Genomic DNA, 519394 nt, shown 5'->3' with positions numbered 1-519394 from the left:
AATCATAATGTAAATCCAAGATGTATCTGCTAAGAGCCCCTGGAGGGAAACACGTTGATATATGTTTACAAGGAAACGTATTGAGAGAAACAAAAGGATAGTCTTTGTCTAGAGAACCAAATCTATCAGTGTGCCATTTAGGATATGCAAAATAAAGACTCTAGCTATATAAACCTCAGGCCTCGTCTACACTATAAAGTCAACCTAACACAGTCATTACTGTGGTTTCCATGTCCACACTACACTCCTGCTGCTGGTGGGTGTCCTCACCTGGAACACTTACACCCACTTACATGGAGCAGTGTGGGGTACTGACAATCCTATCTACATCGACCTAAGTGCTACCCCTCTTGTGGAGGGGGGTGCTTATTGGGTCAGTGTAATGGGGAACTGACATTGGTGGGAGCAATGCTGTAGTGTAGACACTTACAGTGTGAAGTTGTCGTAAGCTGTCTTAGGTTGAACTAACTCTGTAGTGTAGACCTGGCCTCTGCAGCTATCTGGATGAGACATCTGCCCCTAATAATAGGTGAAGTGGTCATAGTTTAAACTTCAGGTACATTTATAGAGGATTAAAAAAATCAACGCGTTTCCCGGCAACATGTCAATTTCAATACAACTGCATTTTCCCATGGAAAACTGTTCCATCGAAAAATTGTCCATCAGCTCTACTTGTTACATATTTGTACAGTGGAAACTCTCTCTCAGTTAGGACTTCTAAGTATTACTGTATTATATATATAAATAGCCATTTGTACCATGCTTATCTAGTTTTAAAGCTGCCGGTTGGCTTGCACCTTGGCCAATAAGCAATGAGTACAGTGCACAAATCCAGACTAGCACAATTACACGAAACAGTTTAAAACAACCTATCGAAATAATATTGTTTTCTGTACACTAAGGTGAGGCTTTTATTAGGTTTGGAACTGCATTAAAAGTTCATTAGTTATAAAAATCCATCTAACTGGGGGAGGATGTGGGGGGAGGTTGGCCTTAAGTGTTCTTAAAGCTGGAAGAGGTCTGTAAGCACCACAAACATTAAAGCATATTAAACAGTGGGAGCCCAAGAGCCCTCTGCAGTTTTCTTCGAGTGTATTACTTTTAAATTAGAGACAGGAAATTTTCCCTGTTGAAGCTGGACAGAAAACAGCTGTGCTCATTAAAAAAGGAGGAACTGCTAAGCAGTTATATAATCAACACTGTGTAATTAACACAAAATTATAATGGTAGATCTAACACAGAGCACGAGCCGTGTGATGCGCAGAATGCTAAGTGCTTTGTAATTGACTGCCCTTTATGTTGACTTCATTGTTCTGCCCACACTGTGAGTCCAAACATTGCTCCGGTCCATAGACTTCTTTGCAACTCAGAGATAGCCTTCAAGCCGGTTTGGTAAGAAAACCTTGCTTAGAGGGGTTGTTCAGCTCAGCATTTTCTCACTGATAAGAGAGAAGAACAAATGTTGACTCTCTTTCTGAAAGCAGAATCTGTGCCTGATTTAAGATATAGTTCCACACAGTGGGAGGAGAGAGATGGGATGTGAAAATAGAATTGAGTGCCAGAAATCCTGTGTTCTCACCCCAGATCTGCCACTCTGGGTGCCCTCAACCAGCTGGCAGGTGCACAAGGAGACATGGGGTAAACTTCATGGACCCATACAAAAATTAGCAATGAAGGGAAATTTTTCCAAAAAAAATAAAATAGGGTTCACATAGCCCTAATGCTTGGAGATAGAGACCTTGCCACACCTATAATCTAGATGCAGCTTCTGTTGAAGCTCTGTCGTGAGTGCTCATTAGCTTCCATCTCTTCATCAATAGAGTCATTGGTCCAGTGAAACATAGCTGTCATTGGAAGTCATAGTCTATAAAAGACACGATTCCTCCTGTAGATGGACCAAGCCCACCATGGGTTCAGCTCTATCAAGAGATCTAGAACTGGACCTTTCTGGAGAGGAAGGAGGATCCTAGGTTAGCCTAGGGACACCTGCAATCCGACACTTGGGACACCTGCACAATTACCTATCTGTGCTAGTTATATCGAAATGACCTGCACAGTGAATTGAGCCTGGAGGTCACAAATTGAGCTGGTCGGATTTTTTCAAAATTTGATTTTTGGATTGAACTGCGGTCATGAACATTTTACAAAAGGCAAATGTTCCCAATTTTCCCCCTCTGTAATCTTCTTCTTTTTAGCCTGTTACAAAAGAATGGGTCGCTGTGGCCTGATCTGTGTGCAACAGGACAAGTCTAATCTATTAGCTTGCCAGAGACAGAAGTGCGTCTTTTCATGCAATCCTGGCGTCCAATAGCACTGAGAAGTCCATGGGGACCCAACACTGCAAGCTCCCTTATCTGAAAGAAAGGAATGAGTTCTTCATGTGGTTTCCCTTTTCCCACCTGCATCACCCCTAGTCTTTCCTGGGTTAGCTTTATCACGCAGTATTTCATCCAGGAGCTGATCTCAGCTAAATATTTAAAAAAGCTGGGAGATGTTGCTGACTACAGTTGATGTAAAGGAGATGCAGAGTTGGGTGTCATCCATAGACTGCCAGCACTACAAGTGGTCACTAATGATGAATTGTACCATCCCCAAAGAGCAACAAATTTAATTTGAGCCACTTACTGGTGAATATATTTGTCCATCTACACGTGCATGCGTGCGCACACCCACAATGTCCAACCAGCTCTAACAAAAATATGTTTGTTACTCTAGGCCTGGAATTGGAACTGCATGGGATATAAAGCTGCCAAGTCCACGGCTATTTTGGTGACATTTATATACAAATGCACAAGAGATGTCCTCCCTTTGTTTTGATAAATGGATTTAAGTTGCTTCAAATGCTCTTGAACAAAGGAGTTCTGCTGCCTGCACACGTTTTCTAGATTTAGCATTTTGCTTTTTGACTGAGCAGCCAATTGGGCCAAAGCTGCCTAAGCTCCCTAGAGCACTGGGATATTTAGTGTCTCAGTGCTTGTATTACACAGTGAGTCAGTGGCAGACTCAGAAATGGAACCTAGGAGTCCTGACTTCCAGTCTCTTTCCTTAACCACTAAATGACACTACTACCTGTATAAAGGACCTCATTTTCCAAGGTTGCTGAGCACATACGTTTCCCATTGACTCCAGCTGGAGTTTTGGGTGCTCAGCACTTCTGAATCTTGAGTCCCAGATTTTGTGACAGAGATGTATAATGATTAATGGACTACAAGATAAAAAGCTTATCTAAGTTAAAACGTTTATTTTCTAGCTTGGTTTTCCTTCTCTGTTGTTTTTTTAAGCCATCACTTGATACAATATCTTTCTTCTTCCACACTTGACAGAACCAATGTCTCCAGTTGTCTCCCTAATGTATGTGGTCAACATCCTTCTCCAAAGCAACCCAGTAAAATACAATCTGGCCAGCTGGTTTGTTGTTGTTCTTCTTCGGTTCATCCCCTCAGAGGTATGCACCCTAATCTGGATCCAAAAATCCATCATATATTTTCCAACACTAGTATATGTATATCCACATCTTTTTCAAGTTATGGGGCCTGATTCATTACTGCATTCCTCCAGATATATGCTGGTGTCATTCTGTTAATTTTTATGGTATTACACTGACATAAAAATGGACTACCACAATGATAAACAAACCCAAGGTCTTCAAGAGATACAGCCACTTTCTTTCCATTCTGATGTACTCCATTGCCTACTGGACTGTAAGCTCTTCAGAGCAGGGAACTTGCCTTACTTTGCCAGTGGAGGACCACATGTGCACAAGATGTTATGTAAGAAGTAATAGTAATCAGAATACAGAAATATGATTTCTGTGTATAGCAAAAGTAAACACTGGATTAGTAGTAATTGGCACTAATTGCCAATCTCTACAAATGGTCAAAGACCATGGGCAGTGAGTTACATTGGATGTACAATGACAAAGTCAGAGCTGGGGTAAATATTTCTGAAGCACAGTGGTGAATTTATGTTAACCGTGCTATATTTTACTTTGCAGAGAGACTGGGCACTTCAGCCTGCAAATTTGTCAGTCGGGTAGTAAATCCTTTCAAAGTAATAAAAGGGGTGTCAAGCACTTAATTTTTCCATGTGCATCCCATGCACACATCTGCCATTTATGACTGTGGTGGAAGATTATTCTTGGCAAACAGCCCTTACTGATCACAGCAATAGCTTCGGGCATGTCCTAAACATGATGGTTGATTTTAAGATGTTTACCAAATGTTGCTGGATTTTCACATGCAGCCGTGTCAGACTTGTCTTTTTCCACCTCCATTCAGGAGATCTTTTTCCAGCTTAGGAAATTTACTAATCACCTGCAACTCCTTGTTATGAGAATAAGCTGTGAAAACGGTTCTGCGTGTCTTGCAAAGCATTCTCTTGAACCGTTTGGATCATGTCAGAGTTGTAACCGTGTGGCTCACCACACTGTAGGGTACGTTTACACGGAGGATAAAAGCCTTTCAGCCTGGCTGTGGCAGGCCCAGCGGGGCTAAAGATTGCTGTGTAGATGTTCAGGCTCAGGGTGAAGCAGGAGCTCTGGGACACTCTGCCCTCGCGGAGTCCTGAATATCTACACAGTAATTTTTCAGCCCCGCAGCTCCAGTCGGTTGTTCAGGGCCAGCTGCAGGTTTTTTATACCTGTGTGGATATACCCTTAGGGGCTGTAGCTAGCCAACTCTGATTACAGAATGAGTCACACCTGGGAGAGGTCAGGGTGTTGCCCTGCAAAGAGTGCAGGAGGATGCAATGAAGGGGGGAGGAAACTGGAGGGAGTGAGAAGGGCTCCTGCAGCAAAGACACTGAGACACATCAAGGAAGATGTGGCAAAGAGAAGACCAGGGAGCAGGAGGCACTTGTGGGAAACCCAGATGGAGTTTGGGCCTAGAGGCCAGTGCCAGAAGGCTCAGCTCCAGCTAGGAAGAGCAGGGAGGATGGGTCGTAAGAACAGATTGGGATAGAAGGGCTCCTGCTGTGAGAGATGACATCAGAGCCAAGTACGGGCTGTTGTGTGGTGATAGACTTTATTTTGGGACCCTGTGGACTGTTAAAAACTATTTCTGTTATTAAACCAGCCTGAGGCAGGGGTGTTATTATCCACATGAAAGCCTGTGTGCAGTTCTTAAGGGACCTGCGAAGAGCTAAGAGACAAGATACCTGCAACGCAACTGCTGCTCATGAGGGGGCACTCAGTAAATAGCCAAGTTACTACTGTCATTTTGAACAGACCAAGGGTAAAATTTTCAACAGCACCTAAGTGAGTTAAGAGTCTAACCCCCATTTCAGAAGTGACTTAGGAGTCTCAGGCTTATTGACAGTCTTAGGCTCCTACATGCCTGAGGCCACTTTTGAAAACGGGAATTAGGCACTTTTGAAAAATTTGCCCTGAGTTTCTCCCATCTGTTCAGAAACTTGTAATGATCACTTTGGAGCCTGAAAAAAAGCATGCGACTGATAACAGTGTTGCCAGCCCCAGGGATTCAAAGGTACAGCTGGTCAAAACATTTCTGATGCAACAGCTTTCTACTGGGAAATATTGATTCAACAAAATGAATGTTTTGTAGGGATGCCCTCAGGTTGTCACAGTGCGTCTCCAGAAAGGTCTGAGGAACTGAGCACAAGGACCCAGTAATCCTATTGGGGCCTAAAAGTAGTAATAAATACCACTCCAAATGAACAGTTTGTCTGTCTTTAGCAACTACTCAATAACTCAAGTCAATCCTGCACTCACACTCTTGGAATGACACTTTAGAATGTGCTATATCCATTTTTTTTTAAATTGATTAGGACCCAACTTCCAAAATTAAAACTGAAGCTTGTACATTGGTTTACACTTCAAAAAATACTCGTTTCCTCCAGGGATCTCTCAATTGCCTCTTGAAGAACACAAATATTGCAGCAACGTCCTCCCCCACTCCCTTCCCTCCACAGACAGTATTCTCACATGAAGTTGAACAGAGTTACAGCAAAAGGGAATTTATTAAAATTGAAACAATGTGGGTAATCATGATCTAATGTTTGTTTATCTCTGGTTACTCCATTCACTTTTAATATTTACTCAACTTTCAGTCTACATTCTCTAGTCCAGGGAATATGGATTTTCTTCACTGAGAATAGTCATCCAATTGGAAAACCCATGGAATGTCTTGCATGAAGTATGCAGAATACAATGATACAGCTCTTGAGAAGAGGACCATCAATCAAGTTGGTTTAAAGGGCCCTAATTCTCAAAGTTCTGAACATTCTTGTTTGCTTTTAACATTCTATGTAATAAAAGAACATGTGTGGCTTTGCATAAACACACCCAGCAAAACCTTAGCATGGTGATGGTGATTTCTATTACAGCTATATATGCAGCCAAGATCTGGATCCATTGCATTAGGCTCTGTACATACACATAGAAAGAGACAGTCCTTGCCCCCAGAGAACTTAGAGTCTCAGGCTTTAACCCTGAAAAGATGCTTAACTTTGAGTATCACTAACTTACACCCTTCCATACCATGCCTACCCCCAATGCAATAATGAAGTAACTGAGAATCAGATACTATCATTCTAGGATGCAAGGATCAATACTGCAGGATAAGACTAAATATGACTAAACTAACTATTTTTTTTCACTATTATTCTAGGTAGGATGAGAAAACGTTGCTGCTGTTGGCGCTCCGTCTCGGACCGTGGACGATTGAGAAGGAACTGAGGGGGTTGGGTCGCGCGCGCACCAGAAGACGCACCAATGGTGCCATGAGATGGGAGCTGCACACGTGCGACCCTGACAAGCACTGCTAAAAGATCTCTGATCAAGGACGTGGGATTTGACGACATTAAAAGTGGAGCATCCACAGGGACATCACTTATAGAAGATATAGCACATTCACACATTTTGTTTTTTGAACAATGCTATAATCAATTACATATCTTGGATACCACCCATATAGGAAAATTCTCAGTTCCAATAACAGATTGAAAGGAAATAAAATAGGACTACACTAAATATATGCCAAAGCACAATCAACACTTGATCTCCACTAGCTCTAATGAAAAGCTATGTTGGTTTTCATTGGGAACCATTTCACTGCTTTTCATTCTTTGTTTGGGAATTTTTCTACAAAAGAGTTTTTCGTTGAAACCAGCATGTTTAGCAGGAATGTACCCGATTCAACACACACACACACAAAAAAATCATTAGGAAGCATTTCTCAGGTCAAGATGGAATTTCTAATAAAAATGAGAGACAGATCTATCCCCAGTAACACCTAATGATTTGAGCACTTAACTGGGAGATGCAACACCCACCTTCAAGTCCCTGCTCTACCTCATTTGGAGTAGGGACTTGAGCCTGGGCTGTGCCATAACCACTAGACCATGGAGTCAGTCAATCTCTCCTGTTGAGCTGTTTGTTTATTTGTATAAATAAATAAATATTCATTCAGCCAATATTCTTGGTTTCATCCCAGTGTGGAACAGGAAAATATTTTTTTAAATCTTGAAAATTTTTGCAGCACACCATTTTCCAACAAGCTCTATCTGTGTAATTGTTTCCCTTCTAAATCTATGGATTCAGGATGGAATGTTCAAAGAACCCTATGGGAGTTATGCACTGAAATCTATTGGCTTTCAAAGGGAGCTAGTAGCCTACCTCTTGGATTTAAAAAAGTTACCCTAATGCCAAGTCACTAACCTCCTTCACCCTCACTTTACCTATCTGTAAAATTAATACTTCCTCCTACTTCACAGGGATTGAGTGTCTTAATTCTTTAACATTTGGGAGGTGCTTTGATACCAGAATGATGAAGACAATAGAAATACCTATAAATAAACCTAATGAATTAATATACTATAGCACTCTTCAAAGCTTTTTGTATTAAGGCATTCCCATGTGTTGATCATGCCTTTATTGTGCAATGTAACATGAAAGAGGACAATACAGTTTATTAGGGCTGAAGATTTTTGTGTGTGTCCCAAAATTTAGAAAGGTCAATGAAAATTTGTCAGAATTTGGATAGAAAAAGAGAAAATATTTTGCCAAAATTGCTGCTTAACTATTTTCCTATTTCTGAAACAGCTCTACAACCTAGAGAAGTGTTTCTCAATGACCGGTCCATGTCCTGGCACCAGTCCCTGAGATCTCCCTGACGCAGTATAGGAAGCCAGTCCCTGGTATCAAAAAGATTGAGAAACACTGGCCTAGAGGATATTGTGACATGGCCTGCCTCTGTAATGCCCCCTGCAGCCCAACAGATCTCTACCCACCTAGTTGCAGGGTCTCGAAGGGTCAGTTGCTGCCTCTCATGGGCCCAGTGCAACGGTGCTTTCGCCCTCTAGCTAGAGGCATGCTTGAGTTCCACCCCTTCTGCAGTACAGAAGTCCAAAAATAAAGGAATACTATGACCTCAAAAACCAGAGCCATCAGAGGAGTCTTCAGCAGGACCCTGCCCTTCCATTCAGGGCGTGTCTTCAGACAGCCAGTCCTTTTAGTCAGTCTTCCTAAGACTGTCCCATCCACCTAGAGACTTGTCCAGGCATTAAGCTTTCTCCGACTCTGGCCTGAAACCAGGCTTTCCTCACCAAGACAGAGACACAGCTCTGCATTCCTACCTAGTTAGCTCTCAACCAAACTGGGTCAACTCCTCGCTTCACTCCTGATATCTTCCACAGATGTAGCGGGTTGGGGTAGGGCCAGCTGGGTCTATAGGCCTTTATTAACCCTTCTCCTTATTAGTGTGGGGCCTACACGCCCCACCACATGTTCCTTTGGATATCAGCTCAAGTTATCACTCAACTCTGTTTTAAAATCAGAGACCTGAACTCCTAGACCAGGATTTTCAACAAAGCCCAAATCACATTGAAATTCTATGGTAATTGGGTACCTACCTCTTCGAAAATTTCAACCTGTTAAGAGCTGGAGTAAAATTAAACAGACACATTCAAATGTGCCTGAAATGTACACGAGTGACAATAAATACATGATTTGAAAAGAAACATATCCAGAAACACGCTTTGCAAGTGAAATATTAGTTACATATGTGGGGAGGAGGAAGGAATGACTAATTTTCAGAACTCCATCAAGGTTGAATTCCCTATCAGCTAAATTGCATCTTGTCAATGAAAAAAAAGATAAAAATGGACCAGACCCAGATCTTTAATCTATGATTAATAAACACATTTTCCCCCTAGGGATAAGCAGGTCTGGTGATATTTGTGCTGTTTGTGGCGGTGAGCGGGGGGAGAGGGGATTCAGTTCATAACATTTTCCACTCTATATTGAACCAAAAAGAGAAGTAATTCAATGTAGTTTAATGACCTTGTCATCTACAGAGGCAAAACTCTAGATACAGGCTGCATCCTGTTTGTCAAACAGTTCTCCAGGCCTTGAGTTATCTGACACTGATATTAATGCAATTTTTTATTTCATTCATCAAGAAATATAAGAAAAGGTTGTTTTTCTGTAAAAATGAAACAACCCATAGGAGATAATAAACAACTATCTGGCAACTGAATCCAATGAAGAAGAACAGAATTATTCAGGGATAATGTCAATACAATTCATAATTCTGTATCTGATCCTCAGATTATATGTTTGCAGTGTTGTAGCTGTGTTGGTCCCAGAATATTAGAGCGACAAGGTGGGTGAGGTAATATCTTTTATTGGACCCAGTTCTGTTGGTGAAAGAGACAAGTTTTGAGTTACACAGAGCTCTTCTTCAGACCTTTTCCCAGATATGATGAGTTCTGTGTAACTGTAAATCTTGTCTTTCACCAACAGAACTGGGTCCAACGGAAGATATTACCTCACCCACCTTGTCTCACTTTTAAATATATCCTTATGTTCATTATATACATACAAGAACTCCTATTCATTGAAAGCCAACATTTCATAGAAATATGTCTATTTTGAATTTTATTGGAATGAAATGTTTCAATGAACCTGAAACTATTTTTTTTTTTAATTTCTGAACAGGGAATTGTGAATTTTTTCAGAGCAGAAAAAAATTCAAGAATCACAATTTCCTATGAAACAGAAAATCTGGTCCCCTCCTAGCTCTAGTATATAGAGAAAAAGAGAGAATGAATTTGGACAGGATTCACAGAAGAGTGATAAGAATGAGCTGAGGACTAGAAGGTCTCTATTTCAATGACAGACTTAAGGAGATTAATGTGTTTTGTTGATCATAGAGAAGGTTAAGATGTGACTTGATCACAGCCTATGATTACATACACAGGGAGAATACATCCAATGAAAGGCCTCTTGAATTTAGCAAAGGCATAACAAAGTCCAATGACTCATAGTAGCAATTTAGAAACTTGATGAATTAAGCAACTCTTTAGCTGTTAGGGTAATTAGCCAGTGAAAGAACTTGCTGTGTGATGTGGTGGGTTCTCCACCACTTAAAGTCTCTAAATCAAGATGAGAAGTCTTTCTAGAACACATGTTTTAGGTCCTTGATGCAGAAATCACTGGGTAAAATCTACACCTTGTGTAATGCAGGGGGTCACAGGAGGAACAGATGATGATAACGGTCCCCTCTGGCCTTAAAATCTATTGATATACAAAAGGGAAAGACCATAAAATCCAAAACAAAACATTACCAGTACTAATAATACTTTACGATGAGATAATAGCGTTATTGCTAGGATGTCAAAGCATTTTATGCCACTGCTTGTCACATTCATCAACATTGTGTCTTTCTGCTGCCCAGTCTGTTTGCACCTTACATAGAGTACGTCTACACTGCAGACTGAGGTGTGACTGCAGCTCAGGGAGGCATGCCGGCATTAGCACGGTGAAAAATGACAACGTCGATGTGGCGGCATGGGCTGCCGTGGGAGCTGGCTCTACATATAGTGCACAGGTCCCTGGCATGCTTGTGCTGCCAATGCTGAAGTCCATGCTGCCATATCTACACGGGTATTGCTAGCTATGCTAGTGCAGGTAAAGCTAGCCCATGTGTGGCTGCTCAGCTGTCATCAAGCATGAGTGTGAAGTGTGGATATGCCCTTAGGTTGTGAGCTCTCTGGAAGAGCAGCTGTCTTTTTGTTTTGTATTTGCACAGCACTTAGCACACTGGGAGCCTGGCATGTAACTGGGTGTTCTCAGGCACCATGATAATACAAACAATAATTATTAACAGCACTGATAACTGGGTGAGTCTCAGAATACTCTAGTGATGTTTATAGATTTGTGGATTTTTAAGGCCAGAAGGGACCACTATAAACATCTCATCTGACCTGCTTCATGACCCTGACCAGAAAACTGCAGGCAGGGATTTTGTTCAGTGTCAAATGAGGCACAACAGAGCTTAGGGCCCAATTTCCAGAAGTGATGAGAACCCAAACCTGAAAGTGAAGTCAAAGGGGAGCTGCAGGTCCCACCACACATCTGGGTGGAGATGGGAATCAATGCTGTCCTGATCCAGAGCCTTAAGCATCAGACTATCTTTCCTATGATTCCAAACTAGAATAGCGAATCCAACTCTTTCAAACCCTGGTCAAATTTGGATACTTTATTTCAGGCCTTTTCCAACAAGATGGACCAAACAGGAGCACTGGAGAAGAATCTCTGATATTTTGGGAAGCTAGATTTCACTCCAGATGCAAACCTTGTTCATGATCATATCAATACTAAGACAGAAGTGCAGGCCCATTGGGTGGAGTCCCCCCTGTGCAAAAGGTCAGCGCAGTGCCTCCACACCGCCAGCTTAAGTCTGAGTTAAATGGTACATAGGCTTTTCGCTGGACCTCTGCACGGGGTGTAGTTCACCCATTGGACTTCATGGAACTACTTATATGTTGCAGGATTGGGATCTCACGGTGCCCAGTGCGTATTTCCTCTCCTCCATTTTAAGAAATGTTTGTATTACAATTGCCAACATTTGGAATCTGGGGTGCATCCCAATTGCTACGCTTCAGATGCTACTAAGTAATTATTGATTAGGACATTTGTAAACAAGGTTTATTATGCATGGCAAACATGTCTCATTACATAATTGATCATCTTTGTTCCTGAAGGAACAGGCACATATACATATAAAATGTCCTTTAAAAACAAATTTTCCCCTTACTTCCTTTGCCGCAATCCCTGCTGAGAGGATGGTGTGTTCATACACATTGTAAGAGACAAGGGCATATAGGTGAAACTGCAGCTGTTGGTAGCTTTCATCCCAAAGTAATTTGCATTTATTTCCCTTGGAAGCTAATTCAGCACAGTCCTCCCCTCCTCCCAAGGTGACATAACATTGTAAACAGCAATCATCTGCTGCTGATTTTAGGGTGAAATTCATCCCTGTGAAAACAGGGTCTTAAGGGTTTAAGGGGGACTTCAGGGGTTTATAGATCTTGGGCTAGCCCTCTCTCTGGTGTGAATCTGACCCACCATGAGCCAGAACACAAACTTCTAGTCTATTGTAATGCACAGATAACCAAAAAGTCCTATCCTCTTTGATCTTTGATTCATGCAGCAAACACTTTAGAACTATGATGCGTATCATTTTTCTGCTGTTTATTAATAGTGCTCTGATTGCACTGGCCTTACCGAACTACCCCCGCAGTTCCAACTGGATGCATTCTTTTTCATTTTCTTTCCTGAATGGCTCTGCACTCTTTCTAGAACCCCTGATCCTACTGTAAAGTTCTGAGAGCTGCCTGACATCAATAGAAGATGAGAGTGCTCAGTGCCTTTCAAGATAAGACTTGCTATATTTCATCCCAGAAATGACCGCATTTCAGTGATGGTTGAAAAATTATTCTAAATAGTGCAGATGACAATTTCCCAACCCAAAAAGTGTTGCATCCTGGGATAATCAGGGTCCAGACGTCAGAAGGGGGGAAACAGAAGGTCTGAACCCCACAGAGTAAGCAATTGAATCAACTGGTTGCATACAATGTTAGTGTATAAAATACATCAAGTAAAGGTCTTTCATGACAGCTTGTAATGTTCTGAATCTGATTGTCATTATGAGATATGTATACGGACTGTGGCTCTGAATCTATGCATATAGAATACTGTGCTCATGACCTGTATTACAATTTCAAATATACCTCACAGCAGGGAGGGGCTCCTCCCAAGCCTGGTGTTTACAAAGAACAAAACAGAAGTAACCATCCGTAGTATAGGCCAGGAAAAAAGACAAATGATGGACCATTACAGTTAATGGGAAGACACAGACAGGGAATTTCCCCTCTGCTCTGAATAACCATGAGATACCATAGTCTGAGAGAAAGAAACAAAAAAAAAAAAACTGTTAAAAGGGAAGGGGTTTGAAATGAAAGGTATCCAAAAGCTGAGGTCAGCCTCTCAGTGGGAAGCTGTCTGTGAAACACTGGATTCCCTCTATGACACAGGGTATTCTGGGAAACCGTTCCAAGACAACAGGTAAGTTATATTTATCTAATACAGAAGTGTAAAGCCTGAAGCTGCATCTTTATGTTTATTTTCTGTGTAACTTGTATGTGTTTGCTTTCTCTTACTATTTCATCTTTGAATCTGTCATTTTTCTATTAAAACAAACTTTTTGTTTATTTTCACCCCAAGCAGGTCTGTGTGGAGTGTATATCCGAAAGTGAACTGATAACTGAGGGCTGTTTTCACACCTTCAGGGGGTGAGGAAACCAGAGGGGAAAAGCCCGAGTGTCTGTTGGTTAAGAATGGTAGACAGATTGAGGGCGGGGGGCAGGAGAGGACTCATGACCAAAAGGGCAGTTGGGGGTCACTCTGCAAGGAATAACTAGACTGGTGGAAGTCAAAGTGTGACCTTTCTGCTTGTTATCTGTCTACTGGAGACAGAGCTCTGCGCCACGGCAGTAGAGAATTAAGGCACCCAAAGTTACAAGGCAGGTGGTGACAGAGCCCCTTGCTGGTCTGGATGATCCCCAAAATGTCACAGATCCAACACAAAGGAGTTCTGTATTAGACCTTTGGCTGTGATAGATCACATCACGGAACTATAAGTTAAGGGTTGCTTGGGTACAAATGATCATGACTTGACCATGCTTACAATGTGCAAATAGAATAAAGTCCAAGAACATATATGTAGTACTTTAAAAGACCCAGTTTTACAAAGCTGAAACCAATTATGAGCCGTATCAGCTGACAGGAATAATTAATCAGAAAAATGTAATGGATAATTGGGGATGTTTAAGAACACTTTACTGGATGCCCAAAAAGCCACAATTGAGGAAGAAGGCTGTATTGGTTAAAAAAAGATCTGGTTTAGAGGGGAAGTTAAAGCAGCTATACAAAATAAAAACATAATACATTACAAATGGAAAAAAGGGGAAGTTGATAGTAATTAATATAAATCAGAGGCTAGGAATTATACAAAATCAATAAGGGAAACTAAGCAATGCAAAGAGAAATCTGTGGCAAGCAGAGTTAAGGACAATAAGGAGTTTTTTAAGTATACTGGGAACAAAAACAATTCTAACACCTGTATCGGCCCATTAGTAGATGGAAATGGTGGAATTATCAATAATAATGCAGAAAAATGTTCAACAAATATTTCTGTTCTATATTGGAGGGGAGAGAGAGATAATACAGTTATATTTGAGAACACTCTCCCTTCCACTAGTATCTCAGAAGCATGTTAAACAGCAACTACTAAATTTAGACTTTTTAAATCAGCAGGCCTGGATAATTTGCATCCAAGAGCTTTAAAAGAGCAGGGTGAGGAGCTTACTGGACTATTAATATTGATTTTCAATATGTCTTGGAACACTGGGGAAGTCCCAGAAGACTGGAAGAAAACTAATGTTGTGCCACTATTTAAAAAGGGTAAATGGGATGATTTTAGGCCTGCCGGTCTGACATTGATTCTAGCCAAGATAATGGAGCTGCTGATATAGGACTCAATTAATAAAGAATGAAAGAAAGGTAATATGCCAGTCAACACAGGTTGGTGGAAGAGAGATCCTGTCAAACTAACGATGTCATTTTTGATGAGATTACAGGTTTGGTTGGTGTAATACATGAAGACTTCTTTAAGGTATTTGGCTTGGTATCACACAACATTTTGATAAAAAACTTGAATTATATAAAATGAATTTGGCACACATTAAATGGATTAAAAGTTGGCTAACTGATAAGTCTCAAAATATAAATAAATAAAGGGGGACTCAAATTGGTGTGTTTCAAGTGGGGTCTAGTAGGAATCAATCAGTTCTTGGTTCTCTGCTATTTAACATTTTTATCAATGACCTGGAAGAAAATGAAGTCATCACAGATAAAGTTTGCAGGTGACAAAACTGGGGGAGTTGTAAATAATGAAGAGGCGAGATAAATGATTAAGAGTGGTCTGGATCTCTTGATAAGTTGGGTGCAACAAACAATCTCTTTTAATACGGCTTTTTGTAAATAAGATGTTATTTCAATTACATTTGAGTTTAGCCTATTGGCCTGTCCTTCCTAACCTTTTCTTGTATTCTGAGAATTTCTCTAAATGTTTAATAAACCTATTTCTCTCAATAAATAAAAATTAGGTCAAGTTTCCTATAGCTCCCAGAGTATAGATTTCTTAGAAAAACTCTGTCATTTTTGACAAATACAATCTCTTTGCTTTGCAGTGTAATCCTACTGTAGGCCCAGCAATCAAAAAACTAATAGGCCCTTCAAAGATTGTATCTGAACTGGAATTACTTCTTTATAGTCTATGAACATTTCTCATATTAAAGCAGCGATGTCCATTTCCAATAAACTGCTTGTCATTTTTAAGTGACTTTAAGTCTTTCTATCTTGCAAATTCAATTGAATTTACTCCTGATACTTTAACGTGCAGAGAGAAAGCAATATATCAGTTATTAAAAGTTCCATTTCGTTGAAAAAATAAAGCCGATGTTCAAGCCTGGAGCTACAGAACTGGCTGACGGATATTTTCCTAATTCCCCTCTAGTTGTAGAATTAGAACTTATAGGTTTACAACTATTCACATGGATTTATGTAATTTGGTTAGGTGCTTAGATGACTCTGAGATAAGTGCAGGATGGATGGATATGGGGACTGGACGGCTTAGTGGAAGCATAAGAGGATACAAAAATGTTTGATTTTGTTCCTGAAGTCATATATTTGTATTCTTCTTCTTTGAAGTAATTACAATAATATGATATTAAAACGGGGGGAAGTGGGGTATTTAAAAAAGACCAACAACCTTGGAAAAACATTTCAAAATGTATTCTTTTCTTTGGGATAACTCTATGAAGTGAGAGACAGGTTTTCGGGTTGGTAAAAGAGGTCATGACTCAAATTATCTTTTGCCCTGAGTTCTATTGAGTGTAGAAGAGTGAGGAGGGGCTGTCGGGGAGCTTGGTTCTCTGAGCCGAACTGCACTGGCCCGAGCATAGATCACAGCAGGTCTAACCCAAGGAGCCATATACTACCTGGGCATTGCCAGAGCACCTCTTCCAACCCCTTTCTGCTACGCCCCAGCACTGTGGCAGTAAGTAGAGACCTAATGCTTCAACAACCCTCACAGACCTAGTGCAGAAGAGGATGCAGCCAGACCTTTTTGTAGCAAGTGTCAGCAGTCATATTTGGCAGCTGATGATATATTATTTATCCAAGTGCCCTGCCATCCCTGAGCAGCAGCTCTGTGACTTCTAATCATTGAATAACTGCAGAACCCATGCACATCTTCTGCACTGGGTCTACCATCATAATGATCTCCCAGGCTAGTGTACAGCTGGACTATTCACCAAAAGGAGGCTTTCCTGTCCCTTCCAGCCACATACATTAAGAGCTCCCCCATCAGCATAGGTTATCAACTGGGATAGTACCTGACCTTCAGCATCAAGGCACAAGCCTCTACCACTAGAGCTAAAGATGCAAGTCTGTTAACTTGCCACAGTAAAAACAACGAGAGTCCTGTAGCACTTTAAAGACTAACAAATTTAATTTCTGCAGGCATAAGCTTTCGTGGGCTGCAACCCACTTCATCAGATGCAAGAAACAGAAATCACACAGGGGGTATATATATACACATCCAAGGGTAAGGAACAACAATGGGGAGGGTAGGTGTTAGCAAAGTCCATTCAGTTACAGTAGATGAGGCCTATTAACAACCATTGATTAGAAGGTGAGAATGTGTGAACAGTGACAAATACAAAAATTAGATGTGTTAGTCTTTAAAGTGCTACAGGACTCTCGTTGTTTTTGCTGTATACAGACTAACACAGCTACCCTTCTGGAACTTGTCACAGTAACAGGCTCAACCTTTGTGTAACCCAGTCCCTAAACAGGGACATGACACACCTACAGAAGTGCCAGAATTTCATCATCAGACTGACATGAGCACTTCTCTGCCAATCAGCCGTGTTACCTTTATGCCTCTGTTGTAGTTTCACTTCATTCACGAAGACACTGTGCTGTTCCTAGAAATGAAGCACAGGTCTCCTGCTGCCAACAGAGCTGCCTATCTCAGCATCTGCCAGTATTCAGAAAGGGACTGCATGCGATACAAGCAGGCTTGTTTTATAACACATTCATATTTCCACCCACTTGACTTCAGAAATATGTACGGTATGCAAAAAAGTGATTGTCTCGAGTTGATCGTGTGTGTCGTTTTTACATATCAAAGTCATTTAAATTCATTGTTCACAGTCTGTAGTTTTATCAGACAGACCTGATCCAACAAACACTGAATTCAATAGAAAGATTCCCATAGACTTCAGGAGGGGTTGGATCAGGCAATGGTAAGTGCTATCACATTAGAACACCCACAGGTGTGGTCAGAAAACACATGGGACACTAAAGTCATTTCACAATCCCAGAGCAGTACAAAGGAGACTTGATTTAAATAAAAAACAAGTCCCTGCCCAGAAGAACTTACCATCTAATCAATGATTTACAATATAAGAACCCGATACTGCCACCCTTACACATATTGAGTAGTCTGGTGCTCCACAAATAAATTCCTTACTCACCTTGAGTAATCTCTTCTACAGGAAATTTTAATGAACTCCATCTAAGAATTAGTGCTAGTTGGAAAATGAGTTTTGTCCCAAAAAAAAAAAAAAAAACCACACACACAAAAAGCCCCAGAAGTGTCATATTTTTGTTTTTCAGTTTTCCAATGAAATACTGAAAATTGTCAAGGAAAATATACATTTTCTGGGAGGAAAAAGTCAAAAACTGAAATTTTCAGTTGAAAAAAAAAAGCGCTGATGGAAAATTCTTAACTAGTCCTACTAAGTATATTATTGTGCCTGGTGATGGCACATTTGGAGAGGTTAAATTCTGGCAAGTAAAATGTAAGAGTGTAATAAGGCAGGCCATGAAAGAATTTGGGAAGCAAAATTAAAGATGCAAAAAATAACAGTAAAATATGTTTTAAGTACATCAGAAGCAGGAAGCCTGCCAAACAGGCAGTGGGGCCACTAAAGAAAGGGGTTAAAAGAGCACTCAAGGAAGACAAGGCCATTGCAAAGAAGTTAAATACATTCTTTGCATTGGTTTTCATAGCAGAGGATATGGGGGAAATACCCAAATCAGAGCTATTCTTTTGGGCGACAAATCTGAAGCATTGTCCTAAATTGGTGTGTCAGTATAAAAGGTTTTACAACAAATTGATAAACTAAACTGTAATAAGTCTCCAAGATCAGATGGTGTTCACCCAAGAGTTCTGAAGCAACTCAAATATAAGATTGCAGGACTAACTGTAATATGTAGTCTATCACTGAAAATCAGCCTCTGTATCAGATGCCTGGAAGATAACTAATGTAATGTGATTTTTAAAAAGGTCTCGAGAAGTGATCCTGGTAAATACAGGCCAGTAAGCCTAACTTCAGTACCAGTCAAACTGGTAGAAACGAAAGTCAAGAACAGCATTATCAGACACATAGATAAACACAATGTGTCAGAGAAGAGGCAATATGGCTTTTGTAAAGAGAAACCATTCTCACCAGTCTATTAGAATTCTTTGAGGGAGTCAACAAGTATGTGGACAAGGGTGATCAGTCAATTAAGCATACTTGGATTTTCAGAAAGCCTTTGGCAAGGTCCCTCAGCAAAGGCCTAAGCAAACTAAGTAGCCATGGGATAAGAAAGAACATCCTCTCATGGTTCAGTAGCTGGTTGAAGGATAGGAAATGAAGGGCAGGAATAAATGGTCAGTTTTCACAATGGAGAGAGGTGACAGCACATTCCCAAGGATCTGTACTGGGACCTGTGCTGTTCCACATATTCATTAATGATTTGGAAAATGGGGTGAACAGTGAGGTAGCAGAATTTGTATATGTTACAACATTATTCAAGATAGTTAACTTCAAAGCTGACCGCAAGGAGTTACAGAGGGATCTCCAGAAACTAGATGACTGGGCAACAAAATGGCAGATGAAATTCAACATTAGTAAGTACCAAGTAATGAGCATTTGAAAACAATCCCAACTATCCAAAAAGGCTAACAGTGTGTTAGGAACTATCAGCAAAGTGACAGAAGATAAGAAAGAAAATATTATTATGACACTATATAAATCCATGATACATTCACACCTGGAATAGAATCATAGGATAGGAAGGGACCTCAAGAGGTCTTCTAGTCTAGTCCCCTGAACTCAAGACAGGAGCAAGCATTATCTGGATTACAATTCTGATGAAATTAACAGGCAGCAGGTTAAACACAAAAAAGAGGAAGTACTTCTTCACAGAATGCACAACTAACCTGTGGAACTCATTGCCATAGGACGTTGTGAGAGCCAAAGGTATAATGGGGGTTCAAAAAAGAACTGGTAAGTATGGAAGATAGGTCCATCAGTGGTTATTGGAATAGATGGGCAGAGATGCAACGCCCGTGCTCAGGATGACTTGAAATCTCAGACTTCCAGAATCCAGGAGAGGAAGACAAGGATTGCGCCATAATTGCCCTGTACTTCCCTGAAGTTCTGGTACATGCCACTGTCAGAGACAGGATACTGGGCAAGATGGACCATGACCTGACTCGCTATGGTAGTTCAACTAAATGGCAGCCACCTCTGGGCTGAAACCTGTCTGTGTTCAATGTTTCACAACAATTTAGTACAGGAATGAAAGAACGGTAATGTATCCAGTTATAACATAATATGTTTGTATTCTTTTTAAAAGCTCTAATGTGTAAAACTTAGAAAACTCAATATTCTCACTTCTTTTATGTAACAAAAATACATAGAACTTTTTTCCATATTAGGAAGCCAGATTCTGACCTCATCTACCCTGGTGTAAATATAGTGACTTCAATGGAGTCAGTCCACATTTACATCAGCATGGTGGAAATTAAATCAAAGGTTATATCACAGAATCTAAATATATATTAACATTTGAAGCATAAAGAAAAACCTTGATGCATGTTCCACTGCTATTCTTGGCATAACTATTAATGGATCTGTTATTGCTTTTCATGTGATTAGGCATTGAAATCATAAACCAAATGAGAAAAAGCCTGCAATGCCAGCTAACCTGCAGTTCAATTTATGACTGAATTTTCCCTTAGACTCATGGGGAAGCTATGATCCCATGGCTGAATGCACTGCCAGGTTACAAAGAGCAGACTCCCAGGTGAGACTCTATGAAGGCTAAATTAGGAACTGTGTCTTGATATGATAGCGTGGTGCAAATCTGACAGTAATTGAAAACTGCAGGGCTCCTAGATATTAAAAGGCAGGGATTTTCTGTATCTTTCTGCTACACACAGAAAAAAAAATCTGTCTGCACTTTCAAATGAAACCTGCGAGCTTTCACTGAGTGTATCCAACCAGGACACAAGACTGACTGGTGTGTCACTGGGGTGCTTTGCAGGTGTGAGGGTTCATAATGAAATAGTTAATTACAGCTATTAAGCCAGTGATTTTACTAAAATAAACAGGCTTACACGATTAGTGCTCTCCGACACAGAAAATGCACCAATGACTTTTAGAAAGCAAAGCAAAGCTGGCTGCACCGACCATCTGCAATATCGGCATTTATTTTTATTACACGCATGAAATAGATGGAAATAAAGTTAGCTGTTCCTATATAACCTGATGCCAGGGCAGAGCCAGAGGAGAGCTAGAATATCTGTTATGCGGAGATTCTATGTCCTGTGAATGGCATTTTGATCGTGCTAAGCCCCTGATCCTAAGAAGTGCTGAGAACCCTACACTGAGCCCAGAAGGGTGGTCAGCATGATGGGTGAAAACGTGGGTCTATTGAAGTCAATGACAGAACTCCAAAAGAGTTCAGTGAGGCCAGAATTTCACCCCACAATATGAATCGCATATCAAAGGGGTGGGATGTGATCTTATAGTTAGGGTACACAGCTGGGACAGAAGAGATCTGGATTCAGTTCCTGCTGCTGCCACAGACACTCTGTATGACAATCTCCCTGTGCTTCAATTCCCCATCTATAAAGTGGAACTAACCCTTCCTTTGCCTGCCTTGTCTTTTGGATCTATGGCTTTGTCTTCAGTCCATGGACTGTCTTTCACTGTATACTCGCAGAGTTGTACAGTGCATAGTATAATGGCTGTCTGATTTCAGCTGGGACCTTCAGGCACTAATATAGTACAGATAAATAATCAGATACTAAGGGCTTTGATATCATGGTAATGAGCACAGTATAGACAGTTAACAGATGAGGATGGATAAAAATGAAAGGATTGCAAAAATGTATTTTAATTAGCACTGTGTGGATTACTTGTGAATATTATTATGTAATTATTACAAATGGGGTAATTATAATGCTCTGGAAAGCAAACAAGAGCACTGAGAACTCAAGCTTTAATTCCTTTCTAATGATTTCAAAGCAGAAAGGTAGTGAGATCTAGTGCATAGGTCACTGGAGTGTGATTCTGGAGAGCTGGCTTCTGTTCCCAGATCTGCAGATGATGATTTATGGTGATACTGATATTGTTTAATCTCTCTCTCTCTGTTTCCCTTTCCACCTATTGTCTATTTAGATTTATAAGCTCTTTGGAGCAGTGACTGCCTTCCATTATGTGTTTAATGCCTAGCACAATGAGGCCCCACTTTCAGATGGTTCCTCCAGGTACTACTATAAAATAACAATATATTATTACTTTATTGTTATTTTCAACACTTACATTGTTTCTGCCTTACAACTCATTTTTCATTAGTTAGAGAAAAATAAATGCCACATCATCATGCCACATATGTCAAACCATTTGCACTTTTCTTTGTGTGTGGGTTGACTGTTAGTTGTCTCCCTTTCTCTATCTCAAGTTAGATTTTAAAGTGAGATTTAATAAGGAATTCTGTGTTGAGTTAAAGGACATAAACACAGCTGCCAAGTCTGAAATCCCACAAACGCTTCTGCAACACAAAACATGTTTCGTTAACATTTTGGAAATGGTTAAAACAGGGAGGGAATGGATGGTTTTGGAGGGTTTAATGCGCAGTCAAGACTTCCATGCCTAGGGCCTCAACTCAGGAAAGAGTTTATCCATGTGCTCAAGCACCTTCCTGAATAAGGTTACCTTCCTGAATTGCGGACTAAGGTCACCATTTTAAATGATAGATCTGTTTGTTCCCACTGAAATCAATAGCAAAACTGACTTGTGTGGCACATGATCGGGCCCCAAAAGAGCATCTTCCATCTAGTCAGCATCATTTATCGTACCTAGATACCAAAACGTTTTAAAATAATTTAGCTGTTACATAAATTATACTCCAGAATCGCTTCAACAGCACTGAAACAGAGCTGCTTCTGAGGTGTGCTGAAACGTAGCAGCTGTTCAACCCTGTAGGACAGAAAATGAACGATCTCCACTCAGGGCTTGATTACACTCAGGACGGTGAAGATGAATCAACAAAAAGTGTGAACTGAGTGTACATAAGGCCTGGTTTACACTAAAAAATTTGGTAGGTTTAACTATGAGGTCAGGAATATGAAAAATCCACACCCCTGAGCAGTGTACTTAAGCTGACCTAAATCCTCGGGTAGACAGTGGAAGACCATGAACCTAGCTACTGCCTCTCCAGGAGGTGGATTTCCTACGTCAATAGAAAAACTCTTCCATTGGTGTAGGCAGTGTCTATATTAAAGCACTGTAGCAGCGCAGCTGTAGCATTTTAAGTGTAGACAAGCCATAAATTAAAGCACATTAACTCTCCCATACAGATGGATGCTCTCATTCAGGAGAAACATGGCCTTAATCCCCTTTAATTTAACCCTCTTCTAAGGAGGAAATTTGAGAATTGTTTGGATGCTATGTACAAAAGTTACCTCATTACAGATAGAAATGCTATCAAGTTGAGTGTAGGTCCTCACTTGGCTTGAACAACAAGTAATACCACCTAGATGTTACACAGCGCCTTTCCTCACTAGATCTCAAAGCACTTCATAAAGGAGGAGAGTATCATTATCTCTATTTTACAGATGGGAAAACTGATGCACAGGGCGGTGAAGTGACTTGCCCAAGTTCACCCAGCAGGGCAGTGGTGGAGCTGGGAATAGGACCCACATCTCCTGAGCCCCGGTGCTATCAGTGCTAGGCAACACTGCCTTCCCTTGTACCATCCATTCCAAACATTCAACTAACATGCCCTAACTCTGAGCCTTTGTCCATCTCTAACAACAGGCACAGGTTTAATTTTGCTAACAAGTCCCTGATAAAGTGCAATGCAACTTTACCATTACAATCTCGTAGGAGCTATTTTGTCCCACAATACTATTCAGTCTCAAAGCTCAAGAACACTTTTATTACTAGTTTATTTTTGGTAGTACATATGAATGCATAATAGACAACTACATCAATAATCCATTTTTCTTTCATTCTCTGTAACACAACATAGCACACATTCAAGAGAGCTCAAACAGACCTTAATGGGGTTTGAATGATTAGATTCTCTAATTGTATTTACTGTGTAAATCAATAACATTTAATTTCTTTAAAAATGCTGGCAATGCCAGTTTAAAATTGAAGAGACAAGCTAGCTAAATTATTGATCAGATTTTAAGAAACAAGGAGCCAATTAATTTTTTCTGCCTCTTTTTTTTTTTGCATGTTGAAATTGAATGAAAAACCCCATCAAGTAATTTATGACTGATACTGAATAACTATTTTACATAACACAGAAGGGCTGTTTTATTAGGATCCAGATCATATAAGATGATTAAACTCAATATTTCATATTCCCAGCTAATATTTCACCACCACATAGTTTTTGATCCAACATAGTGAAAAGTACAATATTTCTTGTGTCTGAATCTCACCACAGAACAAGGTGTAAACTGGCATCTATTGAGTTCAATGGAATTTTACCAGCTGAGGATTTACCCTTCCGTTTTTGCTTCCCTTACTGTGTACCCAAACATGAAGGACTATTGTATCTGCAGTTTAAGATATTACCTTTGGTTATTTATATGGCCCCTATTGCCACAGATTCAGAGTTCAAAACCAGAAGGGACCATTAGAATATCTAGTCTAATCCCCTGTATGTCATAGGCCTTTCAATTTCACCCTTACCCCCATAGTGAGCCCAATAACTTCTGTTTGACTAAAGCATATCTTCAAGAAAGGCATCCAATGTTGACATGAAGACATCGAGAAATGGAGAATCTACCGCTTCCCATGATAGTTTGTCCCAATAGGTAATCACCCTTGTTGTTAAAAATGTGTGCCTTATTTGTCATTTAAATACCTGGCTTCAGCTTCCAGCCACTGGTTCTAGTTCTGCCTTTGCCCACTAAATTAAACAGCTCTTTAATATCTGAGCAACTGACAATCTTTAATGAATTTATCCTCACAACAACCCTCTGATAGGAATAGGGAACCTGGCTCACTGTGTAAGCTGTAGAGGATAGAAATGTGAATGATTTTTTTTCCAGCTGGGCTGTTTAATACAATTACTTCAATGCACAATAACTTTTTCCCCAATTATTAAAAGCATAGTGAGGATTTGCAAGCTCTTGCACTATAACTACATGCTAATAAATTGAAGTTTGTACCGATCCACATGATTTTTCACTTTTAATCTAAAAAACCCAGAGGCAAGTGGCTAAACAAAAACAAATAAGTATATATATATTGGTGACTTGTAGCACTCCAGCTTTTGTGAGTATATGTCATAAATTACACCATCTGTCTTGCCTCCATAGGTGTCAAACAGTGCCTGCTCCCATCTGAAAATAATTATCATCCCTTAACAATACTGTAGTCAAGCTGATTAGCATTTATAGCACCCCTTCTGGCTGATTCACAGAGAAGCACAGATGTTTCCTTTAGAGGGAGAGCACTTCATCTACCTCTCTGGTTCAAGGGAAGGGATTTCCTGTGGCTAAAAAAAGACAGTTGTAAATGGCTGCTTCCAAAATAGGGAGAGACAAGGGGAAGCATATTAAGTACCCAAAACTTAGAAGCTTTATGTGTTCTCCTTACATGGCAACACTTCCCAAAAGGTGCCTCCAAGCTTATCAACGCAGCTTCAGCTCAGGTGTTGCCTACAGACATTTGGGTAAAACAATTCATTAATTCCATCCAGTTTCATGACTCTGTGCATCACAGCAAGGCAAGCAGGACTTATTCCTCAGTGTTCAGAGACAAATATACTCTAGTCTCAAACAGAGAGTTCAGAACCTGACTTATTGACCCTATTGCCAGACTTTGGGTCCATTCCTCATATTCAACGTTCTGGCCCCTCCCGCACATTAGAGGTTTATTTGTCCCAGTGGGGATTTATTTTTTCCCCATTGACTTCAGGGGGCATTGTATTAAGCCCATAATGGACTCCAGCCATGGGTGCTGGGGAAACTGTCCAGAGTTCTGACTACTACTAATCAATGTCAGTCTGGATCGTGATCCGGACACAGCATGGAGAATGCTTTCCTATAGCGTGCACAGTTAACCACCTCTTCCTTAATGCAGATGCTCTTTGGGAGGAAGTGTAGCACAGTGGACAGATCAGGGCACAGACACACAGTACACCTGGGTTCTATTCCCTGCTTTTCCACTCATCTGGCTGCTGTGTGATCTTGGGCAAGTCACTTCCCTTCTTTGTGCCTCAGTTTCCTCCATTTAAGACAGTAATAATGATGCTGACCTACTTTGTAAAGCACTGAGATGCACTGGTGAAAAATGCTATATAAAAATTATGTTTTATTATTATTTCCAACATCTCTTTGGACTGCCTTTTAAACTTATACAGAAGTCTTTACTTGATTGGTCCCCAGATTTATGGTTTCTGAGCTCTATACAAAACCCAAAGATACACAGACTGGTGTCTGCTAAAAAAACACCATCTACTGACAGCTCAGAATATAGAACAATGTTCATAAATTAGTAGATTCAATAAAGTTGTTGTTGCTACACCCTGCAAGTGGCTTCTTAAGTCTAGTTCTTAAACAATGAACATCTCCATCTCCATCTGATGCCAAAGAACTTCAGTACTACAGCTAGTCAGAACAAGGGGGTGGGTTCTCGGGGAAAAAAATTGTTTGGAAACATCACGGTGCTCCTGGGAGTTGTAGTTTGCATGCCTCTGCTCCCATTCTTCTGTTAGTGGGGGGAGGTGTTGCCTCATGGAAGTCCCTGACCTCCTGGGCGGGATTCCATGTGCTTTGGAGGCTAGCATTAACATTTAGAATGATCTGGACAAACTGGAGAACTGGTCTGATGTAAATAGGTTGAAATTCAATAAGGACAAATGCAAAGTAATCCACTTGAAAGGAACAATCAGTTGCACCCATACAAAATGGGAAATGACTGACTAGGAAGAAGTATTGCAGAAAATGATCGGAGGGTCATAGTGGATCACAAGCCAAATGAGAGTCAACGGTGTCAGACTGTTGCAAAAAAGCAAACATCTTTCTTGGATGTATTAGCTGGAGTATTGTAAGCAAGACATGAGAAGTAATTCTTCCATTCTACTCTGTGCTGATTAGGCCTCAGCTGGAATACTGTGTCCAGTTTTGGGCGCCACATTTCAGGAAAGATGTGAACAAATTAAAGAAGGACCAGAGAGGAGCACCAAAAAATTATTAAATGTCTAGAAAGCATGACACATGAGGGAAGATTGAAAAAGAAATGGGTTTAAGTACATTAAAAGTTGTTACAAGGAGGAGGGAGAAAAATCGTTCTCCTTAACCTCTAAGGATGGGACAAAAGGCAATGGGCTTAATTTGCAGCAAGGGCAGTTTAGGTTGGACATTAGGAAAAACTTCCTGTCAGACTAGTTAAACACTGAAATGAATTACCTCAGGAGGTGGGGGAATCTCCATCAATGGAGATTTTTAAGAGCAGGTTGGACAAACACCTCTCAGGGATGGTCTAGATAATGCATGGTCCTGCTTTGAGCGCAGGGGACTGGACTAGAAGACCTACAATTCTATGATGTATCAGGGAGATGTAGACTGGCCATGGTGGCCCACTCAATAGAGGAGAATAGGACCATGAGGAAGCTGCAGTGGCATATCCAAATGGAAAGACTTCAGCTTTCGGCTGGAATATTTTGGTTTTCATCTGAAAATCAAAAACTTATTAGTTCTGGAGTATTCAGTTTTTTAGACAAAAAAAGTGAAATTTTTCAGATTTTTTTTTAAAGTTTCTATTTAGTCAAAAACTCAATTTCCCACTGAAAAACCGTTTTGATGGAAAATGTTTAACTAGCCCTACTTAACACCTCTGAAAAACTAGGTGCCAACGCTTTTTCAAAATGATACAGTGAAACTGTTTTGCTCTTATATTTGGAACATAAGGCAAATTACACATCGCGTGAGCCAAAGCAGACATAATGATATTTAGAAGTCAGACAATTTTTAGGTTATTACAGTTTCAGTATATTATATTCCACAGCAGATAAAAACATCTCAAAGGATGTTTAATTACTCTCGTCAAATGCTGTATGTATAGGATTTACTGGGATTTAATTATGTATGCAGTCTGTCCTCCGCTACTTTTCATCTATTCCTTTTATTTTCTCCTTGGGAGGTAATTGTTTCCTGAACCGTAAAGGGCCTTTTAAAAAAAAGTTTATTTAAAAACCAAATGGAATACTCGCATAGCCATTATGCCACATTCTATGGTCTGACCCAATAGGTGCTTGGAACTTAATGCGATGTAGAACCCTACACAACACATATACTTGCTCCATTCATTTCCCTTGATGCACAAAAGGCAGCTTTTACCTTTATCCTTCTGCCATCCCTCGTTTTAATTGCTGCTCACTGTCACACACTGTGCTTTCTAATTTCCAGAAAAGTACAACTCTACTGGAACTGTGCAAAGTGCCGAAATGATCTAGGCTGACGAGCAATTTAGTAGGTGGCAGGAATGTATAATAAATCCTCAGGGAGGAAAAAAAGGAGCATTTTTTAGTGTTAGAACTGTATTCATAAATTGCTTTGACCTACTTTCATTTGAATTGTATAAATCATTGCTAATTGATTTAAAATCAGCACAGGACATTGTACTAAAGCTTTGATTGCATTACTCCAAATCAGATTGAATACAACAGGCCTAAGCATTCCTAATTTAATTGCTATAATTTTATTTATATAGGGCCAGATTCTACCCAGTTGTTGCACTGGGTAGACATGGGAAAGGAAGACACGAGCCATGTTCATAGATTCATAAGCCAAGATTCTCAGGGAGGACTAGTTATTTTTGGTGCTCAAGTTAAGACACCTTAAAAAGTGGTCTGATCTTCAGAAGAGCGAGCACTCAACACTTTCTGAAAGTCAGGCCCCTCAACAGTGTCTCAAATCGGGTACCTGAAAATCCTTAGTCATGTTTGGAAAAATTGTAAGGCCAGAAGGAAAAGTTATGATCATCTATCCTGATCTAGTACCAGAGAGAATTGCACCCATTGATAAGAAGCCACCTTCTGCAGGCCAAGAGAGACAGCTCAGCTTGGCATTCAGAACCTCACATTGATAATATTGATCTCTCTCTCTATTTATATGAGCTGGTGGGAATACAGAATATAATAATTACTGGGGGGGAAAAATGAAAAATGTGCTAAAGAAGCTAAGAAGATAAACATGTAGAGCATGCAAAGATGACTCAAAAACACACAATGCCAGCCTCCCTTTGCTAATACTTGGTTCAATCAGATTATTTCTGAACCAAAGCAGATTATCCCAATGTAATTAAAACATTAAAGGAAAGGGGATAAGAGGAGAACAGATGATAGCAAAAGTTCTCATCTGTTAATTTCTTGGGTTGATCACAACACGTCCAAGATTTATGGACAATTTTATCAAGGGTTAGTCCAGCTTTAAAGGTTGTAAAAAGAAACGTGAATTCCTGAATTTTCATTTTATCTAACATCATTCCTTGCTGTGATTGCATTCTCTCTCTAAACTATGCACAGATGTCAAATCCAATAAGAGTATTAATTATGTCTGATTCCTTTGATGGTCTAGTTTTATTAAACCCTTGGCAGGCATAACCATGGTACAATGTACACTAGCAATGAACTCTGAGTTTGGAAATGCCAAAAAAACAAAAAACAAACAAAAAACAAACAAAAAAACAACCCGACTCACCCCTCCCACATACATACACACATCATTACACAAACATAATTACCCAACGCCTGTGTAGGTTATCAATGAAATGGGCAGCATAGGTTTTCAATTATGTGGGATACTACAGTCAGGGGCCAAGATTTTCAGAAGTAGATTTTGGAAGTTTCTTTTTCTTTCTTTTCTTTTTTTTTTTTTTCTTTTTAAAAAGAAGTCTCCACCATGAAAACAGAGCCTGATTTGTATGGAGTGTTTGTGAGAATACACACATTGAAGATTGTAAGGTGCTCAAATATTTCAAAAAGGGGAGCCCTATAAAGTATCTTAGATAGCACATGAAGAACCTATACCTATACCTTGTTATTACCCCTCTGCCTTTTTGTAGGTTCTTGTTTCCTCCTCCATACTGACCTAATGTTTTACTGCTGAGGTTCTTGCACATTAAAAAAGAGGCTACATGGATAACATGAAATATATGAATTGTTTTGGAGCTGGGTAAGCTCTGTATGGGTCATTAAGTAAAATACATGATGACAGCAATCATCCTTTTATCTCCACTGTTAGAGTAGCAAGTGACATTACTAGTCTTTTCTTTTGTTCCATCTTCTTGATGCAGTTTCTTTTTCTACATGTCAGATTGATTCAAGAGTTAAAAAAAAGTCCCAGAATACATGGAATGACTTCTAGCAGTCTAAATCATCAAGAGCGAGTGACAGGAAAATAACATTGTTACCTACTACACATGTGGGACTGTACGCAACCAACACTGTCAAACGGGGAGCAATCTTTCCTGATCTGCTCCTGAAACACACTGTGGGATGATATGCAACTGATGCAGGCAATGCTCAAAACAGTGACCCTGAGGCTAACCGAGTGAGGAACGCAACTCCCACTGAAATGAAATGGGAGTTTGGGCACTTATGCCTCTTGGAATCCTTTGGAAAATCCCATCTGTAAACAATAATGTTGGCACAGCATTTAATTGGTGTGTGTAATTTAAAATTATATATATAATACATAAATACTGATCATATTAATCCAATATTAATATATGTAATAAAACATAGCTCTTATCTGGCACTTTTCATCAGAGGACCTCAAAGTGCTTTACAAGAGATCAGTATATCATTATCCCCATTTCACATGTAGGGAAACTGAGGCACAGAGAGGGGAATTGACTTACCCCAGGTCAACAAGTAGACCAATGGCAGATCTAGGAATAGCACCCACTTCTCCGATGTCACAGGCTAGTGCTCTATCCACCAGTCCACATTGCCTAACATATGTATAAATGAGAACATATTTTGCAGGAAGTTTTTCCCCATTAAGTTTCACGTGAAACAAAAGCGTTTTCATTTTGTTTTTCACAATGAAAACCCAAAACATTTTGATGGAAGTGGACATTTTCCGAGACAGTTGACATTTAATTGAAAACAACTAGTTTTCCATAAGAAAAAACTTTGATGGAAGACTTTGAACCAACTCTCCTATTAACATGCACATACACACAATACTATTGGCTTATGTATGTGCTTGTTTCTCTTAGTGCCTCTCAGTATTGCTGGTATAAGCAATAAGCCTTTTTCTGGCTCTTGTAACTTTCCTCCTTTGAAAACACCACTGAGTAATCCCATAGCAGTCTCTAAAGAGGCATTTTCTGTTCCTTTCAGAACTCACCATTCATTTTTGAAAAATAATTTAGAATCTCTCTCAAAAACTAGACGCATCTGCTGAACTGGGGGAAAAGTTGTTCCTGGGACTTAGTACAGTATATTACTTGAAAGACTTAAGAAATTGCTGTAGATTTCTTGTTTTGGGGTCAAGGTATCAAGTTCAGACTATAATGACAACTAAGCATGAGCCATCCATGATTTTATCAGACTAATGTAACAGTTGCCATCCAATCAATTGCATAACGTTTATTGTTATTGCTGATTATTAGCTTTGAGAAGCCCCAGCTGAGATCAGAGCTCCACCATGCTAGATATTGGAGTAAGGAACAATCCTTGGCAAACAAACCGTGGCACTTACAATATAAATACATGAGGTAGATGAAGAATGGGAAGGAAAAATTACCACCACACATATGTGTTTTTCAGGGCCGGCACTTGAGTTTTTCTGAAGGGAAAAAAATAAAAAAAAAATCTCTTGAATGCTGGAGGTTTTGAAGACACTTGAAATGATAACAGAAACTCAGCCTCGTTTTGGAATATCCTGCAAAATGGAGACGTGGATCATTTTTGCTCAGCAGATCACTTAGGCTCTGTTCCAAGTGAACTTCGGTCAGTTTTAAGTCAATCTTAAACTAGTTTATGGGTATGCCTGGAAGCTATGAGAGAAATCTGTTTTCCCTGGTTTGTACACAAAGACAGGTGAGGCTCAGGAAAAAAAAAATCTTCTCACATACCCCTGGACAAATAAAATCACCAAGTCGTGCAAGGCTTTACTCTGAAGCTTTTTATTGTCTCTATCAAATTTGATCATATCTTCCTTGGTTGCTAAGATAGAAGACAGTCAATGTAATGGAAACAATGACGTTCACCTTAGTGTAAAGGGCTAGCAGAGGACTTACGTTTCACTTAAGTCTTCAAAACAAGGGTTTAAGTGGTCCGCAGGGCATGTGTTGGCACTTTGCACAGGGATAAATTTCACCATCAGTAACTAAATCCCCTTTTCTCCAAAGGGTTTTATAACACAGCCTCTTAATCCAGATATTTTTCAAAACGTAGGGATAGGGTATTTGTTTTTAAAATTAATTTACGAGCAAACAAAAATCTATATTAAAAAAAGAAAGAGATGTAGGCCATTGTGAGGAGAGCAGTGATACTAAAAGAGCATAAACAACTTTTCCAAAAGGCAGATTTGGAATACGAATAATTTTCTTTGTATTTAACACTTTCTTTTTGAATCCAGTATTGTTTCACTGACTGATTCCTTTTAGGAGGGACAGTTCGGGTGCAGGTACCTGGCTGCTGGGAATCGTAATTTCCAGTTTGGGTATACACACGTGCACTAGCTCGGTCAAGCTAGTGTGCTAAAAACAGCAGCGTGGCCACAGTTGCATGGGCGATGGCAGAGACTAGCCACCCGATACGTATCTGGGGTCTTGGATAAAACGGTACTCAGTCCGCGAGGCTGGACTGCTACAGCTACACTGCTAGCTCAATCAGCACTAGCACAGGTACATCTACGCAAGCTGGAAATGATCCCTCTAGCTGCAGTGTAGACACACCCTTAGTCAACACTTGCATTGCTTTGGTTGTTCTTTCTGTTATGAAACATTTCAGTCTTCTTCCATCTTAGGAGAACATGCATTTGGTAAGCAAGTTGCTCCTTGTTTTCTGTAATCTGAATGTAAAAACCCTGCCTGGTTCACTGAGAAGGATGTCCCGGGTCTTTCTGTTTGCTCACGTAGCTCAGCCAACAGCTGCAAAATTAGCTGCGAGCTGGAAGAATGGTTTCAGATAATGGCCTGCAGCACTGCAGACCTGTTTTTGTAGTTGGTTATATGAGTGAGTTTATCATTATCTGTGCCTACAAAGTGCATACCTAAGCAGGTCATAGCATTGCTCTGTGCAAGTCCTTTGTGTAGATGGGACATTGAATTCTTGTTTCATCATTCCATCTGTCACTCTCATGGTACCTTTCCCCTTCTTGCCCCTGGATACTCAACTTCCACCACTCTTCTGGTCAGGGAAGTTTTTGTGCCAGGGTCTCCTTGAAACAATAGGGGAGGATGCCAACAGGGAAACTTCTGTGAAGGCCCTTAGACTTTGTCATTCACCATCGCTCCACCTATGTTCAAAACACCCTTCATCCGTTGACCTTCCCAGAATCAGTGGGACTTCAGCAGTGCACAGGCATTATGCCGGCCCTCAACACAGGGATGAATTTCACCCGGAATCAATTATTGGCTGTAATTTATTTGCCAAGCTTAAGCAACAAGCTTTGGTTCCATTTAAATCAGCAAGAGGAAGGACCGCCCTCAGGTTAGAACACTTATTTGGGAAACCAGATACAATTCCCTGTTCTGCCACAGACTCCCTGTGTGACGTAGGGCAAGTCATGCAGCTTCTCAGTTTCTGTGAAACGGGGATGGTAGGGCAGCGCTATCTCACAGGGTGCTGGGTGGATAAATACATTAAGGTTTCAGAGGAGCTGAGATATTAAGGTGATGGAGGATGTTACCAAGATAATATTTTATTTAGTCAAGTCAGGGAGAGCACAATTGCAGAAGTCCCTCAAAACATCTGAAACTATAAGGGATTCTTAAGTCAATCTAAAAATATATTACCAGGGAAGGAGGGCAGTGTGTCTGAATGTAAAACAGCTTTGTTCTTCAGAAAAAAAATGACATTTTTATTATTCATCCTCTTTTTTATCCTCCATTTTTTATCCTTGTGCTCATTTCCACCCAATATACTACTGGAAGTCAACAGTATAACTCAAAGCTTTGTGAAGATATGTTTGTTCAGTAAACAAGTTAAATGTGTTTGTATAATTCTTACTGAAGAAAGATTTAGTCTTTACTGAATGGCTACACGCTGTGTATTTCTCTCTGCAGATACATACTAAAAAAGAGGATTTAAAATAAACAAACACACAGGCCACAAAAAGTTTCCAGCCATGAATCTTATTATGAAGGAGAGTGAAAGTAAAGGAGGGTGACTGAGCATCTTTCAAAGGATGTGTAATACGTTTCCATGACAACTGTGCATGTACTGAATACAAGGATAAATGAAAAAACAATAGAAGTATGATACAAATATTTCAGAATGAAGAACTGCATTAAAAATGTTAAAGAGAAGGATTCTACTGTTGATGTTAATGGCAAGGCGGGGAGGGGAGAAGGATACACTTTTCCGGGGCCCAGCCCAGGCTGGAGCCTCCATGAGGAAAAAAATTTTCATGGCTCATGAGATTGCATGTATGGAATGAGAGGGATTGTGGTATATGTGTGGGAGGGGACCCGTGTTACATGTTTGTACCTGGGCCTGAAAAAATTACGCTTGGGCCCTGGTTGATGGAACTCTTCACAATAAGGTACTGAGAAAGGTTGGCAGAATTTGACCCAGAAGTATGAAAACAAACCAGTAAAATGATTTTCACGAGTGTTTAGCATTGGTCTAATACCACGCCCACTGAGGCAGTCGATGGAAACTAAGTTAGGGCAACACTGAATGCTTTTGGAAATCCCATGTACATACTCCCCAGATTTTCAACTCCTAGAAGATGATTTTTGCAGATACTCCCCTCTCCCCCAAACGTTTGCCAAGTTAATCTATCCTCCTCCAAACCAGAAAGTTCTAGCGAGATAGCCCGTCCCATCAGACATTGGCAATAAAAATTCAGGGATAAAAAATGGTGAAATGTTGGGTAAAAGGAGATGAAGGAAAAGTCTCTCGATGGGTCAAATTCATCCCTGTACAGAAAGCCAGTTCAAGGTCTGTGCATTACTTGAAGCCCACTCAAGTCATCAAAATAGGGCTTTGAGCAGTATGTGGCACCTTGTATTCGATGTCTGCACAGGTATAAAATGTATCCAATATTTGACTGCAAATACTTCCCGATCAGAAACGGACAGTTATACAAGACAGATACGCTATAAAACCCAAACTGGTCCTAGTTGTTTCTTTAGCAAAAAGTGATGCAGCCGGCAGAGTTTTCATCTTTACTGGGCATGCACAGAGGCCAGGGCTAAAGACCGAGAGGTTTTTGTTTGTCAGTAGCAGCCTGGCCACAGCTTGCATTCCAGGGCACCTGGTGTCATATCAGTTAGGTCCTTCCTCTTTCTCCACTTCCATTCATTGTACCACTAGCCATAGATGTTTAAAGTGTTGATTTTGGCTGCATGATGCCAGGTCAATAAGATTACCTTTGGCACATTGTCTACTTTGATCACATGCCTCTTCAACACACCATGCATTGCAGTACAAATGTCCATGACAACAGAACCCACTGTGGCTTTGTGACCCCCGCCCAAATGGCATCCATCTGACTACTGACTTTGCCAGGCTACCCAGAACGGCAGGGCTGTCAAAGGGGCACTTTCAATCAGGCCTCCTATTTGAGAAGGCTCCCAAACCTAGTGGCATTGAGACCCAGTGTGCAAAGAGGCAGCGCCACTTCCTGAAGTTTGCCCTCCACTTCCTTCGCAATAATTTCCTTGGAAAGATGGGGGAATTCAGTTTCAGATTTTGCCCTGTCTCTTCCCCTTCCCTGCCCCTCCTCCCGCAAAAAACCAACCAAAAACAAAAAACCTCTGGGCAGCCCTGATCATTTAGGGAAGCTATTTTCCACAGCACAATCACTACGCTCTTTCTGCAGTTAGCAAAGTTCTTGTCCTGTTTATTTGATGCTGCAGACCTGGGGTGAGAGGTACAGAAAAGTCACCTTCTCTACTCAGGAGTTCTGTACTTACTGCTGCCTCCTGTGATGGTCCAGATGCAAAAGTGGGCTCCACTAACCCAACATCCTCCTCTTTTCCTGGGAGGAGGCATGACTATTGCAGCAAAAGGGATCATAATTTAATAGTCTTGGTCTCCAGCTCAGTTATTACCAGAACAACCTCCACCATCTTGCCATAGATCCCTCACAACTGCTCTTCTTGGAGAGCAAGGAGTGAGATGAACATTTAACCTGGCCTCCAGCTGGAGAAAGTGACCAGGGTAAGGTCATGCACTTGGTGGCATACGGGAATTACCTGGGGAATCATCAGAGTTACCTAGAGAATAAATACATTTGACATCTTCTCTCTCAATTCTCCTGGGCTTGCCTAAATCTTTTGAAAAGGTCCCGCTAATCTCCCAGAAGCCACTGCTTCAGGCAGCTGAACCAGTCACTGTGACGTGGGTCTACAGAGATCAATGCATATATAACAGTACAGCCACCTGTGGACCAATTCAAGCTGTGGACACAGGTCAAACTGCATCTGAAACAGCCTGGCTCAAGATTGGTGCACTGCACCACTGCTGTTTCACAACAGTGCTATGCCATAGGTCCAATTGCCAGTAGTCAAATTTGCAGGCGTGGCTTTTGATGCACAGTAGCCAATATGCACCAAGTGTGATGCACAGTGTACAATATAATCTGAACTATACATACAAAATAAATGGGGTCTAAATTAGCTGTTAGCACTCACTGGCTATTAGCCAAGATGATCAGGGATGCAAGCCCGTGGGTGTCCCTGAACCTTTGACAGCCAGATGTTGGGACTGGATGACTGGAGATGGATAACTCAATAACTACTCTGTTCTATTCATTCCATCTGAGGCATCTGGCACCAGACACTGTCAGAAGACAGAATACTGGGCTAGAGGGACCATTGGTCTGACCCCGTATGGCCATGCATACTGACGTTCTTGGGAGATTTGCCCTTCACTAGGGGTTGTATTTAGAGGCCGTTAGCTTAAGTGAATATTGTTCATGTGCTATTACTGGAAGCATTTAGCTCTCCAACAGCTAGTGCATACATATTACTTGCTTAAAGGCAATTCTTTGAAGTTTGCAATCACTTCTCTTTTTTGTGTATTTGTTTCCCCCCCCTTCCCCAAATGTGTGTGTTAATGCCTTACCAGAGTGAATTGTACCTTGGCATTGTCTTTGATACTGTCTTGGTGTATATTATAAAGATAATAAGAATTGTAGCTATTGGGAATCTCAATGAGTCCCCAGATGCATTTTTCTTTTCATCTTTGTTTTACCAACAACTGATGGTATAGTGTGTTAACGTGGAGCATTATTAGTATTACAGCTTGTATTACCTTTGCAAGAGGAGATATTTTTTCTACCATTCCCAGAGGACTGTTGTTTAAAAGCAAAGTAGCAGGCTTCCTGCTAAATAAGGGCTGGATTCTTTTACTGTTATTCACATTCAGAGGTGCTTTACTTAGGGAGTACTCTCACTCATTTTAAAGGGACCACTTGAGGAGTAATGAACAGCTGAATGCTACAGTGGAAAAAAGGAACCTTAAGTTTGTATGACCCAGGGAAACTGGTAGTCAGAATTGTAAAGGTGGGCAATTGTTGGAGGAATATTTGGAGTATTTGGAAGTGGGTAGTACTAAGAACTTGTATGGAGAGGTGCCCTTTTTATTTTCCTAGCATTTTTATAAAGCTAAATAAATAATTAAGAAACAATTTGAACCATCAAACTTAGTTCAATGTGAAGACAAACCAAAAGTTTATGCACTCAGTGTGTTCAGATATATCATTAATTCCTAATAGAGAAAGTCCAAAAAAAACAAAAAACCCCAACATTCACAAAAAGCCTTGTCAAAAGATATTTCCATTTTCTGGTCAAAATTTGACTTTGACATTTTTAATCAACATTTAAAAAAATTAAAAAACATCAACCAGCTCAAAATTCAATAATAATGAGGAGGGCAGAATCTATACGCTCACGTCAGGTTTATGTTATCTAAAGTCCCAGGAACCACATGTTTAAATCCCTACTGGGTCAGCTCAGTCTTCTTAAAGTAGATAAATAAAGGAGTCATAAAAGAATGAATATGACTGAGTACAACTCTTTTGGATGACACTTCATCTAAGTAACTCTGATCCCCAATGAGTGTTCATGGAACTTGCAAACCTCATGGTACAAGATTCCCCTTAGTGGGCTGTAAGGACACAAATTCACATTAGAGGAGTTCACTGATTCCCTGTTCCCCCTCCTTCTTCTTCATAGCCTTAATTATACCTGTACTACCTCCTGCCCGGTACTACCCCTTCCAATATATGGTCATGTTCCATGTTGGGGAGGGTCTGGGGGCTTTGGTAAATCCCTTTTGTACCCCATGGGAGGGACAGGGAGTGGTGTCACATCTTGGCCATGGTCAGTTTACGGCCCTATGTTTATGGTGTTTTTTTAACACCTTCCTTCACCTCCCTTGCTTGGCATCTGTTTTGAAGAGGAGTCAGAGCTTTCCCTCATCTGTGCATTTATGTATTACACATTTACTATGCCTTAAAACATTTTAACTGCAAGCCTTATTTATTTTTTTTTTTTTACAGTAATATAGAAAAACCCATCTAATTGCAGACAGGCAAGAGGAACACACTAGGTCTTTGTTCTTTGCTAACGTGTAGCTCAGAGACTTTGACTTTTAGGTAGGCCCAGAATCCCATCTCAGGCAAATACACAGGCCTAAACACTTATATGAATGTACATTAACTCTAACAAACTTGCCTTTTCAGTGCTTTCAAAGTCAGGCTTGAAAAATGCACCTCTGAGAGTGCGGTTCCACTTGTTTTTCACCATAAGATAAAGACAGTTTTCACTAGCATAACTCTCTAATTACTGCATGTAACACCGTGTTTCAATATATACATTTTGTTGATAGATTGTCACTTCAATTAGTTCACTAGTTGATTTTGCGTAATTACAATAGTTTGTCATTTAGTTGTTCTCACTAATTTGTAGTCTCAATTATATGCATTAGATTGATTGATAGGCGTGTTCATGTGGGTTACCTTGTATACAGAAACTGCAACTGGAGTTCTTCTGAGTTTGCTTGACCATTTCACTGCATTGCATACTTCCTGCTGGTGTTTTTTAATTCCTGGGTGATAAAGAGAGAGAGCATTGATAAGAAAAGAGTGCTAGTATTCCTGAGACTAAATGATCTTTCCTTGTTGCCTGGGCATTTTTGATAGGCTGAATTTTGGAGCAGGCAAGTGATACAACCCTATTTAAAAAAGAGTGATTATTATTGCATTGAAAAAATGGTTAGAAAATGACAGTGAGAGTCAAGACTCCTGTGTTTTATTCTCAGCTCTGCCAGTGGCTTGGAGTGACACCTTGGGCAATTCACTTAACCTCTTTGCACCTCAATTAACTCAAGTGTAAAATAATTCATTCAGATTTATAATCACACAGCAGCTTTGATCAGGGGATCACAACTGACTCACAAGTTATTAGTCATAATAGTTCCAAACACCAAAGTTCAAGGCAGTGTTATTAGTCTGCTCCAAGAAATCACTGTGGTAGTCTGCAATATATACACACATGCAGGCGTGTGTGGAGGTGTGAGTGGGGAGTGCGTGCACATGCACCTCCTTCCCCCCCCCCACACACACCTCTATGTTGTAAATGTCATATTATATAGCATTTATAACATCGGTAGCTACTTAAAAGCAGAATCTTTTCTTTCTTTTTTCTTTTTTGGGGGGATGTGTGAAGATTTCTAGACAAAGTCCAGATCAGCCAAGACTCAGGACTTAGATATTAGCACTGTATAAATGCCCCATCTGTGTACTATTACTGTAAAATTGTTCATACTACACATTATTTCACTTTCTGAAAAGCCACGGAAACATTTCTAATCAGACTAGGTTTTGCAAAAGTAGAGTTGCCAGAAAAACAGAATTTCTGTCCTGCTGAAAACTGAGGTTTGAGAAAAAATTTCATCCTGAATCAGTCCAAGTAAAAACAACATTTACATTTTTTATGGCACCGAAATTCTGAAAACCAAAAACCGCTCTTTGCAAAACACTTGGTTGGTAACCAAAATAGAATGCCGTGACTATGGGGCTAGATTGTGGCTTTGCTGCTGACCTTGGAAAAGGGGCAGTGCACGGTTCTGTGCTGTCCCAGGAGCAACACAAGAAGAGAACTACACCCTGCTACTCCCTTGGCCGGGAAGTAACTGTAGTCTGCTTGCTGACACGCACCATCACCAAGTTATTTCTCACCCTTGGTGCCTACTCAACTTCACTGGCTGATGTGTTGAGGGGCAGAGTCCAGGTTCTCCCTATCCTTTCACTGTCCACCTGCTTAGGGAGGAGAAAGGCGTAGAACCAAGATCTAGTAGCCCCACAGGTTTGGGGTAGTTTTTTTTTTAAATCCGCTCTTATATCTCTGCACAGGCACATAACCGTGCCCAAAACTGGCAGTGTAGGGAAGTCAGCAAATAATGTGTCACAGGGGCATTGTGATGATAAATATATTGAAAATGGAGCTGTGCAGGCAACACAACTTCCATTCCTCGGGAAACTCTACAGTTTCCACATTTGTTTTTGTGAACTTTTAAAATTCATTTCAGCAGGGGGAAGTGTCGACTGAAACATCGTGGTTTTATTTCAAAACGATTTTATGTTTATTATAACATAACATGGTATAAAATAGATTTCAAATCAAAACATCATCTCATAATGACAAATATCAGAATGTTCCATTCTGAAAGCATCAAAAGGTTCCTCCCCCACCCACCCCTGCAACAAAGTTTGTCAAAACTGAAACTTTCCAGGGGAACGTGTCTATTTGGACTTAGCAGCATTTTCCAATGGAAAAAAATGTTCCATCCAAAAGGTTTTGACCATCTCTAATTTACGGATTGTGAAGTGCAGAGATACTACAATAATGACAAACAATTATGACAGACAGATCCCTACACCAAAAATTATAGGAATAAAATGGCACCTTAAATCTTCTCAGGCAGAAATGAGTTAGGTAGATTGTTAAGAGAGAATTTTTTTTTAAAAAACCCAAAACAAATCCCACAAATCATCAACTTTTTTTAAAGCTTACCCTATAGTATGCAAAGAAATGCAACCCCAAAACACATAAGAAGTGGCAAGAGATTGCTGCCAAATCCAAAGCCTTCTCTATACCCTGCAGCTTTACTAGAATAAGGTGTTCTTTTTTTAAAGAACTCTACAAGATGGAGGCCTCATAGTCCCCTTGCTCATTGCAGTATAAATCAGGAGTGACTCCAGTGAGAGCAATGGAGTTATGCCAGAGTGGATGAGAGGAAATCAGGGCAAAGGTTCCATAAAACCAGATCAGACTCAGGATGTCCTAACTTGGGTTTCATCAGACAACAGGAGAGAAGAAACCACGTTCAGGAAACTATAATTTCATTGCAGAGTTCTGATGATATCAGACCAAAGGTGAAGTGATTTAGTATTTGGTAGTTAAAGACTGAATTACTGCTTGGGCAAAGAGATCACTGCAGCACTCTAGCTCTATCTATTATATTAGATATACATTACTTGCTGACAACATCTCACTAGTTTAGCAGGTTGCTTACTCAGTATGTTGTTTGGATGTGTGCCCTAGGGCATCGGTGCCAGGCAAACAGGCTTTTACTAATAACATCTGAAATAACATAGCAACTGTCAGTTCATTAGCTGTCAGTCTCATCCCTGCAACAGAAGAATGCATGTGTTACTGCCACATGCTGTCTTACATCTCATCATATCCCTTTGACTTGAGGATCACAAAGGTCCAAACCACAGGATTTTTGTTACTCGTCGTTGTGCTTTTCAACTATGACTGTTGGGCAGTGACGCAGATAACCTCTTGGATTTAATGCAGACTGTGCCTTTACTTTCACATTATATGTACAAAGCGGGTGTAGCTACAGGCTAGGTTTTGTCTTTATTTCCCCCCTCTTCTCTTTGTACAGAGTACTGAAGCTATGTACAAAACCAAAACTCATATGTCCCTGCCCTTTTAGAGGAAAGTTCTATAAAATAGACCAGGATTCCTATACAAGTTACATTTCTTCTCTGCAAGACAGATGTCACTTTAAGTTGCTAGGTCTGCATATATCAACTGTAATGGAAATGGACCAGATTCTCAGGTAGCATAAGTCACTGTAGTTCATTAATTTCAGCGACAGTGATTTACATCAGCTGAGAAGCTGGCCCAATGATCTTAACATTTATGTAGGATTTTTCCATGCTCTCCACATACTTGGCAAACTTGTTTATCATTTAGTTCTCTGGATAGTGTAGAGTGGGATTACAATTTTCAAGGGTGCTTATGTGATCTATGAGCCTGAATCCCTTTGAAAGTCAATGGACATCAAAATTCACACAGCTGGGAAAAGCTTCTGGGACTAATCCATTTCCCCCCCCCCATACAGAACCCAAACCCCCCACTTTTAAGGCAAGGGTTCTCAGACTCGTCCATCGTTTCCTCTCCTTTTTATTTATATATATATATATATATCATACTTGTAAACAACAATACAAACTGGATTCCCAAACAGCTTTACCGTTCCACCTGGCTAACAGAGTCCCTTCTTCCTCTGTCTCCAGAAGCACACCTCTCTCCAGCTACCCTGGTGTCCTCTGCAGGGGCTGCTTTTATAGGAGCTGTAATCATTACACCTGCAGCATATCTGACTTTCTAGTCTCCACCTTAACCTCTACCTTACTGCTTGTAAGCCTATGGCCCATCATGGAAATAGAATACATATATGGCCAACTGTCGCCTCCAGCAGCTAATGTAGGAAATAATAAGCATAACCAGTTCCCCAATGGAGTTAAATAAACACAGTCAAAACAAACAAACAAAAACATGAAGACAGAGAATCCAATGGTGTAAAGAACCACAAGTGGGCTTACATGTTTCAGATGCACAACTGAGCACACGTGCTCTGTATTCATATATCTGAGCAAAATACATACACGGCGCGGCTTTCTCCTCCTTCCCTCTCCCTTCTGTTTTCAAAATCAGTAATACTTTGGAAAACAAGCTGGGTCCCTAATTCACCCATTGTCTAAATTGTTCCTAAATATCAGATGCTGCTTTGAAGCAATCTTGCCAATGCACAGACATATTTTGCCTGAGCACCTGTTGGGTGTTATTAATAGCTTGTGTCCTGTATATTCACATTTCTCCCAGATGAACAGATATATTTTGTTCCACGAATCAGAGAAATTAGATGAAAGACGCAGATTAGATTACCTACTGGTGCTGAAAAGCCATGTTAGCTGGCAGGGGGTTGTGTGAACTGTTTTCTGATGATAGTGTACTCTGCTCAACCTTTTCAAACGTGATTCACAATGGCAGGGTCCTACTTTGAGACCTGATTTTCAGAAAGTGATTACTCAGCACTTTTTGAGTATCAGACTCCTTTAAGGTGTCTCAAGTTCCCAGAATCACTAGTCATTTTTTAAATGTTAATCCCTTGTGTTTTGTTTCAGTTTGCAGGTTTGGCTGAACCCTAAAATTTAAATGGACTTAGCACTGAAATACATTTAAGTTTCACCAAACATGAGATCTACACCACATCATTTCATCTAGCAGAACTGCATGGAGCTCAACATTTTGCAGATTAGTTTCGCAAGGCTAACAATTAGCTTGAGTTCACAAACCCTTTTCTCCAGGTAACTTAAATCAATGGTTTCTCCTTTTCTCAAGAAGTACCACATTTTATATACAGGGGTTTCTAACTGAAGAGAATCCTGTGATATTGATTTGGGAAATTGAAGTAGGTTCTCAACTTGGCAACTCAGGTCTAGCTCTACAACTGAGTTTTACCCAGGATTTTGCAAAAGCACTGTTAAAATGACCACAAATTGGTTTTACACAGAAGCAGCCATGAACCAATTAAAATCTGGTTACTACAGAGCAGGAGAAACAATGAGCATCTGCTGTAATTTCTACAGGATATCAATAAAAGCACACACTTGGGTTTATGCTAACTGGAGCCTGATTAGCACTACTTCACACACACATTGATGTAGTTGTGTTTAGTTCGCTGTTTCATGCTACAGGAGTGAGAATGTGATTCAGGTGCCTTGCCAGCTCAAGAATATACAGACACTTCACCTGTCTGCTTCACACAGGCCTGCCAGAAATTTAATTGAATCAGAAACTCTCTGAATGTACAAAATTTCTAAATAAGCAGTTCCATATTAGTGTTTAGCCTTGATGCTGACCTTTCTTGTGTTCATTCCTCCATGGTAATGTAGGATTATGAAGAATAATATCTCCATATACATAGCAAGAGAGAGAGAGAATATTTCTACAGTGTATACAGTGTATATGTAAAGATATACATTCTTAAGTGGTACCTGCGTGCTTGGCGCTCTAGCCTAGCACTTGGAATGTGTAGGTTCAAATCCCTTGTGCTGCCACAGACTTGCCATGTGATCTTGGACAAGCCACTGAATCTCTCTGCTCCTCAGTTCCCCATCTGTAAAATGGGGGTGATAGCGTTGCCCTGACTCACAGAGGTGGCGGGAAGACAAATACACTAAAGCTGTAAAGCACGCACCTACTGTGCTAATGGGGGCTGTGTAAGTGCTTAGATTGATTGAAGCACTTCAGGGCAGCAAACTGGTCCTCATACACAGAGATAAGTGTAGTCAGAAAGGATAGCCTTGTGGTTAGACCACTGCCCTGAGATTCAGAAGGGCTGGGTTCAAATTCCAATTCTCTATGGGTGACTTTAGGCAACCCGTTTCCTCTCTCCATCTGGAAAGGGGGATAATGATATATCCTTCCATCTGCCTGGTCTATTTAGGTTATACAAGCTCTTTGGGGCAGGGACTGTCTTTATGTGTACACTCCGTAGCATGATGAGGCCATGAAGTGCTACTCTGGTATGCATAACCACAAGAGGAGATTGGGGTGAAAAGAAAAGAGGGAGCATCATGAGCCCACTGAAGGGAAGGAAGGAGAAGAGATTGCAGACATCACAAGAAAGCTAATAATAGTGCCCAAAACTAGTGAGGAGAAGATAAAGGTAACATACTTGATGAAGTTTGACTGGAGGAGTCTGTCCAGCCATTTATTCTCTGTGAATGACTGAATAGACTCATTACAGATTCTGCCTTTGTTGCTCTTTAAAAATAAAAATGCTAATTGCTTTACTTGAAGTTTAATTGAAAATTAATAGAATTTCACTGGAGATTTGTTGACTAGGACTCAAGCTACAATGGCATTTGATTTAAGTCATACTAAAATCTGCTCAAGGACAGAAATTTAAGTACAGAAATTTTGACGATAGTAGCTTGTTTAACAGTTGCATAAGTATTTGCAGGACTGTGGCCTATGCGATCTGGTTTTAATTTTGCATTTTGAATTATCAACTCAATTTTTGTGGCCCTAGCTCAATTCTGGTTACATAGATAAATCCCTGGTTTGCACAGAATAATAAGCTGATATTCCATTTTATAGAGCATGGATATGATCCCTTGCATGCTTTAAATAACAAAATCCCAGGCCAGTTTCTACCCCGCACTCTCCTTGATTTCAAATGAGTGAAAAGAGGGAAAAAGTTGTCCCTTGGTGTTTAAAGAAGGGACAGAAATTAACAACAAAAACCCCCACACATGGCTCTTATCCTGCAAGAAGCTCTGCACAGGCAAAGGTCTTTTCTAGATCCCCTCTGACTTCTGCACAAAGCTCAGTGCAAGGTTGGGGCCTAGATCATCGATTGTATCTTGGACTATGTTACCATTCTAGGGTTGGGGGAGATTTACTATCATGCTTGGAGGAAGCAGGTGTAGCAACCAGCATGGAACTCAGAGTGAGGAGGTGAGGTTACAGGAGGAACAAGTTTGAAGGATGCACCAGGCAGTCAGTCTATGTGCATTTGGCTTGTGTGCTAGCTGTAGCATCTCTGTACAAAGTTCTCTTACTGAAGTGCCATTTTAGTTTTAGAAACATGGAGTCCTCTCATGTTGTTAGCCAGCATGCAGTCTATAAAATAGCAGGGATCTTAGACACTGTCCTTTCCCCGCCTGCTCCCTCCCAGTGCACAGGTTCATAGATTTTAAAACTAAAAGGGACCCTTATGATAATCTAGTCTGACCTCCTATACAGCACAGGCCACAGAGCTACCCCAACGTCGTTCCTAGAACAGATCATTTAGAAATCCTGTGTTGATTTAAAGATGGTCAGTGATGGAGAACTCTTGGTAATTGTTCCAATGGTTAATTACTCTCACCATTAAAAAGATACACCTCATTGTCAATCTGAATTGGTCTTGCTTCTTCTTCCAGGCTTTGGATTGTGTTAGACCTTTCTCTGCTAGACGGAAGAGCCCATTATCAAATAGTTGGTCCCCATGTAGGTATTTACAGACTGTAATCAAGTCACCCCTTTACTTTCTCTTTGTTCAGCTAAATAGATTGAGCTCCTTGAGTCTGTCAAGGATGCAGGTATTGGAAGGCCAACATCTTGGATATGGATGATACCCCTTTCCCAGCCCACATGGAAGGAGGTAGAACCAGGTTTTGCTCTAGTGTATGTGGCATGTGTGACAAAATCTAGACCTCACTCATCTCTCTTTATTTGTATTCTTATGCTGAAAGTTGTTAACAGCTGCCTTCAACAGATTCTTGGATCCAAAGACAATCACAGATCTCATTAAAGCCAGTGGCTGTGCCAAATGTGCTCTAGCCAGAAATAGCAGTCAAACCCCTGTATGCAGTAAAACGGTGGGGGCTGGGGGTGCTGCTGCCCAAGACACTAGGCTGCACAGCAGCTGAGACCTAAGACTGCAGGGTTTCTCTGGCTGCAAACACAGGGGCCAAGATATGCATTTGCAACCTGTGTGGTTCGGGGGCAGAGAAAGCCAAAATAAGGAGCTGTGAGCACAACCCAGAGAGGAGGCAGAGAGACAGAGCTTCTTGGGTAGAGAGTTTACTTGAGGGAAAGACTTGGGGACTTTTGAACAAGGAAACTGTTTGGTGTTTTTCGTTCCTACTGTGGTCAGGGGAACAGAACTTTGTGTACAGTCTTTATAAACAAACAAGATTATACCAAAAATACACCTGACTCATATCATCAGTTTCTCAGCCTAGCAGAAAAATCTTGCAAAGTTCTGATTTTTGGCTAACCACAGAGGACAAAGAAGTGAAAGAGTATAAATTCTTACATTCCTTCCCCTCTATTAGTAAGAATCCTCTGTTGAAGGGAAACATTTATCTCTCCTTGCTAAAAAAGTGTGTTGCGTTGTGGGATCGGTGCCTCCTGAGGTTGTTTTCTTGCTTTACAGCTCTGTATGATGCTAAATCTAAAAAAAGTGTTGAATCAAAGCCAGTTCCTAGTACTGTCTTCTATTTGTTATCACCTGAAAGCAAGTCAAGGTGGAAGGTTAATGCCTGAAGCTCCAAAGTGCTGGATACCCTATTACACAAGCTGGAAAAGCAATACTTTTCATTCACGCTATAACTTCAGGAATTACTTAGTCTGGGACAGCTGTTCTGCTAATACCAAGATTGTTTGTGTTCCTCTCTAACAGTGCACATAGACTATCCACTCTGATTCTGATGCAAAGCCCATTGAGTCTTTTCATTTTCTTTCACTGGGCTTTGAATCATGTCATCTTTGAGGACTGAGGGCACAGTGTTGAACCAGTATAGCCAACAGTAGTTTTTACACAGACATCGATGACAGGAGAATGGTATTACCTGGAACTATGCTCAATGACACCAGCTCAAGACCTGATTTGGCTGTAGGAGGTTAATAGGTATATTCAACTTACACAACGTCTTATCTAACTATCCAGTGACATTAGCAAGTCTGATGAACACACAGGACATTAAAAAGCCACAAGAACATTATGCAATATTTTTCAACAATCATCTTGAAAATAGTGCCCCCCTTCATATTTCTGAAATAAACATTTAATTGACCATATTTTCTGCCTATGCAGAATGAGGAAGATATCTGTAATAAGCTTGTGACTATCGCATGCACATTGGTTTACCTGCATCATGTTACCCTGTCTTCCTGAATAGAACTCCAAGGATGTTGTTAGAGGGTAAAAGAAACAGACAAAACAATTGCAGAGATAATACACTTGGGGTGAACAACTTCAAAGGAATTCAGATAACAATGGCTGGGCCAGCAATTAGGAAGATGCTGTTTTCCCCGTGCCAAGCAGAAAGACACAGCTGGTTTGCCAAGGCTGAAAGCCTACTGATCAAAAAAAGAGCATAAACAGTTAGAAAGAGCTTCCTGGAATCAGGAATCTGTCAGCTGTGTGAGAGTGAGTTGTCAGTAGCTGCCCAGGGTAATCTGCTTCTCTTAGCCCACAGATGGAGGTACCTGTGCTGAATGGAATTTACCAAAGCTTGCAAGGAAAGGTTAAGGTTTAGGTAAGAGGAAATATACTTACAGGCCTGTATTGTTTTAACCTCTGTCTCTGATTTAGACTCAGACTTTAAGGCCAGAAGGGACCATCATGATTATCTAGTCTGGGTGAATAAATACATGTTTTGTTTTGAAGAAGCTATTTCTGAGTCACTTTAACCAGCCACTTGTCGCTGGTCCCAGAGGAAAAGAGCTTTCTGGTGCCAACCACAGTTGGGCCTGTCGTATTAACATAACTGAGAAACAGGGGGGTGCCATCCTGAGATCCAGTTCCAATGTATTTGAATCGCGGGGTCCACCCTTGAGAGTTAAAGGAAGCCATGTCGGTCACTTGAGGGGTGCACTCCAGAGGGAGAAAAACAGGATTCTAAAAGCACAACTCGCCCTGTCACACTTCCAATTTGGTAATTTGTTTTTCTTTTTAAATCAGTTTATTTTAACCATGTGAATTTAGTGATGGTGAAAGGGGCTCAGTTGATAATCCTGGAGCTTGAAATCCTCCAATGAGCACAAAAAACAGAGCACAGACATATCAGGGGTCACTCCCCATCCCCCCTCCCTCCACAATGACCTGGCGGGCACTGCTTGTACTGAAGAAGAAAGTCTTTGGTATGGAACATAAGAATTGCCAGTTTGGATCAGACAAGTGTCTAGTGTTCCATCTCCAACAGGGACCAGCTCAATATGCTTCAGAGGATGGTCCAAAGCTCCAAAATAAGCAGATCTGCCTCTCAGAGGATGTTCTTGTCCTAATCCCCAGGGTGATCGGTGTAAGTCCTAAAATATGATTACGGGTCTTATTGAGAGAAAGGATGTTAAGTAATAGCCTTGGACTTGGGAAATGCATATTTAATTCCCTGTTCCACCGCAGACTTCCTGTGTGACCTTGGGCAAGTCACTTGGCTTGTCTGTGTCCAAGTTCCCCATATGAAAGATGGAGCCACTAGCATTCCCCTCTCTCACAGACATGTCATGAGGATAAATACATTGAAGGTTGTCAGATGCTCAGACACTACAGTAATGGAGAGGCTATATAATTTCCTTAAATAGATAGTAGTGTCTCAGGGAGAGAGGTATCTGCAACATCCCTTAGCCTGTCTGCTGAATTTAGGTGACAAGTCGTACCTGGGGGCTGGTCAAAAAATGATGAAACTTTTAAAATTACTTTGTTAAAGCATTTTGTCCAAAATTCTAGTTCTTGAAAAAATGTTGACCAGGTATGATGAAAGAAGCCCTTTGGGAAGCGCAGGTAATGGTATCAAGTAGGGCCACAATAGACTTGTGGAAATGAATTGGATCCACTGAATAGCTATTTATCTAATTGGAAATCACCTCCTTTAAGCATTACTATGACGACCATTAGGATGACATTTGATATTTGCATGCACCACATTACAATTTCAATACAATAACGTAGGAATGGGTCATGTAAGTCCAGTCTCAATTAACATACATGGACACTTACATTTTCCTCATGGCTGACTTGATTGCTTCCTTTCCACTCATGAGGGTAATTCTGCACTAATAGAAAATTTCTATTGATCTGAACCACAGAGCTATCTAGTCTGAACACTTTCAATATTAGCCAACTACAAAAATAAAAGGACATCTTAAATTACCCACTGTTAATTTTTTGCTATAAAATTCCTTCATCAGTTTTTGTAGGAGATCAAAAAGATGGTAGAATTCAAGATGTATTAGTTGAAATGTAATCTGTCTTCGTTGTTTATTTCAATCATGCTCTATTTAACATACATGGTAATTATATCAAGGCCAGGGTTTCAATAGCTCCCATTCAGGGACCTAATGAAACATCCAAGTTTTCCCCAAGTGTTCAGCAAGTTGTAGCACCCATTATTCTTAAACATGCCAAGTACATTTTTTTCACTTTGATTTGGAAAAACCTGACCAATTATTTGATTTACCTTCCGACCCAACGTATGAACCCATGCAATTTGTAAGGGATCTGTGGCATTTTTATATTCTAAGGTCCCAATCATGCAAATACTCATGTATGTGCTTAATTTCAAGTACATACATCGATCCACTGAGTTAACAAAGTTCAATATGAGCATAAGTCTTTGCAGAATCAGGGATGAAATCTCAGATTTGATTGTAGCGCAGATGGTTCATCTCTGAAAGCTGTTACTATCCATTGGCTGTTCAGTGGCTTATATGAAATCAGTTCCTAGTCTCAGACTAGTGGAGCATATCATAAAAAAATGCAACCAGAACCACACTTAGCATCCTTGTTTTAAATCTCAGAAGAGAAGGAAAAGACTTTGCCATGAAGACTTAATTATCATCTCTCCACAACAGGGGATCCATCCACAAAAGCACTGAGCCAGGAAGATGAAGTTTGCACCGATTGATGCTGCTCATGCTGACACTTTGGATTAAAAAAGAGGAATTCATACTCCAGAGCTATCAATCTTGCATCTTTCCCCATCAATAAATTCACCCAGGGAAAAAAAAAGTCTAAGGAGGTGGATGGAAAAAATTCCAATATATCCTATAAAGTGAAGTATAAACTAAAGAGAGACAAATCTTAAGCTTCTTAATGTATAGTAGAGCATTTACAGGCAAGATGATACCCAAAAAGAAAAAATGTAATCTCTCCATTTAATTTTGTTGACTCTTTACTAGAGCTGATAATTTATTTTTATTTTTTCAGTTTTGTGGCCAAAATCCATCCAATTTCTGTTCTGGCCTTTTAAAAAAAATTGTTTACATCACAATGAAAAAAAAAACCCAAATCAATTGTAGTTCAGGTAGTTAAAGGCTGCTATCAAATCCCCCCTCATTCTTCTCTTCTGCAGACTAGACAAGCCTAGTTCCCTCAGTCTCTCCTCATAAGTCTTGTGCTCTTGTCTTGTGTCTAATTTATTTAATATCATTCACCTCCCACAAAGGCCCATTTCTGCTCACTCCTCAGGTTTAGGGTCTCTCAGTCGTCACTGTGGCTTTAATTGCTTGCCTCCTCAACCCTCAAGTCTAGTGGTCACACAACCCTTCCTCCTGGAGCAGTGTGTTGGCTGACTTCTTTCCCACAGCAGTCACCTACTTTGCTCCAGGCCTGGAATGAGTTTCTTACATGACAAATCATTTCCCCACCTGGGGAGCAATGTTCAACTTGTGACAGGTGGACTGGGACCCATCTCCCTTGAGCAGGCCAGCCACCCTGTTACAGACCAAGTTGTAGGCCTGGACTGTGTATGTGGATAAACAGGGGCTAATACTCCTGTTCTATAGATAAGGATATTCAGGATACATTGATTGCTTATTTACCCCACCTCAGGCTCCACAAACAAGTAATTGATGACTAAAAGGTATGGGAACCTCCTGCCTAACATGGTGGTTTAGCACATGATGACACATTGGGGCCCTGTTTGTTAGGACCCATGGATGAATGTTTGGGGACACCCTGAAACTTTGTTGTAATTTGTAAGTGTCTAATGTGTACCAGGAATGTGGTTGATATGTAAATCATGAGGCAGTAATGGTAAATAAGGTTCATGGTAAAAGTGTTAGTGGAATTAAGATTTGTATTAATGTTGTTATATTGGTATAAGGATTTTCCTGGGATATACGTATTAATTTTACCATGTATTAGTTAAATGAAATAAAAATGTAATTGTTTTAAAAGAAGTTAGTTTGTGTGATTGAGGAGCAGTTTTAGTCTGCCAGAGATAAGAATAGGTGGTGGCAGTGGCTCTCAATCTCCAAGAGCAGGAGGGAAAGAAGGTGCTTTGTTTAAAGAACTTTTACAACCCAGATGGCCAAAGATCAAGATAACCCCGCAGCACAGAGAAGTTAACACACAAGGACAGGAACAAGACAAAGTGTGAGACAGGAATGAAAGAATAATAGAAAGCTGTCACACTTGCAACATCAAACCTGCACCTCAGCACACAGGTAAGTGGCGGGAGGAGCTCTGCAAGAGCAAGCCTCCACATCAGGTCCAAAGTCAGTGGTGAAATATAAAGCTACCAGGCAGCAGTTTTACCTTGGGTTTGGGCTGGAGCCCAAACTCAGCTCCCCATCCCGCAAGCTACAAGAGAAAATCTAGCCCCATGAGTCAGTAGCAGAGTTCAGGAAAACAATCATTTATGTAAATTAAAGTGCCACTGAAAACATCCCCCAACAAAGTATTAAAATATAAATCCCCAAGTCCCAAATCAGAAGCCTGATCCAACTCCTGTTGTAGTCAGTGTCAAACGGACTAAAATAGGAGCTGGATCAAGTCACTTAATCCTTTAGCACCCTGGGCCAAATCCCAGGATGGCATAAATGGATGTGCTCTTCTGCAAGTCACTTAACCTCCCCGTCGTCCGTGTTGCCCTTCAGAATAGAAGGTCTTTTGCGTAGGACTCTCTCTGTTGTGTTTGTGCAGTGTGATCTCCGTTAGGACCTCTAAGTGTTAACATCTTACAAACAATTATAATAATACTGAGAATGTTTAAGCAGTCCCTAAAGTTAACGGTGTAGTTAGATTGCATTTGGGGTTATATTTGGCACCCATCTTTCTCTGCTTTTGCTATGGGTCATAAATGTTATTCCAAACTGGATTGCAGTAACTAGTTATTGTCAGCATATACCAGATCTAAAACATTTTGCTCCTTAAATATTTCATAAATCCTGTCACTGAGAAGCTATCAATGGATTACTAATATGCAGAACATGTTTTAGAGACTGAGTGTTAAATGGGTGTAAACTTAGGTTGTCCCTAAAGGCACCTGCTGATCAGTTGATTGCTAAATAGAATAACCTCAGAGTTGTACAAGTCTTTGATCAAACATGAAGAGCAGATGTTAAACAGTTGTAAAGAAAGAAAAGAGAAAGAAAACTAATTAACAATGGATCAGTCTCTACTAGTTAGGCTCTTAGCCTTCAGTTTTCAGTTGCCTGGGGGGAAAAAAACAGAAATGCATAATTGGAGATTAATTGATTAAAAGAAAATTGCTGGGGGGGTGGTGGGTTTGGATAAACATTCTCTCCCTAGTTCATAATAAAGTGCAATGCCCCTATTTTTTATAATAAGTGCAGCAATCAGACAGATGCAACATTGCATAAGCAAGGAGAATTCTGTGAATAAGATCTTCCATCTGTGGCTGTGCTGATCAACTCACAACTTGAGTGCGTATTTTAGTATTTATACACACCCACCGATCCTTGTAAGCAAGCATTGTGTATACAATGGATGAACTGTCCAAATAAGGATCAACTCCCTTCCGCAAGAAGCTTGAGATGGGAAATTAGGAGTGGACATATTGTAGTCCAACACAGTTCTAAATTCAGATCAATAATAGTATTAAAATGGACAACTATATTGGCTAATGGCAGCTCTGAGCTGTGTCTACCGTACCCATTATTAGTCATTCAGTTAAGAACAACTTAACAACAAACACCCTCATATTAATATGCCCATGCAAGGTCAGACAAAAATAGTTGGTGGCGGAGGGGGAAATTTTTAAACTGAGCTCTCAGGAAAACAATCATTTATGTAGCAACCTTAAAGTGCTTCACTGAAAACATCGGGTCCCCAACAAAGTATTAAAATATAAATTGGTCATGCCAGGAACATTTGAAACCAATTACCTCTTTCCCTTGCAATCGTAATGGAACGATTATGCAGCGGATGGAGAGAAGAGAATTAAATGCATCGGAGGATGCGTGGGAGGACAGGAGCTTACTCAGTGAAAAGATGCACTCTGTTCTTTTAATAAATATCAACCAATTGCATGTATTCAGTGAAAGTCAGGCAGTGAGGCAATCTCTTGATTTCCTAAACGGGGTCCCAAAACAATTCTCATCCTTGCTACCATTTGAAAACAAAATTTCAGGGAGCAGGATTATGCCAGGGCATCTCCCTTTATCCGGCATACCACGACAAGGTCCTGTTGTCAGTTCCCAAAATTAAGTTGTCAGAGAGGAAGTGACTGGCTTAAAACACTTCTTTTCCCAATAGCTGCTGTGCAAATGGATGTGGTAGTGCTGCTGGTTTTAATACCCGTTAGAGCTGGAATTTACTTTTCTAACTAACTCATCACAGCCTGGCAGTGAGCTTTCAATTCAGACAACCAGGACTTCTCATGAAATTCAGCAGTATGAAGGATTGCGGTGTTTGGAGTTTGTTTTTGTTTTGTTTCTTTTTTTAAATGCATAACCTTTTCACTAAATCTGAAATGTAACAATTCTGACAGGTTTATTAAAACCTTTTTGTTATTACACTTGACATTTGTGAAGGGTAGATGCCAAATAAGTGTCAGGATAAGTCATTTGCCAGAGATTCACACTCTGGTGAGAAAACCTTCCCTCCAGGCTTTTGTTTAGAAACTGTGGGTCTCCCATTCACTCATGTCTGACTAGGGGGAAAAAAAAGAAGAGAGAGAGCACTTGATCCAACTTCTCTAAGCTTCAAAAACTAGTTTGGTTCCAGCTTTGGGTGAAGGTTTATTTGGGTCCTACTATCCATCCCTACACATTTCTAGCTATTCTTTAGTTACCTCATCATTTTTAAAGGGCCAATCTTGTAAAGTGATGAGGTACTGTAAGCTCTCATTGAATTCAACCGGGGCTGAGAAGGCTCAAAATCTTGCAGGAGACCATGAGCATTTTGAAGAAACAGGTCACAAGATAGCAGATATTGTCTGGAGTACTTAGACTATAGGGTTAAATAGGTTTATTAGACACACAAGTCACAAATCATGGAAATGGGATAAGTCTTGAGATGGGATTTGGACAAAACCAGGGAATTATTTGCATGATCGTGTTTTGAACGTATGAATTATCTGTTGAGAGTGATACCTCATTCTGGTATATCACATGAGTGGAGCTTAGTTTATGGATGGAGCTTGGAAGCGTATCATGGCTGTTTCTCTTCCCCCCATACACATTTTATTGAGTAAGGGCTTACCCCTTACTGAGGGTTGAAGAACTGAGCCTTCATTTCTTAACCCATAAGTATAAAACTAAGTTCAACTCTATTTAGGCAACAAGACAACTAGCAGTACTTTTCATAGTGATATTGATATTATATTACAAGTAGTAATAAAATCTAACATGTTTACTGTGCCTTTTCTCCCCAAGCTTTACTAGTTTCAGCTACATCTTGCACATCAAGAGCTAAAGACATTCACCTCTTGCACGCACTCCCTTCTAGTCAGGTGCGAGCCTGCTTCTTTCTTTGGTCCTACAATGGGGCGGCACCCACCTCTCGCAGACACCCGCCCCCCACCTCCAGCCGATGACTCTCTCTTCTGGCCCCCAAATGGTCACTCCAGCAGCCCCTCTGATTGGCTACTCCCCTGCACCTACTCTAAACAGCCTGGAGGACTTTGGGGCGGGATGAGGCAGGGCTGCGAAGCCTCCGGGCCTGCGGACCTAAGTCCACCCTATCACAAGCACATATAATCATCTTTATGAACCTCTCTTGCTTCAGTGGAGGACACTAAGAGAACGTAAATTGTTCTATGATTAACAGTTTAATAATGCAAAAAAAAAAAAAAGAGGCTTGGTTTTTTTCAGTAAGCTGCACACTGTCTCCTTTTTTTTAAAACTTACTCCTACATTCCATCTCTGATTCTTCTCCTTAAATATGTTTTCTGGAGAGCACAGAGTAAACTATATTGAGCAGCATGATCTGGTGGCTAGGGCAATGGGTTGGGGTCAGGAGATTTCGGTTATGTTCCTGGTTCTGCCACTGACCTGCTGTGTGAACCTGGGCAAAACACTGCCCCTCTGTGACCCTCTCTTTGTCCACTTCCCCTTTGTTTGTCTGTTGAGACTGTAAGCTCTGCAGGACAGGGACTGTCTCTCTGTATGTGTTTGTACAGTGCCCAACCCACCAAGTTTGGTTGGCTTCTAGGCACCACACTAAGATACACAAAAGCAGAGAATGGGTCTAAAAGGAAAATCTGAACCTGGTCTTAGAAACTACTTGGAGTCAGGGACCTTCTTCTTTCTATCTGTGTGTACAGCACCTAGTACAATCAAGAATCAACCTCTCTCAAATATCTTAATCACTGTTCCTTAGACATGCTGGCATATGAATCTGCATGCAGGCTTGTTGAAATGTTTGAAAAGTTAGGAACACACGGATTGCTGTACTGGATCAGAGCTGTGGGACACCTAGTCCAGCACTCTGCCTCTAGTCTCAGCTCCTTCACAGGAAGATGCAGGAAATCCTGCAGTAGACTATTATGGGAGAGTCTGGCCACGGGAAAAGTTTTTTCCCCAATGCTCCTGTTGAAGGCAGAGGTTACAATTGGGTTTACAGGGTAAAAATCTGCTTCACCCTCAAAATACTGAGATACTAATAATGTGTCTTCATAAATCAAGAGCTGTTTCAATGGAGGTTATGTACAGATGCTATTGCTGGCCAGACCTCAAAAGGTTTACCAGACTGATCTCCGGGGATACAGGTACGAGGTTGGTGGATTCGCTGCCTTAAACTGACACATCTGCTGACAAAACAGTCATTTCTCAGTGTTCCGATCAAGTCAATAGAAAGGAAATAACCTTCAGTTGGGGCCTCTTGATGTTTTTTCTACAATAGCACATCTGTTAATTGAAAAGGTGAGCTGAATAAACAGCACCACAGAGCACTCAGTTGTGACTAAGGCTTCCCTTTGAGTCTCGGCACGTACACAGTTTTACAAGAGTAACTGCTGAAAGGAACTAAAATGATAAATGGATGAGAATGTGACATCCAATAAAACGAACCAACATTACAAAGAATCTACAATAACTATACAATTCTGTATTCATTCCTGTTTTCTTATAGGATCATGAAGGGGAGTGGGGGGGCTTGACCACCACTGCACACTAGTTGTTCTCAGTTTGCTGCTCTAAATCATGCCTGGTCTGGCAAAGAAATGGTCCCAGAAACAGGGAGCAACAGACTATTTTGCACATATCAGTCTGTGTCTCTGGAGCTGGGATGGTAATTTTATGAAGTGATCCATTTGTTCAAATCTTGAGCAGAGAGATTATACAAAGATTTCAAAAGCGGTGGTGCAAACTGAACATGCAAACCACAAGGGGAAAAAACACAAAGAAATAGAACAGATATAGATGGCTAGAGACAGAGAAGACAGCACAGTTTCTGTGGTGCATCATCTGGCTGGGAAGATAGTTAACTTTAGACGTGCCAGGAAACAGTTTAGAAGAGAGGAAATTTCCGTGGCTTCCCCTTAAATTTATCAGGCACTGATTGCATAACTGCCACATAGGTCACAACAGTGGGGGGAAGTCTATCCAATGAGGAATCTAAAAGGGAATGCTAAGTTGGGGGATCCTGGGAGCTGGGAAGAGAGAGAAGCTTGTAGCCGCCACTGGTGGAATTGTGTTGTGCCAAGGGCTATGCCCATCAAATACTGTGATTATTCATAAACCCAGGACTGTACTTTATCTTATAGCCGGTGCCAAACTCAGTGGGACTATTCACGTGAGTAACATTACATGCGTAACAATTTGCAAGAACATCTTCATTTCTGTGGTTTGTTTTTGTTTTAGCAAAAAAAAGTCGGTTGTAACTTAATTAAAACTAATTGCAGAACTCATAAAACTGTGGGTGACCAAGTATGGACTTTTTCAGACTTAAGTGTCTGAAAAATTAATTCTGCTTCTCTTGCTAACAATATCATCATGCCATGGGGTCAAATTAAATGAAAAATGAAGTGCTAATTAGAAAACAAAATAGTAAAAACCCTGTTTAAAAAGTAAATGTACTGCCAAGCAGTAAAACAGTTATGTTCATCCCAAGAAGGGAAATGTAATGCAATGCAAATTAATAGACATAATAAGGTAAACAGATGCAATTGTCAAATCTAATTTAGTGAATCCAAATTAGTACCTATTTGAATTTCACTTAAAGAAATTTAAATCAGTTAACCTTAAATTAAGCAAATTTTACTATTCAATTAGCCAGTGCAATGCACAACAACAACAAAAAAAAAATTAGGGCAATAAAGGGCAATGACATGCAACAAACAAGGTGAACATTTCTTCCCCTTTTCGTTTACTTTATTCTAAGACAAATTGTGCTAATAAAACAAATGTAGTGAATTAGGAATTGACATACTAGACTAGACCAAGGATCTCTATAGTATGGTATTACATCGCTGACAGTGGCCAATATAGAATGCTTCAGAGGCATATGCTACACTAACGCTACACTATGGAAGGAATTTTTTCCTCCTGATTCCAGGAGCTTATGTATTGCTTTTCAATGGGAGTTAGGCACTTAACCTGTCTAGGCACTTTTGAAGATCCCAGTAGGTAACTTTCTTCATTGTTAAGTGCCTAAATGTCTTTGTAAATCTGGATTTAGTCATTTGTGAAAAGTTTACCCTCTGAGTGAGACTCAGGCTCCCAAGTATCCAACAGACTTTTGAAAATGGGACTTCTTGCACTTTAGAAAATTCTATCCATGGTCCCTTGAAGTGGGAGGATTGAGGGGCCATATACTTGCGTTCTAGCCAGTTTAACTACGGGTACTCATTTATAATCCACCGCAAATCCGCCTCTCAATGTTACATTACAAAGCTGTTCGCTTTTACTGTGTGGTAATGAGTTCCACAGGTTAATAATGAAACATTAATGGAATGGTGTACATGCAATGCATGGAAGATAACTGGTATTTCCTTGTTCACTTCATTTTTTATCAGAGTCTCATTGCTGACGCATACTACAATGCATTATGGATAGACACGGTGACAGAGTGCAGAGAGTTAACAGGTGAGCCTCCACTCTGATCACAAAGAGGTCTGATTGGGGAATAAAGTGTAGTTAGCTAATCAGGATAGCAGGCTGGGTGAGCTAAAGGGTTCTAGCATTTGGATAAAAGAATCCAAATGCTGGAACCCTTATTTATATCAATTGCTCCTACTCATGTAAGTCCTATTGGCTTCAGTGGAATCTTTTTTCATGAGTAAAGGTTGTGGGCTTCTCCTAGCTCTATCTGAGTTGTCTTCATGAATATGACCTTTCCCTTACCAATTCATCATGCTGAAATATCAATCTAAACCGTACTGTATTTGCAGAGGAGGCAGTTCCCCAAATATTAATCATGCCAAGGGATGTCACATCAGCCCTAGAGTTAAACTGGGTGATTTAGGGTTAATACTCTGCAACCTCTGATGTGGCAGGAAAACACACAGTCATAAAGATCTCAGTGTTTACAGAGCTGCTGAATGTATTTTGTATATGTGAGCCTGATGCTTAGTCAATGATATAAATCAGCCTGGTCTATGTAATTGCAAGGTCAATACTCCTTTGAAATCTATGCATATTATAACAAAGCTGGAGCTGTGCAGGAACTAGAATTCCCATTTAATGGGTAATTCTGTGATTTCAACATTAGTTTCATTCCAAGTCAGAACTGAAATAAAGGATTTTGAAATTTCTCTCAGAATAAAGTTTCAGAAAAATCCCATATTGGGTCACTTAAAAATGTTTTATTACAATACACTTGAAATTCTTCAATGAGGTGAGGTAGCACCTTTTACTGGACCAACTTCTGTTGGTGAAAGGGACAAGCTTTCGAGTTCCACAGAGCTCTTCTTCATGTCTGGAGAAGGTAACCAGAGCATCCAGGCTAAATACAGTTGCAGTTTTTGGCCATTTGCTGTTATCCATCCTGATTGCAGGCATCATTTAGATGCTTAACTTAGCTCATCCCACCTTAACTCAGCTGTCACCAGAGCCTTAAAGCTAAGTGGGTCAGGCTAGATCGCTACTTGGATGGGAAGGTGGTGACACTCCTCTCCCAAGGAGTCACTAGTACTAAGCTATGGAGAGCTGTACAGGAGATAACAGAATACGTTTTGCTCCCTAAGTGTCAACGAAAAGGAGTCTGCTCCTCATGCTTAATAAGGTAAAAAAATTGCTACTTTTAAGCTTTCCTTTACTCAACCACTAAAAGTTATTCAACCAAAAAAAACCTTGAGCTGAAAGGATATGCACAATGTTTTGATGTTAATCAGGCTGAACTTCTCATACAAAGAACAGTTCTGCAACGAAGATCATTCTCCCCAGCCAATGGGTTTCTATAGTTTCTTCTCAACACTTCTGATGCTCACAAAATGTTGGGGCCTGGTACCCCACTGCCTTGTACCTTTTGCAGTCATTTACACTAGTCTAACGTGCTACCTGATCAGACTGATAGAATTGTACACCTTTGTAAAAAGCTAAAGATGGTGCAGAGCCAAGGAAGACACTACATTAGAAATAAAGTGGACTGAAAGCTGGCCAAACCAGCCATCTTTATTAGTCGGCATATTAAGATACTTTGAAGAATTCTGTTAATTTGGCACACTATTCATTGCTCGGTTAATTGATGTGGCTGCTCAGAAGAACAAAATTGAAAATATGACACCCTCAACAAGCTAGCCTAGAAGGGGATAAATAGCTCAGGAATTTTTTTTTTTACGTCTCATAACTAGATTGTTCAGTTTCATTGGCAGTTTCAAAAAGTAAAAAATAAAACAGTTCTAGGTCAAACTGAAAACAACTTTTTAAAAAAGAAATTTCTAGTGAATTGAAAAGTCAAAATTAATTTCAGGATAAATAAAATCAGTCACTTGGACCAAAAAAAGTTTCAATTTTGACCATTTAATATTTTTTATTTCATTTTTCCTCCAAAACAATCCTGCAAAACTGACAAGAATTTGAAAAACTTTTTGGTGTTTTCAATCTAAGTTTTTCACCATAAAACATTTTGGCCAAGAAATTTTGCCCCGTTCTATTCATAACCCAAGAACAGTTGAGCCTGAGTTTTATGTAGATGGGAACCCCTACACCCCAAAAAACCAACCAACCAAAACCAAAAAAAAAAGCAGCCCAGGATGCTATAGAAGATGGCACTGCTGAAACAATACCTAAGGTGCTCCAGGGTCTCTATCATCTCGGTGGTCATATACAACCAATGTCCTGGTTGCTGGTGGTGATTAAAGATCACATGTCCTTTTTGTGTAAAAAGAACAGGTATTGCTATCAGTCTTAGTTAAGGTGCAATTGGTAGTTCCATGGTTTCTGCAACTCCCCTTGTATCTTGCAATGAATAGGCTGTTTTTCACTTCCTCACTGTAACTATTCCACCCCCCAAGACAAATTCATTTCACTACTGGGTGTAATAGTCCCTATTTGCAGGGCTAATCAAGTACTTTGCAATTTTTGAATGAAAGGTGACCTAATAAACGCCTATTATGAATAGAAATGTCTCAGTCCTCAGGACACTGTGCAACATGCTCAAACGCAGTAAAAGCATCATCATTAAAAAACACACTCAAATGTTAAAGAAATAAAGCTTAAAATCATTTTAGTTAAGAACGCGGAGGTGGCGACATCTATCAAGGAAACTCAGAATGAGGAGGATGAGCACTAACAGCATAGAAGAGCTTTGACTAAAGGCAGTCAAAATGTTTTCATCAAGAATAATCCTTGTGTGCTGTAAATCGCAGTTTGCAAACACACCCAGGAAAGCAACACAAAAGTCTTTTCCATATATTTGCATTTTCTTCCTATGGTTTTAGCGTTGTTTTTAACCCCCTCACCTCTAACAATATTTTACAGACAATTCTATGTCTCTGATTCCTGTCACCACAACAGAAGGATATTTTTCCCTAGTCAATCAGCTATGGAAAGACTATGCAATGAAAATTACCTGCCTTCTTAATTCCACCATTTCTTGCCTGCAGAGATGCCTTTCCACTACATGGTCTAGACACCGACAGATGTTTAACCTATTGTGTAGTGGCACAAAAGGGGACAAAAATTTACAAGTTCTGTGCTGTGCCTTTGACTCCCTTCTTCCACTATTGTGTGAAAAATCCAACGCTTGAGAAATGCAATAAGTGCCCCAAATGGACAACTCCCACCTGAATCTTCGGGTTATATGGTGCGTCTAGGAACAGGCCTGAGAAGGAGCAGCCCCTGGAGGCCTGTGCCCCCATGGTACCTCTTTAAAGGAGCAACAAACTTAATTTCTGTGACTGTTCCAGGAGGGGGCGGGACACTGCAGGGAGACATCTCTGGGTAGGTCGGGAGTTGGGGCTCATTGTTTGTTACCTGTAAGGCAAGGTTTGGACTGGCAGGCTCCTAAAGGGTTTGCTCGCAAGGCAGACAAGCTCGTGTGTCAGGGAGTTGTCACCCAGCTTAGCAGTAGCAAAGCTCTCACTTACTAAGGCTCAGAGGGGTAAAACAGTAACTCACAATTCTGGGAACCCCAGCAGATTGTCAGCCTCCCTCCCACCCATCCCCCCCAAAAACAAACAGAAAAAGGATAGAGAAATTAATCTGCCAGCTTTGAGTTCTGTGATGTAGAAAATTAAACCATACTGAAAAACATGGGAAGCCATTGGCTGGGAAAGTGCACCCAGACAGCCTCTGCATAGCTTATGAGAACCATTTCACGCGCTGCTAAGCCACTCTGCATCTGTGGAAGCAGATGGAGAAATTTAGAGAAAGAAAGCGAACAATCTTGCAATCCTTATTTTTATCACTTCGGGGGAAAAAAGGATTCTCAGATCTCACAAATGGATGATTTTGAAAGCTAAAATGCAGTCTTTAGCTGAAGGGGGAGATGCAAAGATTTGTAAATCCATCTTCTACACAAAACATTTCATCATTGTAACTCAATATTTTTCCTGAAGACTATGCTATTATTATTTCTGCCACAGTAGCATCAAAGAGAATTAGCGGCCATAGATTTCTCTACTGCTATTGATTCTATATGGAAGTAACTCAAATGCTAAAGTGATAGGTGGCAATATGAAAGCTCTTCAATGATCTGCAAATAAAAAGGAATCCCACAAAATGTGCTAATATGGACAAATCGCTAAAGAGGAGTATAAAAGAATAGCACAAACACGTAGAGACAAAAATCAGAAATGCTAAGGCACAACGTGAGTTACATCTAGCCAGAGACATAAAAGGCAATAAGATATTCTATACATTTAATAGGAGGAAGAAGGAAAGTGTAGGTCCTCTATTTGGTGGAATGAGAGCTAACGATGGATGACATCAAGAAGGCTGAGGTATTTAGTGCCTCTTTTCCTTCAATTTTCACTAAAAAAGGTAAATTGCACCCAGATACACAGCACAATTAACATGAACAACAAGGAGGAAGGAACACAAGTCAAAATAGGGAAAGACCAGGTTAAAGAATATTTAGATAAAATAGATGTATTTAATTCAGCAGGGCCTCATCAAATTTACTGTGACCTATCTAAGAAACTAACTGAAGCAATCTCAGAATGGTTAGTGATTATTTTTGAGAACTCATGAGGTCCCAGAAGACTGGAGAAGGGCAAACATATTACCTATTCTTAAAATGGGGAACAAAGAGGATCTGAGGAACAATAGGCCAATCTAACTTCAATACCTGGAAAGATACAGAAAAATTATTGAACAATCAATTTGTAAGCACCTAGAGGATAATAAGGTTACAAGGAATAGTTAGCATGGATTTGTCAAGAACAAATTATGCCAAACCAATCTAATTTCCTTCTTTGACAGGGTTATTGGCCTGATGGCTAGGGAGGAAGTAGTAAATGGGATGGATCACTTGATCATTACCTGTTCTATTCATTCCCTTTGAATCACTTGGCATTGGCCACTGTTGGAAGACAGGATACTGGGCTTCATGGACCATTGGTCTGACCCAGTATGGCTGTTCTTATGTTCTTATGAAATCAACAAGAAGAAATTCAATAAAGAGAAGTGCAATGTAGCATGCTTAGAAATGAAAAAATCAAATGCACAGCTACAATTTGGGGAATAACTGTCTAGATGATAGTACTGTTGAAAAGGATCTGGGGTAGATGGTGGATCACAAATTGAGTATCAGTTAACCATGTGATGCAGTTGCAGAAAAGGCTAATATTCTGGGGTGTGTTAACAGGAGTGCCAAATATAAGACACGGGAGATAACTGTCCCACTCTATTCAGCACTGGTGAGGCCTCAACTGGAGTATTGTGTCCAGTTCTGGGTGCCGCACTTCAAGACAGCAGTGGACAAACTGGAGAGTCCAAGGGAGAGTAACAAAAGTTATAAAAGGTTTAGAAAATCTAAACTATGAGGAAAGGTTAAAAAAATGGGTATGTTTAGTCTTGAGAGAACATGACTGAGAAGGGACCTGATAGCCCTTAACATATTTGAAGACTATTATAAGAAGGACACTGATCAATTATTCTCCATGTCCACTGAAGTTAGGACAAGAAGTAATGGGCTTCATCTGCAGCAGGGGAAAGGAGTTTTAGGTTAGGTATTAGGAACACTTTTTAACTATAAGGGTAGTTAACCACTGGAATAGATGCCCAGGGAGGTGGTGGAATCCCCTTCACTAGAGGTTTTTCAGACAGGTTGGACAAACACCTGACAGGGGTAGTCTATGTATACTTGAACCTGCCTCATCATGGGAGGCTCAGTAAGAGGACTTCTGGGGTTCCTTCCAGCCCTACATTTCTATGACTGTAAAGCCCAGAATTTTGCTTGTTTTTTTCCAATTTCATTAGTTTCACATCACAACTCTGCTGCCTTTGTTTTATTTTTTTTAAAGTCGTCCCCCCCCCCCCATAAAAGACCACATGTATGACAGCTTACAGTAGTGTTGCTAAAAGGCCAGTGTGAAAAGGTGTAAAGGCACTTCAGCATGTTCCAGGCTCCCCTTTATCATATGGCTGATGCAGGCAAGGTTATAAAAGGAAGGGGGAAGCTAGAGTGTATGAGTCTTCTCTAGGAAAAAGGTGTGTCCTTTTCTCCTCCCAGTTGACTGAAGCTGGAGAAGCCTGGGATGGTTATTACCAAGTATCTTGAGTTGATTTGTTCAGGCTTTTGGAAATAAAGCAGACCTTGAGGAAAAAGACGTGAAGACAGCTGTAGCTGACACTCTATTTTTCCACTGCCGGCTGGTGAGTCGGAATGCTGGCTTACAGCAAGATTCTGCCACCCTTATTCATGGTGAATAATCTATTACTTGTGTGTAGTTCTATTGATTCCAATTGAGTTACTCACGGAGTAGCGTAGTACTCAACATAAACATGGGGTGTCAGAAACTGGCCCAAAGGCTTTCATACTTTACTGTAGCGTTCAGAAGAATATGTATTCCTCTCTACTTGTGAGAGGAGTCTTATTTTTAACCGCGCACGTTTTAATGAATCACTTTATAAAAGGGAAAATACACATCTAAAAAGACTAGGATACATCAAAGTCAAAAGATACATCAAAGTCAAAAGACAAAGCCATTATGCAAGCATTTCCCTATTCACAATTAAATAAGTGTATACATGAGACAGAACATTTCTGCAATCAAGTCTGCTTTTTTTTTTAAACTGAGACCTAACCAACTGGTTCCTAAACTCTAGCAATCATTCCACACTTTTTACATGCTTGTGTTTTCGGGTGTAGTCACCATACTGTATTTAAATGTCATTAGCATTTATATGATAACATTGACTTTTTACTATAAGATTAATTTACTGTCCTTGCCTAGGAAATAGCAATATATATGGAAGAGAGTTGAAATGTATTTTAAAGTTCCAGTTCAATTTTATGTTCTAATTACTCTGGAGTATTATGGAATAACTCTAACATCAGATCATATAGGCTTGTCATCCCATAGCCAGCTTTAATAGTAACATAACAAAAGTATATTGAACTCATTATATGGGAGCATAATTGAAATGATACAAAGAATTGCTAGGTGATAATAAATATAATACAAAAAGCAACACAGCTCGTTCATCTTTCCACAGTTCTCCAGAATTAATCGGGATTGTGAAAGAAAACAGTGCATAAAAGAAAAGGACGTATTTCTGATTTCCTCCTTCCCTGTTAAAAAGGATAATGGCTCAGAACCCTAGCTGGGGTAACTGACATAGTTCCATGGACTTCTGATACAGCCATGCCAACCTACACCAGCTGAGAAGTGGACACAAAATAGATTTTCAGTGAACTTTTGTTAGAGTACCCAATGCAACTGCAGTCAGACTCAACCGAGCATGAACCAAATACTTGCCTAAGACAAGGCTCAGATGTTTCTATAGTGCAGCAATCATGTCACCTGTTCCACTGCCTTAATGCTTCTGCACAAACAGTTATATGAATTTGTGCTGGGACATTTGAGATGCTCAATATTTTTTAACATCTGTTGTATACACCATGCATGTATCTTCCTGTCACATACTTTTATAAGATCCTGCACTTATATGGTGATAAGACTACACTAGTCATTAAAAAAAAAATATATATAAGTGACAGTCTGTTCAAGTGCATCCACTGAAGTACAGGCATGATTCATATCCGAGTCATGAGTAACCCCCAAGAGCACAAAACCAGTCTTGTTATGCAATTCTAAGTAGGTGATGTCCCACGCAAGCCACCATAAGCCAGGCTGGAAATGCTTTCATTTACTACACGTCCAGAAGAAGTGTATAATCAACCCAGAAGAGCAATATCTTCTCCCGCATCAGTCACTTCCACAGAAATTAGACATGCATTAGAACCTATTGGCCATCCCCTGACAATGCAGTATTGTTCTGCATACAGTGGTAGTTTGCATTTTGCCCAGTCCGATTTTAAATCATTCAAAAGATGGGGGGTTTAATCACACTTCGGATTAATCAAACGTAACCGGTAATAGAGAAAGAATGCCACACTGCAGCTCAGCCAAAGGGGATGGGGGGTGGGTGGGAAAGAGGACTGTTATGCAGCCTTTAGCACCAAATCATCTTATTTCTTTGTATCCAGCTTGTGTGATTTCTCCCGCTCTATCCCAGGTGACATATTACTGCATTAGTAGGTGTCATGCCACAGCTGTACATTTCTTTAAATGTTCATTCTATAGCATGTACAGACAGTATATAAGGTTCCACAAAAGATTTCTGCTGTCATTACATTCATTTAGGTTATCTGCTGCTATTTTTTTCCTCTTGTCTAGAGCCTTTGCTTTGAAAGGACGCTCAGTTGTATATTCTGCCCTTCTCTCCCTTCCTCCCTATCCTCCTACCTCCCTTCAGGAAAGCACTTCTGCCTATTCAGGATAGCACTGAAGTACATGCTTAAGTCACACTGAAGTCAATTTAATCATGTGCTTCCCAAATCAGGTCATCTATTACTGCTCCTCACCATCCCTTGATAATCTTGCATGCAATTTCACATTGTTTAATAAGGGCTAGATTTTGCATCTCTTACATCGGGCTCAACAGGTAGTGATCAACGGCTCAATGTCTAGTTGGCAGCCGGTCACAAGCGGAGTACCCCAGAGGCTGGTGCTAAGGCTGGTTTTGTTCAACATCTTAATGATCTGGAGGATGGGGTGCATTGCACTCAGCAAGTCTGCAGATGACACTAAGCTGGGGGGAATGGTAGATACTTTGGAGGGCAGGAATAGGATACAGAGTGACTTAGACAAATTAGAGAATTGGGCCAAAAGAAACCTGAGGAGGTTCAACAAGGATAAGTGCAGAGGAAGAATCCCATGCACTGCTACAGACGGAACCGACCAGCTAAGCAGTAGTTCTGCAGAAAAGGACCTGGGGGTTACAGTGGATAAGAAGCTGGATGTGAGTCAGCAGTGTGCCCTGGTTGCCAAAAAGGCTAATAGCATATTGGGCTGCATTAGTAGGAGCATTGCCAGCAGATCGAGGGAAGTGATTCTTCCCCTCTATTCATCATTGGTGAGGCCACATTTGGAGTATTGTGTCCAGTTTTGGGCCCCCCACTATAAAAAGGATGTGGACAAGTTGGAGAGAGTCCAGCGGAGGGCAACAAAAATGATTAGGGGGCTGAGGTACATGACTGATGAGGAGAGGCTAAGGAAACTGGGCTTGTTTAGTTTGCACAAGAGAAAAGTGAGGGGGGATTTGATAGCAACCTTTAACTACCTGAAAGGAGATTCCAGATAAAGATGGAGCTAGGCTGTTCTCCATGGTAATAGATGACAGAACAAGGAGCAATGGTCTCAAGTTGCAGTGGAGGAGGTCTAGGTTGGTTATTAGGAAAATCTTTTTCACTAGGAGGGTCGTGAAGCACTGGAATGGGTTACCTAGGGAAGTGGTGGAGTCTCCATCTTTAGAGGTTTTTAAGGCCTGGTTTGACAAAGCCCTGGTTGGGATGATTTAGTTGGGGTTGGTCCTGCTTTGAGCAGGGGTTGGACTAGATGACCTCCTGAGGTCCCTTCCAACCCCCAACTTCTATGATTCTATGATACTCATGTTGGTGAGCAAACCTTCATAGCAGGGGCTTTCTACCTTTCCAGACTAGTGTACCCCTTTCAGGAGTCTGACTTGTCTCGCGCACCCCCAAGTTTCACCTCATTTAAAAATTACTTACTTACAATATCAGACATAAAAATACAAAATTGTGTCACAGCACCCTTACTGAAAAATTGCTGACTTACTCATTTTTACCATATAATTAGGAAATAAATCAATTGGAATATAAATATTGCACTTACATTTCAGTGTATAGAGCAGTATAAACAAGCCATTGTCTGTATGAAATTTTAGTCTGTACTTACTTTCCTAATGCTTTCTATGTAGCCTGATGTAAAACTAGGCAAATATCTAGATGAGTTGATGAACTCCTGGGAAGACCTCTGCGTCTCCCCAAAGGTACATGTGTCCCTGTTTGAGAACCACTGCCTCCTAAGATTTGTCCCATTGAAATCCTGGGCCAGGCTGTAGAGCAAAGCAAAAAATGGAAAATGGTCAGCGAATCAATATAGAAGAAGACACCTAGAGCAACCATCCTGCTCTCCTGCCCCTAGGACCAGCCCTGACTCCATTGATTTCAACTGAACTATTACAGTTTACAAAAAAATTGAGCATCTAGCTTCTCAGTTCTGTTTCCAGCTCTGGCACTGACCTGCTGGGTAACCTTGGGCAAGTCATGTCACCTCTCTGTGACTCTTACCTCTTCTACACTTTTCAATCTAAATAAATAAGACAAAAACTCCAGGGTATGGATTGTCTCTCTCTGTTTGTACAGCACCTCGCACTACAGGGTTTGGATCATGGCTGGGATGTTGAGGCACTGCTGCAATGTAAGTGATCGTTTTAAAATATTCAAAAGTGTCTTTTATTTTCAAGGCTTCAATAAGGTCAGTGATTTTTGTGTCTTTGTCTCTAGCTAATAGCTTTAGCTGAGTGAGAGTTTCCCCTGTCCCCCTCCCCATCAAACCCAAATCCACAGGCATGGGGCAGACACCTTTCCAAGTGCCTGAGCTCCTCAATGAAGAGAGTCATAGTAATAAATCATCTTTAGAAGCATCTGCTGCAAGCCAACCTTTTTCACGTTTCATGATGACAGCAACTGAATCTTTAATAAAGGGCCTCAACATATAAATAATCAAAATAAGTACCCATTAATGTAACTCCTATTTTGGGGGAGGAGGGAGGAAAGAGAACATGTTGTACTTAAAGATGAATGATTTCTGCTTGGGTCAGTAAGATTTCATTAGAAAAGTCCGGGCCTTGAAATAACCTTACAGAACCTGAAGACGACATGAGACGGAGAAGCCACTTTTGTAAAGTGAATGTGCTACTCTGCCTGAGTTTCCAGGGAACCTGCACAGTTGTTCTTAGCGTGAACTGCCTCATCTATTTCAGTGGTGGCTAACTCAGATGCCAATAATGACATTTAAAAGTCAACATTAGCTATTTCACTGCTCACCTATGAAAGCCTGGATCATATGAAAATCTATACCAGCATTCCCCAAAGTCTATGTGAGGGGGAAATGCAAAATAAGTGGGGGCTGGTTTTGTGGACGAAGTATAAATTTAGATGCATAGGCCTTTAACAACACAGCATCATCATCCAGAACATATAGGACAAACAATCACTTTTTTTAATAGATTAGATATACAGAATTTTTCTGATATTTCAAAATTGTATGGCAATTTGAAATTGGCACAAAACTGGCCTTTTTATATCTTGTGGATGGGATGATTAGTAGGCATTTTGCAGAGAAAATGCTTCAACTGTTTGCTGCTCATTAAAAGTCACAGCTTTTTGATGAATAAATGGATGTGTTTTAAATAAACTGGTAAAATCTGGTTGAAGTTTTTCTTGGAACTTTTTGAATAGCAGCTGGCTTTTATAGAATACTTTTCATCTGTGGATCTCAAAGAGCTTTACAAAGGATGCCAGTATCATTATGCCCATTTCACCGACGGGTAAACTGAGGCACAGAGCGATGAAGTGATTTGCCCAAGGTCACCCAGCAGGCTGGTGACAGAGTTGGCAATAAACCACACTTCCTCTTAGTCCCAGTATAGTGCTCTATCCACGTAGCCACACTGCCTCCCCTACACTCTACAATGATGGAGTTAAATCTCAATGGTTTCTCAACTGAAAGCACAAAAGTATTTATGATCAATATGCTTTTTTCAGGCCTTATTTAAACATTGCGGATAATCATTATTAAACAGAGTTTTGATTAGTTTGCCCTTTAAAAAAAAATCAATAGAGCTGGTTGAAGAAAACAAAGTGCAACATTTTGATGACATTTTTCTAAAATTCGATACTTTTCAAAAAAAATTTAAAAAAAATTGCAACCTGCTTCCTCACTGGTTAAAAAAAAACACCACATCCTGCCCCACCCCTCACCCCAAAACAAAAAGTTGGGAACATTTTTAAATCAAAATTGGATTTCCCATTAAAAAACTGAACCAGATTTAGCCACAGCGTATTAAAAAGGTCTGGGATGAAGTCCTGGCCTTACTGCACTCAATGGCAAAACTCCCTTTAGCTTCAGTGGGACTAAGATCACACCCTATACAAAAGGATACTTTATGGACAGGTAAACATAAGCCCTGCTCCTGCAAGGATACCTTGTAAGGTTATACTCTTCCACCTGTCAGCAAATAAAAGGGATTCCATGCAGACACAAGGGTCCACAAGCATGGTGTTCATTGCCGGGCTGGGATCAGACACATTACAGATAGATCTCAGCTGCCACATCATGACTCTCATATAGTTTTCCCCCTGTACAGGCAAAATACATCCTCATTGCATCACCTGAAATTCTTCACCTTTTTTATTCATCTTAGAGATGAGATGCTCACATGGAAATTTGTTCCATGCCACTGCAGCAATCATTTAAACTAGAACACAAGAGCCATTCCATCATGCTAGGAACAATCTTTCCAGGGCAGATGCAAATAATTTATAAATACTTCATAGTCCCATGTATCAATGAAATATATAGCCAATATAATTCTGATTCCAAGTGTAATTTATACACCCATACCACTCATGTAATATGCAACACTTAGGCAAAATTTTCTAATAGAATTGTTGTTTATGTAAAGCCAAAATAAGCACTGCATGCTTTATAGTCATCTATTAAGATAGGGCTGTGCCCTGAAGAGCTTACAGTCTAAACAGACAACCTCGCAAACTGATAGAAGAGTGAAAGAGAGGACATATGCCTAGAAAAGCAGCCACCAGGGGGTTTTCCTGCGGCCGAGACAGCCTCCTGGGCAGAGATGGCGGAGGGGGCAAAGCTGTGGCACTCCAGGAGCAGATTTAACCTTCCTCCCCTCACCTTCAGCCATGGGGCTTTGGCTCTTGGATTCAGCAGGACTGGCCTTACTGGGCACCAAGGTCAGGAGACGAGGAGTGGGGTGAGCCTGAAGTGCGAGGCTGTGGAAAGGAGCTTGGGGCAATAGGGGTGGAGCAAGATGCAGGGCTGGGGTGGGGAGGAGACAGCAGGGGCCAGAGGCAATGGATGGGGGGGCAGGAGAGGCAGCGAGGGCCAAGGGCACCAAAATAAAACTGTACATTGAGTCTGCAATAAAACCTCTACATCAATAAATGACAATGATTTGGCTATGTCTATGTGCATATTTAATTTGTTTTTCTCAAAATTCAATAAGTATTTCAGGAAAATTTGTCGCAGTGGCCAGCCACCAAAAAATGTGTTGTGAGAACCCCTGGCCTAGACAGGGACTGCCTTAATAATGGGTTACCTACATGGGGAAGAGATTTCTGAGAGTAGACTTTTCTTTAATATAACAGAGAACAGGCATAAAGAGGTCCAATGCTTGGAAGATGAAACTCGACAAATTCAGACTAGAAATAAGGCACACATTTTTAAGAGTGAAGATAATAAACCATTATAACAACTTATCTAGGGATGTGGTGGATTCTCCCTTACTTAAAGTCTTTAAACTAAGAATGAATATCTTTCTGAAAGAGAGGCTGTATTTCAAACAGAATTTATGGGCTTGATGCATAAGTTACTGCGTGAAGTTTTTTGGCTTGTGTTTTACAGGAGGTCACATGAGAGAACCATAATGGTGCTTTTTGGCCTTAAAAGCTATGAACCTATGAATATTTATATTCTGTTTCTCTGTGTTAGCGATATAGAATCCATCATATATGTTTATGTGCCTCAGTAGGCAGTGTCCCTGCATTATGTATTATATATTATAGGAAGTGAGTATCCCAATCACTTAACTGATTTTGAAACCTCAGCCATAAAATGTTCTAATAATATACATTCTAGTGTTACATTGTCTTCCCCACTCCTCCGTCCGTTTGGTATCCATGTAGTTAAAGAGATTTATAATTTGGGTACCAAGAGATTTCACAACAGCACAATAACTTCATGCTCCATTTAAGATACCTGCGGCAACCTACAGTAGCCATTGATTTTCTCTGAACATCATGCAGTTTTCATTATTATTTAGGCGTTCTGGGTACCTGTGGGCATGTATGACCTGCAATCACTGAATTCCACAACACCAATCCCAACGTAATTATGTAATTTAATTCAATACATAGAAGGCTTTTGCTCACTTTCATGGATTTTACACCAGGCAATTCCATTTGCTTCTAGAGTTTTGCCTTTACATCAGATTTAGGCCCACAGAGTATGCCAACATAAATGTCTGAAAATTGTATCATTCCAAGCAGCAGCTTTGAAAGCCAGCATGCCAGCTGTACTGCAGATGACATTCTGATAGCCTTTCCAACAGGGTGGCAGACAGTCTCGCATGCTGTAACTGGCAAGTATCATCAACATTGTGAAAAATGAATGCATTACTTGGAGATTAAGTGGTGAACTTCCACTAAAGCAAGCAGAAGTTCTTGCAACTTTATAGTATGATCAATTAAACCTGGGAGAAGCTCAGAATCTACCAGGAAGGATCAGAAATGGGTATCATAGGCATCCGGGAAGGGAATTACAGAGGATGGAATGCTGGCTTGGAACTCAGGGGACAGTTCTGGCCTTTGCTCTGTGACCATGAGAACTCCTTGAGAAGTCACTTCCATCCCTCTGTGCCTGTTTTCCCCTGCGCCCTTTGTCTTGTCTATTTACCCTGTTGGTTTAAGTGGGCCAGCCTCCTCAGAAAGTCATCTGAATTTATACCCACTGAAAATAAGGCACCTTGAATGAGCTCTAGCCCCAAGCATACGTTTGAGCTATTCCCATTCAACAAAGTACTTCAATCAGCATGCTGCTGAACTGGGTTAGACTGCTGAATCAGGGCCAAAATTCACACACAGGCAGAATAAATATTAAAGAGAGGGATGGTTAATAGAATATGATGTGAGGAATAAAAGCAGAAGAAGAAAATTATTTCAGATGTTGCATTATTGCCATTAAATTACTGGTGCCTGACATTTGAGAGAGACTTCTACTGTACAAGTTGAGAGAAACAGTGAATCATTTAAAAAGAGCATGGGTTTTATGTTTTAAAGACAATCTATTTAACCTAAACAAGAGAAAATTAAGAAGTCACTTGATTACAGTCTCTAAGTACCTACATGGGCAACAAATATTTGATGATGGGCTCTTCAGCCTAGCAGAGAAAGGTATAACAAGATCCAATGTCTGGAAGTTGAAACTAGACAAATCAAGGCCTGGGCTTCAGTACAGAGTTTTACTGAGGAAAAAATCAGCTTTTGTCGACAGAAGAGTGGAGGCGTACACACTGAAATGCTTCTCCCGCTGATGTAACTCCCCTCCTTTGCCAAGATAGTAAAACCACCCCAACAAGAGGCATAGGGCTTATGTCGGTGCAGTTAGGGCGAGGCAGTGTCAGTGCCTTCTTTACAATGGCTGTCGACTCTCATTCTTCTCAATTTCACGGCTCCACTGCAGTCGTGAAATTGACAAGAAAGCCAGGCAGTTGGAGCCCAACTGCCACCTGCTCCCCTGGAGAGCTGGGCAGCTGGACCCCGCTTCCGGCTGGGAGCTGGGGTGAGAAGCCCGGACCACTGGACCCTGCTCCTCAGGGAGGGGCGGCAAGGTGAGAGGGATTGGAGGCAGCTTGCCAGGAGCCCAGGAGCCTGGGGAGCAGCTAGCCACCTGGCAGGGAGCTGCCAACGAGCTGAGAGACTCGACTTTCAGCTCACCGCACTGCCCCTCTTAGGTCGATAGAAGCGCTCCTGATGAGGATGTGCACCACCGACCCAAGGAGGGTAGTGTGGAAATCAGCCCTGCAGTAATTAGTGCAGTGGCTGTAAGTTGACCTAACATAAGTAGACTTATCCCTGTATGTAGACATAGCCTAAGACTGGAACTAAGGGTAATTAGCCATTGGAACAGTTTACCGAGTGTCATGATGGATCATGATGTCATCACTGGCAATTTTTAAATCAAGACTAGACTTTTTTTTAAAAAAAGTTCTGCTCTAGGAATTTTTTCAGGAAAGTTCTATAGGCCAGATTTACAGGAGGTCAGATTATGATCACAATGGTCCCTTAATGGCCTTAGCATCTGAATGAGATCCCAAAAACTAAACAAAAAGGGTGCTGAGTACAGTATTTAAATAGTAATTGCACAGTGCTCAATATTTCTTCTTTTTCATGACTTTAATAAAGAGATAGATTCCAAAAGACCTTAGTTTTATGCATCATCCAAAGGATGATACCACCAATACATCTATGCTGCAGAGCAGTGACTCAGAAAAAAGTACTAGCTAGTGACTCATTAATGCTGATTCCTTCTGAGGTTTTCTATCCAGTTATTGATCCAGTCCGACCCTGCTTAGCTTTTTTGAGATGTGACAAGACCACAGCCTAAGGAAATACAGTTACTGATCATAAAGACTTTGATCCTATAATTTTTTGTATTGTATTAAAAAAAAATTACTACTAAGAACCATGGTTTCTAGGATATTTTTATAAACTGGGTCACAGTAACTGTCTGTGTCTGACAATCAGTGAAAAACATGGAGTCAAAAAACTCTGGAAACATGTTTTTAACTTTTCACAAGAAAAGGGTGGGAGGGGAAATGTCAGCTTGAATGTCAAATAAGAATTTTAAATTGGTAACCTGTGTTTCTTCTGACCCTAAAAAAAGGGGGTCATGCATAGTCTTATAAATAGAACTGCTCAACAATTTTTGATCAGTACTTTTTCACTGAAAAAACACCCTTCTCCAAAAATGAAACATTTTGTGGAAAAACTGACAACTTCTTTGGATTTTGTAAAATTTCACAACGTATTTAAAATTTATATAAAAATTTTAACTGAAAATATTTTTGAAACAGTAGTCAATTTTTACTTCTTGAAAAATCAGCTTTCGGTTCAACAAAAAGTGTCAATGTTAAAAAAGGGTCGGTTTCAAGCCCTGCAAAATGGATACAACTTCAAATGGTTTTCATAACTCTCCCACCACCAGCTCTTTAATCTGCTGTACTCATGAACTATTCCAAAACTCCCAAGTTACTGCATCTCCATTGAATGATGAACTAACTATAAATGGCTCAGTTTAGATAAGTAATACAGTGAACTTCTATGGCATCTTTTCCATCTAGACCTTTTCAAGTGCTTTGCAAATGTGAGGGAAGTCATCCCTTAACTCCCCCTTCCACAGATGGGGAAAATAAGGTAGATGGATTTTGCCCAAAGCTACTTATATCTGTGGCGCAGCCCGGAACAGAAGCCAGCTCCTCTGATTCCCAGTCCTGTGCCTTGGAGCTATAACCCACTAAAACGACTGAAATTTTCCATCAAGATCTTGTGAGGTCATAGAATAATAGAGCTGGAAGGGACCTCGGGAACTCATCTAGTCCAACCCCCTGCTCAAAGCAGGACCAACCCCAACTAAATCAGCCCAGCCAGGGCTTTGTCAAGCCGCAGCTTCAAAACCTTTAAAGATGGAAATTCCACCACCTCCCTAGGTAACCCATTCCAGTGCTTCACCACCCTCCTGATGAAATACTTTTTCCTAATGTCCAACCTAGACCTCCCCCACTGCAACTTGAGACCATTGCTCCTTGTTCTGTCTCCTACTACCATTGAGAACAGCCTAGCTCCATCCTCCCTGGAACCCACTTTCAGGTAGTTAAAGGTTGCTATCCAATCTCCCCTCATTTTTCTCTTTTACAGACTAAACAAGCCTAGTTCCCTCAGCCTCTCCTCATAAGTCTTGTGCTCCAGGCCCCTAATCATTTTTGTTGCCCTCCACTGGACTCTCTCCAACTTCTCCACATCCTTTTTGTAATGGGGGGCCCAAAACTGGACACAATACTCCAAATGCTGACTCATATCCAGCTCCTCATACACTGTAACCCCCAGGTCCTTTCTGCAGAGCCACTGCCTAGCCCATCAGTCCCCAGTCCGTAGCTATGCATGGGATTCTTCCGTCTTAAGTGCAGGACTCTGCACTTGTCCTTGTTGAACCTCATCAGATTTCTTTTGGCCCAATCCTCCAATTTGTCTAGGTCCTATACATACCTTCCAGGGTATCTACCACTCCCCCCAGCTTAGTGCCATCTGCAAACTTGCTAAGGGTGCTATCTACCCCATCCTCCAGATCATTAATGAAGATGTTGAACAAATCCCACCACAGGACCGACTCCTGGGGCACTCCGCTTGTGACCGGCTGCCAGCTAGACATGGAGCCATTGATCACTAACCGTTGAGACTGATTATCTAGGCAGCTCTCTATCCATTTTATAATCCATTCATCCAACCCATACTTCTTTATCTTGCTGATAAGAATACTGTGGGAGACTGTATCAAAAGCTTTGCTTAAGTCAAGGTATATCACGTCCACCGCTTTCCCCACATCCACAGAGCCAGTCATCTCTTCATAGAAGGCAATCAGGTTGGTCAGGCATGACTTGCCCTTGGTGAATCCGTGTTGACTGTTCCTGATCACCTGTGTCTCTTCCAAGTGCTTAAAAATGGATTCCTTGAGGAGCTGCTCCATGATTTTTCCAGGGATTGAGGTGAGGCTGTCCTGTCTGTAGTTCCCTGGATCCTCTTTCTTCCTTTTCTTGAAGACGGGCACTCTATTTGCCTTTTTCCAATCATCAGGAACCTCCCCAAATTGCCACAAGCTTTCAAAGATAATAGTCAATGTCTCTAGTTTCCGAGTCCGGACAGCAGATGGATTTTCAAAGCTAGGTTGCTCATCTAAGGACTTTCTGGTGGCCTATGTCAAATAGTTCTTCGGGTCCCCTTTCAGTTCCCAACGGACAAGTGTCCACAATACAGAAGTCACTTACACAATTGGCACAAATAGCCCCTCTTGTTGGCTACCAGTCCAGAAAAACCAACGACTAAATGGGCCAGACACGCTGAATTCCATCTCATGAACGTAGAGGGTCCCAGCAGATCAGGGCTAAGTCCCACTGGTGGGGGGAAGCTTGCATGTCATTGCCCACAGAATACATCTGCACAGAACAAAAGACTTCAGTCTCAAGAGCTGTTGAGCCAGCTTTTTTAAGAAAAACTATATTTGCACACAAAATGCAATGCTTTTAAAAGTGTCTGTATGAGGGTGGGTGGAGATGAAGAAGCTAAAGAGGCTTCTGCAGAGGGGCAGACTAGAGAAGAAACTCCTTAATCCAACTGAACTAGACTTTATGAGTGTTGCATTTATTGAACAATTGTTACTTTGCCTGTACCAGTTCCTCCAACGTGAATCACAATGGGGGGTGAAATTCAGTGCTGTGCAGAGCTCCCACACAAGGCCCGTGGCAGCACTTAAATCCTCAAAATATGGTTTAAGTGGGACAGAAGTAATATATGCCTTGTTCTGGCCCCCTGCACAGGGAAGAATCTCACCCAATGTAATTTTACACAGCAGTCAAAGTATACAATGCATTAAAATAACATTAATAGTTTGACTAAAAGTCAAGAAAATCCAAAGTTAAAGCTGTAACTCCATCCTGTGGTACCTAGGTATTACAGCACATATTTTAATTTCAGTGACACATAGTTTTCAGTGATATGCTTAGATACCTAGGCACATTGGGGAGCTTATCAGCCTTTATTTTGAACATCCTGATTTCTATGTATTGCGTAAATTAGATAAGCCCTGGAAAATTCTATTCATTTAGAGCATTAGTCTTGCACCCTCATCAGCATTAGGACGAGCAAGTCAATTTTGTGCCTGGACTTAGCTAGACGGTTTTTCCTATTGCAGTGTTGTGGGCTAACTGAATTTCTTTTGGCTTATATTTTTCAGGGGTGTTTATCTTTTTCTGAGTGGGACCATTTCTCTTTGTGGTGTGTGTGTGTGTGTGTGTGTGTGTGTGTGTGTGTGTGTGTGTGTGTGTGTGTGTGTGTGTGTGTGTGTGTGTGTGTGTGTGTGTGTGTGTGTGTGTGTGTGTGTGTGTGTGTGTGTAAGAAAGAAAGAAAGAAAGAAAGAGCTGGAATCAGCTCTGAAAACCTCAGTATACCATTTTGTTCTTTGGCTGCAATACAATCAAATCCTTCAGTGTCAATTCCATCTTACTGGAAGTGTAACAGAAATCTAATGCAGTACTGGATCTCTATATAATCTCAAAGTGGAATTTGCAGAGAAACCCAGGAAGTTTTAGAAAATTGAAATTGGGGTATTTTCCCCCCATATTTAAAAAAAATTGTTTGTCATTTAGAGAAAAAAAAATCTGATTTCACCTTCTATGACTTCTCATCTTTGGAGTCAAGACTCATCCACCATGACACGGGAAAAGTTTACGTACAATTGATTTAATAATTAATCTTGCCTTTGAATAGCCTCACCTGACTCAAGGTAATACCAAATCAGGTTGTTTTCTATCAATTTTATTTCTAAACAAAACCTTGCAGAAGTAAATTGACCTGACATTTGCCACTTGTTTAAAGGTCTTGCAGTTCTTTAATTCACAAGTGATTGAATTGAGAAGAACAGCCTTGTCATTTCATGAGATGCTTATTCCTTCAGTTTCCTTAATCTCTCTCTCACACACCCACACTAGAAAGTCAGCATTTGCCAGCAGCTCCCAAACACTTGCTATTATTTATATTTTAGTAGCACCTTGAGGCCTTTACCATGATCAAGGACCCATTGGGCTAAATGCTGCATATACACATGGTAAGAGAAAGATCCTAACAAAAAGGTTTTGCCATCAACATAGACAAACTATGTGAGAAACTGTCTCCATTTACTAGTGGGGAGACTGAGGCAGTGAACAATCAAATGACTCACCCAAGGTCTCACAGGAAGCCCGTGGCAAAAACAGGAATTGAATACAGATTTCCTGAGGCCTGGTCCACTGCCTTTGTAATCCACAGGAATGGGCAGCATTTTGCGTGTAGGTATCTTGGATCCCCCCCTGTGCCTGATCCACAGAGGATGAAAGTCTGTTACAGCTGAACTAGAGAAACTGTCATTTTAACTCAAATCTGTAGAGACTGATGAGGATTTACCTCGGGAGATCCCCAGTTCAGTCCTTGACATTGGCCAAGACAGTGGCTGTCACACCTCAACCACAAAGCCTTCCTTCTTCACTGTTATTTGATGTTTCAAGTATAAATCCAGCAGGGAGACAAAATTACCTCTCTTTATTTCAGATGGCATGAACCATTACTGAGTATTAGGTGGGATGGAAACCTATTGCTGGTTTACGGTGCTAAGATCCATAGACATCATCATGGACTTTGGTAACAGCTTCCCAGCCTGTACAGCTGCCAGTGGCAAAGATATTTTTGCCATATCTCACTATTTTGTCATCAGTCTCATGGTATTTGGGATTATTAAAATCTCATCTCCTGGAATCATGCAATTATGTGAGAATGTCATCTTTCATTAAAAGTAATATCTAGCTTTCCTGTTAACAGTGTAAAGCTTAAAAACCACAACCCCAGTGTACCCTAAAGGCTCAAACTTAAAGATAAATTAATTGAACCCAATATTTTTTAATCATGATTTTGGGGGAGTCTGACTCGTTTTTTTTTAACGGATTGGGGTTGGTCATACTGCTAAAGGCCCATTTCAAAATTACTTGCAAGTCAATGGGATTCTTTCCATTGACTTCAACAGCTTCATAACCTGAGTGCAACGTGAATCTGCCCAGACCTTCCGACCATGCTCCAGAGAGCTCCAAGAGTGAATCTACTGTTGAAGAAAAAAGAAAAAACGAAAACAAAAAACACTACATTTCTTTCCCCACCCTGTATATTTTATCCAGTTGCATGCGCTTTTTCTTAGTCATGATATGCTAGCAATCAAATGGAGTTAAAGAACAAAAACAAGAAAACATACATAGCACAAAGAAATGAATAAAAACATTACACACTAGTTACGTTCTATCTCAATGTTTTCTTAAGTCAATTTCCTTAGCATCATGGTTTTTAAACCCAAGACAAAACTCCTGCTAACTGCAGCATCTACAAGTGACAAGTGGGAAGAAGTGGAGTTAATCACAGAGGAGGATTCCCAGTGGAACTTATATTTTGAAAAAAACATGCAAAAAGAAAGGCATTCAATATATACCAAAATGAAGCAGTACATCTTGATAGGTAACATCAAAGCAAACTGAATAATTTCATTCACACTAGTAAAAAAAAAGTTATATTTGCAGCTCAGAAAAAAAACATCCAAACATATCCAGGCAGTCTTGATAACAGGTACCCAGTACATATTTAGAGACATTGTCAATTTGGTGCAAGACAGAAATGGTCCTTTCATGGTCAGTTTTCAAAATGGAGAGGTAAACAGTGGTGTCCCCCAAGGGTCTGTACTGGGACCAAAGCTTTTCAACATATTCATAAATAATCTGGAAAAAGAGGCAAATAGTGAGGTGGCAAAATCTGAAGATGCTACAAAACTACTCAAGATAGTTAAGTCCAAAAGCAGACTGCGAAGAATTACGAAGGGATCTCACAAAACTGGGTGACTGGGCAACAAAATGGCAGATGAAATTCAGTGTTGATAAACACAAAGTAATGCACATTGAAAAACATAATTCCATCTATACATATAAAATGATGGGGTCTAAAATAGCAGTTACCACTCAAGACAGATCTGGAGTCTTTGGATAGCTCTCTGAAAACATCCACTCAAAAAAGCCAACAGAAGACTGGGAATGAGTAGGAAAGGGAAAGACAAGACAGAAAATATCATATTGACTCTATATAAATTCATGGTATGCCCACATCTTGAATACTGCGTGAAGATCTGGTTGCCCCATATCAAAAAAGATATTCAAATTGGCAAAGGTACAGGTAGGGCAACAAAAATGATTAGGGGTATGGAACAGCTTCCATATGAGGAGAGATTAATAAAATGGACTTTTCAATTTGGAAAAGAGATGACTAAGGGGGAATATGACAGAGGACTATACATTCATGACTGGTGTGGAGAAAGTAAATAAGGAAGTGTTATTTATTCCTTCTCATAACACAAAATCTAGGGGCCACCAAATGAAGTCAATAGGGAGCAGGTTTAAAATTAACCCAAGGAAGTATTTCTTCACACAAAGCACAGTCAGCCTGTGGAAAACTCCTTGTCAGAGGATGTTGTGAAGGCCAACACTATAACAGGTTTTTATTAATAAAAAAAAAAAAAAAAAAAAAAAAAAAAAGGTAAATTCATGGAGGATGGGCCCAATGGCTATTAGCCACGGCAAGCAGGGATGCAAAACCATGCTCAAAAGTGTCCGTAGCCTCTGTTTCCCAGAAGGTGGGAATTGATGACAGGCTGGATCACTTGATGATTACCTGTTCTGTTCATCCCCTCTGAAGCACTTGGCATTGGCTGCTGTCAGAAGGCGGAATACTGGGTTAGAAGGACCATTGGTCGGACCCAATATGGCCTTTCTGATGTAAATTCCAGGCTGCTCTGTTTAAAAAACAAGCCCAGTAACAAGCAGTTACTGAGCAAACGCTTTACAATGTAACATTCTGGAGTAATTTTCCTTCCTTCTAAGGCCTGTGAATAATCCAATTAAGCATGAAAACATTAAAGCCCAATTCTTCACTGCTTAACACTTTGGGCAGTCATTTCTACCAGTGCAAGCAAGTGTAACACACATTCCCTACCTTGTAGTAGCATTTCACAGCCACTTCGCACTGGCGTCAATGACAGAAGGTGCAAAGAGTGGAATACGAGGCACTGAAATTATACGTTTCAGCGAAACCACAATACCTTGATTATTGATCATTTTGCTGCAAGAGGAAATGAGTTAAGAGCGGCACTCTCATATCAAAATGGTCATTACTTTGCACTAAATATCATGGTTATTCAACTCATATAAAAGCCTTTCTAGTCAGGGAAATACATGACAGAATCCTTCTTAGGTTTCCAGCTGGCCCAATTTTTAAATCTTGTCTCAAATTCCCAGTTTCCAAATACATGAAACATGCACCTACACTGGGGCAAGACTCAAGATCATTTCCAAAGCTTCCTGTCTATGCATTTCTTGTAGGCAAACTGTTTATGCCACCACATTAACATTTACAGCTGTTGCCTGCCATAGATTCTCTCTCTCCAAACAGGTAAGCAAATGTGGGCATTTACTTTAACACTGTCTGCAGCTTCTCCTTCTCACAGGCAACTAGGTTTTATGGATTCTCTTCTGTTTCACCAAGAAATCTTCTGAACAACAATTCTCCGAACCAACTAACCCCTGCTGTAGTCTGTCAGCCATCCCGAAACTCCCATAGCAGGCCCTTAGCAGCTAGAATGGTGAATCACTGGGATGGATCCACGCTGGAGATGCCATTCTGTAGCCTAGTCTGGCTACAGTGTATTGTATGGTACCCCAACACAAAGGTACTGAAGACTTAATTTAAATCAGGTGTCAGCTACCTGCCACATTTCCACTGGAGATGCTTACAGAAAATAATGCAATTTACCCAGGTTAACGAACATTTACTGAGTTCTTCAAAAGACATTAATACAGCAAAATGTTATGGATCATTCATGTGTACAATTATAAATAACTACTTTGGATTGGGTGCAAATTATACATCACATAATCACCGACTCCCAAGTCACTGCTTACTTGACTCAATCCTGCATGACAGTATCCTAAGCAAGCTAGAGAAATGTGGGCTCAGTGGGACTACCATTAAATGCATACATAATTGGTTAAACAACGGCAAACAAAGAATAATTGATAATGGAATGATATCGGTTTGGAAGGAGGTTTCAAGTAGGGTTCCACAGGGATCTGTTCTGGGTCAGGTGTTGTTTAAGATCTTTATTAATGACCTGGAGGATAGAGCTAAAATTCCAAGGCATCTTGATCAATTGGAGAACTGGGCTATAGACAACAAAAATGAAATTAAATGAAGACAAATGTAAGATGTTACACCTAGGGAAGAAAAAACAAATGCACAAATACACAATGAGGGATAACTGGCATGGCAGCAGCATTGTTGAGAAGGAACTGAGAGTTGCAGTGGGTCACAACCTCAACACAAGTCAACAATGTGATGCTGTTTCAAAAAAAGCAAGTCACGGGAGGTGATAGTGCCACTCTACTTGGCACTGGTTAGGCCTCAGCTGTGTCCAGTTTTGGTCACCAATGTACAGAAAGGATGTAGAGAAACTAGAAAGGATCTAGAGGCGAGTAACAAAGAGGATCAAAGGGCTGGAATGGAAGCCATAAGAGCAAAGGCTGAAGGAACTGGGTGTGTTTTGTTTGGAAAAGAGGAAATTAAGTGGGGATAGGATAGCTGGTGAGATTGTATCAAGGTGCTTAACTTTACCATTTCTGCCACCCTGACCTGGGGTGGGGAGGGGAAGGAGCGAAAGCCAAGGGACTCAGGCCTCAGTGGTGAGGCTCAGGTTACAATGCCCCAGTCCAGGGCTGAAGGCCTCAGACTTCAGCTTCGGCCTCCTTGCCTGGAGCGGCAGAGCTCGGGTTTCTCTCCCCCCTCCCGGGGTCATGTAGTAACTTGTGTCGACTGAAGGTGGCTGCAGTGCAATGAGGTTTGAGAACTGCTGTGCTAGGTGACGTATAAACACAGAACAGAAAAATGGTTCCCACTCCCAAGGGCTTAGAACTGAAGTGTCAGTGGAGAGATCAGGGAGTGCAAGGAAATAATGAGACAACATTGTCAGCATGATAGGCAGTGGTCTCTGCACACCAGCAGTCTAATTGTTGTCAAGACTTTTGCAGGCATATCTGCAAAGGAAAGTTTTGAAGTTGGATTTCAAGGTGGAAAATCAGGCCACTTTGCAGATGTTTACAGGGATCCCTTCCCAAGAATCTAGTCTCACTGATACCCATGTTCCCCCAGTCCTGGCTACATGAAATCCTCCTCCCAAACAACCATTTTCTTTGCCTGTTGTTTTGAACATATCCTCCTCCCACTGGTTTCCCCCCCAGCACCACATCAAGTTCCAACTTCTTGGTGTCACCTTCAAAAGCCACACCCATCTCTGCCCTGTCCTGTGCTCCCCCTGCTTCCCCAGTGACTCTAGTCTTTTCCATTTACTTGTTTGTGTGTGAAACCGACATTTGAGTCTTCATCCAACTGCCCTCAACTCTTGGATTTCAACAGGAAGTCCCTGATCCTCTCCTCATTCAAGTCCCTCCTTTGCCAGAGGCCTGCAGGCTTTGAGACTGACTTACTCTGAGGCATAGAACAGGTCATTTAATGCCTCTGAAGTGGCGATAGTAATTCCCTAGTTCAGAGGAGTGCTTCAAAGATCAATTAGTTAAGGACTGTCCCTGCTTTCAGTTCCTAATTATGATGGTCACTGGGTTTGCTTTCAGTCTCCGCTGGAACCCAAAATTACAGAGGCATCCAGGAACTAAAAAATGTTAAATTTTGAGTCTCAAAAACATTTGGCTTGAATTTGGGGGAAGAACTGTGGCAGGGCTCTGAATTTATCCATACTATATTGCTTGTCTCTACACCCACAGGATGAAGAACCTAAGGAAACACATATCCAACCCAAATTCAGCACTCCCAATCCCGAGCATTCAAAAATCATGAGTTATCCCCCCTCCTCACCGCAAATAATGAAATTGTCCTTAAAAGAATGAGATTTTTTTTAAAAAGCAGGGAATCTCTCTCTTTTGGTTTAAGACTGCAGATTACACTCAAGTCATGCTTTCAAGCTTTTCACTGCAATCACGAGATCCAGAAACGTTCATTTAAAAACACAAATTAAGTTAAGAATCAAATCATATTTTTCCAAGCTTGCTCCCCAGTTTCATGAGACAGTCAAACTGCAAGACTAGCCAACAATGTAACGAATGCATTGATCCTGTAAGCCTATTTGCATCTGCTCAACTTAATGCTCTTGAGTAGCCCAGTTAAAATTCTGCATCAAGTACAGTACACATGCATAAGCTTTTGCAGGATCCAGGCTTTCCTCTGGCAGCTTTGAATGTTTAGGAACATCCTGGCCTTTTTAATGTTTACACTGGGCTTCCCTCTGCTCAAAGACCCTGCCTGCAGTGGAATTGTGTGTCATCTACTGCTATAAAGATTTATAAGCATCCACGAGAAAAAAATCCCTTCTGAATACCATTTTTCAAATGACCAGATGGCACTATGTGGAGACTGCTACTCCCAGACTGGGACCAGTTCTTTGCCTTTGAAGATATATCTTCACATGGACCGAATAAGTGAATCATCATGAAAGAATAGTTTGTTTTTGGAAAGAAACTTCCTTTTGCCCTTTGGATAAGGGGTTCTTTAAGAATGGCTCATGAGTAAAAGAAAACATTTCATAGGGTTCCTCCACGCATTTAAAAAAAAAAAAAAAAGACATTAGTTGAAACAGAAACCCTTCAAGGATATTTAACCCTCCTGCTTCCTCTGAACAAAAATAACTTTGTTGAAACATGGTTGAGGCTAAACATAGTGTAACAGGGGTTTCTTGCCTCTCTGAACAAGGGAAACATGCTAGGGTCTTGTTTTAGAACTAGGTTTTAATGCTGGTAGCTGGATTTATAGGTTAAGACACTATTAGGTACTTATATGGCCCCTCATCACTTCATTATTGGAGAACCTCACAATTTTTAATGATAGAATCATAGGGCTTGAAGGGAATCTCAAGAGATTCTCTAGTCTAGGCTTCTGTGCTGAAGCAGGATTCAGTATACCTAGACTACCCGTGACAGATATTGGTCTAACCTGTTCTAAAAAGACTCCAGTGAGAGGGATTCCTTAATGTATCTATCCTCACCTCTGTGAGGTAGGGGTGTGGTATTATCCCTATTTTACAGATGGGGAACAGAGGCACAGAGAGGCCATGTGACTTCCTTGAGGTCACAAGAAATCTATGGTGGGGCAAGTAATTGAACCTCCATGTCCCTGAGTCCGAAGCTGCCACCCTAACCACTGGACCTTCATTCTTCTCTAGTCTGATTGGTAGTTTCTAGGCACTACTGTAACACAAATTAATCATGGTCTAAAATGGCGAGCACATGATTTTTTTCTATCCACACACACAAGAATGAACCATGCTAGCAGATGATTTGAGCAGAACTTCTAACCACAACAAGAATAAAATGTGATTGCAAGTATGTAAGTCCAACGTGCTACTTAGGTGCAGTGATCTGGCGTGTGGGCCGACAGACACAGTATCCTGAAAATGCTTTGCCCACGGCTCCCATGTTGCTATTTCTTGCAGTAAAATCTGACATTTTCCAACCTTTTAAGTGTGATTAATATGTAACTTTGGAGTTGTTCTTTTCTTGCTTCCCTGACAGTTTGAGTCCAGCTACTTGAAAATTAAGCTGAGCCCCATGGTGTGCATAGCACAGATAAGTAACTTCCAGACAGCTTGATGCCTGTAGAAAGTACAGCAGAGAGGCTATTTAAGCAGTGTGTTTTGGGACAATTGTAAGAGGACTATTTACAAAGTTGGGGCTATTATACCTGTAATTCCTGACACTTCGCTGGTAGAGACTGGTGCAGTGGGATAGCCACTAGCGGTTAGCCTTTGCTTTAAGAAAGTCTTAATCCAAAATAAGATTGTAATGGCAGTGTGGCATTAGGAGCACTTGTGTGTGAACTCAAAGTGTGATACATGTCCTGGGGGACCAAGTGGTGGTTAGCAAGCTACAGTTCTCTTGTATAAACAAAGCCAACGTGGTTAAGGGCAAAATCCTGCTCACTTGGATGTCAACTGGAGCACAATCGTGTTAACATGAGGTCCCCCAGCAGCAAAGATGGAGCTAGTGTCCAAATGTCCTGACTCGCAGTCCCGCATATGCCTGCTAGACAACATGTCCTTCCCCAGCACCTGCACTGATAGGTACTTATTAAATTCACATAGAAAAGACAAGTGTGAATTGTTCCAGGCAGGAACCGGCAAGGACTGTGACAAGTGAATTTGGTTACTATTCAGACTGAGCATAATAATGAAGCTAGGGCTGAGAAAGGTCCACAGCTAATTTCCCTCTACAGGAATGGTACTGTCGAGTTAGAATTAGGTCTCAATTCACAATGAAGTCATCTGAGGTCATCCGGATATTGTTCAGTTTGGAAGACAGCATCTAGGTTGGAGACGTCTAATCACTAATTTATAACAGTAAGAAATAATGGATCATTCATAGGGGATAATTGTGCCTTCTCTCCTAGCATATTTAAAACTACGGGCTTCTTCTCCTGATAAATGAGAACAATGTTATCTAAAAGGAATAAAATGAAATAATTCATATGCACAGTTGCATAGTAATTAAATGTGTTTTATATGGATGGATTGCAGGGGGAGTCCTCTTGATAACAGTGCAGAGCAGATGGCTCTTAAAATAATAAACACATCTCTGATACAAAGAGTCTATAAGTTTAGCTTAGAAGAACAATGGAGAGAAATCATTTAGCAATTACCTCTGATGTAGAGGTGTGTCCTTTAAAACTATTATATACCTGTGAACTGAAAACCTAATAGGATCAGAAAAATCAGTATTACTAGTGAGCTAGTTGGAAATCTTGAACAACCATTTTCCATCAGAAAACGCAGTTCTGTCAAAGTCTCAATACTTTTCAACAAAATCAACACAATTTTGCAATTGCAATTCAGAGGAAAAAAAAAAAAGTTCCAGCTATGGTTTCTCAGACCATGTTCTGTGCTACCCTTTACCTAACGCTGCATAGGGAATTAGCTGGGAACACATTCCAGAACACAGAATATTCTCATTTCAATTTAAAAAAGAAAATGTATAGCATTACCATAACAAACAAAGTCAAAACTGAAAAGGAGTGTTTCAATTTTGTCAAACATTTTTACTGATAGATCAGAACTTAAATCTTTTCAGAATGTTTTTCACTTGAGAAATTCAAAAATTTCTGGTTTTGTTCTGAATTGGAATGAAATCCAACATTAAGATCTCAAAGTCCTTTTCAAAATGGAATTACCATCCTCCACACAAGCTCTATTATTATTTGGCGCTATACAAACAGAACTTCCACAGAGTGTCGCTGGTTACAGGGTACTGGATCCTCCTCCATGTTTCCATTTGCTAAATCAAGTTAAATAATTGCTTAATGCTACTCCCCCAGAGAAACAACTTCTGTCATGGTGAAAGGGATGCTCTGTGATCATGAAATGGAGGGGAGGTGGTCAATTTAGGTGTAACTGGGAGGGGAAATGTTCACCCAATAAACTTTTTGTTAGATGTCAAGCCAATCAAACATTTGGAAAAACCTGCTGTAGAAGAGAATCATCAGGACTGTCCCTGACCCTTAGACTTTACAATATACAAGAGAAATGAAGAAAAGTAAGATGCACTTGGAAGCCCATGGAAAAAAATCCATGCTAGAGAAAGGATGGTCTTGCAATTAAGACAGTGGAGAGATATAGGTTCAGCTCCTGACTGTGCCAGATTCCCTTTGTGATCTGGGGGCAGTTCCATACATAAGGAGATGCAAATGGAATAAATTCTGCATACTAAGATGATGGATGCCTTAAAAATAAAAATAAATAAATAAAAAATAGAAAAATATTTGTGTGGTGGGGGATTGTTCCTGTTTGTAGCAGTAGTAGTATGGCAAGGGGGCAGCAATCGTGTGGACCTTCTAGGCCTCCAAAACAGCCACTCATCTCCACAGGGAAGAGAAGGAGTCTCTCTGCTTCTCATTGCAGCAAAGGCTCCAGCCCACCAGCTAGTTGTCCCTTCAGTCTTATCCCACCCGGACGCAGGGGGACAGGACAGTGTGGAGGGGCTCAGCTCTGAAACATTTCCAGCATACCCAACTCAATACTGGGTTGTCCTCCACTCTTCCAAGGGACATCCCTGTTCTTCCCTTCAGGCTTAGCTCCCAAGCAGTCTCTTGCCCTTGTGCCACTCACTCATGGGGTCTAACTGCTCCTCCCCGGGGGCTGCTCTGGCCAGCAGGCCCATCCCTCTGCAAGCTAAGTTCTCTTCAGGCAGAGAGAGGCATAACTCCGTTTTCTTTTCTGGCCAGCCAGCCCTGAACTGAACCAGACTCTTTCCTTTTATTCCCGTTCTAGGCTGGGCATGGGTTGCCAGCAGAGAGGGCAGGGCTAGCTGGGGCCATGGGTTTTCTTTATCTCCTTCTCTGCTCTGCCCCATCAGAGCACGTGTGTGCCTGTATCTACTGAGCATCATGAGTCACGGCACAGTAGCCAACTTACTCTTGGGTTGAGATAACATGCGAAGACATGGCTTGAATTTCAAGTTTAAGTGATGGGGTTGTAAAAATGCCCACAACTGGTCTATGCAGCATTCCCATCACTGCTACCATGGGCAAAGTGGAAAGGGAGATTCCAACTATGGGAATTTTTACCATTAAGGTTTCGGAGAGTTCCCTCCCCGGCCTTGATACGACCGACTCTGATCTCACACCAGTTTTACACTGCTGCAGCTTAGTTCATCTTAATGCAGATGCTCCTGATTTACTCTGTTATGGGAAACAGAATGAGGCATGACATTGTTTAATCCATTCCAGTTAACTGAAATGTTCTCATTGTCTTACATCAACTACATGCAATTGCTTTAGGAATCCCTAGTGCAGTCTCTGGCATGGTGCTCTGTTGCACAGTTTCAGAGATACTTCCATTTGGAATTCCCTTCTGTTCACTATACAAGTGTAGCAAGTCGTATGGGATTTAAACGCCCATTGGCTGGAGAATTGAAAGTGATGTAGGATTGATTTTGAAACTTTATTTGCTGTGGGATTGTGATAATGGTGAAAGTATGCACTGTTGCCTTCTCTTGTCAGACCCAGGTCCTGCTTCGCAATAAGATATTTCATCTCTGTGGAAACTTCCTGGTTAAATATTTAAAAGGAGTACAAAAGGGCTGATTACTTTACTACAAGAGAAACTGATAGTTTGAAACATGTAGTATGCAATTACCCATGCTGTAGAAGTGTAACTCCAATGTAATATATATTATACACGCATACACACATTCCTTACAGCCAAGACTGGCTCAGTGGCTGTGGGGAAAGCCGTGGATGTGATATACCTTGACTTTACCAAAGCTTTTGATAGTGTCTTCCACAGTATTCTTATCAGCAAATTTAAGTAGTATGGGTTCGATGAATGGTCTATAAAATGGAGAGAGAGCTGGCTAGATCATCGGGGTCAACGGGTAGCGATCAATGGCTCCATGTCTAGCTGGCAACCGGTCACAAGCAGAGTGCCCCAGGAGTCGGCCCTGTGGTCGGTTTTGTTCAATGTCTTCATTAATGATCTGGAGGATGGGGTAGATTGCGCCCTCAGCAAGTTTGCAGATGACACTAAGCTGGAGGGAGTGGTAGATACGCTGGAAGATAGGGATAGGATACAGAGGGACCTAGACAAATTGGAGGATTGGGCCACAAGAAACCTGATGAGGTTCAACAAGGTCAAGTGCAGAGTCCTACACTTAGGACAGAGGAATCCCATGCACAGCTACAGACTGGGGACGGACGAGCTAGGCAGCAGTTCTGTAGAAAAGGACCTGGGGGTTACAGTGGATAAGAAGCTGGATATGAGTCAGCAGTGTGCCCTGGTTGCCAAGAAGGCTAATAACATATTGGGCTGCATTAGTAGGAGCATTGCCAGCAGATGGAGGGAAGTGATGGAGGGAGAGACTGAAGGAACTAGGCTTGTTTAGTCTGCAAAGAGAAGAATCAGGGGGATTTGATAGCAGCCTTTAACTACCTGAAAGTGGGTTCCAGGGAGGATGGAGCTAGGCTGTTCTCAATGGTAGTAGATGACAGAACAAGGAGCAATGGTCTCAAGTTGAAGTGGGGGAGGTCTAGATTGGATATTAGGAAAACGTTTTTCACTAGGAAGATGGTGAAGCACTGGAATGGGTTACCTAGGGAGGTGGTGGAATCTCCATCTTTAGAGGTTTTTAAGCCACGACTTGACAAAGCCCTGGCTGGGATGATTTAGCTGACGTTAATCCTGTTTTGAGTAGGGGTTGGATTAGATGACCTCCTGAGGTACCTTCCCACTCTAATATTTTATTATTCTAAGTCCCTTAACACCAAATTAAACAAAACAGCTAATAAAGATGCTTAAAATTCTGAACTTTTGATTTCAAAATTTAAGAGTTAAAAAGGACAAAAATGATTTTGTACAAAAAACTGTGGCAAACGATCAAGTTTCATCAAAAATGAATGTTCTCATAACAGATTCTCAATTAAAATAGGCAGGTACTCATTGAAAAACTAAACCCAAAACCTGAATATTTGTCTTTATAAAGGTCTGGGAGCAGATGGAGGCCAATATCAGGACTCAGCAGACCAGATCAAAAGCGCTGGCTGCCCCTACTAGAGCAAATTCTGAGTGAAGTCAGGATAGGAAAAGCTTTCCCTATAACTCAAGTAACCTGGGTTAGTCAGGGGCTTAAGCCTGACAGAATTTGCCTTCGATCTCTGTGAAGGGCGGTTTATGTTACGGAGTTGAGTGCCTAGTTGATTATTTTGACTTGAGTGATAATTGGTGCTCTGTGAAACTTGATGTGAGCCTGCTCTGTGGGATGCCTGGCTCAAGAAACCCTTGACACTTCCCTTGAAGCTGCACTCAAAGTGGCCAACCTGGTGCATAAAAACCCACACTGTCCTTAATATCATCATTTCACTTTGCTAACCAAGTTTTCCAAACCACATAAACGCCTCTCCCAAAGTAAGAGCAGGCTGCAAAGATCACACTATGAAATATATTTGCTTCTGCTGCATACTCCTTAGTGCTTTGCAGTTAGTTTTTTAAGATTCTTTTAATTAAGTTGAGTGTGAAATAGTTCTGGTGTAATAGGCTACTTTGTGCTATAATTCCCCCCCCACCCTTTTGCCCATTCTCTTGTGAAACGTTACTGAGTGTTATAAACTGTGTGGATTTTTGGTTTTGTTTTAATCTTTCAAGCCTTACAAATGTTTAGATGAAAATTTGTTCATTTTTTTTAAGGTTGCTCTGCTTATCAAAGTGAAGGTAATATTTTCATTTTTATTTAATACTCAGCCTCCTCCTTTCTTTACCCTACAAAGACTGACCCTCAATTATTCCCACAAATATGATTAGACTTGTTAACTTCAGTCATTTCAATAATTAAGAAGGTGAATGAAGAAACAAGTCAATTCTAAGCAGAATGTCCTCTGAGCGCCAATAATCACCAGTTCTAATACATTTTGGCAGGAGAGAGAGTTTTCACTGCATGTATTTTAAGGCACACAAAGCTGAATTAAGCTTGGCAGACTTTCAATAAATCCTCAAGGAACTCTGAAGTGGAAGTTTACCTTAGATTTGACTTTATTTCTGTGGTGCAATACAATAGATTACCTGACGATTATGCAAAACATAATAGAAAACCCTACATTGCTTTAAATCTCTTTTCTGGGCACCCCAAAGAAATACAGTGTGTGCAATTACAAATTCGCAATGTAGAAGTATTTACTGTGTGAAGAATATTTTGTTTATACGTTTGAGGTTCAACATACATTAGAAAAACCAACTTCCCATGAAGGCACAATAAAGAGGCAGGAGAAACTAATTTTCATCTCTGAATACACAGGTTCAGATTCTCAGCTGGTATAAATTGATATAACTATTGACTTTCAATAAAACTATGTTGATTTCTACCAGTTGATCATCTGACGTACTGGTTAAAATTTGGAATGAACTAAAATATTAAAAAATTGAATCATTTTCATCCCCCCTGCCCTTTTTTTTTAAAAAAGGAACAAAACATTTTTTTTAAGTCTGTGAAATGTTCTGAGGTCTTTTCAACCGCTGACTTCTGATTCTGATCTCACTTATAGCAGTGTAATTTACTTCACTTCAATGGACTCCTGATTTACACCAGTGTGAGTAGAAAACGTCACCTGATTTCTAGCCCAGCATCAGAAATGGAAACAAGTTAAACATTGTTTTCTTCAAATGTAAATGAACCACATTCTGGGTCAGATTCTACAGCCACTCACACCGCTGCAAAGCGGATGTAAAATGTTAGCACATCAGAGTGCTGGCAGTCTATACGGGTTTGCCGTGGTGTAAATGACAGCACGAAGTGCAATGCAACACATAACTAGGACTCAACTCAATTAGGGCAACTAGTTATGACTTGTCACACAACGCTAGCTATGGCACGGTGGTCACTGAGGCTGCAGCAGCACTGAGGAACCTGCAGGCTTGATTTCTGTTGGGGATCACTGATGCTTGGGTGGCAATGGCTGGGTCGATGAGACAACTGGCTCAGTAACTGGGAGGAACTGGAAGTAAAGGGGAGCTCAGAGGGAGATCTTGGGAGAAGAGAGAAAGCTGTAAGTCTCCTCCTGCCATGTATCTGTGATACCGTCCGTGCTGGTTCGGAACTGATGAATAAATCCACACATGGTGAAAGGGAAACAATCTCTGTGTGGGGGTGGGGGAGGTTAGGATACCATGAGTACACGCCAGGCAGTGGTACAGGATTCATACAGCAACGCAAAGGCAGGAATAGATTGCACACTACCTTGTGCGGTTACACTGGTGTAAAGTGAATGCAAGAAACTACCCGTCTAAGGTGGTTGTTTATATCTATTTTGCAGTAAGGATTCAGGCTCTTGGAGTCGATAGTAAGGCTATGAAAACACGCTTAGTTTTATTGTCGAACTTCAAAGAAATAAGGACCTCAAAAGTGGAAGGAAGAGCAAAGTACACCAATACTTCAAATCCCTCTTTTACTGCAGCATAAAATGGCCGTCCAGTGCAGCACTATCATAAAATTAAATCATTCTCACTTGTCATTTTGTATGGTCTATACCCCAGATTAAAAACTACATGGCAAAATGTAATTTCCTAAACTGAGAGTATAAGAGGAATTTGAAATATCTTCCTTTGCAGTGTCTGCTCAGTCTTATGTCCTCATAGTAATAAAGCAACAGTCACAGTTGGGTAGAATTTAGCACTGCTGTCCGCCTTGAGGGTACAAGCTACACTCGTTCTAACAGTGCTGAGGGAAACAGCAGTAAGTGACAATTACAGTAAAGCACCAAGGTTATTTTTTTTCCTTCAGAGAACTGGAAAAGCTGCTGTTTTGAAGATGAAAACTTTCTAATTTTAAGTCAAGAAAAATGAGAATCATTTCTCCCCATTCCAGCCCCTGTGTCCTGACTAAGAACATAAATCTTATTGTGCTCATTCAAGATGTATGGCATGGACTATAAGAATCAAAGGCCATCTGATCCCCCAAAGCGTGTCAGAATGGCAAAACATAGGTCATCGCCCTTGACTCATGTCACTAAGCCTTTCTTCTTAATACAATACTGACCATTTTAACCAGGCTAAATGTTGTTCCTGTGAAATTCACCCTTGTGCAGGGGTCTAGCATGAAGTTTAACCATGACTTAGGTCCTATCTAAGCCCTATTCTGATGGTGCCATATGAATACACAGAGAAATAGACAGCAGTCTGAATTAGCTGGTTTTTCCCCAAAGTGTCGTATTTGAATGTTCTTACTATGGGGCATGGGCAGCAAGTGATTCTTCTATAATGCACAGAACTCTGAGGAGTTATATGTTTACAGCCAGCAAAACTAGGGTTTGTTCCTGGGTAACTGGATGTTGCAAGTCTCCTTTTACATGTAAGCAACAGCAGGACTAGGCAGGGTGCCAGAATTGTCACAGCAGCAGGTATGGAAGCTCTGCTGATAGAAAGCCAGATTCAAAGCCCCCTGAAGTCAGTGGAAAGACTCCCATCGACATCAATGGGCTTTGCGTCAGGCTCATAGTAACTGAATGGCAGTGTAAAATTATTTAGTGCTCTCATACTGGTATGGGATGATTTAGCTGAGGTTAGTCCTTCTTCGAGCATGGGGTTGGACTAGATGACCTCCTCTGGTCCCTTCCAACTCTCATCTTCTATGATTCATACTACTAATCTGTGTCGAAAATGACCATGTTGGTACTCTGAAATGTCATGAAAATGACCCATAAAATATAATTTGATAAGTCTAAAAACATGCCTCGTATAGGGTGAAATATATATAATCAGCAAGTACAATAACTCCAAAGGCCTGATTCTCATTTCCAATAAAACCCCACTACACCGTTGTGGCAGTGTAAAAGGGCTTTAAACTGAGAGCGAATGTAATTTATACTCACTTTAAATCTCTCTTTGCCAGAGTGGTATAAAGGGCCTTAGTGGAAACGAGAACCAGGGCCACAATGTTTATGTCACAGTTCAGGGCAACTGTGCTTGTATTTCAGCTCAGTGTTGGTGTCCAGCATGGATACCCACTCACAAGCTGCCAACTCCCCTGCCTTTGCCTTTTTGGGTGGAGACCTCTGGCTCTCTCGCTTCTCACCAGAGAATTTCCAGGCTGCACAGTTCCCTGCCTTCACAGTGTTATTCCCAGCAGAGAGAAATTGATAACAGAGTGATTGTTGACACTTATGAGTTACGTCACAGTTCTGTTTATGCATGCCTATTTTGTTCTTAAGGTAAAAAGCACCACAGAGAAAACATTAAAAACCTGTACACCTACTAAAAAACTTACCAGGGTTCACCTGATATTACCTCTCTTGGGTGGAGATATGCGTCTCTCCCTTCTGACCCAAATATTTCCAGGTTGAACAATTCCCTGCCTACACTGTATTACAGCACAAGATAGCCTGCCTTAGCAGGCCTGCTTCGTTTTTCTCATCAGAGATGGCACACCATCTAATTGCCTCAGTTAAGCTTCCACACGGCTGTTTCTAAGCAAGCTCATTTATTCCTAAAATAAAAGCATTACACACAAAACATATTAAGACAACAAAAGAACCCATATGCTTGCTACTAATCTTATCAGAGATTACCCGCTCATTCTTACCAGGGTCCTGGTGAGTGATTAGTCCTTCAAAACCCACACAGAGGTTTTTCTGTACTCACAAGTTCATCACAGCTTCAGCTCAGAACAAGCCCCTAAGACTCACGAGACCTCAGACGGTCCAAGACATTCCAACACTTCCCTAAGAATTGGGGGGGGCCCCTTGGACCAGAGGTCCTGTCCATTTGCTGGATCAGAAAGAAGGCCCAGAGTCAGTTTAAACTCAGGCTATTTATCCAAAAGACCTTTCTGTGTCTGTTGGGCCCTGGAGAACCCGATTTAAACCAGTATATACAAGCCTCTCCAGAAGTGTGGTAGCTTTCTGGAGGTGTTACACCCTGCGAGAGTTTGCATAACCACTTATCATGGGGTGCACTACTTACCGCTAGGGTGGCACCTTCTTCTGGTGATTTCGGGGATCAGCTCCGCCAAGCTCAGAGCCCATTTTGTGGTCTTCCAGCATGGAGCTCTCCTCCCACTCATGAAGTCACATACAGCTGCTTCATGACTTGGCCCTCCAACCAAGTCACACCATGATTTCCCCATCCTGGGGGATTGGGGGGGTCTTTCAAAAAAAAACCAGCAGCATCAAGCAGTCCTCATGCCCACTGCCTCGACTATAACATTCCAGCAGGCTTCCTATTTACTGCACCTAGCAACACCACTCTGCAGTGGTTGGCAGGGGACCCCAGCCCTGCCCTGCCCTTTACTCTGGGTTCCAGGTCAAGGCCCTACAGCAAGCAGTTAAGGTCTGAGGGTACATCGACCTTACTGTGCTCACTCCTCAGGGCTGCAACCAGGGTGGGGTGAGTGAGGCAGCTGCCCAGGGCACAAAGCCACGGGGGCAGGAAAATGATACATATGCTTGTTTACCTCAGATGCCAAAATTCCTACTTATGACTCTGTCTCTGCTGAACTACTTCCTACCATGCTTCTCCTCCATTTTCATTCTCCTACCTTCCTAGTCAGACCTCTCTCTTAGGTCTACAGATAAACCTTTCCTCCTACATTCCTTTCCCTTTTCTCAGTGGTTGCTATCTCCCCTTCCTTCTCCCTCAGTTACCTCAGGGAGAGAGACTGCAGGCTTCTGTTACCAGGCTTCCGGCTCACCTCCCTCACAGGTGAGCTTACTTCTAATTAGCAGCCTCCACACAGTCTGCAGCCCCTTCCCCCGCTTTGCAGCTTAATTTGCTGATTGGGCCCACCTGGCCTAATTGAGCTCTCTTATAGCCTATATGGGAAGCCCACCCAGTCACCCCAACCCCACTCTGTTCTTAGTTCCTGGAGGGCAGTGGTCCCTCTCCCTCAAGGAAACATATACAATCCCTTAATAGTACAGAAACATTTGATATGATGAACTCCTAAAATACTTAAATTGAATTCAATAAGGTTTGTCCAGGATATTGTAGGTTATTGTCAGATCCGTCCACAGCAGAATCACATAGAAAGAAAATTCACACAATGTTAGCTAAAAACATGAAATGATAAACTTGCTCCACCACAGAACTTAGTAATTTCTCAACTCACACTCAACATAGTGAACTGATTTAATATGCCACATACGTAAGCTAACACAAAGTACTAAATGCTTCTTTCACAACTGATTTGCTTCTCTAATTTCTCTTGGAATTATTCTTAATGCAGCAAATTTAGTTTATCCAACAGCATCTTTTAGCAACAATGTACATTTGTAGAAAATTGCATACTGCAAGTGCTTTGTAAAAAAAATCCATACAGTTTTGTGAATGAAATAACCTCTACCCAAAGTCAAACATCTTATTTCTTTCCTTGATATTGTCTATTCAGAAGCATTAATAAAGGTCATTTCACTAAGAAGGCATCTAAATTAGTAATGTAGGTTTTGTGAATGAATGTACATAGCAGTCAGATTCTCAGGATCTGCCGAACTGATTCCTTCTGCAAGCACAATTTAGTACTTGCAGTCAACTCCATCTGTATTCTTGTGACCACAGTGAACTGTGGGCAGACACTACCATGCTGAAATTTAAGCACCTGATTTTTAGGCACACCCAAAACAGCTGGGGTCCAAAATGGTAGCTTTTGTGCCTGAAATTTATTCAGTTGCAAAAATACAGGCACTTCCTAGTGCTAAACCTCTGGGGCCAAATGGCCAAAAACCAAATCTTACTGCCAGTGCCATGGCTTTAATGGTGACCCTGCGCAGCACTTTTCATTCAATTATCTCAAATTACTTTACAAATATTAAGCTAGCTAAGGTATTTAGCTGCACCCCTTTCCCACAGTAGCTGTGCACCTCGTCATCTTTAATGGATTTATTCTCACAACACCCCCGTGGGGGCACAGAAGGGCTATTATCCACATTTTACAGATGGGGAAGAGAGGCACAAACTAAGAGACTTGCCTTGAAAATGCAGGAAATTGAACCCAGGTCTCTCAGATCCCAGTCAGCACCCTTTCCAGTGGACCATTCCTGTCCCCAGCCTTATGCCTCAGGTAAGCACAATATTATGCTCCCATTCTGGTGGGCAAACAGCCACAAAGAGGTTAAGGGCCTGATGCTCATAAGTGTGGAGCACCCGCAGCTCTCTGAAAATTAAGCCTAAGGGAGCACAGAGAGAAAGTGAAAGATCCAGAAAGTGAACCTAGGGACCCAGTTCAGCTCCCATTCATGTCAACAGGCATTTTTCCATTTATCACAATAGAGCTGGATCAGGCCCTAGGCACCTCTGCTTGTAGGCCTGTGTGTCAAGTAACAGGAAACACACCGTTCTTCTTACAAATGTGTACATAACACATCCCACAGATTGGGAAAGGAGGGGAAAATCTCAGGACATTTATCAGCTTAATTATGACACTTCAAGGGAAGATTAAGCCAGAAACCCTGACAAAATAGGCCTTCAACAGAGAAAGGAACCAAATTCAATTCTGATGTAGCTGCACAGGCTTCATGGGAGAAATGGAAATAGTCTGATGCTCAACATGTGGATTTAAAAAAAAAAGAAATAATGTAAAATACTGATAATACCATTACATTCATTGAAATATAGTACTGAAGGGAATTATGCAAGGTGATAAGCGTAACATTTTCATTAATATCAGTCTGGCCTTTTTGTGATTACAATAAAAATGGGTTTGTGTAAGTTTCTTGTTGGGTGGGCACAGCCTGGGCATTAATCCTCTCAATGTTATGTTCTCCGTAGCCATCAATCTCAGTGGTAGAGCAGCTAAAATAGAGTGCACTAGTAAGTTCTGGCTCACTCGGGTGCTAGTAGGTTGCATGAGGCAGCCTACAGGAAAATTTGTGTTTGATCTCATCGTTATTCGTAACTATTCGTTCATTATTCATAGCTACTAGAAGCTCCAACTGAAAACAGGGCTCCATTGTGCTAGGCACTGTACAAAAGCTGAGTAAGAGACAGTCCATGCCCTGAGAAACAGACAAAGGAAAGCATCCAATGGGGAAATAAGGCACAGAGATTATAAGGGACTTGCCTATAGCAAGTTTGTGACAGAGCCAGGAACAAAACCCAGCTCTTTTGAGTCTTAGGCCAGTTCCTCAACCACTAGTCCAGCCTTCTCACTCCATCTTTCTTAACTTGATTCTTTTGGAACAATTCAACAGGACCTTCCCTCTCTCTGACCCACATCTGTATAACAATCATGAGACCCAGTACGCTGGTCATGCTTAAACATTTGCAGCTGTTTTGGAGAGATGTCACTGGGCTGGAAATTCGGAGGTTTATAACCATCAGAGGAGTGCAGCTCTGGCACTGCTTCCCAGTAGGAGTAGTAGGGGCACACAACCTAACTAGTTTGAAGCTGCAGCTTGATACATTTATGAAGGGGATTACATGCAGGGTTGCTGGATGACCTGAAAATCCCTTCCAACCCCATGTACTGCTTCCAGAAGATTTAAAAATAAGAATCCTCCCTCAAAAGGACAGAATCCTTCACAGCTGAAATGTACTTTTACAACTGAGCACCATGCAAAGCTGGTGCCAACCCCAATGCGAGAATAAGTTATGTCCATTTACCTACACAGATTAGGGGAGGTTGGGAAGGTATCCCTCCTTCCCTTCTCTCCGCCTACCTCTGCTGTTTACAATTTCTATGGATAAGTATGCACATTTACTGTCTATCCTTTCTGTGTGTGCACTTCCTTTTCATTTTGTGGGGGAGGGGAGGGTTGGAAAAAAAACAGAAAGGGAAGATGGCGCGCGTCAATATTTGCATCGACAGATTGCTGCTATAGAGAAATCCTGTCGGGACCACCCCCATGGCAAGGAGCGTGGGAATAGCAGATGTATTCGCAGCTGCAGTAGTCCACTAGAACATTCAGTACAGTGGCATTTGGCAAGTTGGGAGGAACGTAAGGGACTAGATTGGCACTGTTTTCTGTTTATATTTTCCTTTTCCTCATCTAATAAGGCAAGAAGACAGATGCACCCTCCCCGCCAGCAGTGAGGAGGTCCTTTCGCAATCTAAGTATTAAGGAGTTAGTTTTTAATATACAGTTTCTCTTCTTGCAGTTAATTGATTGCCTATGGCTTTAACCCTACAACTGCCAATGGGTAAATCACAGAACAGTAGAGTTTTCCCCGGCTAAATATTTACTATTTCCTTAGCTTTCAACTAAAAAAAAACATAAAAAATGCCCTCATAAAAATCTCTATGCACCATAACTCATCAGATTTACGGTTCAAAATTATGACCACCTGTCACAAGGTCCACTCACCACATGTGGTGCTTCCTCCTGGTGACTCTGGGAATTAGCTCTCACCAGGTGCTGCCCTCCTCTGGCTGTGTCTCTACCAGTCGTTTCATTCACCCTGCAGTCCTTCTCACAGCAGGAGCTGCAACTTCCTGTTCATAGCTTGGTCCTCCGCCAGGTCACTAAGGTCCTCCCCTTCCAGGGAAGTCAAAGTCCTTCCAGACCAGCTGGTGTCTCTAGTGCCCTGTGCCACTTCCCAGTGGCTGGTAGGGGAATCCAGGCCTGCCCCCTCCACTGGCTTCTAACCCAGGGACCCCATAACATGCAACCAAGATCAGTACGCTCCTACCCCTTGCTGCTGTTTTCCTGGGCTTCTTTCTACCTTTCTGGATTCCTCCTCATTGTGGGTTTGCTAGCCTAAGCTCCCTCCTCCCAGGGAGTGACTCTCTGGGAGTATGCATGATGGTGTTGCAGAAGTACCTGTGCTTTATGGCTGGTGTGCGTTTGAAGTCTGTGGCATCCAACCTCTCCATCCATTGTTGTCATCTTGTAGACTCCAATGATTCCAGGAGAGCAGTGACTAAATCCAGGTCAGAGTAGCTTCATACTCCCTTAGGAGCATTTCATTATCTGAGCTCCAGCAAAGATGCTCGTGTAGCTGGGGGATATTCTTCTTGGCAAATTTAATAAGCAGCTTTATGAAGGAGTTGAAGTTTTCAGGCTTTGGTAGTATGCTACTACAACAACATGTTGACAGCAACAAAGAAACCCAGCCAGTCCACCTGTCTCAGGTTCCAGCATGGAACTGGTATGCTGATCATGATGGGGAGTTCGAGGGCAAGGTGTACCATCAATGCCTGGAAGAATGAGCTGGAAGAAGTCCACGACAATCTGAGATGCAACGAGTGATGATCTGCTGGAGTCCATGGACACAGAACATAATTCGGGTGTGTATTCTTTCTCCCGCTGGGCTGAGCTGGACGTATCCTTTTGTTTTGCATCAAACAGCAGGTACTGATCCCGTGCTGATGCCCACTCAGTGAGCTGCTCACCTTCAGTGTTGTTAGTCCATGCTGTGTGATGGCTGCTAACATCACCAGCGTACACAGATGGGTGATGTTATTTTGGTAGGGCTGGTAAGAGCCCCTGCCATTTGGGCAGCTTGTACATACTATATATTGTCAGCTCACCAACTCAGACACCAATCACGAAACCATCATCTGTTTCTGGCAGTGCTTTGGCTGTCTTTTAGTTGCAGCCTGATGTAGGGCAGCCATTCCAAGTTTTGGATGGGTTTGTTTGGAGAGAAGGACATATCCTGGCATCTTGAGACACGCTGAGTCGTTTTCTGCAATGTGTGTTTCTTGCAACACCAGGATATTGATGTTATTGTCCATCAGTCTTTGAATGAGATTATGCCAATTTAATGTTGAGGACCTGACGAATCAACAGGTCTGTTAGCAGATTAGTGTGCTTTGAAAAGAGCCTTTCTCGGAAAAGTGGCTATTTTGACTGGGAGGTCAATGAATGATCTTCAAAGCAGTGGCATTAGTTCGTACACATAGATTGAAGTGTACTTAACAGGGAGGACCACGTGAAGGTTGCCACCATCGCTCCCCATTGCATTAGATGTCAGGCATCTGAGACCGGTATCTTGAGTTATCAACTGATCCATTTGTAAAGATCCTTTCCCAATTCACCTTCAAGGCTATGTCTACACTTATGTTGCTGCACATCACAGTGAAAGTCAGGCTACATCCATACTTGTCACTGTGTTGTATAACCACATACTGCAATGAAAGGCATCGGGGAAAGGCTCCAGCAGAGCAACAGACAAAGCCTTTCCCCAACTGCCTCTCCCCTACCAGAGCCTTTCCATGCTGCCAGAGCCTTCCACTGTGGTGGGGAAAGGGTCTGGTGGCATGACACTAAACTGCTAAAAATAGCAGGGGAGGCACTGCTCCTGTGTAGGTTATATACCTTGGGGGTTCAGGTGTGTAGGGCACTCTACGGTATTCACCTAAACTGTGCCACACCGACTACACTGCTATTTATACCCATGCTAGCTGGGTGTGCAGTGTCTGTACTCTACACATCACCATAAAATGCAGACGTACCTCAAGGGGGAATTTTCCCCCTTTGTGGACTCTTGTTGTTTATACACAGGAAACAGGTTACCAGCCTTGTTCCAAGCCCAGCCCGCACAAAACATAGTGGATTACACACTGCCTTTCAAAATTCATGTCTACAGCACCAGAGAAACTGAGAAGGACTTGCCAGTAGCTCATAATGGATGGATAAAGTTTGCTTCTATGTAGATTTGTGCGTTAAGTAAATCCCACTCATGCCCCATTTTGAAGGCTTAGGTAGTGCCTACACATGGGGGAGAATTGGGCCGGGCTCTGAGCAGAGGTGAATTCCACCCCATGAAATTACTAGAATAAGAAGCAGAGACTGATGTTAGCTTTTGGGGGCAGGCACCATCTTTTCATTCTGGGTTTGTATAGTGTCTTCCACAATGGGGTCCTGGTCCATTAGTGGAGTTCCTATACGCTGCCACAGTACTAAATACATAAATAAATAATAGGTCAAATTCATCCCTGGCATAACTCTACCGAACCACTTGGATTAATGCCTGAGTTGCATTTGGCTCAAAGTCTTCATTAACAAAAGGTAATGCAGATGCTCTCCGGCAATTAACTTGTTTCTCTCTCAACCTTTTTCACTTCACATTTTTCTTTCCCCTGGGCTAATTTTGTACCTTGGCACATAGAAAATCCATTATTGATCTGCAACTGGGGTGAACAACATGTTCAGTCACTGATCACCCAGCTAAAATCACAAGGTGTTAGCAGCCACGTTCGCTCCAGCATGTTTAACCAATGCTAAATACTATCAACTACAAAAGCTAGTTTTATACAGGGAGCAGAAATATGAGAATACCATCACAGGCAATAGAACAAGCCATGTCTGGTGAGTCATGAGATGCAAGCGTGTCTCAGGGGCTTTGGATCAGCATACGTTGCATCAATACTTTCTTGCATGGTCATTCAAAGATATGCTTTAATCCCAGAGCACTACTCAGGATATTATTTTCTTACAAGCAATTTCATAAGGAGTGATTACCACTAACCTGCTGCAGTAAATAGGGAAAAATAAACAGTTTTCATTTCCTTGTGACAGAAGAAGAAGAAAAAACAATGCTTTATGCTTACTTATGCAATAATGATCCATTCTGAGGTTTCTCACTAAACTGACTCTCACCCTCAAGCATCTATGATTCATCACTGGGGTAGGAATCACTCTCAAAGCAGGACTGGAGTTGAAGGGGAAATAATTTAAAGCAATAAGTGACTTTAATTAAAGGCAAAACTAAAAGGTTTTTTTCCTTTTACCTTTGAGGACAGAGCATAGGTGTCTGCATTTCTCCTGGTGACACATTCATTCTGATTTTGCAGATCACAAAGCTGAGGCAGCGCATGGGAGCTGAAGACAAAGCATTCTCAGTCAAGGGAATCCTGCTGTTCAACAGACTTCCAGAGGAGATCAGGCCAATCCAGAGTGTGACTGTTTTTAGAAAATACTATAAAACCTTCCTCTAGGTTAAAGGCCTTTTCACCAGAAGAACAACACTCACTATATTGACACCCCCTTTTGCTCTTTTGCTTTAGGTTGAAACAATTCACCCTAAAAAACCCCACAAAACAATAAAGAATAAAAATAAAATAAATACCCTAAACAAAGATTTTATCCCGCGTAGAAAGTAGTGACTGTGATGTCACAAGGAACTTTCCTATGGCTATCAATTTAACGTGGAAGGTGCTCAGATCCTATGGTGGTGGGCAGCAATATAAAACCCCAAGATAGATATTAAATTATTTCTAATGTCTTGATTTTCTACAAAGTCCTCTGAATTCCCTTTCGGTTTCCCTTAGGGTAGGTGAATTTGGTGAACTTTTTGAGAAGAGAGCTTGGGCTGACTGCAGTTCTGCTACCTTTTTCTAAGATAACGGGTGAGGGGATGTTTCTAGTGGTTGGAATAAGGGACTGGGATTTGCGATTCTTGTGGGCAGATTTTCACAAGAACTCAGAAACCAGCAGCTCCTGTTTGTCCACAAAAGATATGTATGTCTACACTGCAGTGTAAGCCCATGCTTGAACCCGGGCTCAAAGCTAATTCAACCTTGTGTCTATACAGCAGTTGCGCTAACCCAGGGCTCAGACCCAGGGTCCCAGCACCCTGCAGGGCTGGAAGGTCCAAGTTAGAATCAAGTTGGGACCCAAGGTCCAAGCCTTATTGTTTTGCAGTGTAGCCACAAGCCCTGCCGTTCTGATCACCGATCTGCAAACACACTATCACAGAGCCTCCTGGGACTGCAAAGCAAGCTGCTTCCTCGTAACATGCAGGGTGGGCAGTAAAGTTTTCCCACAGTCTACCACGTTCCTAGGATTAGGGCAGCCACATTTCAAGGGAGGGGGCACTAGGGCCTGTGGGATATAGTTACTTTGACTCAGGGCTGTGCACTTCAATGCGGATGCCAGAGACCTAGGTTCAAGCACAAGTCAGCAAATTCTTAACCTGAGATAAAAATACAGTGCAGACACTCAAACCCAGCGTTCCATAATATGGGTCAGCTGACTCAAGTCCCACTAACTCTGGGCTTACATTGCAGGGTACACACACCATAAAGAGTCCTTATTCCCACATATGAAAAGTGGGAGCAGCTAAGTACTGTGTACTTTTGAAAATACAGCCAATTCAGTGAGGTGCCTAAATGCGAACTGAACGCTTTTGAAAATCAGGACCTTGGTTTCTACTGATTTGTGTGACCTTCAGAAAGTGACCTTGGGTTTATGTGCCCTAATTGACACACTTGTAAAATACGCATAGTAATATCTTCCGGGTATAGTGAGGCTTAAGTAATTATTTCATTAGGGTGGAATTTTCAAAAATGACTAAGGGGTTACATGTCCTTTGCAAATCAATGCAGGTGCTTTTGAAAATTCTACCCTTGTTTATTGCAAAGTATTTTGCAAAGCACTATGATATTGCTATGCTGGAAAGTGCTAATGACAGCCATCAGTCGCAGACCTAGTAGAAGTCGATGGGTATACTAAAAGCATCCTTCATTCAAGCTAAATGGGGGCACAATTAAACACCCCTTTATTTAGGGATGTCTGAAACAATAAAAGCCACCACCCAAAGCACAGACCAATGTGGAAAGCCTGAATATCAGCTAGGGTTTCTCTGGAGACTGATTGTCAACATGAGGGGTGAAGTATTTATTTGGTTGCAGCTCTACATGCGAACCGAACCAGAAAGCAGAGATAAAGTGAACAGACAGGAGAAGTCAGTGTGAATGTGGATCTGAGAGGGAGCCAAGAGAGCGCTTTGTTTGGGCAGATTTCTCACCATGAAGGCAGGCTTGGAATTTTGAACACAGAAACTGTCTACTGTCATTTGTTTCTAGTGTGTTCAGGAAACAGGCCTTTGTTTACATTCTTTGTAAACGAGGATTGCACCAAAGAAATATCTGACTGCTACCATCAATTTCTCCTCCTAATGGAGACAACCCAGCAAGATCATGAATATCGGCTAACCCCTCAGGCTAAAAGGGGCAATGATATTATTTATACAAATGCCCTTTGATGGCTCTATGTTTCATTTTTATAGAAACTTGACTGCTATGATCACAGCACATCAGCTGGACCAAGGATGTTCAGAAAATATAGCTAATAAACTGCTATTTACTGTAAGAAAGACATTTCACACCGAGAATGCCTGACATGCCCTCATTTCTCTCAAACTCTGCTCTTCATAGATAACAACATAATCAGAAGAAGCTCAACAGAGCCCTTCCCTGAACATAAAGAGAAATTACAGTATCATATTCATGGGATAAAAACTCGGTGTTTTAGCAGCTTAGGATAATTTGAATCTTCTTGCCAGATCATGTAGTGGGATGCTTTAGAAATGCCAGCTTACTCTAATCACTCTGACATTTTCAATCATTACAGTGCATTGTACCTGAGTAATGCGAAATCCATTTATATAAAGATTGGAAGGAAGTGGTGCTTCTGCATCCCACTGAGGGGGAAAAATACCATCTCACTCTTTTTTCTCTTTATATAACAGCAATGACAAAAGACCATCTCTTATATAATTTGGCTTCTCCAGTTAAACTGAGCCATTTACCCGCAGTGATAAATGGACAGCTATGGGTTTTGATGGATTGTCCTAGAGACATGTTAGCAAGAGTTGGCTAATACCTCATTTGTTGCACAGCACCCATTACCCTGGGATGTGCAGAATTTGGTATCTTTACAACAGAAGCTGAATCTCTGCAACTGTAGTAGCAGCCAAGTGGAATAACACAAACACAAAAGAAAGTAAGACATGACAATAGATTTCTGCATATTGCTGCCTGCTACCTTCTGTGCCACTCACATGGTTGTTTTCTTGGCTGTAATGATGTGTATGTCTTTTGGGGCATGTGCTCTAGAGGTTAAACCAGGAAGCTGGGATTGGGGAGGCCTAGGTGCTATTCCTCACTCTGCCACTGTTTTCCAGTGTGACTGTGAACAACCCATTCAGACCTTGATGCAGCAAACCTATGTGCTTAACTAAGCCAGTGTATCAGTCTAATGAGCAAAATATTTAAGCATATGCTCAATTTAAACTCAAGGGGATTTAAGCACACCGGAGCTTCTGCTGGCATAGGGATGAATGTAAGCGCGTGCTGAAGTGCTTTCCTGAAGTGGAGTCTTAACTTCCCTATAGGGGAAGATCCAGAAAGGAGAGAAGTCAATGGAGTGATGGCTATTTGTACTAGCTGAGGAACTGGTTTCTGGGACTTTACATAACCTTGCACTGTAACACCAGGGTAAATAGCACCTAACTTCACAGGGATGGTGAGGCATAATGGAATTTGTAAAGTGCTTTGAGATCTTCAGATGAAAAACGCTTAAACAACTTATCTACAGGTGTGGTGGATTCTCCATCTCTTCAAGTCTTTAAATCAGGACTGCGTGTCTTTCTAAGAGACAAACGAGAGCTCAGAAGTTATGATGCAGAAATTACGGAGTGAAATTCTCTGGTCTGTGCTCTGGAGGAGGTCAGATTAGATTATCATAATGGTCCCTTTGGGCCTTACAGTGGTATCTGAAGAAGTGCAGCATATTATGATTCGTATTGCACATCACATATTCCATGTCACTCCACAGGCTAATGGAAGCCACTTTTTTCCATGGGTCACAATGCCTGAGAGAGCACTGCAAGACAGATGTACTTATCCATTTCCACTTACACTAGGATACAAAATTACCATGCCCAGTGAAAGAATCTCCCTCTCTCTCCATCCTCTAACAAGAACACTTTAGAAGCTGCCTGGAAGGAGCCAAGGGAATAAAATGCCTCTTATTTTGAAAGCAAATCTCCAATATATTTGATTCAAGATCCTTCCCTGACCAGAGGGAGTAACCTATAGTCATCATTTTAAGCCAGATTCATGAATAGTTTATGGAGTTAAACTTGTTGTTATACATGTTCTACATCTGAGAGTCAGGACCATCCCACCCTTCTAGCATTGCTAAATGGGAAGGAGTCAGGGGTAAGATCCTGCTAGATCTCAGCTAGATGGGAGAGGTGGATGAGAATGGGGCTCCTGGTGTGGAAAATTTGAGAACTGCTGAGCTAGTACTTTAAGGCTACGGTCCTTTTATTTGTCTAGCACAACCTCTTGCCACAGTGCATCTAGCTAAAGTGCTAGATAAATAATGACAATAATCATACCTACCTCTAATACAGCACCTTTCATCCATACAGCTCAAAAAGCTTTACAAAGGGAGGTCAGTATCATTTAGTCCCAATTTAAAAATGGGGAAACTGAGGCACCGGTAAGGCAGTGACTTGCCCAAGGTCACCCAGCAAAGCTGTGGCAGAGCCAGTAATTTAACCCACGTCTCCTGAGCCCCAGTCCAGTGCTCTCCCCACTAGGCAATATAGTTATATAATATAATATGAAGTTATCATACAGTAGAGTAATATTTCTGAAACAGTGGGTCGTAACCACCTTGAGACTCAAAAAGGGCAATCATGGGTGTTATGAGGAGCTAGATTTTTTTCCCAATCTAAAGCAGAGAAAATCTCATTCCCTCACCACCCACACATGCTTACCTTTCAATATCAAGTATTCTGTCCAATTCCCAAAACACACAATTATATGGGATTATTGTTGTTATAATTGATAACAGGTTTTTACTCTCATTTTTATATTAAATGTAAGGGGATTATGAAAACTTTTGACTTCAAATAAGGGTGTTGACAACCTGAATAGGTTGAGAAACACTGCCTGACAGCACCCATTTGCTGTTTTGATTTCCCTGTGAGTGCTCTCCCTCTCCCAGGAGTGTACAGCGAGTAACACTATTAGGCCCAGTGGGTGATGGAAAAACTGCTAAAAGAGGATCCAGGGGAAAAGGCTGCAAGAAGGCAGTGCAATGCAAGTGACATTTCTGCTAATTATGAGATTACAAGCAGCTAATCATGCCACCTGTCAATCATTTAACCAAAAATCTCCCCAAATGCCAAGGGTATAAATTAGTCCTTGGAACATTTACAATTTTTAAAGATGTGCTTTTGCCCAAAAGGGTAAACAGTCAGTATTGCTGGAAAGTTACTTTGAGGGCCCAATCCTGTCAGACAATCCCTTTTTAATTGGGAGGGGGAAATTAAATCCCAATCCCTTTTTAATTGGGAGGGGGAAAAAAGTGGGGATTTTACTCTAATTCTGTTCTCTCTCTGTGTATTTAAAAGGGACATTAATGACATTTCAAATAGTTTCCAGCAAATCCTCTAAGTTTCTAATATTATCATGGAAATTAATCCTCAACTATTTGTCTGGCTTAAGGTTAATTGATATATGACTAAATTCTCACTAAGAAAAAAAGTAGCTATGCTGTAGCGACCTGTAGCAAATTTCTATTCTCACACTTATATAAACAATTATGTTTTCTCATTTGCATGGTTTATTTCCCCCTAAGACTTCTATTGTCAACCCTCATATCTTCAAGATTCACATGATTTCACATACATATTCCTGCAACCCTCTTCTGGCAAAGGCAACACAGGAGGAGGGCCATAGGCTGTCAAAAGGAATTTGTTGCAAGGCTTGGCTGTGAAAGGATTTTATTGTGTCACAAGCACGTGTGCCAACAGTTTACCTGTCCCCTCAGATGCTAGTTACAAGCAGTTTAAGTGTGCCTATAAATAAATACATAGCTCTCTGGGGATTGCCAAAAATGTATGGTATATCTACAATATGGAGGCTATACTGGGATAGCTATGTCACTGTAGCTATGCCAACATAATCTCATAGCGTAGACAAAGCCTACATGGACCGAAGGGGTTTTTCCATCAGTGTAGGAACACCACCTCCCTGAACCAAGGGTGCTATGTCACTGTTTATTCAAGGTAGATTAATAATTAGAATAAAATAGCAATTTCCAGCTAACCTGCTTTATACTTGAGAGTACTTCTCATTCCATCACCTCGCCTCAGATTTAAACCTCCAGGGGCTGGCCCAATTTAGGCTCTCTTTATTCTGCAAGAGCTATAGCTGCAGCTATGCCGCTATAGTGTAGATGCTTCCTACATTGACGGAAAGAGTGTTTCTGTCAGTGTAGATAATCCACCACTCTGAGAGGCAATAGCTAAGTCAACGGAAGCATTCCTCCATTGACCTAGCCCCATCTAGAGTGGGGGTTAGGTTGATGTAACTATGGTCTCGGGACACAAGATTTTCACAGCTCTGAGTGATGTATCTAGGTTGATCTAAGTTTTAAATGTAGAGCAGGCCTTAGTTCCCTGTCGTCGTCTTAGTTTATTCTTTGTATTTCGGTTATGCCTGAAGGCTTCAGCCAAGATTAGAGCCTCAGAGTGCTAGAGGCTTTACAAATACCTAGTGAGAGACAGTAGCTGCCCTGAAGAGTTCAGTCTAAACAAAGGAAGTGGTAATACCCTCATTTAACATATAGGGAACTGAGATGAAATGTCCTGTATAGAGTCACACAGGAAATCCATGGCAGATTTAGGAATCAAACCCAGATCTTCTGAGTTCCAATCTAGTGTCTTAAACACAAGAGACCTTCCTGTTGGGATCTATGTTGTATAAACCAAATCAGAGAGGGGGAAAAGAGACAAGGTGACTTCCCTATGTCATGCAGGAGGTCAGTGGCAGATTCAGGAACAGAATTGTTGCCTCCTGTGTGCTAATTAAGTGCCCTACTCACTAGCCCTCAGTGCTCACAGTGGCCTTTTTCTTCCTTTCCCTACCTCCAGGGACTCTCTTCTTTGCAATGGGATTTGATTTTACATGGTGCCTTTTGTAGACCAGAGCTCAGTCTGCAAAAACCAGGGGCTCAAGTTATTCCTTCTAATCAAAGAAGATGTCTGCTTGTCAGTTTACAGAGTAATATCTCATTTCCTTCTCATTAGCTCAGAACTGCGGCACATCTTCCTTTTTACTCTGGGCCATTCGTTCTCCTCTTTTCCCACCCCCTATAGAAGGATAAGATCATATCATGCAACTTGCACAGATGGAACGGACTTTGAAACTTTGTCATTTGCTTTTAGACGCTCCCCTCTTGTGAGGTTTAAATAAATTAAAAGCAAAAGCAGGCTCTGTTCTAACAAGCTCCATTACTCAGGCTGGCAAAACTCTAAAAATCTTCTTTGCTTTGTCTGTATAAAGCACAGACTTGTGATGCTAAGCAAAAGATCAAACGGGTTGGCAATTTGGACTCTGGACTTTTTGGTCTGGAAATAAGCAGGAAAATCTTTTGCCAACTATAGAATGTAATAGGAATGAAGCCCAATTATTATAAGGTATTATTTGTATTACAGCAGTTCCTATGGCCCCCAAATGAGATTGTGACCCCATTGTACTAAGTGTCAAGCATATATTACTGGAGACAGTCTCTCCCCTGCAGAGTATAAACTCTAAACAGACAAGGAAGACAGAAGGTGGGAGAATATAAGCATTTATATCCCCATTTTAGCAATGGGGGAAAAAGCACTGAAGGTACGTTGACACAACATGCTAAGCCTGGGCTCTGACTCAGGTTGGATCCCAAACCCTTCTACTGTCCACACACAAATCAGTCTGACTCGGGTCAGCAAGCACTTCGGACTGAGGACCTGCTAGGAGGATGGGCCAGAGCCTAAGTCCCACTGGGCCTCGGGTCCAAGCCCTGTCATTTTGCAGCATGGATGGAGCTCCAGCTGCAGACCACAGTCAGAAAGTCTGTGCAGCGCAGTGTGGACATGTTAGCATGGCTGTGAGACCTGGGTCCAGCAACTGTAAACCCAGGCTTACAATGAAGTGTGGATGCTCAAGCATGGGCTTGGAAATACGACATCCAGGTCCCAAAGTCCTGGGCTTAAAAGAGCCCAGGGGCCTGATCTTTCAAAGGTACCTAGGTGTCAAGAGATAGGTGCCTCGTGGTGTTTCCAAAAGTACCTTAACAGGTTAGGGGCCTAATTGCCAGTGATTTCAAAAGGAGTTGGGCACCCAGCTGTCAGGCTCTGGGTTCTAGGTGGTCAGGCCTCCTGACCAGGCCATGGGCAGCACTGAAAGTGGGGTGTAGGGACAGGCTGTGGGTCAAAACCAGGGTCAGAGTCTATGGCCAAGCCAAATCAGGATTGTAGTCTGAGTCAGGAAACAGGCCAAAGGTCGAAGCCAGGTTGGAGTCAATCCAAGGGCCTGGGGGTCAAGAGGCAGGTGCAGGGCTGGAGCAGGCTCAGGGTAGGACATAGATAAGGCTGAAGTGGGCTGGAACAAGGCTCAGGCAAAGCTGGGAATGAGGGCAGGAATAAGAACCATGTCAAGAGCAGGCTGGAAGCCTAGGGAGTCTGTAACACTGCAAGGCACCGGGACGGCTCCTGGCTGAGGAGTGCTGTTGCACAAAGGGTGCGTCTACACCACAGTTAAACACCCATGGCTGGCCCATGTTAGCTGACTCAGGCTCATGGGGCTCGGGCGACAGGGCTGTGAAATACCTGAACTTGGGGGTCATGGGGCCCAGGTCCTGCTCAGATATAGGCTGTTGCCGTGTGCCTGAGTGAAGAGTTCTGCAGGCTCTGTTGGAAGGGTGAGTCATGGCAACTGAGTGAGCCTCCCATTAGGTGCCTCTGTGCCTCTTGGGTGCTAAATACCTCTGACAATCTGGCCTCAAGTGACTTGTCCAAGGTTACCCAGGAAGGCTGTAGTGGGGTCGTTGACTTGGAATCTCCATTCCAGGTCTTAATCACGAGGCTACCCTTCCTCTCTAACCCATAAGGTTCAACAGAAATTCCTCTGCCAATCTACAGAATTCAAAAGTGGATGGCCTATCTTTTTCTTTTTTAATGTCTGTATCAAAAAGGGTAAGCAAAACTTGCTGGGGTAGACCAAAGTCTCCTACACACTGAGCTCCCTTTGTCCATTTACTATCTTGTATAGGAGAATGAAGTTATCGCAGTTTAGAATGATTTACCTGCTGAAAATACTCTTCCTCTTAATCAAACGCGTCAAAACTTCTCAAAACTTTTGAATGCATTCTTTCAGCCTGCTTACCTCTGTCAGCTGGTATAAAGCAAAGCAGACAGCACTGAGCAGAAATTTCTGAGATGGAGAGGGAGTAATTTGGAAGACAGAGCTAAGAAGAATGGTGACTGGAAGGAACTATGCTACTAATTATGCTAACGAAAAGCTGCTAAGTTTTTGCTAGCTTCTCTGGAGCACAGCTTTATTTCTTATTCCTTGGGCTGTGGCAATATTTTTTTGCAGCACTTTGAATTTAATCACGTCAAAAAATGCCACTGAAGAAAAAATAAAATATTTATAGGACATTTTTTCTCAGCTTGATACTCAGCCAAAAGAAAGGGGAGACAACCTTAAAGAGCTGGGTACTTTGGGAGATCTCCCACGCCTAAACTCCCACTGGGCCCAGTTCTGATCTCATGTACACAGACATAAATCAGAAGTAGTTTTACTGAAGCCAACTCACCAGATTCACAGCTGCGCCTTTTGCAGGAATTTATACCAAGTGCAAAGTGGGTGTTAAATGATATTGTTCAACAGACTCCAGTTGAGCTTCAAACTGGCATGGGGATCCATCTGACTGGAATAATTCACAGGATTGGGCCAAAATATAGTTACTTACCTAACAACATCTTGGCTCATGTCTGGCTGAGATCATGCGGTCAACATCACTTACACTTAGAACAAAGCTGACTCACCCTATGACATATGCAAATGAGAAGATCTTGTAGCTGGCTTCACTGACAACTCAGAAGGTGAATAATAGTTCTTTGGCATTCTTTAAACTTAACCTACCCACTATCACACCTATATGGATCAACTTTCAGGATAGGGGCCTATGTTATTTAACATCCAACAATGAATATGCATACCTTTACACCAAACAAAGGTTTAGTAATCCTAGACAACAACAGGCAAATTTGACACAAAGAGATAGATCTAAATGGAAAACAATCAGTCAAGAAAAACGTACAGCATATCTCAGCCCTCTTTAAAATACCTTATATATAGCTAGTGGCATATATATTCTCACTCAGTATAGCTCATCTACATTTAATCACAATATTAACCTATACCACTGCTATTTAATGTGCTGCAGCAGTCTACTTAATACCTACTTAGAAAAACAGGTGGGATTAAGTGCAATTTCTTCAACCAGAAATGTAATTAAAGCGAATTTATATTAATCCAGGAGAGCTCAAGGAAAGGACAATGATTTATGAGCAATATTGCTGGCATTTTCTAAAGGCATAAAGTTATTAAAAATGAATATCTAAAAACTATGAGTTAGGAAGCAGCCATAATTGAATAAGCAATCCGATATGTCTTTAGGGCAATTGCTTTCTAGGGAAAAGTCAGATGTTCATGCAGGAAAATAGCAAAAATGTTTTCAACCTTAAGTTTCAACTGAAGAGAAGTTTAATTTCTTTCAAGCAAAATTTAGCCTAGTTACTCTTATTTGTGAAATACATGTAGTGATAGAAGGAAAGCTAAGACAATAATTTAAATTGTCATGTCTGGGAGAAAATTTGGTAATTTTGCTGGATTCACTGGTTAGAAAAAGTTCCAGAGGGGTAGCTGCGTTAGTCTGTATACAGCAAAAACAACGAGAGTTCTGTGGCACTTTAAAGACTAACAAATTTAATTTTTGTAGGCATAAGCTTTCGTGAGATTCAGCTCACTTAGTCAGATGCAGAGGTAGAACGATACAGTAAATAGGAAACATAGATATACAAGTGCATAGAGAACAATGGGGGAGGTGGACGAAAGCCGAGATGAGGGCTAATGACAGTCATTGAGTAGGAGGTGAGAATGGGTGAGCAAAGCAATTACCTCTTGTAAATGTTCCCGTCGATGCAGCGCTATGCCACTTGAGAAGGTGGTCTTAATATGTCCATTTCTGGATTGACTGAGCGGGTCTTCACTGACCGCTCAGTCGATCCCGAGAAGTCGATCTGACGGCAGCGAATTTGCCGCCGTCAGTGAAGACATAGCCTCTGTGTAAGCTCTCACCAAGAGAAGTTGGTCCAATAAAAGATATTACTTCACCCACTTTGTCTTTCTAATATCCTAGGACTGACATGGGTACACCACCACATACTGGAAATTTATCATTTTACTATGATATTCTATATGATTTTTCTCCATATGGGAATTGGCCAAGAGGGACAGTAATTACAGAATGACAATAATGAAAGCCATATGCAGGGTGATTATATATGGAAAAGTCTCATCCCAGTTATATTTATTAGAGCTATTAGAAAAATCTCTCATAAAGGAAGCAGCTATTTGATATCATTGCATGAATCAAAGAAAAATGTAAGCTAAAAAAACTGAAGCCTCTTGTGGTTACATAATAATAATAATTTTAATTATTGCCCTATCACTACTACTATTAATAATAATAATACTAGTAATAATACCTAGCTCTTATATAGCATCTTTCATCAGTAGATGTCAAAACACTTTAACCCCATTTTACAAATGGGGAAATTGAGGCACATAGAGGTGAAGTGACTTGCCCAAGGTCCCCCAACAAGCCAGTTGCAAAGCATGGAAGGAACCCAGATCTCCAAAGTCCCAGTCCAGTTCTCTATCCACTAGGCCACATTGTCTCTACCTCACTCTTAGCAAAAGGTATGAACCTCAGCTGATGTAAACTGGTGCAACTGGCCCAAAATTTCTAAGGGAAACAGAGTCTTCCCCTGGAACTACATCTTATGGAGGTAAATGTTACAGTAATACTTTAAAATTGAATTATATCTTTTATCCAAGGGCCATACAGCACTTTGAGGAAAGATATTTGTAAAGAACTGTCCAACGAGGTAAGGATCTTTATACCCGTTACAGATAACTTGCTCAGGATAACAGACCCAGTCATTTGCGGAGTTGGGACAGTGGGGATCCCAGTCCTTTTCTCTAACTACACCAAAGCAAACTATTCCCTTGGGGAGAAGTTCACGTACGGGGGGTAGCACAGCGTCTACATGCATCACGGAAGCCTTGTTTTGAGGACTTGGGGTTTGTGTACATGCAACTGGGAGATGTGACTGCAGTGCAGGCAGATCCAAACTAACTTGAATAGCAATAGTAGAGAAGATGCGGCAGAACGGGTAGTGACCCGGCCTCGGACTGCCCACCCAGGCCCCTGGGAAGATATTTGAAGAGTTAGCCTCTGTCACCATCTGCTGTGGCTTCACTGCTATTATTACTTGAGCTATCTTTGATCTAGCTATACGGGGCAAATCTACATGTGCTGCAATCACACCTCCCCCCATTTGCAGTGTAGACATATCCATCGTGATGAATTTTGTTTTCTGCTGCCCCCTCCACACAGTGGTGAATTTCCCCCTTGCAAACTACCCTAGAACACTGCACAGATGAAATAGAATAGAGAACCATCCACTTTGCCTAATATTTCTTCTTTCATCATTACACCTGTCTTGATGGCTCATATAATTAAAGGTGAATCTTCTTTGACTTTGCCTTTAAATGAATGTGCACACTTATGCAGCAATCAATATGTCCTATACACATATTTAATGGTCCCTATTCCCTGCAATTAAACTCATCAAGAGCAATAACAAAACTTCTTGCATTCAGCCTTTCAAGATGTCCTCTAGTTGCTTTAGTTTGCCTGAACAGATGGAGTCTGGCACAATCACCTTGCAAACTTTTTCCTTACCTGTTAAATTATGAACTATGTTTAACTGTGTTTCATTTGAGTAACAACATAATTTTAAAAACAATATTTTTGCAATAACATATTGCTTATGTAAGTACAAACATTGTATTGTAAAAGTTTTATGCCAGTGGGTAAAGCACAGTCATATGGGGCTTGTTCCAAAAGACTGGCAGAGTAACTGGTGAATAATCAATACCTGTTCTCCTCCATTTGGAAATTATAAACCAACTAAGGTAATTTGTTGGAAATACCACAGGCATTAAAGCACCAATTCTAACTCACTAGTAAACCATAGATGAGCTACAGTACAAAGAATCTCAGATGTTCCTCATTTCTGTTAGATTATAAAGGAAGCAGCTGATCCTGCAATGCATTCATTTTTCTAGTCTCTTTATTCTTCTCTAAAACTTTTCTTTCATATCCAGGACACTTTCCCATAGGACACAAATCTTAGAACTTTTCAGATGAACCTCCTTCTGATGTTATCAAACCCAAAAACCACTAAGGGCTAAGACTGCTGAACTGTTAACGTTGGAGAGCACCTCCTCACAATAGTCATCCTGCAGAATTTAACAGGAGACCTCTCATGTAAGTAAGCCCTCACCAACATAAGGGTTCCACAATCTACTTCAAGTGAATATTTAAGATAGGACACAACTTAGAGTGCAAATGTCCATGAAGTTATCCACTGCTGTCAAATCCATTTTTATTCATATAACATCCATTGAACCCACTGGAGTTACACCAGTGTAAACAAGTTTAACTAAGGGCGGATTCACAGCACTTTGTCTTGCCCTTCTTTATGGGCCAGATCAAAAGCCTACTGAAATCAAAGGAAACCTGAAATCTCATGGATCTGGGCTCAATATGACATTTCAGTGTTTAGTCACAAATTTCACATTAATGATGGGGTTACTTTCATGTCCTAAAAACTCAACAAAGCAAGAAGAAGGGTCCAGATTGTCACTTGATGTCATTTGGTGTAACTCCAGTGGAAACAATTTACACCAGCCAAACATTTGGCCTCTGAGCAGTTTTTCTGTACAGTGATGTGCCATTGACTTTAGGGGAATTATTCTGACATATGACTTGGTGAAAAGTAGTGCAAGACTATCTGGCCAAACTCCATCCTCCTCCTTGTCTATGGAAGAATATTTCTGTGACCAAAGACATCAGGGAAAGCTGTTGTAACCAGCACTGACAATAAATTGGTTATCTCTGCTGGTTTGACCCTGCGCCCCTTGAAGTCACTTGCAAAATGCCCATCTGCTTCAATGGCAGCAGAAATGAATGCTGACTGAGCTACCCAACAGCAAGTCATACACTGAGAACGTATTCTCAGCACTCCCAGGGGCATCATTAAGGTCAGAAGGGCTCTGCTAAATTCTGCCACTGATGAGCGCCTCCCTCTTCAAGACAGGAATCTTGGATGCCTTCCCAGGATACACAACATATTTGCCCCTCTAATTTTAAACTCAGAAGATGAGTCTGTACAGGGAAGCAGCAGAGACAAGAAAATACATTCACAGTGGGTGGTCAACTTTTTCTCTCACTCTGAAATCCTTTTGGATGAACTCCAAGCCACAACAAAAATTCTCTCTACTGACTGAGTAGCTAGGAAATCCAAACCAACACAACAATCAGATGTTAGTTACTGAAGATCCACCTGCAGAACACATGGATTGGGAGTGAATACGGGGGAAATCTCAGAAAGCTCAGGGGTTCGGTCTGGCTGGATAAGCATCCCAGAAAGTTGGATGCATGTCTAAACCTCGCCTGAACTAAAGACTTCATCCAAAAGCCACTTAAGTCAATGGGAGTCTTACCTAACTGGGTAACTTAATACCCATAGCATCAGTGGCCCTTAAAAGAGAGTATACTCCTTCACAGGGAGGTGAAGGTGTGCTGTATTTTTCAGTGGTTGCGACACCTTATAGGATGACGCCCTGGTGCTCAGAATTTCACTCAAACAGGTCCTGCCATTGACTTATTCTGTGCCCTTCAGTGCATTCTTGACCTCTATATAACTCAGTCACCTCCATCTGTAAAATGGGGCTAAAGATAACTCCCTTATAGGGATGCTGTGATGCTTAATTAGTTTGTGTTTGTAAACTGCTCTGAATTCCTTTCTGAAAGATGCTGTAGAACTGCGAAGTATCTTGTAGATAAATGGAATTCCAAAGAACCCAATGGCCCTGGTTTTAGCACTTAAAGTTAAGATGAAGGAGATGGATGGATTCCTTGCACAGTATGTGTTAGCATAATCCGTGAAGGATGTTCTATTGAAACAGAGGGGAATCAGACTTTTATGTTCTACAGATCAGGAGTTCTTTATGTTTGCTATTCCTATAAATATAATTTATATTGCTAAAGAGATCCTGGAGAGGAGGAGTGGGGGAATCACAGGAATCAATGCGTCAGCTGGTGATTTATTATTTCTTGTTCCATGCACTGATACAGAGTAGTGTTTATCTTTTATACAGTCAGGGCAAAATCCCTCCCTTTAATCCACAATGAGAAGCCTATTATAGATTAGGCACTTGCTGATTGTTGAAGGTATTGAACAGCCTCAGCATTAAGAGCTCCATATAAAGAGCTGCACAGGGGAAGCCATTTGCAACACAGAACAAGTTTGTTTGGTCCTTCAGGACCCAGGATGGGGAGGTTACTTACCTTGGACACTAACTGGGGTTCTTTGAGATGTGTGTCCCTCTGGTTGCTCCATTTGAGGTATGCGTGCGCCCCATGCACATTCAGTTGGAGATTTTTGACAGCAGTGCCTGTTCAGCTCATGCACGCACGCTATACTTCCTCCTGCCCCATGCTGAGGATATATAAGGATGCACAGATGCATCGCCCTCAGTTTCTTCTCTACTGCAAAGCCCCAATAAGCTGAGACTCCAAAGCAGAGGGGAAGGAGGGAGGGCAGTGGAACACCCAAAGGGGGATACATCTTGAAGAACTCCAGTTACTATACAAAGTATATAGCTTCTCCTCCTACTTCAAGTAGCGTCCCTATGGGTGCTCTTCTTGAAGTGACTCCCTAGCGGTACCTCTGAAAGAGGGTGGGAGCTGCAGAAATCAGTTAAAGGCTGCCTGAAGGACTGCAGAGCCTAAGGCACCATCTCCCTGGGAAGCATCAGCTAAGGCACAGCGTCTAGAGAAAGTGGGGATTGGAACCCATATATAGCAGCCTTGCATATTTCCATAGTAGATGCATCCATTAGCAGGGCCACAGACATGGACTACAATCTCATAGAATAAGCAATGACCTTAGGGGTTCGGTACATTAGCAGCCTCCTAATAAGTGAGTATGCAACCAGAAACCCATTTAGAGCTAAAGAGGTTACAGTGACTAGCAAGAGGTTTTCTGTCTGCAATAGAAACAATCTCAGAGAAGTCCTGCTTTCTTCACAGTAAATAAGTAGTCTAACACCTCAGAGATGGGAGAGTCAACAGAAGACAAACAACAGTAAGCACACCAGTGGTAAAACCTTTTCCATTTCTGAAGATAAGTCTTTCTAGTAGAATCTTTTCTATTGTTTAGCAGGAACTCCTAAGCCTCTATGAGAGCTTTGAGAACCATCTAGATACCAGGCCTTGAGCCACAGTGTGTTCAGTTTGGGGTGAAGGAGGACATTTCCTGGAACCTGTGCGAGAAAACTGGGCATCAGTGGGAGACTGATAGCCAGTTGACAGGAGAGGCGAAGAAGATAAGCCCAGGAAACCAAACCTGTCTGGGTCTGATCGGTGCAGTCAATATGACCGTGGCTTTGACCTGCCTGATTTTTTTGTCGGACCCTGACGATCAGTGGAGGAAATGCATACAGAAGATTCTCTGTGCAGGAGAGGAGAAAGGCCAAAGAGTGGAGACCCAAGCCTCCCCTTGAACAGACCTGTGCATGTCCCCAACTGGCTGCAGCACCTCTCAGAATCAGTCCCTCTGGGGGTGGTCATCAGTGAGAGTTCTGTGTTGGAAATTCTGGCAAATCATACAGCACAGATTCATTTTGTGGATGAGACAAAGAGATTAAACTCCAACATCCTACAGTGAAACGTTGCAGACTTTAGAAAGATCCTTAAATCTCTGCATTAAAGAAGTTTTCCCCAAGGATGTTAAAAGTGTCCCAAAAAAAAAGTGACAATGGCTTGATCCTCCTCCTACTGAAATAACTAACAAAACTTCAGTGGGAATTGGAGCACCAGACCTCTTGTCTATAAATCATCTCGGGAAATTCTCCTTCACAATTATTTCTACCGACATTGGAGTATGCAATATATTTAGATAATTCATCCTATAAACTTTTTCCCTGTATTGCAAATGTTGACTTGCATAGCCACTAACATAGGTGAATCATTAATTAAGGGTCAAGTATAAGAGTGTTGAATATGTACATGGGTCACAAACTGCAATGTTGATTATTGGGGGCTACAGTGATTGCCCACTGCCTTGCACTTTCTATGTTCATTTTTGTGCACCAAGGTTTTGTGCTCATTTGCCCAGTGAGGACAAGGTGGTTGTAAAAAAAAAAAAAAAGTGACAGATCCAAATGGCAGCAGATTTACAGCTAATTTGCACTAGTGCCAATTACTACACTAGTTGCAAAGTGATGGAGAATCAGGCTCTTAATCCAGGATTTAAAATGTCTCCAGTTACTCTGACCTCTTCTACAATTGATGGATCCTATTGATCCAATGGCCATTAGCCAAGATAGTCAGGGATGCCACCACATGCACTGGGTTCCGTAAGTCTCTGACTGCCAGCCAATGGGACTGGACAACAGGGTATGGATTACTCAAAATTGCCCTGTTCTATTCATTCCCTCTGAAGCATCTGGCATTGGCCACTGCTGAAAGACAGGATACTGGGCTAGATGGACCACTGGTCTGACCCAATATGGCCATTCTTACGTTTTTATGGTTTTCAAAGCTTGCTTCTGTAAAAAAAAGCCAAGACTCAGTCTTGGCAATAAGATGGTAGCATACAGGGCTCCCCCCCTCCCCGAGTGAAACTCCTGTTACTGACTTTTATTCAACAGTACATGCCAGCTCAGTGATACTGCACAAGGTCACACCAACATGTCACTTCTGTTATCCTTGCTTCTTGCCGAGTTACCATTTGAGTAAGGAGCATTTTGCCAGTACTGGAATCCTTTGGTGATCTATCCTTTTAGGCTTCATGCACAGCATCCCTTTGCCTACAGTAAGTGCTCATATAATCTCGCTGTTATTTCCCATTGAGGTAAAATTTGCTGAAAAAACATCCAGCCGAGACACTTAAAAATAGAACATAAAGGGTATCATTGGCACTCTACAATGCTGTTGACAAAATTAAGACATTGCTTACAATTAAACTCCCAGTAATTTATGAAACCAGTAGATTATGCCAGCACAGACAACGCCAGCTCAGCTAATGAAACTGAGATCAATTTGACAGCAGAATGATGGTGGATTTTGAAAACAAGTACTAACAGTTTGCAGGTGGTTTAGGCAGCTATAAAATCTGATTTACTGGTTCTTTTTAATCCTTATTTTAATTCACCTTGTGGGAAATGCACCATAATAAAACATTCTGCAGTGTTACAGCTGCCAAGCTGTTCAAGTTCCAGTGGGGCTCAGTACAGTAAAATTCTATACATTTGGGTGGATTTCTCATTAGTTTACTCTTTCCCTGCCTCAGGAATGTCTCAGATGTAAGCTTTGCTTCCTGTCATACATATTAAAGAAGGATGAAAGGAGAGATGCAGCTAAGTTTTAGCTGAAATTTAGATATTCCTTACAATTAAGTGACTGTAATTGATGTTGCTAACATTCTATAGCAGGATACGTGACAGCCATCAATCTCATTGTAACTCTATGTCAACTCCAGAGTTACAGGCAATCCAATGCTCTTTAGCGTCCCCTCTACATAAAACCAGATAGACCAATGGAGGCCTGAGTACAGGGGTTTAGTTTTCTCCCCTGTACTCATGTAACTCCCGCTGTGTAGCTGCATTATGAGAATCCTGTGCGGTTTTAAAATTTGTATTCTTTCCATCTACTGCAATCAATTCAGATGAGATGCCAATTCTGCTGTTCTCCTTTGAAAGCTCTCTCAATAGAATTTAACTTTTGGGATTAGATTTTGGTCTAGTCTATGGCCCTTATTGTCTGTTGGGAATTAGTGTATTAGATGCAGTAGCAAAGAGCAGGCAGGATCAGGATTCTTCAGAGAAGCAATGGAAGAAAAGGACTTTTACATGGTCACAAGGTATGCTGGCTCTTTTAGGGGGGCAACACATTCCTGTTCCGAGGCCCAGCCTAAGATCAAGAGGATTCTGGGGCTTGTCGTATAGACACTGGTAGAACTGTAGATTAGGAGCAAAGCCTCATGGGGAGGGAAGAAGTGGAATAAAAGCCAAGCACTTTCTCAGTCCAGAGAGAGCCTGTGGGGAAAGCAGAGCGTCTCCAGTGGATTTTTATTAGGACACTTGAGTTAACAACCCTTCTCTTGCAAAAACTGCTGGCCACAAATGGTCAGCATATTGGCTAATGTCTCATCCAAAAAACAACTCCAGCAGCAGCAGGGAACATGTTAGCACTGTGCTGGGTCATTGATTCACTAATGACTCAGAAGGAAGAGTCATACCAGCTCAACCACCAGCAGTGCTGCCTACAGCATCTTCAGAGTCACTTGCAGGACTCCAGTCCACAACACTGATTCAGCTTGACTTATGAGATCTGACATGTTCACAGCACAGGTTGGCATTTACCTGGAAGGGCATATTAAATGTGACATAAGCAGGGTAAAGCAAGCGTCCAGTGAAGCGACCCGACAACGTGGAATGGAAGTTGGGGAAGATCAGGACTGAGTGCAGTTACAATCACAAGTAGATAATAACCATCACAAAGCATCTCCACATGAAGAACTAATACAGAACATAGGCAGGGAAGCACCTTTAAAGCGCTGCAGTATCCTGAGAGTTTACAAAAGAGAAAAGAAAGAAACAGCATGAAGATACAGCTGAAAAGCGTAAAACCTGCCATCAGGAGAGCAAATGTGACCCTAAAATAAGCCTAGGAGCGTATAGAAAGGTTTCATTCTTTGTCAGAATAATAGCTGTGAGAAATGAAGGAGAAGAACGTTTTGATTAAAATACAGTGATGACACTTAAAATGGCTGATTCCCAATTTACTCTAAGAGCACTTTACTTAGTGTGTAAGAGCCTTAAGATGGGTATAGTTTATTTCCTGTTTAAAGCCCCTTACACCGCCAGAGCAGCATGAAGTGGTCTTAAGGAAAACAAGAATCAGGCTGAAAATGCTTTTACTGTTCTGAGAGATATTTCCTAAAGGGCAGAACCAGTAAGAACTTTTTGAGATGCTGATTCAACCCCCATTGAAGTGAATGGAAAGTTTCTCGCTGACTTCCGTGGGGCTGGATCAGATCCTAAGTGATCCCACTGTGTGTTATTGTGGTGTATTTGGGTTACAGCAGCACTCAGAGACCCTGAATGAGGATTGGGACCCCATTGTACTAGATATTGAGCACAGACACATAAATAAAAAAAAAAAGACAGTCCCCACCCAAAGAGTGTGCACTCTAGTGCAACGGAAACTGTTCTAGCACAATGGGATCTCCTTTCATCCCAAAGAGATTTTCAAAACATATGTCCGGATTGTACAGACTTCCTACTATATAGAGGAATCAGTTTGCTCTCCAAAGAAGTTCAGATACCTCTGGCATGCAGCATAGCGTCTGTTTAAAAGAGCATAGCAACACCAAATCAGATTATGGGACAGGAAACTGAAATGTCCAATTGAACTGATGGGGGAGAGGGGGGATTTAAGAAGGCTGAATATATGTTACGTCCAAGATGGAATGTGGCAAAGACACTTGAGTTACTCTTGAAAACAATGCCATTAGACACCTACGAGTGATCATGACCTAGGTTTTCATTCGGATCTAGAATACAGCACCACACTGTTTCACACCATGCTGGGGGCATTGACTCAGTACCAATACAGATGAACAGGCACCAACTACTGAGTCATCAAACATTACATTCTAGAGCAACTGGTTTCCCCTAGAAATTTCCCATCCCAGTGCTAATCTAGCCAAAGCCTAATTAGTTTATGATCTTTGACAAGCACACAGCTTGATGTGGTACAGCTGCAAATGACCACTCTCTCTCTCTCTTTTTTTTTTTATTTTAAGTGTTTTGTATGTCACCTTAGTTTATAAGCCATTAAGTAATTATTTCCTCTTTTCTATTTTTCAAAATTTATTACATTTTTACCTGCTGTGCTTCACAGCCCACATTGTGCTTTTGCCATCAGTTAGATCATATGGAACATCGTCAGTGTAAATCTACTAACAAATATATCACAATCAAATTGTTGCCTGGCTCTCAGTGGAGGTGACTAGTGTGCCTTTAACAATTATATCCTCACAGCAAATTAAATGCATGATGAGAGGTTCAGATGCTCAGAATGGCCACTTCGTACTTTATCGCTAACAAGCGGAAAAGAATGATGGTGAAGAAGCGTGGAAGAAAACGAATCACTTCTAGTTGAACATTTCCTAAATCCCTGTAGGTAGCAATGGGTTGATTTCATCTCAGTCAGCGTAACTACTTCTTACGGGCTTGTACACACAAGTTGTACCACTTTAACTATACCAAAAAGATACAATCCCCGTACTGTGGACTCAATTACACCAGAATAAATATGCTTCTATTGGTATAGCTTATTCCCATATGGGAAAGGAGAATACATTATACAGGTATAAGGCACGTTTCTGCTAATATAACCGTATCCACTCTAGGAATTGTACCAGTGTAACTATTATGATAAAAACAAAAATCTTACCTCTAGCCGACATAGTTATACCGGTATAAAAACAGTGTGTAGACCAGGCCTAAATGTGACGTTTACTTCTGCATGGAAGCCCAGTGCGAGTCATACATATCATTAACCCTTATTTCCAAACCAATCTGGCAAATGTAATAGCTGTTCAGAAAAGAACCCACAATTTTGGATTCTAACTGAGACACATTTGTTCCTTAAATGAGATGCAAACAGCATTGATTTTTGATGAGACAATGTGAAAAGACTTACCATTTCTGGATGATCATCCTCAATACTTGCTTAATTCTTCAAAAGGAAGTACACTGCCAAAAACAATCGAAAATACTTTATGGTATCAACTCAACATTTTAAAGGCTGCCGCTTACCAAAAGACTGAAAAGCTTTCTGGCCAAGAACTGGTACAACGTTGACAATGACAATTAATGATATGCCAATGCAATTGCAAGGAAAGCGTTTAATGGTAATCACTTCTTTCGCTGTGTCAGATACGATGTCGGTCCTTTCAAGAATGCCATCCGTCAACTGTGGCGATGGAAGTAAAGCTAACAAAGTTTGATATATATTTTGGAGGTGAAATTCAAGTAACAATGTGAAGCATCAAATAGAAGCTGTTGATCACAGGATTTGCTTTAGTGCTTGATATAATGCACACATTTACCATACAAGATGGACGATATTGCTCACACACTTCAAGGGACAGGATTCACAGCCTCACTGGAAATGCTTTATTTACAGCAAAATAACGAGCTGGAAGAGTAGATGCTATGGCAATAGGTGCGCTAGAAAAAGACAGGAGTGGTCAAATGAACAACATGGTTGCACTGTGGCTGAGGCAATGAACTGGGAGATGTGTTCAATTCCCAGCTTTACCACAGACTTCCAGTGTGATCTTGAACAAGCTGCACAGGGTAAAATTTTCAAAAGTGTCAGGTGAGTTAGGAGGCTAAATTACATTTCCAGAAGTGACTTAACACCCTCAAAAGTATTTAGTTGCCTAACTCCCATAGCCCCAGCTCCTCCCAGCAGTTAGGTGCCTAAACGACTTTGAGGACCTGGGGCTTAGGCACTCAGGGAGCCTGTGTCTCACGGAAAGTCAGTGGAATGTAGGCATTTAGGAGCCTAAGGCTCCTTTGAAAATGAGATTTAGGCTCCCAAATCCCTTAGGTGTTTTTGAAAATTTTACCCATAATCTCTCAGCCTCAGTTCCTTATCTGTAAAATGGGGATGTTGATGCTTCCTTTTTCTCTTATCTTTGCAGGCTGTTAGTTCTTAAGAGCACGGACTGTCACTTATTACATGTATATACACCACCTAACATAATGAGGCCCTGACTGGATTTGGGGCCCTATGAATTCATTCAATTACTAATGAAATGATGACTACCAGTAACACAACTGGTTTTAGTGTGAGCCTCCCAGTTTGCCCAGTGGCTGGGGCATTAGCCTAAGACTTGGACAGCTGGGTACAGACCCCTGTTCTGCCTCTGACTTCCTGTGTGACCTTGGGCAGGTCAATTAGCCTCCAGTTCCCCATCTGTTCAATGGAACCCCACAGGGGTGTTGTGAGGATAAACACATTAACGAATGCGAGGTGCTCAGCCACTACAGGAATAGGGGCCATATAAGTACCAGAGATAGGTACTTCCTCCGTGGAGCAAGTTGGGACTAAAATATGCCAGTCCTTTCCTGGCACACCCTACTTCCTCCTCCACGCCAACTCAGCTGTGCTGCTGGAGGGACTGGGGCAAGGTTCTCTCCCACCCTGCCCTGTTACCCAAAATATAGGTGTGCATGCAGGAAACCACAAGGGCTGCTTACGCCCTGGTGCCAGAGAGTAGCCAGGATCACTATCCAGCTCATAAGAGATGTCCATCCAGCATCACATTCTGCCAGCCTCCTGGATGTGGATCAGTAGCTGGCTGCCTGAATAATCCCATCAGTAGGTCACTCCTCTCGTTGGGCGAAAGTCCAATACCCTTAGCCACACGGAGCTCCACCCTATTGCACAAACAGCTCCATGGACTTCGAGGGCATTAATCACAGAGCAATTTGCTACTCACCACGAGCAAGGGGAGCAGAACCTGGCCCCACATGACGACTAAAAATAAAAGGTCCCTTGTTTGTTACACTGTTTCAGTCTATGCAAAAACTGAAGTGGAGCACACTGTCTATTTTCCACATTTCCATAGCTGTAGTTCCAGGAGAGCGGGGGGGAATCTATTATGGATGCTCCGCTCAAGTAGAATAGAATTATAGGTCACTTCAATTAGAGATAATTAAACTTCAGTGATTAATCTGACTTCTAGATATGCTTCTATCAACGCCACCTTTCCGCTGAAAGGCTTGGGGGTTTCAATCATGCTGTTGTTATGTTTACTCCTTGCCTTGATTTCATTCAACATGTGAACTCTGACCTAGCTGGCATACGGTGAAATGAAAAGCATGTATTCCTCTAGCAAAACAGCAGGGAATAACTTGAGGCCATGGCAATGGCTGAGCCTCTCAATTGTTTAGACTATAATGGGGTCTGGTCTACGTGTCAGCTGTGTCTTTCCCATTTCTTTGAGCCAACTGAACAACAAATAAAGAAACTCTTACAAGAGGAAGCAGAGGGAGAGAAACAAGGTAAATCCAAGGCCCCTTCTTGTGCAAAAACCCACAGCAAGGCCTGGGAGGGGTGGGAAATCTCTCCACGGAAGAACCCAGGACCTATCACAGTTGGATGGACATCGGTGCAAGGGCATAGTGCATTGCCCCTCCATCGCTCTGTCCTAGCTCTCTGACAGCACACAGCACCAACAAACTGAGGTTGCCCCCTCTGCTGCTTGCTGCAGGCACTACAGAGGGTAGAGGCCATAGGCAGTCCTATCCTCTGGGCAAACAGCTCTATATTTTGCATCTGTAGGACTAGCACCACCAAAGCCAGTGTTCCCTGCTCTGCGCCTCCTCCTTCTACTACTTGCAAGTCTACGTGCTGTAGGGCCAAGCCCTGCTGGTAGCTAGAGGTATTGCAGCCTCTGGATCACAGTACAGCCCATTGTAGTACGCCCAGACAGCACAGCTGTGACATTACTGGTGGGGCTTAGCCCCATTAACCTCTAAAAGAATCCCACATTCCTGCAGGATTCAGCTGCCAAACAATGCAGCTCTCAGGTTATTCCATCGCAGGCACAGTGGGGCTGTGCGGAGGGGTGCTGTGTGTTTGCGCTGACCGCTGGCTTCTTGACGGCACAGCTGCAACAAATTGAAGTGTATGCTGTGGGAACGCTGGTCTGTGTAGGTGAAGCACAAGTCAAGGTAGAGGCATGGAGCTTGCTCACTCCTGCATATTACTACATAGGGGCTGATTGGACTATTTCTAGAATGTTTTTTTTCTTATAAATTATTTTGTGGGACACATCTTCTTTCCTGCTGTGATTCTTCCATTTCAAAACAAAGAGAAACAGCACTGCAGGGTACAACATGCCGTATCCATGCAGTTTTTCCTACCACACTCCCTCAGGTTCAGAATAAAGGCAATGTGGGGCCACCAAGAGGTTATAATCTCCGGGCGTTAAGGCTGAGGTGAGAAGAGACTTAACGTTAGGGTACTGAAAAGTTTCGAAACATGAAGAACATAGGTCATGGGAGTCACCAGAAAATTGTATCTTTTCAGTTTCTTGTCGATTCAAGGCACAAATGTGCAGAACAAAGTACTTTAATACAGGATACCGGAAATAAAAGCAAAAAGTCATGACCTTATAAGTGTTGTCCTGGAACAAGCCATTCTCGAGATCTGACCAAAGCAATTGCTCATGAAGTGTGTAGGCACACAGACACACAGTTACACCAAATATATACACTCCCAATTACCCAAATGGCATGGGGAGGGGGAACACAGATTTTATTCAGATAATTGGGAGTTTGGATAATCAAGAGAGCAGGAGCCATTCAGCAGAGGGCTGGGCCTCTCCCCTGAAGCCAGGGTCTCAGCCTCCTTCTACTCTTCACAGTCCTAGCCAGAGGGCTCTGCTCTGCCATACCAGGCCCTTGTGGCTGCAGAGTCTGGGTGACACCAGTTCTGTGAGAGCACAGGGAGCCTTCAGCAGCACCTTGGTCCTGGGTGTGATTGTGCGGGCCCATGACAGCAGTCCCCCAACAGGCTTCAGAGGGCATCTAGTTCATGCTGGGGGACACGGATGGGATTCAAATAATGCTGAGGCTTGCACAACAGGGTTTTGGCTAAATGAGAGAGAGAATAACCATACCTCAGCGACTTTCCCCTTGTCGTTTCCATGAGCTTGCCTCCATTTTCCCAACACTTCAGCACGATCATCTGTTAAAGAAAATGAAGGACTGTCTCTTTCTGCAAGTTTCATGAATCTTTTCAGTTTCACAAAACACACACACAAACACACACACACACCCTATGGCAGAAGCATGTGTATTTCACACATACTTCCACAAAACTGAAGGTCAGTAATATCCATCTTCTAAACAACCTAGATCATCCAGGCTGATGCCACAGTTTAAATTAATGGGAGAATATCACTTAGTTCAGGATTGAAAACCCTAACTGAGCAAACAATTTAAGCATATGTTCTTTATTCAGCAATGCACTTCTGCTGAATCTGGACCTATAAGCTCTTTTGCAAAACCTAATATGAATGAAAGTAGTTTAATGATTGATTATTTTTAAACTGTCCTAACAGGTATAGGAATAGAACCCAGATTGCTTAATTCCAAGCCCTGTGCTTTAACCATAAAATAATCCATGAGGAAGGAAGCAACTTTTATGCTTATGCACATTATGTTTATGAATGAGAACTGAAAAATGAAACTGAATACAAAGAGAAAGTGAAATTGACCCATCTAGTTTCACTGATCAAATATAATGAACAATCAATAAACGGTGGAAAGAAAACGGAATTGTTAAAATTCCTTTTGATTGAATCATCCAAAATCTTACTAAGAAGATTTATTTTAACTATCCTGTGTTGTCAAGCCTCACCGTTTTATCATGTCTCACAATATTCGATATTTTTCTTTAAGCCCCAGCTCTTAGAGTAATGTTATTATGGGATAATCTGGGTTTTCATTTGAAAAAAGGGTTTCTAGCCACCATGGTTGCAGAGAAGAGCTGGAAAACATCAACTATACAGGTTCAGAAACACAGACAGCAAATTAGAGGACCAAAAAAATCTTGTTATCTTGTGATTTTTAAGACAATCTCATGATTTGTGGAGGCCTGACATAATATTTGAATGTTTAGAACTGACAATGCTATGTGGGGGCATTGTCAAACGTGGATGCCTAAAGATAGTGTCTGAAATAAAAGTGATGTGATTACCAGATGTGCTGAGGATTAGCAGCACCCTTTGAAGTCAATCCAATTGTATTTAAGAGCCTAAATATAGATTTAGGAATGTCATTTTCAGTATCCTCATAAGAACATTTTGCCCCATTTTTTTTAATTGACAGTGTCACTTTAAGATCCACTCTGCTACTACTTTATTTAGCATGGGGATTTGTATATTTTACTTCCACATTTAAGGAATATGAAAGAGCTAAAAAAAATACTCACTTTCCTTTTCTTACTCGGCTAAGTAGTATTAATCATAGGGTTCAAATGTTTTCCAATGTTAATTTTCCTTATTTGACATAATCTTCTCTCCCCTATAATTTTTAATAATCAGGTAGAAGGATTCTTTAGTGAACTTAATGATCAGTTAAAGAATTCTGCATGGAATATAATGTTTTCCAGCACAGGGCTCTCTGCCGCAATTACTTGTCAGCTGCATCTTAACAGAACCCATAGTTTGAGCAGAGAGACTGTTCCATTGCCTGCACATGTTGAAAACTTACTCTGCATGATGTGAAATGTCTCTGTACCAAGAGAAGAAACAGGCAAGCAATGTGACAGCCTGGGGATGTTCTAATATGTCCATCATTGCCTGCATTAGGGTATGAACAGTATGCCCCGTTGCCCCATTTCTTGCTGTGTTTCCATATAAAGCTGCAGTCAGGTATGCTTCACTGAATTGCTCAAATAAATGTCAAGCCCTTCTGATATACATTGCAGGAAATTGTCTGTGGCAGCTTCCCCAGACACACCATAAGAAAGTGAACTTTTGTTGTTCTTGTTCGGTGGTAGGTGGCATCCACGAAAATAACCTCCAGTTACTACTTCTCAACATCAACCGCAGTCACATCCCCTACCTCCGCTGATCATTTCTGTGTTTGCCTGTACAATGCGCACACGCATTTGGTTCTTTGTTACACTCAGTCAAAAACGATCACTCGTAAATTATATGAGAAATCTTCATGTCCCACCAATATATTTTGTTGTTAATTAATGTTACTTTTATCTTACAACAGCTCGTTCCATCAATAGATCCCAAATTGCTTTACAAAGGTGGTTAAACAGAATTATTTCTATTGTACAGAGGGGAAACTAAGGCACAGAAAAGGACATGACTTGCACATAGCAAGTTAGTGTCAGAGCCAGCAACAGAATCTAGGTCTCCTGCCTCCCAGTAGAGTGCTCTATCAAATGTAGTTCGTACGAGTCATTGGGTCCCTATGGCTATTGTAAACTTTGTGACAATAGCAAATGCTCATGCTCCAGTCGTACAAGCCCCTCCCCTTGAGTTAAAAGAGAATCTCATTAGTTCTTAGCAATATAGGACCCATGAAACACAACTAAGTAGTTCTCATTTCAGAGACAAGAGAAAGGGTACATACATACAACACACACTTGGAGTAACCAATTCATTACAGCAGTTGGGATCATACATCATGCCTTTTATTTGAGTATCTGAGCAAAATACTGAAAACTGTTGTTGTCCTACCAGAGACCTGCTTTTAAAGACAGAGCCTGCCACCACCTAAAGAATGTCACTCAGATCTCCCCTTACAACTTTAGTGTATAATAACCATGTAGGTGTATAAATACCTTCACAGGGAGAAAATACTAGGTATTAAAGGGCTCTTCAATCTAGCATAGAAAGGCATAACAAGAACCAAAGGCTAGAAGTTCAAGCCAGACAAATTCAAATAAAAAATAAGGCACATTGTTCAAACTATGAGAGTGATTAACTCCTGGAACAAACTACAAAGGGAGGTGCTGGAGTTTTCATCCTGTGAAGTCTTCAGATCAAAATTAGATGCCTTTCAGTAAAATGTGCTTTTCTCAAACACAAATTTTTGGACTCAATACAGGAATATCTGAAATTCTATGACCTGTTATGCAAGAGTCAGATTCAATGCTCTATAGTCTGGCCTTAAAATCTATGAAGCTATTGTATTAACCATATGGAAATTCTTCACTAATATCAGACTAAATGGGTTTCTTTACTGGACATGTTTGTTCCATTACGTAAATTGTCATTGACTGACTTCTTAACAAAGTCTCTTGGGAATTTACATTACAGCCTGATGTAAACGTGCAGAGCTAGTCAAGTGTTAAAATTCCATTTTCAGCATTATCTCCATGTTTACAGAACACAAGGACACAGAACTGTCAGATCTGACTCCATGCAAGAATGAATGCCTTGATTTTATGTAAATTTAAGCCCAGATTTGACAAGTCAGTACAATCTTTTCTTGTTATCACACTCCGCATCCTCTTAGATAGGTTGTTCCATGTTTGTTTCCTTTGTTACTCTTCTCCCAGGTTTTATGGGATCATCATGGAGCCAAGCTCCAGGAACCCACACACCCTTGTCTTCACTAGGAAAAAAGATGCGTTCTTAACTTGTGTTAGCAAACACAAGGTAAAATCCTAATGAAAACAACGCAGGTTGTAGCTTTAATGTGCGTTATCAGGTCAGGGTGAACTCTAGGCCACCCCACAGTCTTTCCCTCAACTACTAACTTGTGTTAAAAGTGTATATTGCCTTGACCTCACTTTTATTTCATTTCATGTTAGTCAACATGAGTTAAGAACCTAGCATTTTTCCCTAATGAAGATGCACCCACATGTAACACTTCCTTGGTCAAAGTGGGGATCAGATTGGGTTATACAAACAATGTTTGTAGCCTATAACGGACATGGGGCAGTGTCTAACTGGCTTTACCAAGGTGTTAAAATACCTTGACTTAATTGGCATTCATTTAACTCGAGGGTTAGAAGTGCTGCATAGACAAAGGCAGGGTTTCTTTCTAATGGCCCAATTCTGCAACACCTACTCAAGTTAGTAGCACTCACTCAGGGTATGGCTTCATGGGAGGGAGGAGAGGAGAGGAGAGTGCATTCTTAACTAGGATTAGCTACCAACTCAGGTTAAAATAGCAGTGAAAACATGGCAATTTGGTTTTGAACTTGGATTAGCAGCACAGATTCAACTCCAAGCTCTGTTCTAGGTGCAGATTAACCTGAGTTAAAAACCTAGTAGATGTGTCTTCACTGCTATTTTAACCCAAATACTTAACATACATTAGCTAACCCAAGTTAAGAACACACTTCATTTTTTTTGCAGTCAAGACATACCCACACGTGGGTAAATCTACAAATTGAGTTTAGGGACTACTTGTGTAAGTGTCGCTTGACGTGAATAAGGGTTGCAGAACTCATCACTAGGAACCAAACTGTGGTCGACAGACACTGCCTGTTCTAAGGGACAGTGCCGCTCTCTTTCCCCATCAGGTGTGTTAGGAAACATGATGTGTGTAGCATGATGAGTGAAAGTGAGAAGTAGAGTCAGTTGCAGGAGGGACCTAGTTTGGTGTGAAACCAGGGGCTGGGCGAGGTTGCTTCTCTCCAAGGCAAAACTTAGTTGATGGTGCCACTCTGATTCTTTCATCACTTCTTTCACAGCATGACTGATTGTCTCCCTGCCAGCGTCAGTATCATCATCTTGTTGCTGTGGCCTGTGCGCACTGACCTGATTGCCCCTAATTTATCCAGCTCGCTCCTCTGCCCTTCACGTACTAGTTCAGCCTCCTCAGCTCAGCCATCTAAGACTCTTTAATCATCAACACTGAAAACACAAATAGATGAAATGTGACGGATTCGGCACAGCTGTGATCCAATTTAGTGTCCTTGGAACTGTATATATAACAAAGGCCTCCAACAAACCAGTGCCAGCTTTGTTTTACTCACTGCCTCACAATAGACCCTTTTAACAGATACGGGTCAGATGATACAACCTCAATTCCGGAGAGTTCACGGTCTCTCTGTAATTCAGGAGCACGGCTATAGCCCCATTGGCTGCTCACCTGAGGAAAAGCTCACCAACATGAAGAATTGAACCATTAGGCCTGATTCAACTGAGGTATAGAAAAATGTGTTGACCTTTTGCACATCTGCAGCAGACTCAGGTGTGGAACCCAGAACGCCTCTGGCTTGTGCTGTCTGCTACCCAACACACGCACATGCACACATATGTAAGGGAGGAAAGACACTACACTTCGTAGACCAACTTTCAACCTTCAAAAGGTGTTTCTGTTTATTCATACATCTGCTACAATTGCCTCTGCACCCTTGATGTATAACCTCATGGTCAGATCCCCTTGAGAGATTTGGTTTATGGGCAGGGAAGGGAGTGAAGAAGGGATAGACTGCAGTTAGGGACTGTCACCTCAAAGATGGGAGCACGCCTGGCTAACTGTATCCCCAGAGTGACATATTTCTAGCACACTCAGCCCCATCTTTCCCTCTCTCTTGCTTTTAAAGTAAAAATTAAGTTGCAAAGGCACCCATAGGCATTTGCTACTCAGAGGGATAAATCAAAAAGGGTGCATAGAGGGATGTTTGATGGGAAACCTAGCAGGTCTCTATAGCACAGAGTACAGCATTAGTAACCAGACTGGCATCATCTGTGGAATCCTAGAGTTGATCAGAGTGTCACTAGACCCAGAAAGGGTAATGACTAGATTGCCAGAAGTGCTAAACATCCAGTTAAGAGTAAAGATGGTCTTGTGGTTAAGGCAGTGAATGTAAAGCCAAGAGAATATACATTCAGTTCCTAGGTCTATCACAGATATTCTGCATGACCTTGGGTAAGCCACTTAATCTCTCTGTGCCTGAGTTTCCCATCTGTAAAATGGAGACACAGATCATTCCTGTGCCTGTTTTCTCTATTTGTATAGCAAGCTCTTTGGGGCAGCAAATGTACCTATGTATGTACAGGCCCCAGCACATTGTCCCTGTTAGCAACTGGAGCCTCTCGGTGCTACTGTAAAACCAATAAATAACAGTAGCTGAAACCTGTAGGATCTATAAGTGTTAGCACCAGAGCGTGGCAACATTTTTCAGATAAATGGTTTATTCAATGAAAAATGTAGTTTTGGTTGGCCCGAAACTATTTGCAAATTTGACACAAATAATTTTGGCTATTTACAAACTAGCTAGAAGAAGAAGAGGTAGAGGTGCTGCTGCTGTTGCCCACCACCCTCACCCCAGTCCTCTCTTTTTTTTTAACCCTTACCCCCCATGATTAGGGCACCCAACAGGCATGTGGGAGACCCTGGTTCAAATCCCCTCTCAGGAAGAGAGAGAAAATGGACTTTTTCAATTCAACAAGTATTCCAAAAGAATTCAGATTTGGTTCGACCCAAACCCAATTTTTCCAGAACTGCCACAAAAAAGAAAAAAAAAAAAAGTTTTTGGCCCTGTTATTCAGGATCTAAAGATCAGATTTTGAAAAGAGCTCTGTGTGAGATTTTTCAATGGTCAACACACATGGGTTCAGATTTTCTAAAGTACTCTCCAGCACCTTCCACATATTCACAGATTTTCAAATAAATTTGGCACTAGGCTGGTCAGGAGTTTTTTAATGAAAGATTTTGCCTGTGTGCATGCACAAGAGATAGGAAGAGAGAAATGCAGATTAGTAAAAACAAACTTTTGGGGGAAAAGGGTTGGTTTTGACAAATTTCTCGACTTGAAAAATTGTTGCGTTAAAAAATTGTGAAATTATCAAGATGTTTCATTTAGACATTTTCCAAATGAAAAATGTCCAGTTCAAAACCACTTTGTGTTTTAAAATGTAAGTTAATTATAGTAAAAAACAAACAAACAAACAAACAAAAACAAGAATTTTTAAATCAAAATAAAACATTTTTAAATCACCAAAGTTCAACATTTTGGTTGACATGGTGTGATTTTTTTTTTTTAAATTATCAGTTTGAGATTTCAAATTTTTGTCCCCACTCGATATGGGCAAACTTTTCAATATCTTGACATTTTTTTACGGGGCGGGAAAACTCAGAATTCTCTTGATGAACACCCTGGAAAAATGTGGATACGCATCTAGGCATCTAAAGAAACATTCATGGTGTATTTATACATGTTCACATGTATGCATAGCCTAAATAACATAATTTGGTGAGCCAGCCAAAGATCACACAGGAGGGTTTCAAGAAAAATCCAGGAATAAGTCCTAGATCTCCTATCTCCCAGTCTGTGCTAACAGAAGAAAAGTATTTCTTATTACATGGAAATTACTATATGAGATTCTGTGAGTGCACAAAATCCTCCACGCTGACCAGCAGACCTTTGCTGCAGGTATTTTCTATATTTTGTTTCCATCTCTATGACCCCATTAAGACTTAAACTTTTTAAAATGTATTGATTGTTAAAGTTATCTTATTTTATTAATGAATAAGACTGCAGGAAACATCTAAGCATCACAGATTGAAAATTAAACAGCTACATTGTGATCTGTATTTTAAAAAGCTACTCTTCCTACTACAGCCCTAAGGCTGAACACCTTCAAGAGGAAGCTCCCTGGAAACCCCATTCAATTCCACACACGTTTTATTTGCGGGTGATGAATATCTAATTCCATGTCAGCTCATACATAAAGAACAAGGGAACGTCTGAAAACTATGAACCTCCAACACAACCGCTCAGAGACAGAATCCTTTTTCTACACTGGTCTCCTGTCTGATCAAATACACGTTGAGAATTAGAAATCATTGAAATCCGTGGAGCAATGGTAATTTACACCAGCTGAAGACTTTGCTATTTGTTTTCAATTTGACTGCAGAATGGGATAATAAACAAAAGAAGCAAAACCAGACATTATGACACGACTGACTGACTATTACTTCCATTAGTGCAACAGTAATACTCGAGAGAACTTGAACAGTTAATGACAATGATAATTAATTACTTCCACTTGTATAAAAGATCTTCAGCAATACACCTCACTATCCATTTTCTACCCTTACTATCCGTCTATTTGCATCTACAACAACAACAAGAAGCTACTTCTAGAACGGATTATAATTAATCCTCCAGTTCTCCCTAGCCTACATACAAATATAATTCCTATACCCTGCAGCCATAACCATCTTTGGATGCAATCCTATGAGCTCCAATAAGCTCAGTGCAGTTGGGCCCGATAGGAGCCCAATGATAATTAAAAACTTAACAACCACCATGCTGTCCAGTATTGTCTCCTTGTTTCCTTGTACCCCCATCTGGGTGACTGTCTCCGCCTGTTGTCTCTTGTCTTATACTTTAAGTGCAAGCTCTTTGGGGCAAGGACTCTCTTTTTTGTTCTGTGTTTGTACAACACCTAGCCCAATTGGGATCCTCTTCCATGGCTGGGGCTCTTAGGTGCTGTAGCAATACAAATAAATGGATAATGAATAAAAAAAATGGTATTGGTTATTTCAGGAGGTGTTGCCCATCTTTCTGAGGCAATACAGCAACATCCCAGCATAGTGGTAGGGCATACTGTGATTCTGGAAGTAAAACTGAAGCACTGATCACTTGTCATTATCAAAGATCCCATGTGTCAGGGTTCTCAGCTGGAATTTTGTGTTTGCATTGTGCCTACTACAGAGGTTCATGACTAGGACTTCTGGCTATGGCAACACAAATACAATAATAATAATAAATTGGCTTAGCTCCGCTGAAGTAATGGAGCTAGGCTGATTTACACCAGCTGAGAATCAGGCCCCATAACTCTCTGCTTGTTAATTCAGAGACTGTGAATAAATTTCATTGCATGTAATTACCTTTTATCAAACATCTTCTTGCAGTTTTAGCTGGATATGGTGTCTTTCACTCCTAAAAGGTTATGTAGCATTAATGTGCAATTCAAACTGCAACATTTCACCCCAAAATGGGATTTCTGTGCTGGGTAGTTCATATGTCCATTCAGATTTGAAATGAAAAATATACAAGTGCAACATATTATGACACACAGCTGACCGACTATTACTTTCATTAGTGCAACGATCACACTGGAGAGATCTTGAATGATCATGATAATTAATTATTTCCACTTGTATCAAAGACCTTCATCTATTAGAGCATAAATGGAACTTCTGTTGCTACCAGTAGGCATTCAGTGGTATAAAGCTACCTTAAGTCAGAGAAAGACAACAAGATGAGATCCAATGGTCAATTACATTTCGGAAGGGAAAAAAAAAAGTAGTTAATAAAGACAAACATACGCAGAAATGATCCCATTTTTCTGAGTATTTTTAACTCTGATTAAAACTAATGATGTTTAACAAAGTTTGCAAAATTAGCAACTTCAGCTACAGGAATAGGAAACTATATAAATCTTGCAGTCCTATTAGTTTGGAATTCATATTTAATTTCATTAATAGCAAGCCATTAGCTCTATTCAATACTATAATTTCCACCGTGGTCTATGGCACTTTTTACGTTTCCATTTCTGTTAATGTTGATAAAGTGGCTATGGATTTCATTGGTGTATTAAAAGTGTATATGAAAATTCTAAGAGGAAAAAAAGTTTAATTTTTTTAATTACAATTACTTTAGTAAATACAATATTGTATTTATGAGCTTTTTAAAAAATCCAAGTGCTAATTATAAGAGCTCAAAGGCTTCTAAATGCTGAAGTAGAGAGCTTTAAAAAAAATAGGCAAAATCTTCAGTCAATGTAAATCATCATAGCTAGTTTGGTTGAGCGATGGAAATTTATACCAGCTAAGGATTTACCACCCCAGGTTTGAACTCAGCCTAATATTTCCTCCTATTACGTTTTGCCATGTAAAGTATGAGACTCTCCTCTATTAATTTCAGTCTTTGAAACTTTATTCAGTGGCAAAGCATGCACAGTACCCAGGGACGTGTATTCCCCAAACTGCTCTTGGGCAGCACAATGCCATTGCACTGATTTATTCCATGTGCAGAAATTCTAATTCTACACAAAGATCTTATATCATCTTTTCGTTCTGTGTTTGTACAGCACCTAGCACAATGGGATATTGGTCTATGACTAGGGCTCGTAGGTGCTACTGCAATACACACAAATACGTGTATGTGAAGGCTGCATTGTATGCAGACTATGTACATATGTTTAGGTATGTTAATGAATGATGTTATATACGTGCATCATATTATGGCCTAGATGATGGAGGTGGTGGCAGCCATCAGAGTGGATATTCAGCTATTCCAGGAGGTTGGAGCACAAACAGTTTATTTGCAGTTGCTAAAGCTTTAGGCGCCATGGCATTCCTTATGAACATTGCTTGGCACACATTTATTATGCCAGGGTGCGCCTCTACACTGGACACTGGTCATCCTTAGAGGACTGGAGAGTCACGTATCATTTCATGTTCAGAAGTAAGGTATCCAGCACCATCTAGATTCCCAGGACATCCCGAGTCACATCATTTGTCACTTACTGGCATTCATATACAAAATTCAACCTGACTGTTAGTGTTGGCCCCTCCCACTGACTTCACTGGGAGTATATAGTCTGTATTACATACTGTAGTGAGAAAGATAAAGGAGCAGCAGCGCCACCATGATGCCCTGTACCACTCCGGGAGCGATTGGAGGGCAATGGTTTAACCATGCAGCGTCTTCCCTACATCCTGGCGATACATGGCTGCTGTGTCAACCCCTTCAGGCTGCTTTAAATTGCATCCTGGGACCAGTGCAGCAAACAACAGTGCCCAGAGCAAGAGAGCACAAGGGCTTTTTGTTTTTATTTTGTTGGCTTCTGCAAAATTTTCATGGGCTGTCAAATTTGTAGGCCATGAGCTGCAGCTACAGCCACAGAGCTCAGGAGTCCCTCCTCCTGGGACAGCTTTATGCTAGGCAGAATCTGTCATAACACTAAGGGGGCTGATATGGCAGCCAGGGATCACCCAGGTTTAGGTGAAGATTTCACATGAGGCAACAAATGGTGTCTGTGTCATCCCCCTGGCTGGGGCACATGAGGAGGTTTAGAGTCTGCCACTGATCAAACTAGGTAGAAAAGTCCAGCCAAGAGGGGAATGGGCATCATTTGAACATAGTGATAATCAGAGGCTTCCCCTTGGCATGTAATGCCCTGCAGCAGGGTGTCTGGGAAGCTACTGCAAAATGAAAGAGAAAAGAGGCTGTGTGGGGGAAACTTTGGTTTGGTTGATCACCCTGGACAAGCTAATGTTTGTTTCCCATTTTCAATCCCTTGCGGCTTGGACTTCCTCCTCTTGGTGACTTTGCTGCTGCTGTACGACACATCTTGTACAGTGCTCCAGGAGGCAAACTACTGTATAATGTAAGTTAATTTAACAGTCGACATCAAGTGAAGATTTGTAGGAAGCCTAAAATAATCCCTCTGCGATTTTACTGTCTGTGTTCTGCCGCTATAATGAAAGCAGTATCAGGGAGCGCATAAACAATTAAAGACTGTGGAGCACCGGCTGTCTAATGCAGGCAACTGTGATAGGGCTAACACCACTGCAGATCACTGACAGCCAGTATTTTAAAGTAATACAGTGCTTGCAGTGGAAGAACAGAAGAGGTGGCCTATCAGTGAAACCACCTTATTTTAAAGGAGAAGACTATAGTATATTATAATGGCTTAGTCTGGAGGCAGTACATCTTAGTGGCTAAAGCACTGGGCTGAGATTCAGGACAACTTGGTTCTATTCCCAGCTTGGCCACTGGCCTACTGGGTGATCTTGGGCAAGTCACTGCCCTTCTGTGCCTCAGTTTCCCTATCTGTCAAATAGCGATAATGCCTGTCCTCCTTTGTAAAGCACTCGGACTTACAGATGAAAATTGCTATTTAAAAGCTAGGTGGAGTTATTATTAAAGAATGTGGTGGGGGAGGGGTTATTTGAAAGAATGGATGGTCTTGTTAAGGTGCTGGTCTGAGGCTCCTTTCCTAGCCCTGCCATAGATTCCTCCGGAGTGACAGTGGGAGAGTCATTTACTCTCTCTGCGATTCAATGACCTACCTGTAAAATTGGGATGATAATAATGGTTTCCTCCCATCCTTTGCCTGACATGTCTGTTAAAACTGCAAGCTCCTTGGAGCAGAGACTCTCTCTTCATGTCTATCTATAGCACCAAGCACACTGACGTCCCATCTTAGCTAGGACCACGATAACATACTGTATTAAAAAAAAACCCAAACAAACTGTGGACTCACGGCTAACTAACTAGTCCATGGACAGTGATTCAAAATTGTAACGTGTGAAACTAGTAGTTAAGCTGTGGGGAATTTCAATGCTCAGGTTCCTGCAAATATTTGACAAATTTCAAAGCACAGCAGGTTAGTTGGGGTGGGGATGGTGTGGACATTTAATTTTTTTGTTAATATATATGGATCCTTTTCTTAGGTGTCTTTCCAGATTTCACTTTGAAAGGAAATGGTTACAAAAGCACCATGAGCATCTTTGGAGCATCCAAAGATAAGTCAGTAAAGCTAGAACTTAAATTTCTAGGAGTGTGGCCTGGCTCTCTAGGTTACCAGTGCACGTGTGGGTGGCAGACATTTACTTCACATCAGCAGAAATTCTTCTTATTTAGTTTCTAATGATGGGCCCACCTGCATAGCAGGTGACTGCTTAGCACTTCAAACACAAGCCAGTCACAGAGAATGAGAGGACAGCCCAGGAAACTGTCTTCTCTTCTGACATTGCCACATTCCAAGCAAAGTCATTCTTCTCTCATCAGGCATCTTAAACACCATCTGTCCATGTTGAGAATCCATTTCTAAAACTGACTGAGCATTATGATGCATGTCTCTTGCTACAAGTAAAAACGCTGCATGGAAAATGATAAATTGGACAATATGCTCACTTCGAAGCGTCAGACTGCCTTTTAGAGTGTATAGAAATGCCAGGCAATTATTGTGCACCTCTGTAATTCTTACACAGTGATGTTTCTCATTTTTCTCTCTTTTCTTTGGAAGAAGAGAGTATTTATTCTTTGTCCTGGTTACATAGATTTTCACATTTCAATATGCAGGGTAGAAAGAAGAAAAATTATTTCCCCTTTCTTTCGATCTCATGCTCATAGGTGTTTTCTTCTCTTGAACCTCCTAACAACGGAAATTTTAGGAACACAGAAACTGCCAGACTGGATCGGACTCATGGTCCATCTAGTTCAGTATTCTGTCCCCAAAAGAGCACCGGATGCTTCAGAGGAAGGTCCAAGAACCATCCCCCCCATAGGCAGATAATTTGCTTCCTGGTCAAGTCTCCTCCTCAGCTCTAATAGTTGCAAATCAGCTTAAACTCTGTTGCCTGTGGTTTTATATTCCTCCAAAACAATTTTTGTGCGGTTTATTATTTTACCTCTGGATATTGCTGTCCACATAAATATCCAATCCTTCTGTGAGTCTTGCTGAATTCTTGGTGTTCCTCAAGAGTCTAATCTTCAACTCTCTAAATGCAAACATAATCAATACAAGATTGTTCTCTCCAGCATATTTTCCATTGCCCAAGAACCTTGCGCAGTGACTTACACTAGTGCAAACTGGATGTAAAATGCTGCCCTACCAAAATGGAAGTGTTGTACACTCACATGGCACCAGTATAAACGACTGCATAAGGGGTGAAACGCTAGCCATATTGGAGTCGATGGCAAAACACCCATTCACTTCAACAGAGCCAGGATTTCACGCAATATGTATAGTAATGGAGAATCAGGCTTCAAATTTCCAAGCAGCCCTGCAGAGTGTCTATGACAACCAAACTTTATATGCTTTTCCCACCCCTAGTTCTGCCCTTACTGTCTAATGGGAATAAAGCTATTCATATTTATATGGAGCCTCTGCCAGCGTAGGCCGCTTGGGTAGGCACAGCCCACTCCAACTGAAGTTCTTTTGCTGGTGTAGGAACACACCTGCAGAGAAGCATAGAGAAAGCTGTTTCTTTCAGTAACATACACACACGTGGGGCACAATTCAATGTATTGAGGTAATCTGAAAGGACAGACCCACTCTATTGTGAGAACTTAGTCATTTGCACGACCGTAGAACTCTTTGGTACTCAACAGTCAATTGTATGCCTTTATCTAATCTTAGTGTCAAAATTCAAAAAGTCTTGTAAGCGCCTTTAAAGAAATGACACTAATGACACACCAGTATTCAGCACAGGATGCAGCTCTTCAGGTAAACACTAAAAGGGAAAAAAAAATCCTTCCAACAACCTGAGATTCATACCCCCAAAATAAAAATCCATTCAGAAAGTGATTTTTTGGCCCACAAGGTATAATTTTAGAAGACACTATGTGAACAACCTAAATTCTTACTCTAGACTAATAACAGTCTGTTGCTGACACTTTAAAAGTACTTTTACAATGACTACAACAGACTTTTTATTTATTTATTTTTTTTAAAGAATTTATCGAGTCTTAAAAAAGACAACTTTTTCTAGAGGAAAAGGAATGAGAGTCCATGTAGCCATAGCAGGCATAAATCCTATGTTAATGCTCAGGTTCTTTTGAAAATCTTACCCTCACTGACTTAGGATCCAAATCCAACTTTAAAAAATTTCTTGGGATCTTATTTTCTACTGGTTTTCAACAGGATTTAGGCTCCCAAACGCCAGATTTTCGACGTATTTAGGCACCTAGAGATGCAGATTGGAGATGTTTAGTGGGATCTTTAGGTGCCTGAATACCTTGAAAATATGGCACTAAGTCACTTCTGAAAATGGACTTAGGCACTTTTGAAAGTTTCACACCTAGTCTCAGTTGTCTCATCACATCTTCCAGTAGAATCTAGATTATGGTCAATGCAAAATTCACGCCTCCTTAGTGCACATCATGTAATGGCATAACCCAGTTCAGTGCATAAGCTAAACGTGGCTCCGATCTACATACATGCGATCATATGTACATCAGCAGTGGGTCACTGCAAAGCAAAGCATTGCAGCACAGTCTTACCTTTAAGCACATAGACACAGACTAATAGACTCTAAGGGAAGAAGGGACCAATATGATCATCCAGTCTGACCTCCTGCTCTACGCAGGCCACAGACCTCACCCATCCATTTCTGTAATAGACCCCTGACCTATGATTGAGTTATTAAAGTCCTCAAATCATGGTTTAAAGACTGTAATGTACAGAGAATCCACCAGCAAGTGAGCCGTGCCCCATGCTGCAGAGGAAGGCGAAACCCCCCCCAGAGCCTTTCCCAATCTGCCCTGAGGGAAAGTATGGTGATCCGCTAAACCCTGAGCATGTGGGCAAGACTCACCAGCCAGACACCCAAGAAAGAATTCCCTGTAATAACTCAGAATCCAGCCCATCTAACACCCCTTTGCAGGCCATAGGCATATCTACCACCAGTAATCAAAGATCAGTCAATTGCCAAACGAGGCTGTCTCATCATACCATCCCCGCCATAAATGTATCAAGCTCAGTTTTGAAGCCAGCTAGGCTTTTTGCCCCCACTGCTCCCCTAGGAAGGCTATTCTAGAACTTCACTCCTCAGACGGTTAGAAACCTGCATCAAATTTCAAGTCTAAACTTCCCGATGGCCAGTTTATATCCATTAGTTCTTGTGTTCATGCTTAAATGCCATTGAAATCAACAATGCAAGCATGGGGTTAAAACTTAAGCAGGTGCCTAACTGCCGTCCTGCATACAAATGGATTTAAGTGTGTGCTGACGTATTTTCCTGAATTAGGCCCTATGGTTGTTCAGTCAGAGCCAGGAACAAAATTCAAGCGTCCTGAGTTTCCACAATCTCCTGCTCCAAGCACTAGAACATAGACACTGAACAACATAACCATGCTGATTTAAGACTGTTAAATTCAAACCTCCTCAAAGATTTGGGTTGTATTTAATCCAAGCCTCTAAAGCAAACCACCATGAGTTTGATTCTACAAAATCCAAGTTTGATTAAAATAACGTGCTTCTAAAATAAACATATGCTTTAAAGACTTACTTGTCACTGGAAGAAAAAGAAAAATGCCTAGCAGTGAAAACATTATATATCATTGGGACTCTGACCCAAAACCCATCGAAATCAACATGAATTGGATCCTTTTGGATCAGGCTTTAGGTACTTGAAATATCAACCCCTCATAATTCAGTCTTTGATTTAATAATAACTATCTGCACAGTCTGACACTGTTTGTTTGTTTGTTTTTAAGTTTTATACATTATGCTACTGTCTCCATTTTTAAAAAAGGGCATCTCCCACTTTTTTGGTCTTTAATAATTTGAAGGCTGGAGTTCAGTAATAGCTCTTCACTGAGAGGGGAAAAAAAAGCAAAAAGTATTTGATTTTAATTAAAAATGTTATTTCATACTTGATTTAAGTGCTAAAGTGTAAAGAGCCATTTGGATTTGTTGGGGTTCTCTGGTCCTATGACACTAAAGTATTTTTTCAAGTGTGTAATTGAAATATTCAAATAAGCACTGATAAGACACTTGCAAATATGCTGCAGTGCAGCAAAGGTGACTAGAAAAAAAGACCCCCTGAGTCTCTATTTTCAATAGCACCTGCTAGATGCTGTGAGTAAGTCACCTTTGAACCACTTCAGCACAAGATTCTTTCTATCGCTAATTGAAATAGTTCAGCGCAGTTATGTTGCTTGTACAATGTGAACTTTCAGAGGACATTTTCAACGTGGTATTTCTCATTACCTAATATGGGAGTGGCCCAGCTACACGCCTAATGATAGGAAAGAAAATATTTCCTTTGGAAGCGCGTGCGCGCGCGTGTGTGTGTGTGTGTGTGTGTGTGTGTGTGTGTGTAAAAACAGTGCTAGCTTTTGGCACATCCACAAAAAACTTATTTATATGTGATACGAGTAAACCAAAAAGGTTCTCTAGGCAACCATTGTGCTCATGAATTTGTGGTTTTTCAATCAATCAGTTACCTCTTACGGGAAAAACCTTATAGGCTTGAAGAGAAAATGACCGACTTCTATAGTGTTTTTCAGACCCAACAAAGAATTATATAGCAGGGATATCATTTTATCTTAGAGTGTGGAGTAATTTCTACATGAGACCCTTATATCTCCATTGAAACTGACTGGTTTAATCCCTTTTATATTCTGTAAAAGATGAAGACAGAGAAAGATTAAAATGAAACCAGGCTGTGGTTGTCTACAATTTGAGCCGCAGAACAGTGTGAAACGGATGAAAACTGTGTTAAAATTATAAACTAACTATTAAAGACTAAGCAGTTTCCTATCCTGCTAGCAGGCTAGGAGGCTCTAAAAGGAACCGGCCAATCAAAGTCACTCTGCAGACAGCCAACCTAGACTAAGGTGGGGGTGAGTTATGCTGCTCTGTTTTAGTGAGCAGTCTGCTTTGTCTCTCTCTGAATTTGAATTCTTGTGTGTTATTCTGAATTCTAAGAAATAAAGTAGGGTTACATCGCAACTTTCCTCCAACATTATTTTTGTGTTATGTCATTTGTTTGTATGCCCCAAATAGTTCAAAATACCTCTTTAGCTCTCACTTGATTGACTCACTGCTCTTAGGAGTTAACTCTCACGAGGGCTGTGATTCCCGCAGAGCTACCCAGACACCTTCCAACAACCTTCAAATGGGCAGGGCTAACCCCTCTGCTCATTCTCACAGTTGCAACTTATACTCAGTAATGCCCCAATTCTGCAAAGAATCATATGGGTGGATGTTCTGCATCTGCAAGGAACATGGACTACAGTAGAGGTCCAGGATGCAGGATCAGGGCTTAAGTATTTGCCTAGCAATTCTGAATACTGAACACATTCATACAAAATTGTGATCTGTTCATGGACAGTCTGCAAGCGGAAGAGAAATGGCTTAATTCAGCAGGTAAACAGTTTGAAATAGATGAATAATTTCATCAGTGTTAGTTGTGCAGGCTACAGTCTTTGTAGGAATGTGAACAATTCAGGAGGTCTTGGTTCACAAAGTTACATTTATTCTTCCTATACGTGAAGGGCTGTTATAAAGAGGATGGGGTCAGCGGTTCTCCATGTCCATTGAAAGTAGGACAAGAAGTAACAAGCTTAATCTGCAGCCAGGGAGAGGAGATGTATGTTAGATATTAGGAAAAGCTTTTAACTATAAGGATAGTTACGCACAGGAACTGGTTACCAAGGGAGGTTGTGGAATCCCCACCACTTGACCAACCTGTTCTTAAAATCCTCCAAACACCTGTCAGGGATAGTATATTTGGCAGTGCCTCAGTGTGGTAGGATGGACTAAATGACCTACTGAGGTCCCTTCCCTACAGTTCTATGATTATGGTTTAGGAAAGAAATTTGTTTGGTGCTATGCTCATTCAGGGTCTGATCCAGCTCCCGTTCAAGTCAATGGAAAGATGCTTTTGGCTACACTATTGTGTCTATGCATCATTTGATTTTCTATATTTTTATATAACTAGCCTTGAAACTCCAATGCTGCTGTGCACCATTAATGGAAGATATTTGCTGCAGACACTCCAAAACTGAGGAGCCATCCAACAGAAGGGATGGAGTTTTGGAGTTGGGTTTTTTTTTTTTTTTTTTGGTTGGTCAGTTTGTTTTTAGCTGGCATAGGTTCTTAGCCATTGACCATTGAAAACAATGAGAAGGCTCATGTTGACTTCAAGGGTCATTGTGTTAGAACTTTAGGATGAAATTTTGAAGCTACATCCAGTTTCCACTAAAATGAATGAGAATTGCGTACCTAGATTTCCTAGATGGTTTGACAATCCCATCCTCAACCTTTACAATTTCGATTTAGCATAGCGCTTAAGCATCTGCTGAATGTTAAGCATGTGCTTAAGTCCATCCCTTTTCAGCCAAGCACATTCTTAAAGCAGAGCACTGGCACAAGCGCTGTGGTATATCAGCAACTATGTTTCTTAAAATGTTCAAACACAATACAATTGACAGGTGAAAAGGAAAAAAAAAAAAGATATTGGTTGACATTTTCAAAAGAGCGTAGAGGATTTAGACACATTTACATTAAATTTTAAACCCTTCTGTGTCTCAATTCCCCATGTTTAAAACAGCAATAATAATAATAATATTTCCCTAACTTACAGGTGTAAACATATTTATATCTGCATTCCTCACAAATATTCAGTGATGGAAGCCATGTAAACACATTTAATATAAGACAGATCACACATGCGCACACACAGCACACTGCAAGGAATTCTTGTTCAGGATAGAATCAGTGGAATGTTATTGGCCTAAACACATCATTCAGTTCCAACACATTACTATATTCCATTTTATTAAAATTGAATGACCGGTACATAATTAATGGTTGAAACTCTGTTTAACGAACTGAAATACTTTGGATAGTAACTTGCCCTATGTAAAGCTCATAAGTATTAATGAAGTGTTCTGAAATGTTCCATTTATTTTTCATGGATAGTTGTGAGTGATGGAAGAAAATTATTAATTGAAAATAAGCCTTATGGGTGGATTTTCAAAAAGCACTTAAATGATTTAGGATTTGTTTTTCTGAAATATCAGATTTTTAAAGGTATTCAGGGGCCTGTAGCTCTGAGGCTACTGCCTCCCAAGCACCCCCTTCTGGCTAGAGTTGCCTCTGTGACTGTTCAATCTCTTATTTCCCCTTCAACCAGAACTCACTCAGTAGTCTCCAGTGCCCTTCTCTTCTCAAATCCTTTAATTCACACTTTACCAGTTCGCCTCACACGGGCAACAGAGTATGTGGAAAAAACAGAACTCAGAAATCCAAAACAAACACACCATTTTTCAGCTCATCCTCCCATCTTGAACTCACATTTTATCTGGCTAGGACTCTGCGGCACCCACACTTGCTCTTTATAGCTGCTTCTTCCACCAGCTCCACACAACCTCTGGTTTCCTGAGCTTCCTCCACTCAGCTTCCTGCTGCCTTTTATATTGGGATCACCTGATTCCTCTCAGGTGCGGGGTCGTTTTGTACTCAGGGCTGGTTCATCCCCAGGCTGTTCAGCCCATGAGCTAGCCACCCTGTAGCAGTGCCTGAAGATGCAAACAGACACCTAACAGGATTTTAAAATGTGCTTATGTGCCTAACTCCCATTGAAATCAATGAGAGTTAGTGCTTAGATGCTTTTTAAAAACCCCGCTAGGTGCCTAACGGCATCTTTAATACCTTTCAAAGTCTGGCCTATAGGAGTTTATGTGGCACACAGAGTTTCAATGAGACTTAAGCACCTAAGTCTCTTTTGAAAATGGGAATTCTGAAAATTTGGGAGGCAGAGAGTTAGGGTGCTTATTCAACACTTTACATAAGTAAACACCAGAGAAGTCAACTAAGATTTTGTGAATTACCTGAGCAACAACTAAAGTGAATTATTCCGCAGTGCTTTAGACTGACTTTTCAAAAGTGCATTAACACCAGTGTGGCATAAAGTAACTGCCAGGGGAGACTATGATTTTTATTTATTTTACTCTTTTTCATCTCTTTTATTAGACTAAATTCCAACAAGTCCAGGACGAGAGAAACATGAGTCATTAAATTATTCGAAGGTGCTTTCTCCTGTATGAGGTAATAACCATTTCCCTGGGTTAATATATCCCGTAGGTTTAAGGCTGAGGCATTTACTAGTCCAAGAGGTGGTTATTACCAAGTTAATAGGAAGTTCCCGAAAGTGATTATTATAATTAAACGTTTAATGATTAAATATTGGGGAGGAAAGTAATTGGTTTTAAGACATTTCATTTTTTAATGAGAGGAAAAACTGAGGAGTTTGCATTAGAAATTACAGGTGTTAGGATCTACTGTAGAACAAAAGTTCTCATATTCCGTGTATGCCCTATGGATACTGAATTCCGAGACTATTAGCATAAGTTATTGAGAATAAGAGGCAGTATTGTGTTTCAGTGGGTAGGCTCTGGTCTAAGATTCAGGGCATTGTTGTTCTAGTCCCAGCTTTGCCACTGTCTTGCTCTGTGCTCTTGGAAAATCACTTCACATTTCCATACCTCTCTTTTACCTCCTGTTCTGAAAGTGTCATTTAGGGTATTTTTACACTGAAGACGTGTTGTAACATAGGTAAGCTAGCTAGCACAGGTAACAATAATGCTGTAGCCATGACAGGATGGGCTAGCCACCAGAGCACAAACCCACTGGGGACCCTAGGCACATATTCAAACTGTTAGCCCATGCTAAAACTGTTACCTGTGCTAGCTAGATTGAAACTAGCAGAGGTATATCTAAAATCTGTTCTTAGGGAGAGTGGTTGTAGTTGTTGCCTAGAGCATGCCAAGAGAGAAATTGTACCCCTTAGCTCTTGAAACATAGATGACATAAAATGTCAACTCAACCCTTAATCTGTCCAAAGCAAACACACGGGGAGAACTCATGGCCCCACTGAAGTTTTCAATGGGCCAGGAGTTCACTCACTGAGTTCAGTGCCTGGAGGTTTTCTCAATTACATGTTATAAACTGGGGGCCTCTTTGACTTGTGTAGACACTAAGGGACCAGTTATGGCATTACACTAGACAGCCACATTGGAAGCACCATAATCCCTCTGGGAGAGCTAATCAAGTGCAGCATCACTGCCCCTCAGGAGTATGCAGCATACACGGTGCTGAATGGCTGGTTAGCTTTATTAGGCAATGCAGAGATGAGGGGTGGGGGCCACAGGCCCATCCATTTGTGCTGAATGCCACTCTAAGCAATGCTATCAGGAAGCAGTCAGGAGGACAACTATGATCAGCCTCTGTACAGGGGGCTCAAGGAGATAAAGGTTCCTTTCGCCTTTCTTTCTTTACATAGCCAGGCAAGGGCCGGCCAGAATATAGCATGACAACAAGACACCATGAACTTGGAACCCTCATTATTCTACTTGTGAGGGTGGAGCTGCACGTTACAAACTGACTTAAGGGAGTTTAAAGGGAGTAAAAAACAGATTAGCGAAACTCACCCTTCAATAGCAAGACTTCATTAAATCGCAGCAGCTTGCTCCAGCCTGACTTGGGCTGTTTCGTCCCCCAAAGGATTTGTGAATCTCTTGATACTATCATTCCTCTAACCTTTTTCTTGTACACTGTCACTTGGAGAGATGGAAAGACTCAGAGCTTCACTCCAAACTTTCACTCCCATGGTTTAGGTGAAAAAAACCGTACAGGGCCAGATCCTCAGCTGGTGTAAACTGGTGTAACTCATTGACTCCTGGACAGCTACACTGATTCATGCCAGCTGAGAAATTGGCCCTACAATTTGCAAAAGTGTGAATCCTGTTGAGAAATGCAATGACAATTTCTTCCCAGGGGTCATTGACTTTTTCTCAGCCCTTTATTTCCTATCATTCATACGGTGGTTTCCCACTCAAGTTCACTTTAAAGGAATCTGTTATAGACTATGGCACAATAATAATGAGTTTGTCAAGTAGGCAGAATGAGTTTTAAATTGTTAGTGGCCAGGATTCAATGATCAAAGAACAATTCACAACAGGAGAAACAGTCGCAGTAGAGGAGAAAAGAGTTCAGATGCTGTCAGAAGAACCAGCAGACATAAAAAGCCTGAGCAGGCATTTTGTGAGTATAGGCAAGTTTCTGGCTTTGGAAACTTTGAACTCACTCCCAAGGAATTAAGAGTCTGTTTCAAAAACCTTTGAAGCCAATAGGACTCTTTCCACTGACTTCAATACATTTTGGATCGGACCCTAAGTGATCAGGCTAAAATGAATGTAAATGCAGCTGCTATTTTGAAAGTCACAAATGCACTTGATTTACCAGTCGGCACTTTTAATTAATCTGCCTTACTGCTGTACCTTTGGCAAAGCAAGCATTCCACTAGAAGATTCACTTCCTGATACAGTATCAAAGTAGCTCTTTGAAGTAACCTTAGCGGTACTTACCACTAGGTGCATATAAAAACACCCACTGATGTTTTGTTGTGTGACCATGTGAACCTCCAGGAACATCAGGCTTTTTCAAACCTCTCTAACTAGTATTTAGTTTCACAATCCTAGTACCAGTTCACCAAATCCATCTCTTCACACATACACCCAATTTAACCTTTGATTTTATCTTCTGTCATTAAACCAGAAAGTTCATGCTAAAAGAAAACCCTGAACTTGGATCACAAGACACAATTGCTAACGTCAAAGCTAGATGGATTACCCTATATATGATATACATCCTGTATTTATTTTTTCATCAGCATGTTCTTCTTCCTCCCTTATACTGCTTCTCCTTCTCACAGTCTCAGCTAAATATAACCTAGTAACAAGCAAGTCTGACTCAAACTTTCCAAGCCATGATATTCGAGTGGGTTTTGATCTAGGTAAAATAAATAAGTTCAGCCTTAAGAGCTAGTTTCCCTCTGCTTCCCGTATTTACAATATAGTCTAGTTATTTTGTTGCAAAAAATAATACAGTTCTATCAAAAGACAGAGGGCAATGCCATTCAATATATTGCTTATGACTAATTCCTTTGTTCATTAGCTCCACTGTGCTGCCATCATCCATTAATATCTCCATAAAATCAATGGGGTTCTAGGATTTAATCTGTGCTATTCAGCAGTACAGCTGATAGGTTCTACCTGGACCTAACTGGAATGTTCAATGGCAGCTGTTGATTTCTTTTCTTGGGCTTGGATGGCATGGTTCATAGAAAGTGCAACTAAAATGAGAACAACAGTCTAAAGGCGGGGTTTCAAGCTAAGCATTGACAAAAAGGTGCTGCTTGTGCTGGAAAGTGTGGAAGGTTGTCAGAATGACCTTGTCTATACTAGCAAAATCACCAGTAATGGGTTTTGTTGAACTGGCACAGAGCACAATTTCGCTGCAAATGTAGCTCAAGATAATCCATATTTAGCACCATTTCGAAATCTATGCAAGGTTACAGTTCCAGCTAGAACATGCTGACAGCTCATTTGCATCCATTGCTGGGAACAGGTAATTTTGCTAGAGCCGGCAAAGCTACAGTGAGCCAGATTTATATAATTATTGATTGATTGTTTGTATTCCAATAGTGCCTACAGTCTCCAAGCTATATCAGGTGCTACATGTTGTACATACAGAGAGCTAATAGATAGATAGACAAGACAGATGAAGGAAGTAGTATTTTTAGAGCTGGGTGAGAAATGGATTTTTCAGTTGCCTGTCAATTCCAAAGGGAAAATAATTACTTTCTGGTCAAACCAAAACCATTTTTCCCCAAATTCTTGGTGAATTGAAAAAATAAAATAATAATTTTGAGTCAAACAAAACATTTTCTTTTAATTTTGACCATTTTACAACGTTTTTGCTTTTATAAAATAAATACTTAAGGGACATTTTGAAACAAGAAGTGGTTTAGAACTGAAAAATCAAAATCTTGCATTTAAAAATGTTGAAACAACATTTAAATTTGTTTGGAATTTTTTATTTTGTTTTTTTAAACCAAAACAATTCAGTGTAATGGACATGAATTTGTGAAACGGTTCAGTGTCACCGAATGTGTATTTTTGGCTAAAAAAAGTTTCAGTTAAAAAATTTCACCTCACTCTAACTATTAGCCCCATTTTATGGAAAATGGCAAAGATTTTCAGAAGTGACTGGACACTTTTTGTTACCCAGCTCCATAAAGGAGCTTGGTTTTCAGAGGGTGGATGCTCAGCACTTTCAGAAAATCAGACCCCCATAAGAAGTGAACTTGGGCACCCAAAAATGGAGGCTCCCAAAAATCACTGGTCCCTTTGAAAACTCTTGGACAATAAAATAATAAAATAAAATAATAAAAAATAATAATAAATAATCATAGGTATTTCAGGACTCTGACTGCTTAATGCAAACAGTTTTTGTACAGCAGTGAGTGTTAACCAGCACAACAGATCTACATCTTTAATACACTTTTTTCTCTTTAAAATTTTGGAAAATAACATAAAGCAGCTTAACCTTGAAAACATTGCTTAGCTCACAGAAAAAAAATATAGTTTATTCAGAAAGCAGTAATTAATTTTCTGCTGAGACTGAAATCACTCTGCCTAAAGCAAAATCCTTCTGACATTATTAAATGTCACAGTGCAGTTAAAGCACAATTATAAACTAATTCTCAGAATAAATCTCATTAGTTTCCTGAGGCCTGATGAATAAAGTGAAAGAAAATAATGTTACCAGATTTGACTTTCATCTTTGCTTTCCTAAATAGTTATACAATCAAAAAACATAGCATTTTAATAATTACAAATGATTAAAAATAGATAGATTGGGGAAACTGCTAGGGAAATAGGCTGGCTATGTATATTCTGCACGAGTTTCAGAGGAGGGTTGTATCTTTCATCCACTACTGGGTCACTCATACAAGCTGATCTAGAAAACAAAAATAAGCAAAGGAATGGAAACATGATAAGAAAGTCAGAGCAGTCTAGTGGACAGGGCCTGGGATTGGCTCTCAGGAGGAGAGGTGTACGAATAATGTATTCTTTGGTTTCCTGACAATTCCAAAAATAATTTTAAAAGAAAAAAATTGCTTTGGATTGAGCCAAAAATTATTTTTTCAAAATTTTCAGTGACTCAAAAAAAACCCCCATTTTAGGTCAGTCATTTTTCAACATTTTTTACTTTTTTAAAATAAAATGATAGGAAATGTATAAATGAAAAGTTGTTTCAAATTTAAAAATTGATATGTTTCAGTTTGGAAATATTTTTTTTTTTTCTAGAATTTAGGGTTTGTTTAGGGGTTTTTTTTTTTTCCCAGACAAACTATTTGGTGAAACCAATATGAATTTGCAAAATGTTTTGGCATTGGGGGGAGGGAGGGGGGGGGACGGGTTGGCCAGAAATTCTACCCAGCTTTACTCAGGAGACGTGGATTTGATTCTCAGTTCTGCTGCAGTGTGACCTTTAAGTCACTTCACCTACTCTGTGCCTTTTGGTCTTGTCTATTTAGTTTGTAAACTCTAGTAGAGAGACTCTTTCTCTTACCATGTGTTCATACAGCACTTAGTTCAGCTACGCTTTGGATAAGCTGTTTAACCTTTGAAAACTTTTCTGAATCAAAGCCAAACTTTCAACCTTGAAAGGCTCATCCCTGTCTAAACACAGGGAGGAGGATGTTCCAGTTGTAAATGTGCATGAATAAGGTGGGGAAAGAAAATGACCCATAGGTTTCCTGCGTTACTGCTAAATAAAATACTTTTAAACTAGCTCTGTGGTTACAAGATATAGTATTAGGCAACAAAGCTCAGAACACAATCAAAGTTTGGGAAGGTGTGAAGGTTGAATCCACAACTTTGGTTCAAACCCACTATAAAGATGAAGGCCCATCTCTGAAATCTTACGCTGATTGGCTTTCTTGAAAAGGATTTCTTGAGCCATTTCTGAACTTCCTGATTCAGTACTGGCTGGAATTAAGATTTTCAATGCTGCCTGAAAGCGGCGGTGGAGTAACAGTGATGGGGGTCACGAACTGCAGGGCCCTTGAGAAAACAAGCCTCTTCCCATTTGAGTTAAAGGAGAATCTCCATGATGAGGGAGGGTAGAAGGAATGACCTTTTGATTACAGCAGTAGAGTAGGACTTGAAAGATAGGAGATTGATTCCTGGTTGTATCATAGACTCCCTGGATCGCTATAGCTAAATCACTTAATATCTCTGGGCCTCAGTTCCTTCTATGAAATAGGGATAATACCAAACTCAGAGGCATTCTGGGAGGATAAATTCACCAATATTTATAGATACCAAGGCCATAAGGGACCATTGGGATCATTTAGACTGACCTCCTATATAACACAGGCCATAGAACTTCCCAAAATAATTCTTAGAGCAGATGTTTTAGCAAAACATCCAATCTTGCTCTGAAAATTGTCGGTGATGGAGAATCCACCACAAACCTTGGCAAACAGCAGTATAGGGGCTAAGGCAAAATACACTGAGCTCTTCTGATTTCATCCTATAGAGGGCAGTGGTACACTCATACTACCTAGATCACTACAAAGTAATTTGTAACCATGGGCCAAATGCTCCATGCTTATAAATTAGTGTTGTAAATTCAATTGACTTTAAATGGAGCTGCACCAATTTACACCAGAAGGGAATTTGGCTCATTGTATTAACAGTAATTATGGAGCAGTCTTATGTAGTTCTGTAGCTGAAGTTACAATTCAATTTGTAATTATAGTGGGGGATTATAAACAATCAGCCATTCAAAAATAGCTCATAACAAATAAGGAATTGTTTGTTTATTTGCTCACGTAAGTGGGAAATACTCAGGTTATAAGAACGTAAGCAGACAGAACTTGAAATGCTGCATAAAGATGATAATTCATAACACTGGGTTGTTAACTCAGGAAGTGTGGCATATTTAGTTTTTCTACCATACATTGCTTCCCTTAAAGCATCATTGATGTTACAATGGTAGTAAGGGGTTTTGGGTTGTTTTTTGTTGTTCTTGTTTTTGTTTTTTCTGATGATGCCGCTATGATCAATCCAATGACAGAATTAAATCTATTGGACCGTGAAGCTGAAAAATGTTATGTGCTATGGAAACTAATTGCAGCATTTGCTCAGATCACACTTGATTTGAGAGGAGCGGATGGGAAGAAAGAAACCCCAAATAAACCTTGCTTATGTTGGGACTAAAATCTTGGATGGTCTCCCATTTACAAGATTATTCCTATAGGGTCAAATGCTTGGATGCCTTCAGGGGGAGAAGAGGGGAGGGGTGTGAAATAAGACCGAGAAACTGTCGGCTACACAACTTTATTTAATTTTTTAGTTATTTATAATTAAGGAAAATAATAATGAATAATGTGGAAATCAAGCAAATTGTGAGAACTTAATATGTGGGGAAATAGCCATACCCTGAGCATATCTAAAACACGTAAAGTAAGGTAACCATCATTAAGTTGCAAAAGATATAGCAAGAGGATGAATCCAAGTATCCCAAGTTGAATCGTCATAGAAAATAGAGGGATTCTGTGCAATGTTAGGAAGATGCTAGGCATAATTGAAAGCACCACACACACTTGATACTAATTGGTACATGTGTCAGCTTGAGCAGAGAAGCCAGGGACTGAATGGGCCATGAAGACAATCTTCTCACTACAGCTGCGTGAATAATTGGTTGGGCCTTTTTGAAACGGCTTACCAAGGGTTGTGGCGGTTTCTCCATCACTAGCAATTTTTTTTATCAAGAATGGATGCTTTTTTTCTAAAATATATGCTCTAGTTGAAACAGGAATTGTTTCAGGCAAGTCCTATGGTCTGTGTTATACAGGAGGTCAAACTAGATGGTGACAGTGCTCACTTCTGACCTTGGCATCTATGAATGGAAAAAGAAAATATTTACAAGTTCAAAGGATGGGTAAAGGCATCCTAGAAATGGCTAGAAAAAGAGAAGGTCAAAACTGGTTCAGATTAATTCAGCTGCCACCAAACAGGAGGTCACAGTAGCCATTTCCAATGGGTGACACTTAACTTTTCTAAGGCGATCATTTACCAAGGCTTAACTTTATCATTAAAATATACAAATGCCAACTTCACAAATTGACTGGCAGTCACTGAGCTGTAAACCCCTGCTGAAATACTGCAGTCTTCTGGCAATCATAATCAATGAGAAGTAGTATTTAATGCATTCCCCTTTGATGCAGCATAATTCTAGCCTGCAGCCTGACCTGCTCTGCAGTGCCATGGGAAAAGGCTGCAAACAACATTTCTAGTGACATAAATAAAGAAATCTGAAGCATGCAGAGAAGCTGGGAGTAGCAGAGACAAAATTAAAAAGAAAAAGACAAACTTCTTATCTGATAAATACCCACATTCGCCCCTGGCAAGGGCAAACCTGATCACAGGGGAACAGAGGAACTGCCAGACTGGATCAGAACTGGTGTCCCTCTGGTCCAGTGTCCCATCTCGGACACAGGCAAGTACCAACTGTTTCAGTGGAAGTACAAAAATCCTGCAATAGACAGTTACGTAATAACCTGCCCCCAGGGAATGTACCTCCTAATCCCCAATAGTTAGATGCTGGTTTGTGCCTTGAGCAGTGCATTATTTTAGGTTGTGTGCCCAAGTCTGTTCTTGATTATGCCTGTTTTACAGCAGCGTAATCCATTTGCCTTCAACCCCAAATGACTCTGGCTTTACCATGATGGAAAAGTGAGACCAGAAAAGCAAAATACATTCTAGTCCCTGCCTGGGTCTGATCGCTGTTACCTCCTTGCTAGGCTATGGATGATGACCCAGGAACTTTAAGTGACATTTACATTCTGTGGGACAGTTCCTGAGAAGACCTGACCCCTTGGCAGATCTCAATGACGCCAACTGTACAGAAGGGGTCTAACTGTATTATATAGGATGGTACCAAAAACCACCTATAGGAGGGTGATAATCGTCTATACATTTTTATAGGACTTTCCGAAGAAGTGGTAATGACAGTGTCCACATAATTACCTAATTCTTTACAGCTGCTAACTGTTTACCAGCAGCAAGTGAAATTAAAACAGTGACTTGGAAGCAATTACAGCAGCAGCATTAAAAGCTGACACTTTGGTGGTAGCGGTGCTGTTGTCTTTTAGCACTGGGGCTGTGTGGTGGCAGAACTCACCATGGAAATGAGGTCAGCATGATGTCCTTGTTCCCAAATTGTCCACCGTCAAAGGGATTTTTAAGATTAGTCCATGGCACTAGCAGCTTTAATTCCCCCCCCCCCTGTAATAGGTCTTTTCAGCACTGTTCTAGATTCAGAATATGCCATCTGTAGAATGTGACGCTTCTATGGATATAAAACCAATGGGTTTTGGCTTCAACTAAGGAAGGTCCCAATCCTGCACCATTTCAATCAATGGGGATTTTGTCACTGACATCATTGGAAGCAGAATCCGACATGAAGGGCCTGATCCTGAGAGGTGCTGAGCTCCCAAAATTCCTTCTCTTGTCCATGGAAATGGTGAGTGAACACCTGGAAGGATCAGCGCTTAAAGCCCTGATCCAGCAAAGCACTTAAGCATACATGCAGAGTCCAATTGGCTTCAATGATTAAAGTACATGATTTTTTTTACTATTTAATATTTATATCAGTAAAACACCTCAGAGCCCTAACCATGGACCAAGACCCTATCGTGCTAGGCGCTGTACAAACACAGACCAAAAGGACAGCATATGCCCTCAAGAACTTACAATCGCATGCTTTAATATTTTGCTCGATTGGGTCAGAAACGATGAGATCTAGAGGGTCAGATTTCCCTCTTGCTTACACCAGTGCAGCCTTGTTGTTTTCCCTGGAGTTACTCCACAGGTGTGACGGAAAAAAGAATCAGGCCCTGCCTATCGAAAGGCCACCTGCTTTGACTGTATTTCACTCACACTCCCATTTTCACCATCTCTTCTAGCAACTGACTCATGTTTCTCCATTTTGCAGCATATCAAAAACATACCCGCCCACACAGTATGTATATGGCCTTGGTACTGCAACACCATCTGTGTGGAGTCACGGGTCTATTAATTGCAGGGTGGGTGCCCAAATCTCTGCCCGTTGCAGAAATTTGGGTTTTATTTAAATATTATTAAACACATAAAAATACAAGGTGCTATTGTTGAGTCCTCCCTGTCCTTAAAACTTCCCTGGGAAAATGTTGGCTGAGTGAGAGACACGCCAAACAGCCATTTGCATTGTTGCTGCAGGGAAAACAGTCCCAGGAAATCAACAGAGGAGGATGCAATCTGAGCACACACACAGTGATATTGATTCCATTTTTTGAGGGTGCTTTGAAAATACCAGTCTGGCCTACAGGCATCCCCAGGAGCCTCAACTGCCAGCCTACTCTGCTCTCACTATGTTCAATGTTAGTGTTCAGATGTCTCTTATTGAATATTTCTGTGCGGATTCTCTCAGGCAAGCCGCAGACCCTGGCAGCTTTTACCCGTTGCTGGCTGGGTGGAAGAGAGAAATTTTCCAGCTCACCTATATCATAAGTACACTTTGCCTGTTTGATTGCTTTGTTTGGGCCCAATATTTGAGGGGCTGTATAGTGCTGAGTGAATAACTGATTTTTTTCTTTTTTTTTTAGTTAGGCCACCAAGCCACCCACCCCTCCCTTCCCCCGAAATGCAGGAGACAGTGGTAAAAAATAATTTTAGGCCAACAAAACACTTTTCTCGACCGGAAACTATTTTTTTTCTATTTTTGCATTTAGTTTCATTTTTTGGGTGGTTTTTACCCATATTTTTATTTATTTTAAACACATTTATTCTACATTTTGAAATGAAGCATTATTTTGAAATGAAAAGCTAAAACCTTTCATTTCGGGGAAAAAAAAGGCAAAATGAACCATTCCATATTTGCCTAATTTTTTTCATTTAGATAAAAACTATTAGCCAAATTTGACCTGAATTCTCAAATAATTTTGTTTGCTCCCAAACAGCATTAGGCAAATTTACTAGTCAATTGAAATTTTTTCTGCAATATTTTCTTGTGCTGAGCACCCTCAACTCCTGTTGAATTCACTTGCAGATAAGGGATTCAGGAAGTCAATAACATTTTCTTTTCCTCTCTACCACAATTCCCACTCCATTCTCGGCAGCCATGTTTTGGATCAACTGGCACATGGGAGAAAGAAAGAGCTACCCAGACTCAGAGGCAATGAAGTCCTTCCAAGTCCAGGCTTAAGGCACACAGACAATGCAGTGTGATGGAGACTTATGGTGCAACTGCCCATGCTGCACTTGTTTTTATGGAAAAACAAAGAGCTTTGCTTTCTAGGGCAGTCAATCCAGCACCTTTCAGAAGCAAACAATTAACATTAGAAAAACTAAAAAGCCCCCAAAATGCTTCAGCGCAAAATGTGCCATGCAGTTGTCTAAGGCAACCATAGTAGGATCCAAAGATTCCCAACACGCAGCAGACAGATGTGCATTTCAGCACATGGCAGATTGCATGTTTACAAGCTGCTGGCTTTCATCTGATTTAATATTCAAATTCTTTGGCACATATCAGTAGCTGAAAGCTCAGGCCTTCCAGAAACTCGACTTCTAAACTCTTCATATAATAGCTTGTGTGCAACAAAACAGAAAAGCTTATGGGTGATGCATACTTATCGTTATCATTGCCATTTGGGTAATCCCTCTCTTCACATTTTGAAGCCTCAGAAGCAATTGGAAAACAGATCTAAATCTAATGTTATACAGGAATATATTTTCCTACCAAGGCATTAACTCATGTTTTTTATTTCCCTCTGTTGAAATGCAGAACAATGCCATTGCAAATGAGCCGAGCTTTTAAAAACCCAAATGGTACCAGACGTCAGTGTTTGCAATAAGTCATTTTGTCATCAATTACTTATGTCATGCAATGCAGTGGGTGTTGCTGAAGTATTTAACACAGAGAAGACAAAGGTGCTGCTGTGTTTGTGGCATTCCCATTCTGAGTTTTAGCAAAATACAGTAACCAACACAATGAAAGTAAGTTATACACTGTGGTGCATATCAACGTTTTGTGTGTTACTATTGACTTCAATGGGAGAAGAATTAGGTAAATACAAAGCACATCTACCAACCTACTTATGGTAGATATATGGGCCCCATTACTTTTGTAGTTGACAGCCTCACAATCTTTAATCTTTCACTTCTGAAAATCCCACCCGCTGTACATAGACAAATCTATAGAGGGCGACCCTTTGATTGAAAAGACTGTTCCAAAGTATCCAGCAGTGGGACTGATGGACTTCTGATGTATTTGCTTAAATTCATAGGCAATCCAGGGCCTTTCCTGGTCAGACAAGCACAGTGGTATTTGGACCCATCTGAGTTAGCAGCCAATGAAAAAAGTTTATTGCCATAAAGATTAGTTAGATGAATTCGAAGAGATTTGGATCCCTATTCTAGATACAGATGGATAAAAATAACTGAAAATGCCTCAAGAATGTGAGGCCTCCATTCCCGCTCACCCCTCCTCCTCTAGTTCTCGCCTTCCCTCCTCTTCTATTTTATTACTGTAACTCCCACCCTAAGTGTGTTATGGCTATGTAATACTGTCTGGTCTTGCAAGCTTTGATTACATGTAAAACTGCATCACTCCATTGAAGCATGAGGCATGCTGTATGCAGGAACATTTACAAGCTTTTTACCTTTTACATTTACCTTTTGATAATTTTCATTGTCTGTTTTTTCCATGAAAATCAATAAAATTCAACAAAAAAGAAAAAAAAAACACAAAGAAAAGAAAAGCACTACACCACGCGGTATGCAGTAACAAGTTGGCAGTTTCTAAGAGCATGTCTAAATGGTGCTTTAGCCTGCACTAGTGTGTCACACACTAATTGGCCTGTGTGGATCTCGCTGAAGTCCCACAACAGTTCCCTAGTGCACATAACATAGTACTGTTTGAAATGGGACTACCTTAATGTGCACCAGGACCTTTTAGCACATGCCAGCAGGGTTCACCTGGGCCATTTAGTGAGAGACCTGCTAGTGTGGACTAAACGTACATCCCTCTGGTGCAGATTAAAGCACCACATCGACAAGCCTTAAGCATAGCAATACAGGGTTCCTCTGCCAAGCCTCTCTAAGCTTAGGTGCTGGAATCCTGCGTGAAGATGCAGGCTAATTATTGCTAAGCCACAGGCACATCTTGCTAAATCCAAGTTGGACATAAGAGGAATTGGATCTTGTTTCTTAGCTACAGAAGCTACTGGGGTGAGGCATAGATATGTCCTGCAGGGAAAACCTTAAAAACAGCTGATTTGGGGGGGACAAAAGCTTAAGTTGAGATTTATATTTGTTTGTTATTCAAGATTATAACAAAGCCATATTCTAGGAAGGGGGTAATTTGAACTTCTTACTTTGTTTCTGTATTACGTTCATAGTAAGTACTTGCCCAAACTTCTCTAAAACCTTAAATCAAGCCTGAGTTGAGTTTAGAATCCAGAGGACATTCAGAACGTAGCCATATTCCACATTAATGTTGGTTGAAATTTACCCTGAGCATATTTGATGGTGTAATTTTTATTCAGGGTGACATTTTCCATTGCACTTCAGTACATAGCTGAGTTTAGAATACAGCTATCTATCTCACGCAATTGCAACTTCTCTCCACGCCATCATTTCCAGGAAAAACTCCTCCACATCTATCGTGCAGTCCTTCATGTTAGCAATTTGAATAAATAATACTCCCAAACTTCCTTTCAACTGCAGGCAAAGTGATTTGAAAATTATCACTCTGATCATGCAAAGTCTCTTCTGATGCTCAATGTGCTGTCAAGATTTTGACGCTGATAATGCATGTGAGGCCAGTCACATGGGGGCGGAGAGCTTACATCATGGAGAGGATTCTCAAGCCAGCAAGATGAAGAGAAAGTCAGAAATTCTCTCTGTTGCTTCTCCATGCTGTGGGAAGAAGTTGCTTCAATTGATTACAGAAGGTGCCCCTAAAATACTGCATCTTGGGAAGGATGGAAAGTGAAGGATTTAAAGGGACAGAACCCTTCTGGATTCAACCCTAAAGTTTAAAATTTGTAACAATAAAAGCCTTCTCCAAAACCTGTTGGAAACAATACACCCTGATCAAATTTTTTGAATATGGCTACATAACGTTTAGTGCCCAAATCCACATTCAGCACATCCACACATAAGTAGTGTCAGTAAAGGGATGTTTTGGGCCCAATAAGACACAAAATGTTAAAACCCTTTTTCACGGTTACGACATTAAATGAGGGTTTTATTAACATCTTATCCTGTGTTAGGCTGGAGACACCCCTCCTTATCCTCACATGGAGCTTGGTTTTCAAAGGTGCTGAGCACCTGCAGATATCTTTGAAGCGTGTACCCAGGATGGGCTTAAGATGCTTTGTTTTAGGCACTTGGGTTTGGAAAACTTGGCCACTAATTCAAAGAGCCTTCTCAAATCCTTCTGCATCAGCCAAATTAGGGAGTCGCGGCAGGGCTCTTCAGGGGAACCTCTGCCCAATTACATTCCATGCAGAGGATCTCTGCATTGGTCCAGCACCGGCTGGTGAGCAAGGTGCCTATGATCACTTGCGCCTGTGATGTGCAGGGGCTGCAGTGCGGACACTGTTCCTGCCTTGCACACTGGCATCCAAGCTGCGGGTGTTTTATTCTCCAATATACTGATTTTGATTCTGGGCTCGTTACTGCAGTAGCCAAGTTCATAGATGCAGAATAAATTAGAGTGTCAGGGACAGAAAGGTCCTGCAGAGAAAAGCTTAATGGATGGATTTCACCTCTCCAGCCTCCATGCACTTCATCCACATCGACTCCTCATTGCTCAAAAATATTGACAGACGAGATGCAAAAAGAGATGGAGAGTCGGGGAAATGGAAAGCTGCATCCAAAGGCAGGAGCTGCAGAGATGTTCCTTGACCCAATGTTCAGAGGACAAGAGAAGAGAGTGGTGCTAGGTGAACAGATGGATTAGGGTGGTCTTGTGGGTAAGGCACTGGATGAGGAATCAGGGGGCCTACCACAGCCTCCCTGTGTGTCTCTGGGCATGATATTTAGTCTCTCTGTGCCTTGCTTTCACATCTGCAAATCGTGACGAATAGTATGTGTGATGTCCTGTCCCTTTAAATGTTTTGGAGGCTCTGTGACCCAACCACCCATAAACACCTCACTAATCATCTTTATTCCTGTGGGGATTCCATAGCTCGGCCAGCCTTGCCCCACAGGCTGAGGAAATTCAGCACTTCTTTCCTGGACCAGGCAGTAGCATGAGGTTTAGCTGGAGTTCTACTAGGAGTCAACTTGTGTGGTCACCAAGGTGGGCTAGGAGGGAAAGAGGCATTTCCAAATCATGCTAGGGATTTATGGGGAATGAGCATCCTGTCACCATGACCGCCAGGCAGCAGAGTTCAATGTGTGTCTAGCGTGCTGTGGGGACAGGTCCAGCGTGGGATCTTGGTAGAGGACAGCGTGTAGCAGTACAGGTATGTCACTGTCCACAAAGGCATTGTGCAGTAGACCTGTAGCAACAGAGTGCTTGCATCGTTCAGAAAACTGGTTTAACTTCACCATCAAAAGTGCCAGGTTCCTGGGTGGTCGGCAGGACTCAAAACTGAGCATGGCTGTGCTGACAGAACGAAAGCTTTGCCAATAAATCTTTGTAGCATGGACCAGGCCTAACTGACTCACCCAAGGTCACGCAGAAAGACCATGGTAAAAACAGGGACTTAAACCTAGTTCTCCTGAGTCCCGACTAGCACCCTAACCACTGGACCGTCCTTCTTCTCCTAATACAAAATGAGCCTGGCTGTGGATGGCTTTACAAATATATTCGTGGCTTCATCTGTTGAGAGTTTCCTCCATCAGTAAATTCTGACTTTGAATATTTTAACCTTACACGCGGCAGAGCCTCCCTGACAGCTTTATAAAGTGCAAAGACAACAGCTGCCGTGTTGTGCTTTCCATGGTGCCCTATAATGAAAGACTTTCACCCTGACAGCGAGCCCAGCAATGTTATATTACTGGGTGCAGCCAACGTCGCAGATATAAAGCATCTTTGGAACGATATTATAAATAAATAAATTGCCTTTGACATTCCCTGTTCCTTTTATATTTCAAAAGACAAGCTGCATGCTGGGGAGCATTATGAATTTTCCCACAGATGCTCAAGCCAATTTAATAGGAATAATCTGTTTATTATAATAAATATAGTCCCATCCCATCAATTCTATAGTAGCTGCGAAACACGCATGCTCCCATGGGTACTGTAACTGCTGAGCTGCAGTGCCTGCTTCACACACCCACTTGTTGACTAATAAATTATGGACCATATCTCAGCAAGAAACCATGTTCCCACAGGAGTCTTGGGAGCTAAAACATAGGAAGAGAGTTCATATTTTAAATGTATGAAACAAAATATTTGTTACAGGAAGAGAGTGTGATAAACTGGAACAAGGGTAGAGAAAACTGTGTTTGTATCAAAAGGGCCAAAGAAAGATTTTGGCACCTCCAATCCAATGCGTTGTAATCTTTTCATTGGGTTACACACCTGGAAGTTCGGGGTAAAATCTTGGCCCCATCTGGTGTCAATGGCAAAACTCCCATTCACTTCAACAGGTTTCACTCTAGATGTTTACTCAAGCTAGAGATGAGCTCCAGTTCCTGAGCTTGGATGTGGATCCAACTTCCCAATGTTTGAGGTTATTCTGGATCATGGGTTTGCTTTGGCCCATTGGAGAGACATGGGCTATCTGTGACATTCGGGTAATGGTCCAAACTTTCCCTAAGTTTGGACAGGAGGGAGTTTCAGATATGGGGGTTGAGATCAGGCTTCAAGCTCAGATTCAAATAACGGCCAAACATGTTGAGCCTGATTCTCATTTGCATTAAGGTGCTTTTATACTGCTCTGCCAATGTAAATGTCAATTACATCCACATTAAGAATGGAGCAGGCTACAGGACCGTTAGCATGAATGAGAATCAAGCATTACCCTGAGATTCAGCAAGAGGAAGAGCATTGAAATCTGTCTCAAAGTGATTTAACAAAGTTGGGAAATAAAAACAGCGCATTTTGTATATGGGGAAACTGAGAGCCAGTGGGATTAAGGATCTTGCCCAATATCATAGAGCCAGGAAAAAAACGCCACTATCAAATCCCTAGCATAACCTTTTTCTGCCCCGTTCTAGATCTAACTCTGGCTTGGGTTGCACCTAAATTCTCTTTTGTCTCATTTATTTGAAAAATGGCTAATTCCCATGAATGTTAAAACCACTTCTTATCTATGCTGGAAAAAGAACAAGATCCACAATGCTAGTAAAAATAAAAAGCCCAACATTCAGGATTTTCAAAAACCTTTCAGTTTCAGACAGATATAATAACTTCTCTAAGGTTGGACATCCCCGTGAGTAATGCCTGGGTATTTTCTTTTCCATTCTCTCTCACACGGTCAATTTTGTTCTTTCAAGAATTTTCTCTGTGATTGGGGACCAAAGGCCATATTCTGATCTCAGTTACAATGGGGTAAAGCCACAGCAACTGAAGTTACTCCAACTTTACACCCTGGTCTCTAAGATGTGAATCAGGTGACAAATGCCAGTGTGTCTGAATTCGTAATTGCTATTATTTCCTTAATTCTGCTATCAAATGGGTCTTAAAGCACACTTTTTTTTTTAAGCTACATTGCATGCAAAGGAAATTAAGGTTCACCACATTGCTATGCGTTGCATTTTAATGGCCTCATTCCACTGGAGAAGGATTATTTTGCAAGCCTGCCTTCCCTCTCAAAGCCTGGGGGAAGCATGTGAGTTCTAAGGTCAGTTGCATTGGTTTAATAAAATGAAAAATAAAAGGGAAAAAAAGTCAACACTTCTACACCATCTGGTTACTTAGGACAACCATTAAAAAGTGCAGAATGCAGCATCATATGGTAGGGATTTAACTACTGTTCCTTGCCAATATTTTCCAGAAAGTTAGCTTACTCTCTTTGCAGAGATGAAAATGTGTAATAAGCTTATATTTGACAATTGAAAATGTTGCAACCATACCCATGTGTGGTTTGCCTTTTGGAATGAGACCATATTAAGTCACTTCTACTTTGTTAACAGCTGGCCTCTTCCCAAGAACAGTGCATTGGGTGTCTCCCCACCTGCCTTCCTTAAGGGTGCATATCAGTATTTACCATCATCCTGTCCGTTTGTAGCATGACAAAAGAGTAGCAAGATGTTGCAAGTGACATTCCTACCAGGTGCTGGCATAAATTACTGTACCATCAAGAAAAATGACTGTATTGACCATATGCTCACAGAACAGCAAGCCAGTTAGGTGTGATGTGGCTAGTTCTCGGTGAATGATAAGCAGCATTTGTGATATGTTAGTGTAACTCCCAAAGAAGTGGGAAACCTGGTAGTAACAGAAGAATCTATTACTATTCATTGCACAAACTGGAGTTCAAATATAGCCCCAAACAGCTTTTCATGATGCATGTTACAGTGTCAAGTGGGTGCAGAGCTAATACTAGAAACACTGGGATTTGCTATACTGTTTTGCAAGCATAGCATGTTAGGACTGTTATTTTCAAGGGGACACGTTCTGATTCCTCAATTCCCTAGGGATGCCAGAGTCTGCCATTTGTGTTCTCCCACTATTCATTCCAATCATCTGACATGGAAAACACCATGTGTTGTGTCACCTTCAAGACGCGGGATCAGGTCCTTTGGATTTGTACTGGGGTGTCCAAGAGGAAAAACCAAGCTCATGGATTTTACCTTTTGGTACAGCTCATTTCATTTCCTAGGGTAACTGGATGTAGAGCATTTTTATTCCATTCCCTATAACTGCTACCTAATTCGTTTTAATAAACTCTTTTTTGTCAGTCAATATGTCCTCGACATTAACTAAGTTGCTTTAACTAAATCGCCCATCTATGCATATATGCACATCCATAGACACACAAACACAATGGATCTTTGTCACCCAAATTCCTTTTCCGGGACACCCTTTTCTGGGGCCCTATCCAGAGCCTGTCACCCAAGCAGCTGCTCTGCAATGACTGGGTAGTTTTCTCATTCTAGTTCCAGTCCTAAGGGAGTCAGACCTTCAGCTGGGCCCTGGATAGTCTGCCTTCCCTGGGGTTGTCCATGAACCGAATAAAAGGGGTAATTAACATATAGGAATCATCCCAAAGCTGGGTTAAGGCTCTCTTCCTTCAAAGGGCACTTATTGGGCTGTGACCCTTGACTGAGTTCACAAGGAAATAGAGAGGAACGGTCCCCTCTCATGGTGAGTCATTATCAGGCCCTGCCTTCCTTCAAGGAAGGGCCATTGGGTAGAGGTCACTCAAGGACCTTCTACCTTGAGCCTCTCTCCAGGAGCTGAGGACTGGAGACCTGTTCTCCCTAGTCTGCCTTCAACCGAGCTGGGTTTCTCCCTTTTAAGATTCTCTCTCCAAATTTGACATCTCCCAGGTGTAATGGGGAAGGGTTACCTCAGTGCATATTAGCTTGTTAACCCTGTGTTGTCCAGTGAAGGGTTTGTATACTCTCGTTCACTCTTCCACCCTCACTCTCTCACACACACAGACACACACACACAATCCTACCTGTCCTTTTCTTCCTAGTAGCCATTAGTAAATTAGCATTGTTACAAGAGATAGCATTGCCTTGTGAATTAAGACTGAGGCTAGAAGCAGAGAACTCTTGAATTCTTAATCCCAGTTCTGCCACTGGCTTGTGTGGTTTTGAGGACAGTATTTTGAATGGACTGGAGAAGGAAGGCCAAGTTCTAGGAGGCCTCTAATTTGTTAAGACACATGGAGCTTAGGAATGCAAACTGGTGGACAACTGCTACCAGACAAACACAGATTTCTCTTTATGTAGCCCTGGGCTCTTTGCATGTTCAGCAAAGACCTCTTTCCTACAACTCTGCCTGCATCACTTACTGCTAATGAAATATCAAACAACTCAGCTGCAGTTTTCCTAACAGCAACATGTGAACAACACACACAGGACGACAAGGATTAATTAGTTAATCTACTGGAAAATATAAACTGCTAAGAATAATTCATGTACATTTGATATAACACGGAGCTATACTGCTTTACGCCAGCTGAGAATCTGTACCACTGTTTCTTATGCATAGTATAATACATTTCAGCATTTTCTGAAAAATGTGTAGAAGACATTTTTACTGACAGAACAGTTCCATTAAACTCCCCTGTCACAGCGTGCCCATGAATGTGTTGTATCTTCTATATGACAACTCATCCTTTGATATTCAAATCAGCAGGAACACAGACTGTGAGAAGAAGCGGAGAGATGTATTGGCTGGTGTGAGGGGAAATGAGAATACTGAGAACCATAAGAAAAGCTCAGGACATGATGGTCTTGTGGTTAAGGCACAAGTCATGGAGTCAAGACAGACTTCCTGTGTGAACATGGGCAAGTCACTTACCTTCTCTAAGTGAAATCCTGGTCCCATTGTAGTCAATGAGTTTGCTATTGACTTCAATAGAGCCAGGATTTCACTCTGTGTGCCACAGATAATAGATTCCTCCACCATAAGAAAGCTTTGATGTCCAGCACAGGAATGCCACTAACTTTATATATATGGGAAAAACAAACACCTTTCCATCATTACAATTACAATTACAATGACAACATAAGCAACCTCTTCTTACCTAACACCAAAAACAGAGGACCAACCAATCAAAACAAAATACTCTACCCCAAGCAGAATTTTCACCCAGAAAGGTCAGAAGGGACAGAGAGTCCATAAAGCCCAATAGAAAGTGCTCAGATACCAAAATGATGGATACCCATATAAAACCCAAGATAGACTGATAAACTGGATTGAAACATTGGGTGTTACTGTATGTGTGTTTTATGAGCCTGACTAGCATAAGCACACACCTGGATCAAGGAGTCCACTAACAGGGAAAGGGGCGGTGGATTGAGTGAAATGTCACTAGAGTCTTCCATGGCCATATTGTACACATCAGCATGTAACCCCTTCGTGTTCACAAAAGTTGATTAAAACATAAGATGGCTGGATATTAAAAAGGACCAGTCCCTAAGGCTAACAGCAGCAGTGAAGAACTGTATTGGAAGTTTAAAATGACTCCAGTTTCTGCAGGGGAAGGGATATTAAAAGATGCTGGGAGAATAAATGGGATTGTGTGGCACCATAAATGTAAGGTTTCATAAGAATATTTAAATAGCTCTCAGGTAAACAGTTTTTAGATGTATGGGCACATTGAGAATCATGCAGTTTAATTCCCTTTTAAATTATATTGGCCCTGTAAACAAGATTCTGTACATTTAATCTTTTTTTGTTAGAGGGTAATAAACTGGAATGGATAGTTAAGAGAAGACGAATTAGCAGGAGTGCTTTTACAGTTAATTGGCAAGACTTATTTTACTATGCACAATGCCAGGTGCTATTTCAAGTACTCATCCTGTCGGGCACTTCATTCAGGCACTGTGCAGACACATATGGATGATTCATGGCCAGCAGACCAGCAAAGGGAAGTTCAGACAGAAAGGAAACAGAAAACTTATTTAAGCAAGACCAACAATGTAATCAGATAGACATCTCTCATACTGGGAAAGCTGGCAACTCCACTTTAGAGACAAAAGGACCAATTCTGATCTTGGTTACACCAGGGGAAATCAGAAGCAATTCCAATAAACTCAGTGTAAGACTCATATGAAGAAGAACAGAATATGAGCCATAAAAACTTCAGCACTAAGTAGCATTTCTAGCTATAAGCATAGAGCCTGATCCAGCAAAGACTCCTGCAAGTAACTTTCAGGCCTGGTCTACACTGGCAACAGAGGTTGACCTAACGTCGCTTACATCAAACTCCTAAAGTATGCATCTATACCGGCACGTTAGTTCCAGTGATTCAAAGTGCGGTAAAAGTTGACCTAATAAAACCACCCCCTCAAGTGGCGTAGCATGTAATTCGAATTTCATGGATCGAATTTGGATCAGTGTAGACAGAGAGTAATGTAAGTTGACTTTAATGGTCTCCAGGAGCTATCCCATAGTGCCCCGTTGTGACCACTCTGGACATTCGTGCTCTGCTGTTATGTAGCCACGCAAACAGGAAATAGCTCCTCCCCTCAAGCCCTGGGAAAATTTTGATTTTTCATTTCCTGTGTAGCCAGTGTGGAGAGAGCTTTGTAGCTGAACTCGTCATGGTGACCGCATGGTCCAAACACGCTCCAGCATAGAGTCAACCGGAGGTCTTGGATCTCATGGGTCTGCGGGGCGAAGAGTCTGTCCTGGCTCAGCTCAGAGCCAGCAAAAGAAATGTGGACATATACGAGAAGATATCTCAGGGCATGTTGGAGAAGGGGCACAAGAGGGATGCCCAGCAGTGCCACGTGAAGATCAAAGAGCTATGGCAGGCATATCAGAAAGCTAGGGAAGCTAACAGCCATTCTGCCACTTTTACGAGGAGCTGCATGCAATTCTCGGCAGTGACCCCACCACGGTGCCACCATGTAGCATCGATACCTCCTCTGAATCCCAGACCAGGGAGAATGATGAGGACTCTGTGGATGATGAGGAGAGCAGGGTGCATGAAAACGGGGTATCCATTATCCCAGAGAGCCACAACCTTTTCCTGACTCCTGAGCAGTCCAGCAACATACAGGACAGCAGTAACGATTGTGATCCCGGTGAAGGCACATCTGGTGAGCTCAAAGAAAGTGGCCTTTCGCATATGAAAGTGCTGCAGCCACTGGTCATCATCCCACAGCTTCATAATGATGAGGTCTCACCAGTCTGTGCTTGCTTCATGGGACCAGAACCGGCGCTCCACTGCCTGAAGATGATGCGTGACAGCCTGCAGCAATCAGGAATTGTTCTGCTCTATGGCTTGTAGCAGGGCGGCCTCGATGACATCGCTGTTGTCTGTGCTTTGGCTCCTCTCTCACCTTTGAAAATACTCCAGGATAAGTTGTGAGGTATTTGTGATGCTCACAATGATAGTACAGAGCTGAGCGGACTCCATGTCTCTGCAGCAATGTCAAGCCTGCGGCATACAAAAACGGAGCAAAAATCCGTTTCCTGTTTGTTTGGGGCAGGAAGGGGGGGGAAGGAGCATTGCATCATGGGACGATGACAATCTTTCCAACAGCCTCCAGTGCTAGTTGCACTGTGGGATAGCTGACCACACTGCATTACTTTGAATGTCGACTCAATTGCGGTGAGTGGGGATGCAAGAGCCTGGCACAAGGAGCGTGCTGTGATCACACGCCTGCGACTTCTAAAAATGGGCAAGTGAAAGTCGATTTAAAGTAAATCGACTTCACCCTGCCGTGTAGACATACCCTCAGTAGTGCTATTGCTCTAAATGGGATTACTTACATATAAAAGTAGTCACAGGATCAAGATCAGAAACATCACTAACATTTTGAGGGCTGATACTCCACTGCCCTGAAACTTGTGGAGTCATTTATGTCAGTGACACGTGGATATAATAAAACATCATCATTCTGATCTGGTAGCATTTTAAACCCATCTTGTGGAAGTCTAAATGATACACAAGGTGCAAGGCATTAAGGATCAGGTCCCCTTTGCACCTCTTTTCATATGATTTTTTTTTTTACAGACTGATTCTCAACGTCATTCTATCCAGTGGTGGCTAATTTATCACTGATCCATGATCTCACGTAGCTTCCTTTGAGCAAAAGAATTATTAGCAAATATTCAGAGAGAGCCAGATTCTGCAGCATTAGTTTTGTTTCAACCAAGGCTTAAAGGTGTATCGTTAGAACACGTTAGCTGACAAGTATTAACTAACACATTTTAAAGAACTATTGAACACAAGGCAGCGTATGCGTTAACATGTGCTAAATTGGTCGAGTTAAAGCCTAGGATTCCATTGTAAGCTTAAAGGTAATCATCTTAGCTTGTGTTAAAGTATACGCTGACTACCCTTGATTTTTAGAATGTGTAGCTACTGTTTTCTAACAACACATCTTTAAATCCTAGTCAAGACACTTTTCCACTGCCAATAGATCAGTCACCAAAGAATTAGGATGTCTGATACGCAATCTGATTCAAATTATTATCATTTTTGTTACCTTTAATGAAGATGTTTTCCTTCCCTCGCACCCTCCCTTCACCCTTTCTGCTGTCAATTACTTTCAGTAAACACTTTGCCGTGGCACTTTTTATTACCTTCAGCACAATGCAGAGGGAATGGGCTCCCACGGCATGTCATGCAAGAAAGTTGTTGCTTAATTACCTGCCAGTTTTATCAGATATCTGAAATCATCATTCGTAATATAAATCAACTTCTATGTGGAAAATTAACATTTCATTTAAAATATCATCTGTATATTCAAACCACATCAGCGCCCACTCAATTACTTCAAATATGGGAGGATATTTAATTGCAATTTGCAACTCAAATGGCTGAGTTTTGTTTTGTTTTCTAATTTAGTTTCTATTTATTTTAAGGCGTTATGGTTTAATTTGTTTTTAATGAGTAAAAGCTATTCTTGGGTGAAATCAAGGAAAAAACACCAAAATAAATCATAACCTTGCTGTAAGAAACTTGCTTCCAAGAAGCTGGTTCATAGATTTGTAGATTTTAAGGCCAGAAGGAATCGTTGTGGTCATTTAGTCTGACCTCCTGTATATCAAAAGTCATAGGACTTCCCTGAATTAGTTCTTGTTCAAACTAGAGTATATATCTTGTAGAAAAATATCCAACCTTGATTAAAAAATTGTCAAGCAAAGAGATTCCAGCACAACCATTGGTAAATTGTTCCAATGGTTAATTACCCTCACTGTTAAAAATCTGTACCTTATTTCCAGTGTGAATTTGTCTAGCTTTAACTTCAAGCTATTGGATCTTGTTATACCTTTGTTTGCCAGATTGAAAAGCCCCTAATTATTATATTGGTTTCCAGTTTTATCCTGATGTAAGACAAAAAATACTTTCCTGTCCTACTTCAATATCATGTTCATTTTATCAAAGCTAATAGTATCTCTCTGTTAAATGACTATTAATGGAGTTAAGTTGGGGAAAATGGGAGGAGGGCTGTGTTCTGTTTTTGGTTGTTTTTTGTTTTGTTTTTTAAAGTTTCCTTTCTTTTCCCAATTTTGAAATGTGAGGTTTTGACATTCAAAAAAGTGTTTGACTAGCTCTATACTTGGTTCAAAATAAATAAATAAAATAAAAACTGCAAACCAAAAAAAAAAGAAATAGAAAAGTGAACATTTCTGTCAAGTATTTTTCCATTCCCCCCCACCCCATTTCAGAATTTGAAGTTTTGTCAACATTTTGAAATTTGAAAACTGTTGACCAGCTGTAATTAAAGACTATTTCCCAATCTACATTCATTTAGGGAAACTAGTAAGTCAGAGGTGTAAGAATATTCAGAGAGACTCCCAAGTATGCATCTGCATGGGGCGCTAATCCCACATCCACCCCTTCCTGCCACCAACTCCATCTTCTAACATCAAACCTATTCCATCACTATTGTTAATCATCATCATCATCATTATTATTTTTGTTTGCATTGTGGTAGCAGCTAGGAGCTCAAGCCATGGCCAGGACATTGATACTGCAGTAGTACCTAGAGGCCTCAACAGGTCAGCAGTCGTGCTAGGTGCTGCACAAACCCAGAACAAAAAAAGACTGCCTCAAATTGCTTATCTTTTTTCACTTGCTAGTCCCTAATGAATTTCCCCTTCTCTTCCCTATCAGCCCCTCTAAGTGCCAAATATAGCTCTGCCGCTCTCCTCAGCCCTTTTTGGCGTTTCTACCTGCCTTTACTGGGGGCTGCCAAAAGAGAACACCACTGCCTGCCACTCCCCTTCAGCTCATTACGTTGTGTCGCTGCCTGAGCCAAAACCCACTGAAATCAATGGGAGTCTTTCAGGGTAAGCACTGGGGGGGAAGAGTCTGTCATTTTCTGTGTTTGTACAGCATCTTGACAATGGTGTCTGACTTGGTTGGGGCCGCTAGGCTCTACTGCACCATAAATGTTAGCTAATAATCATCATCATAATTCCCTGGGAGGAAAGCTGATCATCCACTGCTCCAGTGGAGTCACTGGGAGCTGCAGATGCTCAGCCCTTGCGAAAATCAAGCCCTGAATGTTTACACGGCCCTTCAAAGACTGCATTAAACTCTCTCAATGCCGTGTTTCATTTCTGGGAGGCTGGGGAACATCCACAGACCTTTTCCGTAAAGAAATATGATTTGTCTCATTGTGTTTGGGGTGCAGCATCTACACATACTGCACACTGGCCCCACAGACTAGCCATTGATTCCTCCCCCCCATCCCACACACACATGTTCTTCTTCTCTCTTTTCTGGGTCCTATTGCCAACCTTTCCCCCACTCTCCCCCCTCCCCAATGACACACAATAATTTCAGGGGGTAGGGTCAATTGGCTAGTGAATTCCTCAGCTAGGAGATTAGTGCATGATTGCCTGATGATCAGACAGATTCAAAGATCATTAACCCTTTTCACCACCTCATATTGATCTTGGCCACACTTAACGATGTAGAAACTATTCTATTACAATGCTACATTAGTGAAAGGGACATTGTCAAATGATTTTTTTTTTAATTCCATTTTCAGATACAGTGTCCTTTCAATACTACGGTCTGATTCTTCTTTACATCGAAAGTTATTGTAAGGATTCTTCAACTCCCCCATTTATGTTTAGAAGGTGATTGATGCCTGAGAGCATCACAAAACATGCTCAGCTCACCTCTTGCCCCCCACCTCTTTCGCTCTATGCATACACCTGCCTGCTTCCGGCTAATTCTTCTTTGTCCATCTCAGCTGTGTTGCTGCTATTACTGGAAATCACCCTCTTGCAGGACCTGGGGGAACTGTGGACACCATCAACAAATCACTGCCACTGGGAGGCAGGTGATTTAATGGAGACGGCACTGGACTGAAAGTCAGGAGACCTGGGTCACTGTCCTGCAGCATGACTTTGAGCAAGTCACTTCCCCTTTCTCTGCCTCTATCACTGCTCAGAACATTTGTCTGTCTTGTCTGTTTGGATTGTAAGCTCTTCAGGACAGTCTCTTTCATCACGTGTTTATAGAGCATTAATATAATGGGTTCTAACTTTAGAGTCGAGTGTCATATAAACAAATAATAATGGTTGTACTCAATGTGCTTCCAAATGCTCAAAGTCAACAAATGAGGGGAGAGGATACAAGATTCACAAATCTCTTTCAGTTTATAGTCATTCTAGGTTTCACTTGTAACAATGGTGGGTGGAAATGTTTCCAAGGGAAATAGGATTTTCAAGGTGCTGGGGAGATTTAAAAACCTCTGTGGCCAAAACTGGCAATATTGCTGTTTTCAGTGTTGTGTGTGTGTGATCCTTTGCAGTGTGACCTAGGCCTGATCTATATCCCATTGACATCAATCGGAGTCTTTGCAATGATTTCAATAGGGCTTATATCAAGCTCTGTATTTTATTTTTGCCTGCCATGAGGTCAAGCCTAAAAGCATGAACTCTGGTAGATATTATGTGAGAAATAGTATTAGGATAATTGCCATAGCAGTACTAGGAAAATCACCATCACTTGGAGTTTTTAGAATAAGATTTTCTCTCTTTCTGAAGGATATGCTTTAATCTAGCTTCAGGAAAGACTTCTACAGCTTGTGTATGCAGGAGGTCTGACTGGATGATCATAGTGATGATCATGGTCTCACCTTAGAGCCTATGAAAAAAACTGGGTTGACCAAGAGGTCTCCTGTTTTACTTCTTTTAATACTCTTGTAAAGAGTTACACTTATCAGTGTCTTTACTCATAAGAGCAATCCCAGTGACTTCTACGTGTAAATATTTACAAGGTCATCTTGGGGGTGGGGGGATACAGTTTGAGGTGAGTCACGGCAGTCATCCGCACTCTGGTAGCTTCTCGCAAAATCAATGCTTAATCTTTTATGTAAGTAAAGCAATATTTTATATGTTAGGGACAAGAAGTTCTCCTAATATACATTTGCTTCCCTTCCTACGCTTCTTTTATTCCACTTTTCATTTCTCAGAATACTCTGCATGCAGCTGATCACAGTAAATAGCTCTTGGCAGATTCATGCTGGTAATAACAATATAACTGTATCAAGGGTGATTTCATATCAAAGAAGAAGAACGACTTTTAAACCCCCAGGGCACACTTGATTTTAACCCAATCTGACAGACTGACAGTTACCTTCGTAACCTTCCCATGCTGTACAACCACCTATATTTCTGCAAGAATTCACAAAAGAAAGTTGTATGCATATAAAAATGCAGCAGGTGTATGTGGATGTACATGGAACGATCCTCTGCTGATGTCAATCATTCCAACTCCAGTGCAGTCAGTGCAGCAATTATGATTTACACTCGTTGAGGTTCATGGCCCATACTTCGTAAGCTCTTTTGGGCGGGGCCTGTCTTTTTATTGTCTGTACGGTGCCAAGCTGTAATGGGATTCTAATCCTCAAATCAGGGCTTCTTCATGCTACCGGAACACAAAGAAGAAATAATAAACGGGTAACGCTGTGGGTAAATTATTATTCATTAGTAGCCATTTCTGATAGGCCCCTTTCCAAGAAGAAAAGGCAGCATAATGACTGTCCCAAGCAGCTCATGAACTATTCAAAGCCACGCGGGCTATGATTTTTAAAGAAGGCTGTGGGAGTTCAGGGCCCAGCTCCCACTGAATAGGGCATCTAATTCCCTTTGGTTTGAAAATCCCATTCACAGGAAGCTGAGGGAAAGGATACAATATATTAGCAAGGTGATCACAGTTGTGATCGGTCACATCTTAGTAATGAGGAAGTGGGGAGAGGGAAGAGAGGATGGGAGAAGGCTCAGAGAAATTTGATCCTGATGAAAGAGATGGTCAGGGCCAGAGTCCTGCTGTGACTCAGGTCCAAGCCCTGTCATTTTGCAGTGTGGATGCAGCGCAAGGAGCAGACCCAAATCAGAAGGTCAGAGTAGTGCAGTATACTGCAGTATAATGCAGTTTACTGCATTAGCATAGTTGTGAACCTGGGTCCAGCAATCCTAAGTCTAGGTTTACAATGCAATGGGGACACTCAAGCATGGGTGTGGAAACACCAAGTCCACAAACACAGGTCCCACAGACGTGGATTTACAATACAAGGTAGACATACCTTGTGAGGTAAACCTGCTTTATAGTGAAATGTTCCAGGGGGTAGCTGTGTTAGTCTGTATACAGCAAAAACAAATAGTCCTGTAGCACCTTAAAGACTAACAAATTTCTGCGGGCAAAAATTTTGCTGCTTTATAGTGAAAGACTTAAGCAGCTCAGTCTATTTAGCTGATCAAAGAGAATGTTAACAGGTGACTTGGTCACATCGATGGGCCTTCTATGAGGGGAAGATTTTTGAGAGCAGATGTCTCTGTAGTCTATCAGATGACATTAATCAGGCAAGACTAACTCAAACTGGGAAATAAGGAGCAAATGTATAAGACTATGGGTTATTAACCAGGAGAAACACATTGCAAGGGACTTGGTGGATTCTCCATCACTAGAAGCCTTTCTGAATGATAAGCTCTAGTTTGGTCAGAGTTTATTGAGCTTGATACAGGAATTACTGGGTGAAATTCTATAGCTAATATTATGCAGAAAATTAGACTAGATGATCATAATGGTTTCTTCTGGCCCTAAAATCTATTAACTTCATGCATGTGAGAGTACTCTCATTAATGTCAATGGGTTTGCTCATGTAAATAAAGTGACACGTCTAATGTTTGCAGGATTGGGCCCCAAGACGATATGTGGTAGCTAAACATCTCCAGTCTAAATCCTGGCACCTGCTTGAAGGCAATGGAGGAGACTGCCTCGAACGGGAACAAAATTTAGCTCGCAGTGCCATTCCAGAAAGTCTTGTAATAATTAAAGCACTTGGTTCTTAATGGAAAGCATCCTCCCTAAAGAGTAATGTGCCAAAGACTCTTTTGCTCATTTACATTTAGATGGCAAGTACAAAATATTTTCTTTGTGGCATAGTCATCTCCTCGTTCTTCTCCATTTGAATATTTGTACCCTAATTAATGTCACTTAATGTGAAATATTATTCCGTATTCCATACTGCAGTTATAAATTATGTACTTGTAAAACATGTTGACTTTTCATGAGTTGTTTGTACAGTAAGCATTGCACCATCTAAACTGTAGGGGGAGAGAAAAATCAATCATTTATAATAATACTCAATAGGAGGTTTACCACATACATTATATCAATTTTTATGTCTTACACAAATAGCTGAAGCCATTACTTTGGATTTTTATTTTCTGAAGGGAATTAGAAATTCTCTAGTAGCTCCTGCTTCTCTTACTCTGCCTTAGAACTAACACAATTCAAAGGTGTTTGGAGCTTGTTTTTTAAGTTGCTAATTACACAGCAATACATTAATAACATACCATTTTATATCAATATTAATTGAGTGCTACTTATATGAAGTAAAAATCTAATTTGAATGTAATTTAATGTGTCCTGTCTAAGCAACAACATAGCATCTAGCTACTCAAATAGTAAGCATATTTAAACTTATGGTATATTTCACCTGCCTTACAGGTTTTACATTACTTACAGTGCGTGTTAAAAAAATACAAAATTCAGCTAATTTTCAATAAACTGAAACTAATTTACTTTGTTGTTTAAGGATGTACACATTTCCCCATCTAGCAAAGGCTATGCACACTTGTATATTAATTATTCTCTTCATAAACAACACGTGAATTATACATTCAAAAACATACTTATAGCATTTGTCTTAGTCAGCTGTTATGTTTTTGAGGGTTTACATTCCTTCACTATTTCTGCACCTACTGTAAAAAGGATATCACAAATAGGACAAGGGTATCTCTGTCACTATAACGCCATGAATTAAGGCTTTCCCACAATGCTGGGAAGGTGTTATTCTGTGTGATGGATGATCTGCGTTCGGTGATGGATCTGAGGCAGTTCTCCATACTAATGCTAGGTCTGCCAGTGGCTCTGAGATATCTAAAAGATTGTCTAAAGCTTCAGGGTGAAGACTGTGGTCAACAACTCTGCTCCTCAAGCACAGTGAGTCTTTTGACCACAAGGGTAAAGCTAGTCTATGCAGGAGACAGAGCTTGGGGGAGGAAGGGGGAGACGAGTCCAAGTCTGTGAAACCAGCTCCTCTGTACTCGAGACCACTGAAGTAATTGGGAGCCTTTACATCAAGGAAATGGGCTATGGATCAGACCTTAGCTACCAATCATGTAGTCTGCTGCTGCAGTGCAAACCAGAAGACAAGAAAAAAATGAATTTAGACAAGAATCTTGAGTTATGATTGGGGTTTTTTTATCCTATTAAAAATTATTTGAAAATTATAAAGAAAGATTAGGGGAGACAAAGATTTTTGTTTTCCTCCTCCCAAATAGGATGATTACTTTTCTTGTCAGAAGTAATTGTACTGTCAGGAAAGCCAAAGATGTTTCAGCCACTTAACTGGCTTTGTAGAGAAAGATAACAACCATCAGTAGTTGTTCTGGAATCATTCTAAAAATGGTAATATCTGGTACAAAGAGAAAAGGAAATTCCACACAACATCAGGTTTTAATTAAAGAACCTCTAGGGGCTAAGTAAAATATTTACTTAATTTTGAAGGTTACATTGCTATCAAATGAGACACAAGGTGGGTGAAGTAATATCTTTTACTGGACCAACTTCGGTTGGCCAAACAAGCCTTTTCACTCACACAGAGTTCTTCATATCTTCAAAATGTACTAAGGGTCACAACAAAATACAAGGTGGAGCAGATTGTTTAGTATAGGTAGTTAACTCATATTTCAAGGGAGACACCGTGACACTGCTATTTATACCCATGCTGGTTGGACATATAGTGACTGTACAGTACACACCATCAAGGTGGATGTCCTCTCAGATTAAAATATATACAATTTCTATAGTTTACGAGAGAGATTTGCAGACCTCCAAATAGTATGGCTCTGAAGCTAGGAATAGCAAAGCCTGCTTTCCAAAAGTCTGAACTCTCACTCTCTCACGAAAGGGTTTCATGATCATCAGAAACTGCAATCTTTCACAGGTTTCCTTTTCCCCCTCTTGGTTTCCAGAATGGCCTGGATTGTGATGCTGTTACTGAAGCGTGTGGTATTAGTTTGCATTCAGGAGAAAGGGAGAATAAAGGAAGGTTTGGAGCTTCCCTTTTTTGATGCTGAATGATAAACTAACATTAAACTCAGCCAAACAAAACCTTGCTTTGGGAATTTCAGACACACAGTGTGGGCTCTGCTTGCCCTCCTTGTTCACCCATGTAAACCCACTAAAGACATTGAGATTACTTGCCTGTGTCTGGATTCGTCGGAGGATTGGGTCCTAAAACGGGCACACACAGGAGAAATATGCTATTGTATAAGAGCAGTTTAAATTAATCTCCCATCTAGACTTCAGTCAGGAGACTGCTGAGGTGTGTCAGGGGATGGATTTGTAGAGGGTAACAAAGCTATTAGAGAGAAGCTGTTAGAGAAGGCTTTGGGGGAGTTTACAGGAAATTAGCAAAATCCTTAATTATCCACTGTAGAGTTGTTTGCATCTCCCTCTTACGCATCTGATGCTGGCCGCTGTCAGATACAAGATACTGGGCTAGATGGACCACTGGTTTGACCCAGTCTGGCAATTCCCATGTCTCCTCAAATGACAGCCTGCAGTATAGAACTAAATCTGAATTTTCAGTGGCCATCACTGCACCGATTTACAAAAAGGCACTGGGACAGTTATGCTCCCTACAATCCATCTGACTGATTCCCAAACAGCCTGTTTCCTGACCAGACTCACAACATAAGAGAACAAAGATTCTGTAGAAGTCCTTATTCAGTCCTCACCACCATAGTTTCTGAGCACTTTTCAGAAGTGCATTAAGTGACATGACTAGTAAGAAAAATGCTTTTACTCTGGTGGCTTGATTGTGCTATTGAGCACTGGCCTGTAAATACACCAATCCTCCCTGAAATATCAGAATTTCTACCCCAGAACTCAACAGAAGAACCTGCTCTCCTGGGCTCACCTTCTCTCAGCTGGAGGAAAACACCAGCCCTGAATATTTTATCTCCCAAGATCAGCAGCTGTGGAGGAGAATTTAGCTTGGGTAAATCTCAAAGTGAAGCTAAGCCAAGTAGGAAAACTTACTGTCCCATCTTTTCTACGAGAGCCCTGTGCACGCGGAATCAGTCCCAAAGGGACTTCACGGAGATTAAAATGGCCAAATCCTGCAAACTGGATGCTGGTAGAACTTCTACTGAGCTCATGGACGGAGTGAGGATGTTACTCTACATCGGACTCCACCTGGGTAGAGGGATGATACAGTACACAGACACTGGAGATACAGTACACAGATATTTGACTGGGGAGTTGCACATGCCTGACAGATCCTTAATCACAGAAATGCTAGTGGATGCCTCAGTAGTAGCTGCCAATTTTTTCCTATTAATACATTGAGACAAACTCTGAGGTACTTTCTTACTCAAGCAAAATCCTAATGAAGTGGGGAAAAAGTGTGGAAGTGCCAGATTCTTCACTCCTTCCAAGTGATGCTTACCACAGAAATGGAGGGTCTTTAAGCTGCCTTTGCAACTCCCCAATCCTCTCTGCCCAGCTCCCAGGAGAAGTTAGAATAGTCCTGCAGCTGCTCTAATTTATGCTCTGCTGCAATAGCCTTTTAGGGGCTGTTTCACAACTGAGAACAACCAAATCGTTGTGTGTTCTGGTCATGCTTCTTGCCTCCTTGACACACATCCTCAGATGCTTCTTATTCAGTCTGTGAAGGAGGGTGGAGAAAAGCCATTCCACTTTCTCTATGCCACCTGGACATTCCCCTTATACAGAAGGACTGGCTCCCACTGGCTATGTGGTCTCTTTAGTCTGACAGAGGGGCATAAATGAATGCAACACTGCACAGAACCCAAGAGTGCAATATTCTGAGGCCCGATCTCTGCTACATTTCACCTGAATTCTGAGTAGTTAGGAGACACACAGTGGTTAATAAACACACAGCAGCCTAACTAACCTAAACTTTGCAACCATTGATATCACTGATGAATCACCCCCTAGCATTTTATCATGTGTCCCATTGTCACAAGTATCTACAAGACCAGCAAAGAGACAGATTTTGGCCCATTTTGCCCAGCTACTTTTGTAACGGAATTATGAATAAACACATGAGTTATGTCACACAGAAGTTTATGGCATTCAGCATATGGAAAAGCCATTTGATATTTACTATTCAATTCAACCACTCTGTGTCAAAACGTTTATTTTAAAACTTTAACAGAAGACACAAATATGGAACCTGTGGCCCCAGATGAATCACCAATACTTTTAGTATTTTCATCAATACATCTGTCTCCATGAAATATGATGGCAACAAAATCTGTGTTGTCTTGATATAATCAACACTACGGTTCAGATATAAGCTTTCCATTGACTTGGAGTTTTTTAGAAATGCCTTTGAATTCATGCTATAAGTTAACCTATTTTCTCTGTCACAGTTGGTATACATTTAAAACAGCTATATCTCCATTGAGATTTAAGACACCATTTGATCTAATTCTGCCTGACATTTACCCCTCACCCAGAAAGGGGTTTAGAGGACCTAAGTGGCTGAAGTGTAATTAGCACTGAACCAAGAATTTCAGTCTGGTGAATAACAGTTAAGATTCAGGGGTCTTAAAAATTAATGAACAATGTCCCTATGAATATACAAAATTCATTCAGAATGACACTGGATGGTGATATTCATATTCTTATCCTGCATGTTCCTGCACTAATCTAAATGACATGTTCAATGATTTAGAAATCAATTTCAGCTACAGTATGTCCAGTTTACAATTTACATATAAACAACATTACAGGTACTTGAGTTTCTTATTATAGCCCAGTTGATTTATCACAGGACAGAGTAACGCATTAACCTATTAAATGTCACAGAATTTTGATCTATTGTAGGTATTAGAAGGTAATGGCATGTCAGAGGATAGTAGGACTATGAACTAGAAAGAAAATAGACAGAAAAAAGTTATTGCCTTTTGCAAGTGGAAAGTAAATATTTGAGATAATGGAAACTGGTCAAGCGGGGGGGAGAAAGATCCTATTCATAAACTACACGAAATAGAAAACAAAAAGAAGGAATATTTGTCTTGTGGTAAAGGCTGTTCATTGGGACTCTTGGGATCTGGCTTGCATTCAGGGCTCTGCCACAGAGTTCCCATGTGACCCTGGGCAAGTCACTTAACCTTTCTGTGCCTAGTTTCCCCCTCCCCCATTTGTAAAACTGGGATAATATTCCTTCCTTTTCCCATTTTTTGTTTTTCTTTATCTATTTAGATAGTAAGCTGTTCAAGGAAACTATGGGGTTGCTCACTGCCTAGAGCAATGAGGCCCTGATCTTGGCTGGAGCCTGTATGTGCTAAAACAAATAGTAATGATGCCTTGGTCTCTGGGGGAAGGGACATGCATAATCCATGCTCCGTAAAGTACGGATTAAATCTTTATAACAATAAAAAAAAAATATCCCAAATTCTCAATCCCTTTGCTGGGTTTGTTTGTTTTGTTTCATTCTAAAATGTTTTTCAGAAGACCCTTATATGGGAGACGGTTTATATACAGGGCCTCTGTACTGCAGAAGTGACATCTCAGACACCTATGTTCAAACCTGGTATAGCATGGGTTCACTGAAAGAACAAATCTGGTGGTGTACAGCCAAGCCCCACTATGCAATGAGTTCACCACACACCCAGCTGCAGTCAGTGGGCTGTGAACATTCCCAGGATTCTGCCCAGGTGGATTCCATTGCAGATTTGGGGTCCTACTTGGCAGTGTACTATTTTACACATTGTCCATTTCTTCCTAGGCTTCAATTTCAGCCTCTTTGCTAACTTTACTTCTCACACCAACACCACACAGGATATGTCTACACTGCAATCAGAGGTGAATCTGCAGCATGCGTGGACATACCAGGCTGGATTTTGTCTAGCTAGCTCAAAAAACAATAGCAGTGCAGCCATAGCAGCACAGGTGGCAAAGGGTCCTGGACATGCTTCTACAGCCTCTTCTGCATCCCAGGCTGCTGTGGTTTCACTGCTATTGTTTTTTGAGCTAGCTAGATCAAAGCCAGCTTGAGTATATCTACTCATACTGCAATCACACCTCTGACTGTACAGTAGACATACCCAGAGTTCGTTGAATGGGTCTTGTCCTTGGTCACAGGCTTTCAGACAGTCAGAATAAATTACGTCTTCCAGGTCTTGTCTAGCCACTATTATGTAGACTTGCTCCAAAGACTTACACTGGATTAGAGAGAAAGGATTCTTCTCTGAAGAAGCCATTTAGCATGGGTTGTCCCCAGAGGTGCTGGAACAATTTGTATAGTGGGAGTGCTGAGAGCCATTGAACCGAACTGTAAACCCTGTGTATGAAGGAAACCACTTCAAGCCATTGCACCCGCAGCACCCCTAGGGTCCAGCACCTATGGGTGTCCCTATAGATTCATAGATTCCAAGGTGAGAAGGGACCATTGTGATCATCCTGTATGACCTCCTATGTAACACAAGCCACAGAACTTCCTCAAAATAATTCCTACATTGTATCTTTTATTTTTTAAAAAAAAATCCAATCTTGATTTAAATCTATTTTATCATACTCTTCATGATGCCAAGTTGAATATAAGATGGTGTTAAACAAGCACAAATTATTAGGCTCTTCTCAATGACTGGGAATTTACACAAGTCACAATCAAACAAGGCTGTGCAGGAGTCAGGGTCACCAAACTGTCTAGGGTCTAGGATAAGCACCCAGATGTCTTTGCATGTCCTATTCATCACTTATTTTTTATGTAGACCACTGAAACCCTGTATTTTACTTGCCTTCTTCCTTTAATGAGTTATCTAGTTACTTCAATAGTTTGGTCTTCAGCTGACACTTTGCCTTACAGGCCTCCAAAAAAGGACAGCTTCTTTTATATGTCATCCAATAAAATCCAGCAATTTACAAGTTACTAAAAGTAATATTTCAATCAAACCGGAAGAAAAGATCAGTACCAACAGCTGCGGCAGTGAAGGGAAGTTGAAAGCCATTATATGATTTACCAGGCATCAGTGAGCAAGTTTCAACCCTCAATTATTCCATTCAAGCAGATGATTTTTTTCTGTTAAAAAAAGTCACTGCTTCATCGCTAATGACCCAAAAATGGCATTTTTGCTTTTACTCCGTTACTGAATATTTACAAGCCAAAAATGAGATGGGGGTAAAAAGTCAAAGACCATGTCTAAACCTCCGAGAATAGTACAGCTACTGTAGGATTAAGTGAGCATCCAGTGGGTCTATTCTAGTTAATGGCTGGTTGCCATTTCCGTCCTGAGCCCTGTTATTGCTCTGCTGTTTTACCTGGAATTGGACAGAAATTTGGCAGATGAGTTTCCAAATGCAGGTAGATTTTGTATTCTAAAGTAACCAGTTGATTCTATCATGGCCTGATCCTGCAAAGACTTACAGATGAGCTTAACTTTTAGTATGGAATTAGTCCTGCTGTAGTCACATTTAAAGCTGTGTGCACATCAGTATTTGCAGAACTGTGGGGGTTTAATAGGGTTATATTTTAATATTTTGGTCATTTTTAATTGTGGTTTTCTAGAAAACACTTCACAGTCAGGGCTCCATTATATTAGGCACAGTTTCTGTCCTGAAGAGCTTACAAATTACAGTCTAAACAGAAAAGACAAAGAGTAGGCAAAAAAGAAGTATTACTATTTCCCTTTTAGAGGTGGAGGAACAGAGACATACAGAGATTACGTGACTTATCCAAGGTCAACCAGTAAGTCTGTGGCAGAGCTCAGATCCTGAGAGTAGAGCCTTGTGTTTTTCACAAAACTCAAAATAACATGAAATAAAACAACCTATAAAATGAAAAAAAACTTACCACAGTGGTGGATCCTGCAGCTCCTGTCCCAGAGGGCTGGGCTGGGCTCTCTGTTTTGGTGATTCAACTGTGGTGCATGTGGTCACAGCAACACTAAGGTTTGTCATGATAGGGAGGCAACCAAGCCAAATCTGAGTGAGTGGCATTGCGACTTGGCTCATGCATTTAGATCCAGAAGTCCCAAATTGCCAGTGACCCACTCATTGGCCTGATGCTAGATTGCTTTCCTGAGTAGGGATATTTTCCCGAATTGGAGTGATTCTTACAAAGCTACATATTGATTTATCTCAACTGTTACCTATTGCAAGTTGCAATCTGCAAAGTGCTGGAACATTAATGTCAGATATTAATTCTGATAAGCTGAGGTTAGTTTCTTCCTTGCAAAAAATCCAAAGATCAATATATAAAAAATTATGTATGTAATACTGCTTGGCTCAGGAGACCAATTTTATTTCTCTACCTTTCATTTAAGACAACATACCCCCCTAATGATGCTGATGCCAATATGTGAATTGCTAGAACTTGGACCCTTTTCTAGTCCACTGAAAATAATTCAGTCAATATCTTGTTTTCTTACAAATGGCAATTTTCCGGAGTAGGCAGGAAAATTAACCTAGAGCAAAATGCCATCCTGTAATTGTTTACATAATTATAAAATACCAATTTATTTTGTTTGCTCTTTGTAGTCAAGCTAATCTTATTAATGTAGTTTGGACATCTAGCATATGGGCAAAAGTAAAGGATCTGACCATATACCGTTTTTTCCATTCCAAGTGGCCTTGCTTTATTTTCACCACTGACAAGTAATATATATATTTTTAGAAAGATGGAATAATAAACACTGTTAATAAAACTGATCTTAGTTCAGAATATCAGAGCAGAATATCAGAGCAGAATAGAGGATGTGACATTACAGGTGGTTTCATTGTTAGTTCGATACTTTGTAATATGAATAACCTACCAAATCTACCAAGCCCTCTTGATTCAAAGCCCTTTTTGCAGTTAAGCAACACAACTCGAAGTTTAAATTTTAAACAGCATCTCACAGAGCATGAGTGAGTCATAAAAAATATTTTTTTAAGAATATAGTTTTAAGGGAATCATGATCTGTTTATGGAAATTCCATGAAAAGACAGAGAAGTGAATTATTTCCTCTTGTGTAAAATGCAGCTTGGGAGATTGCTCAGATGGAATAATGCCTGGGATGCATGTTAAATTATTCAAATACTTTGTCACTGCCACTTGAAATAAGTCTCTCTCTCCAGCAGATTCTTTTCTTATCAACACAAAAAGTCTTGCATCTTGCCTTCCAGAAGGAGAAAAATGTTCCCAGGCCCATACAAAGAAACCAAGTTTAGTTGTTTGACTCTCCTACTATGCAAATCACCATGATCCCAACACATCCAGGACATATACTGACAGAGAAGAAAGTGAAACTCACTGCTGGTGCAGATGTATGGAGTTCCATTGATTCCATGGAGTTTGGCCCAATTACACCAATAAACAATGTGTTTCTTAGCCTGATTGGGTGGGGAGGGATGACTACAGTGCATTCAGCCAAAGATGAGCCAGCGTATCTTTTTTGAACAATACGGATCTCTATTCACCAGAGTACTGGACCTCAGTGGATTTCCTCTGAATTTGAAGTGGTGGAACTGAGATCACAATCTCTTCTATCTAGAAAGTGGCTTTTGTTGTTACCCTCCTGGACTCTTAAGCTGAACCTTTACCATGTAGCATACACAGGAAAGTCACCATCTCACACCACTTATATGTAAATATAAGATTCAGTTCCTGTCCTAATGACACATTCAAAAGAAGGAAAGATTCACTCACTACCCTGAGTACACATTTCCTGCCATTTCTTCAGGGCTGAATGAGCAGCAGCAAATTCAACAGCACTCTGTAATATGCAGCACCCACCCTGATATTTGGGATGTGTACTGCATCAAATGACCTATTCTGTAAATTTAATTATTGTACTTAGCACAGGAAATTAATTACCTGTTGGACTATCCTATCCAGAATCCTTAACAAGAAGTAGAGTGTATCTGTGAAAGTTATGAAATAAGGACAGGAACATGTAACATTTTGAAGATGGCACAAAATCATGAATTACTTCTTACCTATTCTATAAGTAGACTGGAAAAACAGGGAGCTGAAATATATTGTAACCGACACCTCTCCAATAATACATCTATCAAGACATATATCCTAAGAGTTTTTCTGCAAGCATTTATAGGATTAATCACAACTATGATTGTATAAGACCACATAAAACATCAATCAATTGCATCAGCCAATAGAGAGTTTATTGTTTTAGCAGAACAGAGAATCCATCAATGCTGAGAAATGGATGATCATTGGGTTTCAGTGTCTTAGGACCCAGTGAACTTGATTCATCACGCATGTCTGGAAATCTAAACCTTCTGTGGAAAGGGTAAAATAGTCTCAATCCAGCTCCCACTGAACAGGTTTCTCTATGTCAAAAATTACCACCATGTTTTTGACGCTTTCAGTGGACAAATCCTCTCACCTTCAGAAAGAGAAAGGATTGAAGCACTGGCAGGACAGTGCTTATTGATACATGTCCTATGGATAAATAATGGCGGACTCCAGACTCTAGTACTGTCTGTCCATACCAGATCGTGTCTGATCTTGGAAGCTAAGTAATCCCAGGCCAAGCCAATATTTGGTTGCGAGACCACCTGGGACTCTTGGGGACCTGGTCCTGGAGAACTAAGTTTAAAGAATGAAAGAAAATGTAAATCTTCCACATTTTACTTTGTTTTCTGTCTCATTCTCCCCTACCCGTGTCTTAGGTTTTCTGTTGGCTTTGTCTTTCAGTCATATTGACATTGGAAAGCAAACTTCAATAAATTCTCTGAATTGGCTCGGATGACCTCACACAAATTAGGCTGTTTCCATAAACAGATCTCCCCTGTGTCTGAGCTACACCAGAATCTAGCCACTTTTTACCTCTTAAGCAGTGGAAAATAGACTATAAGGGAGAATTCACCCCCCTTGAGATTACCAAAACTGGTTTTGGAAGTGAGGTCATAGCACGAAACCTCACATCATCGCCAGATCGTGGGCACAGACTGAACTGCTCAGTATTGGGGCCAGCCAGATGAAAACAATGAAGTCAGAGTCCGTTACCAAACTGAGAGCAGGAGGTGAGAATCGGGGTCAGGCTGGGCCAGAGTCTTTCAGTAACATTCTTAAGCCAGAGACAGTAAACCAGATTCAAGGTCAGGAGCCAAGCAGAAGTCAAGAGCCAGGAGTCTAGGATGAGTCACAGTGAGGAGAACCAAAGGTAGGATAGGAGGTCTAAAATAGAAGCACACCAGAGGTCTGTGTTGCTCAAACAACTGCCAGATATGCATTCCTGGTTTATATGGGGAGAGCCAGCCAAACAGAGAATCAGAGAAAGCTGTCACTCATGCCCCTTAAGGCAGGACTTCCTGCAGAGATTAGCCTCTTAGTGGGAATCCTGCCTGGGACCCTGGTGGCAATGAGGTAGAAGCGCCTGTCTTGAACCCCGCAAACCTTAGTTCTAGGCCAGTAGGTTTTTACATTTCACAAGCTTTCTGCTATCACCTTCTCTCACAGAAAGATTGGAAATAGTATGAGACTAACCTTCACTGTGAAATCTAAACAACTTCTCCCCCCCCTTCCCTAGAGTCAAGACATGACATCTGAAATTTAGCATTACAGATAGTGGTTGGTTTTACCTTTCGCAAACCTCTAACTCCCAACAGAAAAACTTGAAGCTATAACTGTTTAACATGTGGACGAGAATTTTTTTCTAATTGGATGAGAAAGATAGATCATTCATCCCACTTCTTCACTTCCTGCCCCTGCTCCATGCCCACAAGATCCTATTCCATCGACAGATAGATCCTATGGTGGGGTGGACCATGCAGTCTTCTGCTTTGTGTGGTTCTGACACTTCTTGACTCCTCCCGATTCAAGTAAGATGTTTTGTGGAATTCAGACAAAGCTGAATTGGACCGTTTTACCCAGCCTCTCTTTGCAAAGTCAAAACCTCACATGGACCTATGAAATGAAAGACCATCCGCATCAGGATTATGATAACTGGCAGACTTGATGGCAGTCTCAGGAGATGGGCCAGGAACTGAATGGTACACAGAGGTGGAGAGACATACCTTCTTCCTCCTAGAGATGGTTCTTCACGTCGGACCAGGTTGTCATTGTCAACACAGTGCAGAGCTAAGCTACTGGACTAGAAGCCAGGACATCTGGGTTCCAGAGTTCTAGCCCCAAAGCATTTAAACAGGTGCTTAACTCCAGCACTTAAGCACAGGCTTTTAACATCAGCACATGCTTATGTCCAATTGAAATGACTCAAGCATGTACTTCCTTATTGTTCTGAACTGGAGCCTCTATTTCCAACTCTGCTATTAGCTCCCTGTGTCAATTTCCCAATCTCCAAAATTGAGACAATGTTGTTTACCTTCGTATAGTGAGCATTTTGAGATCTAAGGCTGACTAGTTTAATAATCAGTAGTAATTATTACAGTATCTGTAAAATACAGATCTAGAGAGAGAATTTCATATTACAGGGCTCACCAACTGACGCCTTTCACTACCAGCTGAAGTCCCTTAAATTCATTTTCTGTAATTTTAAGAAAAAAAGTAAATTCAAGAAATCTGGAAGACTTTGTTTGCCAGATTCTGAATCGACAGAAAAAATTTACTCAGCAGCAGCAAGCAGCTGCTTCACTTATGGCTTCCGATTGAGATAATATCACACATTGATCTTAACTCAGACAAGTAAACACGAGTAGACAAGTTTGCATCAAAAGCAATGAATTGTATGTACTTCTCAAAACATAGAACCTGAAAGAAAGCTTGGCTTCTCAGAAAGGAAAACTAAATTTATCATGCTATTAACTTAAGGTAGAAAAATCGTCTTATTGCTAAGTTGCCAACTTTAATCTATTTCTGAATTGGTCTGAAATACATTTTTCAAAGCAAAATTAAATATGTATTTTGTGTGTACATGCTTGCTTTTAGGCAGGCTTTTTTATTTCAAAACGAATTCTGCCAAGCCTATTTATAACCATACCACCCTGTGTTGGTACTCCAAACATACACAGGTGGGAGTGACTAAACAAGTCACTGGAGAATCAGAAATTATTAGAAAAAATGCATGTAAAAAGAAAGTTTCCCATTGCACTTAGTCTGGGTGGTCAATGGAAGTCAAAAAGAATTCAAAGACCAAAAGCAATATACAAAGACGAACTTAAAGAAGCTCATGCATCTGAAATGTATTGTCAGCGCAACAGTGCACTGGTCCAGGGGTGAATCTTTTAAAGGATGAATCCCTTTAAGAGAGTTGAATCCTTGATGGTCAGTCAAGTGACAGGATTATAAAGGAGACATGAGTAGCTAAGGTAGAAGAAGAGAGATCAGAGTGAAGTTGACTCTCTGTAAGTCTTGGGTAGAGGGCATAGGGAAAGAAATCTAAAAGGAGCAGGAACTTGCTCAGGAAGACACTGTAGCTGGGGAGGAGTCTAAAAGGATTGAGAATGGAGCCATGCGAATAACTGATTTTTCGGTTTGCTGGCTGATCCAAAAAATTTGGGGGGAAAAAATCTTACTTGAATCGGGAGGATTCCAAAAAAAGAAACATTCCATTCAACCTAAAAGGTTCCTTTTAGTTTGAGGGTTTTTTTATTTTATTTTTTGAAAATAATATCAAAGCAAAATTCTACAAGAGAAGTCACTTCAAATTGAAAAATCAAAACATTTTGTTCTGGAAATGTCAAAAGTTAAATGTTTTGATTTTTTTCAGAATTGTTCTTTGCAACCGATTTGGCGAATGACAAATTTGCTAAATGTTTCAATTAATGCAATTCTGCATTTTTTGGTGAAAAAAAAAGTTTTGTCAGGAAAAATTTCAATGCATTCTAACTGGGAAGACCCTCGAATCAGGGCTCTGAGGAGTGTGAAGCCTGATTAAAAGACTTTTGAGTGGGATAAAGGGTTAGACAGACTTATCGACCGTAGTGAAAGGGAAGGGTAGTTTTGCGTGAGTGTTACTCTGTGTGAATATATGAGACCCCCTAGGAGGGAAAAGTTAATGCAACTGTGCCAATAGTTTAATAACTTGATTGCAAAGAAGATATATCAATGCCATATTGGGCAAGCCTCTGTCACAGGTAGTGTAAATCCAACACGGTTACACCTTGTCCATTTCTGCATCATTTTCAAACTGCTGTTTATTCCAGCAGCCTGCATGTGTCACCTTGACTTTTCATGTACTGCAAATATTTTCTATTGATATATATAAAAGGAATCAATTCTTCATGTCTCAGTGGGTTCAGCCAGCCCCTCTAAATACATTCTTTCATCTACTATTATTGAGGATTATATATTTTTGATCAGCTGTGACTTTATTCAATATGCTTCGATTTGCTAATCTGTCAGCCAAAACGACTGTAGACAGAAATATCCTCTCCCAACCACCACGTGCACACACAAGTAACGGAGCTTTTCTTTCTTTTCTCTCCTCCACAAATAATTTATATGGATGCCTGCTACTGCCAGTGAGAAATCCTCTTTCCTGGTGAACATTCACCTCTAGTAAAGATGGAATAGCACTACTTTACTGGTCAATACAGCCACTCTGTTGGCCAACAGTATTAAACCACTTGCAGGTAACATCAAAATACCCACCAATGATCAGGTAATATAGCTTGCCTGGGAACCCAGAAATTATAAGCAGATTCTTTGTAAGACGGTGATACAGGTTCAAATGATGTCTAAGAATACCAAGGATTCAAGGCCTACAATCCTACATACCATCTTATTAGCAGTGATAAAAAGAAAGGAAAGCAGTAACTGGCCACATCTCCAAAATGGTTCAATTCTCTAATATAGTGAAACAACAGCCACTAAGCCAAGCTTTGCATGTAAGTGAGAAAGAGGAACTACAGTATTTGGCCAATAGAGCTGGCTTTGATTAAGTGTTTTTGTTATTTGTTTTTTTATTTTAAAATAACTGTTTTGATGCTCACCCTCTACATATTCAACTTGTTCTATTTATCGGGCTATGTTAATTACATCACGAGGGAAGCTACTCAACAGCTTCTTTCTGGACATGTTTAAAAGTTATTTCACTGGAAACATTTCAGATGGGAAAAAAATGCTTAACAAAAAAGTATAGATAAAGCCTATTGACAATCTAGTGACTATGCTGCATGCTAAGCTACTGGCTATTTCCCCAATTTTTATTTTATTTTTAAAAGAAAAGAAAATTAAAGTCAAGGATTAGTGTTTAAAATATTCTCAAGTACTAAAAGGTGGTTTAAAATTAATTTTGCCTGAAGCCTGCATCTTATTGATATTTGGAAATGTCATTCAAGATTTGCAGAACACTCATGAAAATATGTGAGCAGCAACTTTGCCATACTGGAGAAAGTTACCTTAAATAAAACATTAGGGCATGACTTTGATTAGATGGGGAAAAAAAATCCCTACAGAATAATTAAGGTCAGGGCATTTCTTTAGTTCTAATAAGCACATGTAATAAGATTATTTTACTTCTAAACTGTGTGGCCCAATTCTCCCTCAGCAATGTGGAAAGCTGCTGCTACTCTTATGCAAGGATGTGGGGGATGTAGCTAGCTGCAGAGACCAAGGGCCATCCTCCAGTTTGGGAGACAGGGGCTCTAGACAGCAGGGAGCAGAACAGTCTTTGGCATACTGCAGCTTATCGCACCTCTCATTGCTGTTACGTTAAATACAAACAAATTAATTGTTAAATCTAAGTTCTTCTTGTCTTAATAAAAAGAACACTACACACAGGGTGCAAGTAACCACCAGTGAAGTATCTTGCATGGGGAAAAATCAGATCTCTGAATTTATCAGCCTCATGGGCAGCATGATATTTAAAACTGTCATGGAGCTTGCACCGATACATTCTTACAATTACGTTATTCAGATACTAGATGTCTCTGTGTGCTGTGTACACTGCTTCAGAGAGGGTATATTGCCTGGAAGACAAGGGAGACAAAGCTGGAACACGAGCTGTGTGGAAGCCTGTTTGTTTGTGTCTGTAGGGTGCAGCTTTCCTGTATAATAGATTACTCCTGTTTAAGATGGACTGTAAATCCATATATCAATACATGGCCTATGTTTTGGAAACTGAGAAATGTGGCACTCGATCCAGATCATTCCTTATTGGTTGCTTACTGCTTGCCAACTATGATAACATCCTCCCTTGATCTACTTATGAGACACTGCAACTTAATCCTCTCATCATCGCTAAAGAAAGTGGTATTAGTATGCTCATTCTGCACATTGGAAAACAGAGGCACAGAGACTAGGGGTGGATTTGTCTACACTCAGAGATAGCACCACATAAACCAGATTCCATTCCAGAATTAGCATTCAAAATTTCCTGGATTTAGAGCTGGTTGGGAATTTTTTTTTCTCAAATTATGTCCCCCCAATATCAATATAATATCCCAGAATAGCCAATACCATGGTGGTTAAGATACCTACCTGAGATTTGGGAAAATCAGGTTCAAGTCTAGTGCCCTAACCACCAGGCCAGTTTGGTTGGTTGGTCAGTTGGTCTCTCTCTCTATCTAGAAAAGTCTTTGTTTCATTTTTATATGGAAATAAATTTGAAACCTCAATTTTTTTCCACGAAACAGAATTCTTTTTTCCCCAGCCAGTCCTACCTCCTTGCCTGGGGGAGAGAGAGCTGAACACAAGAAAGTCCTGAAATCTAGTCCCATCTCTGACACTGGCTACCTATAGCTTTGGACAAGTCCTTGTGTCTCATTTTTTGCATCTCCCTAATGAAGAAAAGGGCATCAACCAAAATCCCAGATACAAACACCTCCAAATCTTGTGGGGAAGCCTGGATCCAGATGTCCGCTTGAGCGCATCTCTACTACTGATAATACTTATCTACTCCAAAGGTAGATCTCTATGTGGATCATTAGACTGTTTACTTACCAATAATACTTTCATTCAAGCAACCCAAAGTGCTTTCTAAACACTAAATGATTATTATTAAACTGAAGAAGAAATATGCTAGACCAGAAGAATTCCTGGCATCCCCTCCGATGTTAGAGTATTGGGATGCTGAGATTCTACTGTTTTACTTCAGCAAAGCTTCCCTATTTTGTTCCGTCTTTACTGCTGTGCTTAATGCAAGTTGCTATGGTGATATACATCTCAATGGCAATATGACACATCAGAAGTAAATGTCAACTCAGAACACAAAATGTGGTCCATTGGAATTGGTGAAGAACAAGCTACACATATTAATTTTTTTTAAAAAACAGATCACGGTATTATCATAGAATCATAGAATATTAGAGTTGGAAGGGATCTCATGAGGTCATCTAGTCCAACCCCCTGCTCAAAGCAGGACTAACCTCAGCTAAATCATCCCAGCCAGGGTTTTGTAAAGCCGCAGCTTCAAAACCTCTAAAGATGGAGATTCCACCACCTCCCTAGGTAACCCATTCCAGTGCTTCACCACCCTCCTAGTGAAAAACGTTTTCCTAATATCCAACCTAGACCTCCCCCACTGCAACTTGAGACCATTGCTCCTCATTCTGTCATCTGCCGCCACTAAGTACAGCCTAGCTCCATCCTCCCTGGAACCCCCTTTCAGGTAGTTAAAGGCCGCTATCAAATCCCCCCTTAACTGGACTCTCACTTAGAGATAAGTTTGGCAGAAGAAGTAGGCTAAAATAAACTAGCAATTGAAAGACAGAAAAATTAGAAAGGGCTAAGGGGAAAAGAAAGTAAAGAAACAGTTACGACTTTTTAAAAAGAGTTGTTCTAGAATATGTTCAATATTAATAAAGCCAGTTTAAAATATGGTTCTATCTTGAAAAGTGATTGCATACTTTTTAACAAACCTGATTCTTATTGATACCACTCTGGCATTGTAAAGGCATCTTACTTTAACAACTTCCTACTCACTGGCTGAAAAGAATGAATAATTTATACAACTAATTTTGCCTAATTCTAAAATGAATTGCCCAGTTATCTGCAAGTGGCATACAATTTCCTCAGCCTTATTCATCAAATAGTTTCCATGAATCACTCTTGGTCTGTACTTTGAGCTCAAGCAGTTTGTTGAAAGTATATGAAATTTGAGCTGTGCCAGTTAATTTCTACTGGAGACGTAGGTCACATGGCATGATTCTGCTTCCTCCTTAGGGAAAATAATTGTAACACCCGCTCGCTTGGAATAGTGCTTTGTCCCCCTCTAGTGGTGGTGAGACATCCCCCCCCCCCCCCCCCGAGAATAATGAGCCTGCTGCAACCTTGGCTAATGGGCCGTGTCTTTAAGCTCACGCAGTGGAAACTCATGCATTCAGCTCCAGCGGCCCCAGGTTTGATCCCTGCTGCTGACGCCCGTGTGCGCATTGGCGTTACATAATGTACACGAGATTAGAATTTTATGGAATTAAGATAATATGCTTCTGCTGCACAGCAGCAGCTCTAAGAATGAGGCCCTTTTGTTTAGCAGTGGGGTGTTCAAAAGCACTGAGTAGTGCAGCCTAATTGCTGACACTGAAATCAATAGTGTACTCCTAATGAAGTGAATGGGAACAGAGTTAAACCACTGCTGAAGGCCCTTGAAAATCCCACAATAGGTGCCTCAGTATAAAGGTAGGTGCCTAACTTTAGGCTCTGAAGTTTGAACGAGAGCAGCCTCACTGAAGATATGAAGGAGGAGCATTTTAATCTATAAACACAGTTGAGGTATGCACCATTTGAAGTTTGTCAGGCTAGGGATTTAAGATCTGATCCCATCGATTTCAGGCCTTTAGTTCAAACCCTGAAACATTAAATCGTCCAATAAGAGAAAGTGTAAAACAAAAGAGCAATATCAAACAAAGGAGAAGATTTAAATTCTTAATAATCAAAATATGCCTATTCTAACCTTCTGCCTACCTTCTCTATATAATTTCCCCTTGGAATTGTATTACTTGGCCAGATATTATTCAGTTCAGTATAAATTTGTACCACTGTAAGGCACAGAATGATGGAAAGGATGATTTATCAGCATTACATAGTTAAAATAAGGGCAATGGCTCACGTTAATAGTTGAGGTTTTCAATAATAAATCCAGCCGCTAGGACCTGTAAAATATATATATATATATTTGTAATACTGATTGCTAGATCTACTAGTTGTCTTGAGTTGATGAAGTTTTCATTTTACTTTAACAGAATTAACTTATCTTAATGAATGGCAGAATAAGCAGATATTTTATATATAGCGGCCAAAATAACAAACAGGAGAGTAGAAAATGCCATTTAAGGGATCCATGTCCAAAGATTTCATGATGCCAGTTCTGAGACCTTTAAGTGGTCATAATGGTACTTTACAAGTGGTTCCACTGAAGTCACTAGTAGTTCAAGTCTATAGTCTGTCTCCTACATCACCTAACCACCAATTTAAGTTTTTGATGTGTAACATAAATACAGGAGTGGGGAAAGATACACCCAAATTCCACAATTCAGCCATCGAGCAGGGATTTGAGAAATTCCTGGAATTAAGGAAACTGCACGACAGTGCAGAAACTGAACAATTAGGTTAATGGCATATCATAATATAGGCCTTGATTCAGCAAAGCACTTGAGCACATGCTACAGTCATTTCCTGTTCAAGAAAGCTCTTAAGCATGTGCAAAAAAGTTAAAGCTAAATGCTTTTGCAAAACTGGTGCCCTATTTAGTAAGTTATAAAACTGCAGACCGATGGAAACTATGTAGAAGAAGAAAAATCAAGTTTAAAGCTAGGAAATAGGTAGATTAGAATAGGGGATGTTTCAATGCTCCCACACCCCATTTCATACCTAAATCACTGACACCTGATTTAAATAAATGGCTTTCAAGAACTACAGCTGCATTGTAAAGCCACTGAAACCATAACCCTCCAGTGATTCCTCACACAGGACGAATCTCTTGTGTAAATTTTTTTTCTGTCAATGGTAGCTCTTAGATCCTGGAGAATAAAAAATATTCATGTGAGGATCTCCTAGGATAACTCTGTCCAGAAATATATTAAAAAAACCTACTCTCCCTCTGATATGATTTCTCTCCCTAGTCAAGGGCAACATTTACTTGATCAAATATCCTCTCATCTATCACTCATTCACTGGATAAACTTAGTAAAGTAAGGAGCCAGGATATAAACAACCTACATAAATAATAACATGTAACCACCAATAAATCTACCATTCACTTAGGACTGAAAGTCGTTCAGCAGGCTTTTTTTTCCTGGACACATTGGACGTCTGCTGAAATAAAGATGGCAGGAATCAAAGGGAGCGATAGCAGCTGAAACTGTGGACAAACCAACTGCAGTCAGGGACTGCTGGAGCACAGAGGCTATGTTTGCTGTGATGAAGACTGCAGGAGGGGGGAGAAATGATTGCCATACAGCTACTCCAATAGCTTTACCCCACATAGGGACAGCCAGCCACTTTTTGTGATAGGGGAGCAAAGCAGAAGAGTCTGGTCTCCTTGGTGTTTATACAAGCTGAATGCTTGCAGAAAGCAGGGAGGACATGCAAACAGTTTCACTTCTGAAGAATCCCCAAAGCAAACCCCAGCTAAGGCTGATGAGAATTTGCTTGGAGTTGGTTTCAGCCTCATGGACCAGTGAATTATTAGAATTTGTGTTGCCATCACAACAAGGGGGCCAATTAGTGTGGAATAGGATGGTGGGCTTCATGACTTGGACAATTGTCCACTAGGAACTGGGCCGGGACAGACAGCCCTGATCAACTAAAATAATCAAGTCCACAAACTTCATTAAAATGTAGTCCTTGCAGTCAGCTTAATTACCTTAGCAATAAGCATCCACTGCTGAAAGAATTTAAGATCCCATTTGACATTTCATAGATAGGAGGACAAACACATACATAATTGTTCAGGCATAACCATGTATACAGAGTGACCAATCAAGTTTTATTATTTGTTCCAATTAAATGTCATATGACTCCAGCCCCCATCTGACTCCATTAACTTTCACAAGTTACACGAATGATGGACCTGACCTATTATGGCTGTTTTTTCCTAGATTAGCACTGAAAATAATAGGGATCAGTGTACTTTTTATTATTGCTGTTATGTGAATGCATTACCTGTGGAAAAGGCAAATGAATTGCACTGGCTAGAACCAAGCGCAGTGCACTGAAAGATTCCCCAAAGGACTCTTCTAATGAACCCTCTTACTAATTTGTGATTCCAGCTATTCCAGTCAAGGTGCCTGTAAAGTGATGTGGGCAAATAAAGATTGTGATAAGATGGTCAGAGTCAGTACTGCTCTCAGGTACCATACCGACAACCCCAAACAGTCAAAGCATCATGAGTCAACCCCTCTCCGCCCTCAGTCATGAGACTGGCTTAGTAAGCATGAGATTTTAAAGATAATATTTTATGTTCATGTTTTCCAGCTTCTCTGCCCAGGCAAGAAGTCTAGAAACGTAACTTTGTTTTTAAACAAAAGTTGAGATTCTGCTAGAGCTTTAACATAAAAATAGTGTGAGGCTTGTGATAAAATTGGGAGACTTGGCTGCACAGGTACCAGTCTGAAGAAAGTCCATGGACTACAGACGTCTTGCTCCAGCCTGCCAGCAATGCACCTGAGCAAACTGTTAAGTTTCAAGAAAGAGCAGCATTACATGGCAAATGATGGAGCGAGAATAATTAAATGAAGGCTTGGATTTTCAGAAAGGGCCAACTCCCACTGACATTCAGTGGGTACTAGGTGCCTAACTCCCTTAAACACTTTGAAAAATCCCAGCATTCAAAAGACAAAAGAAAAATGTGAGAGAATTTTTAAATGATAAAAGAGACCTTGACATTTAAAAAGATGTTCTTTGAAAGCATTCCTTATATATAATATCACCACCAAAGCAACCAGCTTATGTAGCAATGTCACACAGCATATGACAACATCTCCATGGGTAATTTGAGAACAATGACGCTGCTTTTGTGGAATAACCTCTTAATCATTTGCATAGAGAGCTGTGCAATGTCTATGGCTGGGCTATAGTAAATAAAGAGAAGGACCTGGTTTGGAATCTTAATACAGCATGATACATGAAGAGTACACATATGAGGAAGCTGGTAATAGCTGTGGCAGTTCTTCAGCTTGATCCTCCTGTTGTTATATAGTCAAGATGCCCAATGGGAATCTGGGGTAAAACTGAGCCTTGTGCATTCAAAATAAGGCTTAAGTGGTGCATAGATTTTTATGCTACTCTTCTCATAGTGAGTAGTTATCCTCCTCATTTAAAATCAGCAGAGATGACCTACAATGAAGATGACTTTACAAACATCCAAAAGTAACTAAACAAGACCAGGTCCCACGGATATTCCCATACAGTCCCCCCGTCCCACAACAGTTAAGAATCTTAAGTGATGAAAGGAATAGAACAACGACATTCAACATGGATCAATGGAATTATTTTTTAATGCAGAGCACACAGTCTATTGAACTCACTGCCAAATGATATCATTCAGGACAAGAGATTAACAGGATTTTTTTTTAAAGTGGGGCATTTAGACGGCTAATGAGACTATCCTGAGATATAATCATTAATATTGAGAAAGTAAACAAGCCTTTTGAAAGGGAGCTGTAACAAGGACATGCAGCAGGAACTCCCCCACCCAATATCGGACCTTGGCTCTACTTCAGCTTCCCCACTCTTGTGTAAGCTGACAGACCAACTCACCGGCTCATTCATCAACCAGTGTCTGTATTTCAGTTCCTTTTCCCAGGAATGCATTTATTGTTCTAACACAATCCCAGTTCAGAATCAGCCAATACACGTAAACCAGGTCCTATCACCTGGCCCCTCCGAAGGTGGCTGCCTTAAGGTATGTCTACCCTGCAGAACTGTGACTGCAGCACACGTATGCAGACATAACCCACGTCAGCTTTGATCTAGCTAATTCAAACAACAATAGCAGTGAACAATAGCTAGATCAAAGCTAGCTTGGGTTATATGTACGTACGTGTGCTGCAGTGACACCTCTGATTGCAATGTAGACATAGTTTAGAAGGCTTCTACTGCTGTCTAGCACAGATATCCCCAGTCTCCCCTTCTGGGTCCTTTCAAAACCTAGGCTCTCCTGCAAAAACTTCCCTACAATTCTTCCCCATAAGTGGGTCACTTCTTGGCCTTTTGGCTAACCGATGGGAGGCAGCTGATTAGTCATAGGTCACAGCTAAACACAACACCCTTAAAAGGTTCATCCCGCCATGTGACAGGAGTCGATCTGTCACTACTGGGGATTAAGGAAGCTTTCCCTGGAGGTAAATTATCCCAAAATTGCCTACAACAAGGTTCCTCAGTCAGTGACTGGACATTGGACCGAATGGACCACGGGGTTGGATCCAGCATAGGAATTGCTATGTTCTTATGTCTTGAGCTTGTTCCTACATTTTATTTCTTCCTAGATGTCCTCTGTTTATCTCCTTATTTATAAACTCTACCCTCAATATTTCACACAACACTTAAATGGTGGCTACAGCGTTTACAACTTTTTCTTATATTTCTAGGGACACTGATTGATTGGAAAGCTTTCAGCTCAAATTGTGGCTGTGCCAAAAAGATGGAAAATTATAAATACTGAGAGACTAACTCTATTTTTCATGTCTGAAGTAGTCAGTCCTTTGATACAATTTTTGAAGCCTCATACTTTAAATTGCGAATGTAGAGGTTGAAAATCTATAACTGAAAGATCTAATAATGAAACATCATAAGCAAATGGGTGAAATTGAAATGGTGCCATTAAACTTCACTGTGCCCTGGGTGTTTTGTGACTCAAATGGATTTTGATTGAGTGTCACATATTTACAGGACATGTCAGATATTTATTATACTTTGTCACTCGACCTCTGCCAGGTGCCACTTACACACTTTTATGCATAACATATTTATTGCTAGTTGTTTGGCTTCATTTCCATAATCCATTCAGTTAGCAAGTCTGCTGCAAATGTCAGAAGGTAACAAATACAAAACCAGACAGTTTTTTTCTCCCCCCATCCCCCTCCCCCCTCCCCCCCGGCCCCTGGCAACACCTACAAGGGTCCCTGAAAGACAAATATTTTAGCAGTGGAAATCGTTTCCATTCCTCCAACTGTGAACACTGTAACTATGATTTAGTATGAAAAAAACCCTGATTTTGATCAAATTACAGGCAATTATTCATTTTGCTCCATATAGCTCTTGCAGATAACTAAGAAAAGGGGGGAGGGAGACCAGGGAAAGAGAAAGAAAGAACAGTGCAACTATATTTCAATTAGATATGCAATATTTTCCTTTACTTCCTGTCCTAAACTGTTGAGTAACATTGCTGTATGCAGAAAGATTTACTGAAGAGCCAAAAGTCGACAAATTCTGATCTTAGTTACACCAGAGAACTTGACTTGAATTACTCTGGGTTTACAATGGAGCTGATACAAATTAAATTTTTACATTTAAAAACACAGACTCCACCCTTTTATGAGGTAATATACGTGGTAGTATATAAAGGTCACTAACATAAAGTAACTGATATATAGTAGTATGTAACATTTTTCGTAAGTTGGTTGGCTCAATAGTTATTGTAGTGCAGTGTTTCCAGATTATACAGCTCTCAACACCACTTCTTTACATTTCTAGCCTCTGACAAACTTCAGCTGCACACTCTGATTAAACTCAGTTTGTAAGACAGGACTCAAATTTTTTTTTTTTTTTTTGCTTCTTAATGTTTTTGCTGCCTGAGGAATACAATACAATATCCAGCAATGAATTACTAAGGAGCAGTCCCATATTGAACCCAAAGGCTTAAAATATAAACTAAAGAAAAGGATTTACCAGCCTTGATTAAAAATAGGGATCTTGAAATCAATAGCATAACACACATTCTGAGTGCTGGTTCTGGCCATATCACACAGCATACTGAAGTTTAGAAACAAGACAACAAATCCCTGATAAATTATTTTGCATGAGCTTTAACTATTTTCATAACCCTCCTCCCCCTTACATTCTCTATAGAAAAAAGAGTAAAAAATCTAGCATTGATAACCCTGTAAAATTTATTTGTGTGTGTTTCGAGAGATGGACAGAATATAATGACTTGGTCACAGTTTACAAATACCTACATGATGAACAAAATTTTATTATTGGGCTCTTCAGTCTAGCAGACAAAGATATAACACATTCCAATGGCTGGAAATGGAAGCTAGACAAATTCAGACTAGAAATACAGTGAAGGTAATTAATACAGTCTCCCTAGACCACATTGCCTAGAAGGAAAAAAAACCTACTGTCAAAATAAGGAGTAACTCACCGAAGAGCATCGAGTTACACTGGTGTAAATAGAGGTGAATCCAGCCCAATATTTGTAAAACTCATACACAGTGCACTGCTCCCTGTGCCGATGCAAGAGCTGGTAGTGAAAATGCACTTCACTGACACAAGGAGCATAGTGAGGACATGCAACAATGGTATAATCACAGCAGCGGCTGTACGCTGGCATATCTTGTTTCGACAAAACTGTAGTGTAGATAAGGCCTAAGTCAGTGTAGCAGGAGAATTACATCATCAGGAGCAAAATTTTAGTGTAGTGTAGTAAGGTTGACATAAGTTGCCTTGTTTCGATCTAACTCTGAAGTGTAGACCAGGGTTCAGCAATAAGGCCTGTCAGAGAAGTGGGCTATATCAAGAGATAACGACTCTCCCTGAATCTGTTGTTCTCCAGGAATGTAACTGAGGGTGTGTCTTCACTCACGGCAACACTGTTGACGCTGCCGGATCGATTTTGCGCGATCGATTGAGCGGCAGTGGAGACCCGCTCAATTGATCAGGAAATCGACTGAATAAATCCACGCCCACAAAAAGATTAGCGTTGTGTCGATGGGAGGGTATTTCCCATCCCACAGTGTAGTGGGGACGCTGCACTAATTAGAATTTAGGAAGTTGAATTTCGCAGCGAGTGTAGACCAGGCCTGAGCTATCCTGACCAGTAAGTTTCTTCTATGCTAGGCTGAGCAGAGTGTCACTTCATTGCTTGTTAACCCTGAAAACTGCAGCATTTCCTTAGAGTTCAGAAGCTGGCGGCTGCTAATTGTCTCCCCTTCTGATGTGCTGAGAGCAGCGTCCTGCAACTAAAAAAGGAGTGCTGGCTATGACAATTAAATTATAACAAAGAGGCGACAGATACTTTTGAAATTTACATTTTTATTTCAAAGATGACATTTGATAGCGACAATTCAAATGCCTCAGAATCTGTCTTCTCAGCACTAATGATCCCACGCAGTGATAAATACCTTGTGCTATGACCCTTGCTCACCCCTTCAGGAAGTTGTGGGGCTGTTTATCACCATATACAAAGCCCATTCCATTCACATTATTGCTTAAAAGAACCAGGCTCCTTAGGTTCTTTTGGTGAATTTATTCAAATTTTCTTCATTTATGTCTTTTTGGTGGAAGAAGAATTTGCATGAAAACGTTTCTATGCTATAGTTAAACGTGCCGCTCAGGAAAAGAGGTCTCTTGAAATGTTTGCGTCTATGGAACATACAGGGTAAAATCCCCATGGATTCCATACTGACTTCTATGTTGTTGTTATTTGCATTACACTAGTGCCTAGATGCTCAAACCAAGGTCAGAGTCCTTTATATATACACATATACGTACAAGACCAGATTTCATAGATTCCAAAGCCAGAAGGGACCACTCTGAACACAGGCTATAGGACTTCACAAAATAATTCCTTTTGAATTAGAGCATATTTTTTAGAAAAACATCCAACTCTGATTTTAAAATCGCCATGACCTTTAGGAAGTTGTTCCAATCCTCACCGTTAAAGATTAACACCTTACTCATCTTACATAGACATTGTAAGAGACAGACCCTGTCTGGAATTGTTCACAATACAACTACACAGTTAACGGGGAAACAGAGGCACAAAGAGTTGGAATGACTTGTCCAACGTCACAGTGCAGATCTGAGTAAAGAACCCATACATATCTCCTCCACTGTACTATGGTTGGGCTATTAGACGAGGTATAGATCTGCTTGAAATTTTTTCTGATTTCAACAACAACAGAAAATAGAGATGAAATTCAGGAAAATTATGACAAAACCTGGCAAAGTGAGAGGGTAGGGAAAAGTTGTAGTTTATCAGCTTTTAATCAAACTTACGTGGAGCAGCCTTTCAGCATCTCTCCACCTCTCTCGTGCTCTGCTTCTTAGCCCAAAATCACCACAAATCTCATCTTAAACTATTTTATAAAAGTGTGTGTGTGGGAGAATGAGCATGAAAGGAAAGGTATAATGGAAATGTACTGAAAGACAAAAGTGTGGAGGAGGAATGGGAGGTTGGAGCTAATGAACCTTCATAAGGAAACTGTCAATGGGGAGAGCAAGAAAGAAAGAAATAGAAAAGCATCCAAAGAGCCTAGAAAAAATGAAACAGAGAACATGTCAAGAATATTACTGAAAACTGTGAAATATGTAATGTCAGTAAAAGGGAGAGAAGGCAGAGTCATTGTAACTGAGCCTTTATTAGTGCCGCTAGGAAAAACAAAAAATTCCACATCAATAGCAGGAGATGTTATTTTTTCATTGACCTTGATAACGCATGTGTAAGCTATTAGCAAATTCTGCTACAAGGGCTCATTGAGTGAAGGAGACATGCTGTAAAAAAAGTTTGGGCATCCAGGTGTTAACATATATATGTTTGGAGGAGAGCCACTTTTCTGCAAAGTGATGAAAATAGAAGATGTCAAAACAAGAGGAGGCTGGGGAGATGACAAATATGAGAAACAGGAAAGCAGAGGGATAATGCTGAAATCCATGTTTTCATCCTTTCACTACCCTTGTCACCTCCTTCTAGGTGATCCCAGATTTTCCCACCCTCAGCCGACACCTGGACATGGGGAATGAAATGAAGAATAGTAATACTGGTTGCTTGGTGATCCACTACTACTGACTAGAGCAGGGTGGTTTTTCAGACAAAAAATAAATAGAAAGAGGCTCACTGGTTTTAAGGGCTTTGGATCATGGCCTGTGTCATCTCTAATGGAAGAGCATCGGTGTATTAAATCTGATTCCCTTTGGATGGTAAGCTGGGCACAAGGTGTCCATCTCAATACAGTACAAACATAGAGTGCATACACATATACATGCCAGGGAGGTATTAGGAAGTAGGTACTTACTATAGAAATGTGAAGCAGGGCTAGATTGCACCAGTAGGACAGGAGGTGCTGTGTAAACTGCACCATCGTAATGCACCGCCCCACCCCCATATCTACGATATCATTTGCATATCTAAGATATCATTTATCAAGTGGGCATTCAGGGTCCACAGTTGGAGTAAAAAGGCTGCCAGCGGCTATGAACAGCAATGCAGCTTAAGGGATGTGAGTCAGGACATGGGAGTTCTGTTACTGGGTTGGCTACTGATCTACTGTGTGACCTTGGTCACATCACTTCAACTCTCTATTTCCACTTCTACCCTTTTTGGTTTTTATTATTTGTATCACCGGTACCTAGGTACCCTAGTCATGGACCAAGACCCGATCGTGCTAGGTGCTATACAAAACACACAACAAAAAGATGGTCCTTGCCCTACAGAGTTTACAATCTAAGTACAAGACAAAAGATAGCTACAGACAGTGAGATGGCGGAGTACAAAAAACCAAATATTGGTCAGTGGTCTCAGTCTTGTCCATCAGTGTCTGTCTTGTCTATTTATAATGTAAATTCTTCAAGGCAGGGACACTCTCAATGTGTTTGCACAGTGTCCAGTGCAACAGGGCCTCTAGGTGCTTCTGTAATATACATAGATAATAATGATAATAATAAGTGTCCAATCATAATATCCTCTTAGTGTAGGAAGGAATAAAATAGCCAAGTTACAATCATTGTTAATTTCAGCCACACTCCTCTCATTCCTCTGAGCTTAAAAACAAATAGTTCTGGGCACAAATCAATAAAGTCAAATGCAAACCAATCAAGAAGTCTGATGAACAGCTGTATTTCATACACTCAGTGTCTCGTTTACCTAGCATACAGCTAAAGCTTTTCTTCCAGATGAAAATCAAATGGTGGGACATTCCACATGGGAAATGAATTTTAACTGCATATACAGTGAGATACATTGTTTACAATTACACAGAGAGGCATTTCTCAGTGTTACTGTTATTGACACCAATTAGTCCTTTATTACATTTTCTGAGAGTCATTATGTGCAGTAAATTAATATGCCAGGCTAACATATTCAAATCAGCATCTGTTTAACATTTAAGTGTGAGGTATATTCAACATAAGAACATCAGAATATCCATATGAGGTCAGACCAATGGTCCATCTAGCCCAGTATCCTGTCTTCTAACAGTGGCCAACGCGTGCTTCAGAGGGAATAAACAGCACAGGTAATCATCAAGCGATCCATCCCATGCCCAGCTTCTGGCAAACAGCAATCCCTGCCTATCCATCTAATAGCCATTGATGGACCTATCCTCCATGAATGTATCTAGTTCATTTTTTAACCTCATTATTGTCTTGGCCTTCACAACATCCTCTGACAAGGAGTTCCACAGGATAAGTGTGCATTGTGTGAAGAAATACTTCCTTTTGTTCGTTTTGAACCTGTCTCCTATCTATTGCAGTTGGTGACCCCTAGCTTTTTTGTTATGATGAGCAAATAAGACTTCCTTCTTTACTTTCTCCACACCAGTAATGATTTTCAAGACCTATATCATATCCCCCTTAACCATCTCTTTTCCAATCTGAAAAGCTCCTGTCTTATTAATCTCTCCTCATATGGAAGCTTTTTCATACCCCTAATCATCTTTGTTGCCCTTTTCTGTACCTTTTCCAATTCTGATAAATCTTTTTTGAGATGGGATGACTAGATCTGCACACAGTATTCAAGATGTGGGAAAACCATGGATTTATAAAGAGGACATAAAGAGACATTGAGGAAGCCCAAACCAATCCCGTCAGTCAGAGGAGAATGAGACACAGAACAGAAGCACCCATGAGCAACCCCACCCACACTCACCAGTACCCACAGACAAGTTAACAAAGCTTTATGGTCACTGGAATGAAAGGCTGTTGACAGACTGAAGAGAATCAGCAAAAACACCAGTGTCATGCCTAGACTGAAAGCAAGGACCATGAAATCAGAGGACTCTAGGTGGCACCAAAAGTTTTTTAAGCAACCTTCCCCGAAATGAGTGATAGTAAGATAAGAGGTGATAATTTGTGAGATTCTCCATCTTAAAAGATGACTCCTTAAAGAAGGGTCAAAGGACCATTCTATGAGGGCAGCCGGCACTCTCCTCTCCCCCATGGCGGCAGTCACACTTTACCAACCATGGACGCAATAGTCCAAGCAGAGCATTAGCCATTTGATAACCATGTTCAGAGGAGAATGCTTGTGTTTAAGGCACAAGCTTAGGGTTCAGTTCTTGGCTCTACCACACATTTCCTCTGCGACCTTAGGCCAGTCACTTCATTGCTCTGTGCCTTGGCTCCTAGCCTACTATCAGGGAGCAGCAAGAGAACGATTTAATGTTTGTGGGGTTTTCAGATATTATTGTCATACAGGACACGCAAGTATGGAGACAGAACAGGGTCATGGGCCAGTTTATAAACCAAACTCCTCACAGTTACTTCAGCAGCTAAGTGAAACCTGTCAGAATTTATCCACAAAGGATATTGCATTTGCCCCTGCAGGATTGGCTCTGCCCATGCAAAGGCAGCTGGTAAACGGGGGTTTGTTTGCTCTTTGAGAACGTGAGGGAGGCTGGCTTCTCCCAGAAGCAGCTCATATTTTAGACTAAAAGAATGAGACGGCTAAATGTACATATTTGCAGTATACTGTATGTGACAGATTATAATGGTAGAGTGTCACAATATCAGCCACAGCGAGTGTTAGATGTTCTCTGCAAAACAACATGATCGAAATTCCAGAACTCGACAGACACGTGCACGAGTTTGGATAAGTGACTTCAGTAAGATTTTGTTTTTATAGTGGAGGCTGGCACATCCACTTTCGGGCAGCTATTAAAAATACAACAGAGAGATGGGCTGTGTACTCAGTCCACACTTAGGAACTTGTCACAATTACCCCACTAGTTTCACATTTTCATATTACGAATCTGTAAACACCTTTAATGAAACTCCTCGTTATTCATACAGCATTGTATGAAGTCTCCACTGACGCATGCTTGGCTGGTTGATTGAGGATGCCTGTGCTACACATTAGAAACAGCTTCCCATAGCAGGCTCAGCTTGCTGACCCATAGCTGTTTTCATAGCTTGCCAAAGGAGGAAGTTCCTTTTGATTGGAGAAATACCCAACAACAGACATGTGAGTATGACTACATTTGTGTTGTTATATTAGAAATGGGCCTGAGTTGCACGGTTCAGATACAGATCTGGATCAGAGCTTTCCCAAAATTCAGAGATATATGGTGACTCATGCTGTCTGTCCCCTTCCCCTCTGTCTACCTAAGGTACTTTTATGTTCCTAGTTACCATAGTACCTGAGCAACACATAACTGTGTGAGGTAGGGAATTACTATCATCACCATTTTACAGAAGGTTGGTGCAGAAATTGCAAAGAGTCCAGAGGACAGCAATAAAATTGATAAAAGGGTTAGAAAACCTGACCTATGAGGAAAGGTTTAAAACATTGGGCATGTTTAGTCTTCAGAAAAGGAGCCTGAGGAGGGACCCAATAACAGTCTTCAAATATGTTAAGGACTGTTCTAAAGAGGACTGTGATCAATTGTTCTCCATGCCCACTGAAGAAAAGATAAGAAGCAATGGGGCTTAATCTTCAGCAAGGGAGATTTAGGTTAGATATTAGGAAAAACTTTCTAACTATGAGGATAGTTAAGCACTGGAATGGGTTTTCAAGGGAGGTTGTGGAATCCCCATCACTGGAAGTTTTTAAAAACAGGTTAGATAAACACCTGCAAGAATGGTCTAGGTGAGTGTGATACTATTTGAGTGGATACTATTCAAAGGGCCTAAGAATTGTAGAATTCTCCCCAAAGAAAGTATGTTTTTGCTTGTAGTAAGACACCACTCAAGGTGTGTGAGTGTGGCAGAACTGATGCAACAGTTTTTACTCAATCCTTACCCAAACACACACCTCTGTGACATTAGAGTTTTGCCTGAGCAAGGTCCTTAGGTTGTTTATAAATAATAAAACTATTTAAAAACATAATTAATTGTTGGAAACACCAAATGTGTTAACACTTCATCTAAGTCTATTTAATTGACACTATTTCAAAAGACAACTTTCCTATCTAGTCTCTGGTAAAATGTCCAGGACTGCAGTCTAATTACAAATCACAAGACAATTTGCCTGCATTTTTTTTTTTACCTTGAGGGAAACATGACTGATCAAAGGCATAAAAGACTACTTTCTTTTGTGTGTGACTGATTTAAGAAATCAAGGTTTAAATTAGAGAGAGACTATATTAATTTGTAGTAAATAACCATGGCGCACAGGACCCAAAGCTCCCAACACTTACCATCTGGCATAATACCATTGATTTCCATGGGAGTACACCTGGTAGTATGTTTGGAGGATTAAACCCAATGTTATCAATTTGTATTGAAACAGAATGTGAATAATACTTAATCTGGTGCTATTTGTTAGTCATTGCTCCTATGTTGCACCCCGGTTCTTTTGGCTGCAACTCCAGGCTACTCTTTAAAGGAGTAGTACACCCCACCAAAAACATCTTTCCTCAAGGATCCCATCACAGAGCTGGGGATTGAACCTTGATCTCCTCAGTTCTCAGCCAGGACCTTACTCCCAAAATCCCTTGGGACTTGGATGTTCACCTCCTGGGGTAAAATCTTTTGCAAACATATCCAAATATCAGTAGTAACCTGTCACCTGAGCTAATATCATTGTTCCACCCATCCCCATTGTTCTTAGCATGGCATCTGGTAATTGAGCTTTTCTGTTTAGGCTACTGGGAGGAAGGATTCATAAACTGTGAATAGAGAAGCCCCAGGTTTTTAGTACGAGATAAACCAGCTGAAATGAAGGGTTATGATTTTTTAATAAACTGAGACCTTCAGAGATAAACACAGCACCTGCAGAAAGCAAACCTCAGCCCTTACAATTTCTAGATATGGGAGATATACAATGAAGCATTAGGCTCAATCATTAATTGATGAGTCAACCTGCACTTTTAATGGTATCTGCACAAATGTTGCAATTCTATGGGCAAACTGCAGCTGCCACAGTATGATGGGAGCTTTGCCAAGCCTATGTCATTGCTGTTTGAGTCTACTAGTGCCTTTCACCAAAGGAAGAATTAGACTGAACACTGACTACAGTGAGGTAGTTACTAGATATGTGATGCTGTGACACACTGAGTAACTTTCCTAGACCTGAAGAAGAGATCAGAATATGCTCAAAGCATGTCTCTTTCACCAACAGAAGTTGGTTCAATAAATGACATTCCCTCACCCATATTGTCTCCCAACATAGAGACATATTTGTATTGCTGTAGTTCCTAGGTGACCCAGTCATGGCACAGGGGACCCAATTGTGCTAGATACTGTACAAACATTGCAACCTGACTCACATTTTGATCCCCAATCTGCACCTGGGACAGAGCAGAGAAGCTATACATTACCCCTTGCTTAGATCTCACTGGAATTCCACATTTTATCCCTTAATATATTCCATTATTTCTTAGTCAACACATTACATGCTCTTCACATTTCCTCAAACGTTTTTTTCTTCCCACATCTGGCATAATAATCACGTTTACTCATATTTCCTTTCTGAAAGATGCAATTCTTGCCAATTCTTTTTATCTGTGCTTAAAAAGTTCAAATTTGATAAGGGTCTAGATTCAAACGCCTATATGTGATAGAAAATTACAGCGGTTAGTGTTTGCAAGGAGGGGATAAGTAATAGAAAGTTAAAATGCACTCAGAACAGCTACCCGAAGGAATGGCACATTAACTGGGGTATTCACCCCCCACCGAGCATGCTCATGTATTGGTTCTACAACACTAACTGCAATGACTTCAATTAAGTTGCTCTTGATTTACGCCCGGGTTAGTGAGAGACAAACCAGGGCAAAGAGAGAACCCTTCCTGATGGTACCTGAATTTCTTAAGAGGAAGGGAAATGAGAGTCAGGACACCTGGGTCCTACACCTATTTCTGCTACTGACTCACTGCGTGGCCCTGGTAAAGTCATTTAATTCTTTGTGCCTTGATTCACAACTACCATTACGCACTTATACAAGGGCATATCACTATTATAACTGGAAGAGAGAGTCTTTGGTTTGGAGTCTGCTCTTACTGTATACTGATCCTCCTAATTCACATTGGCTTTATACTGGTGTAACCCCATGGACTTCAGTGGAGTTATTGAAATTCTCTGGCCTGTGTTATGCCGGGCATCAGACTAGATGATCGCTTCAGGCCTTGTAATCTATTAATCTAATTTATGCCAGTGTAAATGAAAGGGGAATTGAGCTCATCTCCTATAAACTTCAATATCAGGCCAGATGCTCAGCTGGTGTAACCACTCCATTCACTCAAAGGGAGTAGGATGTTCTTGTGGTTAAGGCACTAAACTGAATGTGGAGTTCAGTTCCCAGCTCTGCCACAGACTCCCCGTGTGACCTTGAGCAAGTCCTCTCTTCCCTCTGGGCTCCAGCTCTCTGCCTGTAAAAGGGAAATAATAATCCTTCATGAGTCCCTCTTGTCCACTCAGCTCCATTGACTCAAAGAGAAGGACAGGGCAGGACATTGGTATGGGCACTAGCCTGGAACTCAGAAAACATGAATTTAATTCCTTCCTTCCTCTGCCCTAAAATTCCTGTATGACCTTGGAAAATAATTAAGTTTGTGTGCCTGTGATTCCCATCTGTAAATTGGGGATAACAGCATTTCCCAATCTTGCAGGGATGTTGTGAGATTAGCTACATTAAAGATTGTAAGGGTCTCATCAACTACAGTAATTGGGGCCATAGAGAGAAAGGAACGCTGCTGATTCACACCAGCTAGAGATCTAATCCATTGCTAGAAAGTTTAACTGGCGGAGCTAAGTCATGCAAAGTAATGACGATCCTTTTTGCAAGGCTGTTAAATGCAGTTATCTTTTTAAAAAAATAAAAAAACCGATGTTGAGAAAAATGGATTTTACTACTAGGTTTACTTGAATATAGCTAACTCTGTATGATCTTAAATTAGATGTTCATTTTAATTACATCATCCTATTGTGCTGAGCTGCCCATTTTCAATTTGCATGCTGAAGAACAATCCACCATAATAATAGGCACTGGAAAACTCAGATCTGCATGTATACATAAAGGGCTTTTATAAGAGCTAAGGATTATTATTATTATTTTGTTCAGGACAGAAAGTTAAGTGAAGTATATTCAATTAGAACTGCAAGGAGAATTTAGGTATGCAGAGTATATTCCCTAGTTAGAAGGCAGCCAGTATACTGAAGCTACACACCCAATCTGATTCCCATTAAATTCAAAGGGATTTGATCAATCTTTAAACACCCCTGCTCTGCTTATTATTATTCATTTATTTATATTGCAGTAGCACCTTGAAATAGAGCTAATCAGGACTGTTTCGACTAAATTATTTTTTTTCTGAAAATACTAATTTTTTGGGGGGGAAGGTTCCTCAGATCCAGGATGAAATTTTGGGTCAAATCCAGAGAGCGAGAAAGACCCCAAAATAGCCAATAACCTAGTGTACTTACCTGGGATGTGGGAGACCTATGCTTATGTTTGGTCTGACTTAAGCAGAGAGGGACTTTAACCTGAGTCTCTCACATGAGTACCCTAACCACTGAGATATTGCCTAGTTTGAGGTAGGGGTGAGTAGGTGTGTGTGTCTCTCTCTCTCTCTGAAATTTTTTTGAAAGTTCTTGATTTCATTCTGCATTGGAATGGGAACAAGTGTCAAAACTTCAAAAGTTTTGCAAAACAGAATTCTTGTTTTCTAGCCATCCCTACCTAAAAATCTCCATTATGAACCAGGCCCCCATTGTGCTAGGTGCTGTATGCTTTCTATTCACTTGATCCATGTTCACTTCTCCCTCTGACACAACTTCTAGGGACTTTGCGTTAGAGAAGGTATGATTTTTTTTCTTTTTAGTATCCTGTCTTGCCAGCTTTAACTTGAAGAATGTACTACCATTTCTCATCTGTATGTTGGGATTCTCTCCAAGACCTCTTTCCACTTGACTTCCCAAGAACTCAGTTCAACTCCAAACTTCATCACTCAGGTATCTTTATTTGGCATACAGCAGTGCTACACTGAGTTGACCAAACTCAAATGCAGGGGAGATGGATGCAGGTACATCAAAGCTCCAAAATACACATAAACCCTCTCCCTTTATTTACATTACATATCTCATTGCATTTACTATGCATTGCACCATGCATTTTTGTATTGGCTTGCTTCCTTTACAGGAACCAATCCCTGTGCCACATGCGCTGTCCATACACTGTCCATGGCTCCACTTCCTCTTTACCCCATCTCTACATTCCTAACTTATTTTGTCCTTTGTTATCTAGTTCATAGCAAAGAGTCACATGTGTGTTCTCCCTCTCAGTTGGCTCAAACATTCTGTCTTTTTAAGCTACTTTTTAGGCTATTTATTTATTTTATTTAGTATAAAAGTTCTGTTTTCAGACTGTTTTCTTGCAAGATAGAATTAGGGAGGTAATGAGGCCTCCCTCCATGTGTTAATTACTCATGTCAGGCCAGGCCTCAGCTAGTATTATGCCCATTTTACAGATGGAGAAACTACATAAGAGAGAGAGAAAGGGCATGTTCCAGTCAAACTCCTGTTGACAAATGACTGTCAGATCAGACTTAAATGACTTGCTGAAAGTCATACAGGAAGTCCGTGGTGAAGCCTGGAATTAAAAACGGGTTTTCCTGAGGCCCAATGCAATGCCATAGCTCCATCTCTCTCTGATTTGATTAACAGAGTATTCACCCTATGTGAATATTTTCCTAGCTGTAGCTGGCACTATGGATAGTGTCACTGTTTGTTTAAACATGAAAAGAAATTTGCTAGTAGTTATTCTGATTTCTCAAATCTGATTTGAGATCAGAGCTGTCATGAGACAAAACAGGCTGATACACACTATGGGCTGACCCTGTGGGAAAATTGATATCCTTATGTTGAACATAGGTCCTATCCACTCCATAATACAAAATTATTCTCATACTTCCTGATAAAGAGTTCAATTTCTTCAGTTCATCAAAACGATGACTGAGAGGTGACTTGGTTAGTGTGTTTAAGTACAACAGTGGGGAGAAAATACCACATACTAAATGGCTCTTTAATCTATCAAAGAAAGGCATAATAAGAACCTATGGCTGGAAGTTGAAGCCAGACAAATTCAAATTAGAAATAAGGCTCACATATTTAACAGTGAGGTTGATTAACCATTGGAAAAAACATCCAAGGAAGTGGTGGATTCCCCATATCTTGATGTATTCAAGTCAAGAGTGCATGCCTTTCTGGAAGATATGCTTTAACCACATACAAGTTATTGGACTCAGTGCAGGCATAATGGGTGAAATTCTATGTCCTGCGATATACAGGAGATTCAGACTAGATGATCTAAGGATCCCTTTAAACCTTAAAAAAAAGTTAATACAGCCAAAATGCACCTAGCCAGACTTGTAGAAAATGAAGGAACTGCATTATGATATCTTGTATTGGAGTATAGGATAATCTCCTAATGGAAATCTCTTGGAGGGGGAGTGGGAGGGGGAGAGACAGTGAGAGAGAAAGATATAGTGATTTTCCTTCTATCTAACTGCTATTTCAGAAATATGAACAAGATAGAGGGGAAAAGAAACAAGACCTGGGAAGTAGAGAAATGTTATTTACAGTAGAACATTTGGTGTAATCTAATAATTTATGGAATTACTACTCTTGAGGAATGTTAATTTTCTGTTTCTTTATCAACTCTTGTTTCAAACATTACCACAAAGCTGAAATAAATTGTACCTGCTCAATGGCTAAAGAAATAGAAAGAACAACAAAGAAATTTGCAATCCATGTCACCAATGTCTAAACAAATTTTGATTAGATCACTTATAGCTGTTTGGAGTTCAGCATCCATCAGCCCTTTTTACAGTCTTCCAATTGGCTCTCTCCAAGGTGCTGATTTCCTCCTTGTCTCTTTCTTCAGTTCTCTATTCTCCAGAAAGGCATGATTTACCAAAAGGAAACATGGCTTTATGTGGACTCATATAGTCTGTTCCCTTCCCCTCTGTCTATCTAAGGTTCTTTTATGTTCCTAGTTACCACATTCCTAAACACCTCACAGCAACCGTGTGAGGTAGGGAATTACTATCATCACCATTTTACAGATTGTTAGTGCAGAAGGAGTAAGGGCCAGATTTTCAATGGTGTTTGGTGCTCAAAGATGCAGATAAGCTTAGCAGGCTTTCAAAAGTTTTGGCACCTAACTCCCATTTATTTTATTTTTTTCAACCAGCTCTAATTGAGAATTAAAATGGAATATTCCAAATGCTGTCAAGCGGTAAATGTATATGGGGCTTTATACTGCCATCTATTACCATAGTATCTGAGAGCTTTCCACAAACTCAATAGCAACAGCTAAGTCCCTAGGGAACTTTATGAAGTCTCTGGAACATCTCCCTTTTCAGGATCAAGTACTAAGGTGTGCATAACTGACAAGTTTTCTCAAGGCCACAACGATACTTAAAGCAAGTGGGGAGGCTCTGACCACACCTAAGCTATCTACGGTCTTGATCTAAATCCCATTGGAAGCAATGGAAAGCCTCTCACTGAGATCTACGAAAGCAGGAACAGGCACTCAAAACAGCCATTACGTACGTAACCCATTCAGAGACTGTATGGTTCTTGGTCCCCCTCTAGTGGCTCCCTCGTCCACATAAACAAGTTTTCTGCTACAGCTTTCAACAGAACATAGACTCTGCAGGAGAGCTGGGCTAAAGTTTTCAAACAAAAATTTGGGGGGCAAAAAAAATTGCGGATTCAGTGACACTAACATTTTACTTATTTGTGTCGATTTTGTTAAATTGTTTCAGTAAAAAAACCTCAGAAAAATCCAAACATTTTGTTTCGATGTTTTCTATTGAAAATGACTTTTGTTTTGGCATTTCCTTTCATTAAAAACAAAATTTTCAGAATCTAAATGAATTTTTTTTATTTCTTGATTTGCTGCTAATTTAAAAAAAATTGTTTTCAATTAGACCAAACAACTTCCCCCGCCTCTCGCGGCTGGAAGGGACCTTGAGAGGTCAACAAGTCATTGGAGCAGGAAGACCAGCTCCACATGAGTGCTCTAATCACCAGCTCTAATCACAGAGTTATTCTTAACACACACACACACACACACACACACACACACACACACACACACACACACACACACACACACACACACACACACACACACACACACACACACACACACACACACACACACACACAATAGATTTGTAGGCTACAAGAACGTTTGTCCCCTCTAGTCTTCATGAAACATTTAAACACCCCTGAGACTCAATTTTCAAGACCAACATACCACTTCCATTATGATACTTTTTTAAAAAAATATCTCTGAAATAAGACATTCGCTCACCAGAATCAGAAATTTAAACAGGTATCAATTTCCTGTAAATTATTTTTAAAAATAAGTTAATCCTCCAAAGTTTTATGTCTGCCTTTCTTCTGGGAAAACAGATTCATGCAATATTAATTACCCCTGAGTTCATTTGCAGAGGTTTGACTGGTTAAAGAATATAAAATGTCACTTAAAAAACCCTACTTTGCCAACAAGATATGAAGGGAGATAAGTAGTTGCAAGTTTGTTTAAAAATGACTTTGAAAATATTCACTATTTAAAAATAAAAGCATGTTCCTCTGAAATGAATCTTTATTCATAATCTCACCCTCCCTTTGTGTAATCCTTTATCCATTTATTTCTTTATTAGATGGCACTTGCAGTCAATTATGATTCAGAACACCCTAGATGTGCATTTCAATTAACAATCCATTAGGTCTGGTAAATTGAATCATGAGGGAAACAGATGTTTAAAACACCTATAAATACATAACAAGGGATCAGACTTTGATCCTTAGAGAGAAAGAGATTGGAAATGATAAAGTGCTAAATATCTCCTGGCCAATAACACACACACACACACACAAAACTGAGGTTTGCTAAGTGGGAGAACATTTTCATTTTCAGCCTTTAACATTCTTGTTCTCTTGGAGTGCAATTCACCCCCTGTGCAGAGGGCCAACCCAGGTCTTATGCACCACTTAAATTTTATTAACAATAGGGCATAAGTGGGACTTGAGTGGCGCATAGGCCTCAGCATATGGGTTTATTTCACACTTTATTGCCGCTAAATCCTGAGAAGTGCTAAGCACCCATCAACAACATTGGCTCCAACGGGAGTTGCAGATGCAGAGCACCTAAATAACTGTGGTCAGATCCTCAGCTAGTGTCATTTGGCTTATTTAGTATTATTATATTATTATTATTATTATAGTAATACCTAGAGATCCACTGAAATACATGGAGTTAAACTGATTAATATAAGCAGAGGATCTGGCAATGAATTTATTCCAAGGCATACTCATCCTGTCTTGGAGGGCAAACTCATTTTGAAATAGATTTTCTTTTAGTTCCCATTAAAATTATTTTGAACTGAGAACTCTCAATAGTAATTATTAGTGTAGAAAATCCAGTTAGAAGAGCTTGAGTGTAGGTGAATTTTAAGTTTTGATCCAAAATTATTTCCTAGGTCTTTTTAATTATATAATTTTTACTAAAAAAAATGCCACCCTCTTTCTTGGTATAGTTGCCGGCACCATGATCCAGTGGATAGGGCACTGCTGTGGGACTCTGGAGATGTGGGTTTTATTTCTGGCTCTGCCCCTGTCCTGCTGGGTGACCTTGAACAAGTTAATTCAGCTCTGATCCCATCTACAGAATGGGGATAATGATACTCACCTCCTTGGAAAAGCACTTTGAAATCTACAAATGAAAAGCGCTATATAAAAGCTACTTATTGCTAAACTTTTTTTAAATGCCAGCTGAAGTTACAGCATATATGTTCATATAGGCACCCATCCAGCAAAGCGCTTACGCATGTTTAAATTTAAACAGGGAAGTTGTCCCTTTGACTCTAATGAGACTATGTGAAGCAGTGCCATCTTGTGACACCTGCAATAACAAAATAAGAAGTTCAAAGTACTACAAATAATAATAGCAGTTTAGCAAATTAACCACTGTATATATCTATGGCACCGTCTCTCCAAGGATGCTAAAGAGCCTTAAAAACCATTAGTGCCATATTTTACTTGGCTACAGCACAGATGCACAGAGGAAATAGAAGGCGAAGAGCCTAGCCCATTTCCCCTTGTACACCCTGTGCAAGGGCAAGACACAGCAAGGTCATCCCTGTACTCAGAGGATCTGAGACAATCTAGCTCTGGTGAATTGTAAAGTGTCCCCACAGTTGTATTTATGTGCTAATATAGTCATATTGCATTTAAAGTGAAGATCACTGGACTTTCCTCAACTGCTACACCCTTTGCAGCAAGCTTTTGTCATTTAGTATTAGCTTCCTCCAGTATCTGTAGATGATGCTGGCGTTCAGTGGGCTGCCATTTTACAGTTTTAGCAAAGTAGCAATGAAAAGCACATGCCAGAAAATGAACTGTTTCCCCTTTGCATATTTACATGCCTGTCATTGCTTCCTTGCTGGGATCATCATGAGTGGAAATCTACACCAGGCTGAGCTGCCAACACTTCTCATGGCACCATGTATAGGAACCAAAATGAGTGGCTGTAGCTGCAAGATAACATTCAGGAAAGGATTGCTTTGGCTATTTCAAAATGGGATTTGTTTCTCTACATGCCTGGCGAGGATCAAACTAATGCTGTAAAGTTTATTCTGTTTAAGGAGAAGGAAGAAAACGGAATAGAAAAAAACAGCAGATGAGATGAGATCAACAATGAGATAAAAGATAATAACGTGAGTTGCTTATGGTGGCACCTACTGAGATGAGGGCTCATTTGTGCTAGGCACTATACAAACACCGAGTAAGTGACAGTCCCCACCCTGAACAGCCACAGCCGATGTAGATGAGTGAGACAAAAATATTATCTCTACATTACAAATGGGGAATTGAGGCACAGGGAGATTAAGGGAATTTGGCCTGCGTCACATTGGCAGGTCAGCGGCAGAACCAAGAGTTGAACCTGCATAACCTGAATCTCAGTACAGCGCTGTAACTAGAACCCTGCAAATCTGCAGATATCTGCTTTATATCTGCAGACCATTTTTTTTTGCAGATGGTGGCTTGGAGGTGGATCTGAAAGGTGGGGAAGCAGCTGTCTGCTTTTGACAGCCTTTGAGGCTCTTTCCCCGCCTTTGAGATCCGGGGGGTGGCGGATGGTCACAGATCAGCTGTTACACATCCGCACCCCCAGGGGCTGCCAGTCAGCTGTTCCACAGCTGTTCCTACAGACCTTTTAGCAAATGGCCCAAGATTTAGAAATATATAGGCACCCAGTGTACTGAGCTGTTTAGAAAATCTGGTCCCCTATTTTGATGCCTAAACGGGATCCAAGATCTCTGGAAAACCCAGCCTAATGTACGCATCCTGCATCAGCATCTTCCCTTTGCCCCTTCACATTGATCATGGAAACGGATTCACAATATACCTCCAGTTCACTCATGCAGGTCAGCTGGTAGTAATGTTGCCTTTGGTTCAAGTCACGAGTCCAAGTTGCACGGCACAACCTCGACACTAATACTCAAAACTCATAGACCCCATTGGATTTGTAAAGGAGCGGCTCTTTGCCTGAGAAGGTAACACGAAGCCTCACGTGGATGCCCAAACAGAAGTAAATGATCCTCTAAGTAATTTTTAAGAAAGTTAGTTTCCTGGCCACCAGTCCTTCTCAGTAAAACGCTCCCAGATGTGGAGGGCTGCATGTAAGCCATTGCTCAGCACATAATGATTTCTCTGTATACTGTCACCAAGGTACCAGTTTCTAACTCATTATTGTGAAGTGTAATAATCAGATGGGCTGCAGCCCAGATAGTCAGGCGCTTACCAAAGAGAAGCAGTCACCAAAAGCTAGAAATAGAAATCAGGAAGCTTGAGTCAGGCTGAACAGAAACCCAGGGAGGACTGGCTTTGTAATCAGCCGAAAAGAGGAGAGACTAAATCTGAGAGGAGTTTCCCACTTGGCTGTCCAAAATGAAATGGAATAGCAGAGGGGGGCTTTGACAAGCTGTCAGAAACAGAAAGTAATGTCCTCCTAGAAAGGCAAGGAAGAGAAATGATGTATAACAGGAAGGAGAGGCCCCAAAAGGCCTCAGAAGAAACTAGATTGTGACAGTAGGCATGGTCACGAGCAAGGCGTGGTGCATAGACTGCATCAGCCCGGGAGCAGTACTGTGTCCGAACGACACCCTGTGACTCGCACCTCCCTGAGTGGGATGAGGGGTTTTCATTTGCTCATTTGCTGCTAGCCTATGACCCTGCTGGCATTTGCTGGCAGCAGCCAATTATAGTGCTCTCTGAGCCAGTTTATCTGGGCTCACCAGCGAACAATTCTATCCCCCACCTTCCTACTTCGGGGTTAGGAGTTGCAGGTACGCACTGCCCATTTCCCCCTGCTAGCTCCAATTCAAGGATGGATAGTCCAATGATTAGAGCACTAACCTAGGACTCATGAAACCCACGTTCATTCCTTGCTCTGCCACAATGACTTTGAGCAAGTCACTTAGCCTCTCTCTGCCTCAGTTCCCCATAAAAAGAGGATAAAGCCCTACCCTACCTCACAGAGGCATTGTGAGGATAAATACATTAGAGATTGTGAGGTGCTCAGATGCTGCAGCGATGGAGGCCTGTAAGTACCTTAGATATATACAAGATTCAAATAGCCCATGTGAAAAGGTGGGGGGGTCTTACTCCTACTTATCACCTTGCAGGGCACATAGTCCAAGTCACATTCTAGCCCTACATATAATGTAGATTTCGAAATGGGCACTAATGCAAGCTGGAGAGACCATGCAGAACCCTACTACCACTCAGAGCTGTGCTAGATTCAGGTTGGGGATGAATTAACCTAAGCAACAACTGTAGATTTGGCGTGGAAGTGAACCGTAAAGTGACTGGAGATACATGGAGTATGAAAGACACCGCATGAAACCAAAGCTCTAGTCTATCTTTCTCGAAAAATGGTAACAATTGTGGCTTTACTGTCATCCCCTGAACAATGCCCTTGCATACAACATATTATTATTAGTATACCAGTACTCCCTAGAGGCCTTCACGGTGCTAGGTTCTTTAAACGAAAAGGGTAGGAGTCAGCCCCTGCTCTTGGGTGCTCACAGGCTAATCCCCTGATTCAGCAAGGAAGGCAGTGGGGACCTGGGTTTTATCCCCAGCTCCACCATTGGCCTGCTGAGTGACACTGGGCAAGTAACTTCCCTTCCTCTGTGACTCAGTTCCCCATACCACCGAACACTTCAAGTGGCTAAAGAGGGATGCTGGCATACAGGGCTCTCAGAGGCTCCTTCTCCAGAGCTAGCCACTGCTCTGTCCAAGGTGCTGACCTTCCTCCGCGTGAAGGGTCACCAGCACTCCCTTCCTGAGACCCGGGAAGTGACAACCTTTCTGCTCTCTGCCAGCTGCCTATATAGGGCCTCCTCAGCCCTGATTGGCTGCTCCTACCACAGCATCTCTAGGGCTATTAACCCTTTCCAGGCTGGTGTGGGGCAGCCAGCCTACCACAAGGATAAAGATGGGAAAGATGGCTCTGTGGTTAAGGCATAGGACTGGTGGTCATGAGATCACATGGTTTTCAGAAGTGCTGAGCACTTGCATCTTTTATTGATTGCAGCTGAAAAAAAAATCACTGAAAACTCAAATCCTCCATACAAAATATTCTTCCTCTTTTTCCCATCTAAACTTCCCTCCTTTTCAACTCCCATAAATAACTGTTTTTTTAAGGTGGGAGGGGAGGAGGGAAGCAGTGAAATTTACAAAGCATGTCAGCCTCTGGGATATTTCTGCTGCCAGCCCTGTAATGATGCATTACTTTCATACATCATCAGAACAATAGCACACAAGTGATGTATTACACCAATAGATTAGGCAAATGATGGTAGCCTGATGATAGAGTGCCGTTGTACTTTATTAGAGTGATGTTGGCCAGAATATTTCAGGCATGCCAAGCGAGTTTCATTGTGGTAAAAACAAGAATTAATTTTGAGATGTGGAAACAAGTTAAAAAAGAGACAGTGTAGTTATAGTACATTGAACAATTAATTATAATTTCATTACTCTGCTAAGTATAGTAATGTCTGCGTCTGCATGGAAAATATATCACCAGTACTGCATGCTTGGATAGTAGAATACAATATTTCTCATTCACCAGTGACAGCTGCTTACAATTGATTCGTTTACATTTCAAACTCTGTTTTTAAAACAAAAAAAATATTCTGAAAGGAACCAGTTTCTAAATTCTAAATCTACTGGTTTTAAACTACAGAAAGCCCTGTGACTGGTAGATTCTGATGGTACTTACATAATAGCTATTGCACTGGTGTAACTTTAGTGTCATCATCTGTTATTCTCAATTTACTCTTGTGTAATAAGATCAGAATCAGTCCCATCATTTATTACATGTTACACTGAAATGGTGACAATTTCTTAACTCCCTATTATTAGTCTTCCACATGTACAATTGTTGCCATTTAAAAATCAACACCAACTTTTTTACCCATCAGTATTTAGACACGGAGGTAACTGGGAGGTAGAATTAGTGTAGCTCCGACAGGAGTGCACAGAAATATTATTAAGAAAGGCAAACTCATGGACTGGGATTTTCAGTGGAAAATAAGAGGATTAGGCGTCCAGTTCCTATGGAATACCAGTGGGAACTGGACACTTAACTGCCTTAGACTCCTTCAAAAATTCCAGTCCTAATTTATGCAAATTCTCATCTTCACACTTCATCCCACTGAGAGATCAAATATCCTGACACACTTCTCATCTCGGTCTCACTAACATGCATGTCTGCAGCTTGTAGAGCCTGAAAGGCAGTGGAAGCAGTGTGGACTGTCACGCAGTAGTTTCTGCACCACTTTGTGAACTCCACAGCTGTGCTGAATGGGTACTCCAAACTCAGGAATGCTTTCTTTGGATACTTTGCCATAATTTTGTTTTGTGTCCAGATGCCAAGGTGAGATGCTCTTTGGAAATACCATACACTGATTAGATGAGATATAAGAAAATGGAGGGGAAACTGGGGAAGGGCTATAATGTCATAATACAGTGCACTCCATTTGTAAGAATCACTGATATAAGAATCAACCATATATGGTGATCCAAGCCACAGGGACAAAATCATTCCTATACCTAATCTACACGCCACTTGTAAGAATCAGTGCTTAATTGTGCCAGGGCTTGGCAAGTTCATACTCCCGGCACCTTTGGGTTTGCCGCGTCAGTCATGAAAGTAAAAAAAAAAAAAAAAAAAGTTGAATGAGCCTCGGCACCTCTTTCATTACAAATTAAGCACTGATAAGAATCAAACCATCAGGGATGGATCTGATTCTTATAAAAGGATCACACTGCACATGAAACTCTCATCCTGATACAACAGGCATTCACTGAAGAGAACTGCCATAGAGCACAAAGAAGACAAGATGGCTTCCATTTTTGTCTGCAGCCAGAGCCTACTTCCTTCTTGGGAACTCCCTGCACAGCACACAAGCCACCCATATACCTGTATGTCCAGCATTAACCCCATTGGATGCAGTAGCAACCACACTGCAATGCTGCTGGTGTCCACTGCCTTGAGTGGGAGGATAGCATCCCACTGGCCTGAGAGAACTCACGCTCAAGGCTCCTTTGCTCAGGCTTTGCACGGTAGGGGAGGATTTGGGCCTAAATGGTGGTTTAAAATGTTTTTTGTCTGGTTTTTTTTTTTGGTTTAGATTAATCCTGATTTTTTATTTTTTTAAGAAAAAAGCAATTAATCTAAACTGAAATAAGCCACTTAAAAAGAAATAAAAGTGTCTATACACAAAATTGAACCAGTTTAACTAAACTGGATAAAAAAATGCATATTTAGGCCTTGTCTACATGGAAAAGTAGCACTGATTTAACTTAAACTGCTTTAGCTAAACCGGTGCAAAAGGTTGTGTGGACACACTTTCTTTGGCTTAAACTTCAGCATAGCTTACATCAATTCAGAATAAGTTTAAACTAAAATGAAATAAGCCACAGTCAGACAGAAATAAGACCGTCCAGAAGCACTGTGCAACTTTCCCACATGTTGAAAGACTCATTTAAACCACTGATGCTTTGTATGCATACAGAGCTTCCCTTATATATATTTCCTTTATATCTGTTTGTTTCCCTTTGCTCAAGAGAAGTAAACAGACTATTCTGTTGTAAAATAACTTACAATATTCAGTTCCTGTGACCTTCCCTCCCCTTTCAACATTGCATTCTGTCACTATTAATGTTTCCTTCCCACCCCCGTACACACACATCTTTAAAGAGTAATTTGAGGATCAGCAGCAGATTTAAAGTAGCTTGAAGCCAAGTGGCCTGATGTCTAAATCCAAACCAGGAACAGGGCTGGATTTCCACACAGATATATCATTCAATGGTTCATCCTCTTTAAGATGCTGTGAGTAGCAATGATTTTTTTTGTGTCTGGCATTTCTAACGCCTTATTTAGGCATTTTTACTTCCTACAGGTTTGCAACGCTATTGTGATTTCTATTGTGATGGCAGATATACTCCTTTTGTCCAACTGAAAGGCATGTTTCCTTTACATGGACATTATGCACTCTTTGAAGTATTATACTTGGTTACCTTACCTCACATTCATTCTGCTACTAGCTTAAAAATAAGCACAAAGTCCAGAGCTCACCAACCTTGCATTTCTGAGCATGGCTGGAACATTATTAATGATGATTGTTCCAAGTGCTCTGTGACTAGCTTTGTGAGAGAAAAACAGTTCTTTCCTCCTAGCTGCTACAGTTGAGAAGACCGTGCCTACTGAGAAGAGGAGAGGAAGCTGGGAGTCAGGACTCCTGGATTCCATTCCCAGCACTGTAGGAAGGAGTGTGGTCTAGTGATAAGAGCAGGAGTGGCTGGGAGCCAGGACTCCTGGGTTCTATTCCCAGCTCTCTGAAAAGAAGTGTGGTCTAGTGGTTAGCTAATGGCATTAAGAGTCACTCCACACTCCTGGGTTTTATTCCTAACTTCAACGAGTCAGTGATTCTTTTGGTGAATAATTTTTTAACCTCTCTCTGCTTCAGTTTCCTCATCTGTGAAGCAGGAACAATATTACTAATTTTGTAAAGAAAACTGGATGAAAGAAACTAAGGTGCATGCTGTTAAAAGTTCCACATTAACTGCTCCACAGCAATTTCTGTATCATGGTACTAAGTGTAGGAAGATACAAATACTGCAGTTACTGCGCGTACTTAGAATGGTGACTGATTCATTAAAATTTGCACCAAATATATAAAAGCAAATACAAATATTGGCAGAGAGAAAATAAAAGAGGCTTAAAATACCATCAGAAGGAATGTGTAGTTTTTATATAAGCATGAAAAGGCTAAGGGGGGTGAAAATCCAGGAGCATCAATGCCACAAAACACAAGAACCATGTGCAGCAGGTTTAAAAACAAACAAAAGGAAGTACTTCTTCACACAACAGAGAGTCAACCAGTGGAACTCATTGCCATGGAATGTTGTGAAGGCCAAAAGTATAACTGGGTACAATAAAGAAATAGATAAATTCAAGGAGGATAGGTCCATCAATGGCTAATAGCCAGGATTGTCAGTGACGCAAACCCATGCTCCAGATGTCCTAAACCTCTGACGGCCAGAAGCTGGAACTGGATGACACGGGATGGATCACTCAAAGTCGCCCTGTTCTGTTCAATCCCTCTGAAGTATCTGGCACTGGCAGCTGTCGGAAGGAAGGATACTGGACTAGATGGACCACTGGTCTCGCTACAAAGGTCTACTGAGACCAACAAACACACACTGGATATTGACTGATTCTCATCACTACTAAGCCAAGCTTTAACCAGCAACCTAGAAGTGAAAGCCCTTAAGCTATCCAGCCTCTTGCATATTCAAACTACTGCTTGAACTTCAATTGGGCATCTCCAGTTGAAGTCCGTGTGGAGCCATGCAGCTTTATGAAAACTGCGAGCAAATGTTACTTACTGAACATCTTGTACAGTCTCAGCAGCTGGTCTATTTCAAAGGTTCTGGAGAGCTGCAAGTTTTCCAGCTATGCTACTGTTGGAGATTAAAGTAGTCTACAGAATGACAGAAGAATTGCCCAGAGCTGAAATACAGACGTGTAATCCACTGTTTGGCTGCTGGTCAAAGTATTAATGGTGGTGTTAAACTGATCTCTTTCTGTTTGCCTCAGGGCATGTATGGCTTTTTTAAAAAATCCATAACTAAGAATAGCAAAGTGACTTATTTCCAGAGAATAAAGCCATGAAAGGGATAAGCTCTGTGCCTGTTTCAACTTTTCCATCGTCTTTAGTTATCCTCTTTTGAACTTTAGGATTCTTCTGATAAACAGGTTTCTCAGATAAAAAACTGATCCTGGCATTTAAATGCCAGAAATGAAAACCTCAGTAATACATGTAGGCTTTCGATTTTAAAAGTTAATTTAATTCCATCATGCAATAACAAGTTTCACTTTCATTTAATTCCATTCATCCAGTAATCTCAAATCACTTTGCAAGCATTAATTAAAGGGACAGTGCCAGATACATTTATTTGATTGACTAATATTTTTAAATCCACTTTCTTATAGAGCATATTTTAAATAGCGTATCTTGATTTAATTTGTTTATTTTTATGTAAAGGAATTTTCTGCTCCCCTGTTCAGTCTTTATGAGACTTTTCCTCAAAGGAGAAACTGACAAGACAAAGGAAATGGCATAAGTGACTATATAACAAAGCATTATCAAACACAGAAAGCCAACATACAGAAAAACATGGACTAGGACTTTTGGTCCCAGTGACTTGCTTTCAATTATTAAGTATTACTGATTCATAGATTCATGACAATTTTATCCATTGTTCTCAAGATGAGTTGCTGGGTATCGAACAACTATGAAATTTTGGCCCTAAATCTGTCTTGCCCAGTTCCCTATCTGTAAAACGGGGATTATAATACTTCCTTTCCTCCATATTTTTCCTTTGTCTTGCCTAGTTAAATTGTAAGCTCTTTGGGACAGGGACTGTCTTTCATCATGTGTATGGACTGCTCCTAACACTACGAGGAACTACATTGAGTTGGCTCCTCTAGGACTTACTACTACTGTACAAATGATAATTTGCAAATGTTTAGGATGTTCCCAACCCCAAATGTGACCGAGGTCCTTGTAGTCCATGCCACTGTTTGGCTCAGAGGGGCCTCCTAGGAGCACCTCTGAATTGGGATATAAGAGCTGACGTCAAGAGCTCCTAGAGAAAGCCATTTGCAGTGTACAAGAAGATGTTTTACTGGTCCTACAAAACCCAGAAACTAGGCTACATGTTCTTAGCATCATCTACTGTAATCTTATCTATTAACTATTTACATGTACAAGGATATAGAGCACTCCTATAAGACAATGCAAGAAGGGCTGCACAGCCCCATCTAAGCCCCAATCTTGTACTGAGATACACATGGGTGCAAGAAAGTGCCCATGCAACTCCTAAGGAAAGATTGGGGGTTCAGGGATCCCCCATTCCTACCAAACTGCCTGTGCAGCATACTAAAATAATCATTTACAGTCAATTAAAACTGCTCACTGCAATTTTCCTTTAAGCAGCAGGCAAACGGTTAAAATTCATTTTATGGAAGCCAAAAATTAAGATGTTGCCACTTCAAAGGCTTACCTAACTTTGAAGGTTTATTATTTATCACAAGATAATTTATCCACACTGGTACTGTATATGCAGAAGACTTGGCTGGAAAATTACATTGCCTAATTTATGGCATGCCTGGGGTGAACAAAATATTCTGCATTATTGCCTTTAGCAACACCTGTATAAAACATGCCTTAATGGAACACCATCACTCAAAGGGCTTTATAGTCCTCTAGATTACATCTCATAACTGTACATACAGTAGAAAGTAAGCTAGGAATACTAATGGCAACCCAGCACCTTGGGCGAGCATAGCACTAAACCAATGGCAGTGATGTCGTTAGTGGAATAACAGGAATATTAAGAGCATGTTGCGTAATAAGCTGTATTAATGGAGATCTAACACCTTGAGCAAAAGGGCAGCAGAAATTCATTAGAGTTCACTTTTCAGAGCTGACTTTTGCAAGGCAGCAAGGGCTTGTGGACTGAGCAGAGCTCCGGCAGCCAAAGACTCATGAGGTCTAGTTCTGGACTCAGTGTAGGACACAGGAAACTCATTTAACCTCTGTACCAGCTAACTGGGTTGTGTAGTCAAGGCTGGATGCAAAGGAACATGACAGAGAGAGCACAGGCATGCAAACACAGGGAGGTAGAGATGCAAAGACTTATGCATATGCTTAATTTAACGCACAATAATAATCCCATTGATTTCAATAGGACCACTCACGTTACAAAATATACACATTTTGCAATATAAAGACTACAATCAAGAATGTCTGATTTGACAAATGATCCATTGGGTGCTCTTAGCCTGCCAAATGAGTCTGATCACAAATCCCCACGTTAAGATGAACATGTCAAGCCCAGTGCTTTGACCTAACCACCCCAAAAGTAACAATAACACACTAAGAGCTGAACGCTGAAAAGGAGCGAGATTCCTAACTTCCACAGAAATCAAGAGAGCCCAACTCCAAGGACGATGTGCACCTGTGGAGCTATTTGCCAATGTTAAATCATAAATAGCTAATGATCACTGATAACAGTGAATAAGAGTTTTCAGGCTCAGCCCCATATTTGCTTCAAGATACACTATGATTTAACCAGATAACTACTTTTTTAAAAAAATAAAGTATTAATAAAGTGTATAAAAATCTATAGATATGTGTAGTGGGCAAGATTTTTCAAAAGGAATTAGTGATTTGGCCCTTCAGATGCCTTCATGGTGATTTTTCAAAAGCTAGCTGGTTCAGCCTCTTTAAGGGGTTTCAAGTTGAGCACCCAAAATCACAAGCCACTTCTGAAAATCGTGGCCTCCCTTTGCACATGCTGTACTATCAACTTGTTCCCTTGTTTTGTCACGTTGTAGGACATCAATTGGCACTGTGACATGACTCCAGATGAGCTCGTAGAGCTACATGTTAATAGAACATGCTGTGTTCCACAAGGCCCGCATCCCACCCTTTGGGACAAAACAACAAAAAGGTTTACAAATTCAGAAGCAGCACAATATTAGAAGAAGACAGGAACATTGTCACAAACACACTGTGCTCCCTTCATTATAGCTAGCTAGTTTGGAACATCTCCAGTAAAATGGATCAAGTTTTATTAGCTCAAATCTCAGCACTGTCTCACACAGTGTACTGCTCCAAAGAAGAAAATTAAAGAATTATTTTTCATAATTGTTAAATTACACAGAATGGCTTATAACAGCATTTGAAAATGTCAAGAGGATGCAGGTTTAGAGACGGGAGAAATTATATGGATCTCAGAGTCAAAAGCATTTGAGTTAATCAAATAATATTCTATTAATCCTGTTTCCCGTGGGTAGGTCCCTGAAATGTAGCGGCGGTATATTCTGCAATGGAAATCAATAGTGCGTAAAATAGTAATTCTTGATTTGCAAGGCGCTGAGCATCCTCAAGCCCCACTGACATGGGCGAGAACTGAGAGTCCTTAGAACCTCACATAGTTACACACTTGTAAGATTGTCATGTGTTCCTTTCTGGAGCTGACTAGTCCACAGAGGGCAGCCATCTTCCACTGATTCTACCTAACAGATCTAATTCACAGCTCCTTGGCATAACAGGAGTCTTTCCACTGACTTCACATCAGGCCTCTAGTCCCTGAGATCATGATGTAGAGACCAACACTTTGGCACTGAGGTCATGACTTCAAACCCCGCTGATGGAGTCTGTTATATTAGCATCTTGCAGCATCAAGCCCTGTGGTCCACACAGGGCCCAGCTTTTGCACACAGTGGGGAGGAAAGAGCTTGGCTCTCTCTCTTACTAGGGGGCATAGCACAATTCCAATCCATGTGACAGCTGAATACAAAGACCTGGTTTTATTAGCACAGCCACCAGGCAAGGAAGGATGGGGCATGACCACCTTCCGCTCGAGACCTGGCCTGGCAATAGGAAGAGCAAAGAGCATGTCCTTTCAGATTGAATGGTTCAGGCAGCCCGACCTGAACCCCAGGGAACCAGATCACAAGTGTCAACTCTGGGTCAGGTCATGCAGCAAAACAAAAGGCCTCTCTCGAGTCAGGTCAGTGCAGTGGTTGCGTGCCCCACTCTTTCCAGTTGCCACCACCTCACTGCATTGTGTGTGCACTGAGAAGTCACAGCACCTTTCACTCTGCAATGCACATGCAATACAGCAGCGGGTGTTGGCCTGAGAAGCAGGTGTCACGAGTAGCCATCAGTACGCTGACCCCTTGGATAGGAGGCAGTGGTGGCGCTGGCTTATGTTGAGGGGGAAGGGTCAGGGCAAGCCATGACAAGCTTCTCAGGCTCAGATCAGGCGGGCTTGTATCCGGTTCAGGTCTGAGCTTAAAAATTAGACCTCAGTAGACCTCTATCCCCATTCCTTCGACACGGCCAACATAAACTCATGCTGCAGTCCAGCCAGATCATTTTGAATATAAAAACATGCCACACAAAGGCAAAAATTCACAATTAGAATAGGCTTTAATAAATCAGAAGAGCCAGAAGGAAATGCAACTCTAATTGTGATTTAGAGGCAGCGTGAGTCCCGTCTCTTTGCAAGATGCGAATCTGTTAATGTGATTGTAAAACACACTATTGCTAGCTTTCAAGAGATTAAGGGGAAAAAATGCATGTTTACTTTTTCAGAGCACAAGTCAGGAAAATATATAGTCAACAAGGCTGTAGAAACCAGTTTCTTCACAACACAGTTTGCATACATATCTGCTTCCTTTTCAAGAGACAGAACTTTCAGTCTGTCACAAAGGTCAGACAGATTTGAGAAGCAACATGATCCTGTGAATAACGCAGGGTCTGTGTTATCTTGGAGGGAGAAGCAGTGTGATCCTGGGAGAGAGGAAACCTGACTTTAATTTCTGGCTCTGCCATTAACTTCCTTTGGTATCTTATGCAGGTCACTCAACCTTTCTCTGCCTTAGTTTGTGAATAATGAGGTAAAGGATACCACTTACCTATGTAGAACACTTTGAGATCTACAATGCAAAGTGACATAAAAGAGCTAATTATTATAACTAAGTGAGACCTTCTTTTCTAAAATATCTGACTCACAGGAAAGGTTGTGCACTCTACATGGTCACTGATGACACAAGACATGAAAAATAAATTGTGGGTAGACTCACAAATTCCCTCTCTGATAGGAACAAGGGAAGGAAAGAATCCTGAACTCATTATAGGTATCTCCAGCAGAGGGAAGGGGTTAGTTCACTGATTTCCCCCCCCCCCCCCTTTGTTTTATTCATTCCATTTGAAATTAACATGTCTTTTAAAATGTGTGAATCTCAATCACCATTAATAAATGCAGAGTACTATAAATTGGTTTGTTAATTGCAGTTGCATAGAAACCATTCAACATTGTTCGTAACTAGGTCCTAAGGAAACAGTCTTGGATTTCTTCTCCACCCCCCCTCCACTCCCCAGTGGCGGTATTGTATATCTTTGCAAGGCTAGGGCACATCGATTCATAGATTTTTAAGGCCAGGAGGGACCACTAGATTATCCAGTCTGACCACCTGTATATCACATGTTCATATGCAGTTATTTGTCCACTATGGCCCCTAAATCCTTTCCTGGATCACTGCTTTCCAAGATACAGTACTCCATTCTGTGGGCATGGTGGGCAGGGCAGTCTTTGTTTCTAAGGGTATATCTATACTGACGGCAGCAAAGTTGCCGCCGCCAGATCGATCTGTCTGGATCAACTGAGCGGTCAGTGTAGACCCGCTCAATTGATCATAAAGTCGATTGAGTAAAACCACCCCTCAAGTAGCATAGTGCTGAATTGATGGGAACACAGTTCCTGTCGGCGCAGTGCAGTAAAAACGGCGTGCAGAAGGGAAGCACAGCAGTCGACAGCAGTTACAAGCTACTCTGCGTAGTTTGTGTAAATCCCGTTGACTGCCGCCAAATCGCCCAGTAAGTGTAGACCTGGGCTAAGTGTATAACCTTGCATTTGGCTGTATTGAAAAATACTTTGTTTGACTGGTCTGGGCAGAGTGGGGAAAGCTGGCATGGTTGCTGCTCTTGCTGAGAATAAACATGGAACAGATGTTAGTTGCATTGATTAATGAACTACTGCAAGGAGCTCAGATACTACAGTACAGGAGCTGTATAAGAACCTACACAGAATACAGTGTTGTAGCTCTTGTGCATATGGAGAGAAGACTTCAGTCTCTCAGGCTATCTAGCTAATGATACCTCTCCTATCTACCGTGCGGTGGAGAAACATGCTAGGGTATTGCAGCGAGCGGGGCCTTTTGTGCTGACGAGCGATTAGTTGAAATATGGTTTGGTTGAGTTAAGTAAGTGCTGATGCTTTTGTTGGTTTCTGTGTTTTTAATTGTGTATTTGGGGAGCCAAGGGACCCCTCTTGTTTGAAGATTGTAGACCTAAGATTAAATTAATAAAATAAACAGTAACGAGAATAAATTCACAGAAAGTATTTTAAAGACACGGAACTTCCCCTCCATACTCCAAGAGTTTTAAGTTGACTTTATCTAGAGGCATAAAATAAAGTTGGTCATAGTAGCTTGCCTCATTCGAAAAGGTACTGAACATCCTTACACTCTGCCACAGTCAATGGCAGCAGAGAGGGCGCAGCACCTCACAGGGATAAGACCTTAACACAGAAGATAACAACTGTGCCCAATGCAGTCAACTGAAGAAAAAAAAAATCATTTGACCTGGACGTCTGAATCAGCTTGTCACACTGTATTCTGCTGGAAATTGGATTGCACATTTGGGCAACTTCCGTTAATCGCTCCCTGAACATCTATGACCTGATCACCAGAGGTCAGAAAAACAAAAGGAAGTAGTTCAGTATCAGAAAAACAAGTTCAAGAGGGCAGCGGAATGATGCAGCATTTAGCAACTCTGTCTTCATACTAAAATTGTTTTGTCTGCTGTGGATGGTATTTAAACTAGTGGCAGCAGCTTTTCTAAGTAGTCATTTTTCAAGGGGTCCTGTATATATAAAGTACAGCATCTCTATTTATCATAGTCATGTACCCATCACAGTAATACCGAGGCAATACAAACCTATATGTCCCTACTGCTGCTAGTGATTTGCATGACAGCTGTAATTTTGCTTGCAATTGCAAACAAGGCTAAGCAAAGGGAAAAAGATATGATTGCTCTCTGAGTAGTAGTTTTTCCTCATGTTTGGTTGTAGCGATACCATCATGCACTTACTAGCTGTTACACATTCAACTGCTGTGTGGCCTTGAGCAAATAATTAAAACTCCCTGGGCCAAATGCATAAATGATGTAAATAGTGTTGTACATTATCTGTGTGTAAATCAGCGTAAGACAGAGTAATTTAGATGCCCAGAGGGCAGTACAGAGAAATTGTATGAGGAATAACCACAATAATCAGGAAGATGTCAGATTAAAGAAGACTCTGCTGCTGCTTGTGCTATCTCTGTTTGGTGTATAGAGGAATTCAGTCTTCGGGACCAACAGCACCTTTTACAAGTGCTACCTAAAAATATTCGTATGTCTGTGAGCAGCCTATGAGCACAGTTGAGCCACAGGAAGACCAATTGATTGACCACTCCGCTTGATTGGCCAAGGAAGTCAACGAGACTTCTCTTAAGCCCAACAGCAACAACTCATCTCTGGCTGTTCAACGTACGTGCCCATAGCTGTGATCTCTCCTGTGCCTGGCCTGTTCCTAGCCTTGTTCCAGCCCACTCCAGTTCTGCTTCCCACTTGATTCTTGACTCTGGCTCCAACCACTAGGCTTGACTGCCCACATTCTGGTTCATGACAATCACTACCAAATCTGAGTACCTCAAAAACATGAATGAATTTATCCTCCCATCATCTCCAGGAAGCAGTGAAGCATTATTCATAGTGTCTAACGCCAGGAGGGACCACTGTGATCAACTAGTCTGACCTCCTGTGGTCATAGGTCTTCCTGGAATTAATTCCTGTTTGAACTAGAGCATGCATTTTGAAAAAACATCCAATCTTGAATTTAAAATGACCAGTGATGGAGAATCAACCACAGCCCTTGTTAAGTTGTTCCAATGGTTAATTGCTCTCAGCATTAAACATTTGTGTTTTACAGATGGGCAACTGAGACTCAGAGAAAGATTAAGTGATTTCCCTGGGGTCACACAGGAAATATTTTGAAGAGCTGAGAATTAATTTCAGGTCTACTGACTCTTAGACCTGTCCCTTAATTACAAGACCACCCCTCTTCCAAGACCCACATAGGGGCTGGGGAGGATGGATAGAAACAACATTACAATTTCATTCAGTTATGTTCAAATGTATTCAATTTTGCTTATAGTTTGTGGGCTGGTTAAGCTATGTGTTCTCTCGTTGTCTTTGCAACGTACCTTCCTCTCTTGTTTTTATTTTCTTCCCATTATAATCAAGTGCAGTTGGCATGACAGACTAATATTCAGATAGAGACTGCCTGACATAGCATATATAGGTAAATGATGTCGGGAGCCCTTTTCCCCTGCTGCAGGATGACATCTAGCCTGGTAAGTTTCAGCAAAAGTGCAGTGCAACTAGAAGAAAGGGAGCAGAATAGCATAATTCCAGACTCTACAGTGCAGGATTCTCTTCTTTCTTTATCTGAGAAATAGATGGTGAGACTATTGCCTATGATCATGACTAATATTGTCTCATTGTTTGCTTCCACTCCCCCATCTGTCTATATCCACTAGTTGTTTCCTGTTTCATAATTTGCTTTTAAGCTCTCAAGGGACAAGGACTATCTTTTTCGTTCTGTTTGTATAGCATCTAGCACCATGGGTTCTTGGTCCATGAATGAGGCACCTAGGGCAGATTTTTAAAGGCATTTAAGTCCCTATGGGGACTTTCAAAAGCATCCAACCACCTGCACACCTTCAAAAATCTGGCCCCTAGGCACTACCACAATACAAATAATAGATAATAATGTGATCACTGGACTTACATAAACCCCATGAACAAAGTATTTGAGCATCCTCTGAGGGAGAGAAGTATTATTAGCCCTGTCTCATAAATGGGGAACTGAGGCACAGAGAAATTAAAAGCCTGATGAAAAGTTGATTTTGAAGTCAATTTAAAAACTCTTATTGGCATCAAGGAGCTTTTGATCGGGCATTGATTTACTCAGGTACCAAAGCAGGTGCCTAATCAGGGCTCCAAAAAACCATCTGCAGCAAATCTGGGAAATTAAGACAGATCTCCTGAGTCTGGTTCCAGTTCCTTAATTAAAAGACCAGACTAGAGGTGCTGTTCTTTGTGTGGTACGCTAAAAACTTTAATCTCATTTTTTCTTTTCCAAAGCAAGCAATGTGCGTTTTCCTCTGCTTTTCTCCCCAGGGTGACCATAATGGTATAACTATGTAAATGTCCCTTTTTATTCCAAATGGAGTTGCAGTAATAGAAGTCTTGGAATTAAATGTATCATGTTTTCAATAATTGCAAGCTTTGCTATTGTACACAGTATGTTTAGTCTCTCCTGAGATGTTTAGCAGAATAAAAGTGCATGGCACTAGCAGGACCAGAGCTGGGAAAATTTCAGTCTAGGCAACATGTTGTGTTCGCGAGGAAAGCCTGGTTATTAGTGGTTTTCTTCCTATAGGGTAAGCTTAATTAAAATATAAAATGTCAAAAGCTGGTATGAAATATGATCTCCCTGTGGGCACTCAGAGTGAATTAAGCGTATCAGCCATTGAAGAGCAGGCTGCAACCCTACATTTAAAGAAAAGATTACAACTGTTAAGCGTAAAGCATTTCCTAGCTAGGGAACTGCTGCGTTCACTAGGCCGCCAAAAGAGCTTTAGGCTCATAAAGCAAAAGAAATTGCAGGTTTTAAGCATGGAAATCAGAGAAAAATCCACATAATCTCCCCACGCACACACACTGCAGGAGCATCTTACAACAGTGCATTTGTTATCCTTTACCCTCCGTTGCCACGACAGTTACCATATTTCCCTCTACTTTGACTAGAAAATGTATATTGGATACCTCGGTGTAATAACTAGAACTGAGCAAAATTTTTCTCATTAAAGTTTGGGGGACACAAACATCTTGTGAATTCAATTGAATAAAGGCCTCATGCACTGCTATTTTAAATGCCTAATAAAGCAACTATGAATTCATTTTCTAATAGCTACTCACTCTACCTACCTCACACTCACTCGCTCTGGCATTAGGGATTATCTGTTGGTTCTGTGTCTGTTCAGCAACTAGCATAAGGAGGTCCTGGGCCATGACTGGGGCTCCTAGGTACTAAAGCTATACAAATAAATAATAAGGTAAATACATTTACAGATGGAGAAGCAAGGCACTGGTAGACTAACAGATATGCCTATGGTCACACAGGACTACTGGTCTGATCTGATATGGCAATTACTACATTCCTTATATTATTTAATGTGATCTCCCTAATAGGAAATAATAATAGTGAAATCATAAAAATGTACGGCTGGAAGGGACCTCGAGATGTCATCAAATCCAGCCCCCTATGCTGCGGAAGGACAAAGTCAGCCTAGACTGTCCCTGACAGGGGTTTGTCCAACTTGTTCTTAAAATCCTCCAATAACTGGGATTCCACAACCTCCTGTGGAAGCTAATTCCAGAGCCTAACTGCCCGCAGAGGTAGAAAGATTTTCCTAATACCTAACCTCAATCTCCCTTGCTGCTGATTAAGCCCACTACACTTCTTGTTCTATCTCCACTGCGCATGGAGAACACTTGATCGCTTTCCTCTTTATAACAGCCTTTCACATATTTGAAGACTGTTATTAGGTCCCGCCTTACTCTTTTTTTCTCAAGACTAACCATGCCCAGTGCTTCCTGCCAATGACGTGATCTGAGAGGAAGTCTTACTTCTACACAGTGAGGAGTCAGCACGACAAGGCCCTGGCAGAGGAATTGGTTGTAAAACGTAGGGACTTTTTTTGGGAGGTGCAGGGGTCAAACAGGAGTCCTAAGGGCAAAATTCTCTCTGAGGCCATCCAAGCCAATGGAGTGGCATGGGGTGTATTTGTGAGGCGGTTTTGCCTCCTCAACCCAATATCGTATTGATATTGGTCACTCACAATGAAAAGTAAATCCAATTAATATAGAAATGTTGGTGTCCACAGGACTGAATAATAATGACAGTCATCCTACACGGAAATACTTGGAAGCAGTTCTCATTTTTCACAATCTACCCTGTTCAGGTACACTGGTATACCCAGTGTCTGCCTGGCTGAACCTGTGTGGTTGGAAATAGTGCCTGTATTGGTGTCTGTTTCTAGAGATGCAGTCAAGCTGTATAATTTGCATTTCAACTGTTCCAAATTTGAGGCGCACTCAGATCCAGGTTCAGGCTGCATTTTGTGCCGGATTCTCAAGGGCTCAGTCCCACAAAACCCCTCAAAGTAGTGCTAGAGAGGGGTCTAAGTGCTGCACAAGGCTTGGGCAGGCTCTCTGCATAGGAATGAATTTAGCCCCCCGTGCACCCACGGAAACCAATAGTGCTTGTTCTGTCAAGCACATTTCACACGAAGTTTGAACTGAGATTTTCTTAAAATCACCATTTTTTCATAAGATCCTCAGCTAGTGTCCATCAATATAAGCCCATTAGAGAGGAAGGGTGGCCTAGTGGCATGGCACTAGCATAGGATTTGGGAGAGCTGAGATCAGTTTCCTGCTCTGCTGAAAGTTGTGTGTGTGATCTTGGGAAAGTCACTTAGAATTTCTGGGCCTCAGTTCCCCATTTGTAACATGGGGTTAAGAGCAAAGCACCACACAAGGGGTGTTGTGAAGATAAGTACATGAAAAGACTGCAAAGTGCTCACGTACTACAGAGAAGGGAGCTATATAATTGCCATAGAGAGACTGACTTAACTGGAGCTATGCTGATTTACATCAGCTGAGGATCTAGCCCAATGTTTACACCTTTGCTGCTCTATCTGGGAATGGTTTCTACTTGCAGTATTTTCTCTTCTTATCTTTGAAGCTCCTTGTACCTCTGGACACTGAGTGAGGCAGCTGGTTTGAATACAGAGAAGGTTCTCATGGACGATACGTTACACAGAGAATGAACACTCCTGAGCTGATGTCAACCCTTAATTGATGTTAACATGCATTCTCACTCCAGGTGATTGATGTACACAGAGAACACCCTTATTCCCTTTAGTGTTCTATTGACCTTCTTCATCAAACACGTGCAAGGATGGAAGTGAAAGATATTCCACATTTCCGAGCAGCTCCTCACAGCTTGCCCATCTGTCCAGTAAACCGCACATCCCTAAAAAGGACACTTTTCAACCTCGTGTTAGATTTTAGAAGCTAAAAGGTGCCATACATAGATCAACAGAAACACACAGTGCTGTTGTAATATCCTTTCCTTAGTGCCGTTATGTTCAGGCCAGTTGACCCTCAAAGCTTGTATTGTTTGGAGAAAGATACAATGGGCTACCTTCATTCCTAAGGGGAACTGTTTTTTAATCAATGGAGTTACCCTCGAGGATGATAGTTGTAGAAGATGTTACATATTTCTGAAAATGTTGGGCCTGATTCTCCTCTCATTGTCAGTGTTGTAAACCAGGAGTAACTCCTCTGAAATCAATGCAGTGACACTGGTGTAAGTGAGATGAGAACTGAGCCTTTTATATTTCTAATGCCAAAGCCCCATTTTTACTTCCAACGCTCTTTTCAGCAATCCAAAGAAAGCATGTATGATGCCCAAATGACTCCGACAATTATGCCTATGCATGGCACATCACTGAGCTGCTATAATAGCGCTTTTTTAACTGGTATCCCAGAACATGGTCTAAAAGCTTCAAAATGTGTGTCACTGTATTTGTGCATACCTCAGGAGTACTATTGATGGCAGCAAATAACATCTTATTTTATCTTGCATTCACATAACGCTATGAATTCTAAAAGATCCTAAATTTAATCTTTACAAACTTTATGTCATATAGATACACTAACCAGAGAGAGAGAGAAAGCAGATCATTTTATCCTTCAATGAAATGCAGCTATCATCTTGGGTAAAATTAAACTGATTATGAATAGGAAGGAAACAAGCCTACTCTGCATCCTTTTGAAACTAACGGGGGGATTTCAGGTAGGCAGAATGCAATTGCCCAAATAAGAATTTGATGAAGGCTTCCCAATACTCTATACTTGTGGTTTATGTGAGATTGTCATCTAGAAATAGGACTGTCCCCCAAACTCACATTCATGTCACCGAGGCCATTTGCATCATGGTTTGTTTCTTGGCCATGAAACAATTGAGTAGCTAGTCTCTGAATTTTAATCACTGCCAACATGAATCGGATTCAGACCGGCAATATCTTATTGCCAGCCCTGAAGAGGATAAATCTGAACAAAGAATTTAAGAACCATCATAGTGCTGGCTGTTGAAGATTTGCACTAAGAAGAAACTCAGAGTACAGTTTGGTGTTTTCTAATTCTTAGGGAAAATATATAGATACATCTCACATGTCCCTTCTATTAATCAGACTATTTTTAGCAGAAGATAAGCCAGTCAGAAAAACAGCAGGCGTTTAATAAAGGATACATTTGCAGAAACAATTATGAAGTAGTTACTTCAGACTGTTTCCTCTGATAGCCAGCAGGGAACTGTCGTTCAGTTGGAACACAGTAACGCAGTGCAGAATTTTTAAGTGAATAATAAATTTCATTACATGCTTTGAAAACAGCAAGAGTTGCTGAAGAATCTTCCACCTAACCATTTATCTAGGTACATATATGATCCCCATCACTGAAACATCTAAGCACCATAAAATCATTAAAGGATTTTATTCTCAAATCAGCCCTCTCAGGTAGGAAGGTATTATCCGCATTTTACAGATCGGAAAGTGGGGCACAAGGTACATGTCCCCTTAGCAAAGCCCTACCTGTGTTACTGTGTCCTCACTGTTTCTGCACTCGCCCCTCCAGATCCACAGGCATAACCCATGGCTCTTTGTGATGAGATGCTCTAGGATTGTTTCCCAGTCAATTATAGGAGGACTTGTCTGTCCTTCAGGAGGTATTGGGGGAAGGCATTGGAAGATTATCAGCAGTCGAGTGAGTTAGCCTGAGTCCTCATGCAAAGCTGGCAGGTTCCAGCCTGGATTAAAGCAAAGACAGGGTTTTAACCCACCTCCTCCAAGCCACATCTGATAGCCTGGGGCTTAAACAACTCCAAGCCCAGGCCACAGGTTTTTTTTGTGATGATGGTGAGTGGCATTGGGCTAAAACCCAGATAAAACCCCGAGATTAACGCTGCCATGGATAGTACCCACAGTGTAGATTGTCTTGACCAAGGTCACTTGGTAAATTAGAGGCAGAGTCAGGAATTGAACCTAGTTCTCCAGTCCAATGCCTTACCCACTAAATCACCCTTATCATCTTGTTATTTTGTTCTGATCGCATGAAATGAAAGTGTCTTAAGACAAAAGCTAACATTCAACTTTTGACCAAAACTCCCCAAATCAAGGAAATTAATAGCTAAGTCAGACTCTCCATTCATAATACACCTTGTTGTACTGCAAAGTGGACTGTCATCTATGACACTTTCTAATACAGAGCTGGGATTCCACATTACTGGTACCTCTTCAGTGCTAACAGGGTGCCCAGCATCATACAAAACACAAAATCAAGACAGTCGCTTCAGAGGATTTGCAATGTAGAAGACGAACACAGAATGCATCGACATGAGTAACTCTCAACCTCCCAGTGAAATGACTTCATTGGAACTTAAACACATGCTAAAGTACTTTTCTGAGTCAGGGATTAATCCAATAGCTAGTGATGTTAATAGACATCCTTCCACTGACTTCCATGGGCATTAGCTCAGAACACTACCCTTCAAAGACTAGAAGTTGTGTGTTGTAATGTTTGTTCGAGGTCCTTACAACATAAAAGAGCCATCCCTGTTGTGATACCTCACTTTATTCCCTTGTGCCTGTACATTTTGGTAACTGTTCAATATAATTATCGTGCCTCAGAAAAAATAAATTTCACACAGTAACACATTGGCTTACTGTGCTGTTTTGTTTCAAAATAACTTATGGGAACTATATTTCCCTGTTGCAATATTAGTCCATTGCAGTAATAAAGTTGTCATACAGAATATGTGATGGACCACTTTGCGTTGTTGTAACTGCCTTTTTGTATTATAACTGTTTTCAACTTTATGTCATCTTCATAACTGTGATCAATTGCCATAATAAAGTTATAAAACAGCTTCCCCCCCCCCCCCTTCAACCACAAGAGTTACCTTGCTCTTGGTGGTAACTTTACTCCTGTTTTCCTCTACCAGTTCTCTACTACTTTCACAGTTTCATTTTTTATAATCAAAAAGACTTATCGCTTTCTGCTATGAGCAATGCAACGGGAATAGAATACTGAAAGATATTCCTACTATCGCTGTCAGTGTGAATTATTCAGATAATTGTTAATCTGCGAGCTATACAAAGCAACAGGATTCAATGCAGGAACGATGCTAGCAGGACCCCAATTCAGCAAAGCACTTAACCACGTGTTTGACTAATTTCAATGGCACTGCAGTGCTGTGGATGGAGCAGCACTCCCTTGTGGCTTTTCTGGGAGCCCTGATGCACTTGTAGGAGGAGGGAGGTGGGGAGAAGTCTCTCCCATGTCCACTGAGGCTGGTTCTGATACACCAGCTCATTGTCCCTTCAGTCTCATCCCCTTGTGGGCAGGGTTGAGGGGCTCTGCCCCCCAGATGTATTGCCCGGGATATTTAATGTTCTACTACAAAAAGCCAATATTGGGCCATCCCCCAGTCTTCTGGGGGGTGGGAGTGGGGGAATTCCTGCCCTTTCCTTCAGGGTTGGTTCCCAAGCAGTCTCGGATGCTCGCATTGCTCACTCTGTGGGGTCTAGCTGTTCCTGTCCTGTGGCTGCTCTGGCTAGACGGCCTGTCTCCACAACTCTGCAAGCAAAGCTCCATCCTCTTTCCTGGACAGTCGTCCTGTACAGAGCCAGGCTCTCTCATTTTATTCTGGCTCCAGGCTTGGCATTGGCTGCAGGTATAGCAGGCAGGGCTAGCTGGGCTCAAAGGCTCTCCTTAACCCTTTCTCTGCTGGTGTGGGGCCTCTGTCCATCACAGGCATTTAAACACTTGCTTACACGCTTAGCCAAACAGGGGCTATCGGAACTAGCATTTTCAATTATAAATTTCCCATTCATAGATTGCAAAGTGAGAAGGACCATTGTGATAATCCAGTCTGACCTCCTGTATAACACAGGCCAAAATAATTCCTAGAGGAGATCTTGTAGAAAAAATCCAATCTAAATTTTCCATGCGTAATAACCAATGATGCTCAGTGTGTACCTCGGCTGAAATTCTCAGATGATACATCAAATGGTTTGAAAGCTATTGCATTGCTTAAAGTTGGGTCCAAACCAAAAGATTTGATTCAAACATCTCTGATGAACTAATGGACCACATTCTCAGCTGGTGCAGATTGGCATAGCTCCACGGAAGGCAACAGGGCTCAGTCAACTTATACCAGCTGAGATACTGGCTAAATATCCAAGGCAAAAATCTCACAATTTAGGCCCAAATCCACACATTTTGACCCAGAGCAGGGACATGACCATCCACTCACTAGAGTGGGTGCTAGCAGGCTTCATCTGGTGCTTGGCTTATGGCACAGGATAGTTTGTACCTGGCAGGTACAGGTCATCTCTGGTGCCGAGGTACATCTACACAGCAGAAAAACGTCTCAGTGCCCAGCACAACTATCTCGGGCTCGCGCTGAGGAACTAAAAACGGAATCAGGGTCTTTACTGGAGCTTTCTTGTTTCTTGTGACAGGGGAATAGAGGGTTGCAGTGGCAATACATAGGTTATTTACACAAGTAATTCATTCTCAGAAAGTACTGCCTGTTTGATGTCCGAGACTGGGCATGCATCAGATCCTCAGCTGCTTCCCATTGGTACAGCTCCATTGACTTTAATGGTGCTGCAGTGATGGACGCCAGATGACAATCTGGCCCTAGATGTCAGTTGCATGAATCCATAGCTCTATAACTTTCCATTTGTATGCTTTTCTCTCACCAGTCTATGAGGAGGCCCTCTCTAGTGAGGATGCATGCATTTCCATGCTGGTTGGCAACAAAAGTGTCTGTAGGAGCTATTCATATCAGCCTCAAAGAATTCTTTCTGTGCAGTTTGGCTGATGTATAACAATCATAAATCATCCCTCTACCCTTCAGCTCTACAACTTAACTCTGCAGGTTCCATTCATTTGTATCCTTATTGTGACCTCTTTTTTCCTTGATCCATTTTTCCCTGAATGCTATCTCCCAAGGTATTGAAAATGCCTCCACTGAAAGATTAGCCCTTTGTTCTTCTCAGCTGCAATATGGGTCTCTGCTGGTTTTCATCCTGGTTGATTTTGTCCCTCTCTTTTATACTCTCACCATAAGGCTATTCTATATGCATTATACACACTCAGTTGATCCTGATTCCAAAGACAGGTTATCAGCACTGATCAGTGAGGAACATTACTGTATATAAAACAACAATTATTTCATAACAGAGCCGCTATTAAAAGGGTTATTACAATTTCAGTTGTAAAACCCCAGTGTGTCAGGGGTTTATAATTAAAGACGGATGAAACGCAGCACTTCTGTTCACCTGGATTTATGCAAACCTTTCCTTTGCTTTCAATTAACATGAGTTCTGACTCATCTCCCAACCCTACACCACAGATTGCTTAGAGTTTCAGGTCTTAATAAATGACTAATACAGTCAAACAATTACATTGATTGATTTTCACCTGGATTTGTACCAGAAGAATTGGAAACCAAAAAGTTCTACATTCATTTCTGTTCAACAGGGGTTAAAGTTAGACATTGTTCAAACTGCAGTTATGAGCATGATGTCTAGAATAGAGAAACACAAAGAAAGGTCAAAACCCTAGATGCCAACACTACAAAACTTTGGAAGAGTTCAAAATCCAAAACCTGAACTGAATTTTGCATCTTTATAGCAGGAGTGACTAAATGCCATATCTGAGCACTTCCAGATTTTAAAACTCACATGTGTGAGCATTTGTGGAAAGCAAATTTGAATGACAAAATGCAACAGATGCAGTTGAAAGACTTATGGCAAGAGTCTACACCCAGCCAGGGAGCAGAAACAATGCCATGTGCCTAGTAACAGCCAACCAAGACAGTTTGTACTTCAAATAATTAGTGAGAATGTTGCAATCAACTCATACAGTAAAAAAATCTTGGATTAAATATGAATGAATTAATTGAAATCATGATCCACTCACACACAAAATAAAAGGCCATGTTCATTGAATAAATTCTTTGGAGATAATTAGTCACTCAGCTCTGCTTAACATTTAATGAAAAGCAACTTTTATTTTAAATCACATCCAGTAAAACATAGACCCCAGTTCAGCAAAGCACTTAAGCACTTACTTACCTTTGACACCAAGAGAGCTTAAACATATGCCTAAAGTGAAACACATGCTTACAGGCCTAAACCTAAGCCTAATAGCTCAGTGGAAAGAATCCCACTGACTTAAATGGGAGCTGGATCATGCTCTTAAGTGCTTTCCTGAAATGGGCTGCACTTATGCATATCTTTAAGAATATCTTTCCTTGAATCAGGGCCTTTCTGTCTAGTCTTCAGCGCATTTCAAGTCGTAGATTCATTCGCTCTTCCAGTTACAATATGGAGAGTTAGACACTTAGTAGGAGGGTAGATTTAGTGGATCAGGCACAGGATTAGGACTCAGGAGAACTGGATTCAATTTGCAGTTTAGCAATATACTTCCTTCGTGACCTTGGGCTAACCACTTGACCTATCCTCTTTCCAAGTTTAAAATGGAAATAGTGCTTCCCTATAGCACAAAGTAGCTCTGAGAATAAAAGTTTATTAGTGATTGTGAGATGCTCAGATGCTACAGAGACAAGAGCCACGTGAGTACACAGGTACCTTTTCTCCTTAATTTGCTCCTTTTGAATGTTTGAATCGGTTCTCTTTTTTCCCTTGCTATTGTTCCAGATTGTTTTCCTTAAAATTTATCCTCCACATTATTTCTCTCTCATTGACCCTGCGATATTTCCTGTTATTTTCATCTCACATGTAAGTAATCTTCTCTCCTTGTACATACATTGCCCTTTCCTTTCTTTGAATTACTTGGAGCATTGTTGCTAATTTTTCATTCCTTTGTCTTTAAGAATTGTCTTCTGCATTGCTTGAAGAATCTGTGCAAGCCCCATTGCCTTAGTCGAGCCTATAATTCCAGTTAGACTCCCTACTTCCTTTCCAGTCATTTGGTCTAATGTATGTATCTTCTTCTAAGTGACTTGATTTTTCTTATCTCATTCTCTCACGTCCACCATTGCAGTTACTTTCAGTGTCTCAAAATATTACATTTGTTTAACATCCCTCACAGAGATATTTAATATTTATAAACCATTTCCAGAGCTGCGAACCACAGAAAATAACATTCTTCACCGACCTTTTGCTAACAGAGTTACAGGCTTAGAATCAGGCACCCATTTTTAGGTTGCAACTGCAGTCTGCAACATCCTAAGGTGGCTTCATTACCAGCTTTCAGAAATCCTGGGGCAAATTCAGCACTGGCTGAAGCCAATAAGAGTATTTTCATTGACATCATTAGGCATTGGGGTGCATATAGCAAACTGTATGTTTTGTTGTCTGCATCCAGCCATAATACACAGACAGGAGTCAGCCATATGGTTCCATCTCGATCTTACTTCTTAATCATGGGGATACTATCTGCCATTTAAGAACTAAGGTCCAGATCCTCAAAGGTACTTTGGCACTGTGGGAGTTAGGTGCCTAAGGGTCTGATGATCCTGCTGTCAGTTAAGTCAGTTGAGGCTTTATTATTATTTATGGTGTAGTAGCCCCAGTCAAGGCCAGGCTCTTACTTTGCAAGGCACCATCCATAGTAAGAACACATCCCTTGCCCAGAAGAGATGACAGTGCAAATAGCTGAAGGAAAGAATGGATTACTATGCCCATTCTCCATGTGGGAAAACTGAGGCACAGAGTGATGAAGTGACTTATGCAAGGGAGACCTGGGAACTGAACTCAGATCATCTGAATCCCAGTCTAGCTCTTTAATCAAAATAGCATCAATTCTTCCCAAGGAAGTTTTGACATCAGCATAAAAAAGGGGGCAGGATCAGTCCCTAAATTTCATAGCTATCTAATACAATAATACTTAGCACTATCTACAGTTCTCTACAGAAGTAAATTTGCACAAGAGATTAAGTATGTGCAAGACTAGTTGATTCTATTATGACTTTTATTATAAAACTCCTGAATGCCTCTAACCCAGTTAAGACATGAATATAATCGGTTTAATTTACTGTATAAGGAATTTAATACAAGTAAACCTGACTACTTGAGCAAACATATTGCTATAGCCAACGACTCCTATCATCCACTGAAGAATTGCCTCTAATTTATCTCAAGGTCAAAGCAGACATTCAGAAGTGTGCTTTTGCATACCATGGAATAAAAATTTTTAGCACAATTTATGACAGCATCTGAAGTTGCAGCATGACATTTGTCCTGAAAATTGGCTCCTGAGTCCATGGTTCATTGTAAAACAAATTAATTTAATTTGAATGTCTTCTCCCCCCATGGTTTTACAGAATGGTGAGTACTCATGTTAACAATAAATAACACATCCTAATAATAAATATTGTGGAAGGAAAAAAAGCGAAGGAAGCAATGACCTTCTCTTTGACCGAGGCAGGGCCTGCTTCTGAGCTAAGCTTAGAGTTTAAGTGAGGGGTATGAACTCCGATCATAGGAGATATAAAATGGATCAGAGATCAGAATCAGGCCCAGGGAGACAAACGGCAGAAAAGAAATGAACTAAGATTTCACACAGGCTGGGATTTGATATGCAAAGGGAAATCTTTAAAAAAAGAACTAGAAGGAATGTCCCAGGAAGGAAAAGGCGAATATAATTAAGTCATTCTCCTTTAAATGCAGTATCAAGGTAGGGTTTTCATGGAGGCAGCATGAATAGGGCACTGAACTGGGAGCCAGCAAACTTGTACTTTGCTCCCGGCTATGCCACCAACTCTCTGTATGACCTTGGGCAAGTCTCTGTACCTCAGTTGCCCTTCCTGCTCTTTCTATTAGCCTACAACCAACTTGTGTTGGTGTTTTTTGGAGCTTACACAGCAGTGGCATAAAGAGAGGGTCCGGGGGGGAGGGGGGGGGGAGGCAGGCCAGGCCCCCGGGCGCCGGCCTGCGGTGGGGGCGCTGGGCCAGCCCTTCATGACAGGCAGGGTGCGGGGGCACAGGAGACTCTGAGGGACGCAGAGCCTCCAGCACCCGACCCTCCGCCCATCATGGAGGGCTGACCTGGTGCCCCATCCGAGCCAGAGCCGGGCTGCGGGGCTGGAGCGGTGGGTAAGTGTAGGGGGGGAAGGCACCAGCCATTCGCGCCAGGCAGGGGGGCAGGAGGCTGAGCGGTGGTTGCTCCTGATTCTCCTCCTGCAACCCTCCCCGTGCACCATAAAGGGCCAGCCTGGCTTCCCCCCCAAGCCAGGAGGTGAGACTGCCCCCACACATCTGAGCTGGCACCAGGCTGCAGGGCTCCTGGAGCAGTGGGTAAATGTAGGGGGGGGATGCGCAGGGCCTGTCCTTTGCAACAGATGGGGAGCAGGGGGCGCAGGAGGCTCTGAGCGGTGCTCCTCAGCACCTCCCCCCTCACCCATCAGGCAGGGCAGGGCCGGGCAGGGCCAGCCCAGCCCCCCTCCCCAGATCAGGGGGTGAAGCCACCCCCATCCGAGCAGGCGCCAAGCTGTGGGGCTGCAGCAGGAGAGGCGGGCGCCAGGGAAGTGCGGGAAGTGGGGAGCAGCAGAGCCAAGCCTACATTTGCTCCCCCCCCCCATGCCTCACATCCCCCGCCCCGGCATGTACCGAGCCCTCCCTCCCCAGGGCAGAGCTCTTCTTCAGGTCTGGGAAAGGTACTCAGAGTGTTACTCCTAAATACAAGGTGAAATAGATGGTTTAGCGTAAGGAGTTAACACGTTACAAGAGACCATTCAAAGTGAAGTGAGCAGTTGATATCTCTGCAGCTGTAGGACAAAGGAAGATTGGTAGATTACAGATTGTTGTAACCTGCCCTACACCCAGTGCCTTTAAGACCTGATTTTTAATTTCTAGCAAAGTTATGACATTACACGCCCATGTGTGACTTTTAAAGGTTTAACACGGGTTCCCTTCGAGGATGACGATTGGGAGGTCGGATATGAAGTGATCATTTTGTGACAAAACATTTCCATGAAAATGGAATTTATTTGCAACAAAACAAAAAGCATTTTGTCCAAAAGCCATTTTCTGTTTCTCTCTCTCTCTCTCTCAGACCAACTGTAGAAAAGGCTTCTTTAAGCTGAAGTTTGCCACTGCCCGTACCACACCTGTTCTGTGAATAATTAAAAGATTTTACAGTCTCTTGGCAAATTAGACTGACACTTTCCTTAGGCTCAAAGGGCTGGATCCCAAGTCCATTAAAATCCATGGCAAGATAACTATTAAATAGGCTTTCGATCAGGCCCTAAATCCGCTCTGAAAATGCTTTTAAAATTAAGTTTCTAGTAATAGTTTGAATGCTTCAGTGAATCTCAGTAAACCCAAGTAGTCTTCCTGAGTGACCTCAATCACCAAAGCAAAGTGGATCGTGTGGGCTTGACATAAGGAATCTCAGGTGAAAAAGAAAAATAGGAATAAAAGGAAACTCAAGAGTAGAGGGGAAGGGATGGGGAGGACCAGAAATAGAAAGAAGAAGGAAAAAAAAACACCTTAAGTGATCTGCTTGATAATAAAGAAGCTTGTGAGTGCTGAGCACAAACAGTGTTAATTTAAGGCAGAGTGCAACCTTGCCGAATGCCAGCTGATCGCACAGATTGTAGTGACAGCTCTGCAAACTATGACTGTCATTGTTTTGACACCATGAAATACAAGTACTGGCAGAGCATCTTGATCTCGGATAGTGTTGCAATGTGCTGTTTGGCTGAAATTAGACCCTGGTGGAAAGAACTTGCAAGGCTCACCTGGAGAGATCATCTGCCGCCATTTGTACAATGCGGCCATAATTGGGTTCAAGCTGTTCAAGCTTGTATCAGTCTTAAATACAGTGCTGCTGGAGGAGACATGCTATGAGACAACTGAATTTAATTAAGCTGGTCCAGCCAGGCTCAGACAAATTCAGGAAGCTTTCTTTAAAACAAATAAATAGAAATAAGAGCTTGTTTGTCATGAGGATCTTTCCCAAGATTTCATGGCTCAATTCAGAATCAAAAGACGAAGAAGCTGGGGGACAGGAAAAAAAAAAAAGTTTGCTACCAACTATTCTGTTGGAAAACATGTTTCTTTTCTTCATCCATGGAAAATGTTGATAGGAAAAAAAGTGTGTATATTTTCAGTGGATATTTCTTACTTTGCCCCCCCAAAAAACCCCGCCGTTTTTCAGCAGTTGAAAAGCGGAACATTTTCAGTTTCCTGATATCTCACAGTCGTTACTGTATTCGTTATCACAACAATCTGGGATCCATTCACATTTTACAGAGGAGGAAGTGAAGCTCAGAGAGTTTAAGTGACTTGCTTAAGATCACGTAGACAGTCTATGGCAGAACAGGGAACTGAACACTGGTCTCCTGAATGCCAAACTTGCACTCTAACCATAAGGAAAGACCATCCATCCTCGCCCTTCCAGTTTGTGGCTAGGATTCTATTCCCAGCTCCTTCCTAGTTTCCATGAGCAAACACTTTCAATTAAACCTCATTCGCAGGCTAAGATTGACACACAGTGTATACATTTACACTGCAGCTGGGAATGAGCCTCAGCCCAGGCAGACAGACTCATGCTAGCAGGCTTGAGCTATTGTTCTAAAAATAGCAGTCTGGACATTGTGGCTCAGGCTGGAGCTTGGACTTGCAAGTCTAGAGGGTCAGATGGGCTTCAGAGCTCAACCTCCACCCAAACGGCTATTTTATAACCTACTGGTAAGTGTTACGAATCTCCCTCTGTGCCTGATCTACCAGGGATGTGAGTCTGTTACAGCTCCAGCTAAATAATCTGCCTCTTGAGCTCTAGTTGTATCTGCTGATATTTTCAGCTTCAGAGGGCAGCAGTTCAATCCCCAGCGTATGTGGGCCAACGCGGTGGCCATCACAAATTGTATCACAGAAGCAAAGCCTACAGTGTGCAAGAGAGTTGAGAACTATTCAAATCTGAAAAACTGTTGCCCTTGCTTGGACTGTGAAAAGCAGAGCTAGGAAATTTAGATCATTACATAGTCTGAATTTGGGGTAAAAGAGGGTGAATCAGACCTGTGGGAAAATATTCCCACTCTGGGTGAAATATGTGAGGATGGCAAAGTGCCACATTTTGGATGTGATGATTTTGATGATTTTTTTTTTTTGTCTGTGATCCTGAGGCTTTCATAAAGAAAGAGACTTGCCATTCCTGTACCAACGTATCTATGGTCCTTATGTGGTCCCATCACTGCAGTAGCTGAGTGCCTCACATTCTTTAACTATTTACCCTCACCACACCCATGTCAGAGTGAAGTGCTACTATCCCCATTGTACAGGTGAGGAACTGAGGCACAGAGGCTAAATGACTTGCCCGAGATCAGATCACACACAAAGCTTATTGTGGAGCAATGGCGGGGGAGTTAGTTAGTGAAGGGCGGTTATGTGGAAAACCTAAAGTGGAACTTGGATAGATGTCTGAAACACTTGGCTACATGAACGCCAGGAAGAGCTAGATGATAGCAGATTCAAGCCACACACGCTTTTAAAAGCATCTGCTTGTATAAGACACTTCACCCGGACCTTTGTAGCCAGCTCACCAGGTGGACCTTTATCATTCTTGAAAATCTCTTGGCAGAGCCTTAATCTTGCATAGTTAGAGATTTATATATGCCCCGGAACAGATGAAAGCAGATATCAGTGATAATTAGCTATTCAGCCTGCAACGAAAAGGCTGATGAGCAGTCTTACTCAGGGACTAAAGAGGCATGTCCCCTGCATACAGACGCCAATGAAGGAAAGCACTTTGAGAGCATATATTCTCAGCTAAGTATTTAAACGGAGTTCTCTTAATAAATTCCAAAGCTATATTTTACCATGATAGTCAAAGACTAGGAATGAGGAGAATAAAACTGCCCAAGTGTCTCATATTATCCCCGTCACAATGGCAGGATGTGGTGCTGAATTAAAAGGAATGATTAGCAAGTAAAAAAAAAAAAAATCCAGATTGAGTAATGATGTGCTGTTGATAAATTAGCTGAAGTGAAGGCACATACTATGATTCTCAAAAGGGATTATGCCCTATAATTTATCATCCCTTCTAAGGTAATATCATTACTTCTAAGGTAATACAGTTAGCTACACAATGAGAGTCAACAAGAAGTTTTCCCTAGGTGGCTGTTGCAATCTGTGGGCTGGATTCGCCACTATTTTGCACCTTGAGTAGTTATTTATCCATGTTCAGAATCACAATGTTTTGCGCTCACTCTGCACAGATGTCAACACCAAAAAAAAGTGCAAGGTGGCGGAGGATCAGGGGAAGTAGAACTGTAGGGTCACTTTTTGTGACCAAGGTTAGACTAGATGATCATAATGGTGCCTTCTAGCCTTGAAATCCATTAATCCTCCATCGATTTCAATGGAAAAAATACTAATTTACACTATTATTATTGGTGGGTATAAACTGTATACTAATAATAATGATCCCTAGCATTTATAGATCACTTGTCATCTGCAGATCTCAAAGAACTTCACAAAGAAGGAGAATATCACTATCCCCGTTACAGTTAGGAAAACTGAAGCAGAGTGGTCAAGTGACATGCCCAAGGTCACCCAGCAGCCCAGCTGGGAATTGAACCCAGGTCCCCTGAGTCCCAGTCCAGGAAATTGGTCTATACAGAAAGTTGGTCATAAATACCAAAGGAGGACAATAATTATTCTGACACGGACTTGGAATTTACACATAGAAATTAGAAGTGTCAGACCCCTCCGTCATTGTTATTGCTCTGTTTTTAGAAGTTTTTGAAAGATATTAGAGGTAAAATCCAGGCCCTATGGAAGTTAATGAGAGTTTTGCCACTGACTTCAATGAGGCCAGGAATTCATCTTAAATTAACAGTTCTCGGGACAGAACTCATCTATCTGTACACAGTGCCGTGATATTTCAAAACGTCTCCATATCCACTCCATAAACCTCACCCCTATTCTGAAGATACTGCATAGCGACCAGATCCCCTCCCATGTCTTTGATGACTTCATTGAGAGACTCAGCTGGCCCTCTTCACTCCCTCGCTACCAAGATGCAGACCTTCTCTCTGCACCATGATGTTCCACCAAGCTCTAGATTATCATCAGGTCCTAATGGTATAAAACCTCTTTGCATTGATTGGTATCCTATAGTTAATATTAGAACCCTACACAGGACTATTTTTAATTCCACTCCCGCTATTATGGCAGTGGTGCTGTGAAACCTATGGGATCCTGCTCCTGCTGCAGGGATCTACACTAGTCCCGCCCACAAATCGACACCATTGGCATCCAGGAGGCATCCCATAATTCTCTGTTGTGACTGCTCTGGACATTCGCTGCTCTGCTGTAACGTGGCCACGTAAACAGGAAATAGCTCCTCCCCTCAAGCCCCGGGAAATTTTGAATTTCCATTTCTGTTCTGGTCAGCGTTGAGAGAGCTTTGTAGCAGAACTGCTCATGGCGACTACACGGCCCAAACGCACTACAGCATGGAGTCGACCAGAGGTCTTGGATCTCATCGCTCTGTGGTGCAAAGAATCTGTTCTGGCTCAGCTCCGAGCCAGAAAAATAAATTTGGACCGAAGATGATGCACGACAGCCTGCAGCAAATGGGAATTGTTCCACTCTATGGCTTGTAGCAGGGCGGCCTCAATAACATCACAATTTTCTGTGCTGTGGCTCCTGTCTCGCCATTGAAAATACCGCAGGATAAGCCATGAGATATTTGTGATGCTCACAATTATAGTGCAGAGCTGAGCAGGCTCCATGCCTCTCCGGCAACGGTGTGAGCGGGGCATAGAAAAACGGGGCGAAAAAGCATTTGCAGTTTGTTTGGGACAAGAAGGGAGGGGGAGGGAGCATGTTGCACCATGGGAGGACGACAAGCTTCCCAAAAGTCTCTGTGGCTAGTTGCACTGTGGGATAACTACCCACGGTGCCCTGCTTTCAAAGTCGACCCAAGCGTGGTGAGTGGGGATGCAGAAGCCCAACGAACGGAGCATGGTGTGATCATGCTCCTGCGATTTCTAAAATTGGACAGGTGAAAGTCGATTTTAAATAAATCGACTTCACTCTGCAGTATACACATACCCTAGGACAGCTTTCGTGGTTGTAGGGGTCCGCTTGGTCTGTCCCACTTATATTGGTGCTCATTTCGGATGCTGTGTTAGATATAGGGATAGGCTGGGGATTGGACTACATGCCCCACCAAGGGGTAAGTGGGATAAGACCCCACCCTTCACATGTGCTATCTGGACCGGCTATGTATCTAAGGCACTTATATTGCTCCCATTACTGAGCACCTCACACTCTTTAATGGATTTTTCTTGCAATAAACCTGGGACATTTCTTTTCCCAATTATCCCCATTTTATAGATGGGGAACTGAGACACAGAGGGTATGTCTATCGTTTTACTGTAAACCCAGGTCTGTGGGACCCAAGCTTGAGGACTCAGGGTTTCCAGGCCTGTGCTTGAATGTCCACATCGCATTGTAAATCTGGGTTTATATTTGCTGAACCTAGGTCTCACAGCTGCACAATGCAGACCTTCTGACTCATGTCTGCAGCATGGACCTGCATCACAGTGGGACTTGGGCTCTGACATCACCCTCCTAGCAGGATTGTAGCATCTGAGTCCTTGGCACCTGCTGACTTGACTCAGACTGATTTGTGTGTGGTCAGAAGAGAAGCTTGAGGTCAAACCTGAGTCACAGTGTGGGCTTTCGTGTGCAGAAAGACTAAGTGATTTGCCCAAGGTGGATATTTGTACCAGAGCAGGGATTTGAACCCTGCTTCTGTGTCATAGGCTATTATTCTAACCCCTGGGCCATCCTTCCCCCATAAACTATACTAGTCTTGGTAAACGTTATCCCTTGATAACCCCCTAATCCTGAACTTCCATTTTGATTTCAAATTTACTAACTTGGGGGGGATGGGGAGAATCTACCTATTATCTACTCCAAACTCCTCACAGGACAAGCTGCAGCTAAAGCACCCACTTTAGTAAAGTACTTACACATGGCCCAGAGACCATACCTCAAAGGTATTTAGGTGCCTTACTCCCATCGAACTGAGGATCTGGGCCCACGTGGCTCAAGTTAAATACATGAATGGACCATTGGCTTGAATGGGACTAATCATATTAGTCAGAAGCATAGTACTCTGTTGAACTGGGCCCACTTTTTGTATGTAGCACTTCCATTTTTTTGAGGGATTTTTTGTTTGGGGGAAGAGAGGTTTCCTTTTCATTACAGAATATTTTTTTTCATCATCTGCAAATGCTGCCTGTTGCATTTTCCCTTTATTATTGTTTGATCTAAAACAGGACTAAATGCAGACCAAGTTGATCTCTATACTACTGGTTTATGCATTTCTGTTTGGTGACCCAGTTACACAGAACACATTTGTACCCAGACAAATGCGATTATTTATAAGCTATACAGCAACCTGATGCTTCTTTGTAAAGGCTGCATATTTCCTGCAGCTGCGCCTGTACTTATTAAATAAACATACCAACGGGACAGGAGCAGTAATTTTTCATTGCCATCAGAAATAGTGGTCATAACCTTACAGAACAGGCAACTATAACTTGCATTAACAGAGTCAAAATAGTCGAGGTTTGGGTAGTAAACTTAAGGGTGGGAAAGTTCAACTAAAAACTGGTTGACTAACAAACTGTTAAAACCAAGAAGATATATTTGTAGGAATAAAGCCTGAATTAATCATCAGTTCAATTTCATTTTCTGAATTCTGGTCAAGCGCTTGTGAAGAACTGCAGCTTAATTCTGAAAGTGGCTAATGGAAGGGGATATCAGATCATGGTTTGTTATTGTAAAAGCTTGAAGTTATTCACAATAAAGTCCAATTGCTCAAAAGCACCCGTGACCTTTGGCTTAGAATGTTCTTGCCCTATGAAATGTAGTTTTGCTTAAAATGATTAATACGAGCACAGTGGCATGTTTCATCGGATTTAAGTCTTTCTTGGTCAAGGGACCTGTAAAGCAGTGAAGAGGAGGACATTTTATTTGACCCACGACGGGACTCTGAAGCTGAAGGAAGAAAGGAAAAATCATTCTTCCCAAGGACTACAAATACTGGAGCAAATTGACAAAATGCTCAGCAACACGCAATTTGGAAGACAACTAAATTCCTCATAATTGTCATCTGGAAAAGAGACAATTACAGAACAAAAGAGCCTCTTGTGGGGGGAGGGAGAGAAATGTCAAGATGTGTGAAGTTATATAATATATATACACACACTTTTAAACTAAACTTTCCTAATTCTGTTGATGCAGTGAGCATTTTGATGCCATTTAAGAAAACAAGCTACTTGCCCCAAAATAATTTCATTCCAAAGCATTTAGCTGCTATCTACTTTTCAGTCGGAAAATGTCCTTTAATTCTTCAGAGGAAATAAATTAAGTTTCTTTAAGCCATCACTGCTGTTGAATAAAGAGACCCATTTTGCTGAGCAACAGGCATGATCATAAATGTCTACAATTAGCACGCTTCACTGGAATAATTAAATTCTGGCATTTTCATTTCACACAGAGCCTAAGCTCCTTCCTTACACTACAGTGAATACAGTTCGGGAGTGATGGAATTTTTTTTTAAAATGAACGGTAGGTTTTATTTCCTTTTTGTCCCTCCCCTTGTCTTCTCAAATTGTAAGTTCTCTAATGCAGGGACTATGGGGCCTAATTCCCCACTAGCTGACCGCTTTGCCGCTGCCGTTTACTCTGTACAATGTGGGTCTAAAATGACACCATTCTGAGGCCCCTAAGCACATGTGAGTGTCCAGCTATATTCAGGACAGCTTCAGTTTAAGCACATGATTAAGTGCATCATGAATAGAGATGCTAGATCTTTTAGCTCAAGCAGGAGAGGCTCATGTTTGCAAAAATACCAAGTTTGTTCTTTGCTGTTGACAACATACTCAACAGCACAGTAAAGTGCTGATCTGGGTGGGAGCTTTAGGTAACTCTGGAATACTTACTACTGATAAAGGTAAGTTTTGGATGGAAATAAATGCATCTTTGCTGGAATGACGCAAAGCGGTAAAACACTATATTCACATGTTTATTTTTGATGGCCTACGAAGACCTAGCAAAAGTTCCAAAGATCAAAAACACAGAAGGGTCAAAATGTAACAAAATGTATTTCTCTTTCTGTGAATTAAGAAGCAAAGAGATTTGATGTTTAGATGAACAAAGGGACAATAACATGTGTCTGCTTTGTTGGAAAAGCTAATCAGTTCTCCTGAGAAATTTGCCAAGCTGATAATTATATGCATGGTTGTCAAGAGAGGGAATAGACTAACAGTCTTCTTCTAAATCATTGTTCTGTTCAATATCAGACATAGTGACTGGGGGAGTAGTCAGAACACACTGGGTAAGAGCCAGTGGATTTGCAACGATGCCTGATTATTGATATGCCAAAATCTGACAGTAAATTACAAATTCTTGCTACACAGTTACTTCCTTCTCTGAAGAAATAATTCATTTGCTCAACATCACTCACACACAATGAGGGCCTTCTGTTGTTTCACCTTTTCAATTTAAAAATTTATAAGGAAATTAAATTTTATAGCCATTGTGGCTGTACTAGACTAAGCCGCCGTTATCCACAAAGGCACCAAGTAAAAAGATTCAATCCCTCACTCTGTCATCTGAGGAGCTTACAAGGAATCTGAAATAAACATGCATCAGGAAAAAGCATTTAGGACCAGATAGCATCAACAGCCACGTTGGGCCAGACCCAAAGGTGCCCACAGTACATCCAGCTGGGGTTTGTGATAGGACACCATCTCCCTAGACCATGTCCCTTAGTGATCAGATCACCAGATAGCCATACCACCTTGTTGTTCAAGTCCAGAGGCTAGTGGTAGTAGAGATTCAAGTCCAGGATTGGTGATAGGGGAACCCAGGCCCTCCCGCTCCATCAGGTTCCAACACAGGCCTTAGGGCAGGCAGTTCAAGTGTGTGAACTTGGCCAACCTGCTCCCCACGTTATTTCATACGTGTCCCTGCCTTTCCCGGTGAAGGCCTGGCTAAAGGCCCACCATGTGTCCCACTGGAAAGAGGTCTGTAGCTTCCCTCTCCTACAGAGGAGCAGATGTTCTCTTCTGACCGTCTCTTCTGCAGTGGCTTGCAGCTCTGAGTTGAGGTCGGCTTCGTGGCAGCGTGGGCATCCTGCTGGATTCCTGCATGAGCTATCAGTGCAGGTCTGCTCCCTTGCATTGCTTGTCCAGACTCAGCTGGGCTGCCTCCTCTTGAGTTCCACTTCCACTGCAGGCACATCCAGCAGGCACAGCTGGCAGCACCTCCTCTGACCAAAGCTCATTTGTTCACCATTCACTCCAACTCCCTTCACTGGATTCTTCTCTCTCATAAGCAACCATAATATTTAAGAATTGGCAAACATCCCAATTTTGCTAACTACAAGCCATTTCTCCCACCTCTACTTGAGAGAGACATTCTTGAAAATGAGATGATGGAGAACATTGTCACTAAAGGAAAACTAATGGACAAGTGCCCTGTGAGAATGAAAAGGGAAGATGGTGCCATTTTAAATGATGAGGTGCTGACCTGGATTGCAAAAATGTTATCCAGTTAAGTCATGTTAACAAGGACATACTGTATTGCAAAGTGTACAATAAGTGGCTGATCTTAATATGTACACCACAGAGTTGGTTTAGCGGTTAGCTTCAAGCCTAAATAATAAAACTTGTTAGAAGGCAGGATTGTCAACTATCATTAAAAGTCTCACGGAGAAAGGTCAGCCGCTCACAAAACCAGGATGGAAAGGAGATTGTGCTATTAAGCCCACTCCATGATTTATTAGTTCTTCAGAATATTTGTTATTTTTCCTGCTGCTGGGAACAATACAACACCTCCAGCAGTGTCCTTATTTAAGTTTGCTTTGCACAGGCAGTTACATTTGTGATTAGTTTCTAGGATGCAAGGTGAGAAAGCTATAAAAAGGGACTGGCATTCTGAGATGTATGTGTAAAAATAGAATCTCCAGGGTACAGGAATGTAACTACCCTTCTCATTTCCTTCAAGTTCCACTTTCTGCACAAAGACATTAGCTATTCATACTGAATGCTGGTGATCTCCTCTACAAAAGCTTGCCATTGACCCAGACAGTTATTGCACTGCATGCTACTTTATTGTCTTTGAATTTTCATTTCAAAGTGACTGTAATGCAAAGGTTTCTGTTCTGGAAATAGCTATGCAAAACACTTGTATTTTTGTTAAGAGGTCAATGACCGACTTGTATGCAATAACAATACTACTACTTTGCATTTAGACAGACTCTTCCTGCATGAAGCTTCACAAAATGCCCGAGTGGCAGGACAATATTACCTAGTGGTCCATCCTCTTCCCTTCCCATGGAGTGGATTCCATCCCTCCCCAGTCATAGATGATGATGATATTGGGAAGGCACAAGGTTTGTGTACTGTTCTCTCCAGTTCAGAGGGAGATACGGGTTCTCCCCAGGTAACCTTAAAGGAGCCACCCAACCATTAATTCTCCTGCCTAAGAGCACCCAAAAAGAACTGTTCGCCAGAACAGAGGACCAGCTATTGAGCCAAAGCAAATCCCAAAGCTATTGAGCAATTTGGGAAGGGAGTATATAGAAGACTCTATAATACCTAGCTCTTGTATAGCAGCTTTCATCAGTAGAACTCACAAGTGTTTTATCAAAAGAGGGCAGTATCATTATCCCCATTTTACAGATGGAGAAGATGAGGCACAGAGAAATAAAAGGACTTATCGAGGTCTCTTGAATCCCAGTCCGGTATTCTATCCATTAGGTTACACTGCTTCCTCTAAAAGAGAGATGTCTGTATATTTGTGAACAGTTAGTTAATAGATAAGGTGCCAGTAGACAGCACTGAACACATAGCACAGTTCCTGGGTTTTGCAGGGCCAACAAAACTTGTTGTGCTCTTCAAATGGCCGCTAGTGTGCCACTGTTCATATACTGCTCCTATCAAGCAGACCTACCCATATCCTATGAATCCCCTAGGGTTAATGATCCAAATAAAAATGTATAAAGCACTCTTCAGGGTGCATCATGGACAGTGTCTTTAAGAGATTCAGTAGGGAGCCACAGCAGGAAGTGCTACTAGCTGGATCCACGTGTGTAGAGCTTCTGAGCCGGCTACAATAAAAGGTCTTTGTTGGAACCAACTTGGCTATGCCTCTGTGTCTGATGTGAAACCAGAGACATTACAGACATTAGTGCAGCCCTAGCCCTCAAATCTCAGGCTCAGGCCCATCCCAATATGCAGCTCTCCTAATATATTGCAGTAGCTTCATAAGCCTTCCCTTCGGAGGGTAGAATAGTGACTCATTAATGTTAAAGGATGCAGCAGAGCCAAGATGCTATTTTTCCATCTCCATTTTATCTCTCTTTCCTTTGTCGTCTCCAGATTGTTCATGCTACTCTGAATACCTAACAAATACTCAGTCTATGCCCAGACACTGCTATGGCAGTAATTACTTCAGGTGTCAAACACTCTAGTTGTCTCTGTAGATTTCTCAATAATCATTGGGTTTAAATTTGCCAAGGGAAGAGGGCATTTTGACAGCAGCCTGTCTCAAAAATGCAACTTTACTGTCAAGCTGATGCTACTGAAGTTTACTCAGTAAAACAAACCTTCTGGAATTAAAATTTAAAAAATCGACTAGAAATAAAACCAAAAAGTCCTATAGAAATTATGTTAAAAACTACTGAATTTAAGGAAACCTGATCACATTTCTATTGTTTCTTGTGGACTTTCTACTGGATTGAATAATAGAATTATGTCCCTTCTGTAAAAGTTGAAAAAACCTTGGCTGTCATTTCAAGAACTGCATACCTTCCATATCTATCCAGTTCAGCCAGCTACTACTGTAAGGGGGCAGGGTATCATGATCGTTATATGTACACTATCATTAAGTTAGTGGGACTGCAATATAATTATATTTTAAGAGTTTAAACACATTCCTAAATAAAAACTATTTTGATGTTGCTTGGAAAATTAGTTTTATTTCATACTTGAAATAGGAAGTGTATTAAATGATTTTTCATCTCTGATACAGTTATGACACCTAGCCAGCCAGATTAGATAAAATAGGTTAAATTAGATATTAGATTAGCTAGCTAGCGAGATGACTTTATTAGCTAGGTTAGCCAGATTAGATTGCTAGATACTAGCTAGAGAGACGGAGATAAACTAGACAGCCACTGACAGATATGAATAGATTAGATTGAATGCAAAGATGCCGAGAACCAGTAATAACTGTATTTATATGCTACATTCCAGCAGGCAAATCCAGAACTGATATACTTTTGATTAAATGAATGCCTATAGTGTGTTCTTGGCTGGTCACTGCCTTGATATAACCCTCATTGTAGCTGTCAAACACCACAATTATGCTGATGAATTACCCCCATCTCCCTGCAGTTCAGAGCTCAGAAATCATATTATCAAGGTTACCAAACATAGTGGATCCTTGGGGCTTTCCAACTGGTATGACCAATACTTGGTCATTCATCACCAAACAAGATCTTCCTTTGAGTACAACAGATGGTGAGAGTGGTACAGTACATCAGCTCCATGCTCCAGTACTTGCTCTTGTTCTCAACATACCATTCATCTCTGGTGAAATTACACAGGGGCTGGTATTGGCTTTTATTTAAAAAGATTGTGAAGGTCCACTTTTTTCTACTTTCTTTTGAAAGTTGAGATGAGGTACTGTGAGATGGTCCATCTACTTTCCCCCATTTATTGATTTGCCTTGTTCTCGTTTCCTTTTTTCTTAAACATGACCAATCTTGAATTTTAAGGAAGAGTCTTAGATCTTCACAGATCTAGAGTCCTCTAAGAGCATGACAGTTTTCCTAATGCAAATGAATCCACTAATTCCAGTGTAATACCTGCACTGATCAAAATTCTTCACTATTCTTCAAGATAACTAACAATTATTGTTCATTACCTAGATCTTCAATCATTATGTTCTACCACCAGATAGGAGACATATGCAGATATGGCTGGTTAATATGATCAGAAGGCACATATTAAAGCAGAAGGTATCTTCTCAAAACCTCTTATTCACAGTGGCCTTTTCTGTGTCCTGCCACCTTAACTTGAAGTCTGTCTGGCTCTTTTATGAGCACTAAATTCACTCAGTAGTACAGAAGGTGGGATAAAAATAGCAGAAAATGTTATGACAAATAAGTTCTCTCTTGAAACTTGCTTTTGACTCTCTGATGAAAAACCAAACAAAAACACTGATAGGTTTTTGGCCAAAAATGATTTGTTGGTTATTTGGTTTTGGTAAAAAAAAAAAAAAAAAAAAAAAAAAAAATTCAGTTTTCCAATTTAAAAAAAAACAAACCAAACAATGTTGAGGAATGCAATCATTTTCCACGAGATTTTAATTTAGTCAAAAAATCAATTTTCCATCCAACAAAAGTTTGGATTAAAAAAAATGTTTAACCAGCTCTTCTAGGTGAGCCTATATTATAATGAAATACATGTCACTCTGCTCGTCAGTCAAAAATAGTTTCCTAATAAACAAAAGTGGATGTGCCATATACCAAATGAAAGATCATAGGGCCCAAATTTTGGCTGTAAATCCAATATAGCCCTGTTGAGTTTACTGCAGATCTACACCAGTGTAACTGACATCAGAATTTGACCTGTGAGCTGGAGACATCAGAAGTGGTTTTGGCTTTTCAAAGTTGATAAGTGAGGAGCTCATGCAAGAAATCTGCAGGGAAGGCAGTTTGTTCATTTTATGCAACTCTGAGCATTTTGTTCTGTATTCATACAACACCTAACACAATGGGATCTTGGTCCATGACTACCACTCCTAGGTATTATAGTAATACATATAATAATTACAAAATAATTATAATTAATAATAATGACAGTGACAAGCACATTTTAGCAAGTGGACTTTTCATTTGATTCCCTCATTCCACTTGGTGGAAACTGGAAGATTTGATTTTCATGCAGTTACTGCGACGCTGTGCGTAACCACTTGTGAATGGGTGTTAAAGGGGTGGAAAAGCACGATAAAGCCAACCCACTATAACACTTTGGACAATGGAAAGTATACAAATGTTACTGGATTGGTACAATAACCTCAACTAGCAAGCCATTTATTAGTCACACGCTATTGTGTGTCATTTTAAATCCTGGGATGAATATAAAGCCCTCATGCTTTAGGGTGTGAGCCAGCTATTGGGAGTTAAGAAGAAACTAATCTGCCAGCAAGTTAACCCATCTGTGTCTCAGTTCTCCCTCTATAAAATGGGGAAAAGAACCTCAGTACTTCTCAGAGGTGTTGAGAGGATAATTACATGGAAGATTGTGAGGCTCTCAGATATTATGATAATGGGGCCATATCAGTACCTGGGACAGACTGGCAACTGCAGGGTTTCCTTGCAACTTCTTCTGAAGCATCAAGTGCTGGCTACTGTCAGAGACAGGATGCTAGTAAGTGGGCCATTAGTCTGATCCAGTTTGACACTACCTAGTTCCTTTGTTATTAACTGTTCACTAAACTTGTTGAAATATGAGCACAAAATGCAACTGTACCACCTTCATTCATTGTCAAGCCTAGAGGATAGGGGCGCGAGGGAGGGAGGTGGAGGGAGCAGATAGGCAGTTTCTTTTTGCACTCAGCTGAAATAATTTTGGTTTTAGAAGGTAGGTTTTTTTTTGTTTTTTTTTTTAAAGCACTCCCAAGCCGAGATTTGGTAATACAACACTTCAGTCAGTGATTTCATGACTGACTATGCAAATTTATGAAGGGAGTTTTGACAAGATCTTAACTATAGCATCACAAATATACCATTACAGTAAGCCTGGAAACATTAAGTGATTTTTATTGAAACATATATATTTCTTCCAAATGGTTGATGATATTTTATCAGGTTTGTTTCTGTAAGGAAAGATTTTATATTATCCCCAAGTCATTTTTGCAGTTGATGTGGTAACTATAATACTAGTTTAAAAGGGAGGAGGAGGGAAGTCGCCACAGAACAATACAAAAGCTATATAAAGTTCTTGCATCTTAACCGCGTTCCACTCTATTGTCTAAACTAGGGAAGAGCAGTGCTAAAGTATCCATCAATTGAAGCACTACTGCAGTAGAAGTTGGAAACAGAAATAAAAATTAGGTGTATCATTTAAAATAGCGAATGGGGTACAAAAATTCCATACTTAACTTCAAAGGCATAAATTACAATCAGGCGCCTAACTCCCATGGACTTTTAATGAGTGTCAGGTGCCCAGCTGCTATTTGTGCCTTTGACACAATAGGCCTTGTGCCTAGCGTATTGATATTCAGATAGCCTAACTGGTTTCAATCCCAGAACGGCACAACTTCAGACTGGTAATAATGGTGATGCATCAGAGCTGGGGGATTTGCAATACTACAGTGCTCCAAGGAAACTTTACTTGCTGTAGATTAATTTCCTCTGGCTCGTTTTCTTTCAGGATTTCTTTGTTAAAATATATGATAATACTGCTCTACATTTGTATTGTGTTTTTGACTTCTAGATCTCAAAGCACTTTACAAAGGAGGGTCAAGCAACATAGGTGAAATCTTGTCCCACTGAAGTCAATAGGGTTTTACTATTGACTTAAATGGAGCCAGGATTTCAACCCCAGCTCCCGAATTTACAGAAAAAGTCAATAAAACACCGAGGAGTAACAGAGGTCCTGCAGCATGTCAGGCTTTGGGTAGAAAGGGAGAATTTGCCCCATTCTCTGAGCAGCTTATGATGTGTCGTGGGCACTCAAAGCATGACCTACAGCAAATGGATAAAGGGTCAAATCCTGCAGCCCTCCGTCATACAAAACTTTTATTAAGTTGCACAAGAGTTTTGCCTGAGTAAACGGACTAGAATCAACATTATTTATGTGTATTACAATAGCACCCAGTAGCTGCAAGAAAGATCAGAGCCCCCCAGCCCTAAGGACGCTACAGACACGGCGAGATACAGCCCCTAAGCCAAAGATCTTACACTAATTAAACCAGACAAACAAAGGATGAGAGGAGAAATGACTTACCCAAGGTCACAGAGCAGCTAAGTAGCAGAGCCAGGAATAGAACCTAGGTTTCCTACCACCCCACAGGTTGGGGTCAGTTCCCTAACCAAGAGATCAAATTGCCTCACAATACTCTCCCTACATTTGCAGGGAGCAGATAAAATATGACTGGCAAACTTGGCGCTTGAGAAGTGTTAAACCAAGCCTATTTGCATAAACATGGAGCATTTTATAATCAAATTCAGACACTTATGAGAAGTTACACATACTCTATCTCTAAGTTACAGGGAGGAGGGGCAGAAGGGTGAGTGAGGGAAAACTATTTAACCAGCAGCACATCCTTTAAACAAAGGGAAACAATATTTATTAATCATTCAATATTTTAAAGTATTCAGCAATTCTAGTTAAATTTGGTTTGTGCTGTTTCATGTTCAGAAGTTATTAAATGTATTCCCAGCTTTAATGGATGATTATGCCTCCCTTCTGCGGCCTTGGGCAAGTCATTTGGCCTCGGAGAGACCCCATCTATAAAATGACGATAACGATGCTTTGAGATCTATAGCTCACAAGTACTATATGGGTTGAATTTTAAAGTTCTCAGCACCCTGAACTGAGAGCAGAGTTTTTTAAAAGCTCATTATTATTGGGTGCTGAATAATTCTGCAAATCTGGCACTTCATCTAGCTGCCCAAATGAGTGCTGGACTCTTCTGATAACTGTCCCCCTATTGCGGGTGTGAAGCGCTGGCAAATCTGGTCCTGTGTCCTTTCGAGAACCTTGTCCCACAATTGCTAAGTACTACTATTATTGGTTAGGAGAGAAAAAAGGATACCTTCAAATGTGTCAAAGGTATTGTCACAGTAAGTGAGAAGGGTGGGAAGGGAAAAGATAGATGAATCATCCTTTAGAATTCTACAGCAGGGATAGAACTCTCCTATAAAAGTTTGCATTTTCCATTCAGTTCTATAGGACTTTTCCATAAGGGTTAGCACATATGTACAGTAATGACACCCGTTAATTGCATAGTTACTGTGAAATAATGCATGAGCCTTTGGGAATGAGACCTGGAAAAGGTCATGGACTCTCTCGTTATCTCTTTCCCTCCTCTTGTTTCTGTGCTTTGCTCTATTTCATCATGGGGAAGTACCACTGAAAGCTAATGAAACAATACTTGGCAGCACCTAAGCCACTCATGTCTGTGTAATTAATTAGTGCAGTAAACAAACACAAACTTCTCTAGGTGTTTCAACACCAAAGAAAGAGGAGTAGACATTCAGGGTGATGCAAGGCAGCTGAGTGCACTGTCAGCATTTAGCAAACAGTAAATCATAACATCTAGGAGTAATGGGATGAAATGAAGGGAAATTTAGGCTGCCTCTCAGTAAGATCTATTACACCATGGAGTTGTCTCACAAGGGAGGCGCTGGAAACATGATCTGGCTATATTAAACTAAATTGGATAAAGCACTGGTAAATATACAGAGCTACATTGTACACAGCCTGAGCAAGGGGTAGTGTTTACACTTTACCTCTAGGGCTCCATTGCCTCCCCTTACTGGGGTGTAGAGGAAACTGAGGTTTAAGTATTTTGCTGCTGGCTATACCAGCACCAAACTACAACACCCCCGCCCACATATGGTGCATTTAGAAGTGGAACTATGGTTCCATCCATTCACGACCGTTTCTTCCCTGGACCCTAAGTCTGGGTAGTCACTGCAGCAGCATGAATTAAGTTCTTAGTTACTCACCGTCTCCCATGTGTCCAAGACATTATCAAGCTCTCAGTACCGAAGGGAATAATTCTGCATTGACTAGGGAACAGTGCAGGTGACCTAAGAGGTCTCTTTCATCTCTAACCTCTGTAATTCCATGAACATGAGTCTTAAATCATAATGACACCTCTGGAATTAAATTCATAAACCAGGAGTATAGGGGAAAGGATCCCATAATAAAAATAATCATGGCATTATCCCTGATTCTGATATGTTGGCCACCATTAGAATGTCAACATTTTCTCCAGAGTTTAACACACAGTTCTGAGAGAGCTGTCACAGTTCTCATAATTGTGCATAAAGGGAAATATTGTGGGATCCCAGCTATCCCTGTTTGGATGTGCAATAACAACTATGTCTACAAATAAAAATACCATTCTGTAGTGTATTACTGGCTTGCCACTGATTCATACTGAAACTCTGTCTGCACTGGTTTAGATATCAGGATTGATAGCCATTACTGTGGCAGAAGAATGGAACAAAGATACAAGTTTGTGAGAAAAAACAACAACGAGGGCCTGATCCTGTATTGCATTGCAGGTCATGGAGTCATTTACACCTGAGTAGAGTTGGCATAAAAATGCTCCTATTCTTATTTGGCAGCAATTTACACCCTATTTGCACAGATGTTAGTTACTGCACAAGGTGTAAGGCACTAGAGAATGAGGCTCATTACACCTGAAGCCTTTCAAGTGTTGTAAGCAATGCATATATTCCTTATGCTTTAGAGTGGTTAGTGAATATAATTCTTACATGTATTAGTCTAACATATTTAGGACCAAAAATCTCCCCCTTACATAATGTATTTTCTTTTGTGGCTATATTAATCTTCCTTTATGGGAGTGGAATAGCGTCTATTGTGACATGAAAATAAAGCTGCCTCTGATTGATTCAAGGGCTTTATTTTTTTATTTTTTATTTTATTATTATTTTTTTTTTTTTTACAATGAGCCTTTGGGGAAAAAACACCATTCTGATCTGTCCTGTCTGCCCAATCAAGTCCAATGTACTTTTCCCAAACCAAGATAGTGAACTAAATAATGACTTCTAGTGTCACAATTTTGTTCCTAGTATTAATGTATTGATTTCTTACAGTCTCTGGCACATGGAGAGCATGATTCAGTTGACTGAGTAGAAAGGGATTCCATTTCCAATTACTTTAAATGACAATATCATCAAAATGTTATCTACATCAGCAGTTTGGCGGGGAAAATTGTATGACCCCAATCTTTCCCTCCCTCTGCATCAAAAACAGAGGGAATGGGGGAAAATAGTTAGTTCTGAGGCTTTGTGGCTACAGAAAAACATCTGAAATATTAAATTTGTTTAGAAGTCAGTAGAGTTGGGACTGTTTCGATTCCCAGAATCCAATTTCCTTCAATCTGGGGGAAAATAGATGCCGATGTACACAGGTCCCTCTAGATAGTAGTAAGGTTCGTTTTGAATGGAGTTACTCTACATTTGCACTCACAAAAAGAAAGCAGAATCTAGCTCACCAGGTTTAACAGGAATATAAAGTTAAATATTCCTACAGGGGAACTGTAAGGCCTTGGAGAAGGATGGCTTGTGATGAAGACACTAGACCAAGACTTGGAAAACTAGGGTTCTGGTACAGATTACTTATGTGACCTTACGCAAGTCATTTACACCTTCCCCCCACCCCTCCAATAGTGCTTTCCTACACCACAAGGATGTTGTGAGGAAACATTTAGGAAGTGATCAGATACTACAATGATGGCAGCTACGTATGTGGCCAGCTTAATGAATGAGTTATACATACTTTTAGAGTTATGGATTTGGTGAAACTCCAAAAATGAATGTAATGGGTACACACAGCAATGCCATTCAGAGTGCTCAGTCTGCTGCTGTGAGGTGTGCAGATGCAGCAGAGCAGTAATAAACTAGACTCAGTGAAGAATGCCTCCAACTGCAGCAATGGGGAACATTTCAACTTCCAGGGGTCTGCGCTGCCATTTCTTATATCCTGGTTTTAAAGGTCTATGTCCATTTTGTCAACAGGAGGCAAGAGATTCTCTAGCACAGTTTTTCATGCCACAAACTTTGGGCAGTTTGCTGTGAGACTTTATGCCGTCTCCTCCCCGGCTCCCGCCCCTGCAAAAAATGGTTTTGAGTTTTAAAGAAAAGTAAGTGTCAGTCAAATGGATTTGATAACTAGAGAAGTGTGTTTTATCAACCGAACGGATTAGAGTGTGTTTGTATTTTGTCACCACAATCTCAATTCATCCTGCCAATAAAATATATTTCATCAAAGCTTTAGGCCGCCATGCTAACAGAATGTGTTTTGTCAACAGCCTAAATCCACCATGTCAACAAAATCCATTCAGTGGGAAAATAACTCAATCTCTTCTGTCAACAAGAGGAGAAAAATTTAATTGTTAGTATATTTTAAAAAAAACAACAACAAAACAGCAGCCATATGTTCTGGCCAGAAAGGGGGAAAGAAGCAGGAACGCAGCAGCCAGCCCAGCTCATTTAAGACAAGGATGTTCAAGAAGTTAAAATCTGTCATAAATTTAGATTATTGTGAATGGGAGGTGAGTGAGCTGTGGAAAAACTCAGGATCAGAGCCCCGGCTTCTTTCTCCCATTCCCCAAAGCTGAACCTGACTATTATTATTATTAATTACAGCAGCATCTAGAGGCCACAGTCAAGATTGGACCTCATTTGCTAGACTCCATACACATAGTGAGAGACACCAAAAGATCTTATAGTCTAAACAGACAAGACAGACAAATGATGGAAAGGGAAACAGAGCCACAGAGAGATGGAGTGACTTGCCCAAGACTGCATAGCATATCAATGGCACAGCCATGAACAGAATCCAGCCCTGCTGACTTTCCGTCCCAGCACATTAGCCATTACATTGTGCAGCCTAAGGGGCTTATCCAGCCCCCAATGAAATCAATGTCAGCCTTTCCGCTGACTTCAACAGACTAAGGACTAGGCCTGGAAACTTTCACATCTAGTCCAGGAATATTTTCCTTTACCTCCATCGCCAAAAATCCAGTGTCTGAAGATCTACAGATTTTGTAATTGTTTCTGGGTTTGAATAGGCTTTCACCCAAACTCTGTCACCCAACTAGACCCACTTTGGGGGGGATGTTCAGGGATAGATCCATATTTTGCAACTTTTTGTGATTCTCTTTCGTTTTGCAGAGTTGGCGAGAGCAGGCATGAAAAGCAAGGTTCCTGATTGCCCCATGCTTGATTTAGCAGCTTTTAGAAATGTGGAGTCAAAAGGAAAGGGCCCCTGAGCCAATGAAAATCCTTATTTGGGCTCTTATTACATGCGACCTGTAACACACTGCAGTAGACAGTGCACAGGGAATTAAATACAGAGAGAGTGGTCACCTTTCAAACATTAACATTTACCTAACAGTTATCTGAGAGATCACAATTTTTCTCTTTGGTTAGAATAGTTGCTAAGTGAGAATACACCACAGGCTAACACACGTCAGGAATAGAAAACACACAAGGTTTCACACTCAGACCGTGAGTCAGCAAAGCACTGAAGCACGTGCTTAACTTTGACTTTAATGAGACTTAAGCACATGCTTAAAATTAAGCATGTGCTTAAGCCTCATTAACGTCAATAGGACTTAAACACTTGTTTAAAGTTAAATACATCTATGTGCTTTGCTGAATAGCAACCTCAGTTTCTCTTAAAATCAGGCTGGTTCCATCAAAATTAAAATACACATGACATCATGCACCTATCAGCTGGTAAGAAATTTTGGTCAACACCACATCTGAAATGTTCTGGATTTAAAGTGAACAATTCTTAATTAAAAGAGCTCAGTAAATCAGAAGCAATTTTTATAGCAACTTTTTTGCCCAACTATACCACCAGATTTTTTAACTGAAGTATCCAGTGCAAGATATGATGTTAAATGCATTTCATTGACTACTTACAAAAGATATATATATTCAAACATTATTTGTGCTATTATTGGTATGTTCTGCAAAGAAGGGGGGAAAGTTAATTATGCAAAACAATGTTTTCAGGAATAGACCAGATTGTGCATATTCTAAGTACTATATTTATCTGACAAGAATACTGATGGGGTTTCTTTGTCCTCAATGCTGTCATGTAGTAAAGGAAGAGAAAAGAATTCTGACCAGTCAGAAGTCTATCACAGCAAATAGGAGATGAGCTGGAGTTCTATAGCTGAAGAAAATTTTAGTGGAACCATTTGTCAGCTGGAATCCTACCGGCATGAGATCAAGGGCTGTGTGAGTTACTCTTGCTCATTTTAATTAAATGTTTTTAGCATCTCCTCTTCTGAAGTGGTACTGGGCTGCATAACATTTACTAAAAGGAAACAATGGGAAATTTATAAGAAGATGAATTCAGGCAAATGCGGATCTTATTCCATTTAGTAATATATCTTCTAACCTTCTGTAGAAATGTCAGTGTTATTTAACAGAGATTATATTTAATTTCCTTTGTTACTTCCCTCCCCCCTTCTATAGTTCTGCGAATAAAGGGTTTTTTTCTTAATATTTCGAAAACATTGAACACAAGGTCATACATCTAGGAACAAAGACTATAGACCTTACCTATAGAATGGAGGACAGTAGCCTGGAAAGCACTGATTTTGAGAAAGACTTGGGACTCGTGGCAGATGTTAGGGATAGCAAAATGGTATTCAGGCCTGTGTATTTGCCTGTGATAGGATTTTGGATTTGCTTTCCCGCATGAAAGCTGAAGTCTTTGAGATGCATATATAAACACAGAACAAAGGCACTGTGTGTTGCTTCTGCCTACCCTACTGCCGGATGGGTATTCTTTATTACTAGGACAGAAGATAAGGGATGTTGTTCAAGTGTTGCATGGAATAGTGGGGGTTTGATATATAAATGTACAATTGAAGGACAGTCCTACCCCTGACTCCTCCCCCAAAAACAGATGCCAGAACGAGGTCAAGCAACAGTTGGGAGGAGTGAGGGGGAAGGAGAGAGGGGTGCAAGAAAGCCAAAGAAAAGGGGACCCTAGCCAGAATATCATCTCACTCCCTACCCCTCTCACAGGGTACAAAAGAGGAGATACCAAAGCGCCCAGTCCAAGGCCCTCTAAAACAGAATTTGACCATGAATGATAAAGGGTGGTGCCAGGGGTGGGTACTACAGGTATAATTAAGCCTACCAAGAAGAAGGAGAGAGGAAGCTTGTACTGGTGTGGAGAACTGTGGTTTTATGCTGGTTTGTTAACCCCAGTGAACATTACATCACATTGCCTGCGCTTTGAACTCCGGTCTTTCCGTCTGCTTTCCGGAACTGCTTTCTGTCTGCGAAATAAGAACCAAGGGAAAGGGTGGGGAAGCCCTAACCATAGATCAACTGAACAAAAACTTCCCAGTATCTTGCTGTGACTTAAATGACTAATAGAAAGGAATGATGGTCCAGCATTGAAGCTGCTAGCCAAGGACTCTGATGATCAAGATACAATCATGTCGTGTCACAGCTTTCCTCAGTGACCTTCAGGAAGGCACTTAGGGTACATCTACACATCCCGTAGCAATAAGCCTCTGACCTCCCCTCAATGTCAGGGGGCTTGTGCTATGGAACTAAAAATAGCTGTATAGATGTTGTGTCTCAGGCTGGAGCTCAGGTTCTGAAGCCTAGGAAGGAAGGTGGGATTCAAAGCCTGAATAGAGCTGCAATATCTATACAGCTATTTTAATGCAGTAGTGCAAGCGTTGGCCTGTCAACCCAGGGTCAGAGGCTTGCTGCGGCTGACTGTGTAGACAAGCCTTAGTCTCTGTGCTTCCATTCCCCATCAGTAAAATAGGGATAATAGCATTTCCCTACCTCACAGCAATCTTGTGAAAATAAAAATATTAAAAGATTGTGAGAAGTGCAAATACTATAGTAATGTGGGCTCTTATCAGTATCTAAGATAGATAAATGCAATTCTTGGAGAGACAGATGGATGGATGGATAGAAATATCGAGTAGGAGGAAGGTAATATTATCTCAGTGTATAGCACTGCTAAATCTAGTTTTTAAAAGGACAACTGTGTCCAGTCGTGGTCTCCACACTTTAAAAAGAATATTGAAGAACTAAAGATGGTTCAGAGAAAAGCTACAAAAATGATTGTACAGAGATACTTATGCAAGTAATAATAGGGTAAGGAAAAAAGACAGGAAAGAGAAAAAAAATGATAGTGGTCATACTTTAAAAACTTCCAAACTTCACTTCTCTATTTCCTATAGCTTGGATAGAGAATACTACAAACAACATCAGTTTCTTATATTTTCACAGTAACCAACTATCCCTCTATTACTCAATCAACACTTTTATTTAGGATTGGAAATATTTGATTTTTATTGATACAATAGTCAATGTCAATTTTGCTGTAGATACACAATCTGACAAATAACATTTCCATTGATGGTAATCAAAATTGACAGTAGCCAAAGAAAGAAAATGCTGTGTGTGTTAAGTTAGAGCATTTGACTTAAGGTAATTTACTTCATACGTTTTGACATGTGACGTTGACAATTTATGTTTTCATGGTTATAAAGGTTTAACTTCCTGAACCTCAATGTCTACTGTCATTTAATAATTGTCTGAACCCCCCATAATTTCCTGCTACTGTGAACATTTTTTTAAAAATATCAAAAACAGAAAAAAATTTTCAAATGAACACTGATATTATCCATTGAAATTATTTAAGAAAATCAAATTCTGCCAAGTTTACTTTTTGGGCCAGATTCTCAAACAAACTTTAATGGAGCTATCCCTATTTATACCAGCTGAAGATCTGGCCTGTAGTGTCTAAACCCATTCATGTACTAGCACCCTGATTCAACTAGGTGCTTAAGCATATGCCTAATTTAAGCATGTAAATAGTCCCATTGGTTTCAATGGAACCACTCAAGTGCTTAAGTCATGTTTCTGTGCCATGTATTGCTATGTATTTCTTATTAAGTGGTTCACATCAGATCTTGCTTTGTCTGCCCATATTTTTATAATTCCATATTTGCTTCAAATTTACATTTGGCAATAATTATAGGCCAAAGTCAATTGAGTTTCATTTGTTAAAGACTATAGCTCTGGCAAAACCTCTTTGATGCTGTTTTAAATTCACTCAGAAAACTGGAAAAGAAATGACAGTGTATGATCACTTTTGTTTAATACTCTACATTTCTGCCTTTTATTTCCTATGTTTTTGTAGAGCTGCTTTAATGTGCAGAGTGGATTCTTTCTACAGTGATAACAACAGGCAAATGAAAGCTTTTGGTAGGAAGCTGCAATATGGATGGAGGGCTTTTAAGATGATAGGCACATAATTAGGCACTGAAGGAGCATGCCTTAGCTTAAAAGGAAGCAGCGAAAGGTGACAGACCGTATATATCTTTAGCATTATTCAGGAGTGATTATAGCACACAGTAATCACCCCAGACATTTATTCCCCACAGGCAGCTGAATGTTTCAGCACTGCTATTAAGGGCCCCCCTTTAAAGGGGACATTCAGAAAGGGAAATTATTAAACTATTTTCAAAGCAAGATTGAAGTGGATACCGCAGGCGCCTTTAGTTGCCAAAAAAGTTCTCTCCCCCTCAAGCCCTCAAAGTCTGCTGTTAAAACTAATCACTGTCTGTGAGTTTGAAACTAAAACAGTCAAGATCATTTGCTATTGCATACAATAAAACCCAACCAGGATTTACAACAGTGATAAGAGATTTTGGGTGCCCAACTTGAGACTGTGTAAATGCCCAATTTTCAGAAAAGAGTTTAGCTTCCACTCTCTGAAAACATTTGGCGGGGGAGGGGGGGGGGTAGATTTTTCAGTCCAAGGCTACTTTTTGTTTCAAAATTCAAAAAAAATCCCAAAACTTATTTTGGGTCAATCCAAGATGCATGCATGCGTGTGTGTTCAGCCTCTGAATCAAACACTCAATTATTTACACAGCTCTGGTTGCTAGTGGTAAGACAGCGACACTTGATTCAAGATGGTTCTGAACCAGCCTCATCCCTGGAGCTCTTTACTACAGTACATCCAAATGTTGTTGTTAATCCTTATCTTTGAAAGAAGCCAAAAATCAAGACCCTGGATCCGAACATCTGAAATCCGGGGAAGTTCATATCTGCGTCTGGCTCTTAAGATAGCTCTTAGGTCCAGCTCAGCTGTTAATGTTGATCGACGCTATTACTTGGCCTTGCCTCCGACTGGAAGTCAGTATGGCAAACCATTGTGGGTGTGTTGCTTGAGGACCACGACTCACAAGGAAATGGAACTAAACAGACATTGGAGATTAGATGAGTCAGGCAGGGCAGGTGCTTTCACAAAAGGAAAAAGTGGTCAATATATCTGAATAATTGGTGAGAGTGTTGCAGATCTCCACCTGTGCCTGATCCACAAAGAATATGAGTCTGTTGCATCCACAGATAGGGAATCTTTGCTCTTGAGCTCAAGCTGTAGCAGTTCATGGGTTTAGCTGCAGGTAACCAATTCATTCTCCAGCATGTCAGCCAAGATGGGAAACAGTCAGAATTGCACTATATATTCTGCCTGACTGCTTCTCTCTATGCTCATATTTGTAGCTAGAAAACATAAGATGAACTACAAATAATTTGGGGTGGCATTGCAGCTTTTCTCTACAAAGAAGATCATGATCTGTGTTTTTTTATTCCGCTGACCTGCCGGCATTACTGCATCTCTCATGCCATTATTTCTAAAAGCAGAAGAACAAACAAGTCCAGTGGCACAGGGAAATGATTAATCTGCTGTGTGACAGCATGTAAAGCTGTTTGTCACCCAGCCAGACCCGGAGCAACAGAGGATAGCAAGGAGGTCCCACACATCAGCCAATGCTAAGAACAAATGAGGAGAGGCCAAATGCAAAATGGGGAACGTGAGTTACATCTGCAAAGCCTTGGCTAGCCAGCATAGCACTGCAGAAAGGGAGACAGACACATGCAGGCAGCTGCATTACTTCAGTCCAAAGGCAACATGTGTTTTCTTTTAATATAAAAGGACACGGCTCATTTGTATTCCTCCTTCCCCCCATGGATCCCATCCCATGCAATTTCAATGTAATTCAATGAGCCTTGAATTGGTGTGACAAGCTATGCCAGTATTGCCAAGGTGTAAAGTGGGAGCATGACCAACCCTTTGGTTATCTGTCAGAGGTGAATAGGAGAGGGCCAGAACAGGGCTACACACTATGTTTAGAATTGGACAGCTTGGATCCATTCACCAACTATCCACAGTAGATATGGTGGCAGGTTGCTACAAGGTGTGGCACCATTTTAGCTGTCTCTCTCCTTCCTCCCAGTGTTAAATAGGATTTTTCTAATCACTTTTTCATAGGAAGCCTCTTACACAAGCAGTTTCCAGTTACACATTCTCTCTACCACTGAAAAGGGGTCTGATTCACCCTTTATTTATTTATTTTTTTTTTTCAAAGAGCAAATCCTGAGGTCTTTACAGAGGCCTCAACTCAGGGAAGCATTTGCTGTTCAGCACAAATCTTAACATAGATGCCTAGCTTTAAGCTCGTGCGTAAGACCCATTGAAGTCAATAAGCCTCATTGTGGTAAGTGCTTTGGGACTTTAGTTTTTAAATCAGAGAAAATTTCTTTTCATCCTCATCCAAAGAGGTGCAGAATATTCAGCTCCCTTTAGGTCAAATCCCAAAGACCTTATTCAGTTCTTGACATCAGGACTGACTCCTCTTTCCTCCCCCTTCCCCCACACTTGATTGTCACTTGCTCCCTATCAGAACATGCACACCACCTTATCAGTGGGCCCAAGGCCACACTAGCAGCCGGCAGTGAAAAAACACATGCTGAAGAACCTGCAATAGTGTATCTGCACATCAAGTTAGGAAACGCTGAATATTTAGCAAGGAATTTCAACCTCCACATCAAGTTCAGTGAAAAGGCAAGTCTCGCTCACAGATGGATTGCGATGGTAACTGCAAATAATTTCTATGGTCTCAGACAATGAGATTTCAGATTTATAGAAATGGGGATTAAAGTTCCATTGAGGGAAAATACGACTACTCCATGCTGTACAGTTCTTTGGAGAAGGCACCTGCAGAGCTTATCAACGTCTCATGAGATCTGACTGGGGGGGGGGGGCGGGATTATGACATTTTTGCAATCTTCTGAAAAAAAAAATGTTTCTGGTGTTTTGTTCTCAAAATTTAAATTTCAAAAGATTTCAGGCAGCGCTACAGTTTATCAGAAAGCAACAACAACAAAAACCTATTTATGAAAAATTTACCATTTTCCCTATTAAACAATTTTTTTTTTTTTTTTTAAATAAAAACATCAACATTTCCAAACCTGAAACATTTTGACCTGGTTGATCTCTGAGCTGATCAAACTTAAGGTTTGATAGCTTCTGGATTCTGCATCCTTAAAGTGATCAGTCCCTAGGCAAGTGGTGCTACAGAATTGAGAAGGACTATCCTGCTCACAATGTGTGCAGTGCAGTTGAGTGGCTAGGGTCAAGGGTCAGGAGACCTGGGTTCTAGTCCCAAGTCTGCTACTGACCTGCTAGTGACGTTGGGAAAGTCGTTTTCCCATGTTTAAAATAGGGCTAATGATATTCGCCTTCTTTGCAAAGCACTTGGAGTTCTACCTGCGAAAGGCACTAGATAAGAGTTAGGTATGATCATCGTGGCAAGGGGATGAAGAACTGTGCCCTAGTTTCATTGATTTTCTTGCGATCCTCACAGCATGGAAATCCTACGTATTTTCTGTTGAACTGGGACATGTGTAATTAAAGCTGAATTAGAAAAAAGGAGGGTGTAGTTATGCCATACACTACATAGAAGGTGCACTTATTATTTTGCAAGCAGCTTAACAAAAGTATTGAATTATCCCTTTATTCATCCATTTTACAGCTTATTGCGCAAAATGACACTTCTTGCATGTTCATAATGATGGGATTATTTTTATTTATTTTAAAACAGTTCTAATTAGTGACTCTGATAAACAAAACAAAACTAAAAAACCCAGCCTTTGATAAATGCTGAATGTTATACTATAACCCCAGGGCTACAGTGAACTAATTATTTTCATAACACACTCAAAGTTAGCAGCACAGTCTTTCAGGCATGGCTGCCCACATATGCATTTTAATTTAAGCAGTCAAAATAACTATTCAGCATGTGTTGCACAAGCAATATCTATTTATGGCTTATCTGTACAATGCCATGCTTATTCCTATCCATGCTAACAGGAAACAAGGCTCATGGTCCTCTGCTGATTGCCCATAGTCCCATTGCTGAATTGTCCCCTCTATGGATATATATAAAGATTTTAGTGCCATGTTGGGAAAGGATCATTTTTATTTTCCTGGTGAGTGATTGGCTGAAGTTCTACTCTAAGCTCACACAGCTAGAACTAGAACCTGTCTCCTAGATCCCAGTCCCGTGCATTATGCTCTATACCACATTGTCTGCCAGACTGTCGGTCCCCTTCCAGCCCCTTACAATCATGTTGAGTCCTGTTCAGGTCAAGAAAATCCACGTTTCGCCATCTATCACCACTACACAGAAGGAAAGTTACAACGGCCAACCCTTGTCCAGTGAAGCACTTGAACACGTGTTTAACATTAAACGTATAGATATCTACACTTAAGCTAACAGGATTACCTATGTTCTTGGAGTTAAGACTGCCTTCAATCAGGGCCTTAGACTCTGCTCTGGCAATCAGATCTGCTTAGGTGTACCCTTATGTCCACATGGAGCCCCAGTGAAGTTATGAGGGTTCTGTGCAATTACAAGTGTCTGGGAAGAAGCATAGTCCAATACAGTGTTTCTCAACCTTTTTGATACCAGGGACCAGCTTGCTGGCTTCCTGAACCAGGTCAGGGAGATCTCAGGGACTGGTGCTGGTCCATGCACTGGTCATTGAGAAATGCCGGTCTAAAGGATAGGGCACTGGATCGTGAGTCCTGCCACTGCCCAGCTGTGAGATTTTGGGCAGGTCCCTATATCACTATCTCCTGTCCCACTTTTTGTCTATCTTATCTATTTATACTGTGAGCTCTACAGGGCAGGGGCTGTCTTACTATTTGTATGTACAGCCCCTAGCACCATGATGCATGATCTCAGTTAGTTCCTCTAAGGACTGACATAATACTGCTAATCATAAGTCTATTATTGATACCTGTTCCAACCATCAAAATACAATTGCAATGCCAGACAACCTGTTTGCACAGTTTCAAATACTCAGTCACATGAAATAGAAAATTAATATTCATCATCGAATGAAGGCCAGAAAAAAATTATTTATTTTACTTAAAAGCTTAATTCTAGCTTGTATTGTGTCTGCATTTCCAGTGCAGGGATACAATATTTGCATTTTTATTAAAACCTTATCAGTTCTGCTGCCTCCATTTGTCATGGTGCAATTACGTGAAGCTAGAGATTAGGCAGGGCCCTAGACATGCAGTCTTTTAGGTGCTTTATCGTGCCCTCTTACTGATGGCTTTTAGAGTCATCGCCAAATGACCTTCCCTCCATGACATGCAATCTGCCTACCTGGCACCAATCAGCTGTCACGCTTTCCAGTCACGCTGTTTGTCTATGAAAGACTTCCCCATAGCACCAGTATTGTCATCAGAGAAGCAACGGCATTATTTGTCCTGGACAATTTGCCCTAGGAATGAGTGGAGGAAGGGTAGATGAGAAGGCCCCAAGCTGGAAAGTTCAGATACATAACTCTCAGGATGTTCAGAGACAGAGGTTTAGTAGAGGGAGGTACCATGCGCAGAATTCAGAACCAGATCAATGTCTAAGCTTCCTCCACAAGAGTGACGGACACCGGATGGATGAAGAATACCATGTCCAACCGAAAATACAGAACAAACAGACGTGAGCCGCAATCTGCCAGCACCCTAGGGCAAATACTGAAAAAAAACTTCTCAGGGGAGCTTTCATAACCATCAGTGGTTTTTGCACAGAGCCCCCTACCATCTTACTGAAGGAGGAGTCCAGCACTGCCAATACTGCCTCCGCTTACTGGGATCCTGAACTAGCTTTGGAATTCTGACGCCTTCATTTTATCTGTATTCAGCACTACTTAAAAGGGGCCAAATTAAAAACCTTCCCTTTAACCACAGCCCGAGCTACATCAGTGCAAGCTTTGCCTGCTGAAGTGCTTCAGTCCAGACCCAGAGGCATCCTCCTCTAAGGGCAAAGAGTATTTCTATTTCCACAGCCCATCAGTTCTGTGTCCTCTCTGCAGAGATTGCCAGTAACGGGACTGATTAGTTTCATCACTGGCTAAGTGCAAGGAAAAACAAATTTACTGCTGAAATACCAAGAGAACACTAGCTTCTATTTTAAATCCTGACTTAATTAGGCTTTTTTTAAAAGTGCATTCCTTATTAATGGGGATATTACCAGAGGACTAACTAGCTGAAATAACTAAATTAAATTCTATTATTTAGAGGATGATAGGAGCACATCTTGGCAAGTGCATGAGTGTTCCAGTGGAGGAGAGTGCAGTTTATTCCAATACAAACCATCATCAGCATGAGAATTACTCCACACTAAACTACTCAGACTTATTATCAAAGGGTGAGAAGGCTGAGAGAAGTCAGCCTGCAGGAGCAGCAATAAGCCCCTCTGGAACCGGGGAGTCGAGTTATAGGATTATTAAAACCCATTGGGGGCTGTGGGTGGGGAGAAAGAGCAGACGCAGGGGAGAGGAGCGAGTGGGAAGAACTCACACTTCAGTGCTTTGAGGCAGGCCTGCAACCACCACAACCAAAACTGGAAAGGGGCCGGGAGTGGAAATACTTGCATCCTGCAGCTGTGTTGAAAGAAATGTCAATGGCAAAATTAAAAAGACAGGATATAGGGGGGCATATCCCTTGTTCCTACCTGTCTGCTCCTCTGGTTCTATCTGTGTTGCAGGATGTAAAACAAAAGCAGTCCCTGCTCCAAAGAGCTTACAAGCCAGGGAAGCAAGGCAGATAAAAGGTGGGAGAAAATAACGATCAGCCCCATTTTACGAGTGGGGAAACTGAGGTGCACAGTTAAGTGACTTCCTTTAAGGACTTACAGGGAGTCTGTGGCACAGCTGGGAACAGAACCTAGGTCTCCTGAGTCCCAGCCCTCCATCTTAACGACAGTATCATCTCTCCTATCATATGAAAGACCAGGACAAACCAAAGAGATGACTGTAGAAATCAAGGGGATACCACTCTCCTAGGTAAAAATTTTCTGTTTTGCAGCTGTCTACTCCCTTAGTGACTTAGAGGCAGCTGTGCTGCAACAACAGGAGGAGTTCAGGAGCACAGCTCCTGCTGGACTGCTATAAACACAGGGAGAGTTCTGAGTCCTCTCCATGGCTAGCTGCAGTGGGCACAGAGAGAGCTCCCCACCTTCCTTGACTGGAGCAGTGAGAGCTCTCCCTTCCTCTTGCAAAGATTTTAAGGCCAGGAGAAACCCTTCATTTAATTCAACCTGCTGTATAACACAGGTCATAGGACTTCCCTGAATTAATTCCCTCTTAAACTAGAGGAGATCTGTTAGAAAAACATCCAATCTTAATTTAAAAATTGCCAGTGATGGAGGATCCACCATAACCCTCAGTAAGCTGCTCTACCAGTTAATTACCCACAAAATGTGCACCTTATTTCTAGTCTCAGTTTCAATCCTGTTCAGCCCCTGCCTGGATCCAAATACCCCTGAAGTTTAAAACACACAACTTGGTTTGAGGTGGCTGCAGACAGACAAACTTTTACTAAAAGAAAAAGAAAAGATAGAAATCTCTCTGGGCTGCAGCTGAATTAATTCCCTCATTTGCCAAAGAAGAAGAAACGATGGTTGTGATGCAAATTCAATGGCACCTTCCTATCATTTAAATGAAAAACAGGTGAGAAAGTTCCATAACGGAGAAAATTGCTTGGGCCTCTGCTATCATCACACGTACGGGATCCTATTGCCCTCATTTGATCTCTATGCACCAGCAGTGTCTCCATCAGTATGCATATGCAGGCAATCGGAGATGAATTAACATGGAAAAAATTCAAGGCTGACTCATAAATAAATATTCTGGAAAGGGAGAGAGTCTTTGTCCCAGTGGAGAAAGGATTTTGCATGGCACAGGACCCTAGATTTCAGCTGAGAAAGGGGAGAAATTGCTTGTGGAGACTTAGGAGATTTTCAAAAGCTGAAAGGGGAGTTAGGTATCCAGTGCCTACTGAATTTCAGTGGGAAAAGGTTGCCCATCGTGTCTTTGAAAATCTCCCCCTAAAAAGCATATCGAGCAATGAGCAGACACATCAGGAGGTGAAGGTAAAATAAAATCCAAATTAAAGTTCAGTCTGAGGCCTTTTGCTCAGGGCTGGCTTTACTGACTCAAAAGGATTCAAAGACCAAAGAGCACAGAAACCCAGAATACTTGGTCCCAGCCACCAGGGGCCTTTGCTGCTTCTAGCAAGCTGGGAAAGGAGAGGACCTTAATCAGCACTGCAGCTGCCTCCCTTGTGCTTTTATAACCCACTCTAGACCACCTTAGGAGTGCCTTTACACCTTGTCACACAGATATACCAAAACAAACTGGCTTCTAAAATAGGGCCTCACCCGAGCCTTTCCACTGACATCAGCGAGAGTAGGACCAGGCCCTTAGCATCTGTTGTAGGGGCTTTATTATTAGAATTAGGCTCAGTCCCCGGTCACCACCCAGTTCGGAGATTGCAATCTGTATCAGAGCTTGGAAAATGGCACATCTGCAAGCACCCCCAAACTTTGTGATATTTAAACTCAGAATTCACATTTTGAGGCTTGGGCCTACATTTAATTGTAATCATTCATACTCTGGAGGAAGAGTGATCTTGTGGTAAAGGTTCTGTCCTCAGTCTGAGAAGACCTGGGTTCAGTTCCTGGATCTCCCACCGAACCTGGATTTCTTGGCCTCTCTCTGAGTTTGGAAAACTTGCACAGCATCAGGGGGAGCAGAATGAGACCAAAGGCTGAGGGCTTTCAAAAATCCAGAGGGAACAACTCTGTGGAGTAAGTCTCCTTTTACCCTGGTGTAACTCTTTTGAACTCATTCCCACGTGAATGCAGATCAGACCCACTATACTCAAAGCCTGTCTCTACCACACCAGCTGTACAACAAGGCACACAGCATAGGATGGCAATGCCTGTCTTGTATGGAAGTTTTCCTCAGTTGATCCCATAAGAGGTTGGTTAATAGAACATAGTTCTGTGCCATCAGCAGGTGGGGAAAGGATGATGAGCCAAACACTTTACAATTGGCAGGTGCAAAATGCATCTGATTGAGTCTTCATTTCTCGGGGAGGGAAGAGGGAATCTCTCACATGATCTATTAACTCAACTACATAGAAAAGGAAAAGGGGAGAAAAAACAACAACCCAACAAGCTGGGAATATGAGTCTCTAGACTTTCTGAGAAGTGTCAATGTATCATTTCAGTGAACCACATTGTTATATGGCATTGGGCAGAGTCACAAAATGACACAGGGAAATGATGAAAAGCCAACTCCTTCCTCCACTCACTTTCAGCTCAGAAAGCCTCTATTATTTCCATATAGCAGATTCCCTGAATGGATTGGAGATGCAAACCAGCACAAATGGAATATTCACAGCTAGCAAACAGCCTCCAATTGTTTGCAGATTGGATAGCAATACCAGAATGGCAACTGATTCCTTCTTCCTCCTCCTCCTATCTATTATAAATTTGCCATTTTTATGGTTATAATTCAAGTGTATTAATCACGGACTCATTCACACACACCCTAGAACTCCAGCTGGGAAGGGATTTCCCCTACCCCCAACACAAATGCCCGGTTCTGCAACGAATTTCTCAAATTGAGTTACTTCTATTGTTCACCCTTAAAAACTGCACAAATCAATGAGGCGAGCTGGTGACAGTTTGACATGAATGGTGGCTAAATCACTGGAGGAACCTTGGTTGGCATAACGTATTATTATTAGCAGCAAAACTAGGTTCCATCAGCACAGATCCGAGCGACCTAATAGTCAAATGTTTGACCATAAAAGCTCATCAAATAATGGAGAAATTGATGTTGGTATAGAAAAATTGATGGGGGATAAAATACACTGAATAAATTATTCTCTGCAGAATATAATTTAAACTGCTTTCCCACTGGACTGACAGTCTGGATAGACAGGTAGACAGACCAACTAAATTCCATGAAATGTATTGTTTGCAGGGGTTTTGGAAGCAGCCTAGTCTCAGGTAAAGGTTTTCAAAAGGCTCAAAGAGAATTTGGGGGCCTGACTCAAAGGGCTTGTTTATACGGGATGTTACAGCACAGCAAACCAAGGAGTAACTCTACAGCGCATTAGCTTGCTGCACATCTCTTATGGACTCTGTTACACTGCACTGGAAGTCCCGAAAAGCACTTTGACTTACTACACACTGATTCTCACCCTGGCTTACTACATCGTAACAACGCAAGCAGACAAGCCCTAAGTTCAGCAGGAAGTGGTTTTCCCATTCCACAAGAATTTTCAGGATGTTGAAAATTTCTTCTCACCTCTAAAATCAGGAAGAAAAGGTGAGGTTTCAAACATTCTCACAAACAGATAAAAATCAAAACGTTTTGTTTCAATAATTTTTCAAAATATTTCATTTCCAATTTGACCTTTTTTCATTTCTTCCCTCCCCCCACCGTTAGTATAAATTAAGTGAAATTCTGAAACAAAGTTGTTTTGAACCAAAACCCCAAAACTTTTTATTTAAAAAAATGTCAGAATGGGGCATTTCAACCACATTGAAACTTTTTCTCCCAACCATTTCCTCCCCCCCCCCCCCCCAATCAGGAAATTCATTGAAATCGACCCTTTCCTCCCAACAGTTTCAGTTTAGAAGAATCAGCATTTTTCACCAAAAGAACAAAAAGTTCCACTGAAAAATTCCTAACCAGTTCTACATGACTTCTACTTGAGACTTGGTAGATCTGCCCCAATATGAAAAATTTTCATAAACTGCTACATGATTTAGAAGCCCAAGTCCCATTTTAGAAAGCAACCTGGACACTTAGGCACTTAAGTCTCAGTGGAAAAAAAATCAGTGTGACTGAGGCCCTTTATAAAATTTTACCTGAAGGTTTTCCTTTGCTCTGCATCAACGTTGAAGACCCTGTGACATTTTGGGAGTTGCCCACAATACACCAATGAACTTTAGATGTATCACACTCTCTGCCCCCCTCTTTGAAACTAACATACTAAATTAAATACAAAGGTGGAATGGTTTTCCCTTCTCACTCACACCCACTCATAAGCAAGCACTCATTTGCATGTGCAACCTGATTGGTTCACTTTGCTTCAGCAATCTGAATTACTTACCTGCAAAGAGATATACAGTAAAAGCTTCGTGATTAATCTCATAACTGTGTAGAACTAATTGTGAACCAAGTTTTTTCTCTCAAATGTGTAAGAATTAAAATGATATTTTGCACTTCAAGCACCTTTCATCTAAGTTATCTCATAGCACTTTCTGAATATGAACTAAGTCTCCAAGAGTCACGGTAAGGCAAACCACATAAGTATTATTACAATATCTTTGGTATAGAAGGGTATGCTAAGACATGAGATATATTCTGTGGAAGTGTAGCACAAAGAAGCCTTAGTGAAAATGACAATCAGATCCACATGTATCTTACTCAGGTTCTCTGACTGAAAGTTAATACCAATGATATCGCCACAAAATATTCTCTAAAGAAAACAAAGATGTTTTTCTTCCTTTTGTATGTACTTTCTCCTCCCAAATAAAATATATTTTAGATATTAACTTTAAGTGAATTAAAAGGGAGATAAATCGTCACCTAAGAAATGGTAAAAGCATTGCCTAGCAAACACTATACTTTAATAATTTAGAAAAAATGACCTTCTGTGATACTGTGCTGTGAACTTCAGATATTTAATAGATTCCTTCTCTTTGTGCTTTGATACTTTCATGAATATCATTACGAGGGCAAAGATGCCCCATGCTAATGTAATGGTTCACCAGCTTACTCAGTGAACCTTTAACAACTATTCACATTCCTTTCTGATAGATATGACATCTCAAAAGGAGAACATGATACGGTCCATAAATTGCATAAGGCCTAAACAGGTATTTGCCACAGAATTGTAACATTTCAGTTCTACAATGATGTGAATATTTACTAAGCATAGCCTTTATTAAAAATAAATAAAATATATCTGTTGAAACTGTGATGATAAAATAATATAGATCAAATTCTCTCCTGGTGTAAATAATCACTGAAAGAGTTATACCAGGGATGAATTTGGACCAAGAAACGTTAGGCACTGCATCTGTGAGGGCAAATTGCAGACAGCAAGATACCGCAGCTCATTTCTACTAAGGTTAGTTTCAATGGATCATAAAAAATAACAATGTATTTATAGTGGTACCAAAGGTAACTGGCTAAAAGAGGTTGTTATCCTAAGAGGGTGAATGTTAATAATAAAGTTGCTTACCTTGCTGCTGCTGACCTTGTCTGGAGAATCAGTGAAGAGCTGGTGAAAAAGCAACAAAGTACATACTTTAGGAGAGAGGAGAAGTAGCCTTGTTGTTAAGGCACTTAAGGGGGACGAAGAGCAGAGTTCAATTCCTGGATCGGTCACAGGTTACCTGTGTGATTTGGGCAGATCATTTCGTCTTTCTGTTCCCTATCTATCAAAAGGAATTAACACCACTTTCTTTCTCCCACTCTTTGCCAAGGACTGTTTCTTACTATGTGTCTGGACAGTGCTTAGCATGAACGGGGGCGCCCTCTCTCTGATGCAACCTCTAGACATTAATGGAACATGAACGCCACACAGTGAACATTTTTAAAACACACCTACCATTTTCTGCTCTCGGACCACCTTTTATGGCACTACAACTCACAATGCTTAGACTATTAAGAAACTGAGGCAGAGAGGAGGTAAGCGACTTGCCCAAGGTCACCAAGATGGCCCATGGCAGAGCTGGGAACAGAACCCAGGTCTCCTCAATCCCAGTCCAGGACACTATGAGGTCAGATATCACCATCACTTAAATCAGTGAAAAAATCTAGAAATACTCCACTGCAGTCAATGGAGTTACTCCGGCTTTACAATGGTGTATCTGAGAGCAGAAGTGTCCCCAAAGCCTTTTCCAGCAAATCTTCTAGTTCTTTGGAAGGTTAGTGACAGACTGGGACTTATCTGTAGCACTCATCCTTAAAAAGCCAACATAAAACATATAGCACACAATGGTCTCTGAATCACCACAGATTTGTTTCCCCCTATTCCAAGCACAGGGAAAAAATTCCGTTAGGACAGATTCTGTATGCAGCTGGCTAACAAATATTGGACCAGACTTCAGTGAAATTGGTGCTTTAGTTATTTTGGAGGGAAATTAGGGCAAAAAGTGAACCCCAAATTGCTTTTGCATGATTTCACAGAACAGTTTCAATATTCTTCCACGCCATTTCAGAAGCCTAGCTGTTTCTTTTTTGTGTGGCAAAGAACGTATATGTCAATCCAAGAGCCACTTTTGCTTAACAAATCACATTGTGATGCCAATCTGTGTGTGTGAGGATTACTGAGTGGGCTGAGCCCAGGACCAACAGCCTGGAATGCTTGAGTTCTATGCCTGCCTCTGCCATTGTGTTGCCCTCATGAGGCTCTGCTCTTACATAATACATTTGGCCCCGTGCTTGAGTGTTATGAGGGCTGAAATTTGCAGCCCTCTGTGCCCAAGAGGTAGCTGTAGCAGAAACAGGGAGGGGACATTACCCACAGGAGAAGAGCAGAGGTGGGAGTAGATGGCAGCACGTACTAACTCTCATTTTCCTCTGACTGCAATACCAGCACAAAATAGGCCTTCAACCTAGAGTATCATCCTAGTGGCAAGGAGCCAGCCATGACCCCTCCATGCTGCCAGCTTTGGGATGTGACCCAGGGCTTCACTTCCCAGCAGCTGACACATTGACCATCAGCTTCCCTAAATTATGCTGATGGATCAGCCCCATACACAGCTGACCTTGTTTTCTGTGTTTTATTTTTTCCTTAAAGCCCCAGCTCCTGGAATCAAGTGATTACTTGAGAATCCAATTTTCAGTGTTTTTCTAGTACTCGCAGTTGCAGAGAAAACATGAACCCTAAGAGCTCAAAAATGGATTTCTTTTTTAAATCTAAAATTTATTTTATTTTTTACTCATGATTTTTAAGGCAATGATTCTTTGGGAGGGCGAGGAGCACACATGACATGAATCTTGAATGCTTAAGGTTGGCAATACTGCCTGCAGCTCATTACAAGTAGTTAAATAGCGAAATACACGCCTCAGACTTCGACAACAGTGGACTATATTGGTGGCTAAACCCCCTTTCAAGCATAGAATTTGGACACATTTTTAATGTTAAGCATATGCTCGAGTCCCATTGAAGTCAGGGAGACTGAGGCACTTAAATACTTTGATGAATGGTTTGTTAGGACCTGAGGCCCAGATCCTCAAAGATATTTAGGCTTTCATCTCCTATTGAAATCAGTGGGACTGAAGTGCCTAACTACTTTTGAGGATCTGGACCTAAAACACCATGGATTGTCTTTGTAAGGAACAGCCAAACATAGATATCAGCGCAAAAAAAACCCCACCAAAAACCCAGGAAAATTTTAGCTACCATAGAATCAAGTGAGCTGTGCATATTTTTGCACATAAGAGAGGAGGTAACTGTATCATACATATTTTATAACTGTCAGGTAACTAATCAGCAGTCAGGTTTCTGACTGTGTGGCAAACAATAATTGGCATTTAACAGAACTACAGAGCAAAAAATAGCTTTTAAAACACCAGTAGGTATTTTTAAGCCACCTAATAAACCTACTGCTACTGTCCTATTACATATCAATCAATAGTCTAAACATATTTAGTGTATTAACAAGGTGGTCATTTAGGTATTAAAATTCAATTAATTAAATGGCAGCAAGGTTTTCTCTCTTAAATATTTTAGATCTTTTGCCTGTTCTATGCCATTAAAGAGACCTTTAACTAACATAACAATGGCCTCATAAAATTTAAATTGCTGCTGAAATTAAAACATGCACTTTCAAATATTGATATAATATGATTGATTCAAGGGTCAGCACTAGGCACAATAATCCAGAGTTAGTATGGCAGTACAGAAGTGTGAGTAATAAGAGAGATCTTATTCTGAAGAATACATTATTAAGTGTGATCTTGTGAAGTGTTTTGGGGTGGGGGGGTCGGGGGAGATGGCAAAAAGAGCAGATTCAGTGACAAACTTTTTGTTATTTGGTATCTGTTTCACTGAATTGTTTCAGTTAAAATAAGCCTAAAACGAGTTGAAACATTTCAATATTTTCTGAATGAAATGTTTCAGTTTTTCAAAGAAACTTGTCATTTCAAAGTTTGAGTTTTATTTTACAAAAACAATTTAAAACATTTTAAAAATTTGAAATCTAAATACTTCATTTTGAAGTGTCAAAACAATTTTTTTTTTTTTAAACTTTTCAGTTCACCAAAAATTTCAACAAATTTCATTTTCGGTTCAACCAAAACCATTTCCTCACTTCCCACCACTCCCTCCAATTTCTTGGAATTCCCAGCAAAACAAAAAACCAGTTATGATATTCACACAACCACTCACAATCAAGAGCAAAAATGAACACACATGCTCAACTTAACACACTGAGTACTCAGGCCCCTTTACAGCATTCTGGCAGTGAAGAGGCCTTTAAATGGGAATAAAATATATTATAGCAAATCACGTTTATGGTCACTTAAGGCCCCTTTAGGCTGCCAAAGCAGTGTGAGGCTGTGTTGGAGTGGAAGGCTAAGCAAAAAGCAAGAGATAGCAGGTAGAAAAGTGAGACACTACAGGTGGGATAAACAAACGTATGTTCGGAGCCCAAAGTAACTATGAGATCATCAGGATATTAGCCAAGATGGCCAGGAATGCAACCCCATGCTCTGCAAGTCCCTAAACCTCAAACTGCCGGAAGCTGGGACTGGACGACGGGATGGGTCACTTGAAATTGCTCTGTTTTATTCATTCCCTCTGAAGAATCTGACACCGACCACTATCACAAGACAGGATGCTGGGCGAGATACACCATCAGTCAGACCCAGTATGGCCATTCATATGTTTGGCAGCAGTCACAGCAGCTCATGCTCCCACTAGACCATGCTACCAGACCGGAGCACATATTATGGAGAGAACCCGTGTCTGGCAGTGCCTACTTCCCTGGATTGCCCTGACTGGGCCCAGCGAGTGCAGGCGCTATAGGTGTTGTCAAGCTGCATCCTGCCATCGGGCAAAACACACACTGAAGTCACGCTTCCTTCTAGAACTGCCTCCCTCGAGATGGCAGCCACCCCATCTTCTTCAGCTTGTGTACAGGGGCTGGCTCACACAGGCTTGATCACACTCCGGGGCTTTGCGCTGGGAACCAATAAGTGGGCAAGTAGACAAATGAGCCAGCAACCAACAGGTGCAGGGACTTCTCTTACTGGCATAAGTACTCCACCCACCTGAGAGGCAAGAATTTTGTTGACAGTTTCATACTTTGGAAACGTGTGTGTGTATAGTCAATGAGACCAACATGACATGCTTATGAGAAGCCCAAAACACTATTTCCATCATTCCTTCACTATGTGGAGAGGTATTTACATCGGGTCTTTGTATTTTATTGTTGGAACCCTTCACACGGAGCATTCACAGACCTGGATTTGGAGTACAACACACACTGCACTTTATGCTTAGTAAATAAGGCTCTCTCTTTAACCCCATGCTCATAACCTGGGGTCTCTGAGCCAGATCAATCAATTTCACATTCTCTTTCATGTCTCTTCTTTATGTCCCCCTGAACTCTTCTGCCTTGTCCTTTGGTACAAATTGCAACAAATTGCTGTATTAACACAGAGCCACGCAGAAGGCAGCTGATGGGGAAAGATCTTTACATTTGTTACAAAATAAATTTAACTTCTTAACTCATTGGCTGAGCTGAAGGAGTGATCAGAGAAGAGGATATTTGGGTAAACAGTAACAGGATAGGATACCAAAGGCTTGATTTGTTAAGGAACAAATTAACAGTGAGTAAGGAGGGGCCTGAAATCTTGTTACTCCACTGCGCAGATTGGCTGGACCCTGGTTCCGGTTATATGCCAGAGTATGCAGGTACTACATGCATTCTACTCCCTCCAGAGAGCTGGGAAGGGAGAGGGAATGGACAAAGCTTTGGGTCCTGCCTTCTGATGCACTAGCCAGCACAACTAAACCAGCACAGGGAGGGTGTTGTAATTTCCAGCCCATGTAAGCCAGTTTATGCCTCAGAGCAGGGGAAGCAACTGAGTCTTGGGGTGGGGGGAGTGTCTAAGCCAAGCTGATTCCCATGGTTATTCCTGCAATGATACATCTTACACACCACCTTTGCCCAGGGTTGTACCTACGGTCACAATCTAGTCCGACGTTCCAACTGGCTCCTGTCCATAATTTGCCCTGCTTGTATTTCACATCCTAACACAGCAGCTACATAATCACAGCTTCTTCCTGATTCTGTGGTTTACATTCCCTTTGAACATCATTCATGTGAGGCTTGGCTTTCTCACCTTCCTGCCTCTCCCCGGCTGCCGTAGCTGAAGCCTATCCATCAAAGCAGTGGGTGTGTAAGAGAATTCAGTTAGACAGTGATTGATATTTTTACATACCCCACGATTATTATATTAAGCAGCTGGCATGCTGTTTGATGTGAGATCACTGGAAATGAAGTGCAATTCATTCCTCGTTTTGGAGCGGAGAGGGGAAGTCACATAATAGGACATGGGAGAAACCAGTCATTCTTTAGCGTCCTTTGTGGGCACACTTCGGTTGTGCGTGTGCTTTGGGATATTCATCTAAATGGCACATTGCTTTGTTGTTCATTAGTCCTGAAGCTCTCCCGCTCCTAATAGAAAGCATATAGGTTTTATTCCCTATATAGCATAAGGGGACTGGGGGGAAGGCAATGTGGATGAGGAAATATCTTTTACTGGACCAGCTTCTGTCAGTGAAAGAGAGAAACTTTCAAGCTTAAACAGAGTTTGAAAATGTCTCTCTCTCTCTCACCAACAGAAGTTGGTCCAGGAAAAGGTATTGCTTCACCCACCTTGTTTCTCTAACGTCCTGGCACCAACATGGCTACAACAATGCAAATAATAATATATGGCATTACATCATGCTGCATCACATCTGCAGCCACATGGTGACATCAGAGCGCGATCCCAAATCCTCCTCCTTTTATTTATTATTTTGTGCTAGGTGCTGTACAAATGTAGAACAAGAAGATGGTCCTTGCCCTCGAAGAGCTTATAAACAAAGTAAAACAGATCCACCAACCACTTGAATTAAGGTGACTCTCCTTTTGCCATTAGCAGTACAGGGCTACAGTTCACAGTTAAGCAATTGTATTCAGGTCACTGGAGGGCAATGGTATTGCACACACATGCTGATTCATTATAAAATAAATATTTTTCTAAAACAACGCTAACCTGAGAAGCTAAAAATATTGGCTCAGACTTTATGTTTAAGGGTACATTTAAACTAGTTTACAAGAAGGGGTTAGTGAGTGATTAATAGATGTTATAAGCATATTACACAAGCACTCTGTGTGTGTATGTGGTTATAAGTATACCAGTAAAAGGGGTTATAGAGGGTCATAAGCAACCTATGGGGCTGTTGGACTCTGCCATTTACAGCAGTGGGTCTCAACCTTTTCAATAAGGGAACCCCTCTTGACAGTCCTACCAACTAGTTAAGATCTAGCTAGGATTCCCCCTCCCCTTTCACACTACGTGAGGGGCAGAACAATCACAATCCCCCGACCTCCTCTCCTCCAGTCAGGAACCCCTTCATCTATAACTACTGTCTGACCCTTTGTTAAAACATACAAGCATCATGTATTAACTCTTTATAAATGTACCCTGCAGGTCAAGTGTGATCAAATCCATTTGGTAAGATCTACAATCCCCTGGGTGGATAAGTGGTGTTACACCCATTTTATAGAGAGGTAAACCCAGACAAGAGACACACAGTGGTGAAACCTTAACATCAGTGGCAGAACTGGGACCAGAATCAGAGCACCCAGAGGTGGAAGCCTCGGCTCCCTCATTCCCCCCATGTGAGATACATGCTTGTTGGAAGCAATGTTCCCTGGCTAGGAATTAAAATTGCACACACCACATATATTTGAGAGGGAAGGAGGGCATTACCAGGCAGGGCTGCTCCCCAGATCCAAACTATATGCTGCCATGCCCAGTCTCTTGCAAGGGGGTTTATTTTCTTAATACAAGCGAGTGCAGAAACAGAAAGACACTCTTTTAACTCAGTCCTTACTTTCAGGTGGTAGCATCACCCCACTCAGGGGCCTCTTACAGCTTCCGCATTCTGACCAGCTCCACTCTAGCAGCAGTCTCAGGGCTGCCTATCTCAACACCTGGCTCCTTTCTGTAGAGGGACCCCGGCAGGAGTTAGTTCCCTTCCTAGGCACAGCCTACCTCAATCAAGCAATCCCTCCTCTTCCTGTGTCCCCCCCCCCCATCACCCTCCCTAGTGTAGCCTAGCCATCTTCAATTAGCTGGATTGGACTCACCTGTTCAGGGCAGGGGCAGCTCCTGCACTTAGTCTCTGAAGGGGAGTCAGTTACTCTGTGGCTGAGGGGAACTGCTTAGCTGAACTGGGCAGTGAGAAAGGAAGCCTTATTTTATTTATTCCTCCATGAGAGGTTTATAAATTAGGCTTCCTCTAATCAGCCTTAACAGCCCACCAGCTGCCATTGCTCCAGCAGGGCCTTGCAACCAAACAGAGACTTCAATTTATTTGCTTTGTCATCTGAGGTAGAGGCATCCACTATGAAAAAGCTCTAGAGTGTCATAAACACATTGCTAAGACTGAATCTCTATACAAAATCCCTCAGCAGCAGGCGGGCGGAGGGAGGGAGAGGGATTACTGTGACTCCGAGATACAGAAATGACAAAAGAGAAATTACACAGAATGGGGAGAAAGCTTGAAAAGAAATGTGTTCAAGGAGATCACAGCAATCATTTTTTGGATGATTTACTTATTGTATTTAAATTAGATGTACGTTTATGGGGTGGGGGGGGGGAGAGAGGAAATCTCTGGATGTTTATTAAAAATTGTTTTTAATGATGGTGTAAGCTGTAAGTCTGACAACCCCTAATGAGGAAGAGCTCTGGTTAAGCTTGAAAGCTTCTTTCTCTCAGCAACAGAAGTCCGTCCAATAACAGATATTACCTCACCCACCTTGTGTCTCTAATATCCTGGGATAGACATGGCTACAACACTGCATGCAACCCCTAATGGAAAAGTTTATAGACTGCATGGGGGTGTAGGTGAACTGGGCTTGATTCCTGCCTCTGCCACTAACTCTCCAAGTCTAAGACACCTCGGGCAGATCACTATGGTGAGATTTTCAAAAGTGCCTAGGTGAGTTAGGCACCCACCTCCCATAGACTTTCAATGGACTTAGGCATGTAACTTACTTATGCACTTTCAAAAATCACTATCTGCCTCATTTGCTCCCCCCTACTCTCTGTACAATGGGGAAAACAGCACTTCCCTACCACACAGAGGTGCTGGGGTGATAAATATATTAATATTTGCAAGGCTAAGTGTGTGGGAAAATTGTTCCCCCTCCAAGACCATTCAGTCCTTCCCCACTCCGTAAGAAAGATCAAAACCTGGCCCCTTAGCTAAAGATGGACTCTAGCTGTAAGGTTTGGGTCTAGGTCCAGCTTTCACATTCACCAAAACTCTAGCGGCGTGGAGCTGGGATTGTGGTTCCATCTATTTCAAATGCCTTAGGCCACTATTGAAAATCAGATTTAGACTTGAAATGCCTCCAAAACCCAAAGACTTTTGTACCCAAGGTTTTCATCCAGGTCCATCTCTATATTAAACCGTCTGAAGAGCTGAGAAAAGCTTTGGTTACAATCCCCACGCCTGGGCTGAGACGTGAGAGTTTCGCAAACCGCTGTGCCATCCTGGACTGAATTGTGCGCAAACCCCAAACCATGCTCATCACAGCAAGTTCAGCTGGTTTTCACTTTGAAATTTCCAAACCCCATTATGACAAGCTCACAGCCCATCCCAGGAGAGCCACACAAACTGCAAAACAAAAACTTTACACTGCAAAATCAGAAAATGCTGAGCTTTGCACTGCTTCTGCACTCTGTCACTTTGTTCCATGCAGGATTAATTTGGGACCACAGAATCGCCCACTATTGCAACAAAAGCAATTTCTAGATAGCGCTTGTTTGTTCCCTTCCCCAAATATTTTGCACAGATTATGCTCGTCTGTTCTAAATGCATCTAATGCTTTGAATGTATATTATTTATGAACTAAAGCCTGCTCAGAACACGCCAATGATTCATAACTTTTCTGTAGCTGAAAGAATGATTTCCATTATAGCTGCACGAATAGCTCCTTACATCAAAAAGAACTATCACAAAACCGGACAGAAAAGGTGACACCAGAGCACCTGACAATCCGGACTTCTATCTTCACAGAGTAGCCAGTGCTTCGTGAGGTAACTGGGTTGGAGGAAATGAATGCTCAAGAGACAAACAGAGGTTGTTCTGTGGATACACAATGGGACCACTGAGAGTCTTTTTTCGTGCATAACACTCTTTTGATTTTAGAGACAAACGACCACCGTCACTGGTGCACTGTTTGATAATTAATGACAAAGATCATGACTCCAGGATGCTAAAGGTGCTCCATGACAAATCCTGGTTCTTTCTTTTAAATAATGTGCATTCCGATTGTTTTCCTTAAACCAGAGAATGAGAAAGCAGCGTCTCCTATTTTAGAGTCTAGTTCCAAGAAGTAGTTAAGCACATGCCTATCTTAAAGAATATGATTAGTCCCACTGACTCAAGAGCCTCCTATTCAATGTTGCCAGTCTCATGATTTTATTATGAGTCTTGCAACATTGGACATTGCTCCAAAAACTCCCGATGCCAGAATCAAGAGGTTGCATGAGAATCTAAGATTTCTCTTTTAAAAAGTACTTTCTAGCCCTTGTGATTGCAGAGAAAAGCTTGAAAATGTGACCTGAGAGTGCCCTGAAGTCTCAGAAACCAGAAGGCATAATAAGAAACCAACACTGAATATCACGGGGAAAGAAATCTCATGACTTTTAAGCCAATCTCATGATATTTGGGGGACTTGACTCACAATTTTTGAACACTTGGGGTTGGCACTACTGTGTATGTAGATGCCTAGATATGGATTTAGGAGCCTAGCTTGAGGTTCCTGACTTTCCAGATTTTGGCCTTATGTAAAAGTGATTCCTGTTGGTCAGAAAACAAGACAGAGCACAACCAGACTGAATCCAAAATCTTATTTATATTTGTGGGCTATTTTTATTCTTTACATGATAGGTCATCATATCTGGAGAAGCACTTCTTCCCCACCGCCAAGAATCACATGGCACATCTTTCACAGGAGCACCACCATGCCAGGGAGATATTTCTGGGAACAGTGCCAATGTACAGTTGTTTGGCATGTGTGTGAGAGTGCAGGCATGTCCGGGTGCCTGCCCGTGTTGTCAGCCAGATGGAGTGGCATTTGTGACCCAGCAACACTGGTTGTCCTGGAGCGAGTTGGAACCGCTTCAATGGCTCGATCCCGTAAGATGTTGAGCCTTGATCCAGCAAAGCACTTGAGCAGGTGAGTAGTTCAATGCGACTACTCACACACTTAAAGCTAAGCACGGAGGAGTCAAGGCACAATCCTCTGCGCTTCGCAGAATCGAGCTCTAAGTGAGACATTAGAGATTAAGGTCTGTCTTCATGAGGACACTCAGGAAAATGTATCTGAATTAATAAAAGGTATGAATGTAAAGTGACAAACAAACTGCAGCCTGTCCCTGTGTGGACCCTCTCATTCAAAATTAAAGTAGTCTTAATTCAGTTTACCTTAATTCACTTTGAATTCTCAATGATAAGAGCTTCATATGGTTTTAATATTTAGATTATTGGTGTGAGAGGCAGCACAGTTCAGTGCACAGGACTGAAATACAGGTGACGACCTGGGTCTATCTCTGGCTCTGCCACTGACCTGCTGTGTGACCTTGGGTAAGTCACTTCAGCTGTGTTTTCCCTTCCTCCCTTTGTTCTCTCATCTATTTAGACTGTAAGCACTACAGTGGCCAGCGCAAAGGGGCCTCTAGGCATTACCCTAATATATTAAAAAAATAATGATTTAGTTTATTTCTTTGTATGACACGGTATCTTTAAATTTAGTGTCAAGCACAGTGTAGTTTACATTAGAAAATTATTAATGATTATTAATAGTAATAAATACCACCACCCTGCATAAGTATGGTTCAATTCAAAGCCGTTGAATAGCTCTTGCAATTATTAACTATCCCATATATCACAAGTCTCGCTTTCCACATTGAACAGATGGGGAAACTGAAGCACAGGATGGTTAAGTGACACAAAGTCCATGAAAAAACTGGGACTAGAACCCTAAACCCCCCTCCCCGCCCCGCCCGTTTCTTTCATCTACAAGGCCCTCCTTACTCTCCAGGAAGCAATTGCTAGTTCCAAAGGGGAACAAAGAGAGGTTTATTATTATGATTATTGCCTTTGCGGAATGTTTAGCACCCCTTAGCTCAATTAAACTACTACACAGATAAGCTGGATTGAAATGAAGATCTCTATTAGATAAGAAGCATGCGCGTGTAGGGACTGAAGACGCTACCAGTATTTTTAGTGAAGCAGTGTGATTTATATAACACAGGATTAATTAATTTTGAATAAGTATTTGATCTTTAATGATATTGCTCTACCTTTCTCCCCCCTTGTAAAAATGGTTAGGTTGTAATGAGAAACATTAATTTAATACATCTTTTAAATACATCATTAAACCCATTTCTGGAATGTATTAATAATCGCAAATCCTGAATTGAAATACAAAAACTCTTCTACATGCACTTGGCTTTACACAATGAAGACTTCGTTCCCTATTTGGATTGCGGAGATAAGCACAGTAAGACCTGATTTGGAGGCATAGAAACAAAAATTCTCTCTATCCAGAACTGATTCTCTTTATAGGAACATAGGACTTGCCGGGCTATTTTATAGCCCAAGATCCATGTCCAACTTGTCCACTTACCTATCTCTGATCGTGGTCTTCACCGTCAGAGAAAGGTGTAAAAAAACTGGATTATCTGTTTCCAGGAAAGGGTCCTCATAATCCTTCAATAGTTAGAGATTAAATCCTGACACAGGAGAGTCTATCTAACAAGTGAGTTGGAGATATCGAGAAACAAATCAAAATTGTAAAGGGCTAGAAATCAGTTATTAAAGCAGTTCAGCATAAGCAAACTTTGGATCCATTCACATATCTCCCTGCCTGGCCCCCATTCCCATAGTATATGAGCATCTCCATCATCCTCACAGCACCTCTGTGAGTTAGGGAAGTATTATCCCCATTATGCAGATGGGAAAGCAAAGCACAAGGAACTTAAATGACTTGCCTCAGGGGACACTGCAAGTTAGTGGCGAGGCCAAGAACAAGAGCCAGGAATCTTGGCTCCCAGCCCCTTACTCTAACCAGTAGACAACATTCCCCTCTCTCGTTTTCAGAGATGCTATGTTTCCTTGAAGATACAGACACACACACACACACACACACACACACACTCTAACTCTTGGAGCAGAACTCCAGCAGCTAGAAACAAGCATCACTCCAATGATGTCATTGGAGTCACACCAATTTACACCAGCCCAGGAACTAGCCATGGCTTTCTAATGTTTTCCAGGGAAAGAAGCACCTGCCCCTATGTCAGATCTCTGCCTTGGAGGGAAGGGGCACTTGAAAAGAGGTGACTTTTATTTCTCTGTACGTTAATTTACAGAACTATAAACATGATAACATCTCTTCCACGCAACAAAATAGCCATTATTACAAAGTGACTGTGTATTGTGCATCTAATTTCCTGTTTAAAAAGAAAGAAAAAATGTTACATGTTGATACTGAGAAGAGGAATGTAATTTGAAGATAATGCCAGGAAAAATCTTTATGCGGATGCCTAGGTTTTGCTTTGGGTTGCTCTTCCCCCTCAGTTTGATATGCTAACATAGTATTGAAAAACATAATTGGAATCCCATCAGCACTTGAAACAATTATGAGATGCTTCAAAAGAGGGTGTATTTTTCAGCTCTGTCTTTTTTCCCCCTCTGTATCCTTTAGATTACATTGATGAATAATTCAAAAGGAAAGCCGAGGCTGCTACCAATGGGAACACACCTGATTTCACAACAGGCAAAGAGGACAAACAAAAACAAAAAAAGCCCCAAATTATTCCAACCGCTGAGCAGAACGGGATGCCAGCTCCGGGATCGAGAGCGAACAATGCCAAGACCCACTGTTTCTATTATTTTCCTTTCAGGCGTCAGCATCAAGAACCAATTTTGTGGGGAGGTTTTTTTTTTTTTTTGGATTTGCATTGCATCAGTTGTTTTGCACAGTTCATTGCTTTCAGATGTGCTCACTTTAGATTTTGTTTGACTGCATTTGGGGTTTATGTGGTGATGGATTGTGTTGAGAAATGTAAGGAGGCATTTAATAGCAATTGCATTAGGCGGTTTAGCTTGTGCAGTCAAATGAAAGCATATTGTTATAACAAGGTAATGCAATAATAGATGTAGGCAACAGGGCATAGATACATGTGTGTTTGTGACAGCACCCAATATCTCTTAACTAGCTCTTCCACCCCCATTCCTTTTCTTTCTTAAAAAAGAGAGAGAGAGAGAGCGCGCATCAACCACATTGCACAGTAGCTCAAAACAAGGTGATTATAGAAATGGGAAAAATGTGTAAGCTGGTTAGGTAATGCCAGCGGAATTAGATGTTGATGCTTGTGAAATGGTAGGTGGCTTTGATTGTGATGGACAATTCAAACAGGAGTTAACATGGAACAAGGACAGTTGAATTTGTTCAGAAAAAGATATCTGGCCCAATTCCGATCTGAGTTACCTTGAGTTTATGGATGCAGCTCTCTCTTCAGTGGTGTTATTGCTGATTTACATTGACATAAGGCCCCAGTTCAAGAAGGCACTTAAGCACATGCTGAAATCCCACTGAAATCAATGAGAATAGGGATGGTTTTAAGCACATTTAAGTGCTTTCCTGAATGTTACAAGAGAAGTCAGTAGAGATATCTGTAACTAGCTCACTAATTGATAAAGTGCCAGTAGATGGGGCTCAAAAATATATAGCCTAGTCCCTGGGTTTAGCAGGAAGAATTTAAACTTGCTGCTCTTGCATATTGCAAATGACTTTGTGTGTGCAGTTGTTTAAACAGAACACTTAGCATCGAAATGGGGCCTAAATGAGACCAGGACCAGACCCAGAACAACACCTCCCCTCCCAAAGCTTTATTTCTTTCTGGACCTCATCTTAAACTGAATTATTTTATGATCTGAAACTAGATGAAACTTCCCCTCCCCCAAACCTGCAAGGCCAAAAGTTCCATTATATTCAGGAGGTGCCGTAACAAGTCCAAAAATGTTTTTTCTCTTATTAAAAAAAGACTAATTTACTAATGAACAACCACCAGCAGCTGTAAAAACAACCATTTCAAGGTTAACATGCTACTTAGAAATATTCAACTTCAAACTGAGTAATCCGTAACTGACTGCATATATAATTTCACATTTTTTGTGCCTCAGGAACATTCCGGCATCTTTGGATTTAAATTGTTACTCAAAGTTGTATCTGAATATTTTATAGCTGAAATTCAGTATTTGCATTGTGTTGGTTAGTTACAGATGTAACATGAAATTATTTGTTCCCTGCTTGTATCATTTATGAAACAATTATTATTTAACAGTGGCAACCACCAGAACTCATCAGGACATTTCTTTTTCTTAGGAAAATTTTCAATTAAAAATATGTTTTCATTGACAGCATGAGAACCAAAGTTTTGTCTAAAAACCAGAACTTTTTGCCCCCCCAAAAGCCTAGGGTGGCAAGGCAGGCCTATTTTTGCCCTCACAGGTCCTGCGCTCTCTTTGGCTATGCTGGTGGTATGGCTGGGTGGGAGCAAGGAGAAAGGGGGGGGCCCCAGTCCCGCCCTCTACCCTGGGCCCTGACCCAGGGACCCTGCGAGGAGTAGCCTCAAACTGCTTAGTCCATGAGAGCTACTACCTTCCCTGGTCGCCCGTCCTTGGCCCCCGCTGCTCACGGTCCGTTTCCTGGAACCCGGGGCGGAGGGATTTTCTGCCTTCCTTGTCTTGAGTCTCTCTGTCTCTGTGATCCTCTCCTGTTTGGGCGAGGTCATCCCCTCTTCTACTCCTTCACCCAGTGCTCTGTGCGGCCAGGTCCTCCTTCAGGCCTCTGGACCTACGACCCTCGGCCCAGCCCAGACGGCTTCTCCCTAACTCCCGTACCTTGGTGTTGTGGCAGCAATTGCAATAGCTCCAGGTACAGAAACAGCTCTGCTCCACTCCTTCTCTCAACTCCCTTTTCAGCCCCCCATCTGCCTGAAAGGGAGGCTTTTAACTGCTGTGGCCAGCCCCTTAATTGGCCTCAGGTGACCTAATTGACCTGGAGTAACCCTGGCTGGATTGCCCAGGGAACAAGGATTTGTTGAGCCTGGGGCTAAGATATATGCCTTCCAGCACCCTCCTATAAGGGAGATGAGGTTGGCTGGGCGGGCGCCCCTACGACTGTGGGGCCTATCTCCATTCTTCCATCCGTTCACGCATCCAGGAGGAGTTCCTCTGGGCAGCATCTGCTGGCTTCCTTGACACCTTCCGAGAGCAGTGGGCGCTGTCCAGGGTTCTCTGCTCGGTGTCCCCTTCTGGTTTTCTCTGTTTGACCCTTTGACCCTCATGCCCTTCCTGTTTTCTCATGTTGTCGTCCCATGAAATCAGTTGATTCCTGGGTCCAGTGGCTCCTCCCCTTAGACTGGGAGAGGGACCTTTAGCGGTGGGCGGGCTTGCGCCCGCCTACCCACCTGGAACTCAAATAGTAGCACCCTACTATAGCCATCAGGTATGGCCTTGACACACTAGGTTTTGGTCAAAAAATTTCAGTTGATGGGGAGAAATTTTTTGTTGAAAACCTACGTTTTCCATGAAAGTTTCCAATCAACTGGAAAAATATTTGGGCAGAAAATTTTTGTCCAGCTCTAGTAGTAATGCTTGTCTCTTATTATGTGTACATACAGCATCAAGCACATTGGGGCTCTGATCTGGCCAAGGCCTCTAGTTACAACTGTAATAATAAGCATGGAATTTCAAAAAGGGCTTAGGGGAGTTAAATGCCCAAATCTCTCAGACTTTCAGTGGGATTTGAGTGCCTAACTGTTCCATGTGCCCTGAAAATCTCACCCAATATTAACAATAAAAAACTTGGAGCTGTATAGACTAGACGGGGGAAAGATTCCAAGGAGGCAGAGTGTTGAAAGTGTCTTGGTACTGCTGGGCTTTGTTTGTTTATGCTGATTAATTCTATTGCTACCTGCAAAAATAAGCAGTTTCCCCACTGTATAATTCACACTTGAAAAAGACCTGTCTGATGACTCATCTCCTTATAAAAACTTTCCTATTCAGCGATAAAATTTAAAACTCTTGATTTCAGCCACTTTTCTTCAGCCTTGTTGTGTGGCTCCACTAATGAATAAAGATTAAAGCCTAGGAAGAAGACCCCTGCGTCTTCTTCTTGGTGAATCTCTGCAATCAAACCTGAACAGTTAAGGGACATTTTCACATCCTGTAAGAAATCAAAAGAGCGCAGGAAAAGTTGGGACTTTCTGCTGCCATGTGAGAGAAAACGGCTCTAGTTAGACCAAGAGTCTTAGGCTATGGCTACGTTGCCTCGCAGTTTGGACTACAAGGGTGTGAATGGCAGGGCACACCCAAGTGCTGTGCTGCAACTCCCCTGCACGGATGCTGCAGGTGTGAACTAAAGGGTTCCTAGTTCACATTCATGGAGGCCTGTCTGCAGAGGACTACTGTAACACGGAGGAGGAACCTGTTAGTTCATGCCTTCAGCATCTACACAGGGGATTTATAGAGCAGCACTTTGATGCACACTGCTTTTCAGGCCCCCATAGCCCAAACTGCAGGGCAGTGTATACCAGCCCTAAGACTCAGGACTCCAGGGCCCTGCCACTTGACTCGCTTTAGGACCTCTAGCAAATCACTCATACGTGACTCATGTTCCTCCCTGTATGACCTGAACATGATATTTACTGTTCAAATACAGCTTCTTGGAAGATTAATGAATCATCCCAATCTTGCCCTGAGCATTTTAAAGTAGTGCAGCATCAGACCTGGGGCCCCACTTCCAAGTGTACTAAAGCACCTACAAATGCAAGTAGGTGACTAGTGGCATTTAGGGAAGTGGCTAGGCAGACTGGCACCTACCTTCCCATGAAACCAACGACTCAAGTGACTAAGCAGATTAGGCCCATGTGTAAATCTCACTACCCACCTATCTGCATCTTTAGATACCTACATACCTTTACATACCACCGTACATAGACCACCTGATGTCTAAGTTTACTGTTTGAAAACCAGTGCTGTGGCAGTAGACTTCAGCTCTACTCCAGATTCTACTGCTGCCCTGCTGTGTGTGAAACCGGACAGGTCACTTCATCTCTCTTTGTCTTAGGGTCCTACCCTATGGTTCTCTCTTCTGCTTAGACTGCAAACGTGTACTGGTCAAAGAATGGTAATCCCTTCTTGTGAAAAATGTCACATTACTGGAAAAAAAAATCATCCCAAACTGGGGGGAAATGGCAAAAAGGCAAAATGGTTCACGAGAACGGATTTCAAGGAAAATGTTAGGAGAAGTGAAACAGGATTTTTTCGGTTGCCTGCCTGGAATGCTCTTTCTGAGAAAGTGAAATTGACAAGATCCTTCCAGCCAGGCTGCCAAAGAGACCAGGCACTCAGCCTCATCCACAGCTCTGGAACCAAAGAGCTGGGTACTCAGCCTCTCTGACCGCAGAGCACAGGGAGTTTGGGGAGGAAGAAGGGGGGAGGAGCAAGAGTCAGAACATTCAGCCTGGGCAGTCCCCCCAGAAAGTTTGTCAATGTCACATTCAGAAAGCAAAGAAAAAAAATCTTTCGGCAAAACTGAAAATTTTGTTTTTTTAAAAAGGGCACTTTGCGTCAGAGAACCATTTTGACAAAAAAAATTCTAATCGGATCTGCTGAAAACTCTGTGGGTCAGGGACTGTCTCTTACTGTTCATACAGTGTCTAGCACACGACAATTCAGTCCTAGCTAGGGCCTCTCAGAGCTACTATAATACACACAATTAACAATTAATGACAATAATTCTGCACTTCTCCAGTACCCTTCCGTCAGGGGCTCTAAATGCATTTTCCAAAAATAAATGAATTCATCCTCACAACATTTCTGTAAGACAGTTATTACCGCCAGTGTACTGATGGGGAAACTGAGAGACAAAGTGGTTAAGCCCAAATTCACACACATCAGGGGTAGCGTAAATATTCTTGCTGCTCACACCGAGGAAAAGCATAAAGTAAGGTAATGGTTTATTACCACTAGCAAGGGACCAGGCAGTAATTGCTCAAAAACAGCAATTAATTGGCCTGTTTAACCTAGAACTAATTGTTTATTTTTGTAATTACAATTTGTAACATAGTTGATTTTGCAGTCACTTGTGATTTCCATTCTCAATGAGGAGAATGACCATAGACTAGCTGTTAAAACACGCAATAGAGGTACTTTTAACAGTCCAGTTTTAAGCCAATACCAATTACAAAAACCTTCTCTGAGTTTACAAACAAGTGTAAATGACTGGGAGGATTCTGAATAATAAACTGAAGCACAGTAGAAAAATATTGCTAATTGCACTGCAAAGTTGAATTGCTTTTGAAATTTTCAAACACAAAACATTCAGTCTGAAGTTTTCTTTATGCAATGCCTGGGAATAAATAAGCAAACAAATAAAAAACACCACACAGCAGCAAGTTTTCAAATTAATTAAAACATCAAAAGGTAAATAAGTGAGGATTAGAGCTATTTGAAAAGATTTCAGTGGAAAAGTTTTCCATTAAAAAATGCTGTTTCATTAACATTTAAATGTTTTATGGGAGCATGCTGATTTTGATGAAACTTCAGACAAAAATTCTGAAATAATTTGAAAATGAAATAGAGTATTTTGTTTTGACTCTCATTTTGTTTGGACTTCTCTAAAATTTTTAAAAACTTAATTTTAATTATATTTACATATATTATACTGTTTCAACACTATTGAAACAAAATGTTTCAATAAGGTCATTTTTATGTTTTCTAATAAAAATATTTTAGAATTTGTTATGCAAAATATTTTGAGATTTTACTTTCGGTATTGATTCTGGTTGTTTTTTTTTTTGTTTGTTTTTTTTTGGAAATGTTGGTGTTTTCCCCAAGATGGAAATTCCTTTTCCAACCAGCTGCGGTGAGCAAAGAACATGGTCCATATTTTATTTCTACAGTGGCTGCTTGAAAAAAGTCAGTTGCCTTCAGATAATTAAATAATAATCCCACGCTATTACTTATTTATAGGATACCTCTATGTTAAGTATCAGCAAGGGATGAATCAGGATTAAAAATGCTCATTGTGCCCTTTCAAACTCTCCATCATTGTCTGAGTTTTGTTTCCTTTTCACACTCTGAGTGGGAGTTTTTTAAATCAATGGTCAGATTGTTCCTTATTAGAATATAACAATTATAAAGTATAACATACCCGAGCCTAACGCACTTGCTGGTGCCCTTCAAATGTAGCTTTTGTTTCAGAATTTAATTTAAACTTTAGTAACTTAGTGTAACTTTCCTGAATTTAGATGATATCATGCGAGATTAAACCCTCCACAACAGAGATAGCCCAGTGTTGCATTTCTATTTATTCATTTCGTATGCCGTGCAACAGAAGGTGACCAGCATTTTAAACTGGGATCCCTTAAAGTTGCTCAACATCATGTGGAAAATGTCAGGAATAATGAAAATGAACCCAGTTTGGCAAGCATTGCACCAGAAATTTTGCAAGAGAGCATGAGACAAAGTATCCTTTGTCAATAACCTTACATGAGGATTTCTGCTTTTTTTAAAATGGGACCACCAACGAAAATAAAATAAAGCTTCATGTTTACTGAGCTTGTTCTAAATGAGAATCTGGGCTTTTAGTTAATGAATGTCATAACAGGCTGCTAACCTTTCATTATCCTTATCTATATGAGTTTAGGAGAGAATGCTGGAATATAACATCAGTCAACTGTTTTGTATACAGCAATGGGCAGTAGCCTAGCATCCCCTAATGTTTAAAATGAGAAGGAACAATAACATCTTAGCCTCAAGTCAGTTGCAGCTGTTCCATGTCTTTGAAACACACTGAGGACAAGAAATGTGTCAGTCCAGTTACATACCTTACTGTGCCAGCTGGGTCTCTATGTGTAGGTCCCCCCAGATGGAGGGACCCCTGCTTCAGGAAATAAGTCTGACCAGAAGTTGAAGAACATGCATTTCATGCCTTTGAGAGAGAGGGAAACTGTACCAGCAGTGCTGGGGGAGCTGCCCCTGTGCCCCTTTCCAGTAATAAACAGAGGTAGTTCTGTTGTTGAAGGGAGCTGTGGCCAGTTTCACTATTCCAGGGACTCTGTGTGTGGCCTTGCTAACCCACCAGTAAAGGGACTACAAGGTAATGTAAAACTATATAAGCACAAATGCAATGATACAAACTCATCAGTTGAGGAGCTACCCAATGTACTCGAGACGAGAATTTCTATTTAATACTTACAGGGCCCCAATCTCCATTGTTCTGCACTTTGTGTAGCCATTTATATCAGTGCAAAATGCTTGCCCTCTTATTTGGTAGTGTTTTACCAACACTTTACACTGATGCAAATGACTGTACATGATGCTGGGTAAAGGAGAATCAAGATGCTTGTCATAACTTCTGACATGATCCTTTGAACTGTATATTTCTCTGTCTTCGGTATTTATATGACCTTCATTACAGCTAAGCACCTCACAATCTTTTAATATATTTATCCTTGCAACACCTCTGTGAGGCAGGAAGTTCCATTACCTTCATTTTACAGATGGAGAACTAGAGGACCAAGAGATTAAATGAAGGTCATACCGGAATTATGTTGCAGAACAGGGAACTGAATCTGGGTTTCCCAAGTCCTAAACTAATACCCAAATCCCTGAGCCATTCTTCTTTCTTGTGGTACTTTTGTTTTTTGATCAACTCTATACACCTCTGGCATGCAGTTAGCTTGCCATGCAGTAGCTGTATACAGTAGCTGTAAATTATTTAATCTATATTGAATTCTCTGCTAGAGACGCCTCAACGTGAGTCTTTGCCAAAGAAACATTGGGGAACAGTAAAGATCTTCTCTGGCAAACCCTGAAGGTGGTAATAACTTTTCCTTGTCTGCACATTCAATTTAGATTTATCATTTACACTATCCCTGTCTCTTTTAATCTCTTCTCCTAAAAACATAGCAGTGCTTGGAAAATTAATTCAGTGAACTCTTTCCAAACCTCCCTCACCTCATCCACCCCTTCCGCTCCTGAAGAGAGGAACATTCTGAAGGGATGTGAGTTATCGACATTATTTACCTCTCTGCCAGGAGACAGGTGGTTGGGGTGAAAAGGTGAGTTGTACAATAATTGTTGAGAGGTGTTACCATGGAGCTTTTATGGTTATTGAAAAATACAGGGCTATGGTATTTTGTAAATCTCTTGTTATCAGTGTATAATCTCTGTCTCAATAAAGGCAGCTTCTCTGTAGGTTTGGGAGATCCATTTCATGAGGTGTCATCCTACTGAGAAGTGAGTTTGGAGGTTTTAATTAGAACTGGATGCAACTTTTTCAGCAAAATTTCATATCCATCACCATCACCTAAGGTGATGGTTTATATCAATACTTATGATACTGCATCACAGGATGTCTTGTATATAATAGATGACTTTCTGAAGCAGGAGAAGGCGATTCTGCTGAAGAAGGACAATGTCCAAGCAATCTTCACTGAGAACTTTTCTGTCCCATGAGCAAAGGAAGACAGAAGCTTCTGGAAGTGAACTACTGGCTAGGTAAGTGGTATAAGGTGGAAGGTTTGGGTTGTGAGAACAATAGTCCACCTTCTATGGTGAGAGGGGGCTGTATAGTTTGGATGATTTCCACTTCAGTAAAAGGAGAACCACTCTCCTGAAGGACAGGCTAGCTAGAATAATCAGGAGGGCATTCAACTTATAACAAAAGGGGAAGGTAAAAAGAGGGAAGATATGAGCAATCATTCAGCACAGAATCAAGATGTTGAGAATATAACTAATCAAGGAACTAAAGCACATGAAGAGAAGAAATTATTTAATTACCTGTACACGGACAACTTGGAAGAAAATGATCTTGAATGATTATGGGTCAATGTCCTAACAGATAAAGTACAAGGTGGGGTATTAGTTGGTGTCAGCTACAGACCATCAGGTCACACTAGGAAACACAATGACTGGCTCCATATGTACCTATATATATATATATATATATATATATATATATATAGTGTTTATGGGATATATAATTTAGACAGTATATATATATATATATATATATATATATATATATATATATATATATATATATATTATCAAGGGAAAAAGAAGTATGATCATGGGGTCTTCTATTTGAGTGGCATATATTGGAGATCCCATGCTGTCAGTACTAAAAGATCCTTGGAATTTCTCATTTTAATGCAGCTAACTGTAAGCGTATACATCTCAGAACAAAGAGCATAGGCCATACTTAGAGAATGGGGAACTATCCTGGGAAGCAGTGACTCTGAAAAAGATTTGGAGGTTATAGTAGATAATGAACATGAGCTCCAAGTGCGATGTTGTGGCCAAATGGGCTAAGCGACCCTGGGAGGCACCAACAGGGGAATCTCGAGTAGAAGTCGAGAGGTTGTTTTTGGCACTGATGCGACCGCTGCTGGAATACTGTGTCCAGTTCTGGTGTCCTCAATTCCAGAAGTAGTCAATAAATTGGAGGGGATTCAGACAAGAGCCACAAAAATTACTAGAAGACTGGAAAGTCTGCCTTTCAGTGATAGACTCAAGGAGCTCAAAGAGAAAATTAAGGGGTGACTTGAATAAAATATGCCAGTACCTATATGGGGAACAAATTCTTTTGGCAAGTGCCAGGGTACCATGAATGACTACGAATGGCATTCAGATACCAGAACGACAAATGGGATGAATATGATTGTTTAAGTTTGAGCGTGCACTTAAGTCCATACAGTTAACTTCAATGTGAAAATATGCTTTGCTGAGTCAAGGCCTTCATGCCAATTCAGGTTAGGACTGGACTGGTCTATAGTTTTTGTACCAGTATAACGAGGTTGGTTAGAGGAGTTATTTTTTCCCGCTCAGTGTGTTTATACTGACACAACCTCTCGTATGGATGCAGTCATACCTGTATGAAGGTCTATACCGATATAACTGCATCCACTTTGGAGAGATTCTAGCACTTTAGCCTTACCGATATAGTTGAAGTGGCACAAGTCTCTAGTATACACTGGGCCTTGTATGGAAGTGGCTATGAGCTGAGTTAAAGTCTCATCTCAGAGATGCTGCTCCCAGCAACACAGTGCCTGCTAGCACTACACTGGGCTGGTGATCCATTTCTAATTCATACAGTGGTGGCACCAGCTACTGAGTCGCCAGCTCCCCCTCCTCTAGCACCCCTTTTTCTTACAGGTCTCCCGTCCAACCACTAACCCTGCTTTGCAGGTGAGATCAAATAAGCTCCCCACCCAAAAAGAATCATTTGGAGGCTGCGGAGAGCCTGCTGTTCACCTCATTGATCTAAAACCTGTCTGCTCCTCCTCATTCTGCACTAGACCATTGTGTTACAGCGCTGGCATCGTTTATAATCAGGCCTGGAAAGCTGGGTGTAGCTTTTTGGGTTTACGCTTTTATATTTGTCCTCAGAAATACAGCCCAGGTGTATCTTAGTACATTTCAGCTTTGGTCACCCATCAAGATGTTATATCATCTCGCCGCAGCTCTGTGTGTCTGTACCCAGCACTCTCAGCAACTATGTACTTCAGCAAAATTCATTAGCCACAGTGCATCATTCTCCAAACCCTGACTCTTTGATTAGTCTCATTGCTTTCAGTAGTATCACTCACGGAATGAGGTGTTACTCACCATGTAAGGATGGCAGACACAGGCCCACAGCTGAATGTATACAGTTATTACAATTTCAGACAAGGAAATTGTTAAATAACACACCTGCCCTCCCTTAGACCCTGATCTCACAAAAACTCATGCATGTGCTGGACTTGGAGACAGGGTGCTCTAGATTAGGAGTTGGGTGACCTGGGTTTTGTTCCCAGCTCCGCCATTCGCTGGCTGTGACCTTGGCAAGTCCCTTCCCTTCTTATTTTCTCCTTGATCTCTCTTGTTCACTCAAAGTGTAATTTTTTCAGCACAGTAACTATCTCTCACTATGTGTCTGTACAGCACGTAGCACTGATCTTGAGCAGGGCCCAGAGGTGCTACTGTAACACCAGTAGGAATAATAATAACATTTAAACGTGAGTATATCAGTAGTCCCATTACATTCAATTTCTCCAGTCATGGCTCTAATTCAGGAAAACACTTAAGGACATGTTCAAATCTACATATATTCAACAAAGCTCTTAAACCTGTGCTAAATTTTAGACACATGTTTGAGTCCCTCAGGCACTCCACTTTCTCCCTTGAGTGCTGCATGTTGTTATTGTTTTTGCAATTCAAAGGGACTACTAGAGCATCTGAGGTTGAACACCTGCATAAGCGTTTGCAGGATCAGAACCTTAGTTCTTGTATAACCATGTCATCCATGGATCTCAAAGCACTTTCCAGGAGAATCCCCTCTTTACACATGAGGAAACTGAGGCACACCACTGAGAGAGAGTCCCTGTCTAGAAATGCTTACAAAATAAAGACAGACAGACAAAAGGGGAGGGAGGATGTGTGAAAGGGTATTATTAGTTCCCCATATGTAAAATGGGGACAAAGCAAAGAGAAATCATGGCTCTGATTCACCAGATAACTTGCTTTGTTTATTTGGAGCTTCCAGCCTCAGTTCTGCCCAGTTTTATGCATTGCTTAACTTTAGGCATTGACTTCAGTGGGACATCTTACAACCAAAAAGAGTTAAGCACGCACACGCACACGCAATCTTTGCAGGACCAAGGCCTAAATAACTTGCTCCAAGTCACAGAGGAAACCTATGGCATAGTCAGGGGACCCAGTTTTTCTTCTGCATACTAGTCCAGTGTCTTAGCCATAAGACCCATGCTTCCTCTCTAAGATCCACATTACCATGGGTAATATGTATTTACTCCCTCCCCCACCCTCAACCCCCCCAAACAGTGCATTTAACAAATTGGAAGGGTCGATAGCTGCACAATGCAAGCAACACTGAAAATGTCCCCACTACCGTTCACATACCTGTCTGGTGCATGCCACAGGCTTTTTGGGTTCTGTTTTTTTTTAAATTCTGAGATGACCTGCCCTTGAAATACTTGTCTATTTCTAAAACATTTGTTCTCATCACATTTGCAAAATTTTCCTATTGAATATCTGCCATTCAAATGGATTATTATTCAGCAAGGAACACTTCTGGCCTAGCAATGTGTGACATACATAGTTGAGAATCTGCAAAATTACAGAAGTGACATCTTCAATTAAACTGGCAGAGATCCATACTTTGACCTTGGGTTTCATATTAGCATTTCTGTATTATATTATTTCTGAGTACACTGGCATTCACAGCGATCCTTTCTTGTTAATGATGCTGCTTTATAGAGTATTGAAAATAAACAATAGACATGTACAACTACCCCATTGACTTGGAAGCTGAGACATGGTTCCATGAAAACAGCTGGGTGACAAATGTTACAAACACAGCAACAAAAATATAGCAGAAGTGAAAGAAGGATGGGAAAATCTATCTTCACTACAAAATAATTGTTCCTGTTAATTCAAGCCCCCATCCACACACAAAACTCTCTCATACACATGTGCAGTAGTGCTAGTAATGTGAGTTGGCCAGCATGACCACAGGGATAGGGAAGATCTCAATGATTTCACCTCGTCAGCTGCTAACTTGTCCTCTGTGTAGTGTGGATGCAGGCTAGTGCCGCAACAGAAAAATCAAGGGCTCCTAGACCTCCAATGCCTTCCCACAATTCCTCCAGGGCTCCTTAACCACTGTCTTTTCTTGTTGTCTATCTATTCCATGATCCAGGAACAGAAGTCACCTATCATGTCATGTGTGCCAATTTGGGACTTGAACCCCACTTTTACATTTAGCTTCCAGTATGAGTCATCCACCTCCAGCACAGAGATGCATTGTTGGAACATGGTGACTAAGACAACATTGTCTCAGTATGACACCAAGGTATTGGTGGATCTCTGGTGAGACATCAGCAGCGACCATGATTGCAGGAGCAAGAACCAGAATGCCAGACTCCATGAGGAGAGCTCAAAAAAAGCAGGCAGAGGACATAATCCAAGGAACAGGCCTCCATGCTGAGAGAAATTCAAGGGAATTGAAAAGACAAAAGAGTCAGTAGTTCCCTGGGAACAGGTGGTTAGCAGGTCCCCAAGCACAGAGTCCTATTTTATGCTGGACAGTTTAAGTGCAGCCAACAGAGCCGTATGCTGGTCTCCAGTGCATCAGAGGATGCCAACTCAGTGCAAGAGGAGCTAGCAATCTAAGATGCCACTTCAGCCCAACTCTAAGTCCTTTCCATGCTGTTCTCGAATGCATATGATACCATCCCACATTGGGACTTTCCACTGGGTTTGGATCAGGCCCACAGTCCTTACAACAGAGCAATCTTATTTTACAGTTAGCCATTGTATGTACTTTGTAGCCTAGAAGCAGTGGGAAATATATATATATATATATATATATATATATATATATATATATATATATATATATATTATTTTAATTACATTTACTGTAGAGTTCTAGAGACATTTTTCTTTTAAAAAAAGCCCTGCTCACAGAAAAATAGTTAGCCTAGCGAATGAGACAGAAGCTTGATACCCTTTCAAGGGATTTGCAGAACGAGACAATCTCCTAAATAGGAACAGTGGCCTGTGTTTCAAATAATGAAAATAAATATTTAAGAACCTGCCACCTGGCGTGGCTGCGAAGACTAAGTGATAATTCCCCATTAATGCCTGGTCCTTGGAAAGGTTTTTTTTTAATTAAAATTAAAAACACTGTCAAGAGGGAACACTGAATCACAGTCAAAGGGGAATTGGCCAATGCTACTTAAACAAGGCTTTCCGAGGCGCTTATTAGTGTTATACCCCCATCTACTCACAGCAGCCTGCAGCCTCTGCACATAGGAGCTCACAGCTAGAAGTAAAAGAATCATTTCTGCTAACAATAGGGCTTCAGGAAATAATTGCTTTTGGATTCTCAAGAATCAGAAGCTACAAATAGAAATGATTTCCATGCCCAGCAAAGTTCCTCAGTTACTCACTGTATTTGGCCCACTGTACAGCACAACAGTTCCACCTAATAAGGAACTTTTTGCAGAATCCAAAAGCTTTGGATTTTATGGTCAGCTACCAATTTGGGGCAAACCCCATCTCTTTGGTAAATGACCTTTCATTCAAAGAGCTGCAGATGGGTCCAGTATAATTAACGTTGCTTTGATCTCTATGACAACACCTTTGCTCAGCCTGTCTTAGGTTAACGATTCCTGTAACAGTAAAGATATTACTTCAAAATTACTGTCTGCCAGTTTGCAGCAAGTGATTCAGCAAAGCTTAACGAGGCACACTGTTTGAAACACACTTGGAAAATTTGCCTTTATGAGGCTGAGGACGAGAGGACATTTTTGATGAAAACGTGCACAATAACCAAGCTTTGTACATTTAGGATGGGCTGCTCAACTGTAGAGGTTGGGATCCTTGCACTTCTGTTTTAACTCTTTAATGCGGCAAGAAAATGCTTAGGGCAAATCCTTCCCTTGATGATCTCTATTGTAGATAATGTGCTTGTTTGGTATGTGTAACTTCTCAGCACAACAGATGCTCCACAGATAGAATCCAGAGCTCAGGAGACAAGACAGCCACTGAGAAGCAGAAGGAAAAGAGTTGTCAATGCTGGCGCTTTGGGATTTGACCTAATAAAAAGGAGTTCTAAACCAGGGGTGGCCAAACCATGGCTCGTGAGCTGCATGCAGCTTTTTTTACAGTTAAACTACGGCTCGCAGAGACCCATATGTCCTCCCCCATTCTCCACCTACCAGACTGGGATGCGGGAGCTCAGAGCTTTTGCCTGTGGCAGAGTGGTGGGGCTAGAGTATTATTCCCAAAGGGGAGGAGGGTCGTGAGGAGTCAGTAAAGTTTGGGGACCCCTGTTCTAAACTCTCTCTCTTGAATAAATTAGTTTATGTGGCTCTGATTTAGCAAAACACTTCATAGTATCATAGAAATGTAGGACTGGAAGGGACCGCCGGAAGTCATTTAGTCCATTTCCCCATGCTGAGGCAGGATTAAGTCTATCTAGACTATCCCTGAGAGGTGTTTGTCTAACCTGTTCTTAAAAACCTCCAACAACAAGGAATCCACAACCTCCTTAGGTAACCTAGTCCAGTGCCTAACCATGCTTAAGAGTTAGAAAGTTTTTCCTACTATTTAATCTGAATCTCCCTTGCTGCAAACTAAGCCAATCACTTCTTGTTCTACCCGTGGTGGAAATGTATAACTTGCCTTCGTTAAGTGATTCTCAAACTGTTTTTTACTGAAGCAACCTACCAACTACATTTGGGGTTTTTGTGACCCACCATTACATAGCTACACCCTTCATCCTGCACCACAAGCCCAATCCCAGCCTGGTGCGATGATGAGGCCTTCGTGGAGGCAGAGGGTTGTTGGAAATGAGCCGCCCTTCGCTCATCCTACAGAAGCAGCTCTTGTCCTATGAGGCTGGGCCTGATTCCCCACTCCAGGAATTACGACCTGGGTCACGGGGTCACAAATGTGACTCAGATTTAGCCTGACTGCTGCACTGTCACGATGGAGGGGTGGCTGGGCCAAACCTGAGTGATGCTATGACCCTATGTCCCAGATCAAAACTCCTAGAGCGGGGAGCCAGGCCCAACACCACAGGACAAAAGTTGAGGCTGTCGGAAAGAGCAGGGCAAGCTCACTCTCCAGGAGTATATGTTGGCCTAGGCCAGGTCCCAGTGATGGTTTTATCCAGCCCGGACATGGCAATCCATCTAGAAACTTCCTGCAACCTCCTGGTTGGCCAGGATCACCCATTTGGGAAACACTGCTTTAGTCCTATTTAGCAAATCACTTAAGAACAAGCTTTATGTTAAGCACATACACTCAAGTCTTCCAGAAGTCGATGGGAATTGCTTAAAATTAAGTACGTACTTAATTGTTTTGCTGAATCATGGCCTCTGTGTCCAGACAGTGGGTGCCACTGGACCCTTTCCTCACTAGCACCCAGTACCATATAAGAACTCACTGGTTCAATTGAGGGGTTTGCTATAGAACCAGCAGCAGCCTCAGTAATTACAAAGGTGAAGAAGCCAGTCTGTGTTAAGGAAAAGAAGATGACAAGAAGATTGCATCAGGGGCTTTTGATGGCATTTCTTTGTCTTATTTTTTATTTATTTAGCTCAAGTGGGAATGAAATGACATGCTTAGCTAGGCTGAAGAAATGCCCGTTACCATGGTTATAGTGGAGGATTCGCAAAAGTAGAGTACATTTCAAAATTCATGATAGATGTGGGTTTGGTGGGGGAGGGAGTGGGGAGATTAACTCCCTTTGGCTTCTTTATGAATCCAAAGGTATTTCTTATTCGTATCATGGTAGCACGTAGGGCCATTGCTGATTTGGGACCTTATTGTAATAATCGGAGCTACAAATTTACCATACTTCTGAGTTCAACTGTAAAAGGTGACTGGAAGTTCATAACGTGTCACAATAGTCTATAGCAACAAATATTAATAAAAATGGTGCAACAGGAAAACAAAAATACTAAATCAGTCTAAATTAAAAGACCTCCAAACATTGCTCAAGTACTGGGCTGAAATCATGCCTACTAAACAAAAGTAGCGTGGGACTGAAAGTCAATAGACCAAAATTGGTGTAGTGGAAATGAGGCCTAATTCATTAATAAAATAATGAGAGGATAGGCTATTCCAGACATCACTCCCTTTCAGGATTCTTTAAAAAAAAAAAAAAAAAAAAAAAAAAAGACACTTGGAGGTGGAGGGGAGGTTGGACAATTGCTGACCAAAATAAGGGGAAGGAATAAGCTTCACCCACTATTTCTTGGGATCTTGGAATCCAGGAGACTTTGCTGTGCCTTTTTCATCCTAATCCTGAGAAACGTCCTGACCACAGCGGGCTAAGAAAGAGTGACCCAGCTGACACTGATATCTCCACTGGTTCTGGCTGAATCCTGAGTAATACCCAGCATGTGAGACTGTGTCACTACCCCAACCCCCACTGCATCTTTTTCCTTCCCCGCCTTACTTCTTCTCTTTCCTATCCCTCTCCTTTGGTCTAATAGGTCTGGCTCAGCATGCCAAAACTGCATATTTTGCAACACTGCTTTAAGCCTGTGGCCAGAAAGAGGCAGCTAAAGCAGTGCCCTGAACAGCCCGACACTGGTACAGTTTGTAAGGTCTCAGCGTGGCTGATAAGTCTATATGCTGTCCCTGTGGTTTTCCAGTAGTGAGGTGGCAAGTGAAAGTTGATACCGGAAACAGAAGCTGTGCGTTTTCTATCCTCGTTCTTCTCTCTCCCGTCTTGTGTGTGTTTCTCTTGTTCTGTCTTCAAGGTCAATTATAGTTTTCACAAATAAAAATGCTGAGTTCAGTACACTTTGCACAGTTTCCTATTATTCACTACTTGCAAGTTATTTGTGAAAATATCCTTCAAGTCCCAAAACTTGGCAAGCCAATATTCATCTGAAAATTCCTATTCAGATAGGGACGTCCCTGAGTTCAGGTGTATTCAGAATCCAAATATCCCTTAACTTAGAGAGGGTAAAATCCTGGTACCATTGAAGTCAATGAGAGTTCACTCATTGACATCAATGGGGCCAGGATAACAACTGAAATCTGGTGATTAATGATCAAGTCCAATCATGATCAGAACTTGTTGGTGTTTGGCAAATGTGATAATTTGGTTTGAACTAATACTCAGCTATAGGAATCAAGTGATATATTGGTACACTGCAAGTAACAACTCCAGCAGCCACATGCAAGACTAAAACTCCCTACAAAACCCCAGGTCAGCTACAACAACATAGCATCATAAGACAATTTAGCACTAAGCTAGAGATACAGCACCATGTATTGGTGGAAGTGTGCTGTCTATATGAATCATTACAGAACTCATCCATCAAAATAAACCAATTGACACTGATGCATTAGTGACTATCTAATATCCATACCAACACCTCTCTTGGGGATCACGTCATGGAGCCATTACTCCATCCCTTTCTGCTGTAAGTGATGTAATTTCAGAATAAAACTGAAGAGAAGCAATTTTAATTCTTGGAGATAAAATGAAGATATTCATTTAAAGACTAAAAAAATGGATTTTTTTTTTACCCCCCGGAAATGAAGAAGTAATAAGTCACTAACTGCCTCACAGCAGTAATTTACATGCAAATGGATTATGTGGGGTTTTAATACCTAATTGTTTTGTAATTCAAAATGTACTGTTGCCATAGCAATCCCCACATCCTATGCAACATGCACCATTCTCAGAGAGGATCTTTGAAGAAAAGCCCACACACACACTCATAGTTGTTTTCAGAGATAGGCCCCCAACCTAAATTGTAGATCTGAACATCTGCCACTTAGCTGAGTTTTTGCAACTTAGGTCTAATGGTTGTATCTTGGGCCAATCTCTTTTCATTCCAGTATAACAAGAAAGAACGCTATATAGCAATAACATAGTGTGACAGCCTCAGTATGGCTTTTCAGTTAAAAGCTCATTGTTGAATTAGTATCTCCCCCCTTCCCCCACCTGCCCCAAGCAGCTGAAAGTCATAAAATTATCCCTTGTGGCAGCTCTAAAGCTCACCATACATTAATGTCTCCAAGGGCCGGTCTTCACAAGAAAATTACAACACGACCTTGAAGCGTCATGCCAACTAATAGGATGTTCCCCAGGATTTAAAAGGACTCAGGAGAGAAAAGATAGTGCAGTGATAAGGATGCTAGCTTTGGACTTGGAAGGCCCCATTTTCACTTCCTTGCCTTGCCACAAACTTCCTGTGTGACCTTGTGAAAATCAGGTCTAGTCCAGACAAAAAGTTAGTGCATGGCAAGCTGAGGTGCACATCTACAGCACACTAGCATGCTGTGCACTAGCTGTCCACTTGGACCCTGCTACCACACACTAAAAGTTCCCTAGTGTGCTCTAATCTATTCCACTTTGAAACAGGAACAGATCAAAGCACACTAGGGAACTCGTAGTGTGTAGGAGCAGAGTCTTTCTGGACAGAACATGTCATCTAGTGCATCCTAGATTTACACCCCAGCTTGCCACATGACTAACGTTCATCTGGATAGGCCCTTGTTTAGGGTATATCTACACTGCAGTCAGTGGTGTGACTGCAGTCTAGGTAAGCAGCTTGCTTTAATCTGGCTAGCGTGGCTAAAAATAGCAATGAAAATGCAGCAACACAGGCCCCAGTGTGGGCTGTACAAGTCCACCCGGAATCCTGGGTATGTACTCACCAGACCACCGTGCCACAGAGTACATAAGCCGAAAGGGATAATTTTCAATGGTGTTGCAGGCCTTTCTGGATCACGGGACACTTCACCGACATCAGTGTGGGGTGGTCTGGAAAAGTGCATGACGCGTGCATCTTTAGGAACTCAGGTCTGTTAAAAAAGATGTAGGCAGGCACTTTCTTCCCTGACCAAAAAATTAAATACTGGTGATGTTGAAATACCAACAGTGATCCTTAGGGATCCTGTCTATCCCTTGCTCCCCTTGCTAATGAAGCCCTACACTGGGCACCTGGGCAGCGGGAAGGAGCGTTTCAATAACAGGCTCAACAAGTACAGAATGGTGGTGGAATGTGAATTCCGCTGCTTAAAAGCCCAGTGGCGCATGGTGGTCTGGTGCTGAGATAGGGATACGCGTGCCATCTATCGCCCCGCCACAGTTTGGAAACCCCATCGTGGCAAACCTGTCCACTATGTCCTGCACGTTTCCCAAAGTCACTACCCTTCTTAGCAGAAGTCTATTGATGGCCCTGCACACTTGTATCACAGCAGCTCCCATGGTGGATTTACCGACTCCAAATTGATTCCCAACTGACTAGTAGCAGTCTGGGGTTGCTAGCTTCCACAGAGCAAACGACACTTGCTTCTACACTGTCACAGCAAGTCTCAAGCAAGCATTCGTGTGTTTCAGGGCTGGGGACAGCTTTGTGCAAAGTTCAATTAAAGTGGCCTTTCACATACAAAAGTTCTTCAGCCACTGCTCATCATCCCACACCTACATAATGATGCGATCCCACCAGTCAGTGCTTGTTTTCCGGGACCAGAAGCGGTGCTCCACTGACTGAAGATGGTGTGTGACAGCCTGCAGCAAACAGAAATTGTTTCGTTCCATGGCTTGTAGCAGAGCGGCTCCAGTAACATCACAATTTTCTGCGTTACGGCTCCTGTCTTGGCTTTGAAAATACTGCAGGATAGGTCGTGAGGTATTTGTGATGCTCACAATGATAGTGCACAGCTGAGCGAGCTCCATGCCTCTCCAGCAATAGCGTGTGCGCACAGAGATGGGTTTGGAAAAATGGTGTGAAAAAACGTTCATCTATTTTATTTTGTACATTGCATCATGGGAGGATGACAACCTTCCCAAAAGGCATTACAAGTAGTTGCACTGTGGGATAGCTACCCACGGTGCACTGCTTTGATTATCGATGCAAGCGTGGCTGGTGGGGATGCAAACCCCCAACGCAATATGCGTGGTGTGATCACACTCCTCCAACTTCGTAAGTTTGGTGGGTGAAAGTTGACTGAAATTAAATCGACTTCACTCCACAGCGTAGACATACCCTGAGACCTGCAATATAGGTGGCCTGAACAAAGCATGGGTGAGCAGTGCAGATCACAAACTGGCCCCTAGCCAGGAGACAGCTCACGGAATCAAAGTAAAATAAGGATAACCTTCAATGTAATACATTCAAGGAAAACAGCATTTTTTGTAGTTGTTTCCAAAATCCAGCATTTGAATGATGAAAATAGCTGGGCTTGTTTTATTTACTTTTTACAGAGAAGGTTAGTTTTTTTTCCTTGGGTAAAAGCCAAGACAAAACATAGTTCTTGGGCTGGCCACACTGCATGAACAGATGGGCTGTAAAACACCGCAAAAGTATTGCTGACAATAACATTGCTTTCCACCTCAACAGCACCTTTCATGCAATTATCTCAGTGTGCCTTACAGATACTAATGCATTGAAGTTTCATGACACACACAGTGAAGTAGCTAACTAACTTTATAACAGAGTTACAAACTAAGATTCTAAGAGGTCAAGTGACCTCTTCCGTGTCATACAATGAGTAAGCCATTGCCAGAAATAAAATCCAGTGGACTGACTTTTCCAAGTGCACAGCATGTCTTGTTCCCACTGAAGTTTGAAAATCAGACCCCATGAGTTCTGACTTCCAGTTTCCTGTGCTGATAGGCAACGCTTCCACATTCACACAATCACCCAAAGCAATAATATCGAGCCCAGCCTGATCAAATCTGAAGGGTGATGCAATTATCGGCTACAGAAATGCTTCTGCATTTATTACCCATGCAAACATCTACATTCACATGGTCAGTTTCATATACAAAGCAAGCATAAGCATCCATTTGCTTCTCTAACTACCCATTTCAAGCAAGCAAATGTCGGATTGGATGCAAAATTACAATTTTGCAAGTCTGATTCAATGGATCTGGATCTACTTTGAAAGGATCCAACTTGCATTATTTAACACTCAAGATGTGGCAATGTTCTTTTTTTATTTGTGCTGTAAAGTGAATTTTCATTCAATTTCTACAAAATGGATATTGCAGCAATATGTAGTCAAAACCCTGTCATTCAGTCTTTTCTGCTAAAAGACAGAAACATTCCTGTCTCCCAATATGCTATAAATATCAAACTGCCCTTGCAACTACTGCACCGCCAAACATTTTAAATATCATAATGGTTTTCTCACTGAACCATAAAAATTATTTATATTATTTATTCAAAGCATTTACACAAGGAGAAACTCATAACATGATGTGAAACACAAATTATGATCACAGGAGCATAAAAAATTCTTTGGGTCTATGTATATATAATGAGGGAAAAGCCAACTGCTACTCAAGAATAGACTCTTATTACAGGCAATCATTACATGTAAGGCAAGGAGATACTGAATTATTCACTCCAGAGTCATTTTTTTTTAATATACAACTTGACAGGACAACACAATACTTTCCAAGTCTTAATTCGTGTTAAGTATCTTTGGTACAGTTGCAAGGAATATGATCAGGGTTTTGTCCAATATTTTTCAGTCCTAGTGGCTACAGGGTACACTTTCCTCCCATAGAGCAGGAGCCATTAGGAAAGGGATAGATAATAAGACAGAAAATATCATAATGCTTTATGTAGATTCATCTTGAATACTATGTGCAGATCTAGTCACCCCATCTCAAGAAAGATACGTATATTAGAATTGGAAAAAGTACAGAGAAGGGCAACAAAAATGATTAGGTGTATGGAACAGCTTCCGTATGAGAAGAGATTAAAAAGACTGGGACTTTTCAGCTTGGAAAAGAGACAACTAAGAGGGGAGATGATTGAGGGCTATAAAGTCTTGACTAGTGTGGAGCAAATGAATAGGGAAGTGTTATTTACTGCTTCGCATAACACAAGAACTAGTGCGTCACCCAATTAAATTAATAGGCAGAAGGTTTAAAACAAACAAAAGGAAGCTCTTCTACACACAATGCATAGTCAACCTGTGGAACTCATTGCCGGGCATGTTGTGAAGGCCAAACCTATAACAGGGTTCAAAAAAGGACTAGATAAGTTAGTGGTGCATAGGTCCATTAATAGCTATTGGCCAGGACAGTCATGGATGCAACCCCATACTCTGGGTGTCCCTAGTCTCTGTTGCCAGAAGCTCGGAGTGGATGACAGCAGAAAGATCACTCAGCAATTGCCTATTCTGTGCATTCCTTGTGAAGCACCTGCTGCTGGCCTCTTTCAGAAGACTGGATATTGGGCTCAATGAACGATTACTCTGACCCAATATGGCCATTCTTATGTTAACATGAATACTTTGGCCTGTTCATCTTCCTTATAGCCTCATGACCAATTCTGATGAAGTGGAGTTGTCCCAACATTTACCTTTTGGGCAAAAGTTCTTTAGTCAAGGGGTAAGAAGTAGAGAAAGGTGATTTATTAATAACTAGTGCTAACCTGCTATTCAAGTCTGAGCAATAATATTACAGCTCATATTTTCCATAGGCTACAGCAGCTAAAAGGTATCTGTACCTCAACATATAGGAACGTGTTCGCATATACTATAAAAGCATTCTCAAACAAAACACTCCACTTGCACTCTCTTCTCCCCTTGGGCAGAGCATGAGAGAACAGACACATTCAGATACTATGTTGATGACAGTGGTATAAGAACTGATACAGAATAGAATATACGTTGAAAAACTCAATCAATCAACACATGTTTTAGAATTTCAGGATTGTTGCATGAAACATTTAGCCATTAGGAGGCAACATAAGCTCTCTCTCACACGTGCATCTGTAACTCACTGGACAGGGTATGTTATGTGTCACCCTCTGTACCTGATCCAAAGAGGATGAGAGTTGGTTACAGCTTTCTGCTAGGGAGCCTGGCTCTTTAGCTTAAGCCAGCAATTCCCAAACTGTGAGTTATGATCCCAAGTGCGGTTGCTTCATCAGCAGATGGGGTCACAGCAATCCTGAGTCTGCAGAGAATGCCATTTTACAAATGGCCTCCTCCACACAGTGAGACCTCACACACACTGTATGCACGATATCAAGTCACACGGGAGAAGATATTTTGCTCGACAAAATGGCGCCCTCCATGCAGCATGACCTTGCACACACCATCCGTGTGTGAGATCATGCAATCCAGAGGAAGCCATTTTGTAAAGCAAAATGGCATCCTCCTCGCAGCGTGACCTTGCAAGTACAGTGCGTGTGAGGTCACACTGCAGGGAGGACACCACCTTTAAATGGCAACTTCCATGCTGTCTGGGATAGTGGGAAACACCACGTCTGAAAATGGGGTCATGCAGGGAAAATGTTCGGGAACCGCTGGCTTAAGCTGTACAGACTCATGCTTTTTGCTATGGACCTACCTGGTTCAATCCCTGGTGTTAGCAAGATGGCATCCATTATACATGCTCACAGACCACAAGTGTGATCTGAAATTACACAGGGCTAAAACTTTCCATCCAGCAGAGGAAAGTGGTGATATACCTGTCCACTGGATGAAAAGATACATAAATACAGCATATTGCTATATGAATACAACATTTTCATTTGCAAAGTGCTCATTTCTAAGGTCTCAAAACACGCTAAATATCTTTGTGGCTTGAGCTCATTCCTGGTTTTGACTCAAATCTTTTCCTCCTTAGTCACCCTTTGACTTTCAGGTTGTCAAAAACCACCAATGGCTGGGGGGCAAAACTTCACTAAACCACATCAGTTCTCACCTGGATCCACAACCCAGCCCCATACTCACCCAAACCCCAACCTGGGCTCACCCTCAAAGTTCACAAGCTCCAGAAAACCCTTTTGCAAGACTTCCCAGACTTCCAGGTTTATAAGAAAACTCAAAATCAGGCTTCTCTGTTTTCAGGTTTTTACTACAAAGGTTTTGCACAATTCTAATATATTGTAATGTAAAACAGCGATGAGGTACTTGTGATTCTGTCTCCACCCAGTGACTGTTCTACATGGAGGAATAAAGCCAACTATTACTGCCAGTTAAAGTACTTAAGCCTGTCAGCTCAAGCAACAGGCATGTGTTTTTAGCCCGTTTGGTCTAAGATTCTATTCCCTGATGCTGCTGTGGAGTGGCTCATAACATTTATTTTATTATTCATATTAGTTCAACCTCTGTAGGTTAGACACAGTCATAACATTCATAACATATACTTTAATAATAGCCTTTAAGTACAGAAAAGCACATAAAACACATGCTCCAAAACTAAGATAGAAGCACTGATGAACTAAATCACCCAAGCCTGGTACATAAATGAAAAGCAACAAACAGAGCAGGGATTGATCCCTGGAGAACCCCAGTTGTAATTCACTGCTGAAGATGAAAAGCTATCTATATAAACAAATTGTTTATGGTCTGTTAAACAAAAGCAGAACCAATCGAGTGCAAAGCTGAACTTCCAGCTTAGATCTCCATCTTACGAAGAAATGTGTGGGCCCAATCCCGTATCCCTTATTCACTAGAGCAGTTCCCCTCCACCATTCAGCATTTTTGTCTTGATCCAGCTCCCACCGAAGTCCCTGGGATTTGGATTAGGGTCTTTGTGATCTGTGCTATCCAAGTCTACAGAGAAGCTGCAGCAAAGATCTAGAGTTGGATGGAGTCATTAGGCTTCCACTGACTTCATATTTTACAGTTTTTTATTACAATGCTCTGGAATCAGCTTAAATCGAGAGGGCTCAATCCAAAGCACACTGAAGTCAGTGAGAGTTATTCCATTGACTCCAGTGGGCACTGAATCAGGCCCTCAAGAGAGCTGCAAGTAAAAACCAGGATGATAGACATAGGCTGAGCTTCTAATGGGTGACTCAAATCTTTTGTGAGACACAGTAGAACTGAGCTGTAGCATTCATATTGGAAGCTGGACCTCAGCTTTCTCAAAGCTCAGGGTTACTCCTATATCCCCTCTTGGTTCTGTCTCATCCATACAGCTGGGCTTCACCTTTGAACCGAGGTGCTCAGACACTAGAGCAATGGGCATACTATAAAAACCTAAACAAAATGGGCACATTGAGATACAGCTATATAGGTGCTCTGATTCCATGGTAACAAGCATGTCTCAGTACCTACAGACATCCTTGTGTTCTTTTTAATCAACACTTCGGCTCATCTTCATTTCCCAGCCATTTCCAGTGTACGTTCAGACAACATCATTACGTTCAACCTTGGATTCCATCATTAATCTTAGAAGCTGATATTTCCAGGGTTGAGACGACAGCTGCACCACACTGAGCGCTAGAGAAATAAAACATCTGCCTACTTGGCACACTCATCTGGATAGAGGGGAGTCATGGGGAATCTAACGAACAACCCGTGATGTGTCTTCACACTCACCTGTCCACCTTTATGGCACCTTTTACTGCATTACCCTGGCCTGCTTTGTCACTTCAGTTTTAAACCCAATGAACCTTTCGCTTTTCTTGTTTACAGGCTTGTGATAATCAGTAACATTATTAGACATTGGGGGGAAAGGAGGGGAAGAAATCACACCAAGAAGTGCTGCAATCTGGCTGTGGCTTTAGGAATGGGATTTATACAATGCCATAACATAAAATTATAGATGAAATAAAATAAATGTTTCAAGACCATTCTCGCGCTGATCATTTAACTAAATTTTAGTGTTTGCAGCCACCCCATGGGGCCTAATTATAGTGGCCTCTGCAGATTTATACAACAACAAAAACCAGCTCTGTCGTCTTAATTGAGGAAATATAAATAAGGATTTGGTGTTATGAAGCATTAAAACAAAAATCTAATAAAGGATGAAAAATAGGACACTCCAGTTTTAATAACATGTAAATGATGTTAAGAAGTAAATAAAAAAAAATGAGACAAGGCATGTATTGTTCAAAATATGGCCACAATGATAAATTATCAAGAGGGTTTGCTTAATCCAGATGTTTGTCTGAAGAAAGAATGGCAAAGATATGAAAATGCTAAGAATGTACATGAAAAAGTCAACCCATCCTAATTACTTCTGAAGTTGATGACATTTATCTTATTGCTAAATGAGAGACCAAAGACAGATACCGGGGAGATCATACCAAACTGGCTCTTGGCAATTTTCAAATGCATCTATAAGGACACTGCCTAAATGTCTTTAAATAGCTCCAGAAAGTTCAGAAGCAAGAGTGATTCACCGAGCAAATCCAAGCCTGATAAGCAGGAAATTGTAAATTCTTTTAAAATTTGCAGCGATGTTCCACCACGATGCACTGTCCTTCAGCAACCTGATGATCCCTGTTAACAAAGGAAGCTGTGGGAAATTATTTATTCTTAAAGGGAAACTATTACGTACATACCATGCTGATCAATATCTTACCAAAAACACACAGACAGTGGTTTTCAGAAATGACTGCTGATTTTAGGTGCCCAACTGAAGACAACCTAAGAGCCTGACTTTCAAAAACCACTGAGCTCCTACAGTCTACAAATCACACCCCTTTAAAGGGCTTCAAATTGGGCACCTAAAAATTGAGGATCCAAAAATCTCTAATCGCATTTGAAAATATTGGTCACAATTTTTTATCTTACAACTTTATTTAACAATCAGAGGCCTAATCTACTCTGAGATTTCAGCCACCAATATAGCCCAATGAGTGAAAACACCTAGACACTAGAGGCATTGAGATATCAGCATTAGCACTGGGGCAACTCACCCAGATCAGGCTGTGCTGGTTTAAACCATGTCTACATAATGGGGGCAGCAATGTGCAGTGACATGTAGGGCTCAATCCTGCACTGCTGAAATCAATGGCTATATGTCATAGTTGCTCAATCAGACCTTTCGTGCTTCACAAAGAGGTTTTTCACAGGCACAAATAACATTTAGCCCCTCTCAACTTTCAAGGAATTAGGTGCCTAAATGCCATCTGTGCCTTTGAAGAAAGAAAAAAAAAAAAAAAAAAAAAAAACCTCTTCCCCCTAAACATGGAAAGTGCATTTCAATTCTTAGCTAATTATTCCTCACAAACCTACAGAGAGACCCAGCAGGTATTACCTGAATTTTACACTTTGCAAATTCTGTGAAGCCATTTTATATTCAAGACTGTTTCTATTTTTCAAAGGCTTCAGATAACAAAAGTCATTACTATTAGCAACAAACAGAAGACAAAGTGAAGTGAAAATTAAAGGATCAAGGGTAACATTTTCAAAAGCATTTAAGGCCTTCAGGAGCCTAATTCTCAAAGGAACTAAGTGACATTGACACTTTCAGAAATGTTACCATCAGTATCTTTGGTCCCTCTGAAAATCCCAGCCTAGATCCACAGGTTCCCAGGAAAGCTCGAGTCACTAACAGTTTGGATATGCAGAAAAGAGCCACAAATTCAACACTGTCAGTTCAGGAAAATTATGGCTGTTGTGTGTCCCTAAGGCACCTTATACATTGGTAACTAAGCACTATCAAAGTGTGGCTTGTGATAAACTATCGTCATCCACCACATGATAGAGAGAGTCTGACTCTGCACCATAGAAGCCAACAGAAGTTTTCCATTGACTTCAGCAGGAGCAGGAGGGCGGTCGTACGGAACAAACAACCCAACTGTGTACCTATAATTCCATAAAAGTCATCATAAACAAGAGAAGAAGGCTCCTGTTGCTGATAACCTGGGGTGGAATTCTAGGCCACAGGCAGTTACAGAGCCCTGTAAGTGTGCCTGCATTTCTCTTTTACACGTCACCTGCAGATCTGATCTCTTGATACAGGCCTTGCATGGGGTCCCCATTCCCACTTCTGTCTCTCTCGCCACAATTATTGGTGCTGAAGTGTGTGTGTGTGTCTGTCTCAGTGTGCGTGCGTCTCTGTCTCTCTGGATCTTTCTGATTATCCCAGACCCTGGAGGATTCCCTGATGTCTCATACAAGGCTCCCAGTGCCACTCAGGAGTCTCTGCTTTTACACTGCTGGAGCAAAGTGGCATTGGTGACAGCAGTAATTAGCTGAATCTCATAATTCCCAGGTGTAATATCTTGCCTAGGAATTCAGAGAAGGGTTAAACACAGTTTACAAATTGCACTTTGCTTATGGCAACAGCAGCTAACAGGGAATGTAGGATATTTCTTGCCAAATCAATTAGCATTTTAATTTCATTTCTCTCTATTTTTTCCCCACTTTGACATAGTGTAATGTTTCTCAGAGAATTTCTGGAGGCTTGACAAACTCAGCCAGACCCTCTCCTGTCCTTGTACACTGGAGCAGTCCTGTATTGACAAACAACATGGACAGTTCTAACTTCCCTTTGTTCTGCAAGTATGACTCACAGAGGTAAAGAGCACAATAACACCCAGTATTAATATTCTAATTAGCACTAAACAGATTGCTTCACACATTCGAATGTACCCTGTTCTGTGACCTTAACCCCATCTGGCTTGTTTGTAGTCACATTTTAACTGCGCTGTGAGTTAATGGGTAAAAACACAGAGTGTACTGGAAGGAAATAGGTAGGGAAGTGGAAAAAAACCCCTACTTAGCTGATGTTTCCAGTACAGCAGAAATAGTATAAAAAGACTAATGACACACAAAACAATGGCTTTCCAGCAACTTTCACATCCAAAGTAAAGAAATTCAGACTTAAGGCACAGATTCCACTCTTAACTCTAGGGACTGGTAGACCCTGAATGCAAGATCAAAGAGCTTTATTCTGAACATAGTTCTGTGGTTGGTTGGTTCAACATAAACACAAGATAAATGGCTTCATATGTAACAGCTCACTGCATAATCAAGGAAGGAAACTTGCTGTTCCTTTTAATATCTTAATTTCTTCTCCTTCTCCCCAATCTTCTAGTGTGATCCATGATCCCTGAGCTTCCACAGTCCAGCGTTCTTCTTACTGCAGTGCAAAATGTAAGTGCCTGGGTCCCACGTTCAAGAGACTTAGGGTATGGTGTGGTAATGCAGATCAGAGGGGTGTGCTCTGTAGAACGTGCTAGATGTTGAGCTCTAACTGTTTATTGAGGTCATCCGGTTTGAAACAGTACTATGTTAATGCACACTAGGGGCCTTTTAGAGTGCATCAGCAGGGTCAACATGAGGGAGTTAGGGTGCAACACTTTACAATGCTCTGCAATTTACACCTCTCTGGTGTAACCCTTATGACCCCTGGTGCCCTTTGCCATTGGCACCAAGAGGTTCCTGTGTCACAGATGCTTCCCTGAATCAGATCCTGAAGGCACTTGGAATTACCACAGGTTGCCCAGGCCCCTCATAACTAAGTATCTTACTTTTTTTTTTCCTTTTAGAACAGAGTTTTGCATTTCAATTAACCACTGGGGAAAAAACACTTTAGAACTCAATAGAAACAAATGTGCAATTATACAGCCAACCAATGTGCCCAAGTAGAACTGATGTGCAATAAACATTATTTTGGCGTTCCTAATTAAGTCAACAGAGAGGATTCAGAAGTGAGCTGAGCCATAGGAGTAGGCTGAGGCAAGTCCACCCCAAGTCATTGGCCATATAGTGGGACCCTTTGCAAAATGTGACTGTACAGTGGGAATAAAAATACTTCCTTCCTCCAATGCTTTGTAAGCACTTCAAGGGAGGGACTGTCTCTCAGTAGGTGCTTCTACAATTCCTAGCAAAATGGGGTTCTGATCATAGCAGGGGCTGCTGAAAGGGAATTATCACAAGGTAACGAAATTGAAATTTGCCCCAAGACACAAGCCTAATATCTAAATTCTCAGAACAGTGGTGTTAGACCTTTAATCACAAACTAGTCATCTACATCTAAATGGGAAGGGGGGGGGAATGGCATCACCTGCCTTTTTTCCCTTGTAACAAAGCCTATTATAAACATTTCACTACCCTTTCCAGAGCTCTGGGCAACAGAAGCGCCTTGTCTAAGAAACAGAGCGTGACTAGAGTGAAAGCTGACAGCATGCCTCAAAGAGGAAATTTGCCACATTATTCCAACTGGCATTTCCACTCTCCCTCAGTGTTGGATGACAAGCTTAGGATGTGTATAAACCAAGAGTTGCCACACCCTAGATTGCACACTTGGCAATGAGCAAAGAGATTAGAAAATTGCTCAGATTAATTCATGTGCAGGTGATTAACGGAGTAGCCAGCTAATTTTTTGTTTGTGTGTGTGACTGAATACAGTTAATTTGCGTAGTGCCTGCAACAGCACACTGTCCAGGTAAAATAGGAGCTCAATTGCTCCTACGCCCCTCATATTTGTTCTACATGTGGCATATAGCCTTGGACCCCTTAGTGCTGCCAGAATATTATAATGAAAAATAAAGTCTTAGAAATAGAAGCACAGCATTAGGCAGATGGCTGAGGTCCTTTCTGTATTTACTTCAAAAATTAACTTAAGTCCAAATGACACAATTTTAGTTACTGAATATCCGTTTTCTTCCCCCACCCCCAACAATATTACTTTTTTTTCCCTGAGTGTCATTACTACACAGAGTCCCAGCTGTTCAGTTCATACTCGGGGAAGGGGAAGCACATTAAAAAGCACTTTTGAGTCCCACTTTATGGGCCCATTGTTAGATTATCAAGCATCAAATCTTGAAAGGGGTTTATATGTAGTAAATGTGACTCCTTTAATATTGTTCTCAGAGCCACATTATCATCACAAAGAATTACTAGGAGTTGTGTGTTCCATGTAAGGAAATCAGAGTCGAGTGATAGAAATGGTAAAGTGCTCAATTCAGCAAAGCACTTAAGTGCATGCTTAACTTAAAGCAGTTGCTTGAGTCATGCTGATTGCTGAATCAGGATTTAAGGGGCTGGATGGATGAATTTATTAAGCTGTATTATGAGAGACTAAGTGTGGGGAAATGATAGCTGACTACAAGTATCAGAGAGGAAAATTGTTTAGAGTATCAAATGGGGGATGTATTAGGATGCAGTTATGCAAAAGTGCATTTCATTTGGATGTCAGAGAACACTCAATTTTACTGGTATATTTATTGCAGCCAACTGTGGAGTAACCATCTAAAGGCAGTGGAGTTATTAAAGTCCTCAAATCATGGTTTAAAGACTTCAGGGTACACAGAATCCACCAGCAAGCAAGTCGTGCCCCATGCTACAGTGGAAGGTGAAAAAAAACCCAGAGCCTTTGCCAATCTGCCCTGGGGAAAATTCCTTCCCGACCCCAAATGGTGATCAGTTAAACCCTGAGCACATGGGCAAGATTCAGCGGCCAGACACCCAAGAAAGAATTCTCTTTAATAACTCAGAACTCAACCCATCTAACATCCCTTCACAGGCCACTGGCATATCTACCACCAGTAATAAAAAATCAGTCAATTGCCAAACTAGGCTGTCCCATCATACCATCCCCTCCATAAATGTATCAAGCTCAGTTTTGAAGCCAGCTAGGTTTTTTGCTCCCACTGGTCCCCTTGGATGGCTATTCCGGAACTTCACTCCTCTGATGGTTAGAAACCTGCATATAATTTCAAGTCTAAACTTCCTGACAGCCAGCTTATATCCATTAGTTCTTGTGTCCACATTGGCACTGAACTTAAATAATTCCTCTCCCTCCCTGGTATTTATCCCTGTGATGTATTTATAGAGAGCAATCCTATCTCCCCATAACCTTCTTTTGTTTTGGCTAAACAAGCCAAGTTCTTTGAGTCTCCTCTCATAAGGTAGATTTTCCATTCCATGGATCATCCTAATAGCCCTTCTCTGCACCTGTTCCAGGTGAATTCATCTTTCTTAAACATGGGGGACCAGAACTGTACACAATATTCCAGATGAGGTCTCACCAGCGCCTCATATAATGGTACTAGCACCTCCCTATCTCTACTAGAAATACCTCGTCCGATTCATCCAAGGAGTGCATTAGCTTTTTTCATGGCCACATCACATTGGCGGCTCATAGTCATCCTGTGATCAACCAGTACATCCAGGTCCTTCTCCTGCTCTGTCACTTCCAATTGATGCATCCCCAGCTTATAGCAGAAATTCTTGTTATTAGTCCCTAAATGCATGACCTTGCACTTTCCACTATTAAATTTCATCCTATTTCTATTACTGCAGTTTACAAGGTTATACAGATCTTCCTGTATGATATCCCATCCTTTTCTGTATTGGCAATACCTCCCAACTTTGTGTCATCCGCAAACTTGATGAGCACATTCCCACTTTTTTGTGCCAAGGTCAGTAATAAAAAGGTTAAATGAGATCTGTCCCAAAACTGATCCATGAGGAACTCCACTCGTAACCTCCCTCCAGCCTGACAGTTCACCTTTCAGTATGACCCATTGTAGTCTCCCCTTTAACCAGTTCCTTATCCATCTCTCAATTTTCATATGAATCCCCATCTTTTCCAATTTAATTAATAATTCCCTACATGGAACCATATCAAAAGACTTACTGAAATCTAGGTAAATTAGATCCACTGCATTCTCTCTGTCTAAAAAAATCTGTAATGTTCTCAAAAAAGGAGATCAGGTCGGTCTGACACAATCTACCTTTTGTAAAGCCATGTTGTATTTTATCCCAATGACCATTAACCTTGATGTTCTTAACAACTTTCTCTTTCAAAATTTTTTCCAAGACCTTGCATGCTACTGAGGTCAAACTAACAGACCTGTAGTTACCCGGATCACTTTTTTTCCCTTTCTTAAAAATAAGATCTATGTTAGCAATTCTTCAGTCATACGGTGCAGCCCCTGAGATTACAGATTCACTAAAAATCCTTCTAAGGGGCCTGCTATTTCATGTGCTAGTTCCTTTAATATTCTTGGATGGAGATTATCCAGCCCCCCCCCCGATTTAGTCCCATTAAGCTGTTCCCATTTGGCTTCTACCTCGGATGTGGTAATTTCTACCTCCATATCCTCATTCCCATTAGCGACCCTACCACTATCCCCAAGATAATCATTAGCCTCATTAAAAATGGAGGCAATTTATTTAGATATTCAGCTGTGCCTAGATTATCCTTTACCTCCATCCCATCCTCAGTGCTTACTGGTCCCACTTCTTTTTTTTGTTTTCATCCTATTTATATGGCTATGGAACCTTTGACGATTGGTTTTAATTTCCTTTGCAAGGTCCAACTCTATTTGGCTTTTGGCCTTTTTAACTTTATCTCTACATGTTCTGACCTCCAAGAGGTAGCTTTCCTTGCTGAGATGCTTACTCATCCAGCTCTGTCTTCAACTCTTGCCTATGAATTTTTTCCCCTTTTTTTGGGATGCAGACTTGAAGTCATTCCAAGCCTCCTCCACTTTTAGATCCATGAGTTCTTCAGTCTAGTCCACTTCCCGAACTAATTCCCTTAACTCTTTTAAGTTAGCCCTTTTAAACTCAAAGACCCTAGTCACAGATCTATTTTTGTTTATCCTTCCATTTAATTTTAACCAAATGAGTTCATGGTTGCTTGAACCAAGGTTGTCCCTTACCACCAGTTCTTCTATGAGGTCCTCACTACTCACCAATATCAAATCTAAAATGACATCCCCTCTTGTTGGTTCAGTAACTATTTGGTGAAAGAATTCGTCAGCTCTCACATCCAGGAAAATCTGGGCCCTATTATTACTACTAGCACTTGTCCTCCAGTCTATATCTGGGAAGTTAAAGTCTCCCATAATCACACAGTTCCCAGTAGTATTCACTTCATTAAAAGCCTGCAAGAGGTATCTTTCTATGTGCAGATCAGATCCTGGTGGTCTGCAGCACACCGCAAGTACTATCCCATGGGAAGCTCTAGTAGGTTTCTTCCCCAATGTGATTTTTACCCAGACAGACTTTGTTTTGTTTCTTTTTTTTTTTTTGTCTTATCAATTCCATCACTTCTAACTTCTTTACCATCTACCTCATCATTGATATACAATGCTACCTTGGCCTTTATTTCTGTCTTTCCTAACAGCACATACCCTTCAATACTTGTACACCAGTCGTGACTACTATTCCACCATATTTCTGTTAACCCTATAATATTTAGTTTCACTTCCTCTACCAGGAGCTCTAGTTCCTCCATTTTGTTACCCAGGCTCCTCGCATTGATATACAAACATCTTCATTTTTGCTGTTTGGCTTCACTCACATTCCTTACCTGCTTTGGCACAGTCATTCTACTGCCAATATCGCCTATTAACTGGTATCTATGCTACCCTTCCTCCTAATGTCCATTCTGCTCCCCACTGCTGTGCCCTTTCTTACTTCATTTTCCTCCCTCTCAATGCTAAAGCACAACTCCCTCATCCACACTGGGTGTGGAGAAAAAACAGAAATTAGATGCAACTCTGCAACAGACCCTGATCTGTATGATGGGGCAGAACCAAACATCACCCAATCTAGGGAAAGTTCAGCTTTGAAATACACAGCGTACTTCAATTCCACTCTAGCTCTGGTTTATTAGCTATTATTGTTTATATGACAGTAATGGCTGGAGGCTGCAACCAAACTCTGGGCCCCATTGCACTCAGCTCTGAACAGACATATAATAAGTGACAGTCCCTGCTCTTGAAGAGTTGAAATCTAAATAGATGATACAAAGACAAAGGTGAGAGAGGGGAGGATCATCTTTCCCATTTTAAAAGATAGGGAACTGAGGCACAGAGAGAGAAGTGACTTGACAAGGGTCAGAAAGGGAGTCTGTGGCAAAGCAGGGAATAGAATACACATCTCCTGAGTCCCAGTCCAGTGACTGATTCTCCAGAGTACTCTTCCTCTCTACTCTGGGTAGCTTCAGAAGTCATAGGCAGAAAGTGAGAAGATGACAGTAGGGTCCAAAAATAATCTAACTCCTTTCATTGTACAGGACCTTCTTATTTCCAAGAACGTCTCATCCACCTTGCTCTGGTGAATCCGCAGTGATGGTGGCTTGTGCAAGGCCATCAAATTGTTTTCAGAGATGTGGACGAGCAACAATTTCTTCAAGTATAAAACAAGTAGATAGGATTTCAAATATTTGGCAAGGAGCAGGTACTTCCTGACAATATGTTAAATTCATCATTCAACATACCACAAAGAATGTGACATGCCCAAGTGACAATTTATACTGTAATTACCTTCAGTCAGGAAAACTACGATTAATACAGGGGTTTGTCATCTTAAGAAATATGGCTCCCTGGGGGGTTGGGGAAGAGGGAGAAAGGAGTAAGAACAGAAATGAAATCTCTGCACCTCTCTCTCCCTCTTTAACAGGGACGTGGTTATCTTGTATCTAATGTTACCAGCTAACCAGAGCTTGATTATTCTAGCACTGTTGGACATTAGAAATATTTGTAGGGAAGTGTGCTGAAATTTCCATAAAGAGAGCAGAGACCCTGTCATGACTGCTAAAAAGGAGCTGTTATAACAGTGAAGACAAGACCTAAGAAACTGCTGAGCATAGACACTTTCCCTTAAACAAAGACCTGAATGGAGAACAGTAACATTATATGCAAACAAAGCAATAGAGTTTGTGAATGCAAATAGCTGGAAAGGCTGAGGAATGAAAGCTCATTTAAAGAATGAATGAGTCAACATGAATTTCTAGTCTCTGACCATTATACCTGCCAATGGCTGACCATCCTAACTTGCTAATTTCAATTGACTTTCCACTGAACCTTTCTTTCTACCTTTTTCCCTCCCCTCCAAATGGACCCTATGACTTGGGTCAGTTTCCTGCATAGCAGGAGATTATAGTCCTCTGGCAGCACTAATTATGCATCATTACAGCACACACTAGTTAGAATATTGACCTTCCAGACAAGGAGCTGCCCATTTGTTGGTGCGCATCTATGAGGTCGAGCCCACCTGCTCCATTACAGGAATGTGTACAGCGCCTAGCACAATGAGGCGCCAATCTTATGCATGAGCTAAACTGTGCTAGCACACTACAAACAGCAGTGTGAATGTTTCAGCCTGGCAGTGACTCAGGCTAACTGCCCAGGCTCAGACTGAGGGGACTGGGGGGACTTGAATTTAGGCAGCTAGGAAATCAATTATTTTGTTCTCTTCATCATTTTCAAGCCCCCACCCAAATTTCACCCATTTCACAGCAGCAGTTTTGCTTTAAATTGGGCCCTGCTTTTACGGACAATAGTTCTGTTTCAGTGTGTAAATTTCACAAAGCCAGAGGCCAGTTTGGAATTTGCAATGCGATGTGAAAATGCCCAAACTTTGAGCACCTCGGGTTTCGTTGTGACTATTTTACACCTGACAATAAAAGAGTCTATTTTTGTTTTCTGATCTGCAAGCAAAAGAAGCTGAAGCGTTAGGCCTGGAAATAAATAATTATTAATCATGTTTAGTATGGTGACACCTAAGGGCCAACCAAAAGTGGAGTCCCATTGTGCTAGGAGCTGCATAAACACAGGGTAATAGACGGACCCTGCTCCAAAGAGCTTACTATCTAAATAGACAAGACAGACACAGTATGGAGGAAAGGGCTATAACACATAAGCAGAGTTAATAATGTGATGGTGGCAAATAGCATGTTAGTTCCATTTTGGAGAGGAGGGGGCTACTCAGGAGCGGATGAGAAATTGAAAGTGAAGGGAGGGATGGAGAAGGGGACAGGGCAGGGAAGAAGAGAATAAGGAGGGAAGCTCCTTTCCCTTTCAGGCTTTTTTTTTTTTTTTTTTTTTTTTTAAGTTTGGTTCATCTGCTGCCATTCTGTTATTTCATGCTGTTGACCTTCATTCAGTTAGTGTGGCTGCAACTGGTCCCATAAACAAATAACAGAAATGGATTACAAAGTTCACCTGGCTACTGGGCTCTTTTGAATATACCTTGCACCTTCTCAAATTCTAGAAAACAAGCGTGTCAACTTTCTATCTGATCTCAGCAAGAATAATTTTTGGGATGGAATTGGGGGGAAAGACTTGGGCTTTTATGAGGCTGGGATTTGCCACAATTTGGACACATGTTAATGACACTTTTCAGAACGTATGTGTTTAACATTCAGGTTCCAACAGTGGACCAGAATTTGGCTCCAAATTAGAACTTTCTGCTATGGAATTGTATCTACTACCTCTATTATAATTAGAAAAAAAAATCTTAGGTAACACTCTAACAATATTTTTACAGCTGACTCAAAATGAGCAAGGGAATCAAATGTCACAATATGCTTGGTAGAAATTGGAAACCAACAAAAACCATATTTGAAAATAATAAAAATAAATTCACCAGCTCTAATTTGTACTATCTGTGCTGTGGTAACATCTAGAGGCTTAATCAGGATCAGAACTGTGCTAGTCTTCAGATTTCAATCTCTTTGGGGCATCTATGTTATGTGTTTGTACAATGCATCGTACTGTAGTGTCCTGGTACATGACTGGGGCACATCCATATAATACAAATATATTTATCATTATTATTTAGACCAGATTCTCATACTTCATTCACAATCAATGGCACTTTACACTCCACAAGTAATCTCATTGAGTCAGGCCCCAAAAATCAATCGACTTACTCATGTGCTTAAAGTTAAGCACATGTACAAGTGTTTTCAGTATCAGGGCCCAAGTTACTCCTCAGTGTGAGTCAGGGTATCTGAACCTAGCTCAGAGGAAGAGGCAGTCCTCATAGATAGAAATAACACTTTCCTTTAGGTAGAGAGAAACACACAGTACCAAAGAAAGATTCATATTTTGTAGCACAACAGGACAAATCTCACTAAACTGTCAGCATCTGAGATTCTGTCAATCACATTTCCATAATAGCATAATATGTCAAAGAAAGGCTTACAAAGCATCTTCACATAGAGACACTTCCATACAAAAAACCAATTTTCAGATGATCAAGAAAAATATGCAAAATCCTAAATTAGTAAAATGTAATTTTATTTAGTAATTTCAAATTATGGAGTGTAGCAATTGTTTTTCTTTATTTGGGAAGTGGAGCACATTAGTGTATTTTTAAAGGCACCTTGAAAGATGTCATTTCTTACTGACTTGTTCTCTAGATGGTACTGCATCCCACTAGGAGAATATTAAAACCTCTCTCTCTCTCTCTCTCTCTCTCTCACACACACACACACACACACACACACACACACACACGATTTGCAGGCTCTCCTATTTTCAACTTGCATTTTCAATTAAAAGTAAATAAAAACTCCTGAAGAGATGGGAACAAAGGGTACAATACATCTCAGTGGAATCTTTTCTCATCAGCAGCACAGACTAAATGGAGTATTATATTTGGGACGTCACATGCAAAGAAATATTGCATAGCTTGCAAAACTGAAAATTGGTCTGGTTTCTGATGCTTTTGTTCAAATCGCTAATGCTGCATCATTGGAATCAATGTACTTTTTGTCACAAATAGGAATAAAACTGAGACTTCAGTATTGATTTTTTAAATATTTCAAATGCAGGCCAAATTCTACAGCTCTTTCCAAGCCGTTGCTGTCTTTCAAACCATATTAACCTCTAAAGATTTTAATGAGGGCTTGTGAAGTAGGAGGAGAACAAAGAGGAACATTTATTTAAAAGTTCAAAATTTTGATGAAAAATGGACAAAGTTTATCTTGATTTTTTGGAGCGGTGGAATCCCCTCCCCCCCGCTCTACATAGAACTGAAAATAAAACCAGCCTGTACAAAGTTATTGTACACTTGAGTTTAGAAATAATAAAAATATCCTGTCAAGAGTTTTCTTCTTCTGCTGCGAAAGGAAGGGTGTGAAATCCTCTCTTAGTAACCCATAAATTCAACCCATCATCCCATTCAGCTGTGTTTCAAACCAGGCGCTGACTTCCATTTTTCACTCTGTAACATACTTCTGTTAAAAAAAGCACTTGACGATGCTGCAACTGAGTTACAGAGAAGAGAGTTTGCCAAGTCTTCCATAACAAAACTTTTCTTATCGCTTAGACCCCGACACAGCAAAGCAATTAAGTGCCTTACTGAACAGCGATGGATATAAGCATAGGCTTAAGACGTGATCCGAAGTCTATCTGGCAAACTGCCTACTGGGAACACATCAAACCTGTCCTCCACTCCCTCATTGGCTTTCCATCGAACATCAAATCAAGTTCAAAATGTCTGTCCTTATCTTCAAGGCACTCCATATCCCAGACCTACAGTATCTAAAAGAACAACTAAAGTTCCAGGATGAAGACCATGTTGGACAGCTTCACTCCTCTGGTACAGTGGATCTTTCTACAATAAAGACAAAGCTTATCTATGCATGAAACACAGCTTTGCTTGGCTCAGCCCAAAACTGTGGAGCGAATTCCCACAGGAACTAAAAGCCATCCCAAACCTTGCCACCATCTGTTCACACATACAAAGCACAGTTCTTTGACCTGCCTTCTCTTACATAAACACATAGCGATCGATCAATAGATAGATATACTTTTTAAAAAATCCAAAACAAGACACTCCGCTGCACATGCTTCTTCCATTTGAGAAGGATGAGAGAATACCTGACAGATATTAATCATGCTCCTAAAAAACTGTGACTGAAAGGCACTTAGATACTGTTGTGATGGACATGGTGTAGGAACCTATATAGAATCAAACAGAATTGACTTCAAAGGGACTTGAACACATGGCCTGAGTGTTTTGCTGAGTTAGGGTCTTAGACCATTGCTACTTAGTAAACGGAACCTATGTCTCTAGTTTGGCATAGCTGTTAAAAAATGGTAGCAGTGGTAACTCCTAGTGGTATCTGATAGGCAAAACGGGACACTTTACAGATGGGAAACTGAGGACACAGATGGACAGATTTTCAAAGATATTGAGGGGCCTCAAGATTTTGAAAGTCTGGCCCAGAGACTACAGCTAACATTTTCAAGAGCAGCTAAGGCCTAAATCCTCAAAGATATGCAAGTGCCTAACTCCCATTGAACTCAATGGGAGTTAGGCACCTAAATATCTGAGGATCTGGGCTTATGTGACTTAGGATTTTACATTTTATTTTCAAAAGTTGCTTAGGCACCTAGTGGATAGATGCCTAACTCCCATTGAAATCAATGGAAATCAGGCACCTAAACATCTTAAGCATTTCTGAAAATCCAACTAGGTGCCCATCTGCATCTTCAGGGGCCAAAATACATTTGAAAATCTGGTCCTTAGGGGCCTAAGTCCTATTTGCTTTCAGTGAGAAGACTTCTATGTCACTTTTGAAAATAGGAGTTAGACACTTAAGTAACTTTGTGAATCCCACCCTTAGCAACTTGCCTGAAGTCACAAGAAGGTCTGTGGGGGAGTGGGGAGCAGAACCCAGGACTCCCAAGTCCCACATTAACACTTACTACTGGACCATCTTCCTTCTATAAACTGCACCCATTATGGAAGCATGGTGCATTTGCATACACTTGGTCTAATGGTTCCGTCTCTGAAGTACACAGAAATTCTTACTGAACAGGAAGATGTCTGCATAGCTATTTCCTTCCATGGATCAGACCCTTGAAGTCAAACAGACAAAGACAAATGTGTGTATTTCCCCCTTCTATCTATTACATATCCATTAATTGCTCGTTATCCAGCCAACAGTTAAATCTGATGGATTTGTTAATAAAGATAAAAAAGCCAGATGTTCCTGTCTTGCCTTTAGACAAGACTGTTGGTATTGGCATATTGCATTTCAAAATTTTGCCGTGGCTTTGTGATCACAAAAGGTGCCCTGAATGGTTCTCGTATTTCACAGCCCCAGAAATGATAGTGCAAGTTAGGGTATATTTGAAGCTTTGACATTTAGGAATAAACAAATATTCCTTAATGACTAACTCTCCAACATGCCTAATTGTTTGTCATTAACACGTAGGAGACATACATGGAGCAATTCAGAAAAATGGGCTTAATGATGAATGGTTTTTATTATGACTACTTCTCCATTGCTTAATTCTATCCATTCAGAGTTTTAGAATCAGAAGACAGTAGTATCCATGATGTCCTGTGCCATCTACGCTGTGAGATAATTCACAGCAAGATCCAAAGAGGGACTGCACATTATATGGATAATAAAAAAATCCAGAGTTATAAACAACTAATGATAAGAACAGTTTTGAAGGGGAATATAAAACTTCATGCCCTGGAATAAGCTGGTTGCTAACTATTAAGGGTTAGGATGGGACTTTAATGGGGAAGAGATTATATTTCTGCTTCCTACATCAATGTTCCTTCCGCTGTCCTCTGAAGCTGATGCAGTAGACAGGTGGAGACAAGATATTGGACTAGACGGACCATTGGTCTGATCCAGTCTGGCAGTTATGCTCATATCATGAATGCTCGTTCTGTGCCAGACAGCTGTACACGGGCCATTGTTAAAAGTCACAGCCAGCATCCAAAAGTAAGAGTAAGAGAGAGAAAACTGCAACTCAACTCATCTTCCAGCTTTTCCTACTGCAATTAGCACTGGTCAGTTCGATGCCTGTAGACACAACTGGTGATATTGGCATATAGCATTTCAAAATTTTGCTGTAGTTTTGTGATCACAGATGATGCCCTGACTGGTTCTTGTTATTCATGGCCTCAGAAATGATAGTGCAATTGGGGTATATTTGAAGCTTTGACATTCAGGAATAAACAAACATTCCTTAATGACTAAATCTCCCACATGCCTAATTGTTTGTCTTTAATTCGTAGGAGAAATATGTGGAGTAATTCAGAAAAATGAGCTAAATAACAACCACCAGTAATTTATTATTATTACTCAGTTGTTCTTGATGAAAGCCTGGCTCTTTTTTAAAAAAAAGTGATTTCCAAGATGAAAACAGTAATTGGAAAATCTTGCAAGGGATTTAAACGGTTCTCAGTTTGCCAGATATTTGCAACTCACTATTTATTTATTTAGCGTTTGCCTATTCGCCAAACCAAACAATAGCGTTCTTAATGGCCAAGTGGAGCTCTCAGAGCCCACCAATGAATTAAGCTGGTGGGCACACTTCGACAGTGTGCATCGTTGTTTGATCTGCATTACAGCTGCAGCTTGGATTGTTGTGAAGACCCCAATGCAGGTGCTGGTTGGCTGCACAGAGGTCTTGCCCAGTCTAGAATCTGTTAAGCAGGGCCCACTGATGACGTGGCAGGTCGAAGCCGGGTGGGTGAGCAGTAGGATCTGTGACGAGGAACTGATTGGTGGCTGGTGTTAAGCACCAATCCGCCTGCCTCAGGGACTCCTCTGTCACATCCTGGCATGGCAGCCTCGACCACAGTGGGTGTTGTGATGAATGACGTTCAACTGGTGAACTAAAAAGGTCGATTATCAAGGGCAAGTTTGGGTTGGCACGTAGCTTCTCAAGCGGCTTGCAATTTCTCTCATAACGTAAAGGAGGAGCAGTGTGGCTCTTAACTGGAATCCATGAAAGATGTGTCGGTCAGAGATTCCTGTGATTATGAGGGTTGTTGAGTTGCACATCAACAAGTTTGGTATGTGCCAATCGACTCCATACTGGCACACAGCACTGTGCTACTGAATACGAGATGGCTCTTCTCTGACCCCTCTCCAATTCATCAACATCCTTCTTGAACTGCAGGCACCAGAACTGGACACAGGTTTCCAGCAGTGATTGGACCAGTGCCAAATATAGCGATAAAGTTGAGGGGTTACTCCTATTTGAGATTCCCCTGTTTATGCCTCTCAGGATCACATTAGCTCTCTTGGCCACAGTGTCACACTGGGAGCCATATTCAGCCGATTATCCACCACAACCCCCAGACCGATGCCCTACTGAAGAGCCCTCCTTCTAGGAGTGTTTGAAGCTGATTCCTGATTCTACTGAAGCAGGTGGAAGTTTGCCATTGACATCCACAAGATCAGGGTTTGGTCCTTAGTGAACTACATCTCACAACAATCCTGTGAGGTAGGGAAGTATCTGCTTTTTTTATAGCAGAGGAACTTAAAAGACACAGATTGCTGAAGTGGCTTCTCAAAGAACACACAGAGATAGGACCAAACTCCAGATCTCCTGAGCCAGAGTGGCCTAATGGCCAACTGGACTGGAACTCTGATGACTTCAGCCCTGATCCTGGCTCTGCTGCTAGCCTGCTGGTTGACCCATGGGCAAGTCTCATCCCCATTCTCTGCCTCAATTTCCCCATCTGTAAAAACAGAAATAATGATATTGACTTCCTTTGTAGAGCACTTTGAGATCTACTGATGAAAAGGGCTATCTAAGAGTTGGATGCTGTTATTAGTGCTGTGATTAAAGCACAAGACCTCTTTGTTTCCTTCCTCAAAGGATATCTCAATACTAATGAAGAAAACTCTCTGGAAATTAATTTAATATTTCACGGTTGGCTTGATAAATAAGGAATCTCTGGTGATGGACTCTAGCACATAGACATAAATGCTCAGACAACCTTGAGAACTCAGGTAACTCAGACTCCTTTTATTTCCATGCCAAGTTGTACTGTATAGTGTCGTACAACCAATCACGGGCAGGAAAGGGCCACTGCTTATGTTTATTGTAATTCATTCACCAAAATGGCTGTTACACCACATTAAAAGTACGCTGGGTGTAATAAAAATTTAATTTACCATTCACAAAGCTTCTCATTTAGTTAAATCAGCTGCATTTCAGCCACATTACCTGTATATTTTTAATGCATTTATTTCTTATATTTTTCCACAGCTGACTTGAACTAGGCTTCATTTATTCATTTTAATGTAATTTAGATGTATTCTAAGGAGCGGTGTCCATCATGAAGCAATTGTGTTGCCACATTGCCATCTACAGGTAAATCCAAGAACAATATAAATTAGTATTCCTTGGGATTACGTTTCCAATCTAATGCAATGTATAAATTAGACTCTCTTATCTGCTGTATGTCGGAATCCCAAAATTTGGATGCAGAAACATGTCTGTAGTTTCATTCAGCCCATAGGAAGAGATTAAGGATAGTAGCAAATGTTGTGTCTGGATTCATATCAACACCACCCAAATTTCAGAAATGTGTGGATCTGGAGTTTCAGTTCAGGGCCATCCCTACTGTCTACACTTGTAACAAGAGAACTCTGTAGAGAGAACGTTTACCTTCCAGAAAAATAAACTACGCATTTTTAAAAATATTTTTTTTAAGTTTTTTTTACCTGGAATTATATACACGTATTTTATTATTAAACAGTTACATAGCAGGGGCACGTAGCAGCCTCAGTCATTCTGGGGACCTATTCAACTAGGCACTGTACAAACATACCATAAATGGCATCGAAGTTACAATGTAAAAGAGAAGACACATCATGGATGTTTTACCACAGACTGTATGATTATTTGTAGCCAATCAATTGCAGTTATAACTGCTAAATTATATTAGGAGTCAGATTCATCCCAGTGGGCTACAACAGAGTTACACCCTACATGTATTTGGCTCTACATGTTTGAGAAGTAAATGAGAGGGAGAAAGAGATGGTAGGTCTTTCTTTGTGGCATATAAAACAGTGGATATACCTTTAAGGAAATCAAGAGAGCTTTGAAAAGCTGAGAGACAGAGAGATGGGAGGTAGCTGAAACAGTAAAAGCTTTTGCTAAAAGGATCTTTCTTCAGACCTTGCATTATCTTTGGCTTCTAGGGCCCAATCCTTGTCCTAAAGGCGATAGGCTCAAGCCATTAAATACACTGCAGAGTAAACCCATTTTAATCTGATGCTACTTATCTGGTGTTTTATGACAGCACTAGCATTAAGTTGCCATTATCAGTGATGAAATTAAGGAGGCCTGAAGTCAATGGGGCTACTCACAAAACTAAGTTGTGCAGGACCACACCCTTCATGGAGCAGATACGGAAAAGAAGTACACATTATTAACTATTGCTCCAATCCTATAAAGATTTGTTCACATACTTAGCGTTACATACTAATGTTTTGCAATAACCATAGGATTATGATGAGTGCAGAATAACGTTTTGTCATTCCCGACAGAGTTAAGGCTGTTTAGGTGTCCTAACTATGCATTTCTTAACCGGTTTGAATTTATTTTCATTTTACCCTTAACTCTAAGTTTCCTGGGTTTGTACTGCTTAACCTTGGTATAATTTACAACATACCTGTAACATTTTTACCCTTAAATTACTGATACATACTCAACCTTAACTTTAAATTAATGTAATTTTTTAGTTGGGAATTAATAAATTAAGCTTCACTATCCCTGCTATGGGGAAGGTAAACACTATTATAGCCCTTTTACAACTGGGGAAATGAAGGAAAGGGAAGTTAAGTGACTTTGCCAGAGTCAGGCAGGAAGTCAGTTGCAGAGTTGGGAACAGAACATAGGAGTTATAACTTCCAGTCCATACCATAACCACCAGATAACACTCACTCACAAGTTACTTCCTCTCTCCGTAAGTCGTCATCCACAATTAAGTGGGGAAACTTATTAGACACTTTCTTTTTGCAACAGAAACAGTGAGACAAGTCTTCAGCAGGTATAAATCATCGAAATAGCAATAGCAATTTATATCAGCCAGCTATCTGACACAGAGAGTTCAGATTTCTGACCATAGGTTTCAGGAGAGTAAGACATCCTTGCTGAAGTTACCAGGGTATTACAAATGTCTAACCTCTGGCATCCAGAGAAAGAGCGAGAGAGCTAATTAAATGGGGGGGGAGAGGGGGGAAGAAAAGTAGTGTTTTCTTCTTCTTCCACAAAGGATTTGTTTAGTCTATTCTTGCATGAAAATTCATAAAATTTAAATAAAGACTGTGAAGATAGTATGTTCACATCATGCTAATGCCAAGAGTCTTGATTGACAAGGATAAATTACTTACTTTTTTCTGTGTAATTTACATTGATTTTAATATATCCTGTCTCATTAATGCCTCAAGCACACAGAGATAGCCCTGACAAAGACAGACATATACAGCTTCAGATTCCAGCAAGAGCTGGACTACAAACATTGCCCTAAAGACTTTGAAGCCAGACATGTTCTTTCAGTTAAGTGTGAAAGCATGCAGCAGTTGTCTGCTCCCTTTAAAAGGATAAAGTTGTTCCAGCTAATGATCATACACATCACAAAGTATCACGATATGAAGAGACTCATGTCAAGTGTATTGGAGTATAAGTCTCCAAATTTCTTCCCTATTTTAAAAAGGAAAAGGGACAAAACTGTCTTGTAAGCTCATTTATTCAATTCAAAGTGACCAAATGAACTAATAGATTTAGGGTAACATTTTGAAAAGTATCTTGGGGCCTTAGAAGTCTAACGGCTAGATTGACAAAGATAGTTATGCACCTAATGATGTATATAGACACCTGGTGGGATTTACACAAATGCTTACGTGAGTTAGGCACCTAACTTCTTGTTATTTCAATATAAATCTTTGCCTGGACACTTATTTCAGATTAAGAATATCCTGTCTCAATTTTGCTTAAGCTTCCCCCGCCACATTTAAATGACAAACTCGTATGACAAAAGCAATTCTTTTACCAGTATAACTGTGTCTACACAATGGCATTTGTTAGTATAGAAATGTCATTAAAAAAAAATCACACCCTTACCAGACATTGCTATACCAGCAAACATTACAGTGGTGGTCTGGCCATATTCTCTTTCAAGAAGGGGAATAAAATATCTGGGTACAAAGCGCCTTTTTAGTGGTATAATTACATCCACACTAGGGCTTACGGTGGAATCATTACATTGGTTTAAAAAAACCCAAAAAAACCCACTCCTCTAACAAGCAGTTATACAGGTAGACCTTCCAAGAGTAGACCAGCCTTTAATGCCATTGTATTCTAATTTTTCTTTAGATATCATTGACCATTTGCACTCCATTCTAGAGAATTCTATGAAATCTTATGCTTTGCAATAGCAAAATAAAATAAAATAACCCCACAATTCATAGAAGGTCTCAGTTTTTATCCTACAATTTAACCCAATGCTAAATCATTTCAATGGCATTGAAATACAAAAGAGATCAGTTAAGTCTCGCTTGTCATGCTTATCACCTACTTAATGTCAGATCAAAACATTTGTCTTTATGTTCTGAGAATTATGAAAACAGAGAACAAATTACCATAGCAAAGTCAGACTTCGCATATTAAAACCCAGGTCGAACCACTTTCTGCTTATTATTACTACAATCATCAAATTACAATAGCTCTACAGATGTCAGAACAGAGAGTGGAAAGATTGGAGATTCAGTCTGCATTAGAATACGGACGTTAGGAGGTGGTATCCAAAAGCTTTTTCTGAACTCATCCAAACCAATGGACCTTCCCCACTCCTAACCAGCAACTCTTAGGCTAGTCCTCTCGTGCTCCCCATGCAGTTCCCTAGTAAGGCCTGGTCCTAGCCGCTATTTTAGATAATCTCCACCAAAGGTCTAGGGAGCCACTTCCTGCCCTCTTTCACAAGCTCTCCACCAAATCAGCAGATCTGTGTCTTTGACAAGAAGGTTAATTCTAGTAGTCCTCTCCCTCATCTCTAGAGGTGAGTCCTGTCTGAAGTAAGAGGCCAGGCTCCCACCCTCAATGACTGGATGTAGATTCCAATAGGATCCAAATCCCATTCAAACTCTAGAGAGGTTCAGCTCTGGATTCATAACCAGACTTCATAGAATCTGCCATTCTCAAGGAGGTGGGTCCAAGCTAGAATGTCAGATCTGAAGGTCCCTTGAATTTAGTTCTCATTTGAAGCTCAGGCCCATCTTGCTCTGAAAGCCAAAACTTAAGGTGTGGACACAGATGAAAGGTAGGGGAAGGTGATGTTGTATCTAGCTAGGTGCAGGTAGCTACACAAGTTTGTGGTTGAAAGTTTGTTCCTAGGTGGTTCTGTGACCTTGGGTCCAGAAACTACAATTCCTAGGTGCACTCACAAAATATTTTCCAATGCTCCACTGAAGATTAGGCAGTATCTAAAACCTGTTTTGTCCATGCCTACCTGCTGGTCCTTAGTTAATATGAATGTACAGCTCTGCTACAGTAATAAAATAATACCACCCAGCTCTTATATAGTGTTTCAGGTTTTTTTAATTGGTGCTTTTCAAAGGAGGTCACTGACATTATCCCCATTTTACAGATAGGAGAACTGAAGCACAGGGAAGCAAAGTGACTTGCCCACGGTCACCCACCAGTTCCAGTGGCTGAGCTGGGAATATAACCTTGGTTTCTATATCAATAGTCACTATAGATTAATCAACCCAGTTTGGCTCTGTGTGAGATTAGGGATAAAAGGTTTTCTGAAGTCATTTAGGCATTAAGGAGTGTATTTATCTTAGAGTTTTACACTACCACCCAGTGCCACTGCTACTGTGGTATCTGAGTGCCTTCCATATACAATCAATATTAATAACTAAATCCCTAGTGGAGTCTTTGACATGTCACCTCTGCTTGGGGTAGGTGGAGGTGTCAGTGTTGTGAGTGGTGGACAAACTTTTTGAAGAAGGAAAAGGTTTTGTAGTGTTTTCTAAGACAGACTCCAGATTCGATCTGCTCTGGATGTTTGTTCCATTCAGGGTCCTTAGAATCCACATCACTTTTGAAAATAGGACTAACAAGCACCCAAGTCCCATGTCTAAAGGATTTCAGTATCCAGAAGTTAGCCCAGGACTGTGCATAAGAGCTAAATTAAATGTGGTTTCTAAAATAAAAAATAATAGAGCATGATTCTCATTTGCTTCAGTATAAACCAGCAGTGACTTCACTTAAGTCAACGGTGTTACACTGGTGTAAGAGGAGAAATGGTCTCTGTCTCTCTGAAAGCCAGATGTTCTCTTCCCCACCTCCCCCAGCAGTCTGACATTAATTGAGCTAACTTATTAACAAAAACTTCAAGTGTAAATGTTTTCTCATTAAACAGATTTTCTCATCCACTCCTCTACTGTTTTTCAAGAGAGCAAAAAACCACCTCTTTCTCCCTGCTAGAACAGCTACTTCATTATTAACCCAGGTAATCAGCTAGCAAGAAGTGATCTAATAAGACCAATATATATCACAACTCCAAGTGAGCATGAGGGCCCAACAAATTGATACCACACTATGTCCACTACAGTAGCCCTCACTACTTCCATAGCTCTCACTCATTGCCAAAGACAATGACGTTCTAACGAGAACTAGGCTGACTATGTGGCATCTGACCCATCAGCATGAATTTAGGAGCCTCTTTAACTGAAGTCTAAATGCTTTGGGATAGATCCACAGCTGGCGTAAATCAGCACCATTCCATTGAAGTCAACAGACCTACGCTGATTTAAACCATCTGAGGATCTGGCCTTTGCTCTTACGAAGATATAATGATCCTCATTTTCTTCCATCTGGTGACAGTAATTAAGCCTTTGAGTTGCTTTCATAAATTCAGCATCAGCAGAACGCATGAGGGCAGCTGGTATTACGACAAGAAGAATTTATTCTGAGCAGTTGTTTTTCCCTAAGGTAACAGATAGACCTCGAGTATAAGATCTATGTCTCTTTTTCTCCTGAAACATTTCAAGAACTGCTGATGCTTCATTGATATTGAAGTTCTCTTATCAGCATTTTTAAAGAGGCCCCAATAACACACTCCTGGTTTACAAAACACTCAGAAATGTAGGATATTGAAATCATCCAGACAAAACTTTTAGTGCTGAATTGAGCTGTAATGTAAGCAGACTTTGTCTATTGAAATCAAAGAATCACATGCCCTGTTACTCTAAGCCTTGATTTGCCCATACAGATTTGTAGTGTTAAATGCTACCATTTGGGGAAACTGATTCCACAGTTCACATGAAATTGCCGTAGAAGTTTTGCTTGACTGAAGATTGGGCCCTTAAATTCATAGATTTTGAGACCAAATTCAGGCTGGAAATTAGGTGTAAATTTTTAATGGTGAGAGTAATTAACCAAGGGCCTTAGAGTTACATTCTGGCCTTAGAATTTGTGAATCAAAGGAAACCTTTATGATCATCTAGTCTGACCGCATACAAAAGTTAAACAACTTAATTCAGAATGAATTTAAACCTTTCATTCAACCTGAAATGAAATATTTTGTTTTAATTTCCAGCATTTTTAAAAACAAATTTTATTTTTAAAAATAAAATTGAAGGAAATGTCTTAACAAAAATCCTTTTTTTAAGTGAAAAAAAATTAGTTCAGAATTTGCAAAACGTTTCAGTGATGCCTAATCTGCATTTTTTTTTTTTTTTTTTTTTTTTTGCGCGCCCCAAAAAAGTTATGGCTCAAAAATTTCAGCTGGCTCTATTATTAAGTCCTTGTGGTTGAACTAGAGCATATTGTTTAGAAAAACATCAATCTTCATTTAGAGAGTCCACATGATGAATTCATCCCTCGTAAACTGTTCCAGTGGTTAATTATCCTAGCTATTAAAAAGTTGTGTCATATTTTCAGTTTGAATGTTTTCTAGTGCTCAACCCCAGCTTTTGAATCTTGTTATGCCTTTGTCTACTAGGCTAAAAGCACAGCTTCGCATTTTTCTGATCATCCTTATTAAAGTCAAATGCACATTTTTTATATTATTTTTTCTAGAAGAAATGCAAAGTTTAAAAAAAAAAAAAAAAAAGAATTTATGGTATTTGTTTCCCAATGGTTAACATATATGCTTCAAAAATTGATGAAGAAAACAAATAAAGCACTGTTGTAATATTCCAATAATACACCTCATTGCAGGGTGAATTCCTTTGAATAAGAATGAGGACAGATGGGACCTGGTTCTTCGTCTGCTTTGCACTTTGTGTAGGCATTTACATTGGAGCTGGATGAAAATTTGATTGATTAAATTATTTTTTTTTTCCAAAAAGTGTCTGCTTTCCCCAAAGCATTCTTTTTATGTTGTTGTTGAAAAAGCAAACACTGTGGTACTTCAGGAAGTCATAGTTCAGATACTAATGCCCCCATTCGCACTTACGGACAGGATCTCCAGGCAGATTACATCTCCCATGATGCACTGTGGCCACAGACTGTGGCCATGTTTTATTATGATGGCTCAGCAAAAAGGAGACGGGGTGGATCATGAGAGATATAGTCTGGCCCGAGAGCTCAATTCACAGAGGAGAATGAATGTATGAGGTACTTGAAATACAACTCCCATCAGTCATCACGGCAGCAATCACAGATGGATACTGCTGGTTTTCAGCTGAAATTTTTCAATTTTTTATTTTTCCATCAATTGAAATTTTCCAAAGGAAAAAAATGCTTATTTTCTGACCAGCTCTAATTTACAACTGTGCAGAGTGATGACAAAATGAGGGTAAAAACAAAATGTTACCAAATCAGAATGCTCTTCTCAGTTGTAAAATTCTACACAAAGGTCGATGCAATGCAATTTTAAGACTCCACGTCACAGGTCAAATTTTGTGCTTCTCACGCTTGTCTAACCCCTTTAAACTAAACAGAATAATAAAAAGATATATAACATTTATCCCTTTTTGTTTTAGAACCAGCTGCACATCTTTTGCAAAATAGTTCAATGACAATCCTGGAAATCATTAATAAAATAAAGATTATCCTGAAGTTCTACCCAGAGCCTATACCAGCTCCGTAGGAATCAAAACAAACAGAAGAGATGCATCCATTGATGACCCACATGAAGCAAAACAAAAAAAATGTGTCATGAAATTCACCATTGCTCCCTTTCATGGAGACGCCAAGGGTCTAGGTGAAGGTAGGAATTAATGAATGTAACGTTTTTCACATTCATTTTTCACCTTACAGAAAAAAAAACATGTGGCACAAAAACAATTATATTCCTCTGAGCATATTCACTGAGCTCTGTTGACATAATGTTGTTGTTAAGGCCATTTCATCTTACTTATTCTGACTAATTTCCATAATTTATTATGCATACATTTGCAGACATTTGACTCTTAACAGTTTTTAAAAGGAGGCCATTTTTCCAGACCTCTTATTTTTCATCTTTTATTAATGTCCCTTCCCCTCTTTTACAAATATTGTGGCCTCTCCAGGTATGTACTCCTATTGATTAGAATATTTGATCACATGGAAATAAAGCCTATGGTACAGCGGGTCATTGTTTCTTTATGGCACTGATTTATTCCCACAGGCATCCTCTTCATAAAAGGGCCCTCCACAAGGCTAATATTTCTGACCGCCCATGTTCATCTCCATGGTATCTTAAGGCCTTTTCTGACTAGGTCCTGATACAGCACGCTCAAAAACCCAACACCAGCCAGACCTTTGGGTCTGACATACTAGACTACTGGTATGGTTCCTCTTCCCTCCTCAAGAGCTGAGCATGCTGCTTCTGCAGTACTCCTATCTATGTCCTTAAGTACTTATAGGCCCCTCATTATCATGGTATTTAAGCATCTCACAATCTCCTGTGTGTTTATCCTGGCACCACCCTGTGAGCTAATACTCACCCCATGTTACAGATGAGGAATGGAGTCACTGAACCAATGGGCACACAGGAATTCAATGGCAGAGCAGGCAATTGAACCCAGGTCTTCTGAGTCCCAAGCTAGTGCCCTACCCCCTGGGAGATCCTCCCTCCCAAGGACCCAGATTTTGACCCCTCAAAGTACTTTCGAAAGGATCTGGGAGTTACAGTAGATTACAAAGTGAATATGAGTCAACAACGTGATGTAGCTGCAAAAAAAGATAATATTCTGAAATATTAACAGGAGTGTCTTACGTAAGATACAGGAGGTAAGTGTCCTGCTCTACTCAACAGTGGTGAGGTCTCAGCTGGATTATTGTGTTGAGTTCTGGGCGCCACACTTGAAGAGAGATGTGGATAAATTGAAGAGTCCAGAGGACAGCAACAAAAACAATAAAGGTTTTAGAAAACCTGACCTATGTGAAAAAGAAAAAAATCTGGGCATGTTTAGTCTTGAGAAAAAGAAGATTGCGGGGGGACCTGATAGCACTCTTCAAATGTGTTCATGTCTGTTCTCCATATCTCCTGAAGGTAGGACAAGAAGCAATGGGCTCAATTTGCAGCAAGGGAGGTGTAAATTAGATAGTAAGGAAAATTTTCTAACTATCAGGATAGCTAAGCTCTGGAAAAGGCTTTCATGGGAGGTTGTGGAATCCTCATTACTGGACATTTTTAAGAACAGGTTGGAGAAATCTGTCAGGGATGGTCTAGATTTACTTGATCCTGCTTCTGTGTGGGGAGCTGGACTTGATGACCTCTCAAGATCCCTTCCAGCCCTACATTTCTATAATGGGTTGTGTTTTGTTTCTTACTGTTTAGCTGCTAGTAAGAAAACAGAACTTGGTTTACCCACTTACAATGTCAACACCTTCATCTTTGAAGAACAGAAATAAAACTGGTCTTTTAGGTAGTGATACAGCCTCATGAAGAGTTCCTTTAAGACCTCCTCTAATTCGAACTTACAGTATGGGGGCATCTTGCTGCAGTGGTGCACCCACACATTTTTCACATTATACTCCCACACCCCAGCTTGACCCTCATTTTCTCCTCCCAGGTGCCACCCCCCGCCCCCAGCCTCACCCTCCTCTTTCCCTCCCACGTATCCCTCCACCAGCCTAACCCCCTCCAGACCATGGGCCCCCACGCTTATTCCCTCCCAGAAGGTCAGGGAGCCCTCCTACTAGCCCCTTCCCAGGACCCCCTGCAACCCTCATCCCAGTCCCCATTCCTTACCCCTCCCTGCTGGTGAGCCTCAGGTCACTCCGCTTTCCAGCACTGAGAGAAGCAGGAGCCTCAACTGCTGCATCAGCACATTGACAGCCCGGCCCACAGAGCAGGATCTGAGGGCTGTGCCAGCAGCACTCCCAGCAGCTATGTGACCTATGTGCCACAATGAAAGCAGTCGCCAGCACCCCCGTGCACGTATGCAGCAACGGTTGCCAGTTGCAGAATGCCAGGGTTGTGTTTTCCCCACCACCACCACCACTTGTAACTTTCAGTGCAGGAGAAAAACCCGCCAGGTGGCAACCCCAGAGCCCCTGCCAATGGTACACACCACACATACATCTGTGGACTCCACTGTCCTGCCCTGGCATGCTGCCCTCAACATTATAGTCTTGAAGAAAGAACCTTGCAAAAAAGGAAATGGAGCTAAAAAAAGCATCCAAAGGTATTGCACTAGAAAAAGATGCAGGGGAATGTACATAAAAATCATCATTGCCTTGGTCATTAAGTGTAGGCTCTTGTTTTCCACATGGATCAGACACTAGAGGGGGACATGAAACACTGAGCCGAAATCTTACATTTGGTTGAAATGAGTTGTATGGATGACATTTATGCCAGAGTCTTGCCTGCCATCCTAAGCCCCATGTTAAATCCTGGGACATTCCTCTTGCTCACTAAATGTATTGTTGCTTAAAATGTGTTAAAATATGTGCATCGAATAAAAGAAACCAGGTTTGTGTTTTGCAAACTGAAAACAAACAGTATGCCAAGTCTTCTGCGTGACCTATGTGAAAGGAGATGGTTGGTTCCATTCAGGCAAGCATTCTCTTGACATGACCACTGTGACAATTAGTAGAAGTCCGACTGGGCATACAGGCTGAATTCCTCAAGTGTTTTCTCCAGGTTAGATCTAAAGCAGATTGGTGGGTCATGGCCTGCACTGCAACTGCAGATTAATACATTGATTGTAATCCACAGTTTAATGGACTTCTTATTTAGCCAGCTAGATGGGTTTTCATATCATGCTCCTCACGGCAGCTAAACTGAAGCAGAGATAAGTTAGGTGATTTTGGTAGTCAGCAGCAGAGCTGGGATAAGGACTCTGGTCTTCTGCTTCCCAGTCCCCTGCGTGAATTATGTGTAGACTATGCTGTCTGTCTAGAGGGACACAGAAACTGTACTAGTACAGATGATACAGTGGTAGACTAGCACTTAGGAAACCTGGATTCTATTCCCAACTTTGCTATTGACTCTCCATGTAGCCTCTCTGAGTCATAGTTTTCCCATCTGCAAAATGGAGATCATAAAACTCACTCTGTGTTGTAAAGTGCTCTGAGATCTATGGTGAAAAATGCTAAGTACATTATTTATTATTAATATTATTCAGAGCCATCAATCAAGTACTTTTCAGCGGAACTAAAAATTCAGCCAAAGGAAGTCCCAAAAGAATGGTTCAAAAAAAGGTCATGGTACTTAATGAACGGTGCTGATTTCCGCACTGATTGACTGATACGACATGCACAAATCCTAGCTCAGCATGTTGTTCTGGTATTTTCATATACACCCAATTATACCCTTGTATTCATTAAGGCTACCTACATAAGGAGTCTTTATAATTACAGTAAATTACCCACTATGAATCCTGGATTTAAAATATTTTACTAACCATTCATTATTGGAGGAAAAGTTCTCCTTAGTTATGAAGACAATAATGTGGAACAACAGTTTTAATGATACGTGAAATTCTGGCCTTCAATGTCTCTTTAGTGTAATTTGTTTTGTGGATTGAGCCTGGAATCCAACTCCTCCATACATAAACAGCCAATCTGTTAGACACAAGCCAATCGATTGGTAACTGGGAAACCAAATGCCATCACAAACATTTTGATTTCATTACACAAGCTGACATATTTTGTCTGTGCTTGCAGAATTTCCAGCACTGACTTCAATTAGGAAAAGCTTTTGCAATTATGAACTTATTTGCTGTGCACACCACACAAGTCAGCTGGCAACATTGAAAAGCCAGAGACTAAAACATATCACTTTAGAAATTAATAAGAGTCAGCATGGCTCAGCAGTCAGATCAATGGACTGGGAAAGAGGGTTCCTAGATTCTATGTCTATCATTGACACACTAGGCCTTTAAGCAAGACATTTGACCTGATTGGGCCTCAGTTTCTTCATCCACAAAAATAAAGTAAAATAAATAATACTATCCTCAGAGAGTGTGTCAGAAGTTAGTCCATGCACTTCGAAATCTTTGTGAGAGGACTCCCCCACTATGAGCCACCAGAAGTTTTTTTACACACAGGGCTTTAAGCACACATTTCTGCCTCTTGAACTAAAGGAGGAATTCCATTAGATGTTGCAAAGAACAGGCTCCTGTCCTGTGCTGATCAGTCACTGGGTGGGACATAACATCCTTACCCAAAGTGTTACATTTGGTTGAAATGAGCTATAGGGATGAAATTCACCTCAGCAGTTTTGGTCTCCTTCGCATACCTGAACCCAATATTAGGTGCTGAGGCATCCCTAGGCAATGTACTATTTGCTAGTCTATGTGCTAGGCAGAAATTTACCCTGTAAATATAGGTTTCTTATAAATAATTTCTGAAGACAAACTACTATTTTTTTTTAAAACAAGTATCCATGGTACTACTGAATAGAACTTATTGCCATCTTCTGCAGCCTTGATTCAACAAATAATCTTTGCAAGTTGACGTTTTTTATGCTAATATGATAACACCTTCCCAAGCACGTTTTATTTCAACCAGAGCCCATGGCTGATTGGATATTTAACATCAATTCTTGAGACAACTTTTTTTTTAATCCTCACCATGAGCTGCAGCAACAGTATCAATTCTGGAGATACATTATTCATGTCAAAACCATTTCATTTGTGCTGGGAAGGAAGGTGAATCTGAAACAAACAAACAATCTAACAGATTCCCCCTCCCCTCACCTCCAAATAAAAGGCTTTTAAGTGAAAATGAGCTGAACAAAAGGAGAACAGACGTCAATGTGTCTCCAAATGTAAATGATACATCTATTCACACTGAACATTCCCTGAGTGAATCCTAGCCAGCTGGGTCAAATAACAGGACAGACTTTTAAAACCCTGGCATAAAACTGGATTGCAAAAAACCTGATTACAAATAAATTGGAAAAAGTGTAGAAATTGCCTGTGATGTTTTAAGTAATTGAGCAGTCGGGTCATGTACTCTCATTTGCTTAAAACTAAGTAACAGCTCTTCTGCTACAGATACATCCTGTTCATCATTCATGCTTGCTCCTGAGCCATTGTGAGCAAATAGGGTTGGTCCTCGGAGAATTTTCCTTCAAACGACGGATGATAGAAATGCCCAGTTGCACAGCCAATGGCTGGAGAACAGCCTCTGCTGAACTGGAATATGGAGGAAACGTGGTCACATGGCTAGAGCAAAAAACAGAACAGTTACTCACCTTGTGCAGTAACTGAGGTTCTTCGAGACGTGTGTCCCTGTGGGTGCTCCACTTCAGGTGATTTCGAGCAGTGCCCTCAGTTGGAGGAGAGAGCTTCAGAGTTGTTAGGTTGAATAGAAGAGAGAACTGATAGTCCGATTGCTGCTTGATCAATGGCTTTTTTTTCCCCCCACAGGGGCTTTTTTCAGATGCTTTTTTCGCTGGCTTTTTTTTTCCCCCTAGTGTTTTATGGAAGTGTGGGCCAAGGCCCAGGTAGCTGCTTTGCATATTTCAGTAATTGGTACGTTATGCAAGAAGGCTGTGGATGTAGCAATGGATCTGGTTGAACGCGACCTGACCCTTTGGGGTGGCATTACCCCTGACTGTGTGTAACATGTGTGGATGCAGGTGGAAATCCACTTTGAAAGTATTTGGGTGGATATGGTGTTGCCTTTGGAACGTTCTGTAATGGATACAAAAAGTTTGGGAGATTTTCTGAAAGGTTTTGTTCTTTCTAGGTAGAACACAATGGCTCGTCTGACGTCCAGCATACGGAGGGCCACAACCTGTGCGTTAGAGTGTGGTTCCGGGTAAAAGGTAATAAAATGAATGTATTGGTGAAGTGGAATGATGATGTTACTTTGGGGAGGATCTTCGGATGAGGTCATAGCTTAACCTTAGCTTTGTGAAATACTGTATACGGTGGGTGGGCCATAAGTCCTGGGAAAGGAGATCGTTGACTAGTGGGAAAGCAATTGGTGTGTGGATCAACATCTGTGTGAGGTAAGTGACCCATGGCTGCCTGGGCCATGCTAGTGCTATCATTATCACCTTCGCATTGTCCTTGCGTATTTTGTGCATGGTTTTGGTTATGCTGGGGATAGGTGGGAACACATATAAGAGACCTGTGTTCCAGTTAATGAGGAATGCGTCCCCCATTAAATGTGTACCTAGACCTGCTCTTGAGCAGAAGTAATGGCATTTGTGATTCCTCGTTGTTGCAAATAGATCAGGACAGTTGGCTGAACTGGTACAAAAATAAGTTTGGAAATCTGAGTACGGTGAACCATCTATTCAATGGTTTTCAGAACTGCTGGCCAACTAACTATAGTGACTTATTGATTGCTTTGGGTGGTCTATTAGCTTGAAGTAGCCAGAACCTGTAAAGATTCAAACTAGGACAGTGATTGGTTCTATTTAAGGTACTGATATGGTACCCATTACTGCAGTATTTGAGCATCTCACACTTTAATGTGAGAGGCGATGTAGCCTAGTGGATAGAGCAGCGAAGTGGAACTCAGGTGAACTGGGTTCTATCCCCAGCTCTGCTGCTAGCCTGCTGGGTGACCTTGGTCAAGTCACTTCACTGCTCTGTGCCTCAGTTTTCCCCATCTGTAAAATGGGGATAATGATACTTGTTTCTTTTGTAAAATACTTTGAAGCCTCTAATGAAAAGCACTATATAAGAATGGATATTGTAATTATCATCTTCAAATCATCCCTGTGAGGTAGGGCAGTGCTACTGTCCCCCATTTTACTTATGGGGAACTGAGACATGGAGTAGCTACGTGACTTGCTAAAGACAACACAGGAATTTGTGGCAGAACAGGGAACTGAATCTCATCTCCCCAGTCCAAGGCTGGTTTCCTACCCACTGCCTCTTGGGTCAGGGTGACATTATCAAATCCCCTTAATTAAGATAGAGGAGAGGGTGGCAAGTTATCTACCATTTTGCAATGGGTGAAACTGCCATTTTCACCACTGAACGCAGCATTTCACCTTTGGGTAAATTGGTGAACTACTCCTTCAGCGGTATCCCCATCATCATTTCCAGTGCAAATAACCATCACCTGAATATTGCAGTACTTGATGCTCAAAAAGTATAGACAGAAAAAAAAGCAGCATGTCCCTAAAAAGCTGTTAATTTCTTAAAACAAGAGAACTGAGACCTTCATAAATAGTCAGTGAGCGCGGCTCAACTTCTGCAGCTGCTGGTACTGAAAACAAAACTATGTGCCAGAGGTGCAGATAGGAACAACAGTGGCACATAAATGAAGAAATTAATTCCAAAGCGTAATGAAATTCTGATGGAATTACATATGCCATCCACAAGAATACTAAAAGCAGAGTTCACTGCAAGTACTGTTGTTACAATGAAGACCAAAAAAGGAATTAACGTTCGGTTAGCTGCTTTCAGATAACAGCATAATTGAAAGCAGCTGGAGCCCTTAGCTCTGCATGCAGGGTGATAGTGTAGCCTAGCTATTCACACACAGGAGAACTGGCTGCTATTTTCAATTGCGCTGGTGACTCACTGCGTGCCCTTGTTGGTGTTGTGTATTTGTATCACAGTGGTGTTTAGAGGCTTCAATCAGGAGAGCAGACACACTGTGCTAGGAGCTGTACTGACTACCTATGGGAGGTGAGATGATCACAATGGTCCTTCAGGATTTATAATCTATTAATCAGAAGAGGGAGTCTTTGTCCTGAAGAGTTTACAATCAAAATGGACAAGACAGATGAAAGTGGGAGGAAGGAAAGTATTTTGATACTTATTCCACAGATGAGGAAGAAATGCACACAGAGACGGACTTGCCCAAGATCACATTAGATGTCTGTTGCATAGCCAAGTATTGAACCCAGATTCCATTGTACCAGTCCAGCATCTTAGCCACAAAATTTTCCTTGCTTTTTCACCCTATGAAAGACAATTAGGTCCAAATCCTAAAAGGTATTTAAGCTCCTTACGTCCATTGAAATCAATGGGAGTTAGGTGCCTCCATATCTTTGTAAATCTGGTCCTTAGCCCTTGCAACTTTTGACTGGGGAAGCATGAAGAAAATGTTAAACAGAATTACTTCTAATTTGCCCAAAAAACTAAACAGGTAAAGAACAGAGATGGCATTACTGCTGAGCAATGGCAACTGGAGGAATAATAAATAATGAGAATGAATGTCACCAGATAGACCGACTTTGGCACACTCAGTGATTAATAGATGACTAAAACAATATCCCTTGCAGTTAAATGTGGATTAATGATGACTTTGACAAGTCCTTATCGCACACTTCTCCATTTTTTATGATACCTGGGAGAAAGGAAGAAAGAAAAGGGTCACAAGAAAAGCATGTGTCATTAATGAATGATGGAGGATAGGAAGACAAAGGATAAGCCTCAGCACCTTAGAATGACGACACCTGAAGGAACTTTATCATGCAAGTTTATGCCCCTCATAGGATGGCAGAACCTAGAGTTTAACACTGAGGAAGATGAGCCAGCACATGTGGCTATGTGGGTGCAGGATAGGAATGAATTGTGCTAGAAATGTGACATGGATTGTTATTGTACACAATGAACCCAAAAGTGCACTGGAAAAGTCACCTGGCCCGGGAGGATCATGACAAAGCATGAATGAGCATGCTGACAAAACAGCTCTTCTCTTATTTTACTCCAGTTAAACTCAGACAAGGAACTCAATAAGTCACATTGCTTTTTTATAGAGATACATATATAGCAGGATCCCATCGATCCACAAAAGGGGCGGTGGGCGGAAGATGTCACAGGAACTATTATGAAAATTTCTTTGGGAGGGGGAAAAATAGCGTTAAGGTCATTTTACAAGACCTTGGATATTTTTAATTCAAAATACGAATTACATTTTAATCAAACCAGCACTATCCTCCTTCTATCCAAGTAATTTACATTCTGGTTATGTCATGGGGGCAGTTATGAGCCAGCTAAGCTCTCTAATATAATAACTATCAGGAAACTGTCTTGCATTATTCATGTTAATTATGCTGAACCAAACACTGTGGACAGGAAAAAGTATTTCCCATTGAAATATTTTTTGCCCCACAGAGATTTTTAAAATTGATTGGACCAAGTTTCTTTCTTCAGATTAAACCTGGAGGCAGTGAGGCTGATGAGAACACATGTGGCCTCTTTGGAGAGAGCTGAATTTCCTGCTTGCAGAATTTTGTTACCTCCATCTGGAATGGCTACAGCGTATAGATGTGTTTTTGTCTCCATAAACATTTAAAACAGGGAGCAAAAGACATAGTCCCGAATTCGCAGAATTCCCAATACTCACGCACCAAGAAAGCAACTGCTGGGAAACTATTAATAGGAACATAAGACTTGCTATTGGATCCAAGGTCCATCTAATCTAGTATTTTGTCTCTGTGCTTATCCACACTTGGATGTTTTGCTGCTTTAACTATCCTGGTATTGTTAAAGCAGCAAGTCAACCTCTAGGGTGGACACAATTCTACAGATATAAAAGTGCTTATACTGGTATAACTTATGGCTCAGGAACTGAAATCAGGCACAATTATACTCATCTAAATGCATTAACAGTAGGGCTTTTACCAGTATAGCTATGTCAGTAAAAATAATCACACCCTTAACAGACATATCTATATTTTTAGACCAGCTCTCTAACAATGGCAGCACCATATAGAGTAGGGTGCTGGATAATTTGTCCCCCCAGAGATTTCACCCTGATTTCTAATAGCTGGAGATTGAAACGTGAGATTTAATAGCCCTTGCAACACTTTTGTAGTCATTAATGAGGATATTATTATATCAATACTTCGAGGTCAGGGTTTGGTTTGGATTCAGTTACTATATTTGCAACATGATGGTTGGGAAAACATGTGTTACAAGAGTGTTTCTGTAATAGCAGGAGATCAATGGGCCAACTAAAATGCGGCAGGGGGTTCAAATTACCTTAAATTTCACTACTGAAATATAACCCTCAATGAGGGAAGAACCTAACCAATACTGAAGAAAAAGAGACCACAAAAGAAAACGACTTTAAATATCAAAAAGTCGAAGAGGTTATGTTCTCACTAGTCTATCAACAGTGGGTCAAATAATGGAGAGATTTATCAGCATAGAAAATATCATCCAGATCAAGTCCCACTTTGCTCCATAGATTCTCAACTGCTCTCTAGAACCCTATTATGGCGGTATCCTTGAGACTGTCTAACATAAAAGCTAATTACCATCATTGTAGGTGGAGACCTGAACTGTGACCACTGACAGATTTATCATTCTATTGATCAAGACAGACGCTTGATCAAGTAAGAATCTGTGGTCAGTAAAATAGATTGATGTTCTGAAGACACTGTCTAAAGGGCAGAAAGGATAATACTTACAGTCTCTCTTCTTTATTACAGTAATTCAAAAGGTATGTTTTACATAATTATAAATGAAGTTACTGCTACGTTTTTATCATATGTGCATGTGCCCAAAAACATGACATATGGTCAATCTGAATAATTTCTACTGTGCGCACCAACTTATTGTGGCTACTTGAAAAAAAAAATACAGATTTCTTCCTGTCCATATCAAATGGCAGGGAAGGCTGGGTGGCTCTGATGCTTGAGAATGGGAGCCACCCTGATGCAGTAGATAGAGCACTGGCCTGGGAGTCAGAAGACAGCGGTTCTATCCTAAACTCTTCCATTCCACCTGCTGCATGATCTGGGACAAGCCACTACCCCTCTCAGAACTTCATTTTCCCCATATGCAGAAAACAGAGATTATGATGCTTACCTTCCTTGGCAGATCTCTTCCAGCTCTATGGTTGAGAAGCACCAGGCAAGAGTTGAAATTATTATTAGAGCTGCTTATACAGAATTTTATCCCAATGACCATATCAACACTGGAAAAATGCATCTCAGAAGAAAATGCTTTAACTGTCACATATTAATTAACAGGATAAACAGGTTTTTGTCTTTACTGTGGAACAAGCACAATCATGTTTTAAAAGGTGTTAGCTAGTTGTGGTTAATGATAGTTGGTGGGACCATGACCAGCTAAAGCATTTTTCAATATGACTGGTCTCTGTTTACACGAGGTGTTAAGTTTTGCTTTAAATCATGTCCACTACAAAGTGGTAATTAACATTTTTTCTACTACAATATATTTTCCCAAGGTCTAAGTCACCATTTCAAATCTTGCCTAGGTTCAGTAGCTTGACTCACAGATATAAATTGTTTTCTTTTCCTTCTTTCCTTTTCAGCTTTGCAGCCTCCCTTTGTAATTAAGTGTCACGTGACATCAGTAGGATGAGGTATTAAATAAGGTAGAGAGTAGGACTGCATGAGGCGCAATATCCATGTCCAAATGCACTCAAATACTACAACAGAACCAGGAGAGGACACTGATTTTCATGCAACCCCCAATGACTTTATACAAAGCTTTCCTGAAAAAAGTATTAAAGAATCAACTCACTCATCACCAAAAAGCAGCCACCTCTGCAGTAAGCACATATCAGCATACACTACACAGCAGTTTAGGGCAGGAAACAAAGAAAAACAACATACCCAATCTGAAACTACAGGGGGAACAAAGGCTAGCAAGAACGACACCAAATTCCTGACAACGGACTTTTCAACATTCCAGCCTCAAAACGAACTGAGGCTTGAAACAAACTAAGTACAACAAAACGTATGTCCCATAAGGTCCTAAACAATGCTTACATACCATGGGGGAATGGACCTTAGGTACTGTTAAGGTAGTAGATACTCCCCCTTCCCCTTCCCCTAAACAATTAATTTCCTTATAGGAGAAGAGAAGAGGAAACCTCCTGATAGGACAAATTTTCAGGGCTATATACCCTTTCTGAGCTTCAGGCCCTAATCTAGCAGAGCACTCAAGCACGTGTTGTTCCATTGACTTTAAAGGGACTACACACATGCTTGATGTTCAGCACATTGTGAGTGCTTTCTTGGATCAAGGCTTTCATGAGTGTCTGTTTCCTGGATCTTCCAGAGGAATCTGCCATGCTTTCAGGACATCAAGTAATTCAGAAAGAGTGAGGAATAGCAGGACTTTTTTCCCCCTGCTTTCTTTCGTTTTAAGAGATGACAGTAGAAAATAAAATTAAAAGCAGGACAGTAAGAATAAAGAGGACACCTATGGTTAGGCAGACATACTTCTGTGAACATCTCTCTTATCTTCCACAAAGATTGTGCCATTTTTATCTCTACAGGAAATAATTTTACCCAAAGCAAAATTGATTTTAACAAACACCTCTCTTTCTCACAGGCTTGCACGTATTTTATCCATTAATCATTGCAATGGCCTAGTCAGGCATTATCACGAACTGCCTCACGTGTTCACTATACTGAAAGCCTAATTGCTTTAAAAACAAAACAAGCTCAACTGGCGTTTGAAATTTTACAGGAATATTTGCAAAGCGCAGGGCAGAGAGAGACCCTTGATAAAGGCATTACAGGACAGCAAATGCCACATTTGGAACACAACTCTTCTCACCAGAACCTTGCAGTTTTGTACCTTATTTGACCTTGGATTCCCCACTGCCTTTGAGACTACAGCCTGGATTCTCTACTATCTAAGTTTTCCCAAGGCTTGCAGAATTCCAGGTGAGCACCTCACAATCATTAATGGCATTTACAATGCCCACATGAGGTAGGGAAGTATTATCTCCATTTCTTATACATGGGGAACTGAGACATGGGGTAGATTAAGTGACTTGACTAAAGTTACACAGGAAGTCCATGGCTGAGCTGGGAATTGAACCACATCTCTTGAGTCTCAATCCAGCACCTTAGGTTTAAAACTAGGGCAGGAAGGACTATGTAAATAGATTTACTCCTGATTTACACCAGCGTAAATCAGAGGAGACTCATGTGCCATGAGTTGACACTGAAGCTGAGAAACTAATAATCAGCACATCGTGTTCTGAAAAATGTCCTTTGAATTCACCTAGGACCAACAACATTCCCTTCTCCCTTGATCCTTGTTTGATGTAGGTACTGGTTTACTTACACACACACACTCTCCCTCTCTCTCGAATATATGAACACACACACGTGCATGCGCACACACAGTCTGTGTGTTTGAATGTCAGCCAGCACAATTAGCCTTTTATGGCAACAATGATACCAATTATCAGGTCAACTAAAGACGTAGTAATTCTTCTTAAGCACTTTAATAACCTTTTACCTGCTAAATAAAAAAAGAAGGTCAGCCAATATCATTTAAATATTACTCTGCTCTCTGCAGCAAAAGGCAAAAGCTGAAGAGAGATCATTAATAAGCAAATAAAGTCAAAATTCACTGTTTTCTGTAACAGCCTCTATCAATTATTTTGCAGTAAGCACAGCTGACAGTATTGAGCAAGTTATACAATTTAAAGTTTACCATCCTGTTGTCACAGTTTGACTCAAGAATTGTTTTCCTGTAGCATGATCTAATGGACAGGACACTGGACCGAGAATCAGGAGCTGCGGGTTGTATTCATAGCTTTGCCATTGGCTTGCTGTGAGACCTCACTGCACATCTCTGTGCCTCAGTTTCTCTTCCCCACTCTTTGTCTATTAAGCTTTTCATGGCTGGGACTCCCTTCTTCTATGTATTTGTACAGAACCAAGCACAATGTAACCCTGGTCTTGGCTGAGGTTTGCAATTGCAATGGGACAGTTCAAAGAGTGAAGTGCTACTCCATGTGAAGAAGGGTGACAGAACTGGGCCCTTAATTAGCAGCCCCTGAGGTCCAATATTCCTACATTAAATACCCTTAATATAGATACTAACTCTAATCCCCTAGAAATTTCTGATTATGTTAACCCAATAAAAGGGGAGAATAAAAATTCATGCTCCCATATTGACGTAATATTCCTCATTCAACAGCATTAAATAACTTCCCTTGTGCCTTCCCATGCTTTTCTGCAGTGCCTTAACCCCTTCTACCAAGGATCTCAGCAAGGCTGTTGTGTAGCCTTGGCCCAGGATCCTGTTTCATAATCTCTCATTCTCACTGTCCGTCCCCCTCCAGCTCAGTGGCTTATTTTCAGTAGTCATCCATGACCAGCTGTGATTCAGATGTTAGGGGCTTGATTCAAAGCCAGCTGAAGTCAGTGGGAGACTTCCAGGTTCCCGAAGTCTGAACCAAGGTCCTCAGAGCGTTCATCTAGGAAAGAACAGGGTTGAGGCATCTTGCCAAGACTGTATATGGGGAAGCCTGTTACCACTGCTCCTACTCCTCTCCCTCTAGGCTATCAACCCAGTGCCTTTTCATTCACAACTTTATTATTATTATTAAAATAAAAGCATGCTTTACATCTAGATCTCCACTTCACACCCAGTCCTCATCAGCAGTGAAATAAGCTATACCAGTAAAGGCGCAGTTTTGCAAGCATAGCTGCATTAGGAGCTTCTGCTGGCACAGGTATGTTGGTCACGGATACATCTTTTTACACCCCGACCAACACAGTGGTCCCAGCAGAAGTCTGTAGAGGCAGCTAGAGGATAGGAAGGTATAGGGGGAGGATAGCCGGTGCCAACCTAGGACTCTGAAAAGTTCAGTTCCCTGCTCCACCACAAAGTGTCTTTTGTGACCTTGGGCAAGGCATTTAGCCTCTCTTTCTTTCAGTTCCCTTTCTGTAAAATTGGGATAAACTGCACCACCTTGCCCCACAGGAATGTTGGGAGGATAAATACATTAAACATTGTGAGGAGTTCAGATGCTCTGGTAACAGGGAACATATCAATACCTAACATAGAAGAGAGGAACTGGAAGAGACATATGCTGGTACTGCCCATAATGGGTCTGTTTTGCACATCAGTGGAAGACTTTATTCTTCAGGTTTTGTTGATACAACACTGCTAGAAAGATCTCAATATGATTTTAAAAAGAAAAACACTTTCCCAGCTGCTATAACTATGGAGTCAACTCAGTGGAACATGAAGGTCAAAGTGTTAGCTTTATGACTCTACGCTACCAAAGATAAATTTCACTAAAGCTGTACTTCATCAAAGAGGCACATTGTCCCCTAACATCTTCGGGCAAGAAGATCAAGGTCCCAGGGGATGCAGCTTGAAAATTATACATGACTTGCAGAAAAGCAAGTATCCCTGTGGATTTTTTTTTTTTTTTTTTTTTTATTTTGCCAGTCTCACTTACCAAATTTCAGCTCTGGGGAATCTCCTGGAGGCACCACATACCGCAGAAATGCAATTTGCAAAGCCATACTGGTAATATAATAAAGCAGCACTCTATGAATGATGGTCTCGAGGGAGTTCTGCATTGACTCTCACATGGGATGCCAATGGCAGGTGTAACAGCAAGCAAGACGGTATCAAATGGGCTCTCATACGAGTCAGACAAGCATCTTTCACGTGATTGTGAAACCCTTCCTCACACCAAGTAGTAACTTACACCACACCAAGTAGTAACTTACTCCTGAAGTAGCCCCAATGACTACAGGTAACCATTTGTGGAGTAAAGCACTACCCAGAGTGAGGACGTGTATCTCCAGGTGACACTTAGCAACCCAATGTTCAGTAGCACTGGGACAGATAGCCAATCCATCCATCATGTTGCTTTGTTTTGACATTGAGGGTCCCATATCTGTACTCGGTGCTTCATAGGATTGGTTTTATTGGTAAATGTAGGTAAGCATTGATTTCACCATCCATACACAAAGTTATGAAAAAATATTTCCGTCAATAATAATCAAAATGTACAGAGGTAAAGTAAGAAAAATGCTGCTTGAGAACTTCAGAATTTGATTTAAGAATATTTACTTTCTATATGTTGACATGTGATGTTGACAATTTATGTTTTAATAGTTATACAGCTTTAATTTTAAAGCTCAGCATCTACCCTGTCATTAAATACTTATTGTCTGACTCCCCCCATAATCTCCCACAACTCTGCAAATGTAAATAAATGAAAATAAAAAATGCTTAAAAATAAACATTGATATTATCCATCAAAATTATAAAAATTTAATTCTACCAAGACTATTCATAGAAGAGACAGAATGACATGGTCCCTGCTTCAAAGAGTTTCCAGTCTAAATCAGGGCATGATGCAAACAGGGAGGTGAACAGATAAAATGGACCAAGTTTTTAAAAATCTAATGAATGCAAAGGACTCGCATGTTATAAACATCACAAAAATCAGAAGAGGAACATGCCCCCAACACCAAACCAACTTACCATCATCTTACTAAGTGAGGGCACCACATAAAAACAGGGGGAGGTTAGGTGTGAGGTGCTTCATGATGGACATTAGAGGCCCAGGACAAAAACAGATGCTACTTGTCAGGATTGAAGTTGAGTGGCCAAGAGGTGTGTTTAAGGGAAGTTACAAAAAAATTGCCCTCACTATTTCTCTCTCTCACCTTCATAAGCACTAAATTCTCCTACTAATTAAAAATATGGCTGTTATAAATCTCTGGGAGGCAGGATTTTGTAATGGAAGCAGCATGTAACCATTAACACTGAACATGCTAGGCTTTCAAAGATGTTATGGGACCCTAAAATACAATCAGAAGATCTCCAATAAGGACGAGGCACCTGTGTCTCAGCATCACAACATTTGCTGTTGCCAACCTAGTGCAAGCTGATCCTGCTGACCTACTGTTCAAAGACACACAACAAAGGATCCACATGAATTCTGCTTAGCTACATAGAAAAATCTAATTTTCAAAGGCACAAAGGGCAGTTGATTTTTTTACTGGGAGTTGGGTGCCCATTTGTGCCATTCAAAATCGCCCCTACTTAAATCTTTTCCAAGCGATAATGGATAGACTATAGTTGGCTATAAATCAATCTCTGGGTCCTGATGGTATTATAAACTGCGAGACTGAAACTTATCTGAGCCCACAGAGATGGAGACTGATTTATAAGTTAACTGGTAATGCATCTATCATTACCCTTTCTATAAATCTCTTTTGCCAAGTTATCCGCATATCAGTGTGCCCAGAAGCATCCCTCACTCTTTCAAGTTCTGTTCTTCAGTTGATTATGAGCACAACATTGTTTCCATATGGGAGACCGTTTCTGAAAACATCTTAGTTGAGATTTTAAAAGCCACCTGAGGATTTTAAAACAAATGGATATTGGACATCCAAATCCCCCGAGAGGCATTGAAAATCTGAGCACCCTCCTCTTTTTTGTCATTGTTGATTGTTTACAAAATCAAAACCCAAGCTGCACTTCAATTATTTTAAACACTTTGTGCATCGCCAGGAGAATCTTATATTCCAGCTGAAGAAAGAAATACAAACTTCGGATCCAAATCCCAGCTTCCTATATGTTCAGATTCTAGCATTTGTTTGGCCTTTCATAGCTGACGTTCATTCCTGTGCAGAAGAGCTCATGCACTCTGTGTCAGACCCACTTAAGCCCTCAAAATAAGTTTTCAAGTGGAATTTAAACAGTGCATTTGCCTTGCATTGGCCTTTTGCACAGGGATGAATTTCACCCATAGATATAAACCCAAACCATTCTATTCAGATCTGGATCCACACTTCCTTTAAGTTCAGAGGGGGTGCAACGGTGAGAACTTTTCTCGAGTGGCTAAATATTGTACGTCTCTCCAGTTCCCTGACCATTTGTTCATATTATCCACCTGCTAGGTCTTGTCCATTTACATTGGAACCTCTTAAGCACATGGAATATTTACTGTGGGATTGTCTATACAAGTACACCCAGGAACATTAATTCAAATTAACCAAAAGTGTCAATTAAAAATGGATTGGTTAAAACTGCATTAAACCCCTGTGTGGACACTCTCATTCAGAATTCAAGTGGCCTTAATTCAGTTCAGCTTAATTCAAAGTGGCCTTCTGATCTGTGCCAAATTCTCAATTCTGTGGTAATTAATCTAAATTAATAGCAATGCAAAGCTTGCTTCTGAATGACATCTAATTGAAAATGTGGGATTTTCCTCTTGTAATTTGCCTGTACAAGCACACGACTGAAATTGACATTTTCTGAGCTAAAACAAAAAACCCAAACTCATCTTTGTGGGTTTCCTCAGTGGCTGTATTACAGAAAACTTTGTTTCCATGACAGCACACTGAGCATGGAAGCACATCTGTGCCCACACAAAGGTAAAATATCTGATAGCAGTTTTTAAAGTACAGCAATTTGGAAAGCCCTACAGCATATTCAAAAGTAAGCTTCATTTCAGGAGACAAAGATGGGATGTGACAATTATCGCAGAACCATCTATTAAAAAGGATGCTCAACAACCTAGAAATGTCAGCACTTGTCATGTTACTCTGACACTCCTGGTGATTTTCATCTCATTTTATCTTCCTAAAGTGAGCAATACAAAGGACAGGTGGAATATTAGATTTTAAACCACTGGATGCTTAGCTCAATGTAAACAGATAAACCAAATGTAAAATCCTTGTAGTGACCTTTATAGGGGCGCGGCTGTCACAGAGCATTTCCACAGAAACACATGACTGAGTGGGTAGCTTTAAGTGATAGTTTTGCACAGGCACCTGGGAATAACTCTAGTCAACTTTCAACACCTTCATCACTTCAGGTGCTGGAAAAGGTGAAGCAGCGGGAGCTGCTATACTATAGAAAACTTTATTCTGTGCAGTGTCTTTCATACCAGATCTATCCCAAAATGCAGTTTAGCATTAAACAAGAAGTAACAGCCCCGAAGAAAGAAAGCGGTGCCTCCACAATGAAGAAAAGAGATGCTCTCAGCTCAGACATGAACCGAAACAGGTCTGGGAGGAAGGGGGAGACAGGCAGGCAGAGAGAGAGAGAGAGAGAGGGAGAGAGAGAGAGGGGAAAACTGCATCCAGGCAGTAGCAGATGTTGCAATACAGGTTCACATACCAACAGCAGTATGACTGGGTGCAGGAAGAGAGGGAAACAGTCACTGGCAGATGATGCTGGGTTTAAGGCACTTGACTAGTACTCAAAGATTTGGATTCAATTCCTGGCTTCCACAGGTGCACTCTGACTCCTCAGTTCTCCCGCTCTAAAATGGGGAGAACAATCCACCATTGAGCCCAACCCTTGGCTATCTTGTGCTTTTGAATTGTAGGCGCTTTGGGACAGCCGATGACGCCTACTACGTGTACAGCACCTATATCACAATGGATCTCTGATCTTGCTTGGGGACTCTACCTGCTATAATGATACAAATAAATACATAATGAGATGATGTCATTAAGGTCATCTGGAGCAAGTTCATAGAGGGCAGTTTTGAACTGGATCCTAGAATTAGGCAAGAGCCAGTTTTGGGGATTGGGAAATTAAGGGGGCTGCATTTTAAAGATATAAACTACATATCCTATAAAAATACATATAACTGAGATTATTACTATTGAACACACACGGCAGCATTAGTGGATTAATAATCATTGTATGGCAATGAAAGAGGGATACATTTCAGACCCAGTGCATAATTTTAGCAGCACTCTGGAGAGTTCTTTATGGACAAGGAGGGAGAGGGACTCATCCCATGACCTACCTTCCGCAGCAGCAGCAAAGTACTGCATGGCTGCTCCCTAGAGCTGGCTGGGAATTTTTTGATGGAAAGCATTTTATTTTGCCAAAAATGCTTATTTGTCATATTCCAAATTGTTTGCAGGAAAGGGCCACATTGAATGAATTTCCCAAAAGGCTGAAAAATTTTTTAAATTGTCAGAATATTCCATGCGGACCGTTTCAGAATGAAGGCTTGTTTTTTCCAGTTAGAAAAAACTTTTCATTGCAAAACAATTTAATTTTCCCTTAAAAAGGTTAAAGAAAAAATTGAAACAAAACATTTGATTGACAAACTGATTTTTCCCCCAAGTTTTAGTTCCCAAAAAATTGGGATTTTGAGTTTTCAATCACAACTCAGGATAGGACAAAGATTTGAAATCTCGAAAATTCTCATGAGACAAGAGAACCACTTACTGTGCAGCTTGACTGCTGTCCTGGCTCTGGAGCACCTGCTCCCATGTGTTGACTTGCTAGAGCCATGAAATGTGTCTTAGCTTTATTTTTGTTTTCAGAAATGAACCTAATATCGATAGCACTGGTTCTAATGCTTTAAAATACTCTAATTGAAAATAGAGATTTTCCCCCTAAAACATTTTTTTTAATTAAAAATTGCTGACATTTTCATTTTTCCACCCAAACATTGCCTGCAGGCCTCTCCCCCCACTCTTCACACAAACACTTCTAATTGAAGTTGTTCCTTTACCAAAAACCCTGGCTTTGGGAAACAAAACAAAAGTCAAACTTTTTTTTACAATGTTTTTGATAAAATTTGAATGATAATAATAAAAAAGAGACCCAGAAGATTCACAAAACAAATTAAAACCAAACCAGAAAATAGGTCTATCTCAACCCTTCAAAATGTCAACATTTCCCAACACTAACGTTTCATTTTTCAGCCAGCTCTAACTTGAGTTTCTCCGGCAAGTTCCCAGAATTGTTCAAATCCCTCCAAACAAAATCCTTAAATGTTTCCTACTAAAAAGTACACTTTGCATTCTGAATTGATGTATCCTTTAAGCTTCACAAAACCTGAAATTGAGTTTTGATTTGCTGGTAGCATTTTGTAAATCCTTTATATTGGTAGATTACCTTGGGCATCTACACTCATTATTCCTGGTGTGACTGTGTATTTCAACATAGCTGTGATTTAACATGATTTGCATCCTTGTCCTTGTAGCACACAACCTTTCCAGTATTTATTTGGAAAGAATGTGTTTCTGCTTGAGCTCAGTGGTTCTTTCATTGCCGCAGGTATATCCATCGCTGATGAGCATGCTATCATAAATCTGAATAAAACAGGAGAAACTGACTTCTGAAAGCAAATGTCTCCGCTACCACTGCAGCTCTCCCAGAACACTGAGGGGGGCATTTAGCTGGAAAATTTATCTTCAGGAAGTTAGTGATGGATAGATCCACAGAGGGAATGGTCCAGAAGATCCTACTGCGAGAGGCAGTATGTGAAAAGAATTATATGAGAAGGACACATGGAGTGTGGCATTATGGGACTTGTGGTTATTTTAAAAAAGAATTTAAGATAGCAGAAGCTGGCCTACCCACAGAACCCATAGTGGTGCTATTAGGTTACAGTTCAAATGAAGTGATTCTTTCCCAAGACAGTAACTAATAACGATTACCACTGGTGGCCAGATGTGCGGCAGCTCATTTTTGTAAAAGGAGAGGTCCCAAACGTGAGTGGCATGAAGAAATAAAGTACAGGAGATGGTAAAAATTATAGGCAACCTTATAATCAGGAACAAGTCAAGTTTATAATATCTGTTTACCATTTGGGGGATTTGAACAAAAAAACCCACACACATGCAGGATAATGGTAACTGGTGGCTCAAACACAAGAGGTAATAGGCAGGTCAAAAATGTGTGTGGGGAAAGTTCATTCATATGAATAATGATTAAATAAAAAGGTGGGTGGGGCGTTATCATTTATATTACACCACCAGGCAGTGGGCCCAGTCTCAAGACAGCATCCCTCATTCAGGAAGTTTGATTAAGCACATGCTTAAGTGCTTCTGAAGTTAATGCAATTTAAGCACAGGCTTAAAGTTATATGTATGCTTAAGTGCTTTCCTGAATTGGGGCTGCAATACACTAAGTACTGTACAAACACGATAAGCAACTGTCCTGCCCAGGAGAAATTGTAGTCTCAATAGGCAAGAGGTGAGTGGGAAGAGAGCAGTGAAGCAACTTGTCCAAGGTTACACAGCTGGTCAGCATCAGATTCTGGAACAGAGCCACATCCGCTGAATCACTTAATCTTGTGCCCTCACCACTGGATCCCATGGCCTTTGCTAAGTATGATAAAACCTAGGCCTGATTAGAGTCTCAGAAAGGGGAGCACTCTTCAAGTCAAATCCTTGGACAGGCTTCGGCACCAGTGCAAACCCCTCCAAACTCCTCTGGCTCAAGGGCTAAGAGTGGAACGCCCATTCTGCTTTCCCCTGCATAGTGCAGAACTTCTTCTACTGCTCTTCCCAGGACCCTATAATGAGAGGTGGAGAAGAATGGGGACATGTGCAAGTGGCCCGCAGATTTACTACCGAAATCTGCAAGGGCCAAACCCTGCACAGATTCTGCTGTTTTTGGAATCGACCTCCAATGGTACATTATAATTCCAGAAAGAAACAGGATGGATGAGCTTTTCTGAGTATATTATTCAAACACCGAGTCACAGGCACTAGGTATTTTGAAAATAAATGATGAGCAGGCAAGGACAAGTGTAGTTATTTTAACCTGCATGCATCCTTCGCTGTTAATTCTTGTAAGAGCATTTTGGACTGTCCCCAAGCATTCTCTGTCTCTCCTCTCTCTGTAGAATATTTTTCAGTGCCATTTCTGCTGCAGATCTAATTTGCAGTTCTGGAAATAAAAAGGCACTTGGAAGGTTTTGGTGTCTTTTGCAGTGTTGGCTGCAATGGATTTATATACAAAAAATAAGTTGAAGGCTGTCAGACAATGTAAGTCTGTGGAAATCAGAAGCTCCAAGGTACAAATCCTAGCTCGACACCCACTAGGGGGGACGACACATATGGGCAATCACTTCACCTCTGTGCCTCAATTTCTACATCTATAGAACGGGGATAAAATGTTTACTGGTCGCTCAGGGATGTTGTGAGGATTAGCGAGCTAATGTCTGTAGTTTTAGTTTAACTGAGAGTTTCCTTGGGGGCCGGTCCAAGACTGTGGAACAAAGTCTCACAGGAACACAAACCTCACCACCTTCCCGTGTGTCTCCTTCAATCTGCCTTCTCTAACACAAGCTCAGAGCAGCATGTAACGTAAGAATGGCCACGCTAGGTCAAACCAATGGTCCAGCGACTCCAATATCCTGTATTTCCTCAGTAGAATTTGACTTCCAATTTTTAAAAGATGTCATTGTGTCTCTAACCTCCTCTTTTAGTCTATTGTTTAACCATTGTGGCATGTTTTCGCTCCTCTTCCGGTTTTATTTATTTATTTATATATTTTGGTTATACATTTAGTTTTAGCTTCGATTAAGGTGTTTTGCTGGGGGATTTTTAAGTTTCCATGCAACTTGCAGGCATTTAACTCTTGTGACTGTTCTTTTTAATTTCTGTTTAACTAGCTTCCTCATTTATGTATAGTTCCCCTTTTTGAAGTTAAATGCTACTGTGGTGGGTTTCTTTGGTATTTCCCCTACACACACACACGGATGTTAAATTTCATTACATTATAGTCACTGTTACCGTGTGGTTCAGCTATGTTCACCAGATCCTGTGCACCGCTTAAGGCTAAATCAAGACTTGCCTCTCCCACTGTGGGTTCCCAGACTAGCTGCTCTAAGAAGTAATTAACAGTGTTTAGACATTTTCCCCGCATCACGTTCTGAGATGATGTACCCAGCTTCACCCAGCTCTGTTTACATCATCTCCATGCATCTGTAAAACAGGGATAAACAGTATTTTTATACATATGCATAAACTGAGGTACAGAGCCCTTAAATTACCTGACCATGGTCACAGAGTCAAACAACAACAGAATCCAGGAGTCCTGACTGAATCCAGTGCATTTAACAACTAGACAGCACTGCATAACAGGCCGACCTGCAAAGCCCTATGCACCTGAGTAGCCCGAGGGAGTGAAGTAAGGCCCACAGCTCTTTTAAGGCAATGGCATTCTTCCCAAGGACTTCACTGGCCTTTAGGTCAAGGCCTTCTTTTAGAATACAGTGGGATCCTCTAGAATGAAAGGTACTATTGTAAATGTAAGTTATTAGAGTTATGCCTATGTAACCCATATGCTGGGATGGGTAACAGACCCATATTCTGTACATCAAGGCATAGAGTAGGAGACCTAATACACTGTGAACAATGGGTCATGTGCACATCTTCGGATGAATGTTTCTAATTTACTTTTTGTCTTATTTGCTTCTCTCCTGTGAGCACACAGAATTTCTCCAAAGTTACTCATGCAATATATTTATAGAGGTTAATTCAGGACAAAAATCCCAGGAAGCAAATAGCACAGAAACTGCCAATATATTCTCTTTTTTATGATTTCTGACAATCAGTAGTAAAATGTGCTGCCGCTACCAAGGGAGCCAACTCTAGCATTACTCATTTTACATTACAGTCTGGAGAAGTAAATCTTTTGAAGCTCTTGCTGACATTGAGCTAGAGCATAAGTCTAGATTTGTAAAGGTAATATATCAAGTGGCAATGGGAAAGCAGAGGAATTTAATTTGAAAGAAAAAGTGGTGTAGGATGTTGTGTCTTCACCCTCTACTGAACATTTACAGTAGGCCTAGAAGGATTAGATTTTTTTTTATAGATAAAAGTCGCTAAACGTACATTTCAACATACACACACAAACCAATGGAAAAAATATTTCCATTGATAATCATTGAAATGTACGGATAGGCAAAGTAAAGACAATGCTGGTTGAGCACTTACTAGAGTTTGATTTAAGGATTTGAACTTTGTCTATTGTGATGTGATTTTGACAGTTTGTGGTGTAATGGTTATAAGCTTTAATTTTTTTAATCTCAATGTCTACGGTCATTAAATAATTGTTGTCTGATCCTCCCCCCCCCTCCATAAATTTCCTCAGCTGTGAACATTTAAACCGATTAAAATTGAAAAATACCCACTTAAATTCCATAATCTTGTGCAACTGTGAAAATGTAAATCTATAAAACATATTAAAAACTTTAAAATAAACATCAATATTATCCATCGAAATTATATTAAAAAAAAAAAATCAAATTCTGCCAAGCCTAGTTGACAGTATGAAGAAAACCACAGGGATGCAGTTGGGTTCCAAATAACTGTTTGCACTAATTAGTATGCAAACAAAGAAGGCCTACATTGTAGATGCTTCTGCAAGAGAAGATACAGAGGCCCACTAGAGAGCTCCCAAATTATTTAAAGGGATACATCCAAATCCTATCCACTACAGGAGGGAACCTCACACACAAAATACTGAAGACAGAACTTTTGCTCTCTCAAAAATGATGAACTATTTAGACTTGTCCCTGGACAGCATAGATAGATTTGCATGAGAAGCTGAGTATTCCCAACCTCTGTTGGGATCCGTGGGAGTTGATGGTTTTCAATCTCACCTTGTAGCTCTCTAGTTCAAAGCTTCAAGTTGCTAAACACCCAGCCTACATTCAGATCGAAGCACTTAGACTCAGCACTTCATATGCACGGTGCTCGAACTGTTTTACAATTATACTTCTCGAAGCTTGTTTAAGTAAAAAGACGATAGATGAATTCAAAGTATTTGCTGATTAAAAATCTAAAAATTGTTGCTGGACAGTAACCACTGAAGGTAAATAACAAGGAGATGAGGAGGATGATTCTGTGATTAAGGTCCTGGATTGGAACCCAGAACTCCAGAGTCCAATTTCTTGCTCTGACACAGATTCTGTGAGACCCTGACCACATCACCTAACCCCTCTGACACTCATTCCTCCATCTGTAAAATGGGGGTAATGATACTGACTTTCTTTGTAAAGCACTTTTGAGATCTATGGATGAAAAGTGCTATATAGGAGATGATGATAATACCTAATCTGTAAAATGAATATACTACACGTCTCCAACACTCTGTCAGTCTTCTCTGTTTAGACTGAAAACTCTTAAGGGCAGGAAGTCAATTGTGCTAGAGGTTGTCCATACATGTAACAACGGGGTCCTGGTCGGGCACATTTGGTGTTACTTATCATGCACGGGCACGCTCACACACACACAAACGATCTCACAGACAAGGAAACGGAGGTACACAAAGAAGCAAAGTGACTCATTTCACAGCCACGCAGCAAGTTTTTGGCAGAGGCCTGCAGAGAACCCACCTCCTTAGATTCCCAGTCTTGTGCCCCATTCTCCATTGGCTCATGCTGGCACCACGTTGTCCTTGCCTCTACTTTAATATACCTAATTCTGTCATATTAATCAACATCTTAAAATTACAAGGCAAAAATGACCATGGCTCAAGTTCCATTTTGCAAAGTTCGAGTCAGTTTATTTTTGTGCAGTTTGTTTTCTTGCACCAGCAACCAGCCTCCAGAGCCCAGCAGATGGCCAAAGCAATGCTCGGTGGAGTTTCCCCATCTGCTCTTTGTTATCTCACTGAGTGCTTGGTTTGCATCCAACAGCATCATTCAATGCAGAAGGAATCTTGACTATTTCAAAAACAGGTGGGGGGGGAGACAGACTTTTTGTTGAAAAGACAAAATGTGGCAAACATTTTGAAAAAGTTTTCATGACAAAGATTTCAAAGAGCTGATCTTAACCTTTTTGTCCATTTTTTTTAAATCAAAGGTTTCTTTTTTCCTCGTCATTTACCATCTTTGCCACAGAAAAAGGTTTTTTAAAAAGAGGAAGAGCAAAAAAGGTCTCTTGCTTCTTCAGCCAACTACCTGCAGGGGTCTGGAAGGGAGTCCTCTGTTACCTCCCCCTTTCCCTCCCAACATATTCTGCTGTTTTCTGCTTCTTCTGAAGCATCAATGTTACCCACCACTGAAGACGGGGTACTAGATAGGGTGGGCCGACGCTCTCAGGTGGCACTAACAATTTTCTCTCTCTCAGGGTCTAAGGAAGGAATTTTCCCCCAGGTCAGATTGGGAGTAACCTTGGGGGAGAGGGGGGGGGGGCCTGTTCCCATCTTCCTCTGCAGCATGCAGGTGGCGGTCACTCACCAGAACCATCTGGATATCTCTCAGTCAACGCAGGGACCTCAAGCATTGGTATACTCGGTCCCTCCTATTCTCTGCCTGTAACATATGTTAGTCTAGTCTCTTGTGGGCCACGATGCTTTGGTCTGATTTCGGTGTTTGGGTTAGTGTGCGGGTGCTGGGTGGGGCTGGTGGTCTGTAACATGCAGGAAATCAGACTACTTGATCTGGTGATCCCTTCTGGTCTTAAACTCTAACAACTGTCTGAACTCAGACTCTCATCATCTCCTCAGGTTAAGAAGAAAGTGACTTTCCCTACATATGGACAGGTTATTTCATATTTGTCAGCTAAGGGGTTTTCTTGCACCTTCCTCTGAAGCACCTGGTACAGGCCACTGTTTGAAAGAGGATCAGGACTGATCTAGATGGACCACAGGTCTAATTTAGGACCTGTGTCTATCACATTGAGCGTACTCATGTCACTGTTATCTTGTGCTTCCCATGCCTGTCTATTGAACTGACCTATTGCCCATGTTCACCTGCTCTCACTAGCTATACAAGACACAAGGTTAGCAGTCCACCCACCCACTATATGTAGCAGGATTGAGGCCCTAGACAGTCAACTCTCTGGAGTAGGGACTCTTTTTCGTTCTGTTTGTACAGCTCCTAGCACAAAGGGTTCCTAGTCCAGGCCTGGGGCATCTAAAGAGTACTATAATAAGATAGGTATGTCACGTATGTGCATGCTGTAAATCGCTCAATAAACAATTTCCTGTCAGTGGTATCCAGAGATCACAGTAGCACTCACTGCGTAAAGGAAATAACTGCAGAATGCTCACAATTACCTATTCTATATTATTGCACAGAAGCACCACAGAACGCAGCCTACAAAACAGATGTCGTAAACTTGTCCACTTAAGTTAAACAAAATTAGCATGAAAAATAACTGTAAGGCATTAGGTACTAAACAACATAGCAGAGAGAAGCTAAAGCATCCCAGAGATGCAATGAAACCACTCTATATGTATATTTTAATTCAATTCTATTGGACAATTCTATGAACGGCTACGAAGTTCAAACAAAGGGCACTCCCTAAGTTTGCAGCAACTAGGGATGAAAGTGTCATGGAAAGGTCATTCACTAATGTTTCTGCAGCTGCAGTGCAAAATTCTAGTACTCGCTTCCATCAACACAATCCCAGATTCAGCAAAGCACCTGTTTGAGTCCCACTCAAATGCATGAGAAAGAAAACACATGATCAAGTGATATGATGAATTGGGACCATAATGTCTCAAAGCGCTTAACAGACACTCCATGGGATCACTGAAATGGAGGCAGCTGTTGAATAGCACATAGCAACACAGACTAAGCAGTACCTTTATCCCAGGAGTTAACCAACTTGTTCATAGTGCAGATGACACCTTAATAAATAGTGTGGGTCTTGTGAGCAACTCCCCTGCCTTCAGAGGTATGCATCATACCTGTGGAAACTATGGAAGAATATTTTTTATGTATTTAGATCTAAACTAACTAAAAAGATGCTATCCAGCGCTCTAGGCACCCCACCACACCATTAACAGTACAACTAAATGTTGGGAGCAGTAGACGATCAATTCAATTGGAACTCATCCAGTCACCTACAAAACTTCCTTCTCATGTCTTCATCATCTAGGAAGCAAAACCCCTGGCTTCTCCAAAACTTCTTGCAAATATACATCTTATGCAGCATGCAAAAAATCAGAAAAGTATTTGTATTGTTACCTCTTTTGACCTGAGTAGCTAGTTCATGTTCAGGGCCCTGTGGGTTGTTTCCACTAGAAGGAAAAATTGATGATAGATCCAAGGTTATTGTTGAATTAGGTTGTTTGTGGGGAGTGTAGGATTGTGTGACACAATCTTATTTATTTATAAAGATTCTATATAAATTTCACAGAGCTTGCATAGAATTAATTTTACAACCAAATGTAGTCAATTTCAAAGAAAAAAATTACTTGAAAGAGCCAGGTTTGAGAGCATTTTCACGATTCCTGTGCCCTCTGTGAAATCATGATTTACACAAGGCCTTGTGTATAACATAGGCCATAGAAATGCCCCCAAAATAATCCACCTTCTTTTAGTTTTTATCAACCAGCACCAATAACTGGCCATTTAATCATAGAATATTGGAGTTGGAAGGGACCTCAGGAGGTCATCTGGTCCAACCCCCTGCTCAAAGCAGGACTAAGCTCAGTTAAATCATCCCAGCCAGGGCTTTGTCAACACAGCTTCAAAACCTCTAAAGATGGAGATTCCACCCCCTCCCTAGGTAACCCATTCCAGTGCTTCACCACCCTCCTAGTGAAAAACGTTTTCCTAATATCCAACCTAGACCTCCCGCCCTGCAACTTGAGTTCCTTGCTCCTTGTTCTGTCATCTACCACCATTGAGAACAGCCTAGCTCCATCCTCCCCGGGACCCTCTTTTAGTTACTTAAAGGCAGCTATCAAATCCCCCCCATTCTCCTCTTTTGCAGGCTGAGCAAACCTAGTTCCCTCAGCGTCTCCTCGTAAGTCTTGTGCTCCAGCCCCCTAATCATTTTTGTTGCCCTCCACTGGACGCTCTTCAACTTGTCCACATCCTTTTTGTAGTGGGGGAGCCCAAAACTGGACACAATACTCCAAATGCGGCCTCACTGATGCCGAATAGAGGGGAAGAATCACTTCCCTCGAACTGCTGGCAATGCTCTTACTAATGCAGCCCAATATGCTATTAGCCTTCTTGGTGACCAGGGCACACTGCTGACTCACGTCCAGCTTCTTATCCATTGTAACCCCCAGGTCCTTTTCTGCAGAACTGCTGCCTAGCCTGTCGGTCCCCATGGGATTCTTCTGTCCTAAGTGCAAGACTCTGCACTTGAACCTCATCAGATTTCTTTTGGCCCAATCCTCCAATTTGTCTAGGTCACTCTGTATCCTATCCCTACCTTCCAGGGTATCTGCAAACTTGCTGAGGGCGCAATCTACACCATCCTCCAGATCATTAATGAAGATGTTGAAGAAAACAGGTCCCAGGACCGACCCCCGGGGCACTCCGCTTGTGACCGGCTGCCAGCTAGACATGGAGCCGTTGACCACTACCCGTTGAGCCCGATGATCTAGCCAGTTCTCTATCCATTTTATAGTCCATTCATCCAATCCATACTTCTTTAACTTGCTGATAAGAATACTGTGGGAGAACATATCAAAAGCTTTGCTAAAGTCAAGGTATATCACTTCCACTGCTTTCCCCACATCCACAGAGCCAGTCACCTCTTCATAGAAGGCACTCAGGTTGGTCAGTCATGACTTGCCCTTGGTGAATCCATGTTGACTGTTCCTGATCACCTTCTTCTCTTCCAAGTGCCTTAAAATAGATTCCTTGAGGACCTGCTCCGTGATTTTTCCAGGGATTGAGGTCAGGCTGACTGGTCTGTAGTTCCCTGGATCCTCTTACGTCCCTTTCTCGAAGATTGGCACTACATTTGCCTTTTTCCAATCATCAGGGACGTCCCCCAATTGCCACGAGCTTTCAAAAATAATAGCCAATGGCTCTGAAACCACAACAGCGAGCTCCCTCACCTACCTCGGATGCATTGCATCTGGCCCCATGGACTTGTGTATGTCCAATCTTTCTAGTCTATTATGCCCTCTCTCTCAAGAGATGAGGAAACCTGACCTTTCCCTCTACCTGGCAGCATGTGAAAACTACAGCTGCATTGTCTTCACTGGGATATTACCATGCGTTAGCTAACGTGAGACAAGAACACATCATTTTTCCATTGGCAAAAGACAACTGGCTGTTCTGATGTGTTTATGCCTTAGCAGAGAAAAATCAAAGCCAGGGTGCTATTTGAGAAATGCAAGAGTTGCCATTTTGCCTCTCATCTGCAAGCAAGAGGAGAGCACTTTGCGGGTCCACAGGGGGTAGAAGAGCTGAAATATTCATTCACTTTCAGCAGACAAACATTCCTACATTATTTTTTAGTAAAATCAGCACATCCTTTGGTCCTGATTACAATCCAACTCCAGGTCTGTATCATTTCCTGGCCTGTCACACAAGGCCACTCAACACACAGATGTTTTAGCAGGAGTACAAAATCAAATTGTCTGTGCTCACCAGACAGAGTGAGTGAAAACCATACTGGCTGTCAAGGTGGAGGAAAGATACAGCTAGAGATGTGCCAGGGACTCCAGCAATCATAACAAGCGTCAAGCATACAGGAACAATTACAATGCAGCAGATAACATGCTGAGATCCATATCCAATGCCACAAAGAAAGCTGACTGAAGGGTGGGAACTGAATGCTATGGGGCAGGGAGGGGAATCAGCTTTCACTCACATCAGTGATCGGCTTAAAAAGATATCACCTGATGGTCAGGTAGGCAAGACTTCTCTTGCCACTCTCATACGCAGACAGGCAACTCTCAGAATGACACTCACAGAGTCTCACTGGATACCCTAATACTGGGCCATGTGGACCCAGAGCTAGTTTGTGCCTGTGTCTCACTCAGCTAAATGGGGATATAAGCCTACCCAGATCTGGGGTCCAATGCAGAATGCAGGCTGCCTGGATAGTCCCCCACACGCACCCAAGGAGTCAGTGGGTCAGGGATGAGCAGTGAATAGGAGTGTCTTTGATTCCACCCCTCTCCTCACTCACTGGCCTGGCACAAGGGGAGAAACAAGCCGCACCCATCCAAATATGTCCAGTACATCATTCTCACAGCTCTACTTTGAAAAGGACTCAAGATGCTTTTATTCTTGTTTTGACCTTTTAGAACAGTTGCCAGCTAATGTGAGGCAACAATCTGAGGGGAAGAAGGAGAGACCCACACATGCACTTCTTGTAAGTTCTATACCACAGAAATCAGGCAGTTTGCAGGTGAAATTCTATAGCCCTCATTATTCAGCAGATCTGACTAGACCATCAACTAGATTAGAATAAGGTCTTTTGGCGTTAAAAAGAAGACTCAATGAGAAATCTAACTTTTAAAATGGAAAAAGAAAAGAAAACCTACAATTTTAATTTTTTTCACCTGAGGGCTGGGGGGAAATCCCTCATCCAGAAGGGTTTTCTCCTTCCTGGCTGCTTTAATGGGTGAGTTTGTAATGCAAGTTGCACAACTGGTCTGCTCTGTAAGTGGCCAGCAAACCATCAGGCTTGTTAGAGCATGAATTACCATGAAGGCAAAAAGAAAGGTCACAAGATTTTTGCTGGTCTGAGATTTTTGCTAGCTGTAACCCTAATGACTATGGATGGCAGGCTGCTCTAAATTGAAGTTTTGCTGTATTCCAATAGTGTTTAATCGCGGCCCCCCCCCCCCACAAAATCCCACCACTTCACCAGTACCGGTAACTGGCAGAGCAACTTGACTAAGTGCAGCATAGACACCTGAAATAAATATGATTTACACAAGGTGCACATCAGCAATTGAGCACTCAAAGGATTTGAAGTTACACATGTTCCGTGGCATTTCTGCTTTACCAAACGTAGGCATACAAGTCTGCCAGCCAGCCAAAGCAATCACCAAGGTAGGAGCCGAATCTGCAGCAGCCCATTGGTTTACGTGCTCCACTTGAGCATCCAAACATTGCATTGGTCTGATGCAAATGATAACGTAACTAATTAAGTGTTAATGCTACATCCTGCACAAGAGTGTGCTTTTCACATGCTATCCACGAAGGAATTATTTTGGGTAAAGCACAGGGTTTAAGTAAGGAGATTGAATTCTCAGCTCCACCATTAACTTGTTACAGACCTGACCCAATGCAAATCTTTCCATGAGTTCAGTGGGCATTGACTCAAGCCTTAAGTGACCTTGAGCAAATCCCTTAACCTGTCTGTGCCTCAATTCCTCACCTTCATAACAGGGTAATGATACTGAGCTCACATGATACCACAGCAATAGGTCTCATCTTCAGCACTATAGCAGATCTCATCTTAATGCCATCTTCACCCAGAAATAGGCCATCTTTCATATGAGAACAGAACTTTAGGTTTATAAAAAGAAGCACCCTCTAAGGAAGGCAATGTTGAGGAGAAGGCTCAGATATTCAGCATGTCATTCAAATACCTTGTTTCAAAAGGATATATTGCTTTCTTCCCTTCTGACTGACCTGAAACTGGGGGATGGGAAATCATCTATTAGTGGCCATTATTACAGGAACCAATACAGATCTGTAACTACTGAAAAGAGAATGGTTCGATTGAATCTAGCCAAAAATGACACGAGGTTAACCGGGGTCATATCGAAAGCTTCTGAGACTGAAAGGCAAACCAAAAAAATAAATATAAAACCCTAACATTGTTTCCCAAAAGCTCAAAACATAAAAAGATTTTGCTTAGGAGGGAAATGTATATATCAAGTTCAAGCCAAGAAATACAGTTTATCACAAGACAAAAAAAATAGTTCTGTTCCACACATTTTAATCAAAGCTTGGGAATCTGTTTCCGAGCACGAAACTCAGTACTGCACATAGATATAGATCAGAGATTCAGCTAGGTTATATTTGCTTGATTCTCGATACGTTTGTAATAGTTAGATATTCCAAGTAATTCACAATGTGGAGCCTGAGGAATAAGAGGCAATTAGGAGTGCTTCGCTACCATGATAGTCAAACTGAAATCATTGCGCCATTATCATAGGGCATGAATGTAAGCAGTGGCCAGTCTTGAGCAGGCTTCTGTGCCCACTGAAAACCTCCATATGAGCTCTCTGGATGGAGCATATCAGCACTGAAGAAGAGAGGAAGTGGGCGTGTTTGGGGTAATCCTTGCATTCGCATACGATGCAAATCCACAAATGCAGAACCTCACGCTGAAGGGGATCGAAAAGCCACACACATTACTTCTTCTATACCAGCTGTAGGCTCACAATAAGCTTGGAAGCTAGAAAGCATAAATGATAAAGGATTCTTCTGTGACATCCTGCTGTGCTCAGGACAGATTCTTCTGAGCAAACCCCCTTTTGGCTTTGGTTCAGTTTTCAGGATGCAATTCATAGCAGTTAGTGATGGAGAAGACTTATGGGGCCATATGCTCCATCCCCCTGCCTGTGTAGCATTATCTCATAAATTAGTAGTCTACTGACTGGTCCCATTCCATCAGCCATATAAAATATTCAAAACAGACAATGCAAAAAAAATATATATATTATATAACTGATATCTGCTCTCTGCTTCCCCACCCCACACTTCCCTTACAAAGCCATGTAGACTGAACTATCCTCTCACCCAGAGGAGGCGTCTCCACAGGTAAAGGCTAAGACACAATAAGAGCATGGTCCAATAGACAGAGCACTCAACAGAGGCAGGACAGTTGGGTTCTGTTCTCAATCCTGCCACTGATTTGCTATGTAATCTTAGCTGGTCACTTCCCCCCTCTGTGTCCATTTCATCTCCCACCCTTTCTTGTCTATTTACCCAACATTCTTATCTGGCCAAGTTACTGTAAAAATCATCAACTTCAATGTATTTATCTTCACAACACCCCTGTAAGGCAGGGAAATGCTCTTATTTACCATTTTATGGCTGGAGAATGATGGCCCAGAAAAGCTAAGTGACTTGCCAAAGGGGACATGGGAAATCTGTGGCAGAGCAGGAAATGGAATCCAGATCTCTGAAGTCTTAGGCTGGTGCCCTAACCACTGGACCATCCTTCCTGTCATGATAAATTCTTTGGGTCCAGAACTGTTTTACTATTCTGTACAGCTCCTAGCACAATGGGTCCCAATCTCAGTGGGGGCTAGTCAATGCTTCTATAATACAAATAAACTCAGCAGAACAGTGCAAAACAGGAAAATAGATTAGGTCAGTGCTATACCTGTTGAAACAATTTAGTTTCCTGAGCTGTCAATATAGCATAGGCTACCAAATTCTCCCACAATTTCAATAAATAATCCTGAATTAAATATTAAAGTCCTTATTCTGGCCTATTCAGATGCCAAAATTCATATTTTAATTGGGTTTTTTTAAATCAAATCTCTAACAACTCTTAACACAGTACATTCTTCTTTGAGAAGACTAATTAATGTCTGTGCAGTGTTTTGAACCATTACAGTAAGTGCATAGTATTATTTCTCTTTAATCTGATTTTCTTTGTGCATTGTTTTTAACTAGCCTCTTATTTAAATCATTTCTGTTTGACATGCCAGTGTTCCAAGAGAACTTGGAAGCATTTTATTTAACAACGCAGCAGTGCTCCCCTGAACTCACTCAGCAAGAGTAGTTTATGTCTTTTTTTGACTTTTGGCCTGCACCTTCTTTATCGTCCTTTAAAATAAATTAAATTGGCACTCTGGATATAAAGGGGCACAGCTGTTGGTTGCAGCTCCCAGATACATAATAATACATTTTCACTTTGACTTCATTTATTTCTGACTCAAGCTACTGACATCCTATTTGCGATAGACACCTGTGTACAGAGAGCGTGTCCCCCACTCTAAAAGCTCCAGCAGACCTTGAAAGCACTGCTCTTATTGAACATAAGTGCTAACGGCCTCACAAATTTGTGTGTGCCCCCTGCAACTCGATAGTGGAGCAGGCTCAGCGTGCTGCATTTAGAGAATCATTAAGTGAGACGACTCCAGCTATTCTCTTAATCAACTAACATTTTCAGATCTTACCTGCAGCTGTAGCTTTAAGACCGCAAGAGGAAACAGCATGAAAATCGCCTGTTTTCTTTCCAACTATCCAATTATCTGACTACATTGCCAAGGATAAGATGAATTTGCATCTCCCATTAGCATGAACAGATGAAGACAAGACTAAGACCTTTTACTGAAGGGCTGCTTACAGTACATAAGGCCTGGTCTGATAGGAATCTTTCCATCGACTTCAATTGGCGGATTAAAACACATGCTTCACTACTTTGCTGATCTGAGATCTTGGTGTAGAAATTGCAAAACAAGGGGATCTGCGACTAGCAGATGATAGTTAGCAGAACATTTTGTAGCCTACAAGGAGATTCTAGAAATAAGAGAAGATTGGAAACTTGTTTTTTTCTGAGCCACCCTCCTGAAGAGTAAATTCAATTCCCTGAAGCCAATGATGTGCTGTAGCAAATGGTCCAAGTGGTTTGTATGTAGAGTTCAGCTCTATAGGGTGTGATGCAGATTTATCCAAAGGAACAAGGCAGATGCAAATGGACTTAAGCAGCCTGCATTGTTCCCAAGCTGCTGTGCATTTCCAATTCTCCTTTCTCAGAAATGCCATGTTTAACACAACTCCAGCCTCGACAGAAAACCATGAATAAAATGATGACTGTTATTGGAAGCAGCAATGCTACTTACAATAGTTTTATTATTAGAATCAAATAATGCATTAAAATATCTCTATTTTATTAATGGATAATATAGCTGGGTAATGTAATCCTCTGCTAGCGAGGCAACGTGAAGCTTAATAAAAATTGTTTTTATCATCAGGAAGGCAGCCCATCCTGCACTCGTGTAAAACAATTGTATCTGTAATCGCAAACATTTACTGTTTCCCCTTCATTACATTTTTTGCTCCAAAATAATACCTCTGCAGAGTTTAATCATGCAGATGCATTGTAGATCCATCAACTTGACAGTGGATACAAGCATATACGGGCAATTCTATTGTCATCACAATCAGGAATATCCTGTACTTCTACAGTCTCAGTCATGAAACACAAACTTTGGGCTAGTTACAGCGCTAGACACTTGGGTTTCAAAATCAGTTTTATTTCTGGTCTTGGTTTGTTGGGTTTTTTAAAGTCAGCATTGTATTAAATACATTTAGGACCAGTCTCCATTTTGGTGGCTGTAATTGGTGCATCCATACACCAGGCAAGTCAACCAGGCACCGCAGGCTCCCACAGACGGAAAGGTTTCCAACAGCAGCATGGGAAGGATGGATGGATAAATGAATTTTTTTTAAAAATTTTTAAATCAGCTAATGTGATTTGGCCTGAAATATGTATCTAACTTGCTAAGGCACAGGAGTGGAAGTTCACAGACATAGGTCAAACTTCAGCGCCTCAGGCATGCACCGACATCCATAGTTTGGCACATAAGAGTAGCATTTCCAAAAGGACCTAAGCGACTTAGAAGTCCAAGACTTTGACTCTGAAATCAGTTAGGCCCTGTTGAAAATTTTAATCTTAAGCCTAATATTTTAGAGGTGCTGAGCATCCACCACTCTCACTATAATCCCTGCATTTCAGTTAGTTCCTAGCAGCCACAGTGGTGTAGCGAGAGGCAGGTTGTGGAGTTTTAATGGGATTTGGACACGTAATTTCCCTTAGACTCTTTAAAAATCCCAGCCTCAAGGCACAGCCGCTCCTTCGGCAGAGACATGGACCACCCCAGAAGCGCTCAAAGAGGAGTTTGCCTGAGGGGAGCAGAGCCTGAGAAGCTCTTCCTCCATAGGATGAGAACATCTGCTACTAGGGTTCTCCAGAGGGTGCAATGCTCTCCCCAGTTCACTTAGACATCTCTGCTGCAGAGCTGATCAGAAACTGGAAAAATCAATTTTGCATGCAAAAAAAAAAAAGTGAAGTTGTTTCCCCATTTCGTAGGGTTTGAAACTGGAGATTCTTTTCCCCTAAAAATGTCACATTCTCAGGGTTTTTTTTCCTGCCCTGTCCTTCCCTCCACCACCTGCCTAAAACACCATTTTTGAAGATTTATTTTTCCTCCATTCTTCCGCTTTATCCTGTCCCCTCTTTTTGCAACTGAGTGCAATAAAACGAATTCCAGAAGGGTAGCCGTGCACCTTAAAGACTAACAAATTTATTTGGGCATAAGCTTTTGTGGGTTGCATCCGACAAAGTGGGTTTCTGCCCACAAAAGTTTATGCCCAAATACATTTCTTAGTCTGTAAGGTGCAACAGGACTCTCGCTGTTTTAGTAAAATGAATGATATCTAGCGTGTCTTTTTAATTTAATTTAATTTTTTAAATACTGACACTTGTCTCATTTTCTTTTTGTCCCCCTTTCCTTTTGTTGCTCTGTAACCTTTCAAACCTTCACTCAGTTGGAGAACTTACAGAGTAGCAGAATTATAGAGATTTTTTTTTTCCTTTTGCCACTTCAACTTTTCTAAAGCAGAACTCTTCAAAGTTACAAGAATGGCAAAAAAGGGGGAGGAGAGAAATGACTAAAAAGCAGATGTCCATATTCATTCATTCTCTTGCATTCAGTAACAAAACAGAAGAAAGAGAGGGAAAGAAGCGGGGAGAAAAAGGCAAAAACAAAATTGAAAAATTAAAAATGTTGGTTTCAATATTATTCCAGAACATTAAAAAACAAAACAAAACAAAAAAAAACCCTAAAATACTTTCCATGAAATTTTTTTCCATGTCAAATAAAGGCCATTTCATACCAAAATAAAATTTTCAGATGAAAAGTTTCAGCCAGCTGTAATATGCCACTTAGTATGTAGTCAAGGCTCTGCCTCCTCTCTGCCCCTTCAGATCTTGCATCTCCAGTGGCACTTGGGCATAGATCCTTAAAGGTATTTAGGTGCCTAACTCCCAACTTCTAGGAATCCTGGGATGTCAATTATATCTCAATACCCTGTAGCAAGGGAGAGCCTTCCTTCTTATCCCCCATACCTGCAGAGCAACATGGCACAATGTGGTCCTTCAGCAATGCATATGTAGCCAAGCACACACACACACACACACACACACACACACACACACACACACACACACACACACACACACACACACACACACACACACACACACACACACACACACACACACACACACAGTGCTTTACCTGCCTGGGAACACCTCCTGCCCACAGACTGCTCTGCAACTAATCTGCCTGGTGTTTTGCTATTCCCTGCAGGTGTTCAGTATGGCTCTAAAGCTCTTTAAACGATTCTAGGCACCCAGGCTCCTGAAGTTCATTCTGCAGTGATATCTGTCAATTGTCTCTGCTGACCAAGCGTTTGGGACAGGCACCTGGGCCAGGGTGCTGAAGTTCTGCAGAAGGAGGATCACATCTCAGCCAGACACAAAAAGACTGACGGAAGCCCCGGCAAAGAAACATACTTGAAACTCCTGATAAATGTAAAGGGGGAGGCATAGAATGTTTCGCTGTCTAGTCTGATGAAGGAGCTCAACAGTCATTAATGCTGTGCTAATGAACTTACCTGGGTCAGGGCTTAGCTCCTGCAGCCATGGAAATGCGGAAAACCAGAGAGAAGAGGGTACTGTCCATTCAGCTGAGCACACAAGTACACGCCGTGACCTGATCGGAATAGAATCGGGTTGATTGGCACTGCCGACTAAGCCTGGAGACAGCCTCTCAAAAGCAATTCAGGGCCTATTTAAAGAAGAAAAATAGATCTAATGTAGAGTGGTGACACTGCATTACGGTCACAAGAGAATCCGTCGCCATTAATACTGCTAACCACAGAAGAGCACAGCTAACCAGTCAATGGACTGCATTTAACATAAATGCTTTGTGAAACCTCTGTTACATATTCTCTCTTCTGATGGGGGTAGCCAGTTCATACTAGGTAACCAATGTACTTTTCAGCTCTACCCTCCAAGATGGCCAGAAGCATCTAAATATAAAAAGGTGGACAAGGGAGCTGATGGGGTTTTGTTAGTCATGCAAATTCCCAGCACAGTCGCAAAAAATCTTTCTGTAGTGATACTTTAAAATTTATCTAAGGTATTTCTATGGCCCCCATTACTGTAGTGATTGTGTTTTTTTCTAAATTTTCCAGTTTTTCTCTGAAAATGAATTGCAGGATTTCTAAAGCAATTTTTTTTTCTAAATTTCTGATGAGAAGACATTCATACCAGTTCTGCTATATACTCAATTTATATTTACCATTGCATTCTGCATGCATAAGTTCTGGGGAAGGAAGACCGACATGGCAGTTAGAGACCCAATTAGTTGGTCAGGATAAGGGCTATAAAACAGCTCACTCATAGACAAAGGAAAGATCAAGGAGGGAGAGTTATGCACCATCTGGAGATGCAATTAGCTAGTCTATAGCCCAAATAGACCTTATGCCTCCGTTAGTCAGACACTTTTGGTGGTTGTTACAGATGGTTAGATGCTACTAAGTGAACAGGGAAGAATTTGGAGAAGAGCCAGTTTGAAGATGACACTTTGTTTAATTGCTGGCCAGGGCAGGTCAACTATCTCCCACTATCCCGAACTATCAGGGTCTTTTCAGGAGAACAAAATTAATGTTTTAGAAGCAGTGTGGTCTAGGGAATAGAGCACTAGAGTCAGGAGATCCGGTTACTATTCCTTGTTTTGCCACTGACCTGCAATGCAATCTTGGATTAATCATTTCCTCTCACTATGCTTCTGATTTGTTTTATACTTTATGACTGTAAACTTTTTGGGCCATGGACCATTTTCTATTATGCACTTAGCACAGGGAGGTCCTTATATTGGATGGAGCGTCTATGTGCTATTGCTGGCTAGCGCACAAGTTTGTTGCCCAGTCACGCAGTTCTGCAAGATCCCTTTGTTACTCTTCCTAGTCAGCTTTGGACTTAGCCATCTTGAGGAAGTTAGTATTGTCTGGAAACTTCACCAGATACGCAAGAAACTGTGTAAACACCTTGTCCAAAAAATAATGCACTCACTTGGGCAGAGGCCCAGTTTGCTGTGGGAAGCTGAAAGATGCAATCATTAGATGCCTGGTGTGGAATTTAAACTACTGAGGACCAAAAAGAAAAAAGTAACTGCTCACTATTGCAAATATCCAGAAAGTTGGCTGCTGCTAAGCCCTGTCCTGATGCTCCATTTCATTTGCAGGTTACACAGTAACTGATGAACTCTGTCCAGCACCCCAGGTGGGGATGCCATCTAATCAAACAATCCTACCTCACAGATTGCTGCAGGGGAATACTGCACAGCTTTTCTTGCTCCTGACAATCTTCAGTCTTACCTCCCCATTCCCACATCCCCAGTTCAACACCTTGGGCTATTGTGCCCTGCTCTGTTTGTGCAATGTAACTGGTGCTCTCAGACTGGGGTTCAGCGACGTAGCAATGAAAATTCTGCAACGTATTGAGTGATCCATCATCTTCTCATCAATGATTTACAGTTGTAACAGTTCAAATCAGATCATCCCCTAACCGGGCAAATACGATGCAATATTCCCTTACTTTTCTTAAAACCAAGTTGCTTTAGTCCTTTCATGTTCGCTTTCTGAGAGTGTTTGGGCCAGAGTTTCACTGGTGCAGATGTGTAGGAAAAGCAAGTGTGACAAAGCTCTTCCTCTACCTCGGTGGGTCCAGCGCTTCCTTCTAGCAGCAGGTCAGGGAACCGCTTCACCCTTTAGTGTTCTTCCACCCTCTAGTGGTGGGGGTAAAACAGTCTCTAAGATGGACGCTCCCTGCTGGCTCCCGGTCCTGTCTCTGGTTCTCACAGGACCTTCTCTCTTTGCTGGGGCTCTTGCCTCTCCAGTGAAGAGCCGGTGGAAGGGGGGGGGCCGGTCCCACCCTCTATTCCAAGCCCCAACAAGTAGCAGCCTCGCACTGTGGCTTCAGGAAAGCTGTTAGCTTCCCTAGGTTACTTCCCCTTGTCTCTTGACTTATTGTCCATACCTTCCCCGAACAGGGGCCCTTCCTGGCCTCCTTGCCAGGGAAGGCTCTTGACCTTTGACAGCCCCACTGGGCGTGGTAGTGTCCAGATCAAATGTCTAGTTCAATCTTTCCCTTCTGGCAGGGTTTCTTCCCGTAGGCCTCCAGGTCTGGGAAAGATCCTTTGCCCTCTTGGGGCAGGTTTGTTCCCTGGCCCAGTCTTTGTACCTGCAGGGTTCTCCCCTGCCAGCATTCTGCTCCTTCTCCCAAACCCTCCTGGCCTGCGCACACACTCTGGTAGCTCACCTCACTCTCACAACTCCAGCTACACCCTGTCTGGGGAGGGCAGGCTTTTAACAAGTCCTAGGCAGGGGGGCCTTGATTGGCTCCAGGTGTGTTAATTAACCTGGAGTAACTCCTGCTCAGCTACCAGGGGAAAAGAGGATTACTGATCCTAGAGCTAATATATCTGCCTTCTAGCACTCTGATAGCCATCTGGTCTGACCCTGTCACACAAGTTTCAAACGTGCGTGAATGAGTGTTGGTGAAATCCAAATTTTAAGATCGGATGCACAAATATGCATGTAGCAGAAGGGCTCGTGTCACATCCTGCCAGTTCTCCAGGGAAGAGATGATCTGGCCCGTGAAAACTAAAATACCTTCTTTAAAGTCAGGGCTCCCCACGAGGGTCACAGTCCTTTGCAGCTCTCCTAGCTGGGGCTTCTCACTCAGTAGGTGCCTGCTCGCTGCCAGTCGTCTACATAGAGTGCTCTGGAGAATTGTCATCTGCTCTCTTCCCACCAGCCCTTCTCCCCCCAGCACTCACCCTGCTTTAACTGAGCTACCCTTATATCCCCCAGCAGGCCTCGTTTCTAGTCACAAGTCCCTATCACATGACCCTTGGTTGTCATTCCCTCACCTGGGAAGGTGGGATAAACCTGGCACTGGTGAGACTGAGCCCCAGTCCCCTTAAAGGGCCAGTGACAAGGAGGAATGAGGAACTGAATAATAAACGTTCCTAAAACCAATCCCACAACTACAAATAGCTGTTTCATATTGTGTCCTTATTAAAAGCAAGAGCAGCTAGTATTTAATAATTAAGCTCTTTGATTTAAACATGGTAGAACATAGTAACCGGTGCCTGCTGTCTGCAGCTGCCAGAATCTGTCCCCGCAGTCCTGAGCCCCACCTTTCAAGATGTAGGTCTCTGCTGCAATCCTGTCCTCAGCATCTTTACATGACAGCAGTAGCTGTTCCATACACATTGCATTTTGTATTACCATGAGCTGGCTACAGAGTTGCACACAGCACTGCGCTCTACTGGAGAGAATGAGAAATGTTCCCCAGCCTGTCATGGGGCCTCTGCTACTAGAACTGAAGATTTTGTCATCTTTTTTCTTCTTTTAACTTTACTTAAATCACAAGCCAGGTGAAGCTGGAAAAACCTGATGTTGTTTATTAAATGAGGTTGCTAGCTAGGTTAATTTCTTTTCCCCTTCCCCACTATGAGCTCTGCTTTAATTCTGCAGCTTTTTCCAGAATTACTTAGATTAAATGTGCCTAGGTTTCAGCGTCGCGCCGTGCGTATACTTCTTCCTTGGAGGCCAATTGTAGTTTTACAAAAGAGGTGTCTTAGCATAAGGCTCGATGACACATCGAGAGCTAGAATTAAAACCTGCATGGGAGGAAGGTAGGTGGCATCAGACTTCCTGCCGCTATCTTTAATCTACTGCTCCTGCCTGTCTAACACAGAAGCCTGTTTGTGACTCAGCATGCTCATTCTCCCTTCCACCCCCTGGGTTTTAATAGGGAATGCCCACTAATTGGTGATTAACCAGCTTCTTCAAAATTGCATACGCCAGGTGGGGGGTTTGATTACTGCCCTAATGAGAACAAAAATGTTATGTGCACTCTGAATCTCCTGCAGCAATACATTGCACAACTGGAGGGAATGGTTCTACATCTCCTCTGCCCTCCAGCAGGTCAGTTTCCTCAGGTAGACAAGCCCTGAGGCCCAGATCATTACAGTTATTTAGGTATGGATTTCACTGGGAATTAGGTGCCTAAATGCCTTTGAGGATCTGGGCCTCAATTCCGAGCCTTCCTGGCTACAGAGAAAAGCTTAAAAACATGAAGTTCGTGCATACTAAAGGCTTGAAAAACCAACAGACAGAGAAAAAAAAAAGAACTCAATGTTTATTATATTTTTTAAAAATCTCAAATCTGGAGGCTGGACTGATGGGGATTAACATGCAGTTTCAATACCGCAACAGTGTCTTATTCAGAATTTCACTACATTCCCACTCCATGTTTCACTAAGCTATTTCCTCGTGCCTCAGCATTTCCTGGTGGAATTTCCCCCCCAACATGACGTTTTCCACATTAAAAAAACTGCCTTTTTTCAAAAGTGAAAACATTTGGACTTGAAAAAAACTGTGTGGTTTTAAAGCAACATTTTTATTGAAACGGTTTGGCTAACAGTTGTCAAAACCATTAGCTTTTTTATTTGTTTACTGAGAGACAGATATTTGGCAAAATTTAAAATTTTCAGTAAAAGCTTTTCAAGCTGTTCTCAAAATAAATTTGATAATTTTGTTAACATTTTGATTTAAAGATGTTTGGAAAAACCTTCAAAATATTGAATGTTTGGAAAAAATTCAAAATATTGGCCTTCAAACACTGAGACACTAAATAAATATTATATGCAGTATTATACATACTATAATGTTTTGACATGACTGAAACAAAACGTTCCAATGCTTCAGAATCAATTTTTTCCCCAGAATGTCTGTTCCCGGAGAAATTTCAACTTTTTATTCACATTTGAGCTGCAAAACAAAAATTCTGACATTTCAAATTTTCTCATGGAATTTATTCGCCAACTAGCTCTAGTTTTAACCACCTAGCAGTCTGTATACACAAGCACACACACCTCCAAGCAATTTTCATTCATGCTACTGGCTGTGCTAATTAGACTATGTTTTTTCAGCACTAAACACCCTCTTAATTCTGAACAGTTTTATATCTAACCATTTCCGTGCCAGTATCGACTCAGACTAGCTGACAGGATTCAGTTAGCCCTCCCACTGCTGCACTCACAGAGCATCAGTGGCCTTGTGTGGTCTCCCAGAATTCACTGCTTCTGGGAGCTGAACTCAGAATGGCACGAGAGATACCCAGAAGTCACTGTACAAACACACACAGAATTCCTGCCCCAAAGAGTTTACAGTCTATATGGACAAAGGTCGGGAAGAGAAACAGAGAGGTGCAGTGATTTCCCAAGCTGACCTAGCAGATCAGTTAAGAATAGAGTAGAATGCAGATCTCCTAGCTCTCAGTCCAATACCATATCCACTGGACCACACGCCCCACCCCGTCATGAGTAACAGAATTAAAAGGCTAAGTTTGTCTGGTTCATTTTTTGGGGTTTTTTTTAAATCTGACTTTTGGCTAAACACCTTTCTTTTAAGGTCCACGTGTGTTTTTAATTCTCACAATCAGCGGCTTTTGTTTGTGCAGAAACACTCAGATCCCTTTGTCTCCTTTCACTGTTTGTTCCAATCTGCTTTCAAATAGGGAAGAATTCCTTCCTTAATAGGGTTTCTGAGGAGACTACCCAGTAAAAATCCATTGCCCCTCCACTGTGCAATTATTTGCCTTTTAAGCATATATGCAATAAGTAAGCGACCAATAAAGAGGGAACCCTGCTGCTAAAAGATTTAAAATAAAAGAAATGATACAATCCAAGCAGATTATCTTTCCCTAGGTATATTAAGCATCTCAAATTATATTGTTTGTATGCGTTTTTCATGTTTACTTCCTTAGGCAATTTGGAAATGGCCTGAGAATGACAATGGGAAAAAATCCTCTCTGCATCATCCAAATTATTAAACCTTAAGCAACTTCATTAAGTGTTTTTACACTTGTAAAGCAAATGGGAAAACACGTGGTTAGACTCAGACTTCAAAGTCAGAAGGAACCATCGTGATCATCTAGTCTGACCTCCTGCACGTTGCAGGCCATAGAATCTCACCCACCCATTCTCCTGTAATGACCCCCAACATCTGGCTCAGTTACTGAAGTTCTCAAATCATGATTTAAAGACTTCAAGGTACAGAGAATCCATATTTACACTAGTTTAAAACTGCAAACAACCTGTACCCCATGCTGCAGAAGAAGGCAAAAATCCCCCAGGGTCTCTGCCAATCTGACATGGAGGAAAATTCCTTCCCAAACCTAAATATGATGATCAGTTAGACCCTGAGCATGTGGGCAAGATTCACCAGCCAGACACCTGGGAAAGAATTCTCCATAGTAAGTCAGAACCCTCCCCATCTAGTGTCCCATCACTGGCTAGCAGTCACAGATCGGCTACATGCCATTGTAGGAAGTCTCTCCATGCCATCCTCTCCATAAACTTATCAAGCTCAGTCTTGAAGACAGTTAGGCTACAGCTACACTGATGGTGGCAAAGTCACCGCCCTCAGATCAATTTCTCTGGATCGACTGAGCGGTCAGTGAAGACCTGCTCAGTCGATCCAGAAATCGACGTACTAAGACCACCTTCACAAGTGGCATAGCGCTGCGTCGATGGGAACACAGTTCTCATCAGCACAGTGCAGTGCAGTGAAGACGGCGCGCAGAAGAGAAGCAGAGAAGTCGATGGGAGTTACGCGAGTTTTTTGTGTGGCTTGCGTAACTCCCGTCAACCACCGCCAAATCTCGGAGGTAAGTGTAGACAGGGTCTTAGATATTTTCCCCCGACTGTTCCCCTTTGGAGGCTGATCCAGAGCTTCACTCCTCTGATGGTTAGAAACCTTCCCCTAATTTCAAGCCTAAACTTCTTGGTGGCCAATTTATATCCATTTGTTCTTGTGTCCGCACTGCCATTTAACTTAAATAACTCCTCTCCCTCCCTGGTATTTAGCCCTCTAATGTATTTAGAGAGAGCAATCCTATCTCCCCTCAGCCTTCTTTTGGTTAGGCTAAACAAGCCAAGATCTGAGGATCCCTGCATAAGGTAAATTTTCCATTCTTCAGATCATCCTAGTAGCCCTTCTTTGTACCTGTTCCAGTTTGGTTGCTATATTTGCAGGAATTTTCACTTGCATAGACACAGATCCTTACGCTCATATCTGGTTGGTTCCATTCCCATGACCCCACATAAAAGGCAAAGCTTCACAATACGATTAAATAGCATTTTTGCTCTAGTCTCAATAGTACCTATCGAATATTTCATTTCTGAGTAAAATGCATTATTTCCCACAAAGTAGGATGAAGAGCAGCATGGTCCAACCAACAAAACATTGGCCTAGAAGTCCAATGATTGACAACCTAATATTTATCATTGCAGAAAGAAAGGGAAGAGAAAACATATAGCTGGCCCAGTCTACTGCCTTGGTTTAGAAAACAGCCTTTGAAAAACGTTTTTCACTGTAGTTGTCTACTATGAATAGTATTTCATCAGAAGAGAAGCACCTACCTAAGCATCATTATTTATCAATGGTACTTATATGGCCCATTAGCCTAATAGCATAGCATTACCTCTCTTTGGTAGAGACAGGTTCTGCATGACTAGAACCTGGTCAGCAGACACCTCCATGCCACTACCCAGCAGCTGTGATACAGCTGTATAGGTTATTACATAGACCTGTAGAGATAAACACCGCAGGAAGTACCACCTTGGACGGCCAGACTGACAGTTTCCCTCATGGCTTCTGATTGGTCCAGGCACCCTATTTAAGCCCAGGAGCAATTCCTGGAAGTGCCTGTGCAACTAAGTGGACTCCTTTGCCAACTGTAGCAATGAACCTGCCTCTTAGCTTGTTCTCAGACTCTTTTCTCCGGCTCTGTCCCTGGTGGTTCTGATTCTTGAGTCCAACTTTGTCCCCTGGCTCTGACTTTTTGCACTGTTCCTGGCCTCTACCACCATTGCTCTGACTACGAGACTTGATTGTCCAAGCCCAGGTCGTTACAGGTAGATATTCTCCCACTATTGCCATTTTTCAACATCCAAATACTATGAGTCAAGACTCTTAAAAATCACAAAATTCTTAAAAATAATGTTGGATTAATTTTATTTGCCATGTTTTCAAAATTTTCTCTACAGCCATGACAGCTAGACTTTAAAAAAAAAATGCAACCCATGATTTCCACGTTAACATGACTATAGAAACTGATATTAGGAGAAAATCACCCAGAATTGTGAGGCTTACAGTAAAATACAAGAGCTGGTGACACAGTACTTTCTTATTTCATCTGGCAAAAGAATCACCTCTTCCCAATTAAAATTTAGCTCATAAACACGAGGCCACATCCTCTCATGCAAATTCTGTGTTAGTTGAAAACAACTTTTCTTTTGGTGGGGTGGGGTTCCACATTTAAAAAGAGCACAGAATAAACACTGTCATGTGATTGGATGACGTTAAAATGCAGGTGTCTTTGCATGTGAATTATAAAATCTTTCCAGGTATTTATTTGCTGATGATTCACCTTATGCCCCCACCTCCTAATATTTTGTTGATGATACATAATTGTTGACATGTTGATTCCTTAATGGAAGGCCTGCGTGTATTTAATATATATTCTCATTGTAAATTTATCATTAATGGACTTCAGTAGAATCAACTGATTCTGTAAACTATTCCTCCCAGTGTACTTAGTGTAGCATCAAGTGTTTACAGTTTCTGTAGCACACACTATTGGGAACAAAAAGAAATAGCCAACTCATTCTTTAGTCCCTTTGCACCACCTAGTGCCAAAAATGAACTTTTAAAAAAGTATTCTTTTCTCTCACTAAAGTCAAAAATGAAAACTAAAACCTCACCTTTAGAGCAAGCTTTATAGCTCTCATCCATCTCCAGATAATTAACTCTATTTTAATATAACATGAACACTGACAATTTAGCAGCCTCTGTTTGATAATGATTGGCACACACCAGTGCATTTCATCAAGTGATCTCAAAGCACTTTGCCAATATTAAGTAACAGAACATGACTGTTTTACTGATGAGTAAATTCAGGTACAGGGAAGTTAAATAATTTGCTTCTATAGCAAAGACCTGATTTATTAATTTGCTTTCTGTCTCTCTTTTCTGGGTTATAAGACTAGCATGTATGTATGTGCAATACTGTATTTTAAAAAATATCCACAATTAAAGTTGATCAAAAATGAGCATTTCCATTTTGTAGAATTAATGGGCTAAATTCACAAAACTGGAGGTGGTGGTGGGAGAGCTAGGTCTGAATCCCTGCTGTGGAGCAGACTCTTGAACTTAGGTCTCCCCTTTGTCAACTGAGTGCCCTAACAATCAGATTATAGGGCATTCTCTGTAGAACTCTTGCCATCTCTTCTGTTGAAGCTGTTTCAGTTTGTGTAAGAGACTTGCAATGACATAGGACCAAAGAGAGAGAGAGAGAGCATTACTCTCCAGCCCAACGGTTAGGGCACTCACTTTGGACGGGGGGACCCCAATCAAGATTTTGCCCACTTCTACATCTTACTGTGTTAACTGGAGTGTTGCCACGCCTTGTGATTTCACCATTAGTCGTACCACATGTGGTGTTTTCTTGTCACCCCAGCTCCTCAAACCAAAATATGTGAAAATCTGAGAGTTGCTGTTTGTTTTTTAAGTTTCTAGCCTTCATTTTTGCAGAGAGGCGCTTGGAAACATGACAAGAGTGTGACTCTGAAGGTTCAAAAACCACAAAGCACATTAAAAACCCACAAAATTTATTATTTTAAAATCTCATTATTTTCAAGCCAATCTAATAATTGGGGACAACTATTGTTATGAGAGTACCTGGATTGCCATTAATGGGATCCTTAAAGCTAAGATGCCAAAAATAGCAGTGTAGCCGGGGCCTGTTATTTTAGCAATAAAAGAATTGTTACAATATCAGTCCTTTAACTGGAGATTTTTATCAAAGAAAACAACTCAAAGAGGCTCCCATGCAGTTTGAGTCCCAGCTTTGTCTCCATTGTTTACCAAGGCCCACAACCTTTCTGCAATTCTATGCAGCAAATAGAGACATCCAGTGTCTGAATAATATACTGCAAATAAACTTACCATGACAGGATCTCCATGGTTAACTTCACACACGCCATCATTAACCTTCACCCGCTGAGCTAGAATAATCATTTCAAGCTGCATAGCACTTTTCACATGAGGATCTCCATGGACATTGGAGATAGTGGGAAGCACTGCAGATTAGTGGACAGGGCATCAGGGTGGGACTCAGTCCCAGGTTCTAATCCTGGTTTTGTATTTAAACTCCTTCCTTTCCCTTCTTCTGTGCCCGTTTCCCCTTTCACCTGCTGTCTGCCTTGTCTAGGCAACAAGAGCCTGGTTTTTAAGGTATGTAGTCACCTAGCTACCTTTAAAAAAATCTACCCCTAAGCTCTCTGGGGCAAGGACAGTTGCACTGCACCTTGCAGAAAACAGTCCTGATCCCGGATGGGCACTCTCACAGCCACTTGGATACAAATAATGTAATAAATAGTTCAGCATAGCCAGCTTTTCTGCTCTCAAACTAGAGGAAATATTTTAGGAACTTTGACAACAGATTTAAAATGTTCAGTAGCTTGGGGATTTATTCAACATTTTTTCTTTTCTCTTACAAACTGCCTATTTCCATTCAGAGGCTAAAAGCTCCACCATAATAATAATGATTGATTTATGCCTCTTCTGGGCGAGAAAGTGTTTTGGGTCATGTCTTTTTTTAGCTGCACTAGTATAGATGCTGGATATTTTGTGTCTACCCTATGGACATTTGATTAGCTACTTGAATTGCTTTTAATTAATTTGGTTTTGCTCAGCCTGGCGCAGAAGATGGGTCAATCTATTAAAAAGTATACATCACAGTAATGTGTAAATTTCCAAACTCACAAGCAACTTAGGCCTCTGTTGTGGCAGGTCAGTTAATGCAGCAATATGATGGAGTCTTGGTAAAATGTCTTCGAGATGGTTGATGCTTGGTGTAATGGGTTTTTTGGTGCAAGAAAGCGTCTCAATCAAATCCCCTGGGTTTTCCTATATCTTTTAATTGTCAGATGTGGGAATTACTATTATTTGTCTGCAATGCTGCACACAACGCACTAGCTCCTTTCCAGAGATAAAAGAAGCTCACAATGAACTGATGGGTAGAGAGAGAGAGCAGGCTTGATTTAAGGCAATCTAGGGTCGCAGGCATGCCTCACACGAGACTCTTCTGCCCCATCCTGGCACCTTGCCTCCACCTTTGCTATGAGACCACCCTTCCTTGGAGTGGCAGCAACATTCAGAGTGAATGTCTCTTGGCGTGCAGACTCAGGCAGGTATTGGCTACCCTCACATCATCTTTTTAAGCTTTACTATGCGTCCATGAGGGCTAGACATAGACATTTTAAATAAAATAAGGCTGAGATTGATTTCATCATATGACTCCAGGATCTGGGATGCTAGGCCTGAGTCTATAAAGTCTGCACCTTAATCCAGCTATGGTATGAGATGGGGAACAACAAAAGGGGATTTTCTGTTCAGATGAACAAGATGCATGATAGATAAACAAGGTGGGTGAGGTAATATCTTTTATTGGACCAACTTTGGTTGGTGAGAGAGACAAGCTTTTGAGCTACACAGAGCTCTTCTTCAGGTCTGGACCGGAGTAGATTGAAAGTTTCTCTCTTTCACCAACAGTTGGATCTGGCTTGTAACATTCATATCCTGGGGCCAACACGACTACAACCCCACGGCAAAAGATTGACTATAGGCATCAGAGTAGAAGAGGGGTTTTAAGAAGGACGTGAAGTTGAGAGGAGAGAGGCCTTGCAAGTAGTCCCTGTGTAAGACTGTATGATCATAGGTATGTTTTGGTCTACCCCAGCTGAAAACGACAACTCCAGCTTAAGTGTAGATATAACCTAAAACTGTGTTCCAAGAACACCAGTGTCTGTTAGACCTTCTACAGAGAATGCCCCACTGAAGCAGCAGGAGTTCATGCAAATATAGCTGTCTGATTTATGCTAGTTATTGGAATTCAAGTTTTCCATGGTTTTTTAAAAAGTTGTCACCAGCACTCTATAAATAAACTGCACGTCCAGTTCTGCAAGCCTTGGGCCTCCACATAATTTAGTGAGGCTATTGGTCTTTCCACATCCCAGCTGACTTGCAATTATCCACTGTGGAAGCAAATACACTGTGGTTTTCATAATCCTCAACACAATTTAACCACAAATTACATAAAATAAAATCTATCATGATTCAGGAATATTCACTCAGAGCAAAAAGTATCCCCTAAGAATAGGAACAGCACTATACACGCACTGGGAACATGTTAGTGATATAATATTGTATATTATCTTTTTCATATAACATACATGTTGTGCTGGGAATAAGTACAAGCAAAGGACTACAAAATACACTCAATTAGAGAAACTCATTCACTTATAAATATATCCTTGTAAATTAATAAAAATCCAGGCAAATCTAAGAAAGACCGATAAATATTTGTTAGTGTGTTCCTTGTATGGCCATAGTGATCATTAATATCATATGAATTTGGGGATATATCAAATTTGAGATTTTAAGGTAAATTTCTAGATAGTTACATTTCCAGTAGCATAGGGATTTCCTTCATCACTCAGGCCTAGTCTACACACAGTTTTTGCACTGGTATATCTATGTTGGATAGGGATATGATTTGTTACTGATATAGCAGCATAATGTTGAATCTAGGACTAACACACAATAGAAGAACGAAGGTGAAAATATTAATTGAAAAAATAAAACAAAAGATCCTTTTTAAACTCTCCTAGAAACTATACAGCAACTTCAGGAAGAGAGAGATTAGTTTAAATTTTGCTATACTGGGAAAGGGTGTGCGTGTTCTGTGTCTCTCTCTGTGTATGATCTAAATATACGTGATACATTAGATGCACTCTCTGTAAGTGAACATCATGCAGAATTCAACGTCCCAGCTAATCCTTTGCTCGAGGTGTACATAGAAAGATAGGCACAGGGAAATGGAGACAATAAAACAGACTAAAAGAAAGATAAATTGTTGGACTTTGGAGACATTTAATGAATCAATCAATGCTTAAACCCTAGTGTATAGAAAGGATTGAAGGGCAAGAAATTGATATATGCTACAGCCTCCCCAGTCAGAAGCAGCTTGAAAAATGTAATATTAGATGACAGGATAAAAAAGGCTTATAAAGTGAACAACAGTGTGATTTTAGGTGACCTGCAACCTCCCTAATCTTTAATAGCAAAACCTTTCAGACACTGAGGCAAGCATGATAGATGTTGTATGGCTTGCAACTGCTTCTTGAAAGACATCAACGGCTACCTGAGACAGTTTATCAGAGTCTAGTCTTGAGCGATCCGATAGGATAAGAGGATTAAGAAGTGAATCTGATGCAAGCAGAGGAGTTACATTGGGGGAAGATTAACAGATTTTGACATCCAGTTTTTCAAAATTATTATAGGAGGAGGAACAAAACCTTTCAAAAGATCTCAGAGGGAAGCAGAAGAGGCAACTTGTTTCAATAGTAGACCATACAGTATTTTTTGGTGAAAGAATGAACCAGTGGTGAGGGTGCTAGCCTAGGTCTTGGGTTCAAGTCTCTGCTCAAACATATATTTCCAGCGTGACCTTGGGCAAGTCACTTAGGCTTTCCATGTCTTAGCCCTCCATCTGTAGAATGGGGGATAATTATAATATCCAGCTCTTTTAAAGAACTTTCCATTAGCAAGTCAGTATGGTTAGTCCCATTTTACAAATGGGGAAACTGAGGCACAGAGAAACAAACCGATTTGCCCAAGGTCACTCAGCATGCCAGTGGCAGATCCTAGAACTCTTAAATCCTACTCCAGTGCTCTGCCTACTAGGCCACATCACTCAGATGGTGCAAATTCAAATCTTAGTACTCAGTTACTTAGCGTCATGGGGGCCATCTAAGTACATAGTTTTGCATAATATGCAAGACAGTGCTAAACTGCATTTTCAAAAGATCAGCTTACATATGAATTTTAAAAGCTCTAAGCTTCTAAGAGGGCAGACAGAACTGACCAAATAACGAGAACAACGTTTGTACAACATCAACATTCCAGGTATTTCCAATCAGCCTATAGCTATAGTCAAAGAACAAAAAAGGAGAGTGTGGAGGTTGGGGAGAAAGAGACTCAAATTGTTTTAGAAAGAAAAGAAAGAAAAGAAAGATAAGAAAGCCCATTTTTCTCTTCCATCAAAACTCAAAAATTTGACCTTTTTTTGTCAAAAAAGTACAAATTTCTGAAAATTCCAACCAGCCCTATCGGCAGTTCTGGGGTGACACACAATGGCATCATTAAACTGATGCTGCATCTCTGAACCTGCACCTGCTTGTCCTACTGATATTAGATATGTAGTACCCAACAGCCATTCTACCCGCAAGTTGGAAGAACCAAGTTGAGTGTTAGGAGAAAGGATGAAATACATGAAGGCGAGAGGACAAAGTATGTGCTGATTTGACATAGCCCTTGCTTAGGCAAAGCTCCCAGTAAAATCAATGGGAGTTTTGCTGAGCAAGGACTGCAGGATTTTGGCCCCTGTGAAACAATGCATCCCTTATAACTCCTTCTCAGCAAATCCCTAGTTTGTAATTTCCCAAGCATAATACATCAATGTGATGTCTTGCAGTACTGTCCGATTAGGTCAGCCCATCACAGTACATTACAGTGTGTGACACGCCAAGGGAACTGGGACTCCTTCCAATCACATAACAAGCCAAGGAGACTCCGAAGAAAGGACACGGAGTGCTGAGTGTATAGGTTTAAAAACAATGAATCCAGGGGAAGCTTGTAGGTATCAAGAGAGACACAGAGAAAGGGTTTGATTCAGCAAGATTCTTCAGCACGTGATTAGTTCCATAGATTGCAATGGAATTACTCACATGCTTAAAGTTACATATCCATTTAAGTCCATACCTGAAAAGCAGGGCGCAAAATTCTAGAAATGTATGTACGGGTCATAATGGAAAGGGTGGGAGTACAACTGCATCTTCATGAGTGAGCAATACAGAGGGATTTCTAGCAACTGGCGAACGGACCATATCAAGTACTTCAGAAGCTTTTATTTGTTTGTTTTAAGCAGACAGAGATGGACAAAACTATGCATGTTTCATTGTCCAAAATCTCACTTGCTACGTGTCTGTTTTACAAAGCCTGGGATGGTACAAATCTAGACCCCACTCCAAAACTTAGAGAAGAACATGGGAAGAGGGTAGATAAAATAAACTGATTTTGTCCTAGCCATGCCAATTGAAGGTGCTTATACACATACCTAACTAGATCCTGCTCCCACGTTAGCCAATGGCAAAGACATTGACATCAGAGAGATTAGGAGAAAGATTGGGTCCCAAGCTAGCCATAAAAAAAAAACTGTTAACAACTTTGATTAACTACAACCCATTTTCTTCCAAAACAGCTAACATTAGTTATTCTGTTCAGGAGATTTGACTCCGTGGAAACTGATAAGATAAACAGTAATTTTAACCTAGGAGAAGACCAAGACATGTTAGGATGAAAGCGGAATTGTCTTATGACCTGTAACTCGTACTGTTTGACAAACACTCTCCAGATTTTGCATAAGAAAACTCTGAAGGCAAAGGAGGATATCTTCCACTTTTCAGGCCAAACCAATTTCCCAACCCTAAGTGATATGGAGATGAAAACAAGACTTTATATTGAAAGTTCATTGCAACCTTCAATAGGGCTACTATCTCTCTCTAATGCATAACTATCCTAAAACAAGCTAAATACTTACTTTTGAGTATTTAGAAAAGAAAAAGTTAAAATCTATCAGTAAAGAACCTGTCCAAAATGTCTTCCAAATGGCCGAGATGCTTGGTTTGTGGGCAGAGCTTGGAAGAATAACCACCACCACCAGCACAGCATCCAAATGAGTAAACACAGATGAGCAACGCTCAGCTCATCTACATGCACACAAGATACACAGGGAAGGATCTGTGCATCCTGGCTTTCCCCCACAAACCAATTTGGAAAACAGGAGCCAGGGAATGAAGCTCTGATCAAAGCACTCCAAAAATCGGTCCTCTGGTTTCGTTGGACTCCTCAAACCCTGACACAAAGATTAGATAGGGCTGCTTGTTCCAAACCCTCAGTCTCGTCAAAAGCTTCTACAAAAGGAGAAATATGTGCACAAGCTCATCTCTCCAAACAACACAAAACATGAATGTGATTGAAGCACCTCCGGAATGAAATTTATAGGAATAAAAACAAGTGAGTGAAAGGGGAAAATGAACAGGAATTAGGAGCAGGAATTAATGACGCATTTGATGAAAAATCAAAACTTGTTTCTTATTAAGGGGCAGGGAAGAAACTTTTTATGCTTTCAAAGAACAAGTTGAACAGCACCAAGTTAATGTCTAGCCTGTCACGGCAAGAATAAATCACTGTTTTACAGGGTTTAATCTTCCTTTTTAAAGCAAATAGCATCTTTTCTTCAACTTTAAAGGGAAAAGTACATTGGTTTAAATGACTTAAAAAAATAACACAACCTAATGAGACAGAACATAGAAACATATGTAGTATAATGTGGTTTTGAGATGAGATATTTAGCTCGTTATAAGTAGTATCAAACACCACCATTTATTACTTAGAGGTGTATTTCCCAAGCAATTAGGTATGGGGAGTCTAATTACAAATTAAGTCAGTGTTCAAATAAGCATAATAGAACAAGAACTGTAATCTGCTGAAACACAACAACTGGAATGCTGTTTTGTTTTATCACATCTTAAAAAAAGACATCAGATTTTTCAGGAAAACATTCCAGAAGTTCTGCTTCAAAAATTACCTTTGAACAAGAAATTTCTTTTGTTTCACTCTAGCAGACTGTTAAATAGAGAGTGACTAAGCATGGGACCAGGAGCCAGGAATGCTGTTACGCCTCATGTGAATGCAAAGAGAATTTGTGTTTAGCAAATACGCTTGTTTTATTCCACCCATCTCACCTCAGAATCTCCTCTCAGCTGCAGTCAGCTCCCTGCTCAACATTCATGGAGACCTGAAGAGTAAAACAAACTCCCCTCACCCTGTGGTATTGGGGTCAGGGACTGTGCCTCTAGGGGCTGAGCTTCCCAGTCAGAGTCAGGATGGGAGGGAGTGAAGCTTTTGTCATGAGCAGCCAATTGGAAGCAGACAGATTAAAGCATTCTCCTGCAGGCACTTTAAGCACTGAGTGATCACAGAGCATCACTTCTCCAAACACCTTACCTAACAATAGCTGTGACCTACACAGACACCTCAGCTCTGATGCACCCATAGCTTAGAGCAGGCACAGCCGGTTCAAGGACCAATGCACCGCCTATTGCACTCCCCATCTATAAAATAGGGATACTAGTCCTCTACCACATCAGGGTGTTATGAAGATCAATGCATATAAATTGCTAGGCTGCTTTCAACAACAGTGCCTGCATCTGAGATTTTGCACAGACAAATGAGGTTGTTAGAAACTCAGCTTTCGTTTGTTTGAAAAAAGTGCCAGATTTTCAAAGGTGTAAATAGGTGCTGTGTCACTTTTGATAAAGTAACTCCCACTGAAATTAGTTCAATCAGCTTCAGTTTCAATGTGAGCTAGGCAACTAACCTGTCTACAGGTTTTTGAAAATCCCATTTGACACCCAACTGCATCCTTAGGCAACTAAATACCTTTGAAAAGCCAGTCTTTTATACTGCAGTCCCTCATCTGCAAAATTGGCATATATTGATGCTTCTATGTCTCATCAGGGTGTTGTATAATATATATATATGTTACCATACTGTTGAGGGCCATAGAAGTACCTAGATAGAAAGAAACAAACACAAAATTTGTCCCACAAAGTCTTGGATAGCTAAGCAATATTTTGCATTACAAAAAGGAGGTGGTAATAAGCTTAAATATGCCCCCTTAACTAAACATTTATACTAGGTTTACAGAGGTGCTTAAATCCTAACAATCATAAAAGGGGCACTTTCTGAAATTTAAAAATTATGCAGGATAATTCAAGTTGCAATGTAATTAACTAAAAAAATAAAAGCAGCACTGGATGTGTAATCACAATCTTAGTAATCGATTAAAGCACCCAGGTATATTTAAGCACTAAGCAGAAACCAAGACACTTCTAGCAGGTTAATGGGAAGTCAATTAGCAAGAAGAAAGTTAATTGCTATAGCTATCTGTCTTGTTGTATTCCACTTAAATTCAATTTCAGTTAGATAAACCCATTCAAACAGTTCAAGAAAAAAAAACCAAACAAACAGTTGTAACATATGGACAGCCATGACAATAGGTATTTGATCCTTATTTTAATGGAAGTGGAAGGAATCCCATTGTAAATCCAGTACTTTATCTTCCCCACCTGTTTATCTAGGTTTGTAGAAGGTTGTCTATCATCCTGGTATGTGAGCATCCCTCAATGGTCCTTTACAAACATTGCATTAAATCTTATGCAGGTATTATTGTTCCCAGAGCACAGAGAAACTGAGGCAGGGGGACTCTATGTCTTGTCCAAAATCAAAGGGTGCCCAAAATTAGAAGATCCTAGTTTCCAATTCCTGAGCTCAGCGTAGCAATATGACCCATTGGATGGGGCACTGGAGACCTGTATTTATTGCCAGCTCTGGCACTGGTTGCCATGTGATCTTGAGCAAGTCACTTCTCCTCATTGTGCCTCTATTTCCCCTATCATGCTTGGACCTGTTTAAATAAACTGTAAGTTCTTTGGGGGCAGGAATAGTCTTTTACAATGTGTTTGTACATTGTATAGTACAGTGGGTAACCCACTCATCTGGGTCTTCTAGGTGCTACTGTCATAAAAGCAAGAAATAATAGCATCCCACTAGACTGTATTGCTTTCTCACCTACCCTAAGGTCTGATCTGGTTCCCAATGGCAGGCTTTTCAAAATTAGCCCAATTTCACAAAACTGAGGTGAAATGCAAAAACTTCAGGTTTCATTGGGCATGATTTGCCCAGCCCTGTTGCCCAACAGCAAACCTGATTCAGGGATATTGCAGTACAAGAAAGATGATATGGACTAAGCCATTTGCTACTGAATCAGAAATCTGGGAGTAGTATCCAATGATGGATGCTATTTTCAGTATCCCAACTTGTGAAATGTTCTTCTTAAAGGACTATATTATTAGACTATTAAAGTTGACCAGAGTTTTCAACAAAAGATTTCTTGACAGACAAACTTTTTTTTTCCCCCTGGTAGTTTATAGCAACTTTTCCTTCTTATCTCATTAGAATTTGCTAAGCACCAATAATGTGTCTGGGTGTAAAAGTAAAAAAAAGACAAAGAAAAATACTAGGATATCCAAATTTACCATTAAAAAGTCAATCCTTGTTTTAAAATCTTTTACGTTTTAGTCTTTTTATAGTTAGTCTTTTCAAGTATCTGATCTTACAGCACTCAGAAGCAAATATGAGATTTCCTCGGTTCATTCATGAAGCGATAAATGAGTGAAAGTTCTCATCTTCAAAGTAGTGATATCCACTAACATTTATAGTTCTGGAAAATGGAGGAAGCAAAACAGACACTAAACCTCAATCTTCATGTATTTCAAAACTTAGGACTGGTTCCAGTGGTTTGGCTGCCTTGAGTCCTCAGTTGAATCTTAAACTCTACACAGAACAAAAATAATATGAAGGACCCACACAGACACAGCTGTTTTCCAAATAGCCATGTTTACTGAATATACACAGGTGTACCAGACCTGGCTACATACGTACTGCTGCTCTGACCGATTTCTGGAGACTTCTGAAACCTAGCGGTGAGCACCACAATAGAGCTCACAGACCACTCTACAGGAACGCTACCCTCTGCCCAGCCACTGCAGTCAACCAGCCAATGTTCACGCCGACCAGCTCGTATTCAGTCGCAGGCAACTTCAGAATATTTAGCTTCTCTTCATATTTTGCTGCCCTTCTTCTCTGACAGATATGGCATGTTTCAGTTTCACATTTGTTATGGGGGCAAATTCCCTACTGGCATAGTCCATAGAATGCCAGAGAGTAGGGAATTTAGCTTGTATTTTCAAACCCAGTGAGCACTTTGGACGAAAGGAGAACAGAATCATTTGGATTAAATGAAAGGGTCATTTCAACAATATTTGTAATTGAGCTTGCCTGGGCCATCCGCCGAGTTTGAAGCCAAAACCTTCAACACTAGAAGCACTATCCTCTACAAACAGGGTTGTTGGGAGTTTTTGGTTTTTTTGTTTTTTTTAAACACATGCGTGCGCGCACACACACAGAAGTTACAGTGCCAAACGTCTTTGGAAAGAAAAAGTGTATTAATTGGCTTATTGTAAAGTTCAAGAAAAAAATTATCCTTCCCCTTCTCCCAAAGGTTCGTGGCTTCTTGGTAAGTCTCCCGGAAGTTGCACTTTAATTGGTTTGTCACAATCACTTTGGAGATCATACGTGCCATGCTTTCCTCCCTGTTGATTGAAATTATCCAAACAGCTGGGGCAGGATGGTTTAGGAACAACAACAACAACAACACTATGAATAATACAAACACACTCTGCCCAGCCACTGAGAAGTTAGGTGTTGTATTCAGTGTCCCTAACGGTTCAGCAAGCATCCCCGCTCCTTTCCTCACCTGTAATAATTGAACATAATATTTAAAGAAGGGTATTATTCTCGAACATTCATTGCATTGCAGCAACAGATATTCGTTTTCAGAAGCCACAGTAAGAATCGAACGCATCAGAGTTAATTTTGAGTAACTTGAAATAATTTGGGACCGAAAATATTCAAAGGAAAGTAAATTGTAACTAATTGAAAGCTAATGGCCCAATTGTCAGTAATGCTAAGCATCCACACTCCAGGCAGAAATTAACAGGAGCTGCAGATATTCAGTCCCTCTGAAAAAAATCAGGCTGTAGCTTTGATGGGATCAGGCCCTTTGAAGTTAATGGGAGCTTTGCCATTATTTTAATGGGATGGGAAGAGGAGCCAATATTTGGTCAATATTCTGCTTCTGTTTTAGACTCAGACAAAGATTGATTGCCATACATAAAACCATGTCAAAGACAAACTCGTATGTCAGCTGGGGCTGTTGCACAGGGAAGTCAAGAGTTGGATATTTTGAGTTTAATTTTGTTTTTAGCTGTAATTCATTTTTCAAGGCTTGGGAAATTGGTTTGCCATTATTTTGTGAGTCAGCATTGGGCATTTTGCTTTCTCCAGCCCTTTTCCTGATAACCCGTTTTTACAGCTTTTAAAAACAAAGTAAAACTTTTAAAAATTATTACAAAAGAACATGGTGTCGTCCTTTTTCTCCCCACAACATTAAGAATACAGGGACACTGCACTGGCACAACCGGACTCCAAGAAATTGTTTCAATTTGCACATAGCTAATAAACAAGACTTCACTCGCAGTATATGCTGCTGCTCTGCTAGGTTCTAGAGGCTTTTGCACTACATTGCTCTCAAACTATCAAGCAATGCTTCCGAATTCCTATACATTACTAACAAACTGATTATACAGCTCAGTTAAAGCAGGGGACCATATTCTCAGCTGGTGCAAATCAGTGGAGCTTTATCTATTTCAGGTGCTTACCTGGCCCCCCAATTAGTACAGTATTTGAGCATCTCACTCAGTCTTCCATGTATTTATCCTCACAGCACCCCTGTAAAGCAGTGCAGTGCCGGTATCCCTATTGTACAGATGGGCACAGAGAGACTTAGTGAATTGTCCAGTGTCACACAGGAAGTGTGTAATAAAACAGGGAATTGAACCCGTGTCTCCTAAATTTTATGCTAATGCCCTAAATTACTGGGCCATCCTTCTCACTGACTACAATGGAGCTGTGTTGGTTTAGACCAGGAGACGAACTGGCCTATTGTATCAGTGGTAATTTTCTATAGATTATTCACAGAACAATGTACAAAGGGCCCAGTCCTGAAAGCTCTGAGCAGCCTCAGCACCCATCGATGACAATGTCAGGTGAAGGTGCCTGGCTCGCTCTCACTAGAAGAACTCAACACCGTGCAGCATCAGGGCCGGAATCTGTGAGTGAAATCCACCTTTTGTTTGAGTCAATGGAAATTTGTTTTCGGCTTCAGTGGGTGCAAGATTCCACCCTCAGAATACTCACACGGCCCTTCTCCCAATCGGAGCAAGGACCAAGTCAAAGCTGAGTAAAAGCAGGGCTTGGGCCAACACAGCCAGTGACCCATTGTGGTCCCAAAAGTAGACAAACCTCTAATAGTTCAAGGCCTTCAGAGTGCTCACGGGCATGTCAGGACCCATCCAATGCCCAGAGTACTGGGAAAAAAGACTTCCATTGACTCCACTGGGTAATGGATCAGGCCCCAAGTGAGCACCTCTTCCTCATGGCTCAAGATTTCCTTTACCATCCAGCCACTTATTTCCAGGCATCACCTCCACCCCCACCCATTCTGTCTGCTGATGCTGAGTGGAGACGAGTTCCGAGTTTGGATTGGACCCATATTACCTTCCTGTGTTGTGCACACGTGAGAACTATAACCCTGGATTTGTGATTTAAGGGCTGCTATGTTTTACCGAGGAAACCTGTAATAAAAGTTAAATCAAGGCACTTTCCAAACTGTAAAAAAAAATCTTAATACCCTTTTGGTTGGGCGATGCTCACGCAGGAGTATCTCAGGATTCTTGGGGCCAAATTCAGACCTAGAGTAAGCAGGTGCAACTCCAACACTTATCTAAATTTGTCTTGGGGTTCAGATAAGCTCTGCCACCTAGCTTCTCTTGAGCTGTCCTGTAGCATTTAAAAATGGAGAAAGCATGGCTAGGTCTTCTCCTGGCAAGTTTTCCACTTTAAGTTTGCCAGCAATGGAACCAACACAGTATCTGGAGATGTCCTTATGCCCCAGTCTGAATGATGTGTGATCAAAAAAATATTTGCATTTAAAAAAAAAGACATTGCTGCTGCTCCCTTGTAACAGATGGCATGTGATTCTGCCTCAGAACTTCTGCCAGGGGGTCTGACTGAACTGTCAAGCAGGGATGCACTAGGTGTGAGACAGAAAAAAGCTGGGTCTTTGCCTCGGAGGGGTGAATGAAAGGGCTTTGCTTTCTTGATCTGTTGTCCAGTTCAGACCTCAGTACACAGGAACGCATGGGGAGTTTTTTTTAAGTTCTTGGTATCACCGTAACTGTTGTTCTTACAGCAGCACCTACACATCCCTGTTGTGCTAGGTGCTGTACAAACACATTGTGAGAGACATTCCCTGCTCTGAAAGATTTACATTATAAATAGATAAGACTGAAGGGAAAACTGAGGCACAGAGAAGTGACGTGACTGTCTCAAGGTCACGCAGTATGTCAGTGATAGATCCAGAAATAGAACCAGTGCTCCTCACTTCCATTGCAGTACTCAATGTCCCCAGCTGACTCAATCACAGCTCTCAAATTTAATGTGGCCAAAGGAATGCTGGATCCATCTATTTATGAAGCTCAAAACCAGTAACATAAGATCTGGTCTTCACATGGGACTAGCGAGTCAATAAAACAGAACTGGAATTCTGAAGTCACAGTGGATGGGAACATGAGACTCTGAGACACTAATGGAGGCATTTGCAATATGAAAAGTCTTAATTCCCCATACTGTGTCCATTTCACTGCAATTCCTAGGCCTCTGGCTTCCTCAACCCATCTTACAGCATCTATTGCCTGCAAACAATAGCATCTGCAATGTCTAACTTTCAGAATGCAACCATAATCTCAACCTGTCCCAATGTCTCTGTGATAGAATCTCAGCTGAGATTCTATCAACTCTACCATGAGCAGCTACAATTCAAGGAACTTCCCCAAGAGTTCACTGTGCAATTTGTATTTTAATTATTTTCAGAAATGGGAGGGGGGAGACAATCCAAATATTTAAACATAGTTCTTGATTGCTACATAAGTTAAAAATAATTGGAAGCTTTGTTTGCTAATGGGCCAGAGTTCCTGGCTGCTATTTACCTCAACAGACTTAATAGTTCGACAGACTCTTGCTATAAAGTACAACTTCACACAGGGGACATCACACCAATGCAAAGAAAAGGCACATTGACCATTTCACATCCTCTAGGTGGGCCGGGCACAGGGATAGATTGTGATTGCAACATCCCAGTTCCACAGTCGGGTCAATGTGAAGGTACCACCCTCCACCACTAATTCCCAAGAGCTCTGGTGGAGCGATCTCTGCCATGCGCTGTAAAGAGTGCTGTCACAGTTCCCACACCTGTGTTCCCCCTCTCACATCCACCAAGGTCACCCACTCGCAGGCTTCCAGCTCCCCTGCCATCCCCTCTTTTGGGCAGAGACACGTGTCCACTCCATCCTGACTGGGGTATTTCCAGCCTGCACAGCTCGCTATCTACAGTGTGAATTCCCTAGCAAGCAGGCCTGCTTTGCTTTCTCCTCAGAGGCTATAAACAGAGTTCTTGCCCAAGGTTAGAAGTCATGACACAGCTTTTCCTAAGCAAGCACGTCTATTCTTAAGGTGAAAGCATCACAGAGAACATGTACTAAAACCAGTGGAAGAATCTACCCGCCCGCTAATCCACTCACCAGAGATTACCCCGCCACTCCAACAATGGCCCTGGTTGGTGTCAGTCCTTCCAACGCTTTCCTAAGGATTGGGGGGCTCCCTTGGCACAGAAGACTTGCCCATGCACAGCTTTTGCTGCTTAGACTAAGTTATTCAGGGCAGAGAACAGGTCTGTCTATACTCTGGATACCATAACATTAACTTTTTGCTTTTTGGAACAATGAAGGTGTCTCAACCCTAGAGAAAAGCAACAAGGCCCACTGTCAAAGTGGGGTGTGAGGGATACTGTTCACAAGCATCAGTCATCCAATCAGTGTGTACAAAGACCATCAAGTGTATACAGCTGTAGCAAACAACGCACAAACCTTCACTGCCTGAAAGTCATTCACCGAACAAATAGATACAACTGAAGAAATCAAGATCCAAAAAAGGTTTCTATTCGTTCAGCTTTTTGCTTGAATAGGACTTAGCCAGCTCTACTCTAGTAGAGAACGTGGGACTGGGCCCTTTAACAGAGCATTCATCCAGCTTCCAGAAAGGCTGCAAACACCATACGCTGGTCCAATGCTTGAGGGTGTAACAGGACTTCCTATCTATGAGATTTTACTGTTACATGAGTCATTACATAGAAGTAATTTCCATTCAGTGCTAATTAAGACCCAGAATTGTTTGAGACAGTCAAAGTATTTGCAAGATCAATCTATCAACAATCAAAAGATTCAAGCAACAGAGCAAAGGGAAGCTGTGTTTGCAAGGTGCCTGGCCAAAATCTACATCCATTTGTTTATCCTGTCTGCATTTTCGCAAAACCTAGCACACTCAGCAACAGCCGCAGTGAGTATTCCCCTGCAGTGCAAACAGGGGGGTGCCCAATTTGAAGTCTTTGCTTGCATAGGAAATGAAACCTTTGATTCCTGTTGACATTTGCGGCTGAGGTGTAGGTGGTGCTAGCAGCATTTTTCAAAGTTTCCCGGCTCTGTTTGTTCAGATACTTCACACTCCTGTGAAAGGCGATAATACCAAGCAGTGGGTGGAAGGAACAGCACAAATGGATCCCATCAGGAGATAGCAGATTGCAAATTTCTTTGCATGTAAAGACAAATCCCAACATTATCAATTGCACTCCCTTGGAATTGGTACACTTGCCCCAGTGGTGCCCTAACTGGGGAAATGCTGAGGAGCAAGACGCTGAGTTGCTATGTTTTATTGCATCTCCAGCAGCAGCTCAACTAACTGAAGACTGGACAATTAGTGTGACTCAGCTACGTCACTCAGGGATGTAAAGAATCCATATCCCGAATGACGCAGTTAAGTCAACTTAAGTCCCCATGTGGATAGCGCTAGGTCGATGGAAGAATTCTTGTTGGCCCAGCTACCACCTCTTGGGGAGGTGGATGACCTATGCCAACAGGAGATCCCCTCCCATCAGCATAGGTAGTATCTACACTCAAGTGCTACAATGGCACAGCTGCAACATTGTGTGTGTAGACAAACCCTGTGTTGTGAATGTCCAGCTCCAGCAGCAGCTGAAATAACTATACTGTGAATGCTCATTGTCTCCTACCTCCTAACAGCAAAAATGCATAATGATTAGCTCTTCTATGGTGCCTTCTGCAGAGTGGTCTCAAATTAAGTTGATCAGCATCGACTCTCATTGCATCCTGGTAGAAAAGGAATATTATCCTCATTTCATAGATGTGTAAACTGAGGCACAGTGAAGGCCATTATCCCAACAAGCACAAAGTGCACAGAACATGGAGCAAAGTCAATGGTGGCTTGGTTCAGCTCTGTTCATGTTCAGATACAAAGCAAGATCACAGTGTTCCCAACTCTCACGATTTGGTGTTTTCTTAAAATCCCAGCTCCTGGAGGCAGATTAATATGTGAGAATTTCAACTTGCATATTTTTTTAATTAAGTTTCTAGCACTCATGGTTGTGGAGAAATCCCTGAAAATGCAACCCGAGTGCACCTTAAAGGTTCAGACAACAGATGGGAAATAAACATTTATTCTTTGGTTTTTAAGACAAAATCTCCTAATTTGGGGGAGGTCTAACTCATGATTTTTTAAACACTTGGGATTGGCTTTACTGAGGTTACATAAGGGCCTCAGAGTTTAAAGTGTTCAGTAGAAGGCACTCAGCAACCTATGTGATCAGGCCCATCACGAGGCAACAGCCATGCTGGCTGTAGAACCCAGCATCCTAGCCACTAAGAAACACAGCCTATTTTGCCATAGTATTAGAACATGATGATTGGAAAAAGGCAAATAGAGTGCCCATCTTCAAGAAGGGGAAGAAAGAGGATCCAGGGAACTACAGACCGGTCAGCCTCACCTCAATCCCTGGAAAAATCATGGAGCAGGTCCTCAAGGAATCTATTTTAAGGCACTTGGAAGAGAAGAAGGTGATCAGGAACAGTCAACATGGATTCATGAAGGGCAAGTCATGCCTGACCAACCTGATTGCCTTCTATGAAGAGATGATTGGCTCTGTGGATGTGGGGGAAGCAGTGGACGTGATATACCTTGACTTTAGCAAAGCTTTTGATATGGTCTCCCACAGTATTCTTATCAGCAAGTTAAAGAAGTATAGGTTGGATGAATGGACTATAAAATGGATAGAGAACTGGCTAGATCATCGGGCTCAACGGGTAGTGATCAGTGGCTCCATGTCTAGCTGGCAGCCGGTCACAAGCGGAGTGCCCCAAGGGTCAGTCCTGGGACCTGTTTTCTTCAGCATCTTCATTAATGATCTGGAGTATGGGGTGGATTGCACCCTTAGCAAGTTTGCAGATGACACTAAGCTGGAGGGAGTGGTAGATACCCTGGAAGGTAGGGATAGGATACAGAGGGACCTAGACAAATTGGAGGATTGGGCCAAAAGAAATCTGATGATGTTCAACAAGGACAAGTGCAGAGTCCTCCAGTTAGGACGGAAGAATCCCATGCACAGCTACAGACTGGGGACCGACGAGCTAGGCAGCAGTTCTGCATAAAAGGACCTGGGGGTAACAGTGGATAAGAAGCTGGATATGAGTCAGCAGTGTGCCCTGGTTGCCAAGAAGGCTAATAGCATATTGGGCTGCGTTAGTAGGAGCATTGCCAGCAGATCAAGGGAAGTGATTCTTCCCCTCTATTCGGCACTGGTGGGGCCGCATTTGGAGTATTGTGTCCAGTTTTGGGCCCCCCACTACAGAAAGGACGTGGACAAGTTGGAGAGAGTCCAGCAGAGGGCAACAAAAATGATTAGGGGGCTGGAGCACAAGACTTATGAGGAGAGGCTGAGGGAACTAGGCTGGTTTAGTCTGCAGAAGAGAAGAATGAGGGGGGATTTGATAGCAGCCTTTAACTACCTGAAAGGGGGTTCCAGGGAGGATGGAGCTAGGCTGTTCTCAATGGTAGTAGATGACAGAACAAGGAGCAATGGTCTCAAGTTGCAGAGGGGGAGGTCTAGCTTGGATATTAGGAAAGTTTTTTTTTTTTTTAGGAGGGTGGTGAAGCACTGGAATGGGTTACCTAGGGAGGTGGTGGAATTTCCATCTTTAGAGGTTTTCAAGCTGCAGCTTGACAAAGCCTTGGCTGGGATGATTTAGCTGCAGTTAGTCCAGGGGGTTGGACTAGATGACCTCCTGAGGTCCCTTCCAATCTAATATTCTATGATTCTAACACCCCAATGTCCACATGTGTGTGCAAATTGATACGTGCCAATTCATCTGTGACAGTCCTTATGAATCACTGCTCTTCTAGCTGAGCTGAAGAGCCACCTGTCTGAGTAAAGGCGGCCACCAAATTTATGAAAGTTGCCAATAAGTACCATTAAGCTATAGAAATTATCCAATCACTTGATTAGCTCAAGATTCCCTAATTATTTCCTGAAAAAAGAGAGACATTAAGAAGTCAGCACCAGGCTGGATTTCACTTTAACACCAAGGCTGCTAATCTTACCGATAAAGAACACCAAAGTTGTGATTCTGCTCAGCATGACGGCACCTGGGCTAATAATTTTCTAGGCCCCATTAGCAGTCATATGGAAAGAAAACATTTGTTGCTCCATTCCATTGCTCCCTTTCTGACCAAAGGAACATCTCCCATTTGATGATAGCCTAAATAGCAGGTCTTTTACCTACATCTGAGGGCATACTGACATCTACTGGTCAGTTTAATTACAAAGACTTTAAATTGTTTGAAGGCTTGTGGTTGTGTGTCTAGAGTTAGCTTTAAATTCCCATACCAAAACCCACTTTGCTACAGGACCATTATAGTGAGGTGGCCAATGTGCGTCTTAAGCAACCGTTTGAAAGCATCCCCAAGTTTTCTAGGTTTTTGTTCAACCTTATTATAAAACCCAGCCTGCTGGGAGGAAATGTGGCCTAGTCTATAGAGCACAGAACATAGCACACAGGAGATGGATTTCATTCTCGGCTCTGCTGCTGGCCTACCCTGGACGAATCACTTCCCCTGTGAGTGTCTTAGTCCACTCACCCACTCCAGCCCACCCCCCGCCCCATCAGTAAAATGGAGATATAACACCGACATCCTTTATAAAGCACTTACAGATCTACTGATAAAAGAAGCCTTAAATAAGAGAAATATTACTGTTGTTATTCCAGAATGCTTCCTCGAGTAATCACTAGAGAGTAGCTTGTGAAGTACAGATCTGGGTTAGAATATCCTCAAATGTCAAGAGGATTCTGATCCAGTGTTCTGATCGGCAGGACACAAAGACCAGACGTGGTTTTTGCCCTGCAGGATAAATAAAATATTATGGCTCCATGACTGTAGTCCTGGCTCTGGCTGGAGGATTGCATTAGCTGTTAGCAATAGTACTTAAATCACATCTACCACCAGCCAAAGCCTTAATGTCATTAAATACCCTAACTTTATTTTACTTTTTACCGGACGCCCTGTTTTTCTGCTCCCTGTTGTGATGTTGAGTAGCTGCCGTGCTCCATCCCAGAGGTGGCTGTTGCAGTTTGACAATAGGTGGGAAAACAATCCTTGTTTCCAGTGGTTCTAAAGCACTGGGTCACCGGGGTCAAGAGGCACCATTAGCAAGGTGAACTATTATTAATCATTATTGCTCATCCTATTCTGTCGAGTTTGGCTTCCTCACCCATTTGGCTGCATTCACCCATCATTCAACTGGTTTTTCTTTAAGGCTTTCTACTCATGCAGCTACTAAAATTGGCATAAAGGTATTAATGTCTATCATTTCTTTTCAGTAACTCACATGCATACCCACCAAAGACATGGGTAAAAAGGGAGTCGGATGGCAGAGACCAGCTCGTTGTTCTGTGTTTGTACAGCACTTAGCACAATGGGAGCATGGTCCAGAACTGGGGCATCTCATTGTTATCACAATACAAATAAATAAAGTTAAAGCACGATCCACAGGAAAAGCCACAAGATGGGGCTGGGAGGAGAATGCAATGAAATTATGTGGGATTCTTCCCCTCCAACACACACTCTGCAGCCACCTTCCACACCTCATGTAGGAAGAGTGAGCGGGGCCGGGATGGTGGTGGGACTCCTGCCAAGCCACATGGAAAGTCTGAGTAGCAGTCTTAATCCCACTGTGCCCTATGCCGCTCTCCACACAGTCATAGGCTGGTACTGAACAGGGAGGGCAACCAATGGCATCACAGCACCTGAGCCTGGAATGGGGCCCTAGCTAGCGCCATATGGGTGCAGGCTGAAGGGGATGCCCCAGAGTAACCAAGTTCAGTGGGATGCCACATTGCTGTTGATCCCAGGCTCTCTCTTCCATGCTGGTCCCCCATGATTGGGGAGCCAAGTGCTTGCACTTGGCAGCTCCAGAGTTGCTATGTTTTTACCCTGGTTTGTAATTTTCTGCACGTTTGTGAAGGGAAGGAACACAGGTGCCCAGATCACAAGAAACATAAATCCCCACCACCGAGGCTTCTGGGCACGTCTTTAAACTGAGGGAGCTCAATTTCATCTGTGATAGCAGCAGGCGTTCAAGCTGCAGCAGAAGAGTTGGTACGGAATATAACAAAGTTTCTCTTGAAGGAGTCATTTCTCTCTCATTTCAGTTGAGGATTTTTGGTCTCCAGCACTGCAGAGGCTGGTCTGTGCTACCCAGCTCCTGACCTCAGCACCAACCCAAGCATACAGGTCTCGTAAGAAGAATGTATTGTTCAGGCATGAACAGAATACAAGCCCTGCAAGAATTATGCCTGAAGGGGGAGAAGATTCTTTTCTGGTAAGCTCTTCCATGCACCCATAGTGAGTTTTCTTTAAAAAAAAAAACAAAAACACACACACACACTCACACACCCACACACCAAAGAACAACAGCACCAATGAAGAAGCCCCGCAGTTGGAAATTAACATTCCTATTTATTCCCGCTGCACGGTGCTTTATTGACTGAAACAATAATCGCTTGGGTTATTGATTCAGTGATTAATCTTAATCATTACTCTCTGGTTTATCGATTCCATTTCTGCTGGCTGGAGCTAGACTGCTAGAATTAGTTATACTGGGCATGACAGCAATAACTTTTCACAAACAAAGGAAATCGGAGGTGAGCGATCATGCCTGAGAGTACAGTTCAGTGCTGGTGTGTCACTATCTATTACCGAGAGAACCCAGTGTAATGATGAAGAGACAGGGCATTTGCTACTGCTCTGATACATTAGCATGTCTCAAGTAGTTCTGCTCCAGGGAGCAGCCTTTGGATTCCAAGGAGCAACCACTTGTGCAAGTTCAGTGTAATGCAGCTGAAGCTATTTCAGTGTAAGTAGAGATCGCAATCTGACCCAAAGCTCTTCCACACACACGCACAGGGGATAATCTGAGATTCAACATTAATGCTGTGTAACTAATTGCAATTCGGAGACTCCCCTTTGTATGATTTTACAATCCAAGGAGCCCAAAACACTTACTAACAATAACAGGACAGATTCTCCTAACCTGTTTTAGGCCAGTGTAATGCTACTGAAGTTACGCCAGATTCACACTAGTGTCAACGACAGGCCAATCAGGCCGTCAGTTTCACACCCCCGTGAGAGGCATAATGCCATTTTATAGATGGAAAGGATAAAGCACAAAGCAGTTATGTGGGCTAGCCCGTGGTCACAGTATGTCAATGGTAGAGGCTGAAATAGATAATCCTAGAAGTCCTAATTTCCATCCTATTCCTCAACTAGCCAATAGACAGCACTACCTCTGTACTGGCTCTCTAATAGTACAGCACATTGTGACTTTCAGACTGGTATGTATAGGACAGTTGCAAAGGGGTGCTAGATTCTGACAGCCATTCTCCAGCTGGGGAAAAGAGCTCTAAAATTACTGTTTAGGGGAGCTGTTAATCCCCCTTTAACTGGGCTTAGGAACAGAGCAGGGAGGTTTTTTGCATGGTATATTTTCCCTCTTGCATGACAGATATTAGCTTTCTGGATGAAGACGACAAACGCTGGCCTGGATTTTCAAAGATGTGTATCACCCACACCCCCGACTGGAAACAGCAGGAGCGACAGGCATATAAGAGGTGGACGAATGGTGCTGCCATATAGTGGTAAAAGACCTGCTATTGCTACCAACTGAGGGAGTTCTTTTAGCTCCATGGATAGAGGCCTCTATTTCTGTGCTGAAGAATGTGTGTTTTCAAATCACCACCCCTCATGTCTGGGTTGTGACTGTGCTACAGACACATGCATTTATTCCCCACCAAGCCTTGCAGCATTCTGGCTTCAAGGCCCCACCTCTGTTAGGGATGGAGTCTGAGTCTGACACAGGAGGGAGCTTTCCTCCTCTTAACAATGCCACCAAAAGGGCAGAGCAGACAGCTTTTCTATGCATACCGTGGGCCTACACTTCCCTGAACTGGGAACCTTCCCATGAGTGCGTGCAAGTCTAGATAATTATGCTAGAGGAGAGTGACCCTGGTTATGGTCTCTCTTACCAAGAGCCTAGGACCAGCCAGAAGGTGAAGGTGAAGGTGAGCTGGCAGAAAAGCAATGCAACCCAAACACACAAGTGGTTCATTACTAATGTGGAAGGGCCAGCTTGCAAAAGGAGTGCACTTGGAACTGGGAGAAGTGTTCAACGTCTTGACAGAATTTCTAGTTTCAAAATTGAATTTTGAAACATACCCGGGGAAAGAAGAGGGAATTTTGCAACCATTTTTGCAATTTCCCCCCTTTTCTCTCTACTCAGCTCTAGTTAAACCTTTTTTTTTTTTTCCTTAACATGAGAAGGTAGCTCTCCAGTAACATTTCATCCTTGTCGCCACTGTGCTCAGAACTATGGTTGCTGTTTCAACACAGCTGATGCTAACAAAGATGTATATGGTTTCCTTTAAGCAGGGCTACTGTTCTTTCACACACAGGGTATTAAAAATCACAACTCAGCTGACAGAACGACTCAGCACAGAAGAGGGAGTCCCCCCCCCTGGCACCAGCAAGATCTTTTCCTCAAGGCAAGCATATTTATAACGAGAGAATTTAACATAAGCAGAGACTGAAGAGACAAACTCCCTCGTTTGGTCACAGGTTACATCTCAAGCTCACCGCCTTGGGGTGAAAGCAAACACCTTGCTTACCTCATTCATTGTTCCCTTGGCAACAGCAGTGCTGTGGTCCAGTCCTGCAGGACACAGTATAGTGTTCTGGATGGACCTCTTGGCAAGCCCACACCCTTCTGCATGTTGGCGGGAGGGTGTATAAAACAGTCCAAGCAAAAAGGAAAATATTTGCACAGCCCCTCCCTCCCTTCCTCACACACATCTAGGAGGGGAAGCGGTCTTTCCAACTCCACTGGAAGCCTTAGCTTCTGCCCTCCTGCCCAGCTAAAGGCCAGGAGTTAGTCCCAGGCTTTTCAACACTTGAAGCAAACCCAGTCTGTTGCCTTTCCCCACAGGGCTCGGGCTACTTTTGGGCAGTCTCCAGGGCATGCCCCAGGCTGGGCGCTCCACTTCTGCAGTCTCAGAGCCCTATCCCACTGGGCCTGAGCTTCTCCCTTTCAAGGGCCCATCCCTGGCCTGACAAGTCACACAGGTGCAGTGGGTTGGGGCTGATGGTGACACAGGAGTTCTTTAACCCCTTCTTGACTGGTGGAGAGCATCATCTGCCCCACTACAGGGTTTAACTCTTAGGGCCCTACGGCATGCAGCATGATCTTCCCAAAGGCATGCCCCTGTTCCTGACTGAAACCCCTCCTTCCTCCATAACCCCTCTTTGGGTTGCTTTCACCCACTTAAAAATTTATTTAAATCAGGAAAATGATCTTACTGACTTTAAGTGAATCAGGCTAATGAAACATATGGACTAAAGAAGTGGCTTCTTTGCAGCCTGCCTGAATTATACCCATCTCTCTCTCTCTCTCTCTCTGTTCCTTTTCTTGGGTGCAACGTAGAAATTAGGGGCTTTCAATTAATAGCAGTTAACTCAAGTAATTAATTTGCTTTGAGTTAACTCAATTAAAAAAATTAATTATGATTAATCACAGTTTTAATCGCACTATTAAATAATAGAATACCAATTTAAATTTATTATAAATATTTTGGATGTTTTTCTACATTTTCAAAATATTGATTTCAATCACAACATAGACTACAAAATGTAGTGTTCACTTTATATTATTTTTATTACAAATATTTGCACTGCAAAAGAGATAAACAAAAGAAGAGTTTTTCAATTCACCTCATACAAGAACTGTAATGCAATCACTTTATTGTGAAAGTGCAACTTCCAAATATAGATTTTTTTAGTTGCACTCAAAAACAAAAAAACATAAATCTTTAAAGCCTACAAGTCCACGCAGTCCTACTTCTTGTTCAGCCAATTGCGAAGACAAACAAGTTTCTTTACATTTACGGGTGATAATGCTGCCTGCTTCTTATTCACAATGTCACCTGAAAGTGAGAACAGGCATTCACATGGTACTGTTCTAATCAGTGTTGCAAGGTATTTATGCACCATATATACTAAACGTTCACATGCCCCTTCATGCTTTGGCCACCATTCTAGAGGACTTCTTTACACTTTTGAGTGCAGTTTTGTTTTAACATAATTCTATATTTGTAAGTTCAACTTTCATGATAAAGAGAGTGCACTACAGTGCTTTTATGAAGTGAATTGAAATGCTATTTCTTTTTTCTTTTTTACAGTGCAAATATTTGTAATAAAAAATAAATATAAAGCGAGCACTGTACATTTTGTGTTGTGATAGAAATCAATATTTTTGAAAATGTAGAAAATGTCCAAAATATTTAAATAAATGGTATTCTATTATTATTGTTTGACATCGTGATTAATTTTTTTAATCATGCAATTAATCATGATTAATTTTTTAATTGCTTGACAGCCCTAGCAAAAATCTAATTCTTCCAAGCCCGCTTGTCAATAAATGTCAGTAAACATCAGTTTCACTGCATGCATGTAAACCTAGGAAAACAATATTTGCCATGGACAATAATTGAAATTTCCAGATACGCAAAGTAAGAAAAATGCTGCTTGAGAACTTATTAGCATTTGATTTAAGGATATTTACTTTGTGTATTTGGACATGTGATGTTGACATTTGTGTTTCAACTGTTATAAAACTTTAATTCTTTGTATCTCAGTGACTACTGTAATCAAATAATTATGGTCTGACTCACTCCCCCAGAATTTCCTGCAACTATGAAAATTTCAGTTGATAAAAACTGAAAAAAATGCTTGACAGCACTAGTATTATCCATTATTATTATATTTTTAGACTGATTTCTGCCAAGTGTAAACATAAGGGTTATGGCTGCTGTGTCACCTGTGCCCTCAGCACCCGTGCCTTCAGCACCCGTGTGCACACTCAATCTTTCAGGAGGTGCAGCACTGGAAAGAGGTGGGAATGTAATGGCGCTTTAAGCCATCTTTGCACCTCCCTGATTTGGGGCTGCTCCAGAGGCCATGAGTTAATGCAGTGCCAGGGCTGCCCCACAGCACAGAAAAGCCAGAGGTTATCCAAATCCTGTGGGCCCCTACATCAGGAGCAGAGGGCAATAAAAGGCCATCTACACTAACCTTTGCTGCTGTTGCGCCAGGAGAATTTCCCCTGGAGTGAGTGAGTGACCCTTATGGCCCCTGCATACTGCACATCTCAGACTAAAAGCCAGAGGCTAGGTGGGTGAGTGGAGCCGGCCTACAGCGAGTTTGTACCATGCTAGTGACTGCCTCCTTTCTTCACTCAGAGAATGTTCTGTTTGGACCCTCTGCCCAGAGAGCTCAGATAAGCATTTTGAATGCCTATCTGAACCTCACAAGGTAGGTAATTTATTTGTGTTTTCCTCTAATTTCTTTCATTGCAGTTCTTCTGAGTTCTCCCACTGTGCTCGGCTTTATTTGCCCCAGTTCTAAGAAGCCTATTTAGCTGACCGCTTTCATCCTAGGAGAATGCGTTACAGAACTCATCACTATACTGCTAATTAGGTGTCCTTTGCTATTCGCAATCCTCTGCATATTGTCCCCGCTTAGTGGCACTCGGGTGGTGTGTCACTGCAAATTATTTCCATTTTATTGTTTTCCCCAGCAACTGCTCAAGATTTCCACTTTGTTCGTTATGCCCATTCATGCCAACTTCCTCCATTATTAAATTAAGTCTCTTTTCTCTGTAATCCTCCCTCTGCTTTTACTGTATTTCTTTTGGGAGAGTTTCCATTTTTCTTCTGGCTTCCTCTTCCCTCCTCTAATCTAAAGACTTTTCTTTCCTTATTCTGAAAAACAAGTGATCAGCAGTGACACATAACACTGCAGTCAGTTAAACCCCTACAACACTTGGTGTTTTCCCTCTAGCGCCTCTCGTCCAAGGATCTCAAAGCACTTTGCAAACATGAAGAAATGAAATCTCATAGAGCCCCATGAGAGGGATCATTACTAGTGTCATCCCTGTTTTACAAAAACACAAGAAGATCAGGGCTTGATTTTCAAAAGCCATGAGCTCTTCCAACAGCAATTAACAGCAGTGGGGGCTCAGCACCTTGGACGAATCAGGGCTGAAGGTCAAGGGTAGGATTTTCAAGGACATGACTTAAGAGCCCAAGCTCCATTTTTTAGAAAAAACTTAGGCTCCTAACAGGGATTATTAAAAGGGCCAAGGCACCTAATTCCAATGATGACATTAGCCCGTTTTATCAGTGTTGCACATCTTTAGGGCTCTACTCCCCTTCAGCTTCCACAAAGAGGAAAGCCTTTTAACTGCAACCGTCTGTTCCTAGCTACCAGTCAAGGGAAAAACATCCATTCAACTTTATATGTTATTATCAATAGGATATTGATACCTGGAGTCTTCTGTTCTTATAGTATTAACTTTTGCCTGCAGAGGTCAGCATCGCAAAGGAAATATGAAGCTAGCCGCCCGCTAGGTATCAGGTTTGGGGGACTATAATAAGTATGAAAAAAGGTTTTTTTAAATACCCTCTCCTTGTTTTTAAACAAGTATTGGTGTTTGTGAGAAGGCTGCCCCCCAACGAGTTGCCAAATTCAGATCCTGAGGCCAACTGCTAGAGAATTTCAATCACTGGGACCTATGCACCTCTGAAATCCTGTCACCTGTGCAACATCTTAGAGATGCACATGATTGGTCTATTATCTTAACCAATTAAATACTCTGTTGAGCCCAAAGATAGTAATTCATTTACATGAAAGGCCTCATTAAAAGCCTTTAACATGTAATAAACAGCTCCAGCATTTCCCCCAGGCTGCATCATCATCCACATAGGACGCTAATCATGCTGCCTTAAAGAAAGCAGTTGGCAGAAGGCTGCTGAGACAAGAAGCAGCCACAAGAGGGCTGAAGAATATATATTTTTCCCCATCTGATACAAAAAGCTCTAAGGTGAAGGCTGGGATTTTGAAAGGAGCCTAAGAGAATTAGGCACCAATGTAAATGGCAGGTGAGGACCCAACTCATTTAAGCTCCTTTGAAAGCCCCAGCCTAGATTCCTCCCTCATCACTCCTGGACTGTGAAGAGAATGTGCTTTGTTAAGTGCAGTTACAATTCTAACAGTCACTGTGTAAAGACATTCCTTCTCACCCAGCAGTTCTGCTCTCGTGACACTGAATGGACCCGTGATTAAGGTGCTAATGTGATGCTTTGAAGACCAAGGTTCAATTCCCTACTCCGCCAGAAGCTTCCTACGTGACCTTGGGCAAATCCCCTAACTTTCATTGATTTTAATGCAAGTTATTGCCCTAAATATCTTTGAGGATCTAGTCCTTAATCTCTCTCTGCCTCAGTTCCACCCCTGTACAATGGGAAAAATAGCATCTCTTTACGTCACAGAAATATTGTGAGGATAAATACATTAAAGAATGTGAGGTGCTGAGATACAGTGACAGGGGCCATGTAACTATCTGCTTTTGTAATCGCTCCTAGCTATTCTTGTAATAGATAAGGGGGTAGCCGTTAGACATGTTTTGCAATGGAAAACTCCACTATGCGATCAGTATGTGAAAAGCTATCCTATATAAGCCACAGGCATTCAAACCTGTGCGGAGACTCCTGACAGCAGCACAGAAACCCTGTGCTGTCCAGGGCTCCCCTATGGCCATAGCTCTGTGTGTATCTGCCAGAATAAAGTTCTGCTCGATTTGGCCCAAAAAAAGAAGCTGTGTGATCTTTTCCACAACATCCCTTTAAAATTAACCAGACAGCTCATGGCAGATGGGGCTCTTCAGCATGGGAGGACAGCCTATCCAGAAGAAGGAAAACTCTGTTTTCAACCTCTCATCCATGGGTCAATCCTCAGTTCCATCACTGAGTTCTCAGCAACTGTGGTCGCAACATAAAGACAACTGAGACGTTCCTAAATGGTTGTGAATTGGGGGGGGGGGGGTTTTCCAGTAGTTGTGAATTGGGATGGGGATTTTACCTCCTTTGTAAACTGCTTTGAGATGTGTTTCAACACCTCAAGATTGTGTTTCATCTCTAGGTAAGAGCTAGGTGTTGTTATTAGGGAGTAAAAAAGGTGAGCCTTGTCTACACTACACCCCATTCGCCAGTGGAGCTGCCTTGGAATGTGAATTATGGATCCTATTTCTTGTCATTGTAAATGTGGTGACTGAGATCTGAGGCTCTTTCAAGCCTCAAATTCAAAGCAAAAATTCCTTTGGGATATTGTAACTATATTAACGCAAGTTATTTATTTAATAAAAAGATGTTTCAGAAAACATCTGTGCTGCCAAGTTAATGAGGATTTTTTCCCCTACTCATCTTCCTTTTAAATAATCTCAGGACTCAGATATCCATAGAGACACTGACTGCCTGCTAGACGGGTGTGTCTATGACAACCAGAGAACTAACACCACCAGAGGGTTTAGAAGGTGCAATTCCTCTCACCTATACCTCAGCCTTTCTTGTATCTTATTGTGAACATCAATTAAGGCCTGATCTTGCTCCCATAAAGTCAATAGCAAAACTCACCCTGGGGCAGAAACATGGTCTTTAGAGGTCCGTTTTGATATCACACCACTGTTAATCAGCAATATCTCTGCTGAAATCAGTGAAGTTACAAGCAAAGTGAAATTGGGGGAAGTGAGAATAGATTCAGGCCCTTGCTGTTTTGTATTAGTTTGTAAACAGGGCTTTTTGTTATATTACATACAAGAGACAAGGGGGGTGAGGTGGTATCTTTTATTGGACCAAATTCTATTGCTGAGACACATAAGCTTTTGAGCTACACAGAGCTTTTCTTCAGGTCTGGGAAAGGTATTCAGAACATCACAGCTAAACACAAGCCCGAACAGAAAGTTTAGCATAAGTAGTTAGCATATATTATAAGGGACTATTCAAGGTGAACTACTACTATATACTTAGCTTAGTTCCCAAACACAGGAGGGTAGGGGGGCGTGCAGAGAACCAGTACCAGCTAGGAAAGCTTTGAACTTTATTGATAAACCAGCCCCCAAGAAGGGGTGTTATCTGATGCATGAAAGCCTCTGTGAAGTTACTGAGGAGACCAAAATGGTGAAACTGGATATGGAAAGCCTGAAGCCAGACCTGCGGCACATCCATTTCCACCGACAAAAAAGCCTAGGCCAAAATATTTTGAGAGGGAAAAAAAAAAATACTTTAAAGCGAAGCTCCTTTTTTACATACACCCCTGTTCGAAACCACCTCTGTTGAACTGTTTCAATGTGTTGCTCTTCTTTGCCCCAACCAGAGACTATGCTGAAAATGATTCTGCTCTATTACCTGGGCTTTCACGTGGTCAAGAGTCGGTTTCAGCATCATGGAGAGCAAACGAAATGGCTGGTATAGCCTGTTCATTGTAGGAAAAACTTAAACCAGTGAAAGAAAGACTTAGTGGGGCAGGAGGATTCTTTGCAGATTCTGCAGCCATGTAAAAGACTGTTGTTTAGTTCTTTGGAAACCATGGTAATGTGGGAATGAGTCATGCAGCCTGCTAGCTTTTTCACTCAAGACAGCAGGATCTTTGTGCAAGCTTCTTAGAGGGCTTTCTAGCTAGTTATTTCAATGGAAAGAAAGATTGGTAACAAAGCATGAGCTTCCCCTGACTTCAAATGACACCCTCACCACTGCACAAGGGTAAAGGATAGGATGACAAGAGCCCCATGCACCACCAGAAGCATCACTACTGGAGATTAGATGGAGTGTTTTCTAGTGAGGACACACCCAGAGAGACAGACCTCAGCACAAGCTGGGCTGCTGGGGATGGAAGTTTATTTACACGAGCTTTACTTATGCAGACCGTATTCAGCCTGATGTGACTGAGTGCGGCAAGTTCCAGGTGTGTAGCTCCTTCCTGCACTTACATGTCTGCTGCAGCCATGTAGATAATGCACAGGGCTGGGACTTGAATTATGATGTTACCATTTGTATTACAAGCTTAAGTGCTCTCGTAAATAGGGATACGGCACTTGGATGTTGGACTCTACTAATGTTTCTGTTTGTGGTGTACTGAAAACTGTGCTAAAATTACAAACCATCACTCATTCAGAGTAAAGTCTTTCCTGGTCCTACTAGCAGGTGAGGGGGCTCTGTAGGGAAACCATGTGGTCTGAGCCTTCAGCAGTCAGTCTGCAAAGAGCCATCCTAAAGCAATATGGAGGGAGTCATACGTCTCTGTCTTAGGGAGCATTCTGCTTTGTGTGTCTCTCTCTTTTCTGGTGCTTGCTTGTAGGGGCTCTGGATTCTAAGAAATAAAGTCATGTTATGTTGCAACCTTCTAGAGATAATATTTTATGTTTATATTTAACTTTTCTGTATGCTGTGAACATAGCCATTTTTATTGATTCAGATTTACAGAATTGTTAAATAAGGGCATCTATCCATACTCTTTAGGTGCCCTTGACATAACTGAAAATGCACTCTAGGTGCAGCAGTACAATGTAATGTAACCCCACCACGAGTGGCTCTTTTGGATTTTGATGTCTAAGCGTCATCCTAAGGGATTGCAAGTTAAAAATAAATGGGTTGGCATCTCTTGGCAGTTAATATACTGCAGATTCTACCCTGGACATACTATAGCCATATGCAAGAAAGTAAATTTAACTTTTCCTAAGAGGGACTCTAGCCAAATGAAGGTCTTTTAGCTGCCATTTCTCTGGGAAATGCCACGTGTCAGTTTAAGGGAAGTGATTTGTCACAGTGGTAACCCAGTTTCACTACTTTACCACATCACCAAGACAGTATTAACTAGAGTGCTCAAATTCTATGCTGCTTTTGTCTTTATAAAAAATACAGAAATTGTCTGTACAAAAGGGCAAAACATGTGCCTTCCTCCAATTTTATTTCTCTATTGCTTACTGATTCTTCAGGACACAGTAGTCAATTGTTCACATGCAGACATCAGCACTGCAAGACATTCCAGAAGCATGAAAACTTTGTGCTCCACACTATTTACTGGTAAAGTATGTGGGCTAATTGTAAGCAGAATATTTTGCTGAAATAGAGCCAAATTGTAAATTCTTTTTTCACATAGGTATGATTTACTCAGCCAGTTAGACTCTAGTGTTTTCATCTTTAAATAAAGGTCCACTTATACCTGGCCACCACTTAACCTAGCCACCATTGATTGATTTGTTTGTCCAAATATCATTTATTTGTAGCAATAGGCTAGAGAGAGAAAAAATGTGCATTGAGCATTGAAACACCAAGTCAGACAACTAAATTAAAGATTTATGTATATGGAGAAAATTGTCTGGAATACCTATGCAGAATAAGAATGTCCACATGAGGAGTTATTCTGAAATAGCTATTGCACTTTAAGTTCACGCCTTCACTCCTTACCTGTTTCTAGAATAACTTCCCCATATAAACAAGCCCTAACCGAAGACCCTGGAACCTTCAGGAAAATGTATGAAACTGCCGAGTGTTTTTAAAATAAAAATTATTACAAGTAAACCATCCATAGCAGAGGGAATGAATGCAGCCTAGGATTACTTTGCTGTCACATAAAATAATTACCTGTCTCTTTCATAAGCATGCCCATCAACTATATTTTTGTATAGACAAATACTTTAGAAACATGTGTTGTATGGGCCTGTGAAGACACACTGGAACCAGTACCGTTGCTTGTCATTTTGTTTTTGTTTTTTGAAAGCAGTATCTTTATTCCTGTTTCTAAAGCTGCACACAACTGAAACCTTGCAGTTGGTTGTTAGAATGCCAAAGGGACTTAACAGCCATGACTTAGTTCACTGTGCTACCATGAGCTAAGAGAGTTGTTTAAAAGCAGTTCCTCTGGGAGATTTATTCCTTGCAGGTTTAAACAACTAGCCCCAGAAAATTCATTGCATCATCAAGAAATCACAGGAATACAGCTCTGCCTCTAAGTAGCTTATCTGTTTCTCTGCTTGGAATAGCACTTAGCACAAGGGCAGTACTGAATTACCTACATCTATAATCAGATTATAGCAACTAGAGAAACAGCTATAACTTTTAAAGTGATAGTAGTCCAATAATAAACACAGAAGACATGTAAATGATCCACAGAGATTCAGTGAATAAGATGTCTACCTAAACCATAGGTAAATTATTGATTAAATATTCCTTAACTAGATAGGTGCAGTTTAGGTGTTCTAGTTCTTTGTATACTTTATTATTATTGATAAGTATTTGTATTGCTGTAGCATCTAGAAGCACAGCCACATTATGCTAGGCACTGGACAAACACAGAACAAAGACACTTGCCATTCTCTCTGAAGCACAATTAAGGGAGATAATACCTTATATTTGTATAATACAATCTACGCAAAGGCCTCAAAGTGCCTTTCAATAATTAATTTTGCCTCACAACACCAGAAAGGAGTAATTATGGCAATTCTGCAAATGGGGAAGCTGAGGCACAAACAGGTTATATGACTTGCCCAAGGCCACACAGCAAGTCAGTGAGTAATGTTTGCCTTGAGAGCTGTTTGTGCTGAAGACTGTAGAGTGCAGTAAAAGAAAATAGGCCAGTTCTTCTGCTTGTGTAAGTCAGTGTAGCTCTGTTGGAGCCTATAGAGCAATACCAATTTACACCAGCTAGGAATATGGTCCTTTGTGTGCATTCAGTGAATTATGTCAACTGGCCAATGCGTTTGTGGGTGGAGAAACAGGATCTCAATTTGCAACCAAGTACCTCCCGGGTTCATCTTTAGTGGTATTGATTTACATTGAGTAACCTCACCCAGATATTAGAGCTGTCACCATTCCAAAATGGATTCGGAAATTCTTCAAAAAATATTCAGGAAGCAAGGAAAATCCCCTACCTAGACGGCATGCTCTGCAGAAACCATGAACTTTAAAATATTAATTATCAGCATCATGAATGGCTAGTGCTATTAGATGTGGTTTGCTTGAGGAATCGCATGCTGTTTGCTTTTGCTTTCTGATCTAATGGAATGCTGAACTGCTTGGCAACAGTCATGTGTTTTCTGGGAAACTTCCCTACCTAGAACAAACTGTTCTGTCTCTGTAAATGTTCAATGACTTCCCAGCTAGGACTTTCCCTGCCCTCTGCTCCCCCTTGCCACTCTTCTATATATTGGGAACTATCACTTACCTAATAAAATGCACTGTTCGCTTCTATCAGTACCTTGGAGAGTTTTTGGACAGCTTCCCTGTGACCTGTGGATTTCAGAAACTCCTGTTTTGCAGTAAAACACCAGAATAGTCAAGTATAAGCACTTACCAGACCATTCAAACTAATTGCATGAATATTCTCTTGTGCTGTTTCAGTGCTACTTTTATGTCAACAAGATTAGTGATTAAACACCTGGATTCTTTATTGGAAAGTCCTGCAGCATTTTACAGAACAGGAGAAGTCCTTCAAGGAGCTTTTTTAAATATAGAATTTAACAGAGAATTAGGTCTCTGGTATAGAATTTAGAGGACAGTTTAAGAAACCTGTAGAAAGAGAGTGGGAACCTATTTGATTTAGACCTTGTCGACAAATGGTAAAGATTTTTTTTATATTACAGTCATAAATCATCCAAAATCTCAGCGAGATTGAAACTCACAGCCTGCCAACTTGAAATGTGCCTCCAATACTCCATAAAAAAGCTAGGTGTTCTTATTATTAAAGGGGTGAACATAGAACCTAACTCCGAGTCTGTGTGCTTTGATGAGAACAGGGTAACAATTCATCCTGTACTGAACCACTATACAGTAACTAAGACAGCTTGCCAAGTAATGAGCTTTTCTTATACTGTAAGACTAAAAAAACCCTCTCACACCAATATCCTGAGTGTGTTCTTAATTCCTTCCCAGGTCCCCCGAAACAATCAAAGTAAGTTAACGATGAAAAGGTTGCAAGCCCATCATAAAGGGATCTACATGAATAAGAACTTAAATGAATGAATTAAAATGTAAATTTCAAATGAAAACCCCAACATTTGATAGGCCTCCAACTGCTTCCATTTGGTGCTTTCCTTTTCTCCTGTGCCTGCAGTACCAAAATAGAATGAGCAGAGCTGGAGACCTCATTCATCTGCCAACTCAAGTTAAAATAAAACTGCTGAATGATGGAAGGGCTCAATCCACACACAGCCATGTTCCATTTTATTTCGCTATCACGGCTACAGGATACAGCCACTATTTTTAACTTCGCTTCAGGGCAAACAGCCCGTTAATGCTTTTTGTTTATGGACTTATACTTCACAGCGCATTAATGAATTTCATTCTTTTCTAATGCATTTTGTCGCTATCACTTTTTCTGGCCTTGTTTTGGTAACCTCATGAGAAAGGAGGAAAAAAATGACTACTCAGTGCTTATAGCATTTTTCATCTTCAGATCTCTCTACAAACAAATCCTGAAAACACTGTGGGAGGTAGTTAGTTAGCAGTAAGTATTACTCATTCATAGAATCCATAGAGATGAACTGGAATGTTGCCCTGGCAACGAGGGATGAAGAATCTCCCCCAGTGGTGGTGAAGTAGAAACCATGTACACCCAAGGCTGGGAGGATCATGGCCCCCACTTCCAAGAAGAAATCAAGGGTAGTGATGATCGGTGATTCCCTTCTAAGCATCCATGGGCCGGCCTGACCTGGCATCCCAGGAGGTGTATTGCCTGCCAGGGGCCCATATGTCAGACATTACAGAATGATTGCTGAGGATTACCCAGCCTTCTAGCTACTAACCCATGCTGCTCATCCATGGGGGCCCTACTGATGCCCTGCTGGATATGACCCTGAGCAGATTAGAAGTGACTACAGGGCTCTAGGAGGGAGGGTGAAGGAGCTGGGGGCACAGGTGGTGTTCTCATGTATCCTTCTGGTCAAGGGTTGAGGCCCAGGCAGAGACCGACACCTGGAGGTGAATGCATGGCTGAGCAGATGGAGCTGCTAGGAGGGCTTTTGCTTCCTCAGTCCTGGGATACTGTTCCAAGAAGAACTGCTGAGCAGAGATGGGGTCCACCTAGCAAAGAAGGTCAAGAGTATTTTTAGTTACAGACTGGCTAACCTAGTGAGGTGGGCTTTAAACTGGGGACAAGACACACAAGCCCAAAGTTCAGTCCAAAACAGAGACCTACGTGAAGAGTTGGAATCTGGGGTGGGGTGATGGGCAAGCACAGCAGGGACAAAGGAAATACAAGAAAGAATATAGAGGGGAAATCTAATGAATGGCTTAAACATTTGTATACTGGTGCAGGAAGTAGGGGGAAAAACAGGAAAAACTAGAAATACAACTGAATAATCACATTTACGACACAATTAGCAGACTTGATGGGATAATTCACATGACTAGACCGTTGGTATAGAAGGCCAGGCAGGGGGAAAAAGGCAGGAGTTGCTTTGTATCTCATAGATGTATGCACCTGCACTGAGGTTGAGATAGATGTGGGAGGCAGACATGTTGAAAAAGTCTCTTAAGTAAAGATAAAAGGGGTAAAAAACAAGGGTGATATCATGGCAGGGGTCTATCATGGACTACCTAACCAGAAAGAAGAGGTGGATGAAGCTTTTCTTTTTTCTTTAATAGCTAAACAAAATCATTCACAGCATAGGACTTGGTGGTGATGGCGGACTTCAACTACCCAGACGTCTGATAGAAAAATAATACAGCAGGGCACTGGTTATCCAACAGTTCTTGGAATGTATTGGAGACACCTTTCTATTACTGAAAATGACTAGGAGAGAGGCTGCTCTGGATTTGATTCTGATAAATAGAGAGGGACTGATCAAGAATTTGAAGGTGGAAGGCAGCTGAGGTGAAAATGATCATGAAATGGTGAATCAAAGATTCTAAGGAACGGTGGGAGGGAAAACAGCAGAATAAAGACAACGTACTTCAAGAAGGCAGACTTTAGCAAATTCAGAGAATTGGTAGGTAAGATCCCATGGGAAGCAAGTCTAAGAGGGAAAAAAGGGTTCAGGACAGCTAGCAGTTTTTTAAAGAGACATTAATAAGGGCACAAAAGCAAACTATTCCAATGCATAGGAAAGATAGGAAGTGTGGTGAGAGACAAGCCTTGGCTTTACCGGGGTACATTCAATTACCTGAAACTCAAAAAAGAGTCATGCAAAAAGTGGAAACTAGGACATATTACACAAGATGAATATAAAAACAAAACACAAGCATTTAGGGACAAAATTAGAAAGGCCAAAATGAGATTAAACTAGCTAGGAACATAAATGGTAACAAGAAAACTGTATAAATGGTGTAGAATCTGAGACTAAAATAGGGAAAGAACAAGTTAAGAATCACTTACAAGTTAGATGTCTTCAAGTTGACAAGGCCTGATGAAATACATGCTAGAATATTTAAGGAACAGGCTGAAGAGATCTCTGAGCCATTAACAATTCTCTTTGAGACATTGTGGAAGATGGGGGAGACACCAGAGAACTAGAAAAGGGCAAATATAGTATCTAATATAAAAAGGGGAAATAAGGACAATCCAGGGAATTATAGATAAGTCAGTTTAACTTCAGTACCAGGCAAAATAATGGAGTAAATAGTCAATCAATCTGTAAGCACTTAAATGATAATAAGGTGATAAGTTATTGTCAACGTGAAATTGTCAAAAACAAATCATGACAAACCAACCTAATATCCTTCTTTGGCAGGGTAACAAGCTTTGTGGACGGGGCGAAGCAGTGTATGTGATATCTCAACTTCAGTAAAGTTTTTGATACTGACTCACATGATCATCTCACAAATAAACTAGGGAAATATGGCTTAGATGAGCCACCTGCAAGATGGGTGCACAACTGGTGGCGCCAGGGAACAAAAACAAAAAACAAACAAGGAGTCCTGTAGCAACCTTAACTAGGGCCATATCCACATTACAGAGGCTATGCCAGCATAGCCGCCTACCATAGATGCAGCATATGCTAACAGGAGGAGGAGTACTGTCAGTGTACGAACATCACATCCCTGCACAACTCAAGCTTTGCTGACAGAATCCCTCTTCAGTTGACGCAGCCGCACTGATGTAGGGGGGTGGTTTTTTCACACGAGACCAACAGAGATATGCTAGTGTAAGTTTTAAATGTAGGCCAGGCCTATGGAATTTCTGTCACTCCTGCACAGTGAGAGTTTGCAGTTTTTAAATAGGTCATTGTTTGTAGAGGACAACTTTCTCAGGCTGTTTATTATTTACACTCTGCTCAGTTTAGGCCATTAAAATAGACTTGTCTGTTTCCTTTCATTTCCAGACCTTTTCATTTTCAAAAGCATGCACCAGCATCACCCAGGTTTGTTTTCTTTTGGTTTCTCTTTTTGTTTGGGTTTCTTTTTATTGGTGGTGGGCTGTTTGTTTTTTGGGGGGTATACAAACAAATTTGAGATTAAAATATTTGGCAGAGCCTCTTAATATTTCCCTTCCCATTACTCTCCACCCCAATCTTAAAATCCGAGAAATATTGCAAAACTATTGAGCCAGATCCCCAGCTACTGGCAATCAATTAAGCTACAGTGATAAATGTACTATATATTTATGGCTAAAGTATAACTCACTAAAAGCAGGTGTTTATAATGGAAATGGTTCTGCCACTTTTAGCTATCCAACCCTGCAACACTGAGGAATAACTTGAATGGATACTGTGCATGTGTACATTGTCTGCCAAAATTAATACAATCTCTTTTTCGTGTTATTCCAGCTTCTCATATTCCCCAATAGCACTGCAGTAACTGCATCTTTCAGATCCTCATCTGGAACCTCCTCCGTACACATCAAGTATTCAGGAGTAGTATTGGCATACCCAGTAGCAGCGTCACCTGCCTGGAATTTTTTAGAGCCCTGCAAGAGCCAATATAGTGATTGGACAGGAAGCTTCATTGCAGAAGTCCACAAACCACCTCTTCTCCTGCTGCTTTGTTAGACTGAGCCTGACTTGAAAGATGGATCCCACATGTTTCTAGAATTCAAACCTTCTTCCCCAGGATTAAGCATTATGTGTTAATCAAAAGTCAGTAGCTCTCCCCTCTTGGACAGCAGGAACAGTGAATATTTGGCTGCAGGGTAGCGGCTCAGCCAGCATCTGCGGACTGTTTCTGCTTAGCATGAGAATTTACAGAGAGGATATTTGAGCTAGTGACGAGGGCAAGCCAGGACCAAGGGTGGGCAATAGTGAGTGAATGAGCGTGTGAGGGAACGGTAGGCAGGGGTGGGAGCTGCATGTAGAGCTAGGGGCTCCATCAGGGAAGGGAACGAGCAGGTGGGGTGAGCTGGGCCAGGGAATATGGGAGGCTGGGTGGAGAGGGCTGGCTTCAGGGGTGTAGGGTGAGCCGTGTGGGGGAGTACTGGGGCAGTGCGAGGAGGGGCTGGGTGTATTCTATGAGATGAGGACAGTGGAAGGAACAGGCAGGCTGCACTGTGAAAGGCCCTAGGATAACGTGAGGGGCTGTGGAGGTGCACAGCGGGCATAGCCGGTTCATGCAGTGGGCCGCACAGGGGAGTGGGGGTGTTAAGTGGTGGATATTGCATTGTGGGTGCTGCGTTGTGCGAGTGCGGGCATCTGGAGGGCTCAGTGGACTGCGGGCCAGGGGCTCTGCAGGGACGACTACTGGGCTGGGCGTGTGTCAGGGAGTCGAAGAGCTAGGTGGGGTCTGTTCTGGGTTGTGGCGGGGGGAGCAGGGCTGGGCTGTGGGAGTTGGGACTGCGGGAGGGGCAGGGCTGGGAGGTGGGCTGGGGCTCTGGGGGGCAGGGCTAGGGCAGTGGGGGGGCAGGCTGGGAGGTGGGCTAGGGGCTCTGGGGGGCAGGGCTAGGGCAGGGCTGGGGCAGTGGGGGGGCAGGGCTGGGAGGTGGGCTAGGGGGCAGTGGAGGGCAGGGCTGGGGGGCAGTGGGGGGCCAGTGCTAGGAGGCAGTGGGGGGGCAGGGCTGGGCTGGGGGGCGGGCTAGAGGACCGCAGGGCTGAGGCTGGGCCGGGAGCCCGGCTCCTCCCCTCCGCGTTTCTCCCTCCCCCGCTCGGTCTGTCTCTCCTCGCAGCGCGGCGGCGGCGGCTCTCGGTGGGGCAGGGGAAGCAGCGGCAGCGGCTCCCATCCCGGCCCGCAGCCCAGGAGGCAGCGCCCAGGTGAGTGCGGGGCCAGGGGCTCTGCGGGGCGGGCAGCGAGAGAGACGCTGCAGCTAGATGGGGGGGTGGATACGGGCCTGGAGGGGGGATGGAGTCAGGGACAGGATGGGAGGTGAAGGGGGAGGGGGACAGGAAATCGGGGGGCAGGGCCCGTCGCAGGGAGCTGGCATGGGCCCCAGCTTACCACCCACCCCACCCCCAGCATAAAATCTAGCAGCAAAAGGCTGCAGGAGTCCAGGGCGGAGAGGGGTGGGAGAGATGGGAAGGGGGTCGGAGGGGAGTGGAGAAAGCGGCTCCCTGCGCCCCTGAGAGGGATGCTCTCATTCTGGACTCAGTACCTTCTCCCTGCCTCGCGCTGCCTTGTCATTCCCGGCCAGAGCCCATGGCAATGGAAGTCAGAGCAAGAAAGGGATTTGTGTGCTGGGGTTCCGACCTGGAAACAGGCAAACAAATAAAAACCCACCCGCTTAATCTGCTCTCTCTGGTCTGCTTATTGCTGCACACCCGGGGGAGGTGGCAGTGCGTGGCACTTGACTCCATCTTCCCTCTGAAAGTGGGTCCCGCTTTTCCTGATTTATTGAAGTGCCAGAAATGTGCTCGGGCCTGTATAAGCCATGAGACAGTCTTATGCTTTAGACAACACAACATCTCAAAGCCTTAACAAGAATCTAGCCTTCCTCCCTGCTACCCCCTTGCCAAGTCAACCAGAAATACCTTTCTCCTTCCTTTACTGAAAGAGAGGATCAGGAAGTGCAAAGTCCCGTTAGTTCCATATGACGGTTTGCAAGGTAAGCTGCTAACACCATGCACCTATACCTGCAGCCACATACTGGATTTCCCCTTGCCCTGGCCAGTCCCCCATTTCCCACATCAGGTAATATGGGAGTTGCCTCCATACCATAGCAGCTTTGTGGCATCATTTCAGCTTCAATGTGTGTACCACGGGGACTTGACCCCACACTCTGTTGACTGATAGTGCTATGATCACCCCAGCTCTCTCAAATTTTCACAACCCTTTGCTGCTGGACCTTAGTCTTCCTGACCGCTCTTCTCCTTCATATCTTTTCTCCTATCTTCACAACTTTCCATTTTCCTCCCTGCATTCACGTACAAATTTAGCTCTTCACCACCATCCTCTTCACCCAGTGTCTATCCTACTGAATAAAAACACAGAGAACTTGCACATTATCTCCTATAGCCCCAACCCAACAAGATGCAAACGTAACCAAAGCAAACTCATTAATGAGTAACTGTTCACCTCATTCTCCATTTCTCTCTCTCCAGTCCCTTACTCTTTTTAATCATCTCTCTAGTTTGCATTATAAGATCCTCTTGGCACAAATCATGTGTGTGTCTAGAAAGAGCTCATTGTACTTTAGGATTTGTATTAATAATCCTTGTTCCATACAACCCTGCTAGTCTCTTCTTTGTGAACCCCTTCACCTGCCAAAAGATGAGAAGCTGTTCTATTATGTTGTGAAGATCCACATATTCATGTTTGCAAAGTGCTTTGAGATTCTCTAAAGGTTCTAGAGACAGGCCATGAGTGTACACACTATGTACATATTTACGAGTACTAACAGCATCATTACCTATAAACAGGTACCTTCTCCAAAGTGATTACTCTTTCCAACTCTTATGTAGGTAATGTAGGGATGGCTAACATATCATCTTATAGTGGCAATTACTCTTTTCTGGGCAGGAGGCAGGAACCCCACCCCTAAGCCTGTAGCGACATTAAACAGATGCATGATTAGGAGCAGACACAAATTTCCAAGCCACGGCCTTGTTTATCATAGTTTGTTCTGCCCTGGCACAGGATTAGATGATCTAATGCAATCCATATGAGACTTGCTCCAGTGCTTTGCTGTAACATGTCTGATAACACCCAATTACATTCTTGTTAATAATTACTCTTATTTGCTGAAGAGGAGGCTTGGATCTTCAGATGAGTAATATTGAGCTTTTATGTCTGTATTCAGGAAGGCCCATGGTTTTGTTAGTAAAAACTGTTCCATTTACACAGTGAGGTTATGAATGTGACCCCTTTTCTAAAACATAAGGAGAGCTGTACTTAGGTATCAAGGCAGTATGCAAATCAGAAAGGGACAGAGACAGTTACAGACAGAGGATTGTAAAACAGCTAGATTGTCAGAGTACTCTGCTGGGTAAGGCAATCTGATAAACAACAAAAACCAAAGGCTTTGTTTCTTTGTTGTTATAGTCATGGGGCATGTGTTGTATCTTTCCCTTGCTCTATTTTGGTAAGCAGAGAGCATATTTAACTACAAGAATCCAGCTAGGTTATGTAACCATAGTCAGCCATGGGGTGGGGGGGAATCCCACTTGCAGGGTTTATACTGTGATCCATTTAAGCTGTTGTATGTATTAAACAAGCAGTTTGATTAAGGAATACTCAGGTCAAAGCTTTCAAAGGAGCAGTTGATTCAGATTTCATGGTGCTGTTTAATCTTGTATTAATAATATTGTGTCACAAATACCTCTTTCTACCATGGCAACTGCAGCACTCTGAGACATAAGCTACTGTACATTAAAAATTCAAGACTTACGTACAAACCTTGCCCTTCTGTATGCACTGCCATGCTAAATAATTATTTTTAGTATTAGAAAGGAAGAAGTCTCTCATGAATCCGACATTTCTTTGCTTGTTTTGCACCTGTTTTTTCTCTGCACAGTGTATTATACAAATAAAATCTTTCTAAAGGGAAAAGGAAATATGGTGGTGAGAGAAGAGAACAGATAGGTTTCTCTCTTGTGGTGGGAGGTTGCTGATTTTTTCCTTTGCAAACAGAAGCCAAGAGCCATTATCTCTCTTCCCCTGCGCCAAAACCATACAAGTTTCAGTTGTTGGGATGTAATGTACTGCTTCATTCATGCATTTAAAGAAAAGTAAATGGGTGTTTGTTATGGGGAGCATTCACCCTTGGTGGCCCACTACAGATCCACAGTTACATCTCTGCCTCGGTTTCCCCCTGTGGACTATCAGTAAGTGCCATGAGGCTTGTATATAGTTAACACCTAGGGAGGCCCAGTCCCAGCGAAAGGACCTTACCCGATAATAATAAGGGTCCGGGATCCAGGTGGTCAGGGAAAAGCTGCAGGGGGTCCAGGAAAGGAACCCTTTCACAGGTGATGCCAGGAGGGGTGACTCCAGTAGATGATCTCTTACTGGTGAAAGAGCCTAGACAGGAGGTACTCGTGGGGGTAGACTAAGATTAATTTCCACCCCTTTTGCTTCTCCCCCTTCCAACAGCAAGATGCTGGAGTGAAAGCTTATTCCATACCACGTTTCACCTCTGATTAAATAAACTAGGTCCCTGACAGGGTATGTGACAACACTTTTATACATCAGGTTGTTCTTTAAATAAAATAATCATCTTTATAATGATCTTTTACAGACCAATCACCATGGGGAGGTACCTGATCACCTGCTGGATAGTCATTCTTTTTGTTGTGATGTGGAGCGACATCTCCCTTTCTAAAAAAGGAAAGGGTAAAACTGGTGGAGGTGGTGGGAACACAGGAAGCAACCGCAATCCCGGCTATCCCCAAAACCCTAGCTACCCCCACAATCCTGCATACCCCCCTAATCCTGCATACCCCCCCAATCCCAGTTACCCCAGAAACCCTGGCTACCCTGCCAACCCTGGCTATCCCCGAAACCCTGGCTACCCGGCAAACCCTGGTTACCCCCACAATCCTGGTTACCCCCACAATCCTGGTTACCCCAGCAACCCTGGTGGTGGTGGGCAGCACTACAACCCAGCTGGTGGCGGAACAAACTTCAAACACCAGAAGCCGTGGAAGCCTGATAAACCCAAAACCAACCTGAAAGCCATGGCAGGAGCGGCAGCAGCCGGCGCAGTGGTGGGTGGCCTTGGAGGCTATGCCATGGGAAGGGCAATGTCAGGAATGAACATGAATTTTGACCGTCCTGAGGAGAGCCGGTGGTGGAATGAAAACAACAATCGCTATCCCAACAGAGTTTACTACAAGGAATACGAGCACTCAGTTCCAGAGGGAAGGTTTGTGCGCGATTGTGTTAATATCACAGTGACGCAATACAATGTTGATCCTAAAGAAAACCAAAATGTCACTGAGGTCGAAGCCAGAGTCATGAACCACGTGATACAAGAGATGTGCATACAGCAATACCAGGAATACAGAGTATACCAGGAATACCAGCTAGGATCTGGTGTCAAACGCCTCTCTGACCCCTCATTCATGCTTATCATCATGCTTCTCCTGTTTTTTGTAATGCTTTAAGAAAACAGTTTCAACCTGAACTGTGCTGCTGGTCTTTGCAAATGTTCAGAGGGAATAATCTGTATAAAAGGCCTGTGTGTGGAGGTCTCTCATTCTTGCTTGTGTTTGTCTTAGATTAAGTATCTTAAGATCTGTAATAGGTATCAATAATTACCATAGACACAGGCTGACAGTGTATAACTCTCTTCAAAGCTATTTCCGATTATACACCTACGGTCCAGAAGTAAGATCAGGACCAGACTTCAGGTGGAAAGAAAAGTCAAACAAACAAAAGCTCCAAGTTTGTTCTAGTGCAATAGATCTTAGAAACCAATACAAATCAATTAACACTGACATAGTGATTCTGTGATTACACAAGAAAGTGGCCTTCACCAAAATGCCCTCTTCCTCAAATCCATTCATTAAACTGTGGTACAGATAGAAATAATTTGTTCACACTCATCTTCCCTCCTCTGAAAAGTGATCTGGTTTGGAGCTGTTTTTCCATTTCAGTACACCACTGGACTTTTCCCTCTCAAGCTACTCTAAATAGAGACGTCACACTGTTGTCTGGCTTCACAAGGCCACCTTGGTCACCTAGGCTGAGCAATCTGCAAAGGCAGAATACTTATGAAAACCTTCTTTAGAGATAATGTGATGTTTTAGCTAATGGCACTAGATGGTAACAATGGCACCAAAATATCCCCGACTTGGGGACGCCACATTTTTAGGACATCCACAGGCCAAGTTCAAATTACTTAAAGTTAATTTTGTGGCCTGGAGTGTGTACCAAGTATTTCAGACTGTTTTTCTTGGACGTCCATGGCTTGTGAAGTGAAACCCTTCCACTGCCAGGCTGTGTTTTGTACCATTAGATCACCTTCTTGTACTGAAGAGTTTCCTCTCTAAGGACACGTATACATAGTGGCATTCCATCCATTTAACTATTTGCCCATTGCAAATGTTCCAGCAGCAACTAAAGAATAGGCCAGCTTTGGAGGCAAGAGTGAGCCGAAGATGGCAGCCTGCCAAATGCCAAGGTTTCAAAGGGCAGGCCTAAGTTTGTTACGTTTGGGAAGAGTATTCGTTTAGTTGAACAGTAATTGTCTTTGATTGAGACCGTTGAAGGAGACAAATGGCTGATGAATGTGTAAAATAGCTGCAACAACAGCACTTGTTCCATAGTTCTCAACCGACGAAAAAGCAATTCTGCTGATGCAGTAAATTGTGCATGGTTTAGTTGATAGCGCTATTGTCTGTAAAGGTTCTCTCCATGGGTGTGAATGCAGCTCAACTATTGACTTCATTGGAAGTTGCATATGACATACTTCTGAGGGCAGAATTTGGCTTTAAAGGCCACATCAAAAGCCTGTTGAAGTCAGTGTAAAGGCTCCCATGGGTCAGGCACTAAATCAGTAAAACTTGCTTTACACTTACTTCAGCGACTTGATCAAGTTAGAGCAAGCAACATCAACAAACATTATCCTGACAGAGAGTGTCAAAATGCTGGAAACCATCTTTTCCTTTTTAATCCTGACTGCTTAATACCCTAACCTAGTTATTACAGTAATTGATGGGGTCAGTTACAGCTAATCTGCATTTTGATTATCTTGATGATGCAAAGGTGTTGTATATAACATATAGTATATGTAAAGGTTATGCTTGTGGAAATACACAGTATATATATATATATTAAATATTTGGCATGATAATTGCAGCAAGGCACTGAATGACTAAAACGAAGAGCCACCCTTAATTATTTCTGCTTCAATGTAAATTGAATGGATTAATTATGAAACTGTTCAAAATTCACACCATAAAAACGAGACTTTGAAGTCGCATATAGTTTGTGATGTGAGAACATTTTGTATTGTTTGTAATGGTTCATGTACTTAATTCGATGTTCAGATCCTTTTATAAATGTTTGATGTCTGGTAAAAATTAAACAGACACAGCAAAGGCTCAAGCGCGTCTCTTTCGTGCAAATACATTTCTTCATTTGTGAACGTTTCATCTACTCAAATCTAAAGGTGAACTCCTGTTCTCAGAGACAGCTACTTCTGCCTCAATGTTTTCTTGCTTCTGTTGATCCAGGCACTTATATGATCCTCAGCAACATAGTATCTGAGCACCTTGCAATCATTAAATAAATTTTAACCTCCCCATCCCCACTGAGTTAAGGAAGTATCCCCACTTTACAGATGGGAAACTAACATATAGAGTATATTAAGCCACTTGCCCAAGATCACACAAGAAGTCTGTGACTGAGGCAGGAATTGAATTTACATCTCCTTGGTCCCTCTCCAAAATCATATCCACAAGATAATCCGTCTTCACTTTAATTGCATTTTAACAGGATATATAGTAGAATGTTGTAAGCATTTAAGTCCATTTTCCTAAGTGACTGAGGCACTCTGGATTTAATCTCTTTAGTATCCTAGCTGATTTTGAAAGTTTTATCCATGGTGACTAAGCAAATCTATGTTCCAATAAAATTTAAGTGCCAAGTTACCAGATGGAGAAATAATTTACCTAGATCAAAACACAGGTAAATAAATAGAGGTAAGGAAACTAGCAACTTTTTTGCACTGGAACACAGGAGAGTCTTGAAGCTAGTCATACAACAATTGGTAGACTAAAAAATGCGATCCCGTATAACTGAAAAGTTAAATATTTTCCACAGAATAGAAATTCCAAAAACATTCAGTACAAAACATCAAAATGTTTTGTTTCGATAATACCAAAGCAATGCAAATCAGAATGAAATAAAATAAACAAAATGTGTTGACATCATCAAACTGACAAAGTTAAGATGAATCAAGTCAAAGTTTTCCCATTAAAAAAAAAATCCTCAAATTTGACATGAAAAAGTTTCAGTATCACCAAAATTGCATTTTCTGTTCCACTGAAAACTTTGACCAGCTCTGCTAGTCACATAACTGGGCACAGTGGATGTAAATGCTGCTGTTCTGGTTTGGTTGTGTCTCGCATCCACTTTGAACAGGTGTAAGTGATGCCACCCAGTGCTCCATTGACTTCAGTGGAACAAAGGACCTGAGCCTAGAAGGACAAACACACACCTCGTGTTTAACATCCGCTCCGAGAGTTAATTATGTATTCGTTTTGCATACTGCAGAAAAGGATGCGCCTTAAAACCATTTTGTTCATTTCCTCTTTTCAGGGAATGTTGTTGGTTTCCCCCATGTGTGAATTTAAGTACTTGTGTCCGGATCCCAATTCAGGGCCTCAGGTCAAAGCTCTATTTGTGCAGAAAACTGGTGTCACCCAGGGAATGGCAGCACAAAGCTTCCCTCATCCTTTGCCTTTCCTTATGTACCTCAGTCTTTCCCTGAAGGGTACTTCACTCACCGTGACCCATTCGGTCCTTCACATCTCTACTGAGATGGCTTCAAATTAGTAGCAATTTTTGCATACACTAGAAATACTGACATTGACAAACTTATGATGATAAGTGACCAAACAGCCATCACTTTCCCTTACTACTAACCTGGGAAGCATTTGAATTTGAGCTGGTAACACGAGAGTTACTGTGTCCTTCCCTCCCCAATCCCTGATATTTCTTGCTTGAAATTAATTTTAGACTGTCCTCAAATCAGTTTGTCTGGAAAAGAAACAGAATCAGCTGTAACCTTCCCCCCAAAAAGGAAAGTTGTATATTGTGTCTATGGAATATAAAGAACAAGGTTGTAAAATTGCCTTATGTACACATCACTGTGAATTTGATGCAGGACCCTATTTTGAAACCACTGACTGAATAGCATCTCCCATTTAATATTTTCCCCAGTGGTGGGACCACGCCAGCACCCCAAATCCCAAAACCAACTAATTGTGGAAGTCCGGATCCAAATTTTACACCTGGCCCATATCACTAAAATGGGCTGAACCAAAACTCCAGGTCTAGAATACCAGTATCCTGAACGTTAGGAAAGTCCAGGGATGGGTCTCAACTTTTCGGTCTCAAGGCTGTGTCTAATTTTCTCAAGTACTGGGCTTTTCCTAACAGCATTAACAAAAGTATGTCACAATTCAAATATTTTATGCAGTGATCTCTCCTAATGGATGCAGCTCTCTCTCTCAGGTCTTTGTCCCTCTAGTATTAAATCATGTATGTTTTATATTGCAATTTATATATATACATGACTGACAACTTTTATGACTTGCATAGCATTCTGTTTTGCTTCTAAGAATCGGCCAAAGAGCTTATATGTTTCTAATTAACAGGTTTAAAATGAAGTGCATCTACCCACCCACCCCCACAATTGAGTATAAAACCTTGTTTTTACCCTATTATGACACTATTAGCAGGATCAGATGCTTCCTTCTTTCAGCTGTTACTTTGCCCTTAGTTTTTGGTTGCTTAGCCACACCTTTTTCTGCTGAGCTCCTCAATTCCTCTAGCAGGCACCATCCCTTACCAATCTCTGCATATCCAGCATCAGATTCTGGATTGCAAATCCCTTCTTCCCATTGGGGAGCAAACACTGACAAGGGTGGTGCTGTATATTTTGTGTCTTGCCTTATTGCCTAGGTTGCTGTAGCAACAGAGCTTGTTGCCATAGTAATAGAATTAGACTATTAGGGGATAGCTCAGCCAGTCCTGGCTGGTTTTAGTGTTCGTTCAATAAAGACTTTTCATGGGTTTGCATCTCTCTGTTTTGTGCTGATTTCTCTCTGAATACAAGTACTTTCCAAGGATTTAACTGGTGGCCCCATTCATTTCATTGGGACTACCCATGCAAATCCCTCCCTACACACCAACCAGATAAAGGGATTCTGCAGTGCAAATCCTGTATGCTTAGGTTACCAAAGGTGACAGAAGTCCAACGGAGACTTAAGTAAGATTGTTTATAAAAAGGCAGCAGAAGTTGAAGACAAGTGGGTGGTGCAAACCAGTAAAAAGAACTGACGCAAGGGGACTTCCAGGCTCCTGACATAGTCACTGCATTAGGCATATGGCTTACAAGATAAGAAGAATACCACTATTAACATACATTATGTAGCAAGCTTCTTTAGGATCAATGGATTACAGAGGGAGAGAAAAAAAATAGGGAGATAAAAGCAGTTCCAATGGACACATTTACATTAGACCATCATAAAATATCAAAATATTGGAGCAAAAGCCAACATGGAAGTAGAAGAAAAGGGACTGGGGTAAGAGAAAAGAAAACCTTAGCAAGCTTTTAGAACCAAGATATAAATGGAACCAGTGGCTATGTTGACAGAGGCTTGACTAGCACGACAGCTGCATCACTGTAACCTGAGGAGTGCAAAAAAATCTCTCTTCAGTTCACAGACAGAAAGGCTCTTTCATTACCTGGAGAAGCCTCCTATCAAGTTTCAAGCTGGTTATTAGTTGGTAAAATTAATGGAATGGGGAGGGAACAGTTCGAGCAATTGGATTGGCTAACCGGGGGTTAAGTCCCTAAAATATCCTTTATACACCAACCAAAAAGATCACTGAAAAAGAAAATTCAGACAACTACCTCTGATTTTTTACTACATACAAGCATTAATGTAGGACATTACTCAGGAATTAATGAACCCTGGTAACACCATTGGGTCTGTCCTGCCAGTTAGTAATCCTCAGAATAGGCCTTGAATCATGACTACTAGTTTGAGTGTTTTACTCCTCACGCATGTGAAAAAGCTTAGGCACGATGCACACAGACAGCCACATAGAGGGGTCAAACCATGGTCAGTAGCTATCTTTACCAGCACCTCCCTTCTTTCCTCCTGGTTTGGGTTTTCATTGGCTTAAGTCTAAATTTTTCTTTTTCTTTATAAGTCTTTCAGGAAGTTCATTCAAATAAGCTTTCCACAATTTTGGCACTGTGGCTGTGCTCCTCCTCTGCTAGGAAACCCCGTACTGTAAATGAGGATAAGGGTTTAATTTTGATCTCAGAGAGGCTGTGACCTGATCAGGGTTGGTTGAAAATTTTCCATCAAGACTTTTTAGATGGGCAATTTAATTAAATAACATTTTTTGCAATTTACTGTGTTGTGGTAGCTGTGTTAGTCCCAGGGTATGAGAAAAAGATATTACCTCCCACTTAGCTTATTAGATCAACCTCTGGTTGGTGGAAGGGAAAAGGGTGATAGGGTTTTTTGTTTTGGTTTAGTTTTTTGTTTTTGTCTTTTAACTTTTTTCTGAGAGAGTTCATTTCAGAGCTTAGATACGGTCTCATTTCACCCACGTAGTTATTGGGACATTTGACGCACCGAATGAGGTACATCACATGTTGTGACAGGCATGTGTGCGATCCATGGATCTTGAAAGGTGTGTTGTGGGAGATGTTGATCATCGCAACGGAGATACGCCTGCAGGTTTTTCATCTGTAGTTCTGGCTGGGTTTGGTGCCACTCTGATTTGGTGAGTGCTGGTTTGTGGGGAGCTTGCTTCTGATGTGAGGTTGGAGGGTTGTTTGAAAGCCAGAAGAGGGCGTTCAGGAAAGATTTCTTTGTTCAAGTGTGTATTGCGGACTCTCTCTTCCAGGATACACACCTAAAACCACCTTCAGTAAAGAAGGACACTCCACCAGAGACATAGATCGCATCATGGAATGAGCTACCCGAATACTCCAGGAAAAACCTACTTTAATACAGACCCATCCCCCACACATACGCACCCCCCCCCGCCCCAGGTTTCACCTACCATCCTACACTAGGACTCACTCAGGATATCAAACAATTACAATCTATATTATACACCCTGAAAGAAATCTCCACACCCTGGGACATTGGCAGCATTTCAAAATTGAAGTACTTTGAATTATCGCTAAATTAAAAATAGCAAATATTTTCCCAACCAGCTCTAGACACAACACTATGTACTTGTTCAATCAGTTGAAGTGAGTCATTTGCCCAGATGTGAGGGAGGGTGCTGATACAGATTCTGAGGAAACAACTGTAGGTGGGAGGCAGAGAGATCCTGGCAAACAAAGCAGCAGCTTTCGTCTCTACACTTTGAGCTCAGTAATGCATTATACTTGGGCTCTAGCCTGATGCAAAAGAACAGCCCAGCTTGTGATCTAGGCTAGATTGAAGCCAGCTTTGATTAACTGCCTTTTAGATTTCCTTTTAAATTAATTCAGGCCAAAATTCAAAGATGTTCAGGCACTCTGAAATCAATGGGGGGGAGAGGGGAGTCAGTCACCTAAACACCTTGGAGGATCTCAGCCCAGTGCCCTGTCAACAGCTTTAGGAAAGCGTAGCTTTCTGTTCATCCACACAGAAGTGCAACGGCACAGGGAGCATCAGTCCCTGCTTCTTCACATTGATCCTGTGCCTTAAAGCACACACAGAATTCAGAGCTGCCCAGCTAGGCTCCAGCTTGGCACAGCTGTGCAAATCCTATAGCCTGTGTTAGACAGGAGTTCAGAGTAGATGAGCACACTGGTCCCTTCTGGCATATCACACTATGAATCTGCGAACTGCCCAGAAACCCAGTAGTGGCCCTGTCACATAACAGAAGCATTCCCATTCAATCCACCACATCCCTGTGGATCTGGTCCCCCCTTTTTGTCAATGGAGATGGGGAGGGAAGCAGTGCAAAGGGCCTTCTGTGTACATCCCTCCCTGACACCAGCAAGAATCACAGGGGCTCTGCTGACATCACCACCAGCCTTTTCCAGGAACCATCAGCAACACTTTCACCACTATCAGTAAGTATTTGTTTCACTCTCGCCCATTCCCTCAGAAGCAAGGCAATTTAAAGGGCTAGTCCCACCCAGTTGGCTGCCTTGTCCTACTGCCACATCATCCACACAGCTCCCCATCCTCCCCACAATAGTGGCCTTTCCAGGAAGGTGAAGTGCCCTTGGCTAATGACAAAGAACAGGATAAAAAAGGAAGACCCTAATCCACTCTACTTGCTCCACCCTGCCTCTGTCAGAATTTCCATCCCGCAGGAAATTCCACCCTTTCGAAGTCAGTTTTTGTTCAGAATTGCAACGAGGAGTGGAGGAGTTCACTGTCAAACAGAAAAGTTCCTTTTGATAACATCAAAATGCTGTGTTTCCACTTTAACATTTCAACTTTTTGTATTATAAACAAGTTGAAATAAACAAGTTGAAATGAAAACATCTTGATTTCCCCCCATCCAAAATGAAGTTTTTTCATAAATCAACACACACCCATGGAATATTTTGATTTTGCTGAATCAACATTTTCCAACACAATTTTTTTAAACCAGATCTACAAAGTATTTTTATCCTTGAAAAACGGTCTTTTTTTAAAAAGGACTTTTTTTTTTTTTTTTTTAATTTACCTTTTTTCTATTAAATGAAAACAAAGTCAAATTTTTCCCTCCCTCTTCTCCCTTTTTTTTATTTCAGTGACAAATTGGAGGAAAGGGAAAGGGTATGGGAGGAGAAAAAATTAGGTTTTGGAACTCAAATATTTTCAACAAATCCATCAGACCTTTTCAAAGCCCATGAAATGAAAAGAATATAGAAGTTTTCAAAATGTTTCACAATTTAAATAATGAAAATAAAAAACTATTTTGCTACCACGCTCTAAAAAGAGAATTCAGACAACAAGGATAGTTAAGCTAATTCTAGAAAATTAAAGACTAAAAATTCTCTCCCCCTTTTTATTAGCCTCCTTTTTATTCCTTCCATTAGTTACCATTTACACTACATCTTACACCACCAGTGCCATGTTCAAATCCAAACACCCTTCTACCATTTGGATTAGAATTTCACCAAAACTCAAAAGCCATCCATGTGGCTGAAGAAAGCATTTTCCTCTAGAAGACGCAGTCTATATTTCAGAAGCCTCTCTTTGACCTCTAGATTTGTTGAATGATTCTTTCCATCAGTCCCTGATTAGATGGAAGGCATCTCCTATTAGAATTCTCTAGCCAGCATGTCACTGGCTACCCTATAGGTAAAAATCATCTGCCCTGAAAGAGTTCATTGTCAAAATACTTGGTTGTTACTTTATTGCCATCTGCTGGTTAATTAGCGGGTGAGATCCAGTTTTACAATCTTCCTTATGTGGGTCCTGTGCCTCTGGGATAAGCTAGATACTGAATTAAGGAAGCAACAGACAGATAAAAGTAGTTGAGTTCAACCCATCCCTAGCTTGTCCCTGCCACCTGCCAGTAGTAAATACAATGAAAATAAGTAGCAGACCATCCCCATTGTGCTGCTGTTGAACAGAATACAAATATTAGTCTTTAAAATACACACACAAGGAGCCCAGTTTAAAAGAACGGGAAGATAAATGAAGAATTGACAGCTGTCATTCATTCTAAATACTTCATCACATCCTGACTGGGCGCTCTGATCCACTCAGCTGGACCAGTGCCTCCACTCAGGCTCCCATTGATTTCAACAGAGCTCCACGAGGGCATCAGGATCTCCCTGCATGGGTCAGTTACACTAGCTGAGCCTGGAGTGGAGAGAGACAAAACCAACATCACAGGAGGGGAGTGAGTTCCTCTCTAGAGGGCCATCTACAGCAAAAGATCCATCACCTGTCTGTTTCAGATGGTAGTGGCGTCCTACGCAGTGGGTAGTATCTGATTCCAAGTACCCACCACCAGATGGCTGCAGGAGCAGGTCTCTGATATGACCAGGATCAACGGCTTTCAGGAGGTAAGGCGTCTAATCTATTTAGACTGGGAGCTGTTCACCGCAGGGACTGTCTCTGCTTATATGTTAGTACAGCTCCTAGCACAACAGAGCTTCAATCTTAATACAAACAACAACAGAGTTAGAAACCCAGTGCAGAACCATTCCCTTTAGTGCTCTCTTGATTGATCAACATGCAGCCAGGAATTAACTGCTCCTTTGACATGCCTGAAGACACAGACAGCACTCTATTCAGAGGATAACGGTCATTGGGATAAAATACAACATGGCTTTACAAAAGGTAGATCATTCCAGACCGACCTGATCTCCTTTTTTGAGAAGGTAACAGATTTATTAGACAAAGGGAATGCAGCGGATCTAATTTACCTAGATTTCCGTAAGACTTTTGATACGGCTCTACATGGAATTATTAGTGAAATGGGAAAAGATGGGGATTAATATGAAAAATGAAAGGTGGATAAGGAACTGGTTAAAGGGGAGACGATGAGTCATTCTGAAAGGTGAACTGTCAGGCTGGAGGGAGGTTACTAGTGGAGTTTCTCAGGGATCGGTCTTGGGACCAGTCTTATTTAACCTTTTTATTACTGGCTTTGGCACAAAAAGTGGGAGTGTGCTCATCAAGTTTGCGGATGACACAAAGTTGGGAGGTATTGCCAATACAGACAAGGATCAGGATATCATACAGGAAGATCGAGCTGACCTTGTAAACTGGAGTCATAGAAATAGGATGAAATTTAATAGTGAAAAGTGCAAGGTCATGCATTTAGGGACTAATAAGAATTTCTGCTATAAGCTGGAGATGCATCAGTTGGAAGTGACAGAGGAGGAGAAGGATCTGGGCGTATTGGTTGATCACAGCATGACTATGAGCTGCCAATGTGATGGGGCCGTGAAAAAAGCTAATGCGGTCCTTGGATGCATCAGACGAGGTATTTCCAGTAGAGATAGGGAGGTGCTAGTACCATTGTACAAGGCGCTGGTGAGACCTCATCTGGAATACTGTGTCCCTGTCTGTGTGTATGAGCATCAATGAAAGTACCAATTAAAACATGTGTCAATGAAGTATCCTTTATTAGCAAGAATCTCTGTATTTGTAACGCACAATATTGATATTGTTACAGTGTTGATCCTGTTTCCCTGGTATTTGCATTATTGATACTATTTACCAAATTTCTGTGTTCACAATAAACGTGGCTTGTTGCCTTATCCCCTTAAAAATACCCTATGATATTTGTTATTTGAGTAACAGACATACCCATGAAACTAGTTGTGTGGAACTGGTCTAGGCTGCCCAAGAGGCACACGAATAAAGCATCTCCAAGGGGTATTCCACAGGCAGGATAGGCCAGAACTTACAGCTGCTCTTCCCCTGTGGAATTTCCCTTTTCATTCTCACAGGGCACCTGTCACCATCTGGCCTCTCTGGGGGTAACCCCTATGCCCCACAGGGCAGCCTCATCTTGCTTTGGGTTCTGGAGTTAACTATGCAATACCCTAATCTGTGTAATTGTGCAGTCTCATCCCTGAATCAGATTGTGAGCTCTTTGGTGCAGGGAACCATGCTTTATTGTGCATATTTGCTTAGCACCTAGCTCAACAGGCCCTGGTCGAAGCCTATCAGTGTTACGACTATAAAAATAAATGGCATTTGGTATCTATTGCCAGCTACCTCTGATAGGGAGTTACCTTGTGAATACAGACCTGGGCCTGCACAATAAATGATATCACCTAGCTCTTCTCCAGTGTTTTTCCATGAGTAGATCTCACAGCACTTTACAAAAGGAGTTCAATAGTATTATTAGAGCTGGATGGGAAATGGCTTTCCTGTCCTCAGGAAAATTTGAGACGGCAAAATCATTTTCCCATTCCATCTCGGGATGTAGCCAAAACCTTTTGAAATTTTTCATGAAACGAGCAAGACACCCACCCCAGAACAGCCAATGATCTGCTGGCAAGGACACGCACCTGGCACGTGAGAGAGAGGCTCAAGTCCCTGCTCTGCCCAGTTCCCAGTGAGGGGAGTCAGGCACCTAAATCGCTCTGAAACTTTGGCTCAAGTGCCTTGCCCAAGATCCCAAAGGACATCTGTAGCAGAGCAGGGAACTGGACACAACTCTCTGAAATCACTGTTTAATGCCTAATCCACTACACCATCCTTCCTCTCTATTAGCTGCAGCATAGGGAACTGAAAATACTGAAGTCATCAACTAGTAGGCAAGGGCATGGTTCCGCACAGACCTGAGGGCTCTAAACTCCCATTGTCTTCAGCGGGAACAGAGGATGCTGCTCGGCAGTTCAAAAGATGGGTCAGTGAAGGCCTGATCCAATCTCCACTGAGGTCAATGGAAAGATTCTATTTATTGGATCAGATGATGAAATGGTGAAATTCCTTGGCCTGCATCTCTCAGAAGATCAGACAAGATCATCATAAGGGTCCCTTCTAGTTTTAAAAAGCTAAAATACAGTCAAAATTTTACTTTAAAATATTTATCATGTTGGGCTTGATCCTCCACTGTCTGACATCAGTGTAGCTCTACTGAAATCAGTGGAGAATTGGAAACATTAACTCTATGTATATTCTGGAAGAGATTACAGTTCTAAAGACAGGGATAGGGGGCTGGGGAGGGGTGGGGGAGGAGAAGAACATCTATTTTTGTTTTGGCAGATTTAGGCAGTCTGTAAAGAGTTTTACAGTTCGTATCAGTCAGTGTCTGGTATGGACTTAAAGATGAAGATTGCTGCCCACTTGAGCAGTACTAAACAGGGGTTGCTAAAAAGGAAAAAAATAAAACAAATTACAGTAAGTGCTTTTTTGAAAAAAGTAATTGTTGTAATTGCAGATAACATGAGACAGAAATGTATTCTTGGCTCATTAGCTCTTAGGCGGGTTATTTTTAAACGTTTCAGAAGGAATACTGATTAATGGACTGGATATGCTGGAAATGAAATCTCTCAAGCTTTAAAAATAAAAGACATTAAACAACATTAGGGTGGAGAGAAAGTCACAAAAGCAAGAAGCTTCTTAAGGCTGTTACGTCACCTGTAACTCGCTGCTTGGTGTGACTATGGATAGAAGGATGGCCTGTTAGTTTAGCACATCGAAATGTGACCATGTGGGGGGCAAATCTTGCCTAACTCTTACTCAGTCAAAATTCCCTTTATAAGAGAGTCCTAGGAAAAGTGACAATTATGTTCTTTTGGTAGGATTTAACGAAAACCAACCAACCAACCAAACGCTTTACCAAAGGGATAGTTCATCACCTCATGTCTGCATTATGGCAACATCCTTTTCTTTGGCCTTGACAAGTGCAATCTTGCGCCACTCAGAGTGCAGCTGGAAAGACCATTTTCCTAGTCTATTATTTAGACCATACCACCCTCTGCTAACTCCCTTTTTTCATAGCATCCCACACAAACTACCTGTCTTCACACTAAAAGCCCTTTGTGACCGGTCCTCACTCTACCCATCTACTTTCTTAACACTTCACACAAGGAAATGCAGTTTCATTCTACCCAAGCCAAGTGTTTTTCCCACAACTGGCAATGAACCAAAAAAAATCCATCATTTGACCAGCTCTATTAAGAATGACAAGTTAGGGAAATTAGCAATTTTCAGCGCAATTTCCACTGATATTTAAAATAGCATCATGTGTTTAACTGAGAACAGAATTCAGCCCTTTGAAATTAGATGCAGAGATTAGAAATATTTTAATTTTACACTGGAATTTTCCTTTAATAAGAAATCCACTATACTAAATTATAAAAAAAGGCACAAAACCACATCAATTTAACAAGAGAATGTGACCTGTAACTAGTTAAATTGGCTGCCTGAGCTGGCCATTAGTTTATAGAGAAACGCTTTTATATTAATTATTATTATATATAATACATATTATTGATTTATAAAGGAATGCTGTTGTGGTGTGTTTACGCAGCCGAATAGGGAGGAGCTCCGGTGCTTAGGAGCATGAAACTAGGACCAGGAGTCCTGGGTGCTATTCCTGGCTTGGTAATTGACTTACAGTGTAATATCAGGCCCAAACTGAGTTGTGCCCACTAATTTTTAGTGCAGACCATGAGACACCTAAAACCTGAATTGAAGAGGCACTTGAAATCCTCAACACCAAAATGAAGTCACTGCGAGGTGCAAATACTCTGTGCCTCTGAAACTCATGTCTTGGATTAGGCACCTGGAAGTTCAAGGACACATTTGAAAATTTGGGGCTCAACCCCCCTTTGACTCAGTTTCCCCATCTGTAAGATGGATGTAACAATGCTTATACGGGTGTGGGGAGATAGAAGTGTTAACAATATATACTCCAGTGTCCTAGATGTGCAGAGTGTTGGGAAAAGGAGCTATGGCTATTATGAAACATCAGGAACACCATAAAGCCACACATACAAGATTATGACCAGTGGGCTTTATTCCTGACACACACTGCATTCTGATTATTTGCATTGTCACAATTCTTTATTACATCATATTTTATTTAACACCAAGCAGCATCCTGAAGGCAGAGCACTCCTGTTTTGAACCCAAAGAACTGGCACTGAGACTGCCATTCGCTTCACTTTGAGGAATCTTTATTAATAGAAACCCAACTAGAAGAGAAGATATTCTTGGACTGTCTCCCCTTAGACACGTGACCACATAGGTCTTTCCTACCCTGAAAATCTGGTTTCTACATGACTTGCACTTATTGTATAAAGTGCTGTCACCTCTACAAGTCTGGAGTTCATTTTCTGAACCGAAGATTTAGTTTATTGTAGAGATAGGTCCCAGGTAATTCCCGGAATCCAACCACCCCCATGTGTCAAAGGCAAGGTTACAAATCTGAACCAGGCTCAAGGTCCCAATTATGTAGTCACGTAGCAAACCAGATCCCAACATCCCAATACCCTCCCTTTCCCATCTTCCTCCCACACAGAGGTGCTGAAATTCTGTACACGATCCATGTTGACATGTGTGCTTATGGGAGATTGGCCACAAAGCAGAAGACAGATCTGAATTCTTCTCAGATTTTAAGGCTTTCCAGGAGCCAGACCCAAATTTTACACATCAGATGTGCTGTATCTAGCTTAAGGTTTTAAATGGCACCCATCATCTTAAGTAGCTGAGCCTCTTTTTAGGCACTATCTGAACTTGGACACTGAACTCACTTGCCTTAGAAGTCTAAACAAGTTCAGTAGCAGATCCAGAACCAGGTTTTTTTGTTTGTTTGTTTTTGCAGTAGCCCTAATCATGGCCTCACTGTGCTTGGTGCTGCACAAAAAGTCACTCCTTGTCCTTACAGAGCTTCCGGTTCAAATACAAACTGCACAGCTCAGTTAATCTCTAATATGTACAGGGAAACAATATTTAACAAGGAGGCAATTCATCCCATGGAGTGTGAGGAGGGGAGGGGAACCGAGCATGCTCTCAGACACAGTACACTCAGAAAAAATAATTTGCCATATTTAGATGTCAATATGCCCCACCTACTGCTATATAGTTTGAGAGATTCAGCTTGGCAAGTGCTATTGTGATCTCGCTTCTCCAAAAAGCAACCTGCAACTCTCTAGCAGAAGGGTGAGTGATTACCAACGTCCAGTACAGATTTTATCGCTTCTTTTCATTGGTGTCTGCATAGGATTTTGCCATTGACATGTTATTTAAAAACCTCTTACTCTATCCTGTATTGTGAATCGCAGAGCTATTTAACCATCATTTGTTTTCAGTTACTCTTAAGTGACCTGGATAAAAGGGACTGCTCATGGATCCACAGTAACTCATGACCGAAAGACTGATCTTTAAAGCAAAAGGAATTGCATTGATGTAAGCAGGACCAGAACTCACTTCAAGCTGAGTTATCTGAGAGCATATCTAATAATCATCCAGATACGTTACCTGATGACTGCATGGTTAGATCCTAAAAGAACTGGCTGTTTCTTCCTGCCCATTCAATGTTAATTGCTCTGGGATTGTAAAACTATCATTGACAATGTTTTGTAATGGGTATAGTTACATGTTGGATCCAAAACCTTGTATCTATAGATTCTTTTCCTGGGGAAAAAAGGAATGATGGAAGAGCTCTATTCATCTGTTAATTTGCTTCTATTTAAACTATGTGGTGTTGTATTTAGGGGAAATGCCACAAAGCACATTAAAAGAAAAATGTATCCAGTGGGCTTTGTTGCGGAATTTAGCCTCAGCGGGTGGGAAGGAGGTAAATCATATTCAAACTTGCATATTCTTGTGATATCTTCTGTGGACTGAAGCAATTTCCTAATGTTCTGTTTACGAATAGGCTAAATCCTTCTGTTCTAACTCAATCCTTACTCTCCTAACGATCCCATTGACTCTCAGGTCAGTTTTACTTGAGTGAACATGGCATAATTTGGCTGTACAGAAATATGCAGAATACAGGAAGGAGTTGGCATCACTACCTTTTCTCCTCAAGAATACCACCTCGCCTCTCTAAGAAGCACTTTGGGACCCTGAGACTTTACCATCATTCATTCCCAGCATACCCCTGCAATATAGGCAAACCAACCAAAGGGAAAACTAAGCTTCAGGAAGGTTAAATGATTTATGCAAGGTCAGGGGAAGCCAGTGGGAGAACTCCTCAGCTCTAACCAGTGGCCAGGAAGTACAGGAAATGATGTAGTGGCATCCACCCATCCCATCTTCTATGTTTCAAGCCAACCAACAGGATATTGTCCAGTGCCTCTCACTGTCCAGGTATTTAAAATGCACCCTGGTACCTGTGCACGTGTCTCTTGTTCATCTTTCCATTCTAGCCTGCCGCTCGGATGGACAAGATTGGTAAGGACAAAAATCCCATCCAGACATAGACCTTTGAGCTGAATGCATGGTGGTAGGTACATTACTCTTTCCTATCCCCCTCATAGCTATCGCACGCATTTTCCTGCCTTTTTCCCTTTTATGTGATGCATTCGGAGACAGCGGTCAGCAGTTCATTTCACTCCCCTTAGCTGGGTCCACAGAACTGATTAAATGGGGAGCCTGATTTAGTAGCCCTTTAAAAAAAAAAAAAAAGTTACCCACAGATTTCTGCGATTAACGAAACACCCAAAAAATACTTCCACGGGAAGAAGCTGTTAACCTACTGTGGAACAATTTGTCAGGGGTGCGAGCTATGTACCTTGCACTGTGAACCCAGCTGAAAAGTGACTACTTTTTACTTCCCACCAAAAGTGAAGCCTTGTGAAAAGGCAACTTACTATGATCAATAAAATAGCCTTCTTATTAGCACAGAATGAGTTGGGACATTAGAGACCTGATCCAAAACCCACTGACGTCAGTGGAAAGACTCCCATTGGATCGGGTCCTACATGGTCAGAAAAGTATTTCCACATTATAAACATGAACAGTTTCAAACTTTTTATTATGATGGGTCCATACTATGCAATTGATTTTAAGCAGATTTTACCCCGCATTTATGTCAATGCTTAACATCCAATGGTACAACATGGGTTGTGGCTATCAATTATTTTTTTTACCCTACAGCAATTCCCTAACGTTGTAGGTTCAAAGGTAAATGGGGTTGGGTGAAGAACAGAAAAGGGTAATTAAAAACTAATAAGCCCCTGATTTAAAGCCCACTGAAGTCAGTGGGAACAGCATCTTCCCGCAGACCCCTTTTCAGTATTCTTAACTCGCATTTTGCAGCATATAAAGAACAATCTTGTGGCATTTTAGTTCTTTAGAAGTTAGAAAAGCCCTGAATGCCTTACTTAATTCTCAATGGAAGAAGCATCTAAATCCAGAAGGCCATTTTGAAAATAGCAACCCTTGACCTTAACCTCTGGGTAATGCTGGAATATTAATGTTTATGAAGTCCTTTGAGACTCCTAGATGAAGAGGGCTATCTACAAACTACTTGTCTTCTCTTTAAATGGCCCACCACTGTACCTATCATGTTGACGCCTACCTATGCTCCACCAATCATACCAGCCATCATTACCCTGAACTACAGGTTTAGACTGGCAACCTCTGTAAACTCTTTCCCTCATTACCCTGAACTACAGGTTTAGACCGGCAACCTCTGTAAACTCTTTCCAGCATGAGTGGACTATGACTAGTGCATTTTACTGTGACCTAGGGTGGAGAGGCAATCTGGTAAAAGTCAAAACAATTTTGAGCAAAGCTGACATCTTCAGTTCATGCCCTTGGATGTGTGGGTCTTGAGTTTTTTGCATTTGATTATACATTAGCCGTTATTGCCTGAAGGATTATATATGTGCTTTCCCACACAAACAGCAGCAAGGGATAGAAGACAAATGAGTTCGGGTCAGCCCGTACTCAGACAAAAAAATAAACAGAAGGTGTTTTCGTCTCCCTTTGAAACCAATGGAAGTTTTGCCCTGGATCATGAAGGGAGCAGAGTACCATGTGTGTGTTACCTATTTTCTGTATTACTGCATCTGAAGAAGAGAGCTGAAGTCTCTCGAAAGCTTATGCCTGCAAATATTAAATTTGTTAGTCTTTAAAGTGCCACAGAACTCTTGTTGTTTTTGCTGTATACAGACTAACACGGCTACCCCTCTGGAACTGTGTGTGTGTGTATGTCACCCATATCCACTCAGAGTGGAGCTCTGCCTCCCTCTAGTGATGAGCAAGCCACTCCCGTGGTTGATGAGCCTCTCACCTCCTTGGCTAGCAGAGCTTGTTTTAGGAGCCAGAGGTCACAGGTTCACTCCCCACTGCAGACAACATAACCAGGGCTGTGGTGCAACCTAGGCATCGATTTGGTGCTTCAAGGCTATGGGTGAAATTCACCCCCATGCAGCTGGCCAGCACAACGCTCACGCCTCTCTCAAGCCCGCCAGACCTTCAGAAGAAGATTTGTGCTGGCACTCTGCACAGGTGTGCGTTTTAGTGTACCGGCACAGAGGTACAACATAGTAATTACATGCACCATTGTGTGCTCTGCACACCCTGGGGCAGTGCAGGGTTGGGATCACGTTTTGGGGGCATGGCTTGGGGTGCATTTTAAAGTTTTTCCTTTAAAAACATAGTTTTTCCTTTCCTGTACAGTATTTCACGGCGGTTCAGTCAGAATGGAAGTTACTTGTGAAGATTGATATTGCAGCACAGAAGCCAGAAAATACTTCATTTTATAAGTAGGGAAGAAGAGAGGTCAATCATATTGTAAAAGCCACTCTTTACACGAGTTGCTCTGCTAATGCAAAGCCGAACAGCTATCGAGCCTAGCATGAGAGGCAAATTATACGTTTAAATGAGAGTCACTAGAGAGAGTATTTCAGGATTCGCGGAATTTCCTTCAGCTATGAGCACAAATGGAAAGCATCATTGAAGCCCCATGGAGAATTGAGAGGAGATGGATTAAACTTGCACAGACTTGAGTTTCTTTGGAACTTGGCTCAAGTTCTAAGCGCTGCCAGGAATGAATCTCTCATTGCTCCCTGTAGTTATGTGTATATACAGTAAAAACAACCACGGAAGGGTCTGTCTCCCATCCCAACAGTTCTCAGAGCTGCAGAGGACTCCTCCAAACACTGAGCTTCTGACATGGCTAAAATTCCCACTAGCAATCTGCAACCTTCTCCTTCCACCCCCAGAGGCCTCTTCTCTCTTCCAATGTATGAAATCACACACCTCCTTATGGTTAAACAAGAAGCCATTTATTAAACAAAACTACTGCAGATCAACAGGCTTTCACTCAGCTCAAGTTCCACTAGCATCCCTTTTGTACCTGAAGCCATGTGCTGGAAGTCTATATGTCACGGAGACATCTAGTGGCTGAACAACATTCTTCAGGCAAACAAGTCATTGCACTCCCCATATGATGCTGTCACAGTATAGCAGAAGCTCTCAAGCTAAACACTTCTCAGTATAGAGAAGGGGATGCTGCTGGCAAGATGTGAGAGCTTCTTCGGCTGGGAATTTGTTCCCCATTCCCTTTCCAAAGCCTGGCTCCAACCTCCTGGGCGTGCTGCAAAGCCCACTTTTGCCCCAGAGGTTTGGGAAGGGAGTAGGCTTTCTGGGAGGAGGTGGTGACAGGAGTGTCAAGAGGCTCGTTCTTCATCTGGTTTGTCGGGGCAGATGGTGAACTTCATGGAGCACCTACATAAAGTTACTCTTGCACCTAGAGCATTGGCAGAGACAGGGCCCTGGCAGGTAAGCACCGCAGGGCAGGAAATTCACCTTCGGCTGTAAAATAGGGCATCATATGGTACAGCACTGTACAATAACCCATTAGAGCGCGCCAGCCTGACTATTTCACTTCACAGGCTCAGTGAACAGCTCTGCCTCTTCTCAAGGACAACCAGCACTGCTCATGGCACTCCACTACCATGTAAACGAGGGTAGCAGAGATAGGTCGCTGCTAGATTGACAATTCATCCCTCACCAGCCCTGCCATGCATCTTACTTCTCCTCCCCCCATACCCCCACTTCACCTAATAAGCCTTCATTCTGCCCATGTCCTCAAGCCCCCCCTCCTCCCCCACACATGGGAAGGGCTGGGGCACAGGAGGTTGCCTTGTCACAGAGGAGATGGGTGAGGGAGAGAGAAAATGGTGCTAACTTCTCCATTCCCAGTGTCCTTCAGTGCATATCCCCTAAATAGATGTTCCCCTCCACACTCGCCTCCACAGTACAGGGATCCCTGTGTGCCAGTTTGGAAATCTGGTCACTTTAGATATGTGAAACTACAATGCTGCATGGTCCAATGGATGGGGCACTGGACTGGGACTCAGGAGACCTGGATTCTAATCCCAGCTCTTCCACTGACCTGCTGTGTGATCTTGTGCGGGTTTCCTCCCTTCTCTGTGCCTCAGTTTCCACTTTACACCACTCTTCTTTATTTAGACTGCAAGCTCTTCAAGGCAAAAACAGTCTCTTGCAATGTGTATGTACAGAACCTAGCACAACAGAGCCCGATCTTGTTTGGGGCCCCTAGCTCCCACCATAATAATATGGTTATCATCAAGGGGCTGGAAATCAAAGGCAACACGGTAGGAATTTCAGGGAGTTGCTGTTGTTTGTCCATAGTTGCTGCTGTTATATAAACACCTCTTGTTTAAAACAAACTGCAATTCCATACATCATGACACTCACCTTTCCCCTACTCTCTGTGCCTTCCCTGGTTCTCTCTTCATTTTTAACATCACTTTTGCTGCTGCTTTGGTACCTGAGAACATTCTTTCAGGACCTGGGGAAGATTCTCTATTCACTTTCTCCCCACCCTGGTCAAGTGCACAAGAGAGAAGTCACCATGCTAGTTCATGAGACAGGATGCACAGCTGACCAGCAATGAGATAGGGGAACTTACTATACACAAAGTGCTGCTGAATACACAAAGTAAGACTGAAAAAGTTAAAATCTCTCCACCCCAATCCCCAAAAAACACCCTTGCAGACATTCTGGGGGATTACGGGTAACAATCTCAGATTCAACAATTTCCAATGGCAATGGGATTTGCAACTTGACTGCGCCACTTTCACCAAAATTGTAGGCAATGTCTTTTAAATGCACCTCAAGCTCATCAAAGTTTAATTGAAAAAAAATGGAGGAGAGGGATTTCAATTAATTTTTTTTCAAATTTGTTTCCCTCGTTCTTGGACCACAGAGCTGGTCACCTTCCCCCCCCCAATTTCAGAGAAATTTGGAAATTGGATGAAAAACTAGCAAGAAAACAAAAAAGGGGGGGAATTATTTGGGCAGATCCCCATGTTTTTCACCAATTTTACTGACTAAAGCATACTAAGGATGTAAACAGCTGCTCTTAGGCAACAAATAACTTCGGGAAGCTGGCATTCTGGAATCACAGAATGGAGAATTTACACTAAGTCACCAGGGAAAGAATTCCCAAGGAAGGTTAAGTCGACTGAGGGATATTCTCCCCGCAAAAGAACGTTGAAAGTATTTATATAGCCCCTCATCAGCACAGTCACTGCAAGTCTCACAACCTTGAACGTATTTATCCTCACAACAGGTATGGTGGTGCTATCACCCCATTTTGCAGAGAAGGTCCTGAGACGCTAAGTGACTTGTCCAAGGACACACAGGGAAGCTGTAGCAGAGCAGGGAATGGAACCCAGGTCTCCCATGTCCTAAGCTAATTCACTAGCCTCTTGATCACCCTAAAGGAATGGAACCCTCGGTTCTTGGGACGTTTAGGGTGCTCTTACGCAGCAGCTGGGGCGGCCAGCTAGAAAAGCTGTACATACACTAGCTCTGCTCCAGCCAGCACCTAAAATGAGCAGTGTAGCCATACCCAGTGAGGCAGGCAGAAGTGTACTCAAGCAGCTAGCCCAACAGGCTGCCCGAGCCGCACACGGCCCCACTGCTAGTTTTAGGCGCTAGCTCAGAGTAGGATTACCCAAGCCAGGAATCACAGCTCCCTTAAAATCAAAGCCAGCGCTACTCTTTTCAGCAAGGGTGAGGCCTCGGCTGGAGAACAGGGATAGTCGGGGCAGGAGGGGTGCCAGGGAATGGAAATTTGATTTTGATTTACAAGTTTCCAGAATCCTAACCGAAAATCACTGCATTCCATACAGGGCTAGTCTAGAGCCTAAACTTCATCCTGTCATGTTCGCTGATCACTCAGTGCTAAAGGAACTTGGATGAGAACTTGTCTGAGAAGCTCAGCGCTTTGAGGCACATTCCCCAATACCACACACGCAATTACCCCAGATAAAGAGGTGTACCTTTCTCTCCACACCTTTGAAACACACATGGCTCCCACTCTTGCCCCTGTTGAAGTCAGCAGCAGATTTTATTCTACACATAGAGAAAACTCTCTCTCCAGAGAGAGAACTGCTCACTGTGCTAAATGCTCTGAATGCTCATCATGACAGTGCAATGCATTCGAGTCCCACTAAAGGACTTGATCCCACATTCACAAAGAACAGGGCAAAGGCTGCTATCATGATTAACAATGCTGATTGATCCACAGGGCTGCCCTCTAAAATAAACAGCAGCTGATAATGGTAACTACGGGGAAGGGTTTGTCAGGTTTTTTTCATTTTGTGCGTTTGGTTTTTTTAAACTAACTCTTTCAATGTGGTGTCACATGAACAGTGGTCAGGCCACCAGGAGGAAAGCAAGAGGAATGTGTCAAAACAGACTGCTGGGATTTTAATTCCAAGAACTACCTTACCAAGAACTACCCACAGTGGCAACTTATCAGGGGGACAGGTTGTGCCTGAACAATTACAAGCAAATCAGTGAAATGCAAAGAAAAGCTTTTATGTTATTATCATAGTGTAGTTGTTTAAAATCAGGTATTTGCAACTATTTAAGAAAAGCTCTGGGCATGTGTGTGTCTTCCCCATCCCCCTGTAAGATTGTCACAAGTATAAGCAATTTTGGGTCACTCATTTTCAGATGCCGAAATTGAAACACCTTAAAAGAGCCCAGTTTTCAGGGTGTGCTGAGCACCTGCCCTCTGAAAAACAAGTCCCTTTAAGGTATTTACAGCTGCATAGTCAAAATCTTGTGTCAATTTTTTATCTAAGGCTCCTGGCTACTCACTCACCACAGCCTGGCAACATTTATTTCACCTAAACATTTCTCTGCTGCTTTGGAGTGCAGTTATAAGCATCAAAGTGAGTGGAAGAGTGCAATTTTGGAGTTCCACATTTATTCTCACTCTACAATTCATACCCAGGGCTGAGTTCTTTAGCTAATATAACAGGTGAAATGCTACTTGAAGTTGTACCGCACGTGCCTGGGTGGCAGGAGAGCTCACTAACAGACATCTGTGAAAGCATCTGGAAGATGGCAACGCAAGGCTCCATTCTCTAAAAGGCAGTGCTACAAACCAGTTCTCTTCATCAGGGAGGAAAGTGCTGCAGTCTGAATTTTGCTGGCCTTGTGTAATGCAGAATTGACTCTAGCCCCATCTTCCATAGCTGAATTAGACCTATATTTTAGCTTAAACAGCACCTCTCCACAGCTCTACATGCTGTACGTACACAAAATACAACAAACAAGTGATTACCTGGCCAAGCCCCTGATCCTCTAAATCACAAAGTTTGGGCAGACCCTTGCACAAAACCCCAGTGACTTAGACAGGCATCTGTCACATGTTGTAACTTATAAAATGGGGGTCCAGGACTCAGGCTTGATTTACTCTCTCCCACCCAACAATAACCATCCCATACAATCACCTCTCACCCTCAAACCAGGCAACTGACAGAGTTAATAGAAACTAAATACATTCAGGCTAGAAATTAAGCAGATGAACCCTTAATAATAATAATCTCTAACTCTATGGCACTGGTGAATGGGTCAATCTCTTCCAGGAAGTTTCTGAAGACTGTAATAGAGGATAAAGGAGTAAAAGCTAAGGGCAACAGCATGCCTGCAAAAAGCTCAGGTTAAAAACCAACAGCTAAGACTTACCTCCTGGAAGAAAGATGACCAGCTCTGAGTGCATGTCTTGTCTGAGTTAACCAGTGCCTTTGTTTGGTCTGTTTTTGCTCCTCTTTGCTTCTAGATCTTCTACCTTGGCTAACCAAGGCTTTTTACTAGTTCTTTCCTCTTACTGTGTGGATACCCCAGGAGAGAAGATAACACAAACTCCAGAAGGTAACATTATTATTAAGGACTCCCCCCACGCAGTTCAGAAGAGCTTTTCGGGAAGCTTTAGGTTACACCATCTACAATGAAGGACAGAGAAGTTGCACTTGCTACCTGGGTTGGTTGGTTGCTTTCTTTGAGTAGGTATTAAGATGAAAGATGACAGGGAAGTCTCCTGCTGGAAAAAGCTAACACGCCTCACCTGGAAAGACCAAACAACTGACTAATGAGATGAGATAGGTGACACCTGCTTACTCCTGGGTACTTAAGTTAAAAGGTTTGTCTAACGGGGTGTGTTTGAAGGCAATGGTAGAGAGGTGTCATGTGGCCAGATGCCATCTGGTCACACTAACCCAGCACAACACCTATTCAAATCCCACAGCATGTCTCTTTAGCTCCCTAGAGTGGAACTTCAGTAGTGCATCAAGTGCATGCTGGGCCTGTGGGAGAGGTCATCCTGAGGTATCTGCCAATAGCAGAATGCCAAGAAGTCAGCAGCAAACTCTTCTCTCAGGAAACCCTCAAGGCATAAGTCCTGTTCCACAGCACCTGGGGCAGTACAGGAAGGGGGGATGGGGCAGCAATGAGGTCAGACCAGTAAAGGGATGTGACCCAGACTGTCAAGGCAAAACTTTATTACAGGTTTCAGCTCAGCGTGTTTTTCTTACACGTCTTTGACCCCCCACCCATTCGCTTACAGGGGAAGCTCTTGCCACATTCTTTTTTTTTCTTCAGAAAAAGCAGCAGCATCTAACAGCAACACCAAACCTACAACAGCGAGGCAAATGCGTGCTTTTACAGCACCCTGGTTATTGAAAGTGCTGTGTAACCGTTAACGAATTAATCCTCCTCACAACAACCCTGGTACCAAGCAGGCGGTATCATGGCCCCATTTTACCAGGGGAGAGGTGACTCGCCTCAGGCCATGCAGTGAGGCATGGAAAGACAGGATTTGAACCCAAGCCCGCCTGCCTCCCGGTCCTGTGCGCATGACTCTGGATTTACACTGCTTCATGTTTCTCACTCACCGTGGACTTTTCCGGAAGCGTCACTGGCGGGGTGGTTAAGCACTGGCGTTAATTGCCTAGGGAGGCGGTGGTGGCGTCTCCCTCCCTGGAGATTTTTAAGAGCAGGTTAGACAAACGCCTGTCAGCGAGGGTCTAGATAACGCTTGGTCCTGCCAGCAGTGCGGGGGACTGGAGCTGGCGCGGGGCCCTGCCAGTCCTGGGATTGTAATCCTTTGCTCACCCGTGGCCCGATAATTGGGCTGAGGGGAAGCAATGCTACAGACACACGGTCCTTATGAAGGGCTTTTTCCTCCTCCGAAGCACTTTTTAAAATAACCCTCCCGAAATGGGTGGGTCTCGCTGTCCCCTTTGACAGCCGGGGCAACGGGGGGCACCGCCCGGTGAGGCGACTTGCCTGGGTGCTGAGGCGAGCGCCAGGATTCTACTCCGGAAGGTTCCAGCCTGCCTCAGAGCAGGTAGCTCCTGACCGTTCTCTTCGGTATTAAACTGCGGATTCATGCTCTCGCCCCAAAAGAAACACATAAAATACAGGCTGTTCTGTAATCCTGCGTCCCTTTTAAAGAGTGGACTCAGAGATTGTAGGAGGCCCTGCTTGAAAATGCAGTAACCTACGAAGAGCATAGTTGACATTCGTGCCTCGCCCCCTCTCCACTGTTTGTCGTCACTTCATAGTCACCCCCTTGAATAGGCCTTCGAACTGCCAATGTGTCTGCACAACCCCTAGCTAGGATTCCTTGCAACGTGCCGTGAAGTTTATATTCAGAATATTGCCACTGCAAAAAATCAGGGAAAACTCACACCTAATTGTTGAAATTCTGCTGCCTAAGATAGCAAAGCCCCTTTTGCAATTCGTTTGACCTGCTGTCATGAATGTAACTGGCGGTCAAGGCCTGCTAGAAGTCCAACTCCTCAGCTATAGAGGACAGCGCATTCCTTTTTACAGCAATGCAAATCTAAAGATAAAAAAGTCCAATTTATCTACTGCCAAGTATATATAGGAAACAGCGCTGCTTTTCTAGCTAAGCCCTTTGTATAGATTGCTCTAGCGAAATAGTTCACAGCCACAAAGATCTGGAGGGTATTGACACTGAGAGTAAAGACAGAGAAAGCTGCAGAATAATTGTGGTGACCTAGGGGTTGTGTTGTTCCAATTGTGACACTGCTTCACTATGCAATAGGCTGCCTTATCACAAGTCAGCACAGACACACGCTGGCACAACATCAAGGCCAGCCCTGCAAAATGCTCCCGGGCCAGATAGTCTCGAGTCCAACTAGTGTGACACTTCTTGGGGAGGGGAAAAAATACCTCTCAGTGAATGGGATAAATGCACATTCTTTTAGGGAGCCTGGCTGATGGGAAAAAGGGAAAACACTGCTGGGCAGTTGAGCCCTAACAAAGTCCTTCCTTTGTACAAGCCATTCCTTAAGGTGTGAGCTACTTCTGAGTGAAAGTTCTCTGCCCTGTGTGCCTGAAACTTGCTTTACTAATGACGGGGTGAAAGACAGCCCTGTGCCTTCCATGCTCCATGGGGCTGATCTTCACCCTTAACTAGAGTTGCCATAGCGTACCCTGAGAGCCAAATGTGCTAATAGAGCCTTGTAAAAATATGGAAATGCAGGGTGAGAGTCAAAAGTGGCAAGAAAAAAAAAAAAAAAAAACAAGCAAGTGCTAATCATGTAAAAAAATAATAGCAGCTACAATGGCTAAGCACATTTGTACCAACCGCCATCTTGGCTGACACTGGTGATTGAACTGAGAACCTCCAGTGTTGAAAGCATGAGTTGCTACAGCGTGAGCTTGAAGAAAAAAAAAGACACCCTTGCCTATGGAGAGCTGTAATTAACTCAAGTCCTTTGTGGCTCAGCCAGAACCAGAGAGGGCAGATGTAACGTGCAGGCTTCAGTGGGTTACACCTTTATTTTCTGTAATTGTATATGTATTAACTAGCGTTGGTTCAAAGAACCTGAAAATTTTCATGACTTTTGAAAACCTTCACAGACATTTTGAATGATTTGCAGACAGCTCAACTATTTATGAGATTGAGAAAGTGGGGAGCTGTGACCTCTGCTTTTTTGTTGTTGCTGCCAACCTCAGTTTTAGTATTACAGTCTCCTGCTAACACCCCCCCGCTCAGCTGTGTTTCAGCCATCTCTGTCTCTTATGGAGTGTGTGAGCACCGGGAGATTTAACGTCTGTGCTGCAGCTAGCTTTTGGGGGCCCTGATCCTTAACTGGGATTCTTAGATGCTTGCCAATAATCTATGAGCCGCTCCCTGGATCCTAGCATGATGCCCTTCCTGACTGTGGGGTTGGAGAATTCCTGGCCATTTTCAGTTAATCAACTGAGGTCCACTTTTTAGAGTTTTACTGAAACAAAGCAATTTAATAGAAGAAAATGGAATAAATGGAACACAGGGCCTAGTGTCTCTACTGAGCTCTGTTTATTAGAATTAGGAGACATTAGAGGGTTTCAGGAACCATAGATGAATTTTCTAAGGGTCCTATGGATTTTAGAAGTCCCATCCTTTAAATCCACATCAGGATTTGTCATGAGAGGGAATTACCATCTTTTAATTTCAGAGATGTTCCTCAAGAGGAGTAATTACTCAGAACCTTGAAGGGCAAGAAGTTGGCTGCTTGGAATCTAGATCCCTCCCCTGCAAAAAAAAGAAAAAAAAAATCACAGCTGGTTTGGATTTTTGTCGAGACAACACTTGACCTAAAAAGCCTTGCAAATATCAGCCCTAGCCCACAGCTTGCTCCTTTGCAATGCTACTGCGGTCCTGTACCGCCACTACACAAAGGGTTATGGAGAGTGGGGAAGGCAACTGTGGTTCATACAGTCCATCTCCTTCCCTTGGAGCAAGACAGGGGAGAAAGCAAACAGACATCTGTCTGTCTCCAGCTGTTAGCTCTTTTTTTATACTTGGTTTGTAAGCTCTTTGGGGCAGGAGGCCATCATTTTGTTCAGCACCTAGCACAAAGGAGTCCTTGTCTGTGCCTGCAGCTAATATCTAGTATCACAATATATGCACAGGCCTTGGAGGGGCCTGCTTTAACCCTGACATGCACCTGGAGTGTAAGTCCCTGGATTTCAGTGGAGTTCCTTCCACTTCACCCTATCACAAAGTAGAACCAGAACAGGAATTTTTCTATTTGAGCTCTCCATAGGCAAAGATGAAGGGCTTCATACACGGTTGTTCCCTTCTCCACCAAGGCCTCACTCATGCAAACACTTCACTTCACTGCCTGCAGTAGTCCCAGAGATTCCAGGGGCATGATTCACAGCAGTAGCATTATAGATACACAGGCTGGCAGGGGCCTCAAGAGGTCATCTAAGCATACTTAGACCATCTCATGGGCTTAAGTGTTCACAGGAGCCAGGCGTAGGGCTGTATGTTGCGCACGTTCAGGACGCTGATGACCAAACTCACTGATTTGCACCCTGCTCGAACCAGAGTTACTGGGGTTGGGCAAGTGTCGCGCTTCGACAGCCTGGGTATACTCACAAACCCATTAGCCCTCTGCCTTGCCCAGGGGGTTACGTTAAAGCAGACTGGGGACACGTCAGTTCTATCGCCCCCCTCCCTCCCCTTTGCCGCGCTGGAGTTCCAGTCCTGCAAGCCAGTTAGACTACTGCAAATAGACAATGAAAGCAGCCAGCCCACGATGGCCCAGGCTTGGAAGGGGCGCGCACAGCTCTAAGACACCACACGCTGGGCTCATCTACACCCACACTGACTAGTCCGGCACGAAGGACGTGCAAAGCTCCCGCTGTTCCTCGTTGCAACTCACTGGGGTGGGACCATTGGTCAGCCCCTAAGGATGATACGAAGGCAGCATCCAGTTGAAGCCAGCAGCAAAGCAGTGAGGCTTCCAGCGTCCTTCGGGGCCGCGCTGTGGAACTCTCCTTCAGCGTAGGGGCACGACCCGTTGGAATAGCCACGGCCAGTCTGTGGCACCTGCCTTCCTCCGGAAGCGCCGTGTCCTACGCGGGAGGAACGGGACCTCCCAAGAGCGCCCAGGCCGTACCCAATGGCGGCCCCAGCAGCAGCCGCTCCTGCCACCTTCACGCCACCGCTGGGGCTGCTCTCTCTGCTTTGTCCGCTGCTGCTCTTCGGGAGGGCGTGAAACCCCCCGCGTGTCCCGCCACTTCCTACTCCACTTTTTCCATTTCCTCCGCCGCTTCTCCTTCCTCCTCTTCGGCCCGACACAGCCTCGCTGTAGACAGCGAGCAATAGTGTTATTACCCAGCACCAGGCCTTCAGGCTTCTCTTCATCCTACCACACCTGCAACAGGTACACAAAGGAGGGAAATGAGCCCTGAATTCTGCACAGGGAGCTTATACAGAGAAGGGCGCCATCGATACCTAGCCCATCAGTCAGCACTCAGGCTTCAGGAGACCTGACTTCTGTTCCTGACCCTGCCACCAAGCTCCTGTGTGACCTTGGCTTTGTGCTTCTCTTTCCCTTCCACTCTTTGTCTGTCTGATCCATCTCCATGTAAGTTCCTTGAGGAAGGGGCTCAAGCATGGGTTTGTACAGCACCTAACACCATGAGGGCCCAACCTCTGGTGAGGCCCCCTTGTTGCTAATCTTAATATAAATAATATTAAATAGGTTTGCTACCTAGCGGGGCATCGTAAAAGGGAGACAAAGCTTATATAAACGGTGTGTGCTATATAAGTTCATCTGTTGATTACCTAAAACACAGATGCACCTAAGTTTCAGAGCAAAGCTGTGTCCACAATTATTTAAAAAGGAGAGACCCATCCGGTTACAGCTGGCCTGAAACTGGCCCCCTCAGAACCCAGGAGTCAATGGAATTCACTGGAAGGACAACTGGCATCAATCAAGAGATTCCCACTGACTCATTGTTATTGGGCCTATGCCCATAACGTATTACATCCTGCTGTTACCAGGGTGAGCTGCAGTAACTCACACAGTACTCGTGATGCAGCAGAACTTTCTCCCCCTGCGCTGAACAAACATACTCTGTTGTGTGTAACCTGCTGAGCCCCCATCACACACGCGCTGCCCTTGTTAGCACTGGCCACACGCTCCATGTTTACAAAGGACTTTTGAAAAGCCACATGCACACGTGGTTCCATAACTGGATGGGCCATTTCAATGGAACAGCAGACACGGTATTTCTTAAGTCAGCGGTTTGACTGCAAATCTCTGAGCAATGACAGTCATCAAATAGCCCTTTAAATAAATACGGGGAAGAAAAACAAAAGCAAAAAAAGTTCATATAGAGCAGTTTTAAGGGGAGATCTGCCTTATTTAGTATGTATTGCAGACCCTGCCCCTGCAAATAACTGAGCACGGGTAAACATTTTTTGTGCAGCACCAAGGCTCTGCTGAGTTACTGCCAAGAGGCGCTTACAAATCTAGCTCAGACGAACCGCAGCACAGATTGCAACTGGGTGTTTGTGCCATGTTCATCCCCCTAGCATCGGAACAGGATTACAGTAAACAACAGTCCACGTCTCTTGGACAGAAAACTGCTGCCTACATTAAGGCAAAGTGTTTATTTCCTGCCATTGTAGACTCCCCCTACCAGATGTCATTTCAGATGCTGCCTCCTAATTTAATTACACAGAATCAACCGACCTGGCTCATCTCATGAGAAAACAAACAGAAGTGTAAAGGAGGCAGAACAGGGGTCTGTACGCATCACATTGGAGACTCCAAGCTGAGTTGCATGCATTCCTATTGGCAAACCTTGGAATGTTACATCCTTGCACTCCTCACTATCTACCCCCCATCTCTGCTATTGCTAGCAACCCAGCAGCCTAATCCCTCAGTGCCATCCTTCCCCACCCAATCCCCTGTATTCCGCTATGTGAGGGCAATGAAACCCAGTCTGCTGTTGCAATCTTTCCTTCACGTGTTCTTTACTTCGAATGCTTTGGCAGGAATAGACAGAAACAGGTTATCACAGCTGCTCACCAGTCTACAAGACACCAATGGACTTAAACCTTCCTGTATTTAAAAGGAGGCTGTCCAAGAAATGCAATCAAACCAGGAGCACGTGACAATAAAAGTCAGATCACTTACTTAATAGCGTCACTTACTTGCTGCTGGGGCAGTAGGAGTCAGCTTGAAGGGAAGTAATCTCGGCTTAGGGAGGACTTCCAAAGGGCTGCATTCTGCATGTGTGCTGGTGATAGAACATCAACTATTGTAGAGGATTAGGATTCCCCGTCAGAGAACTATGAATGACAATTGGAGCGGACATCACTCGCGGAATATGTGAAAGCCACGTGATGCCTTTGGAATGATTACTATTAGATACACTCTACAGATGTTCTCTGTTGGGGCTTCAGTCATTCATTCACTTGCTGCTTTTGTGTATGCTTACTTAGCACATTATAGTCTTTCTAACAGTACCTGACATGGCATATCTCACATGAATTATTATGATTTTGACATATTGATGTTAATATAATAAATGCCCCCCCCCTCAATCTAGCCAGCGTGACAGTTTGCATGAGGGACTTTAGGTTAGTTGTGCAGGATGCAGCCTCGCATTCCCAAGGTCTGTGTCAGACAGAGTGGAACGGTTACCTCCTGGGGGTGTTGTGTTCTCAGTACAGACGGAGGCTTTAGTGCAGATCCTTCTCCTCTAGGAAAAGGATGGAATCCAGCACACAGGTGCTAGAGAAAGGTACTGAGGAAGATCATCCTAACTTGGTAAATGGACAAGATTAACAAGAGTATCTACACTGACAGTATGCAGGATAACCATCCCACAGGAGGCCAATCCTCATGCATCACATTATAAACTTTATATTATACATTATATACCATAGGTCAGGAAGGAATTTTCCCCCACTTGGTACAAAACAGCACAGTTCAGTTTTCTATGGAGAAAATATATCCCTCGGTAAAGGGCAGCCTGAGACAAGACCTCAAACTAATTTTTAAAATGGAACTTAAGCAATACGTAGCATTGTGCAGCCGCCTCTACAAAGGGGTGAATTTTACCAGGTGGAAGATAAACACCTAAAGGATCCAGCACTGAGGAATGAGGCAGACAGGCTATCAAGCAAGAGAGTCCATTTGTCTCTTCTCGGCCTTTTGGCTAAGATCAAGTGTTGTATGTCACTGTGAAATGGGCTATTGGTCTGTGCCCATAGGGAAATTCTTGGGCTGCAACCCCCATGAATGCACCAGAGGAATAGTTGGTGTAAAGCAGCTCCACTGACCCTGAAAAACTGAGTTCTTCCCACCCTGTGAAACATTTTCCCTGCTCTGACACTTGATTGTTCAATTTAGTCGTCTCCTCTTCACCAGCAGCCCCAAGAAAATAAATTCACACAAACTCAGTAGCATTTCTATCTGCAAAGTGCTTTATTTAAAAAACAAAAGCATCTAAACTTGTGTGCTTTAAAAATGCATTGAATTGTTATATAAGCTCTTCTCGTTAATAAATGAGGCATTGTCAAAGTCATGGTCAAAATACATAAAAAGCATTTGTCACTTTACAATACTTTCAGTAACACAAATGCTAGACAGATCTGTGTAAAAAGGTACCATTTAAAAATAAACTACAAAGATACACTACAAAAACTCAAGAGGAACGAAGTCACCACCAATTTTAGTTAGCATTAACGACATACAAAGAGATATTGCTAGGTTAGCTCCAGTATCAGAGAGATTTACACAGATGTCCTACCTATGCCATTGATAAAGCAGTTATTGCAAGTAGCAACTCAGGCCCAAACTGCAGCTTAGATAAGGAGAGGCAAATCCAGTAGTGGTTTTAGATTCGGATCTGGGTTCAAGTTTATGGGAACCTCTAAAGTTCAGAGAGGGTTGGGAAAACCGTTCCAGTATTGCCCCCGTTTCTGCATATCTGTCACGGGCATAATCCTGATTGCTACTCATTCTCTTAGGAACAAGGATGCACTATTGCCTCATTCGTTTCCTTTTTCCAAGGAGATCTTGTTTAAAGCAAATGAAAGGAAATGGGAGGCCAAGAGGGAAAGTGAACTTGGAAGACCAGCATAGAAACAATTCTGCAGATACTCTGGAGTACTCTCCTAGCATAATTTTCTTTCCCACAGAAAAGCTTTATTAGACACAGAAAAGGGGAAAACACTGGGAATTGCAACAACTCATTCTATGACCAGAATTTATTTCCCACGCTTCCATATAAACCAGGTGTCTGCAGTCATATTTCCTGTATTTATATACTAAGGGCTGGACAGAAAACAGGATCTTTGAGGCCCGTCAGCACCTGCTGCTTCCCTTGGCTGGAAGTCCTTACACTTGGCAATCACCTCTGTAGCAACAATGTCCAAGACCTGGAAAGTACCCAATGTCCTGAACTCCCACACACTTCACTGGAAGCGGAGGATGCTCTGCCTATGAAAAGGCTGGGCTCCCGCGGGAGAATTACTGACATCGGGTGAGGAAGGACTGTAGAGAGATGAACTGCTGAACTACAAGGATACTCTTTGAGCACCATCCTTAGGAAAGCAAGGCAAGGACAGGAGGCACAGTATCAACGCTGTTCTCAAACCATCTGCAAGGGCGGGTCACAGAGGAATTGTTCAGACATACTGACCTGATGCCGCTCCCCCAGGGCTCCAGTTCACACTTGCTCTGTACCTTATGCAGTTGCTGACACCAGCGCCAAAGGAAGGGGAAATGTTGCCATGTGTAAAAGGTGTGGGTGGGCCTCTGGTAGCCCAGTGTAGAACTGTGAGTGTGGCCCCCCACCCCTACTTTTCCCAGATAGCGGCAGCAATACCTTCAGTTTAACCGCCCCCAGCAAGGGGAAGCCAACCCCCACTCACAAAATACCACGTCCCCTTTTTAAATGGAGTTTCAGGCTGGGGTCATTGCAACCACCACTTCACTAAGACCCTGCGTCAGGGCTTCTGCAAGCGCAACCCGGCCCCAAGCCAGCATCAGTTCTCCTGGTAACTGACAAAGAAACTGCCCCGCACTGCGGCCTGCTGGGCTTCCAGTCGCCTCTCTCCTCACCTTACACAGCTCAGCCCCTGCAGGGCTCTATCAAAATCCCCCCAAGCCAACAGCTCACCAGGCTGCAGCAGTTAAGGCACCTCAGTTTCGCAGCCCGTGGTAGGCCAGGGAGCGATGTGGCCAGCACCACATCGGACTGCCCTCACCTGATGGGTCAGGTCCCCATTTTACAGCGAGGTGAACTGGAGGGGACCTTTCAGGGGGAGACCAAGTGAGACTCAAACCCACAATCTTGAGGGCAGCAGAGTGCCTCAACCCCACAGCATTGCGCTGGAGGGTTGTACCTGACCCTCCCGGGTTGGTATTCGTCTCCTCCACCAACTACTCTGTTCTCACACCCTGTCAGAACAGAGCTAGCGAGAGAAATTTGCATTAGCGCAAGCCCCTAATGTTGAGAGGCCACAGTATGTTAGCAAAAGGCCTTACGAAGATCTCTCTCTTCACCCTGCATACAAGGGTAAAGTTAGCCTAGACTCATTCATTAACAAAAAACGTACACCCTGACTCACAAATCACAGAGACACCAGTGAATTCACAAATAACTGGTTCTGTGCTACACGATCCCGAAACAGGTGTGGCGGGACCTCCCAAAACCACGCTGATCAGAACCTCGCATTGCAGCTCTTCATACCGTCATTGTGCTGGCCAAGTTTCTTTATATGTGGCATGTTACGGCTATCAGAGAGATGTGCATCATTTTTATTTTTTTAATTCCACAATAGAACTAGTGTGAAAGAGAAGCAGGGGTTACACAACCAGATACAAGTGTGAAAGAAGCAAACACATGGTTAGGCAACTCTCCCATAGAAAACCCAATGGACACTCAACTGCAACTCTTTTTTTATGACAGCAGAGGCCACCCAATTTAAGGAGAATATTTATTTCCAAGGTCATTTAAACTGACTTAAAAAGTCTCCCATCCCTTTTTAATCATTACTATAGAAATGTGCTTTTATTTTGTAAGTCATTTTGGTTACCAGTTACGGTTTTGTGGGCTTCAAGCATGTGCTTAAATGATGTGCTGAACCATGACCCATGTGACAGCCCCAGAGACTGGTTAAACAGACACGGCATAAACAGTAGTAGTAGAAGCTCCCCCTCGCTGCTGTGCTGATGCGTCTCAAAACCCTGACACCTTCCAAGCAAGGGAGTCGGGTTCTGGCTCCATGGCCTGTTCAGTGCTTAGCCTCTCTGCTGAGTCTCCCAGCAAGAGTGTGTAATTAGCACCGACTGTGGCTTTAGGTTTAGTACCATCAGCACCAGTTCCCTAGGACGATCACAACTCCTCCATCTCCCATACAGCCACTCAGCAGCCCGCAGCAAACAGCAGCTTTCAGCCTCTTCCCTCCTGAATTGGATCCGAGCTCACCAGAGCTGTTCCAAAGAACGGGGCAGGGGAGGAGTTGCAAAAATTTAGTCAAAAAATCAGAGTTGGTGAAAATTTTCACCAAAATTGGGGGGAAAAAAAAAATTTAATCAGCTTTAAAAGAGACGGCACCCAGAGTTGAAAGGCTCCTTATCCCAATGCCCTGGGACATCCACTTCCCTTCTCTCTTTCTCACTGGTTCTGTTCTACGCTTTACATAGATTGAGCGCCTACTGCTACAAAAGCTCTAAAAAATATTTAAAATTATTTGCCCACAGATTGAAGCCTACTCTATATTAAGAGACAAAGTGTGAAACCACCAACAGGCAGGGTGCCACAGGAAAGACAACCCCACACGACAGATGTGCTTCTGTCATCCATCCAGAAATTCGGCTCAGCTCCTGCTTCTTATGTAACACTACTAGGGTGTTACACGTGCAAAAAGAGACAGGCAGTCACCAAGTCCTATAGATCACACCACAGCCAGGAACCCCAGGAGAAAAGCAAATGAAGACAGACATCACTGTATCCAAGTCCCATTTAAAACAAAAACAAAAACCCATTCTCCTTAGCCATATCAGAAGTAGTTATCCTCTTCCATTGATCTGACAGGGGACTTACCCTGACGAAATAGTCGTATATCTGTGGACAACTGAACGCCTTAGGGCTCAACATTAGTCTGGAAAATGCTAGCAATATACTGCACATCTTAAAGGCCCAACAGAGCTCATACCCAGCCCTGGTCCTGAGCCAATCAAGGAGAACAGAGAGACTTAGCGGGCATCTAAGCAGGCCGTAAGTTAGCCAACCCCTCTGCCAGTTTCTCGCTTCACTGAAGTCCGGCATTAGCTTCATCTTTGAGGCCATCATCTAAGAGCAAGGCTTCCCATTACAGGCTCTGCCAATGCAGATATGAACAACTGAACAAGATCAAGTGTGGGTTGGATTCAGAGAGAGTAAATATCACAGGTCATCCCAGCTAGGCTTTGTAGCATGGGCCTGCTAAATCTGTAGACAGCAGTTCTACCTGTTGAGCTAAATGGCACTCCACCTGAAATCATTACAACTTGACTGTGTGTTACATCCATCATACACAAAAACCCTCACAAACACACACACACAATGGAGACCGTAAATGCCACTTAGAGACAGCCAGCTGGATTTAAGACATCAGGAACTGAAGTGCTACTTCCACATCGTCCCTGCCCAACTAGCTGGAGCGTGAAGTTAATGGTGATATCGGCGTTGTTTGCAGAGATTAAAAACCCAGTAACAGCTAGCCACACTCCGATCAAGAGCACCAACCCAATTCACATTCTACAACGGGGGAATCACTCGGTATTGCTCTTGGCAAAGATAGTAGTCTGGTGGGAGTATTCCCCCTGCTGGAGGAAGGGCTTATGGATCAAGAGTTTCCAGCATAGGTGTGGACAAATCCAACAGGTTCCAAGGCAAACTTTCCAGAAGCTCCTAAGTCTCTTAGGCACTTTTGAAAAAAAAAAAAAAAAATGTTATCCCCATCTCAAAATATCCCTCTGCAAAACCCATCAAAATCTAGTCTGACCTCCTGCATATCACAGGCCACCAACACCACCCACATCCCAAACCTAACCACCGAAAGTTACGGCTGCAAGGCTCCACTGAATTCAGAGTTACTCCTGATTTACACCAGAGAGGGGAGAATCAGACCTATCGCATGTTGAGAGAACTCAGCACCTTGCAGGATCAGGCCCACGAGCCTCACTCTAGAAACCAGTCACTTCACACTGCCCTGGCCCCGACCCCAGAAGCCATCCTCACCTAAATCCACACCATGACCAACAGACTCCAAGTTCTCCAGGCCAGAGCTGCCCCAGCCACCAACAGGCGACGGCTATAATTGTAATGACTTCCGGAACATCTGCCCCTACTTCATCAGTCCTCCCAAGAGATCTCACGCCAGCCTCTATGTTGGAGGACACAGCTGTCAAGGCTCTCAACCAAGTCAAGTGCATCTCTTCCTTTCCAGCCACGGTCTGTGTCCCACCAGCCCTCTGAGGCCTCCACTTCCTGCTCAGACTATTCTTCCGTCCCCGCCTCACTTGGGGAAAAAACTACACTGCAGCTCGAGGTGCGGTTTCCAGGTCAGGCAGATGTACACAAGCCAGCTCCGATCCAGCTAGCGTGCAAAATAAAACAGTGCAGCTATGGGGGCATGGGCTCGCCACCCAAGTACTTGCCTCGGCTCTGAGATGGGACTGTACTCACGCGGCTCGTGTGTCCCTGCTGTAGCTATGCTACGATTTTTGGCGGCCTAGCCCAATCAAATCTAGTGTGCGTACATCTACCCGAGCTGGGAATTACACCTCCAGCTGCAGTGCAGACAGATCCTTGGGAACCCGCAGATGAAAGCGAGCCGCCAAGCACTGGTCAGAGACATGCCTGCTCCTTCTCACGTGCCAGCCCTCTGTGGAATAGCCCTCAACGTGCTGCTCCGGCCATGTGCCTCAGGCCCAGGGATAAGTGAGAGGAGCCCAGAGACCATCTGCAGGTGCACCGCAAGCCTGCGCTGGCAGTGGAAGGAGAACAAGGCCGGAAAGGCTGAGCGGGGGGCACGGGGGAACAACGAGACTGACCTCCCACCGGTACCATGCAGGGGAAAAAATGAATGTATATCTTTTGTGGCTGCACTTTGAGAACCCGCTGAAGAGGAAAAATTAAGAACCAAGAGGACTGTCCTGGATGGAAAAAAAGCTACAAAGAACATTTATCTGGACATCAAAACACACTTCGTAAAACATCACATTCTGGCACGAGCTGAGGTTGGCAGCAGTTATTGCGGCAAAGTGGCTATCAGTGCTTGGACTGGTCTGGAGCATTTACACTGACCAGTATTTTCTAAGTGTGCTGGTATGGAAGAAGCTGGTTTACTGGCTTCAGTGGACCCGAGTTTTGTTTTTTCCTTTTGTGTACAGACATGAAAACATATGCATAGTAACGTCAGCACTCAAGCATGGATAAGCATCTCAGAATGGGGCGAGGCGAGAGGCAAAGGAGTATGAGCCACTCCTCCCAAAGCGACTGCTTCTTCAGTACAGACGCTGCAGGTCAAAGCACACAGGCATGGCACACCAGCCTTGGTAGACAAATCCAAAGATCCTTCTTTCACAGCATGCCAGCAAGTCAACTCTCCTCTTTGTGAATGCTGGGAAAGGCAGTTCTTGAAATGGCTTCTAAAGAGGGTTTTGGTTTGTCGGTTTTTTGTTTTTAGACACCTGCTGAATCCTTGCATTCTGCAAATCACTTACTTTGGGGGAAGGGGAGGGGGGCAATTATTGTAAGATTTTCCTTCTGCAGAAGGAATCCATTGATTCATACACATCCATGTCTGCTCAGCAGGTACAGGAGACACTCAAGCCATTCAATCTCAGAAAGGTTTTGCATTCAGGGTTTAGTTCCCACAATGGAGTGCATCTTCTTTCGTTCTGCTCTTCATGTAAACATATGTTCTTAGCGAGACCTGCTGCAGACACAAGCCTGCCGCACAGCACTGAGAAGAACTTTAGATTGTTGCTGGGCTCTCAGAAATTTCTTCTAGTCTTTGTTCTATCATGAACCGGAGGACTGTATATCTAAAATCAGAAAGAGCTTTGTTAGATCTGAACCCCAAAAAGCTAGGTACCTTGACAAATTGTCAATGACACTATAAGTCCTCACCCAATGGGAGAAACCCACTCATATGGGCTTCACAATAGGCCCTGAAGATGTTTGAATTTAGAATCTGACATGGCAAGGGAGCAGAGAAGTCAATGAGTGAAGGGCCTTTGATCTCCAACACCCTACCCCCCAGCTATACAAATTTATGGGCCAACAGCCCAAGATAGTCTCAACTGTCTGGTGAGCACGGGAAGAGGCATGGGCCTCTGAGGTAGCCAGAGCCACAAGCCAAGCCAATACGAAGCTGTGTGTCAGCCCAAGCTCACGTGAAGAGTTGGGGAACCTCAGACAAGCCTGGTTTGAGCTTCACAACCAACCTTGTCCCCGAGCGCAATATCTAACCGGGCAGACCTCTCCCAAAGTCCCATCTATGTAACCGTTGGAAACAAGGAAGGTTGAGCTTGCCAAGGATTTTTAACACATGAATTAGCCTGCACATTTGGCCACATTATGAAAATAGAAGACAGAACGCTTCCCCCCAACACCCGCCATGCATTATTTAAGGGGACACGTTTGAACCATGCCTCTCGTTGCAATTAATGCCAGGAACGGAGCATCTTCATCTATGGCAACGCCTCTGCAAGGAACAGCAGTGAACAATTCCCACTGCAAGTCATCCTGGGCCAGCGTTCTGAGTCCGGGAGCAATGCCTTCACTCCTGGCAAATACATGCTGCTGGGGGCATGGCGCAGGTTGGGACTCGCAACAGAACCAGCAGCGCTGCTGGGGCGTCAAAGGGCACCAAGAACGACCTAAAATCCACCCTTCTAGACACACCACAGCTGCAGCTAAAACGACAGCGAAGTCTGAAATGAACTGCAGCGGCACGTTCCTATCCACTGAGGATACAGACAGACTGGCAGACAATCACGTTGTAAGCTCTTTGAAGCATCCAGCACACTCATGGGTGCTGTGAAATACCATCACATTATAAGCACAGAGGAAATGCTACACTGGAACTGACCATCTACTCTGGTATCCTCTCTCTGCATTCCACCCCAGCAGTAGCTGCCTCTGAAGTACAATGCAGCAATTCCTATTTACAGCGGAGGAAATCATGGAATAAAAGGGGCAGAATAATGTCAAAACCATTTATCATTATTAAAACGGGTCCCACTGCTGGGCAGCCCCTGCTGCTACCAGTCAAGAATGAGCTATACGCAATATCTGTGTCATTTGCTTCCCCACACAATTACACACAGAGGGGGGACTATAAGGGGGACCACGCTTTTCGCAAGCAGGTGCCTGACTTTTGGCAACTATGCCCAGACAGGCACCTGAATGGGTGGCTTGCCTCGTCCCTTCCCAAGTACTCAACAAACAGTAACTCCCTTTCGTTTAAGAGGGAGCGGAGAGGAGTTCAGAACCTCTGCCAATCAGGCCACTGACTTAGGTGCACAAGTGTGGATTTAGGTAGCAGGATCCGGAGGGCTAAAACCCAGCTCTGCAGGGCTCTTCCACTCCACCACCCATCAGCCGGGGCAGAGCAGTGACCGATGCACTAAAAATCCTCCGAGACCAAGCGCCACAAGAAACCTACCCACAGAAGACCTGACTGACCGCACCCGTCATGACCACCGATTGGTCCAGGCACACTATTTAAGCATGGAGGGAGTTCCAGGAAGCTGCCTGTCCAACTTGGCAGTACGTGGCCTGTTGCTACAACCGACTGTGATCTTGTTCGCTATTTCGGACCCCGGCTCCGTTCCTTGGCTCAGCTCCTGACCCCTGACTCTGATACTGATCCTGACCTTCCGTTTGACCTCTGGCTTTATCCCAAGCTCTGACTTCTGCTGCAGCCAACAGACCCAACAACCTACGTCGCGGTCGTGATATTAGCAGCCTAGCTTTAAGCACGTATTTGGGACCATTCTTCCTTGAGAAGGGAGCACTTACTTGCGCATGAGCTTCTTCACTTCACGATCTTCTTCTTCTTGGAGCTTCTGGATGAAGCTTTTGAGAACGGGCATTTCAAATTTGATGTACTGAGCAACCTGTGTTGAAAACCAAGAGAAGAAAATGGACAAACAAATTCCTGTCATCTGCAGGTCTGAAAGTGCTTAAAGGATATTGACACCTCATACCACCCCACAAGGCAGTGTTCCCCCCAGTCCCAGATGGATAAACAGACATGGATGGTGAAATCCCACCTGCAGAGAAGGGCAGCACAACGCTATCACTCAAGTGACCAAAAAGCAGGATTTAAATAGCCACTGTGCTGGCCCTATGCATGGGGTGACTTCCACACAGGAGTGACTGGCCTTACAATAGATCACATTTCCAGTGACTTCAGTGGCAGGAAGGTTAGGCCATCCCTGAGTGTCTTCAAAAGCCTCACTCAAAGTGAATAAGTCACATGGCTGGCAAAAGCAGGAGTAACATGTGCCTTCTATTATCCACCAGATGGCAGAAAACAGCTATTTGCTATGAGCATTAATTTCTCTCCTTAGAAACAATGGATCACGTCAAGGGACATGTTAGAAATGAGAGGTTGTAATGGTTGTTGAGCAAATGTGGAAGATCTAAAATCTGATCACATGAGCTGGCCATCAATCCTATAAACTAGGGTAAGCGGCAGAAGTCAGTGGCATAGCCTGGTGGATCCTGGTGATTTAACAATCCAAAGAGTGCCTGCTTTTACCCTCCCACCATCGAAACAGACAACAAGCTTGAACAGCAGGTACCCTCAAAGAAACCCTAGAGATTTCCATGAAGAAAGATCCTCTGTTGAATTTTTAAAGCCGCCCCGTAATGTTTAACAACCATCTAGAGGCTATTAGCGTAGTTTAGTTTTTAAATTCTTTAGGTCATCCCCACAGACTTCTTAGCAATGCTTTACATTGTTGTTGAGCCAAGTAGGAAGTGATCTTTTCTCCCAGTAATGCAAGAGCGTTATTTCCCTGCCCTACCCTATTAATACCAAGATGCAAAACAGGGCCAGAGCACTGGAGATCTCACAGCATTTTTTGCAAGAGCACTTTATATAGCATCTTGGCCAGTTTCCGTTTGAGTAATAACTTTCTGCTTCCCTGAACTCCACACACGCACGCTTTCAGTTACAGGATTCTGCGGCCCTTCATTTCCCTCCGTGTGTACACTAGGAGCAGTGCCATGTTCCCAGTCCAGAGGCAGCTGCGTGAAGATTGCAGGCACGCAATCTTGGAGGGAGAGAGACTGTGGATTTCATGCGCAGCTGACCACTGGGTCTGTATTTTCTGCTGGGTAAGTTATGCACAATTACCATTTGCACCCATGCTACAAGTATATGCAGTTCTAGCCAGTTTCACCCGATTCAGGGCCAGCAGCACATCCCTGTGTCCAAGGGCTGATTGCCAATCGGCTCCTAACACAGCACATGCATTCAGTGATGATATAGATTAACATTCCCACGCCCTACAGCATAGCCCTGAAGCAGGGCTGTGTTTAGCATTATAAACCTTCACACCCAAGCTATCTGTTTGACGTCTTTTCCCTGAAAGACCACCTGTCTCTCCCTCTTCTTTCAGAGAAACACCCCGTTTTTCATCTTCCTGAGCTGGATATTATGAGACCCATTTAAACTGCCTGCCAGGGCGAGTCAGCAGAGAAGTTGTGCACCTTCACACAGGCTTCTGAAGCTCAACAGCCCATGGCGCGCCACTCAAAGACACTCACATCATAGGTGACTTCTTCAACTTGGTCCTTCTCCATCAGGAAGACCTTGGAGACCTGTTCACACGGCCCCTGCAGAATGCGGGCAATCAATGGATAATCTGTAGCCTTCAATTTCTGTTTTTCTGCAAGGGGTCCCCCCATTACAAAGGACAGCAATTAGCAAATAGACCATACGGACAAAGCAGAAGATACTATTTTTAATCGTGGCAGTATCCCTTAAATATACATAACAGAGGACATCAATTAAGCCAAGTTACTCTAAATCGTTACAGCTAGAGGATTTCTTCCAGTCTTACCTCCGCTCGTGTGGACAATATACAAGGCAAATTCTTCAGCCGAGTTTTCAATCTGAACACAGGGGGGAAGGGGAGAATAAGATGTCAAAATATCAAAATGCAGCGAGATTACTTCACCAAAAAAATAAATAAATAAATAAATACTTTGCATTTTCATAGCACCTTGCATCCATGGACCTGCAAACACCCGATCAGGGTAATTCTCCACAACATGCTTTTTGCTGCAGGCAAGAATTCTACTAAGTCTGCCCCAGAAAGCTTACTGTCTAAGCCAGTGGTCCCCAATCTTTTTTGGTCCTTGCCCCCCTTACTCGGTCTGCGCCCTCCCCACCCCCAAAGAGCCGGGGGCTAGAGTTGCCTCCCTGGTCTGGGCCAGAAGTGGGAGTGGGGCCAGGAGCCAAGACAGAGGCCGAGCTGGGGGAAGAGCGGGGTTGGATGGTGCTCTCTCCCTGCCCCACGTGGGGGCTGGCCCAGACCCTGCCACGCCCCTCCCAAACATTCTTCTGCACCCCCCTAGGGGACCACTGGTCTAAGTAGACCAAGGATGGGAGGGGAAACAGAGACAGACAGGGAAAGCAACTGGACTGAAGTCACTCAACACGTCAGTAGCTGATCCAGAAATAGATTCCCCCTCCAGTGCCGTTTGCTAGCCTGTCCTGCTCCAGACACAATCCCTCCCAAAGGGGCAAGTAGACCCCACCTCCCTGCTTTAGGCACAAGAAACACTTGCTTCCACCAAGCAGCTGTTCATTTCTTACTTTGCTTGGTCTGAACCAAGCAGATGCACAGGATTCTTTGTATCAAAGACCCTGTTGAACTAAAAAAGCAACTTAAAATGGTATCAGTCCAATGATAAGGTTTAATGGAGAGCATAAATTGGGATAAAACTTGCCTTAAATTTATTGAGCAGCAGTTTGAGAACTTGAGAAGTGGTCATTGTGCTGTTTATCCGGACATTAGTGACTGAGCCATAGGCTGGTGTGAACACAGATGTCTAGGGATGGAAAAGACATTTAAAGGATTTGGATTACAAGAATCACAATATGCATCAGTAATTTTCCTCGGCAAAGTTCACTCCGATGCTCTCTTCGACACAAGGTCTAGGCACTTCTCAAGTCCCACCTACACCTTATTTTGAGGAATTCAGTGGCTTCCAGGCTTACTGCACATGGATGGATTTTGGGGACCTCGCCAAGGTCCCCAGAAGGAAGAACACACTATGGAGATTCTCTTCAGCCATATAATCAGTGCTGACATTTGAATCGTGACCCTTTGTTTTTCATCTGCTATTCAAGTTATTTCTAGCCCTTCGAGGCAACTAAATGCTCTGTCTAGGTTGAGGATCCTTACTTTGTGATTGTAGAAATGCCCATTGATGGAAAACCGATGGCGTTTGATCCGCCGCTGTTCACTTGGGGTACGGAGATTCCCTCTGCGGCGGACGCCCACATCGCTCCGGGTCCGCATCAGCTGTGGAGTTTCCTCTTGCTCGGATTTTAAGTCTTGGACATCTGAAATTAGAGTAAGAATGGCTTTAAAACCAGAGACTCTCGTGTGTGAAAGGACATAGAGGGTCAGCTCTTTGGGGGAGGGACACTCTTTGTTCTGTGATCGTACAGCACCTAGCACAATGGTCCATGATGGGGGCTCCTAGGTACCACCACAATACAAAATGATAGAATCATAGAAACGTTGGGCTGGAAAGGACCTCAAGAGCTCACCTAGTCCATCTTGGTCCTGCACTGAGGCAGGACCAAATAAACCTAGATCATCCCTGACAAGTATTTATCCAGCTTGTTCATAGCAGCCTCCAGTGACGGGGATTCCACAGCCTCCTTTGGAAACTACCCTTAGAGATTTTTTCCTACTATCTAAGCTAAGTCTCCCTTGCTGCATATTAAGCCCATTATTCCTTGTCCTACCTTTAGTGGACATGGAGAACAGCCCTTCACACATCAGAAGACTTTGCAGGTCCTCCCTCAGCCTTCTTTTCTCAAGACTGAACGTGCCCAGTTTTTTTTAAACCTTTCCTAGGTGAGGTGAGGTTTTCTAAATCTTATCAAGTTTGCTGCTGTCCTCTGGACTCTCTCCAATTTGTCCACATTTTTCTTCAAGTGCGGCGCCCAGAGCCAGACACAGTACTCCAGCTGAGGCCTCACCAGTGCCAAGCAGAGTGAGACAATTATCTCCGGGGTCTTAGATTCATGTGAATATACCCTAGAGTGAGATTATCCTTTTCTGCAGCTGCATCACATTATTAGCCCATATTCAATTTGTGATCCACTGTATCCCTGTATCTATCACTGTTGGACACTAACAAACACGTATTGCACAAAACGACCATCCCAGAAAATGTATAACAAGGTCTAAAGAGACACTAAGTTCGGCATCTTTTTTAAACCTGAAACCAACTAGAACTAGTGCAATATAATCCTAGCAGGTTTATATATTAACCCACATCCCCTCTCTCATCTATTGATGGAGGCTATTAATGGACCATTACGTGTAAATCCATGCAGCTACTTGGCTAAAGCCTCTTCTTATATGAAGTTAAGCATCTTACTCATGCGGTCATATTTTAACATTTTTTTAAAAAATGAAAACAGGAGAGGTAAGCCAACACTTGATATCTCTGAATGAAAAGTGGCCCGGATCCAGATGATAATGAAATAGCTGTTCATCCATTTTTAATGAATCACTTGAGCTAGGGCTTAGATTTTTAATTCAAAGCATGTTTATGCCAACAGAATCTCGTGCGTGTTCCATTCCCCCCCACCTCACACACACACACGACCCAACATTCACGATGAGCCCTAGATTTACCTTATGTAGCAGTTTTATGGGCATATATGACAACCACAGTAAAGGTTTTTGCATTGTCATCCTATTAATACAAGTATCACGCACTTTGACACATCGGGAAGCGAAGGCAGGCAGGTTGAGAGTCCTACTTTCAGAGATTCTGAGCAGCTACAGCTTGGAGCGCTCATGGGAACTCCAGGTGCTTGGCACCTCGGAAAAGTGACTTGGCCACAGAGTGAATGAGTAGCTGAGTCAGGATTACGCAGCCCCCCAATACTCCAGTCCTAGATGCCACTTCCACAAACAGCAGAAATGCATCAAGGAGTCTTAAGGGGAAGGGAGGGTAGAAGAAAGATGAAAAATAGAAGAGCAATGTCCATGAGAAGCAGAGAGATAAATAAAATAGGGTTGCAACTACCCTTTCAGTCCCAACCTAGATTACAATCCCATCTCTCTGCCCCCCTGCCAGTCCCAGAGAAAGAATATAATGGAACCACGCTACATTAAGAAGGAAGCAATCACAGAAAGGATGTAGACCTCCTGTTCTTACAGACTCATTCCCCGGATATTGTAAGATTACTCAGGTAAAGGCGGAGTTAGAATGAGTCTCAAGAGAGGCATGCTAGTTAAACAAAGTGAAATCTCCTTACCCATAGTGGATAAGATTCCCAAACGGTCACTAACAATTAACTAGTAATTGACATTTAGATCATTTCCCCCCACCCCTTGAGATCCTCAAGCGCACTGCCAAGGTTATCCATGAACTGCTTCATCTCCTGCTGAAAAGCAGCCATCTCCAGAGGGCAACACGGTGGGATTTTAACCGTGTCCTCTGACGCTGCACCACAGTCAAGGAGAGGCAGCCAGCCAGAACTACATAGAGATCCAGACAGGCAAACTGCAATTACCCAGACTGCCTTATGGTCAGGACAGCAGGCCTCTTCCATTCACATCCTTGGGGACGGGCCATGGGGGGGGGCCCTTCACTGGCCTCAAATCATCTGGTTTTCCCTTTCTCTGTCTCAGAGGGAAGCTTTGGCAGCACCCTCACCTACACCATGCTGGGGCATGCAGGCAGCACCCAGACACAGAAAGGAGCAACAGGGAGTAGCATGGTCCCTGGAGTAGGACACAAGACCAGGAGAAAGGAAACCTAGGTTCTATTCCCAGTTCTGCCACGGAGCTGCTGGGAGACCTTGGGCCAGTCAGATCCTCTCTCTGTGCCTCTATTCAGAGCAGGGACTAGTTCCCCCTCTCTGCATCTCAACTGGAATATAAACAAGTGCAGCACCACCCCCCTCCCTAAAGCATTTGGGCACTCTCCCATCCAAGCAGTGACCCAACCTAACCTTGCTTAGCTTGCAAGATCAGACAGGATCACAGCTCAAGGCAATAGGATGGCAAAATGCCTGCACAGTAAGGGTTACTAACACATGTCTGGAGCAGAGACAGACCTCCCGCTGGCCTTTAAACAGGAAAGGCCCTTCAGGCTGAACTCTGCGCACGCAGATGGAAAGAGGGAAGAAAAAAAACCTTAGAAATGTTTCTCTCTCCATGGTAATGCTACTTAACAATGGCTCCTATTATTCCTCTTCAAAGCCATGAGCAACCCATGCTCCAGGGGAGCACGAGGGCTGCCAAAGGAAAGGGAAGCACTGGGACGAGTGGAGATTGTTATTCAACAACACTTGCTTTCGGCACTTTTCTTTGGGGTTTCGCTCTCGGCTTTTGGAGTAGCTGCTACGAAGCAAGAGGGTGGGGTGATGCCTGCATAGCTTCTGTGCAAACGGCAAAGCTCCCGCTGGATCCGCAGTAATGTGCTCCCAAAGATTTTTGCAGTGGATATTTTGGGCAAGGTTTAAAGAAGTCAACAGGTTAACATTGAAATAACCCCCTTCCAAGGGAATCCAAACGTGACAGGGCCAGGGAGTTGGGAGAGGAAGATACAGGAATAGGCAAATTATTGAAAAGTGCCTAAATAACACAGGACCCTGAGAACTCACCTACACAGGAGAGCTATACCAGTATAAGAACAGGTGTGAATTTTAAGCGCTGCAGTTATACCAGTGTAACCCCATACGCACACTCTTATTTCAGTATAAGACGCTTTTTTCCGGTTTACTTTATGTGCCTTTGGAAGCAGTTTAATCTAAACTGAAAAAGCCATTCAATCCAGAATAATAGTATGCACACAGGGGAGTTATACTGGTACAATTATAGTGGTTGAAACTAGAAAATTTTCAGTGTAGATGAGACCTAGCTCCTAACAGCTCTCAATGGTACTTAAACAACTTGGGAGCTTAGGTGCTTTTAAAAACTTTGCCCAAGACAAGAGAGCGTGTGGGGCAATGTTGGTGCCTGTGTGGGAAGAAAAGAGGGGCTCAGACCCGATTGCTTCAGGGGAAGTCATTCTCCAGCTGATTTGCGGTATAACCTCTGACTGCATTTTTGTGCCGTCTCCAACAAATCCAGATCCCAATCCTAATGTCAGACAGTGAACAATTTCAAAATACATTTGTTTCATTTTTTATAAATGGATCCCTTTCAAACAAAGAAAAACTTGGAATTTTTGAAAGATTTCTCATTTTTAACCAGCTCTAAGGATCTGATCCAAAGCTGTCAGACAGGGAGTCTTTAAATTGACCTCAGTGGGCTTCAGATCATGTCTTAAAGAACTCTAATAGACACTCTTCTAGTATAACAATGGCCACGGTGCAAAACCCTCAGTAAAATAGCGATGTATGTAAGTTACATATAAAAAAAACCCACAATAACAACACAACACTATGTTAAAAAACATTAAGGTTGCAAAGTCAAGCACTCAAATGTTAGGCAATGCCAGAACTAATGCAACCTGTGCCTAAGCATGTTAAGATGTAATTGAGGACTCTCTCTGTTTTTATGTAAAAAATACCCACCAAAACAAAAACACAGAACCCCTGACTCATGCAATGCATAAGATGGACAGTGCTTCCTGAATGAGCAGCTATTCATTGTTTCTGGTTATTCAAAGTATGGCCCTGGTCTTAATGACTGTACACATTTAAAAGTGGTGGAAACTGTGGGGCACCCATAACTAAAGGCATCGCTACCTTTAACATAGATGCATATAACGATTTAGCTAAGAAAATGCAAGAATAAATTTCTCAGAGCGATTCCACTGAATGTTACCACTTTCGAAGAGATTGAAATGAAAGAAAGCAAGAGTTTTAGGCCTGGGGCAGCACCCCTTTGGTTTACACTGAAACAGCCTACTGAAATATTACAGATCAGATAGCAAAACCCACCACCCCGTCTCACCTGTTCCACTCTCTGAGCTGTCAGCATCTGTGGTGGCATCTACGTCTGTAATCTGAATATCGGGTAAGTTACTTGGCTTCATTATAGACCTAATGAAGAGACAGACATGGTGTTCCAATGAGGTGCTGGAAAGAAATATACCACCAATACTTCCCAAGGCTCAGAAGTCACCAGCCAATACAATGGGTTCACTTTCACACACATGTTGAAGTGTCAGTGATATGGGTACCAAACCACACAACCAAGTAAGGTTCAGATCTCAGAAGATGTAGCCTGGCCAGATAAGCTACACAAATACAAACGAGGTGGAAATTCACCCCCTTGCAGAAAGGCCAGCCCACTTTTGCTGACCCTCCACACAAGGGTGAATTTCATCCCTAGATATTTTCTGGTTTCATACCAGTCTGAAGCACATACACACCAGAAGCCAAGAAGGCTGGGGCTGAACTTTCAGACCAGAAGCAAAAGTGAGCTCCATATTTGACCAGGCAAAAGCTCGGTAGGTTTCATTTGAACTCATATTAGCTTGCAAAGTAGTTCAAAGGTAGTGGCTGCCGTTGGAGGAAGCAGAGAACTTCTGGTGCCCTAGTTTTCAATATTCTATTTACTTGCCCACACTACAGCAGGGGGGGCGCGATGTTAGGCTTTTAATCCCCCAAAGTCTAATATCTGGGGAGAATGATGAAGTGTCCCTCAGATTTAACTGTGCTAAGACCCTGAAGGTGAAGGACACCCCCCTGCAGCGACATACAATGCCTCCACGTGACTTCAGTTTCCAGGAGAGGGACACTCATAATAGGGGTCACACAGGCAGGGAGACACCATTTTTAAATGGCAACTTCCATACTGTCTGGGGCAGTGGGGAAACACCACATCGGCAAATGGGGCCATGCAGGGAAAATGTCTGGGAACCACTGCTCTAAATGCTGCGAGAAGACACACAACAACGTGTCCAAGTGCCATGGAATTCAGTGCCTGAGTGATGATTTTTAGTGTTGTTTTTCAACACGCCCCAGCCCATATCTTAACAGACAGCCAAATGGAATGCCGCAGTCCTGGTAAGACTGAGTGAGACAGTCAATGAAAAGTCAGTCTGTTTGTTCAATCAAAAGTCTATGATTTGACGAGTCCAATTCATTAGCTGTAGGTGATACATATTTTAAATCAGTAAGGGTTTTATGTAGTTGGAAAGATCAGGCAGCTTTCTAAAAGATATTGCCCACATTTCTGGAGAAATAAGGTAAGTGTCATGATCCCTTTTGAGAACAAATGTTTTTGCACAGGATTATGCTGTGTGAAGATAAGCCACACCCTAGCAGGACCAGAGAGAAGAAAGCCATATTAAAGTTACATGCTCTTCATAGGGAAGTTGCAAGAGCCAAGCTAGGAAAATAATTCTATTGGCAAATCACAAAGTCAGAAGACCTCCTGCGGGATCTGATAAAATACTGAGTCAGTGAAATGCACAGATTCTAAATAAAACCAGGGGAAGTTCCCTTCACAGCAAACCTAAGCAGGCCTGGCTTCTGTTGTAAATGTGGTTGTTTTCCACTGACTGCCAGATAACACACACACAAAAAGCAGTGCTGCAAGATGGGAATTCACAAGGCTGTGTCTCCCGCTTGTTTGCCTGCTGGCAATGAAGAATCAATACCACCAACCAGCAATTGTACAGGAGTTTTTTTCCCCATCCACAGATCTCCAATTGCTTTGCAAGAGGGTCTCATTTCAGAGATGGGAAATTGAAGCACACAGGAATTCTGTGATGTGGAACAGGCCACCAAAGTCAGAGGTACAGCTGGGAAAGAAAACCCCAGATGTCTCAGTGCCCATGATCCAGCTGGCTCCCTAAAGCAAGCAGACTACACTGGTAGAGCCCTCAGCTCACTAGCTGGCCCTGCACATCACTGGAGTAAGAAGCTGAACCAGGACCCTAGCGGCTGCAGACAGAAGCTTTTTTAGGGGAGGCAAAAGAAAGCCTTCTCCTGGGCAAGATGGCAGAAGCTTCTAGTACCAACAGCTCCCTACACCTGGGCTGGGCTATTCAGCAATGAGCCAACTGGCCAGATTCTCCCCTGCAGCTGCGGGGCTAGAGAAGTTCCCCAGTCTCCCACCACCACCCCTGTCCACAGGGCTGCACAAATCATCACGGTAGCCTTGGCCAGCTCAGATGGAAAGGGCTCAGCACACAGCTGTAATCTGAATGCAACAAGCAAGGGGGGCAGTATGGCCTAGTGGATAGGGCACTAGACTGGGACTAAGGCAACCTGGGTTCTGTTCTCTGCCCATTGTGAGACTGCAAATAAGTAACTTCCCCGCCATGTGCCTCAGTTTCCCCTATTATCCTTGGTCTGTCTTGTCAATTTAGAATGTAAGCTCTTCAGGGCAGAGAGTGTGTTCCTATGTGTTTGTACAGCAGCTAGCACAATGGGGCCGTGGTCTTGGCTGGGGCCTCTAGGCGCTACTGCAATGCAAGTAATAATGCATGCATCGCTCAGTTCTCAAGGATGAATTATGAGGACAGGCATGTCACACACACACACACACACACACACACACACACACACACACACACTAGTGACTACAGAACTGTAGATTCTATCCCCAGTGCTGCATGCGTGCAGACACCCAGAGATGTCTCTGGAGAGACAATGAATCCACACCCAGGAGCTCTTATGTCAGCCTCCTCCCCGGGCAGGGCAGGGCAGGGCAGGGCGGCCCACCTACTGACCCTTGTGTGCCCAGGTTGCAGCCGGAGTGCCAAGAAGAGGAGGAAGGAGGGGGCCGGATCCGTTGGTTGTCATCCTGCATCTGTAGCCGGATGGGCCGGCGCAAGCCCCAAGAGATGTTCAGCAAACCCTCCACGATGAACTCGCCTTCCTCCTGGAGAGCCAACACAAAGAGACACGCTGAGATCTCAGAGCCCTCCCCTCCTCAGCAAGACTGATCTAAAGCACACTGTCTTCCCCTGCCCTCTGCCCAAGGCTCTCCAAACACTTGATCATTGTTAGAAAAGCCTCACAACAACCTCTCTGTGAGAGACAGGCAATATTATCTCCACGGCATGGACAGGGAAATGGAAACCCTAAGGGTATTGGATTTACTCACGGGGTGACGTCATACCATTGGGCAGTGATGGAAATAGAACCCAGGGGGCCTGACTCCAGGCCTGAGCCACACTTAAGTTTCAGTAATAACATTTTGCTTAGGGGCATGATTTTTTTAAGCCAATGTAGTTATACTGGTAAAAGCCCTAGATTGGAGGCAGTTATGCCAGTATAAAGGGACCTTGTACTGGTATAGCTTATTCCCTTTCCCGTGTGGAAATAAGCATATGATATAAAGCACCCTTACATCCACAGTCAGGGTAGTTGTGTTGCTTTAACTGCACCAGTATAGTTAGTGAGATACAACTTTCCAGCACAGCCAAGAAATCCTCCTGCTCTAACCCCTAGACTATGCTTCCCTCCCAGAGCTGGGAGCAGAACCCAGGAGTCCTGAGTCCCAGCGTTCTGCTCTAACCAAAAGACCACACTCCTCAGGAGTAGTGCATTAGATACAAAAGCATCCCACAGCACGCAACTGGAGACAGGCTTAAATTATACAACATTTAGGAATAATTATAATAATAAAAAATTAGTCTAGAAGATCATGGTGTTCCCTTGCCAGCCTTAATCTACGAATCCCAGGAAGAGACCAGTCACCATTTCCATCTAAGTGACTGCCAAAATTCCCATTCATTCCCACAGGCGACCATGTGGGAGAAGGAGAACCCTTTGTGTCTCTACGTCTCCCTCAATAAAGTAGCTACAAAAAAAGGAACTTAAGACCCGGCAGCCATCGAGCTCGTACTTGCAGAAATAACCAGCCATCAGCTTGCTTTGCCAGCAGTCACTTTTTGACCCCCTAGGTAAGGATTGACCCAGACTGTCTTGTTTTTCACACAGCCTCCTCCATCTAAGTCACAAGAGCAACCTGCTCAATATTTACTCATTGATTTCTCACCTCTCTGTGCCGGAGCTGCAAATTCTGACCTTCATAATACAAGTTGTATGTCTTCAAGTGCAACAGCAGTTCATTTCTGGAAAATAATAATATTAATGCAGGAAAAGAGAGTCACACCAAAGAGAGGAAACAGCCAAAGCCTGAGAGACTCAGGTTCTTATGCTTCATCTGTCACTTTGGTATCTAAGCACCTGAAATGATAACCTGAAGGGACTGACCTGAAGGAGGTTTGATGGAAGGACTTTCCTGATCAACATGAATCAGACAATGCAAAGCAGCCAAAACACGTTGGTGAATTTGGCCCAGAGGGCTACCAAAGAAGGATCACAGGTGCATTGTTTGCCTGACCTCTAGAGGCATTTTGTAAAGCATGGGAATAATGTTGCTTCCATGTGAAGGTCACTAACGTGTCTGATCCATCCAAAAAGGTCTCTCACAAGTTGCCCAATCACTGGGCTATTAGATAACGTTTCTGTTAAGATACAGTAGGAAGGTCACCTACCATTTGCACAACACTTCCAATTTGGAGGTGTCAAAGCTCTGCAAAGCTAGGGGAATTATCACCATCCCTATTTTACAGATGGGAAAACTGAGGCACAGAGAGACTACAGCCAAAATTTTCCCAAAAACCATGTGCAGTGATTTTGAACGCCTCAATATGAGGCACATGAGAGGTTTGGGCCCGGGCTACACAAGTTTTGTTCCAGTGTAACTATTTTGGTGAGGAGCATGATATTTTTTTTTTTTAAAAACCACTGTAATTATACTGACACAATCCCTAGTGTGGATGCAGGTATATTGTTATAGTTTCTTCCTATCTATGGGGTTGGGCTAGTAACCAGTATCTTTCCATCCTCGCCTCCTAAACTCTCTTTTCCTTGGCTGCACCCCATTAAATGATTTCTCAGCCATGCAATGTTGCTCTTCTCCCTAAACATTGTCTGTGGGATTTTCCATGTTTTGCAATATCAATTGCTAGAGATATCGCCTTCCCCTCCACCTCTGTCCACTGCTTCAAGACCTGTGTGTGACCGCAGCTGCCCCTCCTCCACCAGTTCCCAGGGCCTTTCATAAATCAATCACCAGCTCACAATACCAAAAATATTTCCGCGTTAAGCTCTGGCTTCAATCTTACTTTGAAATGTATTTGTCTTTTCCACAGGGGACTAGGAATGACTGGCTGCAGTAATCCATCCTCACGATCTTCTTTTATTAGGAGCAGAGATCTGAATTTGAGAGGAGGGAGGGGGAAAAAATGATACAAAAGAAACTTGCATTAATCACTGCATCATTTCCATCTCAATATGTGCAGATTGGGCCAGATCCAAAGCCCAGTCGACTCAATGGGAGTTTTGACACTGACTTCAGCGCTTTGGATCCATCTGTCCAATCCGTCAGCCACATCAGTCAATGGTGCAGACAGCAAAATAGAAAACAACAAGTCAAATGATCGACTTTAAAGTGGAAATGTGAGAAGTAAGGTGAGGGGAAAGCAAAGAGAATCATTGCAAAGTAAGACAACCGGAAGCACAGTTAACACAATACTTGACCTGTCTGTTGCACCCTTCCACCCAAAGATCTCTACGCCCTTTTCAGATATTAAAGTAGTGAGCCCCCCGAGGTACCTATTGTACCAGTTTTACAGACGAGGAGGTGGAGACAGTGGGGAAGACACTGCACTTGGACTCTAGGGTTCTGGTTTCAAATCCCAGCTCTACTGCACACTCCACGTGTGAGCTTACTCTCTCTGTGCCTCGCTTCCTTATCTGTGAATGAGGAGAATAACCCTTTTCCCTGTCATCTATTCAGGGTCTAAGCTCTTCCAACAGAATGTAACCGAGAAAGTTCAGAACCAGATGGCAAATAAAAAGAACTCCAAATGTATGTATGATTAAAATTATTATTTTTTCCAACAGATCCACAGATATTTTGCAGTTCCACGGGTTCCGATGCGGAGACAGACACTTGGCCAACATTTCACACACACACTCGCTCACAAAAAGTAGTTCACTTTTGTCCTTTGAAGTGTGCCCTCATTAAATTGTCAATTTTTATTTATTTATCGGGAACTATGAATCATAACTAAAATGAGAGTTCGGGTGACATTTTCCAAGACATCGAAGTGCTTTGGGCACATTGGAAAATATATATATCACTTGAGGGCTTTTAAAAATCTTAATCTCTCACTTCAGTTACTTATAACAAATAATTAGAAAACACAGCCTTACTTATCAGTGCATGTTTCTTCATTATGTGTATGTGAAAGGTCTGGTACAAAGGGCCCCTGATCCCTGTTTGAGACCTCTAGGTGCTACCACCACACAAATAAAATGAGATTGCTGTAACAGATACTTAAATGTGAGGTTCTATGGGGGGGAGGGGGAAGAGGGGAGAATCCATCGCTTTACATAGAGTTTCCTCATCTGTACAATGGCGATATTGTTATTGACCACCTTTGTAAAGTGCTTTGAACTCTGCTGACGAAAAGCACTATGAGAAATAGGTATTGTTATTCATTTCCTAAGGAAATTGCTCAGTCCTTTTCCTCACCCTGCCGTTCCAGATAGACAATGATGATGGCCCACCTGTTAAGTTAAAGATACAGGGTGCAGCCTTGTAGGTCAGTATCACAGTGAGGTCAATGGTAGATCCATGCAGCGGCAGAAGGCCTGGTGTGTATTTCACGACACTCCTGCACAGGTCAGTTGCTCAAGGATTTCAAAGCCCTTCACACAAAGAAGTTTGTTCTCTTAACACCCAAGGAGGTGGATATTTTACAGAAGGGGAAATAAAGGCACAATGAGGGGGACTTGCCTGCAGTCACATGGCAGCCAATGACTCGGTCAGGAAACCCGTGTCCTCGTTCTCATGGGCCACATTTAGGATACCCTCCCCTCCCCACACTGGCAAACCCCTGAGCAAAACTGAAGTTATATTCTGCTCCATGCTTCTACATACAGCAGCAGCCCAAAGACAAAAGCCTATATTTAAACACAGCAACAGCAAGCGTGAGACACAAGCAGACAACGGGCAGGAAATTCAGAGCTGCAGCTCACAACTCTGGCTACAGTGCATTGTCCTGTAAAAGCAGAACAGAAAACTCAAAATAATACCGCAAGTAAAGACGGAAAGACTGACGCCTTTTCATTTCCTAGCTTATGCTCCTGCATTTCACAAGCACCTCAGCAGGGCTGAAATAGTTGCGTCAGGCTGTGACTAGACAGAGGGAGGGGGACAGTTGTGTTAAGCTGTGAATAGACAGAGGGAGGGGGACAATGTTCACTTACAAAAATTGGAAGAAAAAACTTTTTTAATTGGAGGCTCTAACAAACATTAATATTAACCAGAGGCATGTTACTGGTCAGGCAGACAAGCCACATTTCGATTGCCATGTTATGAACTCAGGAGAATTATTACTATTGGTACAGATGTAGCCCTACAGGCCACAGCTGAAATCAGTGCCCCGCAGGGCTAACTAGCATACCCATGCATAAGAAAGACAGTCCTTTGTCCTGAAGAACTTCTACAATCTAAAAGCTAGGAAAACATAGTATTGTGTCCATTTTACAGATGGGGATATTTAGGCACAGATAAATTGTTACACAAGATGTCTGTGGCAGAGCCAGGAATTGAACCTAGATCCAGCAAACAGTTTAGACAGGCAAAGTGTGGGAGGGGAAACTGAAGCACAGACAGGGCCCAAGGTCACACAGCAGATCAGTGGCAAAGCTGGGAATAGAACTAAAGTCTCCCAACTCCTAGTCCAGTGATTTGTCCATTGGACAACACTGTCTCTCAACGCTTTAGTATCCGTGTTGTGGTCTCCGGGTCTAGTATCATTCCTTTCCCCTTTGGAGTTCGGTTCCAGGTACATGCTCATTCTCATGGGCAGAAATGTATCTGTGTAACCTGACTAATTAACATCACAACAGATCTCAGTGTTATGCACCTCCAAGGAGGTAAACAATGGAAGCTTACAAAGGGAAAAATCCTGGCTTACCATCAACTGTACAAATTAAGAACAATACTTTCCTACCTCACTCAGGTGCGGATAAATTCAGTGCTTGTAAAGACCCCCTGAGATGAAAGGCATCACATTGCATAGTGCAGGCCACATCCTAACTCCCCTCCTGTTGCTAACCACATAAAGTTTCTAGCAGGCTCTTCCTCACTCACAGATGTTCTCAAAGGCCATCAGGCTACCCAGTGAGGAGCCTGGACATCTATTCTCAACAGCTGGAGAGGAGGAAGAACGCTTCCTCTCCAGCCAGCTTGCCAAAGACCATGGCCCACAGATGGATATCTGCTGAAATAAGGGTTCTCTTCCCAGCGCTGCCACTAATCCACTGATTTGGGCAAGTCGCTCATCTCTGGGTCTCTCTCTTCCCTCCCCCTCTACCCCGCCGGGCTTGCCCCCACATCAGCGAAACAGGGATAACGCTGATCTTCATACAAGCATTTCTGTGAACTCTGAAGAATGGTATGACATTGTAAGATATTACGTGGACAGAATTACTACTATAGAAACAAATAATATACTCACAGGACAGATCTTGCAATGCACTTATACACCCAGTTCTCCCTGAACACCCCACAGAAGCTTGGGTAGAGAACCAGAGACCTGCTCGTCAGGCCCTCTTTGCAAAGGCAAAAATTCAAGTCAGAGCAAGAGGATGGTATGACTAATGGTGCCAGATGGACGGCACAGATATTTGAATAGAAAGGATGAGCAGCCGTAGGCCAATCTGAAACCAGAATGGGAGAAAAATCCCTCAGAGATCTGTAAATGAGGAAATGATGTCTTATTCTGTGCACGCTCAGAAGGGAGGAACAGAGCAGAGACAGGATTGCTGGGGGAATCTATCCATCTCTCGGACAGGAGCAGTGGCAATTACAAAGAGGGAAGGAAGGGCTGGATGGGTGACTGACAGACGAGCAGAGAAAGGGCGACAGCGCAGTGCCTGAGACGCACAGACTGATGCTGAAGCCAATACATACAAACATTTCAACACGATGTCTGGCCTGGGGAAGCTTCCAGCCACCTCGTACTACCTCAATTTGACATTCCCTGTGGATAGAGTATCTTGATTATTTTGAGAGGGAAGGAAGCTGTTCATGAAATTAAGACCCTGGGTTGGGGCGGACAGGATCTTGAGTCAGTTCCCATCTCTACCAGACTCGTTAGGTGACCTTGGGCAACTCGCTTCATCTCCATGGGCCTCAGAGGGGGACCATACTTCCTCTCCCCCACCTTCCTTTCCCTCCCACTTCTGTACGTCCACTGTGTTAAATGCTTTGGAAAATCTCACCCTTAACATTTAAATAGCAAGTTACGCACCTAACTCCTTTAGGCTCTTTTGAAAATTCCTACCCCACACTCTTTGGTGCAGGAACTGTCTCTTATTAAGTGTCCATCTACAGCCTAGCATTACAGGACCCAAATCTAGGTTGGGGCCCGGATGATACTGGAATAATTATATTATACTACAGAGAGTGACGCCAAGAAACCCTTACACCCACCCATCTCTCTTCCTCAGAGGGTTCAGTTAACGAAATCTATGGATAATCCTTTGTTTATGCTCATTTTGCAAATTTTAATTTAGGCACTAGGTGCCTGGAGCCCTGGGTGGCTACTGTAGTGGTAATTGAAAAGGTTTGAAGCAATCTGTAAAATAGAAATAATAAAATGCAGCTGTCTCTGGGGTGGAGTGCAGCAGTTTCTCCTCCTTTACGCTGACTGAGATCATACAAAAATTGTACTTGCAAGAAGTTTCTGGAGATCTTAATTGCAGACAAGCTTAGTTTTAAGGTCCCCAAGCTGAGCTGCAAAGGGCTTATTTATCTACAATGGGAGAGGGAGAGCCCAGCTCTCTGGTTTCCCTTGAAGATTATATTATGGATGAACTGCTAGAAGGTGAATGTGCTCAGGTTTATGTATTTTGCCTGCCTTAGGATTTAAAAAAAGTTGATGCATCCGAGCACCACCCACCCTCTTTGAAAACAACTTAGAGCTGGTACAGTAGCGGTGCCAGAGTGTCTTCCGTTTCTCAGACCCCACACTTGCTTTTGATTGAGCTCCAACGTCCTGTTTATCAACTGGCTGCTAGATCTGAAGTGACAAGCTGCTTAAGCCTTCTCTAACACCCTCATCTCTGTCATCATATCCATTTCCTAAGCAAGAAAAGCTGCCAGTTCTTCCTTTTTCGGGTCTGCTGTACTGAGTCAAGGTTCCTCTTGCAGGGTTTCTAGGAAGGGGCTAGGCAGTCTCACACTGACCACCTCAGACCCAAGGCAAGATGTGTAAGGCTACTTTCAGCTCTTATTAAAAAGGAAAGTTTTTCTTATTAAAAATGAAAGCCCGCACATCCCACCCCCCAGTGAACCAGCACGAATCAGTGCTTCCAGCACCCACAAAACAGACATGAGTTCTTTTACACAACACCACGCTCTCTGCCATGAGGAGATGATGTGAGCAGCTCAACATAAACCAGATCAACACCTGACAAGCCAGACAGGACAATGCACACAACAATACTTCAGAGGTGCAGCGAAAGGCTCTCATTTAGACACGATCGTCCATTTCGCCAGGAGCATTACACCCGTCTCACCCTGTGGCCCAGTGACTGAAACGGCATCTAGGAACACAAGCCCTTTTGTGGATCTAGTCCATAGTAACTACAGTGACGTTTGAGGAATTTAAAACAAAAGCAACAGAAATGAGTGTTGCTGTGCATCTCAAATGGGGGTGGGGGGAGAACCCTCCCATGGAGCTGGGATCTACCGTGGAGCCTCACCTCCCTCACTGCTTCTGCTACAAGACAGTTCCGCATAGCCAGGGGAAATTTCTCCTCTAAGAGAGATGCAAACTGTTTCTGTTCCTCTCCTCATGAGCACTTCAGCATGACAAGTGTGTGTACAGCACCTAGCACAATTGGGCTGTGTCCTGTAGGCCCCACCACAATACAGATAATCTACAGGGGGTTAACACCAAGTGTTCTCTGTATCCAGGTTACCGCATAAAAACGGCTCTGTCTGGAATTTCCAGGAGGCTTCAGCCATCCATCTCTCACACATCTTGGATGCCCTTCATGGGCAGGCAGCGTACAATCAATCTTCCAACTAGCGACCTTCTGGAGGCTTGTCAGCCCTTGGCCAGATGCCTTTAAAGACCTCAGAGCAAGTCGACTTCTAGTAGAATTTTTCACCTGCAACATGTAACCACGTAAGGTATATAATTTAAAGGGCACCACATCATTATGGTCTAAAAATAGAGCTGTGCACAAGCAGAGATGAAGCACTTGTCTCACTGCAGGCATCTCACGAGATCTCCCAACACCGAACAAGTGTTCCCAGAAGAGGCTGCATAGGTTTATGTCAGAATGGGACGGGAGGAACTGAGTGTAGAAGTTTGAGATGGGGGGAAAGCAGAGAACGAGTCTATGAGTTTGTCTAGTTCATCATCACTTCCTCCAGCACAGTCTGCAGTGCAAGTTCCAAATGTTACAGGGCCAGGATTTTCAGCATGCTCAGGATGGCTCTTCAGTATGCTCGGGAGGAAAGGAAATGTATTAGTGTCCCGTCTTAGCCCCGTGACTTTTGGAAGGCCTAGAAACAGCCAGAATACGAAACACAAACGACTTGAGGGAAACAGATTTTTACTCTCCGCAGCAGGGGAATGGTGAGAAGTCAGGATACGAAAATTACTCATTACTCAACTTGTAACTTCAGAAGAACAAGCTCAAAATGATATTAGGAGTCAAGAGAGAGGAAAAAAAATCCAAAGCACCATTGAAAGCCCTGGATTTTGGGTGTGGGTATGAAAACGGAGCCATTATTATGGGACAAGAGTGGGGCTTGAGGCTGGGACATTCAGCACCAGTTCCCACCAGCGAAGCAAGCTGAGGTACTCCCTCAGCTACGAGGAGATGGCCAGCCACATCTGCAAGACGTGTGCATAGCAGCTGAGGGGGGAAGGCCAACATCTACAGGCACTAAATGCTGCCTGAGTGTCAGGTGCCCCATCCAACAGATATACCTGTGCTTTGAGCCCACCTTGTGAAGGACCAGCTCCCTCCATACCCTAGGACACGTGACGTGGCAAGGGCAATTTGCCCGACTGCTCTTGGGCGCATGCAGTATAACGGGTCACATGGAGCCCTCTCCATCGGTGTCCTAAATCAGGCTGCTCTGCTGACAAACAGCAACTCTCACGTGCCCTAGGCAACGGCAGTATCTCCAGCGCTGCCGTTGTAAGCCCTGCTGGCTCGAGCCCACAGGACAATTCCCGGAACGGGAGCCACAGATTCCAAATTAGCAGGCAAAGGCTAAAGCCGCTGCCCTGCTGGCAGCCTGGCAGCGTGCCCTGCCAGGCGGTTGGCATGGGAAAAGCACGTCACATGCCATGAAGTTGGGCACTAAAAACCCCTGCCTAGGATCTTACTCCCAAATGGATTGCTGCCGGAAGGGCCCACTCAGGGGAAGTGAAGGGAAGCCAGGTAGAAGGTAGAAGCCTCTGGATGATACAAAGATAGGGACATCAAGTGACCGGGGCTGGACGGCTCAGTGCAATAGGAACTACTGAACTCTTCACCCCTAGGTCACTGGTTTAAACCCAGCCTGACTAGAAACATCAAATGGCTCTTTTTGTGGCCTACAGGAAATGAGCTGGAAGGCTTCAGTCCAGTCCCCTCCCCGAGCCTACCAGCACCCACAGGAGAGATCTGAGCCGAGGCTCAGGACCACAGACTGAACAAGCCTCTCACTCCCAAAGCGAGGTGTCACTGTGCCAGCACTGAGACACAAGGGGGAGGCAGGAGGGCAGCTGGTGCAACTCTGCTCGCCATACAGCAGCTGCTCTGGAAACCAACCGGGAAATCCATTCTGCACGGCCACTTTCACGAACACCTGGCAGCAGTGGTGGGGCAATGAGGACAGGCTCAAAGAGGGTCACTCATGCACTCAGGTCATTCTGGGCGAAAGTCAACCCTGTCCAAGAGGTCAGCATGAGGCTGCCTGTACAGCTCTTACATCCTTAAGTGGTGCAGACAGCCTGGTAAATTACACCCTAGGCACTTAAGCAGGTTCTTGGGGAATAGTCTTACTACACAGGTAATTATTAAGTCAATGACTTTTTAAAGTCATTTTTTGTGCTCATTGACACTTACTTTGTGAAGCACATCACGAATCTGTCTTGCTCACACAAGTCTCAGACTTGCAAAACTTTATTGGGGGAGAGAGGAAATGTGGAGGTTTGCAGATTGCAGGGGCTATCCACTGGAACACATTTCACATAAACACAGTATTTAGGCACATAAAGATCCCTCCATAGCTTACAAAAAAATTCCAAACTATTGCCGTATTCCCCTTTCAAAGATGGAAAATAATAAAAAGCTACAATTGCAAAGTAATGGTGTCGTAAGGTTTTCCCAAACAACTGCTGAAATCCATACTGGTTAGGAGGAGCACACGAGCCAAGACCCATCAGCAGAGCCTTGCGCATCTGCAGGTATCCACGGCCAGGGACAGCTGTGGACCCTTTTTGAGGCCGGGATGCAGATTCAAATCCGGCAGCCATACAGGGCTCTACCCGCCAGCCTCTGCCTCTCCCTCCAGGGACACTTACCCAGTAGACTGGAGACGTGCAATACAGGCGCAGGCACACACTGAACCCAACCTCCCTCCAGCCCATTCTCCTGCACACCGACCTCCCCCTACACCAGGGTTTAGGACAGACAGACGGACAGGCTGAGCAGCTCTGTGACGGTCGCTAGATACCTACTGAAAACCAGACGCTTGAAATTCAGGAACCAGCTTCTTCCTCTTTCAGCCTCCTCTCCCCCCGCCCGCGCCTAGGGAGCGGAGTCCAAACCGAAGTGGGGTGTGTGTAAATCAAACCGGGCCGGGCGGAAGTTACCCAACCAGCCGGACAGCGGAGCTGATGGAGAAGGAGAACAACACGGAGATGATGCAATTAGCTGAAGAGCAGAGACTTAGCGGCCAGGCTGCAGAAAACACCGGGGGCGGGGAGGTAGGGGAGGGGGGCAGCTCCTTGCCCTGACTCCTAGAGCCGCTTCTCTCCCCGGCGCTGGGGGGAGAACCCCGGACCGCTCCCCCCGACCGGCCAGCGCCCCTAATTCCTAGATACTCCCCCCGCGCCGGGCGCAGAGAACCCAGGCATCCGGGCGCCCCGCCGCAGCCTTGTCACGCCCCAGCGGAGACCAGCCGTGCAACGTAGGAGCCGGGGACCGGGAGGGGCGGGGGGAAGCGACTGAACTTTGCAGGCGGCCGCCGGCGGGCGGGGAGCGTGCAACCGGCCGGGACCGTGCAACGGGCCGGGACCGTGCAATGGGGCGGCTTTGTTACCCCTCCGCCCCGCCCTGCACGGGCACCCCCGGGGCAGCGGCTCTGGCTCGGCTGCAGAGCGAGCGAGCGAGCGGCGCTTACCGGGCGCCGGGCGGGCAGGGCCGCCCCGTCCCCTCTGCGGGCGCGGAGCCGGCGCGTCCATCCGCCGCCTGCGGGGCCGAGGGAGGCAGCAGCCGCTGCGCGCAGCCGCCGCCGGTCTGGGTCTGTGTGTGTGTGTCTCTGCCCCTCGGCCGATAGGAGCCCCCCGCACCAATCGCCGCGGCTCTGCCGCCGCCTCCCGCCGCCTCATTGGTGCCTCGGCTTCTCCTGCAGCCCAGCAGCTGCCGCCAGGGTTCGGCGTGTCACCTCCCGCCCTTCCCCGGGCGGCGGGGGCATTGCGCAGCCCGGCAGGCCGGAGGGGATGGAGCTGGAGCTGGAGCTGGGGGAGGCGGGGAAAGCCCAGGGGGAGGCTGTGCGTTTCTTCGGGAAGAGAGGAAACGGGCTGGGAAAGCTGTTGTCCGGCGGCCAGGAAGGCGCTGGGAGAGAGACGCTCTGGGCCGAAATTCTCCGGGGCTGGACGGCTGGTGCCTGGCCCCAGCTCACACACAGGTACAAGGCCCTAGCGAGCAGGGGAGGGGGTCCTCGCCCTTCTCTGAGGTTTGGCAGAAGGGGTGAGCAGGTGGCTTGATCCATGTGGGTGGCACCGGCAGACCCAAGAGCCCCCCAGCTGGAAGAGTTGTCAAACTGGGAAGAGGGTGAATTTTTTTAACCGTCTGGGACCAGATTGCTAAGGGACAGGATGCACTCCCCGTCTCTGGAGGCCTTACCTCTGGATTGAGTGTTTCTCTAGATCAGTGATACTCCGTCCTCATCTGAGGAAGTGGGTTACAGCCCAGGAAAGCTTATGCCTGCAGAACTTAAATTTGTTAGTCTTTAAAGTGCTACAGGACTCTCTCGTGGTTTTTGCTGTATACAGACTAACACGGCCACCCCTCTGGAACTCCATCCTAGTAGTGCAGGAGCCAAATTAGCCATCAGCATGAGCCAAAAGAGCCACAGGAGAGTGAGATGGTTGTTTCACACACCATAGGACTAGTCATGTTTAAACAGCACGATGGGAAATATTTGGTTTTACATATACGTGTTATACTCACCGCAAATAAGTTGTTAACTTAGTGCAAGTTGGTCACTTAATTGGTTAATAACATAGTAAAAGCAGCCTGACTGGTTCATAACAGACTGGTTAATAATTAAATCACACAGTGTTTTAATACCTGCTGCAAGGAGCCACAGGAGACACAATAAAGAGCCACTCTGAGCATCGCTGCTTAGATTATTCGCACTAGATCCCCCACAAGCTAGAGAGTTCAATGCAGGAATCTCTGGGCCGGATGCTCTGGCCTGTGTTGTGCAGCAACTCGGACTGTGATGCCTTGAAATCTGTGAAACCGACAACCCACACAGCTGCAGTGTTACCAGCTCATGCAATTTTATTGTGAATCTCACATGATTCCATGTTTCTATTAAAGCCCCAGCTCCTGGAGGCAGGTAGGTGATAATCTGAGACGCTCAGCTCTCTTTTTCTTAAAAAAAAAAAAAAAAGGGGGGGGGGGGGATTTATGGCACACATGGTTGTGGAGCTAAGCTTGAAACGTGACCAGAATGTAACTGAGAAAGTTCAGAACCAGATGGCAAATAAAAAGAACCCCAAATGTATGTATGATTAAAATTATTCTTTTTAAACCAGTCTCGGGAATTTTGAATGCCTGGGGATGGCAATACTGCAGCTAGCGGGTACCACTGAGGCTCAACTACCATTTCACCCCTTCAAAGTGAACCCCCCAGGTCAGGGTGGAATAGTTCCTGGGGGAGGGTTGCCCTGCTACAGCCCTTGCTGTTTCTGCTCTATGGATGCATCCAGGACTGCAGCTGTCCGTTCTGCACCCTCCACCAGTGCTGAATTCCTGGCTTGCGGAAGAACCACCCCCCAACTTTCTGGTGGAGCCAACAGAAAGCTGAAAATGGATGTGAGACTAAAGTTAGCCTGGAAGTAGATACAGATGTTATACAACCAGGGGCATGCGCAGGAGTTTAAATTTGGCCCCTCACCTTCCCTGCCCACGGAGGAGTTTGCTCTTCTCCCCACTTCTCCCTCAGGAGCTCGTTCTTCTCCTCCCTCCCCCGAGCCCCGAGAGGAGTTCGCTGCTCCCCTTCCTCCCCAGGAGCTTACTCTTCTTCCCTCGCCAGTCCCTACAGGAGCTTGCTCTCCCACCCAGACCCCAGGCCAGAGGAGTTCTGGGCCCCCTATGATTATTGGCCTCCTCTCCCTCCCCCGGCGTGCACGCTCCTGTATACTACAATATTCCATCTCTCTGCTCGGCCTATGGCAGGCACCGAAGGCCTGTATGCCAGCCCAGCTCTAGCTCCAAATTCCAGACTGCAGAGAAGGTGGCAGTGACGAGTTCTGAACTGTTAGGCCGGGGAGGGGACAAGCACACGGGCAGCTGGACTCCCCGGGCGGAGCTGTGAGCAGGATGCCTCTGCACAGCGAATCTTTGGTTTGGTATATCTGTGCAGCAAAAGAGCTGCCAGTGAGTGACTGAAAGTATTGCTTGACTGGCCTCCTGTTAGGAGGGCAGTGAGTCTGTTACAGCCCACATTGGCTACCCAAAGAAATTAATAATAATCCCTCGCTTCGATGGAGCACTTTTTATCAGCAGATCTCAATGCACTTTAAAAGGAGGGCAGTGTCCATTGTCCACATTTAGGTTTAGGTTGGATACTAGGAAAAACTTCTAACGCTAAGGATAATTAAGCAATGAAACAGGTTGTGGAATCCCCATCACTGGAGGGTTTGAGAACAGGATGGACAAACACCTGTCAGGGATGGTTTAGGTTTACTTGGTCCTGCCTCAGCGTAGGGGGCTGGACTTGATGAAGTCTCAAGGTCCCTTCCAGCCCTACATTCCTATGTGCTTTTACAGAGCTGATTTGCAGGAGAACAGATGTCCAGTATTCCAAAGCAGCACCATGCACGCACTGTCTCTCACTCTCTGTCCTTCCTTTTGTCTGGGCCTGAGCTTTCCCATTACTCCTGGGATTCTCAGGCCTCTTTGAAAAGACATTAACCAGAAACAAACCCACCTTAAAAAATCTAAATATCTGGTTTATCAAAACAAACAAATGTTTACCACCGCACAAGATGGGGAAATGTAAATAGCCTTTTAAAATTGCATAAATGAACAATTAAAGAAAAAGCCAGATGTATTCAAGACATAGAGGCAACCAATCTGACTTAGGGAAATGATTTTGATAAACAAAAGCATAAAAAGATATATTACAGAAACAGTTAGAGGACACAGCTGAGGTCTGGGACCCATTATGCTAGAAGCTGGCATACAAAGCGTAAGAGACAATACCTGCCTCAAAGAGGTGCATTGACAAAACAGACAGAATGTGAGCGAAAGACAATATGACGATCCTTAGCTTAGCAATGAATCAGTAAGACACACAGAGGTTGTGCGCGCAGTTCTAGTCACCTCAGCTCAAAGAAGAGATATTAGAACTGGAAACAGTACAGGGAAGGGCAATAAAAATAATTAGGGGTACGGAACAGACTCATCCAGTTTCCCTGGCAGCATAAAAGAGAGTGATGAGAAAGAAAAATGTGGCTCACATGAAAAGGAGAGAAACGATAAAGACTCAGCCTCACGTGACGACAGAAACAGCAGTGAAATTGGCTACAGATGCAATAAAAATAAGGTATTCAAAAGTTTAACAAATGGGGGGGGGGGGCGACGAAGATGCTCCTCACCTGGGGTGTCATTTGGTCTAGGGCCAGCCTTGAAAATGGGTATCCATGTAGCTGGCCTGGCCCCCAGGGAGAGTGGAGGCTGGTCTGCATGGGGTCCATCTGTGGTGTACTTCGGAGTCTAGATTGCTTTAATCTGGCTCTGGCTATCGAGGCTGAGCTGTCTAGGGTGTGATCCCTAATATTACAGACAAGGCAGGTGGCAGAAGACAAGGGCTCGAATGGAAGAAATAATTCATCCCCAAAGCCAGTCTCCCGGGGCAGAAGCAAATGGGGGCTAACTCCTGGGCTCCCTCCTCTGGGGGAGATACTGCCACTTGATTTTAAGGCCTGCTTTGCATGCACGAGGTTCCCTGTCAAGTCACTGCTCGCACGCTGGAGCATTCCTGCTTGCACACGGGCGTTTAAACTGAAGGGCTTTATCTTAGGCTGAACCAGCATCCAAACTAGCTCACGCCAGGGCCTCCACTGGCAAGGTCTGATCGTTACGATGTTAAGAAGCAGACTCTAATTGCTATTAAATGCCTTGCAATATTAAACTCTTGCTTTTTTAGTGCAGCTGTTATGTAGCCTCCAGGAACCAGGTGGTCAGAGATGTAGTTGTTTAAGAGGGAAGGCCTTGTACCTAACGTGCACTTTTACACATGGCTCTTGCACAGTGTCCTTACGGGTAGGTCTGGGAACCCACTGGTTCAAAGGATTGATTGGTGACAAGAGCATATTTCACCTCTAGGGCACGAAATCAAAGCTGGTCCATTTCAGAAACAATTCAGAGTTTTCTAGTGGATAGGATTAGCTAGCAGATAGCGTAGTCAGGAGACCTGGCTTCTGCGCTTGGCTCTGCCACTGATCTCTTGGGTGACCTTGCACAACTCAGTTCCCCTTTGTGTGTCTTCCCACTCCTAGCCTATTTGGATGGTAAATTCTTCTGGCCAGGGGCTCTCGCTTGCTGTTTGTACAGCACTTAGCAAACTGGGGCCTCCATCTTCACAGAAGCCTCAAGGTGCTACCACAACACAAATAATCTCCACACACTCTTTGGCCAGATGTTTACATAGCACCGCTCCTACCAGAATCTTCCCAAGGGATTTCCAGACTGGGTATGCAGGAATCATAAAAGTCACCTCCGGGGGCCTAGAGCTGACCTCAGTCTATGGTGCTTATGGTCCCCCTTACTGTAGGGTCTGAGCACAGCACAACCTTTAATATGTTTAGCCTCACAACAACTTGGTGAGGCAGGGCAGTGCTATGATCCTCCTTTTACAGATGGGGAACAGAGGCATAGTGGCACTAAATGACTTGCCCTAGCTTTCTGCACAGCCCCCTTCACACTGCACAGCTACTGTTTGGGAGAACTAAGTTACACCACCACCATCTGCCTACACACTTCAGTGTTGCAGCACAGCTGGGAATGAGCCAGGTGCTCTTCCAGCAACTTACACTGTCAGTGAATCGGTTCACCACTGGTCTGGACATGACATGTAGCAAACTCCCTCTACCCTTCCTCCTTGCTGCCCAGCTTGTCACAGGCAGACACAACTAGCGACTCCCTGGCAATGAAGGTCTGCTTGGTGTAGATATGTATGTTCCTTGCAGCTTCTATCCACGTGCTTGAGGTGTTTCTTTAGAACCCTAGTCTTCTAGGCTTCCCAGATGCCATGCAAGCCCCGGCTAGCTCAGTGCCTGCAATGAAGGGAAGCTCTCTCCTTGCGAATGGAGACTGAATGCCTGATTTTCAGACGTGCATGAGCACCTCCCCTTGTCCTCAGTATCACTGCCAGTCAAGCCCTAAATGACTTTCCTATGGTTACTCAGAGGGTCAGTGGCCAAGTAAGGCAGAGAAGCCAGGCCTCCTGATTCCCAGCCCTGAGTTTTAACTGCTAGAGCCCAAACTGCTGCCCTCATAAATGAATTGTCATGAACGTCCATAAGCAGGCGAGTTTAACCCTTCTGTTCAGTGGGGCTTATCAATGAAGGGAGAGGGTGACTGGAACTGTCCTCTGTAAAAGACTATTTTATTGCCACTCAGCTGTCAGGACCAGAGGAACACACCCAGGGAACCCACAGTTGCTTCAATGGTCAACTCTGCTGATGTGGGCTCAGGACAGAGGTTCTCTCCACTTTAATGTGGACAACGTCATAGATTCCAAGCCCAGAAGGGGGCCATTGTAATCATCTAGTCTGATCCAATGTATAACAGACCATAGAACTCCTTCAATATAATTTCTAGAGCACATCATTGCACTGTTCTCCAGCAGGAGTTAAAAAGATGCAGGGCAGAGTGTGTGTGTGTGGGGGGGTGGGTTGGAATTCCTCTGATCCTGGCTCCTCAATTAGCAGCTGTCCAAGGTCCTGCAACTGCTGGATCTTGGCAGGAGGAAAAACTCTTGATTGTTTTGCTATGAAAAAGGACATGGTGTGAATAACTAGTCCACTGAGACAGAACAAGGACCAAGAAAGTGAAGCAGAGGTGCAGAAGTTTCAAAGATGGGTACTGTTTGCACCCCTGACAGTTAAAACTAACAGCAGCCCACAGGGGATACAAATGGCTGATATTAGCCGAGAGTACCCTTGGGCATGCACCCCCAAAACACCTTCTAATGGCTCAGCTAAGAGCCTCCCCTTTGATTTGCTCCTGAACAGATCAGATGCCCAACTCCTCCATCCTATCTACCTGAAAGCAGATGAGTGTATGCTTCAATTTAGTGACACTAACTGCTGAAACATTGCTATTGCCATTTTGTAACCAGCTTTCAACACTTTATGGCAATGATGCTGTGTGTACTGCAGGGTCAAAATTCAATAGCATAAAGATGGGTTATATTTTTGAGATTCTTTCTTTATTGATGAATTTTTTCTATGCATTTCCTGGAGCATACCTGACTAAATAGATAGTTCTTTACCTATTTCGACAGACAGTTATGAAACTCCGTTGTCTGTGTTTCTCCCTCAGTCCTCAGGGTCCAAGTTAAACTAGCCAGCTTGATCTTTTATCGTTCAGCTACTTCCTCCTTGCATACCCCTTAACAAGTGATATCAAAATCTTGGAATCTGTCAGTCAGTAATAGCAACTGACAATCAGAAATTAGAAGAGTGCACACTTTTGAGTCCAATAACAGGAAGCCTCATTGTAAATGCTATCATCAAAAGTGCAGGCTGAAGACCCACGAAGCAGCTTCCTTTATAATTTAGAATACAGTATTCAAAGCCAGGGTGGGAGAGAAGAAGTTGGGAAAGGGGGGAGATAAACCCTCTTACAAGAACCAAATGTGCATACACACACAAAACCAGTATGTATAGTGCAATTTTGTTTTTAATAACTTGTTTTTATTAGACAAGCTATTCCTGAAGAACCAGTCAACCACATGCTCTTCTTTGTGTAGGCTAGCAGGAGGCATACTGGAGGGTTACAGTCTGGTTTCTGGCATCTGTAATCCATCACCTCTGCTGTTTTCAAAATCCATTCAAAATAGCAGCAAAAATAGCACAAAAGCCCTCCAACAGCTATTTGATCTATTCATATGCTGTTAAGGAGTAAAATAGGAAAATAAACACATTCCCTTAGGAGCTTAATATTAATCTGTTCATTGGTTCTTTAAACTGGATTGTAATATAGTACACAAGGCATTGGACTGGGAAACGGAAAAAGGAGGCCTCTAGTCTAAGCTCTGCTA

At 41.9% G+C, this 519394-nt stretch overlaps 2 protein-coding genes and 1 long non-coding RNA gene across 3 annotated transcripts; 1 reads left to right on the top strand and 2 right to left on the bottom strand.

Moving 5' to 3' along the window:
- Positions 1-130211: 130211 nt before the first annotated feature.
- Positions 130212-472544, bottom strand: LOC137151590 (uncharacterized). The gene is made up of 4 exons (XR_010919315.1): positions 472245-472544; positions 394073-394245; positions 290016-290054; positions 130212-130810 (listed from the first exon to the last, which is right to left on the bottom strand). It is a non-coding gene; the product is annotated as an uncharacterized lncRNA (long non-coding RNA).
- PRNP (prion protein (Kanno blood group)) lies at positions 443907-450212 on the top strand. The gene is made up of 2 exons (XM_067545843.1): positions 443907-443984; positions 447404-450212. The coding sequence occupies exon 2, from the start codon at positions 447414-447416 to the stop codon at positions 448269-448271; it is 858 nt and encodes a 285-aa protein (XP_067401944.1). The 5' UTR covers positions 443907-443984; positions 447404-447413; the 3' UTR covers positions 448272-450212.
- Positions 472545-480789: 8245 nt separating the features above from the next.
- On the bottom strand, positions 480790-512146 carry RASSF2 (Ras association domain family member 2). Its single transcript, XM_067545842.1, has 12 exons — positions 512012-512146; positions 511347-511502; positions 502704-502794; positions 501569-501644; positions 500295-500446; positions 497564-497652; positions 492812-492972; positions 492354-492455; positions 491462-491513; positions 491166-491287; positions 489408-489505; positions 480790-487426 (listed from the first exon to the last, which is right to left on the bottom strand). Exons 3-12 carry the CDS (start codon positions 502760-502762, stop codon positions 487357-487359), a joined length of 981 nt encoding a protein of 326 aa, XP_067401943.1. The 5' UTR covers positions 502763-502794; positions 511347-511502; positions 512012-512146; the 3' UTR covers positions 480790-487356.
- Between the last annotated feature and the right edge of the window lie 7248 nt (positions 512147-519394).

This window comes from Emydura macquarii, unplaced genomic scaffold, assembly GCF_026122565.2.
Source record: "Emydura macquarii macquarii isolate MOO-44397 ecotype Brisbane River unplaced genomic scaffold, CSIRO-AGI_Emac_v2 contig_1110, whole genome shotgun sequence".
Taxonomy (NCBI): domain Eukaryota; kingdom Metazoa; phylum Chordata; order Testudines; family Chelidae; genus Emydura; species Emydura macquarii.
This window is presented reverse-complemented; position numbering and strand designations above follow the sequence as displayed.

Bases quoted from the DNA above. Each gene is read 5' to 3' on its own strand.
- RASSF2 (XM_067545842.1), bottom strand. From the start codon at position 502,762: ATGGATTACTGCAGCCAGTCATTCCTAGTCCCCTGTGGAAAAGACAAA. The intron at 500,447-501,568 runs GTGAGAAATCAA...TTGGCTCTCCAG, and splicing joins TGCAGCTCCGGCACAGAGAG to GAGGAAGGCGAGTTCATCGT. The intron at 492,973-497,563 runs GTGAGACGGGGT...CTCTAATTTCAG, and splicing joins CAGCTCAGAGAGTGGAACAG to ATGTCCAAGACTTAAAATCC.
- PRNP (XM_067545843.1), top strand. From the start codon at position 447,414: ATGGGGAGGTACCTGATCACCTGCTGGATAGTCATTCTTTTTGTTGTG.